This window comes from Anolis carolinensis, chromosome 1 (genome assembly GCF_035594765.1).
Source record: "Anolis carolinensis isolate JA03-04 chromosome 1, rAnoCar3.1.pri, whole genome shotgun sequence".
Classification (NCBI taxonomy): domain Eukaryota; kingdom Metazoa; phylum Chordata; class Lepidosauria; order Squamata; family Dactyloidae; genus Anolis; species Anolis carolinensis.
The window spans coordinates 262,085,327-262,618,439 of NC_085841.1; the positions used below are offsets into that span (position 1 = coordinate 262,085,327).

Consider the following 533,113-nt stretch of genomic DNA (forward strand, 5'->3'; position numbering starts at 1 on the left):
GGCCAGAAAGAACATTATTCTAAGTAATAACATGTGTGAATCCAGTATGCTTCTATAATTTGAAACTTATCAGAGCAGGGCAGCTCTGTTAGGTTTTAAATTACAAAATAATACTGAATTGTCAGGTTCCAGGCATAGGCAAAAGAAACTCTCCCCTCCTAGTAATATGAAGAGAATGGAGAAGAAGAAAAATATGCTATCAAAAGGTAGTTGTTAGTAGTGTGTTCTTGTAACCCAGTCCAGGATGCATCACCAGGAAGAAGGTTATTTACATGTTGGGTACTGCAACAACTATAGTTTGGAAAGTTATTTTGACAAAATAATTGACTACGTAACCTGTTATCAAGCCAAGAAAAATAACACATTAATGTTACACCCACAAATTGTAGTTAACTACATTGTTAAGGTACAGATTGTATGCACATAATATTTTGTTTTCTTTTTTTAAGAGGCTAAATTTTGAAGAAAAAAAAAGAGAGAAATCCCTTAAAATACCCAAGAAAACACTTTTGCCCTGTGACAGACAGCTAGAGAAACATTCATTGCTCTACACATATCATTCAAAAGGACCATTGTTTTGCTCTCATTCCTATCCTAATGTAATAAGTTACACTGCAGTGTTTCCAACCTGGGGTTCCCAGATGTTTTTGGCCTACAACTCCCAGAAATCCCAGCCAGTTTACCAGTTGTTAGGATTTCTGGGAGTTGAAGGCCAAAAACATCTGGGGATTCCAGGTTGGAAACCACTGAGTTACAAGATGTTGAATTTACACCTCCGCATTCTGGTCTGAGAAGACAGGAAAGCTTGGAAAAGATCATGATGCTGGGGAAAATGGAAGGAAAAAGGAAGAGAGGCCAACCAAGGGCAAGATGAATGGATGGTATCCTTGCAGTGACTGGCTTGACCTTGAAGGAACTGGGGGCGGCGACGGCTGACAGGGAGCTCTGGCGTGGACCATGAGGTCACAAAGAGTCGGAAACGACTGTGTGATTGAAGAAGATGATGATTCTGGTCTGAATTCTGTTTTTAGTCCTAAATAAAAGTAGATCCACTGAATAAGTCGAATTTACCTCTATGTTAACTCATCATTCAACAATACCTTGAATGGATCTACTCTGGTTGGAACCAATAAACAGTATTCCAGCTCTTGTTAGTAACAGGTATGTACACGAAGTATTATGTTATTATTTTTGAAACATCAAATGTGTTATCATATGACAGGTTTATTGTTTATATACAATAATATGTTTCTTTAAATAAAACTTAGTATATTCCAGTAGGAGATAAGTCTCCAGCACTATATTTACATGTATAAAGAGAACAACAACATACATGTAAATATAGTACCAGAGACTTGTCTCCTACTGGAATACTAAGTTATATCTAAAGGAACAGAGAAGAATCAATCACCTGAAGAAGGTGTTCCAAACACCAAAACAAGGAATTTTCTACCTGGGATACCTTGTTGTAACCTTGGTCATCATATACAACTCTTCTGTGACCCGACCACAACCTCAGATGCCACATATGGTCTTTCAAGATACCTATAAGTGACTTTTTAAACCTTCATACATATTTTGTCAATATATTGGACTATTGTGTTTATTTAGAGAAGATTCATGTCTCCCATTTGAAATCTATATGAATACGGACATTTATTCAGGATAGAGATAAGTTGTACCTTTATATTGTGTATATAAACAATAAGCTTGTTGTACGATAACACATTTGATGTTTCAAAAATAAAAATAATAATACTTTGTGTATCTTAGTTATAGATATCTGTGTTTCAGATATAAGTAACATGTATGTATACAGGCAGTCCGCAAGTTACGAACATTATAGGTTTTGTAGGTTAGTTCTTAATTTGGATTTGTTTGCAAGTTGGAACAGGTAAATTTTTAAGTGTTAACTCCAGCAATATAGACGGGTGAGCTTTGGATAGCATAGGGAAGGGTTAACACCCCTGTTGTGTTTGTTTTGCTGTCTGTGCCTCTGTTCAGAAGTTTTCCCCTCACTTTCTGTCCCTGTGATAATTGGATTTTGAAAAAATTGGCTTGTTGTGGAAACAAGGATTGGTGATAAAGTTTCAGTAGAGACATCTTTCCTCCATGGAAACCCTTTCAGGACTAGACGTCCCTTCTGAGAGATAGATTTCTCTTACTTCCTGTTGTCTCATCCTCATTCTTATGAGTTCGTTTGTAAGTCAGACGTTTGTAGCTCGGGGACTGCCTGTAAACCCGATGGGAAGAAAAGGAAACGGGGCAATTCAGATCATGAAGATCAGCTGTTCTGAACTTCCCAGGAAGAAAAGGCAGGTGCACGCCACTTGCGGGTGAGTCTTTACTTCTTCTCTGTGACCAAGCTGACACTTGCTACTTCTCCACGGTTTGGATTAACCACCCCTTCCCTATCGGTACATACGTATATCAGCACTTCAGCAGCAGGAATTCTTGCTGAGGATCAACTGTTGCTGGGCAATGGAAGGTCACGAAACTGTGTCAGATTGTATTATTTCCAAAGCACATAAAAACTTTACTTTTAACAGAAGCAAAAAGCCTTAAAGGCACAAATGAGCACTTGACCCAAGTGCCTTCTTTCTAGCCACCCATGGTCAGTCTGAATCAAGGTTTTGGGTAGGGATATAAATATTCACTTACTTAATTCAAAAACCTAGCCATGCTAGTCTGGAATATCAGTATGCAAAGGGCTCTTTTGTAGTATGTCAGAGACTAACTGAAAGAATTAAACTGGTAGCATAATACTTCCTACATTCCATGTGTTTAAGGAAGTAGAGTCCATCTTTGAAAGCTTACGCTACCAACTTCAAACTTACGCTATTTTCTTCCCTCCTGGTAGGAACACAAAATGATTTTTAAAAAAATAATAATAATCAAATTTTGAGTCGTTTTAGGATTTTTTTTGCAAGAAAAAGTGCATTTTGAACAAAAGTCCTGAAATATATATATATATTAAATGGGAAAGCCTTGCATTTGTGTAAAAAACCTTTTTTGGGGAAAAACATTTCCGCCCAAAAATCACATGTTAAAGAAGTGTCTTTCTTTGTCCCATTGTGATGTCTAGATGCATCACCTCCTTCTTAAGAATGAGAAAATATTCAAGTATTCCTCACACCCCCAATGCTGGATATATCTGAGCACAAGCAGCCCTAGAAACTAGGAAGAGCAGCTCCTATGAGGGAAAAGGGTTGGTCCACATATCCCCTGCATGCAATGAAGATCGCAGAGCTGTTTTTCTGTTTGCCGTTAGATATGTTGCTATCAGGTCAGTAAGTGCTATTGTTGCACCACATAATGCTTGAAATAAAGCTTTCCTCAGCTTAGCTGCAAAGATTCTGTGACCTAAGTGCTATTGGGTGAAATCATCAATAGGGTGAGAGGTTTTGAATTACACTTGAAGCTTGGACCTAAAGGCAGAATTCTTGTTGCCTTGAGACTTCCGACTCTCAAAAAGGTACTTGTGATGTCTTACTTGGCTTTTTCTCTCCTTTGTTCATTTCTTGGTTTGGCTTCCCTTTGGTGGGCTGTTCCATTTGCACTTAAAAAACCCCTGCAGGCCTGGGTGAGTTGGTTCAGCCTGGCTGTCGCAGAGCTCATCTCAGAGATCTTCCTCCTTTATTTGGCATTCCATATCAGAGCTTCTAAGAGTTAGGTCAGAGAATTGTCAGGGTTCTTTGGCCTGGCAATCTAAAACAGGCTATCTATAACACGTATTTACCTTAAAATATTCCCCATATAGACATATCATAGCTCGTATATACCACTAAGTTATTATAGCCTTTAGTTCTGTACTTGTTGTGACTCAGCCTCAGAGTGACTCTGATGAGGATTTTGGGATACAGGTTCAGGTTGAGGGGATTCATGTTCAGGATGTGTTTCAAGATGACTCTGATGGGAATTATGGGATTCATGTGCAGGGTGTTCCTGCTGTGGAAGATGGGGAACAGGGAGGCTTTCCCAAGGGAGGAAATGGTGTTGTTGATGCTGATGTTTCCCAGGTGCAAGAAGCAGGAAGGGAGAGCAGCTCCCAGCCTGATAACACTAACGAGCAGTTTGGCCTTGACGATAATGCATCTCTGGACTGGGCCAGCCGCTTGGAATTTAGGGGGGTTCGCAGAAGTCTTAGAATAGCAAAGGGTCAAAGGGCAAAGAAATGCCTTCATGATATGCTATTAAAACAGTCTGCTGAGAGAGGAATCTTTGTCAAAGCAACGTCTCGTTTGAGTTAGTAGCAGCTCTTGCTTTCTTGGATTATCCTGTAATCAAGTTCATGGGACTATGTCATGTATTAATGGAACCTTGTTTTATGCCTAAGGTTTTCTTGGATTAATCTGTATAGCCTTGGTTCTGCAACAATCTTTTGGATCTTTACTTTTGCTTTTTAAGAACTATTTATTTCCTATTGCCTAAAAAACTTCAACCTATGTGCAGCCTGGTGTGTTCAGCAAGGTGAAGCTATCCTGAGGTGCGACAGTACTTATAATAAAGATCAGAGAATTTATTGTATAGCTTTTAGTTCTGTACTCACCTTAATATAGCAAAGTCCTGTATTTAATAATAATAATAATAATAATAATAATAATAATAATAATAATAATAATAATAATTTTATTCTTATATCCCGCCCCATCTCCCCGGAGGGACTCGGGGCGGCTTACATGGGGCCATGCCCAGACACGACAGCACAAATCAGATAAAACATTAAACCGAGCAGCAAAACTTCAACATGATTAATAACAGTCATAAAAGTCAATATACACAATAATATTAAAATCCCGATTTGGGTCAAAAGATCCAGGCCAAGGTGCAAAGCAATATCAAGTTATCAGGGAGGGATAATTATACAGCAGGTGTAATACTTAAAGTGCTGAATGAATCCTAAAAACAATCCAGAGGGTCTACTGCTTAATAGGTAAATAACATGATCCCACAAGGATCAGTCAACGAAGGCCTTCTGGAATAGCCAAGTTTTCAGGCTCTTCCTGAAAGAAAGTAGGGTAGGGGCCTGCCTAATCTCCCTGGGGAGCGAGTTCCACAGCCGGGGGGCCACGGCGGAGAAGGCCCTCTCCCTCGTCCCCACCAACCGCAACTGCGAAGTTGGTGGAAGCGAGAGGAGGGCCTCTCCCGACGAGCAAAGAGGTCGTGCGGGTTCATAGGGGGAAATGCGGTCTCGAAGGTAGGTGGGTCCCAAACCATTAAGGGCTTTGTAGGTGATAACCTGCACCTTGAATTGGGCTCGGAAAATAAATGGCAGCCAGTGGAGCTCTTTAAACAGCGGCGTTGAGCGCGCCCTGTAATCTGCCCCAGTTAGAAACCTTAATTTTCCTTAAAGTATTTACCTCAGAGCATAGATAGTACATATCATAGCTAGTATTTACCATCATAGCTTGTATTTACCTCACAGCCAGAGCCTAAAGTACTTACCATATAGGCATATAGCTAATATTCACTTTATAGCTTTAGGTACATACTTTATAGCTATTATAGATCAAAGTGCTTACCTCATAGCCAAAAGTATTTAGTTTACAACCTTGTGCACCTATCTTACAGTGATTTTAGTTGAGTATATACCTTACTTCAGAATCCTTATAACCTTAAAGATATCACAGCCAATATAGTTCATAGTACACAAAGCCTATAGTATTTTACTATTATTGGTTCTGTATTTCATCATCATTAGTTTATACTTTACCGCAATAATCTAGTGCATACTATACAGTCTTCTTAGTTTATTAACAGCAAAGCTTTGTACCTATTACTACAGTCTTCATTTACTATCAAAATAGTTTTATTTCATTGTAATTTTGCCTCACAACATTAAAGCAAAGTCTACTTCATTGTAGTTGGCACCTTACTATCCTTATTCTGTATTGTACTAATATACAAGTGACATATCTCAGTGATGAGCAAATATTTTACCTCATATTTCAAATACTGCAAAGAGTTTATTTCCAGTGTGATTAAGCTCAATCTTCAGGCTTTGATTCTGGTATATGTTATTTTGATTCATTATTCAAGAATCCTAACTAAAGTTAACACTGCCTTTGTTCAATAAACATATTTTGGTTAACTTTATCCTGTTTCAAGAGTGTTTATTTTAAAGGGTTTGAAGTACATCATAGGGTAAACAGATAGCCACTGGGCAGCCAGAAACGCAGTTTCCTTTTCCCCCAGTGTGCCATCACAGTACTGCAGGACTTCTCCTGTTCTCACTTTCTGTAATGCAGTGAACTCAAATGTCCATTGCCTCCTGCTGGAACAGAAAATACTGCAACTCTCTCAGAAGTCGCATCTTCACCAGTCATGCAAAGACTTCACTTACTAACTGCATGCCAGAATAAGCTAGAAAACTTAAAGACAAAGAAACGTTGGACTTAAATATATCTTCTTTTACCAGTACATTTTATTTAATTGAAAAGCCATCCACTAGAATTACATACAAATGCAAAATAAACTAACGTACACAAACAAAATAAAACATCTAACTGATATCAACCATTTTTATAGTGTCAAAAGTGACCTGAGAACATACTGCAAGTCACTTCTGGTGTGAGAGAATTGGCGTCTATAGAGATGTTGCCCAGGGGACGCCAAGATATATTAGCTGGGAGGCTTCTCTCATGTCCCCGCAAGCTAGAGTTGACAGACGGGAGCTCACCCCATCTCACAGATCCGAATCAGCAACCTTCGGGTCAGCTACCAACCTTCAGGTCAGCAGTTCAGTCGGCACAAGGGTTTAACCCATTGCACCACCATTAAAACTAAACTACCTACCTCCATCACCACCTTCCTACTCTGCAACTTAAAGAAGTAAATCTAAAACATTTTAAACTTCTCTCATAATATCTTGCCAAGAAATCCCATTGTTTGTTTATTTTAATAAATGCTGTTGCTCACCCATTTCTCAGATCTATAGAGTTGAAGATAGAAAAAATGTCTCGGGTAACCATGTAGGTTCGAACCAAAATTTAAACCAAAAAAGAGAATTTCTGCTAGATGCTGAAACTTCTAGTTCATAATCAGCACTAAATACAACTATTCATTTGGGGTTTAGAGGACATTTCCAAAGTTACTGAGAAAGGGGTATTACCTTGGTTGCTTTCTGTAGCTCTCTGCAGAATTCCATGCTTTCAAAGGCCTTTAGGGTATTCAATGCGACCCTGACTTCTCCAAGTGGTATGTGGCGAGAATATTTGTCAAAACATTTCACCTATGGAATCATAATGATCATGAAATTAAAAACAAAAATGAGGGCAATAAACAGTTTTTATTTAAATTCCTTAAATAGTTCTAAGACATTCATTTGAACGGTATCTAGAGAACACATATTGGCTGTGGTTTGGGCATGAAATAAGAATTATTGAAAGACATTGAAAGTTTGAATATCCCGACTTTTAGACAAGATATTTAAAGTTTAAATACCCTGTTCCTTCAATGATGGTGAGCCACCATAATGCAATGTTTGAGCATTGCACTAGGACTGTGGAGAAAAAGGTTTGAATCCCTATTCAGCCATGGAAATTCACTGGGCGAACTCTACAAGACAGACACTCTCAGCCTCAGAGGAAGGCAAGGACAAACCCCCTCTGAACAAACCTTGCCAAAAAATCCTGAGCTAAGGTTTAAAAGGGACACGTGCAAGAAATGAAAAGGGAGGGGAATCATCAGTGACAAAGAGGGAGTCAAATAGCCAGAAAACCTAAAATGCAGAATGAGCTCGATCTCCCCCCTCCCATTATGTCCATGGGAAAAGGAAGAACAAGGAAATAGCAAATCCATCTTGGCCTTAATGGTCTATTTGGTTATGTTGAACTCTTTAATAAGTGTTTTTAAGTGGCATTTATTTAAGGTACCCCATTGTGAGACCGTGGTGGTAGCGCAGTGTGTTAAAGCACTGAGCTGCTGAACTTGCAGACTGAAAGGTCCCAGGTTCAAATCCTGGGAGCGGAATGAGCACCCGCTGCTAGCCCCAGCTGCTGCCAACCTAGCAGTTCAAAAACATGCAAATGTGAGTAGATCAATAGGTACACATGACCTTGGAGGTGTCTACGGACAACGCCGGCTCTTTGGCTTAGAAATGGAGATGAGCACCAACCTCCAGAGTTGGTCACGACTGGACTTAACGTCAGGGGAAACCTTTACCTATTGTGAGATCTTTGAAGACAGGGCGAAAGAGACACATACTTTTGTTTTAAAAGCCCAAATTTCCCACAGTAATCTTTCTCAGTTAAGGGAGTGTGTCCTCACCTCTAACTTGATGCTGCTCTTTGTCAAATCAGCCTCCTGCAGAGTGCAAGCAAATTGGTCTCCAAAGGTGGGGCTGCTGTCGGTCTTCACCACCTGAGTCTGCCATTCGTGGACAATGTGCTGGAGATCTGAGGAAGAGGAGGTGGCCTGGCTTAGCAGCCGGACCTGAACAAAGGTATTGCTGTATTCAAGTCTAGGGAGGCCTAGAGCCCCTGTGACCGTCAAGATTAATTCAAGCTGTTTCTTGTTGTAGAGAAGTGAGAACCTCAGCTTGCCTTGGGATCGATCAGGAGCACCAAGATCGTTAGCCAGGATGCCCATGGCAAGGCTCTTGGTGTCAGAGGAAGGTGAACAGCAGACCCCAAGTTTCTTGAGCTCCTTTCTGATATTTTGGATCTGGAGAAAATGAAAGCAGAGATAGTCCTTTATTTAGGCTGCCACCCAGTGGACATCAGACTTAAGAGAGCTCTGTGAAACATAATGGGACTTATGTCTGAGTATAAGAATTTACAGGGCATAGGAATCTGCGCTGTAAACAGTTATTTAAACAGTTTTCTTTTGATCTCAGTTTCAGTGAGGAAGCATAATGGATACTCTTCAACAAGGACTCTTAAACAAGGCATAGGATCTGTATGCACCTAGCAATAATGTATCCTGGGATTGATATACTTGCCATGATCTCATGAGAGGACTGTGCTTCAAAGCCAACAAGAGATGTTTGTGATCTCTTCTCCTGGAAGGCATTCTCTTCGTCTATCTCTTTCTGAGCGTTGTTGATCAAGTTTCTTACTGCAAGAATAACAGTAGTTGAGGTCTTATTTTCAGAGCAGCCAATCTGGTGTAATGGCTTGAAAGTTGGATTAGGATTCTAGGAGTCCAGGGTTTTAGTCCTGGAGTTGACATGAAGGCATATAACAATAATATCATAAAAATATTGAGTTCGGCCAATAATACCAATCTACATGATTTGAGGGACCAATACACACCTTTTCTTCACAAAACAATGAGGTTTTGTGATATAGTATGTTTCTATAACAATTTGCATGAAAGCAAGCCCGAAGCGGGTGTGTGTGTGTGTGTGTGTGTGTTATGGGTTCATCTGGAGCCCCCAGATGGCATAGTGGACTAAGTGACTTGAAGGTTGGGTTGCTGACCTGAAAGCTGCCAGGTTCGAATCCCACCCGGGGAGAGTGCGGATGAGCTCCCTCTATCAGCTCCAGCTCCATGTGGGGACATGAGAGAAGCCTCCCACAAGGATGGTAAAAACATCAAAAAAACATCCAGGCATCCCCTGGGCAACGTCCTTGCAGATGGCCAATTCTCTCGCTCCAGAAGCGACTCAAGTTGCTCCTGACACGGAAAAAAAAGGGTTCAACCTCCCACCCACCCTAAAATTTTTCAGGTTAAAAAAAACCTGGTTTACTCATGAATTTTAACTGGTTAACAAAATCCCCATTTAAGTCTATGAGAAGCAAAAATTAAAATTCCTCCAGAACTGCAAGCACTATCTCAACCAAATTTTGATAATTTTTTACACTATCATTACCTACCTTTCCACTAATTTATATTGCAATAGCAGCAATAGCTAACATAGTAGACGTGACCAAGTTTTGACATTGTGGATGTTTAATCAAATTTTTTGACATAAAGATGATGTAATTTGCTGAAACTGATATCAGAATCTGACTCCCCAGGTTAAACTCCATAAAAAAAACATAAGTTTAAATACAATTTATGATGTTTCGAGGTATATAACAACTATGAAAAAAGATTATATTTTATTTTCTCCTAAACTATCAAGTGTTTTTAATAACTAGGTACCAGATGAATGATATTTTTATGTAGTTTCTAAAAATGTAATAATATGTGTGGGTCATAGATCTTTATTTTTAGATATTTTTAGATTTAAAGTGAAAATATAACAATATAACAAATCTTTCTAAATGCTATCTCTCTGATTCTGATCAACATCTTTTTATGAAATTTGAACACAATTTTATTATGTAGTTTTATTTGTTTTTTACCTGACATAATTATCTTTAATAGTTTTTAGAATATCATGAAAAAACACCTGAAAGTAATCACATCACTGCTGTCTTGCTTTTCCTCCTATCAGAGCTCTCTGACATCTGCCTTCTTGCTCCTCCCACTGGGGTATAAAAGGAAGGCATAAAAGCAGCTGTGGGTTATTCCAAACACAGCTGTCTTACTGTGCAATTACCTGCTAGCTTGAGTTGCTGTTCTGAGACTTAAAGCCCCATTAGTTGCTGTTAGTGTTTCCTTTCATCCACCTGACTCCAGAAAATACCTAAACATCTGTCAAAGCAACTAAACATTTTTGAGTCCATGGCAAAAAAAGAAAAAGCCAAATATTGAAGACCAAAAAAGCAGCAGGCACTGATGAAGACCCCAGAACATGCACACCTAGATTGCAAGTAAAAATTGAGGAAACTCTGGAAACTGAGGTGTTTACCACTAGTCCATCTAATCCAAGTCCTGCCAGAGAATCCATGGAACAGACGCAAAGACAAGAAGCTGTGTCATTGTTAAACTTTGGACTTTATATGAACAAGACTGTTTCTAATGATCAAGTGAAAGCTCAATGAGTGCAAAATTCATTTCCTGTGGATATTTAGAGGCATCTAAACTTTCAACTCAAATGATTAAATACTGGAAGTACTGTGTGGTGTTTGGAGGAGAAGTTGGGGGTAAAGGTGGTCATCAGAAGGTTGGTGCATTGGTTGCTAAACCATTTGTGTGATAGAAAGAAGCAATACATTTGGACACCAAAAAACAGAGTACCATCAGAACAATTTGTGCTTGGCTGAAAACTTCTTGTTAATTCACAGTAAAAAATACCTTGATGTAACTCGTCATCATGGTAAAGAAAATAAGAAGAAAGCAGAAAGAAACTTCTGTGGAAACTATTGTCCTCTGTGGCAATAGTTTGCACAATTGATTTAGGACCTATTACCTGTAAAGAACCTTTCCACAATGATGGTAATTACAGGGCCTTGTTGAAATTTCATGCCAGATCAGGAGACATTGACCTGAAAAGCTGTCTTGAAACTGCAGCTATGAATGCCCAGTATACTAATCCTCAAGTATAGAATTAACTAATAGATATTTGTGGGATAGAATAGTCAAAAAAATTGTTGAAATATGCAATGCATAACAGTGTTTCTCTGTTTTGACAGATGAAATTTTGGATGTACCTCAGAACAGATATTACTCTTGGTAAGGTACATTGATGCTGAAGCTGCAGTAATAACAGAAAACTTTATAGGCTTTGTGAAGATAAGTGATATGACAGGTGGAGGACTTGCGGGCATTATTTTGAAAACACTGGGAAAAAATGGGCTGAACTTGCCATACTTGTGTGGACAGGGTTATGATGGAGCTTCTAATATGAGTGATCATATTAGTGGTGCACAGGCAATCATATTGTAGAAGTATCCAAATGGTTTTCTACATCCACTGCATGAAATCTAGCCGTAGCAAAGACCTGCAGCATTCCACCTGTCAGAAACTACCAAGGAACAATATAATTTGTATGCAGTTTCTTCAGTGCAACATCCATCAGACTGGAATTGTTGAAGAAAAATATAAAAGACTGTTTCCCTGAATCAAGAGCAAACAACCTTTGTAAAACCTGTTGGGTTGAGCGACATGATGCAGTTTTACATTTTGTTGAACTGTACAATGTGGTGGTGAGAACACTTGAAGAACTAAAAGAGAGTTCTCTATACAACAGTGAGACTTCTTCCCAATCTGGACACCTTCTTTTAACTGTTCTGAATGCTGAATTTGTAGTAACTGTACACATCCTAAGAAAGCTTCTGTCATCATCCCTTCAGCTTAGCAAAACATTACAAAAAGTAAATACACTAGAACCCCGCTTAACCAAGCTCCGCTAATCCGAGCGTCTGTATTATCCGAGGCACCGGAGGAAGTTCCAATGCAAGATTTCTTCCCCCCATGCCTTCCTTGTTTACCTTTAAGGAGCTCAAAGGCTCCCACCAGCTGCTCTTAGGCGGTGGATGGTAGAGTGGGCTCCATGCAGAAGAGGGCATGGAGCTGCAAGGAGGCCTGAGAGGAAGCTGCCGCCGCCATCGCTACTGTGGCGAGGGAGCTCGAGAGAAGGAGAGGGAGAGGGAGGAGGACCTTTCTCTCCCCCTTCCTCTGGCTGGAAGATGTAAAGGAGGAGGAGGCAGCATAGGGGGATGCAGAGGCAGCCATGAGCGCAGTGGCGGCTTCCTTCCGGGCCTCCTTGCAGCTCCGCACCCTCTTCTGCATGGAGCCCGCCCTGCCATCCGCCACCTCAAAGCAGCTGGTGGGAGCCCTTGAGCTCCTCAAATATAAACAAGGAAGGCGTGGGGGAAGAAATCTTGCATTAGCACTTCCTCCGGAGCCTCCCTCCCTCCCTCGAGGCACCTTCTTCATGGCCTGGCCAAGCCCCTGGCTTGGATAATAGCCCCCCCCCCCCTATTATCCATCAAATTCAGTTATCCAAGATTGGTCCTGCCCGTTTAACTAGGTTAAGCTGGGCTCTACTGTATTGACATTTTCTGTGGTCTGTAACATGTCAACAGTCTCTTAGAAAAAGCCAGGGAGATGTGCACAGAATCTGTGAAAGAATTTCAGGAGATGTTTGACACAGCAAGATGAGTGGTGGAGTGTATGGACTGAGAAGTTAGGATTCCTCGCATCTGTTCAAGGCAGACTTGTAAAAGCAACAAGCAGGCAACTTCAGCAACACGAATGGTGTAGAAAATGGAAAAGGATGACACCTACAAAAAACCATCAAATGCACTGGAAGCATATTATATCTGTGTTTTCCAATTGTGAAGAAACTTCTTCAGTTTCTGCAACATTGCCAGTGTCAACAGCTACAAATGAAAGGCCATTTTAAACTCTTAAACGTTTGAAAACATACATAAGAAGCACAATGGGACAAGAAAGACTGACTGGACTTGCACACTTGAGTGTTCACTAAAGTTTATCAATGGGGCCTGGTATCTGTCAAAGTTTTCCAATGTTTCCAACAGGCATTGTGGTATTCTTTTGTAATCAATAAATTACTAATTAAGAGCAATTTTCAGTTTTTTTAGACTTGAAACTTTGTAGCTAAAATTGAAATTTGACTTAATCAAGCCTATATAAAATATAGAATGAGTCATAGAATTTAAATTATTTTGTGTTATGGACCTGCTCTTAATGATTTGCTAAAAAAAAATTGCTACACATACACAGTGAGGGTTTTTTCTGGCTACAGGCCTGCATGAAGGCAATATATGATGAAATAAATAGTGCCCTCTTGCGTAATGACAGAGTTTGTGCAGCTCTCTGGCACATTTGTGTAGCAATGTGCGTAGATCCAGAGCAGTTTTCACACTTTTACATATCCATTTAGATTATCACAAGATGTCTTTTTCAGAACAATGGAAACAATGGCTCCTCATGTCGAAAGGAGTATGCTGCCTCTCTATTGAAACTAATGAGGAGTTCTAGCAGGACACAGTTGCATCATGTGAATTAGGAAGGTGAAAAAGAAACGTGAAATGTGGCATTATCTGGGATGGCACCCATGACTCATGTCAACCTACATTTCACATAGCTCTAGTATCATGTGAATGGACTACCTGGCTAGGAAACACATTTCCTTAATAATACGATTGTGCATTTGAAATGTAAACATATTACATATTCTTGCAAGAAAAGTGCTTATTTCAGGAAAGACAACAGCATCCTTGACAAGAGTAATGCCTGGTCTCTTAGTCTCAGAGTTTGGAAAGTCACTTTTTCCTTGAACTGAAACATCCAGTATCTCCTGGGTAGCATGGCCCTTCATATTACTCTAGAAACTTTGGAATTACAGTATTAGCTTTTGAAGGTACTAATAATTTTATCTCATAGGCATCCCAAAGAATGAGTAATTTATGGTTTAGCTGAGAAGATGCCATGAAATGTATAGATTACCTTGATTTACAGGAAACACAGCTTTCACTGACGTCTTCATTATATTGTCACCAGCAGCATCCTCCTAAAGTCTTCAGCAGTGATACCAATGCAAGTAATATTTGTGGTGTTCTTGCAGGAAAAGGCCCATAGCTCAGTGGGAGAGCAAATACTTTCCATGAAAAGGGTTCCAGTTCTATCTCTAGCATTTCCTGGTAGTGCTGGGAAAGTTTCCACCCTAAAACCCAAGTTGTTCCCATTCAGTTGCAGACAGTATTGAATTTTAGACCAATGGGTCTGATGATTCAATACAAGATCTCTTCCTACTGTCTTAGTTTTTCATGAATGGTTCCTTATTTCTCATAGCATCTAGGCAGAGATACTATATATGTACGTAGCATCCATTGGTTGCCCCACCTTCATGGATAGCAGTCAATAATGCCATTTGTTTTGTTCATGAAGATAGAAAGACAGGGCCACCTTCATGTGTCTTTTAATGGCTCATTCAGCTTTTCAGCCACGTTTCACATTTTCTGAACATTTTAATTATATTTAATTATACCCTCTAACTGTATAGTTGAGCGGAACAGTGCCAATTGATCCTCTGTCATCTTATTTTCAGCTGTTCCATTTTCTCTCCTCTTCCTTCCAAAGGGACCCTTTTGTCCTCAGCCTATTTACTGCAAACTGAGTTCAAAGTATAGAAGTAGTTTGCAATTAGTTAACTGAGTGGAAAAAGTAGTTTGCATGAACTGAGTGTTTCTTGGTCACATATGTCCTAGTTTTCATCTGTGAAATTCTGGAGGGTATTATTAATTCATTTTCTTTAAAGGTTTAAGGCTGGACTGCCCATTTCAGAAGTAACGTTTTGCTGCAATAACAACTCACTTTGAGTATTGGTGGAAGTGCCTTTGAAATTAGTTGTATCCATAACATAATTGGCACATGAAGGGACTCTGGGGGCAGGAGCTTTAGACCTTCATTTCTTTTCAGGCCTCCTTAGCTGAGGAAGGTGATCACCTTCCATGACCTTACCATTGGGTTTTTTTTAATCTATCTTGAAGCCAAGCTAGCAGAGAATGCTTGAAAAGTCTACCTTTTGAGAATCAAGCAGAAGCAATGAGAAGTGAAGTCCCTTATCAAACTAATGCAAGATCCAGCGTGAGAAGGTCAGAAAAGTGTCTGACTTTCCTGCTTCCATAGCAACTTCATGGAAGGCCAGACAAGGGAGAGGGGTTATGTACATAAGTAGGATGAATGAAAGACCAACACACCATTTTCTGAAACTTACCTTTCTGGGATTTTCTGAATTTCCAGCATTTGCATAGCTGGCAGGTCAAAATTACTAGTGCTACCAGCAACAGGAGGATGGAGAGGATCAACATGCCATATTTCCAGAGATCAGGGACGAGCAGAGGAAGGGCCTGAAAATACAAGATGCTGGGCCTTTCTTGTGTCATACCTGTTGGAAGTAGAATTGGGGAGAGTGGTCTCTGTGTTATTTTACAGCCCACATGCATGTTACATGCCTTCTAATATTTTCCAAATTAAAACCAGTACTTGTGTGAAAAAATGATATCAGAGTATGGTCTAGATGGCAGAAGTTATTAATCAGGAAGGACACTGAAGCTGGAAGAGGCTGCAGTAGCTTACTTTTGCCTAAACCTACTGGGAAGGGTGAGATTCCACCTTTTCCTTTCCTCTTCTCCTACCTGAATTAATTGAGCACAGTCTACTTTTGCACTGTGAGCTCAACTTGCAGCAACCGAAGAAAACTCAGGTCAATTGAAGAAAAAAATAAGGAAAATTCAGATACTTTTGAAAGCAGCTAAAAGTAGGGCAACAGGATTAAACAGGGGTATTTTTACCAAATGGAGGCAATTAAAAAGTGTGATTTTGGATGGCTGCCCTAGAAAGGAATGGATTGCTGTACACCAGATATGAACAAAATTATATTTTCATGGCCTTGGACACCTCCAGAATCCTTAGACTTACCTTTTCCTGGCCAAAAGAAGAAAGCAGAAAGCAGATTACTGCTCTTATAAGATTCCAGGTGTTATAACTGACCCTTCAAATAGGTTGTAAGGCCTGCCTGTACTGTTTAACATTTTAAATACAATTTCTGAAACTCCAAATTGAATTTTCAGACATTTTGTTTTTTGTTGTTGTTTTGTTTTATTTTTCATTATTACCCCTGATTTTGGAGCCCCCAGTGGCACAACGGGCTAAACCGCTGAGCTGCTGAACTTACTGACCGAAAGGTCGGTGGTTCGAATCTAGGGAGTGAGGTGAGCTCCTGCTGTTGGCCTCAGCTTCTGCCAACCTAGCAGTTTGAAAACATGCCAATGTGAGTAGATCAATGGGTACCACTCTGGCGAGAAGGTGATGGCGCTCCATGCAGTCATGCCGGCCACATGACCTTGGAGGTGTCTACGGACAACACTGGATCTTCAGTTTAGAAATGGAGATGAGCACCAACCCCCAGGGTCGGACACAACTAGACTTAATGTCAGGAGAAAACCTTTACCTTTACCCCTGATCTTAACCAAAAGGCTGATAAGCAATATTAGCAATCCATGCAGCCTCCAGAGAGTCACAGGATGCAGAGGTAGTCTCCAAACGTGCCACAGTTGTCCATCCTGCTCTTCATCATAGGTGATAAATCTTTAGCCCTCCTATTGTTTTGGCCATGCTGGGTATTGTTGGGTCAAAAGTTACCTATCCCTGGTCCAAACAAAGATCAGTCAACTGAAGTAAGATCCTTTCCAACTTGAGTTGGGCAAGCTTCAGAATACCATATTTTTATTTTGTTTACAGGACAGGAAGACAATGAAAGAAGAGCATGTTTAAGTGGCTGATAACCTATACAACACGACTGACCAGGCAATTTTGTTTTATCAGTGCAAGCCCATTATCAACACTTGTCCTTAGATGAGGTTTACTGCTTGTTTTGGGGTGATTTCCCAGGCTCGTGGCTTGAAGAAGATTCGATCACAGCAAGCTGAGAACTTCTCAGCAGGTTTGTCATTGTCCCTTTGATGTGCCTTGGCAAAAAAGTTTTATTTCTCCTCAAAATCTTTTCAATTTTTCCTGTGTAGTCAAGTACACAGCATCTGTAAAGCAGATGTGAAGATATATGTTTCTACAGAGCACATCTCACTGACCTCCTTTTTTACAGTGATCAAGAACCTTGTAAGTTTCAGCCCTCCTTGCTTCCCTACCTGTTGAAGAGGCTGTCAAAATAATTGAGGCTCCAGTATCGATTTCATCAAGGCCAATGTAATGATAAAATACCATTAACTCCCTGTTCATTTGCTTTCTGTATATGGAATGGGACTGACAAAGCAGGGAGCCCTTTTTTCTGTGGAGATGTCCATGGTCTTGGTGTCATATGGATTTAGCCGTTTGTAAAGACATATTTGTTTTCTGATTCTTGAATTCTCTCCCCAGGTATTATTTTTTTTTGGTAAACCATTACCATCCTGTCAAAGGAGCCAGTATTTGTCCTTTATCATTCAAAAGGAAGAATAGCTAAAAATGCCTCCAGTTGTTTTGACATTGAAAACAGAATGATGAAATGGGTGTGTGTACTCTATAAACTCTTAACAAGGGAAGGTGCCAAATTTGCATAGGAAAATAATTTGAGTATAACGATCTCAGAGGGAAGTTGGAATAACTTCCTCATAGAAATATATTTACATCACACGAGGCATGTGTTTTAAAATGGTCACATGAATGGTATGTCTATCTGATACCACGTCACCTCAATAAAGACATCTCTGCATTTTCAGGGGTGTGTGGAGAGGTTAAGACATTGGTCACATATGGCTATATAGCTCAATTTTGGGCAGAAATTATAGTTAATGGGTCAATCGTGAAATGGTTAAGTTCAACATCTAAGCAAAGTATCCTGCCTATGATAGTATTATCAACATTTGGTGGAGACAATGAGCATTTTAAGATATTGCTAGGTGCAGCAAATTTAGAAACAAAGGAAGTATGGAACACTCCTCATGGATAATCATTAGGTGGTTGCCTGAGAAATTAACATATAGTTTCACAGAAGGAGAACTTGACTAAGATAACTGCAGATGATATGCCCATCTACACTGCCATATAATGAAGTTTGAAAGTGCATTATATGGTCAGCATAAACTCATATAATAATGAAGTTTAACTGCATTGGACTGCTTTATATGAATCTACACTGACCATATAATGCAGTTTCAAACTGCATTATATGGCAGTGCAGATGAGGCCTTGGTAACAGATTGAGCTCAGCAATTGCAATTCTGGGACATTGAGTTCTAAAGCAACCTTGTAATATGAGATTCAGACTCTAGATAAGAGGGGAATTTACTTTAAAATAACTCAGCTAACAAGCGATTTGACAAATAAGCTCCTTTTTACAAAGGCTTTTATTTTGTTTCCTCTTTCATTCTTGTCCTCTGTCTAGCTGGACATTTTTAGCAATGCTAGCACTGGAAGGATGGTGAAGAAAGGCTTGCCTTGCCTTGCCTATAATAAACAATGCAATGTGGGGAATTTGAGCTGGGTTTGAGCAGGACTCCGCTCTAATCAATCTTAACTTTAATTGATGCACTCGTCTACAGCAGACAAGCTAAACAGCTTCTGCTGCTGTTTACAGAATCACTTACTGGTTAGGTGTGAACAACAAAAAAGTAGATTGCAGATAAACCTGCCTCACCAGCACATAGGTAAAGGTAAAAGTTTCCCCTTGACATTAAGTCAAGTCGCGTCCGACTCTGAGGGTTGGTGCTCATCTCCATTTCTAAGCCAAAGAGCGAGTATTGTCTGTTGATGCCTCCTACATTATGCGGCCGGCATGACTGCTTGGAAGCAGTACCTATTGAACTACTCACATTTGCATGTTTTTGAATGCTAGGTTGGCAGAAGCTGGGGCTAACAGAGGGAGCTCACCCCAAACTGCAGAGTCAAAATGCAGACCTTCCGGTCAGCAAGATCTGCAGCTTAGTGGTTTAACCCACTACACAACCGCAGCCCCTTAACTTTAACCCAGCATACACATACACACACACACACACACACACACACAATTTAAGAGACCTGTAAAGGCTGGAAATCATAATAAAAATGGATGCTACTGACAGCAAAAGACATCCCTTGATGGAATTTGGTAAACAAATTACTGATGCAAGGCTTATCTATCTCAGCTCAAGCTTTATACATTGTTTACTACAGACATGCTTCCACAGACCCTCACTAGAGATCTATGTTCTTCCAGTTCTCCTTTTCCATCATCCAAATGCCAATGTGCTTTAACCCTTCCAGCTAAACAGATGACACGGAGGAAAGAGGGGCTAGGCAGGCACAAAAAGACTTTATAAAAAGAAGCTCCTTTGTCAGAAACTCTATTATCTGAATTATGCCTGCATTTTACTTTTAGATTGACAGATTTTTCTTCCTTCATGTTGTATAATAGTACTTAATAAAACTAGGTTAAAACCAGCAACAACATCAATCATTGGTACACACACACACACACACACACACACACACACACACACGTGTGTGTGTGTATGATCTGGAGTACACAAGCTGGAAAAACTGAAAGAGTAAAAGGGGGAATCTTAGTAATTTAGCAGCCCATTCTTGGGCAAAATACCTATATCATCAACATTTAACACCACGCTTGAAATTCCTTGGCCCAATGTAAAAAGAAAACAAAGCACTGTTACTGCCCCATGACTATGCCTAATTTCTGCCCACGTGATACTGCCATAGCCTTTGTGCCTGGAACAGACACACAGGCTCAAGAGAAATGCAGATAAAAACAAAAGGCACAATGACACTCTAAATATGCATCTATGCTGTAGAATTAATGCAGTTGGACACCACGCAGAATTAATGCAGTTTGTCACGGCTCAGTGCTATGGAATCCTGGGATTTGTAATTTGGTGAGACACCACCACTCTTTGGCAGTGAAGGCTGGTAAAACTACAACTCCCATGATTCTATAGCATTGAGCCACAACAGTTAAAGTGGTTGAAACTGCATTAAGTCTACAGTGTAGATGCACCTAAGAATATGGCATCCAGATAAGTTTGGGGAAAATGATTTCTGCTGTTCTTGCTCTCCTGTGCCAGATTCCTGCTATATAGCCGCACTTTGTAGGTATCACAATTTGATAGCATCCTATAGAACAGTGGTTCCCAACCTTTTTTTGACCAGGGACCACTTGACCAAGGGACCACTTTGACCAAGAACCACTCTCCAACATTAGTACCAAAAGAGTTATGAATCAGTTTTTGGTCAACTTTAGATTCGGTTTAGTTATTTGGGGTGCTGATTCAGAAAACTGCATTGGATAGACCACATCAGTTCCAGTTACTGATACAAAAATATGCCATCCAGTAGTCGCCATCTGTTCGCCCACAAAAAACGATATTTAATAATCTAGAGCTGATGAGGACTATCCAATGCAATTTTCTGAGTCAGTACCCCAAATAACTCCAGGAACAGGCCTAAAATTGAAGACACCAAGAAAAAGAAAAAGACATTTTAGCTGGACTGTGTTATTATCCGTAGTAGTAATGGTGAGGACGCGGACCAAATTTAGTTCTTGTGGACCATTGGTGGTCCATGGACCACGGGTTGGGAACCACTGCTATAGAATCTTGAGATTTCTGGTGTGTTGGGTATTTAGAATTCTTTGTTAGGTGCTAGAGCTCTCCGACAAAGAGTACTATATACCCAAACAAACTGCAAATCCCATGATCCTGTAAAAATGGAGCCATGACAGTTAAAGCAACATCATCAAAAAGAAAGAATGCCAATAAGATGACTTGGATGCATCATCTTACCAGCCCTTTGCTGTGCAAAGAGGACTCTAGTATTTTATTCCTGAGGTTTCTTGCAAGTAAAGGTTTCCCCTGACGTTAAGTCCAGTCATGTCTGACTCTGGGGGTTGGTACTCATCTCCATTTCTAAGCCGATGAGCCGGCGTTGTCCGTAGACACCTCCAAGGTAATGTGGCTGGTATGACTGCATGGAGCACCATTAACTTCCTGCCGGAGCGGTACCTATTGATCTACTCACATTGGCATGTTTTCGAACTCCTAGGTTGGCAGAAGCTGGAGCTAACAGCGGGTGCTCACTCCGCTCCCAGGATTTGAACCTGCGACCTTTCAGTCTGCAAGTTCAGCAATTCAGTGCTTTAACACACTTCGCCACCGGGGTTCCCGTGCCTCCTCCACAGCTACATAGCTCAGCTCAATGCATTCGTGCTTTAGCTCCAAACATACTGGATGCAAGAAACCTCAGGAACAAAAAAAAGAGTGCTCTTTGCACAGCAAAGGGTTGTAAGATGATGCATCCAACTCATCTTATTGGCATCCTTTCTTTTTGCCCTGACTCCTCTCACATACCTGACTGCCTTCCAGGGCAACACCAAAGTGTATTTATTTATTAGCAGCTAGTGTTGAGGAGCAATCCAGAGGGAGCGCGCCAAAGGGGGTCGTGAGTTCCAAGTACACCGTGAGCTTCCAGCCCTTCTGAGCACACACACAAACACACACACACACCCATCTGCTGAAGTGATTCAGACATACCTTTCTTGATGTTGCTTAGAAAAAGAGACCTTGAAGCGCTCTCTCAGTAACTGAAAGAAAAAGCTTTGCAGAACTTCCAGTGCAGTGAAGACTGGCACAATACACTAGAAAAACAAGTTCTGTCACAGACAATAAACAAGTGGGGAAGTAATTAATTTGGGTTCCATTATTCAAAAATGGAGGGAGGAGGAAGTGGAGGGAGGATTTTTATTTTGCCTTCTTAGAGCAAAATGGATGAGCCCAGTTTGAAAAATTAAATGAGTATTTAGGTCTGCTTTCAGATGAGATGACATGTATTACCCACCCTCTTACCAAACTTGCAGCATTGTGATCTATTTTTCTGCAGCTATAAAACATTTCTGACTTCCTTAACACGGAAACAACTTCCAAGGGCTACTGTGCACTCACTGTACAGTCTAATAAGTGTGTTTAGCTACTACAAAACCATCACAATTAATAACTAGTTTCAAGGCAGGAATAGAGAACTTGGACTACAGGTTACAGATTTCTCCAGAATTCTGATTAGAGATATCAAAGTCTTTGGAAAGGAAGGTGTAAACATTTCAACAGAGACAAATGGGAAACAAATACTAAAAGAGACATGGAGCGTCTTTGAAATAACATCATTGCTATATTGAAATATTTCCTGTATACATTTCAGGCACACATTGTCTTGCCACCTACAAAGACTCTACAAAGAAGGAACAAAGGCTTTTAACTTGATTACGCAAAGCTTAATCCAACCCTTTGCCTGCTGAACATAAATGCATAGACAGAGACATGCAGATTATTCATACTACCAAATTATAGTGCTGTTATGCAACTTTAACTGCCATGGCTCCATCATTTGGAGTCTTAGGATGTGTGGTTTGTGTGTACTGTATATGTGTTTGCCTTCAAATCACCAGTTGATGCATGTTGACCTCATGAACGTCATAAGATTTCTTTATACAAGAAATCCCGATATAAGGGGTTTTTGCCAGTTCCTTCTTCTGAAATACAGCCCACAGCAGGGCCGGTTGTTACTAGGCGGCCGCTGACGCGGCCGCCTCGGGCGCTGGCCGCTAGGGGCGCTGTCGAGGCGTCGACAGCGACCCGTAGCGCCACCGACGCCTCCGGTGTTGGCGCGGGCCCGCGGGGCTTCAATCCCCGCGCCCACGCCAAACCGCGACAAGCAGCTAGGCCATTTTGCCCTTAGTCAACAAACTAAGGGCAAAAATGGCCTATCTGTGCTGTGCGCATGCGCACAGCCAGATAAGCCATTTTTGCCCTTAGTTTGTTGACTAAGGGCAAAATGGCCTAGGTGTGCTGTGCGCACGCGCACAGCACAGCTAGGCCATTCGGGCCTTACTTCCTGGTCGCGGCCGGCGATCGCCCGGGCGATCGCCGGCCGCGACCAGGAAGTAAGGCCCGAATGGGCTATCTGCGCTGTGCGCACGGGCACCACCCGCTGTGCGCACGGGCACCACCATTTGGGCCTTACTTCCTGGTCGCGGCCGGCGATCGCCCGGGCGATCGCCGGCCGCGACCAGGAAGTAAGGCCCGAATGGCCTAGCTGTGCTGTGCGCGTGCGCACAGCACAGCTAGGCCATTTTGCCCTTAGTCAACAAACTAAGGGCAAAAATGGCTTATCTGGCTGTGCGCATGCGCACTGCCAGATAGGCCATTTTTGCCCTTAGTTTGTTGACTAAGGGCAAAATGGCCTAGCTGTGCTGTGCGCACGCGCACAGCACAGCTAGGCCATTCGGGCCTTACTTCCTGGTCGCGGCCAGGGCACGCTGGGCGGGGGGCGGGGCCAACTCTGGCCCCGCCCCCCGCACTATTCGCCCTGGCCCCGCCTCCCACACAGCGTGGGAGGCGGGGCCAGGGCACGCTGGGCGGGGCCAGGGCGTGGGAGGCGGGGCCGGTGGCGGGGGCGCTTTTTAGCACCCCCGCTTAACATTTAAAAATATCTCCGGCCGGCCCTGGCCCACAGCACCTGGTATTCGTTGGTGGTCCCCCATCCAAACCCTAACTAGGCTAACTCTTCTTAGTTGTAGTTTAGGGAAGGGCTTTTAGAGTTTCTAGCTGCTTTGAGTCTCCTTAAGGAGAGAAAAAGCAGGATATAAATAAATAAATATAACAACAACAACAACAACAACAACAGCAGCAGCAGCAGCAGCGGCAGCACTCCAGTGCCTCACCAAACTATATACCCCTGGATTCCAGGGATGATGATGACTATGTTTTTGTTCCCACAAGGGAGACCTACAAAAGATGGGGCTATTGGAGTTAAAGTGGAATAAGTGCTGTACTTGTGTTGTATAAATGGTGCCATAGTGTGAAAATGTGGTCCTCCAGATGTTGCTGGGAGCTCCCATCATTCCTCATGCTGGCTAGGCAGGCTAAGGCTGATGGGAACTGTAGTCTGAAATCATCTGTAGAGCCATAAATCCCTCACTTCTTGATATAGTGAGCTAAATGGATCCATGATCTGCCTTAATATATGACAACTTCATCTGTTCCTGCAGAACATGTTGACTAGCTGTATTCCATTCACCCACCACTCAAGGCTCTTTCTCGTGGCTTTCTCTCTGGCCTTAAATGGTCATGGAAATCTATTACTAAGACACATGTATTTTCAGGATCTTCAGAATCCAACTTTTCTTTGCTTAATTTCAGATTATCACAAAATAAGAATGGGCATGCTGCATTGGCTTACTCACATTTAGCTTAATATAAGCACCTTCCATAGGCTAACCAAAACTCACATTCCAGGGAAAAACAGAAGGAAATTAATCAAGCATTTAACAAACAAGTGTATTTAATTTTGCTTATTGTATTCTAGCACATTAATATAGGATCATACAGAAAATAGATAGATATATCTTACCTAATTCTGTAAAATGACACTGATTCCATGTAAAGTTTGTAATGTCATCCAGTTACTTTGGTCAAGTGGTATTACAAGGAAAGTTTGGTACAGGAGTGAAAGAGGTATTTTTCAAACAGAATGAAACAATAGATATAAAAAGTAAACAGAGTTGGCTTTTGTGTGTGCGAGAGAGAGAGAGAGAGAGAGAGAGAGAGAGAGAGAGAGAGAGAGAGAGAGAGAGAGAGAGAGAGAGAGAGAGAGCATGCAAAACAGGAACAAGCGAATCGTAAACAATGTGTTTTCAAAGGCTTTCATGGCTGCTGGAATCACTGGGTTGCTGTGAGTTTTCCAGGCTGTATGGCCGTGTTCCAGAAGCATGCTCTCCTGATGTTTTGCTCACATCTATAGTAGGCATCCCCAGGTCTCACAACCTCTTAGGATGCCTGCCATAGATGTGGGTGAAATGGCAGGAGAGAATGCTTCTGGAACATGGCCATACAGCCCGGAAAACTCACAGCAACCCAGAATCATAAACATTTGACCCCATCCCAAAAAACCAGAAGATGTTGGTGTGTACAAACATGTCACACTTAAATCTACCCATGCCATGATCTATGGTGAAAACTTGGATTAATTCACTCATTCTAACATGGAGAATATTCCTTGATTTTTGCTGCACCCGGGGAATTGCCCTGCCTATTTGTATGGTCAAAGGAGTCTTGAGTGTGAAATATTGGACATTATAATTTGCTGGAAGAAAGCTCATGAACCGACTGCTTAAACTGCAATCAACATCAAAAACTTGCAAATTCCTAGAAATGTGTGACTACTTCAGCTATAAATTGAGAAATAAAATCCTTTTCTGTAGTTAATCTTATGCTTAGGGAGATTACTAGAAAGATGAGCATATATCTCAATAGTGGAGCACATTGTTCCCCCCCCCCCCTACAGAACTTTGCAGCTTCAATTTCTGGGTTCTCCTGATAACGCTGAGAAAGATGACATTTTAGGAATCCTGGAAAGCCACTGTCATTCATTGCCGATAGTACTAAACACTATTGGCTAACCATTTAATTATTAGAATTTACAGAAAGACCTTTCAAATCCAGGTGGTACTTTCTCTTTCTCCTTTTCAAGGCTAGTCATGTCAATTTTGACGCAATGCAAGAATACTTTTCAAAAGCTGAAAATGTTACATAGAAAGCCAGATATTACCGTAATCCAGATGAGATTGACCACTTCAGATTTTACTTATAGCCTGCCATTCCTCCAAAAAAACTCAGGACAACCTTCATGGTTTCCTCTTGACAATTTTATTACAACAACCCTGTGAGGCAGGGTCTGGGACATCAATTAGTTCAAAATCATCCAGTGGACCTTAAACTTGACTAGGTAATGTACCTGGGCACAGTCATAAAATCCTATGTCAAATTTAAAGGTGTCTACCAAATTTTCTGCAGAATCATGGAGCCCCTTATCTTCAGTGTGAGAACCTTTGTTTGGAAATTTTGAATTGAAACTGGGCACTGCACTTGGATGACAACCCAAAATATTGTGATTGCTGTCAGAGACATCTTGTTTTATTTTTATAAGTAGGGAACAGAAGACTGGATTATCTTAGAGATAATAGTACCACATTGTTTCTTCTCCATCAAAGGCAGTTCTGCCCCACTGGCACTCTGTGGATTTTTTTTGGTCTACATTTCCCTTTGCGAGATATGAAGAGTCATGGGAGTCGCATTACAATATTTCTGTAAAACATTAGGCTGATGAAAGCTAATTCAAGGAATGCGCCAAAGGGAAGAAAATGTAGCATGGTATGCTTTATTTATTTTGTGTCAAAAGTATAAAAGTGATAAAAATAGAGGGAACACAATTTTTGACCAAAAAGGGCAACAACAACTGCATTGTCTGTAGCTTTCAACAATTCTTCCTCTGTACGCGAGACAGGGCTTTGTGTGCTCCAGTCATACAAGGTGGAGGATTCTTCTAGGTAGTGCCATTTTGCCAGGATGTATTTTGATCTGCCCACTCCACTTCTCAGTCTGTCCAAGGACTTCCAAGTTGCCCGTTCTTGGTTTGCCCCTGGAGGAAGACCCTCGTGGGGGGCCATCCATTTGGGGTTTCCTGGTTTAGTATGATCTGCTTATCCGTGGCTATGATATCCAGAGTTTTACATATCCATACTCCAAAAGCAATATCCTCTTGGAAGGGTGTCTCTGAGTCCTCCAGTGCTAATTTATGCTTTCAGCACAGCTGTAATCAAAATACATGATTCATGGATTGAGGTATCCACCACGGAACGTATCCCTGGCAAATATGGGGATTGTATTGTACACCCCAATTTCATATAATCACTTGTTTACATATTGAACAGACAGAGCTTGGTCAAGGAGGAAATCTGGCCCTATATAATAATACAGTCAACATCAGTATCACAGCACTGTATGGGACCTCATGTGGTTACTCTGTCATTATCCCTTGCAACTACAAGGGCGTGAATCAGGAGCAACCTATGCACCAGGTCATTCTGCACCAATGAACACAAAGTCATTTACCTCAAACTTGTCATCTTGCAGAGCATATGTTGAGTATACAGGGACCCTTGCCAAGAATGTCAGGAGAAAGGATGGGAAAGCTTCCTTTCAAAGCACAACAAACTCAGATTGTGTTTGGCCACAACTTTCCCTTGTCCTCGATGCCAAAACTTATTAAAAGAGGCAGTGCATGCTGTCCCTTTGCTGAGTCTACAGCAGCCTAAAATATTTAAACACCTGTCTTGGATCAGTGTTTATCCTCCCTCCAATTATTTTGAGATTGATAACACTTCTATTTCATATCAGAAAACAGAAATAGGTCTTATTACTATTAGGGTTATTACTATTATAATTAATAATTGCTTCACCCAAAATTGTTAAAATCAACACACTGAGTAGTCATGCTCTCTAAAATCATAAAAATAAATGTTCCAATGTAAGAACACATTTAACAAAGATGACACAAAGCAAGGTTTTAAGCAGATGCTGGATGGCCATCTGTCAGGGGTGATTTGAATGCGTTTTTCCTGCTTCCTGGCAGGGGGTTGGACTGGATGTCCCATGAGGTCTCTTCCAACTCTTTGATTCTATCAGAAACGGTTTGCTGAATCTGGCCCTCGTTGCTGCCTTGGAAAGTTGCTCTGTATGAATGATGGAAAAGGGTTCTCTATTCTCACATACATTACTCCAGACAGAGCAGGCATCTCCCACATATCTCAAGACATCATGTGCTTTACATCATATGACATCCTAAATAATAGTACACTGGCTCAAGCATTTTGATTTCAATGGTATTTTGTTGTTGCTGTTATAGTTATTTCTTCTTGCCTACAACTTAAGCGACCCTAAGAATGAGAGACATTCAAGATTGTCTGCCAAGGTCTTACAAGTTCAGGACCATGGATTCCTTGACTAAAGCCTACATCTACACTGCATATAATGAAGTTTGAAGCTGCATTATATAGTCAGTGTCAATTCATGTTACTGCGCAATGCAGTTAAACTGTGTTATCTGAGTCTACAATGACCATATAATGCAGTTTGAAACTGCATTAAAGAACAATGTAGATGGGATCTTGGTCAAGGAATCCATGGCCCTGAACTTGCATTAGTCTATCCACCAGTAATATGTCCTTCTTTTTCCTACTCCCACTTTCCCAAGCATTAGTCTTTCCCACTGAACCATGTTATCTTGCGGCATGTCCAAAACCACAAATAACTCCAGTTCAGTCATTTTAGCTTCTGTGCAAGTTCAGTGATTTGATATAAGGTCCATTTGTCTTTTTGATCATCCATGCTATGCATAGTACTACCAACACCTTAATTTAAATCTAGAAGTTAACGAAGAAGCCACTTTGGCTGCAGTATTCTAGCAGAACCAGACACATTACGTCAACGATGAAGTATTTTTTGAGTAATAGGCAAGGGCAGTTATTTTTCTCTCACCATTTGTTTTCACTATTCTGTCAGCTGATTCCCAAATACAAGGACACGCACTGCTCTGTGACCATAAACAGAAAATTGATCAGCATGGAAGCCTTCAAATTTGAACTTCTCTTAATGGTATGAATATGAGGACAGGCCTGCATTTCAAGATTTACCACAACACCATTGGTTTTCTAAGTTTACTTGGTTCTGTTTCTGAACACATTCAAATGACTGCCAATTTTACTTGGCTGAAAGATCATTAACATTGAATACAACCCCTTATTTGCAGTTTCAGCCAGATTCTGATTATTAAATGATAAACTGTAAGGAGGCTTACAGTTTGAAAGAATTCAGGACTACGTGGGTTAGTTTAATCCCTGCCATGCAGGCAAACTGTCAAAATACTCCCAATAAATAAATAAATAATTTATTTTAATAAAATATTTTTATTATTTTACTTACTAGCACACATGTCAAGTCTCTTCTACAGATATTGCATATATTAATATCTGTAGACACTTTGATCCCTACCATTACACCATTCCCTGCTTTAATAGAAAATTTTCTCCTTACCTACATATTAGAGATTGAAATGTCTATCCTAAGGCTTAGGAGATGGATGCTCAAACTGAAAATCCCTTTCATGTATTAAGCCATGCTGAGTCCTATACTAGAGAAAACAAACATAATAATACAATAATACAATAGTATCCTGAAGCCACCGTTAAGGACTGGATCAAAGATGGACAATATGTGGTCCTTTAGTATTGTTGAACTGCAACTTCCAACATTCCTTATCACTTACTATAATGGCCATGATTGTTGGAATATGCAATATAGCACTATTTGGAGGAATGCAATTTATTCATCTATTTAAAAAACAAACAAACATGTATCATGTTGACGTGTGCCTTAAATCATTTCTGACTTGTAAAGACCCTAAGGCAAGACTATCACAGGTCTTACTTGGCAAGATTTGCTCTCAGGAACTTGCCTTTTGTCTTCCTCTGTGACTGAGAATGTGTCTTGTCCAAGGTCACCCAGTGGTTTTCATAGCCAAATGGGGGTTTGAACACTGATCTCCCAGTGTCCTAGTCCAACGATCAAACCACTACACCCCACTGGATGCAAAAATGTATTGAATCATCACATGTACATGCACACACTTCAATTTTTATAAATTAGGATGAAAACAATACTGCGGGGGCATTGTGAAAGACCACCTAGCAGAGATAAAACAAGCTTATAAACAGTGATTGGAAAAGAGGTAAACAGGCACAGAGCAACATTATTGGTATTGTGAACATGTGATTTGGCTTTAAGAAGCCACACTGGCAGCTAGTGGTTAATTGATTAACTACAAGTCTTGTTGGAATAATAATGAGAACTGGAAAGCACCCCAAAGTGTCGGCATTTTGCTGGAATGCTATACCAGTGTAACAGCATAGTTAGGAAAAAATAGTGTAGTCAGTAAAAATGTGTTTATTGGCATTGCCATGTCATATTGCCCATATATTTTTTTTAAGGGTACTGCTGCGAGAAGGAGGGAATCTAAGCCATTCATGATGCTGAAGATCTGACTTTAGGCTGTCCAAAGGTACTTTCATGAAAGTTTTTAGTAATCTTTGGTAATAAACAAAAAGCAAGAGCACAAGTGCAATCTCTTTGCAAGCAAACTTTATTCAGTTTTCTACTTAGCTAGATTTTGCTGATCAAGATACAGAAAGTTGACTTGCTACATTTTTAGCAGAGAACTTAAAATCATTGATATTTAAGTTGAGGACACAAGTTGTGTCAGTACTATGGAAATCAAAGGATGTATCACCCCCAATATATATTACCAATATAGTTCTTCCTTCAGGAAGAATGTCATGTTATCTGCATGTAACCACTCCAGCGTTACTGTAGTTCAAGGGATTTATTACACTTGGTGCTGCACTTGTTATTTCCCAAAAGGCAAGGCAACCCACCAGCAAGATTTACTATTTATTTTGTGTAGTCTGTACCCAGGAAATATTCCAGTACTTTTTTATACTGAGCTCCTCACAAGTGAAGAACAAGTACCTCCCTAGTTTTGAATGTGATTCCTAGGCAGACTACATTTGCAAGGTCCCTGAATTTGGCATAATTAGAAAACCATCATCCTATGGGCTGTACATTTGGTTTACAAAAAGACGTCCCTACAGAAGAAAAGGCAGTAAAAGTGGTCACGGAGAAGTTGTGCTACTCATGTAACCAATTTAAATCCAGGCTTCAACTCGTCCAACGCCTTTAGTTCTTTATCTACTGGAGTAGTCCAGAAGGTGTCATACAGGCTGAAAGAGAATTTAGTGAAAGTTAGCATCACTCAATATTAAGAGGTGAGAGTGGTGGATATGGTGATGGGGTAACAAGCTTAGTCTCAGCAAGGTTTTTACAAGGACTTAAGGTAACAAAGGAAGGACACAGAGATACAAGACAAGATGGAAAACATCTTAATAGTAAAGAAAGCTCTTGGTCTAATTTGTTAGTATGCACTACCACAACAGTCTTCTAGTATCTCAAAAACTAATCTATTTCATTTGACATAAGCTTTTAAGGACTGTTACTCACTGTATTGCAAAAATCACCTGTACAATCTCTTCCCATTTGCACAGTCATAATGTGGTGTCATTATAGGTTTTGTAATAGTCAGCTGACACCGCTATGTAAAATAATTCAAACAAGTCTGTTTGTAGATGGCCAAATCAGACCTGTGTTGCTAAAGATCTGCTAAACATCCATTTGTTTCCAATATATGGATAGAAAATACTGTTAATTCCAAGACAGCAAAAGGATGGTTACCCCAAGAGAGACTGTGCAGAAATTAATGAGTCAGGAACTTCACTGAAATGCTTAGAACAATCATCTGCAACAGGCATGTACAACCTGTGGCTCTCCAGGTGTTTTGGACTTCAACTCCCAGAATTCCTAGCCTTTGAACAAGCTGGCTAGGGCTTCTGTGAGTTGGAGGCTGAAACATCTGGAAGGCCACAAGTTTGACACCTCTGATCTACAGGATTAATTTGAGATATTTTCTTACCTGGGTGGAAGGTAAGAGGGCATTCCCCAATTCAACATATAGCTGTTGATCGGACTGGTAGCTGAGCATTAACTCAACACTGCTGACTGGGGGGTGGGGGAGGCACCATCTCCAAAATACTCAAATCTATGTGTGCAAATTCTGCACATATAGATTTATCCTGCTGTCACCGCTTTCTGCCCCCATGTACCTGTTGCTTGAGAAACTCACTGTTCCTAACAGTAGGACAGACTATGCTGATATCCAGGAGTAAATGACAGAAACACTTCAAATCCAATGGAGGCCTTTCTAGAGGCCAGAGCCAAAAGACTTGAGAATGCTGTGCAGTATCTAGACAGGAACACAACTATACACTCTTAACAATCTGTGTCCCATCTATGAAAGTTGTTCCTTTATTCAACCCACCCTGGCAATTCCTCCAATTGTTAGCATCTCATGAAGGGCCCACTTACATTAGATACTTCAGGTGGCAGTTGGGATTCTTCACTGCTTCACAAAGCTTCATTGCTCCTTCATCTCCAATGTGGCTGTAGCTCACGTCCAGTTCCTGTAGAGATGGCTTTCCAGCTATCACTTCGGCAAGCTTGTCACAGCAAGCTGCCGTAAGCTTTGACTGCCCCACCCTAAGAACAGATGAGAATGAGCTATATCCATGTTATATATCTATATCTATGTTATAAGATAACATAAAGGAGTGGTCTGAGTGTTGGATTAGGACTCTGGAAGGCCAAAGTTTTAATCTCTGCTCATCCATGAAACATATTGGGTGATTTTAGGCAAATTATACTCTCTCAGCCTTTGAGGAGGACAATAGCAAACCTTTTAAAAAGTCATGCCAAGAAAACCCTAGGAGAGGGTTGCCATGAGCAGAGGTTGGCTGGAAGACAGACATCAACAAAATGCAGAGGGTTGGATTGCATTTGTAGTGTCTTTCAATCCTATGATCCTAATTTAACTTTTCCATACATTTCCTTTGAAAGTCCTTTTTTGAGGACAAAAGAAAAATACATGTAAATACAAATCACGTAATTTTCAATTACTAATTGGATAATGTTATTTCCATTATAATTTTGCAAATATGTAACAAATATCTATTTTCATAATAAGTACAGTAGAGTCTCACTTATCTAACATAAACGGGCTGGCAGAATGTTGGATAAGCGAATATGTTGGATAATAAGGAGGCATTAAGGAAAAGCCTATTAAACATCAAATTAAGTTATGATTTTACAAATTAAGCACCAAAACATCATGTTATACAACAAATTTGACAGAAAAAGTAGTTCAATATGCAGTTATGCTATGTAGGAATTACTGTATTTATGAATTTAGCACCAAAATATCATGATGTATTGAAAACATTGACTACAAAAATGCGTTGGATAATCCAGAACGTTGGATAAGCAAGTGTTGGATAAGTGAGACTCTACTGTACTGTGCTATTACAGAAATGTTGTAACACAGGTTGGAAATCCTTATCCGAATGCCTTAGCTGTAAGGAGAAAAAAATAAACTAAAATACTGGGCCCAGAGTTAGAATACGAGCGTAATATCTTGGCAAGAACGTGAATTGTTCTGCAGGTGGTAACCTCATACATTCCTCAGCACAGTCCATGCTGACTAGGACTGCTGGAGGTTGCAATCTAACATCTGGATGACCACAAATTGCCCAGTCTACTCAAATCCTTGTTTTGAAAGCAAACCAGAATTACATTCTGCCACAGCCATCACAAAATCACTCAAATTGCACATTTTCCTTATCTAGTTCAAGGCAAATAACTTAGTTGCTTCAAATACATCTGCATATTCTGAACCAAGTAAGGCAAATGTGTATTTAGAAGCACTCACTTTAGAGCCCCCAGCAAGAACCAAACCATAGCTAATGCCAAGAGAAAGAAAAAAGAAACAAGATAAGCCTGTTTTTGGGGCAGGGTGAGAGGTGTGTGCACATCCATCTTTAGATTTGTAATATAATCCCAATATTAAATTTATAGGGCACTTCATTCCCAGACCTCTTGTCACATAGGATTCTTTTTGTGTCAGGAGGGACTTGAGAAACTGCAAGTTGCTTCTGGTGTGAGATAATTGGCTGTCTGCAAGGACATTGCCCAGGAGACGCCCGGATGTTTTACCATCCTGTGAGAGGGTTCTCTTATGTCCCCGCATGAAAATCTGAAGCCTACAGACAGGAGCTCACCCCACTCCCAGGATTCAAACCTTTCAGTCAGCAGTCCTGCCGGCACAAGGGTTTAACCCACTGCGCCACTGAGGGCTCCTTCACATAGCATACAATGCAAGAAATGTGCCCATGGAGAAGATTTGACAGCAAGCTTTAATGCAAAGGCACCTGAATCCCAAACACAGCAGCTTAAAAAGGGATCCTTCCATGCAAATAGCAGTCCTTGCTTCAAAGGCTTACACAGAGCCCTTTGTCTGTTTGAAAGGTAACATAGATAGAAGGCCACTTACGAGAGGGACTGGAGGTTGCAGGTGGGACTCAGGACTCCCTCGCAGATCTGAACCACTCCGGCATCATCAAGCTGATTGCCTCCGATGTGTAGCTCCTTCAAAGTACCGTTTGTGCTGAGAGCCTGGCTGAGGCTCTTACAACAGGTTCCAGTCAGACCACATTCTCTCAACCTACAGGAGACAAATAAAAATGTTATCTCTGACAAGTTTGACATTTTGCAATTAGAAAAGTATTTGCCTTGTGTTGAGGCATGGTTTTCCCTCTATGAAGCCTGTAATAAAATCAGGATGACAAGCCGCAACTTTACAACAGGAAAGTGAGATAACCAACCTTGAACAATGATGCTCCACTTCCCCAGGATCAAGAACACAAAGCATCTTCCCACACAAGAATTGTGACAGAGCCATTAATGACTCATGCTTATGTAGACTAGATCTTAGCTTCTCGGTAGAGAAGTATGCCCCTCCAGATGTTCATTTCTACCCACAACAAGCCCCACTAACATGGCTGGTGTGGAGAAACTGTAGCCTAAAATGGCAAGCAGACCAAAAGTTGCCCACCCTTCCTTTGCCTTAGCAGAAGTTGTGGTGGTTCAGAAAAAAGGACCTTGATGCGCTTTTGTTAATATTCATGGTAAAGTTGAAACCACTTTGGGCAACTCATACTAGAGTTAGTGACCTTTGCATCTCTTTGCTCACAGATTGCTAGTTGCATTGTTCTAGGATTCCTGTCTGTTTGTTTCACAACACCCACTCTCTTTCTGCAGTCATTTTTCTCTTTTCTCTCTCCCCAATTACACCATGTATTTGAATATGGAAAAGTACTTGAAATAAAGCCACTGTAAGTAAATACAACAGCTTATTTTTTTTTCTCTGCTAGATCCTGTGCGTGTATATATGTAAGTGGGTATGGACCAATTATCGTTTGGCTAAATGTGAATCACCTAAGAAGCTGGACTGGGCTCGAGTTATCTATGCCTATCTATTATAGAACAATCCTGTTTAATAGCACTATTCGTTGAATTCAGTAACAAAGAAAACAGTAGTGAAAGAAGCTCTTGAGTATGTACCAAATTGACTGGAGTTTACACTTTGGATTCTTCAGTCCTTGAGACAAAAAGTCCATTCCTTGATCCTTCACATCATTTCCAATCAAGCTTATCTCCTTGATAGTCTCTTTATTGCCCAAAAGGTTGGAGAGGTCCTTGCAGCCATGAGCGGTGATACCACATTCCCATAACCTGCATTAATAGTTGTTACGGAGAAACACAAATAACAATTAAGAAGAGATCTGAAAAAGTTTATGGACTTCGTACACTGCCCACATGTAGCATGCACTATTTTGGGCTTCTATATTTCACACAGAGTTTGTAGCATTAAGTCATCATAAATCAGAATTTCCATCGAAGATATATCACCTTCATTTGCATTAAGTACAAATACTGGAGATTTCAAAGCAAATATACATATGAGCCAGGGATGAAACCTCGAGTTTGTCAAATGAACACAGATTGTGAGCCAAACCTGTTTACCATGTATCTGAGCTAGAAGGATTGGTGGCTATTTATAGACAAGATTTTGCATTTTTGGCCCACATTAACATAAGCCTAAGAATTAGCTTTTTAAAAGTGACATTAAGAATTCATAGTGAAAATTGCATATACAGTGGGCCATTGGTATGACTGGGTTTCTTTCTAAAACCCCGCATGAACACTGAAATCTGTAGATGCTTGGCCCATTATATACAATATACACATATAAAATGGAAAAATTGAAAAATCAAAAATTGTTTTTATGTGGAAATTGAGATGGTTTATTGCAGCCATAAATTTAGAATCCCTAGATATGGAGGACAAACTATTGAACAATTCCTGAAAGTATTAATTGCATCAACATGTAATGGAGAAGTAAAAGAAAAGCATCTGTAAAAATATAATTTGTAGAAGAAATGAAATACACTCAGCTCTCCACATTCTCTGGGTTAGAGGCACAGAACCCCCATGAAAGTGAAAAACTATAAATACATTGTTATTTTTTTTACTTCAGAGAACATCTCTCTGGAAATGTTTAGGATTTCCACCACAACTCTATGATCACTTTCCACTGGAAGCTGAACATACATTTGCACTGAAGGAGCTAGATATTTATAATTCCCTCTAAAAAATCCCTAGATTGTTCAGCATGACTGGTGGAAATTGATCATAGATTCCCAAACCTCTCAATTATTCTTGACACAAAAGAATGTATTTGCCAGGAAGAATAGGCTTGTGAGAGTAGTAATAACAACAATAATAATACTAGTAATACTGGTACTGCTTTATGTGAACTCAAGCTCCCTCACCCCCAAACTAAAACTGAAGGCAGGAATAAGAATCTGACTTCCAATGCATACTTGGGACACTCAATTAAATAGACTATGCCCTTTGTCTGCAAGACCTGGCTTTGGTGGTGTGACTATTCCCTAGAGCAGGGGTCTCCAAACTAAGATCCACAGGCTGGATGCAACCCTCCAAAGTAATTTATCTTCCCACCACCCTAAACTTTAGGGTCGACCTAAATCTGAAACGACTTGAAGGCACATAACAATCCTAATTAATTTGACTATCTCCTCAACCAAAAGCAGGCCCACACTTCCCACTGAAATACTGGTAAGTTTATGATTGTTAAAGTTATTCCTCACTTTAAATATTCTATTGTTGGTTCATGTTTTTTTGAACTACAAATAAGATATGCGAAGTGTGCACAGGAATTTGTTAATGTTTTTTAAAAAGCCCCTCAACAGTCTGAGGGATAGCGAACCAGCCCTCGACTTAAAACATTTAGGGACCTTCTGCCCTAGAGCATAGTAACCCACTTCCCAGGATTCCTTAGCTTCTCTATGAGGAACATTGGCCTCAGTTGCCTCTGCTCCACAACAGCTTGCACTTGGCATGCCAGTGCAGAGAATACACTTACCACAGCTTCTGAACATGGCAGTTTGGGTTCAGTGCACCCTGACACAGGAGTGCTACACCGCGGTCACCAATCTTGTTCTCGCCTATGCAGAGCTCTGTCAAAGATGGCTTTGTGCTGAGAATAGTACCGAGATCCCCACAACTCTCAGCAGTGAAATCGCAGTTTTCCAACCTGCAGCAAAACAGAAGCCAAGGACAATGCTAAGCATTGATTTGCCAGGCAGCCAAACAACAACGGAGAGGCCTTGTTTCCATATTCATACCAGCGGCTCTGTCTTTGTGGCCGTCACTCAGACACACATGTTGATTTGACTTCTCCGGGATGGTAATTTTTATTAGCCAATGGGGTTTTACTTAATTTAGCATTATAAAAGCTTTCTCCAATGACAGTGCATCAGAAAATGTACTTTTTTGCCATGAGGTATGTAAGTTTTAGAAGAACACTATCTCCTCTTTGATCATTCTTGAAATAAGCCTCCACATTGTTCCTATAGGAAATCTCACCAAGTTTTATGTATACAATAAAGTTTAAAGGCTATTTGAAGTGTATTTATTATTTTTTAATCTGTTTTTACCACACGGTACTATTTAATTGTTTTTTTAACTTTTGTATTGCACTTTTTAAATTTGACTAAAGTGTGATATTGTTAGCTGCCTTGAGTCCCCACAGGGAATAAGATGCGGTATAAATAAAGTTAATAACAATGGCACTCAAGCTTGAATTCAATGAAATATATGGGTTACTCTGACTTTTTTTTTTCCGAAAAGGGCCAGATTGACAGAGGTTGCAAGTAGTAATCATTCTTACTCCATCATCACCAATCTTCTCATAGCAACTGGGGTCAACTCTCATCCATTCTGAAAATAAGCAGAATTCCTCTCCCCAGAGAGATGTTGCATCATAGCAGAAACTATGTTCTCCTGCCTGGGATCAGTAAGCCAATGGAGAAGGTAAACATCACTGGGGGAAATATTTCAAGTATCAGACAAAAGATCAGCGTTTCAAAACTGATATATAAACATGTTGTTCTAACTGCAACCTGCAAACACCAGGTTATGGAGATCATACGTTGGACAGTCAATTTATTTCCATTCTCTTATTCTCCAGGAATCCCAAGTGGCCCTTGCTTCACCCAACTCTTCTTTTGCTAGATGAGCAGTAAAGGGCTAACTCCAAAAGATGTACTGAGGTTCGGATCTTTGTGAATTTGTGTCAGTAAGTGAGCAAAGCCCAAGAATAAGCGCATCCATGTGGGCTTTTAATAAGTCACTCTCCTACCCACACACAGATTAAAAGTTTTTATTTTGAAATAGCACAGCAGTATCATCCAGCATAAAGGCATGGACTGCTGGGATGCTGACTGAATACAGATGATTTCTACCTGTTCCATCCAATCTTTTGTAATCCTGCCTTCTTATTTTTCTTTCCCTCTCCTAACAATCCGCTAAGTAGAAGGAGAAGTGGTTCTTCTCTAGCATCCAGAGCTGCAATTCTGCGCTTGGCTGAAGAGAAGCATTTTTGCCCCTCCTCAACCTGGAAGGAAAGCAAACAGCTAGTACAAGAAGGGTTTGCTCTGTTGAACTCCTGATAGGCTGACGCATTTTTATTTGTTGCGTCCAATGGATAGCACAGAAGGAAGGCAAAACATTTATACTTTACATATTTTTTAAAGGGAGGGCAGCCACCAAAGCAGAAAAAAGTATGGCAAATATACAAATGATGAATATAGGAGAAGCAAGATTACAATGACATTTTCAGCAACTCAGCACAAGCAAAAACAAATGCAGCATTCCACACTACACACAAGCTAGCACATAGGTGATGTTGGGCTAATAATAATAATAATAATAAATAATAATAAAATTTTATTTGTATTCCGCCCTATCTCCCCAAGGGGACTCAGGACAGATTCCAATAAACATTCAATGCTAAGCCTAGACACAACCCCATACTAAGTTTTCTGAATATAGAATTGAGAAATGTTCTCTTCAAGACTGCAGTGATATATTGTGAAACCAGGAATCTTGCAAACTTGCTATCCATATTTGTAAGAGTTGTACTGTTCAGACAAAGAATGAAGCCGTCTCTCCCCATAAAGACACATAAAACTCTGGTGGAGCTTTGGTAAATATCCTTTTTGTGGAAGCTGGCTTTCAATGTGTACATGATTATTTGAATGTTTTATTTATCTTTTAAAACTTTTGCCTGTTTTAAAAATGATTTTATAATAATTTATGTGATGATTTGAATTGTTTAAATGTTATTGTAAAGGTTTTTCAATTGAAGCTGCCTTGGGTTCCACTCTGAAAAAGTGGCATAGAACCAAAATAAATTTTAAAATGTGTGTGTTCAGGACTCTTCAGTTAATACAGCAGCTGCAGTGGCAGCCCACATAATAAAGGATATAGTCACTACCATCATCCCCATGATTGTGTCAATATCCGAAACCACAGCAATCCAATCCTGGCCAAGACAGTGAGGATTTTATAGAGAACCCCAAGTCTTTCCTACATGAAGTCATCTCAATAACCAGCAAGGCAAATATGTCATATGATGCAGACTCAGAAGGGATGATATCAAAAGCAGGAAGAAGTTGCAATTTACCGTAATGTCTGCAGATTGCACTTGGAATCTTGTACGCCTTGGCAAAGCAGCTTCACTGCAGCATCTCCAAAGCTGTTGTTGCATAAGCTGAGCTCTTTCAGGGATGGCTTGGTGCGCAAGGCTGAGCTGAGTGCCTCCACATTTGCTGCCGAGAGTTCACAGTAATCTAGCCTATGGGAGAAGAGAAGAATGACTCTCTCTATCTTACAAGCTGAGGAACTTGCTTCATTTTTCCTCACACTAAAAAACTCTAGGCCATCCTTCTTTAACATTGTATCCTCCAGTTGGGCAACCACGATAATTCCCATTGCTGGTTGGGAATTATAATCCAACCCATCTAGAATGTACTAGTTTATGGAAGACCACAGTAGATTGGATATTTAAGCTTTTCAACCATGTGTACGTCTGCATTTAACCCACTCATAAATCCTATGTACATCTGGTGCGTCTGGTCTTCACTCCAGTAAAAATTTCTTGCAAGGCAGGTTGTGGAGTTTTGTTTTGTTTTTTGTAATACAGTAGAGTCTCACTTATCCAAGCTAAACGGGCCGGCAGATGCGAATATCTTGGATAATAAGGAGGGATTAAGGAAAAGCCTATTAAACATCAAATTAGGTTATGATTTTACAAATTAAGCACCAAAACATCATGTTATACAACAAATTTGACAGAAAAAGTAGATCAAAATGCAGTAATGTTATGTAGTAATTACTGTATTTACGAATTTAGCACCAAAATATCACGATATATTGAAAACATTGACTACAAAAATGGCTTGGATAATCCAGAAACTTGGATAAGCAAGGCTTGGATAAGTGAGACTCTACTGTATATGTTTTTGCTCATTATTAACCCAGTCTGTCTAGTCTATCTGACTAAATAGAAAAGATAATTCTCAAAGTAAACATGTTTCCAACCCAAAGGTATTAGCAAATATTTGTACACAAATTCAACAGTCACTTACTGCAGACTCTCCAGTTTGCAGTTGGGATCCAGAAGTCCCTGGCACAAGACTTTTGCTCCTGATTCACCCAAAGTGTTGTCACCCAAGTGCAGCTCAGTCAAGGATGTTTTGCTACTAAGCACAGAGCGGAGATGCTCACAGCAGGCTTCGGTCAAGTTGCAATTCTGCAGCCTGGAACAACAGTTCACAATGAAGCAATTCTTCCCAAAATTGAACAGTTCCCCTATTTATGTCTGTGATTTTGGATTGCAGGCTGGTGAACAAAACCAAAAAACCAAGATAACCCCTACACGTGTGTGAGGGTGGCGAATGCTGAACCCCTATTTTTCACCTCTAGCATACACAAATAAACCCACATTCTGTGATCTACCCTTCTTGTGAAGGTGAATAAAGGAGGTTGTAAGGAGTAAGAAAAATGTTATTCTTTCAGGGTAATGCTAGGAAGGAGAAACACCTGGGACTGTCTTGTCAGCGTACTTGTCAGCCTGCATAAGTTATACAGTGTTCCCTCACTTATCACGGGGGTTACGACCAGTAAAAATCTGAGAAGTAGGGACGCTAGGCTTCTCCTTGGGAAGGAAGTAGAAAGAGAGAGGGAGGGAGAGAGGAGGGAGGGAAGAAATTGGCAGGGAAATATGGCGCTGCCTCCTTCTCCTCCCGTTGCCATTTGGGCTCCTTCTCCGCCCCACCGCCCACACCCGACTGAGACCACTGCCACTGTAAATCATATTTTTTATTATTTATATTATTTTAGCGTGTATTAAAAAAACATAAAATAGCGAGTCCACGAAAAGCGAACCACGAAGTAGTGAGGGAACACTGTACTATTAGCAACTGGCAGATATCACCTTGTCCAATGTGGAGTTTGTTTCCAAAAGGTACCAACCAAAAAAAAAAAAAAGAGAGAGAGAGAAAATGAAAATGAGTTGTAGGTAGCAGCACATTGTTAGCTAGGCATAGAATATTATGTACAGATCAAAACTATCAAAATGTACCAAATCATTTTGGTACAGGGCTTGGAATACTGCCTTTGGTAGCAAAAGAATGCATATCCTTGGCACATTGTTTCGATTTCTATAAAGCCTGTTCAAATAGGTTTGGAAATAAGCTCCACAACTGGTTCAAGAAAACCCATGCTGTGGAAACTGCATGACAAGAATATGAAAAATGGGGACCAGACGTGTACTACTAAAGTGAAAGACTGAAAATGGATACTAAATCTAAAAGAAATCCTGTGCCACTTGCTCGGCTGACTTCAGGACATGAAATTAAAGATAAGATGTCTGCAGACTTTTCCATCTGTAGCAAATGCCATCTAATGCAACTTAAACTACTACAAACCAACAGGGGATTTACCATAGTTTCTGAAGCTTACAACTTGGATGCAATAATCCTTTGCACAGCACATCCATACCAGAGTCTCCCACTTCATTGTTGTTCAGTTTCAGTTCAGTCAGGACTTGATTTTTAGTCAGAACAGTGGAAATATCTTTGAAATGTTTGGTAGACAAACTGCAGTCATCAAGTCTGAAAATGAGAAGAGGAGCGACATGTAAACTCTAATAATCCAGTGAAGTAAATCAGTAATATCCTCCTTTCCCAAGATATATTAGAAAAATCCTAGAATATTTAAATCACCTGAGTAAAACCTAAGAGATTAAAAAAATATATAATATCAGTGCGCCACACACTGTAATGTGGTAATTCTCTGGCCTCTCTTATGCAAGACAATGAGCAATAAAGATAGCTCTGGAAAGAGTGATCAAACAAATTAGTTAATTTATATTCTACCTTAACAACACTTCGCATCTGTGTACAAAGCTTATACATACATGTAAGTTGTTGCATACAAGAAATGTAAGACTGGCACTAGCACTCAAAAGACAGGACAGAGCTCTATTATTGCAGACAGAAATGTCACCTTGCAGTCTTCACTTGACAAAGGAGATTCTGCCAATAGGGAAGGAAGTTTCAGTTCCAAAAAGGAATGCCATTCCTATATTGACAGAACCTGTAGCTGTTGCTCAGCCAGAAATTACAGTGAGTGACCAAACAGATCTCTACAAAGAATATTTGAGGGATATCACAATTCTCTGAAAAGAAACAGCACCATTATTACACCCTTTTAAAAAATCTTACTAGAAGACACTAATGCTTGACTGCAATGTTTTCCCCACAAGAAGCATTTCTATTTGTTTCATGCAAGGTTGGTGTCTCTTCCCAACCACCTCTTCCCTGCCCCATTTTTCAAGCTAGCTGAAGCTATATCCAACTGGGTCTCTTGCAAGTATTGGACTATATACCTTTACAATAAACCCAATGCAGATGTAGTCTATTAGAATGTTACTTACCTGATAGTTTTGTACTGGTGCAGGGATGAAACAAGTTCTTTCCATTTGGCAGCATTGAGCTCGGTAGACTGGATGTCAAGATCCATTTTTTAAGATGACAGCTGGAAAAAGAAGATTGAGAGAAAGAGGGGAAGGGTTACTTCTTTTGAGCAAGTAAAACAGGCATCTGTTCCCATTCAGTTGTGGGTTTTGCCCACAGCATTTATTAGTTCTTTTCGCTGTGAGGCAAAGTTTCCCAACAATTACTTGATGGGTTGCCTAAGTTCCTCCTGTGTAAAGCTGGCCACATGCAATTTAATCCCATGGAGTCGCCACCAAACAGGTTTTGCTGCAATACTTCTACAGCATGAAATCTCACCTCCCTTGCTAGAGGGAAACCTCTCAAGGGCAACACTTTAGCTCTAAGCTGTTTCAGGGTAGACAACTTTAAGCATTTTGAACTAATTTCAAAAATCACCTAAAGTAGTTATAGTCCACTGGTATTGTTTCCTTCTTGCCCACCATGGATTTCAGCCTCATCCACTACTTGAATGCAACTCAGTGGTCCCCCTGAGATGAGACCACTGACAGGAGAAAAGTGGATTGTATTATTATGATCAACACAGCATACATTAATTGTAAAGCAGAGTAGATACCCTTTAGATACATTTAATTTTTCTAACATTCTATGGGGGTTTTTTTGTGTCAGGAGGAACTTGAGTAACTGCAAGTCACTTCTGGTGTGAAAGAATTGGCGGTTTGCAAGGAAGTGGCTCAGGGGATGCCCAAATGTTTTACCATCCTGTGGGAGGTTTCTCTCATGTCTCCACATGGGAAGTTGGAGCTGACAGATGGGAGCTCACCCCGCTTCCTGGTTTTGAACCACCAACCTTTCAGCCGGCACAAGGGTTTAACCCATTGTGCCACTGGGGGCTCTTACTATAGTGATAGCCTTAATCTGCAACTGTGGATCTCAATCCTGAGTCCAGAATTTGTTAAACTGAACATGCAAGATAACATTTACAAGAATAAAGTGTGTGTGTACCCACAGAAAGAGACACACAGAGACATGAAATATTTTGCTTATGCTGTATTTTTCAATCCTGCTTGTTAACTGCTCCTATATAATACCTATATCTGTGCACACACTAAAAAGCATTGGAAGTTAAACAAAATTAGTTCTGGTTAGTACTTATATGCTAGACCACCAACAAATTCAAGATGCTGTTATTTCAAAGGAAGGAACTGGTAAAACTACCTCTGAGTATTCCTTGCCTAAGAAAATCCTATAAAATTCATGGGGTCATCATAAATCTTCAGATGACTTGAAGGCATGTATAAACACACAAACACAAGCCTTGTACTTAAGACAAAACCATTATCCATCTATTCAGTCAGAAGCCAAAGCACAAGTAATGTGGGACACATGTAACTAAATCTCACAAAGGTTTGTTTAAAGCTTCCAAACAGGTACAGGAGTCTTGGACTTTATACAGATCAGTAGTGATAGGAGAGAGGTTTCTAGGTTTTGCATCATCTCTTTCCACAAGATGCTATTAGCCTTGCATACTTGCATTATTCACCCTACCTCTCAGGGCCAAATAGTGTTGAAATAGAACCAAAAGAAAGAATTTAAACTCCTTATCTCTTTTAAAGTCTCAAAATAACAAGATGTTGGTTGGCAAGTTTGGGGAGTAGCATTGCAAAAAAAAAACCCAAACAAAAAGGCCCTCACATACCCCCCCCCCCAAATCTTTCCCTTGTGAAATGAATCTTCACATTTGAGTGTCATTTGATCCCAATGATAGTTATTGCACTAATGGGTTTGATGTTGTTTACAGTCTTTTCAAGAGATGCCACTATAATGTGATAGCAATGGTCAAACCTTATTTCTACATGAGTAACAGCAGGCTACCATCGTTACAAAAAAACCTGTAGGCGCTAGGTGTTCAGTTCTGGAGAAAGCATCATTATTTTTCTCTTCAGAACTATACACATTACTCTTTTTCTTATGCTTATAATTTTTCTGTAAGTGAACCACAGTGGAGCTTTTCTAAAGGCTGAGTCATGGCAAATGTGCTGGCAGAGAAAGCAACAGAGCCCAACCTAGTAACCAACTGGCTTTACACACAGTCTTGCTTCATAGTAAAGTTTCCTAGGACACAGAAAAGGACGTGATTCATTCTCAGGATGCATGTCATGGCTTATGAAGGCATGTCAGCATGAACACGGTTCTGTCTTTGCACCAATCTGTTGCTTTAAGATGTATTAGGCTATAACACCTAGCATCTCCAGCCAATGCAGGTCATTTTGTAGAATGGGGAAATGCTGTTCAACACTGACCAACGTTCAGTTCTAGTTAAAATCAAGCTACAGACAACATAGATTTTAGTGTACCACAACTACTGCTTTTTTAAAATGCAAACCAGGAACTGGAGGGGTATGATATTTTATCCTATCCCTTCCAGGTATTTGTCTGGTCATCTCACTCTGTTAAAGAAGCAGAGGAGGAAAAGGAGGGAAGATGAGGAGCTGCTAGACCTGTTTCCTGTGTGAGAAATGATTCTGAATAGAAACAGCAGAAAGGATTATCCATACACTATTCCTTCTATCAATTTCATCTTTGAATGAAGTCAAATGCCTACACGCACAGGACAACTCCTCCACACATTTATTGCATGTTGGGTACTTCAGTCAGGAGACATTTTTTATAAATGGCCAAAAACCAATGCACTATAATTCATCATAGCACACACAATTAAACATACTGAATGTGACCTTTTCAGTCTTGAAAAAAAAAAACCTGTAAAGCAAATGCACTTCTAAAAATTAATTTGATTTTTTTTCCTGAAGGCCGACCAGGAAGGTTTTCTCAGCTGTAGCATTCTATTTTGGAGCCCAACTTGTTCTGCCATTGCCTGTATTTCTGTGCCAAATTAATATGCGCCTGCTCACCTGGGCATTTGGCACCTAGCAAACACTATGGCTTGGTCTCCAGTCTGCTAGTATGTGTTTTGTTTGCTTGAATTGTTAAGCTGTTTTAAAGTGTTTTCACGATTTTAATGTAATTACGTAATTCATTTGATTTTTTATTCTTTAGACGTTACAGATTGTATCCCATTTTGAGATTTTTAAATATGGGAATAGAAATACTTTTAAGAAAACAGTATTTTAAGATTGAAACAATGTTTCTCAAACTTTGTTCTATCAGATGTGTCAGACTTCAGCTCCCAGTATTTCCACCTGTTGGTTAAACTGGATAGATGCCTGAGAAGTCCAAAACAACAGGAGAAGAACGGTTTGGGAATCATTGGACAAAAGAATTCTCACCCTTTTAGCTTCAGGAGATATACTCCTAAATGGCTCTACTAGACAGTCTTCAGCAGCTAACAAGGTTCCAAGTCTAAAAAACAGAACAGTGTGTTTCCAGCTTAGTCCTTCCTTCCCCAATATCCTGAATATGCTAGGGGGAAGAAAGGGACATAACTAATTAACATTTTTATACATGAGTCACATTTCACATAAAGTCCCCACCTCTAAATCCTGCCTTTCCTGGCTGCCTGGCATTGAAGTGGAACTCCTAGCATACTATCTGTGGATTGTGGAAATAGTATCTAAAAACCATTTTGTGATATGATTCAGATTAATCAAATATTACTAAAATATCTTTTTATTTAACACCTCATTTGAGTGCCAACATATCCCAGCATCATCCTAAAGTTGTTCTGAAGATGAAACTTCAGGCTTCCAATCTGGTTTTCCTCTCATTTATATTTACAGTTAAACCGCTGAGCTTCTGAACTTGCTGACCAAAAGGCTGGCAGTTCAAATCCAGGGAGTGGGGTGAGCTCTCGCTGTTAGACCCAGCTTCTGCCAACATAGCAGTTCAAAAACATACAAATGTGAATAGATCAACAGCTACCACTGCAGCAGAAAGATAGCAGTGCTCCATGCAGTCATGCCGGCCACATACCTTGGATGCGTCTATGGACAACGCCAGCTCTTTGGCTTAGAAATCGAGATGAGCAGCAACCCCCAGAGTTGAACATGTCAGGGGAAAACCTTTACTATATTTACACCAAGTTGTATTTATAGAACAGATATAGTACTAAAATTTCAAGGACAGCTCATCACTAGGATAGTCTCTATAGGAAAATCCCTTCACAGATTGTCCAAATATATTGGTAGCTCTGTTGACCTAAAACAATACCTATGTGTCTTCAGCTTCATCAGCAGTTTGTCATTTGTAAAACTGAGGAACATTGACAGCTGAAGACCTCGGATATTTTGGATTACAAGGATAGCTTCTAGTTTATGGGAAAATCCATTTCCCTTACTATAGGGAATATATGGTAACTAAAGAAATGAACTAAGATATTGGAGTGGATGTCACAAATGATATCATAGAGTTTGCTAACCAAAAGGTTAGCAAACTCTTAGCTTAGACCCACCAGGCATGGCTTCACGACACCACTGCCTATGGGGCTGTCCATTTCCCCAAAGTCACTGATTTAACTGCACAGACCATGTTTTGCCAGTGCTTTTCGAGAGTATTATTTACATAAAACATTTATTGTTATACACCAAAGACTGCATACTCCCACAATACAGACCAGAAAGATCTCACGGAATCTTTAAGCAACAGTTTGCCCAAGCTGTTTCAGACCCCATGCATGGCAATTAGCCTTCGAATGTACATCCCATTTATGTGTACCTTCCCACACCTTGTCAAGGAGAAGAGTGTGTATGTAATGTAACTTTGTTTTTGCCCGCTTTCTTCCTGGGTTCGCAACCATTACTTGCATGCAACTATGCATGGGAGATACCTAGCTTAAAGGCAGGATACAGGAACTAAGCAGTTTCCCATTGTTTCCTCTTTTCTGTGAAGTCTATTGCATGCAACGGTAGAGAGCACACAGCTTTCACTCTACATGTGGCCCCCAGTAATTCCTATGCACTGCCTCCAACTGTTCTGACCACCATCAACTTTTCCCCAATCAAACCAGTAAGACAATGGTGGCGGCAGCAAAATTCAGAGAGTGGTGGAAAGATGTGGTTCTCCATGGGCTCTGGAGAAGGCGGCACACCTTGAGATATTAAGCACCCTGATTTGGTAATTGAACATCTTACTCATAGCTGAAATGCTACCACTCCTTCAAGTATGGAGAAATTGCTTTGCAGTCTGAATCTCAAAGGATTAAAAATCCTGTTGATCGCTGCTTTGACTGCCGCCTGTGACTTATGGTAGTATCACATAGTTTTGAATAGGAGACTGCTAAGAAGCTTCCTAACACAATGTCTACAATAATAACAGACACACCCTGGGAGGCATCAACAGCAAGGAGGAGGAGGAACCGTGCCCAACAATACCAACCCCTGATGCTGACAATAGTATATTTGAGGGTGTATTTACACTATACAATTCATGCAGTTTGACACCATTTTATCTGCCATGGCTCAGTGCTATAGAATCAAAGGTGTTGTAGTTTTACAAGGTCTTTAGCCTTGTTTTGCTTAAGAGTATTGGTGCCTTGCCAAACTACAATTCCCATGATTCCATAGCATTGAGCCATGGCAGATAAAGTGTGTCACAGTGCAGATGCATTCTGAGTGTGGATAATAGTGTCAAACTGCATTAATTCTACAGTGTGGTAAAGGTTTCCCCTTGACATTGTCTAGTTGTGTCAGACTCGGGAGGTTGGTGCTCATCTCCATTTCTGAGCAGCCATTGTCTGTAGACACCTCCAAGGTCATGGGGCCGGCCTGACTGCATTGAGTGCAGTTACCTTCCTGCCGGAGCGGTACCTATTAATCTACTCACATCTGCATATTTTTGAATGGCTAGGTTGCTAGAAGCTGGGGCTAACAGAGGGAGCTCACCCCACTCCTCACTTGGATTTGAATTGCTGAACTTTTGGTCAGCAAGTTCAGCAGCTCAGCAGTTTAACCTGCTGTGCCACTGGGTCAAAGCCACAGATAAACAAATGGACCCTAAAGAAAATCAATGCTGAATTCTCAATAGAAGCCAAAAGGACCAAAAATGGCTTTGGCAACATCGTGGTAAGACATAATAAAAATGAAAATGCTCAGTACATAGAAAGGCAGCAGGAAAAGAGGAAGACCACAACTCTGAGTTTGGAAGACCTGAGCAGGGCAGTTAATAACAGGGGCTTTTGGAGGCCTCTCATTCATAGGGATGCCTTCAGTTTTAAAAGTCAATTGACAGCAAATGCCAAAAGTCAGAACAGTATTTAACCTTTTTAAAAAAATCTATAAACTTCAGGGATTCAAAACTCAACACTCTTCAATCAGCTTTAAAGTATTTTTTTTTTAAAATTTCCCACTTTCATGTAATTTGTTCTACATAAAAAATACTGGGGGAAGCAGCTTACAAACTTACCTCAGCCAATAAAAGCTACAGTTTTGCTAAGGAAAATGGAAGATGCAACTTCACAGGGTGGTGTGAGCTGTTGTTTATCCCAGGGCTGGCATTAGGGGAGGGGGGCACCTATTGGGAGACTCTTGTGAACTCTGATCGAGATGCCATGACAATAAAGAGGAAATTTAGTGAGTTTGATACCCATGATAGAACACAGGAGAAATCTAACACTGGGGTGTAAAAAAATAAAAAAGAGGCCTTGCACAAACTTTCTGGACTGAAAAGGATTGCAGAATTCACAACAAATTGAACAAAACAGCATAGAACGGTCAGCAGTTGAATAACACTAAGGACATTGAACTACATAAAGAGTCTACCACTGTAGGAATTTAATACCCTGCAGGTAATCAAACCTGTTATATGAAACAAGAGATTGTGGGAGCAACTGTGTGAAGATGCAAAAACAGTCAACTAAAGTCATTTCTCCATCCTAGCATGGATGACAACAAACGTCAAACTGTTACTTTTCAGGGCTCTGCATCTTGTGTGCCTTCAAGTTGCCTGGAGCTCCTTAAATCTTGTAAGGCTTTTTAAAGACAGAGAACTGACGATATCACATTAGAGCTCTTAAAGCACAGGTCCGCATTTCCCAATCGCCCAGTTTCCTCTTCCTGACGTTTTGCCCACATCTATGGCAGGCATCCTCAGAAGTAGAGAATGTTGCAATCAGGACAGTAAATAAAGAACAACACTAAAAAACAGGGGAATTCCAAACAGGAAACAATCAGGGCCAGCTAACACCTCCCAACAAAGGATGCCCCCAGGCAGGAAGCAGCCAGGCTTTGAAGCTGCAGGGCTATTCAATGCTAATCAAGGAAGCCAACTGCAACATTCACACTTGCTTAAGTGGCTGAAGGGGAAAAGGAAGGTGCCTGAGGCCAGGAATGGTGGGAGTTGAAGTCCAAAACACCTGGAGGGCCCGAGTTTGCCCATGCCTGGTCTAGATGCACCCTTGGGGAGAAAGGCTGGGCTCATTCAAGGACAAACTTCATTCCTTAGTTTGCAATCTCAACAGCCACGCAGCAAAGCAAAGCAGAAAGTGAGAAGGAAAGTGGGCAGTTCCCCTTTAAAGGAGGGAGGACCATTTCCCCAGCTCCACAGACACACACACAATGTACCATCCGATCCGTGCCAAGGGTGCATCTACACCAGTGTTTTTGGCCTTCAACTCCCAGAAATCCTAACAGCTGGTAAACTGACTGGGATCTCTGGAGTTTGTAGGCCAAAAACATCTGGGGACCCCAGGTTGAGAACCACTGATCTACACCACAGAATTAACGCAGTTTCATACCGCTTTAAATGCTGTGGCTCAGTGCTATGGAATCCCGGGAGCCGTAGTTTCACCAGGGCTTCAGCCTTCACTGTCACTGTATTGTGCTCAGTCCAGCCTAACTACTACTCCCAGAATTCTAGAAGTTAGAAGTGGAGTCAAACTGTGTTCATTCTACTGTGCAGATGCATCCCGACAAATAGATTTAGCCCCTTAGGATCTCAAGCACACGCAAACCCGATCCCCTCCTATCCGTAACCTAATGAACCATACTCACGAACTGTGAGGAAAAGGCTCCGTTCTTACCGGATCTCCAGGCCTCAGAAAAAGGAAACCAAGCCGCCGTTCTACCAAAAGGAGCCCTGCCCGAAGTGCAATATATACCTCTCCCACTTAGCCCCGCCCACTCGCCCTCGCCTGATTGGAGGAGCCGGAGCTAAATTTGCATAACACCTCCCCCTTATGAGAGCCGCAGAAAGCGAAAAGGCCGGTCTACCCACGGGATGGGGCCTCAATGCCCGCCAGAGGCTTTTCCCAGAAATTGCCACCTTTGCGGTGACGCATCTCTTTCCAGAAAATTCATCCCGTTCTTATAAACGCAGGAAAGGAGGACACGGGGTGCGTCTGCACGGTAGCATTAATGCAATCTGAAACCACTTAAACTGCCACGGCTCAACATGATGGAATCATGGGAACTGTAGTTTTGCCTTCGCTGCCCAAGACTGCTGGGAACTTACCAAACTACAACTCCTGAAATTCCATAGCATTAAACCATGGCAGTTAAAGTGAGGGTCAAACTACATTCATTCTGCACTATGAATGCTACCCAACTTAATATCTTTCAGTCAATTGGTTTGCTGCGAGTTTTCCGGGCTATCTGGCCCTGTACCAGAAGTATTCTCTCCTGACGTTTCGCCCACATCTATGTCAGGCATCCTCAGAGGTTGTGAGGTCTGTTGGAAACTAGGCAAGTGGGGTTTATATATCTGCAAAGTCCAAGGTGGGGAAAGAACTCTTGTTTGTTTGAGGCAGGTGTGAATAATAATATAATAATTTATTTCTTATAGCCCGCCTCCATCTCCCCAAAGGGACTCAGGGCGGCTTACATGGCGGTGAAGCCCTGAGAATAAGCATACAAGTAAAAACAGTACAAATTACAGAATTAAATACATAACAGAACAATATTTAAAACCTCTTAAAATAAACACACAACATAGCAGTTCCAAGACAAAACTGGGATTATTCCAGATGTATGGGAGATGCAAGTTTGTGCAATTGGCCACCTTGATTAGCACTGAATAGCCTTGCAGCTTCAAAGCCTGGCTGATTCCTGCCTAGGGGATTTTTTGCTGGGAGGTGTTAGCTGGCCCTGATTGTTTCCTGTCTGGAATTCCCCTATTTTAGAGTTGTTTTTAGAGTTTGTTTTTGTTTAGAGTTTATTTACTGTCCTGATTTTAGAGTTTTTTAAAAATACTGGTTGCCAGATTTTTATCATTTTCATGGTTTCCTCCTTTCTGTTGAAATTGTCCACATGCTTCTGGATTTCAGTGGTTTCTCTGTGTAGTCTGACATGGTAGTTGTTAGAGTGGCCCAGCATTTCTGTGTTCTCAAATTAGCCCAAGAATGCTGTGACCTCACCAAACTGCAGCTCCCAAGATTCCATAGCATTGAACCATGGCAGTTAAAGTGGGGTCAAACTACATTCATTCTACCCAAGTTAATATCTTACTGTTAGTTGGTTCTTTTTCCTCAATCCAATTTATCTCATTCGGTTTCTGGATTATAGAATTGCCCAGTAGCTTTAAGCAGTGGAACAGGCAGCCATCCAACAGGCCCATCTGTCTTCCTCTGAGAGCGGCTGCTTGTGCTGGTGCAGGAGAGCCCTGATAGAAGGGCAACCTTCTATTCCCACCAGTTGCATAGGCAAATTCTAAAAGCAAGTGGATGCAACAGCCACTTTCTTTTCCTGCTCCCCAGCAACTGATATATACACAGAGGCCCTCGGTATCCGCTGGAGTTTGGTCCAAGGACACTCTCTGGGTACCAAAATCCATGAATGCTCAAGTCCCATTATATACAACGGAACAGTAAGGCAATCTATATAATCTACATTAAAAGACAAAATCAAGCTCAGCTTTCTGGAATACATTTTTTTCAAGCCATGGATGCAGACTCTATTAGAAGGCTAAACTCCATAAACCTCTTCTTGATCCAACCTGGGAAGACACAGGTTTGCAACTTGGGAGTTCTCCTGGATTCCTCACTGAGCCTGGAATCCCAGGTTTCAGCGGTGACCAGGGATGCTTTCGGACAATTAAAACGTCTGCGCCAGCTGTGCCCATACCTTGAGAAGTCAGATTTGACCATGGTGGTCCATGCTCTTGTTACATCTCAAATAGATTACTGCAACACACTTTATGTGGGGCTGCCTTTGAAGACTGCTTGGAAGCTTTAAGTAGTCTAACGGGCGGCAGCCAGGCTTCTCACCAGAGCAGCGTAAAGGGAGCATACAACTCTCCTGCTACGTCAGCTCCCCTGGCTGCCAGTCTGCTACCGAGCACAATTCAAAGTGCTGGCGTTAGCCTATAAAGCCCTAAACAGTTCTGGTATAATTTACCTGTTAGAACGTATCTCCCTCTATGAGCCAGTTAGAGCACTAAGATCTGCTGGGGAGGCCCTGCTCTCAATCTTACCCCCTTTGCAAGTGCGACTGGTGGGGACAAGAGACAGGGCCTTCTCAGTGGTGACCCCTTAGCTATGTATCTCCCTCCCTAGTGACATCAAATTGGCTCCTTCCTTCCTGGTCTTCAGGAAAAAGTTAAAGACTTGGCTTTGGCCACAGGCATTTGGGGATTACTGAATATGGAAACGTAGGAATCCGACTTGAATGTAGCAGCACAAATAACAATTATGGAACTAGCCACTTTGTTTTTAATCTGTTTTATTGTATTTTTTTAACCGTTTTATCGTTAGAGTTGTTGTATTTATTTATATTATATACTATGTGACATTGAATGTTGCCAATAATTGTAAGCCACTCTGACTTCCTTTCAAGGTGAGAAGAGTGGGGTATAACTATAGTAAATAAATAAATGTGTGAATACGAGAGCCAACTGTACAGAGTAATGCTGCTTTCAATACTGGATTTGTTATACAGCCATCACACTTCATACTTATTAGAGGGCTAAACTCCACAAACCTCTTCTTGATGCAACAGTGCTGTTGGCTACTTGTTTGTTTTTAAGCCCAATTTATAGTAATGGTTATGACCTATTAAGTCATGTACTGCTTGGGTCCCAGAGTGCATCTACACTGAAGTATTAATGCAGTTTAACTGTCATGGCTCAATACTATGGAATCATGGGAGTTGTGGTTTGATGGTGCATATATTCTTGTATGGTGAGGAAACTTGCTGTCCCATGGAGTCCCTTCTAGCTCTGTGATTCCGTCCTAACCCAAAGCTCTTATAAAATCTGCAGCTACTTCCATTACGTCCTACTTCTGAAGTATCTTTTTTAAGTAAGAAATTTTCCTGTTGTTTTTAAATTATTTTTGCAATCCACATACCCAACATTTTGTTTTGAGTGTCTTTCTAGAGGCTTCACCCAAGCAGTCACTTATAGTAGCCGTGTGACCTTCACTAGTCATCAGTGAATCCTAATCCTCTCTTTGAAGAGAGCTCTGAGGGAAACTCCAGAACTTCCTCTTGTGGCAATTCCTCCCACAAAGACAATGTGGTTCTTTAATGTCACAATTTCTGGTTCCTTCTTCAACTGTCTATTCTGAAAAGGAGCAATAGGTTGCTCTTTAGCCTTGTGACCGAGAGACCCTTCCTACTCATCTTCAGAACCCTTGTAATCTCCAACATATTTTATTTATGGCTCTTTTATTCCATTCTTCTGATAAAAAAATATGTCCTTGTAACTGCTTGCTAAGATCAACAATCATGTGCAATGCAGTCCTAATGGGGTCTCAACCTTTTTGGCCTAGTAGAAAACCTGTTGGTGACAAGCCAACTTGCTAATCTGGGCAGCTGACAACTTTTTTAAATGGCCTAAATATAGACCTATAGGAAACAGACTCACTTCTTAACTTTCCTGGATGTTGCTAACCTTCCTGCATTCCTTGCTGGAATCTTGTCAGTCCAACTGTGGAAGGAAAGATTAATATCCAGATAACCAGCATCACTTCCATCCCTGTCCTAACAGAAGGTCATACTTGTCTTCCCAGCAGAGTGGTTGGTTTTGATGGGGAGAAGAGGAGTCTGCACCAACTAGTGAAAATGGCAAAGATGGGAGTTAGCTATGGCTCTTTCTTTCCTTTTTGCACAACAATGAAGTTTGGACCCACAGCCAAACATGTATAAATACACCTAGGTAAAAAGATGGCTCACTGGTGTTAATGGGATTTATTCTTACATCAGTGTTTATGATTACAGCCTTGGGGCAAAAGTGTACCACAGTCTGGATTTTCCCTTTGACAACTCTATAGTTAGAACTTTCTCAGAAAATATCTGTTGCAATCTCTTACACATATTACAAACTATTTGGGGCACTCTCTAGATGTGGTTCTCTTCTTTCTCCTCCCAGTTATCCCATTTTGCATAGTATCTGTTGATGCATGTATGGAAACCAGTAGGCAAAAGGAAACTCTTGAACAAAAACAGTATATGGATTTCAAAAGTTTCTAAATTCATGTACATGAAAGTAAGGGCCAGTTCACATATGTATATTCATAATATGATGTCTGCAGTCCAACAAGAAGTATCTAAACAGATGTGAAAGGGCCAATAGCACATGTAGATTGGACAGGTCATCTCACGGCAGCTCAGCCACAAGATTATCATTTGTAATGATGCTCAGACATCAAGCAGTGAGAAATCAGGATATGTTAATGTATGGCATGACCTCAAGTTATATCTGCTTTTTAGTTATTGTTTTATTATACTACAAGCTTGGGTACCCGGCAATGCCCAGGTTATTTGAAAAGGGCACTGTTTGTTTTTGGATGTTAGGTACTATCAGTTTGGTCATATGTTATGCTATGTCTTAGAAAAAAACTCAGTCTTTGCTTTTGTTTTTTTATTAACACTCCCATTAGAAAATGCATAGGGATGTGGGTGAACTACAATTCCCAAAAATCTTGAGCCAACCTGCCCAAAACTCCCCCAGTATTCACAGTTGACCATGTTGGGTCTGTGTGCCAAATTTGTTCCAGATCCATCACTTGCTGGGTTCAGTGTTTTCTGAATATGGGTGAACTATAACTCTCTGATGCCAAGATCAATCACCCCAAGTTGGCAGCGTTGGGTCTGTGTGCCAAGTTTAGTTCAGATTGGTCATTGGTGGGGTTCAGAGGGCTCATGGAATACAGGTGTGCTATAACTCCAAGAGATAAAGGTCAGTCACCTCCAAAGTCCACCAGTAGTCCCAGTTGGCCATGTTGAATTTGTGTGCCAAGTTTGGTCCAGATCCATCATCAAATGGATTCAGCATTCTCTGAATACAGGAGAACTATAACTCCTGGATGTCAAGATCAATCACCTCCAAACCCTGGCAGTATGCACATTTGTCCATGTTGTGTCTGTGTGCCAAGTTAGTTCCAGGTCCATCATTGGTGAGGTTCAGAGTGCTCTTAGACTGCAGGTGAACTATACATCCCAGTCCCTACAACGCCTATAAATTATGGTGAATTCTCCCCAAACCTTTCCAGTATGTTCAGTTGCTGATCATTTCCTCTGTTTGCTGTGTGCCATAGGAAAGGGTTAAGTGGAGGCTGTGGGCGGGGTCATGCAAATGGAGAGAGAAGGGAACACGGGGATGTGCTCGCTGTAACTTGCAATGTCCTGGGAGGGCGTGACTTGGTGGCTCCACAGCACTGAGAACTATAGCCTGTTTGTGGAGTCCAGAGGCTGTGTGAGCAGACACCGATGCCACATACACACATACAGATTTTCACTTTTTATTATGTGTATAGATTGTGTCACTTTATATGTTTAACAGCTTGTACAGATAACTGTACAATCACAGATAACTTTTGACTAGTTGTCCTTGGTATTTATGGTTTTGGTTTTGCTAATTTGATTTAAAATAGTATCTTTAAGAACCTTTAGGTCCTCCAGTATGATTATATGGTCAGCTTCCAGTAGAAGATCTCATTTATAGCTAAGTTACTTTCTAAGTGAATTACATTTGAATGTGGCGTATGAAGCCTGTGCAACTAAACTACAGATTGAGAACTCCCTGTGGTGTCTGGAAGGTGATGCCATGCAGATAGAAAGAACTTTTTAAAATCTTGAGATTAGATAGTAATGTAAGAAGGATAAGTAAGATAAACATTTCCCCTTTTCCTCCACCCACAAAGTTTGAGGCCAAAGCAGCACATAAGGAAAGGAGGATAGCTCTCGAGAGGAGTCCTGGAAAGGGACAGAATTTCCTTAATGTTCTTTAAAAACATTTCCAGGAACAGCAGTGTAGGAGCTGAAAAAGTGGGAGGGAGAAAAAAGTTGGAAGACATCCATCAAAAGGAGGCATGGCAGGTGCTATTCAGGAGCAGATGAAAGCTGTAATGCATGCAAAGTATCTTGTTTCTGAATGACAAGGATATATTATATTCATTTAGAAGTTCCAGTCTATTACCAACATCTAAATCATAACAATATTTCACAAACTACATGTTTCAATAATAACAAGTTTATGTTATGAACAACAGGTTTTTTCAATAGTCTGTCAGCGTTAACAATACAATTGCCACTGTGATTACTTTCTGCATTTAATTTCTCTTCAGCTTCAACTACATACAATCCTAGCCCCCGTCCTTTCTGTACCTGAGATTCTGAGTTGTACTTGATGCATTTAATGAAGTGGGCTATAGTTCAAACAACTTGCATGAAAGTTGTTATGAGTTACCCTTCTGTAAGTGCCACTGAACTCTTTCTTGGTTTTTCTGCAAAATATTTTAACATCTTTTGAAAACCCAGTTGTGCACACAACACTTAGACTTTTAAACTTTGGCCAGCTTTCTTTCACAAGACATTGCATCACAGTCAAGCATATCACAAGACTCTTGACATCTCTGTAGCTATCCAAGCTAACAGTAATGTGATTTCAACAGTGTTATCATTCAAACCATCTAAACTGGAGAAGTTACAAAATATCCTGAGACAAGAAATTCAACATTGCTGGTACAGTAGAGTCTCATTTATCCAACATAAACTGGCCGGCAGAACAATGGATAAGCGAAAATCTTGGATAATAAAGAGGGATTAAGAAAAAAAGCCTATTAAACATAAAATTACATTATGATTTTACAAATTAAGCACCAAAACATCATGTTTTACAAGAAATTGACAAAAAAGCAGTTCAATACACAGTAATGTTATGTAGTAATTACTGTATTTACGAATTTAGCACCAAAACATTGCAACATTTACTACAAAAACAATGACTACAAAAAGGCAGACTGCGTTGGATAATACAGAACATTGGATAAGTGAAGCTTGGATAAGTGAGATTCTTATGTTGATTTTAGTCTGGTGGTATGTATCTAAGACTGTTATCCTATCTGAAGTCTCTTTTCAGTTAGCTTGTTGCTGTGAGTCTCAAATAGCTTACTGCTGAATAAATTATCCACTGGATAGGCCTGTGTGGTTAAGATGTTATGCCATTTACATAATATTATACTAAACCATTTGCACTCAAACCAAGATGATATACTTCTATATATACATGTTCTGGATAGAGCAGTAACATGCATTTATAGAATAAAATTTACCAGAGTTTAATGAAGTTTACTCCCAGGACAGTATAAGTTTTTAATATGTGGTAACTTTAGACAAAGATGTTGAGATAGCTCAAGATTGTCCATGCTATCATATTTCCAATCTCTATGTAAGGTTGTGAAAGCTGGATAGGAAGAAAATCAACTCATTTGAAATGTGTTGTTAGAGAAGAAATCTATGGATACTGTGGACAGCGAAAAAGGCAAATGAATGGGTCTGACAGCAAATCAAGCCAAGCTGTAATACCTTGGACGACAGTATCTTTCACATATCACGAGAAGACACAATTCACTGAAAACGACACTAATGGCTTGGTAAGGTAGAAGGCAATAGGACAGTGGTTCTCAACCTGTGGGTCCCCAGGTGTTTTGGCCTACAACTTCCAGAAATCTCAGCCAGTTTACCAGCTGTTAGGATTTCTGGGAGTTGAAGGCCAAAACACCTGGGGACCCACAGGTTGAGAACCACTGCAATAGGAAAAGACCAGACTCCAGATGGATAAATTCAATCAAGGAAACAACTGCCACGAGTTTGCAGGACCTAAGCAGGGCTGTTAATTATAGGGTGACTTCAAAATCTGTCATAGGCTTGCCAAATGTCACCGCTGGCTTGACAACAGTTAACATAACAAAGTAAAGAAGGAGTAGGTGGAAGCTATGATATAGATTTAAAGATCAATTTAAGGGTGGAGGTGATACCTGCATACATGCTCAAGGCAATTATCGAAAGCATATTCAAATCTTCTCATCTCAATAGTATCAACACTAAAAGATGTGGCAACATAATATAGCAAAGCATAGGGAGGACAAAAATACACTCTTTCTTCTCTTCATATAAGAACCTGGGGAAATCCAAGGAAGAAGCAGGATGGGTGCTTTGGGACTGATGAAACAGAGTATAGTTGTGAGCTAATTTCTTAAGATATGATAATGGCTATAAACTTGGATGGCTTTAAAGAGGAGGTTAGACAAAGAAATCAATGGCTATCTTATCATGATGTCCATACAATATCTCCACTGTGTAAGTCAGTTCTCAAGCACAGCTGTTGTGGAGCAGGAGTAGAAGGATGCCTTCATGCCCTTCTTGTGGGCTTCTCATAAGTATCTGGTTGAACCCTTTGGGGGGAATGGAACGGCATTATGATGTAAATCAGGTTTCTCATGCTAAAATAAGGTGGTGGCCACTTCAAGCAATAGTAAGGATTTGGGGAAGCAGCAGTAAGGTATTGGAGAAGGGAGCTGCATGCCCTGCACTCTGTAAGCTATACTTGGCTGTGTTTGTGCCTAACAGAGGACACTGCTCACATTGCCATCTCTGGAAAAAGCCCCCAACTACAAAGGCACTACAAAGCAAGCTTCAAGCTGCAATGGGCTAGACAACAAACATCTACAAAAGGCATGTGGAAGGAAGCCCTCAATATGCATCAGTGTTCTATGGTTTGCGTGATAAACATCTGGACCTCAGACTGGTTCCAAGATTCTTATGTAATCATCTGCATAGAGTTTGAAACTATGTACATTAAGTAGTCAGTGTAGATGTGCCCAATGACACTATCTCCAGTCTAGCAGGCTTTTGTGAACCCTCTCCTTTTCTTCAAGTAGTTTCTGACTCAGGGGAATCTAAGGATGAAAGGATGTCATAAGAAATAGAGGAGCAGGCTTGTTTTCTGCTGCCTGGGGCCTGGGACTCGGAGCAATGGGTTCAAATGAGAGGAATTGAGATTCCACCTGAATTTTAGGAAGAATTTCCTGACTGTAAGAGCTGTTCAGCAGTGGAACTCTCTACCTTGGAGTATGGTGGAAGCTCCTTTCTTGTAAGCTTTTAAACAGGTTGGATGGCCATCTGTCAGGGGTGCTTTGATTGTGCTCTTCCTGCATGGCAGGGGGTTGGATTGGATGACCCATGTGGCCTCTTCCAACTATATCATTCTATAATTCTAAGGCCAGCCTAGCATATTCGACTATTGGATTATGACCTGTTAGGGTCACAGTCTAATGGAAATTATGACCTGTTAGGATCATAACCTATTGGGTAGCAAAGTTTCAGAGGTGTTCCTTTAGTTTATTGGTAATGGAAGATCACTGGGCACATAAATATCTTGTTTCTACTTGATGCTCTCAGCAGACAAAGATTCAAGTAGACTTCTTTAAAATAACATGTTTGTTTTACTCATAACTTCATGTATAGAATCATAGAATCATAGAATAGTAGAGTTGGAAGAGACCTCATGGGCCATCCAGTCCAACCCCCAGCCAAGAAGCAGGAAATCGCATTCAAAGCACCCCCGACAGATGGCCATCCAGCCTCTGCTTAAAAGCCTCCAAAGAAGGAGCCTCCACCACAGTCCAGGGAAGAGAGTTCCACTGCCGGACAGCCCTCACAGTGAGGAAGTTCTTCCTGATGTTCAGGTGGAATCTCCTTTCCTGTAGTTTGAAGCCATTGTTCCGTGTCCTAGTCTGCAGGGCAGCAGAAAACAAGCTTGCTCCCTCCTCCCTATGACTTCCCCTCACATATTTGTACATGGCTATCATGTCTCCTCTCAGCCTTCTCTTCTGCAGGCTAAACATGCCCAGTTCTTTAAGCCTCTCCTCATAGGGCTTGTTCTCCAGCCCTTTGATCATTTTAGTTGCCCTCCTCTGGACGCTTTCCAGCTTGTCAACATCTCCCTTCAACTGTGGTGCCCAGAATTGGACGCAGTATTCCAGGTGTGGTCTGACCAAGGCAGAATAGAGGGGGAGCATGACTTCCCTGGATCTAGATGTTATACCCCTATTGATGCAGGCCAGAATCCCGTTGGCTTTCTAAGCAGCCGCATCACATTGCTGGCTCATGTTTAACTTGTTGTCCACAAGGACTCCAAGATCTTTTTCACACGTACTGCTGTCTAGCCAGGCGTCCCCCATTCTGTATCTTTGCATTCCATTTTTTCTGCCGAAGTGAAGTATCTTGCATTTGTCCCTGCTGAACTTCATTTTGTTAGTTTCGGCCCATCTCTCTAGTCCAGGGGTCCCCAAACTAAGGCCCGGGGGCCGAATGCGGCCCACCGAGGTCATTTACCTGGCCCCCGCCCTCAGTTTTATAATATAATATATTGTATATACATATAATATTGATAATAATATTATAATGTAATACAATATAACACTAATAATAATACCATATAATAATATTAATTATATATTCCATATTACATATAATATTACAGTATAGTGGTATAGTTCAACATAGTAATATATCATGCTAATATTGTGCTATGCTAATAATATAATATATTGTATGTACATATAATTTGTAAGCCATTCTGAGTCCCCTTTGGGGTGAGAAGGGTGTGATACAAATGTAGTAAATAAATGCAGTAAATAATAAATAAATAAATTTTAGACTTAGGCTCACCCAAAGTCTGAAATGACTTGAAGGCACACAACAACAACAACAACAACAACAACAACAACCCTAATTAACTTGACTATCTCATTGGTCAGAAGCAGGACCACACTTTGAAATCCTGATAGGTTTATGTTGGTTAAAATTGTTTTTATTTTTAAATATTGTATTGTTCTTTCATTGTTCTTGTTCTTGTTCTTCTTGTTGTTTTTGCACTACAAATAAGACCAGGCCCGGCCCAACACAGCACGCTGACCACGCCCCCGCGTTGGGCGCCACCTTCCCAGGGGCGCTATTGAGCCCCTGGGAGGCGGGGCCACACCTGGCAGAGGCGGGGCCGCGTGACGCGGGAGGCGGGGCGTGCCCTGGTGCAGTCTGGCTGGGCAGCGGGGTTGCACAACGCAGGGGGCGTGACCAGGTTTGGCTGGCTTGTTCTCCATGGAGGAAACTCGGGAGCCATGCAGGAAGAGGAGAAGAAGGAGGCGGCGGAGGGGAGAGGCGAGGGCGGTCTGAGGAACCGGCGCCGGTCCCCCCGCTCCAACCGGGTCTTGGAAGGGCTTCGGGTCCAGGGCGCTGCGTGGGCGAGCCCCATGTGTGTGGGTCCTGCGTGTGTCTCTTCCCGTCCGGCTGACCCTGATGGATTCAAGGTCCCCGGAGCATTCCTTTCCCACAGGGAAGCGGCTTGGTGGGGCGGTGTCTTGGGCAGAGAAACCACTAAAGGTTTCCCTTCTCGCTCTCCTTCTTTTCTTCTCTCTCCCTCTCCAAGCGTTTCTATTCTTTTCTTTTTTCAGCTCAGCCCTTCTTCTCCTTACCCCCCCCCCCCCCCCCGTTCAAAGCAGCTGTTCAAATACAAGGGCTGCCTGCTTTTGACGGGAAGAGAGGATTTTCAAACAACCCCTAAAAGGCTTTGAACTCCCTCCCCAGACTGGCTGAGCCAGGACACACGCCGCGGGAGGGGCGCAAAAAAACTTTGCGTACCCTTTTAAATTTCCTCGGGCTGGTCCTGAATAAGACATATGCAGTGTACAGCGGAATTTGTTTGTATTTTTTTTCAAATGATAATCCGGCCCCTCAACAGTCTGAAGGATTGTGGACCGGCCCTCAGCTTAAAAAGTTTGAGGACCCCTGCTCTAGTCTGTCAAGATCGTTTTGAATTCTGCTCCTTTCTTCTGGAGTGTTGGCTATCCCTCCCAGTTTGGTGTCATCTGCAAACTTGATGATCGTACCTTCTAACCCTTCGTCTAAGTCATTAATAAAGATGTTGAATAGAACCGGGCCCAGGACGGAACCCTGCGGCACTACACTTGTGACTTCTTTCCAAGATGAAGACGACGCATTGGTGAGCACCCTTTGGGTTCGTTTGCTTAGCCAATTACAGATCCACCTAACTGTAGTTTTGTCTAGCCCACATTGTACTAGTTTGTTTGCCAGAAGGTTGTGAGGGACTTTGTCGTAGGCCTTACTGAAATCTAGATAGGCTACATCCACGGCATTCCCTGTATCGACCCAACTCGTAACTCTGTCGAAAAAAGAGATCAGATTAGTCTGGCATGACTTGTTTTTGGTAAATCCGTGTTGACTATTAGCAATGACTGCATCTGTTTCTAAGTGTTTGCAGACCACTTCCTTAGTGATCTTTTCCAGAATTTTGCCTGGTATCGATGTGAGGCTGACTGGACGGTATTTAAATATATAGGTACATTTCTTGTCCAGTTAAACTTTAAAATGTTTCAGTTTGTATCTTTAACTTATATTCTTTAACAGTCTCTTCAAAACTATATTGCTCTGTGCAGCTCTCTTTCAACAGTCTACTTCCAGCTTCAACTGTCTTCTAACTCCTAACACTGGCTTCTGGACTGAAACAGACGCAAGTCTCAACTGTCATCTTTTTACAAAGCATTCTAAATAGTGATAGAACCAGTCACATGATCTCCCACTGCTTCAAGTACATAGAACAGCGTTTCTCAACCTGGGGGTTGTGACCCTTGTGGGGGTCGCGAGGGGGTGTCAGAGGGGTCACCAAAACCATCAAAAACATATTCACAGTGCTCTCCGGAGGTAGGTGAACAACCTCTCCCCTAAATCATTGTCAATTCCTCACAAATTCCTCCAGTATTTTCCGGAGTGACTCAGAGCCCCGATCCTGCCTCATGAGCTGGCGCTGGAACGGGCGCGTCATCCTCCTCTTCCCGATCCCTAGCCGCGCCCGCTTTCGTTCCCTTGAGAAAGAAAGTCCTTCGCAGACGCCTCTCCGGGGAAACCCCGGGCTCCAGGCCTGGGCGGGGAGGCGCCTTGGGAACGCCAAGCCACAAGCCCTCCGCCACTCAGACCGTCGCCTAGCAACAAACAAGGCGGCCGACTCGCCGCGCAAGGATGTTTCTCGGAAAGGAAACGTCAGAGGCCCAAGCCCCGCCTCCCAGCGTCTCTTAGCAACGGCGGGGTTTGGGCCCCATCTACACTAGGCCTGCATCTACACCAGGCCTGGGCCAACTTGGGCCCTCGGGGTGTTTTGGACTTCAACTCCCACAATACCTAACAGCGTAAGCTTAAGCGGCCGAGAGGCAAAAGGAAGGGGCCTGAGGCTGTTAGGAATGGTGGGAGTTGAAGTCCAAAACTCCTTGAGGGCCCAAGTTGGCCCAGGCCTGATCTACACTGTAGAAGTCATGCAATTTGGCTCCCCTTTGACTCATGGCTCAATGCTATGGAACCCTGGGAGTTGCAGTTTGGTAAAGCAACATCTTTCTTTGGCAGAGAAGGCTAAAGACTCCGCAAGAATATAACTCCACCGCACCCACCCCCCACCCCCGTCCAGGCCGGACCTCATCCCCCCCTCCCCCCCCGCTGCCGCTCTGATTGGTTGCAAGGGTGCCGATTCTGGGACGTGATTGGCTGCTTCTAAAACTGGGCAGAACGTTTCCTTCATCTGCTGCTGCTCAGTCGTTTAGTCGTTTCCGACTCTTCGTGACCTCATGGCCCAGTGCTTCATCATCGCTCGTTTATGTCTGGAGAGTCTATGTAGGCAATGTGCTGTCGAAGGCTTTCGTGTCCTGAATCACTGGGTTGCTGTGAGTTTTCCGGGCTGTGTGGCCATGTTCCAGAAGCATTCTATTCTGAGATTTCGCCCACACCTATGGCAGGCATCATCAGAGGTTGTGAGATTTGTTGGAAACTAAGCAAGTGGGGGTTGGAATGTCCTGTGGAATGCCCAGGGTGAGACAAGGAACTCTGGTCTGTTGGAAGTGTGAATGTTGCAATTAATCACCTTGATTAGCATTGAAAAGCCTTGCAACTTCAAAGCCTGGCTGATTCCTGCCTAGGGGGATCCTTTATTGGGAGGTACTAGCTGGCCCTGATTGTTTCATGCCTGGAATTCCCTTGTTTTCAGAGTGTTGTTCTTTATTTACTGTTCTGATTTTAGATCAGAGAAGTCAGCCATAGCAGAGCACTTGATGAACCAACCTGGACACAGCATATTATTTGAGAACACAGAAATGCTGGGCCACACTTAACAACTACAGTAGAGTCTCACTTATCCAACACTCGCTTATCCAACGTTCTGTATTATCCAGCGCTTTTTGTAGTCAATGTTTTCAATACATCGTGATATTTTGGTGCCAAGTTCGTAAATACAGTAATTTCTGCATAGCATTACTGTGTATTGACTACTTTTTCTGTCAAATTTGTGGTATAACATGATGTTTTGGTGCTTAATTTGTAAAAGCATGACCTACTTTGATGTTTAATAGGCTTTTCCTTAATCCCTCTTTATTATCCAACATATTCGCTTATCCAACATTCTGCCGGCCCATTTATGTTGGATAAGTGAGACTCTACTGTACCATGTCAGACTACACAGGGAAGCCATTGAAATAAACAAGTATATGGACAATTTCAAGGAGGAAACCATGAAAATGAACACAATCTGGCCACCAGTATTTAAAAATTGCTAAAATCAGGTCAGTAAATAAAAAAACAACACTCAGAAAACAGGGGAATTCCAGACAGGAAACAATTAGGGCCAGCAAACACCTCCCAACAGAGTATTCCCCCCAGACAGTAAGCAGCCAGACCTTGAAGCTGAAAGGCCATTCAATACTAATCAAGGTGGCCAATTAAAACATTCATACCTGCCTCAAACAGACAAGAGTTCTTTCTCCCACTCTTAACATTCCACAGGTATATAAACCCCACTTGACTAGTTTCCTACAACTTCTGAGCATGCCTGCCATAGATGCAGGTGAAACGTCAGGAAACAATGCTTCTGGAACAGGGTCATACAGACCAGAAAACACACAGCAACCCAGAGTCTATGTAAACAATATTTCATTGTCTTCAGCACATAATAATATTGTTAGGAAGTATATTAGATCAGGGGTTCATAATGTACAAAATCTGTGTGATATATCCATTAAAAGTATTTGCCCAGTGGAACTGTGTGTGAGGTTTTAGATAATTTGTTATTCATTTACTGCATCCTTATTCCAAAGTCCTGTTAGGATCGGTAGTCTTTGCATGCCTCTTCTCGCCAATTGCTGGTCTGCAGGTTTACACACTGCTTGCTTTTCCATCCACATTATCTTCCTGCATCACTCTTCACCTGCATATCTATAGTTCTGGGGTCATGTAAACATGTATTGGGTGGAAAGGGGTAGTGAATAGGAAAAGTTTAAGACGCCCTAGTGTAGAGGAACAAAAATCATGTGTCAATGTCTGTCCTCTGCTCCTTGCCTTTTCAGCTTGAAGTAGTTTGAAGAATCTTGCCAGAAAACACACCTTTTTCTATTGCAGTGGGTTAGAAAGAGATAAGTGTGGAAAACAAACAGGAACCTTATCCCAGAACAACTTCAGTCTGTTAGTGTTTGTTCCAAGATGCTTTATTGTCACTTGAAAAATTGGCTGAGGCTTTGCAGGGAATTTATTTTTCCATTGCGACATAATATTTTGAATAACAGCTGCTCTCCCACCTACTAAAATGTAATGAGTTCAGAGTTTCAGGGATTTGGAGAATGACAGAGTGAGGGAGAATGAATAGGTGTGAATTAAATTTCCTCTTCTGCCAGATGTGTATAGATCACACCTGTCTACAACTTAATAAGGCCTATAGAAAGTCCCTGGATATTAAAATTGCCAATGAGCAGGGGAAGAGAAAGACCCATGGGCCATTTTCCTGAGTCTGCTATGGCTGCATCCTAACGAATCCAGTGGTTTGCAGTTGAGTAATCTATGAGGACTCTCTGGCCGGGAATTCAAAATACATCTCCCTAAAATGCAAATCCCACTGTTCAATAGGATGGAACCATGGCAGCTAAGGTGGAGCAATCGCTCTGTAACTGTGTAATATGAAAGGGCCCCTGAACTCAAGGGCGAAAGTAGCATATTCCCCAATGTTTTCCAGATAAAATTTTTGGATATTTGTAGCCAAGTAATATCAAGAGTGCAATTAAGATGGCAAAAATTATTACCAAGGAAGAACACACATGCTAGGAGAGGCTGCTGCAATTTGCTGTTGCCTGTCTGCTCTGGGAAGGGAAAAATTCTGCCATCACTTCCCGCCCAATGAGTGAAATTCTGCTTATTATTGACTCTTGGTGCTGTGTGTTAAATATACCCTGCACACAGCTTTATAGGACAAGACTGGGTGGAAAACAACTTTGGATCTGCAGATGATTCTAGCAACCCTTTGTTATGGCCATTAGTGCTGATGTTAATTGAAATCTACGTGTGCCCTCTCCATAGTATATCAGACTAAGGACTCATTCAGCCAGGAAGTTTTCTAAGTAATCTTTGACGGGTGATTTGTCTTTGAACTCATAGCCTCTAAATTTTCATAGATCAAAATTGGGATATATGTGGCCAAGCAACAGCAGAATGCAAATCACAGAGGCCAGGAGAGGCTGCGTCAGTTTGCTTCTGCCTCTCCTGAAAGAAGGAGACTGCTGTGTGACTCAGGCTTTGCCTGAACTCAGGGAACTGTGTGAATAACTGCAGAAGCAATATCAGTTTCATATGTCTATAGTAACTTGGTGCATCTACATTTGAAACCACTTTTATCTGCCCTGACTCAATGCTATGGAATTGTGGGAGCTGTAGTTAAGTGATGCATCAGCACTGTTTGTCAGAGAAAATTAAAGACCATGTAAAACTCCAACTCCTGTGATTCCATGGCATTGAGCCACTTTCCTAGTTTTCAACAGACCTCACACCTCTGAGGATGCCTGCCACAGATGTGGGCAAAACATCAGGAGCTAATGCTTCTGGAACGTGGCCATACAGCCCGGAAAACTCTCAGCAACCCACTGCATTAATTCTACAGTGTAGATGCACCCTTAGACATCAAAGTGTGAGGGCTGCTGAAGCTGAATGTGCTGTTTGCTTTTGCAAGCAGTACACACAAGCTTTCCTATTATAAACCAAGGAGTGCTGCAGTGTTTTTCCTTTGCTTTCCAATGTAGTACATCTCATGCCTGGATAAATATTATTAATTCACCCAGGAGAGAGCGCTGTGGGCACACCTGTCTTATGCGCACCAGTAGCCTGCCTTTGAATGCCTCATGACCAAAAACCTTGTGATTGGCTAATATTAAATAATTATTGGAGGAAGTAATACAAAACGTCAGAGTATAGATCAAGCTAGGAAAAAATACATTAAGGAGAAAAAAGAAACTCTCAGACTATTAAGAAATACTTTATGTATAACTAATGACCTTAAAACTACATTCATGTATGTTTAAGATTTCCATTAACAAAGAAATCGGTGAATAGGTAGTTGTGAGTTTTCCGGGTTGTATGGCCATGTTCCAGAAGCATTCTCTCCTGACATTTTGCCCACATCTATGGTAGGCATCCTTGGAGGTTGTGAAGTCTGCTGGAAAATAGGCAAGTGGGGTTTATATATCTGCAGAAAGTCCAGGTTGGGAAGAAAAAAACTCTTGTCTGTTTGAGGCAAGTGTGAATGTTGTTGTCCCTTCATTAGCATTAAATGGCCTTGCAGATTCAAAGCCTGGCTGTTTCTTACTTCTTGGTGAGTGTTGCCTGGTTGGAGACAACTGAATAACTGAAACCAGCAATAGCATTTTAATTTATGCTTTCTTTGCCTCTTTTTACATAATCTTGCTCGTTTTCTCATAAAGAGTAAAGCTTGCTAGCTGAGTTTATGATGAATAGCAATCCAGTGTTCCCTCACTTATCACGGGGGTTAGATTCCAGGACCACCCACAATAAGTGAAAATCCGCGAAGTAGGGACGCTATATTTATTCTAATATTTATACATTGTTTTAGTAGTTAGACATTATTTTAAGTCTTTATCAATCAGTTGTGTGTTGATAAATCGCCTCCTTCTCCTCCCGTTGCCACTTGGGCTCCTTTTCTCTCCCTTTGGCTTCTCCTTCCTCCTTTCCTTAGGCTGTAAATTGTAATTTTTTAAAATTTATAATAGTATTTTAGAGTTTATTGAAAAACTGCGAAACAGTGAATCCGCGAAGTAGTGAGGGAACACTGTAACTAAAAATGCATACAAATATGCTTTGATATTACCAAAATCATAGGATCTATTAAAGATCTATTCTTTCACCCTGGACCTTCCACAGATATGTAGACCTTCCTTGCTTAGTTTTTCCAATAGACCTCACAACCTCTGGGGATGCCTGCCATAGATGTGGGCGAAACATCAGGAGAGAATGCTTCTGGAACATGGCCATACAGCCCAGAAAACTCACAACAACTCTATTAAAGTAATAGTTTTATCTGTTTGGAATGATATGAGAAGCCAAGGAATTAAATGTATATATTCATTTTACTTTTGAAATCAATCAGGCAATTAAATCGGAAATGTTTTGAAGGCACACAACAAACAAAGCACATCCCTGTATTGTAAAATGGATTTTTAGGGCAATAAAATTGGCAAATTCCTTCTGAACAATTTTTTTCTAAAAAAATCCTTATGTGAAGGCCATTTTAGGTTGAAAGCACACAATAGCGAAACATTCACATCAAGACAATTTTAGAGGGTTGCTGTGAGTTTTCCAGGCTGTATGGCCATGTTCCAGAAGCATTCTCTCCTGACGTTTCGCCCAAATCTATAGCAGGCATCCTCAGAGTTTGTGAGATACGCCTGCCATAGACGTGTGCGAAACGTCAGTAGAGAAGCTTCTGGAACATACAACAAAACAAAAGCAAAACAACTTAGTGATTCCGGCCATGAAAACCCTCGACATTTACAAGTAGCTTTTTTTTAAAAAAAATGTTTTTGAAAGACATGGATAAATCGGAAGGATTGAAAAAAAAAAACATTTGGAGAATGCGGGCATCGATCCCGCTACCTCTCGCATGCTAAGCGAGCGCTCTACCATTTGAGCTAATTCCCCATGTTAAAGACTGCGGAGTGCAGCCGAGGAAAGTACTATCGCATCGACCCAAGTATTTCGTACTGCGCATGCGTGGCTCACGAGGAGGAGGCTGGGCTCGCTGGCGCCCGGTTCCTCCAGTCAGTCGGTCAGCCAGCGAGGGAGGCGGGCGGCTGTTTGGTTGTTCTGTCCAGATGTTTCTTATTGTGTGATGGTTTGCCTCTTTGGCGAGCCTCTCTCCTAAGGCGGCGGCCACATCTCTGCCCTGGCCGGAGGACGAGGACGATGAAGAAGAAGAGCGAGGAGGAGGAGGAAGAGGAAGCAGGGGTCCCAACCGCCCGCCTCGCAGCCCTGAGGTAAAACAAGGGCGGCCATGGAGGGGGAGAGAAGCAGTATATAATAAACCCAGGCTGTGCCTCATCCTTGAGGCTGTGGGGAGGGCGGCAGGAGGAGGAGGAGGAGGGAGCTTGTCACGTCCATTATTCTCTGGCTCTTGTTAGGGGCCTTCGTGATGCCATTGTCTCTGTTTGGGTTTGGAGCGGTGTGGTGGGATTCTGGGTAGGACCCATCTGGCACGAGAGCGGGGGGAGGTGTAGGGGAGGGGGGGGGGTCCTCGAATGGAAGGAAGGAAGGTGCAACTCCTCCTGTACCTGAAGGTGACTGTCTGAGAGATGGTAGGAATTTTGCTGGTGTACCTCTCACCTCACCCTTCAACGTCACCCGTTACTGAGCCTTCTAGAATGGGATTAGGATGGGTGTTGGAGCCCTTCAGTTTGCTCCTTATTCTTTTGATTGATTAAAGGCATGATCATCAAGTTTGCAGACGACACCAAATTGGGAGGGATAGCAGAATTCTCCAGAAGACAGAAGCAGAATTCAAAACGATCTTAATAGATTAGAGAGATGACTGGCCAAAACTAACAAAATGAACTTCAACAGGGACAAATGTTCCACTTAGGCAGAAAAAAATGGAATGCAAATGGGGGACGCCTGGCTCAACAGCAGTACATGTGAAAAGGATCTTGGAGTCCTCGTGGACAACAAGCTAAACATGAGCTTACAATGTGATGCGGCGGCAAAAAAAGCCAATGGGATTTTGGCTTGTATAAATAGGAGTATAGTGTCTAGATCCAGGGAAGTTGTGCTACTACCTTTCTATTCTGCCTTGGTCAGACCACACCTGGAATTACACTGTGTGCAATTCTGGGCACTGCAATTGAAAGGAGATGTTGACAAGCTGGAAAGTGTCCACAGGAATGCGACTAAAATGATCAAGGGTCTGGAGAACAAGTCCTATGAGGAGCAGCTGAAAGAGCTGGTTATGTTTAGCCTGCAGAAGAGAAGGCTGAGAGGAGACATGAGGGCCATGTATAAATATGTGAGGGGAAGTCATAGGGAGAAGGGAGCAAGCTTGTTTTCTGATGCCATGGAGATGCGGAACAATGGCTTTAAACTAGAGGAAAGGAGATTCCACCTGAACATCAGGAAGAACCTCACTGTGTGAAGTGTTCGACAGTGGAACTCTGCCCCGGAGTGTGGTGAAGGCTCCTTCTTTGGAGGCTTTTAAACAGAGGCTGGATGGCCATCTGTCTGGGGGTGCTTTTCCTACTTCTTGGCAGGGGGTTTGACTGGATGGCCCGTGAAGTCTCTTCCAACTCTATGATTCTAATATATTATTTCCATTGGATTTATTGAGCATTCCTCTGAGCTGCTAGTTTGTCTGTGAACTATCTGACAACCAAGATATCAATGATTACATGACTGTAAAACACAAAGTGCTAACCTTTCATTGGTTAGCACTCCTTCCTTCAAGCTCTCACAAGCAACATCTCTCCAGAATTTTAGAAGGGTCTTTTATAGTCCTGAATTTAGATGCCAGGGACTGAAGCTGATGCTTTTTGCATGCAAACAGGGCCATAGCCAGAAAAAAAATTCGAGGGGGGGGGGGTTTGCAACTTAACTTTAGCAAATTATGAAGAGTAGTTCCATAACACACACACACACACACAAAAATAGAAATCAGGCTCCATCGATAAACTTCAGTAGACACTCAAGACAAACTTCAGTATACGCTCATGGGGATTTGGTTAATCAGTTAAAATTCATGAGTAAACTAGATTTTTTCTTTTAAACAACCTGAAAATTTTCAGGGGAGGTTGAACCCCTAACCCCCTCCCTCTTGGCTACAGCCCTGCATGCAGATACTGACTTTGACATTATTTTGTGGAGGCTTGTTACATATTCCCTCCTAATATTTCACAGCTGAAGATAGCGACCAGTGTGGCCAAGCAAAATCAAGAGTGTGGTCAAGATGGCAAAAGTTGTTAATGAGGAAGAACAGACTTGTTGCAAAAGCCTGCAGCAGGTTTGCTTTTACCTGATTCTGGCCCTCTATTCGCCTTGCTGCTGAGTTAATTGAGTGCTTTTGAGCGCTGCGCTGCCCATCGTGTAAACTGAATGGGCGAAAGGGGGAATCTTAGCCATGTGGCAGCCCACTGGATGCAATACCATCTTCATCATCACCACCACCACCATCATCAGTATTTGGCACCACACTTTTATTTCATGCTGTACAGTACCATTTAACAAAACCAAGCTAAACCCAGCAGCAACCACAACCACCACCAGGATACAAATTAGACCACCTGGTGTATGGGAGATGCAGTACACAATCTGGGGAAACTGACTGGGCAAAAGGGGGGGGGGGAATCTTAGTGTTAGGGAAAACTCAGGTTTCAGTGGTGGCCAAGGGAGCTTTTGCACAATTAAAACTTCTGTGCCAGTTGTGCCCATACCTTGAGAAGTCAGACTTGGCTACAGGGGTCCACGCTCTGGTTACATCCCAAATAGATTACTGCAATGCGCTCTACGTGGGGTTGCCTTTGAAGACTGTTCGGAAGATCCAAATGGTCCAATGGGCGGCAGCCAGATTGCTCATCAGAGCGGCCTACAGGGAGCATACACCCCCCCCCCCCCATCAGCTCCACTGGCTGCCAGTCTGCTACAGAGCACAATTCAAAGGGGTAGCTTTAGCCTATAAAGCCCTAAATGGTTCTGACCTAGCATACCTGTTTGAATGTATATCTCCCTATGAACCATCTCGGAGATTAAGATCGTTCGGGGAGGCCTGCTCTCGGTCACGCCTCCTTCGCAGGCGCGACTGCTAGAAAGGAGAGACAAGGGCCTTCTCAGTGGTGGCTCCTTAGTTATGGAACTGCCTCCCCAGTGACATTAGATCAGCCCCCTCCATCCTAGCCTTTAGAAGAAAGGTAAAAACTTGGCTGTGGAATCAGGTTTTTAGGGCAGTGCAATGACAGCTTTGGAATATATGGAATGACTATGGAAAGGCTTGGACTACGACTATGGATGGCATGATTTTTATGTAACGTAATGTTTTTAAATGTTTAATATATCTGATTTTAATCTGATTTAATTGTAATTTTTAAATTGTATATGTTTTAAGACATTGAATAATTGCCTCTATGTAAACCGCCTTGAGTCCCCTGTGGGGTAGAGAAAAGCGGGGTATAAATAGAGTAAATAAATAAATAAACTACTCTAAAATATAGCAGAGCATCTAAAAATAAAAAAGGATACAAAAATTGAGCATTCAGCTCATTATCCAGCAAAGCGTGAAGTGCCCTGTGATGTGGCTGTAAAGAATTCAGAGCTTAGGCAGGCAAAGATGCAGAGTCCAATCTTAAAAATCACAAAAGGTTTATTTACAATAATAAAGAATAGTTGCATTTCTTAATAATCAGGAACTGGGTCTGAGCTACTCTTAACACCCATTTTTTCTAAGGTTTCAAGACAGGGAAAAATCAAATCACTGCATCTCTCTGGTACACAGACACAGAATCTCAAAGCACACAGCTCATTCTCTCCATACAAAGATGTAAGAAAACAAGTCAAAGTAAAGGCTTGCAATAGAAAGGTATCCATTCTACACAACCAATCAGAATGAGAATAGAAACGAGAGAAGAAATAGATACATTCCCAACTGTCATACAGGAGACATGGGGGGAGGGAAACCCTTAGCTTATTCTAAGCTAACTAAACTGTTCCTCATTGAGGACTTGAGACATAAGTAGTTGTGGAGTTGAATCCCAATGTGGCAGCCCCATTCCTTCCTAGGTAAAATACCTTTACCATCATCTTATTAAACACACTTTTTCCTTAGGCTGTACAAGATCACAAGTTTAAAGTCAATAGCAACAACCACCAGCATACAAATTAGCCTGTCTGATGTATGGGATATGCAGTACAAAAATTGTGGAAACTGACTGGGAAAGAGAGGAGAGTATTACCAATGTGGCAAACTCACAGGTATTCATGGTTGCAATGTATTTAGCACCACACTTTTATTTAATTATGTGCGGTATCACTTAATAAAACCAAGTTGAAAGCCAATATTTATATACTTACTTTTATCACACTTTTCTCCCACGCATGAGACTCAAAGTGGTGTACATAAGACCACACAGATACAAAATACATAATACAAAACCCCTCATCAGGTGCTCATTAGTTGCATCATACAGTAATCTTAATGCTAAACCTAATCAAAAGGGGAAAGTGCTTCAGGAGCTGCACATGGAGTTCCTCTTTGAGGGACGTCACCTCCAATTACATGGCCAAGGCGATCCTGGAGGTGACGTCCCTCAAAGAGGAACTCCATGTGCAACTAATGAGCACCTGAATTTTGGCAATGTCATTTAGCCAGAGAAAGCTAAAGATCTTGTAAAACTAAAGTCACATTGCATTGAGCCGTGGCAGTTCACATGGTATCACACTGCATTATTTCTGTAGCATAGATGCACCCCTTGTTTTCATACATAGCAATAGATATTGTGTGACTGGGATGAGAGGATACCTGAAGGGACCCCACTCACCCCATTGTCTTACAGTGGCCAGCTTGTGAATTTTTGTTTTGTTTTAGACACATCCAGAGAGGGTTGGATAGAATATGCTATGCTCCTCTTGCTGGATTTTTTTCCAAACAAAAAGAGTGTCACATGATATACTAACTTTAAGAAAAGGCCTTAATCTGAATTGGATGTATGAAAAGGAAGGAAATGGAGTATGTTTTCTTTAACATTCGGTAAATAATTTAGTGACCATTATGTGCCATCTTGGATGAAATTCATAGTTTTGTGCAAACCACGTTGCTTCAACCATAGATGAATTGACCTTTCTGCTGTTACCTAAAATGCAAGGATCTGTAAACAGCAATGGGTAATTCAAGCCTCATGCTCTACAAAAGGGCTTGGCCCAGGTGTTTGACCGAGTGCCAGAAAAGTCTGTGTCAGAATGAATACATACATTCATGCAGTGGAAACTTTAAAACAACTCATTGTCTGTTCTCATGCTTAGTGGGATTTTTACTCCTGCCTCTGACTAATACAGGGCTTTGCCTTTCATTGAAACAAGAATGATAATTCAGAATAGTTCAGTAGCATGGTAATTCTTTTTGACTGGAGCGATATAAAAGTGGCCTGGAAAACCTAAGCAAAATAATGAGATCTATGTACTGTAAATTATTTTTCCTGGGTCAATGCTATACTATATTCTAAAACAATCCAAATTGTGTAAAGCGGGATTTAGAAACATTTTGAATCAGTGAACAGATACAGCACATTTAAGAGAATATTTACTTCATGTAAGCCCGTTTACTTTATTATGCTGTAAATTTGTTTCATGTGTAGGGTACTATTTCAGTCACAGAGATATAACGAGTGGGTAACCATTCATATTTGAAAACCTATAAACACAGAATGAAATCCACAGAAAATTAGGTGTGTCTAGCACTACATTGGACTGTGATTCTGGAGGCTAGGAGCATGGGTGTCAAACTCTTTTTCACTGAGTTCACATCAGCCTTATGGTTACCTTCAATGGGCGGTTTGTAATTATAAGACTGCACAAATGTTACTATATTGCCCTGGTATTGGAAGCCTTATGGGTCACATAAAATGATGTGGTGAGCTGAATTCCACCCGTAGACCTTGCATTTGATATGTGTGGGTTAGAGTCACTGCTTAGCCATGGAAACCCACTGGATGATTTTGGCCAAGGCACACTCTTTCATCCTCGTAGGATGAAACTAATATTGCCAAGAAATAACTAGAAGACACACAACAACAGCCTTGTGTTATAGGAGGGCCAGATCCATAGAATTTTGGGTGATCTAATTTATTTTGTACCTATGGGATAAATTAAGTGAAATTAGCTATTTTAATTGAGAACTTGATGTACTGATGAGTGAAAAAACCTTTAGGTATTAACTCTGCATTCATGTATTCATCAGATGTGTTCACCAGATTCAGAAATGCATTGTTATGTTGGTGGTCGCACATTTACCCTCTTGCAATTACAGTCACCCATCCTCTTTCATTGGTTTCTCACTTGTGGTTTTGATTATTTGCTAGCTTATGCCACAAGCTCCAGCCTGCTCCCACCATTCACATGGCACCACCATCCTCAGGAGGTGGACAAGGAGCCTGTTCAGAAGGCAGTAGTGCCATGTCTTTTTGTTTTGTTTTGGACCTCTCTTGCTTTGTCCAGGTGAAACAGATACTCAAAAGGGGGTAGGAAAAAGAGGAGCCGACTCTGCTCACAACTTCACTTACTCTGGGGATCCAAGTTATCTTCCTCTTCCTGTCTGCTATGAATGTCTTTCTTGGCCAAACAAAAGAAGGGAGGTACTGGTAGCAACAGAAACATGTGCACACAGAACTGTATCCATAGGGTAAGTGATGTTGCAGACATATATGGTGCCAGTTTTTCCTCCTTCTGTTCCCGTTTGCTGCAATTTTCTGTTCCCTTTGATATCTTCCTTCCATAACCTGGACAAAGCAGATGCTCGCAGCATGGGGGGGGGATGAGGCGCCATCTGCAGGTAAGTGAAATTGCATGTGGGGCCAGCTTCTCCTTCTCCCCCCCCCCCCCCCCACCTTGGGGGCTGCGATGGTGTTGCCCCATGCAATCCTGGAGATATTCACAGTTTTTGCGCTTTTGTGGGGAACTGTGCTTGTAACTCCTGTGAAAATGGGGGGAGGGAGGCATTTCTATTTCTAAGCAATTGCCTCTAGTTTCTACAGTAAGACAGATGTGCAACAATAGTGTACTCCCCTCCTTGTAAAAATAGATTGTGTATAGTATTTTGAAATATTAAAATAAAGCTTATCACAATATTTTGATTTCTTTCAGTCTCTAGTAAAGGCCCATTGGCCTGACATAACAAGTCACCTACCAGCCCTGTAGCCTAGTTCTGCTTTTTCTTTGGTGTGATAGTGGGGACGGTTTGTCAAGAAGTTGATTAGATCACAGTTCATGGCTGGTATCATGGGTGGTATCCAATCAGCTAGTCCTGCCCTAGTTAACATATGCTATGAAGTTTGGGAATTGAGATCCACTTTACAATGCAACTGGATTTTTCAGTCTTCTGGTATTTTTTGCACCAGTGTACTCATTTTAAGTAACCAGCTGCTGCCTACTAGTACTACCTGCTTGTTTCAAGGGGATTTATGAAGCAGGACTTAACAGGACTGGTGGCTTATTGATTGTTACTTATTGTTGTTAAATAACACAGATTTTTTACATTCCCAGAGGGAAGTTATGAACAATATGTGGGTGGACGCATTTCAAAAGTTTGATTCCACAAGGAGAACATTTATTTTAAAAGATATATACAGTAAAACTCCTGTAATACCAGAACCAATAGCTTTGGTTTCACTTCCCTATACCCGGGGGGGGGGGGGGGTCTCTCTAGGAATTTGTTAGGTCATCCACCTAACAAATGCTGTGGAAGCAGTGGAAGTTGCAGCAAATTTCTGTAAAGAATACCACTCTAGGAATCTTTAGGGATTCTAACACAATTCTGTGATGTGCTGGGATTTGAAGTATGTTAACTTAATGACATTCAATCATATCCATGGTTTCAGGTAACCACAGTCTGTCAAGGAACACATGGTTATGTGGATCTTGCTGTATACCTTTGTTAAAAATACAAATATTTTTATCTTTTGAAATTCAACAATGAGAAATCCTTTAGCTGGTGCTTGTGAAGATGGTAATTACTGACATCAGGCAGCCATTGCTCAATCTTTGTGCTTTGCCTGTTTTCTCACCTTGCGTTTTGCTAATTTTGCTAATTAAGGAATCCTGGATTTAATCTCGTTCTCTGCTGTAGAAGCATTTTTCCTGCTGCAGTATTCTTAGTCAATTTGTTTTTGAAGAAAATTCTGTAGGCTTCATTTTTTCCTTAATTACATTTATTTTCTTCCCTCTTTATGTGGAGAATCTTACAGAGTTACCTACAAATCTTTTTCTTCTCATGCATCATACCGTTCTGCACATGTTTGTTTGTTTTATATTTTTGGTGGCATGATCTATAGGTAATATTATTGTGTTGCAGACTCTCACCAAAAATTAGCTTTACAGCTGAATCATCATCACAGGTGATCACTTGTGACCAAGTACAATTGTCTGCCAAAGTTAAAGTCATGGCGGTGGGTCCATAAGTGACTATGAAGACCTATTCTGGATCCACATGGTCTTTCACGTTAAGGACATAGATTTCCAGATGGAAAGTGGTTAGGACAAGGGTTTACTCTATGTGCCTTCCTCTGGGCACATTTCTTCCTTTTGCTCTGTATTGGTGCCTCTACAAAATCCATAGCATTGTTGATAACAGGGAACTTCCTGAATAAGGGTTTAGTGAAGGAACACCTGGAGCTGTAAGCAGTTAGGAACACTTTGGATGCATTTTGCTTAGATTAAGGTGCTCTAAACTAATTATTATATAGCATCTCTGTTTTCTATTTCTGCTGAAGAAGAAATATGTTGTACAGTAGTCTTGCTTATCCAACCTTCGCTTATCCAACATTCTGTATTATCCAACGCAGTTTGCCTTTTAGTAGTCAATGTTTTTGTAGTCAATTTTTCAATACATTGCGAAGTTTTGCTGCTAAATTCGTAAATACAGTAATTACTACATAATGTTATCGTGTATTGAACTGCTTTTTCTTTCCATTTGTTATAAAACATGATGTTTTGGTGCTTACTTTATAAAATCATAACGTTATTGATGTTTAATAGGCTTTTCCTTAATCCCTCATTATTATCCAACATTTTTGCTTATCCAATGTTCTGCCGGCCCGTTTATGTTGGATAAGTGAGACTCTACTGTATGTCCAATTCTAAGTGATGAAATGGAAATGTGGTAGAAGCCTTTGAAGGGATTAACTTAATTCCTTGTATGTATAACATGAGGCACTCACTGGAACTTCCAGTTTTCCTCTACATGACTGCTTTCATAAATTATGCTATATGCTAGATGTACAAATAAATTTAATTTTTAATTTTAATAATGTACTTACTTACATTTGTGTTAGTCTATTGGTGGAATGGACACTGCTGGTAATATGGATTCTGTTTTTCAAAATGTTGGCTGTTACCTTTGGTCCCTTTCAGTTTCTTCATTTCTACCTATGTATTATGCATGTCTGTATATCTTTCTGTATATATTTAAGGTCAGCTTGTATTCTTATACAACAAGGTCCATATGATTATTAATATTACAAATAATAATAATAATTAGGCAATGTTTGATTTTTCCCATTCCCTATAGGCAGACATATTTATTTTTGTGAGATTAAGTGACTTTTAATAGAGACACCATAGTTTATTTATACCTTTTAATTGCTATATAGTATACCCTATTTTATATTATGCTGATTTTTTAATCTCTGGAGAATACCAAATGCATTAAAAAATCAATGCACAGCTCAGTAGTATCATTTTTAGAATTCATCCAGATGTCACAAACTTATGGAGTTGTCGTTCATTAACATCTGGGCCCCCAAATTGGGTAAAAACTAAAGTGCACCTACCACTATGTAAAAAAATTGTAGTTGACCCTCTATGTCCATGGTTTCTCCTTCCATAGATTCATGGGCCCTTTGAAGGCAACCATAAGGCTGGTGTGGCCCTTGATGAAAATAAGTTTGACATACCTGAACTAGCTGATCATGAGAATATTTATGTGGAAATCTCTGTGAAAACAACTTGAAGCCATTTCTGTGATTGTATATAGGATAATGTGGGAAGTGTCTGCAACAGAACTATAAATTATTCTGGTTGTTCTATAGGCAATAATAATGGTGTGGTGGGGGAAAGTGGAAAGTCATGTTTGAACTGACTGGAATTGTTAGTAAATAATATCTTACAAATAGATATAATAGGTAAGCACCAGTTAAGACTGGTGTGCATGCTAATATTGTTGAACCAAGTACGATATTTTATATGCTGAAGAAACAAGCAGACATTTGATTTCATAAAATTGTAGATAAACTACTCATTTGATAGTGAATACATTCAGAGATATGCTGCTTGTTTGCAGAAATTTCCTTTTACAATACAACAGCAATAGGTTTCCAATCTTACAACTAAAAAGATGGCTCATCCTGAGTATGTTCCCACCTCTGGGCTTTTTTCATGCATAGCTGTGATGACAGAATGTTTTTATCTACTGAAAGCCTGTCATGTTCAAAAGTAAAGGAAAGCCTCCTAAAAATAATTAATTTATTACATCCCTGCTTCTTGTCTTTATGTTTGCGGTGTATAACCATTATAATTCAGGAAAACTGAATTGTGAGAACTTTCTTGTCCTCTTATTATTTAGGATGCATATTTTGTTTGTGCTATTCCATGCTTATCACTGGATTTTGAATGTTTAAAAATCAAGCACAGTGTAGATCAGGAGTCCCCAAACTTTTAAAGCAGAGGGTCCCTCAGAGTGTTGAGGGCCCCGGACTATAGTTTGAAGAAGAAAAAAAACCCGAATGAATTCCTATGTATGTTTTCTTTGTAGTGCAAAAAAATAAAATAAAGAAGTATACAATATTTAAAAATAAGAACAAGTTTAACCAACATAAATCTATCAGGATTTCAGTGGGAAGTGTGGGCCTACTTCTTGTTGATGAGATAGTCAAGTTAATTAGGATTGTTGTTGTTGTTGTTGTTGTTGTGTGCCTTCAAGTCATTTCAGACTTAAGGCAAACCTAAGTCTAAAACTGGGGGTAGGGGCCAGATAAATGACCTTAGAGGGCCGAATCCGGCCCATGGGCCTTAGTTTGGAGACCCCTGGTGTAGAACTTTTTAATTGTGCTTATTTTCACGTGTTACAGTTTTTACTTGCTCTGTTTAGTAACACTATGTAACAAAATTTGAAAAAAAAAAAATCTGTTCCTGGTTTGAAAGTGTTATTTCCTGTTTAATTGTGTGGTACTTATTTTGAAAGTAGTCGTTCTACTCCAGAAACGTCATTATTGTGGCTGCCACAAACTGTGTTGAATTGGTTGAGACTATCAGATATTCATCGAAAAAGTATAGCAAAATGTGCTATAGGATGTCCTGCAAAAGGTTATATCTCTTCTGCACACTAGAGAGAAAAATATATTGAGATAGATTATTTTTTGCCGTTGTGGGCACTGATGAACTTTGAAAATACATATGTGTTCCTTTGCTGGTACCCAGGTTTAGAGCTTGGAGTGGTCTTATTAAAAGAAATAAGAAATGATAAAGGAATGATCCAGGGAAGTCATGCTACCCCTCTATTCTGCCTTGGTCAGACCACACCTGGAATACTGTGTCCAATTCTGGGCACCGCAATTGAAGGGAGATGTTGACAAGCTGGAATGTGTCCAGAGGAGGGCAACTAAAATGATCAAGGGTCTGGAGAACAAGCCCTATGACGAGTGGCTTAAAGAACTGGGCATGTTTAGCCTACAGAAGAGAAGGCTGAGAGGAGACATGATAGCCATGTATAAATATGTGAGGGGAAGTCATAGGGAGGAGGGAGCAAGCTTGTTTGCTGCTGCCCTGGAGACTAGGACGCAGAACAGTGGATTCAAACTACAGGAAAGGAGATTCCACCTGAACATTAGGAAGAACTTCCTCACTGTGAGAATTGTTTGGCAGTGGAACTCTCTCCCCTGGACTGTGGTGGAGGCTCCTTCTTTGGAGGCTTTTAAGCAGAGGCTGGATGGCCATCTGTCGTGGGTGCTTTGAATGCGATTTCCTACTTCTTGGCAGGGGGTTGGACTGTGGATGGCCCATGAGGTCTCTTCCAACTCTACTATTCTATGATTCTATGAATATAATAGTTGCAGTATTGTCACTGTTTCAGCAAAAATCAGCATGAAGTACTAAATCTAATCAACCAAAAGTGCCTGCTAATTCTACTAGAGAGAGCTTAGTCTGAGTGATATGAGATTAATTATGGGGTGAAATTAATGCTCAGATTCAAACTGAGATTACTTGCATGCATATGCTTTGAGAGCTGTGTGAGAATCACTGAGAGTTCTATTCTAAAAATGGAATTTACATAATTCCATTTGGCTTCTGAAGATCAATTATTGAGGAAATGCTTTGAATTTATTTTAAGAGCTTATTAAAACACACACAATTTTGCCTTAACAATGTAATACTGTGTTTTTGGATTCCAAACTATTAGGAATTGACATACTTATCTAGATGCTAATGTCTAGCTCATATTTAAAGAAAAATGCATTAAATATCAACTAGGGTGTGTGTTTTGCATTTATTGCGATGTTTCATGTGTGCTTTGTATTTGTCCCCACCCCATAGATACAAAAATCTGTGGATTCTTAAGTCCTATTATAAATAATGGCATAGTAAAATGGTGTCCCTTGCATAAAATGGCAAAGTCAAGGTTTGCTTTTATTAATGTTTAATAGCTTGGTTGAATCCATGGATACAAAATCTGTGGATATGAAGGGCCGGTTATATTATCCTTATTAGAAATTTAATATAGTAAATTTTTCTTTTCATAAAATATAAAAAATAAAGATTTGACAATAAAAATGGAGTTTAATACATTTTAAACTTTCAACTGAATAAGTGAATGGGATGCAAAATGGATTTGTTTTCACTGTATTGAACACCTAATGGAACAAAACACAGAGTACAGTGTAATTCAGTGACACGCCTTTCCCTTTCATTTGTAATTACTAATATTTTAGAGCAATTGCTGGTATTTTTGCCAGTTTGGTGGGAGTAGGAAAATGAATCATTAAAGTAGTTCAGTGTTGGAAGTAATAGCAGAGCAACCATCTGAGAGAAAACATGTTGAGAAGCTTAGTTCTCACTCTTATAAACCATGGCTATAAATCCTTCATTCAATGATTCTATGCAAGAAAGTACATTAAATCTCGAGAAGGATATATTCATGGATCAGTAGTACCTTGCACTGTTAAACAGATTAAGCAGTCATCTCCTTTAGCACAGCAAAGACTTTCCCTGTCTTGGGTGTTACTTGGCTTCCAGCCAGGGAAAACCTCTTTGAGGCATGTGGTATCCATCGCAAGAGGCACAAAGGATTAAACCCAGATGGAATTATTTTCGGCACAGGTTTTGGAGAGAATTCAAAAGATCACAATCTTCACCATGGTTCTAGATAGATATAGCTCAGCCCTTTTTTGAAGGGTGGAGGGGGCAATTCTTGCCCTCTTCCTTGTTCACTTCTTGAACTCTGTTTTCATACTATTGAATATTCTATATACGTTTCTCGATTTTCTGTTTGTGTCTCTAGTTCCTTCAAAGTGGTAACCTACTCTTATCTCCTTTTATCTCTTTGTCAATTTTACAGTGGTGGTCTTCAGACAGAGTATATGTTGCCGTTGACTGCTGTATTTGCTGTGGCAGTCCTTGTATTTTTTTTTTAAAGAGCCAGACTCTGAATCACTTAACAGCAATTTCCAACACGAACAACAACATTTTATTCCCATACAGAGGGCTTTTAAAAAAAACCCAGGACACATTATAGTGTACACACACACCTCCCTTACAAGGCTTTACATTTGAGGGACCATGAACTGGCCTTCTACTTAAAAATTTGAGGATCCCTGTTACACAGCATTATGAGATTTGAATGATTATTGGCCATGGCATATAATTTTTTTCCCATACACACACACCACTTTTCACAGGCTGCAAGGGAAGGCTCAAGCAGTGCCAAAGGACAACAACCATCAATATTTACTGCAAACCTCTTACTTCTCTGTCATAGTTTAGAAGAGTCCAATGTGAACTACTACATCAGGAGATGATAGTTTTACAGATAGATGTCTGTTTAATCAACCATTTTTACTCCTTTCAAACTATTGACGCTTTCCATTCGACCTAACATGTGTTGTACTTTTGAGTGTTTCAGTTTAAAATCTGATATGTGGGAGTTGTTGAACTTTCCCAATTTTGAAAGACAAAAACCTAGAAGGCTGTTAAAATTATAGTTTCAAAGTTTGTTACACAATAGCATTAGCTGTTCAGTCACAGTATAATAATTAGATATTACAATATTAAATTATTTTAACTCACTCTCACTCCCCAAATATATTTCATGATTCAAAATGCAATTACATAATTACTGCAAAGGCAAATGAGAACAACACAGAACATTAGGAAGAATTTCCAACTGTGAGAACTGTTCAGCAGTGGAACTCTCTGCCCTGGAATGTGGTGGAGGCTCCTTCTTTGGAGGCTTTTAAGCAGAGGCTAGATTGCCATCTGTCAGGGGTGCTTTGAATGCGATTTTCCTGCTTCTTGACAGGGAGTTGGACTGGATGGCCCATGAGGTCTCTTCCAACTCAATGATTCTATGACTGTAATCAATATCCAAAAAAGTGCCCATTATGTTAACATCAAGAATATAATGTAGTTCAATAGTAGGCCATGCTAGGAATTTGCATGCCACATGTATGAACAGATGTCATGTGGTCTCAAAAGTGTCTTCAATTATTTTTCTCCTTTCAACGCAAAATTTTAATGTCGATTTCTCTAATAATCCAAGAGTTTGAAGTCTGTCTAATCTGCAAAAAATTGGGAAAATGTTGTCTATGTGCTTGATATCTTTATCTTTGTTGCATATAACAAAGTAGGTAAGGTAAAGGTAAAGGTTTTCCCCTGACGTTAAGTCCAGTTGTGACCGACTCTGGGAGTTGGTGCTCATCTCCATTTCTAAGCCGAAGAGCCGGCGTTGTCCGTAGACGCCTCCAAGGTCATGTGGCCGGCATGACTGCATGGAGCGCCGTTACCTTCCCGCTGGAGCAGTACCTATTGATCTACTCACATTTGCATGTTTTCGAACTGCTAGGTTGGCAGGAGATGGGGCTAATAGCGGGCGTTCATTCTGCTCCCGGGATTTGAACCTGGGACCTTTTGGTCTGCAAGTTCAGCAGCTCAGCGCTTTAACACACTGCGCCACCACCAGGGGCCCCATATAGCAAAGTAGATGTAAGATATTAATGTAAGACATTTTCGTTTCAGCATGTGCTTTATCATAAATTCAGCAAGGAACTTAGCATACCTTTTAGTAGCTATTGTGTTAATTTTATCAAGGGCCTCCAGCCAAAACAGAAGTATTGTATGAGGGTTTACAAAAGTCTGTTCTATGAAACTCTTTTGCTGAAGCTTTTAAAAGAAAGGTTGCTAGCTTGATAGAGCAAAAGATTGAAATTATAAAACTTATGTTAAAGCAGAGTGATGAAGTAGTCTTAATTCTCTCAGAATTTAGGCTGAGATCAGGTCTGCACACAGGTTTTCCTTTAACTATTACTACAGCATTTTGAAGCTTTGTAAATTAGAGATACATTAGTATGATCAAGCAAATTAATTTTTAATGAATTCTCTTTTAGGGGATGGTTGTCATCAAGTCTCATCTGTCTTTCTGCTGTTTATATGTATGAAACCCTAATAATAGCTATATTTTAAAATAACTTTCTTTTTATTATAATTTTTATTGTGTTATCTTTAGTGTACAATTAAAGTGAGGAAAACATTGTTGCAGAAATAGTAAAGTGAAGAAGAGAGAAAAATTGAGAAAGAGAGGATAAAATAACTTTCTTGTGTTCATGGACCATTGCTCTCAAAGAAAAGAAACATGGATAATATTTTTTCAAAAGATCAGTATTCATTAGGAAAAATCATTAGGTCCTATCTCATTTTTAGGTGTGCCTATCAATACACTTAAGGTACTTTAAATTACTTTACTCTTGCCTATTTTCTGTTAAAACTTATTGAAATGTTTTTTTTTCTTTTGCACTTAAATAGTAAATGAAAGCATAAAAGTCTTTGTGGTTGAAAGTCAAATTTAGTTTAAACATTCAGGTCCAAAAAAGAATAATCAAATACGGTGGTCCTGCTATATCCTCAGTAGTTTGATTCTAGAATCCATCATGGATATGACAAAACACACTTCATTTATTATATGGCAGCAATGTCAATGCACACACTTCAGCATTGTCTGTGTTCACACAGCCACCATTTACTAAGATGGGGTATGATGATCCACAGTTTCTTGAGAATGCAGAACTGGAGGGACCACTCTACCATACTTCAGGATTGGCTACCATATCACCCTACAATATAAATATGTGATTTACCATATGCTGAATCTATATGTCATTATCATTTAACAGTTCTCTTGCCTTTGTCCTCCAAAGAGATCTGGGTCACATATGTAGCTACCCTATGCCTTTTTAAAAATTATCCAGTTTACTCTTCTAAAATAGATCCAGTGAGTCTCATAGCCAGGTGTGGATTTGAAACCCAGTCTTCCCTCCTAAGCTGCTACATTGCACATGTTCTGTTACCTATAGAGAGCAGGTTAGCTGTAGCAAAATCCTTGCTGCCTAAGAAGGTGACTGACAGCATGTTTTTAAAGGCTACTTTTAGAATGCATTCCAGTGAATTCAAGGGAGTGCAGTATATTTGGCAGCAGCTGTTATCATTGCCATAATGTCTCACTGTTTCTAAGCAGTTCCTCATCTGTTGAAGTTGGAGGAAAGGCTATGAAGTATACCTTTTGTTGCCAAAGAATAGTCAAACTGCTACTATGATTATGGTTTCCACCACATGTACTTGGGTACAGTTAATCTAAATATGAGCTGAATAATCAAGTGCAAAGTAATTCTGAGGCAACTTTCACAGATAATATTGGCAAAGCACATTAAGTGCTCTTACAGAAATTATCCAGGCATAATTATTCCATTCTTAGACTGCTCATGTTGAGAAGAGTATATAGAAATGAACAAAGAGAAATAATATCCATTTGAACAGTGCTTTCCTTCTGTTAAAAGTAATGGGACTACATTGAACAAATATGTTCATTTGTAAATGTACAAATGTGCCTAAGATAACATCTTAGTGATCATATGTGTGCTTTTGATCTGGGTACATTAAGAAGATGTGTGTGTGTGTGTATTAATACTGCAAGTCTGGAGAAGAGTGTATAAAAGAGTGATGGAATCCTGGCGACCAACAAAACAACAAAACTAAACACCCCACAACCTAGAAAATTGACAGCACAACCCCTCATCGAGAAAGGAAAATAAAGTCCTAATTAGAGGTAGAGGAATAATTGTTTTTATCCAATTACTGCCAGTTAGAAGGCTAAGCTCCGCCCACTTGGTCTCCTAGCAACCACTCAGCCCAGGCAGAGTTAGGCCTCACTTAGGCCTCTCCCACACTGCCTATAAAATACAGATTATCTGATTTGAACTGGATTATATGGCGGTGTAGACTCAAGGCCCTTCCACACAGCTATATAACCCATTTATAATCTTATATTATCTGCTCTGAACTGGATTATCTTGACTCCACACTGCCATATAATCCACTTCAGTGTGCATTTTATACAGCTGTGCAGAAGGAGCCTCATATAATCCAGTTCTAAACAGATAATATAAGATTATAAATATACAGTAGTTTCACTTATCCAACATAACAAGCCGGCAGAACGTTGGATAAGTGAATATGTTGCATAATAAGAAGGGATTCAGGAAAAGCTGATTAAACATCAAATTAGGTTATGATTTTACAAATTAAGCACCAAAACATCATGTTATACAACGAATTTGACAGAAAAAGTAATTCCATCCGCAGTAATGTTATATAGTAATTACTGTATTTACAAATTTACCACCAAAATATCACAATAAATTTAAAACACTGACTACAAAAACATTGACTACTAAAAGGCAGACTGCGTTGGATAATCCAGAACATTGAATAAGCGAATGTTGAATAAGTGAGAATCTACTGTAATATGAAATAATTACTGTCGTATAATAAAACAGAACAATACAATCTTTAAAATCAGAACACTAAATAAAGAACAACACTCTGAAAACAGGGGAATTCCACACAGGAAACAATCAGGGCCAGCTAACACCTCCCAACAAACTATTCCCATCACCAAAGTCTGGCAAATCCTCTGTTTTCTAAGGGCCACAGACATTAGAAGCACAGAAAATATTGCAAAGAACACCACTCTAAAAACAAGGGAATTCCAGACAGGAAACCATCAGGGCCAGCTAACACCTTCTAACAAAAAATTCACTCAGGGAGGAAGCAACCAGGCTTTAAAGGTGCAAGGCCATTACATGCTAATCAATTTGCTTAATTGCAGCATTCATATTTGCCTCCAACAGGCAAACAACAAAACAAAACAATCAGAAATATTGTATATTCACAACCTTTAGGAAATAATATCCCCTGATGGCGCAGTGTGTTAAAGCGCTGAGCTGCTGAACTTCTGGACCGAAAGGTCGCAGGTTTGAATTGGGGGAGCGGAGAGAGCCCCTACTATTAGCCCCAGCTTATACCAACCCTAATGTTCAAAAACATGCAAATGAGAGTAGATGGATAGGTACTGCTCCGGCGGGAAGGTAACGGCGCTCCATGCAGTCATGCCGGCCACATGACCTTGGAGGAGTCTATAGACAACGCCGACTCTTTGGTTTAGAAATGGAGTTGAGCACCAACCCCCAGAGTCAGACATGACTGGATGTAACGTCAGGGGAAAACCTTTACCCTTTACCTAAACTACCACCAATTCCTCAATACTTTATTTCCCATACCACCATACTTTGCCACAGCAATGCGTGGCCAGGCACAACTAGTATTATAATAAAATTAAAGACAATGGTTGTCATCCTCTGTGGTACAAGAAGAGTCAAATGTTGTGTTCATGCAGTTACGTCTCTCTCTCAACTCTGGAAGGGAGCTTCAGAGCACCTGGGATGTGCTGCCACAGCCATTAGCTGACTGGATGTGGAAAAGAGGGAGGGGCTCAGTAGAGATTCAGGAAGGGAGGTTTCAATTATTTTTAACCAGCTCTACCTGGCCACCTTCGGCCCAGTCCATAGCCAATAAATAGCTTAGCAGCTCACTCCTGGTATTTGGAAGCAGTCAGTAGAAGCTGAAGTTTTGCATGCATATTGAATATTTCCTTCAGCAATGTCGAAAAATGTCATGCGTGTGTAACATCAGATTATGTATGCATATTGCACCAGCCAATTTCTACAAAGTAAGAGATAGGTGGTAGTAATTGGGACAGTTAATTGTCTATGGGTTTGAATTCAAAGTTTAGAGGAGCTATACCATGTGACAAAGCTGTTTTAATGATACGGCTCAGCATTTGCCCAGCATTTTAAAGCTGGGAGGCAAACCCAGAATGGATTCACCACCCCACTGACATGACACTGACAGCTGTTAACTGAAGACAGGTTTAGGATTTTACTTTTGTGTATCAGAAATCATGTTGTTATTGTAACCTTGTTCTCTGTGAAATGGGAGCATAAATAGTACCCACAGGACATAATAAAAAGGGAAAAGCACAAGATAACTCTTTAAATATCTTTCTGTTACATGATGTAAGAGCCCCACATCCTTCCTAAATGAAAATGTATTTTCCTGCCAGCAGAAAAAGAGCAACTAAATCTTCTGTGGACAGAAAATCAACTGAATCGTCTGTGAGAGAGAATTCAGTAACCTGGGAACAATCCCTTCCTGTGATCTCACTAAATATGTCTGTGTTGTTGGTGGAACTAAGAAAAAGCTCTTCTTTAAAGCATGTAAAACTCACACAGGCTCACAAAGAGAGATATAGTATTTCAGATGGTCTGGGTCCATGCTGTATTTGACTTTAAAGATCACAACTACCGGTAGCACTCAGAGTTTTCACCAGAAATGGATGAGTTGCCCCTGTCTCTTTGTGTGACATTTAAGAAATGTTTCCTAACAAGCTTACATCAGAGTTTTGCTTCTTTCTTACCCTTCTGGTTACACTTCTGTGGTTTTGTATCCTTTTTAACAGGATGTATCAACTGAACTGATGCAGTATAAGATGCAATACAGAGGTATCCGTAAATAGAACATACTTCAGCAGGCAAAACATACAGTTGTAACAAAAGTGAAACAAGTTGTATAGATATAATTATCTGAAATAGTTCCATAAAATGATACAGATCTCTTTAAATGTGGAATGGGAGTCTTGCTGATTATTGAAAATCCTTGTATTATGCTAGCTTTACTATAGCTGGTGGTCATAATAATCTCTTGATCCTTAAGGCACCTGTGTTTGAATTGAGATTTAAGATAAAAATATTCAGCAAAAATATAGTGAGATAGATTTCTACTTGTCCTTTTCCTTTCTCTAGTATTTTTCATTCATTAGTTTGTAGTAATGAAGAAATATTAAGCTGTCCACTCAGCATTTGGAATGCAGGAATCTGCTGTTATTTTAGGACAGACTGTTTATCTAGTCCGATATTGTCTGCTGTGATTGCCAGGGTTTCAGGCAGTAAGGCTACCTGCTCTTTTTAAATGAAAACACTAGAGACTGATTGTTATACCGTCTGGAAGCAAAGCACTGAGCTATGGTTTTCCTCCAAAAGCAGCGACTTCTGTAGATCTAGGTCCAATATTTGTCTGCTCAGACTGTTCAAACACGTCAACTTTAGGATTCAACATTTGGCTGAAATGGATTTTAAAATCTTTATTACTTATAGGAATGGAATGTTCTCTGAATGTCTTTGATTGCAGATTGCTTAATATTTATTTAGACCTAGTGTATTTTAGAAGCAAATAAAGCCACAGTTGATCTATCTTATCTCAATCCTGCTTGTTCATCTGGCAAGTTGTGCTCCTCCTCCATTCAATCTATCATCTTATTGTATGGATGTTTTGCATACACTTTAGTGATTGTACATGTCAGAGTAATAAGTTGCCAAAGTGCTGGTTCAGTTTTGAGGCCTTTTAAATGTATGGGAAAAACTACTGCAGTATCCGATATCTCAGGGATTTCCCCTGTTAAATCAATACTGCAACTAGCCATGAAGTCCACCAATTAGTGATACATTTTAGCAATTCTGATGACATGGGATTCTTTTACCTCACATATAGATGCAAGAGCCCAAATGGAATAAACTCTCAGGAGTCTCATCTTCACCGTCAAAAATGATACTAGATGAAAGTGCATTAATTTACCTGGGCTAATCAGACAATGTTGGATAATTGTGAACATTATCCAGCAGGCCTGCCACTATGCACCAAAAAAATTAATTATCACATCCTTGAGAAGTGCTTCGAAAAATAGATACCAGACAGGCTGGATTATATTCATCTAAGGCAGGTTCATCTAAAAATTTGCTGCCTGAGATAAAAGGTAAGGTGACAGCATCTCTGTGAGTAGAAGCATGGCAGAATATCTTCCCAATACAACTGAGTCCATAACACTAGTTTAAATGCAATCAACTAATTGTTTGCAGTGAGAAAGAGCTGTTGAATCCAAGACGAACAGCCAGGATGTTGTCATTGTTGCCTAAGACAGTTGCTTCACTGTGTCTTAAAGATCTTGCTAGCCCTGGTCTGAGGACAGGATATAAATATCATAAATACATCATATGAAATATTGCTATACATTCTGGTGTCAGATCCTTCTTAGCAAATAGTGTATTTCAATGGCCTCGCGACAACTTAATAGTTTTCAATAGTTATCAACATTCTGCTTCAGTTTCTCATAAGTAGTAACAATTTGTTCTTCTTTTAAAAATGCAACTTTCCTGTTCCTACAACTTCCAAATTCTCACAGTAGAATTGGCAATCCAAAGTCTCTGTGTATAAATCAGCCAGTTGATAATGACATTGGTTCCTAATCTAAATAAAATACTTTAGCTTAAGGTTGCCTGTGGCTTCACTGTTGCAGCTTATGGGATCCTGCAATCTCTCTGTTACCCTCTTTATAAGAAAAACTAGATTTTTTAAATGTACAGTACGGATAGTTTTTAGAATGAGATCACATATGAACACAGGAGAAGAAGACAATACATATTGAACCATCTTAAAAGGAGAAAGAAAACACTGACGAGGAGGTCATGTTGTCTTTCAGTCAAAAGTTAGGCTGTTTCTCCTTTTTCTCTCTCTGATAGGTGTGAAAAGCTTTGCAAGGGCACCTTCTTGTGAGCAAGCAATCTCATAAAATCATAGAGTTGGAAAAGACCACAAGGCCTATCTAGTCGAGCTTCCTGCCATGCAGGAACACACAATCAAAGCACCCCTGACAGATGGCCACTCAGCCCCCACTTAAAAACCTCCAAAGAAGGAGACTCCACCACACTGTGAAACATCATATTCCACTACCAAGCAGCTCTTATCATCAGAAAGTTCTTCCTAATGTTTAGGTTGAACCTTTTTTTTCTTGCAATTTGAATCCACTGCTCTGTCTCTAGAGCAGCTGAAGAAGCAGCAGCAGTAGCCTGTCCCCTCTTCTGACTCCCCAGTCTCCGTCTTGCCTTTTCACCTAGAAAATGCCTCCTATTTTTTGTAACCTGTTAAAAAAATCATTCTACTTAGATTTTAAGCTTGATATCTTGTTTTTAAATAGTTTTGAATGTTTTGTATTGCAAGATATTTTAGAGTAAAAATATGACTGAGTTGGCCACATGAACTATCTCATTTTAAATATAATTTATTGCACGTCATTACTTTGATACAGTCCTAACATTTGTTCAGGAGTTAATTCTGGTGAAAGGAGATTTAGATATGTCACATTACTGCCCAGCCAAGGGCTGACAAAAAAGAATGCACATTTTTAGAACATGTTCCAATGCATAATTTGTCAGAATCAAAATTTACTATACTTATTATTATTATTTTATTGTATGACACAGCAAATAAGATAGACATGCTGGATTTCATATCACAAAATCACAAGTTGAACACTTCCCAAGTGTCTAGGACTGTGTGATGTATTTTCGGATGATGCGTGCAGATCCCAGTAGGGTGGCCTTTTGCAGTTGCCATATCATAATTTTGTCAATGTCTATTGTTTCCAAATGCCGGCTGAGATCTTTTGGCATGGCACCCAGTGTGCCCATCACCACTGAGACCACCTGCACTGGTTTCTGCCAGAGTCTTTGAAGTTCAATCTTGATGTCTTGATAGCGGCTGAGTTTTTCCTGTTGTTTTTCGTCAATGCGATTGTCACCTGGGATGGCGACATCAATGATCCAAACCTTTTTTCTTTTCTACAACTGTGATGTCTGGTGTGTTGTGTTCCAGAACTTTGTCAGTCTGGATTCGGAAGTCCCACAGTATCTTTGCGTGTTCATTTTCCACGACCTTTGCAGGTTTGTGATCCCACCAGTTCTTTACTGCAGGGAGGTGGTACTTGAGGCACAAGTTATTATTTTTTTTTTTAATTTTTTAATTTACATCATTTATATTCTGCCCTTCTCACCCCGAAGGGGACTCAGGGCGGATCACATTACACATATTAGGCAAACATTCAATGCCTTTTTAACACAGGACAAAGACGAACAACATAGCTCCGAGCGGGCCTCGAACTTATGACCTCCTGGTCAGTGACTCATTGCTCTCCCGTCTGCGCCACAGCCCTGGGCTATTATTATTATTATTATTATTATTATTATTATTATTATTATTATTATTTACATAGTCTGCTTATTCATAACACTTTTGTCTAAAATTGATGATGGCCTTGCCCAATACCTTTCTGGATTTTTTAAAATGTTATGTTGGACCATAATAGAGTAGACTCCTCCATGCCATTTTCTGACCCTGTAGGGAGGAACAGAACCATTGTGTTACCATACCTTCAGCACCCAACTCAGAAAGATGGTCCAACAAGATGCTGTAGAGCAGTGGTTCTCAACCTGTGATATTTTTTAAAAAACAGAGAGATCATTGTTTCCTTTCTTTATTTTTAAAGTGGTTATCTATTAAAATGAGCAAGATACATTTCAGTATCAAATGAATAAAAACCCAGTTTAAAATTAATTTAGCTAGACTGTTCAATTTAGAAGCATGGGGAGTTACACTGATTCAACAAAAGGATATTATCAACTGGGTGCTAATATTTGCTAAAATCTCATGAGTCCAGAGAGATTACCCTGAATGTATAATCATTTCCAGGAGATTGGGACCTCTCTCTGTTGTAAAATGCAATAGCCACCTAGTCAAATCCCATCAGCTGTTAGTTGCCAAGTGGAAGAAGAATACAAAATATCTGCTTCAGTCAGCATGCTTACTTTTTCAGCATAACAACTGAAATTGATTCCATAAAACATAGCTATACATTACTTTGGATAACCCCTGTAGTCAAGATCAAGGTGAACGAATGACCTAATCCTCAACGTGCCTAATAAATTTGTCACAGCAGGCCTCACAAGATTTCTAATACATCCCCACCTGCATCATTCGAGTAATCTATTTACCAAGTCAACCAGCTCTGTTGAATACTTTCTCAAGGACTCAGTGAAGGCAGAGTAGCGTAATGTCTTTGTTTGCACAAAATAGGCACCCTTAGTATAATACACAAAAGACATATCTGGAATTTGTTGGTTTAGATCTGCTTTTAAATTTTTATTTAACACTTTTATTTATTTACTTTTAAGATATTTGAAGCAGCTGATATCAACCGTTTAAAAACATTTTGAAATGTCATGTACATAATTTAGGAGAAGAGGATGAATTTTGCATTGAGACTCAGTTCTAGTCCTTTACTCTCTGAAGCAATGATCCTGTTTCTTTTCAATAGTTCAAAGTATGAATTATAGCTCACCAAATGCGAAAGGATAATCTTTTAAAAAAACCTTTCTTTAAAGTATGTCTTTCAAGTTTAAAGTATGTTTATTATGAGGAGATGTTCACAATATGATTTGTTTGTTTAGTTATACTTTGAATTTTTTACATTTTGCCAATAAAATCAAGAAGAGCACATGTTGTTTATATTTTTTATATATATATTTCTATTCTATTCAATTCGATTTGTCATCAATCCACTCCTTTGGGCTTCACACAAATCTTATTATTTGCCAAAATATACAATCCTGTACTTTTCTTTTCCATTTCTGGCTGAATAGCTTAACCATTGGTTTGTTCCATCGAGTACGAGGTCTGCCCAAGGGCCACTTGTGGTCTCTTGGTATCCAATTGGTTTGTCACCATGTCCATCGCTTATCCTTTGTTTGTGCTACATGCCCTGCCCATCTTCTTTTTGCCTCATAGATCTCATTGACCACGTCGCGTATAACATTGCCGATAGAACTGTAGTGTTGAAGATATCTGCTCTGGCAGTTCAGCATCTGTTAGCACTGTCCAGTTTCTTTTAAAAGCCATCTAAGCTTACTTTGGTCTTCCTTCCCATTCTCCATTTGCCTATTTACTCAACTGTACTTGTTATCCAAGATATACATATTGAGTCACTTTCTCAATTTCATTTCCATTTATAATGATTCCTTCCTTCCTTAGGCAATCCCTCGTTGTTCGAGGATGATGGTCCTCCAGGTGTAGTGTCTTGGTGGTGGATGTGTAGGCAGCTGAAGAGACCTTTTCTTGACCCACATGTTCTTTTGCAGCTGCTCTGGACACACTGCTCATTTTTTATCCATTTCGTTTTCTTCAAGTTCATTTCCAGTCCTAATTATTCTGAGAGTTGAGCTAGTTGTTGGAGATCATGTTGTAAATCTTTTGGATTTTTGGCAAAAAGGACGCAGTTGTCTACATAGAGGTGATGAGAAAGTTGTTCACCATCAATTGATTTTTTGGAAGAGGTTTTCTGAAGTTGTCGCAAACAGTTTTGGGGATATTGTGTCTCCTTGATGCACTCCTTTGTTTATTCTGATGTGACTCACTTTTAACAACAATTTATAACAGTTGTGTACCCTGAATTGATGCTTTTTATGATGTTTATGTATGCAGGAATTACACTGGCTTAGTGCAGAGCGTTAAGATAGCATTTATCTCAACTGAGTCCCCCTCCCTCCCTCTCTATATATATACAGTAGAGTCTCACTTATCCAACCTTCGCTTATCCAACGTTCTGGATTATCCAACACATTTTTGTAGTCAATGTTTTCAATATATCATGATATTTTGGTGCTAAATTCATAAATACAGTAATTACTACATAGCATTACTGCGTATTGAAGTACTTTTTCTGCCAAATTTGTTGTCTAACATGATGTTTTGGTGCTTCATTTGTAAAATCATAACCTAATTTGAAGTTTAATAGGCTTTGCCTTAATGCCTCCTTATTATCCAACATATTCCCTTGTCCAACATTCTGCCGGCCCGTTTATGTTGGATAAGTGAGACTCTACTCTATTAGCATTCATAAATATAATTTTCTATTTTCTTCTCTTCTTTTCTTCATCCTTTAATTACAGGTAATCTTTCAGGTACAGAGGTTGCTGAGGCTAGGTGTATATTTTTAGCCATAGTAGTACCAGCTGCTAGATTTTTCACCACCATGAAAGCAGAAAAGTCCATTCATATTCCAGGGAACAGTGAACTACTTGTATTAATTAGAAATTCACTGGATGGATGAACTTTTAATATATTTACCAGTTTTCTGTTAATTGGCTGTAAAAGTGAAAGTCTTTTTATATTCAGTACTTAACTCTACACTCTCACCCAATTATGAAGGAATATTCAGTGCTAATTTTGGCATGTCTTATAATTTACATGTTGTTTGTCTTGTGCTGTCGGGTGCCAATTTGGTTACAATTTTTTGGCACAAGTATAGTGCCATGCAGTTAAAGGGCAGCATTGTCAACGTAATCAGCTCAGCCATAAAAAAGTTACACTCTTTCACTCCTGGCAAGTATGAATTAATTTATTCCTGTTTTAGTTTCATTTGGGGTAAGCAGAGATGGCATCAAAGGGCACCCTTGACAGTCAAGTTACTTTTCCTATTGTGTCTTTATGTTTGGTAGAGGGCAAGGACAATGTACAAAGCATTATCAAATTAGCAACATGTTCTGTTATGGTAAATACTAAAGCCCTTTCCTGAATTAAAACTCAAAGTGCTAACTTTGTTTATGCAATCATTTTGGATTTTTAGCATAATGTATGCTTTTCTTTACCCAAATTTGCACATTAAAACCAGGAAACAACTACTGTTTTGCTTTCTATTTTTGCTTATCTACCCTTTTTATTAATTGGATTCTGTTATTAATAAAAATAAATTCTAACACTTCGGAGTTTCTGCAAGATATAAAAAATAAGATTTCACTAAGATAAATAAATTATTGTGAAAACAAGCAAAAGGAAGCAGTTTTCAACATTATGGTCTGTAGCTAATTTTTATTTGGGGTGTGCGCGCATGCATCTTTTTGTGATGTTGGGATTATGTGCTCTGATGAGGCAAGAGGTTTCATTGACAGCAGTAGTGTGGCCAATAGGATCTTCCATATCAGGCAGCGTTTTGCTGAGGACCCAGTCTAAATGTGCCAAACAGCTGTGGGGCAACAATAATGATGGAAAGAGATACTGGTGTATGCACACTCCACTATTGTGTGTGCATACTCAGAATTTTGTTTTAAAATTTAAAAAACTTTATTCTGAAAGTAGGATACTTTACATTTTTATACATGTTCTTTTGAAGTTATGCCCCCTCCTTTTGAAACAAGGCTGCTGTTTTTCACTTAAGTCAGAAACGTGAGGCTGCTAAACTGAGACATGTTATCCATAGTTGTTGGCATGACAGCTGGAATGTTTTAAGTTTGACTTTTTTGTGTTCTGAGCAGCCCAAAATTCACAAGAGTGAAATTTTAAATACATCCATTGTTTAAATATTGTGCATCTTACTAGAAGAAATAATTTGCCATTAGAATGTTTTGTAAGTTTGGGAGAATGAATCTCTTTGTTTCTGATTAGGATTACAGAGCTCTGTAAGGAAGATCCTATTTCAAGATCCATTTCAGACAGTTTGAAAGCATGATGTTCCGTAGGAAAACTTTAGTCATTTTGTGGGATTATTTTTTACCAGGAAAGAGTCAGAGGAAGTACAACCCTTTTGATTTCTCTGGCTCACTTAGTGATTTTGTGAAATATAAATTCTATTGTATAAGTAGAGATCTGCACGCTTGATGTTAGATGAGCCCCAGATTTCTCTTAAGTTATGTCATTTGGACATACAGTAGAGCCTCACTTATCCAAGATAAACAGGCCGGCAGAACCTTGGATAAGCGAAAATCTTGGATAATAAGGAGGGATTAAGAAAAATGCCTATTAAACATAAAATTACCTTATGATTTTACAAATTAAGCACCAAAAATCATATTTTACAAGAAATTGACAGAAAAAGCCGTTCAATACACAGTAATGTTATGTAGTAATTCCTGTATTTACGAATTTAGCACCAAAACATTGCAACATTTACTACAAAAACAATGACTACTAAAAGGCGCCTTGGACAATACAGAACCTTGGATAAGTGAAGCTAGGATAAATAAGACTCTACTGTATCAGTAAGACTTCAAGGAAAACTAATAAGTATAACCATAATTTAAGTCTATGCTACAACTACAGAGGTAGAAGAAGATGAAAAAAACAATAATGCTAGAATCCAGGAAATTGATTTTATGCTAAAAGAGAACTTTTCGTTAATCATAGCTGACTGGAATGCGAAAGTAGGAGACAGAACAAAATAAAAGATTGTAGAAAAATGTGACCTAGGATCAAGAAATGAAGCAGGAGAGCAACTGATTTAAGAAAAACAACAAATCAAAGACATTCTGATTCCATTTTGTGTGAAACCAAATTTAAGATCCTGAAAATACATTGCCAGCAGTTTTGTCCAAAAGCATTTGCAGGATCAGGCAAAGTAATGGCAAAAGGGTCAAATTTTCTTATATTTAAAGCAAAACATATTTGTAACTAGTATTAAATTATTAGCTCCTTCCCTACTTTGAATAAAACCTATCTAGGCTAGGTGAATTAGTGTTACTACATTTTGTAACATACTTGTCTATATTGCTGGTGTTATTTTAGCATAAGCATTTACTAAAAAGACAAGTCTTTGTTACATACAATATTTTTCTGGTTTAGCAGTAACAGGGATAGAAATTGGAAATAAGCTTGAATGAAAAGACAGGGAAACAATAGATCGGAGTATGTTGTACAGTGTTCCCTCCCTACTTTGCGGTTCGCTTTTCTCTCCCTCACTGCTTTGCGGGGTTTTTTTTAGCGGTGTGCATGCGCAAAAGATGCCAGTTTCCCTTTTGCGCATATGCCCTCCCTCTCGTCGGCTTCCAGCTGGGCCACTCTGGATGCCGATGAGAGGGAGACGCATGCACAAAAGGGAAACTGGCAGGCACTGGAGAGGAAGAAGAGCAGGAAGAAGGCTTGCAAAGGGGAGAAAGGCCACCTAGCTACGAATATAATGTGTAAATATTGAAATAAATAGAGTGCCCCTACTTCGCGGATTTTCACTTATTGAGGGTGGTCCTGGAACGTAAACCCTGCGATAAGTGAGGGAACACTCTATACCATTTAGTGTGGACCATCTGGGGTTAAGGCTTTACTATTTCTCATAGAATCAATAACTGTTTTAATTTAACCCAAAGGTTCTGACAGTTTTTGTGTGTGTTGTAAATCCAATTGTGGCAGAGTTAAAACTCAAGAAAAAAGTATTTAAATCCATATCATTAGGCTGTAGCATTTTGTAGTAGCTGAAGCTTCAGAGCAACCTTTTATATTTCATTATAATATAATGTAATATAAAATGCCATGGATTATTATAGCAAATTGTACAGTTGAAAAATAGCATTCTTGGTGATTACTTCTACATCCTTTTTCATGAACATTTTCAGATTGTATGGCTGTTCTAATGAACACCATGCCTCAATTACAAATCAAACAATTAAGGCTTTGAACCCTTGACTATTGAACGTGGCCTTCTGAATCAAGTACTGACTCTTAGCAGCTTCTTAACAAAATATAGCTTTGTTAAATACATTATGTAGATCTACATGTTAGATCAAAGAGTCAACAAACCTAGAATTTCATCCGACAGAGCTGGGGGAAAGTGGGGGAAATTGTCTTCTTTGCGTGTGGAATCATCTTTTTTGCATGGTGATCCGTCTTTAAAGAAGACAGAGAATGTTCTTACCTCCATCACTTACAGGATCACCTCCTCCCAGCTTATCCATCCACCTAGAGGAGACAGGAGGCATCGTTCTTAAGACAATTTCTTTCCATGGCTCCTTTCCTTCTCCTCCCAATCTCCTTACTCTCAAGGAAACAGGAGACATCATTCTTCAGACACCACTTCTTTCTATGGGCTCCTTTTCTTTCCCTCCCAATCTCCTTACTCTCAAGATGACAAGAAGGCATAATTCTTAAGGCAGAGAGACCCTCTCTGGATTTCTCTCCTTTGAGGCAGAGGTGCATGGCACCTTTGTGGCAGGGTGCTTGTTCCATGCAGGTGAGATAGTAGCCATCAGGGCATTGGCCAGGAAGGATTTGATGGTGTTGCCACATGTGCTTTAGGTGCTGAATGAAAACCAGAGCTATGGCTTGCAGCTGTGCTAGGTGGGCTCAGAAGTAGGTGCCCCAGGTAGCAGTGTGAGGTCGAATAGCAAGGAAACACACTGACTATCCCTTAGAATTAGTATGTTCTTCTTTACATACAAATTCCACTTGAGAACAAACCTACAGAACCTATTTTGTTCATAACTTGGGGACTGCCTGTACTATAAAGTCTCACATAGTAGTTGATGTACAAGCAGCTGTAGCAGTTTCTTTTGATCCATAACTTGAGAAGTCTAATAGAATAGGCAACAAAGGACTTCTAGAGAGATTTTCTCGCAGAGCCAAGAGAAGATGTCATCAGCACTTCTCTGGAATTCTGCTGCCACCATAGTCAGTTACATTCTTTAAGAATGAGAGGCTGGAAAGAGGCGTATAATTACTAAGATCCCCGCTATAGAGTTTCTTTGGAAAGACTTTCATAAAGTGAAAGTTTAATTCTCACATGAAATTGCTTAATTTAAGGTCTGAAGTGGTTCCTTGAGACATAAAGAAAAGGTAGAGAGAAAGGATAGCACGGAAAACCAAAACCTGCTGCAGCTGACTCTTCTGGTGGGAAACTATGGCTCCCTGTTAGGTTTTAACTGAAATGATGTGCAGTGATGCAAGGCACTATGTGCACAGACAAAATCTTGCAGTTTTCAGGAGTACAGAACCATTTTGAGATAATATTTAAAGTAGGAATTTTGAAACTCGTCTTCTAAAAACTTTTATTTCAAAGGTTTTCAGCCACAAAGTTTTCATGTAGCTGATATCACTGGGTCTCTAAACCGATTGGAACTTGCTCAATGTTCTTGGTCTCAATTTTGTAATGCTTCTACTATAAGTAGCTTTTTGGTAATCTCTCTGTTTGCAATGTAGGGATAATAATATTATCCTACCTTATATTGTTTTAAATATGATTGATATAATCTATATGAAGTGCTTGGAATAATTTTAAATGCTGTATGAATACTTATTGATGACCAAACTATTGCTCCCTATCCCAACCTATAGATAAGGCATGAGAAATAAAAGTGCATCTCCTACTGAAGTTCTTTATTTGCAAATGCATTTTTCTGTTTGTCAGGCCCAAGGCTTAACCTTATAGTTATTATTCTGTGGGTGCCCCGTGGCTTTAAGATGAGTTGAAGCTTAAATAGTTACCACATTAATCTATAAATATAACTGCTAACATGTAGTGTTTCCAAGAAACAATAATGTGGTTTTGTTGTGCTAACGTTGTTTGATCCCTTAAGGCTGTGAGCTGAAAGAAAATAGTCTATGTATGACAGTCTAATAACTATGAAATAGAGAACACAGAAAAACGCAGGAGTCTGAGTCACTATTGAAGTAGTTTGAAAACCCAGAATGATCAGAGATGTATCTTCCTGGAAATCTTAACCCAACCCAGCTTTTGTAAATATTCATAAGGAAGGAAGGTTTTGTTTTTTTTAAAGACAAAGCTGATAGGTAATAACCATAATTTTGATCTTCTTGTGCATTCATTTCTATTAACTGGCTCCCGAGAGTGGTTGAACAAGAAAATGTTTTGAGGACCAAAACATATATTTCTGTAGTTTGTTTACCAAAACCTTTGTTTTAAATTAACAAGATTTAGGAGATAGAATGGTTATTTGATCTTTTTATTGTGGGGTAGCATGGCAAATGAATTATCACATTTTGGAAATGTATATGCTTCTGAATAATCTCTATACCTCTGGGCAGAATGAAACTAAGAGAGTTAACCATTTCCTATCCCTGCACTGGTCCTTTGACCAGTGGCCAGCTACTGGTCAAAGGACATTTAGTATAATGCCAAGTTTTTAACTTTGTTTATGTTTTAAATACATTATAACTGTACCCTTGGTTCGCTTCTGATACGATAAATAATGAATACCCTCACATATAGTGCATAATAATAATAATAATAATAATAATAATAATAATAATAATAATAATAATAAAATTGAGTACATGCTTGTAGAATCACTTGAGGAACAGTCCCTGGATTTCAAAATGTGAAGATATTTTATTTGCACAAAGCATTACCCATGTGGAGAGAAAGTATGAGGTGGCCTGAAAAACACATAAGGTTTTGTCAGGACCCAGGCTGCAGAACACCAATAACCATGCGCAGAGACCAGAATCTATCTAATATCTTTATTAAGGAAATATATAAAGTCAATAAAAACAAGTGAAGAATATAGTTCAGAAGTAGACCTTTCAGGAAAGGTCAAAAATAGTCCAGGAAAATAATGTCCAATAAGTGATATTAGAGTCCAAAGTTATAATCCAATAACCGAAACACACACTTTGCCAAGCAAAGTGTGGGGAGAAGACAAGATCCTTTAGTCCATAGAAACTTGGCAATTAGGCTGGAAAGCAAACTTGATACTTGGCTAGAACAAGACTTGAAACAAGGCAACAAGAGCAAAAACAAGGTCCGTGGCAAACGCGGGACAAGGCAGACTTGAACTTGATCCGGGAAACAAGGAACTGGAGTCCACACACGATCTCACTCCTCGAGCTGACGAATTGACTCCGCAAGGTTTCCCTTGCGGCAAACACCTAAATAGGGTCTCGTTTCCCGCCAGAAGAACACTTTCCCTGGAGAACTAGAAGTGAAACCCAACTTAGTCCAGATGCATGACTCCTTAGAATTTCCCAAGGGAAGCAGACCTAATCAGCTAATTGTTTGGCTGCGATTCTGGCGCTTCGGCGCTTCGCCTCCCTAGCGCCTCTATCTTTATTATAATTGTCCTTTCGAGAAAACGGGGGAGAATTCTGCCCAAGGCTTGTTTGGGTAACTTCTTGAGTGCAAACATCCTGCAGGTGCAGGGGCTCCGTTTCTGGCTGAAACGGTGTAAATCCCATGTTTTCCTCTTCGTCTGCCACAATAGTACTAGGAACGGGACTACAAGGCCCATGAGACATCACAGGTTTACAGACCAAATGTTTTTGCTTTCTTGGTGGTGGGCACTGTAAAAGCTCTGATATATATGTTTCTAATTCAATTTTACAAGTCAAAGACAAACATTTTTGCTGAAGGGATATTTTTCTAATTTTGCTGATATGCTTGCAATATTCTGTTTGAAAGGATGGATAATCCATTGATACCATGAATCATGTAAGAATAACATGCATCCCAGAAAGGACCTGCTGCACTAGTATAAATTCAAAGGGAGGTGGCAATCTTTTTTCTCCAATCCCTGTAACTGAAAGAATTTTTTTTCTACTATTAACAGAACACACAGCTTGGCAGACTGCAACGTAATATTGGGAACAACAAGTTCCACTGGTTTGCTCATTGAAAATTCAAATTGGCAAGAAAAGAAAGAAACAAATTTAATATTCTACTTCTCTGTAATTAGAGCTCACTGAGCATTTTTAATCATGTAGTTGCCTAATACTTGGTAACTTAATGCTTTTAAATTAAAATAAGCAGAAATATAGTGGAAAGTGTGAAAATATTGCTAGTATTTATTCTATGGAGGCATTGTATTCACCTGGAGATATAAAGTATGTTAAAAGGAATAAATAAAATCTCCTCCTATAAATTACTTTTTGTCATTTCTGATTTGTCATCCTTGTTTGCCCAGGGTAAAATGAGTGATGATGGTGGCTGTGTGCTTTCAAATCGTTTTATGGTGTCTCTGAGCTGAACCTGCTGTGGGTTTTCCTGGCAGGATTTGTGTTATGTGGGGGAGGGTTGCCATTGTCTGAGCCTGATAATGTGTGACTTGTCCAAGATAATCCAGTGGGTTTCCATGTCTGAGCAGGAGCAGGGATTTAAACCCTGATCTTCTAGAGTTGCAGTCTTGTACTAAAACGACAACAGCACATTGTCTTATTAAACTCAGTAGGAATTCACAGAGCAATATTGCAATATCTCTCTGCTCCACAGTTTTGTCCAAAAGGTGTCTTCTTTAAGTATGATTTTGAGGCAGAATATTTATTTGCAACTTTTCTCCAGTAAGACCTAGATATCAAGGTTGCATTATGTCTGCCTGTGTGAAGTAACTATATATATAGCAGCTGTATTTGAGACAACAGCATGTCTTGGGTTTCAGCTTGTCAAGGAGAGATTTAAACTGGATGTTACTTGTATATCTGACCAAAGGAAGTTCTGCATAGAGATGAGTTAAATCAGCAAAGAAATTTCTTTAACAGATGTGCAACTTGTGTCATGTCCTCCCCATCCCAGTGATTGGAGCTCGGTCTGAAATTGACTTTAAAAAAATAGCAGCAAATGTACAACAAAACATTTTGGGTTAAACATTTCAAGCATTTAAGAGAGATCTCAACCCATGAGATTTCTCAGATGCTTGGTCTAATCATTTTAGAAAGATCATGGGTTTTTGTCAGCAAAACAAAGACTGATTTTGTCTTACTGATCACTTTCTCATACTATAGTCTTGATATTCTAATTACTCTAAAGGATGTTAACAAAAAGAAATGCTTTCTTATATATTCACTGTCTCTACTGGCTTTAGATAATAGCAGATGAAAAAATTGAAGGATGCACAGTACTAGTGTTTTAAGTATATGCCAAAGAGCTGAGTGCTTATTATAAAGAGAAGCTTGTTTGATCTGCCAGCATGATATAATGCCAGCACATGGAGTTGTGCATGGCAGACTGCTTGTATTGGCTCTTCTGTCAGCTCTCATTTTTGCACAGCTCAGAGACCATGAATAAACAGACCCCACTGACAGGATGTCCTGGTTTAAACAGTTTCAGATGGGAGATTTGTTTTCCTTAGACTCTAGGGCCTAGAGCATAAATATGTTTTGCATATTGAGTTTTTGCAGTTATTCTGTTATGTAGAGAGGTTTCCACTAATTACGTTAATCTCGGCATTCATATTTTTACTCTACATTTTAGGACAACCTGTGTGAATGATTCGGCATTTAAACATACATTCCTTCTGGACAGGAAATGAAGTCTAGAATCATTCCACAATTCAAGCAAAGGTTTTCTTTTCGTCCAGGAATTGATAGTGTGAGTTCCACCCAGTACTGAAACTGAAATTCCCTTCATTCCTCATCATGGGCTAGGCTTGCTGTAATAAACAAGCTATAATTGGACTGAAATTGGCAGCAAGTGTGATGAATAATATTAAATGTGGTTTTTGCAGGATTGTACACTGCTCCTTGGAAAATACCTGAAATCTCCATGTCTCCAAAGTGTTTTGCAGTTTCTAGCAATGTGATATGTCTTCTGTTCTGAGTGGCATGTATGCATTTGTTTTCAAATCATCTGTCAACTTATGGTGACCCAATTAATTTTGTAGCGTTTTCTTAGGCAAAAAAGATTCAGAGGTGGTGTTGCCAGATCCTCTCTCTGAAATTAGCCTTGTAGCACCAGATATTTATGAGTAATAGCAGTCTACTGTCCAAGCACTGGGTAGTTTCTTAGCTTGTAAGATCAGATGGTATCTCGTGCCTTTAAGGTAGAGCTGTCCAAACTTTTCACGTTGGTGACACGCTTTTTAGACATGCATCCTTTTGTGACACAGTAGTTCAATTTTACTTTAAAAAACTGTAAATGAGGTTTGGAAATTTTTCCTTTACACTTCTTATGTACTGCGTTGATTCTTATGCAGTTTCCTCTATAGCTATAGTTGTAGCACTGCAACAGTGTTTAACATTTATGCTTTCTTTGTACAAATGTGAAAACTGCAAAATAAGACTCATCTGAGATAGCAGTTAGAACTATGTTTTAGTCTCGGCTTTTTGAACAAATAAAGCCAACTGGATACCAGAATCCAAACCTCATCTGGGACATCTCTCTTAGCTCCCATTCCAGGTTGTGGGATTTGTTCTGAAAGAAGAATGCAATGTGTGTCCTTTTAAACAATTACTTCCTGTAAGTTCTGCTGTGCTGTTGTATTTTCTCATTGTATGTCCAGGACAAGAACCAGAGCTTACTCATTCCGGCTTGGGTTTTATTTTCTCTAGGGCTCTGTCATGCCACGAGGAGACAAAGCATTACCTGCTGTCCTATCCCTTTAAGATTCTAAAGGGGTGAAGATTAGCCTTGGCTCCTGCCATCCTGAAATGGCAGTTATTTTTTGTCAGTTAGGTTTTGTCAGTTGGAAGGAAGCATTGGAAGCTAAAAGGAGCACAGAAATTCACGTCATTTCGGAACTGTATTCAGGTTCGATTAAAAGGCCATAGAATACAGCAATAGAGAAAGTCACGACAACATTGTATTAAAGTCATCTCAAAACTACAAAGAATCCAGTCATGACAAGACTTTATACTATGCGGCAATATCTATCCAGAACTGCATAGACTTAAAGATTTCTTTCCTCTCAAGGGACTTTATAGTGGCAACAAGAGGAAAAGAGGTCCAATTTGTCTATTAATAAAATATTTTGATTTACCAAATACAGTCTCCGATCTGTCCTTCGTGCTATGGTGCCTTCCAGTTCATTTAGTTAAGCATGGAGGCAGAACAGTGAATTTCTTTCCTTTGAGCCTCCCAAGCAACAGTGGATTTCTTTCTTTTGACCTTCCTGAGGAGAAATGAAAACTACCCCAGAAGAAGAAGCAGTCCAGCAGCCATTTTGACTGTAGAGAGAGCGCAGACAATAGAGGACGCCATTTTGTGGGAACAATTCCTGAGGGAAGCCTTTTCTGAGGAAAATGTGGCTTTCAGAGCCACAATAGTTGTTTTTAAGTCTAAGTAAAAGGTTTTAAGTCTCAGTAAAAGAACTGAGAACTTTTAAAATTAGTGATTGCTTTATTTTTAAGCGGCTATTAGTAACGGACAGCAACAGGAGATTAAAGGACCTATAATCCAAAGTAGCGGAGAATAGGATATTCAGTCCTTTCTGTCCAAAATTATTTAAGTCTAGTATAAGTAAAGTGACACAAATTTCAGAAGACTTAAAGATGTCTGCTTCATCCTCACAAAAGAGCAGTAGAATAACCAAGCCCACTTCAAAGATTGTGATGACTCATGGGCCATGTAGTCCCGTTCCTAGCGCCGTTGTGACAGATGAAGAGGAAAACTTGGGTTTTCCACCATTTCAGTCAGAATTGGAACTTTCCCAGCCTGAATTGGAGCCCTTGCACCTGCAAGAGGTTTGCCTTCCAGAAATCTGCCAAACAAGCCCTGAGTCAGAATCTCCCCCATTTTCTCGCCGTAGTTATTATCAACAACAAAAAGGAGTTCAGCAGGCTAATCGCAGAAGCCTGAGAATCGCAGCCAGGCATTCAGCTGATTAAGACTGCTTCCATGAGAAATTCTAGGGAGTCATGCATCTGGACACAGAGATTGACTTTCGGTTCTGATTCCCCAGAGAAGTGTTCTTTGGTGGGAAAACGAGACCCTATTTAGGTTCCTTGCCCCGAAGGAATCTTGCGGAGTCAATTCGTCAGCAACTGGAGTAGGTTGTGTGTGGACAGCGCTACTCCCGCTTCCAAGCCTTCGTTCCTGTTTCCAAGCCTTCGTTCCCGTTCCCAGCCTTGTTTACCTCCACGGACCTTGCCTTGCTTCCTAGGACTCAGCCCTGTCTTCCAGGACCTTGCCAAGTATTTTACCACGGATTTTCTCCCTGTTCCTCGTTCCTTGCTGCCTTGTATCAAGCCTTGTGTTCCAAGAATCAAGTTTACTTCCTAGCCTTGCCTCAAGTTCCTTGGACTAAGAACCTTGTCATCTCCCCTCACTTTGCTTGGCAAAGTGAGTGTTTCGGTTATTGGATTACAACTTTGGACCTTAATATTTTATATTGGACATTGTTTTCCTGGACTATAATTGACCTTTCCTGAAAGGTCTTCTTCTGAACTACATTCTACACTTATTTTTATTGACCTTATATATTTCCTTAATAAAGATATTAGATAGATTCTGGCCTCTGTGTATGGTTATTGGTGCTCTGCAGCCTGGGTCGTGACAAAGATGATGGCTTTTTGGCAAGATAAACTAGATTCTTTAAAACCCAAATATCAGAAGTCATGGCAGAGGATTTTAGACATGAGTCAAGCAAGCCATAGCTTCAGGCATCAGAGAGAAATATTAGATTGTAAGGAAAGATTACAACATCAATACTGTGAGTGGATAACATATTCAGATAACATAATCTCTTTGCTTGAGCACATTAAAACATCAGAATCTTTAAATAATAAGGAAGAAATGTTGGAAAGAGAGAGAAGAGAGCTAGAATTTGAAACCATATTGAATGATTTATCTAACAAAATATTAGAATATCAAGCAGAAGCAGACCCTTATGGAAACTGTTGACGAAGAACAAGTGCTACATATATTTGGTAAAGACACAGATGTAAAGTCAAACAGGTCTGTGTGTACATCTTGTAGTGAGAGCTTGAGTTTTATTTTCTCTAGGGCCCCATTATTTTTATTTTTCAGTTGTGCATGATGCTTGTAAAAAATTGATCTAGCAACATATCTCAGATGAGTCTTATTTTGCAGTTTTCACGTTTGTACGAAGAAAGCATAAATACCAAAATATGGTATGGATTATTCAAATTTTGGTGTTCAGTGATATATTTTTATATATGTATTTTCTTCACTTCTTTGGAAGCTGCTCTTCCAAATTTTATTGTTCTTATTTCTTGACACATAACTTTAAAACTGATGATGAAGATTTTCCACACTCCAACCCAGTCAGTCATATTTGAAACCAGTGACTATCTGGGGCAGAGTGTGGAAAATCTTCAACAATTTCCATTTCTTCGTCAGTTTAAAGTTATGTGTATCTACTTTGGTAATTAATTCTGCCATTATGTAAGACCGCTCTGGGTCCCCCCGGGGGAGAACAGCGGTATACAAAATAAATAAATAAATAAATATTCTTGTTTTCTTAATATTCAGGTTGTAATTGTGATTTTGTAAGCTCTTAACATTTGTTACTCCACGTGTACATTGCTGTCTGCTGGTATAATGGAGCCTGCATGGTTGATGTTCTTCCTTCAAGTCAAATCTCACTTTCCATTTTATATGTTCTTTGTAAAAATGAACCAGATAGTATGATAAAATGCAGCCTTCTCTTACCACTTTGAAAATTGAGGACCATTCTGTTCTATTCAGAAATGTAAATTGCCATGCCAATTGCAGAAGTTTCGATAGCAAGCTGTCTATTATTATAAACTATCCTTTTTCCAAAAAGTATGTCTAGGTTGTAAGTACAGTACCAACTCTATGACCAGATAATATTTTGTTTCTATCTTGAATATGTTGTTTAAGTAAGTTTATGGGACTGCATTTAGCCTTCTCTGTGGGAAATATCTAATCATTTAGACATGCTTTACTATATACCTAAACATCTAGCAAAGTGCCAATTCACTGATATTTGACAATCCTACACCTATTTTTGAATTTCGAGTCAAATGACGAACAACCAGTAGACCACTGTGCACAATTGCATTCAGCTGTATAAGTCACATGTACAGAATGGGAGGCTGGAGAATAAAAAGTTCTGAAGTAAAATAGAAAGCCTGGAAAAGACCCTGAATTATCCATAGGCTTCTGTATGTGCTACCCATTGTACAGCTTTACTAGGACTGTAAAGGACAGTTGTGTGCAAAGAAAGAGACTTTTATAATAGCAGCTTAAACTTAAACTTGAGCTTTTTTTTGTGTCAGGAGCGACTTGAGAAACTGAAAGCACTTCTGGTGTGAGAGAATTGGCCGTCTGCAAGGACATTGCCCAGGGGATACCTGGATGTTTTGATGTTTTTACCATCCTTGTGGGAGGCTTCTCTCATGTCCCCGCATGGAGCTGGAGCTGATAGAGGGAGCTCATCCGCGCTCTCCCCTGGTTGGATTCGAACCTGGCAGCCTTCAGGTCAGCAACCCAACCTTCAAGTCACAAGGCTTTAACCCACTACGCCACTGGGGGCTCCAACTTGAGCTAGTATGTGGTGACTGTATTATCGACAAATGTAGTGGTTGCACCATGGCAGTAACTTTGTAGTATGAAGACACAAAAATATGAACTTCACAAAGAAAGGGATAGAAACTACTTCAGTTGTAAAAATAAATTGCAAGGCTTTAACTTTGAAACGTGTTACAAAATAATTTATCTTTCAAAGAAGATATTATTTATGTCAATTTACAAGCTGCTTCCTCCAGTGTTAGGTGATGCCTATTTAGCAAACTTGTTGCATATTTTACTAACTGTAGTTTGCACATCATCTAAAACAGCAATCCTGCATAGAGTTTATTAAAGTGGAAAGTTCCAAGTGCATCAACTGCTACATTATCTCTATCCAAGAGAGGCTGTAGCTGATTCACCAGTCAAATCTGGTGCCACGTACTCCAAGACACAAAGGTCACTTGGGCCTCCAGTGACAAAGACCAATGAATGAGTGTTCCCAAATTACATACCTGCTTTTAACTACTACATACCTGCTTTTCTCTGAAAAAGCATGGAATGCCTATGTAGTGTTGGGACATGTGTCAATGTTCAGAATGAAGTTTCACACACAGCTGTGGATGCATCAAAGGTGAATCCTCTGGCATATAAAGTGAATGCGAATAAAAAGGTTTCTTCTTCGTGGTGTCTGTGAAATTGTACATATGGATTATCCGTGCATGCACAATAGTGTTTAGAACCTTCTAGATCTCTAAATTGAAACATTTTGGTGGAGGCCCCGCCCATTCTCCCCATACAGCATAAATGCTCGTGGGTGGGGCTGAACCACGGCCAACAGGAAGCTCTGGTGTGGGCTGGTCCATGAGATCATGAAGAGTCAGAAGTGACTGAACAAATAAACAACAACAAACATGAGTGTATATTATTATACAATCAACCCATATGACTTTGTGAACTTTGGTTGGTTCCTGTAAATCAATAGGGATGTCTCATGCTTAGGTTTTATATTGTTATATAATTTTGTTTGCCGACTTTTGCTTAATCTACTGATATTAGGTTCTAATTTTACATTTACATGTGGGGTTATTCTGGATTATTTTGCCGCTACATGTTTGTTTTTATTAAGGCATTGGCTACGGAGCCTCCGGTGGCGTAGTGGTTTAAAGCCTCGTGACTTGAAGGTTGGGTTGCCGACCTGAAGGCTGCCAGGTTTGAATCCCACCTGGGGAGAGCGTGGATGAGCTCCCTCTGTCAGCTCCAGCTCCATGCGGGGACATGAGAGAAGCCTCCTACAAGGATGGTAAAAAAAAGGGCATTGGATGTTTGTTAGGATCTGCCATTAGTCCCCCTGGGGAGATAGGGTGGAATACAAATAAAGTTTTTTATTATTATTTTCTGCATTTTGATGGAAGGGTCATTTATCCCTATCAATCAATCAATCTATCTATCTAATAAAAGTCAATGTATGTATGTATGTATGTATGTATGTATGTATGTATGTATTTCCCAAAATGGCCTAAACTTTCAGAGCACTGTAACTCCTGCCAACAACAGATTTGGACAAAACTTGGCACATACACCCCCACCCCCCCAAATGACACTTTAGTTCTTCCAGTGTCCTCACAAAGACGAGCATCCTGGATCGTCTTGCCCATCCACCTAACGTACTACCTAATGGCAAGTAAAAGCTCACTTGGCAAGAGCCATAGCTGCTTCGCAAGCATTCATTGATGACATCCGCTGGGCAGCAGCGTGATCTTCACCTCTCATATTTGCCTCACACTACAAATTGAGCTCCCTGGATACCATACTGGAGGGGTTTGTTTTGGATGGACCATAGATTCTAGAAGTTATAGTTCACCTACATCCAGAGGGCACTGTGAACCCGAACAACAATGGATGTGGACCAATCTTGGCACACATCTATATCTGTATATCCATAATAAAAGCGGAAACCCGTATGTGTGTACATGGCACGGGTGTCTGCTCACAAAGACAGCCTCCGGCCTCCACAAGTAGGCTATAGTTCCCAGTGCTGAGGAGCCACCAAGTCACTCTTTTCGACTGACATTGCAGTTACAGCGAGCTCCATGAACATGTAGCCCAAACCCTGCCAATGTCCTTCCCAAACACTACGAACCACCACACAAGAAATGCTTTCATTTGGGGACCATTTCATCCTAGATTTTGCATTATCCTCCACCACAGGCAGGCATCCCAGGGTTCTCTGTTGGTGTGGAATTTGCATGACCCCGCCTACTGCCCTTCCCTTTCAAATCTGTCTCCATAACAAACAGAGCACAACTGAGCAGCAACTAAATTTCCTGGAGGAGTTTGGGGGATTGACTCCACATGATGGAAGTTGTAGTTCACCCTGCATTAAGTCAGAGCACCGTGACTCCTACTGGGGAATTTAGAGGAGTTGTAGTTCACCTACACCCAATGAACCCAAACAATGATGGGTCTGGACCAAACTTGCCATGCATACCTGATATGTCCAGATTTGAATATTGGTGGGTTTTGAGGGGAATTGGCCTGGACATTTGGGAGTAATTCAACCCTACCCATGATGGACCAGAACCAAACTTGGTATACAGAGTCCCCATAACCAATACAACATATTGGACATGTTTGGAGAAAAGGGAGTTATAGTTCACCTGCATCCAGAGAAACGGCGGCCCCCACCGACAATGGACCAGGAACAAACTTCACACAGAGAAGCCTCATGGCCAACTGAACATACTGCAGGGGTTTGTGGGAATGGGCCTTGATTTTGGGAGTTGTCGTTCACCTGTATCCAAAGACCACTGAACCCAGCCAATGACGGCTCTGGACCACACTTTGCACACAGACTCAACATAGCCTGCTGTGGATACAGACAGATGTTTTGGGACAATTGCCCCGGGAATCTGGGAGTTGTAGTACTTCACCCCCTTACAGAGAGTACTGGAGCCAGGCGATGACCAGCCAACAACAGATCTGGACCACACTTGGTACACAGACCCAAAATGGTCAACTTTGAATACTGGCAGGGTTTGGGGAGGATTGACCCACAATTCTAGGAATTGTAGTTCACCCACTGCAAACTGGGAATACATAACATTCAAAGAAAACTAATGCCTTTTTCAAATAACCCGGGCACTGCCGGGTCCCCAAGCTAGTACCCAATATTCCCAAATTTGAATACTGGTGGAATTTGGGGGAAAATTGACCTTGACATTTGGGAATAGTTGTTGCTGGCATTTATAGTTTACCTAGAATCATAGAATCATAGAATAGTAGAGTTGGAAGAAACCTCATGGGCCATCCAGTCCAACCCCCCGCTAAGAAGCAGGAAATCGCATTCAAAGCACCTACAATAAAAGAGCACTCTGAACCCCACCAGTAATCGATGTAGACCACACTTGACACTCACAACCCCCGTGACAAACAGAAAATATGGGAGGGGGTTGGGGCAGACTGACTCACCAATTTGGCAGTTGTTCGCTCTGCAGCCAGAGAGTACACTGTACCCCACTGGTGACATATCTGTAGCAAACTTGGCACACATGCTGAATTTTAAGTATGGATGGAGTTTGAGGGAGTTAACCTGGCATGATGTGAGTTGTAGTCCACCCAAAACCTTATGCATTTTCTTAATGGGATCATTCATAAATTTTAAAATGTTTTTCAAATAACCCGGACATCACCGGGTACCTAAGCTAGTTATAAATAAATGTTGGTGGTGATAATGGTGGTTGGTCATAGCCGAGACCAGTTTCTCAAACTGTGTTCCTCCAGATATTTTGGACTTCAGCTCCCACAATTCCTTAACAGCTGGTAAGATGGCTGGGATTTCAGGGAGCTGAAGTCCAAAACACCTGGAGGAGCAGAGTTTGAGAAACACTGGCTTAGACAAATTGTTCTGAGGCACAGTAGAGTCTCACTTATCCAAGCTAAATAGGCCAGCAGAACCTTGGATAAGCGAATATCTTGGATAATAAGGAGGGATTAAGGAAAAGCCTACTAAACATCAAATTAGGTTATGATTTTACAAATTAAGCACCAAAACATCATGTTATACAACAAATTTGACAGAAAAATTAGTTCAATGCGCATGTTCTGTTGTAATTACTGTATTTACAAATTTAGCACCAAAATATCACGATATATTGAAAACATTGACTACAAAAATCCATTGGATAATCCAGAACCTTGGATAAGTGATACTCTACTGTATATTTTTAGTGTATCTGGATATGATAGGCATGGGTCTTTAGCGACACCAGTATTTACAGCTAGGGTTAGTTTGTGCTACATTTTACTTGTCCTCATCTGTTTGTCAGATAAAAACTGTTCCACACTTATTCATTGAAAGGGTTTATTTAACACTGGAAAGCAAAGGGTGATTTGATTGCAACAATCTGTCTGCAGAAGCATGTAAATAAGATAAGACTATGTCAGTCACATTTGGTGACAAGTAAAACAAATGCCTCCCCTGAAATGCCAACAATGAACTAATGTCTCAAATGAGTTATCTGCATTCTGTGTCAGCTACTGCTCTCTGCAGATTGTCAATGTCTCTCTCCCATTCCCATAATTAATTATAGACATATTTTGCTTCTGGAGATCAAAATAGTTCCTCTAGATGCCAAAACTCTTACTGTTATGTCAATAGGTACATGCGTGATAGCCTAGAGCAGCAGAGTTGTATAAACATGCTAAAATCAGTAACATTTTATTAATTAATCCCCATTCTTCTTTTTCTTGTCTCTAAAATGGCAATTTAATGTTTGATTAGCTGCTAATCATGTTTAGAAATCACTGAAAAGTTCCTCATGATCATTTGGTCATTTCCCCCATTGCTGAGTGTTCTTTCCATAGTCTCTAGATCATTTTGGTGGCATACAAATAACAGAGAGTAATTATGTGCTGTTCTGTTATATTTGTAGTTGCTTGTTAACCCAGTGCTTTGTGTGGCTGGTAAATCCACTATGGTTAAAATACATATTGCAACTGTGACTCCTGGTGCAACATTGAGAAATTGTCATTCATGCTTTGATGCTTTGCAGGTTTAGACTGATGTAAAAATGCTATATGCAGGAAAACATCATGTCAGACTGAAACTTGTGCAAGATATAGAAGTCTCTTTGTTGACAGGTATAACAGTAATAATTTAGTTACCATTTTATTTCTGGGTTCAGTTCACTGTGCTATTATGTAATGAGATTTCTGCGGTTGGAGTTACCCAACACTTGAGATCCTGAGGCCATGCAGTAAATATAGTTTTATATAGGCCTCCACTAGGAATAGAGCCTTTTCTATATTCCACAGTGCTTTAGAAATCCCTTCCAAGAGAAGTTATTTTATTCTCCTTTCAATTATGCTTTTGGACATCTGTTAAATTTTTCTTCTTCAAAAAGCTTTGGAAAACTGCTGAAAACAGATTTTCGTGTGCTGTTGAAAACGTACTAGTGTGACTTACTGTTTGCTTGAGAAAGGGGCAAAGTGAAGTTTACTTTCTATTCTGAACTATAGTTATACAACTATGGTCTTGTTTAGGATGAAAGTTTACAATACTGTGGGCTTGATCTAATTGGGGTGGGGGTTAAAGTAACTGATTTTTTCCCTCTTTAAGCCTCTATTCCTATACTTTCTTCTGGTTATGAAGACTTCCTTGTTAAAACAATATCCATTCTACTTTGATTGTTTAATTGAGAAAAATCTGTACTACATTTTGCCTGTTGGCATTAGACTATGCAGTCTATTTGTTCTTTTATTACCGGTATGTTCTGTTATTTTGTTTATTATTTGAATCCTTGCATTCTTAGATGGTGGTGGAAAAACAAAATCACATACTCTTTCATGCCATGTCAGTTGCAGATTTAGAATAATATGTAATGACATGATGAGCCAGTAATTCAGTATTTCTTGACTCTTCAGAGAACCAAGAATATATACATTGATGCTTAAAGCTCTAAATATCCTAAAGGTTATAGGCTTATTCTTATGCTCCTTTTTGCTAAACAGATGATGTCCAGTTAGATTAGGATATGTACAGTGTTGATTAAAACGACACTTACTTGACTGAAGTATTACTATTACCTTCAACAGTGGGATGTTTGGACATTTCTTTACAGTGACACAAAAGCAATTCACTGTATTCAACATAATGTTTAGAATCCCTTATCCTCCTTTGTAAAAGTTAAAATACATTGTGTTTTTTTCTTGGGCCTTTCACAAGCTGTTTCAGAAACAGTTATATTCTGAAAAGTCTGTTCTCATTCTGAAACACTAGTATACAAAACTAAGAAGTGCTCCAAATTTATTTGATCAGCCTTTTCTCTAAAAATACCATAAAAGGCTGTGTCCTTAGGAACTGGGCATACCCCCCCCCCCCCCCGACACACACACAAATTTCTACAGCATGATTCATTGGCTGCTGGAACAGTTTCTCTGCTCTGGTGGATATCCTATTAACTGTCTCTTTAATAATTTTTATGATAGTTAATATGGGTGGAAGGGGAGAAAGACGGTAAATTCAGAATCTTAAGATACTGGAAAAGATTCAGTAAAATCTAACTTAAAATGGCTATTGAACCACATCCAAAGTGTGGGAGTGGGACACACCTCCTGGAAAAAATCTGTAACTGAAAACAGCAACTGAATTTAGGGGTGAAATAAATAGGCTTACCTAGTTCCATAAGTCTGGTTTTTTTAACCCAAAATACATATCACATCATTGAACTTTTTATTCAGTTCTTAATTTTTATTAAATTTTGAAAATAACAATAAAATTCACTTTAGTGGGTTAGGAAAGTATGGGGGGGGGAAGAAAGGATGGGGGGTAGGGAGGGGGGTGGTAGAAAGTGAGGGGGAAAGGGATAATAAAGGTAGGGTGGGCCGGGGTCCTTGTCGATTCTTGACATCATTGAACTTTTTACATCTAAGTACAGTAGAGTCTCACTTATCCAAGCCTCGCTTATCCAAGCCTCTGGATAATCCAAGCCGTTTTTGTAGTCAATGTTTTCAATATATCGTGATATTTTGGTGCAAAATTCGTAAATACAATAATTACAACATAACATTACTGCGTATTGAACTACTTTTTCTGTCAAATTTGTTGTATAACATGAAGTTTTGGTGCTTAATTTGTAAAATCATAACCTAATTTGATGTTTAATAGGCTTTTCCTTAATCCCTCCTTATTATCCAAGATATTCGCTTATCCAAGCTTCTGCCGGCCCGTTTAGCTTGAATAAGTGAGACTCTACTGTACCATTTATTTCATTCAATGTTTTACAATCCCATTGCTTCAGTGGTGCTTTCTAGGAAAGTCATCCTTATAGTGCTGCCTTCACCCTGACATCCTTACCCCAATATCCAGAAATTTTACTCCACTTTGTCCCAACAGAAAAATGAAGCTTGAGGCCATGAGATGGTGAACAGAAGCAGCAATGTATGCTAACTAGGAACAGAAGGGATTGTCAGAGTACTTCATGGCCCCATCTACACTAATCACTGAGGTCAGTGTAGATTACAATCAGTCTAGGGGCAGCCACATGCTTCACAGGGCCGATCCATGGTAACATAGGGCAAGAAAACCTTAACACAGCCTTGCCCCTCATTACTAAAAGTTGTGGGGGAAAGCCCCAATTCTAGCTTAGACCTGTGGGGACAGTTAAGCTGGTCCCAAACAGACCCAGCCACAATTGCCATCTTGTGTTTCCTGGGCTTGTACGGCCTGGAGGGATGGGATGACAGTATCCTTAACATCATAATACTGTAATGTCAGCTCAGCAACGTCAAACTTTTATACATTTTCTAGCCTAATAAAGACAAATACAAAGCATCAAAACATGAGAAGCATAAGCAAGGAGGGAAATTGAGCTTCAGGGATGAATCTGGCTTTGTTAAGAAAAATGCATGCCTGCATGTGTATCTATGCTGTTCCCTCACAAAACAAATGTTGGCAATTAAAAAAGAACCGAGTCAGTGAATATGAATGCCATAACCTTCAGCCCTCATATTCTATTTTTTCACACTTCCTGGCCAGCTGTAGCTCCCCACTCCATCAAAGTGAACATAATTCTGTGAAAAACTGGTACTTAAGGGATCTAATATTAGCAACAGTCCAATCCCTGCAGTAACCATGGCATTTAAAACACATCATGCAGTCGGTGGGTGGGTTGGTCGGTTGAGGGATTAGAAGTAACTTGCCAGAAATCTTGGGTGAGGTGTTCCCAAACATCAGGAGGGAGGTGAAATTAAGGGAACAAGTACTGGCAACATTCCAGTGAGCCATAACTAGCAGTAAGACTAGCAGACAAAGGATGTCATGAGAAATAAAAGGCAGGAGATCTCTCCTCTTTACTAATGTTAACATTAAAATGTAGGGGGAGTGGCTGACAGAACTAAAAATAATAGCAAATGAGAATAGTAGGAGAAACCTACTACTACTAAGAAATGATATATCTTAGCACTATGTATTCTAAGTGGAGGACATGAATGAAAGAGTATGAAAGGGAAGAGGGGGCAGGGGAGGAGGGAATTTCCAGTCATGTGAGCACCACTAAAGCCTACTAAACCAAAAGATTATGAGGTCATCATGCAAACAATCAAAGGAACTTAGAATGTCCCTCAGTGCTCTTGCATCAGTTTTAATGTGTTATGAGAAAATTGGATTAGCATGGGGAACAATGCATTATCTGAGTTGGGGGATGAGAGGGGACAATATGCTTGCTCAGTATGGAACTTCCAGTAAAATAAAACTATTGCTGTTTCCAGCTATATCATTTTTTAAACTCTATTTTTGAAAAAGTAAATGCCTTGATGTCCCCCCACAAAAAACAACAACAACAAAAAAACAACAAAAACAAAACCCTCTTGCATTGATTGCCTTGTCATTGGACATGGACATCTTGTCACAAAGGAAATTAATGATAGTAGTATTTCAGAGAAAGAAACTGGCAAAACCATCTGAGGTTTTTTGCCTAAGAAAACCCTGTTAAATTCATTAGGTTGCCATAAGTCAATATGCAACTTGAAGGCATATAAACATTTCCGACCAGGAGAAAAAAACACATTGGAACTATCTTTTAAAATGATTTCCCCCTTCATTTCTCCCTCACTCTTGCAGTCTCCTCTCCTACTCACTCCAACATCCTACACTTCATTGCCCATCATTCCACTATAAGCCTCAGCCTGAATGTAAGGCCCTTCCCTGTCAGCCCACGTTTTCTCCCTCTTGTTCTCCTATTGTACAGGTAAAATGTAGGAATTATTTTGACATTGCCTTTTTCTTTCTCCATAGAGAAAGATTTTCCATGCAAAATTTAAAAATAAAGTGACTTTCATTTATATTCTACCATAACATTTTCCTGCTCCTGTGCCTTTTTGTGCCCACATAATTTTAAAAGAACAGCTCTTCAATCGTATTTCAAAGATTAGTATTTTTTCTTGTGTTACAGAGAAGAGGGCAACAATTAGTGTGTAAATGAAGTAAGAAATCCTAGATTAGGGCAGTGGATAGCAAATATGATTTATTTGCCTTTTGAAATAGCTCCATATATGAACATGTTGGAAAAAAACAAGCCCTATGAGGAGAGGCTTAAAGAACTGGGCATGTTTAGCCTGCAGAAGAGAAGGCTGAGGGGAGACATGATAGCCATGTACAAATATGTGAGGGGAAGCCATAGGGAGGAGGGAGCAAGCTTGTTTTCTGCTGCCCTGCAGACTAGGACACGGAACAATGGCTTCAAACTACAGGAAAGGAGATTCCACCTGAACATCAGGAAGAACTTCCTCACTGTGAGGGCTGTTCGGCAGTGGAACTCTCTCCCCCAGACTGTGGTGGAGGCTCCTTCTTTGGAGGCTTTTAAACAGAGGCTGGATGGCCATCTGTCGGGGGTGCTTTGAATGCGATTTCCTGCTTCTTGGCAGGGGGTTGGACTGGATGGCCCATGAGGTCTCTTCCAACTCTACTATTCTATGATTCTATGAAATACAACAGGGGGGAAAGCACGGCTTCTTATATTTCCCCAAGTCCACAGAAGAGCAGATATCTTGCTTCAACTAGAATATACTTCTTGATCATTAATTATAGGAAGACATCTTGTATGCAGATGGGCAGTTGCAAATAGTTACGGATAAGCTGATTTTATTTGAACAGTAAGGGAGGAAAGGACTGGGGTTGGTATTTAAACTGTGTCCAGTCAAGTTGAATTTTGTTTGCCTATAGAAAAGGTTTTTCTCTGTAGCTCAAGATATATGTTCTCCCTATGTTCCAAAGATGGAATTTCCCTTATTTTTCTATATTCATCTCACTTGTTGAATTACAAAAGAAATAGTAGGGGGACCAACAAATCCAGGAGTTTCATTCCACATTTTTGCTAAATTATCCACTTACCCTCAATAGCCTTTAGGATAAGATAGCATGGAGGGGGGTTCTTCTGGTTCCCTGCTATTTTTTTTTGTTTCCTTTCCAAATTTATTTCAGTCCCCCCCCCCAAGACCTTTGTGTTGATAATGATGCTGATGCTGATTTTTCTTCATCTGTGATGCGGGTTGTACACACCGCCTACAGCTTGTCCAGGAAGTTGTCCAAGGCGGGGATTCCCTCCTTGAGGCCTTTGCGGGTCTCGCCCCTGGAAGGGGCAGCTGGTGTTGTCATAGGGGTCACCCGGCAGGATCTGCCAGTGGTCAAAGATGAACTGCAGGAAGGCCTGCCCGACCGTGTTGGACCACAGGTTGACCATGAAGCCGAAAGACTCATTGACCAGGAGGTAGGCCTTGACCATGAACATGAGTTTGCTGGCCTCCTGGGACTCCTCAAAGATGTGGCCCTGCTTCTGGTCCAACACGCCTTAGATGCCGCCCACCACTTGCTCGGGGCACTGGATCTCTACTAGGTAGATGGGTTCCATGAGGTGGGGCTGAGCGGTCAGCCTATAGCGGTTTGCTGTTACTCATGCTCTGATTTATCCATGTGTTTAAATATTTGATACATTGAGCAGTTACATTAACATTAATAGATGATGTGATTGAATACATAAGTGCAAACTGATCATTTTGCTTTACAAAAATCCCTCTCTGATTTATTGTTGCTTTCTATTGAGCCCTCTAGTGCATGAATGTGGTTTCTCCAAGTCTTTCTGCTGAGGTTTCCTTTTTAAATAAATGAAAAATGCAAGTGCTATTTGACTTTATTCCTCTTACAGTAGGTATTCTATATACCATCATCTTGTATTTAGTGGCCCTAGAAAATGTCTGTGCTTTTTATTGTTTTTACTAAGCCAAGGATGGACCTAGATCCTAGAATATAAAAAATGTGACAGCAGTATTTCCGGTAGCAGCTATTTTTATTTCATCTGTGGAAGAATCTGAAGGAAAAACCCTGTTACAACTTTGTGACTCAGTGTCATCCTTGAACGAGTAGCATCCACAAAATATTTTCTTTTTCTGTAATTTTTGTTGATACACTGCATATGCTGTGTAGCTAGTTTCAGTACTGTAGAACATGGAGACATTAAAGGCTCAGATCTGACTCATGGAAACAGATTGACAGGGTGCCCAACATCCATCTAATTTAACCTCTTACCAGTTCAGGACTAAAACAGTAATGATCATCTAGTGTGTTTCTAAACATTTCCAACAAAGCCTGTTGTACATGATAATGACAAAAGGTCTCCCACACCGTCATTGCTACCAATATGTCCAGCAAGGGAATATTTCACCAAGTAACTTGCCTTGATATTGTCCTCAGTCTCTTTTTCATGGGATCACATCATCTCATTGATACCATCAAGAGTTTCAGTTACCTCTATGGCAGCATCAGTTGAGATTTCAGTACCAGTCTGTTCACCTTTAATACTCACCATGGCAAGCTTGATTCCATTGATACAATGACAGCATTAGCAGTTTTTGCCACCAGGAGACAAATCAGATTCTGTTTCAGAGCTGTTCATGGCAGCTTCTGTTCAGATACCATCCTACTTTCTGGAGGCTCTCTTAGAGAACCCAAGCCTCTCCTACTTCATGAAGGACTACAAAGCTCATTCTGACCTACCTGTTCAAATGGGCTGTTATCTGTACATTACCTATAAGCAAGCCTTACCTCAACTTGGTCTTTTCAGTCATCCAATCTATTACTGTTGTGTGCTAAGGGTCTCTCGGTATCAAGAGCTGAGATTTATCAAACAAACACAAGGTGAGCAAAGACCATGTTTTCTTATAAAGAAAACTAAAGGTCTGGCCAACAACAGATTTGCAACACACAGCTGGAGTAATGAGCGACACAAGTTGAGGTTAAAAGTTCAATTAAAGCAGACAAGATGAGTATTACAAACAAATCCAAAGGTACAAACTGAAATCCAGGTACATACATCATGCCAGGACATCAGTCTAGAAATCATAGTCACAGGATCAGATGAACAATAGGGTTCAGAACAGGGAAAGTGCTGGTCCCTGGCAGGTTTCCAGGAAAGAAGGAAAGAGTTATATGCAATGGTTTTACATATGGCGTCAGTCCCTGGCACATTGGGAAAAATAATTATTAGTCACACACACCAGAGAGCCTGAGAAGCAATGTCACTGAGCTACATTTGGTATAACACAGAGTTGATTTTAGTGTGAGGCAATTACTGTATTTCTGAAGATGCAAGATGAAGGTGTAGGGCATTTTGGGGCTTTGCTTTAATTACTTCCTTGTTAACAAAGGAGATAACAAAATGTAAAGGCATTGTCAGCATGGATGAAGTGGACTTGCCTTTTAAGTGTATTCAAGTCTATTCTTTTTTTTTTTAAGTGTCAGCCCAGCTGCCATCTTTCTTGCATTCACATGTATATTCGTGCAGAAAAATGCATACAACCCACTAATACGTGTGGATATACTAAAGGGTGTTTAGTAAAAATTGCTGACGAGTTCACAAGAGGGACAATCTAATTATATGCCTCTGGCAGACTTGAACAAAAACAGGCCAGATGGAAAGGTTAGCATACGGACAGAGCCGATCCATAGACTTTATTCAATATATAGAGTTTCTTTGGTACACAGCTATCGAAAATCAGAACTAGTTGGGTACTTTTTTCTTTGCGTGCCTCTATGAAGATTAGCTCCAGGACTTTCTTCAGCTTATGTTCCCCAAGGTTTAGTTTCATACAGTTCCCAAACCTCATTAACTCTGTCTTTATTTAAATGTCATTACTAAATAATTGATATGCTTCAATCATAGATGACTTTTCTTCTGTGTGCTTTCAGGTTAGTCTTCAGAAAAATGTGTGCGTGTGTGTAGGTGGGGGGTAATTGTTTTCTTTTTGATCAACTTAACCAGTATACATTATATAATTTACTAGCTGTGCCCAGCCACGCGTTGCTGTGGCGTTGTCTGGTGGTGTTGGTGAGAAATTGTTGAGGTAGTGGTGGTATTGAATGTCTGTTGTATGGTTGTCTTTATGTTTAGTATGCACACTGAAGTGGATTATATGGCAGTGTGGAATCAAGATAATCCAGTTCAAAGCAGATAATATAAGATTCTAAATGGGTTATATAGCTGTTTGGAAGGGCCTTGAGTCTACACTGTCATATAATCCAGTTAAAATCTGATAATCTGTGGAAAAGGCCTAAGTGAGGCCTAACTGTGCCTGTCCCCTGGGCTGAATAGGTTGCTAGTGGGTGGAGCTTAGCCTTCAAACTGGCAGCAATTGGATAAAAACTATTACTCATCTCCCTGTAATTAGGACTTTGTTTTTCTTTTCTTTTTGTTGTATCAACCTAGAGCCGTGAATGCTGGGTTGTGTTGTCAAATTTCGAGGTTGGGGGGCCTGTAGTATTGTTGTTTTGTCCGCTGCCCTGATGCCATCACTCTTTTATATATATAGATTATTTCTGGGTGTTATTTAGAATCATGAGGAACTTTCTAACTGGTAAATTGGAATTCACTGGTCTGAGGCAGTATAGATAATGAGTGAATATAATACATCGTATCTGCAGGAGCCCCAATAACAAGGTTGAAATGGATAATTCTGTAGTCCTAAACAAAATGAGAAGCAGCTGCTGGGGTTTAAAATACATAGTTTTGTGTCTGTGTTTCCATAGCCATCCGGTAGCCATAGTAATTAGTTGCAGAAAAAATGCTGAGTCTTAAAATTAGCAACTTTAATCTCACATAAGCTTTCATGGACTGCAGTCCATGCAAGCTTTTGTTAAAAAAACCTCATTTGTCTTTAAGTTGCTGTCAGACGTAGAGCTTCAGAAGATGTTGTATATGTTCCTTTTCTTATTTTAAAAATTAGATGAGGTACATTTAATGCAAAGACATAGCTACAATTGGATTGGCAGGATACTGGCCCATGGGATGCCAGATAATAGAACTGCTTGCTTCTACATATCAGCTCCCCAACTCTGTCACTGGACCAAGTAGTTTGCTGCTATTCTGGCCCTAAAGGAGTATGTATGTAATTTGCATAAAACTTATGCAACAAAAGGCAAACAATACATTATGCTTGCATTTTGCATCTTTTGAGTCTAAAAAGGAACCAATACAATATCAACTTGGATTTGTTTTATTGTTAACATGGATACCCTGTAATCTTTTTAAAATTACTAATTCCCATGTTTCCTCTCTTATTTTTTAAGGTGGCATTTTAGTTACCTGGTTAATTGACTCTAATTTAGTATACAACTAAACAAGTAGTACTTATACATTAGAAACAAGTGTATTGTTTCTTTTTGAAGCTATCAGTGTGCTATAATAGTTAATACAGAGTGGGCACAGTAGCTAGTTTAACTTTTCATTGGCTGGTAGTTTTTGTGCAAGATTGATGGGAATCATAATGGCATAAAATCACTATTCAGATATCTTTTTACCATATACATTGTTCCGTAACTTATTGCGGGGGTTACGTTCCAGGACCACCCACAATTAGTGAAAATCCATGAAGTAGGGACACTATATTTATTTTAATATTTATACATTATTTTAATATTTGTACTTTATTTTAGCAGTTACAATACACAGTACATCGGCAGAGAAGAAGAATGGAATCTAAATAACCCTTTTTTATTTCCAACCCTTCCCTATCTGCCCCCTCTCCCTTTATTTTTCCCTTTTCCCCTTCCAAAACCCTTTGCACACCGCAAAAGCCCGTGAAACAGCGAAAATACCGCAATAAATGGTGTACATTAATATTTATTAAAACCCCGCAAAACAGCGAGGGCACAAAAAGCAAACCGCAAAGTAGCAAGGGAACACTGTATCTGTGTTGTGTGCAACAGTCTTATGAAATTCAAAGCTTAGAATTTTTTACTTTAAAATTGTAATTTCTTCTGTTGCTTATTATGGTGTTTGGGAGGCAATTTTTTGCACTTATGTTTGTCTCAGGTTTTTAAAAGAACACATTGGATTCCTGTTCTGGGAGCAGAAATGAATGTTGCTATATTTGACTTACTTTTAACATCTGGACTGTTCTTCCTTCAGTATTTTGAAAACAAAATCCCCACTCTGCTCAATGTTCACCATTTGGAGCAGCTTAAAATCTTACATGTTGTCAATGGCATCATGGGTCATGTATGTCAGCAATACAAGGTGACACCACTTGTGGAGGTGGGAGAGAAGTGGGTAAGGTGAGAGGGAAATGCTGAATGGCTATCTTGGTTCCATTGTCTCATTGAAGGCTGTCCTCCCCCTCTTGGCTAGATTTATTTACAGCAATTCAATGCTCGCCTCCATCCCTTTTAAGTGCTCAGATGCCTCTCTCCCCCCCCCCCCCATTTTTCTTCCTCTTTCCCACACACTTGGACAGAGTATTTGCCCACTACGCCTCCTCTCCTTTGACATCCCCCCTTTCTTTAGATGTATATGTCTGGGTTTGACAACTTCAATACAGATTTTTATCAGACAATTTATAGCATTTAGATTTAAAAAAAAAAACCTTTTCTTTGTTAGGGAATTCTCCCAAAAATAGCAGAGCATCCAAAAATACAAACAGGATAATTGAGCAGTCAGCACACAGCAAACATCAAAAACATCTGGGTGTCCCCTGGGTAATTTCCTTACAGACAGCCAGTTCTCTCACACCAGAAGCAACTTGCAGTTTCTCAAGTCGCTCCTGACACGAACAAAATCACTTCATATTATTATTACTTTAACAATTACTTAGTGATTTCTTCCTCAGTACTTTCATTCTTTTATTTTTTTTCTCTCTCTTTGGAAGCTTGTTTAGACCAGGCTAATGGCCTTTTAGGCTTCCTCCATGTGAATAGGAATTCACTTTTTAAATAATAAGAATTATATGTCACAGGGGGAGGGCGGGACATCAGGATTTTAGAGATGCTTAGGTGGCGCATGGTCAAAAAAAGGTTGGGAACCACTGCCTTAGATCCTAAAAAAGAATTATTTCTGTCTTCTTTTTCTTCCCAGTCAAGCCCGTGGAATAATGAGATTCTCTGCACAAGAAGAACTGCAATAGCTGTATTCCTTTCAACCTGGCAATATTTGTGCTAAGCACAACGTCAAGAAAAATAGACCTCCATGGTATGTGGATTGTGTGGACAAGACTGATAATGACCAGATTAAGGCTTCCTGGAAGTGGTGATTGCCAACAGAACTGCCAGTTGTGACGGCACAAGCATAGCATTTGGAATGTGTTCAGTTCGGTAGCATCAAGGAGGGGAGAGGCTACTGCAGTCTCAACAGGTGCTGTGCAAGACGTAATAATCACCTCAGGTAAGGCTCATCACTGCTGTCCCACATTTCTGTGGGATGTTTATATAGAGTTGGTGCTTTGGATAAAACAGGATTAATGTTCTTTTTTTCTGAGTTTTTTAGTTGTCTGCTCTTTCCTTTTAGCACTTTCCAGAAAATATTCCTAGTGCTATATGCACTATATACTTATTACCCTATTATTCCCTTTTCTATCTGTTTTTCCTTCTTTTTGCAGTTTTTGACATGAAGAAAGACATAGATGCCTTAATAGCAGAGGAAAGAGCAGAAATTCTTGATAAATACGAGAAGGTAAAGACATCACATTTGCCCAAAATTCCTGTTTATTTCACTTTCTATAGATAGCAGGAACCTCAGTTACTAGTAATCCAGCCAGTTGTTCAAAAGGTTTGCATTTCATGATATAGCTGAAATGCAGGGGTTCCTTGAGACTGCTTCCATGTGGCACTTGCTTCCATATAGCAACCACATAGCTGCCTTTTGCAATTATACTAATATGCCTGTTTGCCTCTCCATTGTGTTTATTATTGTGCCACATTCCTTTTATTTGCAGGGAAGGCAGGAAGGGGCTCAGATTGATCCATGGGAAGATGCTGACTTCACACTCTACAAAGTTACAGACAGATTTGGGTTTTTGCAGTGAGTTTTTCATTTTATGTCCCCTTAATCTCCCCCCTCCAAAAAAGAAAAACTTGCATTGATAGTTAGTCACATCCACTTTCAGTAGAGATGTTGAATTGGTGTTTGTCTGTCATAGCCACATGATTGTACCTACAATTGCAGCCCACTTGAGAAAGTGAGAAGCAGAAAGAGTGATTTTACATAGTTTGTGAAAGCTCTAGCCATTGTTTACCAGGGAAAGTGTAACAAGACTTGTTGTTTGAAATTGAATGTTCGTTTCTTCTGCATCCAGGCACATGATAAATTTGGTAATGATCCAAGTTTTCAAAACATGACATTCTTCCAAGGAAACCTAAAATGTTCCTTTTTGCCACACCTTACATTAAAGAGATGTGAGTGTTCGCATCTGGTAATAGCATAAGCTCCCTGTGCAATGAACAGGGCTACAATAATGTATTTTTGATTTGTTTGTATAATGTTTCAACCTGTGGATAGAATCTTGAAAAGATTTATTTCCTGATGATAGGAGCCAGGCCATCATTCTGAAATATGCTTAAATGTGAAATAAACAAATTTCAATTTAAATTGATAGGAAATACTTACAGTAGGTTAATAATAATATTTCTGTCTATCCTTTAAGGCACTGCTTTATAAACTATCTAATAGGGCAAACTGGCAAGTGTTTTTTTTTTCTTTCCAAATGTGCCAGGGGCTGGCACCATACATGTACCCATTGTCTACAACAGTATCTTTTTTTCCTGGAAATTCCCTGCAATTTAGCAAGTTGTTCATGAAAATACTTTGAGCCCTGCTTTGGGGAATAACTTCATGCTTCTTTTCAGTGTCATATGTTTGTTTGTGTAGTCTTTGTTTTACATGGTGCTTCAATTTAATTTTACTCTTTCAGTGAGCATGAGCTACCAACTCGCAGCGCTCTGGAAGAGAAGGTAGGAACCGGACACTTCATTTTCTGTTGAGCATTTGGAAAGGATAGAAACTATTGTGCTACTTTGAATTTTTAGTGAAATGGACTGCAGTTTTTGGCATTGGCTATCTCAATGAATGAATCTATCCTATTCTAAATGGGTTGATTTGAAAGTTAATCTCATGTATTTGGATTGAAAGTAGTTGCAAGTGATGAAATTTATGCCTATGCCATCTATGAAGAAAGATTTTGTTTTCTATGTTTTCTGTCATGTAGCACATCTATGAGTATGCTTAGCTCTGGTTAGGAATAGGAGGCCATGGGTAATTTTTACCATGTACAGGGTAGGACTTTGGGAACAGAGTTAGATGTTTTACATAATTGATTTAAAATGTACAGGCTAACAATTTTCTTTAAAAATCTTTGAGTTAACATTTTCTTTGAAAATTTAGTTTTTAGCAGAAAATGGATAAGTAAATTTCTTATTACTCCTAGTATATGTTGCTTACCACCGTTGGTTTTTCTATAATCCATATGATTCTATAGCATGCTGACCTGAAAATGGTATTTTTCCCTTCCTCATTATTTGTTTACATGAATTGTAAAGAAGCCTTTAAACTTTACTTTCAAAACACTTTTCCAGCAAAAACTTCAAGAGATTGAACGAGTGGACAAATGGTTGAAAATGTTAAGAAAATGGGGAAAATACAGAAACAGTGAAAAGGTGAGGAATGACATGTCTTACTTTACTAGTATTGTAAATATTTGTTCTTGCTGTTAACTTAAGTGAAATAAAAACTGACAGGCATTGAGTCTCCTTCTTTTGATTAGCTGTTTTGTAGATATCAAACAAACACTGTTGAAGGCCTTGGTTATATTTTTATAAGTTGTAGTAGCTATCTTGTAGCCAATTTCATGATTGTGAACTATCTGTGTAAATAACCATATATATTCATGTATAAGTTGAGGGCAGGTTTTGGGGCCAAAATTATTAATTTTGATATGACCATAGGATAAGTCGAGGGTTATTCTGCACCTGAATAAGCATCAGTGGCCACCTCTGCCATTTCTCTGCCCAGGTATTCAGAAGGTCTAGAAGTAGCACTATATTTTGGAGAGTAGAGGAAGTTGGTGCTAATTTTAGTTTCTCCCAGGACAGACTCTTGTCTTTTGTCAGAGAAATGAATGGTTCCTTTTGTTTTGGATAAGAGTTAAGGTACTGTATTCACACTGACTTGTGGATAAATTGATCCAGTTTTTTTGGGTTGATTTTTGACTAGTATTTCTATATTTATACATGAGAATATAGGGTATATTAATGACACAAAGACATGAAGGCTTCTTGCTCAAGGAAGACTGAAATTCAGTCAACATATTGACAGTGAAAGACTACTACTGCTGTGCTAGAACAGAAAACAAAGGCATGCTTTTTTGTTATAGTTTTTAATCATGCTGGATCATATCTGTTTAAAGAATCTCAACTCAGAATGGGAATCTAAGATGAGGCATCTAGTTTCAAAATAGCCATCATTCCTTTTTCAATCTATGATTACTAGGTTCCTACAGAATATGCTACATCTTAGAAATACAGTAGAGTCTCACTTATCCAACACTCGCTTATCCAACGTTCTGGATTATCCAACACATTTTTGTAGTCAACGTTTTCAATATATCATGATATTTTGGCGCTAAATTCGTAAATACAGTAATTACTACATAGCATTACTGCGTATTGAACTACTTTTTCTGTCAAATTTGTTTTATAACATGATGTTCTGGTGCTTAATTTGTAAAATCATGACCTAATTTGATGTTTAATAGGCTTTTTCTTAATCTCTCCTTATTATCCAACATATTCGCTTATCCAACGTTCTGTCGGCCCGTTTATGTTGGATAAGTGAGACTCTACTGTATACCTATCTCTTACAGCAGTGGTTCTTAACCTGTGGGTCCCCAGATGTTTTGGTCTTCAACTCCCAGAAATCTTAACAGCTGGTAAACTGGCCGGGATTTCTGGGAGCTGTAGGCCAAAACACTTGGGAACCCACAGGTTGAGAACCACTGTCTTTTAGGGTTTTGTTAATTTTTTGTTGTTTAAAACTTTTGTAGATGTTCCGCAGAGTTTATAAAGGGATTCCCCTCCAAGTACGTGGCCAGGTCTGGTCTCTCTTGTTGGACATTGAGAAGATTAAGATGGAGAATGAAGGAAAATATGAGGTAAAGAATCTGGGAACCTCCCACTCTAATATTTGGCCTACAATGCCCATTAGTCCTAGCCAGTGGAACCAGTGGGGATTATGGGAGATGTAATCCAAAACATCTGGGTTTGAAAGTTTTCACTCCCTCTTCTGATGAATATATCACAGAGGACACAGCATGAAGGAGCAATAATATTATCATAATACCTTTGTTTCGATTTCAGCATTTTAAGAGTTTGATGCAAAAGTGATAGAGGTATTTGGTGATTACAATTATTTAAAAATGAATTAAGTGAATTCTTTCTTGCTTATTATTGAATAGTGGGAACCACATTCCACAATGAATGAACTGAAAAAGGGTATTAAGAACCACTTAAATTGCTGATATAATTACCTATGTGATCACAAATACTGAGATTCAGGCAACTATGAGTCTTGGATCTAATATCCAAGCAACAATGAAATAGAAATGAATTGCTTTCTAGAGGAAAAATAACATTTTTAAAACCAAAAGCCTTGACTGTAAGTTTAAAAATTGTCAAACCCAACAACTAAAATGTAACCTTGAGGGAAGTCGCGCAGAACATGTGCAATAAATAAAAACAATTATAAAAATTTACAAAACCTTCCCATTTATTGAACATTTCTGGCAAACATATCAATGCATGAAAGGCATTCTCTTGGTTTAATGAATTGCAGGATGACTGCAGTCTGATTCATTCCCTGACAGTATTTCATTTCCCAAAAGATCTATAGATGCAGTGACATCTTAAATAAGATCAATTCTTTAAATTGATATATATTTACAGGCAGATTAAAATAATGGGGTGCACCCAGACTAACTTAGCTATACTTTGGTGTTACTGAGACATATGTGAAAAGAGTTTATAATTTAAATTACTTATCAGTGAGATATGTGTACAGTTGAATCAATCTGATCCAATTCATTATTTTTGAAGCAGGAAGCATACTTTTTGTTATCTAGTGATACAAGACAGGATGCCATTTTAAGAGGTGACTGTCCTCTGCAGTTTTTATAAGCACTTCCATTTTTAAGTATTCTAATTTGCTGCATATTTCACTTTAGCAAATAAATTTTAACATGTGTATGTGCGTGTGATTTACAGGGACATTAGATCAATAGTGTTCCCCTGCTGAACACATTGATGGCCCCATCACATATCATTGATTACCTGGATCCCATGAGTGGCTTCTCTAAGTTTTCAGATAAGAATGTCTGCCTCGAGTTTAATTTTCTCCTTGATATCAAGCACCTGATCAGTTGGGTTTTTTTTTTTTCAAATCCTGTGGAGCTGTCAATATTGAAATATGACTGTTTATCAGTTATGGCAGGGAAAGGATTCCAGGTATAAAAGCAGACATAGCTCCTGAGGAGGAGGATAATTTGCATTACTACGTCTGAAAGTGTTCATGCTGCTCTATTCAATTCAAGCGTGTTTACGTAACTAGTCTTAGATCTCATAATGTATTAATTAAAAGTAACAAAATCCTTTTCTTCGAAGCAGAGATACCATTTCCATAGTCAGTGCCATACTTTAAAAAGGGAAAGACCTACTAAGGAACAGACAAAAAGTATTTTATACAGTAAATTAAAATAGCCCTTTTGTGTTAGCCAGGAAAGCTTTTCTTTTGCTGTCCTTATTGCCCCAAACAGATTTTAGCCTTCTTACAGTTGGAATCATTCTGAGTTTTCTGCCATAGTCCCTGTAGTCTGCATGTCACTCATTTCACTGATGTCAGCTCCTTAGAGAACCAAAGGCTGATTTAGCTTCGCTCCATGATAAGGACTCTTAGTAGCAATCATGGAATAGTCATTTCCCCTTTTCAGAGATTGACTAGGGCTTTGGCAGAACTGCTTGTCAAGGCAGCACGACATTCCTTAAAATCTGGATCCACAAGTCTTAATGAATCACCACTTCTAACCAAAAAGTGATTTGTCCATGATTGTGGAACAGTAGAAAGCCCTGCATTCACAGTTCACCGTTGTCCAATGCTAGTTAGATGTCAAGCTCTAGAACAGTGATTCCCAAAATGGGCGCTACTGCCCCCTGGTGGGCGCTGCAGTGATCCAGGGGGATGGTGATGGCCACAGGTGCATTTGCCATAAGCATTAATATATATATCTTTCTGTTTAATAGCTATTAAAATTTTAAAAAAAAAATTCCAGGGGGCGCTGAATAATATTTTTTTCTGGAAAGGGGGCAGTAGGCCAAATAAGTTTGGGAACCACTGCTCTAGAATGTGCCCAGCCACAAATTGTGAATCACATTTAATATGAGCTGGTATCTAAAATTCAAGATAGACTGTAGGATTGCCACATGCCTGCTGAAGTCACTGAAGATGTGAGGTGAACATTTTCCGATTTATTTTTCTATGGAAAAAACTCATGCTATATGTTGATATGTGCTTAGCTATATTTATTCGGGCATTTCTCTTATGATCAGCCATGTTAGAAGACTTAACTGTGGGATATGAACATTTAGCAGTGACTTATTGTAGTGTTCAGAGGAACAGTCTGACAAATGGACACGTGTGTTTTTATTTTTTTTAAATCTCTTCTGCTTCTCAATGAGTCACAATAACAAATAATCAAGACAAAACGTGATAAGTTATCTGTGCCCACAGACACGCATTGAACCTTCAGCAAAATAGAATATTCAGTTAATTACACTGAATCAGATGTTTCTCAACTTGAAATGGAGCTGATTAGAGAGAGATAATGAAGACACTGCAATTATACACCAGCAAAAGAAAGTTGCATTGGTGATATATGAAATACATATTTTTAGGGATGCGACCTTAAAAAACAGTGCTCTTTCGAGTGCACCATTTTGCGGGGTTACATATAATGAAAGTATATGCAATTCTCTTTATTACAAATACTGCAATAAAATAATTTTTACATACAGACTTTAATGTATCTGAACATTTAAACCAAACATGCCAAACATTATTTAGAGCATTGGAAAAAATTTCCAGTTCTTTTTCTAGAAAACCTATTTCACTGTAAATCACACATAAAATGGCTGTAAGAAAGTATCTTCAGCATACTAGATTTATAATAGAGTCTTCACAGAATCTTTCTGGATCTTCTCTGAATATTTAAGTTTCTATAGTTAAGTGAGAGATGTGTAATGTTGGAAGGCTGAGATAATTTCTTTATAGACTCATAGAATCATAGAATAGTATAGTTGGAAGAGACCTCATGGGCCATCTAGTCCAACCCCCCCGCTAAGAAGCAGGAAATCGCATTCAAAGCACCCCCGACATATGGCCATCCAACCTCTGCATAAAAGCCTCCAAAGAAGGAGCCTTTGGAGGCTTGGAGCTTTCCAAGACTGGAGGGAATATTTCATTATTGAGAATTAGTGACAGTCTGTTTCTCAGCATGATTCGACTTTTGAGGCCCAAACCATCAGTTGGTTTGCTTCATCATGAATCATAAGATTCTAGCTGGTTTAAAAAAATAAATAAACATCTACTCTTAGAAAATGTATCGATAACTCCTTAATCTAAACTAAGTGCATAGCACCCAAGAACTCATCCGATAGAGAGACTCTGGAAGCAACTCTCTGAGTTCCAAGTAAGGCCAGTCCTAGGTCTCAGTGTTTTCCAGGAATTATTTTAACAAAAAAAAATCCCAACAGTATTCTTTCCAAGTAAGTTGTTCATGAAAAATATAATATATATCCTAAGGACCTGTATTAAAGCTTGCCAATGCCATTTTCAACAGCAGACTAACTTTAGACCTATAGGTGACACTCTGAAGTTAATTTTGACATGAGTAAGTCCTGATATTATCCAGTAGCCTCAAGCATTATTGCTAACTTAGTTGCTATCAATTTTGCTAGTAGCTGTTCTTAGTCTCTTTACTAATGTAAAACCAATTCACAAGTGTGGGAATTTAAATGAAAGAGGATCAATAATGAGGGCTTGCTCTTAAGCATAATTATTTTGACCACTGCCACTCTTTTCAGATAATGTTCCCACTTGACCAGGCCTCACAGCAGGTGATTAGAAATAAACAAAAAGTCACAAGCAGTTTAACTGAGTTCCTGAGGGGTCTTCAATAATAAGCTTTACATGCCTATAAATCCCGGAAATTAGCTTTTTGTAATCCTCTTCATCCTTAATGTCACCTGAGGCCAGCCATTAACCATAAACGGTTTAGAAGAAAGTAGAAGCCAGAGGAAGGATTTTCATAATGGAATATGAGAACAGGATGGGAGTCTTTATCATCAAGTGTTGCTGTTTAGATGTCTTTGAGAGTCTCAGTAAACATAGTGAGTTGCATATATTCAAAAAGCACCATATCTCTTGAAGGAAGCATGTATTGTTTCTGTTTATAGCTTACAGCAGAAAAACAATGATGGTGAGCCCAAGGAAGTGCTTGCTAGGAGCCTTCTAAGTTGGTGTGGGCAAATTGTTCCATCTCCTCTGAGAATAGTTATTTCCAGATACTTTAAAAGATATTTCATTCTTTAACTGATTTTGCTTAATCCAGAAAATGAAAGAACAAGCCAAGGATTTCTCATCAGAAATAAAGCAGATAGACCTGGATGTTAATAGAACTTTTCGAAACCATATCATGTTCCGGGATCGCTATGGAGTTAAGTGAGTATCTCATATATCTCTAAGATAGATAGATACAGGTGTGTCTATTTTATTCAATTTTATTTCTACTCCTTTGATCCACTTTTCTGAACTATTGTTGAAAGCTTCCACTTTCAAGGTCCCAAAGAATTAAAGGACAAATATTATGAGCTGATCATTAAAGGACTGGCAGTGTTGTGCCCCCACAGAACACCTCAATGCAAACAGCTTGCGGGGGCAGAACAGGCAGAGAGATAGTTCTTTAAGAATAAGGAGGTAATTAGGTAAGTAACTGAATATTAGTTTTATATTTTAGGAAAAATCAGGTTTAGACATTCCTCATTCATTATGTATATACAAATACAGGTATTCTAAAATATGAGAAACCAGTATTTTTATATGCAAAGTCAATGAGGGATGGGGGAATGTCATATGTTCAGCGCCTGCTGAGTTCAAGAAACTCTGATGAGGGAAAAGAAAAGGAGGGAATGAGAGGCTGCAGCTTACAGCTCCCCCCCCCCCCCCCCAAGATGTCCCAGACTCCTCCCCAGCTGTCAGCACCCTGCTGTCTTAGCTGAGAAGAGAAGGGAAACTCTGCTCTCTCATTAGACTTTTATTCTTTCTGGGCTAGATGCAGGTCATAGCCAATGGGATATCCTGGGCATCACCCTGACATGTACTACCATTGACGGGGCACATTACAAGTGCAGAAGTTCTGGAATGTCTGTTTTTGACTGGGGGCTTGTGTTAGTAGAGCCATACCTCCCCTGCTCCACTTTATCTGCCATCAGGACTCCTTGAAGAGAAACTGAGCAGCACTGTACACCTAACAAAACTCCTTTCCGCAAAGACAGAAATGGGCAAATAGCAGCAAAAAGGTTAGGTTTTTGAAGTATTTAGAATTTCTGGATATGGGAGACTTAACTTCTGGGTTAAGAAAAGGAAATAAACTGTAGCAAATATATATTGCCTCATGAATGAATATTAGCAATCAGATATTTTCCTGCATTTGAAGATTTTTGGATGTGTATTTTCTTTTATTCCAGAATATTTACATGGCCTTTGTCTTGAAAGAGTTTGTCCCCTCTCTGACGTCACCATTTTAGAATGTGAATGATGTCATTTCTGAAACTTCATTACAAAAGTTACAAAGACACAGAACTTGTATAGTCCTTATTACTACCTGCTTATATCTGTTTGTCAGATCCAACTGTGTGTCAAACTCCTTCTTAGTGTTTACAATCACTTCCACTAGATTGTAAGCAATTGTTGATAGCATTTTGTGTATGAGAGTGATATTGCTTGAATTTTAATGATTGATAAATGGCTTTCATAAAATTCTTAATGTTCCTAAATATTTCCATGCAGTCCTCATTTGGTTGTTGTATGTCTTTCGGGCTATGTGGCCATGTTCCAGAAGTATTCTCTCCTGACGTTTTGCCCACATCTGTGGCAGGCATCCTCAGAGGTTGTGAGGCATGGATAAACTAGGCAAGGAAAGGAAAAAATATATATCTGTGGAGAGTCCAGGGTGTGACAAGACTCTTTTGTCAGTAGGAAGCTAGCATTAATGTTTCAGTAAATCACCCTAATTAGCATTGGAAAGGTTTGTCTCTTGCCTGAGGGGCATCCTTTGTTCAGCCATTAGCCGTCCTTGGGGCTCCTTGTCCTCAAAGTGTTGCTTCCCGTCTACTGTTTTGATTTTAGAGTTTTTCAATATTGATAGCCAGATTTTGTTCATTTTCATGGTTTCCTCCTTTCTACTGAAGTTGTCCACATGCTTGTGGATTTCAATGGCTTCTCTGTGTAGTCTGACATGATAGTTGTTGGAGTGGTCCAGCATTTCTGTGTTCTCAAATAATATACTGTGTCCAGGCTGGTTCATCAAGTGCTCTGTTATGGCTGATTTCTCTGGTTGAATTAGTTTGCAGTGCCTTTCATGTTCTTTGACTCTTGTTTGGGCGCTGCGTTTGGTGGTTCCTATGTATACTTGTCCACAGCTGCATGGTATCCTGTAGTCTCCTGCAGAGGAGAGAGGATTCCGGCCATGAAAGCCTTCGACAACACGCTCCTCATTTGTTTTTAAATTAATGTGTGAAAACAAATATTTCATGTTGGGTGCAAAATATTCTTTATCTTTAAAAGTACCTTTAGCATTATATGAAGATGTTGCAGGATATTTGTATATGTGTGATTGAGCAGATCTGTTGTATGACTATATCATTTCTGTAAACCCTCTCTTAATTGTGACTTGTGTATGTTAATCTATTTGGGCTTCTTATTGGATGATATTTGTCACCGTGATCTTAAAGCCAAGTGGTAAAAAATATCTAACTCCATAGAACTCATTTTGAGTGGGGGTAGGTGGAGGTGAGTATTTTCCTATTGATTGTAGACACTGATGCCTACTTTCAGTTATGAAAGAAAAGAATGAAGGAAATGGAAGAAAGTTACAAGCTATAATAATGATAATAAAAATAACAACAACAACAACAACAACAACTTTATTTTTATACCCCACCCCATCTCCCCGAAAGGACTTGGGGCGGCTTACATGGGGCCAAGCCCAGGCAGAACAGACAATGTAAAAACTCAACAATATAATACAAATCAATAAGACATAAAATCATAAAATCACATGTACAATTAACATACTGAAATAAAATCCTGGGTAGGCTCCTAAAAAAGGGCTGGGCCAGAGAAAGTGTGTGTAGTGTAATGTAAAATGTAATCAGGGGAGAGGTAGATACCAAAACCATTATCCAAATAAAGTTCTTGGGAAGGCGCAAAAGGAGTAGAATAAAGTGCTAGAGAGATAATTATAGGCGACAAGGCAATCCCTAACTATAAGGGTAAAAATCACTTGCCGAAAGCCTGCTGGAAGAGCCAGGTTTTCAGGCTCTTCTGAAAAGTAAGGAGGGTAGGGGCCTGCCTAATCTCCCTGGGGAGAGAGTTCCAGAGCCGAGGGGCCACAATGGAGAAGGCCCTCTCCCTCATCCACACCAACCACGATTGCGAGGGTGGTGGGAGCGAGAGGAGGGCCTCACTCGATGAACGAAGAGACCGTGCAGGTTCATAGGGGGAGAAGCTACTTTTGTAAATCCTAGAATGACTATCACAGACATGTAAATCTGAGTTTGGCCTACGTCACTTCAAACAGTTTGAAGAGTTGGGGTTCATATGACATGCTACTCCCTCATACAAAACCAAATACACTTTGTGCATAAAATACTAGCCTTCCAATAAGAAGGTTAGGTTAGGATCTTTATCCCTGCAAGGAATGCCCTTGTGTGGCAGGAGTCTTCAGTCACATGAACTTACTGCACAGCAAAGATTCAGGTTTGCCATTTCTGTGAAACCTGATGTTGTGTTTACATAGCTTCATAAATATATTTGGCATTACTGTACAAAGTCTTCATACAGAATCAGGTTTAGGTTGCTAGATCCTAGATAAAATTGTCTCTTTTTCACTCTGCCTCCCTTGTCCCCCACCCACAGCCTTCTGCAAGACATTATTAGCTGAACAACATTATTTCTTCCCTAACCATCATGGTGGTTCCACAGTCTGCCTGTCCTCTATGTGTTTAGAACGTAATGTAGTTCAGCAGATACAGTGGAGGGCAAAAATTGTCAGACTACAGCAACATCATGATGGGGATTGGAGAGAATTTGTGGCAGTTCAGGTGCTGCTTTTTGTTAGAACATTTATAGGAGGATCATATCCATGTCTAAATGCCAGTAACCTGTTGTATAGAGCACCAGTTCTTGTTCTGTTTCCTACTTGCTCTATAATTGCAATAGCTTTCTTCAAAACACTTCAGATAGAAGATAACTGGAATGACTTACAAAATAGTTGAAACTGTGGCATTGAACGTGCTTACTGTCATCTTTTCTTCTTGTGCAGGCAGCAAGCTTTGTTTCACGTCTTGTCAGCTTATTCTGTTTACAACACGGTAAGAACTTAAGAGAGTCATTTGGAAACTGGAAAGTTCTGAAAGTTAGTTGTTATTTGGCAACAAAATGGTAGTTTAGCTTAAAATAAGATTTTAGTTCTAAACTGACAGCATATCCTTTCAAGGCCATCTAATATGCTGAAAACCAAACTAACTTAGTTCAGCTAAAACAAATACACAATCTTTTTTTCTTCTGAAGTGCCCAATTACATCCTTATTTCCTGCTGCTTCTCCAAAAATCCGTGTTGATGGAGCAAAAACCTCTTCCCCGATTTTCCCATCTTTACCTGTAGTTACATATGAGCCTTGTTTCAGTCATGCTTTCTGACAAACTTCTCTGTGACTCTTGCCTACCCCTAGATTGCGAATATTGGTTAATTCTCCTTATGACCTCTTTTGTCTCATTCATTTGTAGCTTCACGGCTCAGGACTCTAATTTTTTACAGTCAGTTAACTCATTTCCAGCCAAAGGGCATAGAGGATAAAATATGCTTAAATTAGCTACAAAAATTGCTGTTTCCACGTGCCAGCAGGAAGGGGATTAAGTCAGATGATCCAAGAATAGGGAGATTCATATTACCAGTATTTTAAAGAAAGCATTGTCTTTTCTTTTGAATTTCCTATCCACAAAGAATATAAAATATCATTTGTGTAGATAATATCATTCTCTTATTACATAGTCCCATTCTGTACCCTTCAGAAAAACTTGTATGTTGTGTTTTCTTTGCATAGTCATTTTTAGACAAATGGATCTAATGTACTTATGTTTTAATTTTTATAATGTATTTTAATGATGTATTTTTATAGTTTTAATTGATTATATGTACTGTTTTTTGTTTTATTATTATGTTCTTGGCATTAAATGTTGCCAACTGTGTAAGCCGCCCTGAGTCCCCCCGAGTGAGAAGGGCGGGGTATAAATTCTGGAAATAAATAAATAAATAAATAGTCTATTTTACTATGGTGCTGATTTGTGTAATGTGTTTCTGCATCCTTGAATCTTTCAGGAAGTGAGTTACTGCCAGGGAATGAGTCAGATTGCAGCCATCCTGCTGATGTATTTAAATGAGGAGGATGCCTTTTGGGCCCTGGCACAACTGCTTACCAATCAAAGACATGCAATGCATGGTAAGGCATGAAAAACACTCACCCCTCTTTCCCATTATTTTGTTTTCTGTTTTTTGGTTTGTTTGTTTGTTAGTTTTTTGCATTTTTGTATCATATATAGCCCAGATAGTTTAACTGAGAGTCTCAGTCATTTATTTTAGGAATCCTATTTCCTACACTTCTTAAGCTCCTCATATCATACACATGCACACACATACATACACAATGTTGTGTGTGTATATATATATGTTATATCTTTCTCTCTGTTGTGATGTGCTGAAGAGAAGTTTTTTGATGGAACCAAAGGGCTCTTTGAGAGACAGAGAATGAAACTTTCAAATGAGGAAGTTAAAATGTGACCACCTCAAAGTCTAATTTTTCATGCTAGTGTTAAGAAGCTTCAGAGATGAATATCTGTACAGACTACATTCTGTTGAGAAAGAAGGATATGGAATATAACCTGAAATATAAGAAACTGGTAATCAAAGTTTGAAAAACCACTGAGCAGCTTTCAAAAAGAATGTTGCTTCTGGGTTAAAGGGAATTATTTAATGTGGTGATGGTGCATAGTGCCACACTACAGGGAGCACTCTGCTGTTAAACAGATATCCTGGATGAGACAAACCTGAGCCATACACACACACAGCCAACACTTTGTTGGGTACTACTAAAACTGAGGTCTTAGAGAATGGAAGTCTCCATATGTTACCCTCATTAAATATTGTGCTGCTTAGCTTTTCTTTTAACTCTTTCAGTCTGTTTTTAGCTGTTGATTTGTTTTTCCTTTCTAAGGGTTTTTCATTCCTGGATTCCCAAAGCTGCAAAGATTCCAAGCCCATCACGAGGCAATCTTAAATAAACTTTTTCCAAAGCTGAAGAAGCACATGGTAATATTTCCTGTTGTTACATGAGCATTTATTATTTATGTTTAATTTTAAAGGACTTTTATCTTATGCATTCAAAAATGAAAATAAAAAATTGACCATGTATCACTTGCCTTTTAGTTCTTTCATTTCTTTAGTCAGTAAAAAGATAGCATTTATCTAAATTATTTCACAGTTATGGCTGGAAAGACTGGTTAAACATATTTAAAACTATGAGAATATTAAGGGAAAGCAGAAGCAAATGTTTATTTCAAGGTAATGTGAGGTGATCTTATTTAGTTACTGGTGAATCATTGCTACTAGATACAAACTGTAGCATCTGCATGGTAATTATGTCTCTGATAGCTTACTAAAAGATAACACTTTTTATCATCCTGTGCAATTGAATTTTTCAGTTTCAGTTACGCTATGATGGTACTTGTGACAAACTGCAGTAAATCCAAATAGATTTGAACTCCTACTTTGATATATATTGGCACCAAACTTCAAAATAATGTAAAATAAAAATGACTATGTCATCATTATCACTTATAAACCCCACCCCCACCTCCAAGTTTGGAATCCAGCTTACGGTCACTTTTCTAGACAAGTAACAAATTGGACAGAGATGCCTGATAACTTACACACCTTTAACTCAGGAGGATCTGTATTTTGGGTCTTTATAGAGGTAGCATTTCAGGCTAATCTCTTAAAATAGTTATTTTGATGTCGTACAGAAATATCCTGTTGATATTGACTGAAAAGAGACAATGTGGTATAGTGGTCTGAGCATTGGATCATGACTTTGGAGACCAGGGTTTAAATCCCAACCCAGCTATGGAAACCGACTGGGTGACCTTGGACAAGTCACTATCTCAACTGAGAGGAAGTCAGAGGCAACCCTCCTATGAACATATCTTGCCAAGAAAACCTCCTTGATAAGGTTGTCCTAATTTGGAAAAACATGAAGGCACACAGCAACAACAAATTGACAGAAAACTCCAGTGTGGAACACTGCCTTGAGTCCTCTTCAGCTTAGAGAAAGGTGGGGTATAAATAGGGTAAATAAATAAATAAACACTAGATATTTCTCCTTCAGGTTGTCGGTTTGATAACAGACAGATTAATTATTATAGGATATTTCCTTTTTTAAGTATTCCATTAGACAGGTGCAGAAGGGATAGTAGGTTCCCATTGTTGTAAAACATGTACTCAGCATATTTTTGGCCATCTCATAGGATTCTCTAGCAACTGATCAGAGAGCATTTGAATGACTTTTTCCAGACATGTTTTGGGAGGACAAAATATACTGGTTATTTTGAGATAAATATTTACTTTTCAATTTTCTGAAATAAAATGATACAAATTTGCCAATGTTTGCAGCATTATATCATGTTAAAAGAAAAGAGGGACAACACATTGGCTATCCATGAGGAAATAAATTTTAATAATAGCTTATAATATGTAATTGGCAAGGATACATTTTTCTCCTTAAGCATAACATAATTTTTCATGTGTTCGGGAATATAAGAATGTTTCAAGAACATGAATCACAATGTTTAATATTCAAACAATTTTATTTGTAAGCATCCTGTTATTTGCCCAGTAGAATGAATATTTTCTCTTCCTCAGGACAAAGAGCAGATGTCTACAGGGATTTATACAACAAAGTGGTTTCTCCAGTGCTTCATTGATCGGGTATGAACAACTTCAGCACCTTGCAATATCTTTACTCATGCTATTTACTTTGGAGCTATTCACAATACATATATATTTTTTCTTCTTGCATATATTTTAATGATGTGGGGTTAGAGTAAGCTTTGAATGAAAAACAAAGAGCATTATAATGTATGGGATTTCGGATTGGACTGATCTGCTCATAACAGCACTGCACCAGCATGGAAACTATATTGACCTGCTGGATACATAAAGATACACAGAGAATTTGGTTTTGATTTTAGCCCCAAAATACACACTTGTTGATATGTTGATTCTGAACAAATGTATTATGATTTCTGTGCAAGTTCATGACACAACCTACCTTCGTGACCGTATCTCCTATCACAAGCCTACACGATCCCTTCGTTCATCAGGGGAAGCTCTCCTGTCCCCACTCCCGATATCCCAGACCCGCCTTGTGGGAACAAGGGAGAGGGCCTTTTCTGCTGTGGCCCCCCGATTGTGGAATTCTCTGCCCGCGGAGATTAGGCAAGCCCCCACACTAGCAGCCTTCAAGAAAGACTTGAAAACATGGCTCTTTCGCTGTGCTTTTGGAGAGTAACCATTTTATATTTCTTTTCCGTTGCTCCCTCTAATATCTATCCTCCAGAATATCCCACTCCCTTATGACCCTGTTCGCTGTGGTTTTTATTTTTATGTCTTTCTCACCCCGAGTTTTAACTTAATGTTCATGTGGTCTGCCCTTGTCTCCTTGTTGTCTCCTTGTTTTATTTTGTAATGGATATTATTTACTGTATTGCTTATTGTATTGTGTTGTGCTGTTCTTTTATATGCTGTTTACATTGTATTGTTTTGGGCATGGCCCCATGTACGCCACCCCGAGTCCCCGTTGGGGAGATGGTGGCGGGGTATAAATAAAGTTTTTTATTATTATTATTATTATTATTATTATTATTATTATTATTATTATTATCTTATTTTGTTAATGTTATAAACAGACCCCCTTTACTCTAACACTGCGGTTGTGGGATATCTACATCCTGGAAGGAGAGAGAGTTCTGACAGCCATGGCATACACCATTCTCAAACTGCATAAAAGTAAGATGTTTGCTTGAAATGTTTGGTTTGAATGAAGCGGACACCTTGGAAAGAGAAATTTTATAGTAAGAGAAATTGATATGTAAGGCAGCATTCCTCCAAAGGAGAAGGCTTTGCACTTTTTTTGGTCTAGGTTTAAAATAGAAATTAATTATGTTGCATTATGCATTTAAGTGTTGGGCCTTTTTAACTAATGTTGCAGGCAGCATAACTGGTTTTTCTATGTGAGGAGATCTGTTGATGCATTCTCTCACAGCGGTCTTTGAAATGCCACATAGTAGCGCTTCTCTTAGGCTTCTGTGAAATCACAGTGAAAGCTATTGGGAAAATATTAATGTGTAATTCAGAACTCTTTGAACTTACAGGAAAGTCTTTCCTTGCACGATCAAACAAGCCAAACTGGATTTGATTACCAAATATTTAGCAACTTGGGAGTTGAATCTGGTATTGTCCATGTATTTGCTTTCAAATACATTCTGCATCTGCTCATAAAGGCATAAATTGCCATTACCATACCTTTGTGAAAAAAATCATCTGAGTGAGCTCTAATTTGGGTGGAATTCACTTGTGTCTAGACAGTCAGTAAAGGTTACCAGATGGTCTAAGAGAGCTGCTCTTTTGCGGAGGTTGAGGTGGGGGTGACCTTAAGCTTTATATTCATAATAGTAACACAAATTAAAAGCGACTTGGTTTACATAAATAAATTTAGAAAAGTGAATAATTATCCTGAGGCCTAAGTGGGGATATACTATAATAATTTTGTTTTAAGATGTCTCTTTGTGATAGGACATATTTTTTCTTTTGGAGTTTGAGGCAGAATAGAAAAGTGGAAGGGAATAGAAAGATGTTTATCTGATTGATGCCAGAATGCGTTGGCTACCATACAATGCTTTTTAAAGTCCTGATCAGTATTATTCATTATCTAAACCAGAATACAGCCTTTAGATTATGTAGTTTCTTGTGATCTTTTATCATAACTGAGTATAAGTCTTCAGAACAAGGGTATAAGAGTCACAAAGAGATGGGTAAAGAAATGCTGCACACTGTTCTGGTGCAGTCAGTGTTTACATGTAGAATCTCTGTATATGTATTATAGGAAGATATACACCCAAACATAATTCTCTTTTTTGAAAAATAAAGTGATTTGTGCTTAGAGTTTGAAGCTAGAAATATAAATACAGATGCTTTTAATTCTGAACCCATGATAATAGAATTTAATTTCTGAACATTATTAATTTGCCTGACCAAAGAACATTGTAAGACTGAATAGCTTCAGACTGTATAAAATAAAATAAAACGTAGTTTTACTCCCTCTAGAGGTGTAATGACTGAACAATTCTACATATAACTTCAAACATCACTGAATCATCCCTTCCTACGATATATATGCAAGAGATTCTAATAAGAATTTATACCATATATTAAGTTATAAACAAGTAAAAATTCTTGCCTGGCTGGATATAAAAACATTAATTTGAGAGAACCCTATGTAAATAAAAGAATGTATGACCACAAGAGCATACATGAGCCTTGGGGATTTCACCCTTTATTCTCCACACCAATAGTTGGTAGTTAATTGTGATCAGCATCATATATTAGAAGCTGATTCAGAACCACTAAGCTGTTTTTGTTTTGTTGACTTTTTTTACTACTTACTTAGAGCGCTTATTGAAAATGTCCCTGGAAGATCTACGGGAATTCCTTCAGGAAAAAATTGCTACTTCTTTGCAATTTGAAGATGATATTATAATAGAGCAATTGCAAGCATCTATGACCGAACTGCGTAAAATGAAATTTGATCTTCCTCCTCCAGGTAAGCAGAAGTAGAACAGCTGTGTATTTGTTTGTATGCAATCTCCCATTTAGCCAAGCTTTAACTCTTTTCTCCATGAGGAAAACTCTGTTTTACTGCTCCTACACTAACACTCATTCTGACTGATAACATTGCATGTGCAACGGGTTTCTGTAGCCCTAATTAAATGGGAAAGATAAGGACAAAATCTTCATAAAAATTCAGATTCTCTCAGACAGCTGTTGAGGTTAGGAAGCAGGGATGAAATCAATTGAGGAAGGAGCCATGCTTCAATGAAATACTATATGCTTTGTATATAGAAAGCCTTTGATTCAATTTCTGGTGTCTCCAAGTATGCTTGAGAAAGTTCCCTTTCTGAAAGCCTAGGATTAAATATATCAGCAGCTTTTGAAGCAAGTGGCTTCATACGTATGTTCCTAAAGGAACATTATTTAAAATGGTTTTACACTTTTAGTTAAGCATTTCCAGAGCAGTTCACAGTAATTGAAAGAATCACAAGAAAAACACCAATAACTAATAAAAATATTTATAATATTATAAGACAGTGGTAACATGGCAGCAGAAATTAAAAAAATACCTTGGAGATTAAGAGCCAGTGGAGATACAGTTGTTTGTCTGGTATTTAGAAAGTATTGATGTTAGTATTCCCTTAGGTAGAAGATTTCAGTAGCAAATAGTTTGGACGAGTTTGCCTACGTTAGAAGCTTTATGAACTACAGAGTTTCATGATTTGTTCATGATTGTTGTTGTTGTTTGTAGGTGGTAAAACATAATGGGCTTCAACAAAGGCTGGTGGTGCTGTGTTATTTGGATGGTATGCAATTATCTGGATGTATCTGGCTTCTCATGAGACAACTAGGAACAATATTTCTATGAGAAGCATGGGAATTCCGGCATGCTTATTGTTATGCAGTTTTCTTTTGGAAAGCTAAGTTTATGATTATGCTATAAACATAAGAAAAACATAGCATGATCACTCAGTTGTTACTCCATCTAATCTAATCTGTTGGTCCACCAGATGACTCTGGGAAACCCACAAGCAAGGCATGGAAACACCCCACCACTCCTGCTCTTACTTCTCCAGCAGTTGGTGCTATAACAAACTCCCTTTGCCTTTCAGAGTCCATGTAGAAATCATTGCTAATATTCTTATTGTCTACAGATTTGCCTAACCTCCTTTTCTAAAGCCAGTTAAACAACCGATCCACCTGTTATCTTGTGACTGTGAATTGAATTGCATAAAGTAGCACTTTTTTTGTCTGTCCTGAGTCTGCTGTCAATTACTGCCATTGGGTGATCTTGGGTGGGACTAAAACATTCCTCTATTCATCCTTTCAACATTGGGGTAAAGTTTACAAATCTCTTGTCATTTTTCTTTTTAGTCTTCTTTCTTCGTCAATTAACACCTTTGAATGTTATATCCTTTCTTCAACATTCTGCAAAATAAGACTATTTCCAGACTTAAATCATTTTCACATGGAACACTGAAAGAATAAGTAGCTGTGTTACAATCAGAGCATTGGTTCATCTCCCCCAATATTGTAGGCACTGACTGGCAGTAGCAGTCCAGAGCTTCAGGAAGCATTCTTTGTAAGCTTTAGCTACAGACCAGGGTATTACCAGGTGATATAGCATCTAAATACTAACAGGGCTTGAGTCTGCTTAGCTCCTGAATTTGGAAATAAAACACCCTTTAGTGTAATCAGGATGGTATTGTGGGACACCAAAATAATATTTGATCTAGTCATGACTTTTAAAGATAATGAATATTTGAAACAAAAACATTAGTTTGGGAAAATATTGTTAAGGTTGAGTGTGGAATTTAATTTGAGCAATATGCTTCTCTCCTGAAAGACGATTGTTCTTTCACAGGTTTCTGATACTCCTGGCTCAGATCTTTGCCCTGCTGCTCACTCTTTCAGTGTCTTTTGTCATCTGGCCACTTCCTAAAATAAAACTCATCAGAGTTTGGGTCCCTTTCATCTACTGATTATGATTGTACTTGTATTCACAACAAGAAGCTAATGAATGTCATTTGTTGTTACAGCAAAGTCTGAAGAATTTCCCAAGAAAGTCCTGGGTCTGGAACTCTCTCTAAATCTTGTGTCAATGAAGCCAAGTGTTGCAGCTAATGGACAGCAAAAGGATGTCAGTGACCTCAACCAGGACAAAGATGCCCTGATACAACCTTCTCCTGATAAAAGCCTTTCTCGCCTGAATGAAACTATTGGCAATTCAAATACTGGAAAAGAGGAGAGCCCTGACCATTCACAACCTAATGGTCTTCCCTTGAAAGCTGAAGAAGCAGTTGTGCACCATGATCCATTCCAGAATAATGAATCAAACCCAAAGTTTGAAATAGAGGAGAAAAAAGAAGAAGAAAATGACAATAGAATTCCATCAGAGGATAATCTTGTAGTGTTGAATGAGATTCATGTCACTGAAAAAAAACAAGAAGAGCCTATGGCCACTAATGAAACTGATTCTTTAGAGAGCAGCAGCACAGAGAGAAGTAGTATACAGAAAAATAACCCCTGTTTTTCTATAGATGATAGCAATCCTGTTTCGCAGGTGCAGACAGGACACCTGTCCGTTGACAGCTCTCTGTGGGAATCATCCTTACAGAGTCAGACCGCAGAAGCAGACCTTTCTGCCAGCCACAATAGTATAATTTCATTGTCAGGGTCAGAGTCACCACATCAAGTGCCATTGCTTCCCTCTGTCGAAGAGCAAAGTGCCATAGATTCACCATTGTCTGTGCAAAATGCAACAGCACTTCAGCATGAAAGTACTACCTGCGCTTCTGAAGATTTATTATGTGAGCATGCTGTACTGCTTCCAGATCATATGGCCCACCCCCCAAGTACAGAACCCTCTTTTATTCCAGGGCACAGCATGTCCACAACATGTGATTTTCCAGAAGCTATGGCAGCTCCATGTACAGTCAGACATGCTATTCTCCTTTTACCATTTCAGGATGATCAACGGCGACCTTCTGATGCATCTCAGTATGATAACCTGTCTGAGGGTGAAAGTGAAGACAGTAATTGCCCAGTACATGTTCACAGTTCTGACAAACTGGCATTGCCAGTACCACAGGATGAGCTCTCTACTCCAGCTTTAAAATGTACAATCCCCAGGTCTGTATCTGTTGGGGAAATAGAAAATCTCCAGGAGCAAATTTGGAAAATGGTAGATTTGGAACAACAGCCAAAAGGATTTGACCAAGCCTTCACCATACTGTCTCATAATAAGAGTCTGACTGGTGGAGGCAGTGTGCCACTTTTATTAGAGCTAGATTCTGATGCTGGGCAGCTGTCAGAAGCTTTCCATGGTCGCCCCACTTCATCCCCAGTGCTGCAGGAACCACACAGCCCCTTCAGAATAGTAAAGACTACCACCCCTCTTCATTTAGCTCATGCTATGGAGCAAGGCTTCATGAGCAAAAAGCATGTGGCTTTGCCTTTGCTTGAGACCAGCTACCATGATGCAGCAGATGATGACAAACTTGCTCTTGCATTCAAGGGTACTGCAGAAGATGGCACTGCCCAAGACTGTGTTCCGAAGTCACAAAATGATCTGGGTGGCTTACCTGCCCTTCAAAGGCCAAAACCAAAAGTGCCACCAAAGATGTTCAAAACTCATTCAGATAATAGTTTCTCTCCAGGCTGCCCTCCCATGGTACAGATGACCAAATCAGTCACATTCTAATAGAGCTGAGGAGGAGTTGATTAAAGGTACATGGTGGTTGTTCATAAGAAATGGGAAAAGCACAGCCTAATGGAAGACTAGAGAGCCAGTCCCATAGCTACTCATGCTGTGTCCAGGTTCAGGGTGGGGTTTTGAATACAGGTCAGTCTTTAGTAGACAATGCCTATGGGCGGATTCTCTAAACTTGGCTTCTCATCTTCAAACATGTCCCAAAGTGCTTTTGAATCATGTTTTTCATATTGCCTTCCTCACAACTGGGTTGATATATAACACGTTGAAATCTGTTGAAACCATTTGCACTGTTTCCTTCTAGATACTTCAAACTAAAAAATTAAGTTGAATGTTTAAACAGTGGTGAGACAGAGGGAGGAGTTTGAGGAAGCAAGTGACTACTCAGCTGCAAAATTGGGACAGTAGCACATTTTTCAGTAGCAATACTTGTTTCTGTTTCTGTCTGACACCCAACATAGTCTTCTAAAAGAGGTTGTGGGTGATTTGTGTAAGGAAAGTTGACTTTCATAGCATCTATGCAATATCTATGCACACATTATTGATGTGTGTATTCTCATGCAGCAAAATCAGGCAATTCAGCATGCCTGTTCTTAGTTGTTTTGCTCTCTTATTTGTTTGCACTGATGAGGTTTCTCAAAGCTTATTAAAATATTCCATACAACGGGTTTTTTGTTCTACTCAGCCATGTAATAATCTATATAGGAAGCAAGAACAACTTCTGAGGAAAGCCAACATGGCAGTCTAGATTGCATTTGCTGAATTGTTTGCATGTCTGTTCATGCACCTGGACCCTTTATGTACTCCAAGAGGGATGGCAGTAGTAGATGGAAGAAACTGTAGCAAGGTCTCTGTACCCATGTTTTTTTTTTCTTGTGCCGATTCTGAAAGTGAGCTGGCTCAGAAGGCTTGTGTAATTGGGGGGTGGGGGTGCGGGTTGTGTAGTGCTATAGGAACTAGAATTCTCTTGGCTCTTACAAGATGTAACTGCAGGAGTACCATGAAACCAACCATGTGCAGTCCAGCCTCATGAAAAATGTCATGCGATAGTAATCTACACTCCCATCTTTGCATGTTTATATGCAAAGTTTGCCCAGATAAATCCCATCAAGCATGCATAGGATTGCTTTCCTAGTAACATGTTGATTTTGCAGACTTTTCAGTTTGCCAGCAGAGTGTACAGTGCTCAAGAAAGTAATTATGGCTTTAGAAGGTAGCCTTTAGAAAGTAGGATATACATTTTGCTTTATAAACGCAGGTATTACTAAAAACTGAACTTTAAAAAGAAAGTTATTCAAGACATGGCTTTACAAATAAACATTTATTGCTATTAGAGCTTCACAGCCACAGCCCAACACAAAAGAAGCAAGCTCTTCTCCAGTCCTCAAGTTTAAATTGTTATACTGAAATGTATGCAGAGCTGTAATCCATCGCTGTTTGCACCCCAACTTCTTAAGAGATTGCTTTTTCCTGTATGAAAAGAAATGCCTCTCTGTTTTGAAATTAAGGAATGACCAAAAAAACAAAGCTGCACCAACTCAATGGATTGGCATTTTTCTAGTACATTACTGCAGAAGTGAAACTCAAAGGCAGTCCATAACATCCAGATTAAGATTATCTTTATGTTCCCAGGGATGGTCTGCATGGATTTAGTACCAGGAACTTGGAATCTGTCTTCGTTTCTTAATCTAGTTTTTGTTGCTGTTGCCTTTGTAAATTAGTTAATCTTTCCTTCATAGGAGTGATGTGAGGGCAAATACATAGTGAGGTCTTGCAGTTTTCTATAACCACTGAGTAAAATGGTTGCTAATTTGGAGTGGCTAGAACATCGTACAAGGAAAGACAAAGCTCCTACATCAATGGAGTTTTACATGTTACTTTCCTAACTGTTGCACAGCTGATGAAAAATGAATGTGTCTGTGTATGTATCAGACCCATCAGGTTAATGTCAATATAAATTGTAGTATTCTTTTTGCTCATTGCTTCTACATCACAAAAAGAAATATTGAAAAATGAATGAAATCAAGCTGAGATTTTAATGAAATTCCACAGAACTGGCTGTTTGAGTTCATATTGTACAGAATAGGAGTAGCCTGGCCTGTCAATTCCTATTTCTGTCTGTATCTCCCTTATCTGTCTAACAAGGTGGGATCAGGCGCTCAGAGCTATTAAGATAATTCTATAATGGCTTGCTGTTAAAGAAGCTCATCGAGAGCCAATGCACATCCCAGTAAACACCGACATGTCTTGAACCTGTGATGCACATTAAAAGGGAAGCTGATGGACAAGGCAGGCTCTGAGCAATTGTAGTAGGTGATCCATGAGATAGGAATTCCAGGTCCTTGCTAAGTCTTACAGTGTTCCATAGCATAATTTTGAGTAGTAGGGGGAAATGTGCAACTTTCCAGCTCTTCTTGGGCTCAAATTGCTACCAACATCAGCCAGCATTTCCAGTGGTGAGGAATGAAGGTACTTGTAGATTTAGAAGTGAAGAGCCACATGTTCTACAGCCTTTCTTTAAACCAAGTTGCACTGAAGAATTTCAACTGGATTTGCTCAACTTTTTAAAATTGCTCCACTTGATGTGAGGCTGTCAGATAATGTGAACAGAACTGTAATTTGGGGGTGGAAGTTAAACTCTCTGATTATTATTTCTCAGTTAATGCATTTGCTTCTTCAGTTATCTCATTTTCCCATTCAACAAAAGGCAGGTAATTCACCTTTGAAATTTTTTTTGTAGATTATTAATCAAGTTATTTCCCTTCAGTCTATGTTTGCCAGATATTTGTTTTTAGTATCTTTGTCCTTTTACTAGGGACATTCACATTGCCCCTGTAGTTCAGTATTTTGGAGCTTTATCTGAACATTTATTCATCTCCCCTCCCCTCTTTTGCCATTGTCCCAATACAGTCTGTGTTCACAATCCAGTGAGATTGGAGTGAATTTTTGAGCTTTATTATTACCCTTTCCACCATCAAGTGCTGTACCCCTGAAACCTTACAGCAAAGAAAGCAGAATGATCTCCATTTAACATGTTGAGGGAAGGAAGCTGTGGTGTCATTCCTCCCTTGGCTTTATTTTTAAAAAGTTGTGTTGCACACAGCCTTTGCATGGGAACATTTGTCCAAGGTAGAAAATTGAGGCAATGGCTTAAAAACATATCTTGCATCACTACCACAATTCACACCACAGTTCCTATTTGCCACATTAACTGCAACGTATTCCATACTACTTGCCTTAACTGACCATCAATAAATATTTACAGTAAAAAAATAAGATACCCTTTGATAAAATATAAGAAATATTAGTATCCTGCAAATGAAAATGCATATTTTGGGCATGTATTGCTAAATAAGCTGATTGTGTTTCTAAGTCTGAATGTTTTAACAAGATACGGCTAAATTTTAACTTTGAATTAAGGCTAAAAAAATGGTTAAATAAGCCTTTTTGGCTGAACTTGTTTTGAGATTCTGTTTTATGTAGGATTGACTAGTCTGTTGTGTCTATACAGTAGCAAAATAATAATGCAGGATCTCATGGTGGGACTAGTAGTCTTGAACTACATTGAGACCTCTGATATTAATTCAAAACACTCTGAAAAGGTGGCAGGTTCCAGAGCAAGAACAGGCTTCATATTTCCTCTAAATACGCCCTTTCTTCTGTAATTTTGGTTAAGCCAAGAACATGAACAACCCATAGTTTACTAGAGACAGACTTTCAAAGGTGCTACAAGTGTTAACCACATGAATAGTTACAAGGAAGGCCCCTAGTTCTACTGGAAGTAAGGTAAGTGCCACCTAGGGTAGAGCTGCTATTATCCAATGTGGTGGGTAGGAAGGTTGTTCCTAGGGAATGGCCACAAATTTGTGCTATTGGCTACTGAGACAAGATAGCCATGCATTTGTTCATGTTTTATTGTGTTGCTTTCAAGTCATTCCCATCTTATGGCAACCCTAAGATGAACATATCATAGGAGTTTCTTGGCATGCTTTGTTCAGAGGGGATTTGCCATCACCTTCTTCTAAGACTAAAAAAGTGTGATATGCCTAAGGGCATCCAGTGGGTTGCCATGGTTAAGTGGGGATGTGAACCCTTGTCTCTTGGAATCTTAATCCAGCACTCAAAAAACACTGCACCATGCTGACTCTTTTTGGTGGTGAAACTGTTATTTACATTTAGGATATAAAATGTAACTTTAACTAATAGGATTAAATCATGCTGTATATTGCATTATGAAAAAGAATGCAGCTAGCAGTTCTCTGGTTGCAAGTAAAACCCCACATGAAATAACTAGTGTTAAATAATGTTTAAGATGTGCCATTTTCTTTACAATACAACTACCAAAGTAAAAACTGGCCATCTAGGTTTTCCTACAGTGTCTGTTCCAAAGATACAACTCTCCATTCTTGTTACATGCAGCACTCTCTGGTACGTGAAACACACTCATGTTAAACAAAAAGGAAGCAAATTCAAAACATTATTCAGTCATAAATGGTTTTCCTGCATCATCTGTTTGCATTCAATGCATAAATGTATTTTCATTGGGGGAATCTGTTCCAAGCCCACACAAAGAACTGAACCTCCCCTGCTCCAGCTTCTTCCAACTTCAGTTTGAAAGGTACTGCTGCAAGTGGGGAAATGGCTATGAGGCCTGCTTCTTGCTCTGCTTCCTTCCAGGCATTCTCTTTAATCCATAAAGGAAAATGGGTTCCCTGGAACTACAAAGACAAGTATCCACAGTTATAGTAATACAGACTTTTTTGAATGTCATTAAATCTATATTTAGTTCAGTGCATCAATATAAATACAAAAAACATTGCTATACAGTAAAACAGGACTGTTACATTCACAGTAAAAAGAATATTTCTCTCTCGAAAGATGAATTGACTCCTCTTCTCAGAAACAATCATTGTTTTCAATAGCTGTATCTTGTTAAAACAGAAACTTGAACATTTAAACTTAGAAACACAATCTGTGTGTGTGTGTGTATAAAGAGGAATCAATTCATGTATTTGGAATCTACTACTTCCCAGTAAAGAACAATTATTGTTTACGAGAAGGGGAGTCAATTCATCTTTCAAGAGAAAAATACTCTTTTTACTGTGAATGTAACAGTCCTTTGTTTTACTGAAGCATTTGTATTCATACTGATGCACTGAATTAAATATAGGTTTAATGGCATTCAAAAACATTTCTGTATTACTATCCTCTTTAATCCAACCAGCATACTGTGATAGTACTGTGATCAAATCAAAGTGAGAGAGTGCAAGTAATGAGACATGAGAAGGCCTTTGTGGTATATGTACCACAATGTGATATAACAGGTAGATTGGATGCTTTAATTTTTCTTCATACGCTCGCAAATATCCTAATAAAAATATCTGTGCATCAGAGAACTAGAAAATTCATGCTGAAATGCCCGTAACGTAAAAGGAAGGTTAGACAATGCCAGGGATAAAAAGAAACTGAATAGGGTTTATTTATTTCATGTCAAAAGCATTGCATAACAAATACATTTTTAAAATGATGAAGAAAAAAAAGAGGAAATCACAAGCAACTAAATAGTTTTAGACCAAAAGCGGGCAACAGCAACCGTATTGTCCGTAGTTGAATAGGATGATAATTTAGGAGCTAGCAGGGTATATTTTACATGGAAAAGATGTACTCTTTTAAATGAAGGCATTTCATTAAAACAGAGTTTTTAAAAAATGAGTGTCAGAGCCAGCATAGCCACTAGCCTTGGCAGGTGAGGGAATCTAGAAATTGAGGCCAAGAAGTAATTTTTCCATGATACGTAATAAAATGATTATTTTTAAAAAAAAGAAAATCTGCTTTCTTAGGAGATAAATCTTAGTTCAATGTGGTGTCATCATGAGAGAGTGTACACAATGTAAGCTAGAATGTCACATGGAGGAAGGTACATATACTGTTGGCTCTATTTCCCAAAGCACTTAATAAGATACAATTCTTTCCATGCTAGAATTCCTTTAACCCACTTCAAGTTTAATCTTGATGAGCTCTAAGTGCCATGTGTGCCATTCTTTTTTGTTGCCATTATTATCCATTTGTATTTATCATCTTTTGACCAGTGAACAATCTTATTGATACATTAAAAGAGGAAAGAGTACAGACTCAGCCTTGAAATAATTTGTAAGACTGGATTTTTCACTGCCAGAAACTTCAGTCCCTTCATGTAAAACAGGCAAAGAACAACTTCACCTGTCCTTAAGCAATTAATGACAAATGGTATTTAGAAGATTCCTGTGTAGCAGGAAACAGCCAGTATTACTTTAGGAACTCAGGAAAATATCTCTCCCATCTAATCCTCAAATGGGGTGTGTGAGGTGGAGATGTATTTAGTTTTTAAGTTACATGTATTAGGAGTTGGATCAGATCCAACACTTTGAGCAGAAACAGTGCAACCACAGGTTGGAAATTCAGCATTGGAGTTCTGGAAACTCTTATTTGTTGTAACATGTAATCTCTGCAGTTCAGTAGATTGGTCTTTATTGTGCACTTTGATAGCTCTGCAGCCATTATCTCTTTTTTTTAAAAAAAAAATTCACATTTTGATGCTATTCTTGTTTACACTTTGGTCAGCTTCCTTTATAACTTTGTGTATTGTATTATTGCTTTTATACATTTTATGTATATGTGTGGAGTGGGGAAAGAAGTATGGAGTGCAAAACAAACCATGTACTTTTAAAAATTCTGATCCAAAAGGATTGTACAAAAGTGTTCAAATGCTGTGTTTTACACTGTTACAATAAGTTAAATTTTAGCAAAAGCGGTTGCAAATGTATTAATGTTATTTGAAACACAGGGTTTTCTTCTAAGTTGTTTGCTTGTCTTTTCCTATCCTGGGACTGAGATCAGCTAAAAGCATATGTAATTATGACACATTGCTACAAGTCTCTCCTGTCGCTTGAGCATGGGACGTGAGATGACGCATCCTGATGCCATTGTGGAATTTGGGCATGCAGTTTAGCTGTATGGCAGGACCAAGGCTTAGAAAACAAGGCTGAGATCCTACATCCATGCAACAAGGATACAATACTCTACCTGTGCAATTTTATTGGTTTGTTGCCTCTTCCCCCATATGGAATGCAATTCCCCAGTGCTGGATGATAGCTTCATCACCATTTCATGCTCAAGGGATGGTATGCAAGGTCACGTAAGCATCCAGATGAATGGAAACAGTAGCGGCGGCCTTCCTAGACTTCTAGGATGTATGTTGCATCCAGGAAGAAGAGTTTCCCCTCTTTCTGCTTGGTTTATTCCTTCACAGCCACTTAACCCCCCCCCCTTTTTTTTTTTTTTTTTTTTTAAAGCAGGCTTGTACTGCCAAAGGAGGTATTCAGCAAGGGGGTGCTTCATACTTTCTTGGTTTATGCATGCATTACCCAGGTCATACACACATATCCACCAAGAGGGTTCAGGCCATGATCATTTTCCAGCATGAAACACTGCTATATTATTGACCAAGTTTACACTTACTTCTGTGTACTGGTAGTCCCTAAGTTACAAACATCCGACTTACAACTCATAGTTACAAATGAGGGTGAGACAACAGGAAGTGAGAGGAAATCAACCCTTCAGAAGGGACATCCACTCCTGAAAGAGTTATCATGGGGGAAAGGTGTCTCCACTAAAGCTTTATCACCAATCCTTGTTTCCACATTAAGCCAAATTTTTCAAAATCAGATTATCACAGGGATAGAAAGTGAGGTGAAATCTTCTAAACTGGGACCCAGACAGCAAAACACACATTACAGTGTGTTAACCTTTCCCTGTGCTTTCCAAAATTTTTTAAATGGGTGGAGTTACACTTAAAAATGTACCTCTTCCAATTTACAAGCATACTCAAGAACAAACCTACAGAACTTATCTTGTTCATAACTTGGGGACTGCCTGTACTGGCAAGTGTTCTGCAGGAGGGCAACTTGGACTTTTGCATGCAATTTACCTTGTGTAAACCTCTAATCCATAGTGAAGCAGCTGGTTGTGGCTGAATCTCTGTGCCCAAGGTGGGCAAACTGCAACCTGGAGGAAGACCTACAATTCCTCGCATTCCTTATTTATGGTAGTTCTACCTGATGGGAGCTTTAATCCACCAACACTTTGCCCCCTCCATCTGTTCAGTAACCTAGGACTGGGACAGTATGGTTTCACATCATCCTTACAGTTTAATTTGCGTGATCACCACTACCAAGGGCTTGGGCCTACATTAGCTGTTTTTTCATTAAATAAAGGCAGAAATTACTACTCTTCAATTCTAGACCCCCATGGAATAAGTAATTGACACACACCTTTACAATTCATTACTTTTAGCCAAAAGTGCATCACAACAGCAACCCTACCTCTAAACCAGGGGTCCCCAAACTAAGGCCCGGGGGCCGGATGCGGCCCATTGAAGTCATTTACCCGGCCCCCACGGCACAAGGGGGTTGGGCTAAATGACCCAAGGGGTCTCGTCTTCTCTTACAACACTTATTGTTGTTGTTGTTATTATTATTATTATTATTATTATTATTAACATTGAGGCTGGGTGGACATCTGTCAGGGGCAATACTAATGGCTTTTGGTGCACAAAGGCAGAAGGGGATAGAACTAAACGGCCCAAGGGGTCTCTTCCAAACCTCTTTATTATTATTATTATTATTATTATCATTATTATTAACATTGAGTCTGGGTGGCCACCTGTCAGGGATGCTTTGCTTGTGCTTTCGGTGCACAAAGGCAGAAGGGGATTGACTCAATGGCCCAAAGGGTCTTTTCCAACCCTCTTTTTGTTATTATTGTTGTTGTTGTTATTATTATTGTTGTTATTATTATTATTATTATTATTATTATTATTATTATTTATTGCTCGGTGGCCAACTATAGTCCGGCCCTCCTACGGTCCGAAGGATCATGAACTGGCCCCGTTTAAAAAGTTTGCTCTAAACAAATATATGGTTGAATTGAAAAAATGGGTTCCCATATGCATATCTGGGTTGATCTTGCAGACCTAAAACCACAAGGACAACAATGCGGACACTTATGTTTTGCAGCAAAGGTTTGTCAGTTTTTCCTCTCTATTTTAATCTAGGGTTTGCTTTTTGTTAGTTTGTTTGGCTTTGTTTTTTTTAATACAATTAAGTGCCGGATTCCTTCTGCATGTGATGGAAGAAGCACACAAAGCTACCACCTATATTTTTTTACCCAAGATCAGAGCTAAGAAATTTTACTGTGATTCCCCATTGCAGTAAATTGATAATGAATGTTAAAATTGATTAGTGGCAGCAACATGCTGCATAAACCCATGTTTTTTCCTGGCTACATGAAAGAACAATGTATTGAACATCTTCATCTGTACTTCAGCTAGCTGCTGCGTATTTCAGAACAAAAACTAGTGTTCAAACCATTAGTTGAAGCTCAACTGTCCCCATCCTGCATTGCCAAGAGTACAATTATCTATTGCTTGCAGGACTGTTAGATCAACAAGAAAGTCCTGAATAATTGATACTAATTGGGCATGGAGCTAACTCGGGACAAAGAGCTGTGAATGCTGCCATTTTTAACTTGGATGTAATAGCAGAATACACAGGATAAAGAGCTTTAAGATGGGTTCCCCGGCCCATACTACTTGGAAAGAATGTAGATGTGTTTAGTTTGAAAAGCCTCACCATATTATCAGTGGTTGGCTCAAAAATTGTAAGAATATACATATGACTATAGCCCGGATGAAAAGATCACAGGAAAACAGTCTCCATCCAAAACTAATTCAACATTGAAGACATATTTTGATACCCTGAACTTCTGAAGAAAGTTTCTAGTCTTTAAAATAATAAAAGATGCCACTGGTAGCTTCATAAAGTGCTTAGCACACAATGGCATAATGGTTTTTTCCCCCAAGTTGATCACTGTTGTGAAACAGTCATTTCCACTTGTGTGCACTATGTTCTATCTCAGGCATGGGCAAACTAAGTTCCTTGGGCTGGCCACAGCCCTTTGGGAGCCTGTGTCCTGCCATCTAATTTTCTCACTTCTCTGGTCAGGATGAGAGAGGAAGGCACGTGGTGGCTGGGAGCCCTCCAGAGGGCTCCACCACTATGTGTCTTGCCTTCCTCCTGGCATAAGGGGCAAGCAGCCCCATCCTTATGCCAGGAAGATGTCCTGAGGATGACCTGCCCCCACCCCCTCCTGGGCCCACCTCCACCCCCTCCCAGGGCTGCCTGCCCTCCTGGCCCGGCCCTTCTGGCTGGGCCTACAATGCGGCCCCAGGGCCAAAAAGTTTGTCCATGCCTGTTCTGTCTCATAAACTGTGGGAAAGCAGGCTAGTCTAGAAAGAATTAAATTACAAATGAGGGATTCTGGCTGTTGTATGAGGGAACAACACAGAATTTAGGATCATCTTCCTTATAATGAGAAAGAAGAAAATGTCTTACTCTGCTTCTGCTGCTATCCTGTTGTGTGGATAAGAACATTAGAACACACGACTTCACTTCTATTAGTTTCATCTCATATACATTCAGATGCTTCTGCCACATCTCATGGGAATACATATGGACTTCTGTGAGATAGGTGTTATCAACAAGATGAGCTAAATTGAGCAAAACCTTCAACTTGAAAAGTGGATTGCTGATAGGAATATCTTAAATGCAATTCAGAACATTGACAGCCCCAAGTACATTGAGGCCTTTAAATGCCTCAGCATTTGCCCAAACCCATATTTCCAGCATGATCATATGAAAAGTGAACATATAAAATGATTATCCATACATGTTCCCTTTCTCATTCTACATGATGGCATAAGTACTACGATTAATAGCAACTGTCATGGGAAAGACATGTTAAATAATTGCACCACAGAATTGTCTCTATATTATATGAAACATCCACAAGGATGTAACACCTTTTTTTCTTTGTAGTTGCTGCTCTAATACTGAACCTTCAACAGTGTAACACACAGCAGCACTACAGCTGTGTGTTCCCCATATGCTACATCTATACTCAGTTTTGAAAATCAAGTCAGCATAACCAAGACTCTGTTATATATGCATAGGCTTCTGCCTATGGAGATAAATGGACTCATTTTATGAGCAAGAGACATAAGTGAATTTTTCACTGGTAGCTTCATAATAGTGTGATAATGAAGATCATGTTCCTCTTTGAGGAATGCTTCCCACACCTCCAGGTCAACATTGAAATTCTTTATTTGAAGACAGGACATTGCTTCTGCATAGCAAGAGTGTGTTCCCCATTTATTGGCTTCACCTGGTTTCACAGTCTCTGAAGTGGTTGCTACAATCCCTGTGCTTGCATAGTCCAAGAAACCTTTATAGCATAAATATTGATCACCTACAGACCACAGGTTCTCTATAAATTACTAGTTCCAAGAGCACTCTATCCTTCTGTCAGCCTACTGAGGAAAAAGAACAGAGTGGCAGAGAGGGAGAGAGAGAGAGAATGAGAATTTAGCCAAGCCCACTATCGGCATTGGGCTGTTGACAGGCAACCAACTCAACAATTTTACATATAATAACCATTTCCCAAGGACATGCACCATATTACAGCATATTCTGAGGAGCCACAGGAATGCTGCTTTATGGCATTTCCCACGCACATGTGGCCAAACCACTCACTGCCTCATTACACTAGAGCATGAATCCACTTTAAATCCGGTTTCTGCCTCCTGCAGAATTCTGGGGTTTGTAGTTCAGTGAGACCCAGGAGCTGTCTAGCTGAGCTGTTTAAAGCCCTCTTCCTAAAGCGGATTTAAAGTGGATCCAAGCTCTAGTGTGATGAGGTCCTTAAACCAGTTAAATATGCCATCACTTTTTGTTAGCAGTACCTGGGTTATTTCAAGAGAACTTTGGATAAAAAGGCATCAAAGCAGAGAAGCAACACAAGCAGGGAACTTAAAAATAAACACACTTTTGAGAACAAAACACTTTTAATGACATTTAAGGCTAGGCTGGGGTTCTCTTTTACACCCCCCAAAACTTAAAAAAATACCTGTTTACCTAATCATTGGAAGGGATTGATTTTTCTCAATTCAGCCAGTGCCGAGAGCACCCAGCTTTGCTATCTTACTGGAGAGAGAAAACTAATTACAGCAAGTATAATTGGTACAGTCACAGTTAATACAGAAGAGCTGCCACCTGAAGAGCAGGGATCTAAGCTGTGCATGCAGGAAGCGTAGGCACAGCGGCTGCAAAAGGAAAGAGGAGGAGGGTTTGGAGTAAAAGCAAGGAAACAGGCCCTGATGCCTCCAGAGTTTAGCTCCACCTCCCAGAAAGTAGACAGAGTTTGCAACAAGCACGTCAATGAAGTTAGCCCCAGCACAGGCAACAAGCATGAAAAACTGCTCAGAAAAGAGGCCAAGCTTACAACAAATAGGAAAGCCAACACGTGACCCTTTCTTGCCCACTAAATGCCCCTCCCTTCCCAACACAGCATAAGACACAATGGTTTGGAGAGGAAAAAAGAGATAGCATAGCACCCAGTGCCCCCCCCCCCAAAAGAAAACATGAGGGTCCCCCACAACCCCATCAATTAGCAAAAGAATGGGCTCAGTGAAAAATAGATTGAGAGTTACAGAATTAAAGTTCCGTCAGTCCCCATCAAGAAGTTGCTGTATAGCCATCTATACATTTACACACAGACATCCTCCCAGCAAACCTCAAGAGGGGAAAAAGAACCCAGAAGTGACATAGATTAATGAAATGCCATTCTCTCCTTCCCACTTGCCTAGATTCCAGAGGAAACAATTCAGGCCTGCAGGGAACTTTTGTGAGACCAAACTCTGCAAGGAAAACCTATAGGGCTATTTTAGCACAGGGGAGAGAGTAGTGTGGAATAATTAAAGACACTGGTCCTATTTTCTATCTGTTTCGGGGAAGACTAATAGGATGATTGGACAAAAAATCTAGATACAGCAAATTTTCTATTAATATAGAACCTGGTTTACAAGGTTGGGTGGTGTCTCTATCCCACCCAAAGGATATAATCTCAACTATTTGGGAACTGATAAGTTTTCTAGCCATTATAGAATGGCAAGACAGTTGAAAGTAGAGATGTTTTCCAAAGAGGCCTAGAATCATAGACTTGGAGGAGACCACAAGGTCCATCCAGTCCAACCCCTTCCATGCAGGAATATCCAAGCACCTCTGACAGATGGCCATCCAACCACTGCTTAAAAATCTGATTTGCAAACAAGAACTTTCTTTCTGAGATACGAACATGGAACCATTCAAGCTAGAAATGGCGTATTTTCTTCCTTTCTAAAATGCTCCTTTAAATGATGTGTAACCAGTGTTTGCTCCCTCCCATCATGCTTGAAAAAAGAGGCCTGCTTTGTGCAAGCTTTCCTCCTTCTCTGCCAATCCCTGCTCAAGGAGAACAGGGAAGATCGCTCAGTCCTCAGGAATAGGGAGAGAGATTAAAAAGCCAGTGTCAAGACCATTGTATAATAATTTACTGAAATTCTATCTGTGGCTTTGTATTCGTTTCCAGAAGGGGAAGGATGCAGAAAGTGGAGGGGGTTGTTTAAAAATAATAATAATAAAAAAACAGTTCATTGCAGGTCTTGGTGAAGTTTAGAAAAAGTCCATGCAGAGCTCCTGGGGTCTGCAGACAGACACCATCTTGTTTGTCTTCTTCCTTGGAATCCATTTGATCCTTCTTTCATATCACCTCCATCTCTGCACAAAGCATAGTGGAAACTCCTCCAAGTCAGAGTCTGGTCAGCTGGGAACAGAAAAGAGAGAGAATTAGAACAGATTTTTTAATTCAGTGTAGATTTCAGTCAGCAATAAAAGAAATAGACCAAAGGGCCCTGCAGATACAAAATTGCAGCAGTGGTTTTACTTAAAAGTGAATTCTACTCTGTGTCAAGTTTTCTTCCAACCTATCTATATATATAAAAGGGTAATGAAATTTCGGCCTAGGACAAAACAACAAAACTACACATCCCAGAAACACTAAACGGCAGCACAACCCCTCATCCATGCCTCTATGTTCATACAACAAAAAGCTCCAGCTACTCCAGAAAACGGCCAGGCTTTGAGACTGCAAGGATATTCACTGCTATTCCACCTGGCCAACAAAGGATTCCCATAAGCCACAGCAACGCGTGGCCGGGCAAAGCTAGTTATTTTATAATTGGCTTGGTGTAACTTGGTGCAAAGGTTTTGTGCAGCATTTCTTCAGTAGATGATTAATGCTCAGAGCAGGAACATTATGTTCTATTCCTACTGGTTCTTTATAAGAAGACAGGCAAGTTTCTGTGCCCACTAAAAGCAGTCAACTACTTAGAAGTTGTGTATCTGGGGTCTGGTTTGAAGATACTGAACTTACTCAGGAGATAACGTGAGACACTTTCACTATTTCCACCATTTATACTGGCAACCAACAGATGTTGTTTGCTGACTCTTTCCACTCTTAATTTGTAATCCAGGTCTCCGTCAAGGTCTCTCCTGATGCATGGAAGCATGCAGCTTTCTTTTGCAGGCAAATGAAACAAAACAGGTGTTGATGGATTCTCTCTTTTAATTCTGATTTATTAGCATATTACCATCCTTGCTGGGCAGTAGTCCCACTATTTTCTGGTCACTCAATTTATTTGTAAGTAGGTTGTAAATATTCCTTCAAGATTGGGTTTCACATCTGTATTCTTCCTTGGTGATTTGTCCTTCCTTCCATTCTTTATATGTGCTCTTTTTTTCTTTTCACATCCTTGAATTCACTGCATGGCCACATTGGATTTTTTTTTTTTTTTTTTGCTTTTCAGTCCTCTTCCATAGAGTTCTTTGTGATAGTGGTTTTAGCATCTCCTTCTTCATAAACTTGCACTTTTGGTGCGTCTATTTTTTTCCCCCTTCCTTTAGCATCTATAGCCATGGGACTCTGCCCAGTATTTCCCTGAGATGGATAAAATCATTTTTTTTTTCAAATACCGGGTTGACAATACTCTTCTTCACGCTATCCAAGCTACCAACTGATATTATTCCAGTGACTAACATTGCTGTTGTTATTGTTGCTATTATTTTATGTATATGCTGCTTTTTCTCTCTTAAAAGAGACTCAAAGGGGCAAACAATGCTAAAACAGTACGATGTACAATTTAAAACCTAAAGCACAAAAACAGAATTAAACCTAGGACTATTCAAATAAGTAGTTAAAGCCATTAAGGACTATTATTTCCTTTACTTGGAGGAAAATAAAATTATCTGCAAGGCAGATAATAACTAATCGCAAAAAACAAACAAACAATCAAGCAAATAATATTTGCCTGAAGTTGATGGTAGACATAGTAAATGTGAATGAAAGGCAAATGGCAGATTTCGATATCTAGTCTCAAACACTTTATAGATTTTCTCCTAAGACTTTTTTATTTTGTTGTTTAAGAAAGTGTGTTGTTTGTACTTACGTTGGAAACTGCCCTGAGTCCCTTCAGGGAGATAGAGCAGTATATAAATAAAGTATTATTATTATTATTATTATTATTATTATTATTATTATTATTATTATTATTATTTTATTATGACACAGCAAACTAGATAGATATGCTGGATTTCGTTTCACAAAATCACTAGTCGAACACTTCCCAAGTGTCTAGGACTGTGTGATGTATTTTCGGATGATGCGCGCGGATCCCAGCAGGGTGGCCTTTTGCAGTTTGCAGATCGTAATTTTGTCAATGTCTATTGTTTCCAAATGCCGGCTGAGATCTCTGGCACGGCACCCAGTGTGCCCATCACCACCAGGATCACCTGCACTGGTTTCTGCCAGAGTCTTTGAACTTCAATCTTGAGGTCCTGATAGCGGCTGAGTTTTTCCTGTTCTTTTTCGTCAATACGACTGTCACCTGGGATGGCGACATCAATGATCCAAACCTTTTTCTTTTCCACAACTGTGATGTCTGGTGTGTTGTGTTCCAGAACTTTGTCAGTCTGGATTCAGAAGTCCCACAGTATCTTTGTGTGCTCATTTTCCAATACTTTTGCAGGTTTGTGATCCCACCAGTTCTTTACTGCTGGGAGGTGGTACTTGAGGCATAAGTTCCAATGGATCATTTGGACCACATGGTTGTGCCTCTGTTTGTAGTCTTTCTGTGCAATTTTCTTACAGCAGCTGAGGATATGATCAATGATTTCGTCGGTTTCCTTGCAGAGTCTGCATTTTGGGTCATCAGCTGATTTTTCGATCTTGGCCTTAATTGCATTTGTTCTGATGGCTTGCTCCTGGGCTGCAAGGATCAGGCCTTCTGTCTCCTTCTTCAGTGTCCCATTTGTGAGCCAGAGCCAGGTCTTCTCCTTATCAGCTTTTCCTTCAATTTTGTCAAGGAACTTTCCATGCAATGTTTTGTTGTGCCAGCTGTCAGCTCTAGTTTGTAATGTGGTTTTCTTGTACTGATTCTTTGTTTGCTGTGCTTTGAGGAGTTTCTGATTTTTGACTTCAATCAAAGCAGGTTCTTCACTTTGCTTTACATATTCTGCCAGGGCATGTTCTTCTTCTTTGACTGCTTGTTTTACTTGTAAGAGTCCTCTGCCCCCTGATCTTCTAGACAAATATAGCCGGTCAACATCACTGCAAGGGTGCAGTAAATGATGAATGGTCATGAATTTTCTTGTTTTTCTGTCCAAATTGTCTAGTTCCACCTGTGTCCAATTTATAATGCCAACAGTATATCTTATGACAGGTATGGCCCAGATGTTTATGGCCTTGATGGTGTTGCCTCCATTGAGCTTGCTTTTGAGAATTTTTCTGACCCTTTGTGTGTATTATTTGCTGACCAGTTTTCACATGTTCATGCTTGATGTTGTCCAGCTGTAGTATGTTCAGAAATTTATAGACCTCTGGCTGGTGACACTTTATTGTTTGGCCATTAGGCATATTTATGCCCTCACTTTCAATGATTTTTCCTTTCTTCAATGCCACTGTCGAACATTTGTTCAAACCAAACTCCATACTGATATCAGTGCTAAAAATTCGGACAGTGTTGGTCAGAGACTGGATTTCAGTTTCTGTTTTCCCATACAGCTTCAGGTCATCCATGTACATCAGATGTGAAATGCTGTGAGATTTCTTAGATGTTTGATAGCCGAGATTTGTTTTTTGTAAGATTGTTGACAGAGGGATCATGGCAATAATGAAAAGCAGAGGGGACAATGCATCTCCCTGGAAAATTCCTCTTCTGATGTTGACAAGTCCATAGCTTTCATTTCCAACAAACAGCTCAGTTTTCCAGTGCTCCATCATGTTTTCAATGAAGGCGCCAACATTTTACAAATCCTGATGGCGTCCAGGCATTTGATGATTCAGCTGTTTGGAGTAAGTCAAAGGCCTTTTTGTAATCAATCCACGTCATATGAAGATTAGCTTTTCAGCTCTTACAGTTCTCCAGAATAATTTTGTCAATCAATAACTGGTCTTTTGTGCCCCTGCTTTTCCGTTTGTTGCCTTTCTGTTCATCTGGCAAGATGTTTTTTTCTTCAAGATAATCTTGAATTTTGTCAGCTGTTATAGTGGGCAGACACGTTATTGGCCTGTAGTTTCCTGGTGCTGCTCCTTTTGCTGGATCCTTTTGTATCAGGTAAGTTCTTCCAGTTGTTAGCCATTCACTGATACTTCCTTTCTGCAGCATCTCGTTGAATTGTTGGGCCATTTTTCTATGTAAACTAATCAGATGTTTGAGCCAAAATCCATAATAATAATAATAATAATAATAATTATTATTATTATTATTATTATTTATTCTTTTGAGGAAAAATGGCTGCAGTACTGCTTGCTAACCTCATGGTGATGCTGTAACACTTGGAAGTCCGTTGCTGTGGCTGCATTTTAGCTTAACCCTCTTACTTGACTCTGTAATGTTTTTTACTTGCAGGCAATCATGCATTCAGCTGGAGCCCTGATGGCGTAGTGAAGGTTGGGTTGCTGACCTGAAAGCTGCCAGGTTCAAATCCCACCCAGGGAGAGTGCGGATGAGCTCCCTCTATCAGCTCCAGCTCCATGAGACATGAGAGAAGCCTCTCATAAGCATGGTAAAAACATTAAAACATCCGGGCGTCCCCTGGGCAACGTCCTTGCAGACAGCCAATTCTCTCACACCAGAAGCAACTCAAGTTGCTCCTGACACGGAAAAAAAATGCATTCAGCTTCCCTTTGAATAGCATATGCACGCCAAACTGTGATAATTGAAATTTTACAGTTCAGGAATTGGTGAAAGACCAATTTATACCAACAATTGTTTATGTACAAAAATCATCCTTGCAAATAGTTCTTCAGGAGAGTCCTGCTCTTTGACTGCTGGTCACCCCACTTCCTATTTCAGGCTCCTTCAGAACTGAAAATGGCCCAGCTTCTCTCTAGTCATTGCTTCTGCTTTGATGCTGAGAATGGAAGAACAAGTCTTCAAGTCCAGTATGACTTCAGCCATGTCTTTTGAGGGGGGGGGGGGGGGGGAGACACAATGCAGAGAGAAGCACATATGTGACTGGTTCCTCCCCAGATTTTCCAGGAGATATCACTCCTTTGGTGGTTGTGAGAGGGAAGAAAGATACATTTTTCAGGTGCTTGCATTAACACAGGAGAATGTCAAGGTGAATAGATTTGTAGCTAGGACCTTGCTTGGCCATGCGAGGCTGGTCTGTCTTGTCTAAAGTGAAACCACAGGTCAGGCATATGATCTGTGCAGCCCACTGAATGTGTGCCCTCCCCAGGGGTTATGTACACAATCCCATCCTATCCTGCTAGGGCTTACCTGAATGCCCTCAATGCCTGGACCCTGTGGGAGAAAAAAAGACATTCAATTTTTTAATTGCCCAATAGGAAAATGTGATTCCTGGAGGTTTCCAGGAGCAGCAGTTTACCATAAAGCAACTGCCCTAACTCCTGCCCCCAGAAAACAAGAATTACAAGTGATCTCTGCTTTGATTCCCAGCTGACATTGGTACAGTACATCCTGCCAGAAATTGGCTCCTCGCACACACCACAGCAGCTCACCCCACCACATGGCAACGCTTCTGGGTTTGAACTAGCCATGCCCCTTCTATGTTAGATTTACATGCTTCTGAAAGCATAATGTGGGGTCAAGGTTGGATATGGCTGCTTTCATGCCCCAAAGCATGCAGAATGGATCGAAACATGCTACTTTGGGCCACGGCGAGACAGAGAGGGACTGTTGCTACATTTCTCAGATTGTCCCACTGTAATTTAACTTAATTGAAAACCAAGCACTATAAAATGAGAGATTAGCAGACAACCAATGTGATGCAAACTGACTGCATGCCAAAGAAATGAGTGAACATTCCAGCATAGCTGACAGATAAAAACCTGAACATATTTTCTGGAAAACTCTTCATGTGAAAGACTGCCTCACTTCCCAGCTCCCTGTTCCCATTTACTCTGCACATGCTTCCTGTTGCCTTACACCCGGGTTGTGTAATTCTCCAAGCCTAACCGAGACAGCTTGCTTTGTTATCAAGATGCTGTCCAACATAAAGCTGTGGCCCATTTGCGTTGAAGATAATTAAGGGAAAAAGCAGCTCCCATTTCCTCCTCCATAGTAAGGGATCTGGGACCACACCTAACTTTGCATTGCCAAGTTATGCTCTCCTCATGGGGCAGCTTTCTAGCAAGAGAGAAAGTTCAGGACAGTCAGAGCATCGCACCACACACATAAACACACACAGAGAAACACAGACACGGGTACTGCACGAGATGTAGGAAAGAAAAACCAATTTGGCAAGCCCTGGGCCTTCTCCTCTCCACAGTCCTTGGCAGCAGCCTCTCTCTGAGGACAGGGAGTTTAAGGAACATTTGGGATTCATCTTTGTACTATCAGCAGGCAACGGACAGGAAATCGCCCTCCACCCTCCCACCCAACTCATATCCTCAGCCTGAGGAAACAGTTTCAGACATCTGGATTTTTTGCACATCTGGAAACTCCTCCTTAAGAGCATGAGCTGCCCTAGGTGCAGACCAAGGATTGGGCCTGTTGGGAGATCCCAGCCGACTCACATGACATCCATTCATGCCTCATTTGAAATTTTCTGGGTGGAGTGAAGTGTAGTTCTCATTTTTGTAAAGAAAATACACTTCTATTTCTGTAATGGGAGGAAAGACTTCTCTTTCCGGCTCAGCTGCAATCCCCCTCTTTTTCAGAATTTCTAGACTTCTGGTTTGAAACCATTTTAAGTGACTTTAAGTACCTTGTTTTAATTGGTTGAATTGTTTACTTTATTCCTTTTTGTTTAAATTGATTAAACTGATTTTATTTGTACACAATCCTGCAACTGTGTACTACAGGGTATTTTCATAAGTAAGCAAGACAGCCAGCCAGCCAGCCAGCCATCCAGCCAGAAAGTAAATAGGCTGCAAAATAAGGCACATTCTCCTAAGAATGCAATATTCATGTATGAAAAGCAAGAAGCCAGGAGATTCATCCCAGACACCAATAGGCAACTGAAGGGTCTGTTCGGCTTTCACAGCGAGACAAAGATCCCTGCAATACCCAGGGTATGCTTTTCTCTCTGCTCCCTTCTGCCTTTTCCCATTAGACTCTCCACCAAAGACCAAATTTCTCCTCCACGCCATTGAAAGAACTTTTTTTTCCTCTGGGAGAGCACAGAGTTAGGGTTGAGGCTGTATGGGACCCAGGTTACTCCCAATGAGATCTATTACTGTCAAATAACAAACTGTTGCTCCCAATGAGCTTAGATAACTAAGACACCCAAATACAGAGATGAGATAGGTTCCTTATTGAGAATCTTAACTTTGAGTTTTTATATAATTTACAACACAATCATATGGATTTCTACTCAAAAGTAAGCCTCAATGGGAATTACTAACAATTAAAGGGCAAGGTCTCAACTGTATTTGTACATTGTTATATTATATTAATGTCATATACATGCCTAATATGACTTTTGGCAAAGTTGTATGTTATATTCAGTATGATATTGTATTTTAACTTTTTATGTATATTCAATTCTCTGTTATTCATTTTTGTTACAGATATCATAGCTACAATTTTTCCCTGAAAATAAGACCGTGTCTTATTTAATTTTTTGCTCCAAAAGACAAATTAGGGATTATTTTCAGGAAATGTTTTATTTTTTCATGTACAATAATCTGCATTCATTCAAATACAGTCATATCTTTTTCTGGAAATCATCATAATACTATGTCAATAGTATTTATATTTAATTATATATTAAAATTATTATTTTACCATTCAATATGTCCATCATGTATTGCAATGGATGTACTATCAGTAAATGCATCCATCTGGCTAATGTTCTTAACTGGAGCTTATTTTTTGGGTAGGGCTTATATTACAAGCATCCTGAAAATCATGCTAAGGCTTATTTCCCTATTAGGTCTTATTTTGGGGAAACAGAGTATTGTATGTTTATCTATTTTCACAAGTGCTTGTTGGTATTTGTTATGGTCATTATATATGTCATTAATTTAATTCAGAATCTGTCCTCTGCTGATGGAAGATACATTCACCTGAATTTCAGGAACCCTACCTTCCCTGCCTGCTCCCCAACTTGGCCCATTCAATAGGCACTCTGCTCCTCTGGACTGCATTTTCAAGGGGCTAGAGGAGTAGCCATGACGAGGAGTAGGCAGAGGGGCAATCACTTTCTTGCAGTCCTGTCACAGAGCCCCAATCATGGATCCAACCTTACATTTCCTCCCACCACTGAGCACTTGTGAGAGTGGGCACACCTGCCTTTGCATTTAGAGACCCCATTCTGATTGCTGTAACCCTGCACAATGTTGTTCCAAAAGCACTTTTTTTTTTGCATGTCTGCACTTCCTCACCAAGGGAATTTGTAATTTTCTGCATATATTTTCCATTCATATTTCAGTTGTGAGATACTATTTATATGACATCAGAATGTGAACTTCCAGTACTGGACTTCTGAATACTGCCTGGCTCTAATTTTACCACACGAACTCTGAAATGGCCACTGACCACACACAGCCACATTCTGTTCTGCTACTGTTCAATCCAGAGACAAATTAAACTAGCCTCTTCACTAGTTTACAGATGTGCTTCATGCAGCTTCCATGGGAGAAAGAGAAGCCTCAGTACAATTAAGTCTGGAACAAAACGCCTGAAAATGCAGAGGAAAGAAAACGCCCAAGATGTGGAACAGGAAGTGTCATTCTGAGGCTGCCAATCCAGGGGGAATTTTTTTTTTTTGGGGGGGGGGGGAGTGAAACTAACAGAAAATGTTGCATCTGTAGGGAGAACCAATCTTAAACAGGGATAAAATGGAAGTGAAAATGCTGGTTCTAATCAGCATCTACGGAAAAAAGGCAAGTTGCCAATACAGTCTCATTCGTGACAACAAATCAGTTTACTTCAAAGCATTTCTCCCAAGAATCATGGCTAAAATACATTTGTTTTAAATGCTTTAAGTTGCCAACTATGTAACATGCAGTTTGACAAGCTCTCATCCTGTCTCCCAAAATGCTTAAGGAATATCAGATTAATCAAGGATGGGTAACCACAGGAATCATCCACCAAGAATCTGAGTTCATTTGATTTCATTTCTCACTGCCTCCGTCCTAGTTCCACTGAGGAGGTAAGAAAAACTTTTTAGACATTGATCTGCAGTGTATAATTGGTGGGAGGGGGGCAATTCTCCCTTCAAGCTCAGTTCATCTTCCTCTGAGACTTACCTTGGTCATGATATTACACATTTACAATTCATACAGCCTGGGCCACTTTCATCTGGAGGATTCAATTTGCGTAGTTTGTGCTGCCGAATCTCCCGCACTAAAGTATAGAAGGCATCTTCAACTCCCTGCAAGAAAGCAGCAATGTGCCTTGAACATGAGAACACACACCCACATAACCAAGAAAAAAAAGAAAACTTGAAAGAGTAATTTTGAAAGAGTTTTAAAGAACACATCCCCCCCGCAATTGATTGGAGCAGTGTGGAAACCAAGTAATGTTCCTCCTCAGTGTGAAAAAGGCCTTGGATAGGTGGGTGTTTGAAAAGATCAATAAGGCATACACATACATACAGCCTTGTTGCTACAAACTAATACACACAGTTACTCACTTCTTCACACAAGTGGTTGCACATATGGTTGACTGTTACCATGGCTTTAGTCCTGGCCTGACTGGGCAATGAATTTGATACAAGCATCTGCATTCAGGCAGGGAGTGGCTGGTCCAAAAAGCACAATAAAAGCCCACGTTCACCACTTCTGATTGAATTCTCACCTTCACTACCATTATAAGGTTGAAGCAAGTTGCTAAGTTAACTTAGCAACTTGCTTCAAGTTAACTGAGAGTTTCACCCCAGCATCACTTTAATGCGGGTGAGGAGGCAGGTGGGTGGCAGGCAAATCACACTCAATTCATGTCTGCCATAATTCATACTTATGTTCATTGGTACTCAGGGCCCACAGCAAAGATTACACAACCTGCTGTGCATTTAGCAGCTGGAAGGCTGGTAGCCTGAGTGAATGCATGGAGGGGGGCTGCTTCTCTGGGCTGTGTGTCAATCTCACCACTGTCCATCACACAGCCTCTTTATAGCTCTGAACAAAAGGAAATGCTCAACAGCCTCATTCTTACACACACAGGAAAGTAAGGAAACTGCAGGGAGCCAGGAAGGAAACAAGGGATGGCCATCACAAGAATCACCAGACAGTCTCCAGTATCCCTTTCTTGCGCAAGGTGCATATGGTGACCTCTGAGCTCTAGGGGCTACTGGATGAAACAGATTATTTAGATCCCATTTCAATCTGGCTGCTAGCCTAGTTTTGGGATGGAAATGGCTTTGGCTGCCTTTATACAAACAAAACAGGGAAAGTATTAATTCTACTGGATTTTTCAGTGGCTTTTGATACCATCAACCATGGTATCCTTCTGGGCTGCATCTCCGGGTTGGGACTTAGATGTACTGTTTTAATCCTCCTTGGAGGGGAGAACTCAGAAAATGACACTGGGAAATTCTTGTCCATCCCCTCTGGCCACTAGCTTGTGGCATGGTTTTGTCCCCAGTATTGTTTAATATCTACATTAAACTTCAGACAGAGGTTATCAGGTGTTCTGGGATTCAGGTCTCATTAGTATGCTCATGACAAGCAACTCTCTATTTCCTTTTCATCTAACTTCAAGGATGCTGTTTTACAAATAAATCTGGGTCTGCTGCCATTAATGGACTGGATGAGGGCAAATGAACTGAAATGAAATCTAGATAAGACAGAAGTGCTCTTGGTCAGTAAAAAGACAGTTCAGAGACTGCAGGATGGAATGACACTCTCTCAGAAATCTCAGGTTCACAGTTTGAACACACTCCTGGGACTTGAATCTGAGCCTAAATACTGAGGTTTCAGCAGTGATTAGAGTATGTTTCTACAGCTAAAACTAATGAGTTGTGTTCATTCTTCCAGATGACAGTTCAGGCTGCAGTGATGTAGGTCTCAGTTGCTTCTCATTTGAATTAATGTAACATGCTCTCCATGGTCAGAAACTGGAGTGGGTCCAAAGTTCTGCAGTCAGATTTTTGCTAAGGGCATATTACAAAGGATCACATCATTCCCCTGCTACAAAAACTTTACCAGCTACCATTCTGTTTCTGCACACAATGCAGCGTGATGATCATGATCTACACAGCTTAGATGGAAATTATAGGAAAAACTATCTTTTCTTAGGGTTTTTGTATGTTTTCCGGTCTGTATGGCCATGTTCTAGAAGTATTCTCTCCTGACGTTTTGTCCACATCTATGGCAGGCATCCTCAGAGCCTCTGAGGATGCCTGCCATAGATGTGGGTGAAACGTCAGGAGAGAATAATTCTAGAACATGGCCATACAGCCCGGAAAACATACAACAACCCTGTGATCCCGGCCATGAAATCCTTTGACAACACATATCTTTTCTTAGTCTTCTAGATATTTAAGATCTTCAGAGGAAGACTTTCTTTACATCCTGCCACCATCACAGATCAATGAAAACAACAATGACAACCTTCTCAGTGGCTGCTACTAAGATGTGTAAATTCCTCCCACAGGAGGCTCAACTGGTCCCCTATCTGCTCATTTCCACTAGCCAGCAAAGACCATGTTGTTTAGGCAGGCCTTTGGCTCTTAATATATTGTGGCTGAAGGAACTCTTAATAGTCTTTAATGTTGATATCTTTTTTGTTATATTTCTTTTAAACTGAGGCCATTTAATACTTTAACAGAATCATTTACAGTAGACTCTCACTTATTCAACATAAACGGGCCGGCAGAACGTTGGATAAGTGAAAATGTTGGATAATAAGAAGGAATTAAGGAAAAGCCTATTAAACATCAAATTACATTATGATTTTACAAATTAAGCACCAAAACATATTTTACAACAAATCGACAGAAAATGCAGTTCAATACACAGTGACGTTATGTAATCATTACTGTATTTATGAATTTAGCACCAAAATATCGTAATGTATTGAAAACACTGACTACAAAAACATTGGCTACTAACAAATGGACTACAAATAAATATAGAATTGCATAAAATGAACTTACAGTAACAACATTGTCAAAAATTAAATCTGTAAAAAGTTTCATCCTTGCTGCCTAGAGAAACAATTGTGGATCTGGGTGGGAGGCAGACAGCGTTGGATAATCCAGAACGTTGGATAAGCAAGTGTTGGATAAGTGAGACTCTACTGTACTTATCAAATAAGTTTTAACTGTACTGTGTTTTGAATTTAATGTGAGTCGTTTTGGATCCTGTGCTGGGAGAAAGGTGAGGTATATATCAAGTAAATAAACAAGAACAGAATCCTTTCAGCACACAAAGGAAAGAAATAATCAGTAGGGGAAGGTATTAAACATGCAGCCTAAGCTTTCAAAGCTGTGTCTCCTGTAAATTGGGACTCTGCCCAAGGAATCTTGGGAGTCTAATGCACAGTTATCTGCCACCTGCTGGAGAAAAATATGTAGGGTAGTAAAGTTCCCCATCTGGTCCTCCTTCCATGAAGTTTCAGAAATCCTTTGCATAATCTAGCTTGACTGTCTCCAGAAACAGCTTTTTCAAAAAACAGAATCACCGAGTTGGAAGAGACCACAAGGACTATCCCATCCATCTTCTTGTCATGCAACTTGAGGATGATAAGCTACAACTGGGTTTTTGGGGGTACAAACTGGATCCTTTTCTCAGCCCTGGCATTGGAGAAAAGTATTTCAAAAGAGACTCCCATTCACACCCATTTTCGAAGTACCTGTCTGGTTTTGGCCGATGTCTCAATGTAGGGAATCCCATAGCTCCGAGCCAGTTCCTGGGCTTGCCGCGTTTCCACAGTCCGGGCTGGAAGGTCACATTTATTTCCCACCAACACCATGGGGACATCATCAGAATCTTTCACCCTCTTAATCTGCTCCCTGCAGAAAACATACCCAAAGTAGAGTACATTAGTGAAAGCACACTTTGTTTTTAAAAACTTGAAAACAACATATTAAGAACATTGCATTCAAATTTGTTTTTTTTTTCAATAATGAGAAAAATGACTTCAACAATTTACTTTGAACTTACCAAACCTCATTCTTGTTAGTCTTTTGGCATAATGCACAGTGAATTTTGACTCATTTCTTTAGAGACTGGCAATAAGAAGCTATTTGAAACTTGGGAAGGCTTTGCATGGAACAGGAGCTCTAATTTGCACACTACCCACGGCTACTTTAAAGAATAATGATTATTACAGCAATCAATGAAAATCAAAATCCATACTAACCAATGTTAAAAATAGCATTTTTTTCTCAGTCAACAATGAATGAAATTATATAAGCTACAGTTTAGGTCAGCAAATTGATTGTAAAGCCTTTCATTTTGTAGCCAACATTATATTTTAGGTTATTTCTACACTTCCCAGTTTCTATAGATCCCTTCTGACATCTACTGCAAAGATCTCTCCTGGCTTGTGTTTGTTGAGGCTCTGAAGGGTTTCTCTTTTCTTGATCCTCGGACACTCTGTTAGGACACAGTTTGAGCGATCCTGGTGTATCGTGTTAAACAGGGCCTCACTGTGCTAAGCAGGAAGGCTTCAGTGGAGGGCGTGAGCAGAAACCCTTTGTCAACAACAAACTACAACCAGGCTCTGTGCCATAACCCCAAGCCACTGGGCAGCTCTCCAGCTGCAGAAGGTTTCCTCACGTCCCCAGGGATAGAGCCAGGCCGCGGTTATGCAGCCGGCTGCCCATCTCTCATCTTGGAAAGGAGACGTAAACACTGAGGACACTGACCCAGGCGATGCACCATGGCTTATTTGCTGTCAACCTCAGGGTTCCCAAAGAGCTTTGAGCAGAGCTCTTCTTCAAGGAATGTGTGTATCATGCAAATACTGATACATAACATTTTACCCATTTTCAGTAACTAATATCTGAAACACACAAATAATCTCTGAGATCCCCCACTCTCATGTATAATTACAATGATTGATCTCCATCATCTTAGTTATGTGTCACAATGCCAATTCTTCCTTCTTCCCAAATCCTACTTTCTCAGCCTGGCTGTGCCACAACTGAAGGGTTTCCAAAGTGCTGCAGATCAGGAAACTGGAACGTGTGCAGCACTGCCCAGGTTGACAGACAAGCAAAAAACAATCCTGCTGCAAGTCCTTGTCTCATCGCACCCACAACTGGGAGATTACTGCAGACATAATTTCCCAGTACCCCAATCTGCAGCGCTTCAGAAATCTCCATATTAAAATGACTAGCTGTGCCCGGCCACGCGTTGCTGTGGCGAAGTCTGGTGGTATGGGAAATTGGTGGTAGTTAAGGTAAAGGGTAACGTTTTCCCCTGACATTAAGTCCAGTCGTGTCTGACTCTGAGGGTTGGGGCTCATCTTGAGTCTACATTGCCATATAATCCAGTTGAAATCAGATAATCTGTATTTTATAGGCAGTGTGGAAGAGGCCTGATTGAAGTGGCCATGGGCTGAGTGGGTTGCTAGGAGACCAAGTGGGTGGAGCTTAGCCTTCTAACTGACAGCAGACCAAGTAGGTGGAGCTTAGCCTTCTAACTGGCAGCAATTGGATGAAAGCAATTATTCCTCTCCCTCTAATTAGGACTTTATTTTTATTTTATTTTTGTTGTATGAACATAGAGGCATGGATGAGGGGTTGTGCTGCCGTTTAGTGTTTCTGGGATGTGTAGTTTTGTTGTTTTGTCCTAGGCCGAAATTTCATTACCCTTTTATATATATAGATTACAAATTAGAAAAGATTCCTCCAGTGGATGATTGGCTACTAAAATTTATTCATTTGACAGAGATGGATAAACTCTCATGTATATTGAAAAACAAATCTATACAGAACTTCTAGAACAATTGGACACCATTGTTATTGTATTTGAAAAAATAAAAAAGAGTGGATCTTAACAGGTTTTTACAATATAAATGAAATATGTCAGATAAAACAAAGTTAAGGATGGTTTCTAATATTTATTTAGTTATCCTGGAGTGACAGGATAACTAAATAAAGGATAAGGTGTCATCCCAGGAATTGTGCTTTATATATGTTTGTGGCACAGTGTGTCAAAGCGCTGAGCTGCTGAATTTGCAGACCGAAAGGTCACAGGTTCGAATCCGGGGAGCCGAGTGAGCTCCCGCTGTTAGCTCCAGCTTCTGCCAACCTAGCAGTTTGAAAACATGCAAATGTGAGTAGATCAATAGGTACCGCTCCGGCAGAAAGGTAACGGCGCTCCATGCAGTCATGCCAGCCACATGACCTAGGAGGTGTCTACGGACAATGCCGGTTCTTTGGCTTAGAAATGGAGACACGACTGGACTTACGCCAGGAGAAACCTTTACCTTTTACCGTATATGTTTATTTGTGTGTGTGAACATATATGCGAATCTGGGGAGCGGGGTGAGCTCCCGCTGTTAGCCCCATCTCCATGCAATCATGCTGGCCACATGACCTAGGAGACATTTGTGGACAACGCTGGCTCTTCAGCTTAGAAATGGAGATGAGCACCAACCACCAGAGTTGGACTCGACTAGACTTAATGTCAAGGGGAAAACTTTTACCTTTACCTTATATGTTTATCTGATTGTTAACAACAATATTCAAGAAGATGACTATGTGATGCCTTTTAAGGCGTATATGCACCAGATGAGATTAATTGTAAATACAGTAGAGTCTCACTTATCCAAAATAAACGGGTTGGCAGAACGTTGGATAAGTGAATACGTTGGATAATAAGGAGAGATTAAGGAGAAGCCTATTAGACATCAAATTAGGTTATGATTTTACTATTTAAGCACCAAAACATAATGTTTAACAAAAGGTTTGACAGAAAAAGTAGTTCAATAGGCAGTAATGCTACATAGTAATTACTGTATTTACGAATTTAGCACCAAAATACCTCAATGTATTGAAAACATTGATTACAAAAATGTGTTAGATAATCCAGAACGTTGGATAAGCGGATGTTGGATAAGTGAGACTCTACTGTAATGTGATTAAAAGCTTAAATAATCAATCAATCCCTGTCAAGTTGAAAAGGTATTTTGGTGGCCATGGGGCGAGGGGGTCACTTTCAGCTATTGATAACCATAAATATGAATGCCCTGCAATTACAAGACTGTAACTTCATCTGACGATCTAATGATTTCTGAAAAGATGTCAGCCAGTATTTATTTCATTTTTAAAGAATTTTAAAGAAAGAACCCCCATGTTGTTTTCTCATGTCAAAGGAAAGCAGAGGTGCACTCACAATCAAGACTGATATAAAATGATGGTTCCAGCTAGAACTTATTTTGCTGGGAAGAATATTTACAATTAAAATGAATGCTCTCCTTAAAATGATGTTTCTTTTCCACACAATACTAATATTATTAAATGATATCTGCTTCAAACAAAGGAACAAAGATATTAGCAAATTCATTTGGAAAGGCAAAAAACCAAGAATTAAGATGAAATCACTGCAAGATCCCAAAGACAGAGGAGGTATGCTCTACCAAGCTTTAAGCTACACTACGAAGCTGAAGCTCTAGTTTGAATGGAAGAACTGATAACTCTAGATAATAAAAAATCATTGACATAAGAAGGTCATGATTTAAGATATGAATTGCATGGATACTTAATATATGAAAAAAGCATTCATTGACTTTAATTTTAAGAGCCATATGCCAAGAAATACACTATACGCAGTATGGAAAAAGTACAAATCAAAACTGTACTTAAAAATAACTTTGTGAACACCTATCAAACAAGCCTTCCATCGGACAGAGATGGGGAGACCAATGGCCCACCTATAAACAGGTATTAATTGGGTAACAAAATGAAGCTCATCTAAAAATCCAAGCCAAATACAACAAGAGGGCATGCAATTTTCATGGTTCCAATATAGACAACTACAAGATAGGCATCAATTGGAAAGGTAATGAAATAGATTTTTTTTCCCAATCCAAGGGAAAAAAATACCAAAGTCTATAAAATATTATTAAAATTAGACACAAGTATTTCTAAGAAAAGATTCTATGATCCAATAGTCAAAGAATGTGAGCCACAATATCCACCTAGACAAATGGGAATAGATGGAGAAAACAAATATTAAATTTACAAGATGCTATGGACGAAGAGAAAATGTTTACAAAATGATGAACAGATGGTACATGACACCAGAAGATGAGCAAAGATAGAACCAAAAATTTAAAATGTTTGTTGAAAATGTCATCAAAAAGAATGAACATTTTGCCGTATGTGGTGGACATGTCCTAAAGCCAAAAAAGGGGGGGGAAAGATGGATTATAACACATAAGAACATTGAAAACATCTTTAAAAATAAATTACCACTAGAGCCAGAAGCCTTTGAGTTGGGACTTCCAAATTCAACACTATCAAAAAATCCTGTTGCTCTTTTTATACATGGTACAGGGTTATTTATGCTTACTATTGGAAACAAGAAGAAATTCCCACCCAAGATTTATAGAATACAAAAATGTTGAACATGGCAGAGATGGACAAACTGACAAGGCTTATACAATCGCCGAATCCTCCCAAATTTGAAGAGAAATGGCAGCCCTTTATCCAAGGGATAGCCCTCGGTGGCGCAATGGATTAAACTCTTTTCCTAAACAATGTATCATTTCCTCAAGGGACATTTTCTCTTTTCCTGTAATAATTTTGTTTGCTGTTTTCTGCACTTTCCCATCCAAAAGCCTTTCTGGAGTGTAATAATCAAAATTGTGCACAGCAGGAGGGTATGGACAGTTGTATTTTTATTTTCCTGTTTCATTATTACCCAACATAGAATTTGGCCCCCTTCCCACCCACAACTAATGACCAGCATTCAGCACCTTGTCTTCTTCCTCTTTGTATATCATCCATTCACTGACGAAGATTACATAGCATCCTGCCCAGAACCATTACCTCTATCTGTTAATTTGGCTGACCTGTACTGATGAATGTCTTCAAAGGACTTGGTGTTGTTAATGGCAAAGACACAAAGAAACCCTTCTCCAGTCCGCATGTACTGGTCTCGCATGGCACTGTACTCTTCTTGGCCTGCTGTGTCAAGGATGTCTAGCAAACAGGTTTCTCCATCGATGACTACTTGCTTTCTGTAGGAGTCCTGCAAGACCAGGAGAGAATTAAGAAATATTAGATGGGGAGCAAATAACAAAATGCAGCTTACTTGTTCATATTCTGGTTACTCGAACCAGAAGGGGAAGAAGGGGGTTGAACTGGAAGGCTCCTAGAGCAGTGGTTCTCAACCTGGGGGTCCCCAGATATTTTGGCCTTCAACTCCCAGAAATCGAAACAGCTGGTAAATTGGCTGGCATTTCTGGGAGCTGTAGGCCAAAAACATATGGGACTCCAGGTTGGGAACCACTGCCCTAGAGTCTTCCACTGAAATACTGAAATAAGTTTATATTGGTTAAAATTGTGCTTCATTTTAAATACTGTATTGTTCTTTCTTTCTTTTTTGCACTACGAATGAGATATGTGCAGTGTGCATAATAATTTGTTCATGTTTTTTTCAATTAGTTCACACAAACATTTTCCATCCATTTACCACTAGCTCAGCCTATCTGTCAAATTTTAAAACACAATGCAGCCCCTGTGTCCAAAGTTTTGTCCATGCCTGACATATATCCATTATATATACAGTAGAGTCTCACTTATCCAACATTTGCTTATCCAACGTTCTGGATTATCCAACGCAGTTTACCTCCTGCCCCAATCCATAGCTGTTTCTCTAGGCAGCAAGGATTGAACTTTTTATGGATTTAATTTCTGACAATCTTGCTACTGTAAGTTCATTTTATGCAATTCTATCTTTATTTGTAGTTAATTTGTTGGTAGCCAATGTTTTTGTAGTCAATGTTTTCAATATAATGTGATGTTTTGGTGCTAAATTCATAAATACAGTAATTACTACATAAAGTTACCATGTTTTGGACTGCTTTTTCTGTCAATTTGTTGTAAAACATGATGTTTTTGGTGCCTAATTTGTAAAATCATAATGTAATTTGATGTTTAATAAGCTTTTCCTGAATTCTTCCTTATTATCCAACATTTTCACTTATCCAACGTTCTGCTGGCCAGTTTATGTTGGATAAGTGAGACTCTACTGTAATATATAATATAATGTATAAAAATTTCTTGGGTCTCCACAAGTAATGTTTCTTTCAAAAATGCCTCCACAGCTGAAAAAGTTTGAGAACCCCTGCACTAGAGAAATATGAACTTATGAAAACTCTGCTTTGTCACTTAAAAATTAAAATCCTGAGCTGGTGAGGATGATGGCACTGGAATGCACATATTTCACTATCCTGTCAAAATGAGTAGCGGCCGGCAACTATACAGATAATTATTCAAGGAGCAGTGGAAAATAGACATACAGTGAGAAAATACAAACTGGTGTCATCTAATTATCTTGTTGTAGTTTCATCTTGCAAATCTAGAACCCAAGCCCAGAGTTTTACAGTTACTTTTTTGGATTACACCTCTCAGAATCCCCCAGTCAACTAGCTGAGGAATTCTGGAAGTTGCAGTTAAAAAAACATTTGCCAACGGTGCGTTAAGCAATATATTAAGTAGAGGGTGCATCTGTGTTGATTTTGTATTTAGAAGTTGATAGTGTTTCTTTTCTGAATTCAACAGATCGTTGATACCATCCAGGCTTGAATAGATTTTGAACAGGTTTCGTTACTGGCCCACCCAGTCTTCTAAAATGGAAGCTGGGAAGAAGGGGAATTGAGGAGAATGGACATCAGAACAGGTTGTGCTACTGGTGCCAGAGGAGGAACGGGCACAGCCGATGCCCTGTTCTTGGAACTGACAGTGTTGTCTCCTAACAGACAAGGTATGCCTTTGACACCAGAGCCACCCAACCTTCACACACCTATTTTCTTAACTTTATTTAGTGTACAGCAATCCTTTTAAAAACAGCTTTGCTCACAGGGTCACAGTCATCTTCTGTGGCCACATTGCATACAGGCCAGTGAGTAAACAGAACACAGGCAAGCACTGGGTGGAGTCCGTGCGCAGGAAAAGCCCTTCCTGTATGACTGCCCAGTCATACTGCACATTAAGTCCTTTACGTTAAACCCATGAGCACCCAAATAGGTCTTTTATTTAGTTCAGCTTGACCATATATACACTAGTGCCAAGGGCTTCCTTCCATTGAAAAAGACCAGGGTTCTAGGTTACATTGAATTCCAAAGCATTATCCTTAAAACTCCCTACAGTCTCTTAGTTTAATGCCTCCAAATTATTCTGAACAGATTTTAAAGTGAAATAGTGTTTCTTCCTCCCTCTCGAGATATTCCTACAAGGCAGCCACAGTATAGAAATAAAGCTTATCCTCTTCTGAAATTGAGAAAATGGCTTGAACATTCAGCATTGCTAGTTTTCTGATGATTTTAAATATTTTAAATATTTTGTTGGTCTTTACAATTTTAGTGATTTGCCTCTAAAACAGACAAAAGTTCTTTCTCCCACCCTGGACCTTCCACAGATATTAACGAAATATATCTCACAACTTCTGAGGATGCCTGCCATAGATGTTGGTGAAACGTCAGGAGAGAATGCTTCTGGAACATGGCCATACAACCCAGAAAATTCACAGCAGCCTGGTTGTGGGACTTATCACTTATTTATGTTTGTCTGCATTAGATTTTTGCCCTCTTCACTTGAGTTAAGATTTCCACTTTCTGTAGATCTTATTGCTTCTGCTTATCAATTATGTTGGCAACTTCTTCAAATTGGTAGTAGTACCTTTTTTAATTTGAAGCATAAACTCAAGCTGATGTTCCATTTCTGTGTCTCTGAGTAATAATCTAACTTTCTGAAGAGAATTGCCCTCTTGACCTTCCTCATTTCTGGTTTCTTTTTGCCAGCCCCTTCATTTTTCAAATTTTTCTTCTTCTGAAGTGAGAAAGTATTGGGCCTCCTTGGCAATTGCCAACTACGCATACACTGCACAGTGTAAAGAGTCCTCTAAATTCATGGTGGTTAGGGGTGCATGAGCCCCACAAAAGTGGGTAATTTTGTAGGGAGGACTAAATTTTTCTGGTGAAAAGGGCTCCCCAATGGGGTGTATTGGCCTTCAGGAGAGCAAAGCATCAACAATGTCCCCCACCACTAGCAGGCTTCCAGAGATGATTGGTGAGAGATTTCTGTTGCCCTGTGCCTGAAGCTGTGGGGAGAGTGAAGCAGCAGTAATGGTCTGCCAACCGCCTCCTGAAACCCTTGTAGCATTCAGCATGATTGACAAATGAGACTGCTGTTGCTCTGTCTCCTCCAAAGCCCCAAGGACAGCAGAGGAGCAGCGATGATCCATAAACTGCTTCCCAAGGCCCATATAGTGGCCAGCTTCCAGAGGTGGCTGCGAGCAAAGACAGGTGCTCCACCAAACTGAACCCAAGGCTGCTACTGCATGCACATTCACACAGCAGCCCTGGGCCTAGTGAAGTGGTTTGTGACAGCCATAACAATCACTACACCATCCTCCTTGAATGTGCATGTGGCAAACAATCAAATCTGTAAACGCCAAACTCATGAATGTGGAGGGTGAACTGTAATTCCTCATACTAAGCCACTTGCCTACCCATTAGGGTTTCTATGACTTTTGCTGTGTGCCATGAAAAGGACTTGGATGGCACTTACAGAAGCATCTCCAAGGGCTTAGGAGCCCCTTTTGACCATTACTCTCCCACCCTGCCAACTGGGAAAGTGCCAGTGCCCAGAGAAATCCCACTGTTATGCCTCCTCTGGCCCTGAACCGGTCCAGTTCTTGTCTGTACAGAGAGAGGAGCACAGAGGATGTGAAAATGGGACATGAAAGCACAATGTGTAGAGAATTTTTCTTGGAGCACTGTAACACAGTCCATCAATCTGTACTTTTGTATACTAACGAACAAGATTTTAAAACCAGTGTGGTTCCAGATATTTATCACTACAACCATCATAGCAACTAACTCCTAAAGGGGAATCCAGGAGACAGAACAATAACCAAGAGACTGAGAAGACTGATTGCTTGACAAGATGCCAACTACTTTCAAGATGCTTGGCATTTCAGGCTTTCATGAGAGAAAGGCATTTATATACCCCTATCAATAATGCATCAGCTGCCTCCCCAATGGATTTCGACGAGAATGAAGGAAATGGTCTTTTGGCTACTGAAGCACTGGATCCCATCTTCCTAATAGAAATGCAGGCTGCTTCTCTGAGGTTCACTGGAGCAGAAAAGTTAAATAGTCAAGCTAGCTCTGCTCTGGTTTACTTACAAAATGAGCAGCAAATTCTCTTGCACTACTCTAACTTGTTTCAAAGTGAAAAACCTAAATCAAAGGAATTGAGGGCATCAAAAATACATCTAGCTAATAGATTACACAAACATTTCATCTTTGGTAAGTCCTAACCAGATGTGATTTATCCAATACAGTCAAAAAGCTAACAGTATCGTATTTACTTAATTATAATGTACTTACCTTTTTTGACTAAACTACCTTCCCAAAATTAGAGTGTGCATTAGATTGTACATTGTACATTGTAGATTGTACATGCTTTTTTGAGTTTCAGGGTTTTGAAAATTGAGGTGCACATTAGATTCGATGACACATTAGACTCAAGTAAATACGGGTATTCAATTGGTTGTGGACTTGATTGCTTTAAATTTAGACAGAACTGATTGACCAACCATTTTTCCTTAGATGCTGAGAAAGCCTTTGATAAAATTTACTTGCCATTTATTTTTAAATTATTGGTTCATCTTAAAATAATTTTGAAATAGATAGAAAATTATATTTTTCACAAAGAGCACAGTTTGTGACCAGTGGTTTTTTGTTTTTTTGTTTTTTTACAATGAAACAGTGTACGGTATGTCTATTACCTCATTTAATGTTCAATTTGTATTTGGAACCTAAGTATGTGTCATTAGACAAATTTCAAGATCAAGAATGGATTTAATTTAGAATTTTAATACATTCTTTTTTGTTCTTCGTTTCAAAATCCAGGTTGTCAATTCCTATTTTGATGCAGTTGAATAATAGTTTTGGTAACATATCTGGGTATTTAATTAAGTAACCACACATTTGATGACCCACTAACTGATGAGCTTCGAATTGGAAGACTCAATCCACCTTTTAATCATCCTCCTACAGATGATCAATGTGAACAATAAAGGAGACCACAGTAACAGAGAACTGAAAGATAAACCAGAATATGCGGAGAAAGCACAACCAAACTATGCCTGAAAAAGTTATTTTTAAAGCTGCACCTATCTAAGATGCTATCTTATCAGGAGTACCATGACATATGGAGAAAACTCCCCAGTTCAAAAACAAGTGAGGCTCCTTGTCACTAAAAGGGATTGAAACAGGCAAAATAATGGGAATGTGTACAAGGGAGAATATTGATGTCACTGTTGCTAATAAGTTTGCTTCCATCAACTCTACAAATACATATGCTTGAATTATATTCCCAATGTATCATCAGCTTTCTCTAATCTAGTGGTGTCCAGATGTGTTGATCAGAACTACCATCAACCCAGCAGATGTGCTGCTTTAAATTATTAATATCAACACCTCATTACGTGAAGAATTAACTTTTTAATGCTTTGGACCAGGTGTACACAACCTGTGGTCCTCCAGGTGTTTTAGCCTTGATCTCCCAGAATTCCTGATCATTGGCAAACTGGCTAAGGCTTATGGGAGTTGAAGTTTCAAACACTTGGAGGGCCACATGCTTGCTCTTAGAGTATCACACTTTCTAACTTGAAAAGGTTTGAAAACTAAGAAGTAAGAAGACTAATTGACAACATCAGCCACACCAAGGTGGAAAGAAAGTTGGCTCCAACTTGATACAATAGAAACATTATCTCCCTTCTCAACTGCTTAACTATAGGAGCAAGCACATCTGGAAGACTAATTCACAGTGCCCTCCCCAAACAATAGTGATAAATTGACCTTAACAGTCCTTGTAAATGAATCTGTAGGGTGCAAGAACAAGCAGCAAAGAGTTAGCCTAGACTGGCCCTTCACCAAAGTCAGTCAACCATAATGACATTCTCCCTGAACTGAATGTTAGCTGAGCTGTTTATAAGAAGCACTCAATCCCAGGGTCTGTTTTATCCTTATTTCATTACAGTTCCTCCCTCTCAACGGGCCTCATGGAGCACAATGCAAGCTCCTGTTCTTGACAGTAAGATGACAAAACCAGACTACTGCGCTGCAACACAGAGAGAAGTGCTCAGGACACACCCAAGTGGCTCTCTCCCAGACAGGCTCTGGATTACCAGCCTTTCCTCGGCCTTGCTTCCTTTAAACTCTGTATCTCTGCAACACTTAAAGAGGAACATATACAGGCACCCCTATAAAGTGATGCCAAAGTAATCTTTCAATCACAATGCTTGAAAAATTTCCCTGATTGAGGGAGGACTGTCAGCACAGCTGCTAGAGGATTCTGAGAGTTGTAGTCCAAAGAATAATCAGCATTATACATATGCCCATATATACCCAACTGATTTAAAAACAACTGCATTTTCTGGTCACATTCTCAACTGGGAGGAAATAGCCATGCCTGAGTAAACATGCAAATGATTGAAGAGCAAAGCTGCAATTCTATGCATTCTTATTTGGGAGTAAATCCTATGAAATCCAACACATTTTTCCTCGTGGGTTGTCTCAATAGACAAATGTGGAGGATCAGATTGAAAAATGTATCAGCCAACTAGCACCAAGATTACATTTTATTTTGAACCTTTTACAAAACAAATCCACAAGTGTTCAAAGTTATTTACTCTTGGCAGGTTAAGCCACAGACAGTTCAAAATCAATAGCCGTATTTTCCTGGGCACTGGGTTCCACAGTAGATGCCAGGTGTGAGTACTGACTGCTCAGCTTTAATGACATCCTTTGCTAACAACATATAACTTCTATCACAGGAATTTGCTGTCACCGTCTCTGTATTTTATAAATAAAAAGTAGAGATCAATAAATGCAGAGGAGGTGAAATGACATTTTTACCATCAAGCACCCTGGTTTCTCCACTAGCAAGGCACTGTGTTATGTGGGGTTTTTTTTTTTACACTGGAGAAAATGAAGATGGGCAGGGCATATAGCATGAACAAAAGATAACCAATGGACATGTTGACTAATGACCTGGATACCAAGAGACCACAAGTGACCCTTGGGCAGACCTTGCACTTAATGGCACAAGCTAATAGTTAAGGAGAAAATATATTTAAAAGATCCTTCCCTACAGTATGACATGTGTTGTTTCAGGAGGATACTAACTTAGAACTTAGCCTGGAATTCCCCATAGTATCCAAACTGCATATGCTGTAGCTCAGCTTTTCACATTCCAATCTTTTGTCTTATTACTTAGCCACAATGATGGTAGAATATGCAACCAGATTAACAATTGGCAAAGCTCACAGGGGGTGTGAAGATTTCCTTCTGACCATTCCCTCTCAGGTAGACTTGATTTCAAATTGACTTTATATCCTATTTCATATCATACACTTCGGATTACTATGACATGCTCTGCAAGGAGATGCCTTTTAAGAGTATTAAAAAAATTCAGCTGGTTCAAAGAACAATAATCAGATTATCAAGTGGAGCACACACGGTCCTTGTTGCAACAACTCCACTAGCTGTGATATGTTTCTGTGCAATTCAAAGTCCTTGTTATCACCTTTAAATCTCTGTATGGCTCCAGTCCAGATTATCAGAAGGCTCTATTCTCTATTAGGGATTGGTTTGTATTCTGAGATCTTCTGGAGAGGATCTTCTCTCTGCCCCACCACTCACATAAGGACACTTGGTTGGAGCTCAGGAGAGGGCCTACTTGGTGGCTGATCCCAGGCTCTGGAACACCCTTCTGAGAGAGGTCAGAAAGGTGCTCTCCTTGCTATCGTTCTGCAGGTAGGTTAAGACTATTTAGTATTATCTATTTATAGTCAGGCCTCGGCATCCACATATTCTGCATCCATGAATTCAACCATCAATTGCTTGAATATATATATATATCACATAGGATTGGAAGAGACCACATGGGCCATCTAGTCTAACCCCATCATGCAGGAAAAGCACAATCAAAGTATCATCCAGCCTCTGTTTCAAAGTTTCCAAGGATATATATTTTTTAAAAGTCCCACAAGCAAGCCTTAATTTAGCCATTTTATATAGGGGACAGCATTTTACTACACCATAGTATATAATGGGACTTGAGCATCCATAGATTTCTGCATTTATGCAGGACCCTTCAAACCAAAAGTGAACAGATATGAATGGTCCACTGCATTTACTTATTTCAGCAAAGGCTGAATGTTTAAGATGTCTGGGTCTTGCAGAACTCTATCATATGGCTATTTTTACTTGCTGCTTTTAATTTTATGGATTAGTTAATAGTATTTTTAACTTTTGTATTTGGCATTTTAAAGAAGTTATACTTTAGCAAGATACCTTTAATCCTAGACTGGAAAAGGATGGTAGTGATGGTGAGAAGGAGGGGGGGGCAACATTGTTATCATCATTATCATTTGTTACCATGACCATTATTCTCTTTGGGGGACCTGTTGTTTAGTTTGTCCTGCCTCTCATCTTTAATAAACTTCCAGAGATGGTTAAGGAGAGGGGTTAAGCTTTCCCCTTTGAAACAGCCGAGGCAGAAGAAAAAATGAGCGAGATGCGACACAGTAGCCAATTTTAAATATTGGAAGAGATGCCAAGTAGAAGCTGTAGCTTGTTTTCTGCTGCTACAGAGAATATGAACGAATAGATTTAAATTACAGGAAAACGGATTGCACTTAACATTAGGAAGAACATCTTGTGTAAGAATTATTTAACCATCTGCCTTAGAAGGTGATAAACTCTCCTTTTTGGAGATCTTTAAACAGAGGCTGGATGGACATCTTTACAGGGTGCTTTAGTCTTGTATTCCTGCATGGCAGGGAGTGGGACTAGATGGCCCTTCCAACTCTAAGATTTTATGAAACCACTGGGGCAAAAAAGAAAGGAATCAACAGTGCATTTCTCAAAACAATCAAACTGCTCACCTCTATCGTGGGATCATATTCATCAACAAAATGGTTCTGGATTAGCTGAATGGTCAAAGCACTTTTCCCCACACCTCCAGCACCAACCACCACCAGCTTGTACTCTGTCATCTTCTGGCCAGTCCCACCTCAGGGACCCCTCACAACACTGGGACCTGAAAGAAAAGAGAAAAGGATTAACAACTCCAGAGGTTGGATGAAACTTTTCTTCTCACAACCATCTGTCATTAATGCCACCTGACAACATAAGGCAATAACAGGTCCATACTATGGCATTGCAAATGCCACAGGGAGAAAACAGGAACAACACGTGGAAGACACCAGGTTCTTCTGCTGATGCAAAACACCAACCAGTTATGAACTGTTTTCATTACATAGACATAGAAAACACTCAACACTGAGAAGCACCAAAGGGGATTACAGCCCTCTTAAGGCCTTGTGTAAAAACTATGAAGAGCAGGTAAAGGGAAGCACACACATGAAGTAGGAAAGAGATTGATGCCATTTATTATTCATACTCAATTAATCAACGTCAGTGGTTTACATTAAAATATATTGCCAAGTGTGGGCGCAATCGGTAGGGAGTGGAATCTGAACAGGATCCAAATCTCAGCTCAGTGGAGTCTCCCCTCAGACATGCACTTATACACATAGATGGTGTATAGAAGATAAATATTATAAACACTTTGTGGACAAATTAAACTACTGCTAGTGAAACTGGGAAGTCTGTTCTTCTATGTATCACAATGACAGACTCCATTCCTTCTCTCAAATGAACTGGTCAGAAACCAGTTGTTTGCATAAAACAGATTTCTTTTGACTTTTCTTGTGAAATTATTTTTTTGAAAAAAGCACACATTTGGGTAACTTGCTTTTGCTCCATGCTCTCCTAGCCTTGCATACATTTGTATAGACAATAGGACATAAGAAACAAAGAAATCAGAAAGCGGTATCCACTCCAGCCAATTAGGCATTTAGTGTGCTTTGGGGTTTAGCCTGGGTTATGCAAGATGCTAAACCTAATTGGGAACAGGGGTTCATCAGTCTACTAATATGGAAACCACCAGCTGTCATGCACAGTCCATCACAGTATCTGTAGTTAAGAACATGTAACAAAAAAAATCCAACAAAAAAACCCTGCTATCACTCTCAGGAGTTGGTGCTGCTGTGTCATCATACAAAAATGCAGCACAAGCCAGGAACAAACCTGACTGATCTTTGAAAACTGGCCCTTATTTTAAAGTCTTGAATATGTTTTCCAGGGGCAGAATAAAATGATTAACTATTAAATCAACAGGCGCAAAGACCGAGTAGCCAAACAAATTAGTGGCATTAACATAAAACATATTCTTAGCCCCACCACATGGCCCTGGTGGAACCTCAGGGCAGCTGAAAAAAGAAACAGTAAAGAACTGTAGCAATGAGAAAAAAGATAATGCTACAACTTACTTTAACTAGACACATAATAAAGGTAAAGGTAACGGTTTTCCCGACATTGTCTAGTCGTGTCCGACTTTGGGGGTTAGTGCTCATCTCCATTTCTAAGCCGAAGACCCAGCATTGTCCATAGACATCTCCAAGGTCATGTGGCCAGCATGACTGCATGGAGCACTGTTGCCTTCCCACAGAAGCAGCACCTATTGATCTACTCAAATTTGTATGTTTTTGAATTGCTACGTTGGCAGAAGCTGGGGCTAACATAACAGCAGGAGCTCACCCCGCTCCCCAGATTCGAACTGCCGACCTTTGGGTCAGCAAGTTCAGCAGCTCAGTGGTTTAACTCACTGCACCACCGGGGGCTCCACAAACATAGTAGAGCAGCAGAGATCAAAGAAGTTCAGTTCAAAAGAGTTAGGTTGCTTAAATAATGTCACAAGCAGTGAAATTATGTACTTATAACTCATTCCTTGTGGGGCTCAGTAGGGGATGGTGGGGGTCATAGTTCAGATTAGAATTGGATAGTTCAGATTGGAATTGGATAGTTCAAAATATAACTGGAAGGCCATAGGTTCTTCAGCTGCACACTAAGACAAAGCACCATAGGGTTGTTGTTGTGTGTCTACAAGTCATTTCCAGCTTATGGTGGTGCAAATATATCATGAGGCTTTCTAAGTAAGACTTGTTCAGAGGGTTTTTCCCTTAATCTTCCTCTGAGGCTGAGTGTGTCTTGGCCAAGATCACCCAGTGGGTTTCCATGACAGAGCGAGCATCATTTGAACCCTAGTTCCCAGAGTCGTACTCAAAGCAGCTTAATGCTCCAGCAGAGCTGCCGGATCCCTTCTTTTCTCAGGTTAATTCCTACACAAGTGTTAATATTAAATAAGGGCAACATAAGAAGTCCATTTATAATCCCCATAAACTGGTAGGGCAATGGAGGAAGCAAAAGCTATGGCCCATTTTTTTTCTGGTATAATCAGCAAAATGTCCCTCTTCTCCAAACCCAACTCAGCAGGTGATAGGCCTTATCTCTGACTACTACATAGAATACAACAATATTCAATGTGTTGTCGAAGGCTTTCATGGCCAGAATCACTGGGTTGCTGTGAGCTTTCCGGGCTGCATTACCATTTTCCAGAAGCATTATCTCCTGATGTTTCGCCCACGTCTATGGCAGGCATCCTCAGAGGTTGTGAGGCTATTGAGGTTTTTTATATTCATTTCAGCAGCCTTGGCACAAGAGGCCAGGCAGAGATTATTTTTAAACTAAATTAAACAAAATGATTCAAATGCAAAATGAACCCAACAATTATCTCTGTCTTTTCCAGCTGCCAAAAGGTCAATGAAACCATCAGCAGTTGACACTCTTGAGGCTAGGAGTGACTCCTGACTCCATTGCTTTTGTGTTGCTAATGGGCTTGAAATGTTATTATTTGCCTTTTACTGCCCTTTGTCCCTGGTGTCCAGATGGCCTTGGAGGGGAGTGGCCTTTGCTGCATTGAGCTCCTTCTAGACCATCTGAACTGACAACAGAAGGAACATCCAAGACAAAATGTAAACCTGTGACTCCATCAATGTTGATTTTCCCCCCTTCTGTATGATTTTTTTTACATTGTTTGATCGATAAAACAATGAAGCTTTTAAAATTTACACAATGTATTTTGTGCATTTTGTTTGGACGCTAAAGGTATCAGTTTTGTAGATTTTGGATTGTGTTGTATTCTGCTCCCAGTATCCTCCAAATGTATATCTTCTCTCGCACTGGTTAAAGATATTCACAAAAATGCATGTGTCTTTGTTTGCCAAGGCTCAGTTGCAATGGGGAGATATGTTTTAAATAAATAAGTAAAAAGAAAGTGTGCTATTTAATCCTACCTAGCTTCATTGAGGTTCACTCTCAGTTTAATATTTCACCAGGTTTTAAGACAGGAGAGGCTTTCTCAATTATTCAGCATAAGGAAACTCAAAGTTAGCCATGGTATCACGAAGCAGGTTCTTGCCGGGGCTTTCCACAGGGAACATGGTGATAATGGTGGTTCTGTTTCCACATGGCGGACCATTTCTAGAAGGTGGCAGTGAAGCATTTCTGCTCACTTATGTTATAGGGCCAGTCAGGGCTCCATGTTATGAGTCATGCTCTCTATTCCAGGTGTTGTGGGACTGCAACTCCCAGCACTCCTCAACATTAGTTGGGATGAGGGATATTATAGCTCAACAATATCAGGAGGCTAGAAAGATTCCCACCCTTGAGGTAGATGGTTTTGAATGCAAGGATTCAACAGTGAGAGCTGTTCAGCAGTGGAACTCTCTGCCTGGAATGTGGTGGAGGCTCCTTCTTTGAAGGCTTTTAAGCAGAGGCTGGATGGCCATCTGTCGGGGGCGCTTTGAATGCAATTTCCTGTTTCTTGGCAGGGGGTTGGACTGGATGGCCCATGAGGTCTCTTCCAACTCTATTATTCTATGATTCTATGACTGGCAGGAGGTTGGACTGAATGGCCCACGAGGTCTCTTCTGACTCTATGATTCTATGATTCATGACTTAGCAGAGCTGCTAGATGCAATTATCTCATTTGAATCTAGTTGGCCTTTCCAACATGGAGCACCTTCTACTAGCTTTGGCCCTTCAATTTTTCTGAACAGGGATAGTTTGGCTAGTGGCCAAACAGAGATCTAAAATTCTGAGATTTTTCAAGCCCAGAAAGCCCCAAGAATTTTTCAGAAAATACCACACTAGCACCTTTTATAGTTTAAAAGAGAAGAGCGGGTTATAAATAAATAAGCTAAATAAATAAAAATATCTTTATCACTTCAGAAACATGAAATGTATTAGACATAAAATATATTTGGTATATTGAAATGAATTTGATTTTACAATAATTACAAACTAGATTTACTTTATTTCAATTTTTATTTGTCGTTACAAATGGTGCTACAAGGTCTTGAATGTTAAGGAATATTTTTGGCTTTGAAAATTGATTAGGAGAAGGCAAAAAGTAATAAAAACAGATGAAACTGCTCACATTAATAAAACAAAGAAAACTTTGTTTCCTATGGTTCTCCATAATGTCAAGCAGACATAAAGTACTCACTTCCACAAAAAGAATGTACAAAAGGAAATCAAGGCCATGAATAGCAATGATCTGATACAGATACAGTATATACCGTATGCCCGTGGTTCCCAAACTTATTTGGCCTACTGCCCCCTTTCCAGAAAAATTATTACTCAGTGCCCTGGAAATTAATTTTTTTTAAATTTTAATAGCAGTTAAATAGAAAGATATATGTACCTATGGCCAACACCGCTCCCCTGGATTGCTGCAGCGCCCACCAGGGGGCGGTAGCGCCCACTTTGGGAATCACTGCCGTATGTGTTCATGTCTATGCCTTCAAATTACTAGTGGACGTATAGTGATCCCATGAATTTCATTTGGTTTTCTTAGACAAGGTATACTCAACATAGTTTTTCCAGTTCTTTCCTCTGAAATACTGCCTACAGCACCTAGTATTCATTGATGGTGTCCCATCCTAGTACTAATCAGAATTTGGCCCTCCTTTTAGTTTTTACACAGTTCTCCATAACATCCTTCCTGTTGAATAGTAAATTAGGACTAATTTTTTGGGGGGGAGGACTGTATGAATATTTTGTGATAAACATTTTATTTGTCATTCTAAAAGATTCCATAATATATTTTCCTCCATTTTTCCAGGAAAAGAGGCTTTGAACAAAAAAAATGTTTTCTATGTTTTTTCCAAGCTTTTACATCTCTGGAATTTATTTATTTATTTACAACATTTATACCCCGCCCTTCTCACCCGAGAGGACTCAGGGCGGCTTACAAAAATTGGCAAAATTTAATGCCCAAAATGCAATCATAAAAACAAAACAATATAAACAGATCCATTAATAACATTGTTAAAACACATTATAAAAACCTTAAATGTCATGTTCCAATACCATTCCAGCTGGTTTTGTATAATGTACCATACATGGGATTGCTTTTCGAGATGATTTATTTTTTTTCAATAATATTTTTTATTGTTATTATTGAGAAAATTACAATTATATAAACATATTCTATACATTTCCCCCTCTTTTATTTACATTCACCCCTGTGCTCCCCTTCCCCAAAGCCATCTCTTCTTCTGTAGTCCCACCAAAAGTTCAATTCTTCATTTGGAGGTAAATTCCCATCTTCTTTTTCCTGTAATTTTTCTAGAAATTTTCTCCAAATACTTTCAAAATCATTTTTTTTCCATAATCCCTTCTTTACTTTTAAATTTGATGTTAGCTTGTCATTCAGTGCCATTCGCCAAACTTCTTTATACCATTCATTAATTTGTATTTTCATTTCTCCAATACTTTGCAATTAGTAATCTAGCTGCTGTTAATAGCATGTCTATTAATTTTTTTCCCTCTTATCTTTCGCATCCTCTTTTTTAATTAAAAGTAATATTTCCACTGGATTCCTTCTAATTTTTATATTCATAATATTTTCTATTTCACTTATGACCAAGAGATGATTTAAATGTTTCTAATAGTAGTAAAACTGGCTGAAAAGTAGCAAAACAAAACAAACCAGAAAAGCTTAACACCAAAATATATCATTGCAGCCTGCCCTGCCCCCTGCCATTTGCCCATCTTCTGCTTGAAAAGGCTTAGAACTTATATCATCCTATCCTGATTCAAGACCTATTTTCTGAAGGCCAACATATTGCCAGTACATCATAAAACTAAGGCCCCTTCTACATTGCTATATAATCCAGTTTCTGATCCCAGATTATCTGCTTTGAACTGGATTATATGGCAGTGTAGACTCATATAATATAGTTCAAAGCAGACAATATGGGATCAGATACTGAATTATATGGCAGTGTAGATTCAGCCTAAGATAAAGTCTTCTCTGTAAAGCAGTGGTTCTTAACCTGTGGGTCCCCAGATGTTTTGGCCTTCAACACCCAGAAATCCTAACAGCTGGTAAACTTGCTTTCACTCCTGCTACACTCACATTTTTATTAACTACAGTCTGATCTTCTTCAGTGCCATAAAGCCAAATCATATATCCAGGGTTGGAAAAGCACATCACAAGACAAGGGCTGTTTTCCATGGCAATAATTAGATGTTTTTTCTTTCTCAAAAGAAACACCTACTTGCCCATTCTGGGCTCAAAAATTCAGTATTTTGTAGATCTTTAATCTTTTTCAACTTTACTACATGGGAGTCTTTCATGAAAGGCGGATGCTGTTTTCAGTGACTCTAAACCTAGGCAGGAGTTTGGAAGCAGAGCTTGGGCCCTTTTCTGTGTGAATTGCTTTCAAGCTATGATTTATTTTAACCATGATGGAACTGTATGTCTGTATCACCATAACAGTGTTGATGAAAACAAAATATGGACTGTAGTCAGGACCAAATGAAGAGAAATTGGGGCAGGGGAAGAGGGAAAAGAGGGAACAAAGAAATTTATCAAACGCTTTTAATTTCCAAACATGACTAAGAGACTGGGGATACGTCATTTCCAGTATTATTCAGACACGGGAACAGCTAAAATTTCACAGGACCTATCCAAGGTGCTGAATCCTATTGTCAAAACAGGTTCACCAACTGTAAAGTTTGGACTTTTAAAAGTCAGAGCAGATTCATCACCCCACTAACAAAGATGAAACCAACCTCCACTGGTCATAAGGCAGGCAAGAATGTAATGAATGGATAGATATATAAAAAAGCTTGCTATAATCTAGTTAGACAATCAATAATATGTTTAATAATATTACCAATTCATTCAGAATAAGAACTGTCAATTCAGAGACAAGTGATGTATCAGTTCCTATGCTCCCATAATAATTTCTATTACATCATCAACAACAAAAACAACCTCTGCTACATTAATGCCCTAAACAGTGTAAATGGATGGATTCAGAAACTTCTGATTATTCTAAACTGTTAAGAGTTGTAATTTGGCATCCCTCCACTTTGAATGCATAGCAATAGCTCCATGAAAAAGCCCCATATAAACACAGCGAATGGGAAAAGAGTTTATTTTAGTCCCACTGGAACTGATAGCTTCTCTATAGAGACAAAGCCTCCCTTTGGTCACGCAAGAAGGAAAATCAAAGAGCAAGGACACAATGAACTTGATGCTAAGGAAAAGCCCACTGCTCTCCAATTATTCCGATCAAATCACCACCTTGTCACAAAAGAGACAGAGATGAGCCAGCAAGCAAGAAATGATCAGGGCCAGCACACAACACAGACAAGGAAGGAGCAATAAGGAAAGGAACAAAGCTGGGGAAATTGCTTTTTGGGAGGCTGCTTCCACAATTTCTGTGGATTCCCTCCGTTCCATTATTTTGACAATGATGGAGCTTTATGTCTTCATAATCATTAAACAAATTTCCCTTTGACCAAAATTTGATTCTGAGAGGGTTGTTATTAAAATAAAGTGATTTTCCCAAGCTCCAGAAACCATGCAGAAGAATGACAAGAACCAAAAGAAACAAATATGCAGCTGAACAAAACAACCAAGAGGTATAATAAACCACACATTCAAATGAAAGCCCAACATCCACAGGGCTGGGGGAAATAGACACACTTTCCTAGAGATGGCATATTATATGTATGTCACATTATGAATTATAAGTACTTCCAGCAGAAAGAAGCAGGAATAGTCATCAAACACACCAATTACGTTCCACATTTTTGCAGTATTCCTGGAATATATCGTGATGCTTGAGGCCAGGATTTGTAAGTTTTGCCCTGCCCTGGTAGCTAATGCTTATTTGCAGCCACTATGGAGTATATCATTCTGGCTGCTGATCCATGTCCCCTGGTACATACAGATTTTAATTCCACAATCTAATTTGGAATAATCATCTTTTGAATATCACCAAAGCTTGCTGAAAACGGAGACCGAGATATCTCATACTGTTCTGCATCTCCATCAATTTTCTGTGATGTCAGGGGGAGATCCTCTACTTTATGCTGGACACTGAGGCACACATACTCAGCAGAAACATTTATGACTATGACTACAAGCCAGAATTCACTAAATTATGGCTGGAAAGTTAGAGAGAATGTGAACCATTTTTTATAATGCAATTTGAGCATCCACAGATTTTGATATCCAGAAGACTGTGGAATCAAACCTAGCAGATACCAAGGACCTACTGCACATGTTTTAAGATAACACACATAGGTCATAATCCAGATGGAGATAAAATGCTTTCAGTTTTCCTAGTATCCGTAAGTGAAACATATGTTCAAACCTCCCACTGAAATACTGGGATTTTGATGTCTTAATTCTCATTGATGTATGTTAATTAGTCAGATCTATCCTCCAGATTTTCTCCAACAATCTCAAGGGGTTAAGCCATTCTATCATGAGAACTCTGAAAGGTGTGACTTCAAGAGGATAACTTGCTAAAGATCACCCTTTGAATTTTGTAGGTCGGTGGGAGAGAAACCCAGGTCTCTCCAATACAGTACTCTGTCCTGTTTCTATCTCCTTTGCCACAGTGCTTCACATATCATACCTTTACCTACATATTTTCTTCTCAGTGAAAGGAAATACATTAAGAAAGAGATGCCCCCAGACAAGTTTTATCATGTAAGTCCAAAGCTACACCATTTCTTTCACCATTTCTACATCTAGATCAGTGGTTCCCAAACTTATTTGGCCTACTTTCCAGAAAAAATATTACTCAGCGCCCCCTGGAAATTATTTTTTTTAATTTAATAGCAATTAAACAGAAAGATATATGTATTAATGCATATGGCAAATGCACCTGTGACCATCACTGCCCCCTGGATCTCTGCAGTGCCCACCAGGGGGCGGTAGCACCCACTTTGGGAATCACTGATTTAGAGCCATTAAAGCTCAGTGGATCCATCACTGCAAGTCTACACTTTTGTAAACCTCCATTGATTAATAGATTTAATGGTACAGGATTAAAACTAGTCTGAACTAGCATTTGGATTTAAGCCATAATGGGTGAGAGAGAAAAAGAGAACGGTTAGTGCTGTTTGACAAAAAAACAAAAAAACCCCAACAAACTACAAGTTTGGACTTTTTAACGGTTCGGGCCAGGCTCATAAACCAGGTAAATAAATACCAGATCTTGCTAATGTATTCCATTAGACATTACAGTGTTTTCAAAGTAACTTGTTATTCCTATTCATTATAATGATGGGAAACATGTTTGTTCTATATCACATTTTTCTACTAGCACAGAACCTATGGGGGCTAACTTGGTACACTACTGTTTCCATTACTATTTCATAATTTATCACCTTCTATTACTTTTCTGTGAACAACATTTTTTTTACAATTTTTAGCTTAAAATCTCAAAATATTCAGTTAAAATGCTTCTGAAGATGCCCCTAGAAGTTTTACAAATAACAAAAAACTTACAAATTACAACAATGAAGCTATGTACACCATCTTGTTTTTTAACTGTAACCACTGAGGAGTTTCTAAACAGCCAAGCACCCATGTGCTGAAGATATGACAACATATGATATGATATGACATACAGTATATGTATGACTTCCTTTCTACAGCAGGAAAAGGTGTTCACAAATACCAATCAAGCTCAAATGTGTTTGTGAAACACCCAAGGAGTGTATGTGAATATAAAGTTTTTAAAAGAGTAAGCCACAAGATCAAGAGTCAAGCAAATTTATTTCAAGGATCCCAGCCTCTCTTGCCCAGCTATACAGTGAAAGTTAAAAAAAATCCTTGCCATATTTTCAACAATTATCTGCTAGATGTATATCCACCACTTTATGAACAAATGTGTGCATATACATATATGTAAAAGAGTGGAAAAGGCATCGTTTTTAGTGGAAGACATGCTGTGTATTTTGCTAAATGGGAATATCTTAAAAGGATGGCCAGGAAAGAATTGTATTGATTTATCACCTAATTCCCTTGTAAAAATAAACTATGGAAGTTCATTGTTAATTCCATTAAAAACACAAGTGTCCTGCCTTAACATGAATGGTTTTTTATGGTTGTTTTGGCAGTGTGGAACATGGATATGTGTTCAAGTCACCAACTAACTTATGGTGACCCAGTGGATTTCATATAGTTTTCTTAGGCAATGAAGACTCTGATGTGAGTTTTTTTCAGGTCATTACTCTAAATGTAGCGTACAGCATCTAGTATTCATTGGTGGTCTCCCATCAAAGCACTAACCAAGACTGACCCTGCTTAACTGCAAAGATCAGATGGGATGTGCTGCTTGAAAGAATCTTAATCAACCAAACAGAGCCATGGCTGCTTCCTTTTTCCTACTTTAGCCAAGATGTACAGATTAGCACACACAGGGAAAAAAGATGGCGAAAATATAGCTCACATCTTCCTGTAGACAAGAATGCCGTCTAATTTAGAAAAAACAGCTAAGGAGGATTGTGACTGCCTATCTGCAGCATTAACAAAGACAAGAATTAAGCAACCTGACAACCAAGAAGGCCATTAAGCAGAATTTGATCTGCTGTATTCAGAGTTATACTTAGACCTTCAAATTCATAAGTAGGTTTTTGTCTGTGCAGCAGGAGGACTGGAGCCACTGTGGTCCCAGCTCAGATTCAACCTCCCGACTCCAGGGCTGCATCTGTTTACATCCTTGACTCTTCTTCTCCATCACAAAACATCCAAGAATCTCAGTAGAGATGCAGCAGAACTATGAGCAACACAGGTTACATTACATGGAAGCTAATCTTTATATCTCACTCAAGTGAATCTCTATTAGTCATGAACACCGCTCCTCTTTTACAACCTGGCCACTGGAGAACATCTTCGAAAGGCAAAGGGAAAGATCACTTAATGAAAGACAATGTAACAACACAGCTGCAACTTTTATTATTTCCTAGAAAGAAAATAACAACCCCTGTATATTTCTTTCTAGAGCAATAATATTAATTTAATATTCACTGCACCATTATTATAACCCTTATGTAGAGAAATTTATTTATTTATTTATTTATACCTCACCTTATTTATACCTCACCCTGTCTCACCTTCAAGAGGACTCAGAGCAAAGGAGACTCTGAGTGGCAACCCTATGAATGAGAGATCCCCAATTCACCCTGTTATTAACAGACCATGCACAGGTCTTGCAAATTCAGGACCATGGCTTTCTTTGCTGAATCTATGTACATGCAACATGGCCTTCTTTTTTTTCCCTAATGCCAGATCAGACAGAGAATTGGCCCAAGACTGAATGGTGGTAATTTGGGCACTAATTTGGGCACTAAGGGCACTCATTTTGCCAGTTGTTACCAACCCATTATGAGTTGCAATATCCCAACTCAAGAACCTCCCCACCAGGGAAAGTCATCTGGCACTAAGAGTATATCTCCTCCACACACTTAGCACTTTACTTTGAATTGCAGACTTGTTTGGAGCAGAGCTCAACTATCTGGATACTGATCTAGAAAAAAAGCTGGAAAGTTACCCATTGGGGATGCTCTAGCTGAAGATCCTACGGGTTCACTTTGTCTCACTCTCTCTCCCCTCCCTCCATTCCTCATTTCGCTTTTTGAAAAGGACCCTCCCAAAAGGGTGTGGAAGTTGGGAGAGTCTGCAGCATTAGAAAGAGGACTGCTGGCAAAGGCTGTCTATGTCCTGCACCTCTAACAGCATTATCCTCCACTGAATCAACATGCAAGACCAGAAGGAGGCCTTTCGTTTGCAAAGCAGTAGCTCCGAATCCAGCCAAATGGTTGTAATGTGAATATACTATTATCAGTAATCCTCTACATGTACCAAATAGGTTGCCAACCAAATACAATATTGATAAAACCTTGTATGTGTCTAAAGGTTGCTAGGAGAATCAAATTAGCCAGAAAAAAACTTTGCCTGTCCTTTGAGAACACTGAAGGAAAGGTGCCATTAGCCACAACTCTGGATTACATGTCCATGATGGAAAACACAGTTGTTGCCATGTCAGAAGTGGTTTTGGAGACTGGAAATGAACCAGTTAGAGCAAAGGAATTTCTCCTCTCTTTCTCCTTTCTTTCTCTCAGTGTATTATAAGCCACAGACTGGAGTAACGTAGCCATTCAAAATTAAAACTCTTTGAAACCCAAAACACATGGGTTAATAATTACTTGCTGGCAGTGGAGCCCATACTGTGTGCACCCAGAACAGTGATTTACGCAGAGACACAAAAGGCAGTCACATCTGCATTGGAGGTAAGGCAGTCACTCAAATCACACTCTGTGTAGAGATGTGATACAAGCCAACTAGTAGACCTCACCCAAGTGCTAACTGGCTTTGTCTCCTTTCAAAGCAGGAAACAGTAGCCCACTTTATCCAAAGGCCAGTATTTTGGAAGTCACAAGAACCTTGCATAATCTCATTTATTTCTCATCCTGAAATAAGAAATCTTCCTACAGCATTAGACTTGGAAATTACTGGAAATCAACATTTGCATTTCTGCCTAGGGCCAACGCTTCACAGAGAAAGTCCCAGCTCATCACCAGTTTCAATTATCATAGAATCAGGATCTTTTCCAAGTACTGCCCTTCAGTTCAGTCTCACAAGAAAACCACAGCCCTTGAGAAACACAAACCTTCCCTTTGCTTCACCTGACAATATATTCTGTTATTACTATCACCATCATAATCACTATATATATTTATATGCTGCTTTTTTAAATATAAAACTTTTAAGGAAACTGTTTTTAATCCGGGTGCCTTTACACCATATTGATTCACTGAAAGAAACTCTACTTTTCCTGGTAAAGAGAAGAAATAGTGGACCTTGAAATTTAACACTGAAACAGTACCTATGTTATAGGAACAGTTAATATGCTGCAAGATAAAATGTAAGGGGCACACAATAAACTCTCCACATGACAGATATGCTGTTACAACAAAAAGTCAAGCTGCATACAGTCACTGAAGAGACTTAACCCTGATCTCTGCCTTAAGAGAAAGGGGTGCGTGCGTGCATGTGTTGACATGCACTAGCGTTCCAGGCAGGCAAAAGGACAAAGTGTGCCTCAGGGAAAGTTTAATGTGCACACTGACAAGAGTAAAGACATTTTTCTTCCTTGTCTATTTCTGTCTCTACTATCAAGTTTTCCAAGCTCCATCATGCTTCCAGAGGAACAGGAGTTTTGTAATTTTAGCTGCATGGCCCAGTGAAGAATGTTTAATTCACTAGAAATGGTGATAATGCTTAGTAAAGTGGGAAACAGTAAGACAAGAGGAAGATGTCAATATACGTGGATAGACTCAATTAAAGAAATCATGGACCTGAACTCGTAAGCCCTGTCTTGAAGGTCTCTCATTCATAAGTCAAACCCAACTTTATTTCTTTAAGCTTTTAACTTTCTTTTTAAATGACATTGTCATCATCATCTGGATGGGAGGAGGACATCAATGACATGGACAGACAATATATTATTTCCTACGGGTTACAATTGTTTCTTTCCTGAAAACAGTAGCAAATGGAAGCAATGGCTCAAGGACCAGCACCAGTCTAGGGACCAGCATGTTTCTCAAAACAGGGACTAGACGCTAAAATCTAATAGCAATTCCACCAAGCTCAAACTCTGTCAAATAAATAAATTCCAGTCCATCATATGCCATTTGGGATGGACCTGCCCTCTTCCTAGTTTATGTGGTGTTCTTTTCCCACTTCCTCTTACAAGAAGTTTTATTTGTATGGACATAAATAATGTTTTAAAAATGGCCTGGAGACCCTTAACCTCAAACATACAACACATGCAAATATAACAAAATGAACAACCAACACACTTAACCCTCCTTCTGGAAGCATTACAGGCAAAAGCGTCTGCTGTCAATTACAAATCTGGGAAGAAATAAATCTACTCCTCTCAGTTTTCATACTTCTCAATCACACTTTCCTTAAGTTATCTCTCCACCTAATTTGATGATCTGTTCTTTCCTCCTGATTCTGCCTTGCCAGTTTGAAGAAGCGCAAGTAAACATTTAAGTATTTTTAAATAGTATTTGCCACGAATTTATTTCAACACTTGCATACACACATGGCTATTAATAAAGATTTTGGCTCCAACTCCAAGAAACAGAGTGTGAGAGACCTACTGTTCAGTCATTCTGCACATTTGCTATGAAAAGGTATAAAAGATGAGTGTTACAAAATATTTTATTATGATTAGAGCCCAGTCTTTAATAGTTCTACACATTATTGAATCTGTTTTGCTGAGAAATATTTTGGTTGTAATATACAGATGGATCAGTGGGGAAAATATATGACTAAAGGGACTGAAATATACATGATTTTAAAGAAAATATCTATGAAATGATGTATCACTGGTATATGACCTCAGAGAAACTGTCCAGAATGTATAAAGGAGTGTGTAATGTATGATGAAAATGTGAACATCTTGAAGGGACATTTTGTCATATGGGGTGGACAAGTGAAAGAACAAAAAATAATGGATTATATATATTATTTTACTGCCAATTAAATAATGTATGTGATTTGTCTCTTGGTAATGTCATCATATCTATATATATATTAATCTATTTTGTTACTTCAAGTATGTGTTTGTAATGAACTATTGGTCATATGATTTGAAAAGTCCAGGAGACTATGGTTCAAATCTCTACTTAGCCATGAAAACCCACAGAGAAACTGGGCAAGTCACACTCTCAGAGAAAGGCAAAGGTAAACCTGACTGAATAAATCTTGCCAAGAAAATGTGATGTGGTTGCCATACACTAGAGTGATATTGAAGGCAAACAACAATGAAAGAATCAGCAAAGCAGTTAGTCATGACTCCAATGGGGAGGGGGAAAAGCCTCTTTGAAGCCATTTCAAGATTCTGACCAAAAAAATCAATACCAAGTTGAGGAACAAAATTGTAGAGCTTCAAGAAGAGAGAAATCCCCCAGAGCAAGTTATCAGTATGACTAAAAGATTTGCAGTACATGAAAGATATTAATTCCCCTCTTCCCCCGGACTCTGCTTCATGTCAGATCTCCCTGCACCAAGAAAGTCAGGTGTCTTGCAGGCCGTAGAACTGGTGGAAACTACCAAACTATATGTTCAAACATGTTCTATACTTGGAATAGGATTAAACTGGAGGGTAAAATAGCATTTGCAAATAAAGTACTGAAAACAGATTACCAGAAAACTTAAGAATTTTACTGAACATATTGAGCAATTGTTGCACTTTTATTGAATTGTCACGCTGATATACAATTAGTATGTACAAGGAAGTTTGAAAGAGAAGATGAGGAATAGCTGCAGACAGAGGTGGAGGAGTAATAGCAACACCATCTCACTGAAGCAGCTAATCTCATTGTGTTGTCAAAGGCTTTCATGGCTGGAATCATTATTAGCTAATCTCATTATTTGAGTGAGGGGCACTTACAATATTTTTCAAAGGAGAATGACATAGATTTTAGAATTATCTAAGAAAAAATAGTTCATGGTAAATATATTTACTTCAACATATTTTCAGGGGCCCCCAATGGCGCAATGGACTAAACCCTTGTGCCAGCAGGATTGCCGACCGAAAGTTTGGTGGTTCGAATCTCAGAGGCAGGGTGAGCTCCTGTCTGTCAGTTCCAACTTCCCATGCAGGGACATGAGAGAAGCCTCCCACAGGATGGTAAAACATCAAACATCCGGGCGTCCCCTAGGCAACATCTTTGCAGACAGCCAATTTTCTCACACCAGAAGGGACTTGCAGTTTCTCAAGTCGCTCCTTACACAAAAATTTTTTTCCAGCAGCATAAACAAGGAGATAATACAGCTTGAAAATTCCTTATCCATAATGCTTAGGGCAAGAAGTGTTTTGTATTAATGAATTTTTTAAAATTGGAATACCTGTATATATACATGTATAATAATGGAAATGGGACCCAAGTCTAAACATGAAAATCATTTTTGATTCATATACACTTTATTCAAATAGCCTGAAAATAATTTTATAAATAATTATTTTTCATGCTTCTGCATACATTGAACCATCAGAAACTAAAGGTTTAACTATTTCAGCCATTTTGGATTTTGGAGGATTTCTGGATAAGGGATAATCAACCTGTAATACAACATTTTTATTTCATCCCACAGGTGCCAATAAAAGTGTCCCATTGATATTTGTGGCATGAGAGCAAAAGAGAATGACACAGTTTTTATATTTGTATTAACATTTTACTTACATTTTTGTAGAAAGCTTTATCCAACCTCTTAATACAGAAATGTACCTATGTTGTTTAGTACAAACAGGAATCCTATACAGAACAAGCAGTTTCTTGTTCTCATTATGTAATGTTCAAAATACAGCTTTTAAACAAGTCTGAATAGGGCTTGTCTAAGCTGCATCTACAACTGGACCCTGGAGAACTAATAACTACCCCAGGTAAAAAATGCAATGCTGCAGAGCCAAACATTAAAAACTCAAATTAACCCAACTTCTCCCATTACCCTTAATGGAAGTTCCAACCAAAAAGTAAACAAGTGTCCCTGTGCTCCTTGAGTTCTATGTTCTTGTTTTGTCCAATCCATAAAATTGCTTTTCTTACGGGCACATCACACACAAGTGAAGCTATTAAATTATGAAATGTATACTATTTCTTTTAAAAGTTAAAAACAACCCAAACCCACTTATCTTCTGCAGAATAATCTATAAAAAGGAAGAAATAAAGAACACAGGACTACACAACGGCCTCTACCATTACAGTATTCACAATCCTCTCTGCAAAGATGAGGTTTCAGCAGTGACATGATATAACATCATGGAACCACATCATCCCTACATAATACCATTTTGGAAATTTCTTTATATTATGTACACTTTTGTCACTGTTTACAGACAAGGTGCAATTCTTGCTCTGCATTCTATCTCTCCAAGAACTCTGCTTCATAGAGATCGGCTGCTCTAGTCCAGTTTTCCTAACATGTTCTCCCTAGAGAGGAACTTTTGAAATAATGTTTAGGTCTCAGAAAATCATAAAATAATATAATCATAATATAAACCATAACATTATAATTATATACAAATTAACATGCTTTTATTTACAGCACAAAATGTTTTTTTTCTACAAATAACCACAACACCTCAGGTTCTATTGACCCTGGCTGAGAAACCTTGTTGTATACCAGTGGTTCCCAATCTTTGGTCCTCCGTGTATTTTAAACTTCAAATCCCAGAATTCCTGGCTGTTGTCTAAGCTAGTTGGGGTTTCTGGGAGTTGAAGTCTCAGACCAAAGGTTGGGAATCACTGCTCTACACTATTACGTGTAAGGCCTGGTACCAATTACTCTAAACACAATGATGGTGGGGTATCAGTTGTCAATTTTCCAGACTTTGGGTCTCAGCAACCTGGGCAAGTGAATGACTGTATCTCAGGATGGAACAACTGTCTCCAAAATAAAGACAGAAGGTAATATAATGCCTAATCCACGATTATGCAGAAATCAATCCAGAAACAGACATACTAGAGATGGAAGCAGAAAAAAAAGGATACTAAGCTGGGCAGACAGGAATGGTGTCAGTCAAAGACAAAGCACAGCAATCACAATTCTACAGTTAATGCTGAATTTGGACAGGTGGGAGTGCCATCATATTAAGCACCGTTATGGACCATTATGTTTCCACCCAACCTTTGAACCTTAAGCAGTCATTGATGGGCGGGAGAATGGACATCCATTCCTTTTCTCTTCGTTCTTTTGATTTCAATTATCAAATCTACATACAAATCCATCTGAGTCCTTTCTTGAAAGCTTTATGCCTCACTTTTCACTTCAATCACGTCCTCACAACTTACCTCAACGCCCAACACAGCCAGTAGAAATGTCATGAAGTTTTCAAATATACAAAAAGAACTGAAAAGCTATGCAGTCAGGATTATACTGGGAAAAGGTGCTGGCTGTCAGCCTGCACATATGCTGAAGTCTCTGTGATTAGTCATGCTTCAGAGAGGCCTCAGAAATTGCTGTTCTCATCCTACACTCTATTAGCCAAAAGTGGAGGCTGAAGAAGAGGAATAGCAGGCTAATCCAGATTCAAGAACTATCATCTATCCACATACTCCATTTAACTGCCCTGTCTCTTGAATAAGGCCCCTTCTTTTCTAACCACTTAAAAACTATTCATTCCTCACCCTTAGTGGGACCTTATCTGAGCTAACACATATTTATTAAGTAGGAAAAAAAACACAATTTGGCTTTACAACCCAATTCTGTGTTAATTAACACTTAGTAGTCCTAGAAAGTATAACTAGACTGGCTTCCAAATAGATTATGGGAACATACTTTTCAGAAGAAAGGAGACAAAGAGAGGGCACGATGAGCAGTATAGTGACATTCTGGTTGCTGAATCCCATGCTATTATATTCATTTATCTGAAAAGTCATTGCTCTAAATAAAAGTTTATATACAGGCATCAACTACCATAAGATATTAAATAGGAAGCCTAGTTTCACACACAAAAGAGATCACCAGCTTGAAACTAAGTCAAATCTGACAGCAAAAAAAGAAAGAAAGAAAGAAAGAAAGAAAGAAAGAAAGAAAGAAAGAAAGAAAAAGAAAGAAAGAAAGAAAGAAAGAAAGAAAGCAAACAAGCAAGCAAATAAAAAGTCTGAACATGCACACTTTGGCAGGTCTCACTTCATCCACTAACATTAGCTAATATTAAGATGATTCAAATGTATGATGTGTGAAAAGATCATACCATGAATATGCAAATAGTTGGGTTGACCATCTGGATGGAAACTCCCTGCATTCTCTCAGCAGCTAAAGAACCCGTTCAGGGTTACATATCACTCACTTAACTGGCAAATCCTGGGAGAAGCCTTCTGTCCAAGGACAGAGCATTGAACAAGTTATGCCCGTACTTTTGGATTCTTAACTTTAGAGAAAGGGAAATGTGAATTTAAAGGGAGGAAAAACCCCTAGCAAATGCTGAAGTCCCTTCCAACGTTTTGTACCATTGCTCTCAATATATAAAACTAGGTGCAGGTTTAACAGCCAAAGAAACATGTAACCTGCCTTCCCTTGGTGTGGTACCTTGAACAGCAGCCTGGTATTTAGAAAACAGCAGGTGAAATTTTTCACACCATAGAGATAAAGCTTTCTCACCTGCCAATTATCTGCACATCAGACTGGACAACACAGCTGCAGGGCCCTTTGAAAAGTGTGCCAGTTTTAACATAAATTGCAGTTCATAACGTGGGCAGCCAAAGTAGATTAAAACCTCGGCTATCCCAAACTGGATAAAACAATTCCAGCGATAACTAAAGTACTGCTACAGGCAGGCATTAAACTGAGTCCAACAAAACAACTCTATGACTCCCTGCCTGAGAACTAGGCCCATAACTCCCTCCCTGGTGCATCATTCTACACCATAAAATTAATGGAGTTTGATACTTTAACAGTCATGGCTCAATGCTATGGATTCATGAGAGCGTACTTTAAGGGGACATCAGCACTCTTTAGTAAAGGCTAAGGATCCTGTAAAATGACAGTTCCCATGATTCCACAGCATACAGCCATTGTACTGCAGATCAGGCATGGGCAACCCCGGCCCCGTTGGCCGGATGCAGCGCTTTGGGCTCATCTGCCTCAGCCGCCTTCTCAGCATGTGGATGCAGCGGCCCACATCCCCAGGCTGAGAGGAGGGCCGAGGCAGAAACACGCGGTGGCAAGAGCTCTCCGGAGCCCTTGCGAGCCACTTGCCTCCGTCTCCTCCTGCTCCCTGCTCCGGAACGCGGTGGGCCGCCATCTCCCCAAGCAGATAAGAGTGCCAAGGGGAAGACAGGCCGCTGCCAGAGAGATCTCTTTCAGTGGCCTGTGTCCTCCTTTCAGTCTGAGAATCTATTGGGCCACTGTCTCTCCAGGCAGAGAAGAGTGCTGAGAGGACGACAGGCCACTGCCAGAGAGATCTGTAGTAGCTTGTGTCCTTCTCTTTTTAGCCTGAGAATGCAATGGGCCGCTGCCTCTCCAGACTGGAAGGAGATCTGGGGGAAGTACAGACTGTTGCTGAGAGCTCTCTCTCTCTCTCAGCAACGGCCTGTCTCCTCCTTGTCTTAACCTGAGAAAGCAGTGGGCTCGAGGAAGGGAAGCACCAGGTGAAATGGCTCCAGTGATATTTCAGTGGTGCCTCCCTGCCTTGCCCTTCTCTCGGTCAAGAGATGGGATGAGGCCCCATCCTTTGGCTGAGAGAACAGCCCGAGGAAGGAAAGAGTCACCTCATCCTTATCTGGGAGGACAGCCTGGGGATGGCCTGTCCCTGTCCCCCTTCAGGGGCTCTAAAAATGTCCTAAGTTTGAGAGACTGAATAAAAACATCAAAATTTAGTCAAAGCTTTCATAATATGAATCTGATCAAAGGTGAAAATTAAGTCATACATTGCACTGTATTGTAATTTTTAATCCACCATCCTTAATCCACCTCTCATTTTCTTCTGTTCACCTCTACCAAACTGCTGCTCTCCACTACTATCTCTCCATCTCTCATATCGTATCATACTCTTTTATGCTGCATGTGACAGAGAAGAGTGGAACTGAGAATTTATTCAACACCACATAAACAAAACTTTGTTTATGAGTCCTTCTGAAATGTTATACATTGGGTCAATTGGTAAAGGCCAAACAGTCAAGTCCATTTGTGTGTTTGACCACAGCCTCATTGCCCTTAAAGCACTGACGGACTTCATGAAGTAACTTGCGTCACAGAAGCGGTGGTGATTCTTCCAACAGGACCTAATGAAGAGGACAGAATTTCTCATTTTTAGTGCCTTAGACAATGCACATTTTAAGCCTCAGCCAGACCAACAAGGAACCAGAAGATTCAGAATGAGAAACATCCCTGCATTACCAGTTATTTGCATTCAACATGAAATATTCTTACAGAACCCCTTGCTTCCAACCAAAATCATATTTAAAAATCCAATGTAAATACAGAATATAGCACAGCAATATAAAGCCTACTGCTAGGAGCAAATATTCAGTTGGACTACTTGCAACTGCATAGATGTCTTGTTTGCAGTGAGGGTGGGTACTTCTCCTGATTAAACATTTATTTCTGCTCAAAGAAAATTACTTTTACTCTCCTGTCTGTTTTGGCTTCAATTAAACCAGGTCTGATCCACAGAGGGGGAAGAAAAGGATATCGCACTTAAGTGTTATGCAGCCATGCTTGATATGTTAACTACATACCTCTGAATAACATTTCTGTCTTCTATAAAGGAGTGGCCAATATACAGCTCTCCAGATGTTGTTGGGACTTTCCCCAGCAGTCCTAGCCAGGATGACCAATGGGGCAATGATGGTAAGGGCTAGGAACTGTATTTGCAAGGTCACACTTCGTTCCCCTCTATTCTATGGTAAACAGAAATATTCTCCATCCTTGTGCCATATATGTGTGGGAATTCAACCCATCATCGGCGCAAACTGGTGACCACATGACAAGTTGCAGCCAATTATGATTAGGCACAGAGGGAGGAAGGTGAAGCAGCCCACCAAATTTAAAAAATGGCCCTTTACAACTGCCAATCTCTGCAGACCTGCTCTATACTGACACTTTAATCCAGTTTGGAAGCAGTTCCATTTCCAGGAGAGAAGTGCATCAGTACACCAAAGAGATACAGGGCGGGAAAGTGACAGTTCAGTGCAGAGCTGATGAATTCTCCTTCCCATGTCAATTATGGCCAGTATAGAACCGACCTCAGTCTTCAAAATCCCTGCAGCAGAGACTATCAAGTGACATACATTTCATTTGCAATTCCTGACAAGCAAAGTTTAGAGCTTTGATGCATACCGCTAAAAATCAGCAGGGATTTAGGAAGACAATCTATCATCTGCCATTTACTTACAGAAGCCAACTCAGTTGCAGGGAAAGGGATGAGACATTGTTCAGTTTGCAGAAGAAATGAAAGTAGGAAAAATTATGATTTTGGCAAGTTTTGTACACAAGATCTGAAAATGTCTGCAGTCAAATCAGCTTACCAGTAAGAAAACTACATTGACTTGAATGTTCATTTATTTCCTATTCTGCACTACAACATTCACAGGACAAGTCAGGCTGAAATACTGCAAAGGCAGTATTTAAATCTAATCCTGAATATATTTTATTCAGAGAGCTGAAGTCCAAGAAGGGTTACATAATAACAAATAATAAATCTATATATCTCGCTTTTCTCCCACGAAAGGACCCAAAGCGGCTTCCAACTTGTTAAAATACAATCAAATACAATAAAAAATCAACAACAAACAAATATACAAATATAAAACACTAGCTGTGCCCGGCCACGCGTTGCTGTGGCGAAGAATGGTGGTATGGGAAATAAAGTATTGAGGAATTGGTGGTAGTTAAGGTAAAGGGTAAACATTTTCCCCTGATGTTAAGTCCAGTCATGTCTGATTCTGGGGGTTGGTGCTCATCTCCATTTCTAAGCCGAAGAGCCGGTGTTGTCCGTAGACTCCTCCAAGGTCATGTGGGATGACTGCATGGAGCGGCGTTACCTTCCCGCCGGAGCAGTACTTATTGATGCACTCACATTTACATGTTTTTGAACTTCTGGGTTGGCAGAAGCTGGGGCTAACAGTGGGGGCTCTCTCCGCTCCCCCAATTCAAACCTGCGGCCTTTCGGTCCAGAAGTTCAGCAGCTCAGCGCTTTAACATGCTGTGCCATCAGGGGATATTATTTCCTAAAGGTTGTGAATATACAATATTTCTGATTGTTTTTTTTTTTGTCTGTTGGAGGCAAGTATGAATGCTGCAATTAGGAAAAATGATTAGGATGTAATGGCCTTGCAGATTTAAAGCCTAGCTGTTTCCTCCCTGAGTGATTTTTTTGTTGGGAGGTGTTAGCTGGCCCTGATCCTTTCCTGTCTGGAATTGCTTTGTTTTCAGAGTGGTGTTGTTTGCGATATTTTATGTGCTTCTACTGTCTGTGGCCCTGAGAAAACAGAGGATTGGCCAGACTTTGATGATGGGAATACTTTGTTGGGAGGTGTTAGCTGGCCCTGATTCTTTCCTGTCTGGAATTGCCTTGTTTTCAGAGTGTTGTTCTTTATTTAGTGTTCTAATTTTAGAGATTGTATTGTTCTGTTTTATTATACCACATTAATTTTTATATATTCTGATTTTAGTGTTTTTGAATACTTGGAGCCAGATTGTATTCATTTTCACGGTTGACCACAACACAATAATAATAATAATAATAATAATAATAATAGTAATGATAGTAATGATAGTAATAATAATGACTTTGGTAATACATAGTGCTTCACTGCCTTCTCAGCTTCCTTTCTGGAAGAATCCTTTCTTGGGAGGTGTTAGTTGGCCCTGATTGTTTCCTTTGTGGAATTTCCAATTTCCTTGCTTTATTTACTTTCTTTATTTTTTTATTACTGTCCTGGTTTTAGAGATTATATTGTTCTGCATTATTCTATCCTAGAAATTATTTCATATCAAAGTAGAATCTCACTTATCCAACATTCGCTTATACAATGTTCTGGATTATCCAACGCAGTCTGCCTTTTCATAATCAATGTTTTTGTAGTCAGTGTTTTAAATTCATTGTGATATTTTACTGGTAAATTTGTAAATACAGTACAGTAAAGTCTTACTTATCCAACATAAGTGAGCTGGCAAAATGTTGGATAAGCGAATATGTTGGATAATAAGGAGGCGTTAAGGAAAAGACTATTAAATATCAAATTAGGTTATGATTTTACAAATGAAACACCAAAACATCATGTTAGACAACAAATTTGACAGAAAAAGTAGTTCAATACGCAGTAATGCTATGTAGTAATTACTGTATTTATTAATTTAGCACCAAAATATCACGATATATTGAAAACATTGACTACAAAAATGCGTTGGATAATCCAGAACATTGGATAAGTGAGTGTTGGATAAGTGAGACTCTACTGTAATTACTACATAGCATTACTGCGCGTGGAACTACCTTTTCTGTCAAATTTGTTGTATAATATGATGTTTTGGTGCTTAATTTGTATAATGATTACCTAATTTGATGTTTAATCAGCTTTTCCTGAATCCCTTCTTATTATCCAATATATTTACTTATCCTGCTGGCCTGTTTATGTTGGATAAGTGAGTTTACTGTATATTGATAATCTTATATTATCTGCTCAGAACTGGATTATATGAGGCTCCTTCTTCACAGCTGTATAAAATGCACACTGAAGTGGATTATATGGCAGTATGGAGTCAAGATAATCCAGTGCAAAGCAGATAATATAAGATTATAAATGGGTTCTATAGCTGTGTGGAAGGGCCTTGAGTCTACACTGCCATATAATCCAGTGCAAATTAGATAATCTGTGGAAGAAGCCTAAGTGAGGCCTAAATTTGCCTGTCCCCTAACTGAAACCTGGCTGTCCCTTGGTTGCTAGGCAACGAAGTGGGCAGAGATTAGCCCTCTAAACTGGCAGCAATTGGATAAAAACAATTATTGCTCTCCCTCTAATTAGGACTTTATTTTTCTTTTCTTTTTGTTGTATCAACCCTGAGGCATGTGTGATGGGTTGTGTTGTCAAATTTCGAGGTTGGGGGGCCTGTAGTTTTGTTGCTTTGTCCGCTGCCCTGATGCCATCACTCTTTTATATATATAGATAATAAGCAATCAATAAAACATAAATAAGCATAACAAATATTTTATTTCTGTTTTAACGATCTTCACAAATTGAAGGTATCAGTAAAACATCTGGAGCTTTGCAAAGGCAACCTTTTTGGCTGATCTTTTGTATTGAGCCAGATGTAAAAGAAAGACCAAGTCTCCGGAAGTATAAAAATGAATCCATTCCACAAATGAGTCCACCATGTTTCAACCATGAAATATGTTTATGCTCTTCCAGGAAAATAACCATAAAACTCAGCCTCCACGGATTTCAGGTGAGTGCCTCCAAAACATAAGGTTTGAATTCTCCGCAGGTTGAGACTGAGACTCAGAGTGCACCTACACTGTAGAATTAATACAGTTTGAAATCACTTTAACTGCCATGGCTTGATGCTATAGAAACATGGGAGTTGTAACTTTATAAAGTCTTTAGCATTCCCTGCCAAAGTGTGATGATGCCTCGCTAGAATACAAATCCCACGGTTCCATAGTGTTGGACCATGGCAGTTAAAGCAGTGTCAAACTAAATTAAGTCTACATTGTAAATGAACACTCAGCCTCTCTTTTACATCTGATTTATTGGACGCCTTCATTCCTTCTAGTTTTTACCTTTTGTACTGAGAAGACAAGAGTTACTACAATGAAAATGGCTTTCTTTCCCCACACTTCTTTAAAACCCACATCTGTTAAGCAAAGAGACTGCTGGACACATCAGCCACCTGGGCTTCCAGAAGCAGTTCTTGGCCAAAAAATGCCACCAAATTACTGGTTTTTCAAAGGGTGAAGCCCCATTCAGAACAGTTGATAATCCTAATCCCAAATTAACTACTTTACTGACCAACAGAATTTCTGTTTTGTCTTGGGATTTACATGACAAGATGGTAGGTTAAAGCTTTCCCTCTAGTGGAGCTTCTCAGGGGAAATAAATTATGGTGGTTTTTCACCGTCTGGAGACAATTATCTTCCTATATCAAGGAAAGGTCAAAGGGATTGCCCGCAAGGATTACTTAATCCAGCAGTTGCCATGGAAATTGCAAAGAGGGGGTCAGTGAAACTGTGTGGGGAAGTTGGGATTTCATTATACGTTACAATTGTCTGCTTACCTGAAGAGCTGGAAAGTAGCACTTCAATGGACACTGGGGCCCCAGAACGTCTCTTTATCCAACTTCTAGTTTCTAGACTTATATTACTACCATTTAGAATAAACAAATATTTGACCCATCTGTGATACCTCTGTCTTGGTAAAGTACTTTCTTTTTAAAATAAATATTTTTCAAAACTAGAAATGGAAACATTGTTGCTAGACCCTTTCTTTATAACAAAGGAAAAGGCTAGCAACAATATTCTATTGGTTTTTTTTAGTATCTGATTTAAGAAACTTGGACTTGTACATGCTAGATTGCATGATGGAACATCATGAGAAACTTTGTTTCATTAGAAGGAGACACTAACATATAGGAAACACCACATGAACACCAAGCATAAAGTAGTTACACAAAATAACATCCTGCAGAAACTGGCAGCTAATGGGGTGCAGACCCAAAATTAATAAGAACATCAGCCCTGGCCTTGTCTTACTCAACTGCTGAGGATGCCTGCCTTGATTGGCACAAGTCTGCCTGTGCAAAGCAGGTGAACATAAGATTGAACAAAACATGCCTAATAATAACAGGATGTCTCAAACTTACACCTGTTGATAAACTCTACAAGCTACTTGGCATTGCCCCTCCCACCCCGATGTGCGATGGGAAGTTACTGTTAACTATGAGAGAAATAAGGTCGAACACTGTGAAAGCCATCCACTGCATGGCTATCAGCCTCCTCCCAGTAGACTCAAATCAAGGAAAAGCTTCTTGAGAACCACAGCTCCTCTTAACATTCCCCCAGCAATAGCAAGAGTATCCCTCTGGGCAGCTAAGAATTGTTTAAGGCTAAAAACAATGCAGTTGCTGTTGCCCGTTTTTGGTCAAAAGATATTTAGCCACTTGTGTTCCTTCTATTTTTATCAGTTTTATACTAATTTATGCAATACTTTTGATATGAAATAAATAAATTGGAAGGAGACACATGATCGACAAAGTTAAAAAAGACATTGCTAGATGTGTAGAAATGTCTGTGTTTCAAGAAAGAAAGGCATAGCAGAGGTACAGAAGGGCTGCATGGGTAGCTTTCTATCAAAGAGTGATTGATGAGCTGACAGAAATAAGAGAAATGTTAAATTTGATGTCAGTGTATATTAGAGATTAAATTGGGATACTAAAGAACAATGAATGTTTTCAACCAGCTGAGAACTATAAGGAGGAAAAGAAGAATCAATGAGATTTGGATGTGGTCAGACAGCAACATCTATTGCCAGAGGAGGGGAAGGAAAATGAAGAAGGTCATGCTATATAGAGATCATATGAGAAATCTGCGAAACTCTGGATGACCTCCCCCAATAGCTTCATGTAGAAGTTAAATGTATAGTTAAAGAAGTTAAATGTTTTGAGCCTTGTAGAACTCCAAATGTTTCAGGTTTAATGTTTTAACACTTCAAATCCTGGTCTGAGACTGTAATAAATTTCATTCACTCACATATTTAGATCGAGGATGACTTTGGAAACAGTCTTCCAAAGTCATCCTCTGGAAACACTGCAAAACATTACCTCCCAAATCCATATCAGCAAAGAGCATATAAAGATATAGCAAATGCCACCAGAAGACCAATCACGATACATTCCCCATGTCCAGTGAGGTTTAGAGACAAAGGCTGTGTTTCCTAAAGCAGATTGTAATGGATCCAGGTGATCCACTTCATCCTTGTCATATGCTACAACCAATCAGTTGGACTTAAATCAAAAACGTGAATCAAAAACTAATACCCAGGTAAAAGGAACCACAATTTCTGGATGACAGCTCTGAAGACCTGGGTTTGATTGCCTGCTCAGCAATGGAAATCCATAGGATGACAATAGGCAAATCATATTCCCTCAGCTTCGAAGAAAGGCAAAGGACCCATCTACATAGCACCTAAAATACAAAGTTGCCAGGTTAAAAGGGGGGTGGCTACATGACACTAACAGTAAATTTGCGCTGATTCACTGCAATGGATGAAAAACACAGATTAAAAAGGTCTCCCTTCATTCCAATTTCAGCTGGGAAATGCACACATTCCCATCACTATATATCCCCGGACTAATGAAAAACATGTGATTTCCTTCCCTCCTTTCTGTGGAGACCGCTCCAGCACACATCTGCTTTTTAAAAGCCCGAAACAGCTAATCGGCTGATTGGGTTGTGAAACGGACACACAGCTGATTTAAAGGAAGCATGACCAGAGAACAATTAGAACTCTCTGACACTCTTTATTTTAAAATTTATATATTAAGTAGAGCTTGAATAAACAATTGGGGGAAGAGAGAACGTTGGCTGAAGTTTTTTTTTTTTAATTCCTTCCATTATGTGCTGGGCCTTATATGCGCACACACAAATCTGCTTGTATTTATTTTAAGATATTTGCATGTGCACATATATGGTCCAGCGCATAACAGAGTGATTATTTTTTCAAAAAAAAAAAAAACCCATCCGCCCTCCATCTTGTTCTGATACAGAGGATTTTGGAAAATGGCATTTATAACCTTTTGGAAAGACAGCTTTTTGAGATCATAACTTTTTAGAAAAGCATAACCTCTCAGAGAATTGCCAAAAACCCTTTAGAGTATAATCTTCTCTCATGGTATATAACCAGATATAATTATGCAAGGCAATGGTTTCAATTGTTAGACTGAATAACCTCTTGTCTCTGATCTGTTAGGAAAACAGAGATTTTGCCAGTGCATAAAAAGCAGAACCTTAGAAGTGTTTTTCAGTGCCCAAAAATATATACTCCCCAAGAAAACAACTTGTTTTATATCATGCACTCAAGAGACAAAAATGAAGCAGACTTTGATAAAAATAACATATTTGGTTTACTCACAACCTTCATGTGTTTAGCATACACAGGTACAAAACTTATCAGTCCAGTTTCAGATATGTTTGAGATAATTCTCTGTGCCATCCAGCTAGGGCATCTCTCATATAACAAAACAGCTATCAACAGGTCCCATAGTCAAAAGGGGGGATGGAGGGAGGGCATGTGGTTTGCAGCCCCTTTTGTAACTTCTCAAGAACCATAGAGTAAAGGAAGCTGCATACCAGAACATACATGCAAGAAACAGTAAGTAACAGAACCACAGATAAACATTATTAGAGAAGGCTTGAAGAAGGTTGTCATTTCCCACAGAGGACACCTGTGAGGATGGCGGGGGAAGAAATCCCGGAACTCACAGGTCTGTTTGGGGACCTGTTCTCAGGTCCTCGATTTAAAACCTGCATTTTCATTCTGTCTGGAAGCGCCCAAAGGTAACCCTCTTCTGAACAAACTGAAAGTCATTCATTAAAACTAGACAAACACATGATTCAAGTCATTCATCCAGTAGCTACCTTCACCATAGAATCCAAGAAAACATCCAAAATGTCAGAGCATTTTCAGTTACATTTTCAAAATGCAACATTTAAGCAACCCTTAATGCTTCAAGAAAAATGTCACAGCTCCCATTAAAATTACATTAGAACACTAATTCAATTAAGATTCTTGCCAATGTTCACTACATTCTCCAGAAATACCTGGGAAAGAATGACATTTCAGCAAAGGTGGACTCCACCAGGAAAGCCCTGTGAGAAGCCATGCAAACAAGACCTGGAGGCAAAACTGAGCTGCCTTCAACCTTTTCTTTTGGAATGGTGTGGCATCACTACAGCACAATATGTATGTACAGTACCCCATTTTATCACCAGCATAATAATAAAATAAGCATTTCCCCTCACTACATAATATCTGCACTGGCCAATGGTTGGTTTGTTGTTTTTTAAGGGAACAATCGGATTAAAGAAAATATGTTTTCACAAAACAGAGGGAGGGAGGAACAAAACGCAGTAGGGAATAAAAATGATAATGCAAAAGGGTGGGCACTATGGTAAAAGCAAGGGAAATGGATTCCAGATGCATGTGATTTAATGTAGTGGGTGTTCTCACTGAAAAAGAAACACCTCAGTTTGTTTTGTTATTTGGTTTGTTTATACCTTCAAGGATTTTTTGACTTACATCAATCCTATCACAGTGTATTCTGGATCTGAGAGTGTGTTACTCACCCAGGGTCACCAGTTTACTGTTCTGAAACACACCTTATTCAATATCTTATTTGATGGTATAAAAGAGAACAATATACAAGGTTAAAATGTTTGTTACTTTCAATAACTTTTAAATGTTTTATGTTAATATACAACCTATTAAAGAATCAAGGAAGGTGACATTTCAGTGTGTTTGACAGAGCCCCTGGTAGCACGGTGGGTCAAACTCATGTGCTGGGAGGACTGCTGACTTGAAGGTTGGGTTACTGGCATGAAGGTTGCCAGTTCGAATCCAGGGAGAGTGCGGATGAGCTCCCTCTGTCGGCTCTAGCTCCCCATGAGGGGACATGAGAGAAGCCCCCCACAAGGATGGTAAAACATCAAACATTTGGGTGTCCCCTGGGCAATGTCCTTGAAGACAGCCAATTCTCTCACACCAGAAGCGACTTGCAGTTTATCAAGTCGCTCCTGATACCAAAAGAGTGTGTTTGACCTTCATACACTTTTTATCTAACTGCAGTTTTAAAACCTGCACTCAGAGAAGTACTTGATATACAATATCCAATCTCAAATTAACAGTGTCCCTGCTATCATAAACATAAAGTGTTGCTAATGAAATTCATTCATTTCATTCCATTGTGGGGTTTTTTTGTTGATTAAAAAGAGTTTGGACTGTATGTTATCACCTACAAGGTTATGTTTGCAATCCTATGCAATAAACAATGAAGTGACTGTAAGTCCCATTGAACACAGGATGGCTTGCTTCTAAGGAGGTAGACTGCAATGTAACTAATTTTACCAGTTCAATTCAGCTGGCAAACAAGTTTCTTCCTAAGATTCCAGCATAGGCTGGGACCATAACTCCCATTATCCCCAGCCAGTACAGCCAGGAATCATTGGAGCCGTAGGTATTTGAACTGCCTCCTGCAAGAAACAAAAGAACCACATATGGCTATGAGATGAAAAAACATTTGAAACCGGTCGTGGAAATTCTCTACAAGGAAGCGGAAACTCTCCATAAGGAAACATAGAGGAAAATCTGTGTATACAAACTTTTGTTGGAAATTTCCTTTTACAAGAAAGCAAAAGACACTATTACTTTAAATAGGAAATCTGTTTAAAGACACTTGTATTGGAAATTCCCTCCTACAAGGAAGAAATAGCAATTAGTATTGTGAATATAACAAAATTATGTTTCATTGTATATCACTGACTGTTGCATCCTTTATAAGTTGTGGGAAACAGTAAATGTTTGTGATCACTTTATTATTGTAATAGTGGAATATTGTTTTGCTGATTCAAGGGAATCCGTTTTCTTTATGGAAAAACATTCTACAGGAGAATCTAAATTTTTAAAAGAAAACATCGAATTTAAAAAACATTAATTTTTTTACCCAAAACCCTTCACCTCTTTAAAAACATTTAGGTTTCTACTGGAGGCCTCCAGCAGATGTAGACCATAGACATGCTGGAGGATCTAGTGATTTCGAAACAAAACATATTAATCTACTCTGAAAAAGTTACACTGACAAATATGGAGCGCTGTAGATACACAAAAAAATTCCAATGCTTTTCAGTTTCTCTAATAAAGTTCTCTTGTGTATCAACTAGCATATGACATCATCTCTCTCTACGCACAGAACTAGATTCTCTTGATACCATTCTTTAGTTGCAGCAGTTTGTGGTTGAAAGCATTACTCCAGAATGATTTTTTAAAATCATTCACCTGATTAAGAAGCCAATGGAGCTTTGAAAGCTTGCATGATGTGTTCTGTGCTTTTTTTCTTGATTAATAGAGGCATCACTCTTTTGTAGATTTGGTTTTATTTTTCTGTATAGTCAACATGGCTGCCCCTGAATATATTTTATTCCCGTAGAAAGGAAGACAATTTCTAAATGGATGAGAACAGCAAGACGCAAAGCTATAGTGCTTTCAGCACTTTTGGTATATATTTGTTGCAAGTGTCATCAGTCCCTCAGCAAAATGGCAGTCACAGGAGGGCATGGTTAGTTAAAGAACGTATTGGTGGTCATCCTTGGTATCTACTTTCCTTTTGTAAAGCTGCTAAGAAACTGGGGAGGCGGGGATTCAATGACTGTTGTAAAGCTGCTAAGAAACTGGGGAGGCGGGGATTCAATGACTGTTGAATTAAGCAAGCCACAAAATAATGGAAGGCGTGTTAAGAAAAGAGGAAAACATATTGAATATGGGGTCCATTTGAATGCTGACAAGAGGCCATGCAAAGAAAGGCAAAACTATACGCTATGGCAGGAAAAAGGGGAAAGAATTTCAACATTACTTTAATAATTGGTTTAATGATTAACAACAAACAATAGTAATACATTCTTGTACAATACACATTCCAGTAGAAACGAACAGCAGCCGAACAAAAGAGAGGCAAGGAATAACTTGATAATCAGGTTTCATTGTGATTTTTCCAGCTTTTTCCTAGCATGAAAAGTAGTCAAACATTATATTCAACCTCAGAGCTCAAGACTGAGGAAGGTTGCTGTGCACCACAGCAAATAGCTATGCCTTGTAACTAACTAAACGTCAACTAGGAAAAGCTTTCTTCAGGCCATTTTTCTGAAAGCTGACTTGGCCACACCCAGGTGAGCAAGATCTGCACACCTTTCAACTATCACACTCCATCCTATCTTTTTAGAAAATCAGATTTGTGTTTATTTGCCTTACACTTCCATCCCATCTTTTCTTAATGGGTGAAGGGTAGAAAACAATTTCACTTAGTTACATAAAACATAACTAAACATGTTCATTTCATTTATCACAACTTAATTATGGAAAACAGTAATTGAATATATGTAATAACAGCAACCGTCTTTGGCACAAAAAATGATGTATTAAATGTCACTGTAAGGATTTATTTTGGTAGCAACCAGACTAACACTTAGCATTAAACTAAAAAGTAAATGGAGAAGTGTCATTATCCCAGGCCTACCTAGGTTTATTCGTAACTCTCCAATTATGACAAATAAGAATTGAATGAAGGCAAGTACAAGAGTGCTATTCTTATGTATGTCTGCTCACAAGGAAGTGCAAATGAATTATGTGGAACTTATTGCTTAGGAACAGACTACTACAGAATGAAATGCACCATGTATGCAGATCAGTGCCATGAGATCACTGGATTTGGGAGATCTTAAGGAGCGTCTGTCTAATCAATTTTGTCTGTATACAACTATTACTAATAGTAACCCTGACAAACATGATCCTGTTTATTGTAGTAAAACGTTCCATGAAATGACATGAATCCTTTTTCATTCTTGTGCATTTCAGCCTTCCTTTGCTTTTGTGAAAATTCCTGTCTTCCATAAAAGCCACTCCCCGTTTATGAACTCTTTATGCATTCAATCACACACACTTGGCCCATTCATACTCCATACATGCATAAACAATGCTATCATAGCCATCTTGATGAAAAAACACCCATTTTCCAAGGACCAGGATACAAGTCTTTCAGATGCTAGTGAAGTGTAACAAATCAATTTCCCCTCCATTTTAAGACGCAGGTGCATAAACCCATTTTCCCTGTTAAAACACTGGTTGGAGGTGAGACAATCCTCAGAATAAAAGTCAGCCACATACAAAGTTATTCCAAGTAAATAATTAGCCCAGGCCCATTTCTCCTGGTCTTTTGTTAATACATGTTGAACACATAGATCTTGGCTCTGCCTTACCAAAACATGGAAGAACATTAACTGTTATAGTTCAACTCAAACTAAAACTCAATTCAAGAGCTCACTTTGCAGTACAAAGTGTAGTGTATGAAAGTAAACAACACTCCTTTGCATGTACAGTGCATTCTTCCCAGAACCAAGGAAAGCTAGTTTTTACTGTAGCTCCCAGCCAGTAATATATTCAGAGAATGACAGTTCAAACATTATTTTTCTTCCACATGGAGGAATAACTGACTTTAGCAAGTAACTTAAATGATTACACCCAGAAAACAAAAAGCAATGAGCTAATAATATGTTGGTTTGCCACATTTCTCCTCAAGACAATGGCACCACACAAGCAGATAGTGCCATGTTTGCAAATATAATAGAGCCGCAGTGATGTACAAGCTTCTTACTCAGATGTAAGGGCCATGCTCTTAAGTGATTATAATACTGAAGGGTCAGTCCATTTCCCAGAGCAGGGATGAAAAAAACCCCAGTATTTTACAACTCGACGCACACTTTTTGGGCAAGTAATCTGCAATGTAATTTTTTTTGTCATTTTCAGGGCTGATTTGGGAACATAAATCAGGAGGTGCAATCCACCCTGGGAAACTAGAAGGGCCAATACCTCAGCATAACACTCCTGTCCTAGGAGTAACTACAGCTGAAAGGGGTGACTGGGTAGTTTAGGCTTTTGTGATTTTTATCAAGCACATTTTGAACATTAGAAATTGCTGCTGTTTCTTTTCCAAACTGCCAGTTCCCAGCTGTTTTGTTTGGCAGGACTCATCAAGATGAAGATCACCTGGCTGGTGGCCTGCTACTAGCCAAGCAAAAATGAACAACAGGACACAAGGGATGGCTGGGAGGCCACTTCCACTTCCAGGGGTGGGGCTCACAGGTGGGCTCTGAATTTGAAAACAACATCCCACTGGGAGACTGAACACTCTGAGTCACTGGCCAGACCCCACTCCCTGGAATGACACTGGTCTTTAGCAACAGGATGTGAGCCTCGCCCCCACTATTCCTAGTGGAAATGGATACATTCTTATCCCGGTTCCGTCTGATTTAAGAGGATTGCTTCACCAAAGCAAGAATGGAAACCAGTTTTAAATACTTGAGAATGAAAGCCACACATAGCAGAAAGATTCAACAATCAATATTTAATAAATCCTGTATTTTGGAAATACAGTTAACACATTATCACCACAAAGAATGAGGGACACGAGAGAAGCCTCCCTGCAGGACCGTAACACATCCGGGCATCCCCTGGGCAACGTCTTTGTAGGTGGCTGATTCTCTCACACCAGATGTGACTTGCAGTTTGCAACCAAACAAACAAATAAAACTGTATCCTCAATTTGCTTCTGACACTATAAATAAATACAACCAAGAAGAATGACATTTCTAAGATACCGTGCAATGAGGCACATGCAGTCTCCCTCACTATTTGAAAAGAAAGATGGGTAGGCTTCAGTCTAGCAGAGTCTACTTTGCTTTTCACAAGAAACAAGCAGAGCCAAATACCAAACAGGATTCAGGAACACAAGCAAGGGATTGGAGAACAAGTCATATCTCTGAGTGCATGCACAGCCCAAAAATCTGTTTTCAGTAAGACAAGTGGGGCTCCCACATGCCTATGTACTCCCCTATCCCCTCACAACCTTTCCCATCTTCAACAGCCTAATGTTGAAAGCAGCCTAATGTTGTCTGTTGTTTAAACCACCAGATTGACTACAAATTGCATGGATTAAGGAAGATTTGTTGACAGGGCATGCTGCAAATCACCTAGATATTTACCAGAAGATGTCAATATATCTTTTGTACATCCCCTAAACTGAAAGGACACAAATCACCAGGAACTATTCTCAAGTGGCAGCTTGAAAGCACTGGGAGTGGCATCTACCAGCAAGGGAAGAAGGAAGCCATGCTATCCCTCCTCAGTCAGTGCACAGTGACACCAAAAGGCTACAACCCAGCAGGAAAACAACAGAGGATGAAAGGAAAGGATTAAGAATCCCAATGGGAAGGAGAGAAGAGAATGGGCTTGCCACTCCCTTCAACGGAGACACTACTGCAGAATATAGTCCTTTCCCCCATAAAACCTTCTTACAGCTACAGAAGGGAATTATTATCACAAACTGGGGGGAAACCAACAGAAACCAACTGGATCTGCATTTTTGGAAGAACTTACTTCACTGCCTTCTCAGACCACTCCCTAAGCGGCAAGCTGATACCAAGAAATCGATAAGCAAATAGAGGACAATAAACAAGGAGGTGCTTGAGATTTTTAAAACCAAGATACATACAAAGCCAGGAACAGGGACATTAGACTTTGGAAGAAAAAAAAAACAAGCAGGCAAAAGAAAGATATATGTTTCTTTCTTTCACCTCTCCTTTCTTTCACCTCTCCTATTCCTCTTTCTCCACCCCATGTTTTCTGGACTGACAGGAAGTGTTTACAGAAGGCAAAGTCAGTGTAAACCTAAAGAGTAGGGAGAGAGGGAGGCAAAAAAGCAGATTGTTTTGCCTCCCCGCTTACCTGCCCTCAAGGATTGTAGGTACAGCAAAGGCGTGTTGGGAAACCCGCTCCTGGGAGCCTAAGGGCCTTTCCGCACAGCCATATAATCCAGAATATCAAGGCAGAATAACCCACAACATCTGCTTTGAACTGGAATATCTGAGTCCACACTGACTCGGTTCAAAGCAGATAATGTGTGATTTTATTCAGCTGTGTGGAAGGGGCCTAATTCCTCCTGCAGAGAGGAAGGGCAGCCCTTAAGGGACATGAAAAAGGCAGACATGCAAAACAGGCACCCACTGCCCTCTTGTCACATCATCTGAACACATGCCTCACTTTCTCATTTACTCACACACACCCTCCCCACTGGAGGACCAGTTTCTGCATGGGATCTATTCAGCCTTTGCAGCCATTGTTAGGAACTCCTTAAAAGAACGTGTCCAGAAAAGGGCAACCAAAATTATCAAAGGTTTAGAAGCCATGCCCTAGGAGGAGTGGCTGAGGGAGCTGGGTCTGTTTAAGAAAAGAAGCCAGAGAGGGGACAGTAGCCATGTGTAAATATCTGAAAGGGGGTCACATTGAGGAGGGGGCCAGGCTTGCTTTCTGCTGCTCTGGAGACTGTGGGACACAATGGAGCAATAGGTTCAAACTGCAGAAGAGAGATTCCACCTAAACATGGGGGAGAACTTCCTGATGGGAAGAGCTGTTAGACCACACATGGGAAAATTTGGGCCCTTCAGGTGTTTGGACTTCAACCTCACAATTCCTAACAACCTCAGGCCCTTTCCTTTTCCCCCTCCCTATTCCTTTTACAACTGACAACAAAGGGGAGGGGCTAGAGCGCCTCCACGCCCCAGACCAACTGCCAACTCCCTTCACACACACACACACCCCCTAGCTTCTTCCAAAGACCAAGCACACCCTGCACCTTGGGGGGAGGGGCACATGAGCCCTTTCCCCACACAGAGCCCCCATGGAGGGAAGGAGGAAGGGAGCTCGCCTTCCCTATGGGTTTCCTCGAGGGCATCCTCTCCCTAAGTGCAAGCCTCATTCTCTCAAAAAGATAAAGAAGGCCATCAGGGCTTTCTCAGTGGTGGCTCCTCGGCTCTGGAACTCTCTCCCCAGTGAGATTAGATCAGCAGCCTCCCTCCTGGCCTTCAGAAAGAAAACCAAGACATGGTTATGGGACCAAGTTTTGGCCAGTAAAGTAATGCAGTAAAAGAAATAAATATGGAATATGTGCAATTGACAATTGGAATGGCTCTGGGTCTACGATGTTGGATAATGTGATTTTAATGCTTATATTATGTGGTTTTAATTCTATGTCCTCGTGTCTAAATGTTGTTTTATCTCATGTTTATTTGTTTTATTGATTTTAATGCATAGCTATATATTATTTTTGTTTAGATTTAATTATTTGGTTTTATATGTATGTTAGACATTGAATGTTGCTGTTACTATGTTGTAAATCGCTTTAAGTCCACTGAGGTGAGAACAGCAGTATATAAATACAGAACAGCATATCTATCTATCTATCTATCTATCTATACAAATAATAAAAGTGAAAATGTGTATGTGTGGAAGTGTCCACTTACACAAACAGGCTCCTGCCTCCACAAACAGCTATAACCCACAGTGCTGAGGAGACACCAAAGCTCTCCCTCCACTGACACTGCAGGTTATAGTGAGCACCATGAACATGTAACCCAAACCCTGCCAATGTTCTCCCCAAATACCACCCAAGTGAAAGGGACAATTTCCTCCTAGATTTTCTGTTTTTACCTCCATGGCAGACATCCCAGTGTTCCTTTCTCTCTGCATTGGTGTGGAATTTGCATGACCCCGCCCACTGCCTCTCCCTTAACCCTTTCCTACTCCTTTCTATGGCACACAACAAACAGGAATTGCACCTAGTCAATGACAGATCTGGACCAAACTTGGTACACAGACCCAACATGGCCAACTGTGCATACAGGCCTGGCTTGGAGGTGATTGTCTTTGGCATATGGGAGTTACAGTTCACCTTTATTCAGCGAGCACTGAACCCAGCCAATTATGGATCTGGACCAAACTTGGCACACAGACCCAACATGGCCAACTGTGCATACAGGCCTCGTTTTGGGGGGGGGGGGTGATTGTCCTTGGCATTGCGGGAGCTGTAGTTCACTTGCATCAAGAGAGCACTGAACACAGGTGACACTGATACTGGACCAAACTTGGCACATAGACCAACAATAAATACTGGAAGGGTTTGGGGTTATTGGCTCACCATTTTGGGACTTGCAGTTCACCCACATTCTAATGGGAGCGTTCATTAAAAAAAAAACAGGTAAGGCTGGCTTTCCCCCCTAAGAAATAGAGCTACAAATGACGAAACTGATGTGACCTAACAGTCCAAAACAAACAATGCTTTTTTCAAATCACCCGGGCACCGCCGGGTCCCCCCCATGCTAGTATATACGGTAATAAATAAACACAGCCGCACTGGAAGGCGGGCTTCACTGGGGAGGCGCTGCGGCAGGAAAGGAAAGGAAGCGAAAGGAGCCGCCGCCTTTGGGGGGGAAGCCGGCTTGGGACGGAGGGCGACCCAGGCCCGCAACGAGGCGCTTCCCGAAGAAACACAATCCCAGCCCAGGGAGGGGAGGAGAGCATAGGATAGGATAGGAAGAGGCGGCCGCCTTGCCTTCTCGCCTCATGAATGACTTTCCAAGCCAAAGCCCCCAAATTTCGCGCGCGGAGGGGGAAGGAGGCAGGGGGGCTTCTTCCTCCCACGCTGCCCCCCGTCTCCCTCTCTCTCTCCCTTCCCTCCAAAGAGCCCCACAAACTGAAGGGGAAGAAGGAGGAGAAAGGTGCCTGCCACTCACCTCCTCCCCGCCGCCGTCTTTCCCACGAGGCTCTTTCCCCCCCACTTTCCGGGAGGGCTCTCTCTCAGTGGGGCTCGGAAGGGAGCAAAGTTTGCGCGTGGGGCAGGGAAAGGGGAAGCCTCCGTTGGGCAAGCCTCCTCCTCCTCCTTCAGTTCTCCGTGGGTCCCGCCGGGCAGGGACGGGCTTCCCACGGAGGCGTCGGCGGCGGAGCCCCCCCTTGGCGTCGCCCTCCCCGCATTGGCCTCGAGCCCCAGGGCGGCCGCGAGTGGGCGACAAGGCCGGGGCGCGACGAGGGCGAGGAGGAAGCAGGAGAAGGAGAAGAAGAAGGGACCCACGCCCAAAGCCCCGGGCGCTCGCTCTCTCGCTCGCTCGTCACTCCAGCCTCCCCGAGCAGCTGATAGGGCTCAACCCTCGCGCCCCCGACTGCGCGGTGGGCTGGGGAGGCTGTCAATCACGCCCAGGGGGCGGGGCCAGGGAGAAAGCCAGCAACGAGGTCTCTCTGCGGGGCTGAGGGAAGGAGAGGGAGGGAGGGAGGGAGAGGAAGCGCGCCTGCTTTGGGTGGGGGAGTGTATTTTTAGAGCGTGCTGCTTCCTCCAGGGAAATAAAACCACCTCTTCTGCCTTTCAAGGGTGGGCAGGGCCTCCGCCGTCGGTCTTATTTCCCTCCCAGGCGCGCTCTTCCTTCAGCACGCTCCCATTTCCTTCCTTCCCTATCTGGGGTCGCGCCCGCCCCGCGCTGAAGGTCTCGGGCTTGGTTCTGTCATCAGGCCCTCCTTCCTGGGCTCTGCCGCGCAACGAGGGGCCCGAGGGGCGGAGGAGGCCCCACCCGCCTGGTGGGAGGGAGGGCAGGGAGGGGAGGGGGCGCCACACAAAGGAAGGAGGGGCCGGGCCCTCGGTCCACCAGACCCCCCCCCCCCTTTTGCCCCGACGGAGGACGGACACGCCCTTCCAGACCGGAGCCCAGCATCCTTTATTGGCAACACTTCGAGCAGGCCACAGTTTGGGTAGTGCACTGAACATGAACTTTGTTTCATGCACACCATTGTAGTCTATAGTGCATGACATTAATTTTGGGCTATGTGTCTGTGCATAAAACAAATGAATTTCGCCTTTAGACTTGCATCCCATTTCTAAGATAATTCATGATGTGTTCCCATGCAAATCATCATCATCAAGGACAATCACAGGTGGGAAAGAAAAGGAGCCTCCGATGGCACAGTGGGTTAAACCCTGGTGCCAACAGAACGGATGACTTGAAGCTTGGGTTGCTGATCTGAAGGTTGCCAGTTAGAATCCAACCTGGGGAGAGTGCAGATGCGTTCCCTCTATCACAGGCATGGGCAAACATGGGCCCTCCAGCCAGGTGTTTTGGACTCCAACTCCCACAATTCCTAACAGCCTACCAGCTGTATAATGTAATGCGGCTGCTAAAAAAGCCAATGGGATTCTGGCCTGCATAAATAGGGGTATAGCATCTAGATCCAGGGAAGTCATAGGTAAAGGTAAAGGTTTTCCCCTGACGTTAAGTCCAGTCATGTCTGACTCTGGGGGTTGGTGCTCATCTCCATTTCTAAGCCGAAGAGCCAGCATTGTCCGTAGACACCTCCAAGGTCATGTGGCCAGCATGACTGCATGGAGCACCGTTACCTTCCCGCCAGAGCGGTACCTATTGATCTACTCACATTGACATGTTTTTGAACTGCTAGGTTGGCAGAAGCTGGAGCTAACAGCGGGCGCTCATTCCGGTCCTGGGATTTGAACCTGCGACCTTTCAGTCTGCAAGTTCAGCAGCTCAGTGCTTTAACACACTTCGCCACCGGGGCTCCATGGTGAAGTCATGCTACCCCTCTATTCTGCCTTGGTCAGACCACACCTGGAATACTGTGTCCAATTTTGGGCACTGCAATTGAAGGGAGATGTTGACAAGCTGGAAAGCATCCAGAGGAGGGCAACTAAAATGATCAAGGGTCTGGAGAACAAGCCCTATGAGGAGTGGCTTAAAGAACTGGGCATGTTTAGCCTGCAGAAGAGAAGGCTGAGAGGAGACATGATAGCCATGTACAAATATATGAGGGGAAGTCATAGGGAGGAGGGAGCAAGCTTGTTTTCTGCTGCCCTGCAGACTAGGACGACAAACAACGGCTTCGAACTACAGGAAAGGAGATTCCACCTGAACATCAGGAAGAACTTCCTCACTGTGAGAGCTGTTCAGCAGTGGAACTCTGCCCTGGAGTGTGGTGGAGGCTCCTTCTTTGGAGTCTTTTAAGCAGAGGCTAGATGGCCATCTGTCCAGGGTGCTTTGAATGCGATTTCCTGCTTCTTGGCAGGGGGTTGGACTGGATAGCCCAAGAGGTCTCTTCCAAGTCTACTATTCTATGATTCTATGAGTTGGAGTCCAAAACACTTGGCTGGAGGGCCCAAGTTTGCCCATGCCTGCTCTATCAGCTCCAGCTCCATGTGGGGACATGAGAGAAGCCTCCCACAAAGATGGTTAAAAACATCCAGACATCCCCTTGGCAACATCCTAGCAAACAGCCAATTGTATTACACCAGAAGCGACTTGCAGTTTCTTAAGTCACTCCTGACACACACAAAAAGAAAACAAACAAACAGGTGGCAAAGTAGGACTGGGTTGCTGTGAGTTTTCCAGGCTGTATGGCCATGTTCTACATGTATTCTTTCCTAACGTTTCACCTGCATCTGTGATAGGCATCTTCAGAGTTTGTGAGGTCTACGTATTGTCAAAGGCTGGAATCACTGGGTTGCTGTGAGTCTTTTGGGCTGTATGGCCATGTTCCAGAAGCTTTCTCTCATGATGTTTCACCCACATCTGTGGCAAGCATCCTCAGAGGTGTGAGGTATGTTGGAAACTAGGCAAGGGAGGTTTATATATCTGTGTAAGGTCCAGGGTGGGAGAAAGAACTCTTGTCTGTTGGAGGCAGGTGTTGCTGTTGTAATTAATCACCTTGTTTAGCATATGATGGCCCTGTGGCCTCAAGGCCTGGCTTCTTCCTGTCTGGGAGAATCCTTTGTTTGGAGGTGTTAGCTCAGCTCTCACCTCTGCAGGAGTCTACCGTATGCCATGCAGCTGTGGACAAGTCTACATAAGGACCACCAAATGCAGCCTTGCCCAAACATAAATCAAGGAACATGAAAGGCACTGCAGGCTAATCCAACCAAAGAAATCAGCCATAGCAGAGCACTTGATGAACCAGCCTGGACACAGCATATTATATGAGAACACAGAAATGTTGGACCACTCTAACAACCACCATATCAGACTACACAGAGAAGCCATTGAAATCCACAAGCATGTGGACAATTTCAGCAAAAAGGAGGAAACCATGAAAATGAACAAAATCTGGCTACCAGCATTAAAAAACTCTAAATATCCGGACAGTAAATAAAGAACAACACTTAGAAGCCACGGGAAACTACAACTCTAATTCAAGCACATACATTAGCTGCAAATATGTGGAAACATGGTAATGTGTTCATTAGGGTGTCACATTTTCCCATAGTAATGAAGGCAACAACTCATTACTGTCATAGTGCACCTCATAATACAATTGAATTGACAGTCTCTGCTCAAAGAGACTGCAATGTCTAAGGCAGTAGTTCTCAACCTGTGGGTCCCCAGATGTTTTGGCTTTCAGAAATCCTAACAGCTAGTAAACTGGCTGGGATTCCTGGGAGTTGTAGGTCAAAACACGTGAGGACCCACAGATTGAGAATCACTGGTCTAAGGTGGGGGTCAAGTTCAGCTTCAGAACAGCCAGACCCATTGGGTCATTTGGGAGCTTGTAGCTGAAAAAGTAATGTTCAGATTTGGCTTCCTCTAGAGCAGTGCCTCTCAACCAGTGGGTCCCCAGGTGTTTTGGCCCACAACTCCCAGAAATCCAAGCCAGTTTACCAGTTGTTAGGATTTCTGGGAATTGAAGGGCCAAAACATCTGGGGACCCACAGGTTGAGAACCATTGCTCTAGAGGCAATTATCTCCATGGCTGGTTTCTGTTGGTGCTCCCACACTGCAAAGTTGCTGCAGTTTGATTCCACTTTAACTGGATCCATCCTGCAGAGTCCAAGGATTTGTAGTTTTGTGATGCTTATAGAATTCAGGTAGCCAAACATAAATTTAGCAGCAAATATAGGCTTCTATTGCCTGAAAAGACTGTGTGTGTCTTTGTTTTGCTATAAAATATGCTTAATCCTTTGGGGACATCAGTTCCCAGAATTTCTATTCGGGCTGGGTTTTTGAGATCCCTATTATGGGGGGGAAAGATATAGGGTAATTACATAAGATAGATATCAATCTAAAACTTAGCAAGTAGAAAGGGATGATAGGCACTGTTATAAAATGCATGCTGTATTCAAATATCACTTGTCAAGTCTTTTTAGACCAGTCACTAATATTGAGCTCAATATTATATTAATCCTTTGGCAGAGTCTGGGATTTGCACCAATCCCAGACAAAAACACAAGAATCAATGCAGGCCGTTTGTAGCTCTACAGCTAGGAAATGAACTAACTAATGGCTGAGCTCTAGATAATTATGCAGATGTTTCTGCAGATGTTCTGCGAATAAGATGTTACCTTATTAGCAGAACAGTTTGTGTTGTTTTGGGTATTCCCCTTATGTTCAGAAAGATAAGGTTAGGATAGAAGACCTTGACTTGTTTAGATCAATTATCTTCCTACTTGCTACATACATGGTGATTCTCTTTGCATCCCTGGTGGTTGCAACACAACAAACAGGAGCTCTGGATCATATATATGGTCATGTTATATATATGCACACAGATTGAGGAGACAAATGGCTGCAAAATTCCTGGACAGAATTTCACACTATTTGAAAAAAAATATGTATATGTTTGAGAGAGACCAATAGCTGCAGTAACCTGCATAGATTTGCTGTACTAATCAGAGAGAAGGAGGAGAGAACACGAAAAATAACATAATAGAAGCCTAAGCATTTTCCAGGACTTCTGCCAGACTTGGAAGTATCAGATTTATTTTGAATTTCTATTTATTAAAGGGTCATTTTTTGGATTTTAGTCATCCTCTACTTTTTTGACAAATCGTTTTTATATGTTCTGTTGTTTCAACAAGTTGAAATTATAGCCATGTCCTGCACCTTCAACCCCTGGTTTGCTGTTTCAACCATTGCTCCTGTTTTTTTTTTTTTTTGACATTCAGTGATTTCTCTTCTCAGTCAATTTGGTGCCATCTAGTGTTTAGTTTTACATTTGCAAGCTAAAAACAGGGTTCTACTTTTCAACTGATTACATTTTTGGACAGTGGTCCAATCCCTAATCCGTCACATAAGTAAGGGATTCCTGTACAATTCCAGAATCTCCCAGCCAGAATGCCAACTGCCCATGTTAGCTGGGAAAGTCTAGCAACTGGAGGTCATTTTTCCAAGGTCTGTGACCAGAAATAATAAGGTTTTTCATATATCCTTGCTTATAATGGAAGTTGAGTGCCCTTGTTGTTTTAGGAATGACTTTTGTTTCCACTGAAATAACCTGAGTGTTATATAAAGGCTTTTGAGAAAGAATCTTGTTACTTTCCCTTCTAAAACTAATTAGATGGTATGCTTTTGACAGGACTGTCTGTTTTATTGATTTATTTTTATATAGCATCGTAAACATCAATGGCGCTGAATAAATTGCCATCTTCATCATAGGAGCAGCTATGCTTCTTTGTTGTTCAGTATAGTCAGCTATCCAACAGCACAATTTTAATATGTTAATCAAGTTCATGCTGAAATGTGTTAATTTCTTGTCAAGTATAAATAATACAATGCATATACCACTTGATAAGTGTGTTTGAAGTACTTCACACAAAATCACCCCGCAATTAGTGAACTGGTGTTACTATGTCCCTATCTTAGTAGACTGGGTGCCTCCCCAAATCACCCTTTAAAGTTTGGCAATACAAAATGATGTAAATCAAGGACTTTTAGGCTTCAGTCTGGGGGGCCCTGTGGCATAATGGGTTAAACCCTTGTGCCGGCAGACTGCTGACTTGAAGGTTGGGTTGCTGACCTGAAGGTGTCCAGTTTGAATCCAACCCAGGGAGAGTGCGGATGAGCTTCCTCCGTCAGCACCAGGTACGAAAAAAAATCTGGGGTTTCCGCATTGAAAATTGGATTAGAAGGAGAAATTTCATATGTTGCTTGTCATACAATCAGGAAACAGGGAATACGTGCCAAAATCCCTTCCTCTACAGAACCACTAATGGTATAGGAGTACTTTCCACTTTTCACTGTGGTAACCCTGTTACAAATTATTTACAGAGCATATCTTCAATATTTAAGGCTACGTTCTTGTTTCCATTTTCCTGGGAAATATGCCTAAGTTCTGCATAACACATCTAGGGTGGCACTATAAACCAGCTCACATCATAATGTCAATAGTCTTTACAACAACTTTGCAAAATAGACAAACATCCATATGCATCATGTTGAGTGAATAGCGTTTCCCCTTGAACCACCTTGTTAACTGACCAAAGTAAGATTTGAACCAGGGACTTAGTTTCTCACAATTTACAATATTAAAGCAGTTTCCAAGAGCTTCCTTGGAGGAAGTGCTGGATTATCAGTATTTCAGTTGGGGTAATAAAAGGCAAAAGATTTATACGATCTGAAGAGAAACCAGAGTAATTGCTCCATGCCTCTCACTGACTAAGGATGGTGAAGAGAAAAGATGTTTTTTCTTCCTTTCCTTGCATGGTCACTTCCTAAATTACTTTGCATTAATATTACCATCAACATTTTGTGTGTACTCAATTGAGTCTAGATACATGGGGCTGAACTGCCAGTATCACTGAAAATGTAGTCATTGTTGCTTTCTATTATAATTATATTTCATCATTTATTAATATTTTAAAGTAATTAATATGCTACCTCTCCTAGAACAGGTTGCATATTTACAGGAAGAACTGAACTACTCAAAGGCCCTGACCGCCTTTATTTGATCTTGTTTGAAGAAATAGTGCTGCAGATTTTGCTTGTCTGGGTATATCAATGCCAAGTGGGAGTTTTCCTTCACAAGCACATGCATGTGTATTGTGCTGTCCTGCCATTATGTCAGCTTGCCATATATTACTTCTCCAGGGGCAACCTAAGAATGATGTCAGCATATAGCTATTTGGTTAGTTATATCTGATAAGAAAGAAGATGAGTAGGACAGAGAGGAACATTTATGTCTCCTGGATAGATGTTTAACGGAGGAGGAAATTACAAAGGTTGACTCATGCAGAGTTTACAGAATGAATAAAATAGGCGTAACATGTTTCCCCAGTCCAGCCATTAGCATACTGGCATGTATGTTTTACAACAGTTAAAACACACAATGTAATAAAAATAATACCATCAATTAAAGTAGTTAACAGTGTGGTTACCATGAGGATAATAACAACAAAATAAATGAGATACTATAAAATTATTGAAAGCATAATGTAAAGGGAAAATATTAAAAACCCTATTAAGCAAATGCAAGGATGGCTATATAAACCAAGTCACCTCCGTTCGGTATTTCTTTGGGGGGCTCGACTACAGAAGAGTTTCAGTATCCAGTTTTGGTGATCAGGACATTCCAAGGCGCTCCTTCCCTCTGTTCTGGAGTCCATAGAGTTGAAGAATATTTGTTTAAAGTCTGTACTAGCCCACTACTGTCACAATAATATCAGGCAGTTCACAGACATCAAATAAGCACATCATTTTTTATGCACAACTTCCTTGGCCTGCTCAATTGGTTCATACTGTTGGAGACTAGCCCGGAGGGGAAGTAAAGGAGAGAATTCCAAGAGAGCAATAAACAAGCCTTTTATTGTTATCACAGCTGATGATAAGGCAAAACAGCTATAGGCAGGCACCCACTCAAGTGGGTCCATACCATGCAAATGGCCGTCACAACAAGTGCGTAGCAAACAAAGACTATATACCTTTGGCGTATCTAAAATTGACCAATGGCTGAGGGTCTTCCTCACCTTCCACACCTACTTGGCATAAATTATACCTGTGACCTCACTTGTTTACTCTGAGCTTCTTCTCGCTTTAGAACTTCCCGGAGAAAGGCACAAGCTAACAGGAGGGGAAGAGCATATGCAGAGGCAAAGCTACATAGGCAATAGTTTACTATTTTCTGGCTTTTGGTCCCTTCAATACCACTCTATATTTAGTTAGAAGGCACAGATGGTTTCTTGTTTTTGTTTGGATCCTGGCATTACTGGTATATAGGTTGTGATCATGACCTTTTTATTTCTTCTCTGCCATGTTTCCCAAAGTGAACCAGATTGCTTAACATGTAAGAATTCTTCCACAAATAGTGAATAAAAAGCATCTTCGCACATCTCATTAATTTTTGGTATGTGAGATTAAAACAGGAGAGGGAGATTAAAACAGGATGCAACAAGAGCACTGACAGCACAGGAATGACATACACATTTATGGTTCGGTTTTTGTGGATTTGATTATTCAGAGATTTGATTAAAATGATATTTTGAGGAATCTCTAGGTTTTTCTGTGCAACTCTGTGCTCAACTTCTGCCAGAGGACCTGCAGATTCTGAGGAATGACATTGACTTCTGACAGAAATTGACCATAGTTCATGCTAGAACAGTGGTTCTCAACCTGTGGGGCCCCAGGTGTTTTGGCCTACAACTCACAGAAATCCAAGCCAGTTTGCCAGCTGTTAGGATTTCTGGGAGTTGAAGGTCAAAACATCTGGGGACCCGCAGGTTGAAAACTACTGTGCTAGAGGAAATAAAGCAGGCATCCTCAAACTGCGTTCCTGCAACTGTTTGGCCCTCCAACTCTCAGACTCCAGTTGTCAGGAACTCTGGGAGTTGGAGGGCCAAACACCTGGGGGGGCAGTTTGAAGAGGCCTGACATAGAAATTCCTAGAGAGGTGTTTTCTCTGCTAAAAAGTAGCAACTTTAAAATTAATGATATTCCACTTTCATGGTGGTCCCATGCACCTAATACAGAAAATATGACTGTTTGTGTGAAATGCATACTTTCCAGATGCTTTGCTGTGGTTAGGTTATCAACACTTTGAGCCACTTTGTATTTGACCTAGCTTTGAGCAGGGCAAAAGCTGAAGCACTGCTTTGAAGATCAAGGTTGATCATTTTGTCATGCTTTCTTTTAAGAGAAAAGGAAAGTGTCTTCTTTTTTCACCTAACAATATGACACAAGTACTTTGCCATGGCAACCCAGCCCATAAAACAGCATAATGTTGATCTGTAGGTATTGGTTGCTATGGTGAGTAAAGTTGAGAGTGGTGGCTTGGCATCATCTAGCAAGGAGGGTTCATGTCAATAGGATCTCTTACCAGGATGTACCTGAGGCAGGGGTTAGGCTCAAAGGCCAGCTACCAAAAGGAAATTAATAAGTAGGGAACTCTGAGAGTATAAGTCAAATGTACGGTACACTGTACAACTCACTTTTACAGTCATTGCATCGACTGGAATTTAGTTCTGGCCATGCAGTTACCAAAACCCACTTACCCTATAGAATTTTGTAAGCAACACAACCATCTCCCAAGGCATCCATTTTTGTTTGTTGGAGAATGTGGGATGAGTACGAACATGTCCAGCTATTTTATGGTAGCTGAACATATTGCAAAGTTTTCATCTGCAGAGAGATTGCATGGATTGGACATGCAGTCTCTTCCAAAACTATGATTCTATGGATCCATAGACATCTCCACAGAAGCCCGTTCTCCATTGTCTAACTATAAGGAATAGCTACATACATCCTCACTTACACTGCCTCACTCTTTGGTGATATGGAAATGGCCATGTAGATGTAATTACAGATGCATAGTTATATGGTACATGCATATATCCTAAAGCAGGACCTCAAACAATGGGTGTAAGAGTGGGCATAGTACAGAACAACTAGGGAACGTCTCCATTGCTAGCAGTTTTGAATTATTTCTGCAGATAACTTAAAGCTCAATTAGAAGTTTTTAAAATCTATCTTAACTGAACTGGTCTAACACATTTGTGCCTGATTCCACACTTTTGGGTATACAATGTTCAAACTTACAATGACAACAATGCAATGGCATTTCACTTCAGTACAGACTAGGCGCAAGAGTGTGTAACCTGAAAGTGTAAGATACATGTACCACTCTACAGAGTTTCTAGCAATTGATTTTTCCAGATTATACTTCATGATAAAATAGCTATGGGTACTTAAAATCTCCGCATTATTGTTTATGTTCTCACTGACACTCCTACAGAATGAAAACATACTTCAAATATGAATGTTCTGGATGAAACAGTCTTTTATTCAAAGCTATTAGCTGTGACTTTGTTCACTAACAATATAAAGAAAATCACTTTGGGCACTTGACCTACAGACTAGAAGAAAATAAAATGGGTTTGCCTTGGAGCTTCTGAGAAGATAGGCATGAAAATATGCTGTGCTTTGTATGTCTGAAAGCTGTTGTCAGGCTTCTCCCTCAGCAGATATGTCTAGACGCTGGCTGTACATTAGGCCCCAGAAAGCTAATGCAAGGGGCTTACTTTGGTGCTGCCACATCTTCTGCCTCTTCCAGTGGGTGGAAGGAGATGCCATTGCTGATGATGTGGTTGGTGAGAATAAGCTTTGCTTCCTTTCTCAAGCTGTGGGAGAGCTTGGGCTGCACTTCTGCACAATTGTTTTCTTGTTTTTGTACAGGAGAGAGCAAGAAGAACATATTATTCGTGGCTATTCGGGCTTGATACATCTAATGTTTTCCTGCTGTAGTCGAGGGTAACCCCTCCCCCTCAAAAGAAGATAGTTTATAATCAGGGAACTTATAGTTTTGCCAAGGACACCAGGCTGGACTGATATAATAATAAGAGTTAAATCTTGGACAATTTGCAAAAGGGACCAATGACCACAACAAGGAATGCTTCCCATGTTAAATCTGTGTACATTTGATATTCTATATTTTACATTTCATATATTTATAGCAGAAGGTCACAAGGGAAAATCATGTCACAAAAGGTATTCTGACCTTGGCCAAACTTGAGCCACGCTTGAGACTGCTCCTACTCCAGTCAATGGCTCTCAGACAAAGGAACTGCCAGGTGTTTGTGCAAGACAGGGCTGAGGAAAAGTTACATTTCTAGGCTTTAGGCAAATTTGAAATGTATACTTCTGCCTCTCTGTATCACCTTTGACAAACATTGTTCCCTGGATGCCTTAGACTAGATTCTACTAAAACACACCATCCACTAGATAGTCCCTCCCCCCCCTCTCTCTAACTACCTAACCCATAATCCCTTCCCTTGTGCCGGATTCCCTATCCCATCACCTGTGTGTTTTCCCTTGTCCCTGGGCGTGTTGCCTCAGAATGGTGCCTGGATGGTGCCTGCTGACCCCAGGGACCCCTCTTGTATAACTCTTTTTCCTCAAAGGCAGCCTGACTTCCGTGAAGAAGGTTCCCCGGGCTAACCCTGAGCCCCACTGTGTATGTGTCTTCCCAAGAACCCATAATGGGAGGCCTCCGCAAGTACAAGTTTTCCTACCCTCTATGGGACCCTCATGTATCTATATAATGTAATAATTGTGTATGTATGTGCATATAAAATATGAAGCAAGTGATCTCTTTGTGAACTCTAGCCAGCATTCCAAGGACCTGGGCATCCCAAGCAGCCCCAGGTTTTCATCTTTGTTTCACTGGACTCTCAAGTACCCCATACTGTGGATTATAGATCGGTAGCCCCAGCCTCAAGCCTCAGATCAAGGATCAGGCCACTTGAGGACTGGGAAAAGACCTTTGGACATGCAAACAATTCTTCACAAAGGACATTTCCTCTCTGCAAGGAGAAGGCAATGTTGCAACCTTCAAAACAATGACATTTCCCCTTCCCAAGAAATTGGATCATCTGATCCACTCAAGATGTCGATATTGCAGTTGTTGGGACTATAGGACTGGCACTGACTTACCAGACCCACTCATTGAACTTTTGTTGTTTCAGATGTTCATATCAATAAACCAGGATGGGCTAGAGGGCTTCTAGCTATCGCCCAGGTCCACTTGACAAAAGGGCCCAGAAAGGGTCAGTCATAATCCTATCATTTAGCCAAGTTTTTCTTTGTTTATGCTGCTGCTGAGCCTCTACTGTTACCATTGGACAAAGGGAAATTTACATCGAAGGCAGGCAGCGCTCTCTCATAAGCCAAGACACACCAAACTCCCATATCTCCAATCACGACAAAGCTGGGTCCAGCCGGGGAAAGTGGGAATTTTGAACCTGAAAACTGTATAAAAGTGCATGTTTTGCTGTGTTATGTATCTCAGCGTATTTGGCAAATTATCGTGGCTGGCATCGCTTTCAGCTGAAATTAAATAAAATACCTCGGTGGCTTCTGCTTCAACTTGATGAGATCTGTTCTGGAATATTGACTTCTTTTTCTCACCAGACTTAACCCACAGCTGCTTGGATCTCACTATCCACTGCTGCTCTAAATTGCTTGATAACACTGCCTTCAGAAGGCCATGAGAGAAAGAGATCCCACATTACATGTGTAATGGGTTGAAGCTGGGTGGATCACATGTTATACAGGACTGGTCCCACCATCTTTATCTCATACCAACCTGAGCTCATTGTGCTATCCTTCATCGCTCTATGACTTTGTGATGCTGCTTTTGTTGTTTTGTGGCAATCCTAAGGGGAAGCTTTTATAGGAATTTCTTGGCAAGATTTGTTCAGAGGGGCCCTTCAGATTTGCCTTTGGGCCCTTCCAGACAGGCCCCATGTCCCAGGATTTCATCCCAGGTTTTCTGCTTTATACTAGATTATATGAGTCCACACTGCCAGATAATCTGAGATAAGCATAAAACCTGGGATCAGATCCTGGCCTGTCTGAAAGAGCCCTTTGCCTTTTTCTGACTCTGAAGGAATGAGACTTGGCCAAGGTCACCCAGTGGGTTTCCATGGCTTTGCATCAATTCAGTCTATGGTCTCCAGAGTCATAGTTCCAAGGCTCCAGGCACTATACCATGTTGGCTTTCAAATGGCTTTTAAACTATTTTAGATTAGTACTGTTTTTAGAAGAATTATTTACTTTTTAAAATGTGTTTTAGTTTTATCATGGTGTACATTTGTTTTTATCTATGGTGTAAGCTGCCTTGGGGTTTATGTTGGGCTGGGGGAGGAGATACCAAGTGAGTAAATAATTTGGGACAGTTGTCTTCGTTCATTCTGAAGACAAATTTCCATGCAATTATCAGCTTTCACTACTTTTTGCTGTAGCTGATCAGGAGTTGTCTAACCATCTGTGGGCCCTTCCACACAGCCATATAACTCAGAATATAAAGGCAGGAGATCCCAAAATATCTGCTTTGAACAGGATTATCTGAGCCCACACTGGTAAGGTAAAGGTAAAGGTTTTCCCCTGACGTTAAGTCCAGTCGTGACCGACTCTGGAGGTTGGTGCTCATCTCCATTTCTGAGCCTTCCCGCCAGAGCGGTACCTATTTATCTACTCACATTTGCATGTTTTCGAACTGCTAGGTTGGCAGGAGCTGGGGCTAACAGCAGGCGCTCATTCTGCTCCCGGGATTTGAACCTGGGACCTTTCGGTCTGCAAGTTCAGCAGCTCAGCGCTTTAACACACTGCGCCACCACCAGGGGCCCACACTGACATACAGTATATTCCAGTTCAAAGCAAATATTGTGGGATTTCCTGCCTTGATATTCTGGGTTATACGGCTGTGTGGAAAGGCCCTGTGAAGAATGAAACATCCAAAACTGACTATTTACTTTGATTAATCTTGATCAAAATGGGCAGTGGTATTCCTCCAGCTATTTTTGAATTAGTCCCCAGGTCTAGATCCTGAGGTCCACAATTTCCCATCTCTGATGTGAACCCTGTTTTTGAGTTACTTGTGCCTGGTGATATTCCTCTTTACCCAAAAAGAACATGGGCAGCTTAGGTAACTGTCACATTATAGCACTTTTATAAGCCATATGACTAAGACATTCAGTTGATGATGCTGTCCTACACTGAACGATTTCCCAGTACTCATTAGCAACACATTTTTATATGAAAACAATGTATTGGCTACACTTTTCCCGCAGTAAGCACTTGAATCATCATTGCTTACTGGCAGAAGATTTGCACAGTAACTTCTATGATCACAAAATGAATTAAATGAATTATATTTCTGCAGCAGCCTGCTATACAATAAATTGTGGGAAGACATAGAGGTTGTTCAGTTCTCAGAAAAACAGATGAGGTGTATGTGAAAGTTTAGATTCTCAGCTCTGAATAGAGGGGATACAAGAAATATTATGCTGGTTTGAAGACCAGAAATTTTTTTTGCAACTTATTCTTTAATTAATAGAATACCACTTTTTGAAGTGTTATCTTTCAATATCAGACACATACATACATTAGGGGGGAGAGTAAAGTAAAGGCAAAGGTTTTCCCCTGACGTTAAGTCTAGTCATGTCCGACTCTGGGGGTTGGTACTCATCTCCATTTCTAAGTCGAAGAGCCAGCATTGTCCGTAGACACCTTCAAGGTCATGTGGCCAGCATGACTGCATGGAGCGCCGTTACCTTCCCGCCGGAACAGTACGTATTGATTTACCCACATTTGCATTGTTTGATTTACCCACATTTTTGAACTGCTCAGTTGGCAGAAGTTGGGGCTAACAGTGGGAGCTCACCCCGCTCCCTGGATTTGAACCACCGACCAGCAGCTCAGAAGTTTAACCAGCTGCGTCACCGGGGGCTCCTGGGCGGGGTGGTGGTGGTGGTGGAGGAGAGAAAAGACATTTAAAAATTCAACATAAATGCCATAGGACAGGTGTGGGGGAACTTCGGCCCTCCAGGTGTTTTGGACTTCAACTCCCACAATTCCTAACAGCCTACTGGAGGGAAGCAGTTTCCCCATGCCTGCCATAGGGTGACACAGAGGTTTGTCATTCATAGTAAAGGTAAAGGTAAAGGTTTCCCTTAATGTTAAGTCCAGTCGTGTCCGGAGCGGTACCTATTGATCTACTCACATTGGCATGTTTTCGAACTGCTAGGTTGGCAGAAGCTGGAGCTAACAGTGGACGCTCAGTCCGCTCCTTGGATTCGAACCTGCGACCTTTCTATATGCAAGTTCAGAAGCTCAGCGCTTTAACACATTATGCCGCCAGAGGCTCCTTGTCATTCATAGGGCCACCATAAATTGAATGTGACCTTGTGGCAAAATTAATTCCCATGGTTAACAGTTTTAAAATAAAGAAACAAGAGTGGAGGAATTTTACGATTATATTGGTAAACTTGCATAAAAATTAGCAGGGAGATGGAATAAAAAGCTTTGATGCAGTGGGATGAGAACATGTGCTATCATCAATGGAAGCATGCCCCATCCTGCAACATCACTGCAATGCACCTGCAGCCAACCGAAGAGGTAAGGAAACTGCAGGACAAGCACAAGCTTGAAAGGTATGACTGCATGATGGATCTTTTACCCTTCCCCAGTTTCTCTGGGAGGCTTGTAAATATAAAGAAATTATTTCCTTTTAGGATGCCTGTATAACATACCTAAATGTCTTCCTGAGCCACAGAAATGTTGTGGAAAGTCAGCAATAGAAGCATATCTCACAAACAGAGTCATTAAAAATTGCAAGCCAAAGGTGAGTAACAAAGCGGCTGAGGGGGAAAAGGAAGGGATCTGAGGCTGTTAGGAATGGTGGGAATTGAAGTCCAAAACACCTGGAGGGCAGAAGTTTGCACATGTCTGATCTACACTGTAGATCAAACTGCATTGTTTGACTCTGCTTTAAATGCTATGAAATCCTTGTAGTTTAGTGGAGCAAGAGAAGGCCAACGTGTTTGTAAAACCACAACTCCCACCATGCCATAGCATTGGGACACGGTTGCTAATATGCTGTCAATCTACATTAATTATGGTGTAGATACACAGTAGATGTCCCCTTAGCAACTGTCTGTGCAAACAAAGTATCAATAAAACGGCACACTTGAAAACATGATGAAACATTATGGGTGCTTTGGACTAGAAGGGCTTTAGATTCTGGATTTTGGGATGCTTGTATTTGAATCGTGGAGATGGGACCCATGTCTACATATGAAATAAAGTGATGCTTCACATGCACCCAATACATATAGCCTGAAGGTAATTCTATACAGTGTTTTTAATTATGTGTAAAAACACAGTTTGTGTGGGTCACTGTGAGTTTTCCAGGCTGTCTGGCCATGTTCCAGAAGCATTCTCTCCTGACGTTTCACCCACATCTATGGCAGGCATCCTCAGAGGTTGAGGATTGGAAACTAGGCTAGGGAGGTTTATATATCTGTGGAAGGTCCAGGGTGTCTGTTGGGAGGCAAGTGTGCATGTTTCAATTGATTAGTATTGAAAAGCCTTGCAGCTTGCCTGCCTGGGAGAATCCTTTGTTGGGAGGTGTTAGCTGGCCCTAATTGTTTATGTACATTGCAACAAGCAACACTGTCACTCTCTCGGTCACTCTTGCGGACTAGCAATTTAAAGAAGCACAGGCACCAAAGGCCTTTTCACTACGCCTGGAAAAGCGAGGACACCACAGAAGGGCCCCGCCCCCCGCATCTGATTCGCCGGTAGCCGCGAAGGCGGGGATTAGTCAGGCTTTTCCCGTTCCGCCACTGGCAGGAGCGCGCCACGCCCCTCGCAGCCACAAGACATTCATTGGCTCCCGGCCTCCAGAGCTCATGACTATGTAACGAGCGCGTGCAAAGCGGACTGTTGCCGCGGCAACGAGAGGCCTTGCGGCCGACGCGAAGCCCAGAAAAACAGTGGAGACCCGTAGAGCGTCTGAAGGGGATTGAAGGAAAGGGGATTTGGGTGGGCTTGAGGTGAAAGAGATATCTTCCGCTTCCACCATGTTCTTGCAGGTGGAGGAAATGAGAAGCAGGTACGTGGGTCACTCTATACATCCAGGTGAACGTTTGAAAACGGGGACGGGGGGAAGAGTCCCAAAACGGTATCAGACAGATATGAGCCAGTGAGTACGCCTATACCAGGTATGGGCAAAACTTGGGCTCTCTAGGTGTTTTGGACTTCAACTCCCATAATTCCTAACAGCCTACCGGCTGTTAGGATTTCTGGGAGTTGAAGTCCAAAACACCTGGAGGGCCCAGGTTTTGCCTGTGCCTGGCCTACTGCAGAACTACTACTCTCAACATTCTGCAGCAGTGGTTCTAAACCTGTAGGTTTCCAGATGTTTTGGCCTTCAACTCCCAGAAATCCTAACAGCTGGTAAAATGGCTGGGATGTCTGGGAGTTGTAGGCCAAAACACCTGGGGACCCATAGGTTGATAACTAACCTCTTTTCTACAGCATTGAGCCATGGCAGTTAAAGTGGTGTCAAAGTGCATTAATTCTACAGTGTAGGTTCACCCTCAGTCAGTGTAGCCTTTTGTGAAAATGTTCTTTTCCCCACACGAGGAGGAAGTGCATTCACTGTAGTTGGTGCCATTTCAATGGATTTCTTCCTGGACTAGAGGAGACCACAGTATTGTAGCCAAAATACAGTCATCTCTCTTTATTCACGGATTCTGTATCCATGGAGTCAACCATCCATACCTTGAAAACATTAACAAAAACATAAAACCTTCATTTTGTTAGTTTTGGCCCAACTTTCTAACAGAGATGGGCCAAAACTAACAAAATGAAGTTCAACAGGGACAAATGCACTTAGGCAGAAAAAAAAACTCTTATTGGCCTTTTGGTTAAGATCAAGTGTAGTATCTGTTCATATCAGTTTAATAACAGGGACAAATGCAAGATACTTCACTTAGGAAGAAAAAATAAAATGCAAAGATACAGACTGGGGGACGTGTGACTCGACAGCAGTACGTGTGAAAAAGACAGAGTCCTCATGGACAACAAGTTAAACATGAGTCAACAATGCGATGCGGCGGCTAAAAAAGCCAATGGGATTTTGGCCTGCATAAATAGGAGTATAGTGTCTAGATCCAGAGAAGTCATGCTACACCTCTATTCTGCTTTAATTAGACAACACCAAGAACATTGTGTCCAATTCTGGGCACTGCAATTGAAAGGAGATGTTGACAAGCTGGAATGTGGCCAGAGGAAGGCGACTAAAATGATCAAGGGTCTGGAGAACAAGACCTATGAGGAGCGGCTTAAAGAGCTGGGCATGTTTAGCCTGCAGAAGAGAAGATTGAGAGGAGACATGATGATAGCCATGTATAAATATGTGAGGTGAAGTCATAGGGAGGAGGGAGCAAGCTTGTTTTTTACTGCCCTGGAGACTAGGATGCAGAACAATGGCTTTAAACTACAGGAAAGGAGATGCCACCTGAAGATTAGAAAGAACTCCCTAACTGTGAGAGCTGTTCAGCAGTGGAACCCTCTGCCTCGGAGTGTGCTGGAGCTTCCTTCTTTGAAGGCTTTTAAACAGAGGCTGGATGACCATCTGTTGGGGGTGCTTTGAAAGTGATTTTCTGTGTGTTTGCATAAATGTACATGTTCATACACACACAACATTCTTAGGCTGACTACAGTCTCCAATGCTATTTTTCTTCTCCCTGTTGTGTTTATATGTGACTTCAAGAGGCCAATTGACTTATATTAGGTAAAGGTAAAGGTTTCCCCTGACATTAAGTAGTCGTGTCCAACTCCAGGGGTTAACGTTGTCTGTAGACACCTCCTAGGTCATGTGGCCAGCATGACTGCATGGAACACCTTTCTATTGATCTCCTCACATTTGTATGTTTTTGAACTGCTAGCTTGGCAGAGGCTGGGGCTAATAGTGGGAGCTCACTCTGCTCCCGGATTCGAACTGCCAACCTTTCGGTCAGCAAGCTCAGCGGTTTATCCCGCTGCACCACGGGGGGCGCCTTATGCTAACCCCATCAATTTCATAGGGTTTTCCTAGTTAAGGAATACTCAGAGGTGTTTCTGCCAGTTCCTTCCTCTGGAATATAACCTGTAGTCCTTGTTATTTATTGGTAGTCTTCCATCCACATACTAACCAGAGCTGATCTTGCTTAGTTTGCATCTTGACTTTCCCTAGAACGACCATCAACCTATTTATTTGGCAAATTGTCTCTTCTGGAAAGCTCTGGAGCCTTTGATATTAAAGACATTAGTTTTTCAAGAGTGGAAGTGGATATATTCCCACTTCTGATTATTTTTTTTTCATAAAAGGACATTTTTGTTAATTTATTGTGTCTTTGGGGCCAAAGAAAGAACAAAAAAGTCCCTTGACCCAATAAAGGTGCCATCACTAAGGCCCCTTCCATACAGCTGTATAAAATCTGCATTGAAATGGATTATAAAGCAGTATGGACTCAAAGTAAATATTGTGGATTATCTGCCTTGATATTCTAGGTGATATGGCTGTGTGGAAGGGCTTTTGGTTAGCTCTTAAATGATTTTATTAGTAGCCAGTGTAGATGAGCTAAACCTAACCTTATCTGTTCTCAATATCCCATTCTCCTGCATTCCCTGTGATCAACAGAAACACAGCTGAATGTGTTAGAAATAAGTTCAAATGTTGGTCTAGATACTTACTGATGTCTGACGATTGTCTGTCTCTGTGAAATGTATATTAAAAATTTTCTGCATTTCAGCATTTTTTCTAATTTATTATAAGAAAACGTTTTAATGCTTTGTTGAGAAGATAAACAGTAACTGATTGAACTAGTGGACCACAAGTAGATTTGCCACTGAACACAAGCACTATGGATAATGTAATGAAAAAATGTGGATAGGCTCCACAGAAAAGTGGATAAAGACAGAGGGATCACAAACATAAATTTGTGCAACGATCTACTGTATCACATGTAAATATTTGCCATCGTAATGGTTATAGAGTCATTACAACCACCAAGAAGAAATAACCAGAGGTAAATACATCTCAGGAAACCTAAGTAAATGCATCAATGAGATAATTGCTTTTACATTATTTATTAATCATTTGTTCGAAAGGTTTATCAACTGATGTTTAAAACCAAAAGATAATGCTGTAAGATAGGTATAGGTATTAAGATAAAAAATTACCATGAATCATAAAAGTCATGCACCCTCTTAAAGGGAGATATGTTTGAAGACCTTTACAGCTACTTTTCTTAAAGTGGCAATTATCTGGCAAAATGTGTTTTTTCCATTTTTAAAATACAAAAAAAGTATCAAAACATAATTGTATTAGTAATTTATTTTATAAATGGAATATCATAAAATTCATTAAAGGCAAATGTCCTCTCTTGTCCTCCCCCTAGTAGTAGTATTCATACTTCTAAATGACATTTCTGCAGACTCAGGTTGGAACCCTTTTGACAGTGTTACATAGATATATTATTTTAATTTGATGTTTTTCCATTTTTACTTTTTTTGTTGAGATTTTAGATTTTAGACTGTTTTATTGTATTGAATTTCATTTTCTACATGTAGTGCTTTGAAATCATCTTTCAAATTAAGAAGACGACTATGTCTTTTAAAACCCATTATTTTGTCTCATAGGTGTTTGTTTTATAGATTAAAAATTATAGGCTAATGACACATGTTCTTTACTGGAATGTCCACTCTCCACCCCCATTTATCATGGTCTGAGTCCAAAGACGAATTTTATCCTATATTAATTCATTCTGCCGTGTAACAACTGATATTGCAACCCTACATATGCCTGCTTAAAATCATCCTAGCGGCCTTCTCCACTGCATTCAGAGAATAAGAGGAGAGATAGAAGGAACATCTGGCATTGGTGATGCGCTATCATTTTAGGGGACAATGCTAGTAGTGACTGCCCCCTACAGATTCAGGGAGTCTGCAATAGTACGGCTGACCATATATTCACCACACGTTCAGTCTAAAGCAGTGGTTCCCATCTTTGGCCCAGATGTTTTGGACTTCACTTCCCACAGTTTGTAACAACTGGTAAACGGGATGGGATTTCTGGAAGTTGAAGTCCAAAACACCCGAAGGATCAAAGGTTGGGAACCATTAGTCTAAAGGAAACAGAGAGACCAAATTCAGTAATAATCTATTTATCAAGAAGAGATTAGTATATCTCACAGGTGTAGTCAGCCAAGAGTGTTTTGAACACAATCTGTTTTATATGACAGGAGGTAAATTCAAAGCTCTATAAAATTTAGACTTGTCAAACTGTCATTTGCACGACCTGCAAATTTGCACAAAGGTCAAGTTATGAGACCATGAATAAAACAATATGCTTAATCACCACTATTTTTAATGCAAACTCCTTCTCTGTCTCTATTTTTATAATCTTTTTATTTGTTTTGAACTAAGATAATTAATATAACAGGGTAGAGCCTATAGCAGAGAAGACAAACCTTTTATTTAACTTACTTATTTAACGTAAAGTGCCAACACGGCAATTTAACCTGAATACTGAGGTTTTAGTTTACCAAAAAAACAACAACACTCATACTGCTGCTCATACTGTATTGTTTTTGTTGTTGTTGTTGCAAAGGCTGGGTGGCCATCTGTTTGGGGTGCATTGATTGTGCTTTTCCTGCATGGTGGAAGTGGGTTGGGCTGCATGACCAGTGAGGTTACTGCTGCTGCTGCTGATGATAATAATAATAATAATAATAATAATAATAATAATAATAATAATAATATGGCTGGATGGCCATCTGTTTGGGATGCTTTGCATTGTACTTTTTCTCCATGGCAGAAAGAAGTGGACTGGATGGCCCCTTGGGGGCTCTTCCAACTCTGGGATACTATTATTGGGACAGCACCACGAGGGCAGTGATGAAGGAAGGGGCTCCAGAGACAGAATGAATGCAGCCTGGCATCTCTGGCGCCATGGCTCAAGGCTAGGGAATAGCCCTGGGAGTTGTAGTTTTACAAGGTCTTTAGCCTTCTCTGGTGCCTCCTCAAAGTCCAACTGGGGGTGCTCTCTGGGGGGTTTTCTTTTTCCTTCCTTCTCCTGATTCATGGTGCCCCCAGAGACACCCCCAGAGAGAAGCACCTGTATCCTTTTCCCAGTCTCCCAGTGAGAGTCTGAGGTGGCTTTCTCCTACTTCTCTTTACAAGGTAGACCCCGCCTTGAGGGGAAAGTGTGTGGGGAAAGGAAAGCGGGGAGGGAGGTGCCACTGCTGCAGAGAGTGAGAGGAGGAATCTCCAGCAGACACAGGGAAGGTTGGGAAAGAGAGGGAAGGAGGGAGCCCTAAAATGAAGCAGCAACAGCTGTGTGCTGGGGTGACAGCAGTGCATGCCCTCAGGGTGAGTTCCACCCTGGCATACGTGCCATAGATTCACCAACACTGGCCTATAGGATGCAACATAATGCATAAATGTAGGCAAGAATGGTTCTTACTATTAGAAATTGATTGATGTAACAATAGTTTCCTGGTGACATAATCATAAATCTCAGCTGGCAAAAGATTGTATTTTTCCACAAGAAGAGGTTATCTATAGGGCATTTTTGCAAAATTATACTTAAAATTGCATTCACAGCTCTCCAGCGACTTACAAAACCAAACTATGTATAGTGTGCAGTCTGTACAAATTTCTGATCTTTTCTTTTAGACAGCTGCTATTTTTCTTGAAGTATGAAACTAAATAATTAAGTGACAGGGGAATACAGCAAAAATCCCTAGAGTAATGAATACATTATGTACCAAAGAGAGAGCAATGGGCTTTGAAAGTGATATTTTATTGCTGGCATATAGAATGGTGAAGAATTATTGCTAGTAATATAGCATATGCCCATGGTGGGAATGCATGGTCCTGTGAGACAAGAGTCTATGCTAATGGCAGTAGTGCTGTTAGTAGGGTCTCCCCTGTTAGGCTTTTGCTGAGGAGCCAGACTAAATGTGCCGAACAACTATTAGAAAGCACTAGAAGCAGGGGGTGACACTGGGGGAGAATCTCTCAGAGATGACAGTCATCATATTTAACTCTTCTTAGTGCTGCACATAAGAAGACAATCCAAAATGAACTGAGAAAAGTGCCAGGAGATGAGAATGCAAGAGTAGATAAGAGTAGATTGGCATTAGCCTTTATACTTTTAGTTGGGGTAAGATCCAAATAGCTCAGGAATTACAGTGTTCCCTCACTTATCGCTGGGGTTAGGTTCCAGGACCACCCGCAATAAGTGAAAATCCGCAAAGTAGGGACACTATATTTATTTTAATATTTATACATTGTTTTAGTAATTATACACTATTTTAAGTCTTTATCAACCAATTGTGTGTTGATAAATCACCTCCTTCTCTCCCCATTGCCGCTTGGGCTCCTTTTCTCTCCCTTTGGCTTCTCCTTCCTCCCTTCCTGAGGCTATAAATTGTAATTTTTATGATTTATAATAGTATTTTAGAGTTTATTGGAAAACCGCGAAATAGCGAAGCCGTGAAAAGTGAATCGCGAAGTAGTGAGGGAACACTCTATATTGATCTATGGACCAGTTTGAACTCTGTACTCAGCATCTAAAGCCTTTAGCTGTCTAAATACTCTGAAGGTATTTATTTATTTATTTATTTGCCCCATTTATTTATTTATTTATTTGCCCCATTGCCTTTCTCACCCCGGAGCGGACTCAGATTTTGTTTGATTTCAGAAGCTAAGTAGAGGCACCTTGACCTTGGAAGGAGCTGAGGGTGGCAGGGAGTTCTGTTGTGGGCTGGTCCATGAGGTTACGAAGAGTCAGAAGCAACTGAACAAATAAAAAACAAAAGTAGATGCAAGTCTAGAAAGGGATTTTGCTAGGAAGTACCAAATGCTGTAGCAGTATTTAGAGAATGGCAACAGAAAACTATCTATAGATTTTTTTTTTTAAACCCTGATGTTTCTTCATTAATTGTATCATTGTTGTATTATTTCAATTTTTATCATTTGGAAGCAGCCTTGAGCTTGATTTTTATGACAGAAAGGTGGAGTGTAAATGTCTAAGTGAATCAACTGAACAACTAGACAGTTCATTAAATTATACGCTGTCTTTATTTTCTTTGTTGGAGCTAAGAGTCTAGAAGTTCTGTTGGATTACAGAAAGTGAAAACGTCTATGTTGTCTAAGAAATGATAAAATACTTATTTGCATATTAGTGTGTACTTAACAGTGAATCATTTTCACTTTAGTGCTTTACCAGGCCTTAATAACCTCAAATACCTATTCACTATCACTTTACATTTCAGAACTTTTGCCAGAAATAATTGTCATTATGTCCTGTTACATGTTCACTGTCATACAAAAATTTATGCTGGAAAGATTCTTACTTAAAAGAACTATTGCATCTCCAATTATTCTGTTCTTGTCTGTAATAAGTATAATCGTATTTAAAAAAAACTAAAAGTAACATTTTATTTGAAAAAAATACTTTATAGGTTTGTCCTTTGATATGGGTTCTGATTTTGAGTGGTCTGTTTAATTGTTCACTGTTAAATTTATATTATTGAATCTTCAGTTTTGGAAGTAGTTTTCTGTTTTACACACATGGGTTTGGCGTGAAATATTATTCTGCCAGCTAATTCATTTCTATAAGAGTTACAAGTAACAAATCGATATTGGAAGTATAAAAACCAGGATCGTAACTTTGGATATTAAACCACAAATTGATCTACTTGTCAAAACTATAAGTAAGTGCTGCTTCAAGATATGTTTCAAAGATGAAAGGACATTTTGTAATGCAACTGCAGTATACTGAAGTGCTGAAATAAATCACTTTGTTTCTTTTTGTTTCACATGTGTTGATTAACTCTTTAGTGGCATTGTCTGGAGTTTCAAACCATAAAGCAGCATTTTCCAAGATAGCTCGAAGTAAACATAATGAAAGATTTCTGCTCTATTTATGATTTCTGCATTGTCATAATAAAATGTTAGTAGAGTTTCTTTTTATAGAAAGCAATCAAATTCAGATTGTAGAAAGTGCCAAATTGTCTACCTCCACTGAAAGGAGGTAACACCAGCCAACAAAAAAGTGTAGGGGTCGACCTTCTAACACAGTGGTCCTCAACCTGGGGTCCCCAGTTGTTTTTGGCCTACAGCTCCCAGAAATCACAGTCAGTTTACCAGCTGTTAGGATTTCTGGGAGTTGAAGTCCAAAAAAATCTGGGGACCCCAGGTTGAGAATCAGTGTCTAACATTATGGGTCCTCTTTGATCAACCATTGTGGATCTTCTTTAACACTTGTTTCAGTGTTACTCTGCCCCTTAATTTTATTTTCATCTCGAAGTAGGTGAAATCTTTGATATCCATCCTTTTTCATATAGAATGTGGGAGGTGAAACGTATTAAACAGATATTTGTAAGAAGACATTTTATAAATAATGGGCTATATTATTAGAATTTGTGTCATCCAGAAATGTAAGAATGTTTGCTTTAAACCCAAGTTTCATCATAATCAGATCAATTTTGCTACAAAAGCATTACACTCTAATTTATTTTAAAGTTAATCGTTTTAATCTTGTGATCATTTATTTATTTATTTATTTACAGTATTTATATTCCGCCCTTCTCACCCCGAAGGGGACTCAGGACGGATCACATTATGTACATATAGGGCAAACATTCAATGCCCATAAACACATCAAACCGAGACAGAGACAACAGACAGACAGACGCAGAGGCAATTTAACCTTCTCCTGAGGGGATGTTCGATTCTGGCCACGGGGGAGCAGCTGCTTCATCATCCACTCTGATGGCACTTCCTCACTTCCTCATTCTAACGTTGTAAATTAGTTAAACTTGCCTCCCCACTTTTATAAGTGGTACTTTATTTCCTACTTGATAGATGCAACTATCTTTCGGGTTGCTAGGTCAGCAACGAGCAGGGGCTATATTTTATTTTTAATTGACGGGTGCTCACCCCGCCACGTGATTTATTGCAGCAGCTGTTTACCAGCCTGCGCCACAGCCCAGCCCCATTTGAGACCAATCCTGAATATTCAGCATACAGGTTACAGAAGTGTACACAAAACATCTTGAGACGTATTCTTTATTTGTTTGGAAGAGTATTATAGTGTACTGTCATTATAGAGAGTTGTATGGTAGGGACTATGACTGAGTTTGGTTGACTTAAATATATACATTTACTGCCAAAGAAGAGACTATTTAACCCATTGTTCTGTTCCTGTATAGACTCCAGGAATAGGACAGCAGCTTGTAAATAGTTTTAAAACAATTACTACCAATAATATGGCTCTCTGTTTAATATCTTATTTGCCCTTCTCATGTTAGGTGAAAAATCTAGAGGGATGTCATCTAGAATTTGCAGAATTCTTCATCTTGTAAGGCTGTAATGTCCTTTTTCTTGCTGCAACCCATGATTAGATTTGAAGTGCTTATGTTACAGGATGATAGATTTTTGTTGAATGGAATCAGTTATCTTAGGAAGTATTGTCCTCTCACTTGCTGGATGTTTCCAATACTGCCTCACAAATCAAATGTTGAATATATTTTAGCTACAGATTGTATGCATCAATTCACATATTGGAATTAAATGACAAGGGCCCCTTTAAATCTGTGATTTTATTATCATAGTCCCAGTTTGGAGATGCTGAGCCCAGTGTTTGTTCCTGGTAGATGTTGCTTTCAGTTTGTCTTTTACTTCCTTGGCTTGGTATAACCCTGTGCCTGCAGTTGGAACATGAGGTTCTCACTGGTGTCATTCCTAGTTATAAGTTGAGTATCCCTTTTCTGAAATGTGTGGGACCTGAAGTGTTTTGTATTTTTCCAGATTTTGAAATGTGTATATTCTCATATCCATATTATGAAATACTTTGAAGACAGAACACAAGTCTAAACATGAACATAATTTATGTTTCATGTTTATCTTATACACATAGCCTGAAAGTAATTTCATACACTATTTTAAATAATTGTTTTGCATTAAAGAAAGCTTGTGTACACTGAACCATCAGAAATAAAAGTGTCACCCACATATGTGGACATTTTTGGATTCTGGAGTATTTTGTATTTCTGGATAAAGGATGCTCAACCTATATTAGATTAGATAGGTGGATCTTTTGTCAATCTGGCATTCTGTTGTATTGGACTGCAAGTTTCCTTATCCCTAACCAGTATGGGAAAGGCTGGACTGCTATGAACGTAAGGTTTGGGTTAGAAATTGGTTTTCTATACCACTGCAGGATTTTAGCATAACCTTATAATCAAGCTGATTCTGAAATACAGGGACTAAAAACGGCCTTCTATTCTTGTGTTGCTAATATTTAGGGAATTCTGAGATGGAGCTAAAACGGCAATTAGAAAGACTCTTGAGGGCAAGGTCAAGTACAGTTCGGGTTACAGAATTTGATTGGCAAAGTCAGCTAAATCCAAGTCCATCCATTAAAGAAGAGGAGGAACAAATTGTGGATGAATATCTTTCTCCTGATAAGCTGGTAAGTTAATATCATGTCAATGCATCTATAGTGAAAGTTAATGGAGTGACGTGGTTTGAGTGCTAGACTAGGACTCCAGAAGACCTTGGGAAACTTTTATTGGGTGCACCTTACTGTTCAGAATACCTTTATGTTCAGAATAAAGAATATGTTGTAAATATTCACTTAATATTTGTATAATATTTTGTAATAATAAAATAGCAGCACTGTAGTTTCTTGAAAAATAGTGAGGCTGATCCCCTAGTTGTTTTATTTTTACATTGTGCCATGCATTATTTGCTTGCATATTAGTTAAAGGCTGAGGAAAGCTTGAGATGGGCCGATGTCATCAGAGGGATAACTAGTTAATACACTGCATTTGTTAAAATGAGAGTAGCTTAAAATATTCAAAAAAAAAGAGAACTATACCAATACTCTTTGTATTTCAAGAGTTTCAGCAAGGTTGCTGTGGTCTCTCTCTAATTTACTTTTAAAATAATTAAAAGGAAAGAACTAATTTGCTTTTATTTTAAATGTGTGAAAGAATTTTTCTTGAGAAAATACCTGCCTTCAGGCAAAAGGCAGATGTCCTTTGTTGACTAAAGAACCAAACAAAAGATGGCAGAGAATTGATAAAAGCATATTCTCAGAAATCATGTTGGATTTCACCTACTGCACAACTGTACCACTTCAGACTGAAGGTGGATTTTTTTTTTAAAAAAAAACTCTATTAAAGACACATTTTATAGAATAAAACAACATTTTCTGAGAAAAATATAAATGTAACTAAATATAAGGCTAATGCAGTACACATAATAAAACTACTAACCTGCTGAACTAACATTCTACAATACAAAAGGAAAAGGAAGAAAGATTACTGACTTCCAAATTCCCAGTAAATTATTATAATTATCCACTTATTATAATTCTGCTTAATCACTCAATCCTACAGTTCTCAAAATCTTAATGTGGATAATCTCCCTAACTGGTCCTAAAAGCAACAATTCCCATGTTTTATAATAACTATTTAATGGGTTTTCTCTAATCAAAGTCATGAGTTTATTCACCTCTGTCAAGTCATACAATTTCATCATCCAATCTTCTTAGGTGATGTAGCTGTATCCTTCTATTATACACAAACAGTCTGGCAGCCATAAACATATTTTGGGGAAATATCAAAATGTCCATCAAACCAAAGAACCCAGGTTTCATATGAATTTTTAATTTAAAAGTGACCTCCATCAAATTTTAGATGAGTCCAGAATTTCTTCATCACATATGGTTTTGGATCACCTCTTAATGACTGCATTTCCAACACACATTAGTGGGCCTTTTATACATATTAATTAATCTTTCTGGTGCCAGATATCAGTTAATCATCTTGTAAAAAATTTCTAAAGTTGAAATGTTTTCATGTTCTTTTCTTTTAAAAGAAACTGAAAACGTATCATTATTTAATCTTACAAAACTAATGAAAGTATTCCAAATTTTACTGTTAAATTTTTAATTTTAATTTTAAATGTGGCTTATGAAACATTTCAGCCAAGTCAGAGTTGTGTTTGGTGAAGGTTCAGCTTCTGTGGTTTAACTGTTCAATGTTATCTCTGGCAGTTACATTATTTTTTAACCAAATATGGACTTTCATTTTTTCTGAGAAGTTCTTTATGAGTGGGCATTGTTGAAGCAAACACTTCCTCCTTTAAAAAAAAATCTAACATTGTCAAGGAAACACAAAACTATGTTTGCTACACCCTTTTAATGTTCATGTTGAAGCAGCTGCTTTCATGCTGTTAACTTCTCTTGGCTTTTTTCAAGTTTATAAATAGTAATGTTGTTCAAATAAACAATTACAAACAAATTTGCACTGTGCCTTTCTAGTAGTTAGATTTTCTTAATGGTTGAGTAGCAGAAAATCATTTTTCCTCAGCACATTTATACCATATTTTTTACTTGTTTTGATATCTGGGAGCATTTTTCCCCTTCTGCTAGTATTTCATTAAGAGAAATATTTTGAAATGTTGTGTGCCTGTGTTTCCTTTCTTCTTTCAGTACTTTGGATCCTATTGCTCTTCACTCTTGAGTGTGACCAAATTTTTTGAACTTATATATTTGGTAAAGTTTGCTGTTCCATCCTATAGTTGAGTACCTTAAAGCTTGCTGTTGACTCTCCATAGTATTGTATACTGAATGGTCCCCCAGCTGGGTTTCAGTCAGATGGGTTAAATTATCTTTTATAATCCCAATAATCATAATCACAGTCAATAAATGGGATTAATATCAGTATTTCCATCCAGAGATGGAGTGCAATTCTTGCAATTAACTCTTACTGTTAAAAGTCCTCTGTGAGGTAATTAGTAGTAGATGATATCTATTTCTAGCTTTAAAGGGTCTACTTTGAGTACAAATACCCTTGCTTTAGAAAGAGAGATTAATGGGGTGGTGTTGGATGAGATAAATGTTGGTGACTACCAGAGTTTCTACTGGTCAGGTCATAGTAACTTTTCACAGCTTCTTGTCCTTCATGGAACAGCATTCCCCCCTCCATTTATTTTCTACCACCATATCTGGTATATTATTAGAAAGAATGTGAATTTATTAGGATGTATTTAATGATATATATTTGGGCTCAAGACCTAAATACTCTAAAGCAAGCATGGGCAAACTTCAGCCCTTCAGGTGTTTTGGACTTTGACTCCCACCATTCTTAAAAGCCAGTAAGCTGTTAGGAATGGTGAGAGCTGAAGACCAAAACAGCTAGACAGCCGACATTTGCCCATGCCTGCTCTAAAGGCACCAATCTGGTCTTGGAAATTAAGAAGGGCCGATCGTGGTTAGTACTTGAGTCTTTAATCGGTTTCTGGGATGGAATATATAACTAAACTGTATGATTTCTGCAGAGCCTTGAATTTTCAATTTGATTGGATTGAAGACCAATGGTAAGGCATCTTAAAATAGAAAAAATGTGATAATATTTATGTGCTTCCCATCATAGTTGCAATACTTTCTCCCTTATTTTTTCAGGTTATCTGTCCAAAGATGTTCAGGAATTTCAAATGTGGGAGTGGGGAAAGTATTATCTTCTATAAACTATTAGATTTCAGGGTTGTTGTATGTCTTTCGGGCTGCGTTGCCATGTTCCAGAAGTATTCTCTCCTGACGTTTCGCCCACATCTATGGCAGGCATCCTCAGAGGTTGTGAGGTATGTCCATGCTGAGTTTCATAATTATCCTTTTCTTATCGTTGCAGAGAACACTGACAGGATTAGATGATCTGCGACAAGTGAGGGTCCTAGAAATGCGTGTAGATACAAAAGAGAACAGCCTGGGAAACTTTGGTGAGAAAACATTTGATACTTACTGAAACTTTCGTAGCCTTTTCTTAGCTGGGGTTTAAGCCTTCTTAATATCAAAGGGTTAGAAGTTTCCCAATTGGACTAGTTCCTGTTCTGTGTGAGTTTTAAAATTTTTCATTACTGAATGTTGATTACTGACAAATGAGTTACAGTTATCCCTCTACATTTGCAATTTGGTATTTTGCAGATTTAATTATTCATGGATTCTTTCTTAGAATCTATGATTCTGTGGTCAGCTTCCACCAAAGGTTTGACCATAAAGACATATTGGATGACCTAAAAATTCCCAGAGAGGTGTTCTCTCAGGTTAATAAATAGTCATTTCTTTATTTGCAGTTTTCCCCTTTTATGGGGATCCTGTGCCCCTAACCCTAGCAAATGCAGAGGGTTGACTGTATATTCAAAACATGCTGAGCTATTATTGTAAAATAATGGTTGGTAAACTCACCCATAATAGTACCAGACTTCTTTAAATAAGAACCACAAATTAGGTTAGTCAGAAGAGTGTGCCTTCAACTTAATTTGGTTTTTACCTTCTGGCAGCTTCACTAAATAGATCAGGGGTCCTCAAACTTTTAAAGTGGAGGGCCGGTTCATGGTCCCTCAGACTACTGCGGGGCCGAATTATCATTTTTTAAAAAATGAACAAATTCCTATGCACACTACACATCTTATTTGTAGTGCAACCCCCCCCCCCCCCAACAACAATTACTTATTTATTTATTTACTACATTTATACCCCACCCTCTCTCAGAGCGGCTTACAAGTTGTATGTACATACAATATATTATATTATCAGCATAGCACAATATTAGCATTATATATTACTATATTGTACTATACCACTATACTGTAATATTTTTAGTAATAATATATAATTAATATTATTATATTGTATTATTATTATATTGTATTACATTATAATATTATTTATTTATTTATTTATTTACAGTATTTATATTCCGCCCTTCTCACCCCGAAGGGGACTCAGGGTGGATCACATTACACATATAGGCAAACATTCAATGCCTTTTAACATAGAACAAAGACAAACAAACATAGGCTCCGAGCGGGCCTCGAACTCATGACCTCCTGGTCAGAATTATTCATTGCAGTTAATTGCAGCTGGCTTGCTCTCCCACCTGCGCCACATTATATGTATACACAATATATTATATTATTACCATCGCACAATATTAGTAAATAAACAATTACAATATTTAAAAATAAAAACAATTTAAACCAACATAAACCTATCAGGATTTCAATGGGGTGTGGGCCTGCTTTTGACCAATGAGATAGTCAAGTAGGATTGTTGTTGTTGTGTGCAAGTCATTTCAGACTTTGGGCTAGTCTAAGTCTAAAGCTGAGGGCGGGGGCCGGGTTAATGACCTTGGAGGGCCGCATCTGGCCCCCGGGCCTTAGTTTGGGGACCCCTGAAATAGATTGTATGTCTGAGGCTGCCTTCCTTCTGGATTAAAAAAATATATGACAAAATAATCTGGGCTCATTCTTGAAAATGAAAATGTTATAGTTGTCAAATTCACATATGAGGAATAAAATATTTAACACTCATATTTAAATCCATTCTATGTAGAATTGACTTATTTTTAGTAGTTTGCTTATTTATCCTGTTGGTGTCCTAAACCAGGCTTGTATCAAACATGGATAATAGTAATAACCAGCGACAAAAGTGAGAATAGGGAGCAGTGCTTGAGATACTCCTGCTAAGACTAGGCTGTAAAGAGTAAGATCCCCTGGAATGATATTTTTAAAATGGACTGTCAAGTCTCTTATGTGGCAAAGACTATTAAGGAATTATGAATAATAAGTGTACTAAATGATAAAGCAGTAAGGCATCTCAAGACAGCGATTGTCACTTAGGTATAATAAAGACTGCCTGTGAGCAATTTGGATGCACTTACATGGAAATAAGTTCAACTGAAAACATGTAGGGCACTAAATACACATAGAGCTTTTAATAGACTATGTTTAAGGGTGTCACAATGATAATGAATGGGAGAAGTAATTTGTCCCTCTCCTCCAAGTATCAGTAAGTAGACAAAATTAATAGCAGCCTACCTGCCAATATTGAACTATTTCAGCTTAAAAACATTTCCGGGGTCCTTGGCTACAGGTGGCTTCAAGGCCACATTGCCCACCTCTAGCATAGATGCTGCTGTTTGGTGTATACAAGTACAACCACTCTCATCTGAACAGTAATATTAGTACACATGGTCACAGTAATAATAAGCAGTAGGTTTTTCCACCAGTGCTTATGTATCATGTACTGTGAGCAACAAGCATACTAGAAAATATGAAGCAATAGGTTTTGTAATTGCACACAGTTACTTTGTCCTAATGTTAACTTGTTAAGTAGGCATTCAAGACAGTCACTGGCCATTTTTTTGTTGTGCTGATGTCTTCTTCAATTACTTTTGATCATTCAGATATGTGCATGGGAGTATATATAGATGGGCTTCAGTTTCCATTACAAAATTACTCAAGGATCATACAAGTTAATGTGTGACATAGGAGCCCCCAGTGGCACAGTGGGTTAAACTCTTGTCCTGACAGAACTGATGACTTGAAGGTTGGGTTGCTGACCTGAAGGTTGCCAGTTCAAATCCACCTCGGGGAGATGAGCTCCCTCTATCAGCTCCAGCTCCATGTATATCTAGTTTTAAGATTCTTTCAAGCTAACCGTTCAATTTGTGCCAGCGTTAAGCTGAGGTTTTGTGCAATTCATATCTTCTGTCTTAACATGCCCCCCCCCCCCCCAAAGATGGCCCTTGGGACAAGCCAAAGCATTATAGAGAAGATGTTAATATTAAACAAGAGTTTCTGCAAAATCATATATTTTGTACCATTTATTAGTATATGACTTTATACATTTCATCAGTAAGTACAAAAGTTGGGTACTTTTAATGGGAACATATAAACATAAACAAAGTATTATGGTTCTTTGCATAGAAATATGCCAAGTTCAGATTCTCAGTTTACCAGATTCCTCCTAACTAGACGTGTATGGCACTTTTTTACAGCTAGGAAAATAGGTACTTCATTGGATATATGTGAATTCTTGTAAATTCATTTTGATCTTAGCCATATGACTGTCGAATCCAATGGCATCAAGTCCATTCAGCTTTTCAAGCTCATAGCTTCAGAATATTACCCAGTGAGCTAATAATTAGATCATCTTTTAAAATCTAGGAACAGTTGTTATTGTTGTTATGTACCTCCCAATCATTTCTGATTTATGGTGACCCTTAAGTGATCCTAACGTAGGATTTTCTTGGCAAAATTTGTTCAGAGGGGGTTTGCCTTTGTTTTCCTCTGAGGCTGAGAGGGTATGACTCGCACAAGGCCATTGGTTTTCCATGACTAAGCCATAATCTGTTACTCAAACATCTTTACTGGCTCTTCAAAATGAGTCACTTATCTTTATATTCAGGGTTGCTGTCATCCCTTACATTCCAGAGGTTATGACTTGCCAATTAGATAATCTTCGTGACAGTAAAGGTTTGGCCAAAGTTTGACATATTTTATTTCATTATTAAATTAGAAGGCAATTTTACAATTTTCTATCTAAGACTTGTCTACAGCCAAGTATACTACCAATTTATATGTAAGATTAAATGATAGATTAAAATGTTAAATACAGGGAGTCAGTTCTGTATAGCATAGTAAACTGGATGAGTCTTTGGTTCAACTATCAGAATTTCCCGAGAATCTGTTTTAGATAAACTGCATTAAGTCAGATCCAAGGGCTGAATTGGCTTTGCATGATTTCTAGGGTATTTCTTGATCCCATTGGAATGTCAATGTAGCTGAGAGGATAAAAGTGCCTCATGTGAACAGAAGGGTATAGAATGATTGTACCCAAGCATCTAGAGTCAGAAAACACATGTTCACTTGAAGCAGCACATTTAGTTTAGGTAGCTGATTAGCTTCCTTTTATGCACAAAATAAAATAAAAATGTTACCATTGTAATTTCTCTGTTTAACAAATGCTATTCCTATTATATTATCACTGTCATTTCCAACTGTAAACCCCAAAAGTTAGGAAACAGAGCTAAATTAATCCTGAAATAAAACAGCCGGTTTTACTTATTTTCAGGGAAATCTAGCATTAGTGGTATTGTGAGGTAATTTCTTATCACAGCCCTCCTTTCCCCCATGGTCTCTTCTGAGAGGAATGTTCCACTATGAAGGGCCGTTCTATGTCACTGTAGGCAACCAGAACATATTGCTTGGATGCTGCAGTGGCCCTTTTAAGCAAATTTCCCACAAATGAGAAGCTGTCTGCTTGTTTTCATATCCATTACATACCTATTTCAGAAAGAAAAGGGGAAGAGGCATGTATCACTTGTTCTGATGAATGGTGCAAATATATATTCACTCTTTGAATAGCAAACCTCTGCCAGCAATAAGTTGGTGCAGAAAATTGTGTTAATTTGCATATGCTACCAGAATCTCTGAACTCTGCCTGTTCATCAGTGGTTGGATCTGTCCTTGGTGTATTGCATTAGAACCTCCACAACACACATATCCTGAAAAGAAGCCTATTTATCAGTGGCCATATGCATGACTTTTGCTTCCCTCCACAATATTTCTTCAGGCTGCCTGTTGTTCAGAAGTTGCAGTACTTTAAGACTGAATTCTACAATCTTTTCAAACTTCATGTTATCTGTGGTACAGCAGTGTCTTCTGTACATCACCAAATGTATGCCTAAAATGCCCTTATCTCAGTGTATTCAAGGGGGCTGTGCACTTTTTGGCAGGGTTCCTCTCATTCCATACCCTGCATGCCCACCATACCTCACTGTTTGTGTCATGGATGTGACAAAGAATGTTTTCTGTGAGGAGCGGTCCAGAGCTTTGCAGCACTGTTGTTTGTTTGCATTCCTCTTTTGGCCTTGAGCATTCCCAAATTACGTCTTGGGTTTCATTACAGTGAGCTGCCTGTGGCAGTCTCCACCAAGTCCTTCCAGTCCAGGCTTTCTCTGCTTGATTCTTCCTGGAGAGGGTCAAAGGAGCATGCATTTGCTATCCACCCACCTTTCAGCATAGGAAGGGTTTGTTTCTCATCTGAAGGTTCATATCAGCTTATTTGCATCATGTTTAAAAAATGGCATAGGATAATTTTGTCCGAATACGATTACATTTTATGGGACAGAATGTATTCCTATGGCAAACCGAAACAGACAATTTTTGTACTAGATTTTTTTTGTCTGTGAAGAAAATTGTTCATGAGCAGTGGTGAAGCCCGGGGACATTGTTTAAAACTCTTGTAGTGATTGTGTCTACTTGTAGATTTGATCCTATGTAAATGTATGTTACCTCTGCAACAAAACCTGACGCAGGGGACCTAAAATCTTAACGACTGAGATTAAAGAAGGGGGGTATTATTGGAAAAGGATTAAGTGTTAAGTTAATCATTAACAAATTTAAAAGACCTAAATTGCATTATAATACTACATTCAAAGCTTAATAGAGTAATAGGAGGAAATGCCATCTATTATGTTACTTCCTCCTCCATTTGACACTTTGGAGAGAAGGAATTTTTAAAAGTCCTATTTCTCACCAAGCCCACTAAATCTCCTCTTTCCCTTTCTCCCTTCTTTAAAGGCGTATCAACACCCTCCACCTCCATATAAAAATGATATCTGGCAACAAAATGTTTTATTTATTGCCCACTTAGATTTCTTGGAAAAGTAGTTTTAATCCACTTAGACATTTGCAGCCAGCAAGGACGGGAGGGAGAATGAAGGAAGTAGGGTAGCGATTTGGTAGACCATATCTCTAGGGATGAGCCAGCCCAGGCTTTGAGATCCTCAGGAAGCCCTTTTCTCCTCCCACCACCACTATAAGGATAGTTCAACTCTATAGTATTCTTGGGTCAGAAGTCCTTCATTTTAGGAGGACTTATTATTTGTGATTTCATGTACCCATGCGAAGTCCAGGAATGTTTCCACAATCAATTTGGAGGTTTTGTTGTACAGAGAATTGCCTCTGGATGTTCTGTGGAAAAGGCAATGTCATGTGGATGCTTTGAAAAACTGTGAGACCTTTAGCAACATATGGAAAAATCCACAGGATATTTTCTCTGTTTATTTCTCCCTCTTATCTCATTGCTTTATCTTCATACTTTCTGAGATATACTATTTGTTACATGAACCACAACAAAGTTCCATGTGGTGTCTGGTGTAAAGAGAAGGAGAATCATAGAGGTGTCAAGATGACTAATCCTCTTCTATGTTGTTCTATTTGTTTGTGACCCAACTCTTGTGATGCACCAGTCCTAGAGGATTTTATCAAAAGTAAGAAATAGTTCTCTAAAAATTCAAGAGAAATAGTGTTTGGAAAAAGAACCATTAGCTGCTTTAGTCTTTAGCACTGTGGCTCATTTTATTAACTGGTAATTTAATTCTAAAAAAAATTACTGTTGAAACTCCAACTAAGTCCATCACTTTGGTTAAATACAATTGTTATTTAGCTGGCACTTTAAATTGGCAAATTTCTAACTTAATTGATAACTTCATTTTAATTTGTTAGTTCCTTTTACACAAAGAGATGGGTAAGGCTCTTGGGATCTTCTTCCCTCCCTCCTCCCATTTGGAATTACATGCTGTGCCACTTTATTGATTGCTTATTTGTGTAAATTTGCATGTAAATGAAAGCAATAACTCTAAGGGAAGCAGTTTTGAGAACATTACCCAGACAATGGACTGAATCCAATATTATGCAAACGAACTTCCAATAATGCATTGGGGTTTTAACTTCCCCTGTGAAAGGGTTATTCACTGCTGTGCAGGGTTATGTAACAGATGGGGAGGAAGGTGCATGAGGAGCTGTAGGTGCAGGATTCAATATCACAGCACTCACCATTCCACTGGCAGAGAGGCAAAATTGGTAGAACTGATTGCAACCTTAAAAATAACAGGAACACCATTTTGCAATATTACATTGTCCATTTGCAACTTGATTTTCAAACAAGCTTATGAATGTTGTGGACTATAAAGTCAAAAATGCTTGACTGGAAGAGTCATGTAGAATCAGAATGGGAAGAAGCCTCATAGACCATCATGCCCAACACCTTCCAGCTAAATTAGCCGTAAGTGGTAGTGCTGCAGCTTCATTTTGAAGATGTCCAGAAAAGGAGACCCACCAATTGGTTAGCCAATTGGTTCCACTGCCAAACCACTCTTACTCTCAAGGAGTTCCTTTTAATATTCGATCAAATCTAATTTCCTATCATTTCAAAACATTAAATTGGTCCTGTCCTCTGGGACAGCATAAAACAGGCCTGCCCTGTCCCTCTGGGACAAACGTTTAGAAGTTTAAAGAATGCAGTCACGTCACCCATTAGTCTTATCTTCACTTAACTGAACATGCCCAAATCCTTCAAACTTTCTTCATATGTTTTATTCTTCATACTTCTTAGAATCCTTGTTGCCTTCTCTGAATCTGCTTCAACTTGTCTATATCCTTAAAATGAGGTGTCCAGAACTCAGCACAGTACTTCAGAATATAGCAGGCATTCTACTCAAGACCTCCTTCCAGTTTTAAACACAGCAATTGAGACCTCTTCGAGCACTGTTTTCCAACCAATTTTGGATCCGTTTGACAGTGTTCCAATCTATTCCACTTTTAAACAATTAGTTAATCAAAATAGCACAGGGGACCTTCTCTGATCCTTGCTGAAATTGAGACAAATTACATTCACAGCCTTCTAATCATCTTACTAAACTAGTGTGTATGATTAGTTTGGCAGGATTTGTTCTTAATAAACTCATGCTGGCTCCTCCTAACCATTGTATTGACATAAAGATGCAAACAGACTTTTATATAATTTGGTTTAATATTTTCCTGATATTGAGATGTGATATTTTCCTGGATCTACTTTTTTCCTTTTTTGAAGAGAGGGACAATGTTTGCCTTTGTCATAGAATCATAGAAATAAGTGAAGTGAAGTGGCAAAGCATAAGATGGGTACAAAAACGGAGCAAGGTATGTATGTATACACATATACACGTATATGTGTGTTTGTATGTACATACATAGAGAACAGATTATATATGAGTCCATTTGCAAGTTATTTTGATGACTGTGTGTTTGTGTGTACACATACTCTAATGCTGGTCTTTTTTGTGTTCCTATCCATTTCAAACAAACAACAATAGCAACAACCAAGCCTCACCAAAAACCTGTTCCACTTGAGGCGAAACTGGGCTCACTAGCACATACCGCTAGCTGCAGTCCCTTTTATAAGCCATCTATAGGGTGAGAACTGATTTCAGCCAAAAGTTGTTTTCAAACAGCTTTTAAAATGTGTTGTTGAAGTCTTTCATGGTAGAAATCACTAGGTGGTTGTGATTTTTCTGAGCTGTATGTCCATGTTCTAGAGGCATTCTCTCCTGACATTTCACCCACATCTATGGCAGGCATCCTCAGAGGTTGAGGGGTCTCATCCTCTGATGATGCCTGCCATAGATGTGGGCGAAACATCAGGAGAGAATGCTTCTAGAACATGCCCATTCAGCCCGGAAAACTCACAACAACCCAAATTTTAAAATATTGCTACTTGAAATGTCAAATAGAGTCCTGGTAATCTTTTAATTTCTATTATTCTTCATAATAAAGAAGTTAGAGAAAGTACCTAGCACTTCAGGAATCCACCTAAAACAATGGGGAACAATTATATAAAGGGCATTTTTAGAACAATTATGTGCTAAATCCAGTGGGTTGGTCCAAATGACAAGGTACTCATTAAGTGAATAGGACTTGTTAGAACATTAATTCAAGTCCCATTGGTTCAATTGTCTTACTGTCATTTGAGATGAACACCTGTATATCTTCAGGGATGGGGTGTGTGTGTGTTTCATATAGAGGCTACTGTATTTATCTGGATATTTTTGTGTTTTCCCCCTTATTTTACAGGTACCTATCTTCCTAATCTAAAACATCTGAAACTGAACCATAGTAAGATTACCTCTGTAAGGTAAGGAGATATAACATGAAAAGAGAAGTTCAGAGTGATTTTTTACTCTCCTGTTTCACAATGGCACCTTGTAAATATACATCTTTATATCTTTATACCCAGTGAGACTGAAGTAGGTCTTTATCTTGTGTATGCTGATAAAGCTCTGTTGAGCCCTTCAGTTTTGTTGTAGAGATGACAAGTAGAAAAACACTTTAAAAGGTGAAATTCGTGTTCTGTGATCTGTAAAAGCACAGGAAGCCAATGCCAAAATTATTCCTTCCAGAGGGATCATAATGTGTACTAATCCGTTGTTTTTTGGTACGAAGAGTCTTGTAGCACTGTAAAGATACCAACAAGGAAAAAAAAACTAGAAAGGGGGGATGAGAATGCTTTTGAGGGGGAAAGTGGGGAGGGGAGAAAAGCAACTAAAGAAACCTGCCTCTATTAGGGACCCAGCGAGAAGGGCAGTGAGGAGAGGAAGAGGCAAGCTGTTCCCATCCCATTCCCTTTTCTTACCCATACTGGAGGGAGGAGCCCCTGGTGGCGCAGTGGATTAAACCCTTGTGCTGGCAGGACTGATGACTTGAAAGTTGGGTTGCTGACCTAAAGGTTGCCGGTTCGAATCCAATGTGAATGAGCTCCCTCTATCAGCTCCAGCTCCATGCAGAGACATTAGAGAAGCCTTCCACAAGGATGGTAAAAAACATCAAAACATCTGGGCTTCCCCTGGGCAATGTCCTTGCAGATGGCCAATTCTCTCATGCTAGAAGCAACTTACAGTTTCTCAAGTTGCTCCTGACACCAAAGCATCCGGTCATTCCCTGGACAATGTCCTTGTAGACAGCCAATTTTCTCACACCAGAAGCAACTTGCAGTTTTTCAAGTCACTCCTGACACAGAAAAAAAAACCCCAACTGGAGAAAGGCAGCCTTCCCTCCTTTTCCCCAGCTTGGCAGATTGGGTTTTGTGTCTGGTTTGGCGTCCAGTTCATTTTAAAATTGGTAGGGTTTGGGGCCTACAGGGTGGGAACTGGTGATGGGGAGTTTTAGATGCCACAAAAGAAGGATCCATGGGCCATGTGCAGTCTAAAAGTCATGTTTTGCCAATGTTTGATTTAGAGGTCAGAAACCTTGTTTTTAGCTGGCTAGCATAGAACTATATACACAGTGTATGATTAAAAGATATTGCTTTAGGTCTTTTGGATTTCTACCTTACATTATTTTATGAGACTTTTACTCTGTTGCTTCCATCTATTTCTTTTCAGCCAAGTAATCTCAGATTTATGAAGTAATAATTGAGGGAGAAACATGAAACATTCATAGAAGAGAGCAGGTTAAAAAACTATATTTTACTCTCCCATGATGGCATATGTTGCTTATCTTTTTAATGATTCTGGCAAAAAATGACTATATATCAAAGCTAATGGGGTATTTGTTCTAGTCAGGCCAACAGCCACAATTTTTAATCTAATTGCTTCTGCTTTCTAATTTCAGGGATGAGTAAAGAGATATGTGGGAAAACATAGATACATTTTTTCTGTTCCATTAGACTTTCATAGTTAATTCTTTGGGCATACAGAGTAGACCCCATTTGCTGAATGACTTATCATTTATAGAGTAAAGCAAGACAGTCTTTTCCTAGATATACTTTTGTTGTTTTAATGAAAATGTCTGGGGAAGCCAGTAGCATATAGACTAGGACCAGTTAAAATCAAATATATCAATTACTTCATGGGGTTAAAGACCAATAGTCAGGTAAAAAATGTGTGGGTTTTTTTAAACAGTTGAATTTTTTCATGTTAAATGAATTTTTACATGGAAAGAAATAACACTTCCTGAGGAAAGTCATGAGATGTTTCTGGGAAATATATATTTTTTCTTTTTTGATTGATAACCTTTCAGTATGTGATTAAGAGTTAAATGCATTTTCCAAATGCCACATCTATGGCTAATAGCTATCTTTTTTCTAAATTTTCTAATTTAAAGGACAGACTTAGGTAAACATACAATGTATTTGTTGCAGACATGGCTTTGACACACTAAAAAGAGCGTGTTTTATATTGTATGTAACAGATTGTTTTTTTTAAAAAAAAATAAAATAAAATTGAGAGTGGGAGATGAGAATTATGCATGTTAAAGTCAATTCCAGTGTAACTTTTTGTATAATTGGAAGTACGTCCAATTGATTGTGATGTTTACCTACAAGAGAATACATTCCATAGAAGTTAACGGGGTTTGCTTTTGAACAGGGAAGAGCTGTATGTAAACTGACTAATTTAAATTAAACTTGGGTTCTTGAGAGTAACCCACTTTCTAAAAATTACCGTGCCCTGGTACTTTTAAGTTCCTGGTAACATTTTTGAATCTTTTTGAGGCAGTGGTAAATTTTGGGTGCTTGTTTGCTAAACCTAGAGGCATTAAAAATATCATTTTCTTCAAGCTATTGAAGACTGTGTGGTCTTTGTATAAAAGCATTATTTTGTGTCTTCTGTATGACATGTAGCCCAATTCTTAGCATGTCTATTTGAAGAAAAGTCTTTTACAATATGTGCAATAAGACTGACTTCCTGGAATTAGGCCTTCACTCTAGTTTATGTCTGCCTTTCATTCCCAATTAAATAGCTAATTAAGTCTGGCTTCGTAAACTGTCTCTTGTCATTGTGCTAACCTTTTCACATATCTGTCTGTGTTTGTCTGCATCAGTGTCTGGGAGATAATTTTGGTCCCCACCACATTAATGATGAAATTAAAAATTGCCACAATGTTTCCAGCTACTGAAAAGAGTTTTTGAAAAGCAAATGTAATAATGGTTTTCCTCTGGCAGGAATATTTAATTTCTTAGTTCAGCATCCTTTTACTATGTGTGTTGAATTTTTCAAGAAAATGACCTGGTTCTCTTGGCACTATTAAATAAGATATATAACTTCATGTAACATATCTTGGAGTGCAGTGACTGAAGGCAATACACTTCCTACTTTTTCCTGCTGTTGAAGACTAGTGCTTTCAATGTCTTAAACAGGGGTCGTCAAACTTGTTGAGGAGAGGGCCAGTTAACTGTCCCTAGACTGTTGGGGGGCCAGACTATAGTTTGAAAAAATACACAAATGAATTTGTATGCACACTGCACATATCTTATCTGTAGTGCAAAAAACATGAATGAACAACATAATATTTAAAATGAAGAACAATTTAACCAACATAAACTTACCAGTATTTCAAACGTGGGCCTGCTTTTGGTTGATGACATAGTCAAGTTAATTAGGATTGTTGTTACTGTTGTTGTTATTGTTATTGCGTGCCTTCAAGTTGTTTCAGGCTTAGGGTGACTCCAAGTCTATAAAGTTCAGGATGGGGGATGGGTGACATCTGGCCTGCAAGCCTTCGTTTGGGGACCCCTGGTCTTGAGAGCCCAACAGTATGGTAGACAGACAGATGGCTTTCATTGGACCTAGTATTACATCTTCAGGGGATCTGATGGTGGTAAAGCAAGAGGAATATATATATATACCTGTGGAATGTCCAGGGTGGGGAAAAAGAACTAATGTCTATTAACTAAGTGTGAAGGGTGCAATTAGTGAACCTGATTTGTAGATGTTTGAGTGGGATCCATCCATTAGCATGAGACAACTAAAAAGATTGCATAGTCAGTAGTGAGGGCATCTGCCTAGAAGTAGCCAGGAAGTAGAAGTATGATGTTCAAAACAGGCCAGCATGAAACACAGGAGTCCTCCATGTAATGTCCACGATCTGGCATAATTTTCAGTTTCCCTACTGTGCAATATGAATGTTACCCATGTTACTCAATATCTAATGAGTTTGAAATGTACCTCTAATATCATGCTCCAAGATAATGAAAGAAGTAAGTGATTGATGGAATCAGAAATGAGAAGGGAACAATTATCATCCCCTCCTGGGTAATGTAAAGAGTTGCATGTTGGGAAATAATAGTGTAATTAGGAAACTACCTGGAGAATTGGCCATCCTTACCAGTCTCTGTTGTTAAAAGGCTCCTCATCCAACAATGCACTGAAAAAATAATTTTCTACAAGAACAATTATTGTGAATTTATGTTTGCCTATTGTTTGAAACTTATCTTACAACAAGAAAGATGTGTATAAGAAAATATAGTGTTGGAAGTCATTTAAAGACAACCAATTTTCTACATTGTGGCAAATTGCAAAATTGTGGAAAATTTTGCAAAGTATCTTTCTTGTAAGGTTATGGTTTGATAGTGCTTGATCTGTTTACTGTGTGAAAAAATGTTATTGACCAGAAAGGAATAAAGGAACATGGCATTGTAGAAATCTGGTCACCATTTCTTCTCTGTGCTGCACATCTGACTTCATGACATGGGACACCAATAAATCAACTGAACTTTGGGAGTAGTATCTTTTGACATAGTGATTTATAAGAGGAAGGGAGTCCCATTATTTAAATGTGGTATGAGGAGGATGTGGAAGACTGAAATAACTGAGTGTATTAATTCAACCTATTTGTGAGGGGAAAGTGCTGTGTATTGCAAATGAATTTAAAATCACACACATCTACTTCGCTTATTTGCGTATTTGAAAATGTTACCAAAAGGGTTTTACAGTCTCAACATTAATTATACAGTGCTTTTTGATAAGTTGATCTTTGTCCATGCATCATGAATTTACTTTGTATTTTTCCCTTTATTGAACTTACTGTAAAAAGAAGTTACAAGTCCTAGTGCAGATCCCAATCTATCTCGTATTTAGCTATGTGCACAATAATCTTCCTTTTTCCATGTGTATTAAACAGTTACACCATCTGTCATAATCCAAATAAAAGTATTGGTTCCACTTAATGAATTCATGCACTTTTCTGTAATATTTCCATATTGTCCATATTCATAAATGTCATGATGCATGTATTTCTATCTTTATGAAGTGCTCGTACCCCAAGATACTATTTTGGCATCTTGATCAGTTTATATAAAAAGAAGACATCCTTTATATAAAAAAACCCGTCTGCCACTCCTAAAAGGGACAAGCTTTCTGCCCGTCAAATAAGGAGCCTTTTTATTAGCCCACCATAAGACCTTGCAGAGGTGCAAACCCTTCTTCTTCTTTATTCATTCAGTCGTTTCCGACTCTTCGTGACCTCATGGATCAGTCCACGCCAAAGCTCCCTGTCGGCCGTCGCTGCCCCCAGTTCCTTCAAGGTCAAGCCAGTCACTTCAAGGATACCATCCATCCATCTTACCCTTGGTCGGCCTCTCTTCCTTTTTACTTCCATTTTCCCCAGCATCATGATCTTTTCCAAGCTTTTCTGTCTTCTCATTATGTGGCCAAAATACTTCATCTTTATCTCTAATATCCTTCCCTCCAATGAGCAGCTGGGCATTATTTCATGGAGGAGGGACTGGTTGGATCTTCTTGTGGTCCAAGGCAATCTCAGGATTTTCCTCCAGCACCACAGTTCAAAAGCATCTATCTTCCTTTGCTCAGCCTTCCTTATGGTCCAGCTCTCGCATCCATAGGTTACTATGGGGAATACCATTGCTTTAACTATGCGGACCTTCGTTGCCAGTGTGATGTCTCTGCTTTTTACTATTTTATCGAGGTTGGCCATTGCTCTTCTCCCAAGAAGTAGACGTCTTCTGATTTCCTGGCTGCAGTCTGCATCTGCAGTGATCTTCACGCCTAGAAATATAAAGTCTGTCACTGCCTCCACGTTTTCTCCCTCAATTTGCCAGTTATCAATCAGTCTGGTTGCCATAATCTTGGTTTTCTTGATGTTTAACTGCAACCCAGCTTTTGCACTTTCTTCTTTCACCCTGGTGATAAGGCTCCTCGGCTCCTCCTCACTTTCAGACATCAGAGTGGTATCATCTGCATATCTAAGGTTGTTAATGTTTCTTCCAGCAATGGCGCAGACCCATGCCTTGCAAAATAAAAAAAATCACCCTCAAATGCTCCAAACCACACTTTGCCCACCCCCATGGTATGGCAGAAGGTTGTGTGCCCAGAGTCATCAACCAGATGTGTATTTCTTGTGCATAAGATCTGATTTCTCATGGAACTGCAGACTTGAAGAGTGGAATCTGCTTAGTCAAATGAGGCCTTTAATTCAATGTTTTATCAATTTTGGCTTAGTTATAATGCAATATCTCTGGACCCTGAAGTATTAGAAATACAGGGTGATGTACACATTCAGAACACACAAGCCTAAAACTGACCTGTTTTCAAGAAGGCCAGGAACAACCAGTAAACCTGTTTTTTCTTCTTCTCACACCATTGATCTTGCACAGATAACTCTTCACAGACTAAAGAATATGGTAGATTATGGACATTACATGGGGTTCCTATATTTCATGCTGGACTGTTTTGAACACCACACTTCCACTTCTGCTCATGTTCTAAGTGACCTGAATTGGAGATAATCAGGCTTCTGGACACTTCAAGTGGAATTACAGGAGGCCCCACCTTAACATAAAGAACCTGGTGTTTTTGGTGCTGTTACAACCAGAGAAGGAGATGGCTTAGACCCTGAGCCTCTTTGAAGTGTGTGGGGCCTGTTCCAGTGTATAGGAGTAGAGTTGCAACCATGGATATTAATTTGTGTTTGAGAAGGGGAGTGTAGACTTGGTTCTGAGATGTCCCTTTTCTTTGCAACAGAGTTAACAAATTGCAGTGAGATTTGTAGGTTGGGTTGCCACCCCCACCCCCTTGATCTGATATCTGGAATCATTTCAGATTTGTATTGGTGAAGTCAAAGAGAGTCTTATCAATGAATTTGGCTGAAATTGACTTCTTGAATGTCTTGCTGTCACAGTTTACAAAATCTCAATTAGTGCTATACCACATTGCTTTCTCCCAAGTTTTCAGTAATTATCACCAACTTAGATAATTGATTTCCATTAGTGCCTTCTATATAAGAGAGATTCTGTAAAGCATATTAAAGGAGGCCCAGTGGCCTAGGGGATAAAAGCCTTGTGACTTGAAGGTTGGGTTGCTGACCTGAAGGCTGCCAGGTTTGAATCACACCCAGGGAGAGCGTGGATGAGCTCCCTCTATCAGCTCCAGCTCCATGCGGGGACATGAGAGAAGCCTCCCACAAGGATGGTAAAACATCAAAACATCTGGGTGTCCCCTGGGCAACGTCCTTGCAGACGGCCAATTCTCTCACTCCAGAAGCAACTCCGGTTGCTCCTGACATGAAAAAAAAAGCATATTAACATATTGAATTTTGGGAAGCTAATACTACAGAATTTATTCTAAGGCACGCATTTGTTTTGACTAGAGAGTGCCATGAATGTTGATGGAATTATATCTTAGTAAATATATTCATAGGATTGTGTTGTTAATTGTTGAAAGTTTCTATGACTGTAGCTCCATAAAACCCTTATTGCTTGGAAAAAGTGTTATATTTAAAATGACTGGGTGGAGATTGGGTTCATGTTCAATATGGCAGTATAACATGATTTATGGCAAGCTTTTAACAATGAATTTATTTCAATTAAACTGGAATTGCAGAATGTCCAGCTTGGAGGGTAGATACCTCAGGGCTCACAAGAGTTTTCCAGTTAGTTAAATAAAATCAAACTACACACTAATTGTTTTGTCATTGTACACAGCATTATATCAAGTTAGTGTGATATAATACTTGTTTTAATGCAAGGAGCATCAATAGGACTGGGAAATATTGCAAATAGATTATGCCCTTATTAATGATCTGTGTACGTTATGCATTTGTTCATGTGTGTTCTATGAACATCTCTTTTACTTTGGATATCTGGAAAAGTTATGAGGATTAATTGCTTTGACCTTGTTGCCAAAACCCCAATGAAACCAAGAGGTATTCAGAGATTTTGACTGTTGCTGCATTCCTTCTTTTTTCAAGCTTTGTTCTCTTTCATTTGTTAAAAGATTGAAATCTATTTTTTGGAATTATGCACGTGTTCTGTAATCAGCCTTTGAATCTAACTGGGATGAAATTTGTAATAAAAAAATCTGTGCTTATAGAAGTTGAAGTGCAGTTTACATTAGTTTCCTATTTAATTCATTGATCACTTGTTTGAAATCTTGAACTGAAGTTTACTACTCTGATAAGGAATTGATGAATCTGACCTTCAAGGTCCCAAATTTTATTCCTTCAGGGATCTTGGAACAGCTCTGACTAATCTTCAAGTCCTGTGGATGGCTTGCTGTAGGCTTCCAGATTTAGATGGGATCTCTTCCTGCTGCTCTTTGAAGGTGGGGCTGTTAGTGATTTGACACATATCTTTGTGCTGATTATTGTTATTATTATTTTTATATTTATTTATACCTCACTTTTTAGCTCCACATGAAGACTCAAACTGCTTACATTAAAAGCATTTCAATACAATTTAAACTCTACAAATATACAAATATTAAAATAGAATTAAATATCAATGGTACAGTTTAAAATGATTAAAACTCCCTGACTTGATCTTAAAAACCTTCTTCTTTAAAACCTGCCTGGATAAAAAGGTTTTTGTCAGCTGGGAGGGGGCCATACTAGTTTCCGAGGGAAGAAGGGAATTCCGAGTCAAGGAGTAGCTACCAACTAAACTTGAGATGGAGGTGGAACTGAGAGAAGGACCTCTCCCGAAGATCTCAGGGCCCGTGTAGATTTGTACGAGGAGATGTTGTCAGCCAAATAGCCCGGACCTCTGAAAGGAATTGGTCAGTGAGTTCAGGCTCAGTGTGTATGCGTGTTTTCTTCTAAAAGGTTTAACATATAGCCTTCCATCATAAGCTGTCATGTATTCTGTTTGCAGACTTTGATTTTTGAGAATTCATAATAATTTAGATATAAAAATAAATTCTTGTGAGCCAGTGCTATGTACTGGTCTGACTTCAGGAAACCAGGATTCAAATCCTTGCTGAGCCATAGAAATGTACTCAGGGCACACTTTCTCTGCCTTGGAGGACTGGCAAACTTGTCCTGAATAATCTTGCCAAGAAAATCCTACAGTAGGCTCACCATAAGTCAGCACTGATTGGAAAGCACCAGATAATAACAGCACTTGAAAGAATAGACTAATATCCTCTGAATAAATCTTGCCAAGACAACCCTATGGTAGAATTTTCATAAGTCTGAACCAATTTAAAGGCACATCATATATACAAGTACACAGACAGGAAGACTTTAGTTCAATGTCTTAATTAAAAGTGCCATATATAGTTAAATCTTAAACATTTATACATTGCTTCTGGTTTTTCTTTTTAGGAACTCTACATAGCCTACAACAACATTAGTGACCTAAGTCAAGTGAGCCAGCTGGAACATCTTGAGGTTCTAGACCTTGAAGGAAACAGCATTGAAGATCTCAGTCAGATTCAGTATCTGGGGCTTTGTGCAAAATTGTCTACTCTTACACTGGAGGGAAATCTTATATGCTTGAAACCAAGTCCCCAATCTCCAGAGGTGTGTGTATATTGTAGATTTATCTTATTTTAACTTTAAACATAAAATGAAATTGTTTTGTGACTTAGTACTGTATAGTTTGCCACATGGAAGTTCACCCAGGGCTGAATTTAGAATGTTAGTTATTTCAAATGAATGTGTTACATTACATGCTTGTCACAGATGATATGTAATTTGTCATATAATTTGTTCTGGGGCAGGCAAGGTAGCATGTTACATCAAAGCTGTATGAGTAGTACAGGTATATTTCAGTTAACGAAGTAGATATGTCTTTGGGCTTTCCCTCTTTAACAGAAACTTTGGTACCAGGGGCAAAAATAACATCGAAAGAATAGGGATAGAGTTCTACACCACAAAAAGATGAACATGTTTCAGAAGACTTGTTATTCAAAATGAGCAGTATGCACGCATGAAATGCAATAGGCGGTTTTATCCGCTATTATATTATTGTTGAAATGGTGGTTGAATTTGCGTTAAATGTTAATGATGTTTGTTTTTATTGCAAATTGTATTTTATCTTGTTAATGTGGAAATTTGGGCATGACTCCATGTTAGCTGCCCCGAGTCCCTGCGGGGAGATAGAGGCAGGGTATAAAAATAAAGTTGTTGTTTTTGTTATTATTATTATTACTATTATTGCTATGTCAGGTAACCATAGCATAAATAAACAAAAACATTTTGAATCTTCTGGAGACCCTTTCAAAGCTTTGTCTACCAAACATATAGGAATAATTTCTTTTTTTCATTAGTCCCCAGTTTTGTTATAATTTCCATTTTGATTGCCCAAAATTCTAGGGATAGATAATAATAATAATAATAATAATAATAATAATAATAATAATAATAATAATCTTTATTTATATCCTGCTACCATCTCCTCGAAGGGTGGCTTACAAAGGCACTCCAGCGTTCACATGTAACATACAGTAAGTAAAAACAGTACATAAGTATAAAACAAGTCACATAAGATTATAACAACAGTAGATAAAACTAGCTGCCACCAATTTACAAAAAGCCAACTTCATATGGGCCCATTCAGCCTACTCGAGGTCAAAAGCCTGTTTGAACATCCATGTTTTCAGGTTGGAGCAGAAGGACTGAAGGGTGGGAGTTAATCTAATCTCTTTTGGGAGGGTACTAGGCCACCACTGCGAAGGCCCTCTCTCTTGTCCCCACCAACCACGCTTGAGATGGTGGTGGGACCGAGAGAAGGGCCTCCCTTGTTGATCTCAGAGCCCGTGCCAGTTTGTAGAAAAAAATGCAGTCACAAATATATGTTGGATCCGAAGCGTATAGGGATTTATAAGTAATAACCTACACCTTGAATTGAGCCCAGAAACTTGTCTGAAGCCAGTGGAACTGGCAGTCTTTCCTGGTTTCCTCTTTTCTTTATTTGCTGTTCATGGATTCTCAGTGATCCTAGAGGCAGATGCTCTTTACCCATTGTAGGGAAAATGATTAAATAAAGTAGAATCCCATTTTTTCCTAGCTTGGTCTTTATTACCCTTTTTACTTTTTAGACAGATAGTGCATGGCACAGCAGGAAGTTGTAACCACACATGCAGCTATGTTATGTTGTCTCTTTCTGAATCATTGGTTTGAACTAGAGGGAAATTTAAATCAGGAATAATCTTGTGGAATCTTCGAATTTACAATTTAGAGGGATATCCTTAGAATTTTCAGCCAGAGAACTCTAGTACCTTCCCAAACTAGAAACTCCAGCATGCCATGGGATGCAGCCATAGTAATTAAAGCAGAACCATTGTGCTATAACTGGGTAACATGAAAAGGAAAAAAAAACAAAGTCTCACATATCTGGCTGCATTTGATCTTTACTGCTATATAGCTACAGCTGCTTCTACCTTTGCTAGTGGAGGCAGCGTAAAGCTGATTGTATTTATTTTATTTATTTTAAAAAATATTTATTACCCTCATCTGTAGATATTTGAGGCAGTGTAAAATATATTACCATCAACATTCAATTAGATAGACAGGTAGATAGATAATAACATGGTTGACACGAGTTACAAAGTCTAGTTAAGGCCTTTGTAAACAAAATGTTTTTCAGTCTAAGACTGCATGCTTCCTATTTTGATTCCTTTAACGTGGAGAAAGCATACATATAATTTATAGACACCGTCTAAACAAATGCATTGCCTCTGACTGGCTATTTTCACTTTTTTTAAAAATGAAATAAAATGACATATACTGCTTCAAATAAATGTACAGCTTTCTACAATGGGCTGTATGCTTGTTCAGTGTAATTTGATTTTCAGATGAACTAATCTCTTCCTGACATCTAAAGCAAAAAACCAACAACCTAATGATAAATTTGGTGGTCCCTTTTGCAAGCTGTTGCTGCCGTTGCACTTTGTATATGTGTAACTTGATGCACATCAAATCAGAAAATCATTACAGACTGGAAACCTATAGCTTATGCATTTTGTGCGCTATGTGAACTGATGACTCACTGATGTAAATATTCACTTATCTTCTTGTGGGAGCAATATGGATTGAAAGTTAGCTACTCAAATCTTATATATGTAGATGCCAAGGACTCCTAAGGAGAGTGACCATTTGAGGTACAGTATATTTTTTAAAAGGTGTACATGCTACTGCAACTCCCACCTTTGATGGAATTGTATGTAGCTAAGACCTATATGTTGAGCATAGGGATAGTACTGCATCTGTCAAGAGAGCTTATGGTGCAGAGGTTGTTCTGAGCAGCATTTATTTGAAATCCTCATCTCCTAAGCCTACCACCCCCTTGAGGCATTTCGTCTGGCCCTTGTCTGATCATACAGCTGCCTCATTATGCTGTTTGGTCATTTCTCCCAGATAAAATGAGTCATTAGCAAAGACCTCTCAGCCCCTCCCCTCTTGAATGGATAGCAGAGGAGGCTTAGTAAGCCCTGTCTTTTACATTACCCCAGCTGCATGCTTTTGCCCATTGTCTTTGTTTGTGCAAGATGATTTAGTGTGTGTGTGTATATCTTTTAAAATTAGAATTACAAGGGCACCAGCCAAAGGGATCCGGCCTGTGCTAGATGGAGTGACAGTACCTCGGAAAACATAGTTTTGTAGCTCAGTGCTGAACCTGCAGGCCAGGTTTCTGTAGTGGCCAAAAATGCCTTTGCACATTTGAAATTTATGTCCTAACTGCACCCATTCTTTGAGATACCCAATCTGGCCATGGTGGTACCATTTGGATTACTGCTTTGGGTCTCGATCAAGAGAGAAATGTCAGGTTCAAATAAATCTATATATCTATATCTATATCTATGTAATAACAGTCAGTGTATGTTTGTATGTATGTGAGTATGTGGCAGCTTTCTGATTGGCTGCCACTTACACAGACAACTACGACCGCCATGAATGACGGATCCTGACCAAACTTGACACACTTAATCCCCATGACGCACTTTACGCCCAGGTGCCGTTTGCGAGACGATGGACGATGGGTAATGGGATTTGTAGTATTTTCAATCGCTACGGCTCCCACAGGCCACTGCGACGTCCACCAGTGACGGAACTGGACCTAACTTGGCACACAGAACCCCCATGAACCCCTTTCTGTCCTGGGGCAGATTGGGGGAGGATGGACCAAGTAGCTTCACTCACTTCTTGCTCTGGAAGTTGTAGTTCACCCTTATACAGACAGCACTGAACCCAGCCGACGTCGGATCTGGACCAAACTTGGCACACTGCCTCATCATGCCCAACTGTGCATACAGGCAGGGTTTCTGGGTGATTTACCTTTGCCTCTGGGAGTTGTAGTTCACCCTTATACAGACAGCACTGAACCCAGCCAATTTCAGATGTGGACCAAACTTGGCACACAAGTTTCTCAAATGACCCGGGCACAGCCAGGTCCCCAAGCTAGTATATAATAAAAGTCAATGTATATATGTATGTATGTATCTGGGTATGTGGCAGCTTTCTGATTGGCCGCCACTTTAGCAGGCCACTGTGACCGCCAGGAAGGACGGACCTAGACCAAACTTGCCACACATAACCCCCATGACCCATTTTATGTCCTGGTGCTGTTTGGGGGATGATGGGCCACAGATGATGGGATTTGCAGTACTTTCAATCGCTTCGACTCCCACATATCACTGCCATGCCCACGAGTGGTGGAACTGGAACAAACTTCGCAGACAGCGCTCCCATGACCCCCTTTATGTCCTGGGGCAGATTGGCAGAGGACAGACCAAGGATGATGGGACTTGCAGTACCTTCACTCACTTCCCGACACCACTACAACTGCCAGGAATAACAGAATAGAATCAAACTTGGCACACATAGCCCATATGAGACAGTTTACACACTGCTGCAGTTTGGGGTAGGCCAAACCAAGGATTATGGGATTTGCAGTACCTTCACCCGATTCACTTCCCACAGACCATTGCGACCCACAGATGACACAACTGGACCAAACTTGGAACAAAGATGTAATGTGGCCCACTTTACACCCTAGTGTGGTGTGGGGAAGGATGTACTATGGATGATGGGTCCAAACTAGGCACATAGAGCCACCATGACCCACTCTATACCCTGGTGAAGATTGGAGGACGATGGTCCATAGACGATGGGAATTGCAATACCTTCACTCACTTCCTTAGAACATTGCAACCCCCAACGATGCCTGACCAAGACCAAACTTGGCTGATAGACCCCCCCCATGCTCCCCCTCTATTCTGCCTTGGTCAGACCACACCTGGAATACTGTGTCCAATTTTGGGCACCGCAGTTGAAGGGAGATGTTGACAAGCTGGAAAGCGTCCAGAGGAGGGTGACTAAAATGATTAAGCGTCTGGAGAACAAGCCCAATGAGGAGCGGCTTAAAGAGCTGGGCATGTTTAGCCTGCAGAAGAGAAGGCTGAGAGGAGACATGATAGCCATGTACAAATATGTGAGGGGAAGTCATAGGGAGGAGGGAGCAAGCTTGTTTTCTGCTGCCCTGCAGACTAGGACGCGGAACACTGGCTTCAAACTACAGGAAAGGAGATTCCATCTGAACATCAGGAAGAACTTCCTCACTGTGAGGGCTGTTCGGCAGTGGAATTCTCTCCCCCGGACTGTAGTGGAGGCTCCTTCTTTGGAGGCTTTTAAGCAGAGGCTGGATGGCCATATGTCGGGGGTGCTTTGAATGCGATTTCCTGCTTCTTAGTGGGGGGTTGGACTGGATGACCCATGAGGTCTCTTCCAACTCTACTATTCTATGATTCTATGATTCTACTCTACACCTGGGTGCTGTTTGGAGGGGGATTGACCATGGATGATGGGACTTCCATATGGGAGTTGTAGTTCACCTGCACCTAATGAACCCCACTGACCCTGGACCTGGGCAATACCTTCACTGGCTTCCTGAGAGCACTGCGATTCTCACTAACAAAGAATCAGTACCAAACTTGGTACACAGAGGCCCCATGACCCACTCTACATCCTGGTGTGGTTTGGAAGAGTTTGGACCATGGATGATGGGACTTGCAGTAGCTTCACTCACTTCCTGAGAGCACTGCAGCCCCCACCAATGTCTCATCAAAACCAAACTTGACACATACAGTTCCCATGACCTACTTTACATCCTTGCGCTCTTTGGAGTGGGATGGACCATGGATAAGGGGACTTCCATATGGGAGTTGTAGTTCACCTGCACCTAATGAACCCCACTGACCCTGGACCTGGACTAAACTTGGAACACAGGCAAACAATGCCTTTTATTTTTGTATTGCATCTTTTAAACATGCCTAGTGTGGAGTGTTAACCGCCTTGAGTCCCCACAGGGAGAAAGGCGGGATATAAATAAAGATAATAATAATACTAATAAGAAGCAATGCCCTTTCACTGTTGTACCTAATTAGGAAGCTGAAATCTTTGCTAAAGTACTGCAAATTATCAAGGCCTTTCTTTGCAGTCCACACTGTACCATCTGCTTGATCCTATTCTAAGTAGTCTGATGATTGCATGAAGAAAATAATCCAGTTTGGTGGTGGGGAGGAACGGGTCTATAGGATTTGGCAATAGCCTAAATTTGAGGAAAGGGAGAGAAAAGGAGAGTTAGATGTAAGTATATACCAGGAAGGTGAATAACATCACAGTCCTCCAGAGATTTACAGTTCTCTAGAGGAGAATGTGTCAAACTCATTCTCATTGAGGGTCACATCAGGCTTATGGTCACTGTCAAAGGACCATTGAATCCATGGACGGAGAATCCCTGGATACAGAGAGCCAACTATACATTTTTACATAGTGGTCAGTACTCTTAAGTTTTTACCCAATTTGGGTCTCCATATGTTATTGAACAACAACTCCTACCACTTTTTGTTATCTACCATGTGGACTGGGGATAATGAGAATTGCAACTCTGATAACGTTTTAATGTCAGGTATCATATCCACAAGCTTTATATCTAAATCCAAGCCCCACTAACTAAACAGAACAAACTGCAGCCTTCCAGATGCTACTGTACCACAACTCCCATCAGCTCTCGTCATGATGTCTAATGATGAGGAAGATATGAGTTGTTGTCCAGCATTTGGAGGGCTGCATAAAATGACATGGCAGGTCAGCTTTTAGTGTGACACATTTTCTCTAGTGTCTATGTGTGAAGACATAGGAGCGTGTGCAGTGCGGCAATTGGTTTAGTATTATTATCTGACCATTAATAGCTAATTAAAGAAGAAGAAGCTAGAATGAATCCGATGAGAGTTGAATGTTTACAATGTTTGTAACAAAATTGTACTAGGCTCTTCTGTTTTGCTCATTTTGAGCACAAAAAGGGTTAAACTCAGAAAAAGACATTACAGTGGGCCTCTCTAGATCCTCCAGTGTGATTCTATGGGATGTTAATGGGTCAAGTATAATGAAAATGTAAGGTTCACTATTATCCCCAGTTTCAGATATCCACAGGAGTTATGACTAACTTGTTTTAATTTTTAAAACACTGCCATGTGTGTTATTTTACCTGCCCATTTCTCAGATCCCCGTCCCTTTAAATATGTTTTCTCCTTGGTTTTTTTCCAGGTCCCAGATTACAACTACAGAGCTGAAGTGAAACAACTCATTCCTCATTTAAAATGTTTGGATGAAATGCCAGCAGATCAAACAGACTTACCTTCCCCGTGCAAGATGAACGAGGAATGGTTCCTTGTCAAGACATCAATCAAAGAAGGACATTTACTTGACCAGACTTCTGATTCTGGTATGCTAATATATTTTGTAAAGTTCATTTTTACTAATAGTAAAAGTTTTGCTTTTTGCTATGATTTTTTTGCCTTTTGCTTTTGCTATGATTCTTTCCATACTGTTGACAACCTCTTTATGAAAAAACAGGATTTAGGGCTATGTTGAAATGGCTTACACCAGTGTAGTCCAACCCACGGGCCACATACGGCCCACCTATTCATTTTTGTTGGCCCTTGCCCTTCTTATTAGAAAAATATTATAATTTAACATTTGGAAAAAATAGCTTACCCTTCTTACTGCTTTAATTTTTTAAGAAACTGCCATATAATGACCATATTAAATCTTCACTCTTTGATACTAAAGTTTTATTGGTCCTCAGGTAACTAAAGGTTGGACCATCTTATGTGTTGCAGTATCTCATTAGGATCATCTCTCTTCTCTTCCCCATGGCTTAGATTCAGAATCTATACCAAGTTGGCTCTGTTCTTCTATGAAGCTTCCTGTAACACAGTTCCCTGTACCTTCCAGACCTCAGACTGGACAAAGACCTCCCAGTGCCCATTTACTTTTTGGTTGTAGCACTCTCCTAGAGCCAACTGTTTGTGAGGAAGGCCTGCCTGAAGATGATGCCAGTGATTTGACTCATGGTAATGGAACAGCTTATGCTATTTTTGTAATAATTTTTATTCACGTTTTCGGGTAGGTTACATAAAAGGGTCAGGGTACAATCGTTAGGGAAGGAAAAGGGTAAGAAAGGGAAGGGGATAATTACAGGAATACTAAAGGTTGCTTTAGGGAAATGGGAAAATGAAGGGAAGGTAGGGAGGTTTAGGGTTAATGGGTTAATTTTGTCTTCTGTTCTTTGTTCTTCACGTTGTTCTCGTTTTGTTTATTTTATATTGTTTTTTAGACTCCTCCACATTTTATTTGCAGGAACTCCTCCTTATTGTTATTATCGTTGTTACTTTTTCTAAACTTTTAGTTTTTTCCTGTATTCTTCATATCGCTTCCAATCTATTGTTTTTTGTATTTTCCCTTTGCTTTCCCTTAACAAAAGGGTCAGTCTGTCCATATCATAGATACCTTCTAGTTTTTCTAGCCATTGCTCTTTTGATGGTATTTCTTGCAACTTCCATTGTTTTGCAATAGCTTATGCTATTCTTATCCTTCTCCTCTTTCCAAGCTATCTTTGAAAGAATGTGAGTAAACACAAAGTGATGTAGGAATTCTCACATAAATGTTCTTGAATGGCATATTTATCATGATCCCTCCTTGTAGATGTATTGTATGCACATTTCTGTATTCCTAATTTTCTAGACATTTGTCTATAAATAAGAACATGTACAAGGAGTACAAAGCATGGTTCAAATTGTATTAAGTTATTAGTTAGATGATGCTGTCTTTCAAGGGTCAGTCCTGTGTTGTTTGTGGTTTGTTCTTGTCTCTTGCTAGACAGAAAATCAAAGTGCTGCATTATATTGATTCACATTGTAAAAGCAGGTTGAATGTCATATTACCTTCAGCTGAGTGAAGTGAGAGATGCTTGGAGACTTTATTATCTGTACAATTTATTTACTGTATTTTTGCCCCGCTCTATCTTACCCCGAAGGAGACTCAGAGCAGCTTCCAAATTGGCAATCTCTGCCTCAGTTCACAACTGCATGTGTTTTGGAGGTAGTATCTTACCCACTAGGAAAATGTTCTTTGTTTAAAGCTTTCGTCTTTATGTCAAAAGATCAACACAGGAATAGCCATAACTTTATTTTCCTAAATGTATTCCTCCTTTTAAATATGGGAAACCTACTACATTGTCACATACAAGCAGACTGGATGTATTGGTATACAGAAAGGGGATTATGAGGCTGCAAAATGGTTAACTGAAACAAGTCCTTTTTTCTTTTTCTTTTTCTTTTTGGCCAGGTATCAACAGAGTCATATGTGGGAACCCCATCAAAGCTCTTCACGCACGAAGACAAAAGCTGGGAGTAGGCTTTCATTCCTATGTGCTTTTATTTTCTTCTTTGGCAAACCAGAGTGACATGAATTTGAATTGCATAGTTTTTAACTGTACAGCACCATGGTCATTGTCATAAGAAATATATTCTGGAGATGTTCAAGTGTATGTGTGCAGCCATAGATTTTGCCATTTCTTGGTGGGATATTAAGAGCATGGGGATACTGAGAACTGACAGATGTATATACAGTATATGTGTGTGTACATCTCATTGAAAACAGGACCCATTTTCATTAGCTGTAGCTACCATTATTTTTGATACAATGAATTAGAAAATTAAGAAGGGACAGAGCATTCCAATTGTACACCAGACATTATGATCATTGGGAGAAAGGGACTTTCTCCCCTGTATATCCACACATGTGCACCTCCTCTCTCTCTCTCTCTCTCTCTCTCTCTCTCTCTCAACATTATGCTTTGGAACACTCTTGGAGTAAAAAAAATTTTCACTACAATGATAGGAAACCGTGTAATTTTCTGAATAAATGTTCAGAGCTTCCCCAAAAGTCAGTTTTCTGGAAAGCCATGTGGCTTTCCCACAATGGCTATTGAGCATTTTTTTTAAATGAAAAAAAGCACAAAATGGAATGTTGCACAATTTCAAATGTTGCAAAGTTTTAAATGTGGTTTTTTTTCTGAAAGGACATGGGGAGAATAAAATGGAATGATGAGACATGGAACTTTCTAACATGATGGGCTGCGGCAGGGATGAAAAATAACATTGCTCAGCTTCAAATGCTGCACAGCTTTAACTTTAAAAATGGGAACAAGAATTACAGGTCTGAAAGTGAAAGAAATGGTGCATTGTTCATCAACAGACATTAGCACATACAGAGTGACGACACTTTTAATATATAGTTCTCTGTTCACATAGCTTTTTGTATTTTGTTCAATTTTCCTAGGTGCCCATATGGCAAAAAAATCAACTTTTTAAGATAGAAATCTGCACAGTATTTCAAATTGTGCAATTCACAAAGTGTGTAAATAAAGTTCTTGCAAAGCTGCAGGAACATCCTGGGTGCTGTTTCTTTTCTTTTCTTTAAGAATTTTACTAATTTTTTTTATACTACATCGAAAGAGTGAGAACAACCAAGGTATAGAAAAGTAGGGAAAAGAAAGGTAAAAGTTTACAATCTACAAAAATATACCCACACACAAAAAAAAACCCCAAAAAGCAAAAAAAAAAAAAGACTTCAATTCCATCTTCTTGGATAATATTTTCTTATTATTCAATAATATTTTTTCTTGCTAAGGAGAAAAAAAATAGCAAAATTGTCTCTTGTAATCTTCATTTTCTCAAATTATCCAGATAGTCCTGAAGATCGTCCCAATTCATTCTTTTCATTATCTAGCCTGTATTTTTCTTCAACAAAAAAGTCAATTCGTCCATATTCTTTATTTCTCTTATCTTCTCCACCCACTGCTCAATTGGTGGGACTGATTCCTGTTTCCATTCTCTAGCGGAAACAATTATAGCGGAAGTCGTAATATAAGTAAAAAGTTTATCTTCTTGTTCCGTCAATTGTAAGTCTAAATCTGTAAATCCTAATAGATAATACCCTGGTTTTCTTATAAATGTTCTTTTTAAAATATTTTGTGATTCTTCATGAATCTTCATTCAAAACTTTGTTGCTTCTTTGCAAGTCCACCACATGTGATAGAAGGAGCCAACTTGTTCTTTACATTTCCAGCACTTAACTGTTTTATACATTTTGGCTAATTGTTTCGGTGTAGTATACCATCTGTGGAACATTTTTATCCAATTCTCTTTCAAATCCATTGCATATGTATATTTTAATTTTTTGTTCCACATTTGTTCCCATTCTTTCATTTGAACTGGTCTTCTTAAATTTTGGGCCCATTTTATCATACAATTTTTTACCTGTTCCATTTCAGTCCGCCAGGTAAGTAATATATTATAAATATTTGATATTATTTTCTTTTCTAATTTTAAAATCCTATCCCAAGTCACCTCTTCCCAACTAAAACCTAATTTTTTATCTTGATTATAATAATCTTTGATTTGCATATAATGAACCAAGTAATATTGGGGAATTTTTGTTTTAGTTCTTCATACGTTTTAATATTATTTGTACTTTTAAACAAATCTCTATAGGTTGGCCATTTTCTCCATCCATCTCCATCCATCTTCTCTGGTGCACTTCCATAGGGGAGATCCATAAAGGTGTTTTAGAATAAAGTCGTTTTTTATATTTTTGCCAAACTCTTAATAGGGATGCTCTCACGAAATGATTGCCAATTTTTTCCCCTTTTTTCTCTTCCATACCATAAATAGGCATGCCATTCTACTCTTAAGTCATTTCCTTCTATATTTAAAAAGTCTTCTTTGTTCAGTAATATCCAATCTTTTATCCATGTCATAGCACATGCATCGTGGTATGCATTAAAGTCTGGGAGGCCCAAACCCCCTCTATTTTTCTTATCAATCATATTATCATATTTTATTCTTGGTCTTCCTCCGGCCCATATAAATTTTAGAATTTCTTTTCTCCATTTTATAAAAAGTGATTGACTTCTAATTATCAGGAGGTTTTGAAAAAGAAACATCAATTTCGGTAGTATATTCATCTTAACTAATGATATGCGGCCTAATAGTGACAACTTCAAATAAGTCCATTTTTGTAAATCCTTCTGTATTTTTTTCCAGGTTTCTTCTGGGTGCTGTTTCTTTACCTGCAAATGTTCCTGAGGGTTGGGAACTCTAAATTTTATCCCCATCAGGAAATTGTTGCATACCCAGTCTATCCCATTGTATACACGCTATATATAGTTATGCTTTGGTCATTGCTGTATTCAGGTTATACATTCTGCTTCTCAGAATGGTGAGCATTTTCCTGTTGTAAAAATAAAATTTACATTATTTGTTGGTCATGGTGGGAGGAACCACCCCATTATTAGAGAGTCTAATTTTCCCCCAACCATGTGAGAACTGGTGGATGGTTGGAGGAGAGGCACACATGTGGGTGATGTTTCTCTACTCAACTGTCTGAGTAAGGATCAATAAAGGGAAGAACACTACTAGTTTACATCCAGGACACAAGCAACAGATAAGACTGAGAACTGAAGTCTTCTGGCTGTGTTTCAGTCTGTCAAACCATGCCCTGCTCTCAACTCACTGTGGCTTGGTAGTACAAAATGTCCTGGGCATAATAGGATCTCTTTTATAAATAAGGATGTGAACTAAATTAAGTTGTAAAAAAATAAGAGATGTCATGTTTTTAGTAAATGTCAGGTGTCTCTGACACAATTCCACTCCTGTTGTAGCCTACAGTAGCAGACCTAGTCCAGCCACCACTTTCTTTATCTGAACACAGCCATAACTCTGAAGAGACGGATTGTATGAATGGGGAAGACCTCTCTGCTGAGCTAGAAGCCTTGGGAAAGCATCCTTACCAGTAAGAGTCCAGGTTTAATGTCTAAATCAGGAGTTAGTTGTTTCTCAAGTGAGCTTTTTGAGGTAAAACAGCTAGTGATTTTTTATCTCACTGAATAGAACTAACTTATAATAGCAAATTAGCTTCCATGATTTATCTTTCTATAACATCTCTAAGAGACATTAGGTAACAGGGGAGGATTTGTATGTTTTCCCAGGTTTTGGTGATGGGAGATTACATCTCCATCCAAAGCATGCACTAATCTTAAGATGTAAGTGTAAAAGTTGTGAAAACTCTCATTCATCACCAAACCAACCTCAAAGAGCCCATGCTTTGGGAAGATAACTCTGACTTATTGTATAAATAAAAGGCGGTTCAGCTTTCTGCCAGTTTCCAGTGATATCAAATAAGCATGTCAACCAACTTTTGGCATTGCTATGCAATTACCTTTTGTGATCAAACCCTCCTCAAATGAGGTAACCAAGTTACCTCATTTGTGGATGGCACAATTGATAGCTTATCTTTATGGTTTGAAAAATAAAAGTAGCATGAACAAATAATTCCTGAAGAACACATTGTTGTAACTTCAGCTCATATTAACTGCTTTCATTCATCCTCACTTTTGCTGTATAGTAACATGGGAAACTTTGGTTCCAGCAGAGGATCACCACTCTGGAAGGAATGCTGTGTGTGACATTCCTCCTAAATGGCATCAATATTTTTTCAGGGGTTTTGTCCCCAGACCATCACTTTAACATGGAAATGCAATATGTGAATCTGGGAGATTCAAGTGTGCATGATCCTTGCATCATATCTGTATGATGGGATTTCAAACGGAGAGGTATATATATTTATAGTCAGACCATCCACAGCTTGAAAGTATTCGAAAAATATTTATTTTTCCATTTTCTTATAAGAGACCCCATTTTACTTTGTCATTGTATATGATGGGACTTGATCTTCCATGGATTTTGGTATCCATGGGGGTGGTCCTAGTCCCAAACCTCAGCAGACACCAAGGGCCCACTGTATATCTAAACTGCCTTTTCACTGTTGCTTCCAAAACAGCACGAATTATAAAATGAAAAATCTTAAAACCAGATGCTGAAGACAAGTACAAAGCTAAACAATATATTAGGCCTAATTTCTCAAAACAAAATAAAACAGAATAATTGATTCCTGTTAACTGTAATGCCATTTAACAGAGCACCAAGTGAGCAGCTCACAGAGGAGAATCCTAAAGGTAGAGTCCCAAAGCTTTTGATTGCAGCTCTCTGTATGTCGTTTATTGTAGCCTAAAGTGTGAAGTCATCTTAAAACAGATGTCAAACTTGTGGTCCTCCAGATATTTGGGCCTCCAACTCCCAGAAGTGCTTGCCAGCTTGTACAGTGGCAAGGGATTCTGAGAGATGTCCAAAACATCCAGAGGGCCGCAAGTTTGACACCGCTTTCTTAAAGTGTTGTAAGATTTAGATTCTGCTAGAATTGGGGCAGGATGAACATCTAATTAAACAATTTAAATCTCTGACAGGCATCTGCAAGCCTTCCAAAGAGAGAAGTCATCACAAATACTAAAAATAACACACAGTGAAGAGGACAAAGAGGAGGGAGAACAAGACTGCAGACTTAATGATAGCACTAAAGAAGACCAGAAAGAAACTGTTCAGGACATCATGGAAATCGCATCACCCAATTCCTCCTCTCATTCCATTCTTTCTCATTCGTCATCAGGTAGATGTCACAATGCTTGTCCGGATGATATGTGCGCCATTACCACCCACTTACAGTGACGTAACAGTGACGAGCTTATTTATAATGCAACAACCACTTTGGGGAGCAAAGAGCTTTTCTTCCCAGAAACAGAAATCTCAGTGCTTTTTTGAGAGAGCTGACAGGCGTCCCATCATTCTAAAGTGACATTTGATATGACACTTACAACCTACATTAACTTTAAAAAGCTAGGGAAATGAACCCTGAGAAACCCAGAGGATCTATCGCTACACTGTAAGTTGACCTGACCCTTTGGAACATAGCTGAGCCACACAGATACCTTCTCATATAGTTTCAAATACAGAGAAGAGTTTGACTCAATTGCTGCTAGAAATGCAGCTAGTAGCAGCTATTAAACAGACATTTCTGAGGCAAATTTTCATATAATACAATGGCAAATCCAGCTCTCCTTAGGGTTCATAAGACAATGCATAACAGACAGAAACAGATTTAATAACGGTATAAAATAGATTAAAACCGACTCTTAACTACCAACATCAAAATCCTCACACAACCGTCTTAAAACATAAAAAGTTGTATGAGGGATATGGTTGATAACCTCAGATAAATATCCAAATTTTATTATCTTCTTAATAAAACACAACATGGTTTAAAGTGATCTGGGAGTTAGACTTGAAAGAATCCTTATTAAACAGAATATGGGCCAAAATTTGCTCCCTCCCCCCCCCCCCCCAAACTATTTTGATTAGCTTCAGTTTATATTCTGGAAAACACATTCAAATGTGTTGAAGACATGGTTTAGAAGACAACTTCAGATTTTCAGAATTAAAGATACAGTATGTAGCCCTTGTTGGAAGGACTGTAGTCCTAGCTGCACCTATTGCCCAGTTCTCACTTCCTTTTGGAGTTTGATTATTCAAGAACTTTCCTCTGTATTGAAAATGCCAGTTGTGAAAAATCCCAAACGATTAGGTCTTTTTGGAATAAGTGATAACACTCTTTTATGTAAGCATCTTGTGATATTTTAAAGTTGTAATAAAAAAATTGTTCGGTAATATCTTATTGGGCAAAGGAAAAGTTTATCCAGATTCATCTCATTTAAAATAGTATCTGTTTGTCCAATATATTAATGATGAAAACTTAGATAGTAGTGTTCCAAACAAATACAGGGTAGAATGGAAAAATAAGTAGGAGAAGAACAAATTTGGATAATTTGGACTGTTCCGTTTTCACAATGTTTTAATTTAAGTAATAGTAGGATTTTTGAGCAAGGACTAATTTTGCAGCAGAGTTAACCACTGTGTGTGTGTGTGGGGGGGGGGGGGATAAGAGGGGAAGAGAATATTGTTATTTTTGTTTGATTTGTACTTTATAATTTAACTTCAAAAAAAAGATAATGTCTTATGAAGGAACTTGTTCTTGGCTTCCCAGCAGAAACTCTGTAGGGATGGTTCCAACCAGTCTTTCCTTGATGGAGATTTCAAAAACTGAGGCAGTACCATAAAAGAAGCCCTGTCTCATGTATTCTAATGTGGTTTTAACTTTAAAGTTTTAATGGATTTTACTGTGATTTTTAATATTGTTTATTTAATTTATTTAATTTTGTTTTAATATTTACTTATTTGCATATTTGAAAGTATATAGTAATACTTTTATGTTAAACTGCTTTGAGTCACCTTTGGGAGAGAGAAAGCGGGATATAAATAAATAAATAAAATTCACCCTAGCCTCCTCCCATGAGAGGAAATGGAACAGGGCTTCTACTGAGGGTTCAAAAATTCTTAGCAGTCTTCTAAGGGAAAAATCAGTATGCTGTCCCTGAAACATTTATGGCTTTATAGATCAAAACCAACATCTTGAATTGAGAGTGGATGCAGACTAGAAATCAGTACAGTTGATACAAGACTGATGGTGTGTGGCCTTCTAAAGTGGTGGTTCTCAATCTTTGGTCCTCCAGGTTTTTGGACTTCAGCTCCCACAATTCCTAACAGTTGAAAAACTGGCTGGGGTTTCTGGGAGTTGAAGTCCAAAACACCTGGAGAACCAAATGTTAAGAACCACTGTAAGCATTCACCAGACATTACTCTTGCTGCAATCTTTTTTGTAGTATTAACTTCCCACATTTTTCAGTAGTCTAATATGAAGGTATGAACCACTGTGGCCAAATCTACCTTTCCTAAAAAAAGGGGGCAGCTATTGAAGCAGCTGAAGCAGAGCAAAGGCCATCCATTGTGGCCACATGGTTTTCCCCAAACAGTGCAACCTAATCCAAAACAGACTGCAAAACAGACTGTAACTCAAGTCCACCTGGTACACAGGGTAGCATGCAGAGTTACGGACCAGACTTTTTTCATTGTATTTTTTTTATAAAATTGAGATATTTCAAGTACATTAAAGACAAAGAAAATATCCAATCACAAGTAAAGAGAAATAAGCAAAAGAGAAAACTATGCATTGACTTCTAATTATCCTAACAATGACGCTATCTATTTCTCTTTCCTTTAAAATAAGATTTCTCTCCCTCCTTAAATTCTCTCAACAAGAGTCTCCTCTTTTTGTCTATTTGTAGTTAACTGAAAAGTTTTCTCCCTCTTTTTTTCCTTTTTTAAACATATACATTTTAGACAACATCGAGCAACAATCAGACTGTACAGAAAGAGAGAGAGTAACAAGTATACAGTACATGTTTGCATAATTAACAGAAGACAAAAAGTTAAAGTAAAATACATTGCAACACTAAATGCTACACCTATAACACTGTTAAATAAATAGTGAAATGTTACTTCCAATTAGTATACTAACTCTCTTTTCTTTTTAAAAATAATTCTAAATTTGACTTTAAATTTTTATTTTTATATATAATTCAATTCTACATATTTTTCAATATGAAAAGGATCACTGAGTTCTATTCTTTTTGTAATATGTACATGCAAATAATTATAGTTTTACATAACATTGTATATTTAACTTGAATAGTAAGCGTGTTTTTCTCCAGTTGAAAAGCTCTGCATACATAATGAGAAAGTCCAGCTGAACTTTATGGTTCTTATTTCTATATATACAAGCACACAAAAATGCTGACAGTCCTACAGGGTTGTAGAACTGTCATAGATGAGTTCAGGCCGTTCTTCTCACCTTAGTATGAACAAGAGTGATTGATTTAAAATTTATAAACACCTCTTGGCTGTAGCGATTATTAGTGTACTTATTAGTAATGAGTATTAATAGTGTCTGTAACATTCTGCTTCTAAACTGATGTGCTTTCCTTTTTATTTCAGAGTCATCTGATGTCCCAGAAAATGCAGTACCAACCATTGTAAAGCATACGCTCACACCCTCTCCTCCAAAATGTCCCTCCCCTGCATCTATACGGAGTATTAAAGGTGGACTTGTCAGAGCCAGACACCTGAAGATGCCCCATTCAAAAAAGGCAGCTCTGCTAAAGCCACAGTCTCCATCACTTATGAACAGGAATATGGTGCATCATGTAGTGGAGAAGATTGGTGTGCTGAATCTCCACAGAAGAACAGATACCTCCTCTAATGTTGTAGAACAGAGGTGTAGTAAGATTTGTGGCACTAGCAGCAGTAGTCCCAGCTCAGGAGCAGAAGAAGTCGGAACAACAAACAATAGGTTTGTCTACTTAATGTTTTGTCAGATTGCTAAACCAAATAAAAACAAATCTTCATTGGAGAAAGGCTGGTTCATCACTATAACCAGGGCTGAGCTAGGCATGCCTGGAGCCTGTTGAATAAAATAGGCTTAAGCTTATCTAACTCTCTGTCAGACTGTGGCCAAAATATATTGATCTTAAACTTTAGTTGCCCTTTCATCTTGGGCGATGTTGTCCTTGTAAAACAGTTCTAAGAAGCTTCACAGACAATTTGCATCTAAGATCAGCTGCTTTCCAGCTCATTTCTGTCACATCTTTCCCTTTCATATAGTACTTATTGATTATCTATTAGTCTGGTTTTCAGATGGAAAAGAAATGTCTCCCAGAGTGGCTTGTATTAGTCAATATTTTAAAATAGTGCTGTGGCTGATGCAGGACAAGACCCAAGCCTAGCCCTCAGGTTGACCATTTAAAAAGGCAGAACCTGCAATCTTTTCTCCTTTAGACGTGAAAGAGAGGAATTAGATATTGTCAGAATGGAGTGGTGAGCTGTAAATCAGCATTTAGATTCACTACAGGCTAGGTTGGTGTTCCCTTGTTGGGTTTACTTGGAGAGGAGTGCTGATATCCAGTGGCCCTCTAGACTGAGGTAGAGAAAATGCAGGCCACTTACATCAGGGGTCCCCAAAGTAAGGCCTGTGGGCTAGATGAAAGCCTCCAAGGTCACTGACTCAGCCCTGCCCTGACCTAAACCTTAGACTTAGGGTCACCCCAAGTCTCAAACGACTTGAAGGCACACAACAACACTCCTAATTAAGTTAACTATCTCATCAGCCAAAAGCAGGCCTACACTTCCCATTGAAATATTGGTAAATTTATGTTGGTTAAAACTGTTCTTCATTTTAAATATTGTCTTATTCTTTCATATATTTTTGCACTACAAATAAGATATGTGCAAATATATGTACAAATAAGATATGTGCAGTATGCATAGGAATTTGTTCATGTTTTTTTTTTTTTCAAATGATAGTCCACCCATCCACCTCCACCAACAATCTGAGAGATTGTGAACTGACTTTCGGCTTAAAAAGTTTGAGGACCCCTGACTTACAGCCTCAACTCCCTTTTTTCAGCAATGCCTTTTTACAATTTTGAGAAATGAAAGAAGGTAGAAAAAAGTCACTCGTAAAGGTTAGGCTTTGATTCTTGGAAGTCTCTGGAATCAAATAACAGACTACTTCATTTAACAACCCCCCCCCCCCCAAATGCCAAGGCTACCAAAAACAATTTAATTGGAAATTACTTCTGGTAACTTGAAACAAATTCCTGGCCTCAGAGATCTTTCATGTTTTAGCACATATTGTCTGTGTTGAAACAGGGACCTATTTATGGAGACCAGGGTTCTATTGAAAATTACAACATAGATTCTATAAGCCTATAGTTGTGCAATAACACATTCTCCATGTTAATGGGAGGGACAAAGGTGTTGAAGGTGTTAGTTCTCTTGTGAATATACACTACTAGTTTGGTCTCCCAAACATACAAATGCCTACTCACTATGTGTTTCTTCTCTTTAGAGCTATTTTGGATGGTGACCTCAATGGCATGATAAATATGCATCAACCTGTTGTCCAGTCATGCCTACGAAAACCAAGGCAATTTTCAGTACTGAATATTGCCCGCCCTCTGACTACCAAGGCTGCCATGCAAAGCTTGCCAAAAAAGCCAGAGATCTCAATGACAACTCAAAGCAATACTCCAGATTTTTAGGAAATGCTCTGAGCAGCTGAGCAAATACTGTTGTCAAATCACAGAAGCATTCAGTCGCTTTCTGTGCTTCCCATCTTCTGATCAGCAACACAAGCTGCCTTCTCTGATTCATCCTGATCACTGAATACAACAGTGCCTCGAGGCAAGCACAAAAATTTATTTACCTCCAACAAAAATTCTGCTGTAAAGAGAGAATCTACGTGTTTCCAGTAAACCATTTTAGCAGACTTCATAAGAAAAGGAGAGGAACTTGGTGTGCCCCAAACCTCTGCACGTGTCTGCTTACCTACCTGATGTTTAGCGCAACAGCATGGCTGACTTTGGCCCCCTTGACTCAGCCACTGGGAGGAAAGTACAGATAATCGTTCAGCATTCAGTTGCAGTTATTTTCACGTCAGCACTCTGCCAAATTGATGTGTTCCCTTTAGTAAGCAGACAGACTAGGAAAGTAATGTCGCTGAAATTGTCTGGGACCAGAATTGAGTATGATTTCCAAGTTCTTTGGTCAGGACTCCCATTCACAAAAAATATCCTTGACTCATGTGCCAGCTTCAATTCCACAGCATTGTGGACACTACAGTCCATTATTCTATAAATTGTCATTTTCGGGTATGGACTTGCTGAGCAGCTCAAAAGAGATGTGTGGCATTGATCCAGAATTGCTGTTATACAGTTATGTCTGAATTTTGGGGGACTGATGTAAAAACCTCTTTGCATTGGATGTGCTTGATTTCCAGTGATCTTCCATTTATTTTTTCCCCTCATACTTTCTCACAGCAAATGTACTTTTGGGCAAATATACTGTAATTTCTTTTTTCTGGATCAGTTTCTGATTGATACTGAAAAATATATTGTGTTAAATATCTTTAAAGGAAACAATTGTGGGGAGATTACCTTATCTGAATGTCATATGATGTGGAAGTCTATACATTGGAGAAACCTGATTTGGTTTACATAATCAAGCCCTTGGCAATGCATATAATTTCAACCAGTCCCTGTTTTGCAGTGAAATGGTAAAATTGATCATATGAACTAGCAACTCACATGTAAGACTAGCATCAGACTTGCTGCTGGTGGAACCTGTCACAATTAGTGCTGGCCATATCTGTGACTTCCCAGATCACATTGCATCTTTGTCTACACAAATCCAAGGAAGCAATGGGGCCATCTGGGAGCAAAACAAAAGCTTTATGAGAGCTGTCACTTGGGTATTTGTATGTGCGGATGTATAACATGATTGTTTTGGAAGCAAATACCGCGCTATATTTGTAAAACAATATTATATTTTCTGGACTCCTGTTTAGAATTCTTAAATTATCCAGTACCCAAGAATACAGCACAAAATCAAGAAGGTAACCAATGATAATTCAAAACATGTAGCTTGTACTTTTTGTTGAAGACAAATCATTCAAAGAACATGAAATGCTATTGGTCCTTTCTAACCAAGAACGTGCAGGGCATTTTTAGTGTAACAAGGAAAAGAACTATCTAGAGTGGAAGGAGCATAGGCTTATAAAGGAGTAGTATCACAATATATAGAATGGTACTTTACAGGGACAGTAGGAAAATTAGCCTTAAAAACTAATTAAGCTTGTTTTCTTTCAATCTCTCAGTTTGCAATTAGGATTACAATGCTACCTCTGTCTGAATGATGATATTGGAGGAAGCTCAGCCTAATATGTTCACACAGCATCTCTCGGTAAACGTGTGTGGCAGTAGGTGTTGGGCAGATTGTATAAGCCATACTAAAATGCACTCAGGGAAATAAATGAGATTTCACTTGGGCGTAATATTCTATCAAGTGAGTATTCTCTACATCTCTACCCAAGTCTTTTTATTTAAATATGGAATGTGTCCCATTCACAGAGGAATAGCTAGGCAATCCCATTTTAAGTGCATAACAAACCAACTAAAAAAAATCTATGAGAAAGGGTCCTTATGCCTCCCTTCCCTTTAGCTTACTTCACAACAAGAAAGTGCAATTCACAACCTACATGGGGCCCATGGGGGCGCATTTTATAGCCTCCAAATCCCCAGACTTCTACATTTTAAATATATTTTGCCTGGGGTGGGGGTGACTCAAAGTGGCCAAAACCAGCTAGAAACCACCAGCAAATGTGTAAATTTTGCCCAACAATGCACACATCTCCAATCCTCCAATAAAAAATGAAAAATAAAATTGGAAGTTACATCGCTTCTGCTCATGTCAGAAGTACTAGAGCACCTCCTTCCCAGAAGGGTGAGGAATGTGAAAGGAAAGAAACAAAATGACATCTATAGTTGCCCATCCAGCAAGTAAGTGGGAGTTTCAAGCTTTTTTTTCAATTTCTCTGATGTAGAAAGTGAGCCAAGTTGGGGAGAAAATGCTGTAGGAGAGAGGCTGATGAGTAAGGCCTAAGAGAAAAAGGCAGAACCAGAGCCGCACTTCTTTCTTTCTGAACCACTGGGGAAATTGTATGCATAATGGATGCCTAGTTCAAGCCAAACCATTTGCCTTGTCCAAAATTCTATAGCATCTTTGGGTTAACAACTAAACATTCAACACTTCATCTGGAAACATGTTCACATGATGTCAGCATGCTCCATTTTTCTCTGTCTCTAGAATCCACTGAAGGCACTCCAAATGTGATGGTCCTTCCACCTTCCAAAACCATTCACTTGATCTCAAGAGTCATATTTGAATTGGATTTGCAAGGCATTCAAGTACAGTTTCTTGCCAGATGAATTGTGGGAATGCATTGTGTATTTAAAGAAATGAGGCAAGCCTCTTTTGCTGCTAAGTCAAAATGTTATTTATAATACCTCCTTAGGTGCAAATCAGTAATGGTAGGCATATAGGTCATGTACTTGAAACCATATCTTGAGCGAGCGCTTTTCTGTCCTATAAGAGAAACCATGGGAAGTGTAGTATCCAATGTAGTCTTGAACTCCTGAAGAAAAAGAGATTTCTATTATCAGAAAGATATATTAAAAACAGATGAATCTTTGGCAGTTGTCAATTAAGGTAGATTTCATAAAACATTATTACAGCGTTTCTCCAAATCCAGAATCTTGATCCTGGAATCAATATTCATACAAAAAGCAGAGAGACCATAAAGAGGAATAGTAGGCATAATCTTGTTTCTTTAGGAAATTGGTGTTTTTTGGTGTGCCATCACATTATTAATGATATCAGATCAAGAGCCCATGTGTTTTATCGAAGGCATTCACGGCCAGAATCACTAGAGTGTTATGTAGTTTCCAGGCTGTATGGCCATATTCTAGCAGCATTTTGTCCTGATGATTTGCCTGCATCTGTGGTTGGCATTTTCAGAGGATCCTCTAAAGAGGCCAGCCACAGATGCAGGTGAAACTTCAATTAAAAATGCTGCTAGAACACTGGCCATACAGCCCAGAAACCACATAACACTCCAAGAGCCCTTGTACTGTAGATGCCCCCCCTCCCCAATCTCAATCTCATTTTCCCCACTCTAAAATCAATAGTAGATCTTAACACAAATTAGGATCAGTATTTCTCCTCTAAAATATGTGGAACCTGAGGCAGAAGCAAATACTTGATATAAGCTCAAATCTGTAGAATGTACTTCTTCACACAGCAAAGAATTAAACTGGAATTCTCTATCTATGGTGCCCAATTCAAAAGTAAACTGGATAAATTCATGCAGGATAGAGCTATGGATGCTTGTTGGGTCATGATGGGTGTGTATATTTCTCCAAGTACCAGCAACAGTGTCCCTCTGTGCATTCACTGCTGGAGAGCATGTTGCATTCATGTCCTCCCATAGGTTTCAAGTTGGGTGCTAGAGGGAAAAATGCTGGACTAGACAATTACATCTCATCTTGTTTGTTCATTAGATGTTAAGAATACCAGCAACATATTGTGGATCTCTGAAAAATTCATTTTCCATCTTATAAGACTGTACTAGTGAAATGCTAACTGATTTGACAGATGAAACTGGGTGTAGCAAAGCCACATCATTCCCACACGAAGCTTAACTGTGACATTGTTGTTATTTGTATCTGCCATATAGCTTCTCCATTGCTTAATCTAAGATGCCTGCAAAAACCATATCCAATGCTGGGAGTTTTACAGGTGTTTCTGGTGTAATTTGCAGAGCTGAATGATTAAATGTAATATAGCGGGAAATGTTGCCTGAACATGTGGAAGATATTGGATGGGGAGGGGCATTTTTTTCTGTTCCCAATGGATACCATAGTAAGTTATCATTTCAGTTATCAACCCTTACCTAATAAAGCAATTTGAATGAGCAGGTTGTGTGAATTCATGAAATTTTTGAGGATTCAGCTAGGACAACATTGATTACACTCATAGAAAATATCCCAAAGTTTTGTTAAGTTATGTAGAAATGGAATGTCTTTTCAAAGTCATATCCCACTTCTCAGTGTGAACTAGGGTACTTTTTCACTTAAAAACTAGTGTGACATTTAGGGAGGAGAAATTTACTGAAAAAATGGCAGTCATTTTTCCCCACAGTGTATTGTGCTCAATGTGAATCTCAGTAGAGTCCCTGCCATCTTTTGATGCTACTAATCATACCCTGTCACTTTGTATTTGCAAGAAACCAAGAAGGAGCATTAGTACTTTATATCTCCTTGGAGGTAATGGAATTTGCAGTGCACTATCAAATCATCATTTAAATAGATCAACCAATATGTATCTATATAAGAGATTTCCTTGTTAATAACTCAGCACCAAGAGGAAGGCTCTCCATCCAGAGTTTGCTTATTGAACTGGCCCAGTTCCAAGGAGTCCATGTTGGTGCATAGACTGCAAAGAATAAACTATAAATCAAACTTTTCAAAAATAAAATGACCTCTAGCCACAGAGTCAGGAAGGAAACTGTAGTACTTGGCACAGATACTATTCAACATGCAGTGCTGGAGTGTACCCCTTAGCTGATGCTAGTACATTAAACACAGTAAATTAACAATCACTGGGAGCATCAGTTTGCATGCTAAAGAAAGTATGCCCCATACCCTGTGTCTGAATACACACACACACACACACACATATTATATCATAGTATTCAAAGACTTATCCGTTTGTTTCAGCATAAAAAAATAGAGGAATCTTGTAGCATCTTTGAGACTCTGTAAAAATAAATTTCTAGCATAGGTTTCCAAGGACTCCGATTTGTTTTATCAACTATTACTGGATTCCTTGGTTTGGAATGATTTCCTTTTCTCAGTCTCCAAAGTGCTGCTTGTATCTTGTGTGTAACCTACCATGTGGAGTTGCCTCAATTCCTACTAGGATATGGAATTAGATCAGAGGTGGGGATAATGGTTCCATCTTGATATAATTGGATTGCAGCTCCCACCAGGCCTAGCCAGCATGGCCAGTAGTGAAAGATTAAGAGAACTGCAAAACAGCAACATCTGAAAAGCCATGGCATGCCAACGCTTGCAGTAGGTGAACACAGGAAATGGACTGATTCCAGGAGTAATCTGCCTTGCTAAAAAAACTGAGAAGTGATATAAAGGACTTACACTTAATGATTGCCAACTCTGAGCCAAAGATTGCTCACTGATATTTCACAGAAAGCATTATAGTTTTGTGATGTTGTAAAATCCTGCAGCATCTATTTGCCTGGGTCCCAAAACCATACCAGTTTTTAGATGCGCTGTCAAGCTTGAACTTCAGGAAAGAACTGACATGAGGAGTGAAGCAGGTGGCTTCTTTTCCCTCCCTCCTGGTGACCTCTATTCTCCGTGAGGGCATACAATAGCTGTCAAGCTCAGAGAAGGGTGGAAGAGACTGAGACAGTTCAATACTTGCTGAAGCATGACAGAACAGAAAGTCCTGCCCTTGTACTTTCATACTCCATGCCTGGCTGGGCAGTGGACTGGGCTGATGGCCTGGCAATGCTATCATGGGCTGAGATAGGTCCAGACCTCAACAGCTTAATGGGACAGACTCAAAATCCAGTCTTTGGAAGCTGCTGCCCCTGATCCATCACATGTATGAGAAAGTAGAGAGTGATGTGGTGTCAGAAGTTCATGAAAGACTCATTGGAAGATGAGAGTGCATCACTTGTTAAACTATATATCGAAGAACATTTATATTGGTCTTGCTGGTGCTGATACAAAAGAAAAGATGGATTAAAAGTACAATTAGCAGATGAAAATGAATGATTAATTTTCCCACCCTTACTGACTTTCCACCACAAATGACCTCTTCGCAGAAGGGTCTAGAAATCCTGGTTTGTTTATGACTGCTCTTTCCCCCCTCTGGAGTCTTCTATATTACATACAGAGAACTTTGGTGAGTAGGATTTCAGCCTTTGCTTCATTTTGCAAGAGGCAGAAGACAGAAGCACTAAAAACAGCTTCTGTAACTTCAACCTTCTAAAAAAACATGTGAGAGAAGACCTTACTCCTAAATCCTCTATCAGGAGCAAAGGGCCTAAAGGAGGTTGCATTTCTACCTGTCACATTGCACCTGCTTTGGACTAGGGAAGAAAAGTTGGGAGTCATTAATGGTCATACTGCTAGTTTAGGTAGTACTGCCTACCTAATCCCCAATACCCCTTTGAATTGCCATGTGGTATGCATACTTACACACAAAATATCTTAAAATTCTCAAGGGGGCATGCTAGATGTAGTCCCTGCATTTCAAGAGGTTGGACTCAATGCCCTTGTGATCTCTTCCAGCTCTATGATTCTACTTGACTCCACCTTTGCCAATTTGGCATCACCTCAGGTGACCTTGTCCTCCAGTTCATCAGCTACCTCTCATGGGATCCCACGGTTTTACTTTGTGCCCAGTGTCTCCTTGCCCATGAGTTTTGAGCTTAAAATAACCTACATCACATATATTGAGGAGCCTGCAACCTTCTGCCTGTGTTTGTCAACAATAAGTTTTACTTACTCTCGTTTCTGGTTCCTGAAGTAGAGGTTTCCATGAGCGAAAAGCATAATAATCTCCCTCGCTGGATGAAGAAGAGCTGTCACTGACTGCCAGGAACAATGCAAGCAGAGTGCCTTATTAGTACTAAAAGCTTCCTCCTTCATTTATAAAGCTCATCCAAAGTAAATAAGGTGCCTAAAACATTTCCATGTGCAATCAGAATGTTTAAAAATGTACTTTTACCGAAGCCCACAAAAGAACAATGTAATGCATTTTGCAGAACAAGCAATACTAAGCAGCCTGCATAATTTATCTCCATTTAAACACAATCGCTCTATTTAAAGTCATGGGGACTGATGCCATCATTTCTGGAAAGGGCGGGACAACGGGGGAGGCCGCTGAATGATAGAGAAGAGGAGCAGCACAGCTTGATGCCCAGAGAGGCGGTGGAGGATGTGATGGATTAATTTACCTACCAGTCTCTACATCAGTGGTTCTCAGCCTGTGGGTTGCCAGATGTTTTGGCTTTCAACTCCCAGAAATCCGAACAGCTGGCAAACTGGCTGCGATTTCTGGGAGTTGTAGGCCAAAACACCTGGGGACCAACTGGTTGAGAACCACTGCTCTACATCATATATTACCAGGCATATCTTCAAGCTTGGACATTCACCATTCTTGGATTGTATTTTTATTTGTGGTTGTATCTATTAATAGTATTTATAGTATAGTACAACAATATCCTGCTAGATTTTTTTTAAAGGAATGTGCTACAATTGATTTTTGCAAAGGTGGTGATCGTTGTATTGGATATATTGTATTCTCATCCAGTGGAAAACCTGAATATCATTGGCAAGTTTAGTCCAAGAGAGTTGAGTATCATTGGTCCTTTAAGTTAAGGAGAAGCAAATAGTCATTGGCTAAAAGGGGAACTTAGACATGACTAACACTTAGGTAATTTGACATCATTTTCTAGGTGGGCACAGGTTCTCAGTGTACATCTACACTAAAGACACCAAAGGTATTTTTGCCTGAGCATGCTCAGACTTCTTTCTTATGGATTCCTGTTCTCTAGCCTTCCAGCTCCCATCACACTATGGGAGTGAGTGGGAGTCATAGCTATTAGTCAGAGAGTATATAGTTGTCCTCAGGAGTTAACTGTGATGTATTAATATCAGTTGGCGCAACGGGTTAAACCACTGAGCTGCTGAACTTGATGACTGAAAGGTTGGTGGTTCAAATCCAGGGAGCGGGTGAGCTCCCGCTGTTAGCCCCAGCTTCTGCCAACCTAGCAGTTCAAAAACATGCAAATGTGAGTATATCAATAGGTACTGCTCCAGCAGGAAGGTAACAGCACTCCATGCAGTCATACCGGCCACATGACCTTGGAGGTGTCTACGAACAACATCGGCTCTTCGGCTTAGAAATGGAGATGAGCACCAACCCGCATAGGACATGACTAGACTTTCCATTCTTTACATGACCTCACCAGCAGCAGCGAACATGAACTTTGAACAGGGGAAGACTTCTCAGAAGGTCATTTGAAGTAAAGAAATGATAGAATGGCAAACCTAAGATATAACCCTATTATTGTCAATGCTCTTCTTAAAATCCCCCTTATTTGGGGTCCACAGTAGCACAATGAGTTAAACCCTTGTGCTGCAGAACTGCTGACCTGAAAGTTGGCAGTTTGAATCCACGGGATGAGGTGAGCTCCTGCTGTTAGCCCTAGTTCTGCCAACTAAGCAGTTCGAAAACATGCAAATGTGAGTAGATCAATAGGTACTGCTTCGGCAGGAAAAGGCAAAAAGATGCTTCAAGCAATCATGTCGGCCACACAACCAGGAGCTGTCTATGGACGCAGACTCTTTGGCTTAGAAATGGAGAAAGAGCACCTCCCCAAGACCCAGATATAAGCACCGCCTCCAGAGCCGGAAATGAAAGGAGAACCCTTTGCCTTTGTCTGTGTATTTGTGTCTCATTGTATGTCATTCTAATCAAGGCATTGAATGTTTGCTTGCGTCTGTCTGTTTATATACTGTAATCCACTCTGAGTCGCCTCGGAGAGAAGGGAAAAATATAAATATAGTGTTATTATGATTATTATTTCTTTTCTCAAACGACTGAGATAGGTAAACTTGCATGTCATTAAGTACAGTAGTTAATTCCAGCAGAGGTGTTGCTATGGGTAGCTGGGTGAGGGTTTCCTGTTGAAATAAGAATTCTGTCTCATTAATACACTTTTTCTTCCACCCACAGAGCACAATACTGAAAACAACTGACTCTAATACCCTTGTTTTCGCTGTACTTATATTATTTTGCTATCTTTCCTTCGCCTTTTCTTTTGTTGCCTAAATTGTATTTCTAAATGAAGTTTTAAATTATTCCAATTCTAGAAATTTAGGGAATAGAGGAAAATTTCACGGGGAGGCAGAATTCTTGCTTTCTGGGGGGCAATGCCCTTATTTTACACACACACATGCTCCAAAATAGCAACACTCCTGATTTCCAGCATGCTTGGACATGAATGTATCCCATGTCAGCCCTGTTTATTAAGAATACATTTCTGAATTTTCTAAACACAATAAACAAATTTATGCCCATGAAGAGGTTTTTAAAAAACAAAAATTGTGTAACTCTACAATGCCATTAAGAAGATCTGAGTCCCTATATTGACAGTGCTGGAGGTTTCGAGGAAAACAAACACATACCTGAGGTTGATGGGGGTTTTGGGGAAAACACAAAGGAGGCAGAAGCATCTTTATTTAATTCTCTGAGTTTTGCTTTGGTCGCTATGGAACGAGCAGCTAGAGTTTTGCTAGTTGCTGAAGAATCAATAGAAAAGTGTCTTGTGTACCTAATTGGAAGAAGCAGATTGGTTGTGCTGTGAGACTTATCCTGCTGAAAAAGTGGCCGTGAGCATCAGTTCCATGCTACCAACCCACTCAGTTAGATCCCTTTAACAACTTTATAGAGCTGATGCAAATATAATGTCAAATCATTTATCTTGAGACACAGAAACTTAGTTACTTGATACACAACAAAATGAAAGCTCATGGAAAGTCATCCTTCACATTCAGCTTATTCTAACAGAAGCAGTTTTCAAATATTGCTCCAGCAGTCCTTACAACAGTTAAACACAGCAGTCCAGGATTATGATACCCATTATTGCCGGTGGAAGATGGGAAAGATGAAGCAGAGAGAAACTCTGGCTTGCCTAAGGCCACCTTATGATTTTTGTTGCATGATCTGAGCTCATGTTACAATTCACACAACTCATTGCTGAGTGGACAGGTATCTACCACAAGGCCAGTAACAAAACTTGGGAAAGTAATATTTTTGGAATATATTTTCCAGAATTTCCTAGTCAGCATGGCCATTGGTAATACTGGTTGAGGATTCTGGGAGTCATAGTCCAAAAAGAGTACCTACCCAGTCTCTGGAGAGAAGCACTTTGTAAAGGCAATCCCCAAGTTACAAACATCCAATTTACAAATGACTCATAGTTAAGAATGGGGGTGAGACAACAGGAAGTAAGAGAAATCTACCCCTAGGAAGCGAAATTTCCTCCTGAAAGAGTTATCATGAGGAAAAGGTGGTTCAACTGAAGCTTTATCACAAATCTTTGTTTCCACAACAAGCCAAGTTTCAAAAAACTCAATTATCACAGGGATGAAACATCACAGGGGTGTTAGCCCTTCCCTATGCTTTCCAAAACTAAAAAGTATATATTTTTGGCTGGAGTTAACACTTAAAAAATGTACCTGTTCCGACTTAACATACAAATTCAACTTAAAAACCAACCTACAGAACCCATCTTGTTCATTACTTGGGGACTGCCAGTACTGTGATGCCAAGGCACGATGCTTGATTGTGTTTCTGAGAAACCAGAGACATCCAGATTGTGCCAGAGCTATTAGATACAGTTGTCAAGTGTGGGAACGTTCTGCTTGTTGGTAAGTTTTCTCCAAAGCTCTGTGCTACAATCATTTGCAAATGTCTGAACATCAAGCTTTCCCAAACATGATAAATATTACAGTGTACTTCAACACATGTAGGGCAATATTAGATCCCTGCAATTTAAACACCTACTTCTTGCAAAGCTGTCTTTATTGGCACTTTCCTGGCCCACCTTAGAATGCTATTCAATATGAAAGTGGTGGCTAGACATGTGATTTACAATTCAGGAGTGGCTAGGGAACCTTTTCACTGTTTTCCCTTAAGGCTTCAGTGTGCCACCACAAACATAATCAGGAAGAAACTTCAAAACTAAGACCCTTTTTCTTATACAAACATCTCTTAAAAAATGGGGTGAGTCTTAGAAGCACAAGTGTACCTCATGCATTTTTGTTGGTGGTGGTACTGAAATTAGGGTGCATCTTATAATTGATGGTGTCTTGCAATTGAAGAAATATGGTAATTGCATTCTGCTGAGAATCTGACCCTCTAGATGTCATCGGATAACAGTTCCCAACGTTTCTTCCCACTGGCTATGCTGGCTGGAGCAGCTGGGAATTGTTGTCCATCAATATGTGGAGGGCCAGCTGAGGTCCACCTGTCATGAGGGTTTCCTTCCACTTGGCATCACTGGCTGCAAAGTGCAGACACAGAACCCTCCATTCCATAAAGCAGTGGTTCTCAATCTTTGGTCCTCCAGGTGTTTTGGACATCAGCTCCCACAATTCCTAACAGCTGGTAAGCTGGCTGGGATTTCTGGGAGTTGAAGTCCAAAACACCTGGAGAATCATAGAGTTGGAAGAGACCTCACGGGCCATCCAGTCCAACCCCCTGCCAAGAAGCAGGAAGATGACATTCAAAGCACCCCCGACAGATGGCCATCCAGCCTCTACTTAAAAACCTCCAAAGAAGGAGCCTCAACCACACTCCAGGGCAGAGAGTTCAAGTGCCGAACAATTCTCACAGTTAAGAAGTTCTTCCTAATGTTCAGGTGGAATCTCCTTTCCTGTAGTTTGAACCACTGCCATAAACCATGTCTATTCCAGGGACTCACCAAACCACAACTCTCAGAGGCCAAAATGGAAGTTCATAATGGGAGCTACCACTAGTAAATATACAGGTAACATTTACCATAAGGAATATGGAGATTATGAGAAAACATAAGTGCCTGAACAGATATTATGTAGAAGATGGCAAAGAAAAGAACAATTAGATCAAACTGGTTAGCAGACCTGCAGCCGTGATGGAGAAAGGGGCCAGAGATGTGAAATTTCACAATCCCGCCCCCCGGCATCCCTTTGAGAGTTTTGCATATTCTTTGAAGGGATGGAGCAAAACGTTTATGACTGTGTGATGTATTTTCAAATGATGCACACAGATCCAAGTAAGGTGGCCTTTTTCAGTTGTCAGATCATGATTGGCACACTCAGTGTGCTAATTAAAACTGGGACCACCTGTACCGGTTTATGTCAGAGCCTTTGCAGTTTTTCAATCTGGATTCGAAAGTCCCACACAATTTTTGCATGTTCATTTTCCACTACCTTTGAAGGTTTGTGATCCCACCAGTTCTTTACTACTGGCAGGTGGTAATTGTGATCTAAGTTCCAATGAATCATTTGGGCCACATAGTTGTGCCTCTGTAGTCTGTGCAATTTTCTTGCAGCAGCTGAGGATATGATCAATGGTTTCATCACCTTCCTTGCACAGCCTGCATTTTGGGTCATCAGCTGATTTTTCAATCTTAGCCTTAATTGCATTTGTTCTGATTGCTTGCTCCTGGGCTGCAAGGATCAGGCCTTCTGTCTCCTTCTTCGGTGTTCCGTTAGTGAGCCATAACCAGGTCTTCTCCTTATCAACTTTTCCTTCAATTTTGTCAAGAAACTGCCCATGCAATGCTTTGTTGTGCCAGCTATCAGCTCTGGTATGTAGTGCAGTTTTCTTGTACTGATTCTTTGTCTGCTGTGCTTTGAGAAGTTTCCAGTTATTGACTTCAATTAAAGCAGGTTCTTCACTTTTCTTTACATATTCTTCCAGTGCATGTTTTTCTTCTTAGACTGATTGTTTTACTTGTAAACGTCCTCTTCCACCAGACCTTCTAGGCAGATATAGCCAGTCAACATCACCGTGAGGATGCAGTGAATAATGAATGGTCATGAGTTTTCTTGCTTTTCTGTCCAAATTGTCCAGTTCCATCTGTGTCCAGTTTATGATGCCAGCAGTATATCTTATGACAGGTATGGCCCAGGTGTTTATGGCCTTGATGGTGTTGCCTCAATTGAGCTTGCTTTTGAGATTTTTTCTGACCCTTTGAGTGTATTCTTTCCTGACCAGTTTTCACATGTTCATGCTTGATGTTGTCCAACTGTAATATGTCCAGATATTTATAGGCCTCTGGCTGGTGACACTTAATTGCTTGGCCATCAGGCATATTTATGCCCTCACTTTCAATGATTTTTCCCTTCTTCAGTGCCACTGTCAAACATTTGTCCAAACCAAACTCCATCGTGATATCAGTGCTAAAGATTTGGACAATGTTAGTCAGAGACCTGATTTCAGTTTCATTTTTCCCATACAGCTTCAGGTCATCCATGTACAGCAGATGTGCAATTTTGTGAAATTTCTTAGACGTTAGATAGGCTAGGTTTGTTTTTTATAAGATTATTGATGGAGGGATCATGGCAATGATGAAAAGCAGTGGGGACAATGAGTCTCCCTGGAAAATTCCTCTCTTGATGTTGACAAGTCCGTAGTTTTCATTTCCAACAAACAGTTCAGTTTTCCAGTGCTTCATTATATTTTCAATAAAAGTGCAAATGTTTTTACAAATCCCAGTGGCATCTAGGCACTTGATGATCCAACTGAGTGGGAGTGAGTCAAAGGCTTTTTTTTTGTCAATCCATGTCATGTGAAAATTAGTTTTTCGGCTTTAACGGTTCTCCAGAATCATTTTGTCAATTAATAATTTGTCCTTTGTGCCCCTGCTTTTCGGTTTGTTGCCTTTCTGTTCATTTTGCAAGATGTTTTTTTTTCTTCAAGATAGTCTTGAATTCTGTCAGCTATGATGCCAGTTAGTAGTTTAGACATAGTGGGCAGATACGTTATTGGCCTGTAGTTTCCTGGTGCTGCTCCTTTTGCTGGATCCTTTTGTATCAGATATGTTCTCCCATATCTGAGTGAAATTAAAGTGTCTAACCCCCTGGTAGCGCAGTGTGTTAAAGTGCTGAGCTGCTGAACTTGCAGACTGAAAGGTCACAGGTTCGAATCCGGGGGCAGAGTGAGTGTCTGCTATTAGCTCCAGCTTCTGCCAACCTAGCAGTTTGAAAACATGCAAATGTGAGTAGATCAATAGGTACCGCTTCTGCAGGAAGGTACCGGTAACAGTGCTCCATGCAGTCGTGCTGGCCACATGACCTAGGAGGTGTCTACAGACAATGCCAACTCTTCGGCTTAGAAATGGAGATGAGCACCAACCCCCAGAGTCGGACATGACTGGACTTAATGTCAGGGGAAACCTATACCTTTACCTAACCCATTAGCACTATGGAGAAACAAACCAAAACAAAGTCTATAATGGCCCGCTCATTGCTCAGGATAAAAAGGACCACGGTGGATGCTGTTGATTCCGGACATCCATCGACAAGTGGGCTACAGAATCAAAATACAACTGAACAGTCACAGAAGCAGCAGAAATATACAATGTCAGAAAACTGCACTATTATTATTATTATTATTATTATTATTATTATTATTATTATTATTATTAGTTATGCGCCACTTTTCACTTCACAAGGAGACTCAAAGTGACCTTATTGATTCATTCATTTTAAGACTGAATTTATACCTTCTCTTGACCAAAATGTCTGATTCTGCATGCTTGCACTGGTCTTGCTGAAAGAAGAGGAGGTCTCTTGAAGGCATGGTGAGCTCATTGTATGCAGTACCCTCATATTCATCATCATCACTGTCAAGTGGAAATTTGTCCAGTGAAAGGTCCAGGTTATCATAGTAGGCCTCTGCCGTAGTTGTGAACTGATGAGAGTTTGCATATTGCGATATCACCTTGGCAGATGAAGCAAAAGGAACAGAAAGTTATTCACCAGATCTCTGCTGCTTATTTCTTTGTATTCAAATGCTGACTTTCTGCCAATATTTTCAAACTAATCTATAGTTTGACATTTTAAGAAAACAAGGAAAAGAAAAAAAGAAAAGGCTAGAATTGCCCAGAAACAATATTCTGAGAAATGGCTGAAAAGGGATAAAAATAAATGGTATAACACAGTGGTTCTCAACATGTGGGTCCCCAGATGTTTTGGCCTTCAACTCCCAGAAATCCTAACAGCTGGTAAAGTAGGTGGGATTTCTGGGAGTTGTAGGCCAAAACACACAGGCTGAGAACCACTGGTATAACAGAAGGGAGATTAAGTCCAGCAGATGCTGGGTGCTTTTTTCTCTCTCAGAGTTCAGAGCAATGGGAACTGGAATGGTTTGTTCCACAGAATATTGTCACAAGACACGCTAGGCACAGCCCGTCCATGAGGCAGTTAGATGCCAGAACTGATGTCCATCTGGAGAGCAGAGCTGTGCATGGTATGTGGCTTACTCTACAGCCCTTAAGGGAAGGCCTCACATGTAGTGAAGAAGGCTCTCCTGTTACCCAAAGTTTCAGGAGTTACAAGTAAGATGCATCCTTCCTAAAGAAAATAACAAAGTCATAAGGGGCATTGCTTCCATTCTATATGTGAAACAAAGCAATTTCACCTGACCACTGTGGTCATAGAGGATGGTAAGGCACCCAGGACCTGCCCTGAAAAAGCGTGGTCCAGACAACTCAGCCAAAGGCTGCTGATGAGCAAGGCTGGCTGCAGCAGACCAAATCTGGAAAACACAACACAGATTGAGAAGGTTTATTAATAATTGTGCACAATAGCCTATAATTCATGTTTTGTAACCCAGTGCCTTGCATCTTCATATATGTTCAGTTGTAACTCAATAGTATCTTTTTAAAAAAACAACAACAGGATATTCCAACTTCACAATTTCTCTGAAAACAGGAGGAGGGGGCATGCATTGTCAATTTGCACAGATTTCTCCAGCTAGGGAGTGGGAGAATGAATGAAGCTTGCTAACATACATTCCAGTATCATAATGCTATACAGAATTGGCCAATGAGGGATCCTTCTGTTTCTTTACTGACTGTTAGATCTGCAGACCTCAAGAGGCATGGCTTTTTTTTTTTTAAAAAAGAAACTGTTTCAAAAAAACATGTTTTCCTCTGGAAGAACTAAGCTTTTTGCCTTCAGTTTAAAAATAATCAATTTTTAGGTAAGAATAAACTATTTCTGGGTTTTTTTCTTGGAACTACTCTGGATATTCCATGAAAAGGACAATGCCATCTGTTTATTTATTTATTTACAGTATTTATATTCCACTCTTCTCACCCCGAAGGGGATTCAGGGCAGATCACATTGTACACATATAATGCAAACATTCAATGCCATATAATATAGAACAGAGACAGAGACAGACGCAGAGGCAATTTAAACCTTCTCCAGCTTCCAGCTTCCTGAGGGTATGCTTGATTCCGGCCACAGGGGGAGTAGTTGCTTCATCATCCACTGTGACGGCAACTTCCTCATTCCAACGGCGGCTGGATGATTTTTATGGTGTCGTAAATTGGTCTCCTCACATATAAGTGGTACCTAAATTTCCTACTTGATAGATGCAACTATCTTTCGGGTTGCTTAGGTCAGCAATGAGTAGGGGCTATATTTTATTTTTAATTGTCGGGTGCTCACCCTGACACGGGCCGGCCTCGAACTCATGACCTCTTGGTCAGAGTGATTTACTGCAGCTGGCTGCTAACCAGCCTTCACCACAGTCCGGCCACAGCTTTTGTTTGTTTTATAAATAATAACCCATGAACTTGAGCAACAGATAGGAAGTTTTCTTCCATCTGCTTTCCCCCTCAGGTCCCTTCTACATTGCCATATAATCCAGATTATTAAAGCAGATAATCCACATTATCTGCTTTGAACTCGATTGTATGAGTCTACACTGCTATATAATCCAGTTCAAAGCAAATAATCTGGATTTTATATGGCAGCGTAGAAGATGCCTCAGTAACAGCCAAAGAGCTCTTCCTACTGTTCCATTAAATGCATTTTGCCAAAACTGATGATCCTACAAAATGGGCTTCTCTTGTTATTACCAAGGCTACTTGATAAACCCTGACCAGGATTCTGCATCAAGAGTGGTAGCTACAAGCTTTGTCATTGTAACTACATCTTCTAACAGTGAAGAAAACTCACTGCTGAAAAACCAAAGCAATAGCGCCTAGAGCATATCAAGACAGAGTTCTACCTGGAAACCGAGCTGACTAAACTGAGATCGTTGAACTTTGAAAATATCATGAGAAGATATGATTCACTAGAAAAGACAAAAAATCATGGAAAGACAGAAGGAACTTGGGACTTGGAAAAGAAGATGACAACATTACAAATAGACTCAATCAAGGACAGACTCAATCAAGGAAGCCACGGCCCTGAATCTGTAAGTCCCGAGCAGGGCTGTTGATGATAGAGTGGCTTGGAAGTCTTTTATTCATATAGTCACCACAAGTTGACGTCAACTTGAAGGCGGTTAATAACAACAATGTACTGAAAATTCTCCTTTGCTTAGCAACAGCTAAGCCCAGGCAGATTCTATACCCCCGCCAAAAATGGGCAACAGTCAGCTTTTGCTTATCAACCAAATTGACATCACACTGAAAACTGGGAAATATGAGGGGTCCCTGATACTTACAGTAATATGGTACTGCGCAGGCAGAATCGTTCCACTTGGGAAACGGTAGATGGAAACCGGGTGCCCTCCAACCCATTGTTGCACATGGTAGCCACTGAGGTCTATCTCCTTGTTCAATGAGGAGTTGAAGATTCTGACAAATTTGCCTCTACGGTGGACACTGAAAATCTTTACAGGACCTCCTTTTATAGAAGAACTAGAACACGAAATGGTGAAGAAGAGAAAACAGACTGATAAGACATTGGGCTCTTCCAAAGTGGTCTAAAGAAGCATATGCCTCATAGGGTTTTGCAATTTGTTGTTGCTTCTGTTTCCATTAATTTTATTCCTTTTTGGTGGATGACTTCAGAAATTTCATTGATCCCTACTAGTGCTCTTCCAAAGATTTTTTTAAAAACCAGGAGTGTGATTTGCTGAGGTGATCTTACAGTTGAAGGCCAATATTTTCCCTCCTTCCTTTTTTTAAAGAGAGTTGCAGTGTTATGGTGTAAAAGTGCCATTTCACTGATTCACTAATGCACAGAGGCGCAACAACTCTTTTTTAAAAAGAAAATAGTGTGTTAATTTTTGCGAATTAATTTAATTAAAAGAGGTCTGTTAGAAATGAGGCAAATGGAATGTACGTATACACACACACACACACACACACACACACACACTGTGTGTGTGTGTGTGTGGAATGTCCAGGGTGGGAGAAAGCACCCTTGTGTCAGGACCATGTGGCCAAACAAGGATGGTGAGAGGAGCTCATAACCCTTAGCTTGTGACTGGAGAGCGTCTTGCAAAACCGAGAGCAGGTTTTACAAGCTGCCGTGGGAGACGCAACATACTAAGGCCTGACCCTATGCATCAGGCTGTTACTGGAGCGCCTTGTGGAGTAGAACCGATGTAGTTGGGAGGAGCCTGGCTAAAGGTATTGGCAGCTGAAAAGGAAAGATGTTGGAACAAGGAACTATGTTGGTACTGTGGTCAGTCAGGACATTTTGCCAGGGCCTGCAATGCCAAGGCCAGACCTCTCCTAGGTCAGGAAATAGAGAAGCTTTGGCCTGAGTGGACTCACAGGTCAGATAGAAGGATCCTTGGAGCCAAATAAGAAAGATGATTTGTAGATGATGGTGTCCTTGCAAGTAAGCAAGGAAAAGTTTTGTCCAGTTGGGGCCATGATTGACTCTAGTGCCCCAGAGAATTTTATAGACCAAGAGTTTGCAAACAGACAGGCTATTCAGTTGCAGGACCTGGTAGACCTAAGCTCCATACAAAAGACACATGGGAGAATGCTGAAGTCTGGACCCATCTGGAGAAAGATAGTTCCTGTTACCATGACCATCCAGGGCCATATGGAAATAATTTTATTCCTGTTAGTGGATGTACCAAACTTTCCATTGGTATTATAAATACCATGGCTGGCCTTCGATTGCATGCTCACAGCACAAAGTTCTATTTTCACACACCTGGAATACTGTGTCCAATTCTGGGCACCACAGTTGAAGGGAGATGTTGACAAGCTGTAATGTGTCCAGAGGAGGGCGACTAAAATGATCAAGGGTCTGAAGAACAAGCTCTATGAGGAGCGGCTTAAAGAGCTGGGCATGTTTAGCCTGCAGAAGAGAAGGCTGAGAGGAGACATGATAGCCATGTACAAATATGTGAAGGGAAGTCATAGGGAGGAGGGAGCAAGCTTGTTTGCTTCTGCCCTGGAGACTAGAACACGGAACAATGGCTTCAAACTACAGGAAAGGAGATTCCACCTGAACATCAGGAAGAATTTCCTCACTGTGAGGGCTGCTCGGCAGTGGAACTCTCTGCCCCCGAGTGTGGTGGAGGCTCCTTCTTTGGAGGCTTTTAAGCAGAGGCTGGATGGCCATCTGTCGGAGGTGCTTTGAAAGCGATTTCCTGCTTCTTGGCAGGGGGTTGGACTGGATGGCCCATGAGGTCTCTTCCAACTCTATGATTCAATGGGCAAACTTCAGCCCTCCAGGTGTTTTAGACTTCATCTCCCACAATTCCTGGCCTCAAACCCCTTCCTTTCCCCCCTCAGCCACTTAAGCAGCCGAGGGGGAAAAGGAAAGGGCCTGAGGCCAAGAATTGTCGAAAGTTGAAGTCCAAAACACCTGCAGGGCCAAAGTTTGCCCTTGCATGCTCTATGGTCAAGTCTGGCAGACACTAACCACAGAACTGCCCTACAGGACTTGGAGATTTTTAGAAAGATTATATTAATCAAACCAATGATTACTCAAGTCCATAAAAATTAAACCTGCAAACATGGAGGGCCAACTGTATTGTTTTTTCTCATAGATGAGCTCTTCCAGGTTCCTCCACTCAATTTCACTTACCTTTTGCTTCTTTCTGTGGAAGCTACAATTTTTTCTCCATCTGTCAGTTGTCCAATAGTAATACCAGCCTGAGCAAGTTTCCATTCATCCAAAGCTTGAATTGTAGTTTTGGAAAATTAAAAATAATGTTGTCAAAAATATCGAGAGAAGGGAAATGGGTTAAATATTGCACAGGGTAGTTGCAGCAGCATACTTTTACAACAATAGTATTAGCGATATAATCTTTGCTTATAAAATTTGCTTACCAAATTATAAAATTTGATTTTTCAGATCTAATAAATAAATTATTTGTTGTTGTTGCTCCCTATAATCATGTGGCAACCTTATCCCAAAGTTTTCTTGGCAAGATCTGTTCAATTGAGGTTTACCATTGCCACCCTGTCAGACTGAGATAGTGTGACTTGCTAAGATCATCTGTGGGTTTCCATGCCAAGTGAGGGTTTGAATCCTGGTCTCCCACAGTCTTAGTCCAACACTCAAACCACCACACCATGCTGGCTCTAAATAAAGAAATAGCATGACAGATTTAAAAGTCTGTAGCCTGTGTGTAATGTATATATTAAGCTGCCACTCTGAAGATTTCTTTCACTGAAAAGATGCCTATAAATTGACTGATTGTTGATTAACCAATCAATCAGCCAGCCAGTCAATTGATAGTTGACTAGATTAGCAAAATAATAATACCTTTATTCTTATATCCCGCCCCATTTCCCCAAAGGGACTCGGGACAGCTTACATGGGGACCAAGTCCGATAAAACAAAATTACAGCTATGTCAACATAAAATACCTTACAGTACAATAAAATACCATCTAAAAACATATAAAACATCATAAAAACATGATCCCAATAACAACCAGTCTATAGTCAGGCACAGAGGGTGTGTTCAGAGTTGAGAAGGCTGGGCAGGGCCTATAGAGTATGTTACACGGGGCAGGTGATAATAAAGTGCAAGCGCCAGATATTAAGTTAAGGCTAGGGGAACCAAGTCATGTTGAAACCAATTAATCAAAGACACATTAGAACAGTCAAGTTTTCAGACCTTTCAGAAAGGTGGTCAGGGTGGAGGCTAATCTAATCCCCTTGGGGAGGGAATTCCAGAGCCTGGGAGCCATCACTGAGAAGGCCCTCTCCCTCATCTCCACCAATCGTTCTTGTGATGGCGGTGGAAGTGAGAGAACGGCCTCTCCTGAGGATCTTAGAACTTGTGCAGGTTCATAGCAGAAAACGTGGTCATGAAGATAGGCTGGACCTAAACCATTAGGGCTTTATAGGTGATAACCAGCACCTTGAATTGGGACCGGAAACTTATCAGTAGCCAGCGGAGCTGTTTTAATAGGGGGGTAGTCCTCTCTCTATAATTCACTCCAGTTAGCAATCTGGCCGCCAACCATTGTATTGTTGTACCAATTGTAGTTTCTGGGCCATCTTCAAGTGCTGCCCCATGTAGCGCACATTGCAGTAATCCAATATGGAGGTAACTAAGGTGTGGACCACTGTGGCCAAGTCAGACTTCTTAAGGTACGATCGCAGCTGGCGCCACCACCGATACCTGAGGCCAGAAGGACCCACAAATTATGGACCTGTGTCCTCAGGGGGAGTGTAACTCTGTCAAGCACAGGTTGCCACCCAATACCCTGATTGGCCACACAACTGACCAGGAGGACCTCTGTCTTGTCAGGATTAAGCTTCAACTTGTTTGCCCTCATCCAGTCCATCACAGTGGCCAGGCACTGATCCAGGATCCAAAGGGCTTCCTTGGAGTTTGGTGGACAGGAGTAGTAGAGTTGAGTGACATCTGCGTAGAGATAGCACTGAACTCCAAAACTCCAGATGACCTCGCCCAGCGGTTTTATGTAGATATTAAAAAGCATGGGAGAAAGAATGGAACCTTGTGGAACCCCACAGGACAAAGGCTAGGGGTCTGAGCAGATGTCTCCCAGATTCACCAACTGAGTGCGACCCTACAGGAAGGAGCAGAGACACTGCAATGCAGCGCCCCCAAAACCCATTCCGGAGAGCCGCCCCAGAAGGATGCCTTGGTTGATGGCATCGAAAGCCACTGAGATGTCCAGGAGAACCAAGAGGGACACACTCCCCCTGTCAAGCTCTCTGCAGAGGTCATCCACCAAGTTGACCAAAGCCATCTCTTTACTGTGTCCAGGTTTGAAACCAGACTGTGATGGATCCAGATAGTCAGATGTGTCCAAGAATCCCTGAATTCAAAATGCAAATGCAGTTTGTGCTCTACTTAGCGGGATAAAGGTACAGAGGGGCAGAATACCATTTTCACCAGTAGATTCAGACAAAAGCAAACTGGGTTGATCTTTCCAAGTTTGTCTGTTCTTCCTCATTAACTACCCTTGCCATTTTGACCATACCCTGATGTCGCTTGGCCACACTTATCCCTGTTATCATCTGTGAATTGCTGAAGGGTGTGTATCACTGCAATTGTGACTCTTCAACCAACCAACCAACCAATTCAGGACCATTTATTTTTAAGAGGAGGAATCTGAACCTACCTTTTTCTTGTTGGGTGTTCTCTGTTTCCGATGGCAGAGCCAAAGAAGACTCTGTCGTTTTGGTTTCAGTTACAGAGGAAGTGGGATCTGATTTCTGAGAGCTGATGTTAGCCATTGAGGATTGTTCAGAGGGCAATAGACTCTCAAATCTCGAGCTGCAACAGAGAAACAACATTCTATGTAGAATATTCATAGTTAGACTGTTAAAAAACCCTTCAGACATATTTCCCAATATGAGTTCAATACCTCTTATTCAAAATGCTTGGGACCAGAAGAACTTGGTATTTAAAATGTTTTTTGGATTTTAGAATACTTATGTTAGCACATAATTGGATTATCTTGGAAACTGGATCCCAGTTTTCTGCATCCATGTTATTTGAATGCAATAAGGAATTAAATAGATACAAAGCAATATATTTGGCAAAACCAGTTTGGACGTGATGGCACAGAGACTCCTGGGGATGCAGATGTGTGTATGAAGAATGCCCCAGATCCCCAGTGGTGGATTACCACTCCTATCCTATCTAACAGCAATAAAATTTTCTTATTTCCTCCAATAAATAAACAACAACACATCAAAATTTCACTTTTGTCTATGTAATTTCTTATACATCAAAAAGACATATGATTGGTTATGATGCAATGATAGGTAAAGTAAAGGTAAAGGTTTTCCCCTGACGTTAAGTCCAGTCGTGACCGACTCTGGGGGTTGGTGCTCATCTCCATTTCTAAGCCGAAGAGCCGGCATTGTCCATAGGCACCTCTAAGGTCATGGAGCGCCATTACCTTTCCATCAGAGCAGTACCTATTGATCTACTCACATTTGCATGTTTTCGAACTGCTAGGTTGGCAGGAGCTGGGGCTAACAGAGGGCGCTCATTCTGCTCCCGGGATTTGAACCTGGGACCTTTTGGTCCGCAAGTTCAGCAGCTCAGCACTTTAACACACTGTGCCACCAGGGGCCCCATGATGCAACGATACTGATGCAATGATACTGATTAGTTATTGAGGAAATATATTCCCTCTCCTTTTTTTTTTTGCTCCCGTGTTGTGCTGGCTCCAGTGGAGCGAGAACACTTCTGCAGCAGTTGGCCGATGCTTCCCCCATGTGATGGGAGAAAAATCGTCGCACCACAATGGCATGTGGGGTGGCAAAGTTGACCATGTGCCTAGCATTTTGCCACACTTACTGTAATAAAGCCCTTAAGTATGCATTGTGTTCAAATACCATCAATGGTGGGCTTTGGGGCCCTTTAACACTACAGAACTACATTGCACTTTAACTGCTATGGCAAGATGTCTGGAATCTGGGGATTTGCAGTTTAATGAGGGACATTTAGAATTCCTACTCAGGCAGTAGTAGTGCTGCACCAAATTACAAACCCACAGGATGCTTCCATGGCAGTTAGTGAACATGTGGTAGCATTTCAAAGAACGCAATTGACACAACAATTGTGTAGTGTAAATGGGCCCCTGGACTGATGTTAAATCCAAAATATGAGATACCAATAAAAGCACAGTTCCACAAAGTTGTCTTTTTCTTTCGTTTCCCCTCCCTAAACAAGCCTTTGTTGTCAATAGCAGACTACCACAACCTATTCAGCCAGACTTAAAGGTGGGCAGCCCTTCTGTTTTCTAGAATCTTACTATTTGTGTTCCAGCAGCTCAAATCAGAATTGAAATCTGATCTTTATGTGACATTTCCACATTAATATACCAGAAATATCAGAGAAAATTCTGAGAAATTCTTTTTGTCTCATTTAAATTAACAATTTCTTGACTGTTTTATGCAGAGGTATTCTGACAATAATTATGACTATTATTAAGTACTATCATTGTGCATAACATTGTAGCATGCAAAAGACCAAGTCCCTGCCTTAAGCAGATCATAATCTATTATTTGATGCAGGGACCACAGAAAAAGGCAATGCAAGTGAAGGGAGGGAGGGGAAACCAGACAGCAAAAAAGCATTACTTTCAGTTACATGTGACTAGGGCTAGTTACAAGGTTAGTTAGAAAAGTTTATGCCTACAAGGAAGAAGGCCAAGGTCTTAATGAAAACAAATTTGCTCGTGTGGTGGGCACTGGATTTGAAAGATGGGAGGAAGTTAGCATAACACAAATGTTTGGTAGAAGGCAAGTATTCTGCATATAAAAGGCAGTAGAGGAGAAATCAGGATGGTGAAAAACATGGGCAGAAATAGATTACTTGGAAACCAACCAACAACCTACAAAACTGGCCACAAACTTGACAGCTTAGATCTCATCTACCCAATACTCCCTGAAAATGAAAAGATAACCCCAAAATTAACCCAAAATGGCAGCTGGAAGTGACATGACATCCTTTCCAGTTCCTCAAAGATGTTGATATGACTTGTTGGAGGATGGGAATTGTCACTTCCTTCCCTCTCTCCCTCGGCACAGTTGCACAATCCTGTACTACATTAGGTGATTCTAAATAAAACACAGGTAGGCTATTTGCTTCTTACTAAGCCAGGTTCAAAATCCCAGTGCCAACCCCAACAAGATTAGGGCCCAAATATTTTCAAGAGGAGCATCAGGGAAGCTCACTTCTATGTACCTGTGGGGACTTCAGCCATAGAGGGCCTTCGCCATCTTGCTCCCTGGGAAGCAGGGAAGGTATAAAAAGAAGGGTTGAAACTCTATGGAGAGGGAGATGGAGGGTGGTGGTGGAGGAAGAGAAGGGATCTACGCTCATTGATGCAATAACATGTTTCATGCGTATGTCTATGTTTGATGTTTTTATAATTTTAATGGTTTAATCTACAGTTATATATTTTTGATTTAGATATGTGATATATTTTGATACATATGTGAGGCATTGAATTTTGCCATTTATTATGTTGTAAACCACTTTGAGTCCCCCCAGGGGTGAGAAAAGCAATATAGAAATGCAGTTAATAATAATAATAATAATAATAATTATTATTATTATTATTATTATTATTATTATTATTATTATACACTGTGTGTCAAACAAGGAAGAAAACTGTTCCAGTTGTGGAATATCCTTCCATGAATGTGTGAGTGGCACCAATTCAATTCCTTCATGTTTCCAAAGACATTTTGGCTGAGCTAATTTTTTAAAAACTTCACTGCTGTTGTTGATTGCTGCCTTTTATCTGATTTGACAACATGTTTGGGTGGTTTTAATGTTTTAATGACATTTAACTATATCTGGACATCATCCTAGTATCCCTGAGAATAAAGTGTAATTTCAGTAAATTATACAAATCAAGGATACGTGTTTCCCTTTCCCATCTACTCTATCCAATATTACTTCCATTTGTAGCTGAAATTCTACATCATTTCAGGATAGTGTAAATATCTGGCAGCAAAGTTATGCATCAGTTTCCTTATACTGAACACCACTGCAGCAAAGCAAATGTGGATCAATGGTCAATGTGCATGGCTTGCAAGTTATTGTGTGCTATGCTCAAAGGCAATGCATAGAAGCAATATGTATTTACATGCCATTCTGTGTACTTTGATATGCTTCCACATGTTCAATGGTCCCATATACACAATTCTATTTACATTACCATGAGTTGGCAATGAATGAATAAATAAATGAATGAATGGATGACTTGTTTATTGTACTAGTCATAGGCCATGGCATCAAATAATATACAACTTTTAAAAGTACAGTATACCAATGTAATGAAATACTCATTTATTGGTAGCAAAAAGAAGACACTCATGATCAGGGAACTATCTGGAATGGGCCATGATCTACATTTTTAATAAGTATTCAAAAATATTTGACAGATACTCACCTCAGAAAGGTTGCTTAATTCCCCCATTCACCCCACCATCATATTTCTTGTCAGAGAGCCTGTGATCTGAAATTACCTTATTACTGAACTTTCATCTGTGGTGCTACTAGCCTGTGCTTTTTGAGCAAATGCCTCTAATCTAGTGATGATTTCCTTTTTGTCCTCATCTGACAGATCGACATTTCCAAACTAAAATAGAGAAAATTGGTGAATTGAATGGAATACCATATAGATAGAATATTAAATTACTATACCAGGAAAAAAGCTATGTTCCCTCGATAGGATCTGCTTAATAAATGCATGAAAGAACCAAGGGCCTCCAACACAGCTATATCATCAATTGTATATGAACTTGTTTTTCATTTTAGGGCACTGTTTTTTCTTTCAAAGGGTACTTTTTTCTTTCATTCATGTGCCTCTGAATATGGTACGTACACACACTGCTTTACTGACCCATGTAGTAGTTAAAGCCTGTCCCAGCACCAGAGACTGAGAAGCACAGGAAATTAAAGATGAATAGTAGAAAGGAATATAGGGGAGAGAAGCAACTCATACTATTAAATTTAAATCATGACATTTTGATTGTCTATACCAGTGGTTCTCAAAGTGTGCTCCATGGAGACCTTGTGGTTCTGCGGAGCATGAGGAACTCTGTAATTCCCTCCTCCTCCCCCTCCAAGCTTTCCCTCCCCTCACCTCCTTTGCCCCCAAAAGCCTTCTTCCTCACTTCCCTCACCCCCAAAAGCCTTTTCCCTTTGCTTCCCTTGCTGTCAAAAGCCCCTTTTCCTCACCTTCCTCAGCTCCCAGATCCTTTCCCCTCACCTTGCTTACTTCCAAAACCCTATTTCCCTCCCAATGCTCAGGGGGTACTTTGTGCATTTTTCTGCATGACAGAAGGGAGTTGAACTAAATAGCTTCTGGGGTGGTGGTGGTGGTGGTTGTTGTTGTTATTATTATTATAATTAGTAGTAGTAGTAGTAGTAGTAGTAGTACTTTGATTCTGTGTCCCTGCATAGAAGGGAGTTGGACTGGATGGCCCTTCCAACTATAGGTTTCTATGATGTTCATGACAGAAGCTTTAAACTACAAGTTTTGTATTTGGCAACCATTAAAATCGCTTTTGTTGTTGTTACATACTTCAGCTGATCCAAAGAGCTGCAGCCAGGTTGCTCATTGGGGCTGTTGGCAGGGAGCAGACAAGCCCCTTGTTGCAGCAGCTCCACTGGCTGCCAGTCTGTTTCCGGGCACAGTTGAAAGTGCCGGTTATGACCTTTAAAGCCCTAGATGGTTCAAGTCCAGATTATTTGGATGACCGCATCCCTTTGTACAAATCTGCCTAGGCCCTGAGATCTTCAGAAGAGGGCCTTCTCTCAGTCCCACCTCCATCTCAAGTTTGGTTGGTGGGAACAAGAGAGCAGTCCTTCTTTCTCGGTGGCTGCTGCTCAACTCTGGAAATCCCTTCTTCCCAGGGAAACGAGAATGGCCCCTTCCCTGCTGTCCTTCCAGAAGCAGGCTAAACCCTTTTTATTCAGCAGCTTTTTAAAGAAGAAGGTTTTTAAGATCAGTTCAGGGGGTGCTGTGGTTGTTTATTCAGAGGGTGTTGTGGGTGGGATTGGGGGGGGGGGGGGGGAATATGAGTTTTAAATGCTATTTTAGTACATCTACTGTTTTTTAATCTTGATTTTACCATACTGCTACTATTTAATTACTTTTTAACTTTTATACTGCACCTTTTAAATTTGCCTAGTGTGGAGTATCAGCTGCCTTGAATCCCCACAAGGAGAAAGGCAGGGTATAAATAAAGATAACAACAACAACAACAACAACAACAACAACAACAACAACAACAACAACATTTCTGACTTATGTTGACCCTTAAGTGAACCTATCAAGGGATTTTCTTGGCAAGATTTGTTCAGAGAGACCTTGCCTTTGTCTTCCTCTAAGGCTGAGATAGCTTGACTTGCCTAAAGTCCTCCATTGGGTTTCCATGGCAAAGTGGGGGTTTGAACCTTGGACTCCAAAGCCATAACCCAATACTTAAATTATTGTACTACATTGGCTATCATTAAAACACTCTAACACCTGACTATTCCATTTTGAAATCATGAACTTCAAATCATTTCTTTGTTTCCCTATGAGTTTCAAATGGTTAAGATCTACAAGTAGAAGAACCTTGTAAACACTCATTCAAAGGCCATAACAGAGTCTGGATGGTCATTTGTCGGGGGTGCTTTGAATGTGATTTTCCTGCTTCTTGGAAGGGGGTTGGACTCTGTGATTCTATGATTCTATCTATGAAGAGTATCAGGCCCAAAACGTCAGATATGTTTCCCAAGGACCTACCACAGCAGTTCAATGTTTCTGAGGTTGCTTTCTTTAACTGAGAAGGATTTGAGTGATGCTGTTCTGGATGGTGTGTTGTGATATGTGGGTTTTGGAGGCTGAAATATTTTCTTCTCATCCTCTTTTGGATTTTGATGGAAGCTGAATTTATGTAGCACCACTGACCTTATGATAGGCATCAACAAAACTGGTGTGCTTTGGTATTCTCCTAAGCCTTAGATCGCTGGTATCTGATGTTATCCTGCTTCCTTTCTCTGACCAGAGCTGCACAAGAAGGGAGGGAAATCAAAAAGAGTTAGGGTTAGCAATCCATCAAATTAATATTTATTTCTGACATTTGAACTTTGCACTTTCCTTAAATTGCAATTGACTGTTTCCAGACCATCAGTCAGGCTGTGGCAAAATTGGATCATGTACCTCCTGAATGCCCTCAGGACATTTAGTTTGCTGGGCTAATTTTAGCTGAACCCTAAAGTAACCTTCTATCATCCTGCCCATGGAAGAACCAACACAGGCTGGGGTTTATTTTCATCAATTCCCAGCCAAAATGGATTGCTTAGGGAAGAGATCTGAAAATGAAAAAGCTTCAAGAACTAGTACTGACTTTAGATTAAGAAGCTATGATTTGTGACACCGAAATGAAACAATCATTATCATCATCATCATCTATATCCTAGTTTTCTTGGAACTGCGACTCAAGTAATTTGCAAATTGAAATGAATACAACAGAGTTAAATCATACAAAATGTCAGCATTAAATCATGACAGCACTCTATTTAAAGCCTTTTCTCTAATAATATTCAGTTCTCAAAATTGTTAGCATAAACACGTTTTTGTCTGATGATGGAAGTAGAGAAAAAAGAGGTGACCATTCCAGCATCCAGAGGAAGAGAGTTTCGGAGTTCAGGCTCCGGCATTGAGAAGGCCCTCCCTTGTGCCCCCATCAGATGTGCCTGTGGGGCTTCTTCAGTGGCACTTCACCACCATCTTTTATTGATGTATAAGGTAAAGGTAAAGGTTTCCCCTGACATTAAGTCTAGTCGTGTCTGACTCCGGGGGCTGGTGCTCATCTCCATTTCTAAGCCAACGAGCCGGCGTTGTCCGTAGACACATCCAAGGTCACGTGGCCGGCATGACTGCATGGAGCACCATTACGTTCCCGCCAGAACAGTACCTATTGATCTATTTACATTTGCATGTTTTTGAACCGCTAGATTGGCAGAAGCTGGGGCTAACAGCGGAAGCTCCCCCCTCTCTCCGGATTCGACCACTGACCCACTGCACCATCATGTATACCCCTGCCCTTTCCCAAGCCAGCTATTTTTCATATATAGTCAGAATCTCAACATGGAAAAGAAAGCCAGCCCTTACAGATATAAGATAAACACCAGGTTGCTGGATCAGATAAAAGATCCATTTAGTTCAGTATCCTATATCCCATACTGAGCAACAACTGGTTGGTTCCAAGGAGCTCACAAACAGGGTACACTAAAGACAGTGGTTCTTTCCTGTTGTTGGATTCAGAAGCACATCACTGACAGATCCATCCTCTATTAATAGGTTCTATTCCCTTTAAAAGTTATATAAGATAATGATCATTGTAAAAGCAAATTCAATACCATTAATAACATAACCTGCAAAAAGCATTATTTGGTCTATTGTTAAGTGATCCTTTGTTCTAGAAGTTTGACGAAAAGGAGTACCCCTTTTGAAAGATATGTCAAGGACAATAACAGGTAACTTCAGGTCATGAGCTAAGAAAAAGAACTCATGGAAAACAGGTCTTCTTCAGTTTTCTCAAAAGAAGAGGTGGAAGAAAAAACTTTTGGTGGACAGCGTGCACCCCCTGATGGTCAGAGATTTCAACTGCAATTCTCTGTACTTTAAAATTGACCCAATCAATAGATGGCAGTCACCATCTCATCATGTACGCAATGTGAAGGGCAGAAAGCAAGAGGGAGGGAGAAAGAATATTAGAAATGATTAGGAGCCAACTAATACAAAAGTGCAAAAATTCTCTTGCATATATGTATACTATATATGTATGTGTGTGTGTGTGTGTGTGTGTGTGTGTGTGTATATATATATATATATATATATACATACAGTATGTGTGTGTGTCTACATGGAGCTGCCAGTGGCGCAGCAGGTTAAACCGCTGAGCTACTGAACAAAAGGTTGGCGGTTCAAATCCAGGGAGTGGGGTGAGCTCCCCCTGTTAGCCCCAGCTTCTGCCAACCTAGCAGTTTGAAAACATGCAAATGTGAGTAGATCAATAGGTACTGCTCTGAAAGGAAGGTAACAGTGCTCCATGTAGTCATGCCGGCCACATGATGTTGGAGGTGTCTACAGACAACACCAGCTCTTTGGCTTAGAAATGGAGATGAGCACCAACCCCCAGAGTCGGTCGCGACTGGACTTAACGTCAGGGGAAAACCTTTACCCTTACCCTATCTTTATGTGTGTGTGTGTATACACACACACGTGCACACTCACACACACAGAGTTTAGTCAAAACCAGTCAGCTGGCCAACAACGTTTTCAGGGTAGAAATAACACTTAATGCAGTTAAGTCCAAAACTGAAAATGAGGTGAAGGAAGAGGAGAGGAGGAAGACCTGCAAATCTGTTGAGTGCTTTGGATTGTCAAAGAAAATGATTTCATTTGGCACTTGGGCAGCAGTTCCCCTGCACTGAGCAAGTACAGTATGTGGGAGTAAGAATATGCAATGAAGAAAGGAAGAATAATTAAAAGCACAAAATAATATTTTTAAAGTTAAAAGACCATGTGTCTGGTATAGCAGGTATATCTGGACATAGTTTCCAGTTTTGAACATCAAGTATGTTTTAATTGTGACAAAGGTTTTATTTGATTTTAATTTTTTTTATCAAGAGCACCATGTCAGCCCACCTCCATTCATGTGGGCTTTCTAAAGGCACATTTGATTAGACAGATGGACATTGGGACTGACCCGGCATAATTGTTCTAGATTGTTGTGTCAACCAGAACAAAATGTTGCAGTATATCCCCTCTCCCAGTTGGAGTTTTTATGGATGAGATTTCTCAACTAGCTAGTCATGCCGTTCCTCAAGCCAGATGTAACATATTTTGCTAGACAAGAATACACTAGATTCTCCAAGTTGTTTTTGGACTGTAACTTCGTACCCTTAGCCATGCTAAATAGAGCTGATGGAAGTTGTAGGCCAAAACATTTGTGGGCTTAATTTTGCCCATCCCTCCTCAAAGTTATTTCCTTTGATCGTCTTACTAAATTCATTTCCTATATCTATTGGGGGGGGATTGAGAAGAGAAAGCTCTTATTCTGATCTAAATAATTGTTTCTGACTGCATGTCCTCAGAGGATCAGCTTTAAAAAACATGACATTAGCAGGAAATATGTCAGAATTACTAAGTGCAAGACATATAATGAGAAGGTAGACAGAGAGTCTGCTTTGAGAATGACCCGCGAGAGGGAAGGGTTGCACTTCACATCCATGATCTACCTGCAACAGCAGTGTGATGGTGGAAGAATTAACTCAAAGTAAGATTTCTGCCCTTTTTTTTATTTTTTTACAAAATTATGTATTTTTCTTATTTTCATGGAAGTGTAAGCATGGTTTTTGAGGGTTTGTTCCCATCATACTGTTTGTGCAAAGTGGGCTGTTAATATGCGGAGGTTTGCTCTCAAATCAATCAGCTTCCTGTCAATAGGATTTTATTTTACCTGACAACTAGCCTGGTTTGCAATTTACAGGAATACAAAACACAATAATAATATCCAAACCAAAAATGGAATCCAGCTAGAAGATTCTTTGTGCAATAGAGAAAGGAGTACTGGATGACTGAAGATATACAATCTGGACATCTGCCACCTAAATGTACAGCTTTATTCTGCATAAGCGCTCACATAATGAACTGAGATTGAAGGCTAGAATGCATTGAAACTCCAATTCACTCCCATTATTGCAATTCAGCTATAGTGTCACAGACATGAGCTAATTTTCAAAACTCACATTCCTCTAATGGAGAGAGATAGTATGGTGCACTGGTTTCAACACTGGATTATGATTCTGAAGACTAGAGTTCGACTCCTTATTCAGCCATGGAAACTCACAAGATGACTTTGGGCAAGTTATACTCCTTCAGTTTCAGAAGAAGGCAAGGTCAACCATCTACAAATAAATCCTGCCAAACAAATCCCATGACAGATTTGCTTTAAGATTACCATAAATTGGAAACAACTTGATGGTCTACTCATCTTGTTCAGGCCATCAATAGGGTCACTCTCAGACATTTTGCTGCCTGAAAAAAGGCCAAGATGATGTCCTCTCCCATTCTACATAATAAAAGACAACCAGATAGTTGAATCTTGTCTCAACATTTCCAATAGAACACCATCTTCCACTATGCCTGAGAACAACAGGTAAACAGTTGGTTGCATTGTACACCTAGCTCTGACCTCCACCAACTCAAGAATATTTATTTGCTTCCTGAGGCCACTGCAGCAATCCACTGGACATGTAATGGCACAACCTTTTATCCTGGTTCCCCCAAAAGAAGACAGGGTCTTATATTAATTTTTGGTCCAAAAGATGCATTAGGGCTTGTTTTCAGAGGCAGTCTTATTTTTCCAAATTGACTTTTTAAATGAACTATAAAAAGGTAAAGGGTTCCCCTGACGTTAAGTCCAGTCATGTCTGACTCTGGGGGGTTGGTGCTCATCTCCAGTTCTAAGCCAAAGAGCCAGCGTTGTCCGTAGACACCTCCAAGGTCATGTGGCCGGCATGACTGCATGGAGCGCCGTTACCTTCCCGCCGGAACGGTACCTATTGATCTACTCACATTTGCATGTTTTTGAACTGCTACGTTGGCAGAAACTGGAGCTAACAGAGGGCGCTCATCGCTCCCAGGGTTTGAACCTGCAACCTTTTGGTCTGCAAAATGACATATATCTAGGGTTTATTTTTGAAATAGGACTTATATTTTGAGCATCCCCAGAAATGCTGAAAAATCATGATAGGCTTTATTTTCGGGGTAGGTCTTATTTTGGGGGAAACAGGGTAACGAGGTGAGAGTAGAAAAATGCATACTTAGGGGAACTGAACTTCTCTTTTTCCTGGAAAAGCTATTAGAGACTAGAGCACAAAGAGATGTCCATGCTCCATCCTTGCTGCCTGGGCAATGAGGAGGCTTGAAAAGACTGTGAGAACTGAAACCTCTGTCCCTCAGAAACGCCTGTCACCCAGACCCTGGAGGAAAATCCTAGCAGCAGCGTGACAGCAGCTTAACAGGACGGGTTAGGGAAGGTGTGCAATCAGATCAAAGAAGAACAGCGTCCTGTCGGAAGCAATTACTTTGGTGTTTTATTCCAGGGAATCTGAACAGAGATGCGTGTGGAGCAGCAAATTGGCTGCATAGACGTGGGAGAGGATAGGAACAGGGTGGGGGAAAACAAAGCAAAACCACTTCCCTACGTTTGATCAGGTGCTTAGTTTTACTGCCGGTTCTTATGCACAAGATGTGGAGCTGAATGCATACCTGAGTTCCCCTCCAAACTCATGCCTGCAATCTTGGAGGATTTCAATTAAGCTCCTTCCATCCTCCTTATGCCATAGTCCTTACTAAGCTTAATTATAATAATGGCTGAAATGTGGCTAGATGTGGATTTACAGAAGTCAATTGAATAAGCTAAATGAGTTTTTTAAAAGATGTGACTCCATCAAAGCCAAGAAAGAAAAGGAGGAGATGTGGTAAATACTTTAAGGGTGCTATCAGTCAATCAGAGAAAATTGGCTACTTAGAGCCCTGATGGGGGAAGGTGTGTGAAGTGACATTGGTGCAGGGCGGCTTATACAAGAGAGCAACCCCCCCACCCCACCCACCCCACTTTAACTTGTAGTACCAGCAAGCTCAATTTGCTATTAACCAATAGACGGCATCCATCTAGATTACTTCCAAATTCCTCCCACACCTTTTAAAAATGTATCTCTGAGCAAGAGGAAGGAACAGAAGAAGGTATCCCCATTCCCTACAGAATCACCTTCTGAATGACAGGAGGGACTGGGACTATTACAGGTTGAGAATATCCCTTATCTGAAATGCTTGGTACGTTTGGAGTTTCATATTTTATCAGATTCTCAAATAGCCACATTTGCATTTGAATACATATTGAGATATCTGAGCAATGGAACCCGGTCTAAACATGACATTCATTTATGCTTCATATATACCCTGGTGGCAAAGTGCGTTAAAGCGCTGAGCTGCTGAACTTGCAGACCGAAAGGTTCCAGGTTCAAATTCCGGGAGCAGCTTGAGCGCCCGCTGTTAGCTCCAGCTCCTGCCAACCTAGCAGTTCGAAAACATGCCAATGTGAGTAGATCAATAGGTACCGCTCTGGCGGGAAGGTAACGGCACTCCATGCAGTCATGCGGGCACATGACCTTGGAGGTGTCTACGGACAATGCCGGCTCTTCGGCTTAGAAATGGAGATGAGCACCAACCCCCAGAGTCAGACATGACTGGACTTAACGTCAGGGGAAAACCTTTACTTTTTTATACCCCAACTGCCTTGGCTTCAGAGCTGAAGAAAAAGTTGCCCTTTGCACTACCATTCACAGAGTCCCAACGTCAGCATGGCTACTGTGAGCTGCAGTCCGAAAAAGTAACTTTCTCCAGGCTCTGTTCACGTAAACCTTTTGATCTGCTCAAAGAGGTGAAGGTTGTGGGGCTGCCTAAAACCCTCTCTCTGAAATATTTTCTCAAGAACAACAAAAACCTCAGGTCCTCTTTTAGATAAGCTACAAAGACTCATTGCTAGTGCCCAGTACCCCCAGTGATGTTGGTGGACTCTGTGTGTACTATTTCAGATGTCGATTATGTCTGAACATTCCCACAAATAAAACAGAACAAAAACATGTTCACATATGGACAAGGAAAAATGCTCTACAAAATGATGATAGAAAAGGCAAACAAATTCTAAAACAGGATTCTCATAAATATCAGCAATCAATCAGCTGGATTTTTCACTGAGATTTCCTGCATAGAGTGTATAATTAACTGCGCTGGTTCCCAATTTGCTTCAGGGCCCAATTCAAAGTGCTGATATTGATCTCACAAGGCTTAAATTAACTGGGGACATCAGGACTAGGAATTTAAATCCTCAACTGTTTTATTCTCTCATGAAATAACAAAGCATTATGGTAAGTTTTTTCCTCACTGCAAGAAAAAAACAAACAAATATTTCTCCAAAGTATTCTTCTCATTATTCAAATATCCAAAATGTTGTATGGGAATTATTCTGCAGATGGAAACTAATGGGAAAACCAGCACTTACTGGGAGGGGGGAGTGGAAATGCACTGAAAACAGGATTTTCACACAAAAAATGCAGAGACCATTTCCCCTGCAACACTTCAGGATATTCAAATACTGGCAGAAATTTGCATGTATTTTCTATCTGACAGGACTTCCTGGCTGTCAGGAAACCCCCTTTCAACCTGGGAACAAATAAACATTCTTTCAATCCCTAAACTGAACTGCCTTTCCCAAATGTGTTACCAGCCAGGCCAAAATCTGAGGCTTTAGTTCATGAATGGGCAAATGCTGGCATGAGGGCTGCTCCCAGTCCCCCTGTAACCCAGGGCCATTTGTGTGGCCCACAGGAGTCAATAATGTTTTGCCTCAAAATGTCCCCGAATGCCCTCTAGATGGCATGATAAGCATTTTTGCCTATTTAAATAGATTTTAAATCCAACAGGAATTGATATAGGAAATGAAGTTACTTCTTTTCACTTCCTGCTGTTTTAAAAGAAGCATTTTTCCTTAGCCTAAAATGACCCAGGGAAAGATCCACTCCAACAAAAATAGAATACACTTCATGACCTTTAGAAGGCATTTGGGGGCAAAAGAAAATTGCAGTGAGGATGCGGTGTGGATGCATCTCTCCAGGATCTCCTCTGGGAGGCTAAAGTGGTTGCATGGTCTTCCATAGTTACCCACCACTACTCTATAGAGGTGTTGTATGTCAGCCTGTTCAGCCTGTGATTGTGTCTGATGCCCATGATGGGAATGATGATCAGGATGATGTTCATGATGGGAATGGGGATGATGATTCTGATTATGGGCTCGGGCCGGAGTTAAGTTCAGATGAGAGGCCTGAGCAAGGTCGCATTTCTGGGAAAGACCTTTCACTGATTTTCTCAGAGCAGCAGTCTGGCAATGATGCTAAGATTGCTTTGCCAAGTGCTGAGGGAGGGGATAGTAAAACCTTGGATGGAAAACAAAGTTTTACTAAACAGAGGCAGAACCTTCAGAATCTCAGGCGTTCTTCTCATTTACAGCAAACGAAAGATAACCCATCATCCGGTGGGAGAATGAGAAAGAATGCTTTCCTGTCAGTTTCAGCCTTTGGAAAAGGTTTATAATGATTTATGGGAGACTAGTGTCTCAGTCGAGTCATGCTAGTTTTGTTTTCAAGTGCTCCATGTATCAAGCTGTTGCCAAGTTTAAGCTTTTTGCCTGAGAGTTCCTGCTGTTTTGGTTCTTTGTTTTCATGTGCCTTGCTTCATAGATTTCTATGCACTAATGGACCTGGTTTCCTTCTTAATAGGAATATATTTTCATAACCTGTTAAGATTATGATTCCAATATGGTTAAACATTCGTGCAGAGCAGTAAAAACGCAGAAGACTAGGGGTTTATGTGAGCAGAGGTAAAAAGAAATTAAACAATAAGACAAAATATCCAGCCTCCCTTTCCCTTTAAAAAGTCATGCGCATAAAATAAGCATCAGAGACATCAAATAAAATAGCAAAAATATGTTTACTCACAATCTTGTATGATGATGGTCATACAGGCAAAAACATTTTAGTTCCAAAGAAAAACAGTTCAGGAAACTACATATCTCTTAACAGACAGGAACATCAGCATGGCATGGTCAGGAGCAAAGAGGAAGAGACAGGAAGAGGCATCTGTACATCACTTCCTGTGTGTCCCCAGAAAGGATACACCCATTTCCCATTTCATATGCAAAACCCCCTAAATGGTGTCATCAACTCTGGAATGCAGCTTGTCAGGTTACTAAGCAACAGACATAACTAACTACATAAACCATCCCACATTGAAAATGCATGCATGATTGCTTAGATAACCCAACACTTCTGAAGTTTATGGATTATCTTGGGTTTTGGACTTATACTTTTTTACAATTTTTATTGCTTTGCCTACATATATTCTACAATAAACTGCTTGCTGATTTTATCAAGCTGGCGTGGTGTTATACAGTCAGAGGTGTTCCTGTTCTGGAGTGTGACAAGACACTAGAATCTAGTCCAGAGCTTTCCAAACTGTGTGTCGTGACACGTTAGTGTGTTAGCTGCAATATGTAGGTATGTCATGCAAAAATAACAATGACAAAAAATCATGGAAACCTATATGATTACCTTACAAATCATATATTTAAAAATATATAAATGAAAGGTTTTCACAAGATATTTTGCGTCCTCATTAGTTTCATTATTACAATTTACGTATGTATCTGTATATCTTATAAGGGGTTGGTTTAACCTTGGGTGTTATGATTGAGCCTCATGGCTCTGTTTCTGACAGACGCGGGCGTAAGACTCCTCGAGAGTCAGATACTCTCGAGGAGCGAGAGAGAAAAAGACTACGAGACATATTTGCAGCACCATCTGATGAAGAATCTTTCGAAGGGTTTACGGAAAGAATGGAGGAGGGGCTGGTTAGCTCAGAGGAGGATGAGATGGATTGGACTCGGGTAAGGGAGGAATTGGGTGCCACTGGCCATGATGGGACAGAAGATGAATGGGGACCTTCAGGATTAGACCCATGGCTTAGCTGGAGGGATGGGACGGGATCCACAGCTGGAGATGCTGTTGGGCGTAGTCAGAGGTGTTCCAGCTCTGACGAGGAAAGTGATGAGGAAACGCCCGGGTTAAGGAGGACAGCTGACAGTGATGAAGATTTGTAACTGGCATAAAATGGGGCTTGGGAGCAATTGCAAATTGCGTCGGGCAAGGTAATCTGGGCAAACGCTTGGGATTCGTGTGTGTGTGTGGGACGCTTCCCTGAAGACTTGTGTGCTTTCCTGTGCTGAGACGTAAGTTGATTGGAATCCAGGGTCAGACGGCGGGAGGGATTGTGTGGGCATTTGTTTGTGCAAACCTGTGCTTACTCTTATTAGCTTGACCTTCCGTCGTCTTCTTGACGGACGCCATCTCCTGCTTTGAGAACTCGGACTGAACTGACCACGGCTTGTCTTCCCCCCTTCTTGGACTTGGAAAAACTACAAACGTCTGCTTCTGGCTTTGATCTACGGAACGGAACTGGTCTACTCTACTGCTAAAATCCCTGGCTGATTTGTTCGTGTTGGAATCCTGTCTGCTGTGTGTGTGGGAGCGACGCAAGTTACTCTGAAAACAGTGTTGGCAGCAGAGAGGAATCTGCTGCCAATTAGTTGCATTCTTTGTATCTTTTGTTCCTTGGCTTTCGTTTTGTTTATACCCAGGCTGAAGAAAGCAGTTTGTTTTTACCCGGATTAAACTCCGGTTTAATCCGGTTTATCTTTTGAACATTTACTTTTGCCCCTTTTTGCTCCTAAAGGCAAAAATTGCCTGGCCCTTGTGTTTTACGGGCATTTTTGAGTTCTGTAATCTAATAAACTCTGTTACTTTGAATCTTGTGGCGTTCTGTCCCTGACAGATTGCCCGACGCCATAAAAGGTTTATTGCAGCAATAAACCCGTCAGGAAGACGATGGATGAGTTAAGGGCCAAATTAGACCAATTGCAAACGGCTGTGACCGTTAGCCAAACAGCTCATGCCGTGAAAGGACATATTTTGACTCCTGAACGCTTTGACGGAACCAGGTGCAAGTTGCCAACCTTTTTGGCACAAGTGGAGCTTTATTTTTCTCAGCTCAGTGCTCATGCTTTTCCTACAGACACTAGCAAGGTGGCCTTTATTTTGAGTTTGTTGACCGGTCCCGCAGGACAATGGGCCACTAATTTAATTTTGGGAAATGACCCAGTCAAGGACAATTTGAATAATTTCAAAAAGTTGTTAACTGATACTTTTGGGGATCCTCTCCGCACGGAGAACGCTGGGTGGGCTCTGTATCGGTTGAAACAGGGAAAGGGGACTGTTTTGGATTACTTAAATAAGTTTAACCTGTATCGCCACCAGCTGGATTGGGGGGAAAATGCATTCATGCTTTTATTTACTGCCGGGTTAAGTGATATGCTCCAGGATGAATTAGCACGCTTGGAGCCGGCTGAAAGCTGGGACGCCTTAGTAGCTAAGGTGCTGCGTTTAGACGCAAGGTTCGAGGCTCGTAAACATTCAAAAGCAATGTGTGCGCCACCCATGCATGTAACCAGGGCACCTGTGGTGATGGGGGAAGAGCCCATGGAGCTTGGGGTCTTTAAAAAGCTGTCTACAGAGGAAAAGAGCCGTAGGAGGCAGCTGGGCTTGTGTTTGTACTGTGGGAATGCTGGGCATTTTGCCAAAAATTGTAGTGTGAAACCTTCCCAGCTTTCGGGAAAAGGCCAGCCCTAGTGCGACGTGAGTCCAACGCACTAGGGCTCCTCAAGCAGTCAACTGAGGGGAGGAAGCATGTTTTCGTACCCATTACATTATCTGTTGGGGGAAAGGAACTTGTTTCTACTTTGGCACTGCTGGACTCAGGAGCCACGGTCTCCTATATAGATATGGAGTTTGCTAAGAAGCATGGCATTCCTAGAGTGCGCAAGGCATGCGACGTGTGGGTGGAAGGAGCAGATGGGAGACTGCTGGAGACTGGGGTGGTTAACCAGGAAACCTCAGCAGTAACGTGGGAGGTGCAGGGAGTAACGGGAACGTTTGTGTGGGATATTACGAGCTTGCCTAGATATGATGTGATCCTGGGGATGGATTGGCTAGCTGTAGTAAACCCACAAGTAGATTGGGCAACACGTAAAGTGATCTTAAAGAGGCAGGATTGTTGCACTTTAAATGTTACTCATTCTGATATGGAGGGAGTGCCTGCTGAGTATGGGGAGTTCTCTGATGTATTTTGTAAAAGAGAAGCGGACAAATTACCACCGCACAGGCCATATGATTGCGCCATCAAGTTGGCAGAAGGTGCGAAACTGCCAGCAGGGAGGCTGTATGCCTTGACTGTACCGGAAAGGCAAGCTTTGCGGGAGTTTCTAGATGAAAATTTAGCCAAGGGGTTTATTCGCCCCTCTAGTTCTCCAACTGCGGCACCAGTATTCTTTGTAGCCAAAAAGACTGGGGAACTTAGGCTGGTCTGCGACTATCGGATCCTAAACAAATACACCATTCGGGATAGGTACCCGCTCCCTTTAATCTCGGAACTGTTATCAAGGGTGCAAGGGGCTAAGGTCTTTACCAAGCTTGACCTGCGGGGGGCCTATAACTTAATCCGTATACGGGAAGGGGATGAATGGAAGACGGCATTTAACACGTGTTTCGGATGCCACGAGTTCCGAGTCATGCCTTTTGGGCTTTGTAATGCTCCTGCGGTCTTCCAGAGGTTCATGAACGATGTGTTCAGGGACCTAATTGACCAATTTTTAGTGATTTATTTGGATGATATCTTGATTTTTTCTAAGGACGAGAAAGAACATCGTCAACATGTCAAGCAGGTTCTGCACCGACTGCGGGCTAATGGGCTTTTCGCCAAGGCTTCCAAGTGCGTCTTTCATGTGCCTGAAGTGGAGTTCCTAGGTCATGTAGTGTCAGGTAGGGAACTTAAAATGGACCCACATAAGGTTGACGCCGTCAACTCATGGCAGGAGCTGAGGACTAAGAAGGATGTACAAAGGTTCTTAGGTTTCGCTAATTACTACCGGGAGTTTATTCCGAATTTTGCAAAGCTCACGGTACCTTTGACGCAGCTTCTGCGCAAGAAACAGCCATTTGTGTGGGGGCGGGAAGCTCACGAGGCGTTTCTACAACTTAAGTCTAGTTTTCAATCGGACAACATACTAACCCATCCTGATGTTGACAAACCGTTCGTGGTAGAAGCGGACGCTTCTAGCTACGCGTTGGGGGCTGTATTGTCTCAGAAGGATTCCTCAGGGACCTTGCGTCCCTGTGGATTTTACTCGCGGCAACTAACACCCTTCGAGCAGAACTATACCATATGGGAGAAGGAGTTGTTGGCGATTAAGGTGGCGTTTGAGGTGTGGCGGCACTGGCTTGAAGGGGCACGGCACCAGATCGTGGTCAGGTCTGATCATAAGAACTTAGAGCACTTGCAAACAGCAAAGAAGTTAAACCAGCGTCAAATCCGCTGGGCTTTGTTTTTCTCCAGGTTTAACTTCAAGGTGCAGTTCGTGGAGGGGAAGGCAAACTTGCGGGCCGATGCTTTATCCCGCAAGCCAGAATTTAAGACCAATGAGCAGGTAGTATGTCAGACCATCTTGCCTACTGCCTCGCTGTGTGTTGTAGATAATGAGCTCGGGTTACATGACCAGATCCTTGAGGCTCAGAAAGATGATGTGTGGACACAGGAGCAACTGATGCTGCTCTCAGCAGGTAACCGTACCATACTGCCGCATCTCCAAGATCAAGACGGGGTATTGGTGCGTAGGGGGCAGGTTTACGTACCAGTGGGGGCCCTCAGGTTGGAGGTGATTAGAGCCCACCATGACGAACCCATGGCTGGGCACTTTGGCAGGTTCAAGACCGTACAGCTTATCACCAGGAGCTACTGGTGGCCAAAGATGCGGCAAGACATTCTGCGCTTTTGTGACAGCTGCGCCGTTTGCCAGCAGAGTAAGACGCCTGTTGGGCGCCCTAGAGGGTTGTTGTCGTCTCTACCTGTTCCGGAGAGGCCATGGCAAATCATTTCCATGGATTTTATTTCAGATTTGCCTAAGTCTGGGGGTTATACTTGTATTTGGGTGGTGGTGGATTTATTTAGTAAACTGGCTCATTTTATTCCTTGTTCAACCATTCCGGCGGCCCCTACGTTGGCCTTACTATTTACTAAGCACATCTATCGTTTGCACGGAGCACCCGAGGTGATTATTTCAGATAGGGCTCCGCAATTTGTGTCACGCTTTTGGAAACATTTCCATGAGTGCTTGGGGACTAAGTTAAACGTTTCTTCAGCCTTTCATCCGCAAACGGATGGACAGTCGGAACGGGTTAATGGGCTCTTAGAGCAGTATCTGCGTTGTTTTTGTTTAGATCAACCCACGGCTTGGGTGAAGTGGCTACCGGTGGCGGAGTTTGCTTACAACAATGCGGTGCACACGTCTAGTCAGCATACGCCGTTTGAACTAACTTATGGCTTTCACCCACGGGGAGGTGTGGCGCCGTCGACCAATGTGGTCTCTTCGGACCCTGTGTATCGCTCTACGGAAATGGCTGCATTGCATGATGTTGCCCGTCGCTTACTGTTGGAAGCTAAGGCAACGCAGAAGACTCAGGCTGACCGCCACAGGCAGGCAGGGGAGGAGTTGGAAGAAGGGGATTTGGTGTGGTTATCTTCCAAACATATTAAACAGGCTGGGGGAAAGTTTGCGCCTCGGTATTTGGGTCCCTTTCCTATCGTTAAAAAGATTTCTTCTGTTGCGTTTCGTTTGCGTTTACCGTCTAGTTTAAAGGTCCATCCAGTCTTTCATCGTTCGCTGTTGAAACTTGATACCTCTAGTCGTCGTGGTGCTATAGCGGAGGGTATCACTGCCACTTCTCCGCCATCGGGGGTGGAGGCCTTTGTGAGAGGGGATAGTGTTATGATTGAGCCTCATGGCTCTGTTTCTGACAGACGCGGGCGTAAGACTCCTCGAGAGTCAGATACTCTCGAGGAGCGAGAGAGAAAAAGACTACGAGACATATTTGCAGCACCATCTGATGAAGAATCTTTCGAAGGGTTTACGGAAAGAATGGAGGAGGGGCTGGTTAGCTCAGAGGAGGATGAGATGGATTGGACTCGGGTAAGGGAGGAATTGGGTGCCACTGGCCATGATGGGACAGAAGATGAATGGGGACCTTCAGGATTAGACCCATGGCTTAGCTGGAGGGATGGGACGGGATCCACAGCTGGAGATGCTGTTGGGCGTAGTCAGAGGTGTTCCAGCTCTGACGAGGAAAGTGATGAGGAAACGCCCGGGTTAAGGAGGACAGCTGACAGTGATGAAGATTTGTAACTGGCATAAAATGGGGCTTGGGAGCAATTGCAAATTGCGTCGGGCAAGGTAATCTGGGCAAACGCTTGGGATTCGTGTGTGTGTGTGGGACGCTTCCCTGAAGACTTGTGTGCTTTCCTGTGCTGAGACGTAAGTTGATTGGAATCCAGGGTCAGACGGCGGGAGGGATTGTGTGGGCATTTGTTTGTGCAAACCTGTGCTTACTCTTATTAGCTTGACCTTCCGTCGTCTTCTTGACGGACGCCATCTCCTGCTTTGAGAACTCGGACTGAACTGACCACGGCTTGTCTTCCCCCCTTCTTGGACTTGGAAAAACTACAAACGTCTGCTTCTGGCTTTGATCTACGGAACGGAACTGGTCTACTCTACTGCTAAAATCCCTGGCTGATTTGTTCGTGTTGGAATCCTGTCTGCTGTGTGTGTGGGAGCGACGCAAGTTACTCTGAAAACAGTGTTGGCAGCAGAGAGGAATCTGCTGCCAATTAGTTGCATTCTTTGTATCTTTTGTTCCTTGGCTTTCGTTTTGTTTATACCCAGGCTGAAGAAAGCAGTTTGTTTTTACCCGGATTAAACTCCGGTTTAATCCGGTTTATCTTTTGAACATTTACTTTTGCCCCTTTTTGCTCCTAAAGGCAAAAATTGCCTGGCCCTTGTGTTTTACGGGCATTTTTGAGTTCTGTAATCTAATAAACTCTGTTACTTTGAATCTTGTGGCGTTCTGTCCCTGACATTGGGTTTGCTAATAAAACTGAATTACTGTGTCTCAAAATTATGAATGTTTAAAAGATTTGCAACTAACATGAAATGTTTGGGGGAAAAAACTGATCTAGTCCATGTTCTTCAGCACTGCAACATAGATGTGTGTTTCTGTGCTGCCATAGGGGGATCAAATATATGTGTCTTTCCTGTCATAGCACAATTTTCTGAAAAACTGTTTGCATTCACAGTAGTTGTTTAAGGGGTGGTTATGTTAATATGTTTCAGCATAAAGTGGGAAGGGATTGATTTACAGGAAGTGAACAAGAGTTCAGAGCATAGCTTGTAAGAAAGCTACTTGTGCTCATTTTCCAGAAGAAGGACAATTTGAAACTTAAGAATATAACATTGACTATTTCAAAATTCCAGTGTGAGACATCTTTATAGTTGATCACATATTTTGTTGTCTTGAGATGTTTTATTCCCCCCTGTAGAGATATTTGTTAGAATACCTGAATTCAGAAAATACTACCAAAACTGTAAAATCTAGATCCATAGTAGGTGGTCCTGATAGTATTCATGTATGTGTCTTCAGGTAACCTTATGGCAACCTGATGTACTTCATATGATTTTCTAAGGCAAGGAATACTCAGCAGTTTGCCAGTTCTTTCCTCTGAAATATAGCCTACAACGCCTGCACTAGATAGAAATTCAGAAATTAGAAACAAACCATGATTCCAACCAGCATCATATAGAGTGAGGAATGTTGTTCTGCTAATAACATCTATTCTGTTGGCACAAGATACAGCAGATTTCACCCAACAGTTTTAAGTGGAACAGTAGAACCACTGTTGCATGAAATTTGTATACAGTTCTTGCTTCAAAAACCTTCTAGAGCCGGGGACAGTAGGAGAATGAAAGACAGGCTCTGTTTACCATTTCCAACAGTCCAAAAAACAATGATCTGCTCCTAGCCCATGCCAGCAATTGATAACAAAGCAGGAATATATCAGTTGTTTCATACGCATCGTATATCTATATCTTTGTGTACATAAAATTTTTAGTTACTAAATTTAAAATAAATACATGTACTAAGCATAGAATGTATTTATATGCAGTTCCCTGTATTAGAAAATGTAAATTTTTAGCTCCTACCTCAAATACCTCACTCTTTGATCCTTCTCCCAGTACCACTGTGGATTCTGACTTGGTTGACAGATTCCTCAGTGCCCTCTCCAAATGCAGAACATGCAGTCTTGATTTTATGAGTTGATTTTCCAGATCTTCCATCTCCTTTTCAAAAGGAAAAATAAAAGATATATGTTATATGGATCTGAAATTTAATCAATAAAGGTCTCTATTTTCCTAGCATAATTGCAAGAAATCTCTCTTAAAGATTCTTCCAAGGGACATACATATTTTAAAATTATTGTCGTTTTGCAGTACTGTAATCATGCACAATATAAGTGTTCTCGATTTATGACACAAATCAGAGAATTATACCATATCTTTCTTGAGTTTCTTGAACTCAAGACTTTAGAATATTATTACTCTGCATTCCTATTATGCATTAAATCAAATAAGTAAAATCAACACGTCCATTTACACAGAAACAAGTCTCATTGGATTAACTGGGCTGTGTACAAGACTGGGCACTAAATTTTCACACAAAATTTCACAGAAAAAATGACATGGTTTATGAACTCTTCTTTAAAAATCATTAAGGTAGATAAATATTCAACCTTTTCATTCTGGATTAATAAATCCAAAATCTCTTCCTGTCAGCTACCCATACAACTATATATTTGCTACATTTCACAATCTAACTGTTGCAATGCCCCTTATTTTTCAGGATCTCAGTTTGTTGGCCTGGGGCTCTGTATTCCTGTGCTTGCAAGTGACACTTCAAATTGCCAAAGATGAACAGGTGCCCACTGTTAGCAGCATCTGTTAGTTATTCACCTTCTTGTGGTCATACTTGACAACTTTCAGTTCATTGTTCAGTTGGTCGACTTCTTTTTGAAGGGCAATTTCAATAGGGCTTCTACAAAACAAGCACAAAAAATAGACTTCTTTCATTTCAGAGAGAGGTAGAAAAGAAGCCTAACAGCAATAAACTCATAAATTGGCCAAAATAAGAGGTTTTTTTTCCTTTTATAAAATTAGAGCTGTGTAATGGAGAGTCTTCTGAAAACTCAGACTAGTGGCCTAGATTTTTTTCAAACATACTACAGTCAAGAGAAAGATGAACATTTGCAAGAAAACAGAGCACACAGAATTTCTACCACCATCTGGTTTCTTTTTATTACATAACCAACAGGGTTAATATTAATCTTTAGAAACACACATAGCATGTGTATATGATAACACATTATACAAACTGCCATTCACAGACAGAATCCAAACCACTTAGTATGTAAAATTCATAATCCCATATTAACTTGAGTCAGACAACGCCTGGGATCACCTATGAAACTCAAGATGAAGACTACAATTTTCATTATCTCCCTCGCTTGCTAGGATGATTAAGACCGATGACAATTGCACTCAAACAATTTTACAGGGCTGTATGTTGTCTAGGATAAAGTTCTTAGTGGCTATAATTTTTACTATCTCTGACTTACACTACATACATGATGCTTATTGCAATCCATGAAAGGATTGCTTTGAGATAATCTGCCTGAATTTTCTCTGAGTTATTACTGTTGATAAGCATGCCAGATCACCAGAAGATGAAGTCTACTGAAAGTGCTGGCAGTCCCTTCTTGCTCCATGCATTGGTTCTGGTTTCCACACCTCTCACAAAACCTCTGCTGGACTAAAATCATACTTTATAAGATAGCAACATACATGTATGATAGAAACATTGCTCCATTGTGTGAGATTTGGAAAACTGCACAGAGAAGAACATAAGCAGCAAGATTAGAAAATGAAGGGTGGTTCTACCATTTAGAATTAATGCAATTATAACTGCCATAGAATCAATACTATGGAATCATGGGAACAGCAGCTTTACAAGGCTTTTAGCCTTCTCTGCCAGAAAGTGTGGGTGCCTCACAAAACTATACCTCCCATTATCTATAAAACCCTAGTACAAATGAAAAAAGAGATGACAAAGCATACGGTGAGAAAAATAATCTTGCTAAAATGCCCTTGCTTTTAATGACGTTTCTATATACTATGGCCTGCCAGAATAACATATCCCCAGAAAGCACATTCAATGGTCTTGCAATAGATATATGGCTATTTGGTTTATCACAGGGAGTTCCAACAAGGTGTATAGGTTTGAATGTTGGATCAGGATTCCAAGAGACCAGTGTACAAATCCCTGCCTTGCAATGAAACACATTGAGGGAGTCACACTCAGATAACCCAATTCAAAGCAGATATTGTGAAATTTTCTGCCTTAATATTCCGGGTCATATGGCTGTGTGGAAGGGCACTCTCTCTCAGTCACCTATTATCTTATCTCATGGCAACCCTTTGAATTTTCATAGAATTTTTAAAACTAAGAAATACTGAGAAGTGGCTTGCAATGGCCTTCCGCTGAAACAGAGCCCACAGCATCTGTTATTCCTTGGTGATTCCTGATTCACAAATTAGCCTATATCCTAAACCAAATCTCTCATGATCAGCACTTCTACAGTCATCTTTAATGAGTCATGGTTGTTATTTTCATCTTTACATCTTGGTAGTCTCTGTTGTGCTTTATAATTTAGGGATGATCACAGGATATTGATAATCTCTTAATCTACTAATGATGTTTTCAGTCTCACCCCAAGAGGAGATGTTGGAAGAATGTTGCTTCCCATAAGCAGATCCACCTACTTACTTACTTAGGCGATCCCTTGTAGTTCGAGGATGATTGTCTTCCATCTTTCTTGGAAGACGCCTGTGCGTGATTTTTTTTTTAATGTGTGGAGATCGGTGCACGGCCAGTCAACACACAGTCTTCACAGAGTGAGGTTCCAGCAGTGGTGTGATTACACAACGACAGTGGCTTCTCAGTCTGTTGCAGCCTTCTTCTGCCTTCACAGCCATTGTAACATGTACCATGTTATCTTCCGCCTGCTCCGCCGTTGAAGTCTTAGGGTCTTCGGATTGTTCTTGGTCTGGATCCTCCCCTTTGGCCACTCCTGGGAGTGCATGACTCCAGTGGTTGTACTCGCAGGTTCATTGGAACATGCAAGCCCCCTCACCATGACAAGGTGACAATCCATCGAGGGGGACCCACCTAATAACACTCTCTTCAACCACCACTAGTTCTTGTACCTCCTGAAACACATCTTCAAACATGAATGCTAATTGATGGTCATGGTCCCATTTTGTTACCTGTCTTTCAACATGACCTAATTTTTTATGGCTTTGATTGTGAATGTGTTTTTTTATGGGTTTTGGATTGAATGCATTCTCCAATTTTGCACAGCTTACTGTTACTTACTTCTTTGGTGGACCTTTCTCTTTTGACCTCAGAAGCTCATCCAAAATCTGGCTAAGATGATTAAATTGCTCTTTCTGAGCAGCACGCTTCAACCCCTTGATTTCCAGATCCCTCTGATGCAGCAACAGGAGAAGGGTGCGTGGGTCTTCCATTAGTTCAGGGTTTTGCTGAGGAAAAGATTTCCTGAAATTGAAACAAAACACCATGATACATCCACAGGTTTATGGGTCTTCTTTCTGTTTCATGTGTGTGTTGTAGTCCAACGAAAGGAGAAGTGCAGTACTGTGGTTCAGGCCAGTGGGAATATATGTTAAGAATCAAAGGGAAAGACTGCGTCTATGCAGGTACTCAGCCAAGGCTTTTGTGACCCATACTAGAAACAAGCTCGCAAATCCTTTCACACAAACCTCCACTCATTATCCACACACACACACACACACACACACACACAAGCTTTCTTCCTCAGCAACCAAGGTTGGTCAGGCAAAGTGGGTGTTGTTCTTGCTAGAATATCATAAACCCTGCTGGTCTGCTGCAAAAAGAAAGAAAGCTCCTTTAAAACTAAACAATTTATTTCAGCACAAGCTAGATATTTACTAGAAGATCCCAGTTTATTTTCTGCCCTGCCCTCAAAGAAGGCCTCTCAGGCTTACATAATAAGGAAGCTAATCATGTGGGAGGCTGAAAACAGACAATAGACTTGTTTTTTCAAACAACGGAAGCAGTTTGAAAGCGGGATTGGTGCTCACAATTTGCAAATTTCCTTTGTATCTTGATTGGTTTTTGCATTTTTTAGAAAAGTTATGTGTCCATATAGTGCAGTGAATATGGTTCAGACAGCTATTGCCTATCTCCAGCCAATTTTTTTATTGTGTCAGAGAGAGAATATTTCCTACTCTCCTCTTCACACAATATTCTGTTCTCCTTCCAATGTTGTAGCCCTGCCTCCATCTGAGCTGTCACGTTGGCCTGAGGTTGGCCCCATTCAGCCTGTGATTGTCTCTGTGCCTGCCTTGTCAGAGGTGCAACCAGAGTTTGTCCCTCCTCCTGCCTTGCCAGAGGACTCTGGGTTTGGACCTGAGATGCAGCCAGAGTTTGTCCCAGTGGATTCTGAGACCAGACACAGAATGGTTGCAAGTAGGCAGTTTGAACCGCATTCCTCAAAGCAGTCAAGGTTGGATTTCCAGGTGCCAGATGGACATTCTAGTTCGGATGCTGGAACTGATAAGGTGGAGAGGGATAATGAGCTTGACAGGAAGAGAGCAATAACTCAGTTGAGAAAAGAAAAGGTGTGTGTTAGGAGGAGTAGATGTTTGCTTTTGAAACAAAATAATGAACAACCTTCTCACGGAAAGGGACCTTGAATTTCCCATAAGAAGAGTTGCTTTCTCTGACACAGTCAGAGGTAGTAACTTTGCAAATCCAAGAAGGAAGATCTTTGCTTAGTGTGTATTTCTGCAGCCTTGTATCTTGATTCAAGTTCCAGCCTTGCTTGTTCCTGTGTTTCCAGTTCTCTCTGTTAACACAAGTCAAGGTTGCTTTAAATGTCCTTGATTTTCATCATACTGAAACAACTCCATGAGTCATGTAACAGCCATGGAGCCAATTCAGTACCCCTACACCTTAAGCTACAAGTAAAGATATATCCTACATGAATACATGATAATACTGTAGCAAATTTCTGCCTCCCAGGACTACTGTTGATACATTCCTTAGAGAATTTCTATGCTCCCCTTTAGTATAATGTCTCAGTTTTGTTAACGATTGTAGCAACAATCCTATATCAACAATATAAGGTAAAATAGTGGAAGCAGTACTGGAACAAAATAATAGAAATGTAGAGACATAGCTGGAACCAAAACCTGCTTACTTTACATTCTGTATTGTTTTTCTTCCTCCACCCAAATCTTTTCTGGATTTTGGATGGTATCAGGCAACTCTTCTTGAGAAGAGCATCCCAAAGGAGGACTGAAAAAGGCCCTTTTCTTATCACCCTGTCAAAATGGTAGATATCCTCTGGTCACTATTGCAAAAATTTAATGAATCTGCCAGACTCATGGCAAAAATTACCTGCTCTGTTCACTGGGATGTAAGAGGCAGGGTGGGAGGGGGAAGAGAGAAAGGGTACCCTAATCTACTTTTGACACTGTCTTTATTTCAAGTATTATTTATGTATTTAATTTATATCCCACCACTGTAATTGAGAGCATTGCCATCTCCAGATAAGAATTTTACCCCTTAAACTTTCAGTTGAGCATTTAGAAATGCAATTTAGGCATCCAAAGAAAAGTGACAGGCAAAGCTATCAAGGGAATGCCAATACAGAAAATATAGTTGTTCTGGGTATGAATGATTATCAATTTCTCACTTTCTGTAATGCAAGAAGTTTGAGGAATGAAGGAAAATTTAATGTGACAAGATCAGAATTCTTATTTGCAAAGAAAGGCTCTCATTTTCCCATCCCGCATAGCTATTCTCCTGTATTCCATGTTCCCCCATCATGCGATCCAAGACCAGCTTCAACAGCTGATGCCCAAAGGAAAACTAGCTCTCCAAAGAAAACAAAATTTCCATCCTGTTTTAATGGTAAAGTGGGACAGCACATTAACGTTCTTTGTCATTCTGTGTAGATAAAATTCAAAGATATAGACTATCATGTCCAAAGGGACCTAATAGCACCTTAGAGAGTAACTGACTCAACAAAGTTGATAGTATAAGCTTTCATAGATTCATCACGTAAGGAACAATGATATCCCATATAAATGTAATTTTGTTGTTTATTCGTTCTGTCGCTTCCGACTCTTTGCGACCTCATGGACCAGCCCACACCAGAGCTCCCTGTTGGCCGTCACCACTCCCAGCTCATTCAAGGTCAAGCCAATCACTTCAAGGATACCATCCATCCATCTTGCCCTTGGTTGGACTCTCTTCCTTTTTTCCTTCCATTTTTCCCAACATCATTCTCTTCTCCAAGGTTTCCTATTATGTGGCCAAAGTACTTCATCTTTGGCTCTAATATCCTTCCCTCCAGTAAGAAGTCAGGCTTTATTTCCTGGAGTATGGACTGGTTGGATCTTCCTGTGTTCCAAGGCACTCTCAGAACTTTCCTCCAACACCACAGTTCAAAAGCGTCCATCGTCCTTCACTCAGCCTTCTTTATGGTCCTGCTCTCACATCCATAGATTACTACAGGGAATACCATTGCTTTAACTATGTGGATCTTGGTTGTCAGTGTGTTGGCTCTACTCTTCACTATTTATCGAGGCTGGTCATTGCTCTCCTCCCAAGAAGTAAACATCTTCCAATTTCCTGGCTGCAGTCTGCGTCTGCAGTAATCTTTGCACCTAGGAATATAAAGTCTTTCACTGCCTCCACGTTTTCCCCCTCTATTTGCCAGTTATCAATCTGTCTGGTTGCCATAATCTTGGTCCCCCGCCCCCCGCTTCAACCTGTATAATATATCTCTCTGTTCTTCTTTTCTCATTCGCCCTCTCTTTTCTTATGTTGTTTTGCATCACGTCAGTTTCTCTTGTCTCCTAAAACCCTTGACTTTCCATATGTTGTACTAATTGCAGCTTGTCTGCTGTTCAGGGTTCAGTCCAACAGCCTCCAATTTCTTATCCTCTCTCCTCCTCCTTCTCAACACTCGAGGGGTCAGCTTTTTTGGATTGAGCAAGCAAGGATTCCAAAGACATCTTGGCTCCTCAAAGATTGAGAGGTTCTTCTACCTGTTCCCATCTGTCTCTTGTTCCTTCTGCTTGATCTCACAAACAGCAACATTTAGTTGTTTTGCTTGTGCTGAATATCTCCTGGTTGCCATGGATGAGCAAGAAACATAAACAACAGAGACAAACAGCTTTGCATGGTTGTTACAGACAAATAAAAGAATGGAAGAAATTACCCCCCTTCTCCTTATGTGAATATCCATCAGAAATAATAAAGGTATTTCTCACTTTATATTGAAGATTATAAACAAGGAAGGAAAAAGAAAAAAAGCACTTACAAGCAAGCTCCTGCTAATGTTCTGGATAAATTGATCTCATGTATACATCAAGGATAAGTCTTAGGGCCAAAATTATGCTCTATGGATAAATTGAGCATGAAACTTAGAGGCACATAACAAACACATCTTTCCTCCTCCTTTTAAAAATCCACAGAGGGAACATACTTAGGGAAAGCAATTCCTACATAACTTACCGTTCCTTTGCTGGTTCGAGTAGGGAAGAGCTGGAGTCACGTTTTCCAATGCCAGGCACAGGATTGAACATCAAGCTGACCTTGGTGACGACAATATGCTCTCTGTTATCTTCCACATGAGGGGGGCTACTAACATCATCATCAGCATCCTCATCATCATCTTCTTTCACTGGGTGAAATCTGACACTCGTTTGTCTTTCCCTGTGGAGACAATAGTTATCTTCCAATACAAAGTTTCTTTGCAAATGTATTCCCTTAAATTAAAAAAAATCCTCCTTTCAGTTATAGGTAAAGTTTTCCCCTTGACATTAAGTCTAGTCGGGTCCAACTCACTGGGTTGGTGCTCATCTATATTTCTAAGTGGAAGAGCTGGCGTTGTCCATAGAAGCCTCCAGGATCATTTGGCCGGCATGACTGCATGGAACACCATTACCTTCCCACCTGAGCGGTACCTATTGACCTACTCACATTTGCATGTTTTCGAACTGCTAGATTGGCAGAAGCTGGGACTAACAGCGGGAACTCACCTGCTCTCTGGATTCAAACTGCTTTCGGTCAGCAAGTTCAGCAGCTCAGCGGTTTTATCTGCTGCGCCACCAGGGGCTCCCCCTTTAGTTATAACCAACAGCAAGGATGACTGCTTCAGGATCTTTTCTGGAATGCAATTCCCATAACCCACTTTACCAGGCCTTTAGTTTAGCCTTACATGTATACCTGACAGGCAGCCTCAGGGGGAAAAAGTAACTTTTCCAGGTTACAGGTTCACCGTCAAACGTACCCTTGACTGGGAGACTCAAAGGTTCCTTCTTGAAATCAATGATCCTGTGATTTCTGAAATACTTCTTTTGCTATTTTTCTATTTTGTGTTTCTTAAAATGTATATATGCTTAATGTGTGTGCCTAAAAATATACTGTGTTCAATGCTTCTCATTCCTCGGTGTACATTCCGTTGCTGTGTTATTTATTTTCTCACTCGCCTGGATAATAAGTCTTTTTCAAATCTGCTAATCCTACTGAGTTTGCTGGTGTCTCTATGAACAGCACAAAACAACCCATCAGAGAAGAATATACGTGAAACTAGACACAAAGGTACATCTTCATTAATTCTATAGGAAATATCTATTAATGCTTCTAGGAAGCCCCCATTAACATTATTCCCCAACGCCATTCTGATTTCCCCCCACCCCACGTATCTATTTCCCAGGTTTCAGTGTGTGCATAGTATAGGTATACATAGAGCACCTCTTATCTGAAATCCACAATACTCCAAAATCCAAAACAGTCTACTTGAATGGCTCAGATAGGGACACATTTGCTTTCTGGTGGTTCAATGTACACAAACTTTGCTTCATGCACAAAATTATTCAAAATATTGTGTAAAACCACCTTTAATCTATGTGTATAATGTTAGGGTATAATGAAGCTCTGTATGTGTTAAAGAAAAAAACGACACTGCTGATCATAATATGCAGGAACTAATCTAGGTCAGCAGGTAAGCAATTAAGTTTGGACCACACCTGGTGGGGTGTGACTGTGTGTGTGTATTAGCTTCTGCTCCTGCTTTTGGTTTTGGTTTTGCTTTTTGGATCTCTCTATTGGAAGAAGAGACTGGAGAAGCCATGCTCTTTGTATTTTACAATGCTTGTTGCATCTTGAAATGCTTACAAGGACTATGTAAGTTTGTTTTACTATAAGATTTATGTTTTGATGCAACACTGCAAGTTTATGTTTGGACTCTGCTGTAAAAAGTAAAGTTTTTTTTCCTTTTGCAACTGTGCAAAGTTATTTTGTCTTTGCTAGATTAGACTGAATTGCGCTTGAAGCACGACCGCAACATATAAGACATGTATAAGCATAAATGAATGTTGTCTTTAGGTCACATGTCCAAGATATCTCATTATGTACGTATATACAATGACAGGTATTCGAAAATTTGAACAAATCTAACATTTAAAACATTTTTGGTCCTGAGCATATTGTATAAGGGATACTCAAACTATAACTATGTAAACTGAAGAAAAAGATTGAAGAGAGCACTGATGCAAGTATAAATATCAATTATTCCTAATTTTGAGGAAATATAACAGGCTACAATGTAAAGATTAGATATGCCAGTGCTTCTTGAAATGGCGGTCCTTTGACTGGTGCCAATCCACAAACTATTACCTATCAAATAGCAGTGAGTTTGTAATACATTATGGAAATATAATAATAATATGTCACAAATATTACAGATCCTTAGAACACTGAGGGTAGGGGGCAATATTGTTGTCTACCATATCAGACAGCTTAAAAAGCACTGACATGTCCATTAAGAGTGAACTTCTAAACTTCTAAATCTCATTATAGGGTGTATAAATTAAAAATTATATCCAAAGTTGTTGCGTGTGAACACTGATTAGGCCAGTCATTTGATGAAAAATTAAAGGCCTGTTTGTCCATCTGTATTTAAGACAGTCTAGTTACAAAATTATTATTGTGTGTTTTTGCATAAACACTTGGTTTTGGGAGCCTATATTGAAATCCTTTTTTTCAGCAGCACTTGGAAATTCATTGGGTGCATCTGCAATATAGAATTAATGTAGTCGACAGATACCACTTTAACTGCCATGGCTCAGTGCTATGCAATCCTAAGATCTGTAGTTTGGCGAGACACCAATGCTCTTTGGAAATGAAGGCTAAATCTAAAAACTACAGCTCCTATGATTCCTTAGCCTTGAGCCATGGTGATGAAAATGGTGTCAAATTGTGTTAATTCCACAATGTAGATGCATTCATTATCTCTCAACGTTCTTCGAATCCCTCTGTCGGCTCCAGCTCCCCAAGTGGGGACATGGGAGGAGCCTCCCACAAGGATGGCAAAAACATCTGGGCATCCCCTGGGCAACGTCCTTAAGGACGGCCAATTCTCTCACATCAGAAGCAACTTGCAGTTTCTCAAGTCACTCCTGACACGAAAAAAAGTTCTTCCCTGTACATACAGTGAGGGGGACAGTGACTTTTGTGGAAGCACTGCCAGTTAAAAATCATCCTTCTGCAAGCCTTTTCATCCTCACCACAAAAATAGGATAATGTACCTAAATAATCAGCACTTATTCATGCTTCTTCCACTCAATACAAATATAAATAATTGGTGTGCTTATGGTTTCCCCACATTTTCCCCTGCCCCCATTCCTGTAACTCACATGGCTATCTGTCTTTCACTGCTTCCTATTCTAGAGACTGAGGTGGAGGCTTTGTGATGCTAGTCTCATCTCTCTGCCCAAGAGGCCAACTAAGGTCTTTGTTGAGGTCACCATAGTAACATTGCAGAGGTGGGAAGAGCCAATAAATTCTCCCACAAGTCTGGGGAGCGGGGAGGATAAGGGGAAGGAGATTCATGGCAAGGTTTTCTTTCTATTGAGCCCAGCCTGAAAAATCCATATCCAATGAAGCGATGAAAGGAAAGGGGAAGCTTAACTAGAGTATGATCACAGTGTATGCAACTTTCATCACTTTATAGAGCAATGTGTTACATTTACTGTGTCTGTATCAAGAGTGTAGATTCAGTTCTGATGGCATTTACATAGCTCATTCTGCCACTATACCCTTGACTATCTTCCATACTACATAAGCACAAACGATTGGGAGAAAGAAGGCTGTGCAAAAACTGAGAGTTTGAGTCATGCATGCATGTACATATACTTACAGTGCTTCTGTGAACCGCCCCGAGTACCCTCGGGGTGATGGTAGCGGGGTACAAATATACACACAATTATTTCTCTTTGCCCCACATAATTCACATTTAGATCTTGCAGCTGAATTGGTGAATTTATTCAATTAAGAATGTTCACAAATGATGCAAGGTAAAGAGAGCCTTTTCTCTCTGGCATTTGATTGGTGATTGGTAATTCAAATACTGTATACAAGAAAGGCATTGCATAATGCTAAAGCTAATCTTGGCTTCCTAGAAGATGCTCATATAATTACTTTTTAAAAAAAAAGTATTTATCATAAATGTGAAAATAACCTGGAAATCTTGTAGATAGAACAACAAACTTAGGAGGGGGGAAGAAAGTAGTTTATCTTAATCCAGAACATTGGATAAGCGAAGGTTGGATAAGCAAGACTACTGTAATGCAGTTTCAGAATGCAGTTTAACTACATTGAACTGGATTATATGAGTCCACACTGCCATATAATTCATTACAATGCAGATAAATTGCATTCTGAAACTGCATTGTATAGTAGTGTAAATCCAGCCTCAGGCCAAGGTTTCTCTCTGCTTTGGCACCCTCAGTACTGCAGTCAAATATGTCAGTGTTTCTCTTATCCAACCACCATCCCTCCTTAGATTTTTTTTTCCTTTCCCAACTACCACACAACTCACTTTTTTCCTAAACTGCAGGGCAACCACTGCTTACTTGAAATATCTTGACTTTCTTCTGATCCTGTCCTTTATTGCCTTCATTTTGTTTTCTGGGCAAAAATGCTGGGTTTGAATATAAATGTGGGGCTTCTCACATTTCCAGAATATTTTTTTTTGGGGGGGGGGGGATAAAAATGCATGAACACTCTCACAATATCTGCAGTTTTTTGTTTCTTCATTCAAGAAGAAAGTAAGTTAAAGTTTTACCTCCTTAGTGCAGCAGTGATGGACAGCTTTGCACAATCCACAGCCCAGTTGTAACTCAAGTCAGTCTGCTGCCTCAGCAACATTGTGTTTTAGAACCAGCCCTGACAACATTCTTCCTCAGTCACACTCTGAATGGCTTATCCTTTGTGCTTTCTCTGATTGTTCTTGGGCTGCTGTTTGATTGTTTCAGACTTAACAAACTTGCAAAGAACAAGAAAGAATTAAAGGTTAAACTGACAAATCCCATCACAATACAATACAAAAAATCTTTTAAGGTCTGCCACATCACCTGTTACTAAGACATGGGACCACCAGAGCTTTGAATCAATTAGCCACAAGTAGAAGTTATTTGTAGTTAGTTCATTTCTTCCAATAAGTAAAATATAATGAAGTTCCATGACAATTATAAGGAGAATTGGTGGCCTAGTTTCCAACAGACCTCACAACCTCTGAGGATGCCTGCCATAGATGTGGGCAAGACATCAGGAGATAATGCTTTTGGAACATGGCCATACATCCCAGAAAACTCACAGCAACCCAATAATGGTTTTCTTTTTGCTGTGTAAACCTCATTTTAATCCATGGTTACAGGAGTGGGGGCTCAACTAAATGACGGGACATAATGTGGTTCAATTGTTCACTTATTCTATCTCTTGATCTGCTGAATGCAGATGTTTATTTGTAACTAAAGTTAATTGTTTAGTGAATAGAAAAGTAAAGAATTGCTTCTGAATCATAAGTATAAAGAAACAAATATGTTCTGAACATTGGAGACATAACTGTGTCTGATCACAAAAAGTTACTTAACATCACCCAGGATGGAGTCAATCCCCATCTGACTCAGACATTGTTATTGTTATATGCCCTCATGTTTTTTCTGACCCATGGTGATCAATAGGCAAACTTATCACGGGTTTTTCTGGGACTTAGATTGCGTTACATGACCAGGGGAACCCACTGGGTTTTCATGCCTGAGTGACGCTTCAGGCCCTTGTCTCCAAAATCAGTTATACAAACCGCTACACCATGCTGGCTCTACAACTCAGACATACCAAAACGTTTAGTGTTTATCTTGTGCTCTGTTTCTATATAAATTAAGATTATATTTCTGAGGTTTATTTTTGCAGGAACCTAATTCAAGAATTTAACATCCATGTAGGATTCCTTGCAATATGTAGAGCCTCCACACTGTGAGGATCGCCTGCTTTCCTCCTCATCTCTAAATGCATTAACTTTGTGGTGCTTACCTGAAAACAGGCCTGCTCAATGGAGAGAGGTGTCAAGACCCAGGCTGCAGAGCACCAATAACCATACACAGAGGCCAGAATCTATCTAATATCTTTATTGAAGGAATATATAAAGTTAATAAAAACAAGTGTAGAAAATAGTCCAGAATTAGACCTTTCAGGAAAGGTCAGAATTAGTCCAAGAAAGCAATGTCCAATAAGAAATATTAAGGTCCAAAGTTGTAATCCAATAACCGAAACACTCACTTTGCCAAGCAAAGTGAGGGGAGATGACAAGGTCCTTTAGTCCATGAAACTTGAGCGAGGCTAGGAAATAACTTGATACTTGAAACAAGGCTTGAACGTGGAACAAGGTAACTAGGAACAAGAACAAGGTCCGTGGAATAACTTGGTAAAATCCGTGGTACAAGGCAAGGATTGGTCCTGGGAAACAAGGCAAAGTCCGTAGGTAAACAAAGGCTGGGAAGCAAGGCGAAGGCTGGATAGCAAGGCAAGGCTTGAGCGAGAGCGAGGCTTGAATCGGAGCGCGCTGTCCAGACACGACCCGCTCCGTAGGCTGACGAATTGACTCCGCGAAGTTACTACGCGGGTAAAACACCTAAATAGAGTCTAGCTTTCCCGCCGAAGCAGTTCTCTGGGAATCAGAACCGAAAGCTAACTCTGAGACCAGATGTGAGACTCCCCAAAGATTCTCACGAGAAGCAGTCTTAATTGGCCACATTCTTAGCTGCAATCCTTGCACTCCTGCGCGAAGCTGAATCCAAACTTCTCTGTTGTTTACAAAACTCCCGGCGCAAGAATACGGGAGAAGTAGGCTCTGGGCTTGTTTGACATACTTCTGGGAGACAACTTTCTTGCAGGTGCAAGGTTCCCAGATCTGCCTGGGAAAGATCTGGCTGAGAGAAATCCAGTTCAGACTGGGAAGGTAAAAAACCCAAGTTTTCATCTTCATCAGGAATTACAATGTCCTGAGCAGGACTACAAGGCCCATGGGTCATCACACTATCCCCCTCCTCAAGGCCCCTCCCAAACTGGGGCCCTCTCCCCGAGGCGCGAGGTCGTGGTTTGGTGGGATAGGTCTGATGAAAGCGACGGGTTAGATCAGGAGCATGGACTGTGGAGGCGTCTTCCCAGGAGCGTTCCTCAGGGCCAAAACCCACCCAGTCAATGAGATATTGTAGGCGGCGGCGGTGAAAGCGAGAATCCAAAATGTCCTCAACCTCGAACTCCTCCTCCCCATTCATCAAAACAGGAGGGGGGGCCGGTTGGTCTGTATCAGGTCGCACACCATCCGCCGGAAGGAGCAGGGAACGGTGAAACACTGGGTGAATGCGCATTGAACGCGGAAGTTGGAGTTTGAAAGTCACGGGGTTAAGTTGCGCCACCACTGGATAGGGGCCAATGAAACGGGCATCTAACTTCCGGCAGGGGCGGTGGGAGGGCAGGAAGCGAGTGGACAGAAAAACCCGATCTCCTACCTTGATTTCGGGGCCCGGCTGGCGATGTTTGTCAGCGTGGCGTTTATAGTCCTCCTTGGCTTGGTCCAGTTGCTGGAGCAAAAGTTGTTGCACCGCTGTGAGTTCCTGCAGCCAATCCTCTGCTGCGGGAACTTCTGAAGTTTCAATGACAGGGGGAAAGAAACGTGGATGGAAGCCGTAGTTTGCAAAGAACGGCGTTTCTTTTGTAGAAGCTTGAACTCCATTGTTGTAGGCAAACTCAGACAGTGGTAACAGAGAAGCCCAATTGTCCTGTTGGTAGTTTACATAACAGCGAAGATACTGCTCCAAAGTGGCATTGGTGCGCTCCGTTTGCCCATCTGTTTGGGGATGATGAGCTGAAGATAAGCGAGAGTCTATGCCCAATAGTTTTTGTAGTGCCTTCCAAAAACGAGAGGTGAATTGAGATCCACGGTCTGTGACTAAACTCTTGGGCAATCCATGTAGTCTGAAAACATGTTGAAGAAATAGATCCGCAGTTTCTTTGGCCGTGGGGAGGCCTTCACAGGGAATGAAATGGGCTAACTTGGTGAAAAGGTCCACCACCACCAAAATCGTGGTGAATCCACAGGAAGGTGGTAGGTCAGTGATGAAATCCGCGGAAATTATTTCCCATGGGCGAGATGGGGTAGGAAGGGGGTGTAAAAGCCCTGAGGGCTTCTCCCTTCGTATCTTGGAGCGCTGGCATACTGGGCAGGTGTTGACATATTTTTCCACATCCTTGCGGATCTTGGGCCACCAAAAATCCCTTAGGATCAAATGCATAGTTTTAAATAGTCCGAAGTGTCCTGCTGGTTTGCAGTCATGACACAGACGAAGCGCTTTTTCCCTGCCCGGTCCGGGTGGGATATAAACATGATTTCTATAGCAGAGCAGCCCATCTTTAAGCGAAAAGGGAAAGTGCAGACCTTGGCGAAGTTGGTCCTGCGCCCAGGCATCTGCTTGCTGACTAGCCCTGATTTCTTGAGCACAGATGGGTCCTGGAGTAGGGGAAGTTGAACCAATGGGAATGGATTTGGTGTTCCCCACCGTGAGCGTGGCAAAGTTCTCGGGTTGTAGCAGTTGGGATTCAAAGGTCTCCTTGCGTCCTGCAGCGTATTCCGGTTTACGTGACAGGGCGTCTGCTTGCTTGGTTTGGGCTGGGGTCACATAATGGATCTGGAAGTTGAAACGTTCAAAGAATAAAGCCCAACGTTGCTGCCTCTGATTTAGTTTGCGGGCAGTTCTTAGATGTTCTAGATTACGATGATCAGTGTGGACTTCAATGGGAAATTTGGCCCCTTCTAGCCAATGTCTCCAAGTTTCAAAGGCTGCCTTTATGGCCAGTAGTTCTTTTTCCCAAATGGTGTAATTCCTCTCTGGTGTGGTTAGTTGACGAGAATAAAAGGCACAGGGATGGAGGTGATCTCCCACCGGTTGTAAGAGTACAGCCCCAATTGCCACATCAGAGGCGTCCGCCTGCACCACAAAAGGGGTTCCAGGATTTGGGTGCTGTAGAATTGGCTGGGAGGTGAATAGTTTCTTTAGTTGCTGGAACCCTTTCTCTGCTTGATCAGTCCAGCGGAAAGGCTGCTTTCCACGGATGCAGCTAGTGATGGGGTCGGACCAGCGGGCAAAATCTGGAATGAACTTGCGGTAATAGTTCGCGAACCCCAAGAAACGCTGCACCTCTTTCTTGTTAGTTGGCGCCCGCCATTCCAATACTGCTGAAACCTTGGCTGGATCCATGGAAAGCCCTAGAGGCGAGATGCGGTAACCAAGGAAATCTACCTCTTGTAGATCAAAGGCGCATTTTTCCAGCTTGGCATAAAGTCCATGATCCCGCAATCGTTGTAACACCATTTTGACGTGGTTCTCATGTTCTGATTGTGATCTAGAAAACACCAAAAAATCGTCCAGGTAGATTATCAAGAACCTGTCTAGATAGTCCTGAAAAATGTCGTTGACAAAATGCTGGAACGTTGCGGGGGCTCCGCATAAACCGAAATTCATAACTCGGGACTCGAATAATCCGAATTTGGTCTGGAAGGCGGTCTTCCACTCGTCCCCTTCCCTGATGCGAACTAAGTTGTAAGCCCCCCGAAGATCCAGCTTGGTGTAAACCTTGGCTCCTCGAAGCCGATCCAATAGATCCGAGATTAAGGGCAGGGGATAGCTGTTCCGCTTGGTGATATTGTTCAATGCTCTGTAGTCCACCACCAAGCGTAGTTCCCCTGACTTCTTCTTCACAAACATCACTGGGGAGGCGGCTGGGGATTGAGAGGGTCTGATGAATCCCTTGCGAAGGTTTGTCTCTAGGAATTCCCTGAGAGCTTCTTGCTCTGGTTCAGTCAGGGAGTAGAGATGCCCTCGCGGGATCGGGGCCCCCTCCACCAAGTCAATGGCACAGTCATAAGGTCTATGTGGGGGTAATTTTTCGGCTTCTTTCTCATTGAATACATCCCAATACTCGGAGTACTTCTTTGGCAAGGTGATGATGGGCTCGGTGTCCGTGGCGTGGCATACCTTGGCTACGAGGCAATGGTTTTGGCAGTACGGTGAAGCAAACTGCAGTTCTCTGTTGGACCAGGAGATGTTAGGGTCGTGGAGAGTCAGCCATGGAATTCCCAAAATCACAGGGAAATGAGGAACCTCGGTAACAAAGAAGGAAATCTCTTCCATATGTTCCCTTATCCACATCCTGGTGGGTTCCGACCACTGACTTACGGGGCCCGTCTTGAGGGGGCGGCCGTCTATGGCTTGCACCACACGGGCATTCTTGAAATCATGATATTGTAATCCCAGAGAGTCGGCATACTCTCTATCGATGAAATTGTTGGTAGCTCCAGAGTCTATCATGGCGTGGATCATGACGGGTCCCCTTTTTGCTGACCATAATGTGACCACGAGAAGGAACAGGACCCCGGTTGGCGGCTCTTGGATGGATTTTTTGACCGGGTTGGCGAGCCTCTCTACACCCGGTCGTTGGCTTCCCCCGCCGGCTGTGTGCCAGTCGGCTCAGACGTCTTCGTCTCCGTGGAGGACGCCGCCGCAAGACGGGCGGCAGGCTTCCCTTTGGCTGGGCACTCTCTGGCGAAGTGGCCCCCGTTCCCGCAGTACCAGCAGAGGTTTAAGCGTTGACGACGGGCCTTCTCGGCGGCATCTAGTCTGGGACGCACATTGCCCAACTGCATCGGCACCTCCTCGCTCCCTCTGGGGTATGGGGTTGGCGGTGGGGGTCTCCAGACCGGACGTGGCTGAACGCTGGCGGGAGCGGGGGGTTTTGCCCCGGCTCTACCGCCCTGGCCTCGAACCCACTGTTTCCTGTTGGCAATCATGACTTCAGCCCGTAAACATTGATCAATGAGTGCCTCGAGGGTCTGGGGAGGATCCACCTTGGAGATTTCTTCCAGCATTTCAATGTTGAGACCCTCCCGGAATTGTCCCCTGAGGGCTACATCGTTCCAGCCGGTGTTGTGGGCCAGCACTCGGAACTCGGCTATATACTGAGACATAGGTCTGTCTCCTTGGAAAAGGCGACGGAGTTTGTGACCGGCTGCCTCCAAATTGTCCTCGATTCCCCAAGTCTCCTTGAGGTGGTCCAAGAAGCGTTGCGCTGATCTTAGGTGTGGAGAGGCTTGGTCGTACAGTGCCGTCGCCCAGCTGGCCGCTGGCCCGTCTAGAAGACTGTAAACCCATGCCACTTTGATGTCTTCTTGGGGAAACTCGGCAGCACGGGCCTCTAGATAAGCTTGACATTGGCGACGGAAGACATGAACCTTAGAAGCTTCTCCAGTAAACTTGGTTGGCAACGCCATGGCCGGAAGACGAATTCCGCGTTCCTTCAAACCCCTTATTTCTCCATCCTGTGCATTGAGCTTATCACGGATTCGGTCCACCTCCTCCTTGTCGATGGTGTAGGTAATCGGCTGGCCGCTCGGCCCAGGTACGACTCCGGTAGACATTCTGGCCGAGGTTAATTGGTGCTTAGGGTGGCGGAGTCAAACTGTCAAGACCCAGGCTGCAGAGCACCAATAACCATACACAGAGGCCAGAATCTATCTAATATCTTTATTGAAGGAATATATAAAGTTAATAAAAACAAGTGTAGAAAATAGTCCAGAATTAGACCTTTCAGGAAAGGTCAGAATTAGTCCAAGAAAGCAATGTCCAATAAGAAATATTAAGGTCCAAAGTTGTAATCCAATAACCGAAACACTCACTTTGCCAAGCAAAGTGAGGGGAGATGACAAGGTCCTTTAGTCCATGAAACTTGAGCGAGGCTAGGAAATAACTTGATACTTGAAACAAGGCTTGAACGTGGAACAAGGTAACTAGGAACAAGAACAAGGTCCGTGGAATAACTTGGTAAAATCCGTGGTACAAGGCAAGGATTGGTCCTGGGAAACAAGGCAAAGTCCGTAGGTAAACAAAGGCTGGGAAGCAAGGCGAAGGCTGGATAGCAAGGCAAGGCTTGAGCGAGAGCGAGGCTTGAATCGGAGCGCGCTGTCCAGACACGACCCGCTCCGTAGGCTGACGAATTGACTCCGCGAAGTTACTACGCGGGTAAAACACCTAAATAGAGTCTAGCTTTCCCGCCGAAGCAGTTCTCTGGGAATCAGAACCGAAAGCTAACTCTGAGACCAGATGTGAGACTCCCCAAAGATTCTCACGAGAAGCAGTCTTAATTGGCCACATTCTTAGCTGCAATCCTTGCACTCCTGCGCGAAGCTGAATCCAAACTTCTCTGTTGTTTACAAAACTCCCGGCGCAAGAATACGGGAGAAGTAGGCTCTGGGCTTGTTTGACATACTTCTGGGAGACAACTTTCTTGCAGGTGCAAGGTTCCCAGATCTGCCTGGGAAAGATCTGGCTGAGAGAAATCCAGTTCAGACTGGGAAGGTAAAAAACCCAAGTTTTCATCTTCATCAGGAATTACAATGTCCTGAGCAGGACTACAAGGCCCATGGGTCATCACAAGAGGTAGGCAACTGTGCTGCCCTCAGATCTTCCTGAATGGCAACTCACGGCATTCTTCATCATCAGATAGGGTTGGTGGGACTTTCATTCCAGCAGTATCTAGAGGGGTTCCCCTTCCCACCCTGACCTGTTTGCTGTTTCAAGCAGCAAATTGGATCAAATAATTTACTAGTGTATAAATATCCCCTGGGAGCCTCCGATGGTGCAGTGTGTTAAAGCGCTGAGTTGCTGAACTTCAAATCTGGTTCAAATCTGGGGAGCGGAGTGAGCGCCCGCTGTTAGCTCCAGCTTCTGCCAGCCTAGCAGTTCGAAAACATGCAAATGTGAGTAGATCAATAGGTACCACTCCGGCGGGAAGGTAACACCGTTCCATGCAATCATGCCGGCCACATGACCTTGGAGGTGTCTACGGACAACACTAGCTCTTCAACTTAGAAATGGAGATGAGCACCAACCTCCAGAGTTGGACACAACTGGACTTAACGTAAGGGGAAACCTTTACCTTTACCTTAAATATCCCCTGCCAGCCATTCTGTTCTCAAGGAAGTGATCTACTTTGCTGCTTGGTCCTCCTGCCTGAATGTCTGGATTGTAAATTTACAAGTGTTACCATAAAAGAAGAATACAGTTGGACTTCTACTTCAGAGTATCCCAACTTAATAATGCTTTGCGTTAAGAGCTGTTGCTTGTCCCAGTTTTGATTTGACATAAGAGCAGTGTTTTGAGTTAAGCGCTTGTGCTAGAGAGAGCACTAGCTCCAGAGTACTTCAGGGTTTTAAGGGAGCAGCTTCCAATACCTCGTGCTCTTGTCCACTTTTGGAGATTGCTGTCTGCTTTGCTCTTGTCCGCTTTGAGGAACTTTGGATTAGTTGATTTTGTGTGGTTTTTATTCTGTTTGGCTTCATGGAGAGAGAGCAAGAGAGGAAGGAAGGCTGGAATTAGTATAATATGAAGAAAATGATGTTTCTGTCTCTTTGCTGTGCTTTGTGCTTCTATTATTTTAACATTGATCTTTCTTTATTGTGCCATGTAAATGTGCATTTATATATTATTTGTTATTTATGAAGTACATTTTCTTATTTTAAAACATGTAACAAAAATGGGGTGGGGGCAGGGGGCAGAACAGATTAATATCATTTCAATGGGAAAGTTTGCTTTGAGATAAGAACATTTTGAGTTAAGAGCTGTCACTGAACAAATTAAACTCTTAAGTCAAGGTATCACTGTACATTTGCTCAGAACACAGTGCAAAGAGCTAGTGCAGATATAGTATTAGGTTACAATGTTCTGTATGGCACCTGAAGACTGCTATGTTCTGATAAATATTCCACAGAAATATTCTGTTTAATTCTATTTGTAGAGGTTGGGTTGGGAGATCCCTGCAATTTCCTTTCAGGATAATGCATTGATTATCAATTTAGTTGATTATTTCCCTACTTTTTTCTTTTGCCTCAAATTTGAATGGACATGTATTGACACAAAGTTAACTCTTAACTTTAGTCTTGTTATCTGGATATCTCTTCCCTTTTAATCTTGGGGTGAAAGAGTACAGCAAAGGCATATTTGTAGAGATTTGTCATCTAATTTACATTTGGTTTAAATAGGACTTTATCCCCCTTTGTGTGCACAACAATGGGAGCTTAAATCCTACTTGAATGACCACAGATTTCTACATAACTTGATCTTATTTTGCAGTGCCAGTAGTTCAGTATAATCTGAATAGTGTGTCTTAATGTGTTGGATCAATTACATTTTTTTTTACTTATTGGAGAAAAAGGTGGGTGTTGGAATTCTAGGCTGTCAAGAATTACCATAACAAAAATGCTTAGCATGTTCCACATTGTTTGATTTGTGGCCAGCAAATTGTTTTAAAAAAAAATCCTGATATTTGATTTGGCTTCTTCAGCATGTTAACTTTCTTTGGTTTTCATTCTTTTTGAAACCCAGAGATCGTAGCAATCACAAATATTTCACAGTGTGGAAACAAAGGGGGCATGTTCAAGCCTCCTGTTAAAAATAATCCCTCAAGCTCTCCTCATTTACGGACTGGCATATGCTTGCATGGAAAATCTTGTAAATACAAAGTATTGTCGGAAGCAGCCTCCTAGTGTTTGAAATGCAAGCCTCTTATGACTGCCGAGGCTCCCTGTTTTGGAACAGTTCCTATCAAAATTCTCCAACATTCTGTATTAATTTGGTCCAGAATGTGAATTGGTTTTCTATAGATGTCTATATCTACATTGTAGACTTAATGCAGTTTGATATCGCTTTAACTGCCATGGGTCAATGCTGCGGAATAATGTGAATTGTAGTTTTACAAAGTCTTTAGCCTTCTCTGCCAAAGAGTGCTGGTGTCTCACTTCAACTACAGATCCCAGGATTACATGTCATTGAGTTATGGCAGTTAAGTGATGTCAAGCTACATTAATTCTACAGTGTACATATACATACACAGTCTCTTTTATGTCTACTACTAATTGCGATTAGATACCACAACCTTCTCTAGAAACATAAAGCTGAGTTGTGGTAAGTACAGTAGAGTCTCGCTTATCCAACCTTCACTTATCCAACATTCTGTATTATCCAATGCAGTCTGCCTTTTAGTAGTCAATGTTTTTGCAGTCAATGTTTTCAATACATTGTGATGTTTTGGTGCTAAATTCGTAAATATAGTAATTGTTACATAATGTTACCTTGTACTGAACTGTTTTTTCTGTCAGTTTGTTGTAAAACATGATGTTTTGGTGCTTATTTTTTAAAATCATAATGTAATTTGATGTTTTAATAGGCTTTTCCTTAATGCCTCCTTATTATCCAACAATTTCACCTATCCAACGTTCTGTCGACCCGTTGATGTTGGATAAGCGAGACTCTACTGTATGAGGACTGTAGTCCATACCCTTCAACCGTCTCAATTTGACAATGATGGTTCTGATTACTCTCTTGCTGTTCTTTCTTCTCATTCTACTTTTCTCCTTTATTCCAGTTCTGCAAACTGAGTTCAAAGTGTAAAAGGTATGTGTAGTCAGCTAACTGAACAACAAGGAGAGCAAAAGAGGAAGTGATTTTTTTATCCTTCTCAATAGGCACATTGTTGTTGTTTCTTTTTTGAGACTCGGGACCTGCAGGACCTGAACAGGGCTGATGATGATAGTGTGAGTTGGGGGTCTTTCATTCATGAGGTCAGCAAAAGTCAAAGTCAACTTGACAGCAGTTAATAACCATGGCAGCTAACTCTTCTCCAGAGTCTCTCCTGTCCTGGTCTTTCCATTTCACTCTGGCTACAAACTGGTTCCCACCATCCCCTTCAACCCAGTAATGGGGAATGAATTCTATGTATAATACATTTATATTTTCTTTTTCTCCCCTGAGAAAGAGTGCTGCATGTTATGTTTCTTTAAAGCTGTCTAGACAGGTTGCCATTTTGTGTCTGCAGAGCTAAGAAAATTGAGAGCTTTTCCTGTAATTAAAGCTACCTCCACCCATTAAAAATACCCAAGGAATTGATTATAAAGCTGGCCTTGTCTTTTCAGGGGATTGAGGGTACAGACATAATTAATCCATTGATGTGTATATTAATGGTTAAGATATTTTAAAAACCAATTGAAGATATTTAGAAAATGGGAAGGGATAAAGCCATGCTTTGTTTTATATTTTGGTTTATTCACGCAAGGTAAGCAGGAACGGGGGTTATTTACTGTTTTCAGTGCCCATCTGTAGAAGCTTGTGTAATTTTGCTGACATTCTTGTATGTTTTTGAACAAATGGAGTCAGTACTTCCGAAGTCATTTTCCTGAATAAAATCTTAGCAGTTTGTTCATCTGCTCCAAATGGAAACAGTTTTTTGAACTGTTGTGTTACAATTTCTTCTTTGGCTGCTTGTGTGTGTTTTACTCTGTTGTTTCATGGCCTGCTCTTACTTCCTATCTAACTTATATATTAGTTATATGTTATAAGGAGACAGAGTGGAACCCTTGCTGGTGCAATGGGTTAAACCCTTGTGCCGGCAGGACTGCTGACTGAAAAGTTAGAGGTTCGAATGCAGAGAGTGGGGTGAGCTTCCATCTGGCAGCTCCAGCTTCTCATGTGGGGACATGAGAGAAGCCTCCCACAGCATGGTAAAACATTCGGGCGTCCCCTGGGCAACATCTTTTCAGACAGCCCATTCTCTCACATCAGAAGCAACTTTCAGTTTCTCAAGTCACTCCTGACATGAATAAAATAAAATAAATAGGAAACAGAGTTGAGATTCATGTTATATATCTCCTTACATCAGTGTTATATAAGTCTGGCTCCGTATAACCAGCCTTCGTGCTTAGTCAATGACCACTATATACATATAAGGAATTTTATATTAGTTCCTCTTCAACTGCTGCAACAGTTTTTGGGTAGATATTGCTTTCTACCACTTCTTTGGCAGGTGGGAAGGAAAGGGCTTTTAAGCCTGTAACACCACTTCTAATCTCATTCACTCAGTCTCTACTGTGCTGTTCTAATCTTCTTTACTATTTGCGACTGCTTCAGTGGTAAAGAGATCTGTGTGTTTTAAACCACAAATGCAACTCCTCTCTTCATTCATGCTACAGGGTTTTGAGGCCACAGAAACAGCATGCCAGCCCCCAATGTCCAAAAATGGTATGTCCATAGAACTTCACAGAAGATGAGCCTGCCTGATGTGGCTAGCTAAAGGACTGTAAATGGCTGCTTGCAGGGCAACTAACCATATGCAAAAATAACCTCTAGGACACAAACAACACAAAATTCTGTAATGAAGAACAAAATAAAATAGAATGTAATACATAGTTGGGTTTTGATTACTTCTTTGCTTACTTGCTGTTTTTTTCTTCTCCCTTCCCTTCTATTACCATCAATATGCCACAAATGTGATTTTGGCCAGCAGGCTAGTGAAAACCAATGCAGGCTTGCAACTGCCATATTCTTATCTCCAGGGCAGGGTTGCTTTCTCAGTCAGTGGAATCTCTTTACAGCCTTGGTTTTTAGAGAATGAGATCATTATGCAAGACCTTGACATGAACCCAGATGCCAACTCTGCCCACACATCCTCTTGGGAAATGTCATCACAGGACCTAATAACATCATCCACAATATTAGGCACAGGCAAAAACATAGTGATTTGCTTTTCTTTGCTAGTGTGTTGTTTCTCATTAATTACATTTGCCATCTTGGCCACACTCAGAGGTTGCTTGACCACACATGTCGCTGTTTTTATGTTGAATGCAGTTTACAATGCTCAAGCATCATTTTCTGACTTTTAGCTGAATCATGAAGTTCTGCCACTCCTTGATAGCCAAAATAGGGTGCTAAGATTGTCAATCAATTTGCTTATTTAGTGTAAACAACTAAGGAGGAATTTTCAGTAAAATATGTGCATTCATGTGTTGTTGTTGTGCTAAAATATAAAGGGTGAAGGCAAGAAATGTATTTGCGGACATGCACAGTGTATTATGATTCCCAATATACATATTTAAGGTTCTAATGAATGTAACTTATGTATTTATGTCAATATTCCACTCTATATCACAAAATCCCAGGGCAGCATACAAGTAAAATCATTATAAACAATTATAAACAATTTAAAACCATACAAAATACATAGACTAAAAACATAGTAAATATATTAACGCATTAAAATGGTTTAAATCTTCATGCACAAATATTTTAGAGTGACTTATTTACGAGATCCCAAAGGTTTTAATAAACAGCTATGTGTTTACTTGGCATCTAAATGAGACTAGTGTCGGAAGCAATCAGGTTTCCAAGAGGAAGGCATTCCACAAGTGGGAGGGTGCCACAGCAGAAAAGACTCATCCCCACATCCAACACTGAAGCAATGATTCTCCATCATCAACTTCACTGGACTGGCCACATTGTCCAAATGCCTGATCACTGTCTTCCACAACAGTTACTTTACTCTCAACTCAAGAATGGAAAATGGAATGTCGGTGAACAGCAAAAGAGATTTAAAAGTGGACTAAAAGCTAACTTTTAAAAAGTGGCATAATCACTGAGAAGCCCTTACTTTCAAACACTCTAACTGGAGGTCAGCTTTTACTAACAGTGCTATAGATTTTGAAGAGGCATGAACTGAGGGCAAAAGGGAGAAAAGTGCCAAGAGGAAGGTGCATCAAGCAAATCCTTGTCAAGACCTCCTCCCATCTGGAAATCCATGTCCTCATTGTGAAATATCATCCAGATCCAGAATAGGTTTCAACAGTCACTTATGGACCCACTGCCAAGACTTTACCCTCGAGAGTCAATCATACTCTGCCATGAAGGATCACTGATGATGATATGTTGAAGGTGACCAACTTGGGTTGGGGACCACAATTGGCCATATTTATTTGTAATGCTAAAACAAGTCATAACATGAGAAGGATACTGTAGTGCTCCCCCCTCCTCTGAAGAAGGAATGTGGAAGCTTCTGTTTTTGACTAACAACCACCTAGTGGTATATCTAAAGCCACATAAAGGTTAGTATTAACTGTGGTTCACTAAAGAGAACCCTCTTGAAATTGTGACATATCAAACTTTGTTGTTTTATTAAAACCATAGTCAGCCAAACTACAATATGCTTGGATTTGAACAAAATGCAAAGTTGTGACTACTCAAAAAGAGATGAAGAAATTCCTGAATCCTTCCTTACAGCCATGCCAATATGGGGAGAGGGGAACTTGGGCAAAGCTTCCATGGGGGTCATCTTTGCCATGCAAAACCAGGAGAAGCCATCTCTCGGGGATTGGGAGATGCACTGATCCTTCATGGGACTATGCAGGGCTATGTCCTTCCATTGTAGCAGAGTGTTTTTAATGTCAACATTCACACTCTAATGCATCACCCTTTCCTTTTACTTCGTTGATTCTAGTGTTATCTGACTCCCATGGGGAAGTGAGCCTCTCTAATTTTTCATATGGACTAAAGCAGCATCTTTAAATTCTTAAAGAGGACTGTGACCACAGTGAAAAGGGAGGGAGAAAACATTACTTGTTGGACAACAGGGGCTCTTATTTTATTCAAGCTTTAAAGAGGAGACAAACACAAGTTTGATAGGAACATGCTTAACACTATTTTTCTCCAGCCATAATTTGCTAAAAGTATGATTGGCCAATCTCATCTCATATTCCCTTCATTTTTGTATTGCTGTGATCCGATCTCTTTTATATTTTGCAGTATGTTAGTGTGTTGCTATGGATGCACTGCACAACAGCATTTTTATCTTTCCTGAGACAATCAGTAGCTATATTTAGGTATTTGCATGTATACCTTCCTTCTCACTAGCAATAATGATAGCTGTTCTTGGGAGAGGTGGGGGAGACTGGACAGAGAAGAGTGGTGTTCAGCTGTGATATATAGGAAGGAGAGAATCAATTTGAGAGCATTAATTTGAGGGCATTGAAGCCACAGTGGTCCACACGCTTGTTACATCCCTCTTAGATTACTGCAACGTGTTCTATGTGGGGTTGCCTTTGAAGACGGCTCAGAAGCTCCAGCTAGTACAACAGGTGGCAGCCAGACTTATAACTGGAGTGGAGTACAGGGAGCATACTACTACTCTGTTGCTTCAGCTCCACTGGCTGCCAATATGCTACCGAGCCCAATTCAAAGTACTGGTCTTGACCTATAAAGCCCTAAATGGTTCTGGTCCAACTTATCTGTCTGAACGTATCTCCTATGAGCCTATTAGAACTTTAAGATTGTCTGGGGAGGCCCTTCTCTCGGTCCTATATGCTTCGCAAACGTGACTGGTGGGGACGAAAGACAGGGCCTTCTCGGTGGTGGCTTCTCGGCTGTGGAACTCCCTCCCCAGAGACATCCGGCAGGTTCCATCCCAGCTGGGTTTTAGAAAGAAACTAAAGGCCTGGCTATGTGCACATCCGTTTAACGAATAAGCTTTCACAGTTTCGACACGGTCTGGGTTAAGGATTATGCACAAGGTTTTTAGACAAATGGATTTATGCATATATATATATATATATATATATATATATATATATATATATAAAGTTTTATATACTGTTTCATGTGTTTTAATGCCTAATGTACATTTTTTAACTGCTTGATGTTTTATTGGATTGGATTGTTATTTTATTGGCATTTAATTTTTGCCAGATTTGTAAGTCACCTTGAGTCCCTTCAGGTGAGAAAGGCAGGATAGAAATGATGTAAATAAAATACAGTAAAATTTAACCTTTGGATGACTGAATGGAGTTATGGTGGCCCATAGTGTCCTCAGGACAAGGGACTCAGTGGGCAGTTGTAAAGTCTTTCTGAAGCAGGAAAGTACTTCTGTGGTTCTCCAGATTACAAGCTAGGCCCTAAATTCATCACCCTTGAAGAGCATTACTCTCCAGAAGGTGACCTTTTGGACAAAGTGGCTTTAGCAACTATCTGTGTCTCATCCATACTGCCTTGTTAGCACTGGGAGAATTACATATAAAAAGGAATTAGTTGCTCCACCCACACTGAATAATGACTTACTGTTTCGGTTACAATGTTGTAAAAAGAAGCATTTTACTTTCCTGTTCTCAATGGTTACCTTTTAATGTTACTTTTTAAAAACCTGAATAGTCTAATTCTCTGCCCATTAGGTCTCTTCCCATCCACCACTTTGTGCAATATATCACTTTATTTTGGATTGTTGTGTCAACACCAACAGAAAGATAATTTGCATCTTTCTGGATCCAGTTAGATTTTATGCCACTCGCAAAACTGTGTACTGTACATAATATGCTTTTTAACTTGAGGCCTTAATGGACCTTATCAGACAAGCAGGGGTAAAGTGGGGGACAGTGTGGGAAAGGGGGGGGGACAGCAGAGGGAACCGTCAGACTCTGTTACCTCCTGTTGGGATCCATGTTCTTTTTTTCCATGTTGTTTCCCTGCCTGTCCCCTTTCCCTCTTTGTCTCCTCTTCCCTCCTTCGATGGGCTCCCTTTCCCTCTGCTGCCACAACGCTGCCGGCACAGAGCCCCATGGAGCCGGAAGTAGCCCTGTGTCATGTGATGGCCTCTGTGGGATTCTGTTATGGCTGTGCAGAGTTATTGTGCCAAATAGGCTTCTCTGGATACTCTGTTCTCTCACAATAATGTCATGGATTCTTGGTGTTAATGTTTTTACTCTCTGTTATATTGACATGATTTCTGACTGATTATGTCTTTCATTATGTTAAATAGCCTAAGGTAGCCATGGGAGCTACTTGTTAGAATAAGGTCTTACGATATCAGGAGACAGATTTAAGTGCTTTGAAAGACAAAGAAAATTAAGGAGAAGATTTCTATCTCACTACCCAATGTTATAGACTGATTTTTATGTTGGTTGGTCAGATGTCAAATGACACTTCTACCCCAGTAGGGCAGAGTCTCTGCTGGAAGTCAGACAATGTCATGTGATGGCTGGCGTGGGTGAAGTAGAAACATCCTAGGATGCTGTTTAAGGTAAGTATGATGAGGTCATAAGATTGATGCTAATCAGTCAATTCTGGTTTGTAGTGTGAAGTTTAACAGAGCTATTCAAAGTGTCAAATTTGTTTTGGATAATAGGTTTTGATATCTGTGTAATTTTTTTAAAAATATTCATACTAGAACCAGGAACAGATTTGCTGCCCTGCTCAGATAGGAGCCACTGGACCAACCCTGAAAGGAAGAAGTGGAAGGAGCCAAAAGGAAGAACTGGGTTAAGTAAGAGATGTATAAAGACAGTCAGATAGAAGTTGAACCATACAGAGACCTGTGTAGGTTGGAAGCATTTTTGGGTTCATGATAATCAGGCAAGGGGCAATGGATTTGCTACCTTAAAAGAAGGCCTGTTGTTTGCCTCCACTGATGGTTTGCTTGTATCTTTGCAAATAAAATTGTTCTTGCTGTTTTCACATAGAATCATAGAATCTTAGAAGAGACCTCACGGGCCATCCAGTCCAACCCTGCAAGAAGCAGGAAAATCTCATTCAACGCACCCCCAACAGATGGCCATCAGCCTCTGCTTAAAAGCCCCCAAAGAAGGAGCCTCCGTCACACTCTGCGGCAGAGAGTTCCACTGCCAAACAGCTCTCACAGTGAGGAAATTCTTCCTAATGTTCAGGTGGAATCTCCTTTCCTGTAGTTTGAAGCCATTGTTCCGTGTCCTAGTCTGCAGGGCAGCAGCAAACAAGTTTGCTCCCTCCTCCCTATGACTTCCCCTCACATATTTGTACATGGATATCATGTCTCCTCTCAGCTTTCTCTTCTGCAGGTTAAACATACCCAGCTCTTTAAGCCACTCCTCATAGGGCTTGTTCTCCAGACCCTTTATCATTTTAGTTGCCCTCCTCTGGACGCTTTCCAGCTTGTCAACATCTCCCTTCAACTGTGGTGCCCAGAATTGGACACAGTGTGATTCCAGGTGTGGTTTGACCAAGGCAGAATAGAGGGGTAACATGATTTCCCTGGATCTAGATGCTATACCCCTATTTATGCAGGCCAGTATTAACTTCCTTCATATGTTTAGTAGTAAACACTGAAGCACCCACTGGCATCAACGAACGACTTTCAACCCTCCGAATTAACCTTGCCAAAAACCAACAGGCAACCATCATATGCGCCTATGCACCAACTCTAGATGCTGACGAAGACATCAAGGAAAATTTTTACTGTCAGCTGGATACCATCCTATCGGAGATACCTAAGGAGGACAAAATCATCCTCCTCGGGGACTTTAATGCAAGAGTCGGAAGGAACTCTGACCTGTGGCCAGGGATCATAGGAAAAGACGGGGTCGGAAACAGCAACTCCAATGGCATCTTGCTTCTCACCAAATGCGGAGAGCACAACCTTGTCATCACCAATACGCTCTTCCGCCAGAAAAACAAGCTCAAGACATCATGGAAGCACCCTCGGTCAAAGCATTGGCACCTCCTGGACTATGTTATCACACGTGCCAGAGACCGCCGCGATGTGCTTCTCACAAGAGCCATGACAGGTACTGTTGACTGCTGGACAGACCACAGGCTAATCCGATCCACGATGGCTATCAAGATCGTCCCCAAACGCAGACTCCAAGGAAGAAAAACAAGGCGCAAAATGAACACCCAAGCCCTTCAGGAGCCCTCCAAACGAGCCCTTCTCCAAACAACACTCAAAGATCATCTACCCACAGAACACCCCGAAAATGTTGAGGAACATTGGAACAAACTGAAGACCTCCATCATCACAGCCTGCGAAGAAAGCATTGGATACCTAACTAAGAAACATCAAGACTGGTTTGACGATAACGACAAAGAGATCCAACAGCTAATTGATAACAAAAGGAAAGCCTTCCAAACATGGCAGAGAGACACCAACTGTGCTGCCAAGAAAAAGATCTATGCCAGTGCAAAAGCTGAGGTCCAAAGAAGGACCAGAGAACTCAAGAACATCTGGTGGACAAAGAAGGCTGAAGAAATCCAACACCTTGCAGATACCCACGACGCTCAGGGATTTTTCAAAGCCACAAAGATCATTTACGGACCAAGAAACCATGGCATACAGCCCCCTACGCTCATCAGATGGAACCAAAATTCTGAAGGACAAAACATCAATTGCACTACGTTGGAAAGAGCACTACCAGAACCTGCTGAATCGCAGCTCCAATGTGGCCGAAGAGACCCTCTCACAAATCCCGCAACAACAAACCAGGGATGAGCTTGCAGCACTGCCTAGTTTGGAAGAAGTCAGCAATGCCATCAGCCAACAAAAAAACAACAAAGCCAGCGGACCTGATGGGATTCCTGCTGAAATCTTCAAAGAGGGTGGACCTGAGCTGATACAACAACTCCACCAGCTCATTAAAAAGGTGTGGATGACCGAGAAAATCCCAGCTGACTTCAAGGATGCCACCATCATCACCCTTTTCAAGAAAGGGGACAGAACAGACTGCGGGAACTATCGTGGTATCTCCCTTCTAACCTCGGCCAGGAAAATCCTTGCAAGAATCCTTGCAAACCGCCTTCTCCCTGTCTCAGAAGACACCCTCCCAGAATCCCAGAATGGCTTCCGTCCCTCCAGAGGAACAGTGGACATGATCTTCACTGCTTGACAGCTCCAAGAAAAATGCAGGGAACAAAACCAACCTCTGTACATGGCATTCATTGACCTTGCAAAGGCATTCGACACAGTGAATCGCAGCGCTCTCTGGACCATCCTCCAAAAAATTGGGTGCCCTGACAAATTTGTGAACATCCTGCGGCTCCTCCATGATGACATGATGGCAACAGTCTTGGACAGCAACGGCTCCCAAAGTGACCCATTTAAGGTGGAATCAGGTGTCAAGCAGGGATGTGTTATTGCCCCCACCTTATTTTCCATCTTCATCGCTATGATACTACACCTTGTTGATGGGAAGCTTCCCACCAGAGTGGAAATCATCTATCGGACAGATGGCAAGCTATTTAACCTCAGCAGACTGAGAGCCAAAACCAAGGTCACCACATAATCTGTTATAGAACTCCAATATGCTGATGACAACGTAGTCTGTGCGCATTCAGAAGAATGCCTACAAGCCACTCTAAACACCTTCGCAGAAGCATACGAGAAGTTCAGCCTCTCACTGAACATCGAGAAAACCAAAATGCTCTTCCAACAGGCACCAGCTAATCCCTCTGCAAAGCCAGGAATACAGCTTAACGGTGTAACATTAGAAAATGTTGACCATTTCCGCTACCTTGGTAGCCACCTCTCCACAAAAGTCAACATCGACACTGAAATACAACACCGCCTGAGCTCTGTGAGTGCAGCATTTTTCCGTATGAAGCAGAGAGTGTTTGATGACCGGGACATCTGTAGAGAGACCAAGGTGCTTGTTTATAAAGCCATTGTCCTCCCAACCCTGCTCTACGTCTGCGAAACGTGGACTGTGTACAGACGTCACACCAAACTCCTGGAGCGTTTCCATCAGCGTTGCCTCAGGAAAATCCTGCAAATCTCTTGGGAAGACAGGCGGACAAATGTCAGCGTGCTTGAGGAAGCAAAGACCACCAGCATTGAAGCGATGCTCTTACGCCATCAACTCCGCTGGACTGGCCACGTTGTCCGAATGCCCGATCACCGTCTCCCAAAGCAGCTCCTCTACTCCGAACTCAAGAATGGGAAACGGAATGTTGGTGGGCAGGAAAAGAGATTTAAAGATGGGCTCAAAGCCAACCTTAAAAACTGTGGCATAGACACTGAGAACTGGGAAGCCCTGGCCCTTGAGCGCTCTAATTGGAGGTCAGCTGTGACCAGCAGTGCTGCGGACTTCGAAGAGGCACGAACGGAGGGCTTAAGGGAGAAACGTGCCAAGAGGAAGGAGCGTCAAGCTAACCCCGACCGGGACCACCTTCCACCTGGAAACCAATGTCCTCACTGCGAGAGAATATGCGGGTCAAGAATCGGTCTCTTCAGTCACCTAAGAACACACGCCCAAGATACCAAGGTTGGAAGACTATCATCCTCGAACGACGAGGGATCGCCTAAGTAAGTAAGTAAAGTAAGATACATTCATACAGCAATTTTAGAGCTATTGAGCTTCTGACAATAGTCATGAATGGATCTGGGTACCAGAGTCAAAGAAGTTAATCCTGCCAAATAGTTTTTGTATTATATGGGAACAGACATAGCTGCCTTGTTAAATATTCATAGTAACTATAGGGACTCGACCAGGAGTTCACTGTGGTAGGCAACATATTCCTTTTAGAGGGCTGTCATATCATAGGGATGACAAGAATGAGCTATGGATCAAGAGATCCTCAGGCTGATTCTTGCCTCTAGCATGAACTCACTTTGCCAAGTCACACTCTTGACCTCTCCCTGCCATTCCCTTCACATTGGTATGATGAAGGATACTTTTTGCTATGGGACCCTCCACGGGATACATGGATTGCCAAAAAAGAAAATCTGATAGTAATCAGAAGCCAACTTCCGGTTTTGAAAACTGTTTTTTAAAAATGTGGAACAGTTTCAGTGGGGGACTGCAGTCTATTTTCAAAAGTAATTGCTATTCCTGAAACTTTCCTAGCATGGCAATTCACTTTTTAACTCAAAAAAGGGGCAGTCCAGGTAGTTTGGAGGAGTCAAGGGGTACAAAGTCATGCTTTATAAAGTTGTTGCAGGGTTGCTATAAAAGTTACAGCTAAATAACATGAATTGTTCTGAGGACTTGAAGAAACAATGCAATCCTTCAATATATACATTTTAAAAATCATGTCTATCTTGTAAATGGAACACACTTCGTATTCACTTTTCATTCCCAGTGCCCAGATATCCTGCCTTTCCTGGTTTATTGCTTCTTAAATTTTATAGCCCATGTCATCTCCAAAACTGCTCTTCCTTGTCCTCTGCTATGTGCTTACAGTGTAAATCTCAGAGTTCCTTTCCCATTTTAAGTGGTATTTTTAATTACACTCACACACAGGTGCTCCACACCTCACTGATTATGGGACAATTAATTTCCTTGCTTTTTTCATCTCAGACCACACATACAGACAAATTTCAGTGTAGCTAAATTAGAATTGTTTCTGTTGGGTGGAGTATGATTCTGAAATATTGTCAAATCAGCAGTAGCATATAGATGCTTTTTTGTAAGTGTCGCTTAACTATGAATATAAATAAAGGATAAGCCTAATAGCTAGAAAATGCAAGGGGGCAGATGCCATGACCTTAAGTGAAACTGAGTGTGTGAATTTGTGTTTTTTTAAAAACTGTCTATAGGTAGAACTATGGCAAGCATTTACTCAGGAGTGAGCACAGCCTGTTAAGTTGTAGAGATAACCACTCAATAACATTTCCCCATTTCTTCATTCAAAATACTTATTGGTTTCAACAAAATACCTGATAGTAGTACTGTGGTAGAAAATAAGACGGAATGATAAATGTTATTTGGAGGACTATATTTCCTCATATGAATCTGACCATGTTTTGAGATGTTCTGGGGAGGGCTTCTCTACATCCCACCACCCACACATGTACATCTGTGTGGTGGAATATATTCGAGGGCTTTTTCAGTAGCCACTCCAAGATACTGGAATTCCCTCTGTATCCTTATGTTCTTTTTTAGCTTTACTCTGATTTTTATGTTAGCAGTTCATGGCCTATGCCACAACTTGGTCTTGTTCAGTCAGTTGGTCTTTGACTTCATTTCTTAATCTTGGGTCAAATTTTCGTATAATCTTAGATTTTGCTCTGTTTCCTACTTTAGCATCCCAATTGCTTGTAATGAACAAGAATTAATTTTTCAGTGTGTGATAAAATCCCAATATAGAATATTTATATTCCTTTTCTATCTCTCTAGTTATATTAAGATTATATTGGTGGGCTTTCCCTTAGTGGTGTTATTTAGTCAGACTTTACATTATATCCCTTGACTGCTTGTGCTACATCTCTCCTCACCCTGTTTAGATGTTTATTTTTCTGAGTGAAACATTGTGTAATTATCTGACTTAAAATGTTCTCTTCCTGTTGCCTTTAGCTTGCTTATATAGGTATTGCAATGTAAAGATGTTCAATTTTGTTTTGTTTTACCATGTTAATTTCCTCTGATTCATGCTTCTCTTATTCTGTGTCCTTATTATATGTGTTGTGCAGCTTTGGACTTTCTTTTTGCCCCTGAGGATGTTAATAGCTGAATGTCCTTTCATGTTGATCCCAGTTGCTCCATTAACCATAGTGCTCCATTAATAAGGAGGTTTACCATGTCTATCATTTAACAGTGTTCCTTTTGTGCAGTACTACCAAGTGGTGATCTTGCTGTTGTCTCTGAGAAAGCCTCTGCCAGCATCTCTCTGCACTAATGCTATGCCCAGCAGGTAGAAAATTCTGTATTAGATAGAAATGCGTTGCATGTAATGCCATAATGTTAAAAAATATAGTTCTAATGGACATGTGGTCACAGCACATTCCACTGTAAGGGTTAAGAGAGTGGAGATGTGGACTTAAAGCAGTGGTTCTCAACCTGTGGGTCCCCAAATGTTTTGGCCTTCAACTTCCAGAAATCCTAACAGCTGGTAAACTGGCTGGGATTTCTGGGAGTTGTAGGCCAAAACACCTGGGGACCCATAGGTTGAGAACCACTGACCTAGAGGGACAGCTGAGTCATGACCATGTGACAGGCATGACAAGAATGGCATCATTGCCTGTGGCCACTTTGGATATCTAAGGAAATGGCAAACATGTGCAGATTCTCTTTGCCACTAAGCTGTTTGCCACATGATCCATTGCATCTTGCCACATGCGTGTCTTACTATGGTCATCTTGCTATGGCTGTGAATATATCTCTGCACATACATATCTTAATAATAAATGCCTTGAACTGTATTATTATACAGAGACTTGTGTATAGGGAAAAAGAACAACAGTACTATGTTTAAGGATACAGTATTCCCTTACTTATCGCGGGGATTAGGTTCCAGGACCACCTGCAATAAGTGAAAATCTGTGAAGTAGGGACGCTATATATTTATACATTATTTTAGTAGTTATCAATCGTGTGTTTACAAATCGCCTCCTACTCCTCCCGTTGCCACTTGGGTTCCTTTTCTCTCCCTTCGGCTTCTCCTTCCTCCCTTCCTTAGGCTGTAAATTGTAATTTTTAATAATTTATAATATTCTTTTAGAGTTTATTGAAAAACCGCGAAACAGCAAACCTTCAAAAAGCGAACCGTGAAGTAGTGAGGGAACACTGTATACACTTTTCAATCTAGTATCATGTTTTTGTTTAATTTTTTTAAAAATTGTATCTTCTTTCTTGTTTTTAACTAGTTGTAAGCCATTTGAGTCCCAAACTAGGGGCTAGAAATAAAGATAGTAATAGTTAATCCTCTTTTGCTCTGCATTTTCACTATTGTTAAAATATATTAGTTTTTCCTCTCTTCTCCCACTTTCCCCCTTTCTCCACGGCTTAGTCCAGATGCTACAAATTGAATTGAAAGTGCAAAAGTAGTTTGCACTCAACTCAGCAAGAGGGAAAGAGAAGGGGCAGAATATTTCCCTCCCAAGTAGACTCAGGGAAAAGCAAACTGTCGTAGCCTGTCTTAGCTTGTATGTTTTTCCTAATTAATAATTTTTGCCATGTTGACCAAACTCTGCTTTTCCTTGACTATATCTGTCCTAGTTTTCATCTGTGAACTGTTTGAGGTTATGAAGTAAATAATGAGAAATGGTGTTATAGGCTGGCAGCACCTATTTATGTATTGATTGGTTTAACAAAATTGTGTGTAAATGAAACTGATAAAGTGAACTAACATTAGTAAAGATGGGGAATTTTGCATGAATATATTATTCAAAGTTACCACTTGTGTTATTGAAATACATTTTTGACAACCAATTGTTTTAAATAATTGTAGGAAAAATTAGAAAAAAAATAGCATTTCTGTGAAATCCCTTTTCTTCAATCTGGAAAAAGTGCTCCATTGGCAGCCTTGGATCATTGAAATATGCCTGGGAATCTGATGTTGCTTGGTCAGGCATTATGAACATATTGAGAAAAGAAATGATGAGCCAAACATAATTTTTGAAAACCCAGGGAGCGAGTCTGATTTATGTTGTGCACTTTGGCAGAGATTCCTGTATGCTGGAAGAATTGAGCAACACTGGAGGGATCTGTATTTGTCAATATCTCCATCAGCCTTTAGTTGCTTTGCATGGATTGAATTTATAATACACATTATAATGCCTGGGGAACCTTTGAACTAAATATTGTAAGTCATCTTTTTTTCTTTATAAAGCATTATTCCAGCTAGCCATTCTATCAAAGCTAGGCATTCCACTCGCAATGGTATTTTTATTTTCCAGATATATCTTCATTCCATGTCAAGTTAATGTGCTTATTCCTTATGTTTTGGAGATGCAAAGCAGGATGTGTGCATGTGTCTTAAGTATTTTTCAAATTGCTATTAAAAACTTTGGGGTTTATCCCCCCAAAACATGTAACTACTTCCCTGCTGGGTCTCATTGGTTCTCAGCGTTGTTGTATATTTTCTGGGCTGTATGGCCATGTTCTAGAAGTATTCTCTCCTGACGTTTCACACACATCTATGGCAGGCATCCTCTGAGGATGCCTGCCATAGATGTGGGTGAAACGTCAGGAGAGAATACTTCTAGAACATGGCCATTACAGCCCGGAAAACATACAACAACCCTGTGATCCCGGCCATGGAAGCCTTCGACAACTCATTGGTTCTGTTTGGGTGACAATCCTGGCAACATTCACTATCTCAGTTCACATTAGAAGGAGTGCCGTGCAGCACACATCCTGTTTCATTATGAACATACAACCTCATTGTCCCAAGGGCAAGACAAGTACCTGCCAGAATGAAATTTTACAACATAATTATATCTGTTAGTGCTGATGAGGCACATTAAAGGTGCAGAGTGCATATGCAGGAGCTGTAGTGCAAAAAGGTAACCTTTCCGAATTATGAAGTAACAAGGTATGTATGTCTTTTTGAGTACAGGGAAAGTGATCAGAAGGGGAAAGCTAAGTCTTCTGTGTTAAAGTTCACAGTCTCAGAGGATAATTTAGATGAAAAATATAATATGTATAGGTCAACATGGAACAGTGATACTTTGACAAGGGTTTAATTTGTTCCATGACCGAGCTTTTTACTCAAAATACTCTTAACTTGAAAGTGAAATTGAAACTTGAAAGTGCATTGAGATGCTATTAATCTGTTCCCGCTTCTGACCCCCCCCCCCCATTTTTATTACGGGTTTTTAACAAGAAAATGTATTTTATAAATAACAAATAATGTATAAATGCACACTCACACAGAATAATAAAAAAGAAAGATCAACTTTAAAATGGTAGAAGCACAAAGTTGTGGCAAGGAAGCACAAAGTGAAGAGGCAGAAGCATCATTTTCTTCATACTGCACTCATTCCAGCCTCCCTCCCTTGCTCTCCCTCATTCTCTTCATGAAGGCAAGCATGCTTGGAATAAAAACAGCACAAAATCAACTAACCCAAAGTTCCTCAAAGTGGATAAGAGCAAAGCAGACAGCAATCTCACAAAGTAGATGAGCAAAGTGAGCAGCAATCTCCCAAAGCGGACAAGAGCAGGGGGCATGAGGCACGGAGGCTGCTCCCTTGAAACCCTAAAGCCCTGTACTCTCATACTAGTGCTCCCTCTAGTGCTAATGCTCCCTAGCACTAGCTCTTAACACAAAATGCTGCTCTTATGTCAAACTGAAACCCAGGCCAACCAACAGCTCATAACTCAAAACACTCTTAAGTTGGAATGCTCTTAAGTAGAGGTTCCACTGTACAGTGTTCCCTCACTACTTCACGGTTCACTTTTCGCAGATTCACTGTTTTGCGGTTTTTCAAATAACTCTAAAAGACTATTATAAATCATAAAAATTACAATTTACAGCCTAAGGAAGGGAGGAAAGAGAAGCCAAAAGGAGAGAAAAGGAGCCCAAGCGACAATGGGAGGAGAAGGAGGCGATTTATCAACACACGATTGGTTGATAAAGACTTAAAATGGTGTATAACTACTAAAATAATGTATAAATATTAAAATAAATATAGTGCCCCTACTTCGAGGATTTTCACTTATTGTGGGTGGTCCTGGAACCTAACCCCAGCAATAAATGAGGGAACACTGTACTAGGCTTAACCACCCTAAATCACCAGATCCTGTCTGATCTTGAAAACTAAATAAGTTAAGGTAGGTCTCTGCTGACATTTCACCTGCATCTGTGGCCAGACACAGATGCAGGCAAAACATCAGCAGACAATGCTACTGGAACATGGCCATACAGCCCGAAAAACTCACAGTGACCCAACATCAAATTTATCATGTAGACCACAGATACAGCAGCAACAGAGACTGAATGGTCTTGAAATGTTCAGGCTCCCACCGAATTATTTACGTCAATGTGGTTTCTTGTCCCTGTCATTCTTTTTTGCCACTTATTTTGTTCCTTTTGTTCCCCAAGAGCTCTGACCACTGTCCTTTTCAATCAGAAGGAATGAGAACAATTTGTGTATCGGGCTTAGAGAACCCAGCTGGAAGTCCTACTCATCAGATTTATGAACAGGAAGAAGAAGGTGAGCAATAGCAAAGCAATGTCATCCTTTATTCTTGAGCACCATCCTCCCATTCTGTTAATCCTTTATTTATATTATTGTAAATAACAGTAACACAACTCCCCCATTCCTCCTCCTCTGTGCTGAAGTACATCTCAGTATAGATCCCCCGCAAAGAGCAGCTTATATATTCTATTATGCAGCTATTCAGATGCAGCTATTCAGATTTAGATAGACAGAGTGATGACGTTCTGTGGTTGCCCTTAGAAACTACCATTTGAGGAAATATTGTGCAAAAGTTCAAAATAGGCTTAAAACACTTTGACTCATTGAATGGAAATCCCCTCAGAGCCCCCCCCCCCCCCCCCGGGTCTTGTGTGGCTGCCCTTTCCTTTCTGGTCAGCTTATTTGAATCAGTAACTTTCCACATGAAAGTGGCAGCTAGAAGCAGGCACAGAGGAGGGAGGGAGGTCAAAATTTTGGATTTAAGTTTTGGGAGGCTGCCCAGAGCCAGTTCAGGGTACTGACTCAATGCTATCTCTTCTCTTTGGTATCAGTCCCTCTCCCCGCCAGGCTGCAGCTTTGTGGCACGGCTTAAATAGGCTCCTTTTCAGGAGGGGCTGTGCAATGGGAGAGGAGGGAAGACATACAAAAGCAGCTCCCTTTCGTCTTTATGAATATTGTCATGCTTTTCACTCAGAGAGACACCAAGAGCCATCACATGACCCCCGGGCTGAGTGTTTGAGCCTGGTGGCCTGATTGGTCATTGGCTCCCTTTTTGAAAGCCTAGGTGGCCCTGGCAACGGGAAACAGGCCAGCCAGACTTTGCTGGCCTCCCGAGAAGTGCGGCACAAAGATCAGCAGCACTGCAAGAAGCAGCCAGGTCTCCAACAGGTACCTTTGAGGCTTGCTTTTGGGTCAGGCCAAACTTTTGCATTCTGTATGTATATGTGTCTGTGTCTTTGCATGCATGTACTAAAAGTATTTTCAAGTGAAATACTGTCATCTGTATCAAATCGTTGTTTGAATCCTCTTTCTTTAAGGTATCAGTCATGAATCCTTGATGTTTTTGTGGGAGTTTTTTCTAGGGTCCACAGGTTGAACTCTTGGGAATTGCACCTGTGGCTGTAAACCTCTGAAAAAAATATTATCTCGGAGAGTTATGTTACACATGCCCACCTGTAAGTGGAGGCCAGCAGTGGCCCTGCCTCAACAATTCTCATGATTCATCAAATAATAAAATGTGTTAAATACATTTCAGATGTTCTGTTTTTCCTGAATGTTTACACATGTGTTTGAACTCTTTGTAGCCTATCTATCTTTCAAAAGTAGCATTAGAAGTGAAATTTTATATAGCAAACACAGAATGTGATGCACATATACGATACTACACTTCATTTGGAAGTACAATGCTTCCGCAGAAATCTGAATATTCCAAAATTGCCCACATTGGTGGCTGAGACAGCGACAACTTTGCTTTCTGATTGTTAGAAGTCCAAAACCTTTGTTTCATTCACAAAATTATTTTAACTACAGTAGAGTCTCACTTATCCAACACTCGTTTATCCAACATTCTGGATTATCCAACACATTTTTTTAGTCAATGTTTTCAATACATCGTGATATTTTGGTGCTAAATTTGTAAATACAGTAATTACTACATAGCATTACTGTGTATTGAACTACCTTTTCTGTCAAATTTGTTGTATAACATGATGTTTTGGTTCTTCATTTGTAAAATCATAACTTAATTTAATGTTTAATAGGCTTTTCCTTAGTCTCTCCTTATTATCTAACATATTCGCTTATCCAACGTTCTGCCGGCCCGTTTACATTGGATAAGTGAGACTCTACTGTATTGCTTATAAAATTAGTGCCAGGCTATGTGTATAAGGTGTATAAGAAGTATAAATGACTTTTGTATTTGGGCTTGCATTCAATCTGCAAGATATCAGAAATCCCAAACACATCTGGTCCCAGGCATTTTTGATAAGGGATAATCAACCTGCACTATACCATAGATTTCTCTTCAGTTGCTTTTCAAGAATTCAAGTCACATGGAAAAATAAACTTGTTTCTCATGGTCATTGTGAAACAAATCATTTTTTGTGAACTGCTGGAAATCTATGCATTTGGAAATATGGGTAGTAAAGGGCAAACTAGTCATAAGAAGGTGAGCCGTAAAGGGGCAGTCACATGGGTTTTAGACACACATATTCCGGTATATGTGTGTGTGTGTATGATATATATACTTATTTATTTCCATATGGAAGGGGTGAATGGGTAATTGAGTCACACCATTCTTACTATATCTGTGTCATTTGTTGTCTCAGGCCCCTTCCACACAACTGAATAAAATCCCATACTATCTGCTTTGAACTGGAATATATGGCAGTGTGGACTCAGACAACCCAGTTCCAAGCAGATAGTGTGGGGTTTTCTGCCTTGATATCCTGGGTTATGTGTAATGTTACTGCGTAACAGAACCAAGATTGCTGTGATCCAGTAGGCATTTTTAAAAGAATGCTTTCAGTCTGCTCTTAGTGATGGGAAAGCGAAAAAGGAGACATTAGAATTGGTGTTAATTTGACCCAGGATTGCTAAAACAAATTACAACAGCATAAGGAAGTACATGACTTCCAAAGCAATCTTCCTCCTTTCTCACTAGAGAAAGACCTGTCAGGACAAAGCTGCTTCCTGAACCCCTTCGGGCCAGGAGAGGGGTGAAGCGGGGAATGACACTGCTCAGTTAAAGCAAGGGCAAGAGCTGCTGTCTAAGGGGAAGAGCCTCTTAGAGAGAAGGCCTGGGAGCAGCTGCCCTGCAGCAATCTGAGAGTTAATTGGAAGAAAGGTCATCAAGAGTGAAGTTGCAGTATTACTGAATTGCAGAGAAACTAAAGAGTCAAGGCAATTACTGGGGGAATAAGCGTGAGCACTGTTTTTTTAAAATGCCAGCACTAATCTTGAAGATAAAAAACAATTCATTTGATTTGCAACAGGATCTTGTTGATATTTCTAGTATTAAGCTTTCATTGTTAAGAGGGTATGGCAGCAATTACAACACACCTATGCGATCAGCTTGTTGTTCAATATCCTGAGAAATTTTGCAAATCAAAATGTTTGCAATTAGTATGTAGCATATATGGACAGCTGTGGTTCTTCAGATATAACATTGCAACTCCTACCAGCCTTAGCCAGCATAGCTTATTGGGAAGGAGCTAGTCAAACATCTGGAGAACCACAGTCACCTGCCCCTGGTGTATAATATAACAGTCTAGATTGGTTCCAGAGTTTCTCAAAAGAGCATAATGTACATTCTGAATGATGAATAGAACTGTTCTGGACTAAATCGAATGCTGATGGTAGGGAACAGTGCAATTTATTGGCGTGAGCACTATCACTTCTACATTTCTGTATTTAACTCAAACCTTTGGCATGCAGCCACTATTACCTTTTTACTCTTTAGCACCAGCTGCTGATATAGAACAGTTAACAAAGCAAATATCCTAGATTTCTTTGTACATATCTCACATGTGTTTGAATACACACATCAAAAATGGGTGGACAAAAAAAATCCAATGAGACAATGTTAAATGCACTAGTGCAACACAACATGGATCTGTGATCACTTTTGGATTCTGACAATGAATGCAGTACCACTCCCAAGGAGCTTAGTATCTGAAATTGGAATGTACAAGAAAATGGGAATGACAGGGAAAGGGTAGATACAGAGGAAAGTTGAATTAGTTGAGATTCAGTTTGGTTACAAACCTAGTTGCATTAAGGCAGAGGTCAGGGAAATTTGTGCCCCCAGATATTTTGGACTTCAGCTCCCATCAGACCTACACAGCACAGGCAAATGTAAGATATTCTGGGGTTTGTAGCCCAAAACATCTAGAGGGCCAAAGGTTTCTTCTCCCTTGAGAAGTAGTTAGATACCTTAGGGCTTGCCTATACCGTGAGCCTGAAGTCACTACTAGGTGTTTCAGCAACATCCAGAAACTTCTGATCCTTCTTAACATGGGGTAAACTTAACTGAACCAGTGTAACCCCAAAAAGGAAATTCGGGGAATTTTCTTGCCAACATACTGGGCTGCTCTGGAGTGTGGACAGCATGATTTGGTCTGATGTGGATTGCCTCCTTCTCTTGGCCACATGGCACCTCTGCTGGTGTTAGCATGGAGCACTTGTGATGGCCAGGAGCTCTGTGTTTATCCATCAACAGTGAAGGAAGGTGACAGTCCAGCCAGACTGAATTGGTTTCAGCCTGGTGGAACCATGAAGACACCTCCCCACCACAGCCGAGAGCCAGACACAGAGTATGTAGACATCTCCAAGACCTCCAACGCCAATCCAAAGCATGTCCCAAAAGAATTGGCCGTGCACACAAGCCTAGTTTTATGTCTACTTTTCATAGAAGACAACTTACTTGTGTGTTGGTACACTGAGCTGTTATCTACTTGAACTCATGCCCTTCAAACACGTGCCACAGATTTTTTTTGGTCAACGTTTCCTTGAAATTTATCTAATAAAATACGATAGGTGAGCAACTGAGCTTCATGTAATTTGGATGGAATGAAGATTGCTTTTTGGAATCGTGCTCTTTGTTTGGCTGATGTCCTACAAGTAATTACAGCAATCATAGTATTGATTACAGTATGGCTAGTGATAAACTCTCTCCAGTAGTTAAATAATGATATATGATGTGAATTATTCATAATAGCAATCATAGCAAGGGTCAAGTGTAGTGACAATAATTGTCAATGATTGACTTGCAAAGCTGGACAAAACCTGGTCAATGTGGAATTACCAAAGTATATAACATTTTAAACGCATCTGCTTTGTGGGATGTGTTGCAAATATGTTCAAGTCTGGAGCAAAGCAAGCATTGCTTAAATACAGATCATTCTTTGCTTGGGAGGTTATCTTAATATCTGCAAAATCTTTTTAAAATAATCCCTTACATTCCATAAATGTTCTTTCCAGTGGAATCCTGTTTGTAGTGAGCTAAATAAATGTTCAAGTCCCGAAATATATATACATGAAAAGCAAGGAATTTCACAATTGTGTAATGAATTAAAGGGGGAGTAGAAAATGTTCTGTTAGGTGGAATGAAGCAAGTGAGAGCTATAATTTATCAAAGGCAGTCATTCTGAATAGCACAGCATGGGGGTCTCTCTGATTTCTCAAATCCAGGGTTTCACCTTGTACAAATGTTTATGCTTGTTGTCCACAATCAGACACTGAGCCAATTTCCATTTCCACTGGTTGCTGTTCCAGCATGTTCTTCCATGCAAGAAGTTTACAGAATCCAAATCATAAAGCAGTGTTGCTGCTTAAAGAATGTTTGTTCTATTGTTGATAAAAGGTATTATTCTACTAGTGTTTGCGCAATGTGGTTAAGTTTTTCTTTGGAACTAAATAATATATATTCATTTCAACTGTACTTATGGAATTTCCTTAGTGAATGTTCCTATGCTTATAGCATTAAATTAGTATCATTTTCTAAAAACAAAACAACCATTGTTATACCTAAGCAAACTGAACTGTTTACTTTGTAAGGACAGTCCCAATTTGACAGGGACAGACCCAGACTCTGTCATTCCATTTTTTCAGCTCTTTTAAAGATGTCCCAGTGTCTCCGTCCTCCTCCCACTTCTCCTTTGTCCTCAGCTGACTTCAATTGCTGCAAATTGACTTCAAAGTCAAAAGTAATTTGCATTGAATTAACTCAGCAGGTGGGAGAGGAGAAGATGAAATCCTGCCATTCCCAATAGGTTTTAAATGTACACATCTACAGTTAACTATAGCCTACAATTGTTGTCGACCGCGTTTTAGGGGATCGGGCCCTTAAGGAGAGACCCGATCTGGTCCTGAGAGAACGGACCTTGGCGGAGCCAATAGGAAAATATGAGCCGCAATACAACCTGAAGCCGAAATGAAGAAGGTCCGCCAAAGTTGAAGGAAAATTCCACCAAGGAGTCTTTATTGAGCGATTCAGCTGAAAAGGACTCTAGTAGTGATCATTCAGTCTACTAGGGTACCATATAATCAAAATAAAGCCATATTTATACAATGTTTCAGTCTGACAGCCCCTTGAATTTCCCGCCCCGCTCCCCCGCCCATCTGATCGCGGATAGGCTAGAGGGTTGAACGAGGCGGGCTTTCGTTTCCCGCCTTGCTCTGCTGGCCCAATAGGGAGCTGCTTTTTGTCCCCACTCGAGCCAATCAGGAAGGAGAAGGCGGGAGTTATTGGAACAATGAAGTGACAGGGCAGGAAAGATCGGATTAATTCCTGCCCGGCCGATTTCTAAAGGGATTAATGACAGCAATCAAGGGTTCCTGTCACGTATACAGATTTTAGATATGCCTTGGGGTGTCAGGGGGGGAAGTGGTGATGGGTGGTGATGAGCCATAATTGACAGGCTCCACAGGGCGCCTTCCTGAGGTGTCCTGGAATTTCCTTAGGATGAGATATGACAATGTTTGCCTTGGAGGCGAATCACCTTTAGGACAACACTCCGAATTTGGTGACTCAAGCCTTATATTGTCCATGCAATCTGAATTAGATTGGGTTAAGCTGTGGCAGATTATCCTTTTGTTTTTGGGAAGGGAAGCCTGGGTCATAGAAAATGGGACAGGTTCTGGGGTTCAGGTTGAGTTCAAAATATTTCCTATTTGATTTCATGACTTGGCAATTATATGAAATAAAATGAAAAATAAAATAAAGTTGGAATATAAACCCTGCTGGGAAAAATACATATTTTCCGGGGATCCCAAAGAGTACAAATACATATAGGCAGACAGATAGATTTCATGGAAATAAGGGAGAATCCATAAAAGTGAGTTACATTGCATAAGGGGGAATCATGAATGATATAAACAATTGAAAGACATTTGATAAATACGAAGTTCATAACATCTGGGGAACCCAATATGGAAATTCATAAAAGTGGAGTTTTAGCAGCATGATTTTACAATTCATGAAGTTGTTATCTCTTGCCTCAGAGTGCAGGGATAATCCACAGTAAACTCCAGTAAAAAGTCTCAATCACCTTCTACTATAAATATATGGAATATAGAACATAAAGTCTTGACTTTTGAACTATCTTTTACAAAGTCCTGGGGGGGGGAGGGTGGTCATCTCGATCACACAATGGAGGGGAGTGCAAGGGGATCAGAATGTAGTGGTAGATCTCCAGGTAATTTGTGACAGCTGGAACAAATTGTGGTTTCCACTTTTTAACTGAAACAAGAGCAACATTATTATTTTTTTTTAACAAACTAGGCTGCTATGGAGAAAAGGCAAAACAGATCAGTAGATGGATAGTTTCAGCCCAGGAATTCTGGCCCTCAGTTTACAACACTTGGGCAGAACATTTAATAATATGGTCTGCAGGAGATTTCTCATTTGTAGTGTTATGATCATTTGGAGGTGGCTTCATGGGACAGAAGAAACACCAAGCAAAAGATGTACATTTATAATTAATGAACTGGATGTTTTCTAAGAACCTGTTTCAATATCAGATACAGATACAGAATGGGGGATGCCTGGCTCGACAACAGTAAGTATGAAAAAGATCTTTGAGTCCTCGTGGACAACAAGTTAAACATGAGCCAACAATGTGGCTAAAAAAGCCAATGGGATTTTGGCCTGCATAAATAGGAGTCTAGTGCCTAGATCCAGGGAAGACATGCTATCCCTCTATTCTGCCTTGGTCAGACTTCACCTGGAATACTGTGTCCAGTTCTGGGCACCGCAATTGAAGGGAGATGTTGACAAGCTGGCTTGTGTCCAAAGGAGGGCAACTAAAATGATCAAGGGTCTGGAGAACAAGCCCTATGAGGAGTGGCTTAAAGAGCTAGGCATGTTTAACCTGCAGAAGGGCTGAAAGGAGACATGATGATAGGCATGTATAAATATGGGAGGAGAAGTCATAGGGAGAAGGGAGCAAGCTTGTTTTCTGCTTCCCTGGAGACTAGGATGCAAAACAATAGCTTCAAACTACAGGAAAGGAAATTCTACCTGAACATTAGGAAAAACTTCTTAACTGTGAGAACTGTTCAGCAGTGGAACTCTCTGCCCCAGAATGTGGTGGAGGCCTCTTCTCTTGAAGTTTTTAAACAGAGGCTGGATGGCCATCTGTCGGGTGTGCTTTGAATGCAGTTTTCCTGCTTCTTGGCAGGAGGTTGGACTGGATGACTCACGAGATCTCTTCCAACTCTATGATTCTATGATCAAAACTAAACAATCCTTTCATTCAGAAGTCCACACGTGTACATGCATGCAGATGTTGTTCTCAGATTCTACTGGTACACGGAATGAGGCAAAATGAGAATTCACCCTTTGTGCTGAAACCAGCAGGCTGATACTTCAACACCTAGTGATTTTATTCACTAATATACACTTTTTTTGTAGTGGAGAGCAGCAGGATCTACATTTAGGTGTGCCGCAACACGTATCACTTGTAATAGGATGCACATTTTGATATACATCCAAATGTGATTGTTAACCTGAAAGTGTGTTTAATCAGAAATATGTCCAACTGAACTTAATGGCCTTTCCTTCTATTTAAACTGGTTTTGGATTGCCCAGTTAATCTTTTACGATATGTTGCTTTTTTCTTGCCTATACATCCCCTGATAGCATATAAAACACATTCTCTCTTAATCTTTTCATCATTAACAGACTGTAACAGTACAAGGCATAATCTACAAAACTATGTTGCAAACTCCACCTTCTGCACCTGAAATCTGTATAACTGCAGCACTTCAAGCCCCAACAAGCGTTCTTGGCATCTTTTCTAGACTCAGGCATGTATGTGAAGTTTAACTCAGTTGAACTTAGCAGTTTGGTCATTTAGTTTCTAATGTCTTTTAGTTCAGGAAACTCTAAAGCACATAATAACTCATTCTTAAATCCCCAGTCTGAATGTTAAACGTGCGTCTTCACAGAAAGATAAACAAGCGTAAGAACATTGTGCTTTGTCTTGTGGCCAAGAGCAATTAGATGACAAAAATGGCACACCTGCAGACCTTCATGGGCTTTTGTGAAATTTCCCTCCATGTATGGCAACTTCACTTGCTGGGATGAAATTTCTAATATTTAATGATAATATGTTAAGACAATTTAAAAGGCACAAAATATTCAGTATGATATGAATAGGCCAATGAGAGCATTCCTGGTCATTCTCTTAGTATACATTTTTCAGACGGAAGGTGTATATGATAAAAGGATTCTAATGTATCCAAACTGGTGAGTTCCTTATCTGTTAGGATACATTTTATTATCTGTCTCTATGCTTCTCTATTTGTTGGCATATTGTCTTTCTCAGAGAATTAGGCATATAGGGTTGTGAGACTGTGAACTGGAGAAGAGAAAAAAATCTGAAGGTGTTGCTTGTTACTGGGATACATGACAAGCAACACCTACTGAATTTTTCTTTTCTATACAATCATTAAAGGTGCAAGAGCTCTCTGCAGTTTTCAGTCTGGCAGCCTAAGATAAGCAGGAGTCTTGAAATTGCACATTAGTAGTTACAGTTTAGGCAGTGGAACACCAGTCACAGTATTTCTCACTGAGAACCTTGAATTTTTGTTTCCTCTGTTTTTGTTATATAAGCAGCCATCCTAATTTTGTACACTAGGGAGGAAAGTGCAGCTGTCTTATAACTGCTAAAACTATGTTGTTACTTGCTTGACATTGCCATTGAGAAATGACTTTTTAAACCAGTTTTTCTTTTTCAATTTAACACTCCCAGTTTGATCTAAGGACATGGCAGCCACTCGAATAGGAATAGAGGAAGGGAAGGTGTGAGAGCATTGAAGGGCTGTTCTTGTTGCTGCCCATTTAGTCCATGTAGTAGCTAATCAAATGGCCTCGACACCCACTGATTGCTCTAGTAAATTGATCTATGATTGGCAGTCCTCTGCTGGGGCCTCTCCTGTTTCCCTTGATTAATACTAGATGGAGTTTCCCCAGTTTTTTCCCCTCCTGCTTCATGCAACTGGACATAAAGTCTGCAGATGAAAAGAATGAATAATGTAAAATGGTTATGGAGAGAATGAACACTATAAATTATTATTATTTTATTTTATGACACAGCAAACAAGATAGATATGCTGGATTTCGTATCACAAAATCACAAGTCGAACATTTCCCAAGTGTCTAGGACTGTGTGATGTATTTTCGGATGATGTGCGCAGATCCCAGTAGGGTGGCCTTTTGCAGTTGGCAGATCGTAATTTTGTCAATGCCTATTGTTTCCAAATGCCGGCTGAGATCTTTTGGCACGGCACCCAATGTGCCGATCACCACCAGGACCACCTGGACTGGTTTCTGCCAGAGTCTTTGAAGGTCAATCTTGAGGTCCTGATAGCGGCTGAGTTTTTCCTGTTGTTTTTCATCAATGTGACTGTCACCTGGGATGGCAACATCAATTATTATTATTATTATTATTATTATTATTATTATTATTATTATTATTATTTATTTCTTACTGTCTCCCTATGAAACCAGGCAAGGAACAACACATTACAATATAGCAACAGTGTGTGTGTGAGAGAGAGATCACTCTGCTTCTGATTACTGACTGAATTACAACATTGTTTTATTATGGAGAGAAATGTATCAGTGTGCCAAATATGTTTTGTATTTAATATAAACTTTTAATCTTACATGAAATACTCTTCCTGCAAAATATATTTGTTTTTAGGAATAGATCATACTATACCTATTTTCTCTTCAACTGAGCTAAACAGGGTAGTAATTTTCATTAGGAAACTGCTTTCAGGTTAAGGTTAACAGCAGCTGGAGGCCAAACCTACACCTTTCCTGGGGTTGTTATGAGCAACAGGAAAGATGTTCGGATACTTGACAATGAATCTCCTACATCCTATGTTGTTTATTTAGTTATTTACATAAGAAGCACAATGGGGCAAGAAAGACTGACTGGACTTGCACTCTTGAGTGTCCATTGAAGTTTATTGATGGAGCCTGATTTCTGTCAAAGTGTATTGACACAGTTTTCAAGTGTTTCCAACAGAAGTTGTGGTATTCTTTTGTAACTATAAATTACCAATCAAGAGTCAGTTTCAGTTTTTTTAAAGACTTGAAACTTTGTAACTAAAATATAAATTTAATTGAATTAAGTCTATATTAAAATATAGAATGAATCATATAATTTAAATTGTTTTGTGTTATGGACCTACTCTTCATGATTCTTTGGTTTTCTTTCAACAGTCCGCACCATACTCTGAGGGCATCAGGGTCAAAAAATGGGCTTCCTTATCTATAACAGCTCCCACTCCACTCCCGATCCTATATGTGTCTTTGGTTTCTTCAGCTTGTATCCTCACCTCACTAATTTATGGTAGGGATAACTCCAAGATACCTTTCGTTTTCTGAATAAAACTGACAGGGTGTGGCACTTTTGGGGAATGATCTCATTTGGCATGTAGTGAATTGTCTATAAATCTTTACAGGAGCTGATCCTTTAACATAAATCTACACTGTACATAGATGCTTGTGAAAAGTGAGTATAGAAGAATATTTGGGATCATAATTCAATCAAAGGTTAACAAAGAGAGTCTCTTCCTGTAGCAATTCTGTTTATGCGTCATGTGTGATTTAAGTGTCTTGTCTAATCCACAATTTCCATAAGTGGAAGGCAGTAACTATGGGTGGTGGCTTCCCACTGCAAAAACATAATGGATGTGGGTGCTTTCTTGCATCCCTTACCTGAGAGCTCACTCTGAGAATATGCTGTTTTATGGTGCAAAACTGTACCAGCTTTCTTTCTCCCTGCACTGCATTAATTTTTCAATGCCATCCCCCGACCCCACCCCTCAGGCTTTTAAGAGCTTCAGCCTTCTAATGGGCAGCCCAGAGTTTGGGAATCTATTCATTTAATACTTTTGACATATGTATTAGTAATAATCAGTGATCTGATCTAGAAGCCAACAACTGCTGATTTTTTCCTGGCTTTGCAAAACAACTCCTCCTCACTTTGCCCTTGAGCACACTGCTCAAATTTGTTGGGCTCCATCCCACCCACTCCGTAAAATATGAATATGCAGTACTCCAAGCAACAGTGCAGATTAATGAGATGCTTGTGACAATGCTTTTAAAATAAAAAGCACAATATAAATGCTAAATGGTGTATAAACCTGCAGACAGATTCACTACATCCTTTGCAAGAGGAAAGAGTCTGGTTTGTTATGGATTCTGCGGCCAGTATTTAATTGTAAGCACCACCCCATTTCATCTTTTTGTTGTTCAGTATTCTGTATACAGAAACACTAACATATTGCAGCAGGAGGGCCAAAACTGCACTGCAAGCAGGATGTTAGGGGCAACAGATAATTTCATTTTATAAATAGATTCCCCTGCAATAATTGCAGGCTCGACTGTACTGTGTTGTTGTTGCTATCCATGTATTTAACCCTTGCAGAATAGTTACAAAATGAATGTTAAGTCAGTAGCCACAATAACGCAAAATAATCTTCTAAACTATTATGTGATACCTCTCATGAAACAGATTGAAAGTAAGACAGTGAATTAAAAATCAAAGTTGTGTGTTCTAAATATCATGCTGTTATACTGATCTAGGGGGCCCCGGTGGCACAGTGTGTTAAAGCGCTGAGCTGCTGAATTTGCGGACCAAAAGGTTTCAGGTTCAAATCCCAGGAGCGGAATGAGCACCCGCTGTTAGCCCCAGCTCCTGCCAACCTAGCAGTTCGAAAACATGCAAATGTGAGTAGATCAATAGATACCGCTCCGGCAGGAAGGTAACGGTGCTCCATGCAGTTATGCCGGCCACATGACCTGGAGATGTCTATGGATAACGACAGCTCTTCGGCTTAGAAATGGAGATGACTGGACTTAACGTCAGGTGAAACCTTTACCTTTACTATACTGATCTACCAAGCAAAATGTAGAATCCTTCTGTTATTCAAAGACTTCTGCAAATGAATTGGTGTTACCAGAACAGAGAGTCCTGTAAGGCTGAAGCTGTCAAGAATCCTTCATGGCAATTTTGCTTTAACACATGCTAAGACAGATGTGCTTACAAATATCTTATGTGAGTTTCCCAAATGTACACAAGACAATGGAAACACTGCCTTCTTGTTCGTAGGGCAGTCTTAAGACAGGAAGAAAAGGCTTGAAAAATGTAAATTGAAACAGTAGTTCAATAGATTTTAGGAATAACGCTAGTGTTGCTTCACACAAACTTTCAACATCTGTACACACATTTTGCGAACCTAAATGTTGTATAGTATACAGGCCACTTGTCAGGATTAGGAAAGATCTATTTGCCTTCTAGGTGATCAGTAGACAAAACCGCAGAATTGTCAATATCTGTACGGTGATGCTATGTGAGATCCTGTTTACTGCAGTTCATTATCAACATAATGTGAACTGCTTTGATCTGAAAATTAAGCAGAGAAATTCTCCAGAAATGGGACAGGGTATCCCTTTTATTGACGAGTCCACTGTGTTTTCTGACAGTATTAGTTTGGTCTATAAATTGGGAAGGATCATGATTTTTTCCTCATAGATTAAAGACATGAGTTGATATGATATGCAGCCCACTTTTCATGCTATCTTCAAAATGCATCAGAAAATGAAATACTATATCTCGCAGTCCATCAAAGCTAATGGCATGATACATTTGTTAATGTTTGAAGTACTAAAGGAATCCTTGTTATCTTTAATTCAGACTGTCTTCATTATTAAACGACTTGATAATAGTATAACTGTTGGTGATGGGGTGACTTGGGAGTCTCTCATTCGAAGGATCTCCATAAGTCAAAGTCGATTGTATGGCAGTTAAGAACAAGAACATGGACTATATGTATACCTAGACTCACGCAGTTATATTAATAAATATTAATAAAAGATATATTCAGGACAGTGAAAAAGTAACAGATACTAGTGTACATCACTAAGTACAGTTGCAGTGTATATCATTAAGTACATGTATATTACAGACTTACATGCATATCTTCATGTGAATACACACATACACATACACATGGTGTAGTGAGGGAAAATAGTAAATTGGGGACAAATAAGCACAAAATATAAAAGCACTGTCTGTGACAATCTTCTGTAAAGCTTAAATAAGTAAAATAACAATTTAGAACAAAATATAATGTTATCCACCTAGCACTGTTGAGTTATTTCATTGCCAAGAAGCTCCAACCACCCCTTCAGAAATTTTTATCATTAGTAAACCAAACATGGTCCTTATTCCTCATAATTGTCTACACCTTATAATGGCCTTGGAAGAAATCCCTTGACTTGTATGACAGCAGCATATGCTTCGCACAACAGCAAAGATGGATCCGGCTCTGGCAGGTGTTGGGGTTTTTTTGTGGGTTTTTTTTTTTTTTGGCCAATCGTGACATATCTTTCGGGAAAAAAGATTCGAGCTGTGGTTTTTAACTTTTAATATGTTTTGATGGATTTTAACTGAATTTTTACTGCTGTTTGTGTTTAATTCTGTTTTAATTTTTGTATATTTGTATATTTTAAATTCTGTGCTAATGCCTTTATGTCAAACCACTTTGAGTCCCCTTTGGGGAAATAAAGTCGGGTAATAATAATAATAATAATAATAATAATAATAATAATAATAAAGGTAAAGGTTTTATCCTGACATAAAGTCTAGTCGTGTCTGACTCTGAGGGTTGGTGCTCATCTCTTTTTTTAAACCGAAGAGCTGGCATTATCCGTAGATGCCTCCAAGGTCATATGGCCGGCATGACTGCATGGAATGCTGTTACCTTCCTGCCGGAGTGGTACCTATTGATCTACTTACATTTGCATGTTTTCAAACTGCTAGGTTGGCCGAAGCTGGGGCTAACAACAGGAGCTCAACCTGCTCTCCAGATTCGAACTGCTGATCTTTCGGTCAGCAAGGTCAGCAGCTCAGTGGTTTAACAACAACAACAATAATGATAATAAGAATGATTTTGCACAACAATTCTTACATTTGTCTCTAAATAGAGCAGAAAAATAGACTTGCTATTTGTATGGAACATAGTCTGAAGAATCCACTTCATGGTATCCGTATCTTTAAAACAGTGTCAGTTGTTTACATACATGTGTGTGTGAGGGGTGTGAGTGTTATTAAGGACACATGTAAGTGTAACAGGCAGCTTTGCAAAAGCAGAATTCATGAAATAAACATAAAATTGTTCTCTAGATCGTGTGTTTAAAATTTTACCTAGACTGTTTTGTCTTTTTTGCTGATTATGCGTGTGCAAATGTTCTTGAGAATGTGATTAAATGAAAGGAAGTAATGGCATCTTGCGATGTTTTTCTTTTCCTGATTGCTCATCCAATATGACAGGGAGACAAATGCCAACTCGTTATGAACAAGCCATTGTCCTATGCCCTGAGGAATTGCTTGTGAATGCAAAAAGAATTTATTGCATCCTTTCTTTGAAATTATACATTCAGTGAGGCTGCTAAACAATTGTTCTAACCCACTCTGCTTGTCAAACAGATACTTTAGTCAATGATGGATTGAGCTTTTTTTTTTTTTGGATGAAAATACTGTTGAAATGGATTCCAAGCAGCTCCACCTCCACTCTTTCTCTGGTCTTGAAGTCTTATCTCCTTTCTTGATCCCCATCTTCTGGTTCAACTGGTTTTTACTTATATGGACTGGCAAACTGCTTACAAAGCACAACTTTTCCATTGTTTGTAGGGCTTTGTGTCATATAGGAACGGTCTCCCAATAATATGGAAAGAAGCACTGACCCTTAGTGAACGATCTTGAATACTTTTCTTCTGGCTCCATGAGCAAAATCCCCTTGAATATCTGAAAGAACTCTTATTTTTTTCATTGCTGATACTGTTTGGATGAATTTAAGCCCTCAGATTCCTATGCAATTCAGTTTAAGTGTTGATCCAAAGGAAGGTATGAAGTATTAATAAAGGAATTTATTAAGGTAGAAGAACTTGATCAGTTGGATTTGATTTTGAGAAAACTTGAATAGATCAGGTTGCTCAAGAGGAAGATCACTCTCTGCAAATAAGATGCAAGTCCTCTAGACATATAATTATTGTGTTTTCTCCCAGACTGGACAAACCTGCCAAAAGATAAATTAGGATACAGTGCTGAAACAAATTGGGTTGTACTCCTTGCTTAATTTCTTTAATTAGTTTACCTATGTAAATGAATATGCCACCATATACTGAGAGATTCAGAAGCACAAACCAACTTATCTTAGTGTGTTCCCTTCTATTAAAATAATCAGTTTCACACCAGAAGCAAGTTGCAGTTTCTCAAATCACTCGTGTCATGAACAAAAAAAAAAGAAAAAAGAAAGCCAACTGAATTACAGCCCAGGCTTATCTTCATAATAAACACGCCTGATCATTACCAGGATTTCTAAACCATGAGACCTTTCAACTCTTAGACATTAAATTTGGGAGTGGGATGTTTTCTTCTATTCACCCCACACATCTTTATTGTTATTACATGCTTTCAAATGACATCATAATAGCTTATTGGCAAGATTGATTCATAGCAGGTTTGCCATTGCCTTCTTTTCATTCTAAGAGAGTAGGACTTGTCTAAGTAACCCACTGGGTTTTCATGGTTCAGCATGAAAGATTTGAATCCTAGTCTCCTGGAGTTTTAGTCCAACACAGAAACCACTACACCGTATTGGTTCTCCCAAAGTCTTATTTTCCCTCACATCAGATAGCCAGAGAAACAGTATCGTATCATTATCGCTCTAATTCCTGGTCTTGGTTTCCTATTCTGTTATTTTTATGAGAATTCATGTTTTTATTTCCTTGACATTATGGAGGTCTTATTTTTTTTTAATTGTATCAGAAGTGACTTGAGAACATATTGTAAATTGCTTCTAGTGTGAGAGAATTGGCTGTCTACAGAGATGTGCCCAGCGGACGCCTGGATGTATTACTATCCTGCTGGGAGGCTTTCTCTCATGTCCCCGCAAATTAGAGCTGACAGACGGGAACTCACCCCGTCTTACAGATTTGAACTGTCAACTTTTAGGTCAACAACCCAGCCTTCAGGTCAGCAGTTCAGCCGGCACAAGGCTTTAACCCATTTCACCACCGTGGCTCCTATGGAGGTCTACAAGAGAATAAATATCTTGTTGAGGTTGCTTTGCAAATGATAATGGTTATTTCTGCTTTTAGGTTTTGTGTGTATGTTTACATATTTTGCTTGATCTCCATACATTAGCAGAAAGAGACAAAATTACGATCTGTCAACTGCAAAAGGCCACCTTACTGGGATCTGCACGTATCATCCGAAAATACATCACACAGTCCTAAACACTTGGGAAGTGTTCGAGTTGTGATTTTGTGATACGAAATCCAGCATATATATCTCGTTTGCTGTGTCATACTATGTCTCTGTGTCAATAATAATAATAATAATAATAATAATAATAATAATAATAACTTCATTTTTATATCCCGCCTACATCTCCCCGCAGGGACTCGGGGCGGCTAACATGGGGCCAGCCCAAATGATCACAATAGGACAGAATAAAATAGAACATACATAAACACAACATCATCAACGAATAATATTAAAATGAAGCAAAACGTATATGTAAACAATAACATAGCGACAAGATAAAATAAGAGGCTACCATTTAAAAACTTAGCTATGGAAACCTGTTATAATGCTGCAGGGAGTGGAAGGAAGTGTAGGGAAGGAGTAGTATATGGACCTCTGAGGAGGACAGAGAGAGCAGGATGAGGGGAGAGCCACTGCCAAAGGAGCAGCCACCTTAACCCTTTTCTGCTTCGCTTGCAGTGCGACCTCAACAGGTCTGGGCACAGCTGAGTGCCCCTTACCCCTGTAAAATATGGAGAGAGGGCTATATATCATTAAATTTAATAAAATCTAACACAGAGATACAGCAATATCAGAGGTGTGCAAAGTTAATGGTGAGAAGGATCCCAAGGAATTTACTTTAGCATCCACATCAAGCATGCAGGGTTTCAACACTGTTTTTAGTTCAATGCATGTACGTATGCAGATGTGCACCTATTCAAATAACCACAGGCTTGCAGGACTTCTTAGAGACATCCCTTCAATTATTCAAATAAGCAGAAATCTACATACATATATACATTGTATTTTTTTTAAAAATGTCAATGCTTGCTGGATGTAAACTCCTTTGAGGTTCTTCCTGCCGTGAACTTTACCCACTTTCCTCCCATATCTACAATGAATGGTAATGAGCCCTGTTACTCTTTGGTTATTCAAATATGTGGTTATCTGCATACCTACACTGAATGTTTTAAAAAGGTGACCTCATTAACCACCCACCAATCCATCCACCCATTCCAATCTTGTCACAATCACAAATCAGGGCAAGCAAGTAAAAATCTGATTTTTCCCAAGAAACTGCAGAGTAAACGTTTTTGTTAAAAAAAATGTATTGAACCCTTTTGACATATAAAATAAATGATTTCACTTTAAAAATGGAATACCACTGTGGGTTCAAACAGGATTTGGATTGCGGTAAAGATGAATTATTTTGCGGGTGTGGATTTCGCCTTAGTGAAATAGTGCTGTTCCAGTTTCCAGAGGGATCCGGTTGGCTCTCTTATGGGGGATGAATTGAAAGGCAAGAAATCAACAGAGGTTTAGGTTAGGAATCATAGAGAAAACTCTCAGTTAACTGGCACCCATGAGGATTGGTAGATGCTTGAGAGTTTCTGGTTGCTTGAGAATCACTATTAAAAACTATACCCCATACTATACTATACCATAACTCAGTGTTGATTTGATATTAATATTGAAAAAAAGAGTAATTAAAAGCAAATTAAGACAAAGGTAAATGTGAGTTAATGTCATACAGCTTTACTGTTTTACTGCATTATAAACATTTTTTAAAATTTAAAAAATTATTTCTTTTTTTTTTGCTGGTTACTTGAGAGTTCTAGTTGTTGGAGTTCCAGTTAACAGAGAGTCTACTGTATATTGAAATAATTACTAGCTTTGCAATGTAATAACAATAATAGCCCTTTTTCAAAGATACAAGGGAAACCTTTCACACTTATCTTGCGTATTTAATTAAATTACATTCACCTGTATAATAAACATTCCTTCTGTGTGCTTTACCTTTAATCAACAAATCAAATCAGTATTGTACGCATGTTATAGGTAAAAGATAAGAAGCTCTTCATGTCAACTGAGCTCATATAGTCCAATATTGCTTGAGATGAATTCTCTTATCACAACTTACCTTTCATGGGAGAACTCTATCATATTCATCTCGGCATATTCTAACTCCATCCTAATGTAAAATTTTCATTAAGGGCTTTGAAGAAATGCTGAACATGAAATTCCGTATATGTTTGTGATAAAGCCTTACAAAGTAGGCAGACAAATTGTCCATTAACCTAACTGTGAGAAATATGTTCTTACAATTTTTGCTATTAGAATTCTCTAAATAGGATTTTTTCCCCCCATGTCAGGAGCGATTTGAGAAATTGCAAATTGCTTCTGGTGTGAGGGAATTGGCCATCTGCAAGGACGTTGCCAGGGGACACATGGATGTTTTACCACCCTGTGGGAGGCTTCTCTCATGTCCCCACATTGGAAGCTGGAGCTTTGATGTACTGGAAGTAAGACAAAGATAAGAAGCCCTTCATGTCAATGGGCAGCCGGTGCCAGGGAGTCCATAGGCACTGGTATGAGCCTTCCGCCCTGCAGACACCCTCCAGGGCTTTAGATGTACTTTATGGAACTACCTGGACAAAGTCTTACAAAGAAATGCTAATGAATCTAGTTTACTTATTTAAGAGTATTTATTTAGAATATCTATACCTATACTTCAGCTACAAAGGCTCTCAGAGCAGTACTCTGCCCTCAGACTTACCTGAAGGCTGCCAGGTTCGAATCCCACCCGAGGAGAGCGTGGATGAGCTCCCTCTATCAGCTCTAGCTGCATGCAGGGACATGAGAGAAGCCTCCCACAAGGATGGTAAAACATCAAAAACATCCGGGCGTCCCCTGGGCAACATCCTTGCAGACAGGCAATTCTCTCACTCCAGAAGCAACTCAGGTTGCTCCTGACATGAAAAAATAAATCATAGAATCATAGAGTTGGAAGAGATTACATGGGCCATCTAGTCCAACCCCCTGCCATACAGGAAAAGCACAATCGAAGTACCACTGACAGGTGGTCATCTAGCCTCTGTTTAAAAGCCTCCAAAGACGATGTCTCCACCACACTCCGAGGCAGAGAATTTCACTGTTGAACAGCTCCTTACCGTCAGGAAGTTCTTCCTAATGTTCAGGTGGAATCTCCTTTCCTGTAATTTGAACCCATTGCTCCGAGTTCTTGTCTCCATGGCAACAGAAAACAAGCTTGCTTCCTCTTCCTTATGACACCTTTTCACAAATTTAAACATGACGCTCCATGCAGTCATGCCGGCCACATGACCTTGGAGGTGTTTATGGACAACGCCGGCTCTTCGTCTTAGAAATGGAGATGAGCACCAACCCCCAGAGTCTGTCGCGACTGGACTTAACGTCAGGGGAAAACCTTTACCTTTTACCTATCATGTCTCCTTTCAACCTTCTCTTCTGCAGGCTAAACATACCCAGCCCTTTAAGATGCTCCTCATAGGGCATGGTCTCCAGACCTTTGACCATTTTAGTCGTCCTTCTTTGGACATGTTCCAGCTTGACAATATCCCTCTTGAATTGTGGAGCTCGGAATTGGACCCAATATTGCAGGTGAGGTTGAACCAAATCAGAATAGAGAGGCACCATGACTTCCCTCGATCTAGACACTATAATCCTTTTGATAAAGCCCAAAATCCCGTTGACTTTTTTTTAATAATTACATCACACAGTTGGTTCATGTTCAATTTGTCCATGTCTTTTTCACATGGACTGATGTCAAGCCAGGCGTCACCCATCTTGTATTTGTGCATTTCATTTTTCTGCCTTTGTAGTATCCTACATTTGTCCTTGTTGAAATTCATTTTGTTAGTTTTGGCCCAGATCTCTAATCTGTTAAAGACATAACACACAAGGGAAAAGGGATGGCAGTGAGGGAGGGGATTAAGTCCAGCAGATGCTGCCTTTTCTCTCTTGCCAAGGTCCGGGCAGTTGCACTTAGGCAATTAGGATGAAGGGTGGGTGTTCCATCTATTTCTGGACCTGGGCATGATGCAGCTATGACTGTCTCCCTTTGTTATCTCCCTTCGAAGTCATTCAGGGCATTTACGATGGGGTGGAAGGATGGCCTTTCCTCTGCTTCTAGACCTAGGCATAATGGAGCTATACTTGTCTGCCAAAACTTGAGGGAGTTGAAGTGTCTGGTGGCGGAAGTGAGCACAGATGGGGTTTGAAAGGCAGACAACAAGATGTCTTGCTGCATTTTTGAACTCTCCTTAGGGATAAAGGTCTAGAGAGATTTATGACGAGTACCTACATTACAGACTTAGATATTCTGTTAATATACTTTTTGTAAATCAGTGCTGGCTTGGATATAGGTAAGGGAACTTAAATATATATAATCAAGTTGTTCAATAAATTGAACTACAAATCCCTACTGCTTTTTTGCCTAGATAGAAGGAATTTGGTGTGGTCACTATGAGTTGGTTTTTTAGCTGGATTCTAAACCATATAGAATTGTACATAAAGAGAAGAAAAAGTCTATTGCTGAGGAAGCCAAAGATACATCTGGAGAGGGAGAAAGGTGGGAGGTGTTTCAGCTCAGCTGTTGGCTACAGGCCCTTTGTTGTTGCTTTTCTCCATGGGAAATACCCTTCCTCTTTAAATTAAATTGCCAGGTACTTCAATCATGTGCAAGCTTCTTCTTCATTAAATCATATTTCTGATACAAGTTTGAACTGGATGACTAGAGGGTATGTTACAATGCACTAAGGCAGTGGTTCTCAACCTGTGAGTCCCCAGATGTTTTAGGCCTACAACTCCCAGAAATCTCAGCCAGTTTACCAGCTGTTAAGATTTCTGGGAGTTGAAGGTCAAAACATCTGGGGACCCACAGGTTGAAAACCACTCCACTAAGGTGAGTATAGTTTTGAAAATTAAAAGACCAGATTAAAGCCTTTGCTCTGTCCCAGAATTTGCTGGTGACTTTTGGCAACTTAGCACTCTATCATCCCCTTTCTTCTGGAGCAGTGATCTCCTCCTCCATCACACAGGAATCCAAAGGATGAATCAAACATAAACACAGGGTGTAGGCTGTCATTTCACAGGTTATTAAATAAATGTACAAGACACTGTGAAGATGACATCGCTATTGCATCTCAAATACAGCAGGAACTAAACAAATACAAAATAACTTAAAAATGTTTGCATTAAAAAACCAGCATTGATTATTCCGAATCTCATCTTTTCTTATATGTGCTGCCCTACTTGTTTTCCAAAACATATATTTAGGCGTCACTTGGGATGGGAATTATGCGGCCCTCACTATTGACTATGCTGGCTTGGGTTGCTTGAAGTTGCAGTCCAATAAAATCTGGAGCAGGCCTGGTCCAACACGGGAAGCTGACTACGCCCCCGCGTTGGGCGGCACGTTCCTGGGGGTGCTGTTGAGCCCCTGGGAGGCGGGGCTAGACCTGAGAGGCGGGGCCAGGGTGCGCTGAGTGGGAGGCAGGGCCAGGGTGTGGGAGGCGGGGCCAGGTCTGACCCCTCCTCCTGCACCGCACACCCTGGCCCAGCTGGCCTGGCTGTGGCGGGAGTCCTTCCAGGCCGCGGCGAAGGCCCAGCCAACCTGGCTGGGCCTTCGCTGCGGCCTGGAAGGACTTTCCCGCCGTGGCCTGGCCAGCTGGGCAAGGCCAGCTGGGCCAGGGCGGAAGGTGGGGCCAGGGAGCGTGGTGCGGGAGGCGGGGTCAGGGCGCACGGCCCAGCCATCCTGGCCAGCTTTGCTGGACTGGTCACGTTGTCCAAATGCCCAGTTATCATCTCCCAAAGCAGTTAATTTATTCTCAGCTCAAGAATGGAAAAAAATGTCAGCAGACAGCAAATATATTTGAAGATGGGCATAAATCTAACCTTAAAAAATGTGAAATAAACACTGAGAACTGGGAAGCCCAGGCCTTCAAGCATCTAATTGGAAGTCAGCTGTTACCAACAGTATTGTGCATTTTGAAATGGAGAAACTTGCCAAGAAGAAAGCATGTTAAGCATACCTTTATTGGAACTGCCTTCCATCTGGAAATGTATGTCCCCAATGCAAATGATCATGCGGATCCAAAAGAAATCTCTACAATCACTTACGGATCCATCACCAAGACTCTATCCTTGGAAGACAATCACACTTGGCCACGAGTGATCATCTATGATGCTCATGATGTCAAGCTGACTATGTGGTAATTGTTTGGGTTCTCATTTTTCCCCATTTTGAAGATGGGGACATCATTTGTCTTCTTCCAGTCTGCTGGAACTTCTCCTGTTCTTCAGGAACTCTCAAGGATAATTGTCAGTGGTTCTGAAATTACTTCTGCCCGTTCTTTTAATACTCATGGATGCAGTTCATCTGGCCCTGGAGACTTGAATTCATTTAGATTATTCTAAATGAATTCAAGTACTGCTGCTTTACTTATACTATGCCCCATTTCCCCTACTGCATCCTGTTGTTGTTCATCATACTTACTGTATGATGAACAACAGCTTTTGAAACTCCCTCTTCCACACAACCATTGAATTAGCTGTTTTGAATTAGCTGTCTGGCAAAACTATGTACTAAGAATAGATAACAGATTTGCCAAATTGACATAGGAGCACTAATAGTTTGATCCATGTTGCTTAAAAGCAAATAATTTGAACTTAAGACAATAGAATTTCACTTATTTTAATTAACTAAATAAGCTCTAAATACTTCATCTTGTGTGAATTGCGGCTCATTATAATATTTAATTATTATTTTTAGCGTGTCCAAAATTTGTGTAGGGACCATCATAATTTTCTTTAGAAACCTGGAGGGTCGACTTCAAGTTTGAAGAACCCCATTAAAACATTTTAATGATAAGGGCCTAAAAACTCTAAAGCCACCAAACCCATCTCATCTTAGAAACTAAGCAAGGTCAGCCTTGGTTAGTACTTGGATTGGAGACTGCCAGCAAATACCAAATGCCATAGGCCAGTGGTTCTCAACCTAGGGCTCCCAGATGTTTTTGGCCTACAACTTCCAGAAATTCCAGCCAGTTTACCAACTGTTAGGATTTCTGGGAGTTGAAGGCCAAAAACATCTGGGGACCCACAGGTTGAGAACCACTGCCATAGGCTGTATTTCAAAGGAAAAAACTCACAAAGCCACCTCTGGACCCAAGGGCGGCTCAAGCAGTAAGCAAAGTACGCATTTGCGGAAGGCGCAATCCACTAGGGGACGGAGTTGAGGCGCATCCAGGCGCCCAGACTCCAGCTGCAAAAAGAGGGAAGAAGCTTCCCTCCTCACCAAAGCCCCAGACTCCTTCCTTGCAGCAAGGAAGGAGTTTGGGGCTTTGGGGAGCAAAACGACGCTTCCCTCCTGGCCAAAGCCCTGAACCCCTTCCTCGCAGCAAGGAAGGAGGCCGGTGGCTGAATGAGGAGAGAAGCGGCGAGTGACTGGTTTTGGGGCGGGGGGGAGGCGCCAGAAATACTGCTTGCTTACACTTGGAAATTACCTATAGCTGGCTCTGTCTGGACCCCATTTATTGTGTTCCCCAGCAAAGATGGGGCCAAATCTCAGTCCATGGTTTTTTTGGACTAGAAGTGTGTTATTATGTGGGGAAAGGATGTACCAATAGTTCCTTTTCACTAAATGGGTGTAGAAAACTAAGAGAATATAACCACTAGACAGAGAGTGTAAAGCCCTTAGATTAGATAATGTAGATTGTTTATAGTTTGTAGGGGTTTTTTTTGCATTTAAGATGTAACGGTATTCTTCTAGAAAACGTATTTTTAATCTTTCGTTGCTGATGATGTTTTGTTTTTGTATGTTTGTATGTAGTAGTTTTTTTTCAATTTGTCTTAATAAAAATTAATTATAAAAAAACTGAGTATTCTCTTCCTGAGAAACCCTGATGAAATTCTCAGGCAACTTGAAGGCATGCATGTGCATGCATACACACATATGCACAAACATACCCAATCATCATGATAGCCTTAATTTTTATGAAAGCCATGAGTGACCCCTCTGGACAACTTGTCATCAAGACTCTGCTTTCTGGGAGAGGGTATCTCAAGTCTTGCATTCATAATTCTGCATCTGTAATGAAATGTCAAAAGTGATTTTCAATACACAGCTGAAATTTAGATGTTTCTGAGTCAATTAATTGTTCAGTCAAATTAATTATTAGAACAAATGAATAGGTCTTATACTATTTTGTTAATTCTAAGTTATATTTAACTGTTTTCATGTGACACTATCTAAGAAATGACCATACATCTTATGCACAGCTCTTTTGGTATTATAAAATTAGTATGCGTGTATTACTATATTACTCATATCAGACTAGCTATCTATATTCTAAGTAATTTTGTTTATGAGATAGTTCAGCAATTCTCTATATTATATTCTAATACATAGATATTATTTTTTAATGGGCATACAAGACTACCACTGTGTCGTTACAAGAGCCCACCCAAAAAATCTCTGGGTTTGGGAAGGTGTTTACCTGGAAACCTTAGACTGCCATGTTACATTACTACAGTATCACAAAGTTATATTGCATGTTCTGAGGCACTGCAGGATAAATAATATAGTCAGTGATTTTCCAGCCAGTGGTTATTGTCACTTGATAAGTCCATGGATGTGAGGGCCAAAACAGTAGGGTGGCCCCAAGAAAAGCATCAGCGTTTGCTGGCTCTGCTTGAAGACAACATTCTTGGACCCCCAAGAGTGCTTCCATTTCCATCAATCCTGCCTACAGCAATAGTGGAGACCACCCAGTCAGTTCATGTCAAAGGGGAAAATTGCCTTGGAAACTTTTTGGGTCACAGCTGTCTTCTTGCCCCTTAGTCCAGCATGGTAGCCGTTGACACCAGATTGCTAATTGTCCCACTTTTTCAGCACTTGTTTCCTTGGTTTACAAGAGAGAGAGGGCAAAGATGTTGTATAATGAAGCATCAAAATGCTATTTCCTGCAAAGATCTATGGTGGAATTTGTCTTCAAAGTGGGCAGTTTCTTCTCATGTCAACTTCTGGTATATGCCTAGAGTCTGAGTATTTCCACCCCCGTATAAGTCCTAACCGTGAGGCATGATAGTGTTTGACAGTTGGGGGAGGTGTCTGAGTGAGGGTCAAGAAGATAGTCTTACTTTGTGTCAGTCCTAAGTAAACAGTTATTGCTGTTCCAGTAGCCTTGCTCCTTCCAAAAGACTGTCACTGTGGAAGGAAGAGAAACTCTTAACAGCTGTAGTTTTTGCATTTAAACCTAACCAGAAAGGAGTGGGGTCAAGGGATCATCACTGTCCGTGCCCCTGGGAAGAAGGAAGCTTCTTCCAGAAAGTCTTTTAAAACCTTAACTAAATTAGTGTGACTATATTGCTAACTGCTTGAGAGCTCCAGATGGCGAAGGTCACCAGCTGCCTCGCAAGAGATGCTAAGAACTGTTTGCATTCCCTTGCCCAGCTAATAAAATCACTACTGTTTTGGTCCTGGAAAAAAGGAGAAATATATGTTTCCATTTCCCAAACACTGGTGGGTCTGGGACAGGACTGAGCTCTTACCAGCTATGTTGCTTCAGCTTTGTTTGTCTTTATAAACGGTCTTCATAATCCATGCTGCAATCTTCAAATACTTTCAGTGAAAGCAAGTTTTGCTGAACCCGACAAGCTTGACATTTGTTACTAATTATCCCTAAGGGTCTTTCTAATAGAGTAACCCCAGATGCCTACTCAGAAGGAAGACGCACTGCGTCTGATGGGACTTTGCAAATGTGCTTAGGATCACAGTAAACATCTTCATCTTCGCAACAGCCTTGTAAAGTATAAGTGTGCAGCTATTTGCATTCCTCTGGAGTAAAATAGTGTGGCCTTAAATGCTTGAAGAAGCACTGGAATTCATGTCATCTCTCTTTTGGTAAAAAATAACCAAATATTGGTGGGATTATTGACTCCTGCACATTGGTCCTTTGGTAGCCACATTCTGAGTTCCCAGGAACAAAATACCCACACATTTTATCCCTGATAGTACCTCAGGGGGATGAAAACAACAGAGCTTACAACAGATTTATTTTTAAAAAGTAATAACTTAACAGTGATAGTTAAATCCTTGCATTTGCTACTTAGAGCTAACTATAACTGCTGGTATAGTGACAGTTTAAAAAACAACACCTTTTAGTGTCCCAATTCCCCAGCATGATTAAAATAGAGACTATTATTTTAAAAAAAACATACCAAACAAACCAAATGCTACAAGCAGCTGATTTGTGACACAAAACACACCTTTCTGTCATTCCCTTCATTGTTGCCTCAACACTGATACAAATGCAGTTGCACGAACCGCAGCATAAGCTAGCATTTGAAATCGTCCTTCTTCACCATCTAGTGAAGTCACATCCCTGTAATTATTAAAATATGGTTACACATTTAAAGAAGTATACAGAAGAATTACAGTATTCCTTGCCTAACAAAATTAATGGGGTCGAAATAAATGGTTTTTTTGCCATGTCAGGAGCAACTTGAGAAACTGCAAATGCTTCTGATGTAAGAGAATTGGCCGTCTGCAAGGATGTTGCCCAGGGAACGCCTGGATTTTTGATGTTTTACCATCCTCGTGGGAGGCTTCTCTCATGTCTCCATGTGGGAGCTGGAGCTGATACAGGGAGCTCGTCCATTCTCCCCAGTTTCAAACCGTCAACCTATCAGTCAGCAGTCCTGCTGGCACGAGGGTTTAACCCATTGCACCACTGGAAGCTCCTGTGAAATAAATGGTGAATTGAAAGCACACTCACAGTGTACTGTAACCTGATTGGTGTTACTGGGGAAAGTAACTCTTTACTGATAACTAGTGACTTGCAATCTCTGATAGGTAATTGTTTACTGCGCATGATGATTCATACCATATATTGGAATTATCTACGTGTGCAGGTATAAATATATGTATGTGTGTGTGTGTATGTGTATATTTGCCTGGCCACATGTTGCTGTGGCTTATGGGAATCATTTGTTGGCCAGGTGGAATAGCAGTGAATAGCCTTGCAGCCTCAAAGCCTGCCCGTTTTCTGGAGTAGCTGGAGTAGCACCCTCAATCAAAGAGTCGCTTTGAAGCCTGGCTACTTCCTTTGTAGGGGAATCATTGCTTGGCCAGATTGAATTGCACTGAATAGTCTTGCAGCTTAAAGGCCTGGCTGTTTTCTACAGAGGGCATCCTTGCTAGGCCAGGTTGAATGGTAAAGAGTAGCCTCATGGCTTCAAAGCCTGGGGATTTTTCACCTAGGGGAAATCTTGGTTGGCCAGGTTGAAAAGCACTGAATAGCCTTGCTGCTTGCAAGCCTAGCCGCTTTCTACTTTGCGGAATCCTTGGTTGACCAGTTTGAATAGCAATCAATAGTCTCAGTGGGGCAGGTATGAATTCTGCAATTAGGCACATTGATTAGCATTTAATGGCCTTGCAGTTTCAAAGCCTGGCTGCTTCCTGCCTGGGGGAATCCTTGATTGGGAAGTGTTAGCTGGCCCTGATTGTTTCCTTTCTGGAATTCACAATTTCACTGCTTTCAGAGTGTTGCTCTTTATTTACTGTCCTGGTTTTAGTGATTATATTGTTCTGTATTATTATACCAGAGTAATTATTTCATATTATATTTATAATCTTGTATTATCTGCTTAGAGGTGGATTATATGAGGCCCCTTCTACACAACTGTATAAAATCCACACTGGAGTGGATTATATGGCAGTGTGGACTCAAGATAATCCAGTTCAAAGCAGATAATATAAGATTATAAATGAGTAATATAGCTGTGTGGAAGGACCTTGAGTCTACACTGCCATATAATCCAGTTCAAATCAGATAATCTGTATTTTAAAGGCAGTGTGGATCAGGCCTAAGTGCACTTTGCCTGTGCCCAGGGCATCATTTTGGCTGAGGGAGTTGCTAGGATATGAAGGGGGTGGGGCCTAAAGGCAGCAGACCCTACCTTTCTAACTGGCAGTTAGGGGGAGAAAGGCTCTTCCTCATCCTCTGTAATTTGGACTATTTTTCTAGGTTTTTTTTTATTGAAAGACATATTTTGGATGATTATGTCTTCTGTGGCCAAATTTGGTGTGATTTGTTTCAGTGGTTTTGTTGTTTACTCCATAGTAAAACGAACTATATATATCTATATATATAAAAGAGTGATGGCATCACGGCAATTCACAAAACAACAAAAGTACAGGCCCCCCAACCTCAAAATTTGACAACACAACCCATCATCCACGCCTCAAGGTTGATACAACAAAAAGAAAAGAAAAATAAAGTCCTAATTAGAGGGAGAGCAATAATTTTTTTTATCCAATTGCTGCCAGTTTAGAGGGCTAATCTCTGCCCACTTGGTTGCCTAGCAACCAAGGGACAGCCAGGTTTCAGTTAGGGGACAGGCAGATTTAGGCCTCACTTAGACTTCTTCCACAGATTATCAGATTTGCACTGGATTATATGGCAGTGTAGACTCAAGGCCCTTCAACAAAGCTATATAACCCATTTATAATCTTATATTATCTGCTTTGCACTGGATTATCTTGACTCCACACTACCATATAATCCACTTCAGTGTGCATTTTATACAGCTGTGAAGAAGGAGCCTCATATAATCCAGTTCTGAGCAGATAATATAAGATTAGAAATATACAGTAGAGTCTCACTTATCCAACGTAAACAGGCCGGCAGGATAAGTGAATATGTTGGATAATAAGAAGGGATTCAGGAAAAGCCTATTAAACATCAAATTAGGTAATCGTTATACAAATTAAGCACCAAAACATCATATTATACAACAAATTTGACAGAAAAAGTAGTTCCATGCGCAGTAATGCTATGTAGTAATTACAGTAGAGTCTCACTTATCCAACACTCGCTTATCCAACGTTCTGGATTATCCAATGCATTTTTGTAGTCAATGCTTTCAATATATTGTGATATTTTGGTGCTAAATTCATAAATACAGTAATTACTATATAGCATTACTGTGTACTGAACTACTTTTTCTGACAAATTTGTTGTCTAACATGATGTTTTGGTGCTTAATTTGTAAAATCATAACTTAATTTGATGTTTAATAGGGTTATCCTTAATTCCTCATTATCCAACATATTCGCTTATCCAACGTTCTGCCGGCCCATTTATGTTGGATAAGTGAGACTCTACTGTACTGTATTTACAAATTTACCACTAAAATATCACAATGAATTTAAAACACTGACTACAAAAACATTGATTATGAAAAGGCAGACTGCGTTGGATAATCCAGAACATTGTATAAGTGAATGTTGGATAAGTGAGATTCTTCTTTAATATGAAATAATTACTAGGATAGAATAATGCAGAACAATATAATCTCTAAAACCAGGACAGTAAATAAACAGGGGAATTCCACACAGGAAACAATCAGGGCCAGCTAACACCTCCCAACAAAGTATTCCCATCATCAAAGTCTGGAAAATCCTCTGTTTTCTCAGGGCCACAGACAGTAGAAGCACATAAAATATCGCAAACAATACCACTCTGAAAACAAGGGAATTCCAGACAGGAAACAATCAGGGCCAGCTAACACCTCCCAACAAAAAATTCACTCAGGGAGGAAACAGCCAGGCTTTAAAGCTGCAAGGCCATTACATCCTAATCATTTTTCCTAATTGCAGCATTCATACTTGCCTCCAACAAACAAACAAAAAACCAATCAGAAATATTGTATATTCACAACCTTTAGGAAATAATATCCCCTGATGGCGCAGCGTGTTAAAGCGCTGAGCTGCTGAACTTCTGGACCGAAAGGCCACAGGTTTGAATTGGGGGAGCGGAGAGAGCCCCCACTGTTAGCCCCAGCTTCTGCCAACCCAGAAGTTCGGAAACATGCAAATGTGAGTGCATCAATAGGTACTGCTCCGGCAGGAAGGTAACGCCGCTCCATGCAGTCATCCCACATGACTTTGGAGGAGTCTACGGACAACGCCGGCTCTTCGGCTTAGAAATGGAGATGAGCACCAACCTCCAGAGTAAGACACGACTGGACTTAATGTCTGGGGAAAACCTTTACCCTTTACCTTAACTACCACCAATTCCTTAATACTTTATTTAATACTGTGTGTGTGTATGTGTGTGTGTGTGTGTGTGTGTGTATGTTCACATAGATCAGATGTTCTAATAGCCTAAGCTTTTTTTTATTTCAGTGGGATTTTTCCCTCAGGTATTAGATTTCAGTCATATATCTTCTCTGAATACAGTATAACATTTTGCCTGCAGAGATTGGTTTGTAAAATGGTTCTGATTAGCTCAACCTGTGACCTGTATTTTTAAAATCCCCATATTAAATAGTAGTCAACAGAAATAGAAATGTAGGGCTTCTGTTATAGTTCCCTCAAACAATATCCTTTTTGTTTCAAAATTCAGAAGAACACTGTGTAAAAAAAAAATTGGAGATCTAAAACTGTTGATCACAATAGAGATTAAGACATAAAGTGAAAAGAACCTCAAATACTCCATGGGTTCAGTCTGGGGGAAAGGCATTATTAGTGCTGTGCAGTCCACTTTCATGGTGCTTTATAGCGTTCAGTAATAAAAGCATCTCTGCAGTGTGTGAGGAGGGTGGTGGGGGTTAAAGAAAATCTTGTTACAGTGTGCTTACTTAGCTTTTGCTTTCTAGGTTTCATCTATCCACCTGTCACCTAGTGTGGTGCATACTTCGATTATTGTGAGACCCAAGGTCACCCTCTTCACTTCTGGCATACAGTTGCAGTACCCATGGGACTTTTACCTACAGAAAAAACATTAAGGTCAACATACTACACAGCTTTTCATTGATATAGCCCTTTTACAAAAAGAAAAACTTCCTCTGTATAGCACATTCAATACGGCCGTTTCCTCAAGGGTAGCCGTGTCAGTCCATAGCAGAGAAAACAGCAAGGGCTGATAGCACTGAAGCCCCTGGATCAGGAATAGACTATAAACATGGAAGGATTTTGAATAAAGATTCCAAACTTCAAAACAAATCAAGTCGTATACTCACGAACTCAAGACAGCTTCTGTATATTTTGAGGTATTTTTTAAAATGCAAAACTTTTCATTTTTCACATTGTAGTAAAGCTGTGCCAGTGATTAGTTTTCCAGATGACTAAATTAGTACATAATACATGGGACTATTATTACTTTTTATGACAATATACAAAATGAGGAAAAAGAAAACCGTAACTCTGAGAAGGAGGGACATTAACACTTCCCTTAAGGTATGAGTTATTTTGCTATTAACACTTGAAGGGAAATGTAAAACTGAATGCACCATGATGTGTTCAAAAGAATATTAAGCCTGTACTTCAGACCGTCCTCTTTATGACTGCCCTTTAATGGATGGATAAACACAAACCAAAGAACATGTTTACTGATAACACTGTTCTACTGCCAGTGAAGAGCCACCCACTTTTAACAATTGCTGAGCAAACAATCCTCTCTGTTGAGATCAATGGCAGCTGCAGTTCCTTTCTGCCTCTGACAACTTATCTGCATTGTTCTGAGTTTTACTTAACTAGTAAAATGTGAGTAGTAGGTAAAAAATCCTTTCCTTGGGAGGATTTAATTCTTTGGCCAGGGAGATGAAAAGGAAGGCCACCTTTACGCGGGGCTGAGGTGGTCTGTTAGGTCACCAGGGTCAGGGGATAAGACAGAAACCACAGCGTTGGGTGAGAGGTGGAGGATGGGCTGTAAAAGAAGTAAAAGGTTTTGAGTCTGTAGATACAGCATTAAGTAATCACTCAGAGGATTGTTCAGGCAGAACTACTTTCACAGGTCAGTAGGGCTTAATTTAAGCCAGGACTCGGATATCTCTTGAATGATTTGATATACTGCTGGGAATGCTTTTGAGCATGGATAGTATCATATGTTTGTATGTGAGAGATAAACTGACCATAGAAATTGACCTAGAAATTTCTAGCGGAACCATATTAATCAAACTCACAAAAGAAGATGAATTTTGAACTCAGTTTAATGTATAGGCTGAGATTTTAATTGAGTTTACATGCAAACAAGAAAGCATTTATTTAGCTTGTGGTTACCCCATATCTGGGGTTTGAATTGGGTACCTTTTCTTAAAATCATGCCAAAACATTATTTATTGTCACTCATTTATTGTATTTATGTCCCATTTTCTCCCAATATTGTGATCCAAGGCAGCTTATAAATAAAGAAATTAAAAGAAAATATAGATAAAACAGCGCTCCTTGCAGTCATGCCAGCCACATGACCTTGGAGGTGTCTACGGACAACGCCAGCTCTTTGGCTTAGAAATAGAGATAAGCAGCAACCCCCAGAGTCAGACTTAATGTCAGGGGAAACCTTTACCTTTTTATAGATAAAATATATAGTTCAAAAATGTTACAAATTAAACAGACAAACTGAAACATTTAGACTGCTAAAATTGTGCACCATGCCACATTTTGCTAGTTCAGTATTATAGTCTGCGTTAATTAAAGTGATACAGCCAAAGGGGAACATCTTACAGCAATTCTGAAAGATTCCCTTAGTTGGTAAACTTGTGTCTGCGTGATTTACATTTCATGTGGGCTCACATGACTGAAATACCTTTTCCACATAACTAGTTTTAAAAGTAGGTTAGTCTAACAAGTCCCAGAAATGCTCTCTTTCTGCATAAAGCAGAACTGTGGAAGTTATGTTTTAAAAGGAATAATAGAATCATTTCCTGGGCAGAGGTTGTTTGTGTGTGCATCTTTCAGAGTGGACAAAAAATCTCCTGTTCTTTCATCTTATAGCTGGATACTTGGATTATGGTTGACCTGGTTCAGTATCTCAGAATCAGGCATAACAGCCTGTAATAAGGATATACTTGGTCCCTTTCCAGTGGTATGTATGTCTTCAAGTTGCCGGTTGATTTATGGTAGCCTCATAAATTTCATAGGGTTTTGACCACTTGCAGTGGCACAAAAAACGTATTCTAACCCTGATAATCAGAGTTGTCTGCCTCAGTTGTCTGCCTCAGATGGCAGATTTGGGATGGGGGATCAAAAGACAGAAAACAAATATATTGAATTTATTTCATTTGTATATCTCTGAGACCAATGTTTGGATTTTCTGTTTCAAATATAAACATGCCCAAATTAACTTTTGGCCTGCTACATTCCTGTTCTTGTCACAGGTATAAGAGAGAAGGTAAACCAACGAACTGAAAGGACACCTTTGCCCTTCATTTTGCTTGACATAAAGGGGAGGGGATAATGTTTGGTGTATGTGTTTGCAAAGGGAACAAACCTCCATTTGCAATAGCAAGGAAGATATTTTAGTCCTTTGCTATAATGAGATGAACCTCTCCCCCCTCCACCCCTGAAACTTGCAAATCTTGCCTTTCTGTTGGGTTCTGGCTTTTTTAGTCTGCAGGATTTGGATCCCAGAATACCTGAAATTAAAGAACAGCCCAAAATCTTTTTGAGTCAGGGCTCAGCTTCTTTAAAACCCTAATCCTTAAAGGCTTTAGCAAATGACTGGAGTTTAGAAAACATCAAGAAGACACATTTAGTTCCTGACAGTTCTCTAAACAGAGATTGTTTTTCCAAGCCCCCATGTTGATTGTTGCCAAGAAAGGTGGCAGTTTTACAGTATGACCTTATCATCAGCGGAGCCCAGGCTTTTAATTATTTTTATGAAGTAGCTTTATCTTGCTGCGTTCAATAGACACTCCCTGTTGGATTTTCCTTTCGATTATAAATCTAAATCAATGTGCAGCAGGGATTTCCCCTTTAAAAAAGAGAGAGGTTATGGCTTGTAATTAAAGATTCTGGAAGCTTATAAGCCGCAATGATTTAATCATTCTGACATTTTGACATTCTCTTGTTTAACTGGATTTTCTGAGCTGCTTTGGCATTACAACCATGGATTTGACTTCCCCAGAAATAAATAATGTGGTCTAAGGAGCCCTGCTTTCAATAAGAAAACACGTGAAATATACATATAGTTTTTGTGGCATAAGCAATAGCTGCAGTGAGTTAAGAAACAGTTTGCATTTGTTAATATGCCCTAGAAACCTGATTTCTTTCATATATGTTTTTTCCATTGGATAAAAATGTGCAAAATTGTAGCTGTCGGCATTGTAGGGACAAATACCAAGTCCAGATTTAGGAGAACATGAAAAGATTTGGTAGAGAAACTGGACCAAATAGTCATCAGTTTAGTTTGAGATCTTTCAGGATCTCAGACAGGATACAGGAGGTCCATAATTGGGTTTTTATATCGGGATATAATGTTTTAACTGATTATGTATTGCGGTTAGATGTATTTGTATGAATTTTATATGTTGTACGCCACTTTGAATCCCAGCCACAGGAGAAAAGCGGGATAGTAATGAAATAATAATAATAATAATAATAATAATAATAATAATAATAATAATAATCTCTTGCAACCTTTTCTTGTTCAGGAACAAAGCACACAAGGAAGGGGGGAATTTACTTTCGAGTTATAGTACTGGGAAAGAAGTGTTACTTCATATTATTTTATTTTTGAAATCAAGATAGTCAGTTTACCACAGAAGAATGATATGCCAATATCATGAGGCTTAAAACCAATATCGAAACAGTAGTTTGCAAAGTTAATTATGTCATCATGTCCTTATTCTAGAAGTAATGCTGTTTGGCAACACTTTTCCTGCCATGTCTGAATGCTATGGAATTACAGAAGGTATACTTTAAAATGTCTTTAGCCTTTTCTACCAAATAGTGTCTCACCAAACTACAACCTGCAGGATTCTATAGCATTGACCCACGGCCGTTAAAGTGGTGTCAAACTGTTCATTCTGTAGATGCACTCATAATCATTCTTCCCAAATCTATTTAGGTTGTGTGTTTGCCCTGTAGGATACAACATATACCCACCAGGTTTGGATGGAGAATTTAGACTGAGGTAATTCCAAGTAGACCTTTTATCATGTGATTGTCACTAAATTTTCAGCTGGTCTAGACTTTTGACCCGTTGGCTGCATCAATGTAATAGACCAGTGGTTCTCAACCTGTGAGCCCCCAGGTATTTTGGCCTACAACTCCCAGAAATTCCATCTAGTTTACTAGCTGTTAGGATTTCTGGGAGTTGAAGGTCAAAACATCTGGGGACCCCCAGGTTGAGAACTACTGCTGTAGACACATATAATGCAGTTCAAACTGCATTATTTGGAAGTGTAGATCCAGTCATAATCCTCCTGTGTTTTCCCATCACTTTCCCTATTTTCTTTCTTACCATAAAATGTCTGTCAAGGAGAAAAAGACAGAATACTTGCACAATGCATTTTAACTGGGAACAGAAGGACCCCTTGGACTGGCAACAGAGTTTAAAAGTTAAGCAATTTAGTGATATGGTCCTAAACTGATTGCCCCAGGCCACCTGGTTTGGTGAACAGAAGCAGCAGTTCCTGTGGAGAATCCCAGCCATGGCGATCGCGTATCACATTTTATGTGGCCCTAAGGACGACGGAGAATCCCATAATTGCCCATGGCGCCTATTTGGGCAGGCAATGGCTTTAGATAGGCCATCTGATTAGTGCCACTCCTTGAGACACTTCCTGTGTTATCCTATGTTTTAGAAGCTATTCTAAGCCTTAGATAGAATAGTGCAGGTGGTATTTACACTCAGGTGAAAATAAAGGCACCAGCTGATTATCTGGCAGAAGCTCATGTGGCATCACAGGTTGTTTCCCTGATAGGATTACAACAGAGCCCTCTCTGGGAGCTACAGACCTCTCCGGTTTCAGTGTCAGCTGCCTACCAATGGAACCCTTAGCCTTAGCTTGAGTTCAGATTAACATTTGTCATGGTTCTAGAGCTGTTTTTCTTAATGTAATGTTAAAGAATCCAAGCTTACAATTTTTATTAACAAAGGTATATGAATTAAACTCTGGTATGCTATTTTAGAGAAAGGCAATGATTAACCCCCTCTGAGTATTCTTTGCCGAAGAAAACTCTGAATTTCATGGGATTATAGGTGACTTGATGGCAAACGAGAGAAGAAAACAGCAGAGACAGCTTTCCCATCTCTGCTCCATCTCTAAATTGTGGAAAGAATGACAAACATCAATAAACTGCCATGTAGCTGATAAGGAATGAGTACCAGGAAAAGTCTCCGTATATAAAATGAACCAAATATTTTAAACTATATTGGCCTTATATACCCTTTTCTAGGAAGCTAACTGAACATACGGTCTGAAAACATAATATTTCATCGTTCTGAAGGTTCTATGCTATTGATTTTTCCTCTCTTGTTTTAGACTTTAAAAAGCTGTTAGCAATATTAAAAAAACCCTGAAAGCCAGCAGTATTTGTGCCATTAAAGGAAAAATAGGAGTTTCTGCTCATGAAGTGGAGACAAACAGGAGACTCTTTGAGATTATAGTGATCTATGCTAATACTGTAGTTCAAGCTGGAGCTGTTACTGAGGATATGGTTTTAACTTTAGGAAGGAAAATGAAGATTGAAATCTTGTGCATAATTTTAATCTCTTGAATCCTATTGGGATAATTATGTTTATAACTACCAAAATCGATATGAAAAGGTGGAATTGAAAATGGGGTCTTAGTGCTGTAGAAGGAAGTCAGATGGGAGTTCTGGCTGTTCCTCGTGTCTGCATTCATTTTTGACCCTTCACTATATTTCCACTGTAAATAATAATAATAATAATAATAATAATAATAATAATAATAATAATAATAATAATAGCATTATTGTATTCTGCCATTATTTCTCCAAAGGTACTTGGGGCAGCTTACACACGGCACCAATTGCCAAAAACAGAACATAAAATAAAACACAAATTAAAAATACAGTTGAAAAACATATAGACATATTAAATGACAACTTAAAAACTCAATTAAAACAGTGTTCATCAACCAGTGGCAATAAGCTACTGTAAACGTGGCCAGGCTGTAAAAGATCAGACAGGGAGTGGGATAAGTGCAAAGCTGTAATCATGGGATGAGGGCATGGGATAAAGTGCAAGGCTGCATAACAATTATAAACATGATATCTTCAAATGTTATTGGATTCTAATTTCCATCACCCTTCACAATTGACCATGCTTGGTGAGACTTTTGCAAATAGGTAGGAGGGGGATCCAACATAAAATCAAAGGATCTTCCAAGTGGTGGAAGCTGTGTTCCTCTTACCTATACCATACATAGTATCTATGAACTAGAGTTACAGGGGAAAAGTTTTCTGAAACAGAGACCACAGAGCAACACCTTTTTGAAGTCTCAGCTGATAAAAGAGCTGGCCCAACAGAATCTATTGAATAGACAGTGGCATTGAATTGTGATGTCACCATGAACTAACTCAGTCTCCCAGGATGTTTCTTGACATCAGTTTCCCAAGAGATAGTCCTGGCAAACATGGAAGCAAAGCAAGAAGATTCTGACAGCACCTATAATCCTGAGAGGTTTGTGTTGCCATTGGTGGCTTTCTGTAATTTTTCCTTTGCCGATCCTCCCAACTGTATCTTTAATTGCAGCAGTAGCCTTCGCAGGGACTGGCAAAGCTGACAGCTGGTTTTCAGGTTCCTGGCATATCCAAATGTGAGAGAGCATTGCAAGAAGCACTATGAAGTGCAACAAAAATATGTACCAGGCTCAGAGTTAAATGCTACTGAGTTGTTGTGCATTTTCCAGGCTGTATGGCCATGCTCCAGAAGCATTCTTTCCTGGCGTTTTGCCCACATCTATGGCAGGCGTCCTCAGATGTTGTGAGGTGTTCATCTCTTTGTGGACTCAGTACTGACAATTTCTGAAACTCAAATGCAGCTAGATGCAGCTACCCAACCATGCAGAAAGACTCTGCCAGTGTGTTAGGATTGGCTCTAGATAAGAAAAGGAACTGAGTGCCTTGCATTAAGTTTTCATGTTTAATTCCCAATGAATTGCTATCAGGGTAAACAGACACTATTCTAGCTTATTTTTAAGAGTGAGGAAAAATAATGATGAAAACTTGGCAATGTTTTTGATTAATTTTCTCCAGGAATTTATCTAAATTACCAGTCCTTTTAAGTAATCCACATGACAGATTGGCTCCCAAGTTTGTTTATTGTTTATTGTGGGCGCTTTCAATTCATTCTGACCAATGGTGACCTTATCATTGTGTTTGCTTGGCAAGATTGGGGTGTGTGTGGGGTGTGTGTGTTGGCATTACCTTCCTGAGGCTGAGAGTGTGTGATTTGCCCAAGGAGTTTTTATGGCTGAGTGGGTTTTGAACCCTGGTCTCCCAGTGTTTGACACCACTTTCACTGCCATGGTTCAGTGTTTTGGATTCCTGGGATCTGTAGTTTGGTGAAGCATCAGCACTGTTTAGCAGAGAAAACTAGACCTTGTAAAACCTCAACTCTCAGGATGCCATAGCATTAAGCCATGGCAGTCAAGTGGTGTCAAACTGCATTAATTCAGCAGTATAGCTAAGATTTATTTATCATATCACAAACAAAACCAAGGGTACGATTGTAATGTATTTAGAAACACAAAGTTAAAAACCTGGCATTATACTAAAAGCCCTTTGACCAGAACCTGGGCACTTGGGAGTGCCTCTCGTGTCGCTACAAGAAGGTCCTCCACTGTGCATGTGGCAGGGCTCAGGCTGCGCTGTAGTGGGTGGTCTGTGGTTTGCTCTTCCCCACACTCGCATGTCGTGGACTCCACTTTGTAGCCCCATTTCTGAAGATTAAAAAAGGTAAAGTTTTCCCCTGACGTTAAGTCCAGTCATGTCTGACTCTGGGGGTTGGTGCTCATCTCCATTTCTAAGCCAAAGAGCCGACGTTGTCCATAGACACCTCCAAGGTCATGTGGCCGGCATGACTGTATGGAGCACCGTTAGGGTTCTGAAGATTGCTAACATGCAAAATACTGTATCACCGGGGCTCCCTTCACTATTTAAATTTTACTTTCATGCATGTTATAAGCTTGTAAACTGGCTTTGGATAGCAAACGCGCCCCAAAATGCCATTACAGTATATACTGAATTAATATTCTGTGTTAGATAGCTAAAGAGCAGTTGGGAAGGATGGAGAGGGAGCAGCACGCCTCATTGTTTTCCCGCCTGCCCAAACACAAGCACAACAAACTCTGGCTACCAGTATTGAAAAACTCTAAAATCAGGACAGTAAATAAAAACACTCAGAAGATAGGGGAATTCCAGACAGAAAACAATCAGGGCCAGCTAACACCTCCCAACAAAGCATTCCCCCAGGCAGGAAGCAGCCAAACTTCGAAGCTGCAAGGCTATTCAATGCTAATCATTCAAGGTGCTCAATTGCAACATTAGGAGCCTCCGATGGCGTAGTGGATTAAAGCCTTGTGACTTGAAGGTTGGGTTGCTGACCTGAAGGCTGCCAGGTTCGAATCCCACCCGGGGAGAGTGCGGATGAGCTCCCTCTATCAGCTCCAGCTCCATGCGGGGACATGAGAGAAGCCTCCCACAAGGATGGTAAAAACATCAAAACATCCGGGTGTCCTCTGGGCAACGTTCTTGCAGACGGCCAATTCTCTCACTCCAGAAGTGACTCAAGTTGCTCCTGACACGAAAAAAAAATTGCAACATTCACACTTGCCTCAAACAGACAAGAGTTCTTTCTCCCACCCTGGACTTTCCACAGATATATAAACTCAAATTGCCTAGTTTCCAACAGACCTGACAACCTCTGAGGATGCCTGCTATAGATGCAGGCGAAACGTTAGGAAAGAATGCTTCTGGAACATGGCCATACAACCCGGAAAACTCACAGCAACTTAATACTCTCTGTGTTACCTTGTTCCCCCAAAAATAAGACAGTGTCTTATATTAATTTTTGATCCCAAAGATGCTCTAGGTCTTATTTTCAGGGGATGTCTTATTTTTCCATGAAGAAGAATTCACTTTTATTGTTGAACAAAAAAATGAACATTTATTATATACTTTACAGCAGTTGTCATCATAAACCAGCATAACCAAACAAACTGTGAATCTTAAAAAGAATTTCTTGTTACTACCATTATTTCCATGTACAATACTCTATGGTACGTACATTTACTGATCCTGCATGCTCTGGTGTTCTGTTCGTTGGGCATGCTTCCAAACAAAACCTTTGCTAGGTCTTACTTTCGGGGGAGGCCTTATATTTAGCAATTCAGCAAAACCTTTACTAGGTCTTATTTTCTGGGGATGTCTTATTTTAGGGGAAACAGGGTAGATAACTAAAAGAGCAGCTGGGAGGGATGGAGAGGGAAGAGCAGGTCCCAAGTTTTCCCCAAGCACAACAAACACTCTTTCCTCCGAACTTTGAGCAAGGGCCTGATTGGCAGCCGGGGGCCGCGCGCGGGTTGGTCCGCTCCGGGTTGCGCTCGCGCCTTGGCCCCGCCCAATTCCCTCGCGGCTCGGCCCAGCCTGGCCCACATACCTGGCGGGGGGCGGGGCCTAGCCTAGTTCGGACCGGGGGCGTGGCTCAGCCCAGCGAACAGGGGGCGGGGCCGACGGAGCCGCAGGTTGCCGAAGGAGGGCGCGCGCTCCTGGCACTTGGCTCGCGAAGCAAGTGAGGCGAAGTCCAGCCGGAGACCTGGTGCTGCTGTTGCTGCTGCAAAGCACGGAGGGGGAGGCCGAAAGGGGAAGCTCCGCAGCTGCTCTGCAAAGAGGATTTAGCCGGGCTGTGCCTGCCTCGGCTTATGGGAGAGGAGCCTAGTTGGGCAGGTAAGCACAAGGCAGCTTTGGACTCTCGTTTTGCTCCTGGGACTATATAATACGAATCTACACCAGGCATGAGCAAAGTTGGGCCCTCCGGGTGTTTTGGACTCCAGCTCCCACCATTCCTCACAGACTCAGGCCCTTTCCTTTTCCCCCTCAGCCGCTTAAGCGGCTGAGGGGGAAAAGGAAGGGGCCTGAGGCTGTGCAGAATGGTGGGAGCTGGAGTCCAAAACACCCGGAGGGCCCAACTTTGCCCATGCCTGGTCTATACTGTAGAATGAATGCAGTTTGACACCACTCCAACCACCATAACCTAATGTTCTGGAATCCTAGAAGTTGTACTTCGGAGAGACACCAGCACTCTTGGGCAGAGAAGGCTAAAAACCTTGTGAAGCTACCACTCCTATGATTCCACAACACTGATCCATTGGGAGTTAAAGTGGGGTGAAACTGCATTCATTCTACAGTGTAGGTGTGCCCCTACTCCTTGCTAGCCCTCTCTGGAGTCGCTTTGCTTGTTCAACCTGTCTTTGGCCCCTGTGAGACTCGCATCCTTTCCAGCTGATATTTGTGAAGTGATTCCCTCTTGCCTTCCTTTCGGATGTTGGCAGGTTTTCAGAGGATATGCAGTAAAACCAGATTGTCCCGTTCCTGGTTGCTTTAGGTGGCGGGGTGGGCTTTGCAAATCCAAAATTCTTAGGGGCAAAATGTGGAGAAGATTGTGCTACAGGCTTGAAACTGGGGAACAGAGAGGCGGCCAGAGTTTTAACTGCAAACGCTCCTTACATCTGCAGCATTGGATGATGATTTGCATGTGGCACAGTCAGCTGAGGCTCAAAAATGCATGCATGTTCCTTGTTGCGCTGGATTTATAGGCATGTAACCTCTTCCTTGAACTCTTCTGTAGAGCTACGCCCTATCCCTAGAGGCTCAGAGCATGTGTCATATATACATATCTCAAAACATAGTAGTAGGAAGCATGATTTACATCAGGTTCTAAGTTGTGTGTAGTTGTATTAGAAGTAAAATCATAGAACCATAGAGTTGGAAGAGACCTCACAGGCCATCAAGTCCAACCCCCTGCCAAGAAGCAGGAAAATCATATTCAAAGCACCCCGACAGATGGCCATCCAGCCTCTGCTTAAAAGCCTCCACCACACTCTGGGGCAGAGAGTTCCACTGCCGAACAGCTCTCACAGTCCGAAAGTTCTTCCTAATGTTCACCATTGGGTTAATATTTCCCGCTCCTCTCTAAACTGAGCTGATTCTTACAGATAGGACAGTGTCTTCTGCATGAAGATGCTGAGCTCCTTTGGCTGCTAACTTTGTTTGCTGCTCTCAGTAGCTACCAGACTGATTGGTAGGAGGTGACAATGAGTAGGCACAGGCGGCATCAACAGTGTGGCAGACTTCGATTTCTTTGCACATGTTGTATTTGCGCTCAGCCTGGCAACAGCTCTAAAGTGAAGGAGATGAAACAAACAGGCTTTTTATTATGTAAGTTTATACTCTTCTGTGTATTAGCGGCTCTCTTTGCAAATCAGATGGGAGCATCAAGTCTCTTTGCATTTGCTCTGTTTTTCATAATACGTAGTAGAAGTAATGCATCTTAAAAGACTTGACTAATGCTGTAGTATACATGACTCTTAAGCTGTGGGATAATCAGTATATGATTTCTTCCCCTGTTCTTGCCCAAGAAACCAGGCAGGCTAGCCATAAGTGTACTGGTGACTTGATACACACACACACACTAAGACCCCTTCCACACAGCTGAACAAAATCCCACATTATCTGCTTTGAACTGGAATATATGGTAGTGTGGACTCAGATAACTTAGTTCAAAGTAGATATTGTGGGATCCTCTGCCTTGATATTCTGGGTTATATGGCTGTGTAGAAGGACCCTAAATGCTATGAAGACACGAGATCCCACTTGAACGAGGAAGCTAAACAGAGCCAGTACTTGGATGAGAGACTGCCCATGAATACCAGCTCTGTAAGCTATGTTTTGGGGGAAGGAACTAACAAAACCACCTATCTTCCTTGTATAAGAAATCCCAGTGAAATTAATGGGGTTCCCAAAAGATGATTAATAATAATAATAATAATAATAATAATAATAATATGATTATTATTATTATTATTTTATTCTATCCTGCCTTTCTCCCCATAGGGACTCAAGGTGGCTAACAATCATAAGGAAGAGGGAACAGGCTTTTTTTTTTCTGTCCTGGAGACTAGGACTCAGAGCAGTGGGTTCAAATTACAGGAAAGGAGATTCCACCTGAACATTAGGAAGACCTTCCTGACTGTAAGATGTGTTCAGCAGTGGAACTCTTTGCCTCGGAATGCAGTGGAAACCCTTTCTTTCGAGGCTTTTAAACTAGTGGTTCTCAACCTGTGGGTACCCAGGTGCTTTGGCCTACACCTCCCAGAAATCCCAGCCAGTTGACCAGCTTTTAGGATTTTTGGGAGTTGAAGGCCAAAACTTCTATGGACCCACAGGTTGAGAACCACTATTTTAAACAGAGGCCGAATGGCCACCTGTCAGGATTACTTTGCTTCTAGGTTTCCTGCATGACGGGGGTTGGATTAGATGGCCCATGCGATCTCTTCCAACTCTATGATTCTATTTGTCACAACCTAATAATGAGTTTAAATAAGACAAATACAAAAATGAAAAAGTAAATATTTGTGAATGGATGTAAAGTTAAAATACAGCTAAAATACAAGAAATACAATTTAAATTACATGTAAAGCTCAGTAACTTTCCCCAAAACTCACCCACAGCCTCCTCAGCAGCAACATCCCCCAAAAGCCTGGTAACAGAGATATGTCTTGACTTGCCTGCAAGCCGGAATGGGGGCATCATGGTCTCTCCTTGGGGGAAGAGTTCCAAAGTCTAGGAGCAGCCTCTGAAAAGGTCCTCTCCCTTGTTCCCACCCAATGTGCTTGAGTGGGTGGTGGGTAGAGAAGGTCCTCTCCCTTGTTCCCACCCAATGTGCTTGAGTGGGTGGTGGGTAGAGAAGGCCCTCTCAAGAGGATAATAGATTTCTAACAGCAAGAGAGAGAGAGAGAATCCTTCAAATTACCTGTACCTAACACATACACGCACACACACACACACACACAAAACAACCACTCTTTTTTTGATACAGGATAGATCAGCTTTCTATTCAGTTTGTAGGAGAAATTAAGAAATCAAGCTGCACTTCAGACGTGACTCTACCTGTGACCTGAATGACAAGGAGTCTCTCTATATGAGGCAAACAACATGTATGCAGACTTAGGCTGCATTGCTCTACCTGTTATGCAGATCTGGCTGCTCCCCTGGGGCTTGTCCTGGGCTCACCCCTTTTCCCCAGTGACTTCCTGCTTGAAGTGGCATTGTTAGATCATATGGAGGAGGGCTGGAAATATCTGGGTGCCTGTTCTTGCTCCTGTCACTGATGTGGGTTGAGGCCTGAGGCAAGTTGCTATTCTGTTGACAAAGTCAAGGTAATGTACAGTGAAAGAATTAATCAGCATTACTCATAAAATTTATTGGGTTCTAATTATATTCACACAGAAGAAAGGGTCATGGCTGTTACTATAAAAGATTCAGTCAGCAAGAACCTCAGTACAAGGTGCATCTCTTTTTTATTTTCTTTCTTGTCTTTTTAAAATAATGTGCATACATTCTTGTTATTGTGGAAAGAAGGGAGAAATTTTAAGGGAAAATGTATTGAATGTTTTACACAGCCCAACCAACAAAATGATTTCTTGGTGTTTTGGTTTTTAGGCCTGTTCCTGGGGTTATTTGGGGCAATGATTCAGAAAATTGCATTAGATAGACTGCATCAGCTGTACTTTCTAAGATATGGTTCTCCTAGTTTTTTGTGGGCGAGCAGATGGCAACTGGTATATGGCATATATTTGTATCTCAAGAAACTAGTGCTGATAGGGGGAAACTAGTGCAATTTTTGTCATCAGAGATCAGATATACCCAGAAACGGGGCCAACATTTGAGGTACCAAAATGTGTGTTGGCCAGTGTTATAAAACAAGCTGTTCCACTTGTATGGTTATGTGATTCTGTTCCTGTTGTCTCAGCTGCTCTTGAGTGGTGCATTCTTTTTGGAAGCAGATTTGATAGGGACTTACTGGTACTTTTCCCATAGATGCTTATGTACTTTATATACCATGGAAATATGTTTCATCACTGGCAAGAAACATACGTGCTTCCAGATACTGTTGAATTACAACTCTCATGATCTTAATCAATCGTCAGAAAGGAGATGTAACCTTTGACATTAAGTGTCCATCCCTGATTTAAGTTTTCAGGATAGATTTGAGTTTTGATGAAAATCAGTAGTACAATACCAGTTTGTGATCACAGTTCTGGTCCCAGCTCTCAGACAATAACAAAATTCAAGAATGAGTCATTTACATAAATGGCACAGAAAGTGAGGTGGGAGTTATCTTGTATTGAAATGTTCCTTCTTGTTACGTGACTTCAAGTTGAATCCACTTTATCTTAGGGTTTTCTTGGAAAAAAATATTCTGAAAGATTTGTTTTTGCCTTGAGGCTAGGAGAGTGTGGCTTACCCAAAGCCATTTAGACGTGGCCATGGCTGAGTAGGGATTTGAACCTCAGTCTCTTGACGTTCTGATTCAACACTCAAACAATTATACCATGCCTCAGTCCCAAAAAGTGATTGCCAAACATCTTGGTTATTGTTACATCCATATCTTACTTTTCTTCTGATAAGAGGAAAGCAGTAACTGTGGCCCCTTTCTCTCATTTTATTCTTGCAACTACTAAGAAAGAGTAATTAGCCCATGTAATAAAATAGAACAATAGAAGCTTCCAGATGATGTTGGACTGCAAGTCCCAGTAAGCCACAACAGCATAGCTGCTGGTGAAGAAAACTAGAACTGCAGGTTTAACAACACATAGAGAGCTATATGACTGCTATCACTGCTTTACATGATTTCATGTAGCACATGAATAAACCAATTATAGAACTATCTGCTTCAACACATTTTTGGCACTAAAAAGGATTACACACTCTGCTATTAGCACAGTTAAACTATCTAAAATGTGTTCCTCATCAGGTCTAAAGTTATAATGGCCCTAACATTTTAAGACAACTGTGCAGCTACTAAAGGAATTAATTAACCTTTATGGAATTGTGCCAGAATGCTGTGCTGTAGTTATGTATATTGTGATCACTGGATTAACTGGATTAGTATTTCCATACAGAAATACCAATTTTGAATTTCCCGAGGTTGCTGTGGAATGTATCCAGCTTCAGAAATAATTATAAGGCTTATATTTTGTTCTGAAAAGAAGACATGATAAAACCATGTATAGATTTGAAAATTTTCTATTAATATGATTTAGTTGATAAAAGAATATGTACAGAAATGCATACATTGATTATCTAAATCAAAGCCATGTGCACAAACGTATGAATTTGGGGGAGGAATACGCCCTTGCAATCTCCTCTGAAAATAAGGCAGAATAAGAGCATTGGCAGGAAATTGAGAAACTCAATGAGAGTGAGACCAGCAGATTTTAGGATACCTAGACTCAATAATATTCCACAACGATCATTATTATTGACCTTTATTATATGATGGCTGGATGAGATTGCTCAGGTCTTGGAGTGCAATGTTATTTGATGTGCAGATGACATCCTAGCTCTGTATTTCATTAGTTAAATATCTGTGGCCACTTGAAACACTTTTAAAAAAATATTCTAGTTGAAGAATTGTTTAAGAATAATTGATTTCAACTGATTACAGATTTGATAGAGATTGTGGGCACATTGCAAACAGCCTTCCTGACAGGACTGTGAAGTTGGTTATGAACTGTGATGGAATAATTGGCACAGGGCGATCTAAAAATTGTGGCTCAGTGGGGACGTGGTGCTACTATTTTCACTTCTAAAAGTGGGCAACTGTTGTGGAGCTACAATGGCCCCATTGGAGATACTGGATGGCTACATCCTCCCATGGCACACACTGAAATATATATTTTTTGCCACCAGCTGCTCCCCAAATCTGTAACCCATGGAGCAGTGTTGCGATGGTTTTTTCCCATGGACATTTTAGGAGCAGGAGAGACTTTTGCTCCAACAGAAAATGATCTGAACAATGAGTTACATACATATCACTTCCTGTTGAAAATAAAACCTCTCCTAAACTTGACCCCTTCCTTCTTTTTGCAGCTCCAGATAGGAATTGTCAGCTTTTCTTATTCTCACACTCCACTTCAGTTTTAATTAGCAAGTACTAAAACCAGTACAAAAGCTAGAGCAGTGGACAATAGCTTTAGATACCATGGTTCAAACTCCCACTCGAGCATGGAAATTCACCAGGTGAATTTGGAAAAGACACACTCCATCACACCTCAAATAAAGGCTAATGTTCTTTTTCTTGCCAAGAAAACCCTGTGATACGACTACCTTAAGGCTGGCATGCATCATAACAAGTTGAAGTCACACATCAACAACCACATTAAATCAACATGTTAATTTTTTATGAATTATGCTGATTTCACATAAATCCTTGAAAATCAGGGTTTTTTAAAAAGGTGCTTCAGTCAAAACTTTAGCTTGTCTGAAGACTTAGATTCATAATTTAAAACGTACAGAGGATTTTGTTTGTCTGGAGAACTGGATCATGCAGAGTGCCTACTGGTTCCCTAGAACAATTTTGATTTCTTCAGCTGCAACAATTTCATTCAAGTTGGTTGTTTTGAAATAGCGGAATCTTATGGAATCAAAATAAATGCCCTTGCTTAGAAACTGTTCTTCTAGCATTGTTTTTACATTGACTATGGATGTGAAACAGCTCCATATCACTATATCTTCAAGAAACCAGGTGATAAGGATAAATTCCTAAAAAGAGACTGACGTGGGTCCCTTTCACAATGGCCATAAACCTTGACAACAAGCAGCAGGAATAGATTCAAATTGCTCTTTTAGACTGTTGTGTTAGGTAGTTCTCAATGCTCAAATCACTTGGTAGTTTCTTTTTTTTATTACTAGTCTGCCAAACACATAATAAAATTACTATACCATGAATTAGCATTAACATAATGTTGATAGAACTAGTTTACAAGTCTATTAGCATTGTGTTCTGCTGAGCCTTTATTACTGAAGACTAAACTGTATTGTTGAATACCAAGCATGTCCTCATAGGCTGCTTTTGTCATGAAAACTTTAAAGTCATTTTAAAATACAACAGAATGTAGTATGTCCTTTTACTGTTTGTTTTCTCCCTAGAAAAATATCTTAAATTTCTGGAGCATCGTTTCTGGGAAAATAAAGAGCAATCTTATTATAAAGTCTTTGCAAGTGCTGAGAGCTTTATTGGCAGTATATACATTCTGTCTTGTTAACCCAGCAGGTGCTTGCTTCTTATTTGACTGAAAAAATGTATGCACTTTTCCTGGAAGTGTATATATAGGCAAGGCCAGAGCTGTATGGCACCAAGAGCCCTGGAATGCCACGAAAAAAGATTTCACCTTGTGCCCGATGGAATTCCAGGAATTCTGCTCTGCTGCACTCTCTGGTGATCAGAGTGTATTCTTCTCTTGCAGCATGGTATCTTTGTATCCTTGGGTTATTTAAAGCTTGTGTATTACTAGATCTTTTCCTGTTCATTCACACATACTCACAGAGCAAAGGAGGATGGATTGTCCACAGTGATGATAAATTATGGACTAAGATGAGTAGCTATGCAAGCTTTTCATTGGACCCCCCCCCCCCCGCCCAAATTACTTTTATCCTTATTAGACTCATGGGCCCACTGCTTTAACAATTATTAGTTTTGTAATCTACACAGTATTTGGGATTTGCACAGATGTGGAAGAGAAGTGTATACTCTCTTCTACGTTTTTGTGTATTCATTGAGAACTATTGGGAAAAATCTTCTGCATGAAAAAATAAAGGCAGGAAGAAGTTCCTAAACTAATTATCGGGCCATAGGCAAAGTCTTGATGGGAAAACATAGGTGTTAATGCCCTGTTTCAGAAAATGAGTACTAAAACCATGTAAGTTCAGTTAATTGTGTTTTTTTCCCCTAGATTGTGTGTTTGTTTTTGAATTGGTGTGAATTATCTAAACAAGCAGGAACTTTTGCTACACTAAATTTAAACTGGAAAAGCATCTATAAAAAGCTGAGCTTCAGGTCATCATGACTGACTCTGTATAATTGCATGTGGCTCTGCCTTCTGCTGCGGCCAAATGCTTTCTGGAGACTTTTCAGAAAGTCCACTTTGTCTGTTCTTTTTTTAATCCTCTCCCTCTCAAAATTTCTTAAACCATTGCTAGCCCCCACACTGAACTTGTGGAAAATATTGAGCTGCCTCAGTCTTCACAGCCTCAGGAATAATTGAATATGATAGTTCTGAACGGCTGCTTTATGACTTTCCTTATCTTATTATTAACATTCCCAATTCAGTTTTCAGTTTGCAGATTCTGAACTAAGTGGTTTGAGCCATAGTATATTACTATTTTTCGATCTGAAGTGTAAACGGATTGCACCATTGTTTATACCAGAAAGTCTAGTATGAATGTCTTTCTGCAGTTCCATTTACAAACCTGATTCCTTTCCTTTCAATTATTTATTTAATCTCTCTCTTTTCTACCTTCTTTTTCCTTCCCCTCCTCTGTATCTCCTCACCAAATGTATTCTCCTTCTTTCCATGCTCATATTATCATCCTCCTCCTCCTCCTCACCTGTTGCCTGCATTCATCTTCTCTTTCATTCCTAATTCCTCCTCTTCTTGTCCATATTCTTGCTCCAATCTATATTCATATTCTTCTCTTTCACCCCCTGTTTCTCCAATATCATCTTCTTGGACTCCCCCCCCCCCCAATTCATAAAAAACCATAAAAATAAAATGTGATAGTGAAGGGCCTTGGCTAGTAGTTATTAAACGTGGCCGCATGAGAAGGCCATGGTACAAGCCATTCTGCATCGCTCTCCTACTGGGATCAAAGAAGCCACTGAGATGGACAGGAGAAGCTGGGGTTTGTGCATAGTGGTGGCAGCTTCTGCCTTTGGGTATGCATGGGAATTAGGGGGAGCCGGAAAGATCAGGTGGCAAGGGGAAAACTGAAGGGGAGGCTGGGGCCCATGCACATGGAGGCTGCCTTCAGAGTGTACTCAGCCTCCCTTCTCATTCCTTTATATATGTGACTTGAGCAGCCATGGCCTGGAATCAATCCCTGTGAATATGGAAGGCCTGCTGTACATGTAACAAATTGCTTGTAAAAATAAACATTCCAAGTTCTAATTCTTGATATGTACAAAATCAGAACCCTAGTGTGGTCTTTCCATGCTTTTTGCCCAACCCACAGAAAGGATATAACCAAGGGCATAAATATGTATTCGTTACTTATTACTTAGTTTCTGGTGACCAGTGCCCGTGTTGGTGGAAAGCTTTCAGAAACACTTTCAGTGCTGAGTTTAGTCTGGAAAAATACAAGTAACTAATAGATAAGGATGGCTGAGGAGATCGGTGAATTGCTTTTTCTTCATTGTGGAGTGATTGAAACTTTCAGAATAACTGAAGGGATTGCGCTTTTAAAGAAAAGTGTCCCAAGTTTGAGGTAATTATGTTTAGGTAGTTTTCAATTCTAGCATCTCTTGGTGAAGCTGTGTGTGTTTGGGGGGGGGGGGGGAGGCATCAGATACCTGACCATAGTCCTTCAGTTAGAGACCTTATTGTATTTGTGTTGACCCTTGTGTACAGTTGGTGATGTATGCATTTCTTTCAAAGAACTAATAGAAATCTTCAATCTCTCTAAATTTGGTTGATTAAATACTTCTGCCATTTAAGGGGAAATAAATGTTCACATCTAATTTCATAAAATCCCCTTTTCTCTTAGCTTATTCCATGATAGCACAGCACTACCAGTTGGTAGTATTAATTGGAGATAATGTTGAGATGTTTTGTAGCTAGATGAGGCAGACATGGAAAGAATGAAAGGAAAAAGGAGCAAAGAGAAGAATGTCCTAAAGCCACAAAACAGGTGAATGTCTGGGCAACATAAGCAGAAACTCACACTGGGTGAGGCTTCTAAATATTTATTCAGTACTGAATGAGGGTGTGCTCCTGGAATTTCAAGACTTTGTACAGGCTGAAACTTCCTCTGTTCATTTGGTTTCTAGTAACATATATGTGTGTGCACGCACAAACAATGGCACACTTGGGTCTTCTCCCAGGTACATGTTCAGGAATACACTCTTTTTCTTGTAATATTTATCTGTGGTTAAACAGCAGTCATTGTTTTGCACTGCACTAATTTCAAGTATATTTGTGAGACAGGTGTACATATTATCCTTGCATTCTAAGTGAGAAATCAACTGCTATCTCTCTTTCATCAAGGTTTCAAGAATTGGATAGCAGAAAGCTCTATTGATTAGGAAATAAAGATGATCAGTGTGGTATTGTAGGTAGAGGAAGTCATGTAAACACATTTTAGAGCTATAATTCCATGGGTGGTTCACTGGCTGATTATTTGGCTGAGGAAGAGATCAGGAAATACTGTTTAGGATTATAACGTTTGAATGTATACATTGCTGTTTCAGTTTCCTGTGTGTAGCCCTTTAAGACTATTGCGGTAACGTTTTTTCCCCTGCAAGCTAAGCTCAGCTTCTTGTGCTTGGTGATTGCCATAGACTGATGAAACCTGAATTGACTTTTGACACCCGATTGCAACTGCTGACTCTCTTCCAGTACATGCAGGTGTGCACGCACACGCTGTCTTTGGAGATCAAAAGCAAGTTGAGCATGCATCCCTCAGTACATGAATGGATGTGTAGCAAGAACTTGTAACAGTTTCATATATGTAAAAGAGGTTAAGCGAATAGACCTTCTGGATATGCTTGTACTGTAAATATCACCTCTTGAAAACAGTCCATGTGACATTTGATCTCTGTGTAAGACTCCACCCTGTTGCACTGAGTTGATGCATCGTTGGTTGACATCTAATTGTGATTACTCAAAATGTGACAGACATTAGCCAGAACTGGTCTGTTAATGGAGAATTAGAAAGACAGACAGGGAGGGAGGGAATGAGGGAGGGCGGGAGAATTGTTTAAGATGAAACATGCAGTCACAAACCCATAGAGATGGGAGACATCCAGGAGGCTATACGTGGTATTTCTTTCTCCATGGCTGTTCTATATAAATCTGAAGCGCATTGGTCAAAATATGTCTGATAAGTCACACTTAGTTAATATAGGTCTATTCTGTGATGTTCTATCCCTCTGTCCAGTTTCTAAAAGGCTGCCCTGGTGAGAAGCAATGATTTGTACTTTGCAAGTCAAATACTGGCTTGTTAGCCAAAACTCTGGAGGATGTGATAAAGCTGTGAGTTTTACTGAAAGATAAGAAACTGGATTGCTTAAATGCAGGCAAGGTTCAGTTTGTGCTGTAGAAATGCTTGTACCAGTCTGTATTGTGTGGCTAGGATTTATAGTGTTTCTGACCAATTAATAACATGCCTAGCTTCTAAAGCAGATACTCGGAAAACACTCCAGCATCCTTATCAAATATTTCAGCCTGCACTATTTGTTGGCCAATTGTTCAATTGATTGTATATGTAGCCATGGGGTTGATCTTTGTTTCCCTAAAAACATTATTTATTTGGAAGAGCATTTGGGCAGATAATTTCTAGTCAAGGAACTGCCACTTCATAAGGCTTGCCAACTCAGGCCTGCCAGGATGAAATGAGCAAAGGGCATGTTTACTGTTGCTCTTTGTGTGGGAACGTTTTTATTTCTTTGTCTTTTATTTGTATCAATCGGAGGGAAATTGTTGTTGGAATAATTATCTGACATTGTTGTAAGGAGACTGGGAAAATTGCAATAAGTCTTGGGCCAAAGTTTGTATTACAGTTTCTCTTTCACTCTGTGACAATGTCTCGTGTCCAACAAGTTGAAAAGTTGAAAGTATGTTTATCCATGTTCCATTCTTTGCTCACTTTTGCTCATTCATCAGGAAAATCACTTTTTTGTCATTTCAGCACAAGTATAAAAGGTACAATGCAAGGTTTTTGTAGTCCTGATTCAGAAATCAGCCCTGGTGGCACAACTCAGTGCCAACAAGTTAAGTTTCACGTATGAAAATTACAGCTCAGTTATTTGCAGGGCAACTCCCATACCTGTGGAGTATATATTCCCAGACTTCACATGGGTATATGAAACTGCAGATAATAGTGAATCTTATTGAAATGAATGATTTCCAGCCCAAGAATAGCATAGGGTTGTGCTAGAGCAGAGCCGGCATTGTCTGTAGACACTTCCAAGGTCATGTGGCTGGCATGACTGCATGGAGCACCATTACATTCCCACCGGAGCGGTACCTATTGTTCTACTCACATGTGCATATTTTCGAACTGCTAGGTTGGCAGAAGCTGGGGCTAACAGCAGGAGCTCACTGCTCCCCAAATTCAAACCGCTGACCTTTTGATTAGCAAGTTCAGCAGCTCAGCGGTTTAACACACTGAGCCACGGGGGGCTCCTTTTTATATACATATAGCTGAGAGTGATAGATAGATAGATAGATAGATAGATAGATAGATAGATAGATAGATAGATAGAATATTATCCTATTGATCTGGCAACACCTGATAATGTTGTTGTTTTTAGACATCTATGTTTGAACAGAAGATACATTCAGACAACAGTGTAAAACTGTTTGGGAAGGCCAACCAGCCCTGATTCATATTTAGTAATCTTCAAATTATCTTACATGTGGGAGCAATATAAGCAAGGTTCTTATTATCCTTGCTTATTCCTCGCTTGAAAGAAACAGTGAGTCAAATATTTAGAAATTCTTGGTAGAGGGAGAATGCTAAAAGGGTTCTTTCTTTCTTTCTTTCTTTCTTTCTTTCTTTCTTTCTTTCTTGGCTGGTGTCATAAATCGTAGGAAAAAAACGCAGATTGACCATTGGTTTTCAGAAGCAATTCGTTGTAGCTGTAGCATTATTCCCTAGGCGGTTGTAACTTTCAGAGTTCTAAAACATGGAAACTTACTTTGTCACAACCTTAGCAGTGCTCTTATCCTGAACGAATCAGGAAGTTCCTAATCATTTATTTACCTAACTCTTAAAATGGCAAGGACATTGTGATATCTAAAATTGCTGCAAGGACTCTATAAACACACAGTGCTCAGACTTTCTGCTAAACCAGTTACATAAAGCAACACATTTCAGTATGTATTATAGTAAAGCTCTCCCATTCATGGCAAGAAGCAAAAGTGGTTTTGATTCCCAAACTAGTGAAGATACGCCAACAGTTTTTCTAAATTAGGATATCAAATATGGGATGGGATCCAATTAAACTTCATTAGTAGAATGAGGAAAGGCTAATTTTCCCTCTTCCCTGTATCTCTTGTGCAAGCCTGATAATGTTTGAAGGCATCTTCAGAAGGCTTGGGGAGCTTGAATTTGAAGGAAAGGAGTAGATCGTGTCAGTTGACTTGTTGGGGTCTGCTTAGGGATGTCCAGACACAAAAAGATAATCCCAAAATATATAGTCCAGACACTGCACTTCACACTCTGACCTGTAAACTACCATTTTATCAACTATTCAAGATTAATTTCATTACTTTTAATTTTGAAAAATCCAGTTTTCCCATAAAGTATGCAAGAGATATTCAAGTATTCAAGTAAAATGATAAAAACAATACGAAAGGTTCCAGCCAAGATGGAATAAAACAGCAATATAGTAACCTAAAAATGTCTGAGGAAAGCATTCTGCAGAACCTAAAATCAAAATCTGAACAACATACCTTCATTTACTGTGCCTGTGTCTGTAATGACTAGTTGTATATTTTGTTGGTAACTTCGTTTCAGACATATGTTTACTCAGTTGAAGGTTCCAGTCTGTTCTGGGATTTATAGATTTACTCACAATTTTTTTTTCATGTGGATGTTGATCTTTACTTTTGTCTTTCCCCTTATGTTTTAAAAAGACTGTCTACTGTTTTTGTTTGAAGACTCAGTGAATTAAGCCCTTATTTGAAACTTTGATTATTGAAGGTCAGGGATACACATTATTTAAAAGATTGAAGAATTGCTCCTCAGAAAAAAAAGAGGCCTGTGAAGTTACTGCTTTCACCTAATCAGTATGGTGGATTATTGAGGCAGTTTACCTGACTTCTACTGGAGGAGGACAGGACTATTTCTCCTGATCCCAGTCAGAGAAGAGAAAACCATAAGCATGAGCGAGATTTTCTTAGAGCATGTCGACAGCAGCCTCACTACTCAAACTATGTACTTAACTGCAAAGATCTCTATATAAGGCCTTGAGAAAGTGTTATATAATTTTTGCGCACACAATTGCAAACAACTGAAGTCAGACTTATGAGTCACTGTTTTATTGCCATTGCATATCCAAGGATTTTGGCTTGCAAGGTCTCATGTTCAGTTCTATGTTTGCCTTCTGTTTTTTTGTTTATCACATCAGCACCATCTCAAACTAACAAAGCTAACTCTCCTTGTTATCTGTGAATTGTCCTCTCAGTTTCCTCACTATAGAGCATGCCTTCTGCGTCTGTTTGTCAGGGAGGTGGATACAAATGACATGGCCTTTGGGTACCTTGACATCTGCCATAGCAATGCTTTCATAAAGTATATTTTCTATCTGCCATCATTTGCCACTAGGTATGAGGCTAGTGTCAAGATGCTGAGGATGAAAAAAAATAGTTTATCCATGCATTTGATAATGGAATCATAGAATTAAACAGTTGTTTCCATGCAGGAATATATTGCTAAGGCACTCCCAAGAGATAGGAATCTGACATCTGCTTAAAGACCTCCAAAGAAGTGTCTACCACCCTTTGAAGTAGTTTATTCCCCTATGAAATGGCTTTTACCACCAGGAAGCTCCTCCTAATGTTTAAATGGAATTTATTTTCTTTTAATTTGAATCTTTGGGGCAGTGGTCGAGTCTGGAGCAGCAGAAAACAAGCTCTGTCTTCTCATAGCATTCTTTCAATTTTTTAAGATGGCAATCATACCACGTCTTAAGTTTTCTCCAGGCTAAATATCCCCAGTTCCCTAAAGCTGTTCCTGATAGGAATCTGTTTTCTGAGTTGTGCACTATCTCAGTTAACTTGCACATGTTCCATCTTCAGTAACCTCCTTGAACTGGACACAATCTTCAAGTTAAAGTCTGACCAAAACAAAATAGAGCAGTAGTATTAACTTTCCCAATTTGGAACCTGATTTTACAAGCATTCATTGATAATGTAGTAGTAAAAATTAGGCCAATTAGTGCTCTTTATCTGTAGGATACAGATAATACACTTGTTATTAGTTAATTTGATTCACAGTTTTATTTAACTGTTGCTGTAGCTTCATGAGTTCCTTAATAAACTTTGTTGTATAAACAGTAGCTGTTAAACTAAAAGGCAACAGTCTTGGTGTATTGGGTGTTGCAATTTGGAGAAAAAATGGTTTGCTGTGCTGTTTTTACTGTTTATATATATTTCAATTAATTTTGATGGTTTTAATTTTATAAATTGCCTTTTCAATAATGTTAATACTATTTAATGGTGCTTCAAGTTTTTAATCTGTATTGTTTTTGATATGTTAGAAGATGCATCGAGTCCCATTACTGAGAGAAAGGCAGGAAATACATGAATAAAATAAACACCAATAATATTATTTTAAAAGACTAGTGGTCATTTTGGTTTTGGGTAGGATTAAAGTTCCCTTATAACATACCATTTTAAGTATACTGATGAAGTCTTCTAATTCTATGTTCACCATACATATGATGCATTGGGTACATATACATGTACGTGTACATAGATAGATAATTGTTTAATTGTAGGTTAGTTGACTCCAAAAAGTATTCAAATATCACTGTAGATAGGAGATATGCCATTCTCTTGACTACGAGTGTGAATTATGTGGTCATCCAGATGTTATTGCAACTTCAGCCAACCATAGAAACATAGACTTGGAAGAAACCACAAGGACTATCCAGTTCAATCCCATTCGGCCATGTAAGAATACAGACTCAAAGCACTCCTGATGGATGGCCATTCAGCCTCCACCATGCTCATAGACAGAATTTTCCACTGTCAAACAGCTTTTTCTATCAGAAAGTTCTTCCTAATATGTTGGTGGAGTCTCTTTTCCTGTAGTTTGATGACCTCAATGACTTCTGAAAGGACATATGATTGTGATGGATGCCTGCCATAGATGTGGGCGAAATGCCAGGAAAGAACACTTCTGGAACATGGCCATACAGCCCGGAAAACACACAACAACCCTGGACATATGATTTCTACCTCAGCTTTAGGGTATAGCTGTCTCCTGTTTTTGTAGTTCAGTTGAGTGAGAGTCAGTTGTGGTGTAATGTAACACTCTCCCAGCTTCAGAGGAAGGCCATGGCAGCCTCCTTCTGTACAAATCTTGCCAAGAGTTATAAGTTTCCCTTAGCATCACCATAAATCAGAAACAACTTGAAGGCATACAGTAATAGCATAACCATAGTAAGGTTTTCTTATAACAACAGCTCTGGTCCAGCAGTAACATACTTCACTAAAGCAGAGTTACAAAGCCAATGTTCTCCCCTTCAATCAAATCTGTTTCAGGAAGCAATTCAGCAAGACAACTTTATTGACTTTGAACCTGCCCAGAATCTGTTGGTGAATTGCTCTTTGTATTAATAGAGAAGGCTATTGTATGAAAGAAGAGAATGGACAGATAGAATAACCTTTAGCTTGAGTACCTAGTTAAAAATTGGAAAGTGAACATGAGTTGGATGAATGAGCACTTTCTACTTGAAAAGGAAGTGTTCTTATCGCTCCATATATGACCAAAATAATGTTTGTGCACACACACATTGTGTACTGAAAGTTCTTGCTTGCCTTCCTACATGTTACATCAATGTTTGTGAAGAATAGTTCCATAATGCAAAATAATTTAGAGATCAGGCTCCATTGATAAACTTCAGTGGACACTCATGGGGATTTGGTTAACCAGTTAAAATTAATAAGTAAACTAGGTTTTGTTTTTAAACCTAAAAAAGTTGAGGGGGGTTGAACCTTTTACTACTGTTTTAATATTTGTATATTTGCATATTTTAAGTTGTACTGAAATGCTTTTAGTTGTGAGCTTCTTTGAGCCTCTGTATGGAGAGAAATTGGGATATAAATAAATATAATGTGGAGGAGGAGGATTACTATACATGCTTATGCACACACTTCTAGTTAAGCTTCGATTTCTACCATCATTGTTTTTCTTATGTGCTTAAATAAATGGAGGGGGGAAATGATGTAGATTACAACTGAAACTTTAAAACTCTGGAACTCCCTGCCCAGGGAAGTTAGAATAGCCACCTCCCTGCTGTCCTTCTAGCGGCGGGCTAAAACCTTTTTATTCAGACAGGCTTTTAAAGATGAAGGTGTTTGAGACTATCAAGGGCTGCTGTGCTTTAGTGATGTGATTTTATATGTTTTCACGGTTTTAACCTGGATTGTTTTAATATTAATATTGTTTACTACTGTTTTAATATTTGTATATTTGCATATTTAGGTTGTAGTGAAATGCTTTTAGATGTAGGCTTCTTTGAGTCTCTGTATGGAGAGAAAAGTGGGATATAAATATAATATTGAGGAAGAGGAGGGTGAATAAACATGCTTTTGCATGTACTTCTAGTTAAGCTTTGATTTCCACCATCATTGCTTTTCTTATGTGCTTAAACAAATGGAGAGGGGAAAGGATGTAGATTACAATTGAAACTTTAAAACAAATATGAACAATTAAACCACACTATAATACCAGTTTAAGTAAAATATGTTTGAATCAAAGTGATAGCAGGGGAACCAGTCTGGGAGGCATTCCATAACCGGAGTACCTTTGTGAGGAAAAACTTATCCTATGTGGATTGTCTTAGTAGTCCTGATGAAAGAGGCAGATAGCTAAATGTCACCACTATCAGATGGAATATAAATACCAGTTGCTAAGGAACACTAGCAGCAGGATGCTGTTGTTCTCATATCGCCTGTCCTTTCCATATATCTGATCAAGTGGACTTTCCCTACAAAAAGTGCCATTTTGGAAATGTCTTTGAATACACACAACAAAATCTTGGTTTGTTTTGGTTGCTATAGGCTAACACAGCTGAAGTTGTATTGTGTTGATGTCTTTAAATCATTTTCTGCATATGACAGAGATAAGTCGAGAACCTATCATGCGGTTATCTTGGCAAGATTTGATCAGATGAGGTTTGCCTTTGTCCTTTTCTGAGGCTGGGAGAGTTTGTTTTGTCCTGTATGTTTCAATGGCCAAGCAGGGATTTAAACCCTGGCCTCCAGAATCATAGTCCAAATCCTGCCCTAACATAGGTACTGCTTTGAAATCTGATTGTTGTGGTGCTTTGTGGGCTCTCCCTTCAGCTTTCCTTCCATTCTGCCTGTGTAACTCTGGAAACTGGTTCTTGAGAGTCATGGGAAACACTGGTTTCTCTTGTCTCTTGGACTACAAGTTCACATGATAAAAGAGTACATTTTATTGGGGCCTGGAGTTCCAGAAAGTCTCAACCTAGTGTATAATTCCCATTACCATGAAGAGAAAATTGGAGGATATTTATTTGTGGAATTTGATGGAGTCAAATAGAAGCAATGGTAGACTGATCTCCAACATTCAGAAGTGCAGGACCTCCTTGGCCAGAAGCCTTACTCTAGAGTAGAGCAAGTGTACTTAGAGTATTAGATTTAGAGAAAATTGTTTTGCTCCATTGAATATAGCTTGCCATTGCAAAATAATCCCAGAAGGCTATAGCCTGTTGCTATCCCACCTAGACACATGGGATCAATAGTATTCCCATAACTATTGATTTACTGTCCTGCAGTTAATTAAGTGGGTCACTTCTAGTTAGCACTAACAATCAGATGTTAATTCCTTGTGTGTAAATAGAAGGAAGAGACAAACCAGTGTGTTATAGTGGTTTGGGTTTTGGAGAAAAGGGATCAAATCCCTACTTGACATTCTGCCAAGGCAACCCTGTAATACCTTCGCCTTTGGGTTGGCAGAAGCTGGAAACCAAACAACAACTGGTATTATGCACGGCCTTGCAAAGGCATTTTGATGTGACTAGTAATTCTGTGTTAGATTATCAGCTTTAATTTACAATAATGTTTCTTGGCTTCAGAATTAATAGGGGGTGAATTCTTCATTTTGTGCTTTTATGGCTTCTTGCAAAGAGAATAAAATTAACAAGCAAAAAAGAGAGAGAGGTTCAGTAGATAGATTCCCGGCAGCTGGCAGGTAGGAATGGTGAGTTTCTGAACACGTGTGGTTGATGGCCCTGAAAGTCAATTTAGCAGCTAATTTTCTACACCATGAAAATTACCTTTTTTTTTCTAATCTATTCCAAAATTTGCAGTTAAAATAATCAAGTCAGTACCCTCTCAGCATGTCTACTCATAATTGCTATTTACATTTTAAGGAACTACTCAGAGGTTTGTTTTTTTTAAAGACACTGTGCTCCTGCTAACCACATGTTGAGACAGAAGGTTTTCTAACACTTTCCTATATTTAATGGCAAAACTAAGATGTCTGGATCTTTGTTTCTGAAAAATATGAATGTTTAGGATAAATTTGCAATCGTCTCCAGACTGTCAGATTTTGAAGAGATTACATAGTCAAATTTTCAGATAGAAATTGTGAGACTTATTGTTTTCTTCAGTTTTAAGAAGGAACACATATACCTGATCTGTACATAGATCAGGTTGGGGTCCTTAACAAATTAATTTCTGGTTATGGGATAATTTGATAAATGGTCACCTGTTTTTAAATCCTATTTTTATTAGAAAACTTCAATATAACAGTGAATACTTAAATTACAAGAAACAACAGTGTGTGTATGTGTATATATAAACACACACAAACCTTACAAGACAAAAGACAATTAACACATCATTCTTACTCCTGCCACCCATTAAAATTGACTTCCTTCTGTTTTCTGGTTGCTGTATATTAATTAATACACAATATTCTTCATCTGTTATATTACTAAATGGTCATCTGTTAAAATTATTGCTTTTACACCTCACCAGGAAAAATGTAGAGTTGGCCCTCCACATTTCTGTGTGTGACTTCTGCAGATTTAATTATTTGCAGATTTGATTTAAAACGCTCGTTAGAAATCTCTGGATTCTCCAGTGTGGGTCTTGCTGACATTGACCATAGAGTTGTGTAGGAGGACCTACACATTCTTAGAGATGTGTTCTTTCTGGTAAAAAAAAAACAATGTGGGGTGTGCAGTTTTTCATTTCCATGGGCATCCTGTGCCCCCAACCCCAATAAATATGGGGTATGGAGGGTTGATTGTAATTCTTAAGGCAATGTAAGATTAAAATGATGGCCACTAGAGAAAATTAGAGAGAAAATTAAGTTAAAAGCATGTCTTGAGCAGTGCCAGAAGGGTTGTCAGTAAGAAAATGCAATAGTAGAAAATGTCTGTCTGATGTTTTGGTAGCCAACAGAGAGGATGAAAACCTTAAAGAAAGGATGCTTTACTGATCAACATCATTATGACCTATCATGCCCATGTCAGCCCTGCTCCAGCTGCAGGGCCCATAGTCCCATCTACTATCTGCTTTTTATGCAGGCATTTGGTGAATAGTACACTATGGATTTTGGAAAACAATTTGGACATGGGATCATGACTTGGCATTTAGTATGGTTTTTAATCTGTTAAATGATTTATGTGTGTTTTAATTGCTTATATATTTAGATTGTTTATATTTTGATGAGATGGATTTTATTGTTTACTTGTGTGGCATTGAATTTTTGCCGCCTTGAGTCTCCTCCAAGATTGAGAAAGGCAGGGTAAAAATGAAGTAAATTATAAAAAAAATACTCTGGGTAGGAGGGCCATGGACTTCAGCCCTAGCTATAGCACTAATGTTATGTTTTTCAAATTCCCTTTCTGTATGCATGTTTGCCTGCACATTACAATTGCATGTCCTCCCATTCCCCCTTGATTGTAGGCCAGGTAAAATTGCAGTCAAAGACTATGATCTCATCACTTCATTTGCCCCAACAACTTCTGCCTTGACTTATCTGTACGGTACTTATAATTTCTTTAAAAACTAAAAGTGCATGGAGTTTGTATTTAAAGAATGTGTGTCTTGATATGGTTAGCTCCTCAAACTAGCATGATCTGCTTGGAGATTTGGCATCCCAATGTTGTTATTTTAGTCTGGGTTTGATTCCGCTTGGAACTTGAATTGACTGTAATTGTGCTTTCAGGTGTGAATGCACTCTTCTCTGCTAAGAGGGCCCAAGTGTGGGCCTCAGACAGTATGTTTTAAAAACTCCAAAATGCAGTTATAAACAAAATGAAACTTGTTACATCCAATGACTATTCCTTGTAGTTGACTACCTGCCACTGCCATCCCCTACATAATGGCAGGGAGAAATCAAGTCGCTAAAGCCTCTCCCTCTCATGCCACTCTCCCTCCTCAACAAGTTGGAATGCTGTTTGGAATGAGAGGCTGAGCCAAAATTTGCTGGTTCTGTCTAAACTACAAACACCCTGTCCAAAATTGTTTTGTGGGTATTGGCTTCTACTTAACAGATATGTGAAGTGTCAGGGGAAAAAAATACTGGGGGAATTAAAGTGTTTTCCCCCCCCCCTGAATTTTTCTAAAGTATTTGTTTCTCCAGAAAAAATGAATGGTTGAAGATTTTCTTTCAGAATGATGAATAAAACATTTAAAACAAGGTGTTCACATGTTGACTATTCCAAAATTATTTCTAAAAGCTTTGTAAGAAGAATTTATGTAAGACTATATATTATCAGATCATAATTCTTGCGTTTTATTTCCTTTTCTCAATTTGTTTTTTGGCATTGGATATGTTATGACTACTTGACACTATAGCGAACTTGTGGAGATGAAATTATTTTCTCTGTTTTCCTTCTTGCGAAGAAACCCCCTTGATAGGTTTTCCTTAAGATTGCCTTAAGTTGGAGATAACTTGAAGACGCACAATAAACTTAGAGCTTAGTCTAGTTAATATTCAGCAGCCATCATGTTCCCTACTCTCTATTGGTGTAGGAGATTTTGTTTTTTGCTGATTTAAGGAATATTTTTACTTTTTTTTTTTTTTGAAATTGGGGAGGGAGATCCTTGAGATGTAGGTATTTCCTGCATTCCCATGCAAGACTTGTCCATAAGTCTTCTGATGAGCCATGGAAGTGGAAACAAAGTTAGAAGCAAATAGTAACATTCATGGTAAAGAGCCCCATTTTCAGATGACTTTGCACAAAGAAGAGGTGATCCCCTTATATATCAGTGTACCTTTTGCAGTACCACATTGGTTGTTAGTGTATATTTTATAAGATTATGTAGTAATGAACTGGGACTAATATGAAGAATACAAGACAGATTTATCATTATAAGAAGACTGATGAATAACTTGAATTGAATTGAGCTAAGCATGCTTTTTCTGAGGATGTGCAGGAGGAAGAGAGAGTATGAGTACTTTGTTAATGAGTGCCTTTCTCCAGGGATTAGGGATTAAGCATAAAGAAAGCAACACAGCTGGGTGAGATAAAGAGGTTTCTGCTGCCTGTGATCTGGTAGGTTTGAAAAGGTAGGCCCTGTCTGAGTTGACATGATGCTTTCCAGCAACCTGAAATACCTGTTCTTTCAGGCAGGCTTTTATCTGCATAAGATGCTGTTTTGAGTGTAAACACACCAGCTCATCTGGTTTGAGTAACATTTCTCCATAGCCAGCTGATGTGACCTGCTGCTAAGAATTACATGTATATAATGTACATGTGTGGAATGTTGGCATGGTTTTCCCCTTGCCTCCTGGGAGTCATTTAATTAAACCCCAGTGATTAAAAAAGAAAGACAAAGAAAATTAGCCTTGAGTGCATTTGCAAATGGACCTTGTATTTCTAATAATTCTCCTGGTTTTGGTTATGGGGGATGGGGGAAAGGAGAAAAATCCATTGTAAAACATTTGAAAATGAATGGCTGTCTAGGTAAATAGGAGTTATATTTTGTGATTAAGTCATTAGTTACAAATGGATCTTGGTTGCAGAGTAGACAAATAGTTAGCTAATATAATTCCCTTGTAATATTTAACCATGTCTGTTTTAATTACTTACATATGTGTGATACACATGACAATTGTCAAGCTGTCAATTTCAGATAATAATAATAATAATAATAATAATAATAATAATAATAATAATAAACTTTATACCCCGCCACCATCTCCCCACGGCGACTTGGGGCAGCTCACATGGGGCAAGGCCCGACCAGCATAATTTACAAAAACAACAGCATAAATACATTGCACAATATACAGAAAATAAAACACAGTAAGACAATAAAACAGGAGTTAATACAGCGGTAATAATATCTGCCATTTGAAAATTATTGCAATAGGCCTGAAAGCTGAGAGGGCCATTTTCCTCTTCCTATATCACTCAGCAAAGCTTTTACAATTGCACACGAATAGGCCCAACTTATTTTAAGGAAGGTCGTGAGTAGTGGAGGAAAAGATTTCACACAATGAATGTAGACTTGAAAAAGTAGTAGTTTAAGTTAAAGCAATGGTGGAAGAAACTAGCTATCTGTGTATCCCTTTGTCTTTTCCCCCTATTCAGGCACTTTTAAAAGTGCATTTTTCAATTACATGCTTACTGTTTTCCTTAGCTATATATGTGCTTAGATATTATTCTAAACACATAGGTATTAGATATTATTATTTCCAGTTTTTCCCTAGCCTTTACCGTGGTTAGATGTTGCAAAACCAAGCCATATTGCATTCAAACTTCTTGGCATCCATTCAGTGATGCAGGAAAAAGGCTTGTTCTTTTAAGAGGCTGTGTGACTGAAAGTGCAGGAGAAAATGGTAAGCTGTAAGAGTTCCTTAACTTAGAAATGACTATTTTCAAAGGAGTAGATGGATTAGATTCTTGCTGCAAAATGATAAAGTGTCCCTTGGCGCCTTAAAGATTAACAGACTCATTGCCGCATGAACTTTTTTGGAGGAATTGGGCAGTAGTCCACAAAGCAGCATGCTATAATAATTTTGCCTGTCTTTAAGGTACCACTGAAGCTTGTCTGTTTTTCATTTATTGAGAATCGCATACCCAATCTTAGTTCTACTATATAGGAAACAGAAAAGGAGGAAGCAATCTCTTGAATGACTACAACAAAGTTCCTGAACCAGTTCATATTATAAAAGGCACATGAGTAGTGTTCACCAGGATCTGAGTCATTGCCAAACATTGTAGATGAGGCAATTAATTTTTCAATTCAAAATCTACTGAAACTTCTACTGGAATATTTTTAACCTGAAACTGTAAATAGGAATATATTCATATTATGCTCCTTTTCTTTAAGTAGCTATAGGCAGAGAAGCCCTTTCAATGTCTGCATGCATTATTCACTTGCTGTTCTGTTGCAGCAAGGTCCAGTCTGAATGATATGTATAGAAGTGAGAGGCAAATAATTTATCTTTCAGAAATATCTAAAGTATTTCAGTAATCTCAGAGTCCTGGAAAACAGATTAGGGTGGGAGACAGTGACTTGCACAAGACTGCTGAGTGGAAATTTGAACTTTAAGTTTCCTTCAACCCAAAGCGGTGCTGTTCAGTTTTGTTTTGCTTTTACATTGCAGTCACATCAAAACTAGTACAGTAGTATATTTGCAGACTTATTATAGTTCAGCAGTTTGGAGACAATGTGTCTAGTGCTCCAAAAATATCTGCTTTGTCTCCCACTAAAAGACCAAAACAGTTAAAGACTCATCATATGCTCCTTTCTGTAAATCAGTGATGCTTTAGAAAGGAAATAGATATTCTTGGTCAGACCAAAGACCTTATCTAGTCCAATGGCTGATACTGTTTCTGCAATGGCTAACCAGTTATCTGTAGCCAAGATGAGGATCTTCAAGGTTCAGGGCCTAATCCAGGCCACAGAGGTCCCACTTCTGGCCCTATCAAGACTTGCCCTCTTGAGATTACCAAGTAAATGGATCCCTGCTCTTGTCTCTGATCAGTAATAGGAGATTACTTTGGAAAGTTCTAAACTTGGTGGGTACTCAATTCTTTCAGGAATCATGGCAGTCCTGAAGGCAAGACTCAGTGGGTTCTTGCAGATCAGGACAGGAATACTTCTTTCTCTTTGTAGCGAGGAAGGACCTGCAAAGCAATCTTCCCAGTTAAAATATTTGCTGGAGGATCTCAGCCAAGAATCCAATGCATGTGATCCAGTTGGCAGAAAAATCTTCTCATCCCTAAAAGATTCCAAATATCTAACTTATAGAAAGCCCGTTTATCTTCTCCAGCAAATGCAAATGTAAATGATAAATTTTTATCACATACTAAAAGTAATATATACTTATCATTATACCAAATGAGTTGTCGGAATTTGAAACAGATTTGAAGACCTCTCTCTTCCAACAGGCCTACCCAGCCACTTTTAATCATGATTTTTAAACTTGTCTAAGCTTTGTTCTGTGTACTTTAATATGTATTTTGTAGAAATATGTTTTAAAATATGTATTTTATAGAATATTTTTAGATAATTATGTGTTTCAGCAATATTGTAATCCGCCTTAAGCCACAAAAAGAGGCAGGAAATAAATAAATATGCTTATTATTATTCATAGCCATTTATAGTTGTAACCTCCTTTAAGGTATCTTATCACATTCTAAAGCTTTTTCAAGTTGCTATATGTTGTGGTGTAATGGATATATATGCCCTTTCTTTATATAATAAAATAATACAACTAATGTAACTAGCATGGAGCATTGCCTGAACTCAACAGGAACCTCTCAAGCCACTTATTTATTTATTTATTTATTTATTTATTTACAGTATTTATATTCCGCCCTTCTCACCCCGAAGGGGACTCAGGGCGGATCACATTATAACACACATAGGGCAAACATTCAATGCCCATAAACACATCAAACAGAGACTGAGAGACACACGCAGAGGCAAGTTAACCTTCTTCTGAGGGGATGTTCGATTCTGGCCACAGGGGGGAGCAGCTGCTTCATCATCCACACTGACGGCACTTCCTCATTCCAGGTCGTAAATTAGTTACATTTGCCTCCCCACTTTATAAGTGGTACCTTATCTCCTACTTGATAGATGCAACTATCTTTCGGGTTGCTAGATCAGCAACGAGCAGGGGCTATTTTTTATTTTTAATTGACGGGTGCTCACCCCGCCACGGGCTGGCCTCGAACTCATGACCTCATGGTCAGAGTGATTTAAGGCAGCTGCTCAACAGCTGCGCCACAGCCCGGCCCCTTAGGATTTCAATCTATAGCTATGGACTCCTCTCCAGTGAGGGAGTTTTGTAACTTAACGAAAAGAGGATAGCATTTTGTTTCAAGTTCATTCTCAACCTTTCCATATCCAGGCTGGGCTTGGGATTTCTGACTGAAGCACTGGAAAGCTGCTGCCAGTCAGTATAGATCAGGGCATGACAGGTGAGCCCCCCACGTGCTCGTGGACTGTAACTCTCAGATTTCCTCATGATCAGTGATGTGATAGGCTGATAGGAATTGTGATTAAACAACATCTGAAAACCTGCTATTTTCTTGCTCACAGGAGACCAGCAACTTCCTATGTTTTCAAGTGTAGCTGTACCATGACCATTGATGACTAGACTTCGTTAATGGAAATTGGGATTAGACTTGCCCAAATAGGGGGTGTTTACTAATATGCCTTCTCCGGCTGTTAAATTCTGAGAGAATGCCACTTGATAACCAGTTTAGTTCTGCTTCACTTCAAGGCCCTGTCAGTTTCCTATGTACTGTAATTGTTGCTGTATTGACGCCTCTGCTTGCTTCTCTTCCTCATGTTAGCCTAGCTTATAGTCATATTTAAAGTTTTCTGCTTTAAACAGCCCAGAATATTCAAGGCAACTTTTTAACATGTATTTTAATTTTTAAATTACTGCCAACAGTGTCCCAAAACATAGAGTTGCAAGATGAGATTGGTAGATTTTTCTTTTTCTGTTGGTAAATACTGCAGATGCAATTACTTAAGACATTTAAACTGAAAAGGGAAAGTAGGTGATTCGATGGCAGGGATGGGTACCTGCAAAAAAATCTCATTTAGCTGCCGAAGCTTCCTGAAATAGGTTTTGCAGAACCCATAAAATGTGACTTCAGAGGTAATTGCTGGCAGGAGTAATAACAGGTAAGCAACTTGCCTTCATTGCTTGAAAGAAAATACTCTTTGTATATTTGTGGAGGAAACAGAGTGGAAACCTGGTCATTTTGTCCTCTTCTCATTAGTGTTGAAAACAACTGTGCATTAGAGGTAGCTCTAGGTAAGGCTGGTTTTCTTGCATTAGGCAGTATGTATGAGGAAGTACTAAAAAGAATGCTGGCTAATGATTGCCAAGGTTGAATGACTGACTGGGGCAGGGCGGCAGCAAGCAACAGTCAGGTGGGAATAGTCTTTTTCTCCTTTCAAAATGTTCAAACTTGGCAATGTAAGTATGCAAAATGTCTGGCTCTTTATGCTGCAGCATTTCTTTTGGTGGGTTTTTTCCAAGCCATTTATGTCAATAACTTTCTCTTCTCCTCTAAAAATAGAATAAGAGATGATTTCTAACTATTAAACAGGGTTGTGAAGTTGGTACGCCAAACCTTCGACACCAACTCCTTCATAAAGGGCAAATGCATACTAATTAGTAATAACACATTTACTGTAATAAAATGGGAGCCCAAGGCATTGGATCACCAACCTGTGAATCATCAGGCTACCTAAACAGATAGGACATAAACTATATTTAAGTTTTAAGTAAAGGCATAAAACAATAAATTTATCATATATTTTTGTAATGTTATGAGTACAGGCAGTTTCCAAGTTATCTTCTGAACAGAGGCACAGACAGCAAAACAAACACCACAGGGATGTTTACTCTTCCCTATGTGATCCAGTGCCTATCCATATCTATTATCTATATCTGGAGTTAGACTTTAAAAAGTACCCATTCTGACTTACATACAAATTCAACTTAATAACAGATTTACAGAACCTATCTTGTTCGTAACTTGGGGACTGCCTGTATTCCTTTTGAAGTCAGAGTCAGTATATTTCTGCCAACTCCACCTTCACCCAAAATTGCTTCTATCTTCACAGCTCAGCAACTACATGTCCTATTTCTTTTGCTTTTTAATTTTTGGGAACTATCTAAAGGCACCAGCTCTCATCGGATATTTAAAACTAAACAGTTAGCCCTGGCTAATACTTGGATGGGAAACTGCCAGAGGATACCAGATGTCTATAAGAGTGAGGAACTTGTAGTCACTTCTGAGTATCCCTTTCCTGGGAAAACCCTATGAAATTCATGTGGCTGCTATAAATGCTATGAAGGCATAGACATACATATGTGACCTTCACTTGGGTGTGTCGCAAATGGTTCAAAACATGATGTGTATCTCAAACTACATTGATTAAATGGTAGATTAGTTGGTGACAGGCTGGAGGAGAGAGAAATCCATCTAACTGAATTGTTTGTGAGCTGAATGGAGTTTGCAGAATTACATCATTTTTGGAATGTGATAATCTTCAAAGTTGATCAAAACGTCTGCTTTCCTCATGTTGCTGTGTTAACCACATTGTATGCCAAGTCTAATTGCAAAGGGAGGAAGAGCAGGAGAAAAATACATGGTAATATTTTAGCTTTTCACTAACAGATAGCAAAAGAAATAGGGCAGTGTAGTTTTCAGTAACAGTTGTAATTATGCTGTGTTAGTTTAATAGCGAGCTTGCTTCAGTTTTGCTAGCATAGATTGCACAAGATCCACAAATAAATTACATGGATTCTGTGATGCATATAAATTTTGTCTTGAGGGACATGTAGTTGTCCTTGTGTGGTCTGAGATGCTGTGGTGCAATCTATGAATTCTTGTATAACTTTTTAAAACAAGGGTAGAGAAATAGCATGTTGAGAGTGCTATAACTAGTAGGAAAAACAATACTTGCACAATTAGATGACCCTGCATGATATATCAGAGGCTCATCAGAAGTGCTGGGAGTTGCTACTTAGCCATGCTGAAAATATTTATTATTACCTCTCTTTCTCCTTCCTGTGTTGGCATTACCGATTTGTACGTCTTTGGATTCATAGATACTGTCTTCATTTTGGTTCCCCTTTCTTCTCCATGAATCAGAATTGCGTAGCTTGAGATTGGGCTTCATGTCTTGAGGTATCAGTAAAATATGGAACTGCTAAATAGTGGCTTGCCAAGTAGAGTGCTTTTAAGGATTGAAACACAATATGTATGAAGTTCTTTGAACCACTAAATATGTACCACATAAAATGTTAAGCATTTATATCCTATGTGTGTATGTGTTCATTTCTTGCTGTGACTTTATAGCTAGGTCCTCTGTAGAAATGGATGTAATCAATGAGCATGAGGGAGAAGAATCACTGCAGCTCTCCTATTAAAAAATAGGGGTAGCTCTTTTGGCCCTGTAACAGAATGCAGCAGACTCCAACTACTGTATACATCATGGTCATACCTTTGTTAGACTCAAAATATGCCAGCCTTTGAACCATGTTGAATTCTTTATCAATCGCAAATACTTTAAAAAAAGCAGGCAGGGGAAAAATCAGTGTCTCTTGCCTTTTTTTTTTTCCGTGTCACTTAGTCCACTACGCCATCTGGGGGCTCCATCTCTTGCCTTCAAAGAGGCCGTCTCCTTTTAAGATTTGGGATTGTATCTACTATTTTGAAGGTCTCTTGCCTTCAAAATAGTAGATACAATCCCAAATCTTAAAAGGAGGTCTTATGGTATTGCTAGTGGCGATTTTGTAGACTAGATTTACTTCCTCAGGAGCCTTCGGTGGCCAAGGGGATAAAAGCCTCGTGACTTGAAGGTTGGGTTGCTGACCTGAAAGTTGCCAGATTCGAATCCCACCCGGGGAGAGCGCGGATGAGCTCCCTCCATCAGCTCCAGCTCCATGCGGGGACATGAGAGAAGCCTCCCACAAGGATGGTAAAACATCAAAAAAAACATCAGGGCGTACCCTGGGCAATGTCCTTGCAGACGGCCAATTCTCTCACTCCAGAAGCAACTCCGATTGCTCCTGACACGAAAAAAAAAAAACTTCCTCAGGTGTATGTTGTGCCTAGGAGCAGAACTTTATAGACAGGCTATGTGTGTGGCTATCCATAATAATGCAAAACTTGTGGCTCTGATAATGAGGTAACAAGTTATGTTTCAAATATGGTAATTGAAGAACAAAGACAGGAAAGATGTTTCCCAAAGCTGAGTAGATAACCATATGAATGGTGGAGGGTGTTATTGGGGTGTAGTGTGATGTTTGTTTGGGACCAGAAAGAAGATATGATAAACTGGCCAAGGGGGCCCTCGTGAGGCTGGGGTGATAACTAATAATATGTGTAGTGTACCATTTTGTAATTCTCTGGCATAGAATACTATTGCTGCCCCAAACTAGGTATCCCAAGATTGGATGCAGCCATAGCATTACAAATTAAATCAAAGTTTAGTGATGTTTTGTGAAAGGAGTGCGCCTAAGGAAACATCTCAAGTAAGGTGCAGATCTGCAACCTTGATACCATCTCTTTACCTTCCCAATTTGATTTTTATATGAAGGGTGATGAGGAAAGCTCATATGTTGCCTTTTCATCTCTCTGATATGCTGGGTTCTCCCCAGATTTCATATATTGTTTGAGTCATGCTTATCATGTAATTTGCAATAGAGCGACAGAAACTACTTACTGGGAATACGCCCCAGCTTTCCCGACCCTTGGTCCTGAATAACGCACCACAGTAGTTCAGGGATCTGACTGTCCTGCAGCTGAGGGGTAAAAGGGGACAGTGGTTGAAGTGTCCGACTGTGATGCAACTTGGTTGCTTTTTATTAGTGATTGTCTTTTGCTTATTTTACTTGTTGTATGCTTTCAAGTCATTTCTGACATAACAATGAACTTATCACTGAGTTTTCTTGGCAAGATTTGGTCAGGGGGAGGGTTATTTGCATTAGTGACTTACCCATGGTTACCCATTGAATTTCCATGACTGAGCAGGGATTTAGAGTCATAGTCCAACCCTCTAACCACTATCATGTTGGCTCTCAGCAGATCCAGTAACATGCATTTAATATGTTCTTTATTCTTTTTTAAAAGCCGAGATAAAGAATCGGCACAATTTCACTTACTAGTGTGGTTTAGCTGAGCTACAAAATATTTGACTGCAGAAATTTCCTATTCCTCTAGGCCTCGAAACTGCTATGGAATTGTTCCTGGTCCTGTTAGTTAGGAGCGCATAGCCTGAAGTTGCAGCAGTTTCTCTTTCTGTGTGCAACCTGTCAAAATAAATAGCCTATCCAATTGTTACATTCAAGCTTGTCTGTCCATGAATCAGACTTTTTGCATCTCTGGTCCCAGAGAGAAATTGGAGTATTAATGCCAAATACTGTTTGTAAAGAAGAGCATCTCTGGCAAAAATCCACATACACTACCTACCCAGTCACTGTGTTTCATGGCTTGTGTGGAAGGCAGCCATTCCAGCTTACTTGAGAGGCAGATGATTTACAAAGAGCACATGTTGCTACTAATGTGAATAATTTTGCCATCATACTTGGTAAGAGGAGCTTTTGGCACTTCTTGTCAGATTGTTGCGTGAAGCACTTTTGTAGATTGCCAAATCTTTTTTTACCACAAGCCCATGGAAGATACCACTTTTCCCTCCCACTCACGGTCCATGCCTATAGGTGCCTGTGAAGTACAAGCGAACAAAAGTTTTGCAGATTAGATCTTTTCTCAACGTCTTTCCAAGATATTTAGAAAATAAAAGAAAAGAAACAGTTGTAGTCAGTAGCCACAGATATGATGCCAGTCTTTGATACATTGGTGGAACATGAGAACAAACAATGTTTAGATGTCTTGTACAAAAATAGACAGAATATGGGAAACAAATAATAATAACAACAGCAGCAGCAACAACAACAACTTTATTTTTATATCCTGTCTCCATCTCCCCCGAAGGGACTCAGGGTGGCTTGCATATGGCACAAAGTGCCTAAAGCACAGCATAAAATGAACACACAGTACAATACAATAAAGTAAAACATATAGCATATAAAACAACAGTTTAAAACTCAGAGCAATGCCCAAAACCTATGATGACAACTATCATAGGACATGGCCAGACTGTAAACAAGACAAGGGACTGGGATAGTGCAAATTGTAGCTAAGGAACAAGGGCATGGAATGAAAGTGCAGTGCTGTATCATTGATTGTGGACAATTGGGGCTAGACGTTTTCAAAGGCTTGTCTAAACATCCAAGCCTTTAATTCCCTATGGAAGGAGGACCATGTGGGGACCCACCCAATCTCCCTGGGGAGGGTGTTTCAAAGCCTGGGAGCCTCCACCGAGAAGTCCCTCTTTCTCGTCTCCACCAATTGCGCTTGTGATGGTGGTGGGACTGAGAGGAGGGCCTCCCTGGCAGATCTTAATGCTCGCGCAGGTACATAGAGGGGAATGTGGTCACAAAGATATGCAGGGCCTCCTCTCGGTCCTAGTGTAGAATGGTAAACATGACTTTATAGGTATAATAGAGACTTGGTGGTATGACAGTCGTAATTAGAATATAACAACTGAAGGATATAATCTGTTCAGAAAGAATATATGAGAAAAAAGAGCGGAAATTGCATTTTGCATTAATTCTAAATTACTTGTTCATAAATCCACACACCTAATCAAACTGGACCAGTGGGAGAGCATTTGGGCAAAAATAAACTGAAAAAGAAATAAACCCAGTATATTCAATGCATTGACCACACATCCAATTAATGGGTTCTGTTTATGTATAATTTTAAAAGGTCAAAAATGCAATTTTGAGGCTGAAGCTACTACACTGTTATACTGTACTTGGATGGATGAAAACGTGGCCCACTGCACAATGCTTTTGCAACAATGTACACTTTTTATTATTTGATGCCACCTTTCATTCAGTCTTTTCTCTTGTTCTCTGCTGCCTCAGAGTGTAGAGCTTAATCTAATTATTTTAAGTTTTATAGGTGGGTAGATTTCAATTTAGCATTAGAAGGAACTTCTTGATAAGGAGAATTATTTGGCTACAATTGCCTAGGGAGGTCTTGGGGTTCTCTTCTTGGAATGCCTTCAAAAGGCTGCTTGCAGAACAGCTACCTCTTGGAAATAGTGTAACTGGAGATCTTGCATTGAGCAAGAGGCTGGATTTGGTCCCCTCCTACTCTGTAAATCTGTGAATAAAAAAATCGCCACTGCCCGCTTCTCTTATCTTTGAAGCAATGATCTAAGATATACTCTTCCTTGCAGTATTGTGAAAGAGAGCATGGGAAAAGTGTTCAGATAACTATCGGTCTATTCATACAGCTTATTTCAAAATATCAGCACTCTTAGGAAATCTTGATTACAAGTACAAAAGAGGGATTAGCACCATTGGTGGGGTGGGAAGTGGATGGACAGAATTTCTGTTATTGTTGAAAAAAAGCAAATGGCCTAACTCAAAAGATTATTTTCTTATTATGCACTTTCTTTAGAATTTTCTCATTACACCAGTGTTGTTGCTATAGAATATACTTTATTATCCCTAACATTTCTTAAGATGGGATCTTTAGATCCTGCAAAATAAAATTCAGTTTGTGCATTAGCAAGCAGCAGTACTGTCAGGCATTCCTTTAGACCCCACACTTAAGATGCATTGTTCAGTAGCTGCTTATTATTAGTTATATGAAGTCAACCAGATTTAACCCCCCAATGCATTTATTGTAGACATGGATACAATCTCTATTGCTGAGTGTGTAAGAGAGGCCCACTGATATACCTGTGTGATCTTCTGGTTAAAGATGCATTGTAACCATCCAGGTGAACTTGGGCAGATATATAAGGCTGCAGTACATGGGTGAATAAATAGATAATCAGAACATGCAATGCCTTCAGGTATTTGGAATGAAAGGGAATAAAAATAGTCTTATACTCCCTTTTATTTGCTTGCTTAATAATAGTAATGATCAGAATCAACAATGAGGAATCTATGCCCATCTTCCTTTTGGCCATCATGTGCAGTGGTCAGGGATGATGATGGGATTTGAAATCCAACAACATCTGGGAAACTACATTTCCCCACACTGATAAACTGAGGATAAACTTTTAGCAACATGTGAAACAGGACAATGCTGATGCCCTCTGCTGCTGTGGTTTCACAAAAGTGCTTTCTGATTGCTGTACTTGTTAAACATCCTGAAGGTACTCTTGTGAAGAATGGCTCTATGGATGAGTTCATAAAGCATGAAAGTAAATGTCACTTGCCTTCATAACCCTAAGGTAAATCCATGATTAACTTGTCTTAGCAAGATTTTAGAGGGTATTTGCCATTGTCTTCCTCTTAACTGAGACTTGCTCAAGGGCACCCAGTGGGTTTCCATGGTTGAGTGGGCTTTGAACCCTGGTCTCCCAGAATCGTTTCAAACTACTACATCACATTGGTTCTCATTTTTGAAAATACTTCTTTAAATCAAGAAAACTTATACAAATACATCTTGGTTGAGAAAAGTGCATGAGATGATAACCCATAGATCTGAAACAGCTCTCATATTTGGCCATGCACTTAGTTGCATCAGCTAAAGAGAGAAAATTGCCTTTCTTGAATCTCTTCCATACTTGTTATATCACTTTAGCCCCCCTTTAGCTGCTATGGCTGTATCCCATGGAAATTTGGAATTTGTAGACTACGAAATTATATTTAGAAGTTTGAGCCAGGGAGCTCCTCAAGTCCCTCGCTAAACTATAGATTTCTTTGGATGTAGCTATGGCCATTGAACTGGTATTAAAGTGTGATAATTTATAGGTTGGCCCTAGGAAATGGCACGAATGCATTTAAACTGGATCAGAATAGATCCTTTTTCTTCCCCATCTTCTCCATGAAATTATGCACAAAAATTCAACAACAGATGGTATCATAGTGACTAAATTCTGATTCAGAGCAGTGCCAAAAAGGAGTGCAGTGTACAAATAAATTGCAAATTGGAGATGATTGATAATGTTGGAGACTGAAAGCTTCCTGTGCTCATGTAACATACATAAAAATGAAATGGCACATTCTTCTCCTTCCTGCACTCACTTTCCAGTGACTGCAATTGACAGTGCAAGAGACTATTTGAAAAAATGTGAAATGACTTAATTACTTTGCAGTATTTATTGCAAGCACTTAGTTGAGCTGCTGCCAATGCCACTTTCCACTTTCCCTCATACATTTATTTTTGTAGTGCTGGATCTCCCAAACATTTGTGTACTCTTGGTACCTCTTTGCTCAGTCACTTTTTTAAATACTCTCAGGAAGTGGCTCGTTTCATCCAGACATTTACAATTTCATCTGTAGACAAAAATAAGTATAGTTATCCAAACATGTGTTCTAGTTGTACTGACAGACCTAAACTATAACACCTGAAAGCAGTAGGACCATATCACATTGGGCTATACTCAATTTTTGAAACTCATGTGATTCTGAATGGGTCCTATCATATGATGTTTGTCCCATTTCATCACACATAAAACCTCAGAATAGTTATACATTTTTTTAAAACACAATGAGAATTCCGTGTGCAATTACTCCATTTGATCCATTGGAATCTGTCCGCAAAATGTCACAGAAATGGAGTAATTGCATATGAGTTTCTCATTGCATTTTTTTAAAAAAATTACAACTGTTCTGAGATGCTATTTTTACGTGTAATTGTAAAATCAGTATGCATCCTGTCAGCTGTGATGTGATGTCTCCTTTGCGGGATGTTTCTTGGGTAGGTTCTCCTTGCCATGGGAGTGTTTGTGATGGAAGTAGCTGCTATTTCTCTTTCAGTCATTTATAGGAAAAGATCTCTGGGATCAGCAAATCAGTTACTGCTGCTTTACATGATGATGATTATGATGATTATGATGTTTTGACTGAAATCTGTGGATTTCTTTCCTCTATTGTATCATGTCAAAGAGTAGAATCAGGGAAACCTACTTCTGTACAGAATCAAGATCTTCTAAAATCTCATGAGAATGGTAGTTTGAGTTTTCCAGGCTACGTTACTATGCAATCTTAGAGAAAAGAAATAGGAAAAAAGATTACCATATTACGTAAATCTAATGTGTACCCTAATTTTGGGAAGGTAATGTAGGCAAAAAAGGTGAGCATTAGATTCGAGTAAATACAGTATAAGTTGATCCCCAGTGGTATGGCCTCTAGTAGTCACCTCATTCAGTGCCTACAAGACACACTGGCACTCTTGTTTTTTTTTTTAATGAACTTTTTAAATTGTGATATTTTGACCGGAGGGTCAGTGTGATGCAAAGTGAAGTACCAGCCTTCAGTACCATCTTCTAAAGAGACAAGTGGCCACACTCAGTATTTTATTTTGAATCATGCCTTTGCCTACCAGGAAAAGAAAAGCTTTGATTTGTTGTATTTTCTATTAAGGTTTGGCAGTGTGAACTTGTTTTCTTTTTCTTTTTGCATTCTTTTGTGCGTGTCTTGCCTTCTTTTAAATGTTGGTTTTGTTTAGCGGAGAGTTATGTTAAGTATTTGCCTACATTTTGTTTCCTGTTTGTAAAGTATCATCTGATGTGTGTGTTTTTTAGTTTTTCTGTTTGTATTCCTTTAGGCCAGTGGTTCTCAACCTGTGGGTCTCCAGATGTTTTGGCCTTCAATTCCCAGAAATCTTAACAGCTGGTAAACTGGCTGGGATTTCTTGGAGTTGTAGGCCCAAAACACCTTATTTACTTTGTGGGAGAACACAGATGATCCAGGACCATGGCTCAGATCCCACTTCTGTCATGTACTGTCAGACATATTGTTTTCCATGGCAGAGGAGGGATTCGAACCCTGGTCTCCAGAGTTGCAGTCCAATATTTAGACCTCTACACCACGCTGATTGTTACCAATTCAATTTTTAATTGAAGGATGCAAATGCTTGTAAATGAATAGTCTTTTCAGTATTTATAACAGATCGTACCAAGATCAAGAAGTGGGAGTTCAAGATAACTGATAGAAATCTTTCCTGTGAAATCTGTTTCTGGGAATAGATTAATAACTTCAATATTTATGTTCTTTCCAAAATAAAAAAAATGAAATAAATACAATTCTTCCAAAATACTGCCCATCATAAGACTCTTAGATTGAATGGAATATTTTTTTTATCAGTAACTTAATTTTTTTTTAAAAAGCATCAGTTAACTTTAACTTTATAATTTCTTCCCCGTGTAATTAGAGAAGCTTTGTTCTCTATGTTCTAGGGGGTTATCTTTTGAACTTTTCTCCCCAATCTTCAAAAATGGGTGGAAATTGGGTATGTTTTACTTATGGCTAGTTCTTTCTCTTCATCCAACGTACAAGAACAGATGGGTGGGAACAGAGAAAACGGGAGAGCAGCAGAATTGGCTGACTGTTGAAGAAAAGAAGAGCTAGTCTGGACTGTAACCAAAGAAACCAGGAGCAGGGTGGGTGTGTTTTAAGAACTGTGGGCTGAAGCCTTTTATTGAACACCTTGACTGCATTGCATCCTATCCATGAAAGCAAAGTGTTTTTAGTTTCTAAGTGTATCAGAAAGGGAATAAAGAAATGTATTCTGTAAGTGCTCAGGGGTATTTCCCATACTTCAGAGTCCATGTCTTAACTCTGGGACAGGTTGTTGGGTAAGATGGAAAGTTTCCATTAACAAGAAGATTGAGACAAGGTTTTCTGGGACGAAGGAAGCCTTGGTGTGTGAAGAGTTGCTGTGAGGAAAGTGAGGCATGGAATAAAAAAGGAATTTTTCAAAGAAGAAGAAAAAGATGTATGTGTTTTCTGGTTATAATTTTTGGCCAACAGCAATACTCAATCTTGGAAGGTAGATGATGGAATTTTATTATCTGTGGGAAGCATCCTGTCGCTCTCTATGTCTGCACTATCTTTCTAGTTTTGTCGGGGAGGCTGTAGCTCCTGAGGGGAAAACACACTCAGTATGGTCTTCAGTGTGGTTATTAGTCATTTTAGTTCAAGAAATGTCTGCTGTGCAGTCATTGACCGACCTTCAGCCAACTGCTTATTATTTTCTGAGCTGTAAAAGGAGACCAGGGTCCTCTAAATCAGTGGTCCTTCGGCTATCTAATATGTGGGACCGGCAGTTATTTTTTCTATTCCTCTAGGCTATAATTGTGTTTTTAGTCTTTTTCATTTCCTATAAATTCTCCAGAGGCAGGCAACGGTTGGCTTATTGACTGGCAGCAGTCCAGGGATCACTACTTTGAGTAACACGGCTCTGAATGATAGAAATGAAATACAGTCAGAAATCCATATCCACAAATTCTGTATCCATGGTCTCAACCAACAATGACTCTAAAATATTCCAAAAATTATTATATTCCAAAAAGCAACACTTGATAATTGCCATTTTATGGGACACAATTTTACTATGCCATTGTATACAAGCCCCAGGGAGAGGCAGGCAGTAAATGCATTATTGTCATTATCATCATCATCATCATCATCATCATCATCATTACTATCATTACTACTACTACTACTACTGTAAAATGAGAGCTGAGCATCCATTAAGTTTGGTATCCATGGCGAGTTTCTGGAGCAGGTAACAAGGTTTTATCTGTTCATGGTATATTGCAGGTCCTTCCTGGTTTATGCTTGTTGTTTAGTTCAGTCTAGGTTAGCGGGCCAGGCTGTACTCTTTGTCTGCCAGGCTAAGCTGCTGTTCTTTGCCCCAGCTCCATCTAGTAATGAAAAGGAATGTCCTTATTTTCATATAAATGGGTCAATATGGATAGTGTTTTCATAGAAATTGGTATATTAAAAGTTATTTTATTATTTCAGTCTTTGCTCAGAACTGGTGAATGTAATGTTCACATTGTTAATATGAACCACTTGAAAGCCTTACACCATGCAAATGTAATGAATAAATTAATAATTACTTTGCACTTTTAAAAAGTACTTTTACAATGCTATTCGTGCCTGAAATGTTTTGTTGACATATCTGTGGATAACAAGAATTCAAGTGAATTTGTTTGCATCATACATTTGTTTGAAAACCTGAAATTTATTGCCTGTTTGAATGGGAATGAGATTAAGATTTTAAAAGAGGTGGTCCCTTTTAAAAGCCTCATTAACTGAAACAAAGCTATCATTGCATTGCTGAGGAAAACAAGCATTTTTCTCCTTTCTCAACAAGTGGTAAAACAAATGGCAAACTCTATAGCATATATTCACATCTTGCACATTATTGTGATATTTTATTATCTCTTATCAGTATTGCAAGATGTTAGTTTTCATGACTGTGGCTTGAGAAGTGTCCAGACTACCGGGGATTTACAAATAGTTGTGAAGGTTATTTTTAATAGGCCCAGAGATCTATTTCAGGCTAGAAATGGCCAAGTCTAAAGTTAGGTGAAGGACTGTCTGGTGGATAAAATCGTTTCTGCTCTTTTGCTATTAAAGATGTTACTGAAAATAACTAAGTGACAGGAAGGACAGTTCAACCTTTTCGAAATGGGAAAAATCTATAACAGAAACTGGAAACCACAAAATGAGAGAAAGCGGGATGGAGAATCCAAGAAGAGTGGATTCAGGACTTCAAGAGGGCATATTTGGCCATAGGGTGGAAAGGCTCCTCATTCCAGACATAGACAATTCAATGAGTAGAATCCTTTTAAGAGGATGGCCATGAATGTATCAGCAGCTTGGAACATGCCTTACTTGTCTATTCCAACTAAATTTCAACTTCCTAGTATGCTTACTGGAAATCTTGGCCACTTTCCCCATAAATCTCTTGCTGTAGACGCTTTTGATACTCTTGGTCTAAATCAGTGTGACCCTCCCCAGTTGAGTGCAAGCAAATATCTGCATACTTACTAATGAGGATGACAACAATGACTTCAGCTTATTTGAAATGCTGACAAGTTTCTTTTTCGTTTTTACCAGCTTGGTCTTTGATCCCTGATTAATCATAAGCATGGTCTGCCTAAATTCTTGATATCTTCCATGTGTAAAATTATTTAGAGAAGGAATGCCCTTTACAAGTTGCTATTTTTTCTTCTCGAGATCCATGTAACATATTACACTCACGTTAAGACAGTGGTTCTCAACCTGGGGTCCCCAGAAGTTTTTGGCCTTCAACTCCCAGAAATTCTAACAGCTGGTAAACTGGTTGGGATTTCTGGGAGTTGTAGGCCAAAAACATCTCAAAACTGAAATCAATAGCCTACCTTGTCAAAATGAACATAGGCAGTTGCATAAGGCAGTTATTTGTGAGTACACAGGAACATATGCGTATGTCTTTAAAAAAAATCTAGGTGATGTACTTTTGCACTTTGACTTGAGGAAAAGGACATTTTTCAGGTGTGGCCCTGTTAGCCAAGATACCTTTGTGTTGAGAAATGGATTCCAATAGTCAGATATCCAGGCAGGAAGTCCCAGTACTTCATTCTTTTCATAGTTTTGGTGGGTGGCTGATTCATACCAGACTATCATTGTTCAATATTTGATCTGTGAAATTCTTTTCTCTGAGCTGCCAGCTGTTCTCTTAAAACCATTTATATGTAATTAAAAATGAAGGGAGGGGGGTCTGTGGTGATTTTTTTTTTTTTAGTGTCAGGAGCAACTTGAGAAATAGCAAGTCGCTTCTGGTGTGAGAGAATTGGCTGTCTGCAAGGACGTTGTCCAGAGGATGTCTGGGTGTTTTTGCTGTTTTTACCATCCTTGTGGTGATAATTGTGGTTAAATATGGAAATGGCCTCTTAAAAAGATAGATCAATTTCTAAATTAGCCATATATTCATTTTTACCCCACTGTAAGTTTCACATCAGGACAACACATAGTTATCTCATCTGGATTATGATGAAAGGAATAATCTGTATGTTCTTTTGGGATTCTGAAACTGTTCACTCTATTTGAAATAACTGATAAAAGAAATTCATATGGTGTATTGAACCGGTACTGATGAAAATGGAAGTCTGACAAATTCCCCCCCTCCTTTCCGCTCACCTTTTCCCTCCCCCCCCCTTTTTTTCCACAGCACACCTCCCCCCCCCCAACCCTGTGTTTAGTTATGTTTTATATGTCTTCTTGAAAATTGTTCAATAAAAATCATTTTAATAAAAAAAGAAATACATATTGATGTTAATTACCTACTGGAAGTGAGAAGAAGAAAGAACAAGAGCTGTTTTGCTATATGTGTCATTCCATTTCACTCAGGTGGTTTCTGAAAAGAATGAAAGGAGCATAATAGTATCCACTGTTCTCTTAGTTAATCATTCAGTTTCTCCCCAGGAACCTGTTTCTAGCTCATAGCCTGATGTAAATATTTATTTGATATCCGCATGATTCAGGCTGTATGACTTACACATTCTCTGGGCTGCTGATTAGATGACTTGTCATGTGATTGAAGACTTCATTCCATATTACACAACAGCAAATATGAGTTAAATTCATTGTGCCTGTGTTCTCAAGGTTGTTTACAAGTGCTCTGGCAGCTGTTCCACCTTTTTGAGCTAGGGCGGTCTCTAAAATTGAGCACACTTTCTGAACTTAGTTCAGTTCTCTCATTCTGGGTGACTACACCTTGGCAATTGTGCTCATTAATGCAATGACTAAATGGTTACGAAATAGAACTATGCTTTAAACTTGTTACTATTCATTGGTGATTGGTGTAAGCCACTCGGTGCAGTCTGTCTTTGGGACATTGAGCATAAACACAGACAGGATCATTGTATTTAGAAAGTTTATTGCTTTCTGGAGTTGGAGGTGGAGGGTAGTATTGCTGATCTGTCTAGATAGGTGAGCTGTCATGGTTACATATTATGTATCTTCCCCAAAATAAAGGCTTAAATGGTCTAGGAAAATACAACTGAAGAACACACGATTTCTCCCCTGTTCATAGCCTTTCAACCAGAGGAATATGCAAATCAAACTAAGTCTCTGTGTTAGAACAGACAGAATAGAAATTGTGGGAGGGGGTAATAAGAGAGGTATCAAAACCCCTAACCTTCCTAGAATCACTTCCAGTTAATGTTCTTGCTACCATTTAATGTTCTTGCTATTGAGACTGTGAATGAAATCAGGGACATAGACTTAAACTTATGTTTCTTTGAAATATCTCTGCAGGGAAGACTCACAACCATGATCTGGAAAGTCTAATCTTCTGCATTTTTGGTGATGGAGCTGAAGGTCTGGGTGGATGGTGTCCAGAGGGTGGTATGTGGTGTCTCAGATCAGACCACTTGCCAGGAAATTGTCATAGCCTTGGCACGTGCCATTGGTAAGTAATCTTTCTTTTTCTTTTCAGTTTAAGCCTGTAGCTCAATCCTAGAAGAAGGAATTTCATCAGACTTTGCTTGTCATGCAACCAGGGAATAATCAATGCCTGCTGAACCTCTCTTTCACAGATGGAGAGGAACAGAAATCTCCTGCTTGCAAATGCTCCCTCCTCCTCTTTCCATCCAGCACACTCACTACAGTCCCTATTTAAAATCTCATCCCTCATAAATTCCCTCTTCCCCCAGCCTCCCATCAATCTCAGCCACTCCTAGCTTAACATCTAATTCTCACAAATATTCCTACATCCTCTTTCCAATCATCCCATTTCAACCCCTCACTTCTCAAACCCACACAATTTACGAACAGAACGGCTGATGGGAGATAGGGATTGCAAGTTTGTTTGTTTGTTTGTTTGATTTTTATACCACTCTTCTCACCCCTTGGGGGGACTCATCAGAATAGCAAAAATTCAATGCCAAACATATAAAAACAACAGATAACATAACTAAATCAATGACATATATATATATGAATTAAAACCGTTAAAAACTATACAAGCAGACATCATACCATGAGTATTAAACATATTACATAAAACAGTTGTGATGCAGAAAGGTGCCAGTTTGGAATGCTCCTGATGGAATCATGCTAAAGCCAACTAAAATTTTGTGTTCTGTTAATTACTGGTATTATTACCAATTTTCATTGTTAAAAACATGTGTTATAGCAAAACCTACTCTGTGTCATACCAGTTTCTCCTTCCTGACACTGGCCCAAAGGTAGATTCAGGCATTACAAGTGCCACTATTTACCTGCATTGCCTTTCTATGATCAACTAAGTGTCGTACATTTATCTCCAGCAACACCTTTACCAAAAAGCGCTACACAGTGTCCTTCTTTCAAAGAAACAGACATTGTTTCCCTAACCAATTGTGCTAAGAAAGGAGATTTTCCCCTTATTTAAACAGTTCTAGGATGTATTTATTCTAAGGGTTCAGCATTCTCTAGTGGGAAACCTAGGAATAAGATATCACATGCCAGTGCTATTACAGGAATGATGCTGAAATACTCCACACAAATAGCCACCTAGTCAATTAAATCTCTCCCTTTTTCTCATCCCAGTATTTCTTTCCTTCTCTCTTTTGCACCTGCCCTCCTCTCTTCAGTCCACCCCAAATCTCCAGCAGTAGTTAGGAAGTTTTTTCTTTTCTTTTCTTTTTTAAAAAGAAGCCTATCAACATCTATGAAAGCTTTTTCTTTAGCTTCCTCCCATCAAGCACACAAGCCTCTTCTCCATTTCTTTACTGCGAATCCCAGGATTCCATAGGCTGGAACATAGCATTATAACTGCAAAATGTGAAAGAGCTGCCAATAGAATCTCTCGTTCTCAGTTGTGGGACTATTTTTTTTATAAAGTATATGCACCGAGTCAAGCATCCTCAATATTATTTATTTTATGTGTTTTTATACTGTCGTTTAGCCAAAAGCCTTCTCATATTTGAACTGTAAAAGTGGTCCCTGCTCTCAACATGACAACTTGAATTTAAGACAGTGCATTAGGAATAAGATTTAGTGATCTGAGAGGGAAAAGGCAAGTTTGGGTTATAGATTTTATAATAGCCAGCTGGTTTAGCCTGGCAAAATGGCTACGGCCAAGTGACCATTGCAGGAGAGCCAAGGCAGCCGGTCTCACAGCAGAGGCAAAGGAATAGCCCTTGTTGTCTTTCCTGCTTGCCCTGAACAAGTTCTCATGGTGGGAAGGCCCTGTGGCAGTCTTCCCAGTGGTCTCCCGTGTTGCTGTTTGGAGAAGGTAAGAAACAGTTGGAGAAATCCTGTTGTTTCGTACCTTCTCCATATGTTAGTGCTAATGAGTGAAATCTCAGTTATTTCCTGGCATACTTTACACATGCCAGAAGGTGGAACGGTCTAGTGGGAAGAAGTATTGATTGGCTGATTTTAAAAACCTAATATTTGTGCACCTCCTTCCCACTCCTGAATTCCCAGTTGTAGTTGGGCTTATTGTCTCTGATTGGAGAAGGTTCATATTCTTTCTCTCTTTGTCTCTGAGTCCACGTAAAAACAAACAATTGAGAATCCCTGTAACACAATGTCCTGAGTCCAATATGAGTGATGCACTAATGTGATGGGGCAGCGCTGGTGTTTAATCATTAAGTCCTTGTAATGCAAAACAGCCTTGGGTGTTGCTTGTCCCTTCCCATTCCAAAGATTGGGCTGCTTTTCCATGGTCAGATCACTGCCATAGTTTCCATCTGCAGCATACAAGCGTGACTCATAATGCCAGAGTGTGCATGCTTTCCCCTTTAACTATAATGTGGGCACATCAGTTCTGATAGAGTCGCTTCAGGCAAAGGGAGAGGGATTATTCTGCTTTGTGATGTGGAAACACTCCCAGAGTGGTAAGCAAAGCTTTCACTAACTTTTGCCCTCTAACTAGAATTAGGGGTACTTCCGTCCTGACTCTGCAGTCCAGGGGTTTCAATTACAGCTTATGTGAATACCCTGTGAGCTGGTAAAAATTCATCAGGGCTTTTAAGGCAACTGCCTTAATGCTTATTGAATCTCTGCTGAAAATCATTGGAACTGCTAGCTCATGGACTCTTGCTAATGATAACTCTGTTCAAGGGGGTTTTGGGTTCATGCATTAAAATGCCCCCAAGAGCTGCAGCCAGAAATAAATGTTATTGGAATTTAAAATAAATTTCCCAAAGACATCCCAGATACTATTTGCAATGTTAAAAGTATCTGAAACTTCCCATTTGGACATTTTTAAGCGGGGAAAAGGGAAGGGGGCTTTAAGAGGCAATACCACAGTAGTACAATATTTTTAATTTCTTTTTTCCTTTTGGTTTTTTAAAAAGCAAATACAGGCTGAGTATCTCTTATATGAAATTATGAAATCCAAATACTCCAATGTCAAAATTGTCCACATGAGTGGCTATGGGATGATGGGCACCTTTGCTTTCTGATGATATAATGCACACACAATTTGTTTATGCACAAAAATATTTTTAAATGATGTATAAAATTACCTTTAGGCTATGTACAAATAAGAAACTAAAGTAATTTTGTGTTCAGAGTCTCATCTCTGAAGTAACTCATGATGCATATGCAAATATTTAAAAAATCTGAAACACCCCAAAACACTTCTGATGACAAGTATTTTGGATAAGTGATACTCTACGTTTAATATTATCCTTATAAAAGCCTAAATACCTTGAGGCCATTAAATCCTGTCTGATCTTGGAAGCTAAGCAGGATCAGTTGGTACTTGGATGAGAAACTGTCAATGAATCCCAAATGATATGGCTATATTGCAGAGGAAGAAATTGGTAAACCACCTCTGAATATCCCTTGCCTAAGAAAACTCTATGAAACCCATGAGGTTGCTGTCTTTCTGTCTTTCTCATACACACATTGTCTTTATGTTTAACAAATACAGTAGAGTCTTACTTATCCAAGCTAAACGGGCCAGCAGAAGCTTGGATAAGCGAATATCTTGGATAATAAGGAGGGATTAAGGAAAAGCCTATTAAACATCAAATTAGGTTATGATTTTACAAATTAAGCACCAAAACATCATGTTATACAACAAATTTGACAGAAAAAGTAGTTCAATACGCAGTAATGTAATGTTGTAATTACTGTATTTACGAATTTAGCACCAAAATATCGTGATATATTGAAAACATTGACTACAAAAATGGCTTGGATAATCTAGAAGCTTGGATAAGTGAGAGACTACTATACTATTGTCCTCTCCTTTGTCCCACCCACAAAAAAGGGATTAATATAGTTCTGAATTTTATGAAGATTCTTGACAATTTGTTTAATTATTTTGTAGTTTACGCCCTTAATTGGACCATTCCATCAATATTATTTCCAAGAGTGCCTTTTTTTAGCCAACCTTAGCAATGTTGCTAGCCTGTCGTACACACCAAATGAAACTCTGTAGGATACAGGAGAAGATGTAGTATTTGCTATAATCCTATATGTGAAATATTTCCCAGCTCCTTTTCTAGTAATACTAATTGAAGTATAAATATAGAGGAGGTTTTGTGAAGTTTGTCTGATCCTAAGAGAAAAGGCTTGCCTCTATGGGCAACCTACTCTCTACATTGCAAGTTTCTGATAGAGAAGTAAGCCATTGAGCCTTCTGCACTTCCCACTGCTAACCTCAACTCTTACTGGGAATTATTTACATTATTTTCATGTTCCATGTGGACTAAAGCTATGTTACCTGAACTTTAAAAAAGGAATAAGAGCTGCATGGAAGGAATTGAGGGTCATTGGCATGACTTCTCACTGCTTAACTGATCACAGGCTGCTTCATGAATGATTAACCTCCACCCCCAAAAGTATTAAGATGTAATGAGCTTGGAGCATGTTACTGTGGAATGTGAACTGAATACAGCTGGTTGGAGATGGCTGGTTTGGGTAGGAGTTAATGAAGCGACCCCCGCCCAAGTAATGCCTTCCTCTCTCTTCTCAGGTCAAACAGGTCGGTATGTTCTCATCCAAAGACTACGAGAGAAAGAGAGGCAGCTACTCCCCCATGAATGCCCTGTAGAGGCACTGGCCAAGTGCGGACAATATGCCAATGACGTGCAGTTTATACTTCAGCGCACAGGCCCCAGCCTTACAGAAAGGCCTTCTTCAGACAGTGCCCCCCAGGTACCTGAAAGGACGTTTGTCAGAGCCAGCTTGCCCATCAAACCCCGGCCACTCAGCACAGAAGTGCCCAGGGCCAGGCCACCCAAAAAATCCTTAACATTCAACTTGGGTTCCGTGGCCTCTAGTGAGTCACTTGCCAAAAGCAAGTTGAGGCAGCACAGAAAGGATGCTGCGCTGGGCTTGAGGGATGGTGCAAGTGGGGGTCTTCTGTCCAAAGAGGAGCTGTTCAAGACAGTGCTGCACCAACAGGAGCACCTCTATTCCCTGGATAGGCAGAGGGATGCTTTGGAAATAGACCTCCGGCACTGGGAGTCCAGCAGGGGTTCTCACCTGGAGGAGGAGATACTACATCTAGAGCACGTGATCCGGCAGAACGAGAGCGAGCTGAGTGAGGAAGACTTTTGGCAGAATGAACTGCATGCTGAGAAGACAGGTGAAAAGGAGCGCCAGGAGAAAGTCCACAGCCTGCAGGCCACCATGGAGGAGTACACACAGAAAATCCATGAACTTATGGCGAAAACTGAGATCTTGGAGAGGGAGATCCAGTGGGAAATTGCTGAGAGGAACAAGAGGGCAAAGGATGCCCCCTCCCACAACCCTGCTGAGCTGGAAGAGATGGCAGCCAAAATGAAGAAGGAACTGGATGCCAAAGCCAAGCAGAGTGCCCAGTTGGAGAGCAGCCTGGACATGGTGGGGAAGGCCTTGGAAGAGACAGAACAAAGCCTTCAGGTATGATTATTAATAACACCCCTTTCTGAAGGATTCATAGACATACACTTGCAACCTATGCCTTTAAATGTTATAGAATGCAGTTGAACTTAACCATTCTCTACCCTACCCCTAGTTCTTGAGAAGGTGTTTGTTAGTGGGGTTTTTTTCATGTCAGGAGTGACATGAGAAACTGCAAGTCACTTCTGGTGTGAGAGAATTGGACGTCTACAAGGACATTGCCCAGGGGATGCCCGGATGTTTTACCATCCTGTAAGAGGCGTCTCTCCCATGTTCCCACACAGGAAGCTGGAGCTGACAGATGGGAGCTCACCCCGCTCCCCGGATTGGAACCACCGACTTTCGGTTAGCAGTCCTGCCGACACAAGGGTCTAACCCTTTGAGCCATTGGGTTAGTGGTGGTGTTACTTCTAGCTTGCTTTTTCCCCAGTTTAGGACAGAAAGCAGCTTACTTCAGATTTAAAAACACATACCGTAATTAAAATTCAGAAAATGCAAAATATTAAATGATCTCAAATTAAGACTAATTAAAACATAATCTATTCATAATAGGCACATACACACACTAACATCACAAATAGAAAAGTTCAACACATTGTTGACCTGTAGGTCCCCAGGTGTTTTGGCCTAGAGTTCCCAGAAATCCAACCAGTTTACCAGTTGTTAGGATTTCTGGGAGTTGAAGGCCAAAAACATCTGGGGACCCCAGGTTGAGAACTACTGGTTTAGATGGAGTGGGTCTTATACAATAAATTATCAAATGCCTATTGAAACAGTAGTAGAAAAAGAAAGTAGGGAGAGCGCCAATATAACTTCTCTGGAAAGGGAGTTTCAGAGCCTGCAGGCAGCCACTGAGGAGGCCATCTCTCATGTTCTTTTCAGATGTGCTTATGAGGGTAATGGGGTGGAGAGAAGGATCTCTCCAGAAGCACAGGCATAAAGAGCAATACAGACTTTCAAATAACCAGGATCTGAACTCTATAGGGCTTTATAGGCTAAAACCAGTACTTTCACTTGGGTCTGGAAATGACTGGCAGCCAGTGGAGCGGTTCCAACAAGGGAGTTATGTGCTCTCTGTAGCCAGCCCCAGTTAGCAAACTGGCAGCACCTTTCTGGACCAGTTGAAACATTACTTATATTTGTTTTGCAATCTTGAAGAGACTGCAAAAACACAGGATTGAAAGGGAAATTGAAAAGATTTGTCTGTTAGTCAAAATACCAAATAATTCCAAAGAGGTAAACTGCTCCTGCTGGGAAGATGGAGTCATAGAATAAGGATATAAAGCATTGTGATTTCTTTCTGAAACCTTTGGAAATCCTGCTTTTCCTGGCAGATAGCAGTATATTAGATGGGTTCTGGAAGCTATTGGATTATAAACCTGGAAAGCCAGAGCAGAATGTGTGGCTGTTGCAGTAGAGACAGATGGAGTTGATCCCACAGTAATGCTGAATGGTCTGGGACTCGGCCAACATGATACATTCTTGGCACGAAGCTCCTGGTTTTTTTCTGTTCTGCTTCATTGAAGAGTCTTCCCAGGAAGATTATGATGTGCTTTCACTGGTATGAAGCCCCAGTGACTGGCATATTCCAGGATCACAATCCTGCCCAAAGGACTTAAAAGCTCTCTTCTGCCAAATAGGAAGGATGGACTAGTTAATCATAATGTTAGCTTTGTGCTAAAAGACTTACCTGCATGGATGGAACTTAATTATCAACCTTTTCAAGAATGTGTGGTTGGTTTGTATGAGCAACAGGAAGCATATGAGTGTATTGAATAGGCATACTTGACGTTCATATGCAATGCAACACTAGGGCCTCAAGATCAAAACATTATTAATATCTAATAATAAAATAATAATACATACTACATGTTGCTAATATCAAAATGCACCTGCTGTTAGTACAGTGGAAAAATCTCTTTTCAAAATGTGTGACAGGCACACTGTAAGTAATTGCTAAAATAAAAATTAGTATTCAATTAATCCAGAGTTATCCCCCAAAGCAGAAGCTGTGTGTTATATCTCTGAATGCTTCCTTTTTCTGGTTTTGTCAGGAGTTTGCAGGAGGCAGGAAATTCTAAAGTGTGACTGTACTAGCCATGTTTTATCCAATACAGCAGTACAAGCTGGATTTCCTATATCCTCAGAGTAAGTTGGCCCTTAAATACTGAAACAGAAGCAGGGGCAAAGGTTGTGTTGAGAGGGACAATAGTTTTCACTTTAAAAACATTTTGCAAGAAATGTGCTTCCCATTTTCACCCAGCTGGAAGAAATGTGGGGTTCTAGCTGCATTTTGCTTCAGTCTGCATGTGTCTCCCAATGCTGATACTTCTTCCCCTGTTATTGTGCTCTGTTTGAATTAGATACAAGCTTTCCTCTTCTTTTCTGGCTGCTTTTGACTGTTTACTAGGCACAGATGCCCTCTTATGGCCAAGGAAAATAAACACTGTGTGCAGTCTTGCCTCTTGTCAAACTTTTATTAGAACGGCACGATGGCTTATCTGTGTGTGTGTGTGAGAGAGAGAGCACACCTCTTCAAGTCACCTGTCAATTTATGGTGGGCTCCATATCGGATGTCTTTAGGCCACTTTGTACAACCTGTTAAAATAATTCCAGACAACAGGAGACAAAAGTAGCATGAAAAACCATTGTCACTTAAATGCAATTTCAGAAACTATCTATGCAGGAATACTTTAATTTTTGCTGGGTGCTTATATTTTACATTCATCATTATTTATGATTTCATCCAGTTATTATGTGGTAACAGTTTGTTTACCGCAATCCACATGTATTTTACATTATGATTAGACTGCCTCCTTGAGGCACTGTCAGGACTAGAACAATGAACTACAAGTGTTGATTTGTCAGATCTTTCTCTAATCATCATGGTAGGCACATATGTACCATCTTTTGTTCTCCCTTGTATTTAAATATTGTTACATCTCATTTATGAGAACATAAGAATGCAATGGAACAGGCTTGTAACAGGCCAACACACTAGTTCTAAACAGATTGGTTTTCTTGAATTGTCGTCCAAGGAAATGTTCCTAAAATCTTAGCCTTTATTATGTAAATCCTAAATTGGCCAAGGTTTCTGTCATACAGTGCTTCATGTTTGCAATTCAGTTATTCAAAAACATATTTAGGATGTTATTTCTTGCTGAATTCCAATATAAATGGTCCTCCCGATAGACTGTACTAGCACTGAGTAGGCTTTGTGAAAATCAAGGTGGTTTCTTTGTCAGCAGATGTATTATTTTTATATCAATAAAGTTAATTTTAGATTAGATTTATTTTGTGTGTTCAAGGCACATTGGATGTTGAGATATGAAACAGAATAGGAATATTAATGACCTGATGGCTCTTTGATTTCTTGTGGGTCATGATCTAGACCTTCTGAGAAGTTGATGTTCAAATGCCCTAGTACTATTGTCTCTCCACATTTGCGGTTTTTACTTTTGCAGATTTGATTATTCATGGCCTTGATTTAAAATGTTTTCTCTAAGAATTTCTAAGTCTTCCAGTGTGACTCTATGGTGAACTTTATTCAGTCATGTCTCTAGAGATTTCTAGAAAGGATACCTGCAATTCGGTGGTCAGCTTTTAGTGGAAGTTGACCATAGATATAGAAAACCTTGCAATTCCAAAAGAGATCTTCGCTCAGATAAAAAGTAGCAATTTATTTACAGTATTTGCAGTTTTTCTTTCATGGAGGTCTGATGTCCCTAACTCCCACCCATGAATGTTGAAGGCTGACTGTACAAGAAATGAAATTTGTTTCACTAAGACATTTATTTGTGCAGATGGTGGGCGTTCCCTGAATCTGATCTCTTCTTTGCCTGTCTAGCACAGAGAAACTAGTATAACAAACCCACCCACTAACTCTTTCCTGGTAGTTTCCTTTCTCCTCAGTCTTACTGAGAGATGGACAGTGGATGATTTTCTTAAAATTCCTGGATTAGGAGGAACCTAGATTAACTGTCAGGGCAACAGGAAAAGGGCAAGAGTATGCCATCCTTTCTTCTTATGCTAGTAAATGTGACCTCAGGCCAGAAGGAGTAAGGAATTCTACTGGGCATGTTTCACTTTCCACTTGGCAGCCAGTTTGAGAAAGAAAAGGAAAATTTATCATCTCACTAGAAGGGGATAGAGACATCTGTGGAATGTAAAAGTGTGTTGTGGGGGGTGGGGAGTGCAGAATAATATATAGCAGACTTACACATTTTGGTAACCTGGAACCAATTTCCTAAAGTTGGCGGATGTACATTGGAGTTCTGTCTGCAGCACTCATACACATACACTAAATGCTGGGCTGTTAGTAGATATGGACTTCAGCATAAAAAGAAATTGGGGGCAATTGACTCCTTGGTTTTTGGAGTGTGTAAGTAACAGCTATCATGATACCTGTTTCTTTAACATTCTGTTTATCCATAATTTCTAGAAGATTTCTATTCGTCGTTGAGCAATAGAGATAAATTCATTAACTTTTGACGGGGCTGGGGTGGGATCAGAAGTCTTCCTTCTGCAGTTTCTTATCATAAATGCAGATAGCTTTGGGATTCACTCTGCCTGTTCCTTCTCTGTCTTGCAGGCTCAGAACCAAGAGCTGGAGGATCTAAATAAGGAGCTGAGGCAGTGTAACTTGCAGCAGTTCATCCAGCAGACAGGAGCCATGGTGACTGCTCCACAGGCCAAATCAGAGGCAGAACCCCAGCTGGATCACACTAACCCTGAGCTGCCAGTTCATCAGAGAAATGGAGGTTGGAACACAAATCAAGTGAATGGGTGGAGAAGAGAGGGAGGGGAGACAGGAGACACATTTCTCATGCTATGCTATTATGCCTCCAATTGAGCTGACAGGCCATTTTCTGGCTACGAGTTGCGATGTAACTTTGGCAGCTATAAAACAGGAGTTCATGGTGCTCAGTTAGTTAAATTAGAAAGAAAAAGAAGCAATCAGTTAGCAGTAGTAGAAACTTTTTCAGAAATCTATGTTGCTTCCTGTCAAACAACAGTTAGCTTGGGTACTGTTTGGATATTGTTTTGTGGATTTTGAGTCTCAACACTATTGGATATTATTGCTAAGATAACTTATTTATAAGATATTGCCTGTTGTGACTCAGCTTGAACCTTGACTCTGATGAGGAAAGAGAGATTCAGGTTCAAAATCTCCCCGAAAGGCCTGTAGATTTGGAGGATGAGGAACAGAGAGTGCAGGTTCAGTTTCCCACAGGGAGGGTTGGAATAGATTACCCTGTCAGCCAGGTGCACACTGACATGGGAACGGAAGAAGGGAGGATGGAAGGTTCCCAGCTTACTAATGAGTCTCAGCAAAATAACAGCAAGCTGACCTTGGTGGGATGGGCTCCTTAGATAGAGCTGAGTGTTTGGAATTGAGTGTACCATAGTTTGAGAATTGCAAATAGGCGGGGGGGGGGGGGGGAGGTGAGGGGGCAGAGAAATGCTTTCATGGTTTGCAAAGAGTGTTAAAAGGGGAGCATTCGGGGGAAAGCTTTTGTCAAAGCAACTTCCTTTTACCAGAGAAGCAAGCTCCAGTTTTCCTGCTGTGCTTTGGATTATTATTGCAGCCCATGTATCCATTTTCCTTGGAATTTGCCATGCTCTTTTTGGATGTTGTTTATTCTTTGTGAGTTCCTGACTTATATCTCAAGACTATATTTGTAACTGACTTTTGGTGCTTTACTTTTGCTTTTTGAAGAACTTTTTACTATCTATCTTTAATAAACTAAAAAGACTCAAACCTGCTGTGGAGTTTGTGTGTTAGAGCAAGGTGAATCAAGGCTGAGTGTGACATTGCCCTGCTAGGTGGGAAAGTAAGGATATGCTTGCTTCACTAAAGTCCAGCTTTAAGTAAATGTATGTTGAATTGTTGCTGCTGAAAATGCAGGCTCTTCTGATTGGAGAAGTGAGTTTCTTGTGGACTGAACTGTCATGTGTTTGTCTTCTTCAGATCTCTCCGATTCACCTCCCCGAGCCACAGCCAAGCACTTCCTTGGCCATCCGCGGAACCTCCAGAACCCCCTGGTGTCCAGCTTGAACCCCGAGGGTGTGTATGTTTGAACTGGTCTAAGCCTCTGGTGTGCTTAATGCCTGGTCTTGCCAAGCAGTCTGCTCATGTTCTAACCTTGCTCTGCTGGGGACAACTTTCACCTGCAAGGAGTTTGCAATCTTTTCGGCTTCCCAGTCTCTCTCTCTCTCCTTTCTGTCCTTCTGTTGTGGTTTGGTTCCCTTGCAAAACTAGCAGGAGCTGCAGTCCCCAAAGGTAAGGGAAAACAGGCTGAGAACAGAAGTAGGCAGAATCATTGGACATTGCTTCTGGGATCTGAAATTGCAGGCCAGGACCAAGTCTGGATATGGCCCATTAACTGTATGCCAGGTGGAGGATGGGATGTTGACAAATGTATGCCGGTTAACATTCTGGCTGCTTACAGGATTGTTTCTTGTTTGAGAACAATTAGTTTAGCTTCCTATTGTTACTTATTCAGTTGAGGTGCTTGTACAACCAAGCAGATTTTAAAACTTATTGAAAGGTAATTGCCATGTGCATGAAATTAGTTTTACACTTGGATTAACTACTAATTTATAGCAATAGGACCCCCCCCCCTTCCTGTCTTCATACACAAAGCGTGCCTCACTATCTTTTTGCTTTTTCTATACAGTTTCATTGGGCATGGGTGTTTTAGTCTCATGAAGATATGAACACTATACTTTAGAGCACACCCAGATTGATCTGTACAGTTTTAAGGTTCGGTTCTCAACTTCTCAGGCCTTTAGACAAATAAAATCAGGTGCTGTGCAGGAAGTAAAAGGGAAGCCTTTTATAGTGGAGTTGCAGATCTCAGTGGTCCATAGGAAGTATTTAAATCATCTCAGGGAAAATATCCTGTTTATTCTAAAAGATTTTGTGCACAAATTTTTGTCTCAGTTTTTGACTTCTCAGTTCAAAGCCAGCATATGGAATTAGTGCAGTGACCTTGAAAGGAATGAGCAGTGGGCTTACCATTTAAGTTATGGTCTGGTTGGTTCAAAATAGATGATGGACTAAGCATCCTGCTCTGAATATTTTCCCCCTCTGCAGACAGATATCCCTCCAACTCATTTTTTCCTGGGCAAATCTCATTCATTTAAGTGGATGCATTAATACTACAACAACAAAAAAACTCCCATGCTGCTCTTTGGGTCTCTTTATATCCCAGCAAGGATCTCTATGGTTATTTTCCTTGACTGGGTCCATAGGAAGGATGAAAAAAAAAACCAAATCCTCAAAATATTTTATAAACATTCTGGGAGACATGCATCAGATCATTAGTGCTGGATTAACTGACCCCAGGCTTAGGGTATTTATGTATCTGATAAATAGTTTTCACGGATTTGGATTCTTGGCTCTCATTACACTATGTAACACAATTTTTGTTCCTGGGATATAAATGTCATTTCCTAATTAGTTCTATCATAAAAACATGGGGAAAGATTATTAAACTGCAAAAACTTTGTTTTTGCGAGACATCCTGCAGTACAGTTTGCTATAATTTTTCATCGAGTCTCAATCAATTCAACCTAGTTTGTGGCAGCCACAAAAATGAACTTTCTGGAATATAACAACTACTTTCAAAGTAACTACCACACAATTAAATAGAAATAACACTTTCAAACCAGGAACAGACAATTTTTCAAATTTTGTTACATAGTGTTATCAGAACCAGCCAAGAACCCTTCAGTTTACTGTTATGTTATAACAGCTGTAAATTTATCTGATTTCCCTTCATCTGTCTTGTGGCTCTGTTTTGTTAAATTAAGCAGATCTCCTCAAATTGTTTCTCCTTGGCCATGGTTTTGTGTTGAATTTTGAGGATGTTTTTTGAGAACATTAGCCTATTACTAATTGTCAATCATGGGAACCTATGAGAACTAAAACATGGTCTTGCTTTCTTCTAGATTACTATGCTTGTGGTTGATATTGTGTGGATTTCAACATTGTGATGTTGCCTCTAAGATAACTCTTTTTGCATCCTTCTGTCACATACTTAACATTTATTTAGAAGCTACCAAACATTTGCATTGATTTCAAGTAGGTCAAGCCATTGTGAACACTGGGTCTGTCAGTGTTTTGTTTAAAGCGAATTGCATGGAATAGGTTCTTTCCCTCTGTTCTCTGTCATCATCTTCTCATTTTATCAAATACTGAGCCATCATAATGGGATCACTTCGTTTATTTTTGTGTGTCTTGCAGTCATATCGACAAAGCAGAGCATCTGGAGGTAAAAAGGCCAGCCAAGAAGGACTGATTGCCTTGCGAATATAACTATGTAGGAAAAAAACCTCTGTTTCATGTATGTATTTGAATTCTTTTTATGACGAATGGATGGGTGTAGATGGATGAGCAAAATATTTTGCAAGACTTTTTTTTATAAAAAAGAAGAAAAGAAGGTATTTAATCCATTTGGAGGAAATAAACCGGTTGTATTTTTTAAAATCAAGTTTGTTATAATTTAAAATGAAGATGCTGTTTGTGGCTTCTCTGAAAATTTATATAGCCTTCCTTATTTTAAAACTTGATCACACATACAATACCAACTGCCCTGGAGGGGTGTGAAGCCTGCTGGGGATGAACTGTCCAAAACACACATTTTCAAGTCCTCTACATCCATTCTGAAGGCTATTCTGCAAGATTACTGCCGTACAATGAAGGCCAGAACTCCTCGCTGTACTGTATCAATGCACTGTAGTGCTCCTGCATGCATGCATGCGTACATTGTTGAACAGCAATTTTTTTTCATCATTTTATGTTTCTGGAAATATATAGTTGGGATGGGAGAAATAAACTCTGCTCCATTTCTGATGAAAATATAAACACAAGAGACAAATCACTTTAGGATGGTATTTATGGCCACTTTGTCGTTGTTCATTCAGAAGGCATTTCAGGGAAGAGCTTTCAGATCTGGTAAAATAGAATTGAGGTGCTAGCACTATCTTGCCATTTGTGGATCATGCTTAGTGTGATATTATCCAGTTTTGCTTTCAGATATTTAAGTTGTTTGCGTCTAAAGATAGATGCCTTTTTATTGGCTTTAAAGTCACGTGATGGAGTACTGTATGTTAAGAAGTCTAACTTCTATGCTGTCTCCCAACCCAGGATGTGTAAATGTAGAATTCAAGGCTGCTTTTGGGCAGCCTTGAACTTGTGTTAGGTGTTTCCTCCTTATGGATTGCATATTTTGATTTTTCTCCTTTGCAAAATAGTTTCAAAAAGTCTTGTCATTCATATTAAACAAAAGGGCCACCCAGTAAAGCCCTTGTGCAACACAGCATTATAAATGATGCACATTCATATAATGACTGATATTTTGAACAAAGCCCACATGACACATCTGCAGAATCAAGGTTTAGTAAAGGAGGTGGCTTAAGATGTTATGCTCCCTTTAGCTTCCCTGTCCTTCTATTTGTCACTTTGCAGTGTCCTATGCCAGAGACATCTTAGCCTATCTGCTAGGTGTGACAACCCATTTGGAGAGTTGGGTGAGGGGCAGGAGATGGAAAGCTACAATGGGGAGCTACTAATGTCTTTTTTCCTCCCCTTTCATAACTGCGATTTCACTTTAGAATTCATTATACAGTTTCCGTTCATCTTGCTGCTGAGCATCTTATGGTGTCTCTATGTGGGCATGAGAACAAGAGGGGGAGAGAGTGAAGTTGAATGCTCACTTCTCAATTTAAAAATTGATAATGTGGTTCCCAAAAAAGATATAATATGGTTCATCTTTGTTTTCAGGGCTTTTAGTCAGTAATGTGGCTATTGTGTCCTGCCAATTTAATCAGACCTCAAAATAAGCTGTGAAGCTGAATGTGCCATCTCCCAATTTGATGTGAACCTCAGTATGGGCCTGCAATATGCTCTTGCGGGTTACCTAGTGTCTTATCCAGTTACGCTGTTTTTGAATAGAAAACTTGAAACATATTAATTTACTTTCAATACATGTCATCCAGTGATTTTATGCAGTGGTCATAGCACCTCTGTTCTGATGCTGGCTTTTCAACAGCCTAAGGAGAAAACAGCAGATATTAGAACTGAGTACCTTTTTGAGTACCTGGAACCCATACTTAGAATCCTTAGGTTTGGGGCACAGAACCCCATGAAAATGAAAAAGTGTGACTGAAAATGCTAGGAATTTCTAGGTCCTCCAGGACAACTTGATGACCCACTTTTGCTAGAAGGACATAGAGATTCCTAGAGAACATTTTGATCAACTCCACAAAGATCATACATACAAATGTGGAAGACCGACTTCATATCATCAGGAAGGTGGGGTTATGTGGAAAGACAAAACATTGTTTATTACAGACGGTAGTATAAAAAGTAGGTGCTAAGAACCTCTAGGTAGCATACTAAGAAGCATTAGGAAGGGCCAAGAATGTTAAACTACTCCGCTCCTGTAAGGCTAGAAATTTGATTCTCTGCTTCAGACATACAGCCATTCCACCTTTTATAACAGATGCTGCATGAGTCACCCAAGAGGTATCCATAAGTTCAAAATTATGAATTAAAAATGATCATATTTTCCCTAAGTGCCGTGGCTGCATCTTTCAGCAAAAGAAAGGATTCAGCATTAGTAAAAACTGGCTGAAAAGTTTCCCAACATATTTTTCTTTTCTTCTGCTTGTGTGATGTGTATTAGGAGAAAGCATTTTGGATTTTGGTGCTTAACATTTAGAAAAAGCGGGTTGCTCATTTTACCAGATCTGAATGAAAGCCTTGGCATGTTCCATTACAGAGAACTTGTTTCTAATGCACTTAATTCAGGTTTTTTTTACCTCAAACTTAACTTAAAATCTTGAAATTGTTTCCAAATATTGAGCAATGGATTCCACATTTCTTATAATGGTCACAAGAGCCTACCTGTGTCATGATTATTTTCCCCCACTTTATTTGTCCATGAATTTAAACCAATAGGCCTAAGATGCCTATAGTTTTGGTTTTCTTCTAGAGCAAGTTGAGGGCCTGGTTTTATTGGGGATCATTTAAAAAATAAAACAAGCTACTGGTCACTTCCAGTGTTGAATAATGTAAAAAGAATTTTATTTCAGGAGGTGGTGCAGTTTAAAGAGAATCGCTGTTTTCTAGGCCTCTTGAGCTTGCCAGCCTCTATATTAGGCTCTGATGCCAGGGAGGGATGGGAATGGATCCCAAGATCAAGTAGAATCCCTATCGGTTTTGTAAGCTTGATTCTGTTTAAACAATGCTTATTTGACTTAACATTAAGTGAGGACAAAGCAAACAGCATTTTCCAACTTTGTGGTGGGAGCTGCTTTTTTAACAGATACATTTTACTGGAGTATGATAAAGAATATGAAATAATATTTACTAATAGGATCCCCTCTCCCCCAGACTCTTGATTTAAAATGACATTCCCATCTCCCTGTATTTATGTTATCCAACGCTGTTGTATGTTCTCAATGTGAAGCCAAGGGAAGCAAATCTAGGTGTGCAAGGAATGGCTGAGTGGTTGGTTGGGAAACCAGAATTAGCTCTGGAAGCTCTGGTCTCTCTCTCTTTTTTAAATGTTCTTTTGTATATCATGGTTATGAAATGTGACTTCCCTTGTTTTCCAACTAGGAAAAAGATTCATTTTCCACATATGAATGTATATATAGTTTCTGATTTCAAATTGTAATAAAATTCATAAAAATAATTTTCATAAATGTGGATCTTTTTATTTGTGACCAAACCTACTGAAGTAGAGAGCAATGCTGCCACAGTCTGGTGTATGTTCTCAGTACAACATTCCCTACATTCTGTGTCTGCTGCACAAAGTTCTGTCTTCAACTCAGATTGGCAAACAACCCGTCAGTATGATAGTTTCAAATCAGTACTGTATTTGAGCATTGATGCAATTGCAGCACTTCCACTTGTCTCAGACAATTCTTGTTTGAAATGCCCACTTTGGGAGCAGAACTTGGGCATGTCGATCAATAGCGTAATTTTTACTCATTTCCTATTAGAAAACACTGATCCTTATAGAGCAGTTGTAATGTTTCTGGCCTACTTCCTGAAGCTAAAAATAAGAGTGTTCCTTGTGATTGAAGAGAAAAACATACACACTTGGGCATTGATCCAACAACTCATTTTATGTGTTATATCTGTGACGACAACAACAACAACAACAATTCTTTATTGATTAGTCACTTTTGACCATATCAAAACATGTAAAACATACAATACGTACACACTTATGCATACATACAATAAAACCAAGTAAGGATACAAAACATCCCGACCTGCGGCCTAATAACCCACTCCTAGACAAATACAGAGTAAAAAGGTTAAAATTAGTAATTTCCTAAGGAAAGGTTTGAACGAGGACGGGTAAGTAAAATAAGTGTCTTGTCCATAGTAAATTTTAAGTTTGGATTTTGTTAATGGCAATAATGTATTAACTGTGTCAAGGTTAGCCCTCTTTAACTCAGCAATGTTAATCATAATTATACACTCACAACACAACTAGTAATTATGCTTCCCCATAGCATCTGGCATCTGTATCACCCAGGGTGCCATCTACACTGTTGAAATAATGCAGTTTGGCACCAGTTTAACTGCCATGTTCAGTGGCATGGAATCCTGGGATTTATAGCTTGGGGGAGGCACCAGGAGTCTTTGTCAGAGAAGGTTAAAGACCTTGTAAAACTACAACTCTTAGAATCTCATAGCAGTGAGCCATGGCAGTTTAAATGATGTCAAACTCCATCAATTCTGACGTGTAGATTTACCCTCAGTCACTACATAATTACTCTGGAATCAAGAAATGAAGTAGCTTCCCACTGTATTAGTGAGAAAGTGTGCCTTTCTCTTTCGGTTAACAGCAGCACATTGGGTTCACATTGGACTCTTTGGGAGGAGCATAAGGAATAAAAATCTAGATTAAATGGCAAATGAATACTTATCCGTGGCAGCCATAATTTACAAGGTCTTGATGCTGGGTATCTCAACATTTCACTGTGGTTTTTAATTTTAATCCAAATTCAGTCCTCAAATTTCCAGGCACGGTACTTCATAGAAGCAAAAGAGATGGGACTATCATAACTCTTTGGGGAATTATTATTTAAAAGGCTAGAAAATGGGAGGGTTTTGTGAGGCACTGCTGCTACGATTCTTAAAAGTGGCAGAATGGAGGAGGAATTTATGTGATCTTTCTGGTAAGATTCCCGAGTTTTATTTTATTTGGGAATAAAAGTTAATGTATATTCATAGACCTGGGCAACATCATATACACACACCTCATAACTGTAACATTCCTCTTTTTCTTTAAAATGGGGAAGAGTGCCTCAGGCATAACTAGTACATGGACAACTTCAGTCAGACAATACAGCTTCACTATTGTCCTATAGCTGGCACCAGCCTCTTCTTTGCCTTCTGTGGAGCACTTTGCATGCCATTTTTACAGGCAAAGTTAATAACCTTTGCAGACTCCTTTTGCAAATAATCAGATCATGTTGGCCTGTTTTTGCAAAATGACCAGCCATCATTTATAGTTAAGCATACATTTCCCTTCCTAAAGTGATTATATCCTTTTCCCAAACCCTAACAATACTGAAACTAGATCTGCTACTAAACCCCACAATAAAGCCGATGAGTGTACAGTGATAGGAGCAAACAGACTTCTCTGGTTCTTTCTATCTAATCTGTAAAGGTTATTTTTATTTTTAGTATAAAAGACCACAGTCATCCAATTCATACAGAATGCTTGATAATAACGAGTTAAATCTTACCAATTTTGGCCTAATTAGTTACTACTTTTCCCAAAATGGTGAATTAATTAATTTGTTGGTTAGGAGGCACTTGTTATCAACTTGAAACTTTAATTATATTTCATTAGTTATCTACTGATTCATTAGTTATGTACTGTTACCTACTTTTCTCAACAATGCTTAACAATTAAATCTGCTATTGATGGCACTTGCTGTTCCTGCAGTGCAATAATAAGAGTTTTTGCTTTATTTATTACCAGAGGAAGTCTCAAGGAGGATGAGTGGAAAGTGCTAGTTTTCTAAGAAGTGGAGTTGCAAGGATTGGACTTGTCACTGCTAGTCTTTGCATACCAAGCATGTGCTATAGCACTGATTTTTGCAGATCATGCTTCTTTTGTTGTGAGTGGGAAGGTAGAGGATGCAGTTCTTCATCAGTGTAGAAAACTATTCTGCACCTGATCAGAGATGACAAAAATAGTTCTGATTAAACAAGTCTCTGCCCACTTCATCAATTGATCTAGGAAGCTACTTATAGCTGCATTTTGCTATTACAGGGAAACAGTGCCATGTCATAGCAATAAAAAAACCACTTTTCTAATGACAATTTGTGAGTAAACAGTTGATGGGAATGGAGATGTGGGTGTGGATGGAAAGAGATGTGGATGAGCAATAAAATTTTTTATAACAGGTTGTTAGATCCTTCCTATACAGTATGATTTTCTTATCCATGGACTTTGCATCCACAGTTTCACCCATCTGTGCTGCAAAAAATATCCCTCCCGGAAGTGTTTGTGGGCCTCTCTAGGTTCCCCAGTGCAATTCTATGATATGCTCCCAGCCCAAGTATAGTCATTACAATCCATGGTTTGGTTTGCTACTATTTGCAGTTTCAGGTGTACACAGAGTTTTGGAAATTGTCCCCATAGATATGGAGATCATACTGTACTTCAGGACTTCTTTCCAACCTAGCAATTTCAGAGTTCCCACCATTTCCATTCACTTTCCAACAGAAATGGAAAGTGCCGAGTGGGGAAAACAACTGCCACTATTGCCATGTTTTCTTTTAATGACAATGGAATAAACACTCCATTTTTCATGTTTAGTAATGTTCAAACCTGATATGTGTTTGACTAAAAATATGACAGAAATTGAGAAGAAGCAAAAATTACATTGAGAATAGTACCTACAACATGTTTTGTATTAAAGACCAATTAAGTAGACATTCTGCCTTTTTGGTCCTTGGAACTATAAATATAACTAATACATCTTTGAAGGTAATACTGCAAGCATTATGTATTTCAGTTTCTACAGTTAGTTAACAAATAAAAGCGACAATAGATCCTGTGACACCTCAAAGGCTAATACCAACATATATTAAGATGTAAGTCTTTGTAGACCAAAGTCCACCTCATCAGATGAACTAACAGGGCTGGGTTACCTCTGTGTCATGTTTAGAAAGCAGCCCAGCCTCTGTTCTAGCAGAGGATGTGATATTTGAACTTGTGTCAAAAAGGAAGTGAATGACCATATTGAATGTATCCTGAGCAGGAAAAAATTCTGAGAATCTATTAATCATTACACATTCTTAAGGCAATCCAACGAAAAATATTGGAAATTATCTTTCCTAGTCTGGCTTTATTGTGCCTCAAGTAGAAGATGCTGGAGGGAGTGGGGAGGCATGAAATATAGCCTCTATCTGTGCATCCCTCTATTTAAAAACCTACATTTCTCCCAGACTGGGATTCATTGTAGGTTATAAAAGGGCAAAAAAATCAATTTAAAAATGAGAGCAAGTGTGGTTTAGCAGCTGAGCACTGGATTGCTCTGGAGTCAAAGATTAAAATCCCCATTTGGCCATGGAAACCCACTTAGCGATCTTCTGCAAGTCACCTTACCAAAGTATCAGAGTAAGGTGAAAGCAAATCCCTTCTGAGCAAACCTTGCCTGTGATAGGTTTTCCTTAGGTCAGAAATTACTTGGAAGGCATGCAACAAGAACAACAACAAAAATTAAAAATACAAAAATACTGTAAGATTAAAACATCAAATAATTAACACTATTTAAAATCTTACTGTAAAACAAAGTTTTAAACTAGTAAAGCACCTTAGAAAGCCCTTTCCTTATTAAAAATCTGGTTCCAAAGGTTTGCAAGATAAGAAAACGTTGCTGAAAGAACAACAAAGAAAGGACCATTCTAGCTTCCCTAGGGAGGAAGTTTCAAAGTGTGGGAGCAGCCACAGAGAAGTCTTTCTGCCACATTCCCAATGGTTTGTGAAGGCAGCAGGATTGAGAGAAGGATCACGTGGAAAGTCAAACACCTGGTAATAGTAAATAAACTCAAGCATGCAAGGCTTTGGGGAAATGTCTTGGTTTTCAGCTAGAGTATGTGAAAAGACATCTGGCAGTGGTTTGTGAAGCTGGCCAGGATGAAGAACTAGGACTTAAAAACCTTAGAAACAGGTAGCCCACCATCCAATAGCCAGGCCCCTAACCAACATAGCACCATATCATAATGGCAATATATTATTCCATGCGGCATTATAACCAAAGAATTTAAGAATGACTTCATTGGTCAGACCAAGGTCTGCTTAACCAAGCACCCTATTTGCCATTATCGACAACCAGATGATTCTGGGAAACCCATGTGTCCAATAGCATCCTGAGGTTATATTTCCTAGCCTGGTGAAAACCAAGCTCTACCACTGGTAAAGTTTCGTCCCTTCCAACCTTTTGCCTCACCCTGTGAGCAAGAGATTGTAGATAGTTAGTATCCCAGTCCCAGACACATGTTTATGTCCCAAAGGAAGTGACATGAAACAGAAATGTCAGGATATTGGCCCTATTTGTTCATTCAGCAAAGCAAACAATGTCAACTCTGCAAGCCCATTGTGGCACCAAACCTAGTATCCCTACTTCTGATGACATGTACATCCTGTGACTTCCTCTGGTTGGTATCCACATCTAGGATACAGATGTCTTCAATGAGAGACACTCCAGAGGAGCCATGGTTCAACCAACAAAAAAGCACCTAGGATGAATCCCAAGAAATAGACTGCAAAGGTGTTGTGTGTTCCCACTAATGTAAAATTACTATCAATCTTTGAAGGGATCTAGATTGGTGGGGATGCTTTTATAAATCAGGAATGAACAACCATTGAAGGCTAGGAAGATTCATACCCCACCCCACGGATTACCCGAGTTTACTCAAGTCTAATGCACTATCAAATCTAATGTGCACCTCCATTTTCAAAAATCCTAAAACCACAAAAGGTATTTGCTGTCGAATGTAATGTACAGCAGCAAAAGTGCACTCTTTGTAATTTGGTCCCAAAAGGTGCACATTACAGTTGCTGCCTCCTACAATTCCTTTTTCGAAAACAAAAATGTTATAAAACCATAGCTTCCAGCAATGGAAAAGAAAATTTTGGGATGCATCTATGCTGTGGAATGAATCCACTCTAACTACCCTGGTTCAATGCAGTGAGGTCATGGGGCTGCAGTTTTACAAGGTCATGAGCCTTCTCTGCCAAAGAAAGCTGATGCCTCACCATACAAATCCCAGCATTGCATAGCATTGAGCCATGGCAATTAAGTTAGAGATGACGTCCCTCAAATAGGAGCGCCAGTTGGCCTGAAGTAGCTTTCTGTTTTGCTTTGGCTCAGCACTAAGATTTCCATGTTATATGAATCTAATGTGCACCTGAATTTTGAGAAAGTAATTTAGCCCCCCCCCCAAAGGTGGGCATTAGATTTGAATAAATACTGTACTTGGATAGATACACCTCTTCCCTACACTTGCTCTTATAAAAGTTTTGTCTCCAAAGAACTTTTAAGATGTATGGGGGCATTTTCACCATGTTTTGGGACCTTTCTAAGCCATTTTAGATCTACAAAAGGCCTTTTCTAACAACAGCAAGTGAGCAAAAATAATTTCCTGTTCACTTCCAAATTCAAAAAGGCTTCTCCTGTGATAAAATTAGCCCTAGGAGTGCAAAATACTGTGAAAATGTGCTCCACTTTGTGTGTGTGTGTGTGGGGGGGGGGGGGGGTTGAGTACGTGAAACTGTGGATATTGAGTCAGTAAATAAATAGATTGCACATATCTGGTTTTGACTGTTCTTGGCTTACAACAAGCTTCCTGAATTCCTTATCACCTTGCAACGTGTCTTTGTCGTCTGCATCCGTTTTCTAGTTTTAAATGGGGCTAAAAATAATCTGTTTTGTGACATTGGGGGATAGGACACTCACTGTGTTAGAAATGTGCCACGAAGCCACCCTACTATCAGTGACATCAATGGACATGTATTGTTTGCTTTGTCTATACGAGGTAGTTAAAATGCTGGAAATTCCTGCATAGCTATCGACTCAGCATATCAGAGCGTTCTGGCAATCAAACCATCTTGTTTCACACGTACCATGTTCCAGTTCAGCTGTTACTGCAGTGGGAAACAAAGCTCCATCTTTCTTGATATAGTGTCACAAGAAATCTGGATAGCACACGTTTCTTCCCTCCCTCTGCATGCTTGCTTCAGGTATGTATTCTTATTGTACTTGGTGTTCAAGTTACTCATGGAGCTTGATCCCATACATTCCATGCCGTATTTCAGCTTTCCCCAAGCTGGTATCCTCCCGGTGTGTTGGAGTATTACTTCCAGCATCAGCAGTAAGCATAACTATATTAGCTGGTGGTGATGGGAGTTGAGCTACAACAGGCTTCTTAGAACTGTAGAGTCATAGAGACCTCAAGGGCTATCCAATCCATCCCCAGTCTGTCCTGCAGGAATACACAATCAAAGCACACCCAACAGATAGCAACTCCATTTAAAAGTCTCCAAAGGAGACTCCACCTCCGTTTCAAGGCAGCATATTCCACTGTCAAACAGTTCTTACCATAAAGAGGTTCTGCCTAATGTTTAAGTGAAATATCTTTTCCTGCAATTTGAATGTATGCTCTGTGTCGTAGTCTCTGGAGCAGCAGAAAACAAACTTACTCCCTCCTCAATATGACATCTTTTCAAATATTTAAACATGGCTATCATGTTGCCTCTTCACTTCCTCTTCTTCAGGCTAAAAATACCAAACTCCCTAAGCTGCTTCTCATAAGACATGGTTTCAGGTCCTTTACCTTTTGATCACACTCCTCTGAGCACATTAGATTGTCAAAATCCTTGAACTGTGTGGTCCAAAACTGGACACAGTGTTCTAGATGAGGTCTGACCAAAGAGTGTACTGTTACCTCCCTGGATCTAGACACTACTATTGATGTAGCTTAAAATCGCATTGTCTTGTTTAGCTGCTGCGTCATACTGTGGACCCATGTTCAGCTTGTGGTTTAAGACTCCTAAATTTGCAAGGACAGGGCTCTCAGAAGATTTGAAGTTGTGTTTTTGCTGGGTTTGCCCACATTCACCCCAGTGCTACTGCTAGATTTGTATCTGGGAGCTGTACAGGATGGACTGGAAAAAGAATCCTGTCACCTTCTGAGCCAATAGCTTAGCTACATTGGTGTAGATTTAAGGCTTACATTTTAAATTCTACCAGAACACAAACACACCCTTGGCTTTGGAACCACTATAATATGACAATGCCAAAAAAATTCCAGATTTTTTCCATTGTATTCTTTTGACTTTGGTCAAATGTAGCCCATGAACCTCTTTCAGGTAACCAAATGGAAGGCATTTCTGGAGTGCTACAATTCACATTGAAAGGCACCTGCAGCTCTGTTCTGTGGGACAGAATTGGAGAAGCTCCCTGTTAAGCTACCATTGCTATTATTTTCCTTTTCTGAAATTCCTTCTATAAAGAAAGTCTAAAATGATAAAGTGGTGTTTACACTTATGCTAGCTACTTGATATTTTACACTTGCAGCTGTCTGGGAGGTTTTGTGCGTTAGCTGTAAACCATAGCCCAGTAGCTGCAAAAACAAGTCAAGCTTAATATCATAATAAAAACTCAGATTAATAGCTGCTGAGACTCTCAGATGACATCTGGTGGAAGAAATACAGGAACAGAGCCAAACAGAACACAAGTGCCTGTCTTGACTCCATGAAAGTGATCTTTTCTTTACTTTCTTGTAAGTTTTCAAGAGACTACAAACAAACATCTAACACGGTAGCCTAAATGTCACAATCTGGAGTTGTGACCACAGAAAAGGCCATGGGAATCTTCTGCTTCCGTATTACTGCACCCTCTAGATATGCGTTTTTTACTTGGCAGTACCCAGATGTATTGGACTATGATCCCCATAATATATCTGAAGGATGGTGGACATTGGTGTGCAACACTACTAGTTAAGGAAGGCTGGTGTGTCAAGATGGCTGAACTTGCTTCCTTTTTGTCCTGCTTCACTTTTTCCTTATAGCCCACGTTTCCACCAAATGGTGCTGTGAAGATCATATTGTTGCTTCTATTCCTTGGCTTTCATTAAAACGGGTAATTTCTAAGTAGGCAATGGCCATCAAGGGTTTGCAACTTGGGCTTGGTTTCCCTTGCCTTCAACAGGTCTTGCATCCATTTAACTCAATGTTTCCCAAACTCTGGTCTTACAAATGTTTTGGACTTCAATTCCCTGAATTGAATGATTCCACATCATTGTCCAAGGCAGCTGAGACATCTCAGAGTCAAACTCCAAAACACCTGGATGACTAGAGTTTGGGAATTACTGATTTAACAATTTCGAGATTGATCCACAACTGGACATACAACACAGTTCGTGTTCTAACTATTTTCTGAAGAACTTCATGCCACTCAGACGTTTTACTGCACATTGATTTCTCCAAGACACTGCCTATTTATTTGCTTTTTCTTATAGCTGCAGCTGATCACTAGTACAGTAGAGTCTCACTTACCCAACATAAATGGGCCGGCAGAATGTTGGATAAGCGAATATGTTGGATAATAAGGAGGGATTAAGGAAAAGCCTATTAAACATCAAATTAGGTTATGATTTTACAAATTAAGCACCAAAACATCATGTTATACAACAAATTTGACAGAAAAAGTAGTTCAATACGCAGTAATGCTATGTAGTAATTACTGTATTTACGAATTTAGCACCAAAATATCAAAATATATTGAAAACATTGACTACAAAAATGCATTGGATAATCCAGAACGTTGGATAAGTGAGACTCTACTGTATATCACTATTGACCATTTCATTACTTTTTATATATGCACTGAGAAACTTTAGCTTATGAATACCATCATTATCACTGGTTCGTTAATTAAGAGGATTAGACTGCAGTAGACCACAACTACAGCTTTTCCAGTCCTTGTTCCCTTAATTCCTATCCAGATGCTCTCAACCTGGTTTCCAGAATTGAAGTCTTGCATCTCTTCACATGTGTAAATATTTTTCCATATAATGCTACTCCACCCCTTCTCCTGTTTGGTCTGTTTCTCTGAAATAGGTTATACCCCTCCATTGCCAAATTCCAATTATAGGACATCCCACCAGGTATCAGTTATACTTATTACATCATAACTGTTTTGCTGTGCTAAGAGTTCCAGCTCATCTTACTTCCTATGCTCCGGCCATTGGGGTAAAGACATCTAAGCCCATGGGACATTCCCCTTAGCTGTTTATTTGAGATTCTTGTCCCCTCACTGCTTGGTATTTGTTGTATTTGTCCAACCCTCTCTTCAGCCTTTTGTCTGTTCACTTCAGACCTTGAAAAACTACTTTTCCCAAGAATAATGTCATCCTCCCCCACGCAACCTAGTTTATAGTCCTCTTGATCAGGATTTCCTGTCTCTGGGCAAAAAACATTGCTTCCTACTTCTGTGAGGTGCAGCCCAACCCATGCCAGTAGGCCATTTTCCTGGAAGAGCAGACAATGGTATAGGAAACCAAATTGTTCTTACTGACACCATCTACAGAGCCAGTTATTCACCTCTACTATTTTTCTCACTCTTTCTGAGCCATGTCGTACAACAGGGAAGAGAGATGGAGAAAAAAAACACCTGTACATTAAGATCTTTTAGCTTTCTTCCAAGAGCTTCAAAATCCTTTCTGATCTTTTGAAGACTATGCCTTACAGTATTGTTGGTTCCTACATGAACCAATATGAAAGGAGGAGAGTCAGTGGACTTGAACAGCCTTGTCAGCCGCTGAGTTAGGTGGTGGACTTTTGCCCCAGAGAGGCAGCATGTTTTTCTAGACATCCTATCAGGTTTGCAAATCACCACTTCTGTTCCTCTTAGGAGGGAGTCACCTATGACCAACACCCGTCTCCTTTGAGGATTGACAGGTTCTCTTTCCTGGTTAGAGCTTAAAACAAGGGTGGAAGAGCACGGTTTCATTTCAGTGTGGAAAAAAATATTTTGTTATCCAGAAGATCTTGTAATACTAACATTATTGCAATTCTTGGATTTTGCTCAGATCAACATTTCACTTCAGAAAGTGGGGCAAATCCTTATTTTCACAGCACTAAAACTGCAATATTTTAATTAACCAGAAAACTTAAATATAGCCTCTCTTAGCACATTAACAGTGATAGTAATTGAGTATATGGAATATTGCTCAGTTCTCGAGTTCTTATAGCCACTAGTGTTTATGCAGACACTAACCACTGAATTGTGCTCAAAAGATTGTATCATTTTGCAGTCCTTCACTTTCCCATTTTCTTTATGGCAAGGTGGGCAGGTTCTGAAAGTTGGGCGGCATGGGGGAAATGGCCCATAAACCACTGCCACCATTCGGCACAAGAAATAATGCTCCCAGAAGTCTTGGCAGAGGATTTATTATTTAAGAAACCTATTATTATTTAAGAAAATAAGGTTGTTTTAGGTCTGGCAAAATGCCTTTAAATGGCAAATGAAGTCCCTTTACAAAGGCTTCTGGGATACTATTTGCCCTTTCTTTAAAAATCTATTCTTTTTTCAGCACAAGGGTTCAGGGTAGAACCAGAAGTCTGGACTGTTGATCCAGGCAGCATGTTTGCAGTTTATGGACTACACTTGCCTACTTCAGTTTTCCAAAAATTTTGCTATTTTAATAACCACATGCAGGGACAGTTTTGAATTAAAAGTGATTTATGAACCTATTTAAATTCAAGATAAACCCACACTGTACACAAGAATTACATAAAGAGCTCTTTTAAGTAATAATCACAAACCACATTAAATTAACACATCAGTGTGAGAAAGATAAAGATGAACTGCCAGTTAGCAGAAAATACTAAATTCTGAGCTAGTACTGGATGCAATCCTTTGTTCACCTGTTTTGGCATCTGACTCGGTGAAGGAGAGCTAAGATAGCTTCTGTGTATCCAGTGTATGCTTGCAGCTGAATCCCTTAATGACAGCCCACCCCAAAGTGATTCAGCCCATGTCACCCAAGGCCACTGAGCACTGCTACGTATGACAAGATGTGAAAGCACTATGTTTTCTCAGACTTGCTATATTTCCAGTCAGTTAAACGAAATGTCATTGGCCAGGAAACCAATCTCTAGCCCTTACTTTCGCAGTCTCTACACAACTGGTTGGGCCGGAGAGAGAGGCACTGCATTTGAAGGCCAAGGAAGGCTGAGCATCTACTTTACTTCAACAATTACTGTAGATCTATGACCAAACAGAAGAAGTGCCTCCGTGTTCACAGCCTCGTATGTGTTCAGGCATCCTCCCTGCTTCCTCAAAGCTAGGCAGAGAGGCTACGTCAATAATACATTTCTGCTATTGAATATTTTATTGATGATTTGACTTCCACCGCTTGCCGTTCCTGTTTCAAGGCTGGCTGGTTGTTTCTAATTAAAATTTAATGTCCCGGGAGAGAGTTTCTCACTATAGGGGAAATGTTGCTATTCTTTCCTAGCAGAGCAACAGGAAGGGGATTTCTGGCCACTGTGCAGCAAGCTATTACTTAAGCACGGCGTGGAAGATGAAGAGCAGAACCATGAGACAACAGGGTTTGGAGCGAGATCTGGAACGTTTCAATACCTCGGAGAGCTCCCTCTGAAAGCCCAACTGTTCTGGCTGCCGACTTCCTCCTCACCATAGAACAGGAGAAATTCTGCCATTGCAGCTGCAGTCAGGTGCACCAGGGAAATTATCTACAAGTTCCTTGTTGCTGTTGTTTTAATGGCAGCTTCCAAAACCCCCTAGCCAATATGGAGTTCTAGTTACTCAAAAGGAAATTTTCCAAGTTCTGTGTAAATTATACAATATTTAGAGCGTTTTTCAAATGGTGGGCTGGATCTAGAATTCATTTCTTTCCATCTGCAAGATGCTTCTGTCCAAAGGGGGGAATTCTGGTTAAAACAATGGGATGGGAAAATTACTGTTCCTCCTCTCTCAGTTCTTCTGTAGTTGTTTGTTTTGTCATTATTGATTGCGATTGAGTGTTTCTAGCAATGGCAAGACTAAGATGGAGAAAGCACCAAGAGTTCTGATCTTCAATAGCTCAACTCAAGTCATGCAAATTCAGGTTTGTGGCTTCCTTGACTGAATTGATCCATCTGTACTATGGTTTCTCTCTTTTCCTACTACCATCCACTTTAGCATTATTGTTTTTACCAATCGGCCAAGGTGTCTCAGAATATGTTCACAGTACAGTAGCCCCCCTGTGGTGCAGTGGGTTAGACCACTGAGCGGCTGAATTTGCTGACCGAAGGTCGGTGGTTTGAATCTGGGGAGTGGAGTGAGCTCCCGCTGTCAACTCCAGCTTCTGCCAATCTAGCAGTTCAAAAACATGTACATGTAAGTAGATCAATAGGTACCACTCCGGCGGGAAAGTAATGGTGTTCCATGCGGTCATGCCAGCCACATGACCTTGGAGGTGTCTACGGACAATGCCGGCTCTTCAGCTTAGAAATGGAGATGAGCACCAACCCCCAGAGTCAGACACGACTAGACTTAACATTAGGAGAAAACCTTTACCTTTACTTTTTACAATAGCTTCATTTTAGTCATTTCAGTGTACTCATATTAGTCATAAACTGAATGTCCGAAACCACCATGAAACATACCCTGGTAATAACAATGTCTTTTTGTCATGGCAACATGGACCAGTTGGTTACAGACACAGATAGCAAACCAGTTCAAGTCATACTTGGACAAAGCAAAAAGTCTAATGCGTTCCTTTGTGTTTTCTACAATTCATTATAGACTGCTGAAGAACCCTGCAGAGCAATGGGGAGATAATCCTGGAGGCTGCAGTGGAAACTGATTAAAATTGTTCCTTTGCAGTGGCAACGACAGCTGAGAGTAGTTTTGGGGTCTGGTGAAAAAGAACTGGGACCACAGTTCACCATTTTTTTCCAGTTCCCTCAAATCTTTGTACAGAGCAGTGGTTCTCAAAGTGTGTTCCGCAGAGCCCTTGAGGCTCCATAAAGCATATTAAGGGACTCCACTATCCCCTCTTCCTCTTCTCTCCTTCTCCAAGTTTCCCTCCGCTTTCCTGCTCCTCCTCCTCACCCTGCCTCCTTTGCCGCCAAAGGCCTTTTCAACCTATCTCCTTTGCTGCCAAAAGCCCTTTTCCCTCACCCCTAAAAGCCTTTTTTCATTGCCTTCCTTGCTCTCTTATTGAAACAGCATTCCTACCACTTGCCATCTTTTCCTACTGAGCTGGGATGAAAATGCTCAAAAGTTCAGGCTAAAAGGCAACAGCCTAATATCCTAGTGTGGTTACTGCTTCTTTCACATAGTTCCTCATGAGTACTGGGTTTGCCACTTACCTTCTAGACAGGATTTCTGCTGGCAAAGAGCAAGTCTCTTCTTTGGAATTCAGTATACAGACAACACAATTTTTACAGAAGAACAGAACTTAAACCATTAAGTTTTTTAACACTGCAATGAATGCTATTATGTCAGCATCCTAAATCTGTCAGTTCAATGTTAAGCAAAAGTGTAGTGTATAAAGATGTATACAAAAATGTATAACGAAACTTTAATAGCAGCAACAGTTTACCATTGGCCCAACACATCTGGATGCCTGATCTGTTTTGAGAATGTGAATATTCTTTTGTGTACTACATCTCCCAGAATCCCCCAACCAGCATGATTAATAGCCATGGTAGCCAGGGGATCTTGAAACTGTAGTCCACAAAGAACACCCCCGCCCCCAGCGTGGTTTTGCGTCACAATGAACATTTGTTTCAGCCTTTTAGGAATTCAGTGGTAACCTTAAAACAGTTCTGCAATGGCCTTAGTTACATAGGGAGGAAGTAAATTCTCCATCACTGCAATCCTGAAGCACAAAACCTTACTTGTTGTTGGAGATACTCCAGCTCTGAATATCTTGGACTGTGCTTGATTTGGTGGCCTATGAAATTTTTCCCAACTCTATGGTCCTATTATCACCTCAGCAATCCAAGACAAGTGTTTTCTGCTCTTAAACCACCTGAGATTTTCTCAATACTGTAGGATAATCAAACCTGTGGCAGAGCCTCAATTAATTCACAGAATTATCAATGCCATGAAAGAGAAGGCTGACAGCTTAATCCTACCTTGACTGAATTGTGTGTCATCCAAACAATTCGCTTGGAGAGAATGAAGAGCTAGTGCTTTTCTTTTTAACAGCATCTCTTGTTTTTAATAGACTAAAGGAATTTTATTTCAGCAGCACTTACTGATCTGAATACAGACTGCTCTGAGATACGTTCACTTCATTTTATTGCTAATACAAATCATTAGTATTATGACAAAAAAAACCCTCTAATAATTTTAGAGACGAAATTAGTTTAAGGAAGGTGGGTGGGCAAATGGAGGAAGTGCAGCCCACTCCATGGGTGGTCTCCAAGGTTGTTTACAAGATTTTCATGCCTTCCTTTTTTCAAAACCTTTTTGTTTCCAAGTGCCGCCCCCCAATAGTTCATTAGGGGGCACTTTTGCCACATTTTGTCCTGTCTCTATGGAACATTTTAAGAATATGCCAGGATCCACAATGTGGTGAAATTGCCCCTCCACAGAAGATTGGGGGTGGGGAGGCATTGAGGCGGAAAAAAAATGTTTTGCAAAAAAATTACAATGGTTGGATACACTTCCACAGTCCTCTGTGGGAATTGATCTAACTCTAATTCACAACATTCGTCCAGCCCCCAATCAAAGGAATCCTTTACAACATAAAGTCTTGATCTCAGATAGAACCAATTACATGAACTAATTATAGTCAATATCTGACAAGAGCCAGCTGAGAATTCATTTTCCTGTTTGTCTCTATAAATTTGTTTTACACTTGCTAAGATTCTACTGTAAGAGTAACTTCATTCTTGTCACATAAATCAATAACTGTTTACATCTCCTTTGGGTCCCAATGAATTGGTGATATTTTATTTAAATGATGTGGAAAGTTGCTTTGACACTGGAGTGTTGTCTGGTTTCCGGGCTGTACGGCTGTGCTCTACCAGCATTTTCTCTTGAAGTTTCACCTGCATCTGTGGCTGGCATCTTCAGAAGATGCTCTGAAGATGCCAACCACAGATGCAGGCATAACATCAGGAGAAAATGCTGCTAGAACCCGGCCATGCAGTCCGGAAACCACACAACTCTCCAGTGATTTCAGCCATGAAAGCCTTTGACAATGCTTTGATATTTGTAGGTTGTTTGATTTAAAAAGAAGTCTTCTGTAAATATGCGAACTTTAGCATTTAATATTGTTTGCTTTGTGACCTACATCCAACTGCCAGCTCCATCTAGAGTAAAGCCACTGAATCAATGTGAACTGGGTAAATTAATGTTAATGTGCTTTCCATTCACACAATAGGTCTAATTCTATGCTGAAGCCAGTAACTGGATTTAGGATGATGCATTAATAACAGAAAGATTTTAATTGTTTCATAAATGACTTGTACTGAAGTAAGAAAATGTGTTTTGAGGATCTCCTTTATTAGCTCTATAGCTGAACACAATGTATGTAATCTGCAAACAACAGAAGTGGGCAATTATGGCTTTCCGGATGTTTTGGCATACAGCTCCCAGAATCCCTAGATAGAAGAGCTAATAGTGAGGGACTGTGGAAGGTACAAACACCTGGAGACAACAGCTACCCATCCCTATGTTTAAGAAACGGTGGTAATGGCTAAAGAACAAACAGATAAAATAAATTCCCAAAGTATTTTTTAAAATTCCCACCGTACCTATAAAATATATATGGAAAGGAGCCTATGGTAGGGAAGGACGGGCTTTGGCAGCTTTGACACAAGAGATTGGATTTTGTTTGACAAAGGAGGGAGTAAAAAAGCTAAGAAGAGATGGAAAGACATAAAAATATTTAGAAGAAAAGAGAAACAGCCCCAAATACAACAAAAGAAAAAGATAAAAGAAAGGTAGCAAGAAACTCAAGTGAGGCAGTGAAGGAAAAATCTAAAATATAATAACACAAGAAATCAACAAAGATTTTTTTTTTGTTAAGTTGAAAATACAATACAAAGGGCAAAGCTGGGAGAATCAGATTGTGAAGCAAGGAAAAGTCAAGCTTACACCAAGATGTGCCTTCACTGAAGCAGTATTTTCTAGAGGAATTACATCTCTCCTTGTGGGATGCATTTGGGCATTTCGTGCAGGTCTCTACTCAAATGAGCCATGGAGACATTCTGCCATTCTGTTTATTCTGTAATGGTAACAGAACGTGTGCCAGTTCCTGATATGCTGGATTCTTGAAAGAAACTGCCTTTCTTAGGCCTGCTATTCTGACAAACTGCCCGTTAAATGAATTCGAAACTAAGGGCAGAGGCCTCTTAATGGCAAAGACTTTCCAGGTGATGTATTCCTCAAACATACGAAGGCAGTAGGAGGGGCTGTTTTCGCAAACAAGAGGAAAGCAGCTTGCAAGCAATCTCTGTAGGAAAATTTTAATCAGCAAATCTAATCAGCCATACAATACAAACCTTTATTACCTATGCCTCTACCTTGTGTCAATACAATCTTACACATACACCCCGCAAGCGAATTGTTACTTAAGTAGCATCACGCAAATGAATTTCAGTTTCATTTTTTAAAAAACATAACAAACCCGTAAGGATAGAAGACCCCAATCTCTGTGCAAAACATTACTAGCAGGAAGATAGCATTTGGAACTTGCCTTATTATTTTTTTAGTGGTTCTTGTTCTATATCAGAAGACTCTGGTTGCTTCTGGATGAGTGAATTTTCTCTCTCTCCCAGAGGAATTTCCTGCCAACTGATTTTAAGAGGCGGCATTATGTAAGCCTCTGCTAGCACTCATGAAAGTAACGTGTGCTTTTCAGCTCTCAACCCCAAATGCTATTCGCACTTTGGTAAGATCCTGCTGGCATACTCCAAATCTGGTGCAGCAGGGCGTTTCCTTTGCCTTGAACAGACCAACATTGGACTTCTCCATAAAGACAAAAGAAACAAGATAATACGTAATAAACTATGAACTGTGTTAGGTCTTCTACCATATCAAGGTATTATTAAGGCTATTGCCATCATTGAGTAACTCCATTAAGAATCTTCCTGCTTTATTTAAATTGCTAGTACTCCAATATCCAAAGGTTGACTGTATTTGTTGGTAGGTCTTATTGCTTTTCATCTCAGTGCTAAATACTGATCAAAAGGATTTTTGACTTTTATACCCGGATGTCCTTGTGCAAACTGGAGAGCTGCTTTTTAAAATAATCAGAACAATTAAGCTATTTGGCTCTGTAGATTTTTTAATATTTAGAGTAGAAATTTGCATTGTATAGTTTTACTGAGATGTTCACAGCACTAACTATTAATATTGTGGCATTGAATGTTTGCCTTTTGGTATGTGTGTAAGCTGCCCTGAGTCTCCTTGGGGAGACAGGGCAGTCAATAAATAAAGTTTTTATTTATTAGTATCGCTTGTTGGTCATTATCTGCTAAATGGCATCTCAGGTAAAGGTTTTCCCCTGACATTAAGTCTAGTCGTGTCCGACTCTGGGGGTTGGTGCTCATCTCCATTTCTAAGCCGAAGAGCCGGCATTGTCCGTAGACACCTCCTAGGTCATCTGGCCAGCACGACTGCATGGAGCACTGTTACCGGTACCTTCCCGCAGAAGCGGTACTACTCACATTTGCATGTTTTCGAACTACTAGGTTGGCAGAAGCTGGGGCTAATAGAGGGAGCTCACTCCGCTCCCCGGATTCAAACCGCCAACCTTTCAGTCAGCAAGTTCAGCAGCTCAGCAGTTCAACCCACTGTACCACCGGGGGCTCCAAAATGGCAACTCAACACTTTATTTAAAAGGGAAGGCAAACTCAGCAACTTGGGTGTTCAGTTGAAAAGATAGATGTTGAAATCAGTATCTTGAAATCTCATTTTCAGCCAGCAAAGCTGACAAAATAAAGTTTACAAACATAATAAAACAAAATATCATGCTTTAGGAGTTACATTTTTCCAGAAGTAATAAGTACACAGTTTGTATTGCAAAATATTTATTGATTCAGGGAAGTAACAAAATCGCAAATAGATTTTCATCTTACTCTTACACATACATAATTTTCATACACATACTTTCTAAGAAAATAATATTTTGATTTCAAACACTGAATCATTAATTGTATTTCTTTCCACAAAACTCAAAGCAGCTACTTCTTTCTATTCTATCATCCTACATCTTTGTACTATGAACGTTTTTGTTTGAAATCCAGTCCACCCATTTCCCTAGCTTCCAGTGTTTTTTAAATACACAATCTTTAAGTACTGCTGTGATTTACAACTTCCCTCATTTTGCTTTGCTGCAAAGATATACCAGATTATTCCACTTTACACATAAGCACAAACATTCCTGGAAATACGCTGATGGGAAATATTTCCCACAAATGAAGAATTACACATACATGTTTTACTATCTTTTGTCATGTTTAAGAGGCCATTGAGGTAGGTCACCGCAAACTTGTTTTTATGACTAACAGATATTAAATGTAAGTGGAAGTTTAGGTCATCTTGGTATGAGAGATACGTAGAATGATAGCAATGTTTAACAAGAGGAAGTTGGACAAGAAAGAGACATTATCAGAAACTGGGTGGTTGGAAGCCATGCCCTACTTTTCCACTTTTATGCTCTTGTCTTTATTTTTATGGTTATAATTTGTAGATTTTAGATTCTTTTTTGTTAATCAGTTTAGTTTGTTTGGTGTGTTTCAGTAGTTTAGGTACTTTTGTGTAATATGTTTCTTTACATTATCTCATATGTGTTTTATATTATACTACATTTTGAGTGTTTAAAAAAGGTACTTTAAAATATAACGTTTGTTTTCTTATATGTTCAGGGATGCCATATACATTCATTCAAATTTCATCACTATCGTAAAGTAGTTAATATTAGCAGATATATCACTTGATCACTAACTGCTAAATTTGTGTGTTGATTTATTTGAAAACTACAAGATACAAAAAGTATTCTGCATGTTACCTCATTCACACATGTAAGGGATCTTGTAGTAGTCAAGTGATGGCATCCATAGCTGAGTCAGCCATTAAGAGCAGCAAGATGTGGGCCACTTCTCTGATGGAAAAAGACCCGGCTGGACTGCAGTGAGCTGCAGAAGCTTAAAGCTGCATTGGAAGGTTGCTTGGGGCTGAAGCGTGCTCTGGCTCACACAGAATAATCCAGGAAGACTTGTCAACACTGCTTTAAAGTAAAAGTTAAAGGTTAAAGTAAAACTGCTTTGCCAACCAAGGTCTTGTTGTGATTTTAAAATCCCACCAGATAAATGTAAGTAAGGTATATATAGGCAATATGCATTCTACATGCGCTATATATCTTTAGCATCATATGACCACAGGCAGGTATAGATTTCAATGTCCTATTTTAAACAGAATTTTCTTCTGGTTGCATCAACACAGGGTAATATATGTATATGCGTGTGTATAATAATAATACATTTTATTTATTACCTGCCTCTCCTGATGGCTCGAGGCAGGGTACAACGAATTCAAAAACATGAACATAAAAATACAATACATTACAAATTTTAATATTTAAACACACACACACATATATATGAAATTTTATACCAAACACAGCTACAGAATTGACATATACTGTCAATCGAATGCAAGTCAAAACTTATAATTAAGAGTTGACTGGGTAGGCCTGCTGGAAAGATGGATCTTCAATTGCGTTTTAAATTCTGAAACCTCGTTTAGCTGTTGGATCTTTTCTGGCAGATTGTTTCAGTCTTGGGGTGGCCTCTGGTTGACAGTCACCAGTTAGGTTGTGGCTGGAGTAGCCACCCACTGAAGGACCTAAGTGTCCTACAGGATGTATTATGTAGGAGATCCTGTAGGTAACCTGGACTCAAATCATGTAAGGCTTTAAAGGTCAAAACCAACACTTTGTACTTTGCCTGGAAACTAATTGGCAGTCAGTGAAGTGACTTTAATATGGGTGTAATATGCTCACTTCTAGATGTTCTAGTAACCAACCTGGCTGCCGTATTCTAAACTAGTTGGAGTTTCCAAACTTGGGACAGAGGTAACCCAATGTACAGTGCATTACAGAAGTCCAACCTTGAGGTTACCATCATCTTTAGGTCCTCAAATTCTAAGAAGAGTCACAGTTGGCAGCCTAAACTAGTAGTAAAGCACTCCTGACCGTCATATATATATATATATATATATATGTGTGTGTGTGTGTGTGTGTGTGTGTGTGTGTGTATCATAACTATACACACACTACATCTGCTCTTAATGTTTACATGCAACATTGTTGTCAATACCTACACCTTCAACCATGCCTTCCTGAACATTTCTGAAGAGTCAGTGTGACTGTGGAAATACAATCATTTGACCACCTGTCGGGGGTACTTTGAATGAGATTTTCCTGCTTCTTGCAGGGGGTTGGACTGGATGGCACGTGAGGTCTCTTCCAACTCTACGATTCTATTATTCTATGACTGATCCAATGAACTTGACTGGGTTGTATGGCTACCTTGAAGAATTCACATTTAAATTCCTGTTTAGTCTTTTGGTGGCTTGGTGGAGATGGGCAAAATCAGGTTCTTAAATTCAGTTTTTCACCTGGAAAGCAAAAACACCCTGACCATTTACTAGGACCGTTAGGAGGATGGAATGAATAGAATAAGGAGTATATAACATTATGACGTAATGAGAGGTTCTCAACATAACAAATGAAAGTGCACAAAACCTAGAGAGTTTGGAAATGTTTTAACTTTGCATCTAAACAAGATTAGAACAGGATATAATAAATAAAATAATGGAAATAACAACTATGTATACAATTAAGAACAAGAAAAATTATTTTATCCTAATCTAATTGTTTTCCACAATCTAATCGCTTTCTGTGTATCTCTAAGGCCAAAGTGACACATGCATTTCAGAACATGAATTACCACTTCACAATCATCTCCCACTGATGCTAATGAATGCAAGCAAGAGTTAAGCATTTCTTCCTGTAACACAAAAAATTTAGGAAGACTGAAAAGCAGTGGAAGTCTACATTCCGTGGCTATCAATTGGTTTCAAGATAGCATTTTGCAATCTGCATTCATATCTTTTGAATATGTGCAACATCAGCAGGAGAGAGGCTCAAGCATGCTTTAAATGATAGAGGTAAAATCTAAGATCAGAGGGCATTTTTATATCCCTTGCTTTTAGGGAGAGTACACTGTCATGTGATTTGCAACTGTGGGAAAAAGAAGTACTGGAAGCTTTGGCTTTGTTTGCTTTTTAAAAAATAAAATAAAATAAAGAATGGCTGAAACTGATACTCAAAATGTTGGCAGTTCCTCTATTTTTCGTCTGTCAACATACAAAGTCTCAGCCACTCATTTGCAACCCTATTCTAATATAGGAGGCTGAATGTTTTATTATTATTTAGTACAAGCTCCACTGTTTTGGATTTTTGGAAAGCAAAGCAGGGGAGCTGGAAAAGATGTGCAATTCCTTGGCTCGGTTGGCATACATTTACAATCTTCCCAGAGAGATCTTGGGGCCTTTTCACTTATCAATGTCACCCGACTGGTCTTGCGGAAGAAATTCAGAAGCAATGCTCCAAGCAGGCCTTGGCTAATAACAGCCCCTTCCCTTTCTCCCAGTGAAAAACAAAACAAAAGCCGACTTAAAACTTAAGCCCATGTCTTCCACACATCCTCAAGGGGGAAGCGCACACGCAGATGTCAACTCTGCTTTTCTGCAGTCATCACGGACGTGCCAACTTGCTGGTAGCTGATGTTCGGGTCTTACAGGAGGTCCTTTCTCCTCCTGCTGCCCTCAAACGGGACGGGACGCATCGATGTCGCTGCTGCTGCTTCTGGGGGGAGGAAGGGGGGCCCCGAGGTAACGGGAGGAGACGCCGCAAAGGAAGGAAGGAACAAACGACGAAGTCCGAAAAGCAGGTTAGCCGCTGTCACACGCACAGTGGGGACACGAGAAGCACAATGTGCGTTAGTCAGTGGCTCATCTGCTCCTGGAGAACTGGACCCCACTCAGATGGGCTTGGCGGTTCTGTGGTGCCCCAAACAGACATCCCACCCATGCCCCCACCCAGGACCTGAAACACACAAGGGACAAGTCAGCAGCAGAGTCCCCACTGTCATTCAATGAGCCATAATAATAATAATAATAATAATAATAATAATAATAATAATAATTTATTCGCTGCCCACCTCTCCTCACAGCTCAAAGCAAGGCACAATTAAGGCCCCATCTACACTGCTATATGGTCAGAGCAGACTCATGCTTATATGAGTCTACACTGACCATGTAATGCAGTTTCAAACTGCATTATATGGCAGTATAGAAGGGCGCATACAAAGATAAAACAATACACCATCTTTTGGATTTGTCCCTACATTTCGACCACTACGTTAAATAGCCCTGCTCTTTCAGCATCCCGCAGGGCCCATTAGGACTTAGGTAACATGGATGTAGACCTCAACTTCCTACAACACACAGCACTGCATCCTCTCGAGTATTTTTTTTTCAAAACTACTTCTCCCTACAATTCTGTTGAAATGCTCCCCTGATCCACCTTTTGCTTCCTTTCACAGATAACTCTCTCCACCCACTTCCTCAGTATAGAAAGGGCAAATCAAACTGGGGAGGCATCCGTAGGAGTTTGACACCGCTTTGACTGCCAGGGCTCCATGCTGTGGAACCCTGGGATTTGTAGTTTGGTGAAGCAACCAGCACTTATTTGGCACAGAAGGTAAAAAGAGGCCTGTAAAACTAAATTCCATGACTCTCTCTCACTCAGTCATGGCAGTTGACGTGGTGTTGAACTGCAATAATTCTACACCCTTTGCCAGATCTTTAGTACAGTCTGAGACCACCCACTGCTCTAAATTGTGTTGAGATTTAAAACGCAATTTAAGACCCATCTCTTCGGGCAGGCCAATCCAGCCAACTTTCAATCATAAGTTTTGATTTGCATTATATTGCCAGTATATGTCAATTCTGTAGTTGTGTTTGGTATAAGTTTTCATATGTCTGTGTGTGTTTATGAAATTTAGTAATGTTCATTTTTTTGAATTTGTTGTACCCTGTCTTGGGCCAAATAAACTATATTATTATTATTTTAAAAAGATGGCAAGTGATGCCTCTGGAGGAATTCTCCCAAGGAGAAAAAGTTCTGTTTTTACCTGGAGAACAATCCATCCTCCAACTAAACTGAATACCAGAATTCTCAATTTTTTTTAATACAGTAGAGTCTCACTTATCCAAGCCTAGTTTATCCAAGGTTCTGGATTTTACAAGCCATTTTTGTAGTCAATGTTTTCAATATACAGTATCGTGATATTTTGGTGCTAAATTCGTAAATGCAGTTATTACAACATAACATTTCTGTCTATTGAACTACTTTTTCTGTCAAATTTGTTGTAGAACATGATGTTTTGGCGCTTAATTTGTAAAATCATAACCTAATTTGATGTTTAATAGGCTTTTCCTTAATCCCTCCTTATTATCCAAGATATTCGCTTATCCAAGCTTCTGCCGGCCCGTTTACCTTGGATAAGTGAGACTCTACTGTACTGGGAAACTGCTTCCTTGGTCATGTAGGGGTTTCCTTGAAAAGCAAAACAATACATTTCTCTGGGGTTTTTAGGGCAGCTTTCACTTTTGGCTGCTATGAGTTTTCTGGGATGTGTGGCCATGTTCCAGAAGCATTCTCTCCTGACGCTTCGCCTACATCTATGGCAGGCATCCTCAGAGGTTGTGGGGTCTGTTGGAAACAAGGTATATTAAACCCCTGCGGAATAATGTTCAGGGTGGGAGAAAGAACTTTTGTCTGTTTGAGGCAGGTGTGAATGTTACAATTGACCACCTTGATTAGCACTGAATGGCCTTGCAGCTTCAAGGTCTCGCTGCCTCCTGCTTGGGGGAATCCTTTGTTGGGAGGTGTTAGCTTTCACTATCATTTCCGGCAGCTTTTTCTTTGTTAAAAGAAAGGGTATGGGAAGTCTTCACCCCTTTAATGGAACTCTTTGAAATTCAAATCCTGGCTTTCAAGAAACTGGGTAACTTTTCCGGAAAGAAAAGTGAAACTATTTGTTCCTGGTCCTGGGATCTGAAGTGGTTTCAGAAGGCGAGGGAGGGGGTGGAAGAAGACCCAAAAATCTAGAGTGCACCGGCAGTGTAGAATTAATGCAGTTTGCCACCACTTTAGTAGCTGTGACTCAATGCTATGGGATCCTGAAAGTTGTAGTTTTGCAAGGTCTTTCGCCTTCTCTGCTCAAGAGTGTGAAAACAAAAACTCCTGGAATTCCATATTTCAAGCCTTTGAGAACGTCGGTCTGCAATCAATGGCACAGTACTGCACTTTCATCCCATGCCCTGTTCCTTAACTAAGTAGCCGGTAGACTGTTAGGAATTGTGGGAGTTGAAGTCCAAAACACCCGGAGGGACCAAGTTTGCCCATGCCTGATGTAGATGCAGCCTCGGGGCCCTTCCACACAGAACTATATTCCAAAATATCAAGGCAGAAAATCCCACAATATGAACTGAGTTATCTGAGTCCATTCTGCCATATATTCCAGTTCAAAGCAGATAATATGGGATTTTTGCCTTGATATTCTGGGATGTAGAGCTGTGTTGAAAGGCTCTCAGCAATTCTATGGATTTTTTTTTCAATTTTTTTCCTTGGTGGGAGAAACAACTTGGCGAAGCGTTTTTAACCCAGACTCAAAGAGCTATACTCACTACCCTGGTTTTGTTGTGAGTTTTCCGGGCTGTATGGCCATGTTCCAGAAGCATTCTCTCCTGACGTTTCGCCCACATCTGTGCGGGAGAAACGTCAGGAGAGAATGCTTCTGGAACATGGCCATACAGCCCGGAAAACTCACAACAACCCTGTGATTCCGGCCATGAAAACCTTCGACAACATATCCTGGTTTCCACGAATACTTTCCGCACAATTGCACCCCAACCCTGCAAGCGCCCGGGACCCGAGTTCGCTGCTTACCTGCCAACTTTTCCCGGCCTGCGTCCTCCTTCCCACTCCGCTCCAGTTTCAAGGAAGCCAAGGAGCAGCAACCCACGTTGCTCCCGCCGCCTCGCAACCTGCCTTCCCTTTCGCTTGCTCCGCCCGCCCCGCCCTGACTTTCATGAAAATCAAGGATTGTGACGCCACGCCGCGTCTCCTCCAATGGCAGCCGCGCCCGGCTCCTGGCTGGCCACGCCCCGCGGCGCCTCAGCCAATCCGCGCCCGCATCCTTCCCCGAGCCAGCTCCCGCCTTCCCTTCCCCGCGAGTTACAGCGCGGGGTGCGGCGCGTTCGGTTCTGCACGTCCTTACTTTTAGGGAGGAACCAACTGTACTTGCCCAAGCGTCAACGCCGCCTCTCTCTTTCACTCAGTCACTCACTCACAACACCCCCCCTCCCTCCAGACCCAATGGTTGCCTCCATTGAGGCAGGCTCCTTTCCAGGAACGCGGCCGCTCTTGGAGAGAAGTTGGTGGCACTTCGCATTGGTAGGGCCCGACCCGGGTTGGCTTCTTCCTTCTCCTCCTCCTCCCCATCCTCTTTCTCTCTGCTCTCCTCCCCCCCCCCTTTCTCGGGGCTGTCGGTGGTATAACCCAGCCCGGGCCTTTGCCATGAGGACAGTGTCAATGCGCACGTAGCAAGCGCAGAAGCAACAGAAGGACGGGTCCCAAGCGGCGCGCGCCGGGACGGCGGGGCGGGCGGGGCGGGCGCGCGCGCCTCTCGAGCTGCTTTGCTTTTTGCGTTTTTGCAGCTGCGCGTTTTTGCAGCTGGAGTGCGCGCGCGCCCGCTCGCGGTTGTCCTCAAAAGCTCCCGGAGACCCCGACGCGGGGTAGAGAGAGAGAGAGACGCCTGCCATCATTATCATCCTTCTCTTGTCTGCATCTTGTCTTTCCGAGCTCTCAACGAGGTGGAGGACCCATAGCAGCACCTCTTCCCCCAACTCTTTTTTAACCTCCTTTGCTTCTTATACTGGGAATGCATGCCTCCCCCCCCCCCCTCTCTCTCTCAATGTGTGCGTGCAAAAAGCCCAGGGGATACAGTTATCTTTAGCCCTGGAACAGTACATTCAAATCTTGCACGCTGCCCAGGAAAGTGCACAGCAAGGATAGAAGAAAGAAGAAACAAAACTTGTGCACCTGAGCCTTGAGGTTCAGAGGTTGGAGCCTCCAAGGGCCCATCATGGCTTGCAGGGGATCGGCTTGACACGCTTTATGAGGCCTCACTTACACTGAGCACTTAATTCAGGTTCAAACCGGTATGAAAGTGTTTTCACTGTGTAATTCAGGCATGGGTAAACTTAGGCCCTCTGCTTAAGCGGCTGAGGGTGAAAAGGAAAGGGCCTGAGGCTGTTTAGGAATTGTGGGAGTTGAAGTCCAAAACACCTGGAGGGCCCAAGTTGGCCCATGCCTGGTGTGGATCATGACAGGAAATCCTGGAACCAGCTTGAGGCCTGGATGTTGATTGCACAAACCACAAAATACTGATGCACATCAAGGGCTTGCTTTTGTGGGAGTTTGATGTCTGGCCACTGCAGTATGAAGCTAGCTTCAAAATGCATTAAATAGTCAGGTTGCCGTGAGTTTTCTAGGCTGTATGGCCATGTTCCAGGAGCATTGTCTCCTGACATTTTGCCCACATCTATGGCAGGTATTCTCAGAGGTTGTGAGGTCTGTTGGAAACTAGGCAAGTGGATTTTATATATCTGGAATGTTCAGGGTGGAAGAAAGAACTCTTGTCTGTTGGAGGCGAGTATGTATGTTTCAGTTAATTGCCTTAATTAACATTGAATAGCCTTGTAGTCTCAAGGCCTGGCTGGGGGAATCCTTTGTTGGATTCCTGCCCGGGGAGGATAAAGAACAACACTGAAAACAGGAATTCCAGATATGAAACAATCAGGGCCAGCTAATGGCCTCCCAGCAAAGGATTCCCCAGGCAGGAATCAGCCAGACTTTGAAGCTGCAAGGCCATTAAATGCTAATCACGGTGATTAATTACAATATTCACACTTGTTTCCAACAGACAAGAGATCTTTCTCCCACCCTGGACCTTCCACAGATATATAAACCCCACTTGACTAGTTTTCCAACAGACCTCACAACCTCTGAGGATGCCTGCCATAGATGTGGGTGAATCATCAGGAGAGAATGTTTCTGGATCATGGCCATACTGCCCGGAAAACTCACAGCAACCCAATGATTCAGAGTGTAAAAATACAGATTTATAAATCTGATTGTATGTTTTTCAGGCCTTTATATTGTAAACAAGATGTTGGCTAATACAAGTGCCTTACTGTCTTTTGAACAACCATTTCCCCAGTTACATTCAAGCAGTTGCTTCCAATACCATGGCAGAAAGAGCACAATGTAATCTGTCTGAGCAGCTTACGTTGAACGTACTGGCATGTTTTACCAATGTGGTCTTCTGTGCAGATTAGTTGAGTTTCTCCAGTGTCGTTCACAGCCTTGTCAAAAACGGGAGAGCCGATGTTGATGGGAAGAGCTTAAAAGTGTGGAAACAACAACTGGCCACACATTGTGGAGATGATTTGTAAGAATCTCCTAGCTTTCCCTGCCTTGACTCTTTTACAACAAGATTTTCAGAATTGAGGTCAACTGAGATCCCGTTGCATTAGCAACGTGGTGACTGTCCATGTCGGAAGCATAAAAGATCCTTGGGAGGCGTGTGGAGAGTGGCCATGGCGCTGGCTGCCTCTCCCGGCTCAGCCTCTGATGGTGATCATCATCATCGCAGTGTGGCAAGCGGTGTTACATAAGCAGCAGCGGAGGCAGGGAGTGGGTGCGCAGGGAGCGCAGGCCTGGTGGTGGGCTGCCGCATTCCAGGGGACAGAAATGCATGGCAGGAAGCTCTCAGGCCAAGAGCGCAATGAGGCGTGAAGGGATTTGTGGGGAACGTATACAATCCGGGAGTGGAATGGCCCCTTACCTCACTCCACAGGAATGGGGATGGAGGGGAGCAATGCTGGATGGGGCTGCTGGGGGGCTGCCGGTTTTGAGAGAGTGGCAGCCCTTCTCCTTCCCTCTTTCCTTTCCCGTTTCCCTATCATGTCTCTCCCTTCTTCTGTCTCATTTCATTCCTCTGTCTCCATTCATCCCAACCCTTGCCAGTTTCTTTTTGGAGCTCCCATAGTCTACCCCACTGTACCACTTCCTCTCTCCAATCAGTTCTTCCCTAGGATGTGTCTACATGGCAAAATGAATTCAGTTTGACACACTTTTAACCCACTGCTGTAGAATCCTAGGGTTTGTCATTTCATGAAGCATTCACACTTTTTAGCAAAGAAGGCTAAAGGCCTTGCAAAACTTCAGCTCCCACGATTCCATAGCATTGAGCCATAGCAGTTAAAGTACTATCAGACCACATTAATTCTACAGCGTAGAGTCACTCTTAAGTATTACCCTGCGCTTCCCGCCCCGATAACTAAGAGAGCCTAGAGATTGAGCTCTGCATTTGTACTGTGGGATTACGTGTGCTCCACTTCTTTTGGAGGCCAAGGGAAAATCCTGCCTTCCTCATTCCAATAGGCTAGAATGCATAAAAAGACCTTTACAGATTGAAGAGCTGAGCCAAAACTTTTTAAAAAATGAATTTCAACAGGGAGGAATGTACAGCACTACACTTAGGCAATAAAAATGAAATTTACAAATGTGTAAAATGGGTGACACCTGGCTTGAAAACAGTACACATGAAATGGATTTAGGAATCTTAAAAAGCCACAAGCAGAGCATGAGTAAACAGTGCAACACAGTAGCCTTAAAAGCTAATGCAATTTTAGGCTGAATCAATAGGAGTCTAGTGTCTAGAGATTGAGGGGAAGTCATAGTCCCATTCCTTTGCTTGTGTCAGACTTCATCTGGGACGCAATGTCCAATTCTGGGCACTACAATTCAAGAAGGATATTGACAAGCTGGGATGTACATAGAGAAAGGTGACCATTTGTTAAAGAGCCTGGAAACCATGCCTAGGAGCTGGCTGATGCAACATAAAGCTGTTACTCTTAATTAGCTGCTTCATGTAAGATGTAACTCTATGTAACTGCAATCCTCCACATGCTATTGGACTGCACTGCATCAACATACGTAGCTAGTGGTGAGGGATAATGAGATTTGCAGTGTAACTGTGGATGGTTATGGTTATCACTTTTTAAAGCAAGAATTCTTTTGAACCTCTCTCTGCTCCTTTTGTCAATAGGTACATATCATAAGTTTCCATGTTTAAACTTTTACATGACAAAAAGTTACACAAGAATTGCAATGAAGTCAACCAGTTGCAGCCTTTTCTTCTCACTGTTACAATTCTGGTGGGCTACTGAACAATGTAAGAGCATCTGGACAGGGTTGATTCCAGGGCCGTAGCTAGAAAAATGTGTGTGTGTGTGTGGGGGGGGTTGAACCCCTAACACCCCCCCCCCCCTTCACTACAGGCCTGTCAATATTTGCTTGCGATAGTACTTGCAGTTCTGGAGGGACTCTTAATTTTTTTGCATCTCATAGACTTAGCATGGGGATTTGGTTAACCAGTTAAAATTCATGAGTAAACCAGGTTTTTTTTTAACCTGAAAATTTGGGGGGGGGGTTGAACCCCTAACACCCCCCCCCCCCCTTTTACAGGCCTGGTTGATTCCCTAAATTACTCACTGACAGGCATCTATTGAAGAGGGAAAGCGCTGCTCCATTCTACATTCTCTGCTCTGGATTAGTTGGTTAATTCCGTGTTCACTCAATGCTTTTTAAGCTTCATGTTTGCCCCTCTGAGCCAGTTAATCAGCTGCTTTTAACCTATATCCTTTTTCTATATTTACAAACACACTACTTTTTGATGCCCTGTACGTTGATGGTTGTTTATATACACACTGCCAAGTAAATGTAGAGTTAGTGTTAAAGGAAGTAGAATTCTGCAAGCAAGATTATGTATATTGAATGTATTCCAATGCATCTTTTGCTTCTGAGACATAGTTAGGAACCTTAACAAGCATGAGTAGTATAGAAAATGCGTCCGGAAGCATCTTGCCCACTTGTAAATCTTTCTCAATATGGCAATGGGTTTTGAGTTTCTGCCCTTGCCATCCCCATTTGGAATAGTCCAAACAGAAGCATCTATTTAAAATGCAAAATGTGCCTATTTGGAAGCAACATTTATTGGGAGAGAACTAGAAGGGTTGAGGGGTCCTTACACACACATCAGCGCTCACCCTAAAATTTGTATAAAACAGCTTGCACTAACCCTCTTGGCAAGTGTGTAATAAACTTACTGGTTAATCCAGCCCTGCTGGCATGTATATAGAGTAATACCACAGAACTCATGGAATTACAGTGTTTTAAAACCACTGTAAATGAGATTAAGCTAATTGTCTTGCAGGGATTTTGCAGTAAGTAAGCCCAAAAGACTTGCATGCATTAACTAGGTTTAATACATACAGAGATAAGATCTATTGGATTTCTCAGTGGATGCTCCGAGCTGGCTTTGGACTGCTGAGGAAGTGGTCGAGTATTGTAATTTTCCTGAATTATGTATTGGTAAATTGTATTTTAATTGTTTAAAATTGTGACATCAATTTAATTTGTTTCTAATATTTCATCTTATTTTGAGATTTAATTACGTAGTACTGTTGTGATCAGCTTGCATATACATCCAATAGATAAATAACAAGAATAGGAAAGGCAAGGAAATCTTTTTCTGGTGGCCGCTGTAGTTGTGCTTAACTGCAGCGTCAGGTGTAGATAGACTAGTAGTGATTCCCAAACACTAATCCTCCAGGTGTTTCGGACTGCAGCTCCCAGAATATCTGACTATTGGTCAAATAGCTTTGATTGTTGGTAACCGAAGTTTAAAACATTTAAAAATATCAAGATGTTATTGAATGTACAAAGAATTCAGGTTGGGACATGTAGGGAGGGAAAACAAAATGTACAAATATAGGATGGAGGCCACCTGGCTTGAAAGCAGGACCTACAAAAAGGATCAAAAAGGTGCCAGTAGATTTCCAGCTAAACATGAATCAGCAGTGCGATGGAGCAGCCAAAAAAGCCAGTGCAGTTCTAGGCTCAATCAGTTTTAAAGGGAAGAAGTAGTGCCACTGTACTCCCTTTTCTTCATACTGCACCTGAATCCAAGTCTTGTGAGGAGCAAATTAAGGAGCTTGGTATGTTTAGCTTGGAGTAGAGAAGATTGGGAGGTGGTATGATAGTCAATACCATCTCTATGAATGGGTGTCATAAAGAGGATGAAGCAAGTGTGTTTTCAGCTGCTCCACAGATTAGAAGATGGAACTAATGGATTCAAATTACAATGGGCTCTTGATCTCTGCTGTGGTTTGATACAAAGACTCCCTGTATATATTAAAATTGTGGATAGTCGGGATCTATTACATACAATGGCATGGTAAAATGGCAAAATCGAGGCTTGCTTTTTGGAGATATTTTCAAGTCATGAATGGCTTGCATCTGGATACAGAATTCATGGGTATGGAGAGCCAACTAAAGGAAGATTCCAGTTAAATATTAGGAAGAACTTATCTACTGTAAGAGCTATTTCAAAGTGGAATATATTGTCTCAGAGGGTGGTGGATTCTCCATCTTTGGAAATCCTTAACCAGGTTGAGTAAGCATCTTTCAGAAATGTTTAGTAGATTTCTGCACAGCAGGGTTAGACTATGGCCACCAAAACCGTTTACAACTCTGTGATTCTAATACAGTGAGGCTCAACCTGGGGTCCCCAGGTGTTTTTGTACTTCAGCTCCCAGAAATCTTAACTGGCTGGGATTTCTGGGAGTTTGTAGGCCAAAATATCTGGGGACTGCAGGTTGAGAACTACTGTTCTAATACAAGCCATAGTATTTATTTCCAAGAAAGCAGGTAACTGCCTCTGTTCCACCACTAGACCAGAACTATTAGATAAGAGCAATTGCTCACAACTCTCTTTTGCTGGACTGTTGCACAGTAATGTACACTAATACAAATTAAAGTTCATAGAAGTCATTGAAGACTTAAGCTCCAAATAGTAAGATCCAGAAAGTTCAATTGGCCAGGCAACCCTGCTAATTCAACAGAGAAGAAAGAGAAGTAACTCTATTACTAGAAAAAAAAATCTATTGACTAAATTGTTGAATGGTGAGCCAACTTGTTGGTAAGTCCCACTGATTCAAGAGCCCATTATAATTTGAATCCCTGGTGCAATTGAATTGCTAGGACTAAAGATAAGATTTCGGTCACCGTATTAAAGGAGCCCCTGATGGCGCAATGGGTTAGCCAGCAGGACTGCTGACTTGAAGGTTGGGTTGCTGACCTGAAGGTTGCCAGCTTGAATCCAGGGAGAAGGCAGACGAGCTCCCTCTGTCAGCTCTAGCTCCCCATGCGGGGACATGAGAGAAGCTTCCCACAAGGATGGTAAAACATCAACTATCCGGAGGTTCCCTGGACAACGTCCTTGCAGACGCCAATGCTCTCACATCAGAAGCGATTTGCGGTTTCTCAAGTTGCTCCTGACACGGAAAAAAACTATTACTCTACAGATAAAGATACAGCTATGTGTTCTTTAAAAATACATTGTGTTCTTTAAAAAAAGTTTACAACATGTTTAACATTGTTTGATTACCTTTTAAAAGGGATTCCCATTCTGGTTTGTTTAGCACTGAAGATTGCCAGTATATAAAAGTTGTATTGGTAGTGGAACTATTGAATAAGATCCTATGTGTTGGCAGTTCATAGATATGCACAGAGGTTTGTCAGATTGACATTCCATCTGGTAAAAACTGAAACCAGTGAGAATCAGCTGAGTGCAACCTTGGGCAAGGCATACTTTCTCAGCCTCAGAGGAAGGCAAAGGCAGGCCTTTTCTGAAGAAATCTCACGAAGGATGCATCTACTCAGTGGAATTAATGCAGTTTGATGTCACTTTAATGGCCATGGCTCAATGCTATGGGATAATAGGATTTGTAGTTTTATAAGGCCTTTAGTCTTCTCTGCCAAATACTGCTGGTGCAATTCCCAGGATTCCATAGCATTGAGCCATGGCAGTTAAAGTGATGTCAAACTGCATTAATTCTATAGTGTAGAGATGCTCTGTGATAAGTTCTCTTTAAGGTCACCGTAAGTCAGAAACAACTTGGAGGCACATGATAATAGCACAACCTCTTCCTCAGATCCCACTCTGACATCTGTTAGTGTCTTTCTTCTTATTAACTTCCCATTGCATCAACTTTATTCTTTGTCATGTTTAGAGAACTTCACGCTTTCCAGCTCTTTCCTCATTCACCCCACAATGAACTTGTGAGCTCTGTTAAAGGCACGGGATAGGGACTTGCACAAGATCACCTGGAGAGCTTTGTGGCAGAACAGAGATTGCAACTTCAAAGGACTGAAGCCTTGGAAAACAGTGACACGATCCATTTCTAATTGTGTGTTCTTTGAATTTCAGACAGAACCAATGATGAGGTTGTGATTATAATTTCAACTGGCAAAGACTATATTTCCTCTTTGTGACTCAGAGAAAGACTTTACAGCCCAGCAATAAAAATGAATGCTCCGTTACTGAATTTACGTGGAGAATGTGCCTGTAGTTCTAATTATCCCAGTGTTTAGCTGTGCGTGACATACACTGAAGAGCACATCAGAATTTGGAGCACATTCAAATCCTCTCTGAAGACAATGGGGTGGTTCTTGGTCAAAACCAAAGTATATCTTACAGTTACTGACTGCAAACATCCAATAAATAAATGTCCACAATTTTGTGTTGAGGTGGAAACATATTTATTGCTAAGTTATGTTTATTTCAGTAGGATAATAAAACAAAGCATTATTTGCAGAATGCTTGCAATTTTTCAGTTTTATTATTATTGACCTTTAGACAAAGCTAAAAGTCTTTTTCTGAAAGGAAACTAGGGGAACCAATATAAATGGAATATAGATATAAATATCTTGCTAGATTTATCTAATAGCACAAGGTCAATCATGGTTATTAATCTAGTGCAGTTTTTAAGAGTTCATCACAAGAACATGCTTTGACATATAACAGCCATTTCTGTATTTCTTGGAATGTCAAGTGATTGTCTACCAACAGGATGACCTTGGGGAGTCACACTCTCTCAGCCTCTGAGGAAGGAACAGAGAACCCAAACCCCTCTGAACAAATCTTGCCAAGACAACTCTATAATAAATTTGTCTTAGGGAAATGACTTTAAAACAAAAACCAAACAAGTATCTGGGTTTTGATCAACTGATTCTGTATAATGTTGATGCCCAAAATAAAAATCTGCATTTAGTTAATGAATGTCCTCTTTAGGATGTTTGCCCATGACCAAATGAACGTGATGGATGTATTTGGTGATGTGGATGGAGAAATAATAATAATAATAATAATAAAAACTTTATATCCTACCACCATATCCCAGAGGGACTTGGGGTGGCTCACAAAACACTCAGGGCGTGATACAAAAAATAAATGCAAAACAAAACATATGCATCCCTGATTACCTATCGTTGCACACCATTCATATGACTGAAGCAGAACTATGAGAAATGGTTGTCATCCTATTTATTAAAAAATTTTTCACCTCCCTTTTAGGCAGGTTATCAATGTGGCTTAGAATACAATATTAAAAGCAACATGAAATAACAAGCTAAAGACAGCTAAATCTGTAAAAGCAAAGAAGTATGGTAATATCAAGGCATCTTTAGTACAGAGCAATTAACACTGCAACAATTTGCTTCATTTATTCAAAGCTAGAAATAAACTTCAGCTGGTACAAAACAGAGTGGCTAGTTTATCAATAGCGAATAACTAATGCTATTTTGAGGGACTGTTTCCAGGCCCAGTTAAAAGTTCTTATGGTATTTAACATCCCAAAAACTCTCAAAATATTATCAACACACTACTGACAAATTTTGGAAGTGTGAAGAAAATATTGGGACTTTCTATCACATGTGGTGGACTTGCAAAAAAGCAAAAAGATATTGGAAGGAAATATATGAGAAAACCCTCAAAATATTAGATATACATTTCTTATTTATTTATTTACATTTCTACCCCACCTTTCTCAACCCCAGAGGGGACTCAAGGTAGCTAACATACAGGCAACTATTCGATGCCACAAAAACAGTGTACAATTCAAGTCAGTGTGACAAGAGAATTATAAAATACATTAAAAGAATTAAAACAATACATTTACAGTTAATCACGTAATCCACAAGCGTAAACCGGACCATTCTAAGAGTAATTGCACATCAATCCATATATGTCTCTTTTTATGTATTTGTTCCAATGCATACAACTTTATTTTTCTGGACTATACTCAATTTTCTTTTTTCTCCCCCCCCCCCCCCATTCCCACTTTTTAATATAGAAGAACGCACTGTATGTGTGTGTATGTTCTTATGGACACATACTTCCCCAAGGGGTTTGGCTCATCCTCTTCTCAAGATGTGGCAGGCAAGGCCTTCCATTGTCATGGACCGACCGCCATCTGGTCAGCGTTAGACTTACTGTCGCTCCAAACCTCCGCAGGGGTGGCAGACCGATTAAGATGGTCCGCCCCAGGAGACTTATGGATTCGGATGGACTCCTGATGTCTCTTGGGGAACTTCCTGTCATGTCGGCTGACGATCCTGTTGAGACCCTGGTTGATCTCTATAACACCGAGATGGCCAGGGCTCATGACACAATCGCCTCCGAATGTCCCCTCTCACTCCGCAGAGCCAAGTCGGCTCCTTGATTCACCGAGGAGCTGGCTTTGATGAAGTGGGCGAGGCGGGGACTAGAGTGCAAGTGGCGGAAGACTCAGAGCCTCACAGACCGAACACAGGCTAGAGCCTCCATTAAGGCCTACTCCGTAGCGTTGCAGGCAGCCAGAAAAGATTTCTCGACTGCCCGCATTGCATCTGCAACAAATAGACCAGCAGATTTGTTCCTTGGTTGTCCGGGAGCTCCTTCATCCTCATGAGGTGGAGCAGCCCCTCGACAACTCGGTTGCTCGATGCAGTGAGTTCGCGCACTATTTTGCAGATAAAGTCGCTCGATTACACTCCTACTTGGATGCCAACTTTGATACAGTTCCAGATGAGGTACCTAAAGCATCTGTAGATTCAACCTTGATGGATTCGTTTCAACTTGTTTGGCCTGATGACATGGACATGATCCTTGGAGCGATGAGGCCAACCACATTCGCTCTAGACCCTTGTCCTACCTGGCTTATACAGCTTGCCCGGGGGGGGGGGGGGGGGAGGGTTGGTCGATTGGTTTTTGAGGATTATCAATGCCTCACTGGAACAACGGCATTTTCCATCTAGCCTGAAACAGGCAACTATTAGACCAGTTCTAAGAAAGGCATCCCTTGATTCCTCGATTCTATCAAATTATCGACCAATTTCAAACCTCCCATTTTTAGGCAAGGTTCTGGAGCAAGTGGTGGCCTCTCAACTCCAGGGATTCTTGGAAGACACTGATTATCTCGACCCATTCCAGTTTGGCTTCAGGCCTAGTCATAGTACTAAGGCTTTGGTCGCCTTGGTGGATGACCTCTGTAGAGAACTTGACAGGGGGAGTGTGTCCCTGTTGATTCTCTTAGACATGTCAGCGGCTTTCGATACCATCAACCATGGTATCCTTCTGGGTCGGCTCTCGGGAATGGGAATTGGGGGCACTGAACTACAGTGGCTCCACTCCTTCCTGGAGGGCCGATCCCAGATGATGAAGCTGGGGGACTCCTACTCGGACCTCTGGCCTTTGACCTGTGGGTTCCCGCAAGGTTCTATTCTTTCCCCCATGCTTTTTAATATCTACATGAAACCGCTGGGCGAGGTCATCTGGCGTTTTGGAGTTCGGTGCCATCTCTACGCAGATGACACTCAACTCCACTACTCCTTTCCACCTACCTCCAAGGAAGCCCCTCGGATCTTAGACCAGTGTCTGGCCGCTTTGATGGTTTGGATGAGGGCCAACAAGTTGAGGCTTAATCCTGATAAGACAGAGGTCCTCCAGGTCAGTCGTTCGACCGATCAGGGCATAGGATGGCTACCTGTGCTTGACGGGGTCGCACTCCCCCTGAAGGCACAGGTCCGCTGTTTGGGGGTCCTTCTGGATTCATCGCTGTCACTTGTTGCTCAGGTGTCGGCGGTGGCTGGGAGGGCCTTTGCACAATTAAAACTAGTGCACCAACTGCGACCCTACCTCGAGAAGTCTGACTTGACCATGGTGGTCCACGATCTAGTTACCTCAAGGATGGACTACTATAATGCACTCTACGTGGAGCAGCCCTTGAAGACGGTCCAGAAATTGCAGTTGGTATAACGGTCGGCAGCTAGGTTACTAACTGGAGCTGCTTACAGGGAGCCGTCAACCCTCCTGTTTAAGTAGCTTCACTGGCTGCCGATAATATTCCAAGCCCAATTCAAGGTGCAGGTTATCTTCTTCTATATATATTTATATTTATTTATATTTATTTTATGTATATTTTATATATTTATTTTTTATAAAAGAGTGATGGAATCATGGCAGCGGACAAAACAACAAGACTACAGGCCCCCCAACCTCGAAATTTGACAACACAACCCATCATCCAGGCCTCTAGGTTGATACAACAAAAAGAAAAGAAAAATAAAGTCCTAATTAGAGGGAGAGGAATAATTGTTTTTATTCAATTGCTGCCAGTTAGAAGGCTAAGCTCCGTCCACTTGGTTAGGCCTCACTTAGGCCTCTTCCACAGATTATCTAATTTGCACTTCCACACAGCTATATAACCCATTTATAATCTTATATTATCTGCTTTGCACTGGATTATCTTGACTCCACACTGCCATATAATCCACTTCAGTGTGCATTTTATACAGCTGTGAAGAAGGGGCCTCATATAAGCAGATAATATAATATTATCAACATACAGTAGAGTCTCACTTATCCAACATAAACAGGCTGGCAGAACGTTGGATAAGTGAGTATGTTGGAGAATAAGAAGGGATTCAGGAAAAGCTGATTAAACATCAAATTAGGTAATCATTATACAAATTAAGCACCAAAACATCATGTTATACAGCAAATTTGACAGAAAAAGTAGTTCCATGCACAGTAATGCTATGTAGTAATTACTGTATTTACAGATTTACCACCAAAATATCACAATGAATTTAAAACACTGACTACAAAAACATTGATTACTAAAAGCTAGACTACGTTGGATAATCCAGAACATTGGATAAGCAAATGTTCAATAAGTGAGATTCTACTTTAATAGGAAATAATTACTGTGATAGAATAATACAGAACAATATAATCTCTAAAACCAGGACAGTAAATAAAGAGCAACACTCTGAAAGCAGGGAAATTGGAAATTCCACAAAGGAAACAATCAGGGCCAGCTAACACCTCCCAAGAAAGTATTATTCCAGAAAGGAAGCTGAGAAGGGAGTGAAGCAGTGTGTATTACCAAAGACATTATTATTACTATCATTATCATTATTATTGTGTTGCTATGAATCGTGAAAATGGATACAATCTGGCTCCAAGTATTCAAAAATACTAAAATTAGAATATATAAAAATTACTGTGGTATAATAAAACAGAACAATACAATCTCTAAAATCAGAACACTAAATAAAGAACAACACTGAAAACAGGGGAATTCCACAAGGAAACAATCAGGGCCACCTCCCAACAAAGTATTCCCATCACCAAAGTCTGGCAAATCCTCTGTTTTCTGAGGGCCACAGACAGTAGAAGCACATAAAATATCGCAAACAACACCACTCTGAAAACAAGGGAATTCCAGACAGGAAACAATCAGGGCCAGCTAACACCTCCCAACAAAAAATTCACGCAGGGAGGAAACAGCCAGGCTTTAAAGCTGCAAGGCCATTACATGCTTATCATTTCCCCTAATTGCAGCATTCATACTTACCTCCAACAGACAAAAAAACCAATTAGAAATATTATATATTCACAACCTTTAGGAAATAATATCCCCTGATGGCACAGCATGTTAAAGCGCTGAGCTGCTGAACTTCTGGACATAAAGGCTGCAGGTTTGAATTGGGGGAGCGGAGAGAGCCCCCACTGTTAACCCCAGCTTCTGCCAACCCAGAAGTTCAAAAACATGCAAATGTGAGTGCATCAATAGGTACTGTTACGGTGGGAAGGTAACAGCGCTCCATGCAGTCATGCCACATGACCTTGGAGAGTCTACGGACAACGTCGGCTCTTCGGCTTAGAAATGGAGATGAGCCCCAACCCCCAGAGTCAGACACGACTGGACTTAATGTCAAGGGAAAATCTTTACCCTTTACCTTAACTACCACCAATTCCTCAATACCTTATTTCCCATACCACCATACTTTGCCACAGCAACGCGTGGCCAGGCACAGCTAGTTACCTATAAAGCCCTAAACGGTTCAGGACCTGCCTATCTTAGTGACCACGTCGTCCCCTATGAACTTACGCGATCTCTAAGATCCTCTGGGGGGCCCTCCTCTTGTTTCCATCTTCCTCACAGTTATGACAAGAGAAAGGGCCTTCTCGGGCGTGGCCCCCCAGCTCTGGAACTCCCTCTCCAGGGAGATTAGGTTCGCTCCCTCTCTATCCTCCTTCAAGAAACAACTGAAGACCTGGATGTTTAGGTTGGCCTTTGGTGAGACAGTCACTGGATGACCAGCCTCAGTTGGCACTATAACTCTATCCTGAATTTTATTAGGTCCCTTTTATTTGGGTATTTTAACTGATGATGTTATCTTTATATTGCTGCTGCAGTCCCCCCACCAATGAAGTCGACTGAATTGTACTTGGTGGTTGATTTATATTATTACCGCTGTATTAACTCCTGTTTTGTTGTCTTACTGTGTTTTATTTTTTATATATTGTGCAATGTATTTATGCTGTTGTTTTTGTAAATTATGCTGGTCGGACCTTGCCCCATGTGAGCCGCCCAGAGGTTATTATTGTTATTATTATTATTACATTTTTATGGGTGCCAAAGGTGACCAATTGCCTTGGGACCTCATATGGGATGATATTGTGAAGGAAGGGCACATTAACATTGGTGTTGCTGCTAGCTCATTTCTTTCAGAGTCATCCCCCACTTACAAGGTATGCTGGTCTCAATTTAGTCATTTTGGCAGTGACTCAGTTTACCTATAAATCTAATGGGCAAACACACTCATGCACGCCAAGCTCTAGTGACGCCTGTGTCCTTTTGTAACAACATGGGTAAGGTGGTTACATAGATAGCAACCAAGCCTCTACCATTTAAAGATTGGAGTGCCAAATGCACATTTCTATAGCAATTTCAGAGTGTACTCCAAATATGTTGTCTGAGATTCAAATGAATACCATTTATTTGTCTCTAATGTTGTGATGTTTCCTGCTCAATTGGAGTAAAATGGAATAACATGCCTCTTTTGCTGAAGCACGTATTTCCCAACTCTTCTGAGCCTTCTGTTTGGATACTGTATTTAGCACTAGCGTTTTGAAGCAAGATCTGCTCCTGTGTTTTGAACATCAATCAAGCAGGGAAATTTCACAAGCAGTGCTCGCTGATCTCTATGACAGGCAACACTCCGTGTGCTGAGTGACTATTATAGGTACTGGAGCATGTAAAAAAACAAAAACCTGGGAATTTTACAACTACCAAACAGTGGATGTAATCTTATAAATTCCACCAGTGGATGTAATCTGGATTTCTGATCTCTAGATTCCTGTCTCAAATGATCTGTCCTTTAAAAAAAAATTCAAGAACAACCCCTACAGCAACAAATCTTGCTTTGTTTGCAAACGGTTTAAACTTGCATCCTTGAGGCTTCCGTTCATAGTGGAGGCCTTGTTTTTCTCCTAGACATCCAGCACCTCATGAATTATCGTTGCAAAGGCAGTTTCCACTCTCCTCCTTTGCTTCGTTTTGTTGCTCTGAGATGCCAGGAAGGGACAGCTGACATGGGGCTTCTGGGGAAAGCACACTCTTTGCTTAAGGGTTTTGACAAAGAACCAGCCTCACTCAGGTTTGGAGGAAGGAAACAGACCTAGTGAATAGGTCCATAAGTTGCTTTAAACATGTTATATATTTCTTATAGTTTATACTGATGTGTTTATATTGAGTTGTACTACTTCCTGTTTATTATGACTTGCTTTTATTTCTGGTGATTTAACTTTAATTTGTTATGTATGTTATTATCATTAATACTGTTGTAAGTTGCTCTGAGTCCCTTTGGGAGATGGGGCGGGATATAAATCAAGCTTCATTCATTCATTTATTATTTTGGGTTGCTGTGAGTTTTCCGGGCTATATGGCCATGCTCCAGAAGCATTCTCTCCTGTAGTCTCACCCACATCTGTAGCAGGCATCCTCAGAGGTTGTGAAGTCTGTTGGAGACTAGGCAAGTGAGTTCTATATATGTGTGGAAGGTCCACAGTGGGAGAAAGAACTGCTGTCTGTTTGAGTCAAGTGTAACTGTTGCAATTAATCATCTTGATTAGCATTGAAGAGCCTTGCAGCTTCAAAGCCTGGTTGATTCCTGCCTGCGGGGAATCCTTTGATGGGAGGTGTTAGCTGGCCATGATTGTTTCTTGCCTGGAATTCCCCTGACTTCTGACTGTTGTTCTTTATTTACTGTCCTGATTTTAGAGTTTTTTTTAATACTGGCAGCCAGATTTTGTTTATTTTCATGGTTTTCTCCTTTCTGTTGAAATTGTCCACATGCTTGTGTATTTTAATGGCTTCTCTGTGTAGTCTGACATGGTGGTTATTCGTGTGGTCCAGCATTTCTGTGTTCTCAGAAATGTGTGTCCAGGTTGGTTCATCGGGTGCTCTGCTGTGGCTGACTTCTCTGGTTGAGTGAGTCTGTTCCTTGATTAATGTTTGGGCAATGCTGTGTTTGGTGGTCCCTATGTAGACTTGTCCACAGCTGCATGATATACGGTAGACTCTTCCAGAGGTGAGAGGATCCCTCTTGTCCTTTGCTGAACAGCGAGAATATATTCTCAGAAGAAATCCTCAGTGAATTCAACACAGCAAGGGCAGGTAGATTTGTTGGCCTTGCTGGGCTGCAATTCCCATCAGTCCCAGCCAGCACACTGAATTGGAAAGGATAGTGGGAGTTGTGATCCAACGCCACTTGGGAATCTGCCCACCCCAGTTCGCTTAATGGCATGTATGGCTGTAATCCCGATGCAGGTATGACTGTAGTTGCCCATTTCTGGCTCTTCTGCTACAGGCAGGCCCTCATGGCCCCCATTTTGGCAGCTGGGAATGATGTCATTTTATTCTTAGGGTGCATCTCCACTGTAGAATTCATGCAGTTTAATGCTACTGTAACTTGTTGCCGAAGGCTTTCATGGCCAGAATTACTGGGTTGCTGTGAGTTTTCCGGGCTGTATGACCATGTTCCAGAAGCAGTGTCTCCTAACGTTTCGCCCGCATCTATAGCAGGCATCCTCAGAGGTTGTAACGTCTGTTGGAAATTAGGCAAGGGCGCTTTCTATATCTGTGGAATGCTCAGGGTGGGAACTCTTGTCCGCTTGAGACAGGTGTAAATGTTACAATTGGCCACCTTGATTAGTATTAAATGGTCTTGCAGCTTCAAGGCCTGGCTGATTCTTGCCTGGGGAAATCCTTTGTTGGGAGGTGTTTAACTGGGCATGATTGTTTCATGTCTGGAATTCCTGTTTTCTGAATGTTCTTCTTTATTTACTATCCTGATTTTAGAGTTTTTTAAAAAAAATATTGCTAGCCAGATATTGTTAATTTTCGTGGTTTCCTCCTTTCTGATGAAATTTTCCAAATGCTTGTGGATTTCAATGGCTTCTCATTCAGAAAATAGAAGAAACCATGAAGGAGGAAACGATGGAAATGAACGAAGTCTGGCTACCAGTAGTTAAAAAAACCCCTCTAAAATCAGGACAGTAAATAAAGAACAACACTCAGAAGTCAGGGGAATTCCAGGCGAGACACAATCAGGGGCAGTTAACACCTCCCAACAAAGGATTCCCCCAGGCATTCAAGCTGCAAGAGTTCTTTCTCCCATCCTGGACCTTCCACAGGTATATAAACTCCACTTGCCTAGTTTCCAACAGACCTCACAACCTCTGAGGATGCCTGTCATAGATGTGGCCGAAACGTCAGGACAGAATGTTTCTGGAACATGGCCATACAGCCCGGAAAACTCACAGCAACCCAGCTATAATAACAACAATAACAACAACTTTATTTTTATATCCCGCTCTCATCTCCTCAGAGGTGATTCGGGGCGGCTCACTTGGGGACAAGCCCAGTTTCAACATACAATAAAATACACCATAATTAAACAATGTAAAACAGGTAAAATAGTATAAACATACAAATCAGCATAAAATTAGAACATTAGAGTCTGAACATAATATACAAACTGTAAGATAAAATTCAGTAGACTCTACAAGAGGAATTAAGGATCTTATTACAGAGTTCAATCAATAAGAGTGGGGTGTGATAAAGTGCAATAGTTGTGGCAACTAATAACTACAGTAGAGTCTCACTTATCCAACGTTCTGGATTATCCAACGCATTTTTGTAGTCAACGTTTTCAATATATCATGATATTTTGGTGCTAAATTTGTAAATACAGTAATTACTACATAGCATTAATGTGTAATGAACTACTTTTTCTGTCAAATTTGTTGTATAACATGATGTTTTGGTGCTTAATTTGTAAAATCATAACTTATTTTGATGTTTAATAGGCTTTTTCTTAATCCCTCCTTATTATCCAACATATTCACTTATCCAACATTCTGCCGGCCCGTTTATGTTGGAGAAGTGAGACTCTACTGTACTTTAATTGCCGCAGCTCAATGTTACGGAATCGTGGGAACTGTAGTTTGTTGGGGCATCATCACCCTCTCCAAGAAGGGCGGTTCGAGAGCTTGTCAAACTGCAGCTCCCATGATTCCCTAACACTGAGCTAGGGAAGTTAAAAGTGGTACTAAACTGCATCCATTCTACAGTGCGGCTGCAAGCTCATTGCGGGGTCGTGGCGCTTCGTAAGAAGGCGAGGCTCTCCTCGTGGGCCCGTGGCCTAATCCAGTCCCGCTATTAATTAATCCCAGGGAGTGTGTGTGTGTGTATGAGTGTGTGTAGGATGGGGCGTCCCTCTGGGCTGCAGTCCTGTTCATCGGGTGCCTCACGCGCCGCTCGCTCGCTCGCTCTCTCGCATCAGCGCGGCAGGGCGCGGCGCCGCCGGAACGAAAGGAGGGGCGAACGGGAGCCCCCTAGTGGCGGGAGCGCGCCTTGCATCCTCAGTTAGGCCCTTCCATAATGTTCAGTGGCGGCTCACGTCCTATTTCCAAGGTGCCCAAATTTATAACCTTGGCTTTAAAAGCTATCCGAATAGGGGTTCAGAAACTGGATTATATTGGCAGTGTTGGTGGGCCCACTAGGACTTTGAAGCCCTCTACCAAAGGGGTGTTTCCCAAAGGATGGTCTTCCAGATCAATATGTATTGAACTTCGGGTTCATCCACACCAGGCGTGGGCCAACTTGGACCCTCCGGGTGTTTTGGACTTCAACTCCCACCTTTCCTAACAGGCTCAGGCCCCTTCCTTTTCCCCCTCAGCCGCTTAAGCGGCTGAGGAAGAAAAGGAAAGGGCCTGAGCCTGTTAGGAAAGGTGGGAGTTGAAGTCCAAAACACCCAGAGGGCCCAAGTTTGCCCATGCCTGATCTACACTGTAGCATTGATACATCTTAACACTATTTTACCTACCATGGAATCCTAAGAGCTGTAGTTTGGGGAGGCGCTAGCATTTCTGGGCAGAAAAGGCTAAATATATACAGTAGAGTCTCATTTATCCAACATAAGCAGGCCGGCAGAACGTTGGATAAGCGAATATGTTGGATAATAAGGAGGGATTAAGGAAAAGCCTATTAAACATTAAATTAGATTATGATTTTACAAATTAGGCACCAAAACGTCATGTTTTACAACAAATTTGACAGAAAAACCAGTTCAATACGCGGTAACGCTATGTAGTAATTAATGTATTTATGAATTTAGCACCAAAACATCGCAATGTATTGATACCTTGACTAAAAAAACATTGACTACTAAAAGGCAGACTGCGTTGGATAATCCAGAACATTGGATAAGCAAATGTTGGATAAGTGAGACTCTACTGTACCTGGTAACACCCCATCTCCCATGATTACATAGCATTCAGCTATGGCAATTAAATGGTGCCAAACTGCGTTAATTTTATAATGTAGATGCGCAGTGAATCTCTCAAAAGCCACTCTGACCTTCTGAAGCCCCTTCCTCACAGCTGAATAAAATCCCACATGATCTGCTTTGAACTGGGATATATGGTAGTGTGAAATCAAATAATGCAGTTCAAAGCAAGATACAGTAGAGTCTTGTTTATCCAATGTTCTGTATTATCCAATACAGTCTGCATTTTAGCAATCAGTGTTTCTGTAGTCAATGTTTTCAATATATTGCAATGTTCTGGTGCTAAATTCATAAATACAGTAGTTATTACATAACGTTGCCGTGTATTGAACTGCTTTTTCTGCTGATTTGTTGTAAAACATAATGTTTGGGTGATTAATTTGTAAAATCATAACGTAATTTGACATTTAATAGGCTTTTCCTTAATCCCTCCTTAATATCCAACATTTTCACTCATCCAACTTTCTGCCAGCATGTTTATGTTGGACAAGTGAGACTACTGTATTGTGGGATTTTCTGCCTTGGTATTCTGGGGGCCATTCTACACAGCCATATAACCCAGGATATCAAGGCAGAAAAATCCCATAATATTTGCTTTGAACTGTGTTATATGAGTCCACACTGTCATATATTTCAGTTCAAAGCAGATAATGTGGGATTTTATTCAGTTGTGTGGAAGTGGCCTGGGTTATATGGATGTGTGGAAGGGCCCTGACATATCATTCAAATTATCAAAGAAGACAACCCACATTACAGTGTTCCCTCACTTATCGCTGGGGTTAGGTTCCAGGACCACCTGCAATTAAGTGAAAATCCGCAAAGTAGGGACACTATATTTATTTTAATATTTATACATTATTTTAGTAGTTATACACTATTTTAAGTCTTTATCAATTAATCGTGTGTTGATAAATCGCCTCCTTCTCCTCCCATTGCCACTTGGGCTCCTTTTCTCTCTCTTTGGCTTCTCCTTCCTCCCTTCCATAGGCTGTAAATTGTATTTTTTATGATTTATAATAGTACTAGCTGTGCCCGGCCACACGTTGCTGTGGCGAAGTATGCTGGTATGGGAAATAAAGTACAGTAGAGTCTCACTTACCTAAGCCTCGCTTATCCAAGCCTCTGGATTATCCAATGCATTTTTGTAGTCAGTTTTCAATATATCGTGATATTTTGGTGCTAAATTAGTAAATACAGTAATTACAACATAACATTACTGCGTATTGAAATACCTTTTCTGTCAAATTTGTTGTATAACATGAGGTTTTGGTGCTTAATTTGTAAAATCATAACCTAATTTGATGTTTAATAGGCTTTTCCTTAATCCCTCCTTATTATCCAAGATATTCGCTTATCCAAGCTTCTGCCGGCCTGTTTAGCTTGGATAAGTGAGACTCTACTGTATTGAGGAATTGGTGGTAGTTAAGGTAAAGGGTAAAGGTTTTCCCCTGACATTATGTCCATTATAAATGGGTTATATAGCTGTGTGGAAGGGCCTTGAGTCTACACTACCGTATAATCCAGTTAAAATCTGATAATCTGTATTTTATAAGCAGTATGGAAGAGGCCTAAGTGAGGCCTAACACTGCCTGTCCCCTGGGCTGAGTGGGTTGCTAGGAGACCAAGTGGGCAGAGCTTAGTCTTCTAACTGGCAGCAATTGGATGAAAACAATTATTCCTCTCCCTCTAATTAGGACTTTATTTTTCTTTTCTTTTTGTTGTATGAACGTAGAGGCATGGATGAGGGGTTGTGCTGCCAAGTTTAGTGTTTCTGGAATGTGTAGTTTTGTTGTTTTGTCCTAGGCCGAAATTTTATTACCCTTTTATATATATAGATTTTAGAGTTTATTGAAAAACCGTGAAACAGAGAATCCGCGAAAAGTGAACCGCAAAGTAGTGAGGGAACACTGTATTTGCTTTGAACTGGAATAGCAACCCAATAAAAATAATTTCTTACCAGCCTTTCCTCAAGACGGGACACAACATAAAGTACACAAATAAAACAATTAAAACACATGTGTTGTCGAAAGCTTTCATGGCTGGGATTACAGGGTTGTTGTATGTCTTTCGGGCTTTTGGAAGTTGTAATTTGTCGAGGCACCAACACTATTTATTTATTTATTTACAGCAT

General features: G+C 40.2%; 7 protein-coding genes, 2 long non-coding RNA genes, 2 other non-coding genes and 1 pseudogene across 20 annotated transcripts in view; 4 read left to right on the forward strand and 8 right to left on the reverse strand.

Annotated features, from left to right (window-relative positions):
• LOC103278533 (synaptotagmin-2) overlaps positions 1-8,663 on the reverse strand; it is a 12,915-nt gene extending 4,252 nt beyond the window's left edge. Inside the window, exons 1-2 of the mRNA XM_008108642.3 lie at positions 8,269-8,663; positions 7,112-7,231 (exon numbers count right to left, since the gene is read on the reverse strand). Coding sequence (XP_008106849.3) covers positions 7,112-7,231; positions 8,269-8,589 — 441 coding nt within the window. The 5' untranslated portion in view covers positions 8,590-8,663. The remainder of the gene's footprint in view (positions 1-7,111; positions 7,232-8,268) is intronic.
• Positions 8,664-30,296: 21,633 nt separating this feature from the next.
• rnh1 (ribonuclease/angiogenin inhibitor 1) lies at positions 30,297-51,188 on the reverse strand. 3 transcript variants are annotated; one of them, XM_008108636.2, is made up of 11 exons: positions 51,035-51,059; positions 46,350-46,482; positions 43,041-43,141; positions 42,046-42,216; positions 40,690-40,860; positions 39,726-39,896; positions 37,122-37,292; positions 35,237-35,407; positions 34,167-34,337; positions 32,150-32,320; positions 30,297-30,951 (listed from the first exon to the last, which is right to left on the reverse strand). In XM_008108636.2, exons 3-11 carry the CDS (start codon positions 43,124-43,126, stop codon positions 30,864-30,866), a joined length of 1,371 nt encoding a protein of 456 aa, XP_008106843.1. In that variant the 5' UTR covers positions 43,127-43,141; positions 46,350-46,482; positions 51,035-51,059; the 3' UTR covers positions 30,297-30,863. The 3 variants fall into 3 exon arrangements, with proteins under 3 accessions (XP_008106843.1, XP_003214831.1, XP_008106834.1); XM_003214783.4 differs by lacking the exon at positions 46,350-46,482 and having other exon boundaries at positions 51,035-51,188; XM_008108627.3 differs by lacking the exon at positions 46,350-46,482 and having other exon boundaries at positions 51,006-51,144.
• An 18,995-nt stretch (positions 51,189-70,183) lies between these two features.
• On the reverse strand, positions 70,184-70,256 carry trnaa-agc (transfer RNA alanine (anticodon AGC)). The gene has a single exon. It is a non-coding gene; the product is annotated as a tRNA-Ala (tRNA).
• A 92-nt stretch (positions 70,257-70,348) lies between these two features.
• On the forward strand, positions 70,349-156,885 carry LOC100565876 (USP6 N-terminal-like protein). The gene is made up of 15 exons (XM_062967577.1): positions 70,349-70,591; positions 127,155-127,460; positions 127,675-127,748; positions 128,011-128,096; positions 128,986-129,025; positions 129,647-129,727; positions 131,113-131,220; positions 135,727-135,836; positions 139,720-139,768; positions 140,776-140,896; positions 141,668-141,762; positions 143,371-143,436; positions 144,417-144,516; positions 146,177-146,329; positions 148,377-156,885. The coding sequence occupies exons 3-15, from the start codon at positions 127,683-127,685 to the stop codon at positions 150,038-150,040; spliced, it is 2,739 nt and encodes a 912-aa protein (XP_062823647.1). The 5' UTR covers positions 70,349-70,591; positions 127,155-127,460; positions 127,675-127,682; the 3' UTR covers positions 150,041-156,885.
• A 4,344-nt stretch (positions 156,886-161,229) lies between these two features.
• Positions 161,230-230,278, reverse strand: hras (HRas proto-oncogene, GTPase). The gene is made up of 7 exons (XM_008108607.3): positions 229,817-230,278; positions 190,574-190,728; positions 181,461-181,639; positions 176,286-176,445; positions 172,739-172,863; positions 168,801-168,824; positions 161,230-163,783 (listed from the first exon to the last, which is right to left on the reverse strand). The coding sequence occupies exons 2-5, from the start codon at positions 190,682-190,684 to the stop codon at positions 172,744-172,746; spliced, it is 570 nt and encodes a 189-aa protein (XP_008106814.1). The 5' UTR covers positions 190,685-190,728; positions 229,817-230,278; the 3' UTR covers positions 161,230-163,783; positions 168,801-168,824; positions 172,739-172,743.
• Positions 230,279-246,518: 16,240 nt separating this feature from the next.
• lrrc56 (leucine rich repeat containing 56) lies at positions 246,519-299,412 on the forward strand. 2 transcript variants are annotated; one of them, XM_003214782.4, is made up of 13 exons: positions 246,519-246,728; positions 256,981-257,147; positions 260,374-260,461; positions 269,423-269,483; positions 277,587-277,683; positions 278,684-278,881; positions 285,908-286,085; positions 286,525-286,716; positions 287,990-288,054; positions 291,369-291,499; positions 293,010-293,209; positions 296,488-296,842; positions 298,400-299,412. In XM_003214782.4, the coding sequence occupies exons 2-13, from the start codon at positions 256,992-256,994 to the stop codon at positions 298,590-298,592; spliced, it is 1,914 nt and encodes a 637-aa protein (XP_003214830.2). In that variant the 5' UTR covers positions 246,519-246,728; positions 256,981-256,991; the 3' UTR covers positions 298,593-299,412. The 2 variants fall into 2 exon arrangements, with proteins under 2 accessions (XP_003214830.2, XP_062823652.1); XM_062967582.1 differs by lacking the exons at positions 291,369-291,499; positions 293,010-293,209; positions 298,400-299,412 and having other exon boundaries at positions 296,488-296,669.
• On the forward strand, positions 247,526-247,625 carry LOC134295750 (U2 spliceosomal RNA; annotated as a pseudogene).
• A 541-nt stretch (positions 299,413-299,953) lies between the features above and the next one.
• lmntd2 (lamin tail domain containing 2) lies at positions 299,954-373,029 on the reverse strand. Of its 4 annotated transcripts, XM_008108600.3 has the most exons (16): positions 372,899-373,029; positions 356,341-356,540; positions 351,726-351,926; positions 347,529-347,711; positions 345,050-345,131; positions 344,243-344,380; positions 327,382-327,480; positions 324,947-325,059; positions 321,073-321,227; positions 318,552-318,645; positions 316,219-316,414; positions 314,176-314,292; positions 313,259-313,476; positions 308,172-308,317; positions 305,485-305,570; positions 299,954-301,522 (listed from the first exon to the last, which is right to left on the reverse strand). In XM_008108600.3, exons 2-16 carry the CDS (start codon positions 356,421-356,423, stop codon positions 301,382-301,384), a joined length of 2,052 nt encoding a protein of 683 aa, XP_008106807.2. In that variant the 5' UTR covers positions 356,424-356,540; positions 372,899-373,029; the 3' UTR covers positions 299,954-301,381. The 4 variants fall into 4 exon arrangements, with proteins under 4 accessions (XP_008106807.2, XP_062823649.1, XP_062823648.1 ...); XM_062967579.1 differs by lacking the exon at positions 314,176-314,292; XM_062967578.1 differs by lacking the exons at positions 356,341-356,540; positions 372,899-373,029 and adding an exon at positions 354,911-355,180.
• An 11,695-nt stretch (positions 373,030-384,724) lies between these two features.
• rassf7 (Ras association domain family member 7) lies at positions 384,725-485,377 on the forward strand. Of its 4 annotated transcripts, none has more exons than XM_008108578.3 (6): positions 384,725-384,965; positions 468,096-468,249; positions 472,759-473,669; positions 478,261-478,429; positions 479,641-479,736; positions 481,921-485,377. In XM_008108578.3, exons 2-6 carry the CDS (start codon positions 468,147-468,149, stop codon positions 481,950-481,952), a joined length of 1,311 nt encoding a protein of 436 aa, XP_008106785.2. In that variant the 5' UTR covers positions 384,725-384,965; positions 468,096-468,146; the 3' UTR covers positions 481,953-485,377. The 4 variants fall into 4 exon arrangements, with proteins under 4 accessions (XP_008106785.2, XP_062823653.1, XP_008106774.2 ...); XM_062967583.1 differs by lacking the exon at positions 384,725-384,965 and adding an exon at positions 422,519-422,664; XM_008108567.3 differs by lacking the exon at positions 384,725-384,965 and adding an exon at positions 425,703-425,930.
• Positions 409,032-411,792, reverse strand: LOC107982855 (uncharacterized). Its single transcript, XR_001730276.2, has 3 exons — positions 411,497-411,792; positions 410,369-410,435; positions 409,032-409,316 (listed from the first exon to the last, which is right to left on the reverse strand). It is a non-coding gene; the product is annotated as an uncharacterized LOC107982855 (long non-coding RNA).
• An 18,391-nt stretch (positions 485,378-503,768) lies between the features above and the next one.
• Positions 503,769-510,879, reverse strand: LOC134295357 (uncharacterized). The gene is made up of 2 exons (XR_010001901.1): positions 510,778-510,879; positions 503,769-507,627 (listed from the first exon to the last, which is right to left on the reverse strand). It is a non-coding gene; the product is annotated as an uncharacterized LOC134295357 (long non-coding RNA).
• Positions 507,700-507,795, reverse strand: mir210 (microRNA mir-210). The gene has a single exon (NR_129921.1). It is a non-coding gene; the product is annotated as a microRNA mir-210 (primary transcript).
• Positions 510,880-533,113: the final 22,234 nt, after the last annotated feature.

Coding starts and splice junctions, on each gene's coding strand:
- rnh1 (XM_003214783.4), bottom strand. CDS start 43,126: ATGGATCTTGACATCCAGTCTACCGAGCTCAATGCTGCCAAATGGAAA. Junction 42,217..43,040: donor CACCAGTACAAAACTATCAG/GTAAGTAACATT, acceptor TCTCATTTTCAG/ACTTGATGACTGCAGTTTGT. Junction 30,952..32,149: donor TGCCACCTGAAGTATCTAAT/GTAAGTGGGCCC, acceptor ATTCTCTTTCAG/CCTGTATGACACCTTCTGGA.
- LOC100565876 (XM_062967577.1), top strand. CDS start 127,683: ATGAAGAAAGACATAGATGCCTTAATAGCAGAGGAAAGAGCAGAAATT. Junction 128,097..128,985: donor GACAGATTTGGGTTTTTGCA/GTGAGTTTTTCA, acceptor TTACTCTTTCAG/TGAGCATGAGCTACCAACTC. Junction 141,763..143,370: donor CAAAGCTGAAGAAGCACATG/GTAATATTTCCT, acceptor TCTCTTCCTCAG/GACAAAGAGCAGATGTCTAC.
- hras (XM_008108607.3), bottom strand. CDS start 190,684: ATGACAGAGTACAAGCTGGTGGTGGTTGGTGCTGGAGGTGTGGGGAAA. Junction 176,446..181,460: donor GAAGACATTCATCAGTACAG/GTCAGCCAAATT, acceptor TGTTTTCTGCAG/GGAGCAGATTAAGAGGGTGA. Junction 172,864..176,285: donor CATCGGCCAAAACCAGACAG/GTACTTCGAAAA, acceptor GCTTTCTTGCAG/GGAGTTGAAGATGCCTTCTA.
- lrrc56 (XM_003214782.4), top strand. CDS start 256,992: ATGGAGCTAAAACGGCAATTAGAAAGACTCTTGAGGGCAAGGTCAAGT. Junction 278,882..285,907: donor CAAGTCCCCAATCTCCAGAG/GTGTGTGTATAT, acceptor GTTTTTTTCCAG/GTCCCAGATTACAACTACAG. Junction 291,500..293,009: donor TTGGGAAAGCATCCTTACCA/GTAAGAGTCCAG, acceptor AATCTCTGACAG/GCATCTGCAAGCCTTCCAAA.
- lmntd2 (XM_008108600.3), bottom strand. CDS start 356,423: ATGTTGCTGAGGCAGCAGACTGACTTGAGTTACAACTGGGCTGTGGAT. Junction 321,228..324,946: donor GATGAAAGTTCAGTAATAAG/GTAATTTCAGAT, acceptor TCTCTGTTGCAG/CTCGAGATTTGAGAGTCTAT. Junction 308,318..313,258: donor GACATTTTGGTCAAGAGAAG/GTATAAATTCAG, acceptor TCTTCCAATTAG/GTACACAAGACACTTTTCTA.
- rassf7 (XM_008108578.3), top strand. CDS start 468,147: ATGGAGCTGAAGGTCTGGGTGGATGGTGTCCAGAGGGTGGTATGTGGT. Junction 468,250..472,758: donor AGCCTTGGCACGTGCCATTG/GTAAGTAATCTT, acceptor CTCTCTTCTCAG/GTCAAACAGGTCGGTATGTT. Junction 478,430..479,640: donor AGTTCATCAGAGAAATGGAG/GTTGGAACACAA, acceptor TGTCTTCTTCAG/ATCTCTCCGATTCACCTCCC.